The sequence below is a fragment of the Akanthomyces muscarius genome, chromosome 6 (genome assembly GCF_028009165.1).
Source record: "Akanthomyces muscarius strain Ve6 chromosome 6, whole genome shotgun sequence".
NCBI classification, from domain to species: Eukaryota; Fungi; Ascomycota; class Sordariomycetes; order Hypocreales; family Cordycipitaceae; genus Akanthomyces; species Akanthomyces muscarius.
Window position 1 is genome coordinate 646,057 of NC_079246.1, and position 456,447 is coordinate 1,102,503.

The 456,447-nt window shown below is 52.8% G+C and overlaps 157 protein-coding genes across 163 annotated transcripts; 73 read left to right on the forward strand and 84 right to left on the reverse strand.

Moving 5' to 3' along the window:
- Positions 1–622: 622 nt before the first annotated feature.
- LMH87_000232 (uncharacterized protein) lies at positions 623–1,689 on the reverse strand (the record flags this gene model as incomplete). Its single annotated transcript, XM_056198105.1, has 3 exons — positions 623–1,291; positions 1,358–1,445; positions 1,505–1,689. The coding sequence occupies 3 exons, from the start codon at positions 1,687–1,689 to the stop codon at positions 623–625; spliced, it is 942 nt and encodes a 313-aa protein (XP_056055086.1).
- A 2,261-nt stretch (positions 1,690–3,950) lies between these two features.
- Positions 3,951–5,226, reverse strand: LMH87_000233 (uncharacterized protein; the record flags this gene model as incomplete). The annotated part of the gene is made up of 2 exons (XM_056198106.1): positions 3,951–4,273; positions 4,341–5,226. The coding sequence occupies 2 exons, from the start codon at positions 5,224–5,226 to the stop codon at positions 3,951–3,953; spliced, it is 1,209 nt and encodes a 402-aa protein (XP_056055087.1).
- A 468-nt stretch (positions 5,227–5,694) lies between these two features.
- LMH87_000234 (uncharacterized protein) lies at positions 5,695–7,164 on the forward strand (the record flags this gene model as incomplete). The annotated part of the gene is made up of 9 exons (XM_056198107.1): positions 5,695–5,730; positions 5,789–5,827; positions 5,883–5,991; positions 6,049–6,198; positions 6,251–6,294; positions 6,348–6,385; positions 6,442–6,582; positions 6,657–7,076; positions 7,131–7,164. The coding sequence occupies 9 exons, from the start codon at positions 5,695–5,697 to the stop codon at positions 7,162–7,164; spliced, it is 1,011 nt and encodes a 336-aa protein (XP_056055088.1).
- A 938-nt stretch (positions 7,165–8,102) lies between these two features.
- On the reverse strand, positions 8,103–8,672 carry LMH87_000235 (uncharacterized protein; the record flags this gene model as incomplete). Its single annotated transcript, XM_056198108.1, has 1 exon — positions 8,103–8,672. One exon carries the CDS (start codon positions 8,670–8,672, stop codon positions 8,103–8,105), a length of 570 nt encoding a protein of 189 aa, XP_056055089.1.
- A 1,822-nt stretch (positions 8,673–10,494) lies between these two features.
- Positions 10,495–11,980, reverse strand: LMH87_000236 (uncharacterized protein; the record flags this gene model as incomplete). The annotated part of the gene is made up of 4 exons (XM_056198109.1): positions 10,495–10,551; positions 10,606–10,692; positions 10,749–11,869; positions 11,941–11,980. 4 exons carry the CDS (start codon positions 11,978–11,980, stop codon positions 10,495–10,497), a joined length of 1,305 nt encoding a protein of 434 aa, XP_056055090.1.
- A 347-nt stretch (positions 11,981–12,327) lies between these two features.
- LMH87_000237 (uncharacterized protein) lies at positions 12,328–13,131 on the forward strand (the record flags this gene model as incomplete). Its single annotated transcript, XM_056198111.1, has 3 exons — positions 12,328–12,403; positions 12,453–12,482; positions 12,533–13,131. 3 exons carry the CDS (start codon positions 12,328–12,330, stop codon positions 13,129–13,131), a joined length of 705 nt encoding a protein of 234 aa, XP_056055091.1.
- Positions 13,132–13,275: 144 nt separating this feature from the next.
- LMH87_000238 (uncharacterized protein) lies at positions 13,276–14,360 on the reverse strand (the record flags this gene model as incomplete). The annotated part of the gene is made up of 2 exons (XM_056198112.1): positions 13,276–13,965; positions 14,028–14,360. The coding sequence occupies 2 exons, from the start codon at positions 14,358–14,360 to the stop codon at positions 13,276–13,278; spliced, it is 1,023 nt and encodes a 340-aa protein (XP_056055092.1).
- A 1,562-nt stretch (positions 14,361–15,922) lies between these two features.
- Positions 15,923–17,599, forward strand: LMH87_000239 (uncharacterized protein; the record flags this gene model as incomplete). The annotated part of the gene is made up of 4 exons (XM_056198113.1): positions 15,923–16,162; positions 16,217–16,408; positions 16,468–17,434; positions 17,499–17,599. The coding sequence occupies 4 exons, from the start codon at positions 15,923–15,925 to the stop codon at positions 17,597–17,599; spliced, it is 1,500 nt and encodes a 499-aa protein (XP_056055093.1).
- Positions 17,600–19,325: 1,726 nt separating this feature from the next.
- On the forward strand, positions 19,326–19,778 carry LMH87_000240 (uncharacterized protein; the record flags this gene model as incomplete). Its single annotated transcript, XM_056198114.1, has 1 exon — positions 19,326–19,778. One exon carries the CDS (start codon positions 19,326–19,328, stop codon positions 19,776–19,778), a length of 453 nt encoding a protein of 150 aa, XP_056055094.1.
- An 826-nt stretch (positions 19,779–20,604) lies between these two features.
- On the forward strand, positions 20,605–23,370 carry LMH87_000241 (uncharacterized protein; the record flags this gene model as incomplete). Its single annotated transcript, XM_056198115.1, has 3 exons — positions 20,605–22,512; positions 22,588–22,828; positions 22,892–23,370. 3 exons carry the CDS (start codon positions 20,605–20,607, stop codon positions 23,368–23,370), a joined length of 2,628 nt encoding a protein of 875 aa, XP_056055095.1.
- A 1,486-nt stretch (positions 23,371–24,856) lies between these two features.
- LMH87_000242 (uncharacterized protein) lies at positions 24,857–26,344 on the forward strand (the record flags this gene model as incomplete). The annotated part of the gene is made up of 1 exon (XM_056198116.1): positions 24,857–26,344. One exon carries the CDS (start codon positions 24,857–24,859, stop codon positions 26,342–26,344), a length of 1,488 nt encoding a protein of 495 aa, XP_056055096.1.
- Positions 26,345–30,691: 4,347 nt separating this feature from the next.
- Positions 30,692–33,280, forward strand: LMH87_000243 (uncharacterized protein; the record flags this gene model as incomplete). The annotated part of the gene is made up of 3 exons (XM_056198117.1): positions 30,692–30,969; positions 31,025–32,891; positions 32,945–33,280. 3 exons carry the CDS (start codon positions 30,692–30,694, stop codon positions 33,278–33,280), a joined length of 2,481 nt encoding a protein of 826 aa, XP_056055097.1.
- Positions 33,281–37,037: 3,757 nt separating this feature from the next.
- On the forward strand, positions 37,038–42,441 carry LMH87_000244 (uncharacterized protein; the record flags this gene model as incomplete). The annotated part of the gene is made up of 2 exons (XM_056198118.1): positions 37,038–37,378; positions 37,566–42,441. 2 exons carry the CDS (start codon positions 37,038–37,040, stop codon positions 42,439–42,441), a joined length of 5,217 nt encoding a protein of 1,738 aa, XP_056055098.1.
- Positions 42,442–43,731: 1,290 nt separating this feature from the next.
- LMH87_000245 (uncharacterized protein) lies at positions 43,732–44,772 on the reverse strand (the record flags this gene model as incomplete). Its single annotated transcript, XM_056198119.1, has 3 exons — positions 43,732–44,000; positions 44,078–44,526; positions 44,603–44,772. The coding sequence occupies 3 exons, from the start codon at positions 44,770–44,772 to the stop codon at positions 43,732–43,734; spliced, it is 888 nt and encodes a 295-aa protein (XP_056055099.1).
- Positions 44,773–45,131: 359 nt separating this feature from the next.
- LMH87_000246 (uncharacterized protein) lies at positions 45,132–46,166 on the forward strand (the record flags this gene model as incomplete). Its single annotated transcript, XM_056198120.1, has 2 exons — positions 45,132–45,177; positions 45,277–46,166. The coding sequence occupies 2 exons, from the start codon at positions 45,132–45,134 to the stop codon at positions 46,164–46,166; spliced, it is 936 nt and encodes a 311-aa protein (XP_056055100.1).
- A 267-nt stretch (positions 46,167–46,433) lies between these two features.
- Positions 46,434–47,677, reverse strand: LMH87_000247 (uncharacterized protein; the record flags this gene model as incomplete). Its single annotated transcript, XM_056198122.1, has 4 exons — positions 46,434–46,520; positions 46,569–47,455; positions 47,508–47,596; positions 47,646–47,677. 4 exons carry the CDS (start codon positions 47,675–47,677, stop codon positions 46,434–46,436), a joined length of 1,095 nt encoding a protein of 364 aa, XP_056055101.1.
- A 416-nt stretch (positions 47,678–48,093) lies between these two features.
- Positions 48,094–50,000, forward strand: LMH87_000248 (uncharacterized protein; the record flags this gene model as incomplete). The annotated part of the gene is made up of 3 exons (XM_056198123.1): positions 48,094–48,128; positions 48,202–48,291; positions 48,350–50,000. The coding sequence occupies 3 exons, from the start codon at positions 48,094–48,096 to the stop codon at positions 49,998–50,000; spliced, it is 1,776 nt and encodes a 591-aa protein (XP_056055102.1).
- An 898-nt stretch (positions 50,001–50,898) lies between these two features.
- On the reverse strand, positions 50,899–52,051 carry LMH87_000249 (uncharacterized protein; the record flags this gene model as incomplete). Its single annotated transcript, XM_056198124.1, has 3 exons — positions 50,899–50,931; positions 50,983–51,731; positions 51,814–52,051. The coding sequence occupies 3 exons, from the start codon at positions 52,049–52,051 to the stop codon at positions 50,899–50,901; spliced, it is 1,020 nt and encodes a 339-aa protein (XP_056055103.1).
- A 2,371-nt stretch (positions 52,052–54,422) lies between these two features.
- On the reverse strand, positions 54,423–55,818 carry LMH87_000250 (uncharacterized protein; the record flags this gene model as incomplete). The annotated part of the gene is made up of 2 exons (XM_056198125.1): positions 54,423–54,993; positions 55,046–55,818. The coding sequence occupies 2 exons, from the start codon at positions 55,816–55,818 to the stop codon at positions 54,423–54,425; spliced, it is 1,344 nt and encodes a 447-aa protein (XP_056055104.1).
- A 298-nt stretch (positions 55,819–56,116) lies between these two features.
- LMH87_000251 (uncharacterized protein) lies at positions 56,117–56,416 on the reverse strand (the record flags this gene model as incomplete). The annotated part of the gene is made up of 1 exon (XM_056198126.1): positions 56,117–56,416. The coding sequence occupies one exon, from the start codon at positions 56,414–56,416 to the stop codon at positions 56,117–56,119; it is 300 nt and encodes a 99-aa protein (XP_056055105.1).
- A 2,676-nt stretch (positions 56,417–59,092) lies between these two features.
- On the forward strand, positions 59,093–60,657 carry LMH87_000252 (uncharacterized protein; the record flags this gene model as incomplete). The annotated part of the gene is made up of 2 exons (XM_056198127.1): positions 59,093–60,019; positions 60,082–60,657. 2 exons carry the CDS (start codon positions 59,093–59,095, stop codon positions 60,655–60,657), a joined length of 1,503 nt encoding a protein of 500 aa, XP_056055106.1.
- Positions 60,658–64,870: 4,213 nt separating this feature from the next.
- Positions 64,871–65,444, forward strand: LMH87_000253 (uncharacterized protein; the record flags this gene model as incomplete). Its single annotated transcript, XM_056198128.1, has 3 exons — positions 64,871–64,875; positions 65,006–65,079; positions 65,143–65,444. The coding sequence occupies 3 exons, from the start codon at positions 64,871–64,873 to the stop codon at positions 65,442–65,444; spliced, it is 381 nt and encodes a 126-aa protein (XP_056055107.1).
- A 142-nt stretch (positions 65,445–65,586) lies between these two features.
- LMH87_000254 (uncharacterized protein) lies at positions 65,587–66,540 on the reverse strand (the record flags this gene model as incomplete). The annotated part of the gene is made up of 1 exon (XM_056198129.1): positions 65,587–66,540. The coding sequence occupies one exon, from the start codon at positions 66,538–66,540 to the stop codon at positions 65,587–65,589; it is 954 nt and encodes a 317-aa protein (XP_056055108.1).
- A 6,228-nt stretch (positions 66,541–72,768) lies between these two features.
- On the reverse strand, positions 72,769–74,089 carry LMH87_000255 (uncharacterized protein; the record flags this gene model as incomplete). The annotated part of the gene is made up of 6 exons (XM_056198130.1): positions 72,769–72,785; positions 72,862–73,167; positions 73,219–73,249; positions 73,339–73,367; positions 73,704–73,711; positions 74,064–74,089. The coding sequence occupies 6 exons, from the start codon at positions 74,087–74,089 to the stop codon at positions 72,769–72,771; spliced, it is 417 nt and encodes a 138-aa protein (XP_056055109.1).
- Positions 74,090–74,629: 540 nt separating this feature from the next.
- Positions 74,630–75,956, forward strand: LMH87_000256 (uncharacterized protein; the record flags this gene model as incomplete). The annotated part of the gene is made up of 5 exons (XM_056198131.1): positions 74,630–74,801; positions 74,852–75,008; positions 75,065–75,137; positions 75,185–75,581; positions 75,925–75,956. 5 exons carry the CDS (start codon positions 74,630–74,632, stop codon positions 75,954–75,956), a joined length of 831 nt encoding a protein of 276 aa, XP_056055110.1.
- Positions 75,957–76,508: 552 nt separating this feature from the next.
- LMH87_000257 (uncharacterized protein) lies at positions 76,509–77,990 on the reverse strand (the record flags this gene model as incomplete). Its single annotated transcript, XM_056198133.1, has 1 exon — positions 76,509–77,990. One exon carries the CDS (start codon positions 77,988–77,990, stop codon positions 76,509–76,511), a length of 1,482 nt encoding a protein of 493 aa, XP_056055111.1.
- Positions 77,991–78,699: 709 nt separating this feature from the next.
- Positions 78,700–81,102, reverse strand: LMH87_000258 (uncharacterized protein; the record flags this gene model as incomplete). Of its 2 annotated transcripts, none has more annotated exons than XM_056198134.1 (11): positions 78,700–78,797; positions 78,850–78,930; positions 78,987–79,063; positions 79,122–79,298; positions 79,349–79,464; positions 79,514–79,711; positions 79,776–79,869; positions 79,917–80,016; positions 80,071–80,495; positions 80,567–80,973; positions 81,055–81,102. In XM_056198134.1, the coding sequence occupies 11 exons, from the start codon at positions 81,100–81,102 to the stop codon at positions 78,700–78,702; spliced, it is 1,821 nt and encodes a 606-aa protein (XP_056055112.1). The 2 variants fall into 2 exon arrangements, with proteins under 2 accessions (XP_056055112.1, XP_056055113.1); XM_056198135.1 differs by having other exon boundaries at positions 80,552–80,973.
- Positions 81,103–83,210: 2,108 nt separating this feature from the next.
- Positions 83,211–84,263, reverse strand: LMH87_000259 (uncharacterized protein; the record flags this gene model as incomplete). 2 transcript variants are annotated; one of them, XM_056198137.1, is made up of 4 exons in its annotated part: positions 83,211–83,302; positions 83,357–83,595; positions 83,688–83,860; positions 83,913–84,263. In XM_056198137.1, 4 exons carry the CDS (start codon positions 84,261–84,263, stop codon positions 83,211–83,213), a joined length of 855 nt encoding a protein of 284 aa, XP_056055114.1. The 2 variants fall into 2 exon arrangements, with proteins under 2 accessions (XP_056055114.1, XP_056055115.1); XM_056198136.1 differs by lacking the exon at positions 83,211–83,302 and having other exon boundaries at positions 83,507–83,595; positions 83,734–83,860.
- Positions 84,264–85,269: 1,006 nt separating this feature from the next.
- On the forward strand, positions 85,270–88,838 carry LMH87_000260 (uncharacterized protein; the record flags this gene model as incomplete). Its single annotated transcript, XM_056198138.1, has 9 exons — positions 85,270–85,325; positions 85,383–85,656; positions 85,708–86,013; positions 86,073–86,244; positions 86,298–86,774; positions 86,825–87,758; positions 87,816–88,301; positions 88,365–88,556; positions 88,604–88,838. 9 exons carry the CDS (start codon positions 85,270–85,272, stop codon positions 88,836–88,838), a joined length of 3,132 nt encoding a protein of 1,043 aa, XP_056055116.1.
- Positions 88,839–89,591: 753 nt separating this feature from the next.
- Positions 89,592–90,578, reverse strand: LMH87_000261 (uncharacterized protein; the record flags this gene model as incomplete). Its single annotated transcript, XM_056198139.1, has 4 exons — positions 89,592–89,648; positions 89,752–89,855; positions 89,910–90,348; positions 90,402–90,578. The coding sequence occupies 4 exons, from the start codon at positions 90,576–90,578 to the stop codon at positions 89,592–89,594; spliced, it is 777 nt and encodes a 258-aa protein (XP_056055117.1).
- A 2,912-nt stretch (positions 90,579–93,490) lies between these two features.
- On the forward strand, positions 93,491–94,724 carry LMH87_000262 (uncharacterized protein; the record flags this gene model as incomplete). Of its 2 annotated transcripts, none has more annotated exons than XM_056198140.1 (4): positions 93,491–93,573; positions 94,155–94,244; positions 94,336–94,610; positions 94,708–94,724. In XM_056198140.1, 4 exons carry the CDS (start codon positions 93,491–93,493, stop codon positions 94,722–94,724), a joined length of 465 nt encoding a protein of 154 aa, XP_056055118.1. The 2 variants fall into 2 exon arrangements, with proteins under 2 accessions (XP_056055118.1, XP_056055119.1); XM_056198141.1 differs by having other exon boundaries at positions 94,336–94,577.
- A 1,145-nt stretch (positions 94,725–95,869) lies between these two features.
- Positions 95,870–97,275, reverse strand: LMH87_000263 (uncharacterized protein; the record flags this gene model as incomplete). Its single annotated transcript, XM_056198142.1, has 4 exons — positions 95,870–96,657; positions 96,708–96,832; positions 96,882–96,996; positions 97,047–97,275. 4 exons carry the CDS (start codon positions 97,273–97,275, stop codon positions 95,870–95,872), a joined length of 1,257 nt encoding a protein of 418 aa, XP_056055120.1.
- Positions 97,276–98,224: 949 nt separating this feature from the next.
- Positions 98,225–101,311, reverse strand: LMH87_000264 (uncharacterized protein; the record flags this gene model as incomplete). Of its 2 annotated transcripts, none has more annotated exons than XM_056198144.1 (1): positions 98,225–101,311. In XM_056198144.1, one exon carries the CDS (start codon positions 101,309–101,311, stop codon positions 98,225–98,227), a length of 3,087 nt encoding a protein of 1,028 aa, XP_056055122.1. The 2 variants fall into 2 exon arrangements, with proteins under 2 accessions (XP_056055122.1, XP_056055121.1); XM_056198143.1 differs by having other exon boundaries at positions 98,225–99,922.
- An 807-nt stretch (positions 101,312–102,118) lies between these two features.
- LMH87_000265 (uncharacterized protein) lies at positions 102,119–103,267 on the reverse strand (the record flags this gene model as incomplete). The annotated part of the gene is made up of 1 exon (XM_056198145.1): positions 102,119–103,267. The coding sequence occupies one exon, from the start codon at positions 103,265–103,267 to the stop codon at positions 102,119–102,121; it is 1,149 nt and encodes a 382-aa protein (XP_056055123.1).
- Positions 103,268–103,827: 560 nt separating this feature from the next.
- Positions 103,828–105,315, reverse strand: LMH87_000266 (uncharacterized protein; the record flags this gene model as incomplete). The annotated part of the gene is made up of 5 exons (XM_056198146.1): positions 103,828–104,061; positions 104,116–104,447; positions 104,497–105,001; positions 105,060–105,087; positions 105,149–105,315. 5 exons carry the CDS (start codon positions 105,313–105,315, stop codon positions 103,828–103,830), a joined length of 1,266 nt encoding a protein of 421 aa, XP_056055124.1.
- Positions 105,316–106,117: 802 nt separating this feature from the next.
- On the reverse strand, positions 106,118–106,503 carry LMH87_000267 (uncharacterized protein; the record flags this gene model as incomplete). Its single annotated transcript, XM_056198148.1, has 4 exons — positions 106,118–106,144; positions 106,197–106,278; positions 106,332–106,363; positions 106,414–106,503. 4 exons carry the CDS (start codon positions 106,501–106,503, stop codon positions 106,118–106,120), a joined length of 231 nt encoding a protein of 76 aa, XP_056055125.1.
- A 268-nt stretch (positions 106,504–106,771) lies between these two features.
- Positions 106,772–107,365, forward strand: LMH87_000268 (uncharacterized protein; the record flags this gene model as incomplete). The annotated part of the gene is made up of 4 exons (XM_056198149.1): positions 106,772–106,798; positions 106,858–106,986; positions 107,042–107,109; positions 107,173–107,365. 4 exons carry the CDS (start codon positions 106,772–106,774, stop codon positions 107,363–107,365), a joined length of 417 nt encoding a protein of 138 aa, XP_056055126.1.
- A 687-nt stretch (positions 107,366–108,052) lies between these two features.
- LMH87_000269 (uncharacterized protein) lies at positions 108,053–109,956 on the forward strand (the record flags this gene model as incomplete). Its single annotated transcript, XM_056198150.1, has 3 exons — positions 108,053–108,125; positions 108,199–108,407; positions 108,484–109,956. The coding sequence occupies 3 exons, from the start codon at positions 108,053–108,055 to the stop codon at positions 109,954–109,956; spliced, it is 1,755 nt and encodes a 584-aa protein (XP_056055127.1).
- A 419-nt stretch (positions 109,957–110,375) lies between these two features.
- On the reverse strand, positions 110,376–111,551 carry LMH87_000270 (uncharacterized protein; the record flags this gene model as incomplete). Its single annotated transcript, XM_056198151.1, has 4 exons — positions 110,376–110,841; positions 110,888–110,996; positions 111,306–111,467; positions 111,512–111,551. 4 exons carry the CDS (start codon positions 111,549–111,551, stop codon positions 110,376–110,378), a joined length of 777 nt encoding a protein of 258 aa, XP_056055128.1.
- A 3,608-nt stretch (positions 111,552–115,159) lies between these two features.
- On the forward strand, positions 115,160–117,524 carry LMH87_000271 (uncharacterized protein; the record flags this gene model as incomplete). Its single annotated transcript, XM_056198152.1, has 2 exons — positions 115,160–115,232; positions 115,297–117,524. 2 exons carry the CDS (start codon positions 115,160–115,162, stop codon positions 117,522–117,524), a joined length of 2,301 nt encoding a protein of 766 aa, XP_056055129.1.
- A 1,187-nt stretch (positions 117,525–118,711) lies between these two features.
- Positions 118,712–119,674, forward strand: LMH87_000272 (uncharacterized protein; the record flags this gene model as incomplete). Its single annotated transcript, XM_056198153.1, has 1 exon — positions 118,712–119,674. One exon carries the CDS (start codon positions 118,712–118,714, stop codon positions 119,672–119,674), a length of 963 nt encoding a protein of 320 aa, XP_056055130.1.
- A 774-nt stretch (positions 119,675–120,448) lies between these two features.
- Positions 120,449–122,884, forward strand: LMH87_000273 (uncharacterized protein; the record flags this gene model as incomplete). The annotated part of the gene is made up of 1 exon (XM_056198154.1): positions 120,449–122,884. One exon carries the CDS (start codon positions 120,449–120,451, stop codon positions 122,882–122,884), a length of 2,436 nt encoding a protein of 811 aa, XP_056055131.1.
- A 629-nt stretch (positions 122,885–123,513) lies between these two features.
- Positions 123,514–125,376, forward strand: LMH87_000274 (uncharacterized protein; the record flags this gene model as incomplete). Its single annotated transcript, XM_056198155.1, has 3 exons — positions 123,514–123,615; positions 123,737–124,109; positions 124,181–125,376. 3 exons carry the CDS (start codon positions 123,514–123,516, stop codon positions 125,374–125,376), a joined length of 1,671 nt encoding a protein of 556 aa, XP_056055132.1.
- A 583-nt stretch (positions 125,377–125,959) lies between these two features.
- LMH87_000275 (uncharacterized protein) lies at positions 125,960–127,171 on the reverse strand (the record flags this gene model as incomplete). The annotated part of the gene is made up of 4 exons (XM_056198156.1): positions 125,960–126,168; positions 126,224–126,370; positions 126,428–126,832; positions 126,925–127,171. 4 exons carry the CDS (start codon positions 127,169–127,171, stop codon positions 125,960–125,962), a joined length of 1,008 nt encoding a protein of 335 aa, XP_056055133.1.
- A 1,311-nt stretch (positions 127,172–128,482) lies between these two features.
- On the reverse strand, positions 128,483–130,456 carry LMH87_000276 (uncharacterized protein; the record flags this gene model as incomplete). The annotated part of the gene is made up of 3 exons (XM_056198157.1): positions 128,483–129,621; positions 129,691–129,951; positions 130,018–130,456. The coding sequence occupies 3 exons, from the start codon at positions 130,454–130,456 to the stop codon at positions 128,483–128,485; spliced, it is 1,839 nt and encodes a 612-aa protein (XP_056055134.1).
- A 1,788-nt stretch (positions 130,457–132,244) lies between these two features.
- LMH87_000277 (uncharacterized protein) lies at positions 132,245–135,075 on the forward strand (the record flags this gene model as incomplete). Its single annotated transcript, XM_056198159.1, has 7 exons — positions 132,245–132,350; positions 132,416–132,477; positions 132,563–132,618; positions 132,936–133,006; positions 133,400–134,267; positions 134,338–134,493; positions 134,673–135,075. 7 exons carry the CDS (start codon positions 132,245–132,247, stop codon positions 135,073–135,075), a joined length of 1,722 nt encoding a protein of 573 aa, XP_056055135.1.
- A 738-nt stretch (positions 135,076–135,813) lies between these two features.
- Positions 135,814–136,994, reverse strand: LMH87_000278 (uncharacterized protein; the record flags this gene model as incomplete). The annotated part of the gene is made up of 2 exons (XM_056198160.1): positions 135,814–136,306; positions 136,363–136,994. The coding sequence occupies 2 exons, from the start codon at positions 136,992–136,994 to the stop codon at positions 135,814–135,816; spliced, it is 1,125 nt and encodes a 374-aa protein (XP_056055136.1).
- A 251-nt stretch (positions 136,995–137,245) lies between these two features.
- On the forward strand, positions 137,246–137,608 carry LMH87_000279 (uncharacterized protein; the record flags this gene model as incomplete). Its single annotated transcript, XM_056198161.1, has 2 exons — positions 137,246–137,481; positions 137,551–137,608. 2 exons carry the CDS (start codon positions 137,246–137,248, stop codon positions 137,606–137,608), a joined length of 294 nt encoding a protein of 97 aa, XP_056055137.1.
- Positions 137,609–137,920: 312 nt separating this feature from the next.
- Positions 137,921–138,279, forward strand: LMH87_000280 (uncharacterized protein; the record flags this gene model as incomplete). The annotated part of the gene is made up of 2 exons (XM_056198162.1): positions 137,921–138,115; positions 138,181–138,279. The coding sequence occupies 2 exons, from the start codon at positions 137,921–137,923 to the stop codon at positions 138,277–138,279; spliced, it is 294 nt and encodes a 97-aa protein (XP_056055138.1).
- Positions 138,280–139,027: 748 nt separating this feature from the next.
- LMH87_000281 (uncharacterized protein) lies at positions 139,028–140,701 on the forward strand (the record flags this gene model as incomplete). The annotated part of the gene is made up of 5 exons (XM_056198163.1): positions 139,028–139,249; positions 139,305–139,334; positions 140,115–140,353; positions 140,405–140,648; positions 140,699–140,701. The coding sequence occupies 5 exons, from the start codon at positions 139,028–139,030 to the stop codon at positions 140,699–140,701; spliced, it is 738 nt and encodes a 245-aa protein (XP_056055139.1).
- Positions 140,702–140,948: 247 nt separating this feature from the next.
- On the reverse strand, positions 140,949–141,254 carry LMH87_000282 (uncharacterized protein; the record flags this gene model as incomplete). Its single annotated transcript, XM_056198164.1, has 1 exon — positions 140,949–141,254. One exon carries the CDS (start codon positions 141,252–141,254, stop codon positions 140,949–140,951), a length of 306 nt encoding a protein of 101 aa, XP_056055140.1.
- Positions 141,255–143,062: 1,808 nt separating this feature from the next.
- Positions 143,063–144,000, reverse strand: LMH87_000283 (uncharacterized protein; the record flags this gene model as incomplete). Its single annotated transcript, XM_056198165.1, has 3 exons — positions 143,063–143,199; positions 143,337–143,750; positions 143,973–144,000. The coding sequence occupies 3 exons, from the start codon at positions 143,998–144,000 to the stop codon at positions 143,063–143,065; spliced, it is 579 nt and encodes a 192-aa protein (XP_056055141.1).
- A 981-nt stretch (positions 144,001–144,981) lies between these two features.
- Positions 144,982–145,966, forward strand: LMH87_000284 (uncharacterized protein; the record flags this gene model as incomplete). Its single annotated transcript, XM_056198166.1, has 3 exons — positions 144,982–145,029; positions 145,237–145,254; positions 145,319–145,966. The coding sequence occupies 3 exons, from the start codon at positions 144,982–144,984 to the stop codon at positions 145,964–145,966; spliced, it is 714 nt and encodes a 237-aa protein (XP_056055142.1).
- A 546-nt stretch (positions 145,967–146,512) lies between these two features.
- On the forward strand, positions 146,513–148,201 carry LMH87_000285 (uncharacterized protein; the record flags this gene model as incomplete). Its single annotated transcript, XM_056198167.1, has 1 exon — positions 146,513–148,201. One exon carries the CDS (start codon positions 146,513–146,515, stop codon positions 148,199–148,201), a length of 1,689 nt encoding a protein of 562 aa, XP_056055143.1.
- A 334-nt stretch (positions 148,202–148,535) lies between these two features.
- On the reverse strand, positions 148,536–149,318 carry LMH87_000286 (uncharacterized protein; the record flags this gene model as incomplete). The annotated part of the gene is made up of 1 exon (XM_056198168.1): positions 148,536–149,318. The coding sequence occupies one exon, from the start codon at positions 149,316–149,318 to the stop codon at positions 148,536–148,538; it is 783 nt and encodes a 260-aa protein (XP_056055144.1).
- A 2,376-nt stretch (positions 149,319–151,694) lies between these two features.
- Positions 151,695–153,386, forward strand: LMH87_000287 (uncharacterized protein; the record flags this gene model as incomplete). Its single annotated transcript, XM_056198170.1, has 1 exon — positions 151,695–153,386. One exon carries the CDS (start codon positions 151,695–151,697, stop codon positions 153,384–153,386), a length of 1,692 nt encoding a protein of 563 aa, XP_056055145.1.
- A 711-nt stretch (positions 153,387–154,097) lies between these two features.
- On the reverse strand, positions 154,098–156,244 carry LMH87_000288 (uncharacterized protein; the record flags this gene model as incomplete). The annotated part of the gene is made up of 2 exons (XM_056198171.1): positions 154,098–156,015; positions 156,078–156,244. 2 exons carry the CDS (start codon positions 156,242–156,244, stop codon positions 154,098–154,100), a joined length of 2,085 nt encoding a protein of 694 aa, XP_056055146.1.
- Positions 156,245–157,509: 1,265 nt separating this feature from the next.
- LMH87_000289 (uncharacterized protein) lies at positions 157,510–158,016 on the forward strand (the record flags this gene model as incomplete). Its single annotated transcript, XM_056198172.1, has 1 exon — positions 157,510–158,016. One exon carries the CDS (start codon positions 157,510–157,512, stop codon positions 158,014–158,016), a length of 507 nt encoding a protein of 168 aa, XP_056055147.1.
- A 207-nt stretch (positions 158,017–158,223) lies between these two features.
- LMH87_000290 (uncharacterized protein) lies at positions 158,224–160,183 on the reverse strand (the record flags this gene model as incomplete). Its single annotated transcript, XM_056198173.1, has 3 exons — positions 158,224–158,956; positions 159,018–159,431; positions 159,507–160,183. 3 exons carry the CDS (start codon positions 160,181–160,183, stop codon positions 158,224–158,226), a joined length of 1,824 nt encoding a protein of 607 aa, XP_056055148.1.
- A 1,756-nt stretch (positions 160,184–161,939) lies between these two features.
- Positions 161,940–162,637, forward strand: LMH87_000291 (uncharacterized protein; the record flags this gene model as incomplete). Its single annotated transcript, XM_056198174.1, has 2 exons — positions 161,940–162,027; positions 162,084–162,637. 2 exons carry the CDS (start codon positions 161,940–161,942, stop codon positions 162,635–162,637), a joined length of 642 nt encoding a protein of 213 aa, XP_056055149.1.
- Positions 162,638–163,020: 383 nt separating this feature from the next.
- On the reverse strand, positions 163,021–164,853 carry LMH87_000292 (uncharacterized protein; the record flags this gene model as incomplete). Its single annotated transcript, XM_056198175.1, has 2 exons — positions 163,021–164,573; positions 164,661–164,853. 2 exons carry the CDS (start codon positions 164,851–164,853, stop codon positions 163,021–163,023), a joined length of 1,746 nt encoding a protein of 581 aa, XP_056055150.1.
- Positions 164,854–166,604: 1,751 nt separating this feature from the next.
- LMH87_000293 (uncharacterized protein) lies at positions 166,605–168,356 on the reverse strand (the record flags this gene model as incomplete). The annotated part of the gene is made up of 1 exon (XM_056198176.1): positions 166,605–168,356. The coding sequence occupies one exon, from the start codon at positions 168,354–168,356 to the stop codon at positions 166,605–166,607; it is 1,752 nt and encodes a 583-aa protein (XP_056055151.1).
- A 2,373-nt stretch (positions 168,357–170,729) lies between these two features.
- Positions 170,730–172,708, reverse strand: LMH87_000294 (uncharacterized protein; the record flags this gene model as incomplete). The annotated part of the gene is made up of 4 exons (XM_056198177.1): positions 170,730–171,848; positions 171,926–172,130; positions 172,183–172,577; positions 172,646–172,708. The coding sequence occupies 4 exons, from the start codon at positions 172,706–172,708 to the stop codon at positions 170,730–170,732; spliced, it is 1,782 nt and encodes a 593-aa protein (XP_056055152.1).
- A 1,747-nt stretch (positions 172,709–174,455) lies between these two features.
- On the reverse strand, positions 174,456–175,185 carry LMH87_000295 (uncharacterized protein; the record flags this gene model as incomplete). Its single annotated transcript, XM_056198178.1, has 4 exons — positions 174,456–174,485; positions 174,544–174,604; positions 174,681–174,811; positions 174,883–175,185. The coding sequence occupies 4 exons, from the start codon at positions 175,183–175,185 to the stop codon at positions 174,456–174,458; spliced, it is 525 nt and encodes a 174-aa protein (XP_056055153.1).
- A 9,162-nt stretch (positions 175,186–184,347) lies between these two features.
- On the forward strand, positions 184,348–186,266 carry LMH87_000296 (uncharacterized protein; the record flags this gene model as incomplete). The annotated part of the gene is made up of 3 exons (XM_056198179.1): positions 184,348–184,641; positions 184,696–184,983; positions 185,865–186,266. 3 exons carry the CDS (start codon positions 184,348–184,350, stop codon positions 186,264–186,266), a joined length of 984 nt encoding a protein of 327 aa, XP_056055154.1.
- Positions 186,267–187,151: 885 nt separating this feature from the next.
- Positions 187,152–189,087, reverse strand: LMH87_000297 (uncharacterized protein; the record flags this gene model as incomplete). The annotated part of the gene is made up of 5 exons (XM_056198181.1): positions 187,152–187,441; positions 187,760–187,934; positions 188,018–188,063; positions 188,492–188,991; positions 189,046–189,087. The coding sequence occupies 5 exons, from the start codon at positions 189,085–189,087 to the stop codon at positions 187,152–187,154; spliced, it is 1,053 nt and encodes a 350-aa protein (XP_056055155.1).
- Positions 189,088–191,801: 2,714 nt separating this feature from the next.
- On the forward strand, positions 191,802–192,686 carry LMH87_000298 (uncharacterized protein; the record flags this gene model as incomplete). Its single annotated transcript, XM_056198182.1, has 1 exon — positions 191,802–192,686. The coding sequence occupies one exon, from the start codon at positions 191,802–191,804 to the stop codon at positions 192,684–192,686; it is 885 nt and encodes a 294-aa protein (XP_056055156.1).
- A 373-nt stretch (positions 192,687–193,059) lies between these two features.
- LMH87_000299 (uncharacterized protein) lies at positions 193,060–194,404 on the reverse strand (the record flags this gene model as incomplete). Its single annotated transcript, XM_056198183.1, has 6 exons — positions 193,060–193,392; positions 193,451–193,512; positions 193,573–193,639; positions 193,701–193,948; positions 194,004–194,163; positions 194,219–194,404. 6 exons carry the CDS (start codon positions 194,402–194,404, stop codon positions 193,060–193,062), a joined length of 1,056 nt encoding a protein of 351 aa, XP_056055157.1.
- A 727-nt stretch (positions 194,405–195,131) lies between these two features.
- On the reverse strand, positions 195,132–196,910 carry LMH87_000300 (uncharacterized protein; the record flags this gene model as incomplete). Its single annotated transcript, XM_056198184.1, has 2 exons — positions 195,132–196,261; positions 196,316–196,910. 2 exons carry the CDS (start codon positions 196,908–196,910, stop codon positions 195,132–195,134), a joined length of 1,725 nt encoding a protein of 574 aa, XP_056055158.1.
- A 1,423-nt stretch (positions 196,911–198,333) lies between these two features.
- Positions 198,334–199,388, reverse strand: LMH87_000301 (uncharacterized protein; the record flags this gene model as incomplete). Its single annotated transcript, XM_056198185.1, has 2 exons — positions 198,334–198,420; positions 198,477–199,388. The coding sequence occupies 2 exons, from the start codon at positions 199,386–199,388 to the stop codon at positions 198,334–198,336; spliced, it is 999 nt and encodes a 332-aa protein (XP_056055159.1).
- A 997-nt stretch (positions 199,389–200,385) lies between these two features.
- LMH87_000302 (uncharacterized protein) lies at positions 200,386–201,763 on the forward strand (the record flags this gene model as incomplete). The annotated part of the gene is made up of 5 exons (XM_056198186.1): positions 200,386–200,530; positions 200,604–200,664; positions 200,869–201,023; positions 201,133–201,398; positions 201,464–201,763. The coding sequence occupies 5 exons, from the start codon at positions 200,386–200,388 to the stop codon at positions 201,761–201,763; spliced, it is 927 nt and encodes a 308-aa protein (XP_056055160.1).
- Positions 201,764–202,099: 336 nt separating this feature from the next.
- LMH87_000303 (uncharacterized protein) lies at positions 202,100–203,743 on the forward strand (the record flags this gene model as incomplete). The annotated part of the gene is made up of 1 exon (XM_056198187.1): positions 202,100–203,743. The coding sequence occupies one exon, from the start codon at positions 202,100–202,102 to the stop codon at positions 203,741–203,743; it is 1,644 nt and encodes a 547-aa protein (XP_056055161.1).
- A 1,437-nt stretch (positions 203,744–205,180) lies between these two features.
- LMH87_000304 (uncharacterized protein) lies at positions 205,181–206,392 on the forward strand (the record flags this gene model as incomplete). The annotated part of the gene is made up of 1 exon (XM_056198188.1): positions 205,181–206,392. The coding sequence occupies one exon, from the start codon at positions 205,181–205,183 to the stop codon at positions 206,390–206,392; it is 1,212 nt and encodes a 403-aa protein (XP_056055162.1).
- A 504-nt stretch (positions 206,393–206,896) lies between these two features.
- Positions 206,897–207,524, reverse strand: LMH87_000305 (uncharacterized protein; the record flags this gene model as incomplete). The annotated part of the gene is made up of 4 exons (XM_056198189.1): positions 206,897–206,921; positions 206,994–207,063; positions 207,339–207,449; positions 207,500–207,524. 4 exons carry the CDS (start codon positions 207,522–207,524, stop codon positions 206,897–206,899), a joined length of 231 nt encoding a protein of 76 aa, XP_056055163.1.
- A 2,783-nt stretch (positions 207,525–210,307) lies between these two features.
- Positions 210,308–211,561, forward strand: LMH87_000306 (uncharacterized protein; the record flags this gene model as incomplete). Its single annotated transcript, XM_056198190.1, has 1 exon — positions 210,308–211,561. One exon carries the CDS (start codon positions 210,308–210,310, stop codon positions 211,559–211,561), a length of 1,254 nt encoding a protein of 417 aa, XP_056055164.1.
- Positions 211,562–215,724: 4,163 nt separating this feature from the next.
- Positions 215,725–216,173, forward strand: LMH87_000307 (uncharacterized protein; the record flags this gene model as incomplete). The annotated part of the gene is made up of 4 exons (XM_056198192.1): positions 215,725–215,742; positions 215,817–215,923; positions 215,990–216,006; positions 216,073–216,173. 4 exons carry the CDS (start codon positions 215,725–215,727, stop codon positions 216,171–216,173), a joined length of 243 nt encoding a protein of 80 aa, XP_056055165.1.
- A 1,248-nt stretch (positions 216,174–217,421) lies between these two features.
- LMH87_000308 (uncharacterized protein) lies at positions 217,422–217,728 on the forward strand (the record flags this gene model as incomplete). The annotated part of the gene is made up of 2 exons (XM_056198193.1): positions 217,422–217,573; positions 217,659–217,728. The coding sequence occupies 2 exons, from the start codon at positions 217,422–217,424 to the stop codon at positions 217,726–217,728; spliced, it is 222 nt and encodes a 73-aa protein (XP_056055166.1).
- A 5,931-nt stretch (positions 217,729–223,659) lies between these two features.
- LMH87_000309 (uncharacterized protein) lies at positions 223,660–224,775 on the reverse strand (the record flags this gene model as incomplete). The annotated part of the gene is made up of 2 exons (XM_056198194.1): positions 223,660–223,906; positions 224,198–224,775. The coding sequence occupies 2 exons, from the start codon at positions 224,773–224,775 to the stop codon at positions 223,660–223,662; spliced, it is 825 nt and encodes a 274-aa protein (XP_056055167.1).
- A 612-nt stretch (positions 224,776–225,387) lies between these two features.
- On the forward strand, positions 225,388–226,599 carry LMH87_000310 (uncharacterized protein; the record flags this gene model as incomplete). The annotated part of the gene is made up of 2 exons (XM_056198195.1): positions 225,388–225,694; positions 225,758–226,599. 2 exons carry the CDS (start codon positions 225,388–225,390, stop codon positions 226,597–226,599), a joined length of 1,149 nt encoding a protein of 382 aa, XP_056055168.1.
- A 6,141-nt stretch (positions 226,600–232,740) lies between these two features.
- Positions 232,741–233,601, reverse strand: LMH87_000311 (uncharacterized protein; the record flags this gene model as incomplete). The annotated part of the gene is made up of 1 exon (XM_056198196.1): positions 232,741–233,601. One exon carries the CDS (start codon positions 233,599–233,601, stop codon positions 232,741–232,743), a length of 861 nt encoding a protein of 286 aa, XP_056055169.1.
- A 2,803-nt stretch (positions 233,602–236,404) lies between these two features.
- Positions 236,405–237,353, reverse strand: LMH87_000312 (uncharacterized protein; the record flags this gene model as incomplete). The annotated part of the gene is made up of 5 exons (XM_056198197.1): positions 236,405–236,718; positions 236,786–236,824; positions 236,897–237,110; positions 237,171–237,219; positions 237,292–237,353. 5 exons carry the CDS (start codon positions 237,351–237,353, stop codon positions 236,405–236,407), a joined length of 678 nt encoding a protein of 225 aa, XP_056055170.1.
- Positions 237,354–246,202: 8,849 nt separating this feature from the next.
- LMH87_000313 (uncharacterized protein) lies at positions 246,203–249,201 on the forward strand (the record flags this gene model as incomplete). Its single annotated transcript, XM_056198198.1, has 2 exons — positions 246,203–247,869; positions 247,920–249,201. The coding sequence occupies 2 exons, from the start codon at positions 246,203–246,205 to the stop codon at positions 249,199–249,201; spliced, it is 2,949 nt and encodes a 982-aa protein (XP_056055171.1).
- A 402-nt stretch (positions 249,202–249,603) lies between these two features.
- LMH87_000314 (uncharacterized protein) lies at positions 249,604–250,041 on the reverse strand (the record flags this gene model as incomplete). The annotated part of the gene is made up of 1 exon (XM_056198199.1): positions 249,604–250,041. One exon carries the CDS (start codon positions 250,039–250,041, stop codon positions 249,604–249,606), a length of 438 nt encoding a protein of 145 aa, XP_056055172.1.
- A 355-nt stretch (positions 250,042–250,396) lies between these two features.
- LMH87_000315 (uncharacterized protein) lies at positions 250,397–251,473 on the forward strand (the record flags this gene model as incomplete). Its single annotated transcript, XM_056198200.1, has 1 exon — positions 250,397–251,473. The coding sequence occupies one exon, from the start codon at positions 250,397–250,399 to the stop codon at positions 251,471–251,473; it is 1,077 nt and encodes a 358-aa protein (XP_056055173.1).
- Positions 251,474–251,702: 229 nt separating this feature from the next.
- LMH87_000316 (uncharacterized protein) lies at positions 251,703–253,121 on the reverse strand (the record flags this gene model as incomplete). Its single annotated transcript, XM_056198201.1, has 1 exon — positions 251,703–253,121. The coding sequence occupies one exon, from the start codon at positions 253,119–253,121 to the stop codon at positions 251,703–251,705; it is 1,419 nt and encodes a 472-aa protein (XP_056055174.1).
- Positions 253,122–253,344: 223 nt separating this feature from the next.
- LMH87_000317 (uncharacterized protein) lies at positions 253,345–255,153 on the reverse strand (the record flags this gene model as incomplete). Its single annotated transcript, XM_056198204.1, has 4 exons — positions 253,345–253,375; positions 253,549–254,373; positions 254,441–254,824; positions 254,891–255,153. The coding sequence occupies 4 exons, from the start codon at positions 255,151–255,153 to the stop codon at positions 253,345–253,347; spliced, it is 1,503 nt and encodes a 500-aa protein (XP_056055175.1).
- Positions 255,154–258,450: 3,297 nt separating this feature from the next.
- On the reverse strand, positions 258,451–259,636 carry LMH87_000318 (uncharacterized protein; the record flags this gene model as incomplete). The annotated part of the gene is made up of 2 exons (XM_056198205.1): positions 258,451–259,447; positions 259,509–259,636. 2 exons carry the CDS (start codon positions 259,634–259,636, stop codon positions 258,451–258,453), a joined length of 1,125 nt encoding a protein of 374 aa, XP_056055176.1.
- Positions 259,637–260,324: 688 nt separating this feature from the next.
- Positions 260,325–262,020, reverse strand: LMH87_000319 (uncharacterized protein; the record flags this gene model as incomplete). The annotated part of the gene is made up of 3 exons (XM_056198206.1): positions 260,325–260,563; positions 260,619–261,424; positions 261,479–262,020. 3 exons carry the CDS (start codon positions 262,018–262,020, stop codon positions 260,325–260,327), a joined length of 1,587 nt encoding a protein of 528 aa, XP_056055177.1.
- A 608-nt stretch (positions 262,021–262,628) lies between these two features.
- LMH87_000320 (uncharacterized protein) lies at positions 262,629–264,323 on the reverse strand (the record flags this gene model as incomplete). Its single annotated transcript, XM_056198207.1, has 1 exon — positions 262,629–264,323. The coding sequence occupies one exon, from the start codon at positions 264,321–264,323 to the stop codon at positions 262,629–262,631; it is 1,695 nt and encodes a 564-aa protein (XP_056055178.1).
- A 220-nt stretch (positions 264,324–264,543) lies between these two features.
- On the forward strand, positions 264,544–265,481 carry LMH87_000321 (uncharacterized protein; the record flags this gene model as incomplete). Its single annotated transcript, XM_056198208.1, has 3 exons — positions 264,544–264,803; positions 264,856–265,199; positions 265,261–265,481. The coding sequence occupies 3 exons, from the start codon at positions 264,544–264,546 to the stop codon at positions 265,479–265,481; spliced, it is 825 nt and encodes a 274-aa protein (XP_056055179.1).
- A 521-nt stretch (positions 265,482–266,002) lies between these two features.
- On the forward strand, positions 266,003–267,481 carry LMH87_000322 (uncharacterized protein; the record flags this gene model as incomplete). Its single annotated transcript, XM_056198209.1, has 2 exons — positions 266,003–266,161; positions 266,243–267,481. 2 exons carry the CDS (start codon positions 266,003–266,005, stop codon positions 267,479–267,481), a joined length of 1,398 nt encoding a protein of 465 aa, XP_056055180.1.
- Positions 267,482–267,563: 82 nt separating this feature from the next.
- LMH87_000323 (uncharacterized protein) lies at positions 267,564–268,950 on the reverse strand (the record flags this gene model as incomplete). Its single annotated transcript, XM_056198210.1, has 2 exons — positions 267,564–268,777; positions 268,836–268,950. The coding sequence occupies 2 exons, from the start codon at positions 268,948–268,950 to the stop codon at positions 267,564–267,566; spliced, it is 1,329 nt and encodes a 442-aa protein (XP_056055181.1).
- A 543-nt stretch (positions 268,951–269,493) lies between these two features.
- On the forward strand, positions 269,494–270,380 carry LMH87_000324 (uncharacterized protein; the record flags this gene model as incomplete). Its single annotated transcript, XM_056198211.1, has 2 exons — positions 269,494–270,035; positions 270,104–270,380. The coding sequence occupies 2 exons, from the start codon at positions 269,494–269,496 to the stop codon at positions 270,378–270,380; spliced, it is 819 nt and encodes a 272-aa protein (XP_056055182.1).
- A 265-nt stretch (positions 270,381–270,645) lies between these two features.
- LMH87_000325 (uncharacterized protein) lies at positions 270,646–272,070 on the reverse strand (the record flags this gene model as incomplete). Its single annotated transcript, XM_056198212.1, has 2 exons — positions 270,646–271,902; positions 271,963–272,070. The coding sequence occupies 2 exons, from the start codon at positions 272,068–272,070 to the stop codon at positions 270,646–270,648; spliced, it is 1,365 nt and encodes a 454-aa protein (XP_056055183.1).
- A 393-nt stretch (positions 272,071–272,463) lies between these two features.
- Positions 272,464–273,719, reverse strand: LMH87_000326 (uncharacterized protein; the record flags this gene model as incomplete). The annotated part of the gene is made up of 2 exons (XM_056198213.1): positions 272,464–273,568; positions 273,658–273,719. 2 exons carry the CDS (start codon positions 273,717–273,719, stop codon positions 272,464–272,466), a joined length of 1,167 nt encoding a protein of 388 aa, XP_056055184.1.
- A 482-nt stretch (positions 273,720–274,201) lies between these two features.
- LMH87_000327 (uncharacterized protein) lies at positions 274,202–275,213 on the reverse strand (the record flags this gene model as incomplete). Its single annotated transcript, XM_056198215.1, has 3 exons — positions 274,202–274,326; positions 274,404–274,436; positions 274,745–275,213. 3 exons carry the CDS (start codon positions 275,211–275,213, stop codon positions 274,202–274,204), a joined length of 627 nt encoding a protein of 208 aa, XP_056055185.1.
- Positions 275,214–276,538: 1,325 nt separating this feature from the next.
- Positions 276,539–278,007, forward strand: LMH87_000328 (uncharacterized protein; the record flags this gene model as incomplete). The annotated part of the gene is made up of 2 exons (XM_056198216.1): positions 276,539–276,869; positions 276,935–278,007. The coding sequence occupies 2 exons, from the start codon at positions 276,539–276,541 to the stop codon at positions 278,005–278,007; spliced, it is 1,404 nt and encodes a 467-aa protein (XP_056055186.1).
- Positions 278,008–278,786: 779 nt separating this feature from the next.
- LMH87_000329 (uncharacterized protein) lies at positions 278,787–280,484 on the forward strand (the record flags this gene model as incomplete). The annotated part of the gene is made up of 2 exons (XM_056198217.1): positions 278,787–280,306; positions 280,367–280,484. The coding sequence occupies 2 exons, from the start codon at positions 278,787–278,789 to the stop codon at positions 280,482–280,484; spliced, it is 1,638 nt and encodes a 545-aa protein (XP_056055187.1).
- Positions 280,485–281,537: 1,053 nt separating this feature from the next.
- On the forward strand, positions 281,538–281,992 carry LMH87_000330 (uncharacterized protein; the record flags this gene model as incomplete). Its single annotated transcript, XM_056198218.1, has 4 exons — positions 281,538–281,631; positions 281,736–281,816; positions 281,900–281,914; positions 281,967–281,992. 4 exons carry the CDS (start codon positions 281,538–281,540, stop codon positions 281,990–281,992), a joined length of 216 nt encoding a protein of 71 aa, XP_056055188.1.
- A 654-nt stretch (positions 281,993–282,646) lies between these two features.
- Positions 282,647–283,184, reverse strand: LMH87_000331 (uncharacterized protein; the record flags this gene model as incomplete). Its single annotated transcript, XM_056198219.1, has 4 exons — positions 282,647–282,690; positions 282,747–282,800; positions 282,978–283,057; positions 283,132–283,184. 4 exons carry the CDS (start codon positions 283,182–283,184, stop codon positions 282,647–282,649), a joined length of 231 nt encoding a protein of 76 aa, XP_056055189.1.
- A 2,369-nt stretch (positions 283,185–285,553) lies between these two features.
- LMH87_000332 (uncharacterized protein) lies at positions 285,554–285,886 on the forward strand (the record flags this gene model as incomplete). The annotated part of the gene is made up of 1 exon (XM_056198220.1): positions 285,554–285,886. One exon carries the CDS (start codon positions 285,554–285,556, stop codon positions 285,884–285,886), a length of 333 nt encoding a protein of 110 aa, XP_056055190.1.
- A 4,430-nt stretch (positions 285,887–290,316) lies between these two features.
- Positions 290,317–290,891, forward strand: LMH87_000333 (uncharacterized protein; the record flags this gene model as incomplete). The annotated part of the gene is made up of 2 exons (XM_056198221.1): positions 290,317–290,671; positions 290,749–290,891. The coding sequence occupies 2 exons, from the start codon at positions 290,317–290,319 to the stop codon at positions 290,889–290,891; spliced, it is 498 nt and encodes a 165-aa protein (XP_056055191.1).
- A 2,274-nt stretch (positions 290,892–293,165) lies between these two features.
- On the reverse strand, positions 293,166–300,491 carry LMH87_000334 (uncharacterized protein; the record flags this gene model as incomplete). The annotated part of the gene is made up of 1 exon (XM_056198222.1): positions 293,166–300,491. One exon carries the CDS (start codon positions 300,489–300,491, stop codon positions 293,166–293,168), a length of 7,326 nt encoding a protein of 2,441 aa, XP_056055192.1.
- A 1,606-nt stretch (positions 300,492–302,097) lies between these two features.
- LMH87_000335 (uncharacterized protein) lies at positions 302,098–303,933 on the reverse strand (the record flags this gene model as incomplete). The annotated part of the gene is made up of 5 exons (XM_056198223.1): positions 302,098–302,290; positions 302,350–302,516; positions 302,587–302,697; positions 302,754–303,616; positions 303,675–303,933. The coding sequence occupies 5 exons, from the start codon at positions 303,931–303,933 to the stop codon at positions 302,098–302,100; spliced, it is 1,593 nt and encodes a 530-aa protein (XP_056055193.1).
- A 1,011-nt stretch (positions 303,934–304,944) lies between these two features.
- LMH87_000336 (uncharacterized protein) lies at positions 304,945–306,807 on the forward strand (the record flags this gene model as incomplete). Its single annotated transcript, XM_056198224.1, has 6 exons — positions 304,945–305,187; positions 305,239–305,355; positions 305,411–305,513; positions 305,589–305,657; positions 305,721–306,323; positions 306,389–306,807. 6 exons carry the CDS (start codon positions 304,945–304,947, stop codon positions 306,805–306,807), a joined length of 1,554 nt encoding a protein of 517 aa, XP_056055194.1.
- A 228-nt stretch (positions 306,808–307,035) lies between these two features.
- On the reverse strand, positions 307,036–308,689 carry LMH87_000337 (uncharacterized protein; the record flags this gene model as incomplete). Its single annotated transcript, XM_056198226.1, has 4 exons — positions 307,036–307,114; positions 307,191–307,212; positions 307,518–308,141; positions 308,215–308,689. 4 exons carry the CDS (start codon positions 308,687–308,689, stop codon positions 307,036–307,038), a joined length of 1,200 nt encoding a protein of 399 aa, XP_056055195.1.
- Positions 308,690–310,920: 2,231 nt separating this feature from the next.
- On the forward strand, positions 310,921–315,178 carry LMH87_000338 (uncharacterized protein; the record flags this gene model as incomplete). The annotated part of the gene is made up of 4 exons (XM_056198227.1): positions 310,921–311,722; positions 311,818–312,112; positions 312,190–314,210; positions 314,271–315,178. The coding sequence occupies 4 exons, from the start codon at positions 310,921–310,923 to the stop codon at positions 315,176–315,178; spliced, it is 4,026 nt and encodes a 1,341-aa protein (XP_056055196.1).
- Positions 315,179–315,497: 319 nt separating this feature from the next.
- LMH87_000339 (uncharacterized protein) lies at positions 315,498–316,688 on the reverse strand (the record flags this gene model as incomplete). Of its 2 annotated transcripts, XM_056198228.1 has the most annotated exons (2): positions 316,202–316,247; positions 316,429–316,688. In XM_056198228.1, the coding sequence occupies 2 exons, from the start codon at positions 316,686–316,688 to the stop codon at positions 316,202–316,204; spliced, it is 306 nt and encodes a 101-aa protein (XP_056055198.1). The 2 variants fall into 2 exon arrangements, with proteins under 2 accessions (XP_056055197.1, XP_056055198.1); XM_056198229.1 differs by having other exon boundaries at positions 315,498–316,688.
- Positions 316,689–317,871: 1,183 nt separating this feature from the next.
- LMH87_000340 (uncharacterized protein) lies at positions 317,872–319,735 on the forward strand (the record flags this gene model as incomplete). Its single annotated transcript, XM_056198230.1, has 7 exons — positions 317,872–318,651; positions 318,742–318,860; positions 318,913–318,943; positions 319,006–319,220; positions 319,284–319,317; positions 319,409–319,530; positions 319,591–319,735. The coding sequence occupies 7 exons, from the start codon at positions 317,872–317,874 to the stop codon at positions 319,733–319,735; spliced, it is 1,446 nt and encodes a 481-aa protein (XP_056055199.1).
- A 925-nt stretch (positions 319,736–320,660) lies between these two features.
- Positions 320,661–323,072, forward strand: LMH87_000341 (uncharacterized protein; the record flags this gene model as incomplete). The annotated part of the gene is made up of 3 exons (XM_056198231.1): positions 320,661–320,685; positions 320,759–321,498; positions 321,597–323,072. The coding sequence occupies 3 exons, from the start codon at positions 320,661–320,663 to the stop codon at positions 323,070–323,072; spliced, it is 2,241 nt and encodes a 746-aa protein (XP_056055200.1).
- A 1,094-nt stretch (positions 323,073–324,166) lies between these two features.
- LMH87_000342 (uncharacterized protein) lies at positions 324,167–325,833 on the forward strand (the record flags this gene model as incomplete). The annotated part of the gene is made up of 2 exons (XM_056198232.1): positions 324,167–324,687; positions 324,744–325,833. The coding sequence occupies 2 exons, from the start codon at positions 324,167–324,169 to the stop codon at positions 325,831–325,833; spliced, it is 1,611 nt and encodes a 536-aa protein (XP_056055201.1).
- A 1,452-nt stretch (positions 325,834–327,285) lies between these two features.
- LMH87_000343 (uncharacterized protein) lies at positions 327,286–328,568 on the reverse strand (the record flags this gene model as incomplete). Its single annotated transcript, XM_056198233.1, has 4 exons — positions 327,286–327,317; positions 327,377–327,760; positions 327,822–327,869; positions 327,977–328,568. The coding sequence occupies 4 exons, from the start codon at positions 328,566–328,568 to the stop codon at positions 327,286–327,288; spliced, it is 1,056 nt and encodes a 351-aa protein (XP_056055202.1).
- Positions 328,569–329,264: 696 nt separating this feature from the next.
- LMH87_000344 (uncharacterized protein) lies at positions 329,265–330,846 on the forward strand (the record flags this gene model as incomplete). Its single annotated transcript, XM_056198234.1, has 3 exons — positions 329,265–330,212; positions 330,749–330,776; positions 330,836–330,846. 3 exons carry the CDS (start codon positions 329,265–329,267, stop codon positions 330,844–330,846), a joined length of 987 nt encoding a protein of 328 aa, XP_056055203.1.
- A 707-nt stretch (positions 330,847–331,553) lies between these two features.
- On the forward strand, positions 331,554–335,312 carry LMH87_000345 (uncharacterized protein; the record flags this gene model as incomplete). Its single annotated transcript, XM_056198235.1, has 4 exons — positions 331,554–331,615; positions 331,682–332,523; positions 332,576–332,626; positions 333,226–335,312. The coding sequence occupies 4 exons, from the start codon at positions 331,554–331,556 to the stop codon at positions 335,310–335,312; spliced, it is 3,042 nt and encodes a 1,013-aa protein (XP_056055204.1).
- Positions 335,313–336,270: 958 nt separating this feature from the next.
- LMH87_000346 (uncharacterized protein) lies at positions 336,271–336,675 on the forward strand (the record flags this gene model as incomplete). The annotated part of the gene is made up of 1 exon (XM_056198236.1): positions 336,271–336,675. The coding sequence occupies one exon, from the start codon at positions 336,271–336,273 to the stop codon at positions 336,673–336,675; it is 405 nt and encodes a 134-aa protein (XP_056055205.1).
- A 57-nt stretch (positions 336,676–336,732) lies between these two features.
- On the forward strand, positions 336,733–337,398 carry LMH87_000347 (uncharacterized protein; the record flags this gene model as incomplete). Its single annotated transcript, XM_056198238.1, has 1 exon — positions 336,733–337,398. One exon carries the CDS (start codon positions 336,733–336,735, stop codon positions 337,396–337,398), a length of 666 nt encoding a protein of 221 aa, XP_056055206.1.
- A 12,076-nt stretch (positions 337,399–349,474) lies between these two features.
- Positions 349,475–351,290, forward strand: LMH87_000348 (uncharacterized protein; the record flags this gene model as incomplete). Its single annotated transcript, XM_056198239.1, has 2 exons — positions 349,475–349,895; positions 349,951–351,290. 2 exons carry the CDS (start codon positions 349,475–349,477, stop codon positions 351,288–351,290), a joined length of 1,761 nt encoding a protein of 586 aa, XP_056055207.1.
- Positions 351,291–354,630: 3,340 nt separating this feature from the next.
- LMH87_000349 (uncharacterized protein) lies at positions 354,631–355,163 on the forward strand (the record flags this gene model as incomplete). The annotated part of the gene is made up of 2 exons (XM_056198240.1): positions 354,631–354,849; positions 354,936–355,163. 2 exons carry the CDS (start codon positions 354,631–354,633, stop codon positions 355,161–355,163), a joined length of 447 nt encoding a protein of 148 aa, XP_056055208.1.
- A 363-nt stretch (positions 355,164–355,526) lies between these two features.
- On the reverse strand, positions 355,527–356,428 carry LMH87_000350 (uncharacterized protein; the record flags this gene model as incomplete). Its single annotated transcript, XM_056198241.1, has 2 exons — positions 355,527–355,929; positions 355,986–356,428. 2 exons carry the CDS (start codon positions 356,426–356,428, stop codon positions 355,527–355,529), a joined length of 846 nt encoding a protein of 281 aa, XP_056055209.1.
- A 376-nt stretch (positions 356,429–356,804) lies between these two features.
- LMH87_000351 (uncharacterized protein) lies at positions 356,805–358,292 on the forward strand (the record flags this gene model as incomplete). The annotated part of the gene is made up of 3 exons (XM_056198242.1): positions 356,805–356,895; positions 356,949–357,908; positions 357,982–358,292. 3 exons carry the CDS (start codon positions 356,805–356,807, stop codon positions 358,290–358,292), a joined length of 1,362 nt encoding a protein of 453 aa, XP_056055210.1.
- Positions 358,293–361,077: 2,785 nt separating this feature from the next.
- Positions 361,078–363,174, forward strand: LMH87_000352 (uncharacterized protein; the record flags this gene model as incomplete). Its single annotated transcript, XM_056198243.1, has 4 exons — positions 361,078–361,355; positions 361,636–361,809; positions 361,860–362,637; positions 362,701–363,174. The coding sequence occupies 4 exons, from the start codon at positions 361,078–361,080 to the stop codon at positions 363,172–363,174; spliced, it is 1,704 nt and encodes a 567-aa protein (XP_056055211.1).
- A 309-nt stretch (positions 363,175–363,483) lies between these two features.
- On the reverse strand, positions 363,484–363,993 carry LMH87_000353 (uncharacterized protein; the record flags this gene model as incomplete). The annotated part of the gene is made up of 1 exon (XM_056198244.1): positions 363,484–363,993. The coding sequence occupies one exon, from the start codon at positions 363,991–363,993 to the stop codon at positions 363,484–363,486; it is 510 nt and encodes a 169-aa protein (XP_056055212.1).
- A 538-nt stretch (positions 363,994–364,531) lies between these two features.
- LMH87_000354 (uncharacterized protein) lies at positions 364,532–365,836 on the reverse strand (the record flags this gene model as incomplete). Its single annotated transcript, XM_056198245.1, has 1 exon — positions 364,532–365,836. The coding sequence occupies one exon, from the start codon at positions 365,834–365,836 to the stop codon at positions 364,532–364,534; it is 1,305 nt and encodes a 434-aa protein (XP_056055213.1).
- A 332-nt stretch (positions 365,837–366,168) lies between these two features.
- On the forward strand, positions 366,169–366,702 carry LMH87_000355 (uncharacterized protein; the record flags this gene model as incomplete). The annotated part of the gene is made up of 1 exon (XM_056198246.1): positions 366,169–366,702. One exon carries the CDS (start codon positions 366,169–366,171, stop codon positions 366,700–366,702), a length of 534 nt encoding a protein of 177 aa, XP_056055214.1.
- Positions 366,703–368,174: 1,472 nt separating this feature from the next.
- LMH87_000356 (uncharacterized protein) lies at positions 368,175–368,867 on the forward strand (the record flags this gene model as incomplete). Its single annotated transcript, XM_056198247.1, has 5 exons — positions 368,175–368,211; positions 368,271–368,324; positions 368,405–368,454; positions 368,513–368,777; positions 368,860–368,867. The coding sequence occupies 5 exons, from the start codon at positions 368,175–368,177 to the stop codon at positions 368,865–368,867; spliced, it is 414 nt and encodes a 137-aa protein (XP_056055215.1).
- Positions 368,868–369,144: 277 nt separating this feature from the next.
- On the forward strand, positions 369,145–369,667 carry LMH87_000357 (uncharacterized protein; the record flags this gene model as incomplete). Its single annotated transcript, XM_056198249.1, has 4 exons — positions 369,145–369,177; positions 369,349–369,365; positions 369,419–369,521; positions 369,584–369,667. The coding sequence occupies 4 exons, from the start codon at positions 369,145–369,147 to the stop codon at positions 369,665–369,667; spliced, it is 237 nt and encodes a 78-aa protein (XP_056055216.1).
- Positions 369,668–370,164: 497 nt separating this feature from the next.
- On the reverse strand, positions 370,165–370,851 carry LMH87_000358 (uncharacterized protein; the record flags this gene model as incomplete). Its single annotated transcript, XM_056198250.1, has 6 exons — positions 370,165–370,184; positions 370,247–370,282; positions 370,459–370,465; positions 370,548–370,621; positions 370,700–370,768; positions 370,824–370,851. The coding sequence occupies 6 exons, from the start codon at positions 370,849–370,851 to the stop codon at positions 370,165–370,167; spliced, it is 234 nt and encodes a 77-aa protein (XP_056055217.1).
- Positions 370,852–371,585: 734 nt separating this feature from the next.
- Positions 371,586–372,641, reverse strand: LMH87_000359 (uncharacterized protein; the record flags this gene model as incomplete). Its single annotated transcript, XM_056198251.1, has 1 exon — positions 371,586–372,641. The coding sequence occupies one exon, from the start codon at positions 372,639–372,641 to the stop codon at positions 371,586–371,588; it is 1,056 nt and encodes a 351-aa protein (XP_056055218.1).
- Positions 372,642–373,155: 514 nt separating this feature from the next.
- LMH87_000360 (uncharacterized protein) lies at positions 373,156–375,284 on the reverse strand (the record flags this gene model as incomplete). The annotated part of the gene is made up of 5 exons (XM_056198252.1): positions 373,156–373,902; positions 373,979–374,350; positions 374,407–374,536; positions 374,594–374,790; positions 374,853–375,284. 5 exons carry the CDS (start codon positions 375,282–375,284, stop codon positions 373,156–373,158), a joined length of 1,878 nt encoding a protein of 625 aa, XP_056055219.1.
- A 1,204-nt stretch (positions 375,285–376,488) lies between these two features.
- On the reverse strand, positions 376,489–378,488 carry LMH87_000361 (uncharacterized protein; the record flags this gene model as incomplete). Its single annotated transcript, XM_056198253.1, has 7 exons — positions 376,489–376,857; positions 376,909–377,690; positions 377,747–377,856; positions 377,907–377,919; positions 377,976–378,128; positions 378,180–378,242; positions 378,329–378,488. The coding sequence occupies 7 exons, from the start codon at positions 378,486–378,488 to the stop codon at positions 376,489–376,491; spliced, it is 1,650 nt and encodes a 549-aa protein (XP_056055220.1).
- A 726-nt stretch (positions 378,489–379,214) lies between these two features.
- Positions 379,215–380,991, reverse strand: LMH87_000362 (uncharacterized protein; the record flags this gene model as incomplete). The annotated part of the gene is made up of 5 exons (XM_056198254.1): positions 379,215–379,397; positions 379,445–379,544; positions 379,601–379,932; positions 379,996–380,475; positions 380,530–380,991. The coding sequence occupies 5 exons, from the start codon at positions 380,989–380,991 to the stop codon at positions 379,215–379,217; spliced, it is 1,557 nt and encodes a 518-aa protein (XP_056055221.1).
- Positions 380,992–381,997: 1,006 nt separating this feature from the next.
- On the reverse strand, positions 381,998–382,703 carry LMH87_000363 (uncharacterized protein; the record flags this gene model as incomplete). Its single annotated transcript, XM_056198255.1, has 3 exons — positions 381,998–382,228; positions 382,276–382,479; positions 382,533–382,703. 3 exons carry the CDS (start codon positions 382,701–382,703, stop codon positions 381,998–382,000), a joined length of 606 nt encoding a protein of 201 aa, XP_056055222.1.
- A 2,001-nt stretch (positions 382,704–384,704) lies between these two features.
- LMH87_000364 (uncharacterized protein) lies at positions 384,705–386,237 on the forward strand (the record flags this gene model as incomplete). Its single annotated transcript, XM_056198256.1, has 1 exon — positions 384,705–386,237. The coding sequence occupies one exon, from the start codon at positions 384,705–384,707 to the stop codon at positions 386,235–386,237; it is 1,533 nt and encodes a 510-aa protein (XP_056055223.1).
- Positions 386,238–386,455: 218 nt separating this feature from the next.
- Positions 386,456–387,481, reverse strand: LMH87_000365 (uncharacterized protein; the record flags this gene model as incomplete). The annotated part of the gene is made up of 3 exons (XM_056198257.1): positions 386,456–386,551; positions 386,731–387,059; positions 387,109–387,481. The coding sequence occupies 3 exons, from the start codon at positions 387,479–387,481 to the stop codon at positions 386,456–386,458; spliced, it is 798 nt and encodes a 265-aa protein (XP_056055224.1).
- A 437-nt stretch (positions 387,482–387,918) lies between these two features.
- Positions 387,919–389,507, reverse strand: LMH87_000366 (uncharacterized protein; the record flags this gene model as incomplete). The annotated part of the gene is made up of 2 exons (XM_056198258.1): positions 387,919–389,152; positions 389,200–389,507. 2 exons carry the CDS (start codon positions 389,505–389,507, stop codon positions 387,919–387,921), a joined length of 1,542 nt encoding a protein of 513 aa, XP_056055225.1.
- A 1,529-nt stretch (positions 389,508–391,036) lies between these two features.
- Positions 391,037–393,702, reverse strand: LMH87_000367 (uncharacterized protein; the record flags this gene model as incomplete). Of its 2 annotated transcripts, none has more annotated exons than XM_056198260.1 (4): positions 391,037–391,868; positions 391,925–393,237; positions 393,307–393,403; positions 393,512–393,702. In XM_056198260.1, the coding sequence occupies 4 exons, from the start codon at positions 393,700–393,702 to the stop codon at positions 391,037–391,039; spliced, it is 2,433 nt and encodes an 810-aa protein (XP_056055226.1). The 2 variants fall into 2 exon arrangements, with proteins under 2 accessions (XP_056055226.1, XP_056055227.1); XM_056198261.1 differs by having other exon boundaries at positions 393,289–393,403.
- A 628-nt stretch (positions 393,703–394,330) lies between these two features.
- LMH87_000368 (uncharacterized protein) lies at positions 394,331–395,754 on the forward strand (the record flags this gene model as incomplete). Its single annotated transcript, XM_056198262.1, has 2 exons — positions 394,331–395,141; positions 395,210–395,754. The coding sequence occupies 2 exons, from the start codon at positions 394,331–394,333 to the stop codon at positions 395,752–395,754; spliced, it is 1,356 nt and encodes a 451-aa protein (XP_056055228.1).
- A 67-nt stretch (positions 395,755–395,821) lies between these two features.
- On the reverse strand, positions 395,822–397,126 carry LMH87_000369 (uncharacterized protein; the record flags this gene model as incomplete). Its single annotated transcript, XM_056198263.1, has 2 exons — positions 395,822–396,763; positions 396,845–397,126. 2 exons carry the CDS (start codon positions 397,124–397,126, stop codon positions 395,822–395,824), a joined length of 1,224 nt encoding a protein of 407 aa, XP_056055229.1.
- Positions 397,127–398,661: 1,535 nt separating this feature from the next.
- On the reverse strand, positions 398,662–403,595 carry LMH87_000370 (uncharacterized protein; the record flags this gene model as incomplete). Its single annotated transcript, XM_056198264.1, has 2 exons — positions 398,662–403,372; positions 403,474–403,595. The coding sequence occupies 2 exons, from the start codon at positions 403,593–403,595 to the stop codon at positions 398,662–398,664; spliced, it is 4,833 nt and encodes a 1,610-aa protein (XP_056055230.1).
- A 3,799-nt stretch (positions 403,596–407,394) lies between these two features.
- On the reverse strand, positions 407,395–408,420 carry LMH87_000371 (uncharacterized protein; the record flags this gene model as incomplete). Its single annotated transcript, XM_056198265.1, has 3 exons — positions 407,395–407,810; positions 407,890–408,257; positions 408,404–408,420. 3 exons carry the CDS (start codon positions 408,418–408,420, stop codon positions 407,395–407,397), a joined length of 801 nt encoding a protein of 266 aa, XP_056055231.1.
- Positions 408,421–408,822: 402 nt separating this feature from the next.
- LMH87_000372 (uncharacterized protein) lies at positions 408,823–409,429 on the forward strand (the record flags this gene model as incomplete). Its single annotated transcript, XM_056198266.1, has 5 exons — positions 408,823–408,854; positions 408,934–408,954; positions 409,016–409,087; positions 409,154–409,157; positions 409,271–409,429. 5 exons carry the CDS (start codon positions 408,823–408,825, stop codon positions 409,427–409,429), a joined length of 288 nt encoding a protein of 95 aa, XP_056055232.1.
- Positions 409,430–409,458: 29 nt separating this feature from the next.
- Positions 409,459–410,836, reverse strand: LMH87_000373 (uncharacterized protein; the record flags this gene model as incomplete). Its single annotated transcript, XM_056198267.1, has 2 exons — positions 409,459–410,074; positions 410,133–410,836. The coding sequence occupies 2 exons, from the start codon at positions 410,834–410,836 to the stop codon at positions 409,459–409,461; spliced, it is 1,320 nt and encodes a 439-aa protein (XP_056055233.1).
- A 1,365-nt stretch (positions 410,837–412,201) lies between these two features.
- On the reverse strand, positions 412,202–412,585 carry LMH87_000374 (uncharacterized protein; the record flags this gene model as incomplete). The annotated part of the gene is made up of 1 exon (XM_056198268.1): positions 412,202–412,585. The coding sequence occupies one exon, from the start codon at positions 412,583–412,585 to the stop codon at positions 412,202–412,204; it is 384 nt and encodes a 127-aa protein (XP_056055234.1).
- A 949-nt stretch (positions 412,586–413,534) lies between these two features.
- On the reverse strand, positions 413,535–414,059 carry LMH87_000375 (uncharacterized protein; the record flags this gene model as incomplete). Its single annotated transcript, XM_056198269.1, has 1 exon — positions 413,535–414,059. One exon carries the CDS (start codon positions 414,057–414,059, stop codon positions 413,535–413,537), a length of 525 nt encoding a protein of 174 aa, XP_056055235.1.
- Positions 414,060–416,151: 2,092 nt separating this feature from the next.
- LMH87_000376 (uncharacterized protein) lies at positions 416,152–416,529 on the forward strand (the record flags this gene model as incomplete). Its single annotated transcript, XM_056198270.1, has 1 exon — positions 416,152–416,529. One exon carries the CDS (start codon positions 416,152–416,154, stop codon positions 416,527–416,529), a length of 378 nt encoding a protein of 125 aa, XP_056055236.1.
- A 1,390-nt stretch (positions 416,530–417,919) lies between these two features.
- On the reverse strand, positions 417,920–418,408 carry LMH87_000377 (uncharacterized protein; the record flags this gene model as incomplete). Its single annotated transcript, XM_056198272.1, has 1 exon — positions 417,920–418,408. The coding sequence occupies one exon, from the start codon at positions 418,406–418,408 to the stop codon at positions 417,920–417,922; it is 489 nt and encodes a 162-aa protein (XP_056055237.1).
- Positions 418,409–420,140: 1,732 nt separating this feature from the next.
- LMH87_000378 (uncharacterized protein) lies at positions 420,141–420,581 on the reverse strand (the record flags this gene model as incomplete). The annotated part of the gene is made up of 1 exon (XM_056198273.1): positions 420,141–420,581. The coding sequence occupies one exon, from the start codon at positions 420,579–420,581 to the stop codon at positions 420,141–420,143; it is 441 nt and encodes a 146-aa protein (XP_056055238.1).
- An 833-nt stretch (positions 420,582–421,414) lies between these two features.
- On the reverse strand, positions 421,415–424,843 carry LMH87_000379 (uncharacterized protein; the record flags this gene model as incomplete). The annotated part of the gene is made up of 3 exons (XM_056198274.1): positions 421,415–424,598; positions 424,650–424,739; positions 424,791–424,843. 3 exons carry the CDS (start codon positions 424,841–424,843, stop codon positions 421,415–421,417), a joined length of 3,327 nt encoding a protein of 1,108 aa, XP_056055239.1.
- Positions 424,844–425,506: 663 nt separating this feature from the next.
- On the forward strand, positions 425,507–426,145 carry LMH87_000380 (uncharacterized protein; the record flags this gene model as incomplete). The annotated part of the gene is made up of 1 exon (XM_056198275.1): positions 425,507–426,145. The coding sequence occupies one exon, from the start codon at positions 425,507–425,509 to the stop codon at positions 426,143–426,145; it is 639 nt and encodes a 212-aa protein (XP_056055240.1).
- Positions 426,146–426,613: 468 nt separating this feature from the next.
- LMH87_000381 (uncharacterized protein) lies at positions 426,614–429,602 on the reverse strand (the record flags this gene model as incomplete). Its single annotated transcript, XM_056198276.1, has 2 exons — positions 426,614–429,369; positions 429,431–429,602. 2 exons carry the CDS (start codon positions 429,600–429,602, stop codon positions 426,614–426,616), a joined length of 2,928 nt encoding a protein of 975 aa, XP_056055241.1.
- Positions 429,603–434,087: 4,485 nt separating this feature from the next.
- LMH87_000382 (uncharacterized protein) lies at positions 434,088–437,047 on the forward strand (the record flags this gene model as incomplete). The annotated part of the gene is made up of 2 exons (XM_056198277.1): positions 434,088–434,573; positions 434,627–437,047. 2 exons carry the CDS (start codon positions 434,088–434,090, stop codon positions 437,045–437,047), a joined length of 2,907 nt encoding a protein of 968 aa, XP_056055242.1.
- Positions 437,048–438,263: 1,216 nt separating this feature from the next.
- LMH87_000383 (uncharacterized protein) lies at positions 438,264–438,636 on the reverse strand (the record flags this gene model as incomplete). The annotated part of the gene is made up of 2 exons (XM_056198278.1): positions 438,264–438,430; positions 438,531–438,636. 2 exons carry the CDS (start codon positions 438,634–438,636, stop codon positions 438,264–438,266), a joined length of 273 nt encoding a protein of 90 aa, XP_056055243.1.
- A 449-nt stretch (positions 438,637–439,085) lies between these two features.
- On the reverse strand, positions 439,086–439,566 carry LMH87_000384 (uncharacterized protein; the record flags this gene model as incomplete). Its single annotated transcript, XM_056198279.1, has 2 exons — positions 439,086–439,448; positions 439,540–439,566. The coding sequence occupies 2 exons, from the start codon at positions 439,564–439,566 to the stop codon at positions 439,086–439,088; spliced, it is 390 nt and encodes a 129-aa protein (XP_056055244.1).
- A 2,024-nt stretch (positions 439,567–441,590) lies between these two features.
- LMH87_000385 (uncharacterized protein) lies at positions 441,591–442,725 on the forward strand (the record flags this gene model as incomplete). Its single annotated transcript, XM_056198280.1, has 2 exons — positions 441,591–441,720; positions 441,788–442,725. 2 exons carry the CDS (start codon positions 441,591–441,593, stop codon positions 442,723–442,725), a joined length of 1,068 nt encoding a protein of 355 aa, XP_056055245.1.
- Positions 442,726–448,773: 6,048 nt separating this feature from the next.
- LMH87_000386 (uncharacterized protein) lies at positions 448,774–449,997 on the reverse strand (the record flags this gene model as incomplete). The annotated part of the gene is made up of 6 exons (XM_056198281.1): positions 448,774–448,873; positions 448,924–448,967; positions 449,024–449,068; positions 449,353–449,378; positions 449,588–449,696; positions 449,881–449,997. 6 exons carry the CDS (start codon positions 449,995–449,997, stop codon positions 448,774–448,776), a joined length of 441 nt encoding a protein of 146 aa, XP_056055246.1.
- A 1,065-nt stretch (positions 449,998–451,062) lies between these two features.
- On the reverse strand, positions 451,063–451,748 carry LMH87_000387 (uncharacterized protein; the record flags this gene model as incomplete). Its single annotated transcript, XM_056198283.1, has 3 exons — positions 451,063–451,153; positions 451,558–451,660; positions 451,718–451,748. The coding sequence occupies 3 exons, from the start codon at positions 451,746–451,748 to the stop codon at positions 451,063–451,065; spliced, it is 225 nt and encodes a 74-aa protein (XP_056055247.1).
- A 1,047-nt stretch (positions 451,749–452,795) lies between these two features.
- Positions 452,796–453,311, forward strand: LMH87_000388 (uncharacterized protein; the record flags this gene model as incomplete). Its single annotated transcript, XM_056198284.1, has 3 exons — positions 452,796–452,973; positions 453,164–453,209; positions 453,305–453,311. The coding sequence occupies 3 exons, from the start codon at positions 452,796–452,798 to the stop codon at positions 453,309–453,311; spliced, it is 231 nt and encodes a 76-aa protein (XP_056055248.1).
- Between the last annotated feature and the right edge of the window lie 3,136 nt (positions 453,312–456,447).

Sequence of the window (456,447 nt, forward strand, 5' to 3'; positions counted from 1 at the left end):
GGTTTGCCAAAATTCATGTAGCTTGGCAAAGCATTGCAAGCTGTAAGTGCTCTATCTCGCCAGCCAGCCTGCAGGATTTACAGTGGAATTCAGGCGCTGGTACTCAAGGCTGGGTGAACCACGCCACCAACCGAAACAGACCTACACCAAAGATGTGTATAAACATAGTCTTTTTTAGTCAAAAAGCTGATTTCACTAAAACCGACTTTTCTATGGGCCGTCTTTCCGTATTGACTATACGTCTTACATCATGGTATTTATTGTACAGTTGGAAGTAAACCGTATTCTTATATCTTATTCACTACGACCCCAGGGAAGCGCTGTACCGCTTTTGCTTGAAAAAGTTCTCACTTCAGGCTCGAACAACTACTGCGCCATTTCAAAGCAGGCGGATGGGGAAAGGCGCTGCCAGTTGGACGGCTGTCTCTGGTGTTGGGGGTAGTGTAGACTCTTAGATGCCCTTGGAGTGCATCCTTACAACAGCAATGAAAATTGACCCAGTTGGTAAAACTATTCTGCGAGCGCAAGAGCATCATTTTCTCGCAATTGTTTGTATATTTTGCTTAACCTATATATATGTCCATCACACTTACGTCATGACTCATGTTCAACGTGTACACTTTTACCAAGTCATGGTGCAGCCAGAGTGCTTCTGCTTGCGGTCCGACGTATCAATGACCTTGACGTCCGACTTGAGGCTGACATCCGGCGCCGCACCGCGACGCTTGCCGCTGCCGTTGATTGGCACGGGCTTGCTGGCGGGCATGCGGTGGGTGCACTGCTTGTTGTGGCCGGGGATCAGGATCGAGTTGCCCTCGCCGGCCTCGCGGGCCTCGGCCTCGACGAGGTGCAGCTGGTGGACGATGCCGCTCCAGTTGGGCTCGACGCTGGGGTAGCCGCCGGGGACGTTGCTGTCGTGGATGGCGACGACGGTGTTTTGCGCGACGTCCTCGATGGCGTTGCTGGCGCTGTAGGGGTCGGGCACGTGCGAGTCCTGGTCGTACTCGTTCCACCAGCGGTCCGAGTTGGACAGCGACTTGTCCGGGTACGCGCCGCTGAGGTCGAGCGAGTGGCTCGTCTCGTGGGCGATGACGGTCATCATGTTCTCGCCGGCGGCGAAGAAGGTCACGGTGCCGTCGTACTCGTACGCGTGACGGCCCTTGTCGGGAAGGTCGATGACGTGGCGCACCCACTGGCGCATCTGGATCGGCAGCTTGCCAAACTGGCGAGCCATGGTGTCGATGGAGGCGTTGGAGTTGCGGTGGTGGCAGAAGACCCAGGGGTCGCCGCACTGCACTTTGTGTAAGTCACTTTGCCGCGTATGGGGATGGGGGCACGGGCTGCATGGTCAACTTACATCGGCGTACTTGACGTCAAAGGTCTGGATGTCGGCAGGGTTGAAGTGAGTGCCAGAGTCAACACCGCCGGTCACAACCTTCTTGCATCTAAGCCCGTGACATTAGCTACATGCACAACGAGACGTACCATAGCTCTGACAACTCACCCTTCAGGGATGTATCCATTGTTCCACTCGTGCAGAGTGTAGCTGGTCTCGGGGAGGTACTTCTCCAAGCCAGCCTCGAGGTAGTCGAGGTTGGGGTGCACGGGAGGCTTGGTGAGCTTGTCGCCGGGATTGGGGTGGGCAGAGACCGCCACAGCGGAGAGGAGTGCGGCAGCAGTGAGACGCATATTGAAGACTTTAATACGTTCCTTTTTTGGCAGGGACGTATAAGACTGAGCTTGATAGGCTTCTTTCGAGATGACCCTGATGGTTGGGCTGCGTCTCCTTATATATTTCAGCATCCGCCGAATTACTTCCCAGTCCTCAACTATCCAGTTGCAACTACAAGAAACAACTGGGTTCAAACACCCCAGCATCGGTCGCCACAATATGCTTACGGTCCATCCCATGCTCCTGCAAGCCTAGTCAACCCCAGTCCCGGTGGCCCTGTCATAATCTCCAGGCTTTAATGCAACCTTGCAGCCACCAGCAAAAAAGGTGAACCGAGCTTCTTCGACCAAGCAGAAACCGGGTGGCTTCCTAGCTAGGATTCAGCCCGCGCCAGCCAAGGTGGACTAATAAGCAGAGGGGCTGTTCACCCAAAACCGCCACTGTAAGCTAAGCCCAGGCAGTGCATATTATGCCTCCGCAGGTCAAAAATAAAATTGTTCTTGCTAACAATAGAACACAGTTCTGTCACTCAGAAACTGGCTTGGAAATCGCCAAGTCGATCGTAGGGCTCAGCAAAGGCGTCTGTACTCGCAGTCGACGAATACAATGCCGGCCGCGAAAATTTCCGGGCAAGACGACCTAGGCTAGACTCGTCACTAACCTTCATCCTTCCAATACTACTGTGTGATGCATATGCAAGAGGACTGCTAGCACGTTGGGTCGACCTTTGCGCTTTCGTATGCGAAAGAGGCAGTCGCCGCATTGTGCGTCATGGGAGCCCATGTTAGTGCCACGCTGTGTGCCTGATAATCCGGTTACGTCCTGCATATGCCGGACTTAGTATTATCACAGCAAGAACAGTAGGTGCGGGATTGGAGCTCTGAGAATGATGCTCTTCCTTCTTCTCGAAAAAAAAAAAAAAAGGCATTCGGATGGCAGCACACAATGGGGCCCTATCGCCCAAGGATGAAGCTCAAAGCCCGAGACAACAAGACCAGCTCGGGTTGCAGGTCAGCTTTTGGTGGACAATTCCAACCACAAGTCTTTCCCGGCTTCTCCGCCCCGCGTTGCACTCTTCATTCAGGCATGTTTCTTTAGCTAACAACCTTCTCGACAATGTGCTACCAAAATCTGACAACCCGGTCGAAAATGGTGCTGCTGGGAAGCCAGGGGCCGCGCCGCAGACCATGTGCCGATCCCCTCCTCGATCCTTCTGATCCTACAGGGCAGACTAGGCACGCACGCCGCCCCGTGGATCAATGCCGCTACGACACACCAACACCCTCGGCCAAGGTGATGCTAAAGGCCCGAATCTGACATCTCCTGCTGGAACCCCATGGGGCTCTCGATTCTGCTTTCTCCCCTCACTACTCTACGTCATCGGCCAAGCCAATGCCACCCTCGTCTACTCGGAAAATTTGCTAGGAATATCTGCCAAGCAACAGAATCGTGCAAACGATGGCGTCTTGCTCAAAGCCATCCCATCGCGGGGTCGGATATGAGGATTCGACGTCACTGGATGGTACTTGTCCTGTGCGCTGCTTACACGGACCACACCGCATGGTAGACAGCGATGCGCGATTCCCGACTCGGCCAACCATGACCAGCACGGGCTGCCAGCAATGCCGGCTTCACAATCCTTCCATCGTTCAAAGCACCAAATACTGCAGGCTAGGGTGAGGGATGATGTAGCAATGCACGCAGCCTAATTTTGAGATTCGATGCACGATGCACGGCGGGGCCTGCTCATCTCCCGCTGTCGCGTTGCGGACACTCTGCGTTCTACCGTGAACGGACTGCCGTACCTATTCCGGCGACATATCGGTTCTCTTAGCCTATCATGAGTGGATCCTAACGGAGGATGTAAGTCGTGTCGTACAATGGCACAGGGAATGTAACTCAATGGGTTGTCCCGGCTCTAGCTCGTAAAACACTGGCAGCGCGAAAGCCAAGCAACATTCCGAAAATTTCCAGTAGTATCTCATACTTGGTAATCTGGTCATCCATGTGGGAAAAGCCAGTTGGAGCTAAGAGGTTTTGCGGTTTTGCGTATCATAGCCACGAAACGACGTTGGCATCCAACAGCTCTTTGTCAGGCGCAAAATGGCATACTTGCCGTCTGGAGCGGACACCAGTGGGTGGATGACGTAGCGGCACCAAAGCGTTAGAGTATATATACTTGATCCGTTTTGTGAATTTGTTTATCCTTTGCTATACTGGTATATCTAGAATACCAGCAAGTTCGGCATATCAGCAAGTCCGAGATGAGCGGCCAACTCTATTGGCGTTTCAATCTCGTCTCCAGCATGGCCGTATTATCACCAAGCGATGGATAAATCTTGACAATCTCCAGACCAGCCTGATCACAAACATTCTCAAACTCGGCCTTGGATCTCTCTTTGCCGCCAATGGTCAGGAGCGAAAAGTCGAGCCAGTACAGCGTCATCCGCCCATTCACCTGTACAAGGTCCGGCACGATCATGTCGCAGATGACAAGACGTGAGTCTTGCGCCATTGCCGAAGCCGTGTTTCGCAATATCTCAATCGTTTCCGGGTCGTAAAAGTCGTGAAGGAGGCGGCGCATCAGGTATATACGGGCGCCTGTACAACGGCAGTTAGCGCCAGTCCTCGAGGTTGCGACTTTTCCATCTTTTCGAGAGTCACTTACCCTGTACTGGCTGCGGCGTAAAGATATCGTACACCAAGGTCTCGATTCCAGGCACATCATCTGGTTTTAAAGTGTCAATGACCGTGGCCAAATCCTGCAGCACGAGACGACCGTTTAACGCCGCTCCATCGCCATCGCCCAATATCTGCAGCAGAGCCTGTCCTCTCCCGCCACCAACATCAACAATGGCAGGCCGCTCGGCCGACACGTCTCCGTCACTCGCAGCCAAGTGCTCCTTGAACGGAAACATGCCCAGGACCGGGAAGTTGCTCGCCATGCTCTGCATCGTAATGTTCCAGAGCTCGCGCCGCGGCGGGTCCACGTCCAGCACCTCGTAGTACGTCTTGCCCTCCATGCCCGCCGTAAACGCAAAGGGCGTCTTTCTCGGGTCAAACAGCTCCCGCGGCCCATGCGCCTTGCAGTACTGCGGCAAGCCGATCCAGGCCTGCATAATGTCCACGCAGACCCCGACGAAGCCGCCCAGGCCGTGGCGGGGGTCAAAGGCGGCCGAGAGCGGATTGTGCGCGTACTCGTCGTCGCGGCTTGTCTCGGCAAAGATGCCGTTGACAATGAGGATGCGCATGGCTCGGGTGATGACGCTCTGGTCCACGTCGCATGCGGCTGCGAGCGTGGCGGCGGAGACGCTTCCGTGCGAGGGAACCTTTTCGAGGGCGCCGGTGCGGACGACGAGGTTCATCGCGGCGCCGATGCTCATGTTCTCGAGCCATCGCGTCGCCATCTCGTACGGCCCCTCCATGGCGGCGCGAACGGTCGAGGCGCGGTTCAGCAGTGCGTGCTGCTGCTCGACAGAGCCATCGTAGGACTCGAGCTCTGCTACGAGAGCTCTGGCCTCTTCAAGGGCCTTGGCTGCAACTATACTGTTCATTTCGTATAGTTGTACGTAGTACAGGATAATGTTTCACCGGAAGCGATTGTTTCGGTCATGTCTGCTAATCTATTATATCGAACGACTTCGACTTTGAGCGGTTTTCTTTTTTTCCTTTTTTTTTTTGCTTTTGCTTTCTCTTTATCCTTGAACAGACGAAAGCGGGGGAGCATCTTCACCGCCTCTAGTTATTGATCTGATAAAATTTTCAGCTCGCGTTTTGTTGTGATGAGAAGTGACGAGTCCTTTGCATATTTTGTCATCATAAGAAACTGACGTGTAACGGTCGGGAAGAGGCGGCGCCATGGGTCGGATGAGGGGTACTCTTCCATCCCGGGCGTGGCAAGCAGGGGTGCCAGCCGTGACCCAACAAAAAAAGAAAGAAAAGGGCCAGTCTCCCTTCCGTGTAACCAAATCATCCGTTTCTGTCTGGTTTTTGGTTACATTTTCGGACGTACCATCGATACCATGGAGAGCCGTCCAGACCCCATCGCTGCCACCGAGGTGAGCAACGTTGGCGCACTACGAATCACTGCCTGTGGTTGTTGACCAAGATGTGTAGGATGATTCGTCGATAGACTCTTTCGATAATCGTAGTGAGGTATAGCTTTATCTACACTTGGAGGGTGCACCATCAGAGTTTTAATCATGTTTAGGTGAGCGATCTCGGTTCGTCGGCGTCCTCGTTGACGTCGATAGACACGGAGATCCTGCTTGGAGAAGTGGGAGAAGGCAGGCGGACGTATGCCGTGTATGGCAAAAAAGGTACGTCTTTCTTGATGCAGAGATACAAATGGCGACGGTACTTAGATCTTTCTGCAGAATATGGCTTTCCGATGGACGCGCAGGAGCTCGAGCGGCTGGACGTCTGCCACATCAAGTATTTTGCTTTATTAGAGAAGCACCATTTTCTCTCTCCCATTGACGACAAGTACAATCCGCAAAGGATTCTGGATCTGGGGTGTGGCACAGGTATTTGCGGAAATTCTTTTCTGAATGCCGGCGTGCTTACAACAGACAACAGGTGCATGGTGTATTGATGTGGCGGACATGTTTCCGAGCGCGATAGTGAGCATAGCTGGCACTATATGAGTTGACGCAGATGCTGAAGCAAGAACCAGGTGGTCGGGGTCGACAAAGCAGTAACACAGCCTGATTTGTACGTGGTCCGAATCGCTTTTCGCAACGACCCAGGCTGACTGATACGCCCCATAGCGTGCCTCCAAACTGTTCTTTCGAGATTGACGACATTGAAGAAGACTGGACTTGGAAGGATGAGACGGCCGACTTTATATTCGCACGCGATCTCATTCTCTCGATCCGAGATTTCCCTCGTCTAATCGAGCAAAGCTACAAGTTCGCATCCCCCCCCCACACACACACATCTTTGGCGGGAGTAAAAACTGACCAAAATTCCCCTCCGTCTTCAGGCATCTCAAGCCCGGAGGCTGGGCAGAGTTCCACTGCGTCACCGGCGTTTTGCACTGCGACGACGGCACCGTCGCCAACGACAGCGCCTTCCAGCGCTTCTCCGCGATGCTGCAGGACTCGTGCAGCAAGTACGGCACGCCCGTCGACGACCCGGTACGGTGGCGGGCGCAGTTTGAGCACGCCGGCTTCGAGGACGTCGTCGAGGAGGTTTTCAAGCTGCCGTGCGGGCCGTGGGCCAAGGACGCGCGCCTGCGGCTGCTCGGCGGCTGGGAGCAAAAGAACCTGCTCAACAACCTCGAGGGCATGGTGATGCGGCTGTTCCAAAAGGCGCTGGGCCAGTCCGAGGAGGAGATTACCGTGTACCTGAGCCAGCTGCGCGACGACATACGGAACCGTGATGTCCATGCCTACTGGCCATTGTAAGTGAGAGCGTGTTTTTTTGCTGTCCGGATTCGCGGCTGATGTTGAGCTAGTTACACTGTTCGCGGCAGGAAACCACTATCTTGAGCGGGATGTTCTGCTTTTTCTTCAACTCGGGCACTCCTACTTGCCCAGGTGTATTTGTCATATTCGGAATCGAACTGAGGGAGTCCAAAATTGATGTTTCTAGTGCCGTGTTAGCGAGATATGAATACCAGCGTCTTTCTCACTTGCTTTTCCTCTAATGCAGGCGATTTATATAAGCCGTCTGTGACAGTTTGCATCATCACAGCCCACCTAGTATATCCTGCCAGCCCGTCCCAAGCAAAAAGCATACAACGAATCAGTGATGACGGCGGTTCACTAAACACAATTCGACGAAATGGACTCCGCGTGAGAACAAACATTAACAAAATTAGTAAAGACATTTCCACTTTCCACAATTAAGATGCAAGGCACGAAAATGTAGCAATTCGCAATCAAATTGAGCATTCACAAGCACCTGGAGAGATAATTGGGTCATAAGAGTAGGATTGCATCCATATCTATCTGTACAAGACCTGGCAGAGCCATCTAAGGTCCCATTGCCACCTTGCATCCCCCCGAAGCAGCCTGCAACGTCCACCCGCAGGATGCCGTATATATATAAAAATTATAAAACCATAAAAGCTCTCCGACTCTAGAGGCGTCTAGAGGAGTGCTGCCAACCAAATATAACTTTTTCTATCATCTATTGAAATGAGAATGAAGCCAACAAAACGCCATGCCAGAAAATGTATATGCGGTGTGAAAAAGAGAGCAAAAGAGAAAAAAGACTCCCGCCTTTGCGCCAAGCTATGAATCGAATAATCAAAAGTTGGGAGTCATGCTGAATGGATGAACAAAAAAAGAGGCTTGAGTGTGAGGTGGGAGAAAATCGCGAAGTCGAATATGCAGTGGGTGGTGCGGCGAATTTCTTCAAGGTCGTCGACTGGCTGGATCGGCTGCCATCGGCTTGAGAGCGTGCTTTATCGAAGCGAGCCGATTTACAGGGCCAGCTTCTCGCGGAGGGCCTTTTCGCGCTCCTCGGCAAACACGATGCGGCTCATCTCCAGGACGCGCTCGAAGCCCTCGCGGCCCTTGACGGCGTTCTCCTTGAAGCGGTTCACGAGCGTGTCCTCGATGGAGTTCTTGATGCGCTGCCAGCCGCCGCAGAGGGCGGTGATGTTGGCCGTCTGGGTGAATTGGGTCTGGTGGTCGCCGAGCGGGCGGTAGACAACCTCCTCCTGGACACTGACGAGGTTGCTCCAGGTCAGGTTCTGGCTGACCATGGTGACGGTCTTGGTGGCCGGGTCGACGTAGCTGGCCTCGTAGACGAAGCTCTCGTCCATCTTGCTGCCCATGAGCGACTTCATCCAGTCGGGCGCCGATTGGCGGCAGGCGATGAGGCGCTCGGTGCGCAGGATGCCGGTCGCGGGGTCGACGCGCCGCGAGAGCGTGTCGACGGCGATGACGTGCTCCGATTTGTTGTTCCAGGGGCCGTACTTTTGCCAGTTGGCCGACGAGACCTCGTCCCAGGAGTAGTTGAAGGTCACGGCGTTGGAAAAGACCTTCATGTTGTAGGTGCGGAAGTGTGTGTGGCGACGTGTGTCGTGTCGGAAAGGAGTCAAGGATGACTGTGAGGTGCGGAGGTGTCGCTAAAGAAAAGATATGGCAAGAAAAGGATGGATTGCCTCAGGAATGGACAATGCTGGCTTTTCTTCCTATTCGGCGCTTTTTCCTGGGTCGCCTTCGTTTGAAAATTCGCACGCGAGCGGTTCCGAGTGGACTATCGTGTAGAAATGAGATGCGTCGTTTGCGTTTTCTTTTCCTTTCTCCCGCTAATGACAAAGAAGAAGGGAAGATATTAAGAAAAAGTATTAAAAAGCAACAGTCTATAATTCGTCCGGTCGTGTCGATGGGTGATGAAGGGGGCTGACGGGTACAAAACGGTTGTGTGTGGTCCGGGGCAGAGGTACTTTTAAAAAGAGGGAGGAGTCAGAGTGGGAAAAATACCGACGACTTCGGATGCGGGTTTTTCAGGGGAGCGGCGTTTTCTGGGTGGCGCAAACAGGGCCAAATTTTTTCTTCCTGCGCATGTGCTCAGCGGCTTCTAGTGGCTCTTGTAGCGGCTTTGCCAGCGGCCCGAGCAGGCTCTCGTTTTTAGTGGTTGCGTGCGGTCGGAGACGCCTCTAGAAAGAGGAAAACCCTGATAGAGGCTCCATAAAATATGCATCGGCAAGACCTCATTGGCTGCGTTGCCTTGGAAGCTGTCCCGATGCGGACTAGTGTCTCATAGGCCTCGAGAATGACCCGGAGCCGTCCAAGGCCCAGACACCAATGAGACAACTGCCAGCAGGAAAACCGTGCCCCGGAATGCCCGCAAATGTGCTCGGAGATCATCTTGGTCAAGTCTTGTTTTTTCTTGGTTTTTCTTGCCCTTTTTGCCCACGGGGAAGCTGGATCGACGCTAGAGAATGCAAATCCCTCTTCCTCGGCGGAAAAGCAACAGTATTGCCACTCACGGGCCACCCCCGGACAAGCGGACGCTGAGACGGCGGGATATGAGTGAGCCGCTTATTATTATGGCACTTCTGACGCGGTATTACTCTGCTTGCCTCGACATCGAAGCTAATACAGTGGATTCTGATCTTGGTGTGCGATTTTGCGGCCACTACAATGTAATGCTTAAATAAGTATAAATAAATATGTTTGGATGGCCAAATCGAACACGAACAACTTCAACTCTTCGTTAGCTGGCCATGTGAGGGAGGAACCAAAGAAGGAAACGTTGTAACAAAGAAGGCAACATGGTGCAACATGTTGCAGCCAGCCAAATCGAGCAAGCCGAGCCACCGCACAAGAGCAGCAGCCCAGCCCGCTCATGCACCGTCCATCTGATAAGCCGAGACTTGGCAGCAGCCCTCGACGTTAGCGGTACAGCGCATGCCGACGCAACCCAGGGTCATGCATGCTACGGCGAATGAATATCGCTCAGAGTCCATCATTGCGTTGTCATTGTGTTGTCTAATCAATTACACAGGGCGGGCTGCAGGTTATCACTTTGATGTCATCACATCTGCTAATGTCGTATTTCTTCAGCCACATGTCTCCGCACTACGTTGTCAGCAGCCGTCATGTCTGCCCAAGATTGATCTTGAACCATCTTCAAGCTAACGTTGTTGTACTTAGGCTCATCTTAAGAGCGTCAATCATCAAGTAGTAGACATGTTCAATATTTCGTCGACCCTTGTCAGGCTCGTCGGCTTTGTGCCGCCAACCATTTCCACACAGTCAGTAAATAAAAGGTCTTGTTCATTTTTTTAACCATCAAGTTGAGTGCTTTGTTTTTTTTCTTTCATTTAAGTTGCCATCTAACCTCGCATCTTTACATGCCAGCTAGTAGTCCTCGCCACGGCTGATGACCTCCTTGACGGTCGGTCTAATCAGAATAGTCTGTAAAACAATTAGCAAAGCTGCCATCGAAATGTGTACCTTTGGTTTACTCACATGCTCAAACTGGGCCGTGTAGGAGCCCTTCTTATCAACCAGCGGCGGGTACGCCTCGACAACACCGGCTCCAACCAGGTGGTTCAGCTATTGCACCATTAGCTCCAATTTCCAATCCTCAACCCGCAAGACGTAAAACTCACTCCCAAAAGATACTTGTCGTGGCCCATGCGGTCCAGATAGCGTCTGCAAAACGGCAGCGTGCCGAAACTCTTGTTGATGGCGGTCAGCAGCGTCTTGGCCGAGCTCAGGCGCAGGTCCACGTGCCCGGCGTCGGCATTCTTGGCGTAGTGCGACACCTCGCCGTCGTCGCGCACGTAGCCGTTGCCCGTGCTGCCAAATGTCTCAATCGCAAAGACGTCGCCCTCCTCCATCTTGGTCTGGTCGTTGCTCTTGACAATCGGCACCGACTTGGTGCCGTGGATGCTGTACGGCAGGATGTTGTGCCCCGTCAGGTTGCGGATGCTCTTGACCGGGTACGTCGTGCCGTCAATCTCGACCTCGTAGCTCTCCATCGTCTCCTGGATGATGGCGCCAATCTCGCCCACGCGCGCGTCGATGCCCGCTTCCTTGATGCCCGCGTTGGTCGCCGCCTTGACGGCCGCCAGCAGGTTGTCGTACTTGTCCTCAAAGGACATGGTAAACGCCGAGTCGACGATGCGCCCGTTGACGTGCACGCCAAAGTCCACCTTCATCACGTCCGCCTGCTGCAGCACCATCTTGTTGCCCGCGTTGGGCGTGTAGTGCGCCGCGCAGTGGTTCAGGCTCAGTCCGCATGGAAAGCCCATGCCTGCCACCATCGGGTCACCCTCGACGAGGCCGTCGTGGCCCGTCAGCGCCCGTACGCTGTTCTCGATGCCCTCGGCAATCTCCGTCAGCGTCTGGCCAGGCTTGATCGACTTTTGCGCGTACTGCCGCACCTGGCGGTGAATCTCGGCCGCTTCGCGATAGTCGGTGATGAAGTCGCTGTTGAGGTTGTCCAGGTGGCGCTTCTCCTCGTCGGTCGTTCGGTAGCGGTTGTCGTCCTTGTATTCAACCTCCTCGCCCTTGGGGTAGCTCCCGTTGGGGAACAGCAGGCTCAGCTTGACCGTCGGCGGCTCAGTCTGGCTCGTGGGGTTCTTCTTCTTCTTTCTGGGCTTTCTCTTCTTCTTCTTTTTGGCGGCGCCGGTGCCTGCGTCGGCGCCGTTGGCAGGCTCATCCTCGGAGTCGTCGCCGTCGTCTTCGTCGTGAGCGCCAGGCTTGCCGTTGGCCTTGTCATCCGCCACTGTCCGGATCCTGGGTTAGCGTATGCGTTCTGCTGCGCGTCTAGTTCCATCAATCAGATGTAGGTCATACCTTTGAGCTCCTTGAGAGCCTCCTCTGCTTGCGCGGCCATCTTTACTTGGTCTTGTGATGTCGGCGCTTCTTGCGTGAAAAGAAAAAATGGTTCCCGCAGCAAATCGCGGCCGAAAATTTACCCCGCCTGGCACAAATGCTACCGATATGACGTGTGGGGTGTGCACCGCTGTAGATTATGAAGAAAGCGGGAAAGTCCTGTAACCCAATTAGTGATACTGGTTTATAAAAGCCTGCTTGCAATTCTAATTTGCCTGATTTGCTCGGCTTCTGCTGCGGCTATTGTCAGTGCAGCTCAAGCGCGTGGGGCTCAAATCCGCGGGGCAGCTGGCTTCGCTTGTACAACTTGATTCCAGCAAACAACCCTGCAATCTTTCAGCATTTAGGATGGAAGAACAAGTGCAAAGACTCGTTGAAAAAGTATGGCGAAAATACCAAGAAACGCCCGCGGATAAGCGTGTTTGTAAGTTGCAGCGTCAGATCTTGTCAACCACTCTAACCGGTACTCGCAGTGATCGGTATCGCTGGCATCCCCGGCTCAGGTATGTGACGTATTGCGGCTCTGCGGCTATCAGACTAACAGAATTATGAGGTAAAACAACCTTTTCAAAAGTCATCACAGCTCGTCTCAATGAGCTAGCAGCAAAGCAAAACACTAGCTCTCTTGCCCCAGCGGCTTTTCTACCCATGGATGGCTTTCACTACCCGAGGAGCTATCTGTCGGCACAGGCGGACGCCACTTTATATCATGCTCGCCGCGGCGCGTCGTTCACCTTTGACGCATCCAAGTTTCTAGACTTGGTTACGAAGCTGCGCAATGCTCCCCTGGACAAGGAAATCAGAGCACCGTCCTTCGACCACGCCGTCAAGGACCCCAAGGAGGATGACATTGTCATTGCTCCTACGCAGCGCATCGTTGTTGTAGAGGGCAACTATTTGGCGCTGACTGCCGATGTCTGGCGCGATGCTGCGGCGCTCTTTGACGAGCTCTGGTTTGTGGAGGTCGATTTCAATCGGGCGAGGGAGAGACTGGCACCCCGCCATGTCAAGGCGGGTATTGTGACGAATCTCGAAGATGGATACAAGCGTGCAGATGAGAACGACCTCGTCAACGGCAGGGAGATTGTCGACAACAAGATGCCAATTCAAGAAATCATCTACAGCACCGAGGACGACAGCTGGGCCCAGTAGTCTGAGCCACACTCGTCGGCAGCCGCCATGTAGAATGGGGAATCGTTGTTCATTAATATTAATAAAAAAGCAAGCTTAAAAGCAAGAAACCAGAATGTATGCGCTACGCTATTTTTTTAAGATGTATGGATATCCTGCAGCATACTATGCCTTGTTTGCCTCTGCCTGTTGCGCGGCAGTCAATTCGTTCATCTTGCTTGCCATGGACAGACCTGTACCCTTTCTGGTCTGTATGGTCTTTTCCCACAGCGCAGTATCCTTGATGGGCTGGCCGTGGCCGTCGAGGCCGAGCAGGTCCATGATTTCCGGGATTTCGGCGTGGTCGCGTGTGCTGCGCATGCGGTGGCACCAAGTAATCTTCTTCACCTCGCACTGGCTGTTGTCATCGCTCTGAGAGGGCTGATGGTCAAAAGCGTCCATGATGGCGGGGCCACCTTGGCCGTCCGTGGGCGTTGTGATTGGCGTCACCAGATCGAGGGGCTCAAACAAGAATTCGCCGCCGACCTGGCGCTGGTCGCCTGATTTCAGCGTCAGGCCGCGCGGCAGCTGCTTTAAAGCTTGCCCCATGCCGGTAAATACGCCCTTGAGGAAGCCCATCTTTATGTACGCGGGCTTCTCGCCAAGAGCAAGAGTCTTGACCATGCCAAAAGCATCGAAGAGAGCACTCTTTGGGTCGGTGTACAGAGAATATGGGCAGTTGGTCGCCTCGACGTACATGTCGATTAGCTTTGGGTCGCCGCAACCGATAACGACGATCGAGGTGCTGACGGGGAGTCCGAGGAGAGCTTCGCTGGAGATCGACTCAGCGAGGGTGCGTATGTATTCTTGGCAGTTCTAAACAAGTTAGCATCGAAAGTTTAGATTCGATGGATAAGCGCGCGTTAGGTGAGACTCACACCGCAGAAAAAGTGGCGGATGAATATTACCAGGACTCGTCGGGCACCGTTACGGCTGTTGTAGAGGCTCCTGAAGGTATGCGACTTGCCATGTTTGTCGAGCAGTATATAGTCGGCAACCTTGGCGATCGTGGCATCCGAGGGTATCTCATCGTTTGTCGCAATCTGGCCATCAAAGTCCGTTGGCTTGTCGATGTCGATGCTCGTCGGAGGCGTCGCCCTCGGAGGGGCATCGGTCTGCGGTGGCGGGGCCGCAGCTGTGTCTTGTACGGGAGCTGCAGCGGGAGCTACAGCGGGTGGCACAGCAGCCGAGTCGGTCTTGGTATCAGACATGCTGCACGAGATGGTGTGACGCCAGACGGCTGGATGTGGCGGAAAGCGAAAATGTTCTGGGAGATTGTGAAGACGAGAAAGGGGTGAAGCAAACAAAAAACAATTGTGTACATCAACGAGGGACGGCAACAGCAGGTGCCGGTGCACCATGCCAAACAGGTCAAGTGCGCTGGCACTACTTTGCTAGGTAGCGGGCACGCGGGTTAGAAAGGCTCTGCAACGGGGCTTCGCTGCCCTGGCAGTGCCTGGCACCCTGGGTGCAAAACCTGCCTCAAAGAGTTGCAAGGGTCGCTAGAGGTGGAGGGTTTTGAAGGCTGTGCACCCTGTCAGTTGGTTGCACTGCGGTTTCATCTGGAGCCATGCAACTTGAATCCCTTTGATGCAAGCTTCCCTGTTTCCAAGGCGCACAGCCTCACAGATGGGGCTTGTACCGCTGTCACCAGCCACAGATGCGATGGCGACGGCTGTGGTTTGTTTTGTTTCGACATTGTCACTTGCTTGAATTTCAATCTTGTAACTGATGGGTCCGATCTATTCAGAACCGGCCGGTTCTTCTAGGAATTGTCGGCTTGGCTCCAGGTAAGGCATTCATAAGATTGCGGCATCTTGCAGTATGTTGAATTGGATGGAAACGATATATTACTACCCTGCTTTCAGACATGCATACTGGCCATAGGGCTGACTAGGTTGGACGACGTGCCAGCCAAGGATAACTACCTACGGTTAGTGCAGGAGGGCGCGGCAACCATCTAAATATCCTGCCTAGGTACGTGCCGATGTCGAGGGTGCATCGATTTAATTGGACCTGGGTGACATGCGTGCATGCGTACGTAGACACTGGCTCGTTTGCTCGGATTCGTAGCTTTTGTTTTTTTTTCTATAAATGTAGGAAGTCGAGCAGTTGAACAATATGCCACTCTTAAGTCTCCTCTGCGGTCGGACAGCATGTATCCCGAGAAGTCTCGCTTTGTGAGCAGAGGGGCAAGGACGGTACACCGTTCTGGAAATTAGCACTGTGTCAAATTCTGGACTCAAAGGACATTTCTGCAGCCTCATTTGATGCTAGTATTTGGGTATCTCTCCTCTCCATTACGCAACAAGTGCCTCTTTACGGACACATGTGACGCGTCACGGACTTTCAAGTCCAACAAACGACAGCTCACAATGGAGCAGCCGAAACTCTAAACCCATCATGCCGTAGATTGACTCGCCAAATACCCGCCAAACCTCCGCCAAACACCGCACCCTGCCTCTTGGGACTCTCAGGCCGCTCAGGGCTTTCAGGCGGCCAAACTTTCGTCATGGGCCCCCCACAGATCAACGCCAACGGCGCAACTGTTGTCCGCAACGGCTGGACCGAGGCTGCTCCGCTTCTCCGATCGGGACGCTAATATAGATGGGCTGAATGCTTTCCCCGTCTCACATGCATGTCGCATCCTCAACAGAAAATCACAAGTCAAAATACTGCTTTATTGGACTTTACCAAGTTTCGAAACAAAGAAGAGAGAAATTATCACGCTGTTGTGTGCAGCTTGCAGACACTACCGATATACACGACTGACATGGCCGAATCCTCGAGCAACAATAGTGCGGCTTCCCGCCAGCGACGGGCGCAACTGGCCCAGCAATCTCAGCAAGCTCAGCAAGTTCAGCAAGCTCAGCTGGCCCAGCATACGACAGCCACACCGTTGCAGCTGCATATCCGGCGCGATTCCCGGCCTAGCGAGTCTATTGACATTGAGCGGCTGCTCTCGTCATCCTTCTACCCCGGCTCAAACACCAATTACACTTTTAATGATCCGGTACATACACAGTTCCCTCTCCATCAATTGACTCCGGCTAAGAACTCGACGCAGTCGCCATCCAGCAGCGCAGGCACAGTCTACGTTGACGACGACAACGCCGATTATCCCGAGCGGCGGGCCATTGACCCAGAATCCCCTGACAACGACAAGCCCGCAAAGACCAAGAAGAAGGCGCCTGCGCTGGGAAAGGCTGCAGGCACAAAAAGAAAAACAGATGCTGGCGACAATGAAGGCCCAGGCGAGGTACGATGATGCTGCGCAATGCTCAGCGAGGGTTCTACTTTCGTCTAACTTGTTCCCAGCGTCGCCGAAAGCAGATTCGCGAAGCGCAGCGCGCATACCGACAGCGAAAGATATCACAGACAGCCTATCTCGAAGAGAGAGTACGGCAGCTAGAAGGCGCCATAGAGAACATGAGCTCCGTGGTGCTCTCTTTTAGCGAGGAGCTCATCGGCTCCAATATTCTCTCCTGCCAGAGCGACCTCACCAGCCGTCTGCGCGATGCCCTAGCCACATGCCTCACACTCGTCCGCGAAACCGGCACCGGGTCCATGGAGCACGAACCGGCCGCCGAACCGAGTATCCAGCACAGCATGGCTCTCGTGCCATCCTCGATCCCGCCCGCGATGCCCAACAAGCCCACCAGCATCAAGAACATCTTCGGCAACAAGCCCTACCCCGACATGAACACCAGCATGCCGGTCGCCGCCTTCATGGACATGCTCGCGACCTCGGCCGTCTACTACGGCTACCTCGCCCTCGCAGACCCCACGCTCTCGACGACGCGCCTCCACCGCCACTTTGGCCTCCCTCTGCAGCTCATGAACCGCGACAAGCTGCTGTCGTACTTTTCCCACCTCTTCCAGACGCGCCTCTGCCGCGCGCAGATTGCCGGCGACGAGCGGCCCGCCAAGCCAGGCATGCCCTTTTTCAGCATCGGCGGCGCCGGCACGCACTACTCGCCCGTGCTGGCGACGAGCGTGTCGACGTCATCGTCGTCGTCGTCGAGGGCCGCGGTCGGCGCGCCGCCGCTCTCGCTGCCGTGGGCCAACACGGCCGATCAGTGCTCGACGTACTCGGAGCGCAGGAACGAATGGACCGTTCCGATGGACCCGTCGAGCGTGCCGGCGAATATACAAGATCGCTTCGAGGGTGACTGGTTCGACATGCAGGACCTGGAGCTCTATTTATTAGAAAGGGGCGTCAGCCTGCGGATGAAGCCGGAGAAGGAGTCCCACGGCGATATAAATGTTCCTTTATTCTTAAGAGGTGAGAAACACACACGGAAACAAGCGCCGATAACTCACAATACTGATTAAACTGTCTTTGTTAGGCCTCATGCTAAACACGACCTGTCTGGGCCAGTCTCCAGGGTTCCGGCGTCGCGACGTCGAGATAGCGATGCAGGCCGCCCAGTGCGGGCCGCAGGCGTAGTCCCGACCCTTGATCTATGAGAATCATTGTAATTTTAGTGCCATAATGATGCAGACCTATGCGAAATGAATTGAACGCTAATTCCATATTTTGCCAAACGAGGCCTCGTACGTGAATTAGCTGCTCTCTCTACCGCAAACGCTCCTCTGCCAACCCGAGCTTATTTGCTCCCTCTCATTCTTTTTGTGTTCTGTTCTTACCTTCTTCCTCTCCCTCCGCATTTTTAGCTTTCCACATCTTCTTCTTATCCCAATTCTTCTTCTTGCCTTCTTCTTTCGGCACGAGCATCCATTGAACCGCTCACAACTATACCAAGAACAAAGTCTGATTTTGACCAGATTATGCTCTGCGTTTTCTCCCAAAGTTTCTCTGGTCTTGCTGCTCCAGCACATCTTCACAAATTGGCAAGTATACCAAGAAACAAGCCGAGTTCAACAAGAAACTCACTCAGCACTCGGCCCCTTTCACTACTTTAAACAACATTGCTCTGCTTCTCTGCGCAGCTATTGAGCGCCCCCCCCTCGACAACATGATGAAGTGTCCAGCAGAGATTGTCTTGAAAATTTCCAAACATTGCGAAACACGTCGTGATCTGGCTGCCCTTGTGGCAACATGTCGCCAAGTGCACGGCCATCTTGAAGCATACTTGTACAGACGGGAAATCGATACTGCGAGGCTTGCCGAACGCGACCATGAGGTGGCAATCTTCCAGGCGTCACACGACCTTGCGCGCACGAGCACCTTGAGAAAATGGGTCCGGTATATTCCCAAGGACCGGAAAACTGACAGCAGCCGTAGGGGCTGGTACTTGGGTGCCGCTCTCAGGATGGCTGCAAGCGCAGGGAACAAACCTGCGGTCATTCTGTCGCTAAGACATGGCGCCCCAAAGAATTCGCAAAACTTCGAGGACCAGACCGCTTTCATGTGCTCACTCATCGCCGGACACGTCAGCATTGCCAAACTATTGAGCTCGGCTGGTTGTGACATGTCGCTGGGCACCGAATTTAATTCTCCCTTGCATGTCGCTTGCCGGTTGGGGGACAAGGCCATTGAGATCATCCGGAAGATGCTTGATTGCGGTATCAATCCCTACAATGTGTCCACCAATTACTTTTCAAGTGCGCCTGGTGAGGCAGCTGGGGCGGGATCTCTCGGTCTGCTACAGCAATTCGCAACTCGAGGTGTAGATCTCTCCAGTGGCGTTCATTATACGATACAGACGCTGCCAGTCTATGCAGCCTTGGTCAACTGCCAATATGAAGCACTTGAATATCTCCTTCGGGCTGGCTTCTTCCCACCATGGGACAGTCACAACGGGCGGATATTGCTGGCGCGGATTTGCAGCCGTGCTACAGTAGGGTTGATGCGGCTATTCTTTAAGTACACAGGACTCACTGCGAATTCACTTGTGGGCCAGCTTGATCCACTTCTCATACATGTTCTAAAGAGCAGGGTAAATCAGGATCGTGTGCGCTTAGTGCGCTTTCTCATCTCTCAAGGCGTTGAGGTCAATTGTTGCGATATACACGGCACCTCAGCATTGGCTCATGCAATATCGCAATTCCGTAGTGACAGTGCTGAGCTACTGGATATACTCATCAACTCCGGTGCCGACGTTAGAAGATCTTTCTGTCTCATCGAAAGAGCTATCCTTGACAGATCTTTCCATTGTTTAGCACGGCTCATTCAGGCAGGGGTAGATCTTTCAGAACGGGGACCCGGTGGTATGACACCACTTATTCTGGCTTCAGCTCTACTAGACGGCCGTGAACTTGTCGAGATGATACTCAAGCACGAAACGGACAACATCAATGCTGTAGACGACAACGGCGAGACAGCGCTACAATGCGCCGTTCGCTCGGGTTGCTCCGGGTCCGTGCAAAAGCTTCTCGACCACGGCGCGGATGCCAATCAATTTACAGAAGAGGGAACATCAATTCTTTCACTTGCCGTTCGTCACAATGAGCTTGGGTCTTTGTACTTTCTCTTGAATGCAGGCGCAGATGTCGACGCTTTGGATCAAGACCCCACGGGATTATCTCCCCTGATGCACGCCATCATGAGAGGAAACTCTCTCGCTCATTGGACTCTGTTAGACCATGGAGCCAGCCGTGAAGTGCGTGACAAGACAGGAAGAGGTGTCAAGGAGCTGAGTCTTGAATGCAACTTTACGGGATAGCGGTTTACAAAAGGTTGAGGCTTTCGCTTCTAGATCTAGATTTCACCTCGCTCAGACTGTATCTGCCCGTTCATTCTATTATATTCCCCAATATCCCTAGCCGCACAACTTTTCACTATCGATAATGGGTGCACCAATGTCATAAACTCAACAAGACAACAAAGCACCACTCCAAAGGTACTGCACCTACACGTCACAGCTCTGTAGAGTTCAATTGCAATGTACTCGCTCTAGCAATTTCGGGATGGCCGAGAAAGTAGGACTCTTAAATTCAGGAATCAACTGGCCTCCATAACTTGTCACTTGCAGCTCCCCAGGCCTAACCATAGTGTTTTCAGCTGCGCGCCCCCTCTTGCGACGGTCGCATCACCAGCAACGAGGCTCCGACGGCGGGTGGGTATGCAGCCTCGGCGCTTATTTCCTCGACGATTTCATGCAATAGCTTCGGCTGCAAGTACAGCACGAAGCTGTGAATTAGTGCGCATTTGGACTCGCATCAATGATAATCAGTATCTTGTTAGCCACACGTCTAAGACGAGAATTACTGCACGCTGGCGTAGAGCAACGTTCTCGTCACCGGCAACAAGCAATAGCCTGGTGTTGTTGGTGGTGGCTGGCGACCTGGTATGCAGGAGACGTCCGCTTTTGGTCGCCTGCATTAGACTTGAAACAGGGTGCTGTCTATTAATAGTTCACAGCATCTCCCATCAGTCGTGCCGCTGTGCCCCTTTTTCTTTATAAAGACGGCATCAACACATCTTCGGCATAGTCTGTACACTCAACCTTTCAACACTACCTGTCCTTCACTTCCTACCTTTTATCCAGTATGGCAGTCTCTCTCGATTCAGATGCACTTCAGGAGCTCAATTCCCCTGAAGCTCAGCAGCTTCACGACCTCACCAAGGAGCTGTCCCGCATCGGTGTTGACAGCATTGTCGACTTGCCGCAAATTGTCGTGTTTGGTGGTCAGAAAGCAGGCAAATCTTCCGTCTTGGAGGCCATATCCCATATCAGGTTTCCTACCGATATTGGCTTGTGCACGCGCTTCGCGACAGAGCTGGAGCTTAAACCTGCTACGGAGACACGCATCAGTGCGAGCGTGAAATTCGCAGACGGCAGGGAGTCCAAGTCGCTCAGCTACGATGGCTTCCAGGAAAGCGACTTGCCTGAAATCATTCAGAAGGCGAAAGAAGAAATGGGGTTTGCAGGCTCTGGCCAGGGCTTCACCAAGGACATACTCAGGCTGAGTATTGAAGGACCGTCAATGTACCCTTTACAATTGGTGGATCTCCCGGGTGTATTCTCAGCCTCTTCAGCAGAGCAAACCAGCGAAGATATCAAAACGGTCGATAATCTAGTGAACAATTATCTGCGGCAGAAAAGCAGCATCATCATGCTGGTGATTGCGGCAGAATATGACTACCATAACCAAGTGACTTTGGGACGAGTCAAGGCGTTCGACGACTCAGGAAAGCGCACAATCGGAATCATTACCAAACCAGACAAGTCAGGATCTGACGAAATCCGGAAGCCTTATATTCAACTGGCGTCAAACCAGCAGAGTGACTTCAAGCTAGACTTAGGCTGGCATGTCATGCGCAACCGAGACACGCGTAATGAGCCGCATGATTTTGCGGCTCGCGATGCGGCCGAAGCCAGATTCTTCGAGGAATCAAGCTGGGCAGTGATCCCTCGCACCGACCGAGGGGTCAATGCGCTTCGTGTCAGGCTCAGCAAGATTCAATTTGATCATTTGCGTCGCAGCATCCCCGCCATTATGCAAGAGATGAAAAACAAGCTTGCCGAGCGAGAGGAGGAGCTTGATCGATTGGGCACCGCGCGCTCGGAGGTTGGAGACATACGCAACTTCCTCTACAAAAAGGCAGACGCGTTTCAGCAGCTAGCCAAGGAAGCTGTGGAAGGCCGGTACCACGAAGCATTTTTTCGCCGCTCTCCAGACCAGTACAAGCTTCGAGCCCAGCTTCGAAACTTTAGCGTCGTGTTTGACTACACATTGCGGACAAAGGGCGCAGAGCGAAAGGTTGTCGAAGGTTGGCAGTTCAACGCCGATTTGTCCAGCCTACCCAAATATCTGGAAGAATTTCTCGCGGCAAACCCTTACCCTTTCGCTGACCCAGAAAGGTGCACTTTTGAAAGCTTGAGTGACGAGCTAAACAAGGAAGCGGCCAAGACGCGCGGCTTGGAGTTCCCCGGTTCCACGAACGACAATCTCGCTCTTCGCTTGTTTCAGAGACAGTCTCAAAAGTGGGAAGAGATTGCCCAGCATCACATTGCAATGGTCACCACGAGTGCCCGGCTCTTTGTGGAGAGGGCCATGGAGTTTCTCATCGGCCCGGCGGACACCGATCGCACCACGGACGCCATCCTGCGCACTATTGTAGACAGCTTTTTTGAAGAGCACGAGCAGCTCCTGAAGGAGAAGCTGGAGGAGTTTATCCTGCCCTACCGTGAGGCCTATGCTTTGCCAGTGGATCGCGAATTTATCACGCTGAATGGAGCCAAATCTGCCGCGCGACAGAGAAAGCAGCTTGGGGATCTGCTTCCCATTTATACCATTAACACGGACAGGGAAAGCGGCAGCTTCGGCGACCAAAGAGACGTCACACTGAGCGAGAAGAACTTGCAAAAGCTGTTATCCGAGCGCAGTGGTCGCAACAACCAAGGCGAGTTTGCGCCGGGCGATGTCCTCGACGCGATGGAGACGTACTACGAGGTAAGCATAATCATTTCACACAAAAAGAAATTCGTCAAAGAGACGAGAGAGAGCTGCAGTATTGACGGAGAATAGTTGTCACGCAGAACTTTTACGGACAACATCATAAATCTTGCTGTAGAGAGCTGCCTGGTTCGGCGCATACAGCACATCTTCACACCGACGAGCGTGAGCGAGATGAGCGATGACCGAGTGAAGGAACTTGCAAAAGAATCGGATCATGTCAAGGCGCGTAGGGAAGACTTGAAGAAAGAAACTGCCAAGTTGAAGGAAGCACTCAAGTATTGCAATCGATACAAGCCCAGGACTCTAATCTGTGAGTACAACACCCCATCTCTTTGCAGCTTTCCAGGCTAACTGGGCTTTTTCCCTTTTACAGCTCAGAAGAACAAAGAGCCAACAGCAGCACAGAAGACACCAGCTGTCGCCGGAAGCAACTCCACGCCAAGCGCGAATGAGGCATGGGCAAAAACCACTGCGCTCTTCCAGAGTCTCAACGCCCCCGGAGGGAAGGACACACCAGCTCCTGCAAGTTCCATCTTCGGTGCTAAGCCATCTTCGGCCACAAAGGGTGCTGCTAACGGCCAGAGTCCTGTTCCACCACTTTTTGGCGGTTTAAGCGCCGCGCCCACCAACAAGAATCCAGCTGCGTCACCTGGTGCCTCCCCTTCGTTCTTTTCCTCTGCTACCACGTCAGGCACAACCCCGGGCCCACTACGAGGCGGCCTGTTTGGTAACGCAGGATTTGCCCAGCCACCGAACGGATCCCCATCGCGAACGCCAGAGTCATCCGCAAAAGCCCCCGCGCCATTCAGCGGTCTCAGCTCGAGCAACCTCTTTGGAAATCCAAAGGCTTGACAGTCCTGGGGTGCCTTCAAAAACCATCCTTCCAGTAAAGCGACCAGTATTGTACCTCTTCAAATATATATAGCCGGGATAACATGCTCTTCATCGCGGCACATGTATTAGATTAACCCAGCCATGGCGCCCGCTTTTATAGGTACAAGCTCAAATAGACCTGAAAAAAAGATCATGTTTCAAAAATTTCATATTTTGGAAATATTATTGCTGTGGAAGAGGAGAAAGAGTATGCACGTGCAGGGTAGTAGTTTAAAAGTGCAAGGCCATCGGGAGGCGACAATTTAGTGGGGAAGCTTTGGCGCAATTCCAGCACCTCAGCCGAAAGAGTAATTCAGCTATCAATTTTAACTTGAGACCACATATACGTAGCTAAAGGGTTTACACTCTGTTCTTCATTGCGAGAAAAGTATGCGCCCCGAACGAAGCAGCTGAAGAAACTCGCAACTGGTCTACGCACCTACCCTACACATGCAGCTGTCAAGCCCCCACTCGCCACTGCTAGCCTCAAAGGTTCTTGCGGTTCATTCGCCGAAGAGCGAGTCCATTTGGATGATTCGAACTTGAATTGCATGGATCTAATTATTCGCAACAAATGATCAGTGTCCAGCTCACCTGTTTGGAGCCGGCACCTAGGATTGTCACTGGAGTGAGCCTGTGCACCACAACGGCATACGTATCACGGGGTATCGGTTTCTATTGCATGATTAAAATTAGTGCTCTGCCAAAAGTGGAGTACAAGGGAGTGCCTTAGTTTAGTTTTAAGTTGTTTGGACTGGAACTGCTAACATTCATATTAGCCTCGGCAATTAGGAACTCGTGAATCCCGGGCTCGCATTTCTTAGGATTCATGGGTGCAAAATGCCTCTGCATTATATAGTGAAAGATTTTATAGTGACGATAGATATTATGACGGCATATTGCCGCATTCTATAAGCTATCTATGTCGCGGCCTCTCGGGCTCTCTATTAACAAGGTCCTAACTCACTGACCGAAAATAGAACTATTGAGGCACTCCACAATAGAGCTTCCGTCACCTTTTGATTTCAGACAAGCTGCGGTAGTAGCATTGTCTGTGAAAGGACCGAGGGCCTTGTTGCAGCTGTTTATCTTGCCCTTGGCAACTGGGCTGGGCAAACCTTCCAACGACAGGCAGTCCTTTGGAAGTTGAGTGACGCACTCTTTTTGTAATACTGATATGAGGCACGAATGTATACCTTTCCCAGAGACACCAGTAAGACAAAGCGCAACCGCTGGAGTGGCAAAGATGCCCAATGCAAGGTTGCATCTTGGGATTTGCAGAGGCAAGCCTATGACACCAGTTGTCTTGAGTTTCTCACATGCTTTGGGAAGAGGAACGACGACACAGGGGGGAGTCGGTGTGGGCGATGTCTGACTAGAGGTTGTGGAAGTAGAGCTCGTAGTAGACGATGATGACGAACTTGTTGTACCACCAGTAGATGTGCTGCCCGTGAAAGAGCCGCTGATGGAAGAGGCACTGGTAGAAGAACCACTAGTAGAACTATCTGTGGAGGAACCACTTATAGAAGTACTTGTAGATGTGCTACCTGTGGAAGAGCTAGTCGTGGAAGAGCTGGTCGTGGAAGAGCTGGTCGTGGAAGAAGAGCTAGTTGTCGAAGAGCTAGACGTGGAAGAGTCTGTCGTGGAAGAACTAGCTATAGAAGGACTACTTGTAGAAGAACTGGTTGTTAGAGAGCTAGTCGTGGAAGAAGAGCTGGTCGTAGAAGTGGAAGTCGTAGAAGAGCCAGTTGTGGAAGAGCCAGTTGTGGAAGAGCCAGTTGTGGAAGAGCCAGTTGTGGAAGAGCCAGTTGTGGAAGAGCCAGTTGTGGAAGAGCCAGTTGTGGAAGAGCCAGTTGTGGAAGAGCCAGTTGTGGAAGAGCCAGTTGTGGAAGAGCCAGTTGTGGAAGAGCCAGTTGTGGAAGAGCCAGTTGTGGAAGAGCCAGTTGTGGAAGAGCCAGTTGTGGAAGAGCCAGTTGTGGAAGAGCCAGTTGTGGAAGAAGAGCCAGTTGTGGAAGAGCCAGTTGTGGAAGAGCCAGTTGTGGAAGAGCCAGTTGTGGAAGAGCCAGTTGTGGAAGAGCCAGTTGTGGAAGAAGAGCCGGTTGTAGAAGATCCGGTCGTAGAAGAGCTAGTCGTAGAAGAGCCAGTTGTGGAAGAGCTAGTCGTCGAAGAGCCAGTTGTGGAAGAAGAGCCGGTTGTCGAAGAGCTAGTCGTCGAAGGGCCAGTTGTGGTAGAGCTAGTCGTAGAAGAGCTAGCTATAGAAGAAGGGCTACTTGTAGAAGAACTAGTTGTTAGAGAGCTAGTTGTGGAAGAAGAGCCGGTCGTGGGAGAAGAGCTGGTTGTGGAAGGAGATCCGGTCGTAGAAGAGGAGCTAGTCGTCAAAGTGGAAGTCGTAGAAGAGCTAGTCGTGGAAGAAGAGCTAGTCGTGGAAGAAGAGCTAGTCGTGGAAGAAGAGCTAGTCGTGGAAGAAGAGCCGGTCGTGGGAGAAGAGCTGGCCGTAGAAGAGGAGCTAGTCGTCAAAGTGGAAGTCGTAGAAGAGCTAGTCGTGGAAGAAGATCCGGTCGTAGAGGATCCGGTCGTAGAAGAGCCAGTTGTGGAAGAAGAGCCGGTTGTAGAAGATCCGGTCGTAGAAGTGCTAGTCGTCGAAGAGCTAGTTGTAGACGAGCCTCCCGAGGGTGCGGAAGATGGGCCTGTGGAAGAGCTGCCCGTGGAAGAGCCATCTGAGGACGAGCTATCTGTGGCTGTGGAGGAGCCGCCCGTGGAGGAACTGCCTGTCGAGGGACTGCCTGTCGAGGGACTGCCTGTCGAGGGATTGCCTGTCGAGGAGCCGCCTGTAGCTACAGATGAGCCACCTGTGGAAGAACCGCCTGTGGCTGTGGAAGAACCATCCATAGAGGAGCCGCCTGTGGAGGAACTGCCCGTGGAAGAACCGCCTGTGGAAGAACCGCCTGTGTAGGAGCCGCCTGTAGAGGAACTGCCCGTGGAGGAACTGCCTGTCGAGGGACTGCCTGTCAAGGAGCCGCCTGTGGAAGAACCGCCCGTGGAGGAACTGCCTGTCGAGGGACTGCCTGTCGAGGAGCCGCCTGTGGAAGAACCGCCTGTGGCTGTGGAAGAATCATCCATAGAGGAGCCGCCCGTGGAGGAACTGCCTGTCGAGGGACTGCCTGTCGAGGGACTGCCTGTCGAGGAGCCGCCTGTAGCTATAGATGAGCCACCTGTGGAAGAACCGCCTGTGGCTGTGGAAGAACCATCCATAGAGGAACCGCCTGTGGAGGAACCGCCCGTGTAGGAGCCGCCCGTGGAAGAGCCACCTGTGGCAACAGATGAGCCATCTAAAGATGAGCCGCCCGTGGCTGTGGAAAAACCACCCGTGGAAGAACCATCCATGGAAGAGCCGCCCGCGGAAGAGCCGCCCGTGGAGGAGCCGCCTGCCGACGAGCCGCCCGTGGCTGTGGAAAACCCACCCGTGGAAGGGGTACCAGTAGAGTAGCCCCCTGTAGTAGAATGGTCGCCTGCAGATGAGCCCCCTGAGGGAGGGCCGCGGGTAGATGAGCCACCTACGGCTGTAAATGAGCCACTCGGTGCACCGCTAATACCGCTTTTAGCTGGGTACCCCTCAGATGACACTTTATTGTTGATGGACCCATCTGATACTGGATGTCCTCCACCATGGACTTCATCTGTTTCGTTAGGCCCCTGAGCTGGCAGCGTCGCAGTGGCGGAGCTGCCAGAAATACCGCCCGCCTTGTCAGTATAGGCGAGCGTTGGCACTCCATCTTCTCCAGATCCAAAAGCATTGATGTTGTTTGTGTCCCGGCTGCAACAGGCACTAACACGGCAGGCTCCGTCAGGCGGTCCATCAATGGACGGGTCAACAACATACCACTCTGAACAGCCTATGTCTTTCAGAGGTAGATATGTTGTAAAAGTCATCGTGAAGACATCTTCATTTTTCTGTGCCTTACAGAGGCAGAAAAGAAACAGGAGCAACACCGATATAGTTCTCATGTTGAAGGCAAAATCCTTGGAGTTTCGGTTTGATGGCTAGTACTTGAGGGTTCGCTTCTTAAGTGACAGGTCAGTACGCAAGGACGGATGTGATACGACTAGGGTTATATATTCCAATATTACTGCTATATTCTAGAACTCCAAAGCACATAAACCGTACATTTTCAAAAATTCTTCAACGGTTTTAGTTTGGATACACTGACTTCTCTCACGTGCGGATAAGGTTTCGGCTAATCGCAAAGCTTACACATATAAAACTTGACCGTTTAACTCAATCTGGATGGTCAACAGTTTGTTTCAGTTGGACTGTAAGCAAAAACTTCTTTTTGTGGCACTTCTTGTATTGGTCAAGGGCAGATCAAATTACCAGGGAACGTACGCAACCGGCGGCGCTAACCCCGTCCCCACGAAATCAGTTGTTGTTGCGGACATATTCCGCATAAACTAGCGTCTTCGCGGAATCTTTCTCTGAAATTAGCGTACCTGTTACGGTAAAACGCCAAAATATTGATTTAGTATTTACCGGCTCTGCGTTCTCCAGCCGCCCACCGTAGCATTGATTTACTGGTAGCTACTTTTTAGGCCCGCGCAAGCCATCCGATTATTGGAAACTAGGCCTCACTTTGCCCCTGCCCGCGACGGAGTCCAGAATTAAGAAGACCGTTGGGCTACAAGCACCTCACTAATACTATATGCAGTTTGAAGTAGGTGGTAGATGGTTGATGGGCAGCCATCTGGTAGGAAGTATAGATGCTATTTTCAGACGTAGCTTTGCACGTGGGCGCGCCCGCAGCCTGCGCAGCAGTGATAAGCGTAACGTGTCCAGACAGTTTGAACGCTTTCAGGAAATCATGGAATTCTTGCAAAAGTGTAACTACCAGTCGTCATGCATACGGAGAATTATGTCCGCATGTGTGATCTAAGAAAGCAAACTCTCCCGGTAAAACGGGCAATAGAGAACCGCAAGCGGGATATAGAGAAAACTGGAATTTTGCTCAATTTATCCATATTTCCGTCCTGGGCAGATTAGGCTGTTGAAAGATTCTGAGGAGCGGTAGTCGGCTGCTGAAATTTCTGCCGGACGTAAAGTACTCCCCCAAACTATAATTTGGGCACTCGAGCCGGCCGATGCTAGGCTGTCGCCGATCCACTGAGACATATAGTGGGCAACGTTCATGTTTCTAGTAACTCATGTAATGCTCTGCTGCTGTGTATATGGCCCAGGTAGAAACTGTTGGCAGTTCGGGGAGAGGTGGCGTTGGCATCTATCACCTCTTCTAACGAGTCTATGGTGATCGCAAGCTCGAAAAAACAGTAGGTAGCTCGAATCCCACTCTGTGAAGATGACAGCTTACGAGGTTGCCGCTGAACGGTTTGAGTCGAGCATTTCCACCCTGTCTTAGAGCCATTTCCCGTGTGGCTGGGCAGGGGCGTACTTTGAGACCAAGAGGCATGCAAGGGTGTTGGTGTGGCGCTATTGTCACGAACCTGATAGATTCAGTGGACTTTATGGATGTTTGACCTCGTTGGCTACCATTTCTGGATCTTTTTGGTCTCTTTGGCCGAGTGGTTACGCAGCGCTGCCGGTCGTCACAGCTATGCAGCGAGAGTTATCACCTCCCACCGTGCGAGCATCATATAAACCCGGAACTTTTAACACAACTGTGACAAGAAGCTTCTTAAAGCTATGATTAGATTCTTAATCAATGCTCAAATTCAAATCAATGCATAGTTGTTAGAATCATAAAGGATTTATATGATACGTGTCGGGAGGATCTAGTGGTGGTTGAAAGCTGCTTATTAATTAAGGTTATCTATATCTACAGTAGCAGATCTAAGCTAGCTAAGAGTGGGTCCATCGCTGATCTGGGCCAGTGAGAGCCCTGCATTCAGTGACTGCAGCAGTGGCTGCAACAATAGTCTTTTGTCAGCTGGCGTCAAAGTACAAGAGAACATTACAATGACGAGGGCAGTCGCTGATCAATTATCCTCTGTATGCATACCCTATCTTGTGAATTTAGACAAGAAGAATTGCGGAATAAACCTTTAGTAGTATATCAAAAGAACGCTTACAATAATTTATGCCTCTGCGCAGGTCCCTACGCTGGAATTCCTCTTTTCAGAAGAATATCAACCGCATATTGGAGGGTCAACAGCAGCACAGAAGCCGTCCACCTCGCCAATCTTCTTTGCAGCCAATTTAGACACAGCACCCGGCTGAGGGCCCGGTGGCTACGGTCTGTTCAGTATTGCATCGTTTTCTCAGCCATTGAACGGATCGCCCCCGCGAATGCCGGAGTCGTCGGCAAGGGCGGCAGGGCCATTCAGCGGCTTCATACCGACCGCGAACTCGAGCAACACATTTAGGGGTCGAACCCCTAGTTGGCTTGGGTCATCTCTAAAGACGATCTTTCAGTTACCGCGTCCAGTATTGTGCCTCATTGGGAATAAGTTTGGCGAGAACGGCACGCATTTAGCCGTGATACTTGCACTAGTTCGACCATGATGCCTGATGCTATAGGTACAAAGTTCAAAAGAAAGAGAAGGCGCTGCAACAAATAGATCATTGACTTGAACTTCCATAGTTCGAAGTTACTACTGCTCCGAGTTGTCGTTGCAGGTTCCACTGTGAACTCACCCAGTGCAAGGCGCTCAATGCAAGTTTGTTAATATCACTCAATGCCACCAGTGGGAAGGCACTACGCCACACCGTCGTATACCACGCCAACGATTTATCCACGTATTTAATGTAGCTTGTGTCAGCATATGCGTAGCTACATATGTTCATAGCCCAGTCCCTTATTGCGAGCATTCACGAGAAACTGATGCGCCGTAAACAAAGCAGCTGAAGGAGCCAGCAACTCGCCGTGGCTGCCCAGCTAGCCCACACAGATAGTCGTCAAGGCCACCATTCGCCACTGTTGGGCCCAAGCGCGTTGCAATACGACCGCCGAAGAGCGAGTCCGCTGGCGATTGTCCGAACTTAGATTAAAAGGATGGAATTCCTTGGAACAAACCACCGGTGCCTAGCTTGGCTATTTAGAGCCATCTGTCCTGTGTAGGTGGCACTGCCCGAACAGTGGGGCAAAGCTGCCGCCCCGCGACAGCACATGCTCCGACGCATCTCCAGCAACGCAACCTGTTTCAACCCCCAGCCTGCTCGCCCTTTACATCCCTCACCTTTTCTTTGTGCCTCAATTCACTACATACTGCATCTACAACTCCTAATACCGAACACAAAAACCGAACTCGTCCAACACCCATCGCCCCCAACACAGCGACAAGCTACGTCATCATGTCTCGAGTTCCTCCTCCTGGAGGGCCCGGCCGGAGCCCCTTTGGCGGCGGCAGTCTGCCTGGAGGCAACCCTCGACCACCGCCTCCCGGCCAAGGATACGGTGGCGGACCTGGATATGGTGCCCCTCAGGCGGGCTATGGCCAGAGACCACCTCCCAGTCAGCAACGATATGGCGAGAAGCCAGCCGGTGCACCTAGCGGTGGACGAAAGGTGCCGCTGCAGGTGGAAAAGGTCGCCGACAAGACACTCCAAGTCAAATTAATCTATAGCAACGTGTAAGACCCGGAGTCCAACCCATTTTGATGCCATTGCGAGCTAACGCCTGTGCAGATGCGCCGTTTCGCCCGAAGACTTCCCCCCGAGCCGTGACGGATCCGACCTCTACATTCTCATCCGCGGTGGTGACCCTGTGGGCGAATATGTCGTGACCGCTAAGCCCATTCCCGGCTTTCCCTCTGGATGCATCAGCTTGTCGGATCCCCAGCGCAGCTGGTCAGGCATCACGATGCGCGACCAGTTCACCGGCGAGGTATACGACCCATTCCAGTCTGGTGGCAAGGCCTACCTAGGCTCCCTGGACCTCGAGATCGGCTTCGCATCGCCTAGCAAGCGGACCGACGTACCATACGACGAGGACGAGCTGGCCAAACAGTTCATGGACACATATGGAAACCAGGTGCTGGCGCCTGGCCAGCCGTTGATCATGGACGTTCGCAACATACCTCTGCGCATCGTTGTCAAGACTGTCGGCCTGGTAGATCTCGCCATGGGCGGCGAAGAGAGCTCTCAAAAGTACAGAGAGTCTCACGCCCGTGGCATCCTGACGAACCAAACCCGAGTCCTCTTCCACCGCGATGGCAAGGGCGACTTCAACCTCAAGCCATCGATGAACAAGCCCAACTCCAATGCTATTCTGGCACCTGACTTCAAGTTTGAGGATATGGGCATCGGCGGTCTTGGTGACGAGTTCTCGACCATTTTCCGTCGTGCTTTTGCGTCTCGAGTGTTTCCCCCTGGCCTGATCGCCAAGATGGGCATTCCTCACGTCAAGGGCATGCTGCTGTACGGACCTCCGGGTACCGGCAAGACTCTCATCGCTCGACAGATCGGTAACATGTTGAACGCCAGACCTCCCAAGGTCATCAACGGTCCCGAGGTGCTCAACAAGTATGTCGGTCAGTCGGAAGAGAACATTCGAAAACTGTTTGCCGACGCCGAGAAGGAGTACAAGGAGAAGGGCGACGAATCCAGCTTACACATTATCATTTTCGACGAACTGGATGCCGTCTGCAAGCAGCGTGGTTCTGGAGCTGGCGGCGGTACCGGTGTGGGAGACAGTGTTGTTAACCAGCTGCTGTCAAAGCTTGATGGCGTCGACCAGCTTAACAACATTCTGTTGATCGGAATGACCAACCGAAAGGACATGATAGATGATGCCCTGCTTCGTCCTGGTCGCCTTGAAGTGCATCTGGAGATTTCTCTGCCTGATGAGGACGGTCGTCTGGAAATTCTCAAGATCCACACTGCCAAGATGAAGACGAACGGTCTTCTGGACCCCGACGTGAACCTGGAGGAGCTTGCTGGCCTGACAAAGAACTACTCGGGTGCCGAGTTGAATGGTCTCGTCAAGGCGGCGGCCTCTTTTGCCTTTTCTCGCCACACTGAGGTTGGCCAGCTTGCTGCTGTGAAGCAGGATGTTGCGAGCATGAAGGTGAACCGTGCCGACTTCATGAACGCGCTGACTGAAGTGCGTCCAGCGTATGGTGTTTCCGAGGCGGAGCTGGAGGAGGCTCTCCGTCTGGGCATTCTACCGTACGGCGGCCACATCAACGCGACGATCCAGGAGATGATGCGCGTGGTGGGCATGATCAAGCAGGATCCGAACAAGTTCAGCTCCTCGGTGCTGTTCCACGGCCCGCGTGGGTCCGGAAAGACGGCCCTGGCGGCACATATCGCGATGCAATCAGACTTTCCATTCGTCAAGATGGTTACGCCAGCAGATCTCGTGGGGTACCGTGACGACTTTGCCAAGAAGGACTACGTGCACAAGGCCTTTGCGGATGCGTACAAGTCGCCTGCTAGTATTCTAATCCTGGACGACTTTGAGCGTCTAATTGGTTGGAACCCCATCGGATCGCGCTTCTCGAACGTGATGCTGGAGGCTCTGACGACGCTGATTGTGTCGAAGCCACCGAGGGTATGTTTACAGTTTTCAATTGCAGTCAAGAAAAGTAGCTAATCATGACTTAGGGACACCGTCTGTTGGTATTCGTCACTACGTCTAAAGCGTCGGTACTGAAGATGCTAGAAGTAGACCAGGACTTTGCAAAGAAGGTGGCTGTGCCGGCGGTGTCGAACCTGCGGGAGCTGGGCAACGTGCTACACGAGTCCAAGTCATTCAGCAGCAGCGACATCAACCAGGTGATGGGGATGGTGCAGGAGCGTACGCGCGAGGAGAATGTGGGCGTGGGCATCAAGACGATCTTGGACTGCATCTTTGAGGCCAAGGCGGGCGGGCCGAGCAGCAACGTGCTGGAGACGTTTGTGGACCTACTGGTTGAAAATATGAATGACCTGAGAGGATAGAGAATAACTGGAAAGCCTTTTTGAGTATATATAGTCACCTATAAAAAAGAGCGAATAGAAGACAAGGGTCAAGATAAAGATTGATGGGATGAGCGGCTGCGCAGGAATCTGGTTGACACCAGTGACGGCCCGTACGAACGAGTTGCTTATATTAGTTTGTTCCAACGAAGACGACGAAGTGCGTGTATGGGGGTGTAGAGAAGATCAAGCACGAAAACGGCGATAAAATGCAAGACACGAGCATGGTATGCGGGAAGATGGAGCAAGCAGGTAGACAGAGCTTAGTTGCATGTCCAGACCGCATAATTGAAGTGCAGTGCGCCCGACCATCATCCCAGGCAAGGCGGCGGGCGGGGGAGCGGCAGGCGGCCTGTCCCGTAGTGGTAGTGCGTGGTGATTAAATTACTGGGGAACTGGAGAGATGGGTGCAGAGTGTGGCGTTTTTCTCTTCAGGGCACATGCCACCAACAGTATCGATTTTCACGTACATGCTATTTCGGTCCGGATATGGTGTCATGGCAAAAGATGCGGAGGATTCATTCGGTGTGTCTTTTCAGCTTTTGCTGCTTCCACACGATGGGTGCCGCCGTGCGAGTAATGTGCGACAAGACACGCAGGACTAGAAAACTCCCGGCCGAGTCGGAAGCTGGGGCCGTAACTAGCGACTGGCACATGCATAGTTGGGATTGGGCCTTTGCGAGCACCAGTGGTCAACACTTGCCAGTACCTACCAGTATGAGCATCGCGCTGGGAGCGCGTAATAAGATTTGAAATGTGTCGGGCTGCATGTGCTTCATTTCGGGATATGCCTGGGTTTGGACCGGGCAGGGCTTCCGGGGATCCAACAACCAACTAGTTCTTTTTATTTTTTATTTTTTATTAGTTTGTAGATGGCGGGTGGTGAGTGATGAGGTCAGGGATTCGCTCCAGCGGCCAGGGGTCTAACGAGTGTTGAACAGGGCTACCTGCAAGGGGGGGTTGGGTTGGTTGGTTACACGAGTTGATGGGCTCATGTATGTATCCGTACCAGAAGCCTAGATTAAATTTTCTTGTCTTATCTTGTGCTGGAATCTAGGTTGGTCCTCGCACGACGTATGCAGAACGCTGCATGGTGGCCCTGGCCGAGAGACGTTTTGTGCTGGAGTGGTGACGGCGCGAGGCCGGAGAAAGGCCACCCACCAGGCGCGGGCAGGTCTGCTGATGATGGGCGGCACGTCGACAGGGAACGGATAGCAGGCCAGACCAGAGGAGGTCCACTGGGTCTTGTCGTGATGGCGCCGTCCGGCTGGGGCCCGTAGCTGGTTCCCAGCGGGTGCTGTTCTCACTGGACCAGACTGGGACTGCTAGAGAAGTAATCTGTAGTCCCAGGCGGACGGAATGGCTGGCCACTGGCTGGTTGGTTGGTTGGCTGGCAGCTGGCAAGAAACAAAAAATGGCCCCCGCCGGCCCCACCACCCGCCAGGCTGGGTACTGCTAGTGCTAGAGGTGCGCTAAAAAAAAAAAACCAGGGAGTCGCCCGAGACCTCCCGGGGCGCGATGATGAGTGGTGCACCAGCTTACCTTGTTACCGCGGGCGATAGTCAGTCGGTCATCTCGTTGTTTCCTCGATGATGATGATGGTGGTGCTGGGGCTGGAGCTGGTGGCGGCTGAAGTTGGCCAAAAGAAAAGAAAAAGAAAAAAAGGAGGAGATCACAGGTAGAAATCGATCATCAGACCTGCTACCAATAGAAGTGAGCAGATGGCTTCTTGCGCAGTGTAGGTACGCCCCGCTTACGCCGTTTGCTTTTTACACTGTGCTGTTTCTGCTGAATATGCTTTTTGGCTTGCGCGTCATTTCCATCCAACGTCTGTTTCTTCTTTTGGTTTGATTTTATATAAAAGTAAATATGATCCTTGCTTGTTAGCCAATGAGAGTCTTGTGCAGCAGGTGAGTGTTGTACTCCGTATCACGCTTGGTGCAGCGCTTGGACGATGACCATGTTTGAACTCGCCTTGTTTCTTCCTGCGCAACTGGGGGAAACACAAAAGTGGTGTGGGAGGGAGGGGGGTGGAACATGATGCTCCTCCCAGTCCCCGATTAGGCCCGTCGAGGAGCGTCGAAGCCACCAAGCACCCGCCACTCTCCAGCCACGGTTACACGACTGGGCTCCCATGATGTTATTTTGCGCACCGTCCATCCGTCATTTGTCGCGAATCGGCCAGACTGAACTGAACAGGGCAGGGCGACAGGACCGTCAAATCAAACTGTCCTTGCCTGGAATCTTGAAATAGCTGTGTCGCTACCCCGTACCCCGTGCTCCTTGTAATAAACGCCAGCCCTTTTTCCCACGGCCGTGTGCTGCCCCTCTCGACGTCTCGCTCCCGCCCCGCCTCTAAAATACAGAGCACTCCGTGCGCCTACCAGTACCTACTCCGTACAGTACACAGTGACGATGTGCCGTCCATCTGTCCGTACCTTGGGTAGGTACCTACCTACGGACACAGAGACCTTGCGTACTGGCATGCCATCAACAGCAAAGAGAGTGGCAGAATCTGGTCAGTGCTGCACGGCGCTCCGCACTGCATGCAATCATGCGATCATGCAATCATGCGCTTGCAGATTAACCAACAAACACGGGCCCGAATGCCGAAAAAAGGACTCGCCACGCTCCGACAGGGTTCATCACCTCTACCTACCTACCTAGACTCTTCGCTGTGCAGGTCTTATTAGCGCGCAGGGGATGCCCGCTCCTCTCCCATGCTCATCCGTCCAACCAACACGGCGCACCCAGCTGCCAGCCTGCCAGCCCGGACTAGCAGGGGGTCATTGTAGAAAGCAGCCCCCGTCCTTAGCAGAAATAATACTGGTAATAATAAAGAAGCACGCAAAAAATCACCAATGCGCCTGGTAGCGCGGTACCATGCCATGCCATGCGGACCACCCACCCCCAGTCTCGGTCCATGCGAGCCCAGCCAGCCTACCAGTACCAGTCAGTACCTACCACGCACCACACACCACCACCACCTTACTGGTGTTATTTAGCTTGACGTTGCTATTGCTAGCCTGCCGCCTTTTTTCGTCACCGCGTCCCGTTTCCTTTCTTTTTGCTTCCCGTCTCGTTCTTTGCCTTCCAAAGTCCCTCGCAATATCCTCTATTTTATTTTCCCCGGCACCGAGGGTTTGCAGCGACCGCTTCCGTCACCACCCTCACCTCGCTACGGTCATGTATCCTGCTCCCTGTGCTCTGCGCCCCAAGTGCCCGTGAGCTGCTCTGTCCCCCCGCGCCACCGACCACCGCCGCTCTTCCACCAACCGACCTGCCTCGCAGCGGAAAAGCCTCCGCCCCCCGGTATACCTCTGCTGCCCTGCACTGGTACGTTTTTCTTATTCCAGCCTCGTCTGCCTGCCAAAAAAAATCATCCTCCAGAAACTTCTCTGCATGCGCACAACGCATTTCCACGAACCCCTCCTACTATTTGCCCAGCAACAACAAGTCGCGCCCCGACAACCCAAGCTTCTCTTATCCCGCCATATTCCATCCAGAGCAGACGACGTCGCGGCACTTCCCAGACTAATGCGCAAGCTTGCCAGCTGCTTCCAGACCGAACCGACCTGACATCCGGCATACACAGACGCACTCGACAGACCGGCTCCTCCTCCGCCTGCCCACGGCTTCCCAACCTCGACACACGGTCTACCGTCGAGACTCTGCGCTCGGCGGAGCCGCTGTTCCTCCCACCTGCTCGGATCGCGCGCTCCCAGCCGCCACGGCCGACATGACAGCCTCAACCGCCAAGCCCTCCAAGAGGTCATCGCCGAAAGCTGTCGAGTTTCCCCCCTTGCTGTCCTCGTCATCCTCAGCTGCCGCCGCTTCCTCCTCGTCTTCCGCAAAGCCCGTAGCTCACAGGCTCCTCCGCAAAGGCTCCGTCGGCAAGCCGCCTCTCGTTCCCCTCACAGAGGCCCGGCAATACCAGCACGAGCGATCTGCATCCCGCGGCGCCGCAAGGGAGACTGAGTCGGAAAAGTGGGATGCCAACCCAGACAACGCTTCGGCGGCCCGTGACGGACGCCAGTTCGCCGTTGCCAATGTGGGGAACCATGGCCGCATCTATTTGAGGTATGTCAAGCTCCTTTACCTCTCGGTCGGGCCTCGCAAACCTAGCTCTTCTTGTTCTCGGAAGCGGGTCGCTCGTCTTGCCCTTTCAAGAGCCCGCTGGAATGCCCATCCTGGCCTTGCATATACCCGGAAACCTCCCGAAACTTTAACCTCGACCACTAACACAGGCCCTTGCGCCGACTTACAGACCCTCGGTCCGTCGAAACAATTCTCTATCGCAGACCCAGCAGACTTTCAACCTGCCCACGACCCCTCCGCAATCCTTTCAGCTCCCACCAGCATCCTCGAACCAAAGTCGCATACACATCAGGCCTGCCGATGCCGCTGCCATGCCATGGGCCAACGTACCTCAAGACTCTCCCTTCACCGGTAGCATGGCCAGTCTTCCCAACTCGCGCACGGCCAGCCGCCGGGGCACTCACCGCCGTGCGCTCTCCGACAGCACCATCCACGAAGTAACGGCTCCCAAGACGGCCGATTCGGCTGCTGCTCTGGCTGTTCCCAAGACTTCCATCGACGACGCTCGTCCGCGCACAATGGACGACCTCTCCGCCACCACGCCGCTCCTCAACATCAACATTCCCAACTGGCGCCTCGGCACCCCTCGATTTACTGTTCGCGGCACTGCCCTGATACGTGGCTCGTCTTACGCCCCAACGGAGGATTTGCGCTCAAGCTCTGCCTCGGTGCTCAACTCGCTGCCGCGCAGTCACCAGCCTGCTACAGAGTTTACTTGGAATAAGCCCACCGGAGTCTTTTTGCCGCCGGAGGATATCATTGCGCATGCTGCGCCGAAAAGCCCTAGTCCACCTTCATCTCTGAGGCTGCGGGCTATGCGATCCACCTATTTGTCTACACATCTCGTCATTGAACCCGGCATGTTTACCGATCTCACCTTTCGCCCTGCATGTGACGATCGCCGACTCGTCCGCTATACTCCTACAACTGGCGCTGTCGCCGCCGCCACACCTCCACGACTCGTTGCCGAAATCACTTCACCGAGCTTCCTCGACTATGAACTAATTTCCGACTTCTTCCTCACCTATCGATCTTTTCTGGACTCACTCGATCTTTTGCGCATGTTGTTTGCGAGGATGCGCTGGGCATTGGCTCGTCAAGACGAAGTTGGCATGATTGTTAGGGTCCGCACGTTTGTCGCAACGCGGCATTGGATTCTCAATTATTTTACAGACGATTTTCTCCTCAATTACGACCTCCGAAAAGAATTTTGCGACTTGCTCAACGGTGTAGTCGACGATCTCTCCGACAATGTGCAAACTAGGACCGTGCAACTCAGAGTCATTGCCGAACTGAAAAAGTGCTGGCGCAGGGTCTGCGCGCATTACTGGGACGGTCCCAACTTTGACGCCGCCCTCGGTGTTGAAGCTACAGTTATGCCTGGCGGCATTGCCGGCCATAGGGATCCGACACTGAGTCCGTCATACTGGCAAGCAGTCGGAGGCGAGCCCCAACTCGCCCAATCTCTGGTCAAGCACCAGGGTCCTGACGTCGGCTTCTCTACCGACACCAACAAAACTCCCAGGATTGGTGATTTCATCGTTTATGGCGATCGGCCCCTGACCCCGGAGAATATCGCCATGGACCTGGCACGTGCGCAGGAGGGCTCGCCTGCTAGCCTGGACAGCATGGATGTGGGCTCTTGCGCGTTCCCTGGTAAGACTATGAAGGGCATGCCCTCCTATGCCCAGCAGTGGGCTGCTCATCCTCACCCAGTGCACGCCACGGTCCAGACACAACAGTACGGGGTTGCCTCGGTTCCTCGAACGCTGGCTCCCAAGAAAGCACGCTCTGGACACGCACACAAGCGCAGCAACAGTGTCAACGACTCTCTCCAAGAGCACCTGTCCGAAAATGACGTCGAGTTTCCTACCATCCTGCCATCCGCCGGAAGTCTCGTTCGTGGCAATATTTTCCCTCCTGTTCAAGCCTTTGTCGATACTTCTGCCCAAGACTGCGGTGGCATGGCTCATCGCCAGACGACGGTGTTTACACCTCCGACTCGACGCATGTTCAAGGACAAGCCATTCCACGGCGCCATGTCTGGCATTGGAATGAGGAAGCTTCTTGCCAGCGTGAGACGCGCATTGAGCGCCCGAGGTCAGGTCACTGCCCCTACGCAGGCCAATTTGACTCGCATCTCACCCGTAGGACCGCGCGATGTGGCCTCCAGACTACCAGGTACAGCTGTTGTTCCCCAGGAAGAAGCACAGCACTATGGTGGTCGACCAGCAGTCCGTATTGACCTTCTAGGCGCCGAGGTTGCCGAAGACTTCAAAAAGGCGGTGCGCGAGGAGCAGGCAGAGATTCGCATACTACCTGGCCCCTCGTCTGCCCCTCTACCGGTAGAGCCGAGTGGTCGCTTCCGTTTTGATGACCTGCCGCGCATTGAACACCAGCGCCCAACCAGTGACATGGGCATCACAACGGGCAGCAAGTCGATTGTCATTGTTGATGACACGGTCCCGTTTGAAATGCATCGCAGTATGATGCACCAGCACGCCGAGGGACAGTCCGTCGAAACTCTCACCGACTCGTTTATGCCTGCCGCTACGGATCCCACGCCACCAAATACACCACCCGACGTTGACCGTGGCATTCCTCGACGATCTTCCTATCTCATCCACCCTCAGTCGACACAAAGCCCCGACGTCCTGCCGCCCTTCATCCCGGATCTCGCAACCCTTCAACAAGATGATGATTCTCGAATGTCGGAAGAAAACGGCAGACCTTCCTTTGCATCATCCCGGCACAGTCGACGTTACCCGCCTCTCAGTGGTGGCACCTTTCGAATGCACCGACGCGCTCGCTCATCCAAGACACATCAGTCCCTCAACTCGATATTGCACCGTCGTCATAGCTCCCTTGCTAGCGGCTTGATGCCTCCGCCTACTATTCTCAGCTTGGATGCTGCCACCCTCTCCGACGCTTCTATGGGCGACTCGGAAGCCGCAGTACCTGAACCTCTCCGTGTACTCCGCCGCCGTCCTGGTGGTGATTTGCGTGCCGTCACAAAAGTTGGTGACCTTGACCACGAGACTCTTAGAAGGTCGCAATCTGTCGGGTCTATTGTCACGTACTCCGACTCTGTCCGTAGTACGAGCTTCTTTGGAGGAGTCCCCGACTCCGACGTTGATGCTGAATCCGACTACGGCGATTACCACGTCGAGCGTCAGGAAGTATTTTCTGTCGGCCAATTGACCAAACAGCAGCCCAAGGCAGCGACAAAGCTCTCGCTCTTCAGCACTCATTCCTCTTCCAAACCGGCAGCGCGACCTTCGTTTGAAGCCGAGGCCCAGCGGCTTGCCCAGATCCCTGACGATGAGGACGATGGCGGCATTGAATCGGCGCTGCTCAAGCTCGAAGGCAAATTCAACCGCGGCTCCAAGGGCAGCGCAGCAGAGGCGGCCGAAGAAGAGGTCGATATCGAGAAGCTTGGCCGTGCCCTTCAATTTCTCGGTGGCGCACCAGCAGGCAGCACAGTTAGCAGACGTCATCAAGCATCCGGCAAGTCAAATGCTTCGAGCGTGGGCCCTGGCACTACCGAGGATCTGTCAGTGCCACGAAGTGAGGACACGGGTGTACGCTCATTTCTCTCCGAAGCTTCGATGGACTCGTATAACTCAATTCCACTGCTAGATAGGGGTTTGACTGAGGACGGTGGTAGCCGGAGAGTCAGCAGGGGCTGGGTAGAGAAGTCCATTCTCCGTGATTCAGAGGACCTCACCACAGTTGCCAGCAACGAGCTCCTCAAGACCTCAAGACTGTGCGACGTTGACTTTGATGACCAAATCACCGCCTCTGGAGATCAAGACTACGATGTGGTGGAAAAGACGGACAGCATAGAAAGAATCATGCCGGGCGATACGCAGCCAATGTCTCGCGACCATCAATCTTTCCTAGAAGATGACAGCTACGCCAATTCCGACATCTCGTCCGAAATGTCCACGCAGGAATCAACGCCAGGACAGACGATGGACAACTTCCTTCGTCCAAGACGCAAGCTGCCACCCCATCCTCTGGGCGAGCCTCTAAGAGACTCTATGCTGCAGCCTGTTTCGCCACCCCTATCTACACCCCGTCAAGCGGCTTCGCCTACATTCCAATCCACCGAGGCCATGTACGCTTCCCGACCCCTTCCTCCCACCCCCGAGGCCACCCCCACCGCGCCGTGGACGCAGACTCTCCCCGGCTCACAGTCGTCACCCGCTGCACTCGAGATGCCTCGATCCGCACCGCACCCCGAGCCTGGCGCTAAGAAGTTCTCCGTGCACCTGCCCTTTATCCTCGCCTTTGACTCGGACATTCTCGCGCAACAGTTTACGCTGATTGAAAAGGACGCGCTGAATGAGATTGACTGGAAGGAGCTGATTGAGATGAACTGGAAGAATGCTACTAGCAGTGGTTCTCGTTCGTGGGTGGACTTTTTGAGGAACAGCGACGCGCACGGCGTCGAGGTGGTGATTGCGCGGTTCAACATTATGGTTAAATGGGCCATTTCGGAAATCGTGCTGACGCAGCACGTCGAGGAACGCGCACGCTGCCTCATCAAGATGATTCACATCGCGGCGCACTGCCGCCGCTACAGAAACTTTGCGACGCTGGCGCAGCTGACCATTGCGCTGTCGAGCAACGACGTCACGCGGCTGGCCAAGACGTGGGCCATGGTGCCGGCGCACGACCTGCGCACCTTGGCCGAGCTGGAGGCGCTGGTGACGCCGACGCGCAACTTTCTCAACCTGCGAGCGGAGATGGAGGTGGGCACGGACACGGGCTGCATACCCTTTGTGGGCATCTACACGCACGACCTGCTGTACAATGCGCAGCGGCCGTCGGAGATTGCTAGCTCGCCGGACACGCCGCCGCTCGTCAACTTTGAGCGGTGCCGCATCGCGGCGGCGGTGGTCAAGGTGCTGCTGCGGCTGCTCGAGTCGAGTACGCACTATGCGTTTCGCCCGATTGAGGGCATCACGGAACGGTGTCTGTGGGTGGGTGCGCTCAGCGACGAGGAGATTCGGAGTCACTCGGAAGCACTGGAGCGCTGATGAGATACCAACTTTATACCCCTCTGGCGTTTTTCACTTTTATTCTCTTGATTCATTCAAATTGACTTGGGCGTCGAGCGAAGCATACAACGCATTCATTACTATTGGCATTTTCTTGGGTTCTTTTACTCGGAGTTTTCTTTTTCACCACTATCACCACCACAGCGGGTATTCTCTTTACAATCGCTTATTTTTGCCATCTGTGATGAAGTCTCTACGACTTGGGTCACTTTTTCTGGGTTTCTTGTACATTGGTCGTGTTGGAGAGTCAATATCGACCTGTCTTCTTTTTTGGGGTGTTTTCTTTTCTTGGGTTTTGCATGCACACATTAACTGGCCACCGCTACTTGGATCTGGCTGCTTTTGTGCTTCGTCCCGTTTGTTTCGTTTTATAGTGGTTTTTAGATTGGTATCCCTTTTTGGAGACAAGTTTTGTCTGGTGGCAGAGAAGCGGGCGACGAGGAGGAAGATGGGGAGTGGGATCGGCGGCAATTGGCTTATATACCCTGGGTTCTCTTGTTGCGACGAGAGACCTGCTCTTTTTTTGGCAATTGAATGAAGTACATTCCAGAAACAGTGTTTACCTAAATGTCTGTGACGTCCGTTGTAATGAAGGCGGCCTCTCGACTCACTGCACCTCTTTCGCACAGCATGAAGGAGCTCTTCTCGGCCAAGTACCGCGACTAAATGTCACATTCACGATGGATCGGCGGTTATGAAAAGAACGGATTTGTTGCGACTAAGACTAGAGAGTACAAACAATCCAGGCGGAATGACGGTCAAGTCCATCCCTCAACGCCAGCAGTACAGGGCTTTCCCTCTCCCTCCAGCGACTCGACTTGTTGTGAAGATGAAACAGCGAGCACCACAAAGGAAATATGAAGAATTCTTTTTAGTTGCAAACCAATGAATGAAAAAGTCGACAACGGCCAAGGGCGAGTATCTTTCCCTCATTAGTACCAGCACAGCGCGTAACCCAAATGACTGCTTCCCCTCTTCCGGTCCCAGTCGTTTCCTAGAAGAAACGCAACAAAACTTTCATGGCTCTTTTCATCTTTTTGCATTTTTTTCTTTCTCCGGTTTTCAGCTTCCAGGAATCTCTCAAGCTTGTATGCCGTGCGTCGTTTTGCTTTTCTTTATTATTTCTCACGGGGTATCAACTCCAATATTCGACACGCATTTGCCTTCTTCCGTCTCTCAGAGAGCAAGAGTCGTTGTTTACCAGAGTTCAGCACCGCCGTCAGCAGGCAGAGCAGCGTCGCCGGCACCCGCCTGGACATCCCGAGATTCCTACCACTGGGAGTCCTTGGCGGCGTCGGCAGCCCACTCGGTGGAAGCGCCGGGGGCACCCCACTCCTGCTCGGTGGCACCGGCACCGTCCCAGCCGGCAGCGCCAGTGGCGCCAGCGGCACCAGGAGCGCCGGAGAAGCCAGCGGCGCCGGCGTCCCAGTCACCAGGGGCGGCCTGGAAGCCGGACTCGATGGCGGCAGGGCCCTCCTCCTCGGCGGCGGCCTTCTCCTCCTCGGCCTTGTCCTCAGCCTCGGCCTCGGGGTCGCGGTCTTGTTACCATGTTAGCTTTTTCCTTGTTCCAAACGAAGGGGTTTTAAGCCCCAGGAGCGATTTCAAGGGTACGTACAGAAGTAAAGATCGGGCATGACGTCCCAGGGGGTCTCGCGCGAGTAGATGGTGCCGCGGAGGCGCAGGACCTCGCGGGCGAGCAGCCACCAGACGGTACCGATGGCGTGGCGACCCTTGTTGTTGGTGGGGATGGCGACGTCGACGTACTCGGTGGGGGAGTCGGTGTCGCAGAGGGCAATGACGGGGATGTTGACGTACGAGGCCTCCTTGATGGCCTGGGCGTCGGTGCGGGGGTCGGTGACGATGATCAGGCGCGGCTCCTTGAAGGAGCGGGTGATGTAGTTGGTGAAGCTACCGGGGGTGAAGCGACCGGCGATGGGGGTGGCGCCGGTGTGCGCGGCGAACTTGAGGACGGCGCGCTGGCCGTAGGGACGGGCAGAGACGACGCAAATGTCGGCCGGGTTGTCGATGCCGACAATGATGCGGGCGGCGAGGACAATCTTCTCCCTGTTTGTTCATCTTGATTAGTCGCCAATTCCAGCGCAGGCGTTTGGCACTCGTCGAGCTGCTCCGTTCAACATACCAGGTCTTGCCGACGTTCAGGACGTTGACACCATCGACACGGGTCTTCCACAGGTACGGCTCCATGTGCACCTGCAAGTTCTTGCTACCCAGGTGAGACTGGGCAGCCAGGAGCATCTCAATGTCCTGGCTGGTGGCGTTGAAAACGGACGGCAGGTTGCTGGGGGCCATCTTGACTGATTTTCTCGTTGGAGGGGGTGAGGAAGGGAAGAGAATGCGAGGTGCGTGAGGGTCGTGGGAAAAGTTTCGCGATGCAAAGCCCGCCAGCCCACCAAAAATCAATTTTACCCAAAAATGTGTGCGAGAGCCCTCATTGCGCTAGTCTGCTTGTGGGCTAGGGCGAGCTGCAAAGCGAGAACGTCCCAAAGTGGTCAATACTACACGTGACTGATGCGCTAGTCCCTCTTGAGAATTTGCGGGGCCAGACCTCCTGGGCTGGCAACGTGAGCGACTCTGGAGTGCTGGGAAATTTTGAAGTCGGGATCGCGGAGAGAGAGCTTCAACGACAGATATCAGCACATTCCGCCACAATGCCACCCAGATTAGAGGCGCTGCAGCGTCTAGGCACGATGAACCGTAAGTATCCTTAGCGATTGGTCCTTTTCTCTTCAAAGCTCTCCAAATGAGAAGAAGCAATAGCCCAATCTATGAGCACGAAGCTGACCTATCCCCAAGTCTGCCTGCGACCAGCAACGACAACCCCCAAGACGCCGCTCATGCCGCTCATCCAGACGGCCAACCTCTCGCAGCGCGAGCGCAAACGAAAGGCCAAACAGGACCCTTACCGCTGGGCGCAGGCGCAACAGCGCAAAAACGCCAACCTCAAGCGCCGCGGCGAGCTGCAGGCCGAGCGCGACGCCCTCCTCGGCGACCCCATCTGGGGCCACAAGACGCCCTTTATCGAGTCCCTCGAGACGGCCGCCCAGCCGACCGCCGCCAAGGCCGCCGACGGCAGCGACACGGCCGTCGTTGTCACGCCGCGCAGCCACTACCTTACCGATGCCGAGCTCGACGAGGTCGCGCAGCACGCGCACGCGCTGACCAAGCCCGTCGTCGGGGTCATCAGCTCGCAGCTCGAGGACAGCCTCGGCGAGGCTGAGTCGCAGACGCAGCACGACCGGCGGCACGCGCGCGCCGTCGAGGCCCTCCGCCGCATCACCGCCCTCGAGAACGGCAGCAAAAAGGACCAGTACCACTTCAATGTGCGGCGCATCGTCGACGCCTTTGGCCGGCACCGCACCGACGGCGTCGTCCCGCCCAAGCCCGCGCCCATCAACCCGAGCACCGTCGAGATGCCCCCGCGCGCGGGTCCCGACACGGGCTCGTCCGAGGTGCAGATTGCCATCCTCACGGCCAAGATCCGCAACCTCGCCGCCGCGCTGTCCGTCAACCGCGGCTACAAGGACATCCACAACAAGCGCAACCTGCGCCTCATGCTGCACAAGCGCCAGAAGCTCCTGCGCTACATGGAGAGGAAGGAAAAGGGCAGCGGGCGCTGGACAAACATGATTGAGAAGCTCGGTCTCACGCCCGCCATGTGGAAGGGGCAGATTGAGCTGCGATAAACGTTGTCACAATATAACACGCGGGGAAGCGAGAATGAGCGGAAACATCTGTAGAATAACTTTACTTCCTACATGTACAATATGAAGCCACAAGAGCATCAGTGTAAGCCATTGTTTAACACAAACCACTACAAAGCCTTTTTAGTCTATGCCTCTCTCTCTCTGTGCAAAACGTGCTTTGTCAAACTGAATTCCGTCGACACATTAAAGCCTGGCGGCGGCGCTATACTACAATTATGCTGAAAACAAAACAATTCCAACCCGCGCTCAAGAGAAGACGCTGATAAAGTTTCCGATGCGGTCCTTTTGGTTTTGAGCTATGCATTCGGCAATCCACGTAATGTTTCGAATTTCCTGCTGTCGTTAGTACATTATGCTCGTGTAACGGGGTTGAAGACTTACTTGTTCTCGTAGCTTGACCCAGCCATAGACAATGGCATATGTGAATTGTCTTGTAAAGGCGCTCTTAGAGATTTCCATTTCCTTTTGGTAGAACAGGTCCTCGAGACTCTTGCCGTCGGTGCTGCCGCCACCCATATTGCCGGCGCCGGAGCTTCCACCTACCGCCACGGCGTCGAAAAAGGTCTTATAGTCGTGAACACCATCCACAGCTAGGCGGACGCCCTCAGCGTCGTCAGCACGGGAGAGCATCAGGGTGCCTTCGGGATATAGCTTGCCGAAGCTGGGATACAGCTTCTTGCGGTCGGCCTTGGACAGCTCCGTGCCAAAAGAGTTTAGCGTAATGTTGATGGCTCGTCGGTCTGCCTCAAACTCGAGCATCTCGGACATGACCTCGGCCGTGGGCGTGCCAGACATGTCGGGGTGCGTGTTGACAAAGTTGTGAAAGTCTTCAAGGTAGTTCTTGTACAGTGTGTTGCGCACAATCTCAATGTTGAGCTCGTCCAGGTCCTGGTGGCTCAGACTGCCCTTGAAGTATTGGGCCAAGGGCGTCTCGATCAGGACGCTGTTGTAGAGTTCCTCAATGTTGGTGGCGACGCAGAGGACGGGCATCGTCTCGAACCAGCCGAGAGGGTGGCATCTGTCCAGCAGCTCGCGGGTATCACGTTCGTGCAGCGTGCCGGTGATGAGGAGCGCAACGTTGTCAATCATGTAGCCGTACGTAACGTAGTCCATAAATGTGGCAAGCGAGCCAACGGCGTTGGCACGGACATATCGGAATTCAGAGATGAGCTTGTCGGTCGTCTTGGCGGCAAGGCTGGAGGTTGAGGGATTCGGAGGCAGGGAGGCCAGGAAGTCGCCATAGGCCGGGCCGAGTTGGAGCTTCAGATCTATGATGCATTAGTATGAGTGTATCTCAATTTAGCAGCTAGTGAAGCGCACCATCAATGGTCTCGCACTGCGTCAAGTTGTTGTAGGCGCCTGTGGTGAGCAGCCCATTGCGATAACCGCGGACAATGCCCTCGAGATAGCTGGTATGAGTTAGCTTCAGGCCTCCAGCATATAGTAGCATCGACGAACCCGTTGTTGGCGTTGAAGAAGAGACCCTCCATCTTAACCAGCAGATATTTCAGGATGCGGTCGAGAGGCAATGTCGGCGAATGGACGGATAGTAGCTTGGAATTGCAGATACCAAACTAGCCTGAGCGATGCCGTTCCGGTTTGACCTCAGCACTTACGACAGAGTTGTCGAGGCTGGCCGACCACTGACGCCTAGCTCCACGTGAGTGGGCGCCACTGCCAACTTTCCAGCCGGAAATACTAAAACGCCGGGTTCCGCACTAGCCCACTTCTGCCTCCAGTCCGACACCAAAAATTTTGGTCTCGATGGCAGAGCTTGTCAAAAAAATTTCCCAACCTATCTGCACCAAGACTTGCGCGCGCACATTGATCGCCCATTGCGCACCGCAAGTGATACTAACAACCACAGAGCTTTGCAGGAGTGTTGTAGGGATTATTCACCTTGACAATGTCTCTCTTTATCCTTGCCGAGACGCCAGCAGGGTGAGATTTTCCCGTTTCCAGGGACTCTGTACGGGGGTCTTTTTCTGCCAGTCACTAACTTTTTTTTTTGCAGCTACGGCCTGTTCAAGTCTGCGGACAAGAAACTGTTCAAGAATGACGACCTCGCCGCCGAGCTCGGTCGCCCCGAGAAGCTGGTGGAAATGTAGGAAACGCTCCAGATTCATTTTTCAGGATGCCGTGGTGCTAATGACATTCTACAGGCTCAAGTTGAAAAAGTTTGTCAAGTTTGAAAGCGCCGCCATGGCCCTCGAAGAGGCCGCCTCTCTCAAGGAGGGCAAGATCCCCGAACTCCTGACCTCTATCCTCGAAGACCTCAAGTCCGAGAAGAAGGCTTCCATCGCCGTCGCCGACATGAAGCTTGGTACCGCCATCTCCAACCTTCCCGACCTGAACATCACCCCCGTTGCTGGCTCCAACACGATGGATGTCTTCCGTGGCATTCGTGAGCACCTTCCTTCGCTCATTCCCGGTCTCGCCCAGGAGAACATTGACCGCATGTCCCTCGGTCTCTCTCACTCGATGTCTCGCCACAAGCTCAAGTTCTCTGCCGACAAGATTGACTCCATGATCATCCAGGCCATCAAGCTTCTCGACGACATGGACAAGGAGCTCAACGTGTATGCCATGCGTACCAAGGAGTGGTACGGCTGGCACTTCCCCGAGATGGCCAAGATTCTCGGTGACAACCTGGCCTACGCCCGCCTAGTCCTCAAGGTCGGCATGCGTGAAAAGATGTCCACGACTGATCTCTCTGATATTCTCCCCGAGGAGATGGAGGCTGCCATCAAGGCCGCCGCTGAGATTAGCATGGGTACTGAGATTACTGAGGAGGATCTGCACAACATTCAGCTCCTTGCCGACCAAGTTCTCGTTTACACCAACTACCGTGCCGAGCTCTCTTCCTACCTCGAGAGCCGCATGCGTGCCATTGCTCCCAACCTGACAGCCCTCCTCGGCTACCTCGTCGGTGCCCGCCTCGTCGCCCACGCCGGTTCTCTCCTTAACCTTGCTAAGGCCCCCGGTTCCACCATCCAGATTCTCGGTGCCGAGAAGGCCCTATTCCGTGCCCTCAAGACCAAGCACGACACGCCCAAGTATGGTCTCATCTACCACTCTTCCCTCATTGGCCAGGCCACTGGCCGCAACAAGGGCAAGATTGCCCGTATGCTGGCTGCCAAGACTGCCCTTGGTCTCCGTGTCGATGCCCTCGGCGACCATGATGAGGATGCTGAAGATGAGGAGCGTGCCATGCTCGGCCTGAGCAGCCGCATCAAGCTTGAGAACCACCTCCGCAAGCTCGAGGGTCGCCCTCTGCTGCCCAAGGGTACCAACGTCGCTCCCTCGGGTGAGGTCGTGGCCCCTGGCCAGTTGTTCACCCTGAAGGAGACGCGCCGCTACAACGTCGACGCCGACGGTGTTGATGGTGAGGATGAGGCCGCCACCAACGGCGACTCCAAGAAGAGCAAGAAAGACAAGAAGAAGAAGAAGATTGAGGTCGTCGAGGAGGACGAGGATATGGACGATGCCGATAGCGACGACGAGGACGTATCCACACCCAAGGTTGCCAAGCTGTCGAGCTCCGAGTACGAGCGCCTAGCTGATCTTGCCGGCCTCTCGGTCAAGAAGTTCAAGCGCAAGTACGAGCGCGGCGACATCCACGTCGAGGACGGCAAGCCCCGCGTCTTCTCCAAGAAGGAGATGAAGAAGCTGCGCAAGGAGTCGGCCGCGACGCCGACCAAGGCCTCTGCCGACGAGGGCAAGAAGAAGAAGCGCAAGCACGACTCGGACGACGAGGACGAGCCCGAGCCGAAGAAGGAGAAGAAGCAAAAGAAGAAGAAGCGCGATGCTTAGAAGGCTCGTGCAAAGGTGGAGGACAAGGCCAGGGCAGAGTATCCTCTTGTCCAACACGCGCTTGGCAAGTCATCGAAGCGTCGCAAGCACTGAGCTTGACGCTTGTCTGACGAGCCGTGCTGTTTCTTTCCACGTTGGCATTTTGCCATGGGATATCCTCTTTTTGCTTATTTATGCGGGGGTTCTACAGTTGGCTGGGCACATTATTGTTTCTGAATTTTCTTTTTGCCAAGAACCGGTTGGCCGGCGTTTGTGGTGACTTGCGATATTATGTATCAAGTTTGGTTTTTTTTTCATAATGGTTGAAACATGTCGGCATTTGGCGTGGATTTGCAAAAAAAGAACGATGGGTGTGTATGTATGCTTGGAACATTTTTCCAAGAGGCTGCTGTTGTCCGAGTTTTGGGAATTCCGTTCTCTTGGTAGGGTAAGAGAGGATACGAGCGAAGGGATGAAATTTTCTTATATACTGTAAATGCATCACGGATTACTTTAATTGGCAAAATGCAGTGATGGGATGATGCAGTGCGAAGCGATGTTGAATTTTCTTAAATACTGTAAATGCATCACAGATTACGTTGATGTGTGATTACTGCGGTGACATGAAGCAATGATCTACAGTCTTTATCCGCATTGGTGTAATTTTTTTATAAATTTCTCTTCTCCGGAAAGATGTCTCAAAAATGCCATACAGGTCAAAACAACTTTGCGAGGTAGCAAACAGCATTCATTATATTGGTCAAACTAAGGCATAAGTAATTGCAGTGGGAATCATGGCCGTCGTCCTCCTCGTCGCTGGGTATCAAAGATTGGTAACCATAAGTGTACAATTTTTTTGTCTTTGGGGCTTTTCTTTTCCGGTATATTGTCAAATCACATTGTTGTCCTTGTTGTACATTTAAATGCTTTCAATGACACGGGCCTGGATCGCCTGGTTGAGGCCATCGTCCACGTTGTCCTCGCGGACGGCGGCATTGCTGGCCTGGTTGAGCGTGGTGGCCATGCTGCTGCTGGCGCCGGGCATGAAGATGACCTTTGAGTTTGCGCTCTTGGCCATGGCCTGCATGGCCTCGAGGTAGCGGATCTGCATGGCGGGGGCGCTCGAGAGGATGTCGGCGGCCTGGCGCATGAGCTTTGCGCTCTCGACCTCGGCCTTGGCGGCAATGATTTTGGATTCACCGATGCGCTTGCTCTGCGCGGCCATGGAGAGCGACTCCTGCAGCTCCTGCGAGAAGATGATGTCCTTGACGAGCATGCTCTCGACCTGGACGCCCCAGCCGGCGGCGACGTCCTCGATGATCTCGCCGATGGACTGGGCAATCTCCTCGCGGCGCTCGATGACGTCCTGGAGCACGCGGGCGCCGACGACGTGGCGCAGGGTGGTCTGGGTGCGCTCCATGAGGGCGTTGCGGACGTTGGAGATGCCAAAGGCGGCCTTGTGCGGGGCGACAATGTGGTAGTAGATGACGGACTTGAGGCGCAGCGTGACATTGTCCTTGGTCATGCAGACCTGCTCGGGCACGTCGGCCGTCTGGATCTTGACGTCGACCTGGAGGAGGTGCTCGGAGAGCGGGTTGATCTTGACGAGGCCCGGGTCGACGGCCTTGTAGAAGCGGCCAAACTTGGTGACGAGGCCGACGTTGCCCTGCTGGACCGACTTGTAGGGGTTGGGGCAGCAGATGCAGCAGGGGATGGCGCCCATGGTGCCGATGATGGCGCCGATGCCGTTGACTGAGAGCATGGGTGGTTAGTATGCATCATCTCGCCTTTTTCCGCTTCTTTTTTATAGTTTGATTCGTGGAGATTAACGTACTCATGCTTCCGTACCAGCCCTTGGGGTTGGCCTCGGAGCCGACAACCTTGGCGCAGCTCTTTTGCAGGTCCTCCTCGCTGGGCGGCGCGACAGTCATCTTGGCCTGGGAGACGAAGCCGCCCGGGCCGGCAGGGGCCGTGGATTGGGCGGGCGTGTGCTGGCCGTTCTCAAAGTCGTGAGCCTTTGTGGAGGAGCTTTCGCCGTGGTTGTTGAGGATGGGATCGGCGGAGGACGACATGGCGGCGGTGGTGGTGTGTGTGTGTGTGTTTGCTTGTGTATATACGAAATGTATGGATCAAAAGCGATAGTGTGTTTTGCGCGTCCGACGACTGTGGTCAATATAAATAAAGAAGCAGAGAATCACACAAATATCGAAACAACCAAAGTCGTTTAGGAAACGAGAGGGGGTATCTTGGAGGTGTTGTAACAAGAGGCGTCTCGAAAAGCACAAAAGGTGGTGTGGGAGAGGTGCACCTTTTTAATTCCAGATGCGAGCACGCCGGTTGTTTGCGCCGGGGTTGGCATGACGTCTGCGACGGGCTGATTTTGGGGCAGCCTACACACTGTAGCACCTACTTAGCAGCCAAGGGAAGCTGTTTTGGGGGGGGGCGTTCGGGGCGTTGTTCCAGGTGGGGTGATGGGTGATGCTTCAGTGGGTCCTTGGGCCCTTGGCAGAATGGCAGAGTCGCTTTCAGTGGCTGCTCGTGCTGCTGCGCTGCGCCCTATCCACTGTAAATCTCCCGCGAGGCTGCGGGATGAGTAACACTGCCTGTGATGCTCTGCACTGCCATCGGGCGGGAGGCTTTGCCAGTTGTTCCATTTGATAATTTACATGGCTGGCAATGATGTTGGTTTCCGTGCACTGAAATCTGCTTGAGCCATTTCTCTTCTCCCCTCGTGTGGGGGAGGATCGCCACAAGTGTGACGGGAAGCTATCACGGTGTCGGCGCAATCCAAGCTGCCGAATCGGGCGCCGCAGGTACCTAGGTAGACAGCTGCGGCAGTGGTGCGGCTTGCTTCGCAGCGTGCCGCTTCACCCGGGGTCGTCCTAATTAAGTGCTGTTCTGGGAGGGGGCAATATCGACGTATATATGTACTATTTGCAATGCAACGCAGCACAGTAAACACGAGTGCCATCTGCTCGACAGCATATACTGGTTGAGCGAGCTGTCGAGTCTGTCCATCGTTTGCTCTACGCAGCATGATCCAGGCACCATTTTGTGCAACAAGGCAGACACTCGAGGAAATCGCAGAGAAAGCCCCCAGCTCTGTTTTGGAATCAAGTGCGACGTGAAGTAGATTGGATTTTTGGCCATGCTTGGCGCACACACACACTGCGCCACTGGCGTGAGACCCCATCCCTTTTGCTTTCGACCGCTCGACCGGCAACGCTGCCGTCGCCTCACAGGCCACCTACATACACGATCAATACGATGTAAGCTGCCAGTCGAATAATTTGCCCAGGCCATTCTAACAATTCAATTTGCGTACATCTCGTCACTACACCAAAATTTAAGTCAGAAGAATAATAAAAAAATAAAAATAAAAAATAAAAGGCATCTCGAATATGATTCATCCGCAAGAGGCAGACCAAACGTGTCAACTTGCTCGCCGCGCCGGATCACCCCCCTCCCGGGGCAGTGGTGCCAAAATGTCTGGAAAAAGGTCACTTGCCCAGCCCGAGGTGGCGTCGCAGTGGCTACTGCAGCCGGGCGGCGGCGGCGGCGCTGCATCGTGGGTACATCGGTACTTGCGACGCCCCAGCCCGCGGGGCGATGGCACCTCTTTTTCATATTATTTCGACTGCGAAAGCCCCGTCTGCAATTTTCCATGACAATGAATAATTCAAACAAGTCAATTAGAACGTCATGTGCGGATTTTTTTTCCGTGGGAATTCCCATCCTTCCTGGGATTCTCGTACCCCACCCACCACCGCCCCGGCGATAGCCCGACGCCCGATTAGACTCGCCGTCGCCATGTTACTCGCAACGACAAGCAACGTCCGAGAACGAACCATCGACGACATTCGCCAGACACATTGAAAAACAGCATTGCATGACACGAGTGCGGCCACCCAAGTCCCAAGACCACCTGGCCCCAAGCCCAACTCGCCAAACCAACATCCCAGCAACATCCCAACATACTGTCGAACACTACAGGGTACCGGTAAGCACCACGGCCAGCTAGCCAGCCTTGTCGTCACCACATTCTCCACCACCCGCGTGTTGATCGTAAAGGTTCAATGAGGCGGCGAGGCTGTGCACGCATACATACTCCTTCCATCAGGCTCGATCAACGATAGCTGGCCCTTTTTTTCTACGCCCGATGCAGCCCATTGATGAAATGGACACCATGTGACTGCCACTACCCTGCCCGAATAGAACATTTTAACGCATCATCTCAAGTGCCTCGGCTGTGCAGTCAACCAACCAACATGGAGAGAATCTAGTTGCCTATCCGCAACGTGTAATGCATTTCCTTCTAGAAGCCTACATCCCCACAAGCAAAATAACAATGCTCAACAATGTAAAGCCACAATATGTGCCCATGACCGTACCAGTAAACGCCTTGTCCAGATTTCGTAGCAACCCTTCACCGTCGGCCAGCGTCTATCGAAGCTCAGGCTCTCTCAAGAAATCAGCCGCCGAAAACGCGCTCTCGCCCGCATGCACCCTCGACGCTGCCAGTATCCTCGCCATGTCGCTCAACCGCTCACCGCTCGTCCCTCCCGCATCATCGCCGCCGCCGCTCGCCAGCTTGCCGCTCGCCACCATGGCCGCCACCTCGTCGGCGACGCCCTCGGCCGTCTGCTGCCGCCGCCCGCCCGCCTGCTGGCCCGAGTCCGGATCAAACGCGTAAATCTTGATGCCGCGCAGGTGCGTGTCCTTGCCGTTCTGGTGGTTCTCGAGAATCTGCATCTGCAGCACGTACGACACGAGCGTGTTGCCGTCGGGCTCCCCCCCCGCGCCGCTGATGGGCACGTCCTGCCAGCCGTACGGGTTGTCCATGGTCATGGTCGCAAACTCAATCATGTTGTTCTCGCTCGTCCCGGACCGAAACACAATCTTGGTCGGCGTATAGGACTCGTCTTCCTGGTAGTCGACAAAGAAGCGAATCACGCGGATGCCGACGCGCTTGATAAAGTAAATGGTGAGTTTGTGTGGCTGCGGGCCGTCAGATCTAGCCAAGTTAGCCGCCTGATTACTCGAAGGAAAACGAATGCGGCACATACTGCCAGTAAAGTTTCAAATCGTCACTTCGCAGTTCCTGCACCCCATTGCCAGGCTTGTGGCTGCTGACCGTAAACTTCCCAAGATTGGATATCTCCTTGAGTCCAATTGAAGCCGGGTCTACAAGCACTTCCTGCTCGTCTTCCTCTTCTTCTTCTCCCTCCTCCTCTACCGGCTCCTCCATGCTCGTCTCCTCGGCCTCGTACTGCTCCTGCGACATGACTTCGTCTTCGTACGCCAAGGCCTCGGCCTGCTGCTGCAGCAGCATCTGCTCCTCCAGTGTGTTCGCGTTGGTCGTGCCCTGACCGGCGCCTGCGCGGCCACTGCCTCTAGCCATGGCCAGGACGCTGAGATCCGGGTCCGAGTCCTCTTCCTCGTCGGTCCCCATGGGCATGCTGAGCCGCGGCGTCGTCGTTCCTCGCGTTGCTGTGTAGTCGTCGTCGTCAGCCTCCCAGTCTTCCATGCCCGAGTTCGCATCCATGTGTATGTCAATATCCGATTCTTCGCTCTCCGGCGGCGGCGCGCCCGACTGACGCCGTCTCCGAACGCTGCCGCCAAGTCGCGAGCGCCAGCCCGCCGACCGCTCCGTCACGCGGGTCGAGAGACGCCGCATGCGGTGGATCACGCTGTCGGCTTCGCGGTCCATGCGATTCACGACGGCACCGTAGTTTTCCACTTGAATGCTGGGCCATTCAGACCGCAAAGGGGGCCGCGGCGGTCTCAGGATGGCGCCGCCTCGTGTGATGGGAATCGGCGCGAGATATCGTCGCGGCATGGGACAAGCGGCTGCACTTGCAGCGAATTGACCAGAAAGGAATAACGAAACAGAAACAGATACGATTTAAAGCAAGTTTGGACGGGTAACGCTGTGCTATCGTTGTACCCGAGGTCAAGCAGCTCTACAATAACAGAAGTGCGGCCGCTTCAAGTTACAAAAGAAGCAGCAGCAACTGGCAGAGACTACCACTTGGAGATGACCACCACCAACCAAAGCCCGACAAGAGCAGTAAATGTAACTTTGTCCCAAATGACACGAATTTGTCGTTTACAAACGCACGTTTGTCCACACGGGATCACGTAGAGCCCAAGCAGGCGACGGGAAGCGGTATTTCAAACTTACATCGATGTAGTCGGAATGGATTCACCCGCGGCGCCACAGTAGGCATCTCGTGCTCCTCATCGCTCTCTGGCTGCCGGTTGTCTGGCGTCCTGTGCATGTCCCGCGTCTGCGGCGCGGGGCGCAACAGGCCCTGGCGAAGACCATCATCTTGTGTGGGTGACGGATGCTGCTGCTGTTGGGCCTGGGCAGCCTGGTTCGCCGCCGTATTGGCAGCTACATGGCGAGCCCGACGGGAGCCTCGCTGAATGTCCATGCTGTTGTGGCCGTCTGGCGGTCGGAGGAGGGGTGGAAGGCTTTGGCGCGTTAGGCGTCACGAAACCTTCAACGTCTGTCGCGAAATCACGTGACGAAGTTGAGAGAACTGCTGTCACTCCATCGACATCTAATATTGATCAAATATAGGCACGTGTGAAATTCGGATGCTTCGGACCATGTTTACAATGCATTGGATTTGTGGTAGGTCGTGGCTCAGCGGTTGCGTGCAAGTCGTCGACATTGAGGTTGACGAACGACTGTACAGTGCCTCACAAACAATGGTAACATACCGAAATGGTGAGTATTACGAGAGCCATTCCCAGGTAAGACCGAGTGAGTCACGGCAGCTACATTGTTTTTGCAAAAAGTAGAGGCTCATAACTCTTCTTGGTTAATGTCGCTGTCGCAGCCAAGTCTCATATCGCAGGCAAGACACTGTCAGCTCCACGACTCGGTCAACCGTTTGCCGGACCAGTCACGCGACTCAAGCGAGGACCGAGGAATGCGGGGAGGTCTCTCTGCGGAGCGGGAGCCAGCGACGGTGATGGGTTCCCCAGAGGCTGAGAGGGCCAAGAGAGCCCTGACCAAGCAGGAATCAATGCACGCGGACATCCGAGCGTAGATTCAGTAGGGACGAGTGCCAGCGGGGAGAGCCTCACAGGGCTTGGATGAGGGCGCGATGTCCTCGAGAGCTTATTACTGGCGATGGGGGAAAAGCTAGATTGGTGCTCGTGCGGCTGCAAATGAAGCACAGACCGAAACATGGCTTGGAAGCGAAGCAATGCAGATGTAGCGCAGACGGCCGTGCTGGAAAAGTTTCAGGTTGGCTTGAACGACACGAGGCGTCGAGCTGGAGAGGCGAACAATTTTTCCCTTTTCCTTCTCGTGGGCGGCCTCAAGTCGATTGTCAAGTTTGAGACTTTGTGATTTCCGTAGAAAAAAAAAAGTCGTTTTCTCATGGTGATTAACCAACTCGTTGGTTAATCATTTCCCCCCTGAGATTCGTCCCATTCCCAACTGACTGTAATTTTAAGCCTTGTTGCAGCGCCGCACTGGGGGCCAGGCTGAAATTTGAAGATTTGGCGGCCCGCAGAGCACGTTGACAAACGGACGATTGTGATACGTTGGTGAGGTGTTTTTTTTTTCTGCTTTGGCTTTGAATGAATTTATTAGGGGGAAATCAAAGTGCCATTAGCACCAAAGCCACTGAGCACAAGAAGAACGCTAGGCAAGGGGACACGAGCGCGCAGTCTAAAGTAGCGTGTCTTGATGTTAGTGCCGTCTGGATCGGCAACCCAAGTTGCTCGATGTGCTTGTGCTGCGCCGCTAGAGTAGAGTACATACGTGGTTTGTTCTCTGGGAACGCTGTGTGACGAGGGCTGGGATACCGGCTGGCTTGGGCTGGCGCAGCAGGATAAAGAAGCTTGTGTTGCAGTATTGCTTCCAAATGTCGTAACAAGACAACCTGTGTTGGGTGTACAAAGTCGTGTTTGGGGCGCTTCCAGTGGAAGAGGATAGAAGCAGCCCTGCGGGCGAGTGGCGCCACTGACCTGCCACTGGCCAGCAGGCTGAACAATGCCATGGCAGCCTACTCGTATTGTTCAAAGGTGTGCGCACGACAGTGACGGACTGCATTTTTGGCCGTAACTTAGCAATCCGAGACCCATCTCCATGACCCTGCAGACCGAGAATAATAGTAAATAAAAATCTCCCTTCCTTCGGTCCTGCTTGATACCTATTTCCCGCATTTTATTTCTCGTCCCTTTTTTTCCTTCTGTTCAGCCGGGGATCGAGACGAAACAGCAGCCCGCACTGCAGCCTGCAGGACACGGACGCACCTGTCCGCCCCAACCCCCAAAAATAGTACATACCTAGCGCCAGGGCGAGCACCAGCCCAGCCCAGTGCCGACGCAGCCCACCACAGCTTGAAGCAGTAGATTGGCCGTGCTGCCCACTCAACCACTGTACCTAGGTACTCAAGGTACCTAGTTACTGGTAGAGTGTCACTGGCCGCCGCAGAGCCGCTAAAACAGGCATGGGCTAGCGCTCAGGGCTGGTTCAGCTCCACCCAATGGCTGGCACGTTATTCGCACCCAAAAGAAAGCAGCCCACGCTGGCACTGCCGCTAGTGCTGCGGGAAAAGAGGAAGAAAAAAAAATAAAAAACCCCCCAGCTGTGTTGTTGCAATACTGGTAGCAGCCCCGGCCGGCTTTTCCAAAGTCCAAGCAAGGCCTTTCTGCGCCGGACCAGTAGCTACGCCCGTACCTTCCTTATTAGATGACTAGTTAATAACCTCCCGAGTCCCCTCGATCCGCGCTTGTTCCTGATTCCTCCTTTTTGCTGTCTGTTGCAAACACTCGCGTGCTACAGACCAGATGCCAGTCTTGTACCGTTCTTGAATCGAGTGTCGTTCTTTTCGCCTCATTTCGTATTCTTACCCTTTGCGCCTCACCTCCCGCCTCTACCCATCTAGTTGCCTCGTCGTTGTCCGCTTTTCCATCGCCTGCGATCAAGTACCCGCCGAAAAGCAAGCTGATCGTCCTACTTTGATCTCTTTTTTTATTGATATTCCTCTTCCGACCTCTGCTCTTGCCAAGGTCTTGATTCAGCGCTCGCGGCTCTTCACATCTCTCTCTCTTGGTCGCTTGCGCGTGCCATGCTGGCAAACGCCAAAATGCTATCCCGGCGCAATCTCATCATCGTCGCCGCCTTCACCATCTTTGCGTGCACCCTACTGCTCACCTCGCAGCGTCTCAACGGACCCTTCGGCCTGGACTATTCGAATCTGGGCAGCAAGCAAGGCCACACCGGCGCAGACGGCAAGCAGCCGTCGCATACAACACCCCATGGCTCGACGCACGCCGCCACCATGACCGTCGGCCTCCCTCACGGCAACCCCAAGGAGACTCTCACCACGGCCCCGGCTTCCAAGGTCAAGCCAGGCTGCGAGAACTTTCCCGACATGTCCAACATCTTTGTCGTCCTCAAGACGGGTGCCTCGGAATCCTACAACCGCATCCCTACCCAGCTCATGACCAACCTCAAGTGCGTGCCCAACTACGAAATCTGGAGCGACATGGAGCAGACCATTGCTGGCCAGCACATCTTTGACGCCCTGACCGAGGTCCTCCCCGACGTCAAGGCCCACGACGACTTTGAAATTTACCACCACCAGGCCAAGTGCCCCATCGACCAGGAGCACTGCAACAAGGGCTACGACACCGCCAACAAGGGCTGGTCGCTCGACAAGTACAAGAACATCCACATTGCCGAGACAAACTGGGCCAACCACTCCAACTTTGACTGGTACTTTTACATCGACGCCGACACCTACGTTTCTTGGCCGACCTTGGTCGAGTGGTTCAAGCGTCTCGACCCCTCCAAGCCCGCCTACTTTGGCAGCGTCGCCCTGCTGGGTGGTTTCCCCTTTGGCCACGGCGGCAGCGGATACGCCGTCTCCAACGCCGGCATGAAGACCATGTTTGACGGCAAGGACAAGGTTGCCAACAAGTACGACGAAGAAGCTACCAAGACCTGCTGCGGCGACTATCTATTTGCCTATGCCATCAAGCAAGAAGCCGAGCTGGATGTCCAGAACATGGTGAGCATCAATAACGTCAGCGCGAAGCGCGCGAAACACAAAATCTAATCATGCCCAAATAGTTCCCTACCATCAACGGCGAAAAACCCTACTCGATGCCGTTTTACGATGGTCACTGGTGCCAGCCCATCATCACTATGCACCATCTCGCGAGCGAAGAAATCGACGAGCTCGACAAGTTTGAGCTCAACCGCCAATTCAAGTCGCCAGTGCTCATCAAGGACGTCTTCCACGACATCATCCAACCCAAGCTGCGCAACGACCAAGACAACTGGGATAACACGAGCGAGGACGTCTATTACTTTGACCCCATGAGCCGCCAGTTTGACGAGACCGAGACGCGCCTGCGCAAGCAATGGACGCACTACAACGAGGCCGAGAAAAAGGCGCACCTCGGCTTCGACGAGTGCCGTGCTGCGTGCCAGAGCCTCAAGGACTGCATGCAGTTCCGCTTCGGCAAGGGAATCTGCGCGACCTCGACAGCGGTGCGCTTCGGCAAGCCCGCCGAGGTGAGCCAGGAGGCGTCCGACAACTACAAGTCGGGCTGGATGGTGCAGCGCATCAACGACTGGGCCAAGAAGCACGACAACTGCGGCACCCCCAAGTTTCCCAAGCTGAAATACGAGAAAGACGAGTGAACGGGTAGAGCCGGACGGCAACGAGTATAGAGTTTTGGACAAGACACCCGATCGAGCAAGTCTGACGGAGCGAAGCGTAAAGATGGCGACCGCATTCCAGACAAACAGGCAGTGCGGGAATGGCGCCCGCCAGGGAAAACGTATCCCATCGGCGAACCCTCATGGAAAACGCTTTCGGTTGCATTTGCGCCGTCACACATATGCTATACAGGGTACAGGTTGAAGAAAGGGACGGCCAAAACACAAGGGGCCTTGAAAAGGCTGATATATGAGCATGATAAATTGGAGTTGGAGGCAACCATTTTGTGATAATTAGACTGGTCATTTCTGGCACAGCGGGCTTGCTATATTAACTTTTCGATTCATGTATTCTTTATTTACACGCAAACTGAGCCCTTGTGTAGCTGGGGCTGAGGGGTTTTCGCTTTTCTTTCCGTGGATAGAGAAGGGCTCCTTGGATAGAGAGGAGCTGAGCTCCGAGTAGCGTGTGGTGTACAGTATTATAACAGGGTCCAGCTATCAATTGCAGGCATTAGTTTTTCATTCCGAAGTGAATTTGGGGAGACTGCCGGGGGTCATCGAGATGCAATCATATGTGCGAAGGGAGCATCAAGTTGACGACAGGATGCAAAGTCACCCGATGTTGATGGTGTGGGCAGGCGACCGTTTTTGGATGAGAGCGTCACCTATCCCATCGGAGGCAGAGCACGAGGGCTATCTCTGGTAAGCGCCTCTGCTAAGACGGCGATGCGACCACTTCTGAGACGCAGGGGGATTGTCTCTCCGTGTACAGGTAAGGTAGTGCAGGAAAAAGGTGCTATTTTCATGGCTATCTATCGATGTGTAGGACCAATGCATTCTAACCCTCACACCAATGGCGAAACACAAATCCGACTAGGTCCCAATACCACCAGTCTGATGTAATACCAGTGACTGTAAGTCGGGAGAGTACAGGCCACTTTTTCTGCAGAGTGTCAGCCTGCTTCTCCCGCCCCTCGCACTCTGCGGCATCTCCATACTGAACCTGGAGTAGATGGCACACCAATGTCCCACGCACACAAACTTTTTGAAGCCCTCCCCGGACTGGTTGGGCTGGATCTTTGAGCTTGCGCCAGGACCGCTCATACTATGTACAGATAATTTTCTTGAACTGCCGGCTGCTCCTTGATCCCCAGCTTAGACAGATCTCTAGTACTTGTGATGCCTTGCTCGTTCTTCGGGCGCGGGTATCGGCATCGCCCTTTTGGGACTGTGTCTGATCAAGCATTGTGCACGTAGCCAACCTAGATAGTAGATTGGTGGGTTGATGTGACGACCCTCATCACGCGAGCGAGCTAAGCGAGAATACAATAGATGAGTGTGCGAGTCGACAGCACAGGAAAGAGAATGAGGTCTTGTTCGTTGAAAGACTAGGCAGTCAACGCAATATGTTACGAGTTCTCTCACGACTCCTTTCGTTGCTCTTGTCGACCTCGTCACAGTCGTGGCAGGCGTATTCCTCCAATTCCAGAGAAAAAGCAGCAAATGGCACACATGCCTTCGGCGTTGATCAGTGTAATATTTTGACAGGATTGTCAAGGCATGACACTGTCAGGGCGGTGGTTGTACCCCCCACGGTTAGTTAATATGAGTTGGCTACCTTATTATTGTCCTCGACAAAACCGCGAATTATCGCCTATAGTATGTCACTGGCGCAGGAGTCGCGTTTTAGAATGAAGGTGCCAATTTGTCTAGAAGTTCAAAATCAGTCGCTGGCGAAGACAGCACTGATGATGAGAGAAAGCACTGCTTTAATCGCATACGAATCGACTAAAATGCTGCTTCGATAGTTTTCGTTGCATAGCAGTTCAGAATAAGATTCATAATCCATGTAATGGTATACATTGTACACCCTCGCATGGTTCTCTCATTCAGTTTTCGTTCATCTAAGGTGCGAGCGGTTTAAGTTGGTCACCACCCTGCTCGGAGTCGGATTCTTCGACCGTCCGTCTTTCCCACAACTACTGCCGATTTCATAGTGTCCCCAAATGATGGGCCAGGACGCTTTTGTGTGTCAGAGTCGATCGCCGAATCTCACCTGCCGCGCAGATTAGCTACACGCCCATGTTTTAATCGTCCAAATCTCTAGATCTCTAGACTACACAAATATCCTCCACGTATATCAGTTCGTGCCTAGACTTCCTACCGACATTCCGTCCTCGACGATTTCAATTTAAAAGTCTGGCAAGTACTATAATCGAGATTAGAAAGTATATATAAGGAGCCTGTCCGTCAGTAGCAGCTAGCACTCTTGCTATCATCATATAGGTTACCTGAACAGTTAGGCTCGTACTAATTACGATTTACACATAACCTTCGAAAGTTCTCGGCTGCCGGTCTTAGCGCCCATTCTATTTTAATCACGATTGTACAAGCCTATTTAAAAGCAAAACTAGACCCCCCCCTCAGCCCACCCATATAAAGCTCAAAATACATATGCAGCGGTCGTCCTCACGCCTCTGCCTTGAAGGTACACCAACGGAACACGGTCGGCATTCTGCAGATCTTCTGTGCAGTCCGGCCTCATGATTGAACGTCCTAAATTTTACATTCTCGTACTATGGTAGATGCCAAGGAAGCTGCTCTTGGGGATTACTCGTCTTCTTGTGCCTTAATCGCGCGGGTCTGTGCAATTGCGGCGGGTGACTAATACATGAGCGTCTGGGCGCCCGAAAATGACAACCGGGGTCGGTACTTAACGCCCATGAAAGAGTCACTCCGGTTTCGGATGAACCATTATACCTACGGAGAAGGAAGAGAAAAAGTTCGGCCCGAGTTGCTATGTATCATCGTCTCCAAGCTGCCCGCTCGGCAAGTATAATGCTATTCCTAGGCGTAGGTGTGAGGCAGAGCTACAAAGCAGAGAACCCTGCGCTAGTGGACTGAGCGTCGCAAATCCAGCCACGAAGTAGCGACGTCGTCGATGCAAGACGAGCGACCGGTCCATCTGAGCGTCGCAATACTCTAACTTTTTCGCGAAGCCTCGGCTATGGTTTCTGCCGCCAGTGTAGAGAGGCAAATAGGTCCAGAGTGTTGCACACCGTGCCATCCCTCCACACATGTATTATGTTCCCGGGCTGGACAGCGGCACCCCGCATTCTCCGCTTCCTCCCCATTCTCCGCCTACTAGCACTTAATCTTAAAAATCAACTCAGTCGTAAAAGCGGGATTGTGTACAATGTTGTCGTGTGTCTTTCGAAGCAGCAACCCGCCCTCGACCCCTCACAGACACTATGTACATAGGCACAATTCGCTTGGGGGCGGGAGGAAAACTTGACGGGGATGTGGAAGGCTGGCCGCCGTAAATGCATGGCAAGCCCAAGCTTTCAGACGCTATATCTAGCCAATACATGACAATACACGGTGTAGTAAATACTTGGCAGACTGAACTTCTCTCTCTCCCGAGCATGGCAGCACATTATATTGGTTCCCGTCGCTCGGAGATAAAAAGTGTAGTATCATACGACGTTCCAATGCTGAGGCGGGCTAGCGAATGACAACTGCAACTCGCAGGGTCGCTCGCTCTGTGCGCTTCGTTGGTAATGCCAGGAGCAACCATCAAAATCTTAAAAAGATCTAACCTCGGAACTTGCGGTTGCGGGGTTGGCAGTAGAACAACTGTCTGCTTCGCAAGTGCCTTTTAGGGACGATCCCCGTCAACTTCTCACAAGCACTCCTTTAACGCAAAGGATACTCGAACCTTGCACTTCCTACCATCCACTCGAAATACTTTAAACGATATTGACTTTATCAAGCCACAATTCCAAGCGGGATACCATAGACCGAGTTCAGAAGCCAGCCTACACAAGATGTATTGCTCAGATTGCTTTCGTGGTGCCGTTCACGAAGGGCAGCCCCGTGGCAGAACAATCAAGCTCCATGGCGTGGATGTATATGTCAGCGAGCCTTCTCAAGAAAAACCTGCGAGAGGCATCATTGTTATTATCCACGACATTATGGGCTGGCAATTCGTGAATAACCGAATTCTTGCCGACCGATATGCGGATAAAAGCAATTATAAGGTCTACTTACCCGACTTTATGAACGGTGAGTATATACCTTTATTGAAACGCAGTCGACGCCGTAGTTTTGCTGACATTGTGAAGGACATGCTCCGCCTAGGTGGGCCTTAGAAAGCGTGCAGAGTGCTCTATCATCACACAGCTATTTAACAATGATGTAAGTAAACGGATCTCGATTTGGATCCCTCATCTAACAAGCTGAAAAGCTTACATATACTTCTGGCCGTATGGGGGTTCATTCCTCTCGTTATTTATAATCGAATTTCTCAATCTGCCCCTTTTGTCAGGGGATTCTTCGAACAGCTACGCAAAGACGAGGGCGAAACGCTGCCAATTGGTGCTGCTGGCTTTTGCTGGGGAGGCAAGCACACCGTCCTTCTAGGACATGGCCCTACTATCAACGGCAAATTGCTCATTGATGCAGGTTTCACGGGACATCCCAGTTTGTTAGCTCTCCCTCAAGATATTGAGAAGATAATCTTGCCAGTGTCGTTTGCCATTGGAGACAAAGACAACGCTATATCCATGAAACAAGCTGGGACTATTGCAAGTATTCTCGAGGCAAAGCAGGGGCATGCAAAGGGCGAGGTTAAGATTTACGAGAATGCGGGACACGGCTTTTGTGCCCGTGCGGACATTAAGTTCAAAGACGTGGAGAAGCAGGCTACCGACGCAGAAGACCAATGCATTTCATGGTTTAACCAGCATCTGAAGATTAAAGGTTGATTATGATTTATATTACAGGAAAAACACTTTCAGTAGTCAGCCTTGCAGTAACATTCCCAGAAATGGAAGGGTACTGTCACCTTCCTATGTAGGCGAATAGGTCTCGAACGTGATAAAAACAAAAGATATCGTTGGCCTATATTTATATGTATGGAATTCTAACATTTGCGGCATAATCAATATTCTCCATTTTTGTTTCGACTCGGTCGGCGCAGGTACCGAACACGCGATCCCATATGCGGGTTTGTTTGCCATAGTTAAAACTTCTTCTCCAGCCCCTGCGGTGATGCAGGTCGTGATCCTCAACCACTAGATCCATGTCGAGAATTCTCATTAACCAGGTGAGTGGGTTCGGTGGCGTAATGGACAAACGGAGACCACTGTGTCCTACAAGTTCCGAGAACTGCAGATATTGGTTGCAGATGTACCACTCGTAAAACCCCATCGGCAGTCCCATGATTTTCATGGTGGCGTAAGCCATGAACGGGATGCCCACAATATCGAAAAATTCCTGTTCGTGATCCGCGTAGATGGTCAAGAGGGGGTTGGGGTGCTTAGTCAAGTGATGCGTTCGGTGATATTTCCACAAAGCGGTAACCTCATGCATGACGCGGTGATACCAATAAAACCAAAAGTCGAGGACAATACCGTAAAGGCTGAGCTCTACGAGGAGCCACGTCCAATTTGTACCCGCCGGCGGGGTATTGGCATCGTAAGCGAGACAGATGAGCAGCAGTGGTCTGCCAAGGCCAGCAAATAGACCGGATCGCAAAACCTTGTTAACACCAACATCTGGCACGCCATCACGTTCGTGACTATCACCATCGAGAAATCCGTACTGGTGGCCAAGCTCCCTTAGGCTGCGCATTTCGCGTATCACGAAAATTCTGGAGCCGAAATAATAGAACATGTAGGCCCCAACGTGACCAAAGTTATGTCCCGTTGCGGTAGCAATTAACTGGTGTAGAAAGAGCGGGATGGCCGAGTGAATGATAATCCATAAATGCAGTTTCCAGTCAGACACGTAAGGCACCTTGTCCGTTTTATGGTGAACCGGGATAAGTCTATCAACATCTGTTGGATAAACATTGGCCATGTCGATAAGTTTATGCGATATATTCCACTTGTTTCTGGGCAGATGTCGCCATGTCGATCTCATTGAGTCGACGGGATTGACTGTCGTGCTTGTCAATTCGGTTGTACTTCTCGTCGACATGTTTGACCAGCAGTAAAATGGACCCTCAAGTTGAATTGGCGACTGGCAAATTTTAAAAGAGAAGCTGGCGTGAGAAGTGTCGTTAGTAAAGCAAATGGAAGTGCCTGAGGGCGTTTATGTTGTTGTGATGTTGGAAAAACAGCGGATGGGCAATTAAAAAAGGCTTAGAATTCTTCTCGCGAACATGTTCTCTGCCTAGGGACACAGCGCACTTCAGAGTAGGCAACCAGCAGTGGAATTGCCGAGGCAATCTTCGGCCAAAATATCTCGAACGGGGCCGGCATTTTTGGTTCTTCCCTCGGTGTAACGATAATCGCCAGCGGGCGGGCTGTTCGCTGTTGCGTGACAATCCGCCGGATGGCCTCTCGGATCACGCGTGAAGTTGAAATCGCGGACCCCTGACATTTCTAGTAAAAAAGTACTAAAGTTAAACTCATTTAATTAATTAATTAAAGACTATATTGCACCTCAACGACGGTATTGCTACCCGGCTAACCGATGCGCTAATTTGTTCGATGGCTCCTAGAAAGCGATTCCCCACGATACTCACCAGCCCTTTGATCAGAAGTAATAGCTGAGGTCGGTAATAGCCCACCGGGGGGGGGGGGGGGGGGGTAGCTAAATAGCGGCTGGGAAAGACGAAGGCTAAATCACACTCTGCCACATGATCGATGGGCAACTCATATTCACTATCAGCCTTCGCAATACGATTAGCAAGCTTATTGTAATCGGCAAGTCCCAGGTATGCACAGCATGCTTATATTTTTTCAAGTGACAGGGCTGCCCTTTGCACAGGCTCCACCCGCTCAGCAGGGATCTGACAGGAGGGCACCAAGGTGACGGGAATGCTTTGGGAGCAGGGCAACATAACAAGTAGGAACGGTCAGGCGTGCGCGTGCACAATGTGCACGTAGCAGTATTGTATAGCATCGGCTGCTAGCGTCTGAAGTTTCGGCAGATATTGTTCATTTTCCGGCCAAAGTACCCATGCGCAACGTATACCGCACCCGGCCTAGCCGACGAAGAACAACACACAGGAGGGAATCCGGAGGCTGACTGGCACGGACGTAAGAGTTGAATCGTCTTGTCGGGTGACAAGCCAAGTCTCAATCTCGAAGTAGCCCAAACAAGCACCTGACAAGCAGCCGAGACGTGGTTCTATCATGCATTTCGTGCATATCTCACTGTTCCTGGTTCTGGGTCAGTGCGACGTAACGAAGCAGCTACCACAGCAAAGCAGCTACCAGAGCGTGTCGTGGTGTCTGGTCACGATCAAATCTACCCCATCGTCTGCAGCTGCAGTGCCCCATCCATCTCCGAAGGAGTGGGGAATCCTTAGCGGCCACTGGCACCGCGGGGCTAAACCATCTGTGCAGAATTAACGTCATGCTACTGTACATGGTTGTCTCGTTGTTGTGCACCGTCGAAGGCGGGAGAGTGGTTCAATCCGTGTCTGCATTTCCGTATGGTACAATTCGCATTTATGCGTTGCTCCGACGTAGTACCGACTGCCGAAAACCTTAGCTGGCCGACGACGCTGGGCCAAACAAAGGCTACAACAGACCAGCGTCGTTGCCACCCCTTTCTAGGTCTGCCGTTGGAACTTCTATAGCCCATGGACTATGCAGCGATGCCCCAAGCCAGCAACTTGGGCGATAAAGCCTCCATCTCCGGCTCCACTGACGTCTGTGGGCGGAGCTAAACGCCTCCGCATTGCCAAGGCTTTTGACAGTTCTTTATACGACAAAACACGTCAAGCTGAAGCCTCGGCAGAATCGCAGTTGATGGCAGCAGGCAGTGGTTATCTGCACATTCAGCTCAAGTGACGCAAAACGTATTGGTCTAGCTACATACAGAAGAGACAATTTGAGGAAGTACCGTACGAGATAGCGCACTATGCACAGTGGTTTACTACATCTGTCATAGTGGGATATTGTCGGAGTGAATTCTCCCAGGTGATTAAGTAAACTCACCGCGCAAATATATAGAACAATGGTCAAGTGAAATGGGAATTCCAGCTGCAAAGTGCAAAAGAATACAAGATCCTTTACTGATGCATGATGGGCGAATACTGTAGGCGACTGTAGAGTGTCGATTTTACCAATATGCTACTCGCTACCACTGCTTAGTGGTAGCCCGCGTTAACCTCAGCGTAGGTAGGGAAACAAGTTGGCCCGACGGACCGAGTTCAATTTGCTAGTAGTCCCGCAACGGTGGATGACCGAATTTGGGCCTTCTTTTGTGCAATCAAGTCTTGTTGCTAGGCGGAGCTCTTGGGTCTGCCCACCCATACGAAGGTGAGTAGTAAGTATAAGACGAGGGCGGGCACTACCCGGACGAAAAGCTTGACTTGCCAATAACTGACACGTCGACTTGATAGCCTATTATGACCAACAGAATGGCGGATTTAATTCTTTCTTTACTCATCTTCTCAGTATTTCATCTGATTTTTTATTTCTCAATGATAAATGGCGTCTAAGACACGGTCAAAGAATCTAGAGCATTGTCGACCCTGCCAGAATCGAAAGAGCCGCTCCGCACTATATTTACAGGAGTTGATGCCTTGGATGAACTACTTACGAGAGTAATTATTATCTTCTGGCCCGTCTTGGATGGGAAACACCCTGCCCTCGCTCTGCATTCTGTGATCATTCTTTTCTTCATGGGTACTCGTCACTTTAGAATCGCGAAGACGAGGCAATACTGGGACGATCATCGCACTGTAAGCTGCTTCTTCCAATCACTTAACTACGGAAAAGTTGGATTTAACTGGAAAATCTTCCAAGATCAACCATGTTAGGCATTTTAGCGCAGACAATGACATTTGCCTTCGCTACCAGTCTTTACTGCGCTCTGCAACTGGTCTTTTCTCTTACCGCTCGCAATGCATCGGCCAAGCATATTCGGATTCCTCGCACTACTCTGAGGGCGTTGCCTTGGGCTCTCACGATTGGGTTCGTATTGCCATCGGCTCTGTTACTCTTACCTTAATCGGACACTATCACTACCGACGTGAAGCAAGTTCTCATAGCTGTCTGGCAACCTTGGCCGGCCTATATTGCAGTTCTACTACCAGTAGCCAAGATATGCATCAATGCATTTCTTAAAGATGGCTACGACAATGAGGGTACACGCAAAGATCTGAGCACTCTGCGACACATTTATGCGTTTGCGTTTGCCATTGCGTGCACGACGCATCTTGTATGCGTCATTCAAACAGGAGCCACTGTCCATGCTCCGAGTTTCTTTACAGGCGAGTATTTGAGGGCCATAAACCGAAGACGGTGTTTCAAACGGTACTGCCATGGCCTTCAACTACCGCCAAAGTCACAACAGTAGCAGCAGGTGTTCAGATTTTTCTCAGATGGAATTACCTGATCACTTCCGCAGCTATGCTGATATGGGCTTCCATTCTATACAGAAACTCTCACAAGGTAGTCCGAAGTCGAGAAGGAAGAGTAGCACTTGTATTGAAGATCATGTTGCTAGCTGTTGTAGCAGGGCCTGTTGGGGCAGCTGTTGAGCTCATATGGGAAAGAGACGAACTTGTTTTGCGTGAGATATCTAAACAGGAAAAGGGTTGTAGTAGAGGAAAATTGATCAGATGAAGTTTTATCGAATAGATGTGCCGTATACGGTCGATTCAATTCTGCTTATTCATTTCCCATATCACCTGTTTCATGTTCACGCAACACGTAATCCTTCTCAAGCCTAGTGGCTTCGCTGTGTATCGATTTGAAATGCTTGCCTCTCACTGTCTTCGTCGTCACTTCTGATTCGCTGCCAGCTCACAAGAGACATGAAGCAGTTTCAGCACGGATAGCAAGTCCAAGTTTGCTAATACTCTCACTAGCGCACGAAACGGTTGTGGCCTAGAATCACTTCACTATCCTACATTGTTTTATTTTAAAAAACCTAGTACAATACACAAAAGCTTGAGTCAAAGTAAATCGAACCCGTCGATAAGGTAGACTTAGCTAGACGGGTGGTAAGCTGAGTGTCGTATACAAACCACAGCAGATTTATGTGCGGCCGAAAGCTATTACTAGCATATTGGAGAGCTAAGATGATAAAGTGTAGTACTAAAACTGTTCTAAGTAGCCTATAATATAATAATCTAAGGAATCACCTTGTCCTATCAAGAAATGCATTGATGGCGCACTGATTTCGTCAGCTGACGGCGCTTTAGAGGCAAGGCGAACGAGAATGTACCGTCTGACCCTCTTGGCTTGTCGCAGGAGCTTTGCGTTGCTAAAAGAAACGACAACGCACAGCCCAAACTTCATTTACCTGAAGCTTTTGCGGTAAGTCTATATTCTCCCTGAACTGACTGTCCAACAGGACAGGTCCCGTGGCCTCACGTCTGCTACAGTCTCAGCTAGGCACAAGGCTGGCCTTTGGCCTGTGCTATGGCACAGATGGTGCACAAGGTCGAACTCGAGTCTGCCAAAAAATGACATCCATGCGTTGTGCGGTGCGCACAGTTCTTGTTGGAAGCGGTCATGACACCTGGAATAGCGCGATTATATATCTGTATATATGCAGGCGGCGTCGAGGGACGAGAATCGTTGCCGTACGTGGGAAAAAGTAATCTCAACGTGCCGATTTCGTAAAGCGACTGCCTCATACTGACCATATGAGATATGGCATGTGATATGATGAGTTTATGCATGCGCGGTGTAGGTCATTCCATGTAAAAGAGAGGGGAATTAGACTGGCCGAGCTTGCACTGATTTGGTTGTACCGCAGAGCGTGCCATCGCTCCTCGGAGCTTTCAACCGCCCTCGAACCTGGCTACCACAAATATCGGTAGCCACTTGTCTCTAGGCACAGGCCTTCCCAAAAGAAGTGCGCATACGCTACCGTGTGATCAAGCTCTAAGAGACGGTAGCTGAAGTCCGGCCTCTGACTGAAATGCTTCAGTTTGGGATACAATCGAAGCGATGCGATGAAGTCAGCGCACCGTCACATGATGCCAGGCCAAGCGCAGGTCGTATTCATGGCCAAGGAGACATGCTGACATCCTAGGCGCCCTCTTCTCGTTGGTAAACTCAATTATGCCTGTGGTGACAAATCTTAGCCGTACATGTGCAGGATCACAATTAGAGTACCACTAACCCAAACTCGCTGTTTTGCTGCCCTCAAGTATAATGAGTTTTAAAAAGAAAGCTTTAGTTTCATATTGTTGTCCCCCCCAAAGGGGTGGTCCAATTAGTTACGTGTTTGAATCCAGCCTTAACGTGCTGCCATGGAGCAGTTACACTTTTGCAAATGAAAGCCATTCAAAAAGCACTGCGCGTTGAGCAGAGGTGCTATTAGCAGGTCACCAATCATTTAGATTCGCCTAATATACTGGTAAGTACTATCAATTGATCATATCGTGCTACTTCTGCGGCTGGGGCCCAGACTCGGCCGATTTATTCCTCTTCTCTTATCAACCATCTTCCCAACGGCTGTCACACGGTGAGGGAAATACTCGACTGCGGCACGTGGGCACCAGGTGGAGCATTGAATAACATCTAATTTGACAACGCCATAAACTAGCGTCGGTTGTATATCCTCAAGTGGAAGCTGAATAAGAATAAATGGGACATTTACGAGGCTTGAGACGTCTTCAGCGAGGGTTCCGTCAGTCGGTGGACATGAACACTGCCCGTTCGCTGGACCGACTTGCACTCCAGCCTCGCCATGGCAGAGGCCGGGGACTGCATTCTGCGGCGTCAAGCTAGGCGTAGTTGTGCCAGCGATTAAGACTCGAGCTTTTTGGCCTTCTGCGTCCCGAAAATGGTGTCACGGAGAAGCCGATTCTTATCCATTAATATATAGTGAAAAAAAAAGAGAAAAATAATGTAAACGGCTTCCTGGGATACTTAAACAGGTTTGTCATGCAGGACGAAGATGCCTGTAGACTTGTGTACTTGTTTTGATCATTTTTATCCACTCCAAGTGGTGCATTCTACCAAGTGAGAGTTCGTAGCGTTTAATCTTGTAAGATCTGGAGATGTTATTCCTTCATAACGATTACGCTCTAATAAGCGTGTAGATAGTAAGACTCGTAGTGTATGAACACATATCGTGAGCATACAAGAGACACGCAGCTGCAGCTTTCTATGCGCTGTAAAAGCCTGGTTATTTACTCCTTCATTACTTTTCGTTGCTCATTCAGCCACCAGGTACATCAGACTGGGGCACAAGACTTACGGCTTTCGCCGCGGTGGCCTCTGTGTCCATGATTGCCGCTGCTCCAGTAGAACGCCAGGCTGACAATTGTGTCTCGGATCTGTATATGATCGTCACTCGAGGAACTAAAGCGCCCGCTGGTCAGGGCAAGGCAGGCAAAGTCGCTGATATGCTTGCTGCCAGAGTTGCTGATCCAGTCAGCGGGGTTGTAGATTACCCAGTCACGACCTTTAGCACCGGAAACATCCACCCTTAATCCGTAACCATCGGTATTATCGATAATAAGAATAAGAGCGAAGACTATGTGGCGAGTTGTGGCGACAAGAGCTGTATCGTCCTGATTGGCTTTAGCCAGGGAGCCAACGTTCTAACAGATACCTGGTCTGGAGGTGTTTTGAAGCAGGCGCCGCTAAGCCAAGAGTAACGGAAATACAGTCAGGCACTTGCTATGCGCAGGAACCAGGAGCGCAGAATAACGGTGTAAGGGATTTGACGGACCTTTGCTACGTGGTCACCGCCGTAACTGCCTTTGGAGACCTGTCATTTGTCGCTAACCAGCCATATGACTACGGAAGCAATGCAGCTGGGCCGGGGGAAGGGATATTCTCGCATATAAGTAACGAAGGCAGCATTGAGCTGCTAAATCTCTATGCCGATGTTTTCGCAAGCTACTGCGCGCAGGGTGATAGTCGAACTGTGCACGGTGCCGATATTCGAAACCATGCCCAGGAAACTGCCGATTTTATAGTTTCGCGTGCTTCTGAGTTATATTTAAGATCGGCATGATATGGTGCTAGTAAGCTGCAACTGCTGGAGTGGAACTAGCCCCGTCGTCTTCATACGAGCATTCCGCGTCTGCATACCGTTGTTGCTATATCTGTCGCGTCAGTAATAAATCCTTTCGTTTTTTTTTTCAGCTTATCAATGGTCAGTTTCTTTAAGGCTACTCTTCTGCAAGCGCCGATTGAGCGGTGTCTCGTCCATGACGATGTGGATTGTGGTGAATTACGCGCCCAAGGACATGAGCATGAAAATGAATGTCAAGCAATAACAACAGCAGCAGATATCATGCGGCTTCCTTGACGACAGGGAAAGTATAGAACCGTGCTAAAAGAAAGCCTTTAGAGTCTTCAGCGACTTCGACCCTTAGACTCTGCCAGAGGCGTATTACCTCAAGTGCACTTACGGGGCCGAAACAGTCAAAGTAGAAGAAAGAATAGTACCTTGGTGCAACTTGGGCGTCGCTCATAGAGAGCCGGTATTGTACGGTGGCATGATTGCCCGTTACAGAAGAGGTAGCTGCACGTCATTTTAGCGCAAGGCCTTGCACTTCTACACCGAGGTCAAGGCAACAAAATTTGAAAGTAAAGTTCAAGGGAACGCGGGGAAGCAAGAGGCGCACGGTTTTGCTGCATAACTCCGCTCCGCGTCTGTGCGTCTGCGTTTCCGCAAGAAAACGAGCTCCCCCCAGCCGACTCGCGAGGCTAGCAGTCGTACATTCAATCGAAGTTGTGGTAAAGTTAACGTTCCGTCATCACAAGGGTACATGAATATATGCCGAAACCTTGAACAACTTGGCTATAGCAGTGAAAAGGAGTTCTGACCAAAATCCCACCACCATTGGTGCTACATTCCTCCGGTGATTAGTAAACTCCTGTCAAAGCTACTGATTTAACCGGGTGATAACAAGTACAAAAGGAATCATAGAGACGGAACTTGCAGCTTTCTATACCACGGAAGAAGAGAACTGTTTCCTCTACCCAAGTTTAAACTACAAACACAAAATATCATGGATGTGAAATACGATCTTATACTTCTCGGAGCAACTGGCTATACAGGTCAGCTTTTTTTACCGTACATGGTCAAAAGGTTGCCCGCCGATCTGAGGTGGGCGATCGCGGGACGCAACAAGTCGAAGCTTGAAAATGTTGCGAATGAAAATGGGGTTGTTGAGGCGGGTGGTAGGTTGTATTCAGCAATTGTAGCAGCCAGGCCACTGACAGCGTCTTAGGATCTGTTATTGCGTTGGATCTTACTTCTCAATCGGAAATAACGAAGCTCGCCCGTTCCACACGTGTACTTATCAACATTATTGGACCTTACGCAACAACGTGCGGCTCAATGGTCTTCAAAGCTTGTGCCGAGAATGGTATATTATATGTTGACGGGTAAGGCTCTCTGTATCATTTCCTGCCTTTTTTCTAGAGTGCTTACTGTGTAAAAGAGCTGGAGAGCCAGTTTGGCGGCAAGATATGATTAAACAATACCAAGATGCGGCTGTGGCGTCTGGCGCTCGAGTAAGAACGTTCGCCAAGAATACCGTCGCAATAGCTAATTTTATTAGATGGTCATCACTTGCGGATGGGGCGCTGTACCTGCAGATGTCAGCACTTATCTGGCAGTCGACGCCTTACGGAAGAGCTTCTCGGTACCGACACTAGAGGTTGTTGGGGCATTATATGACATTAAAGGGAGCGCCAGTGGCGGAGCCATTGACTCAGTTGTCACGACAATTGCAAGAAACAGCCTTTCGCGCTTATTCTCAGCCATGAAGTTCGACTCTATTTCCCGAGCAAGGCCAGCGCACGACCCCAAAATCAAATCCGCACTGCCCACCATGAATATTTTCGGCGTCCAGACTATCGACGGCTTAGGGACATTGGCAACACATTTTCACGAGCCTGTCGACCTGCCCCTCGTTGGACGCAGCTGGGGCTTGTCCGAGACGGGACCTGAGGCTGGTGTGTCTGGTTACGGCCCAAATTTTCGATTCTCATCACGGATTCGCCTGCCTGGAGTGCTGGCGGCTTGGCTTTTTCACTCTGCATGTCTTGTATTCTCAGTATGCATGCTTCTCCCGTTTGTACGATTGATTTTTGGCAAATGGCTATTCCCACCTGGCTACGGTGCCTCGCTTGAGCAGCGACGGAATAACCACTTCACCTATCGGGCACTCGGAGTGGGGGACACTAACAAGGTTAAGAAACCAAAAGTCCTAGTTGAATTCCGTTATCCAGGGGATGCAAATGACTTCACAGCCATGACGATGACTGAGGCTGCATTACTGCTTCTCCAAGATGACAGTTCCTCAGATTCACGTTCTGGTGGAATCATAACGCCTGCAAGCTTGGGATCCAAATACGTGGAAAGGCTCAAGCGTCAAAGTGTGGAAATTTCCGTTAATATGATTTAAATACTTGTAGCAAGGGCGATATTGAATCTCAGTCTGCTTTGCCGGCAGTATCTGTCCCAGATCAACGCGCTGTCCCCCGAGAAATGTAATTGTCAAAAAGGGCGCATCAATCTCGACATTAGGTGGAGGCGTCGGGGAAATTGGTTCTTCCGCGACAGCTATATACATAAACTGACTTGGACTCACAGTACGTTTTCCTTATTCTGATAATGTTGTGGCTTTGGTGCAATATTCTAAATTTAGGTCTCTGCGTAAGATTACCCTGTCTGTATACTTGCATTCTCTGCTGATGCCTTCCACGGGATTTTATTAAGGCCAGTGCCTACCTTCGTATGAGTGCGGAGCTGGGCACCTATGTCGCGTGCCAAGGCAGAAATACGCTCAAGAGTTTACATGCTTATAAAAGTATCGTCTCTATTATATCATATATAAAAAATAAACAGGGCTATTAAGAAAATACACTTATACCCTCTAACTAGGCCTCTGGTAGAATCCAGCCGTGATTGTACCTAGCCTGCAGGATGCGCAGCTGCACAAGATGCTCCTCGTCGGGCACGTCGCGCGCCAGCTCCTTGGCCAGGTTTCTCTCAATCGCCTCGATTTTAAAATCCTGCCGGTCGGCCCCCCACCCGTCCTCAGTGTACGTCCACTCCAGCGGCGATTGCGATATCAGCCCCCGCTCGCCCACCAGGGGCCCGTCGGTGCTGATGGCGCCGGTGCTGTGCGCCAGGAGCTGCAGGTACGGCGCCAGCTCCGACGTAAACACCTCGGGCGACGCCATGCGGTAGATGGCGCTCACCAGTGCGCAGTACACTTGGTAGCTCGTGTACGTGCCGTCAAAGATGAGGTGCAGCTCCTCTTCGGTTTCGCTGAAATCGAGGCCTTTGCTGCTGTAGTCCTGGAACAGGTCTCGGCTGAACTGGATGCAGCCCTCTTGGTAGAACCGGCTCTCCTTGCGCGCCTCAAACGTGCCCGGCGGGATGGGGGTCCAGGGCGAGATGCAGAAGCCCTTGGCTTTCGGAGGGAGGGGGATGGGCTTGTTGTCAACGTCACATTCAAACTTGGCAAAGCCGATGACCAGCTCGTCCGTGACGTATGATGCGGACGGCAGGCGGTATGCGTCAAACGTGTCACTGCGGTGGTTGACAAAGTCCGGATGTACCCACTTGGGGTTCTTCTTCTTTGGGAAACGCACATCTGGCTGTCTGCCTTTACCTTGCTTCGTCTCGCCTGGCTGCGTCGTCCCCGGCTTCGTCTTTTTCTTCCCGCCAAGAGGCCCGGCCGTCTGCACCTCTGCGACGCGGGCGTTCTCCCTGTCGGCGAGTAGCGCGTCCTGCCGCGTCGCCTGCTGCCCGGCCGGATCAACGCGCGGGAGCGCCGGATCCTGCTTCACCGAGAAGCACCCAAACGCGTAGTACGTGATGCCCAGGAGCAGATGCCAGCTGGTTGACAGGCTGCAAGAGTCGCTGTTGTCCTCGTACCGCGCCATCTCTGCCCACTCGTCCGGGATGCTGATTGTGCCTGGACGGACGATGCGGATGTTGACGGTCAGCTGTTGAATATGCTCTGGGCGGTACGGAAAGCTCATCCAGCTGGGAAAGACGCCAATATCTCTCACAAGCATGATGTCTAGCACAAACGGCACGTCCATCCTGCCCGACTTCAGTTCCTCGTCAATGACCAGAGCCGTCTCGCGGCGGAGCTGGCGGTTGGTGGCGCGCAGGCCGTGGCCGTGGAAGCAGCGGTTCCGGCGGCGGGACACGTAGAAATTGGTGATGCCGGGGTAGGCGCCATCGAAGCAGTTGCGAAGGCGCACGCGGCTCTTGATCAGCTTGTCGTCGAAGCAGGGCAGCTTCGCGCGGCCGTGCGGCAGGACCTGGACGATGATGGGGCGACGGACCTCCCAGGGGAGGGTGAACAGCCCGGCGGGTGCGTCAGGCATGTCTAGGGATGCCATGCGCCGGAAGCAAGCGCCAGAGCAGGCATTGGCATGGATTTAATAGATGCCGGCGTTGGTTGTGCAGTGAGTCAGCGTCTAAGATGACCCATGTTCGGTTCAGTTAGTAGTGAAGCTCTATGTAATAGTTTAGTGTAGAGCGTCTAGAATAGGAAAATCGCTGCGCTACTAGTCACACCCTCCGTTATACGACGGGCTACCCTAGACGAGAGGTGCCAAGTCTATCGCTGTATTACGAACAAAAAAAGCACAGCGATGTTGAAGATATAGTGCGGTCATGCTTCTATGAGTAAACTCACACTATCTGCCTGTGTTTTTTTGTTCATTCTTATAGTGACGCTTATACTTGTGGCATAATATTACGCGTTACATAAGAAGAATTTCTTTTCAGAGGGCGCGAGACGAAGAAAAAAGGAAAAAGAATTAACCTTTCGTGGCTTTGTACGGTGAAAGTTAGTCACGATGCATGCAAACGCCAAGTTGTCATGGGCGTATTTTCCTAGCGGCAGTTTGGTAGTTGGTTCGGTGACGACCATCGAACATCGGCAGTTGGATGTTTTATTTTATTACAAATCTTTCTTGCAATTCTTTTATCCTTCTACTTGATAAAGCTTCTGTTTTTTTCTTCTGTGCTTTATGAGTGTAGTGCGAGTGCGTGGAATTAGGCCCGAAAAATAAAATTATAGCTAGCAATAGGCTGCAACCTTGGCTACAACTTGAACGTGAATCTCCCTGTCTGAACAGCGGTTGGTCTATTCGACGCATCCAACACGTCTCTTGCCAGTGAGAGGAGCATTTTGTCGCATCCTGTAGTCAGTTAGCGTGCGTTCTTTGCCAGGGGTAGATAGAGAGCACAAACCAGGAGCTCCAGCCATCGAGGCAACAACAGGAAGGTACTCGGATCTTTTGCTAATGCGAGATTCAAACTTTAGCTGGCCAACTGTGGTTGCCCATTAGCTTGTCTTTGGTTCTTGGGGTCCCCAAGGTATCACTTACTCGGAATGACAATTTGCGGCAGCCCAAGCATAGAGGCGATATAATTGGGGCTGAACGAGGGAACGACCGCAGGCGCGCTTGAAATGCTTCAGTACGACGGAAAGCAATTTGCGGGTTATTGTAGAAGTAACTCACGAATTCGGCAGGTCCCGGTACTTTGGCTCTCCACTCCCGCATGGTAAAATAAGGACAGCGTCGGAGTAGCCGTCTGTCCCAGATGCCATGATGTTTTCGCGGAACCAGCGACGGTATACTTCCATCTCTTTGAGCGCCTGCTCTTTTTGCTCGAGACTTACTTCGGCACCGCGATCCCTTGAGAAATGTCAGAAAAGAAAGTTTAAAAACTCCGCGTGGATCCATACCACTTCCATCGCATATATGGACCGACGTACGCCGGTTTACCAAATTTCTGCTCATACTCCTGGCGGAACTCCGAGTATTCTTGGAAACCATCGTAGTAAAAGGGGTAGTAAGCGGTCTAGGGACGTCAGTGTGTGCTGTTGCATGGGTCCGCAGACTTGACTCACTTTACTGATATAGTCACGAATGCTCTGACCTCCCGCTTCGACTGGAGGACAGGCGTTCCATCTTTCCTCGATGTTCAATAGTGTCCGTTTTATGCCAAGAAAATCTTCAAGGACAAAGGTGAATTTTTCTACCATCTCTTGCTGAGCAGGGTTTAAATGCGGGAAGAAGTCGGTGGAGTAAAGTATTCGTGTTGGGTGCTTCAAGTATGATTAGATTAACATGCGTGTATTTGTAGCACAGTCAGAAGCAGATGAATTATACCTTGTGACCATCGGCGAGTGCTGGAAATGAGTGCTTCACCAAGCTAGAGAGCTGATGAATATCTCGCGAGAGCAGTCCGATCGTGTCCATGGACCTGTTTTCGTCAGAACCGAGAGTCATAATGGGCCGATGTGACCGAACCTGCAGCTAGGATAGACTCCATCAAGAGTGTCGGCTCCTGAGGTGATTCGAATACCGAACAATCCGTTCCATGCGGCAGGCCAACGTGTACTTCCGGTAGCTGTCAAGACACGATATTAGTTGGCTGCAATTACAGGTTCAACGAGGCACTTGCTGTCAGTTCCGAGGGAGAAGTCGAGCCATTCGTAGCTAGCAAGACTGGTTGCGCCGCCCGTCGTGCTGCCTGAGGGGGTCTGATAGCCATCGGCTCGCGGATTAAACGGCGCGTGATAATCGATCCACTGATCGGTTGCTTCTTCAGACGAGGCAAACGCGCATAGTTTTGTCTTGCCAACAATGATGGCTCCAAGGCTAATCAGGGTCTGTATATAGGTGGCCGTTTCAGATTCAGGGCCATACAGCTCGGAAAAGGCGCGATTGCCTTGCGTTGTTTTGATACCGGCCACCTTGAAGTTGTCCTTGACGCTGATGCGCTTCCCAGCAAGCGGCTTTTCACTCGTGGCGATTGCATACAGTCGGCTTGGGACTGCAACCGCGCGCCACAGGTTGTCAGCAGCAGTGATGTTTAACGGCTTGAAACTAGTTGTACGGTGAGCGAAGGCGGGCTGTCTGGCACGATAGGAGCATCACCCTACAACGGACAGACATACTGTAAGGCATCATCTCCAGCTGGCACAAAGGTGCTCACAAACGCATCCTGCGTATCCGGGTAGAGGCGCCACGCCTGGAAAAGCAGGTTACCTGGGGAGAGGAAATAAGGACCCTGTGGTAGCTGTGTATCTTCAACTTGTAGTATATGCACAGGATGCCATGAGCCTCCGCGTCCAACCAGGCGATGCACGTCAGCCCATTGGATGGCTGGCGCCTCCTCTGGCTGGTCGACTTGGACAATGACGGTATCAGTCAGAAAGTCCTCTGAGAAGACATCATCATTGTCGTAGAAGGCGGCAATTTTATGCGCAACGTCGACAGCGGTTGACTCGCGGTGTAGCGACAAGAGCAGCACGGGTTGGTTGGCGACGGCATCTTGGGGGCGAGAGTCGTAGCGGAAAGCAACCTGCGCAAGTTAACGATGTTGTTCATAGCTGTCGCTTCCGCCACTCAATAAAATGCGGAGAAAGAGAAACAAACACCGTACCTCAACAGAAGCACCCAGGTGGTAGCTTGCGAGTGGCAGGTTGACCATGAGGGGAGGTTGGTGATGATGTTGATAATGTTGCTGCTGCTGCTGCTGCTGCTGCTGCTGCTGCGTCGACACCTCAGCCCGGGCGGGAGAATTGTTACTATCTTGATAAGAAAATCGCGACCAGGAAAAGAAAAACCGTGATGTTTTTGCCCCGAATGCACGCATCTGGAATGGCAAGCAGGACGCGGCCGGCAGCTGGGATTTGCTAACAAAGCGCAGTAGCTGCGGCGGAGATTTGGCCCGCTGGCTCGGATCTGTAGTTGAGGGGCAACGCTCTGCGAGGAGCTTGCCGGCGATTTGAGATGGAAGGTCTTGATGTGCAGTAACAACGCAGTGATGTGAAGAAGTAGGCGCTGGCTGAGAAAGAGTGTGTCGAGTTGAAAATGGAGGTACCGGTACATGCTGCGTGGATGCCTGACGGGAAGCGCTGGCTTCTCTCCCCGTCAGCGCCACCACTCTCTCCCGATCCCAATGTGCTACTTGGCCAGCACTCGGCAACTCGGATAACCTGCCGACATGTACGCTGCCCATTTGCTAAATGTGCGGCCCATTTGCGGTCCATTTGCCGACCTGCCAGGCTGCTACACTGCATTCAGCTGAAAATTTTCCGGCTGCTACATGAGACAAGGCTCGTCATGCAGACAGGACGTGGGACAAGCTTATTCGTTGCGCCGATGCTGTGGCGTGATGCTGGTGATGTGAAACCAGAGCCTTGCCCGCAGCCACAAGTCTGCCAACTGCCAGGTATTGGTATGCCCAACAGAACACGGTAGGCTGGCATCCGGCTTGCCAAGGCAACACGCGATCGTTGCTAGTACGATTTTGTTACACCGCCGCTGAGTAACTCCTTAGCTCCCGTTCCCGCACTGTTTCTAGTCAATTGACAGCCTCTAGCGCATCATGATTTCAGTTTCGCTGCTGCCATTGACATTGGATGCCCGGGGTCCTCTCCCACCCATATAAAGCCAGCATCTATCCTGCCATCTCTGCTCGCTCAGTCCAGGATTCACTAACAAGCCTCCGACCAACCACACCAGCACACTTGAATACTTTAACTCGATACGAACCACAATGGCCGAAACCGCAGCAGCCAGTCCCATTGCGAAGGCCCAGCCATGGAAGAAGTGGTTTTCTCCCGACCAGGACGGGATTAACGGAGCTCCACTGCGGGCCATCGAACAGTACGATGGCCAGCAAAATGGCGGGGGACGTGACGGCATCCCTGCCACCGAGTTCGATCTTTTTAATAGTTGAGCTTGAGTACGTACGCATTTACATTGCACTTAACAAACCCCCGCCCCCTCTTCTTTTCCTTCTTCTTTTTCCTTGAGAGAGAGCAGGAGCTGACAGGCACCAAGGTTCTAGTTAGCAAGCAACCTGTTGTCTCCCTTTCTTTTGTTTGTTTCAGATTGGGATGCCTGTTCTCCAGAGCTTCCTGACTGCTCTGGAGTTCCGTCGTCTCCATCTCCCAGTTGCTTGCTGATCACTGCCGTGTTTAACCATGGGCTCGATACGGGGTATCTGCGTACCACAAGGGCCCAGTAGTTGCCGAGACCTCACCCAATCTAAATTGCGTAACTGTACGTTCAAATAGTCAATAAACTTGCTCGGCTTTAATTCCTACGTATTTACGCGTTGATAAAGAGTATTACTCCTCAGGCAGTATCGTTTGGCTATTCGTATAGCACTTTTAGCGTATATGCCCGCGGAGTATATTTATATTTGCTAACATATAACTATACTAATAAATATAAGTTAAAAGTACCCCATAATAGGCCTATTTCGGATATTTCTACGGACAGGTGCTACTAACTTATGTCCTACAGCTACTACCACTAACACTACCACAACCGCTCCCACTGCCTCCATCGCTGGTCGTCCTGCCTGCTCTCAACAGTCGTGAAATTACTTCAAGACCAAATTTTCACATTTAAAGAGATGTGAGCATAGATGGCTAAGAGTTAATGGTTTTTTTTTGGCTCCTAGTAGCCTTTCTTTGTGGCTGATTGATACCTAAAAAAGTGTGGGACAATGCTGTGCGAAGAGCAAACAGTTGCTGTACGAACAGTAACTCTCCGAAAAGATGATGTGTACGAATAGCAATGCTCTCAATAAAACGCCGCTAGCCGAACTTCGATGCTTTCACGCAAAACATCTTGCCCATCAGGTGCCGGGTTCGCGAAAGCACAGTGAAACCCGCCTGCGACCAATATTAGTAAAAAGTCGACGCAGATAGACGTCACTCTGCACTTACGTGCCATTGCCGAGTCTGCAATGCATACGTTTCGAAAGATGATGGTTTCTTTGGGGCTTTGATCTGCAAGATACCACCACCTGTGCTCTCGGTTGTAGTGCAAAAAGCAATCCTCACCCAACCCTGTCTGGTAGACAATGTCATTTGCAATCAAGTCCCTATCTGCATCAATGCTGCGGTAATCGCAAAGCGCCAAGGGCCAGTCTTTGGTCGGGGAGTCGTTGAGGAGCCTCCAGATGCTGTTCCCCCACGGAAGGCTCTTGTTAGCCAACTTTTCATTCATGAGGACAGTTTGTATTGCGAGTCAAAAAAAAACAAAAAAAAAACAAACTTTAGAACATCGCATTTGTTTTTTAGCCGTTCTTCAGCGCCAGTACCTAGAGACTCTTGTAATTTCAGCTTTGCACCGGTTTCGGTGTAGTCAACGTGAGCGAAGCGAAAAGGCTGGGCGGCTTCTGTCTCGGCCCCTTTCGCTGCTGGATATCGGGCATCTCGTCGACGAATCTTTTCTCAAGCTTTATTAGTTGCGAAATAACTACGTGGATTGTGTACTCACAGCATAGTTAAAGAATGCCACTTTCTTATATCGAGGAAAGTGCGCCTTCACAAGTTTCGCAAGTTCAGCATAATAACGCGTGATAATGATCTCGTCGAACTCAAAATCGGCGCGCTCAAGTGCTGTTTCCCAAGGGACAAACTGAAACCCATGAGTATCTAGCTCTGGGTTAATTCCATCGCGGGCATTTCCGATCTGCACTGGATGCGCCTCCCAGATGTGATTATCAACCGCCGCTTCTGGGACGTCGTCGACTGAGAATGCCATTGTAAACGGTTTTTCAGTCGCGTACTTTTCGTCACGGGCCAGATACACAATTTCAGTGTCAATGGCACCTGCGTCAGCAGCCATGTTGACCCTCAAGCTCGAGGCTGGTAGTCTTGCAGCGGGTGAGATGCAATGGTTGATTATTCTTGATTAGCTTGAGGGCGTAATCATGAGTACACGGACAAAAAAACTGTACCATGTCTTGCGCGAAAGATAGGAGCGGAGTGCCACTGTCGATACACTTCAATACCGTGTCTGCGCCGGGTTAGACCCTCGAGCTGCAGGTTTGAGCAGTGAGATCGGCACAGCCCTTCTTCCACCTATATTTGCCAACAGCTAACGCATAGCTGAAAAGCGTGGAGGGTGTGATGCCCCGCATTTTATCTATTCAGCCCAACTTATCATGCATAGGGCTTGCTGTGTGGTGCGTATACGTGCCCGCGGCCGCTTACAGCGCCCCTTTAGTGTAGAATCATGCAGATGGGAAGGCGCGCGAGTCAACCACGTCTCCAAAAGTAGGACAAAATGTGACCCGGATAGAACCTGATGGCTGCCTTTTTGCCTTATTTTCCGACTTAGGGGGGAGAGGGTCGTGGCAAATGCGAGTCTCAGGGCGCAGGTGTACGGCTTTTCATGCATCGACGGCTTGCTGTGTACGGCTCATTATGCATTTGTGGCTTGCTGTGTATGCAGCATCAGTCACGAGAGGGGCGCCCCCCTGAAATGATTGGCCTACGGCAAATTCTTCGAGTCATAGTATTGCATGTACAGTACATCTACGTCTGAGCTCTTCTTCCATTGCTCATAGCAAACACGGAGCAGTGGCTAGTAGTGGATATGCGTCCTCATGTCGTAACCTCTTCCCGTCGTTCTTCTCTCTGGGTCTGCAACTCTTGTCTGCTACCACGTGATTGATGTAGTAACAAGTAGTCGCACTCAAGTAGAGAACATATGCAAATCGGCGTTATTCGCAGTTGATGCTACTATCTTGTATATTGAAGTCCGATAAACTCATTGGCTCATCGAGCGTTCTTGATGCCGACACGCCAGTATCAACTCTCGCATTTTTTTGCTATAAGTTTCGCTGAGAATGTCACTTCGGCTAGTTTTCCAGGCTGACGGTGAAGATGCCGCCGCTACGCTCATGTGAGTTTTTCATAGAACGTTATTTGCTATTACACGAAGCTCATACTGCCGCTGCAGTGTTGTCATCATCAGAAGTCCACTTCAAGTATCGGCACCAAATGATGTAAATGAGAAATCTTGGTGGACTGCCGCCCTGCGAGGCAACAGAAGAGTAAAACAAGTTTTTGTGTTTTGCGAGAAACTATATCCACTGTTGAACAATTACACGTTGGAGGGAATGAACGAAAATTCCTTATATCTGTTGAGGGAGCTGCAGCCACACACGCTGATATCTGCGTCGTGCAAAATCGTCTTCATATCCTACTCCTTTGGAAGCTACTTTGCCAAAAATGTCAGTCCATTGCCCGACTTTTAAGCGACTCATGTTCTTATCAAGGCTTAGGCTATGATAGCAGCGCATGATCATCCTGAATTTCGGCCGGTTTATGACGCCGTCTCTGCTCTACTGTTTGTGGCTACTGCTCACAACGAAGATTCTGCAAATTTCAGAAAAACCATAGCTTTATGTGCCGCCATACAGCTGGGCGCCGACCACAAGGCAAAAGGCGTTTTGTCTTCAGATGAATATTCTACAGGCGTGGGAACAATATGCCGAGATTTTCGTGGTCTCACCTTCGTCGGCCAGGTGTTGAATGTCTGTGAGGCCAAACAAACCTCGATCAGAAAGTGGTATGCAAGACCGCGCGTTGTAAGCTGCCTACCCCCATATTGAAAAGGTGGTTAACCAAGAGTTCTAATTTAATTTAGCTGATTGACATTTCCATTGGAAGCAATGCTCGGAAGCTTGAGCAAGTTGTGGTCCTTGAATTCGACCATTACCAGCTGTCAGCCTATCCTTGGCTATCTGCTGGCTTAGAAACAAAATTTCGTGAGGCTGTGGTTGCGCTTCTAGATTCTGTCCCCTCGGAAGACTCTACTGGTAGCTTTTGTAAGATTCCTGGGACAAGACCAGTCACTGACGCGTCCAGGTAGCTTTGCAGCAACCCGCACCGCATTCAAGTCTCCAACCTGCCCAAGGCTTGGCTCTTGGTACCTCTCCATTAACCTTCGGAGGTGGCACGTTATCAACGGAGCAAGACATGTACCAGAAAGGGAACGGGGTTTCTTGCTGTGTAATTCAACCATATCAGCAAAATCCAGCATTCACAGGCCGGACTGAGGTCCTAGGCCGAATAAGGGAATATCTATCGCCTCAGAGTAAGAAGCGCGATGTCCAAGCGAAGTTTGCGTTGGTTGGCTTGGGCGGTATCGGCAAGACTCAAACTGCGTTGGCATATGCATTCGGTTCCAAAAAAGACTTCCCCGTCATACTATGGGCCGACGGAGACACGCGCGCTAAGCTCGCACATAGCTTTGCAATGTTTGACAAGGAGCTTGGCATCTCTCCTACCAATAACTCGAGTCAGTCCGAGAGCAGGGAACGCGTGAAGCGTTGGTTGGAACAAACAAGTAAGCTTTGTCTCTGATGCACGCTAGGTTTTGTATTATTGACAATGCAGGCCTTCCCTGGCTTCTCGTCTTTGACAACATCGATTATGACCCGGAAGACAACATTACTCAGGAATACTGGCCCAACTCGCAAACAGGCTCGGTTCTAGTTACGGCCAGACATGAATCAGCTCTTGGGCAGTTTACAGGCGAAATTTACCCGCTTGGAAATTTGAACGACAATGAGGGTGCCGACCTTTTACTTAAATTGGCCAAGAAGCCATCGAACCAGACCAATTTGGATTATGCCAAAAATATTTGCTCTCGCGTGAGTTGTTTCCCACTAGCAATATCTTCCGTGGCACATGTTGTTGTTTCGCGAAGGTTTACCCTTCAAGAATACTGGGATGAGCATAACAATTTTGATCTCATTGAGAAGTCAAACCCACTCAGTGGACCGGAAGCCCGATACTCGTTCAAATTACAAACCGTATTCTTATCACAGGTGTCTGCTCTTGAAGCAGACGCAAATTCTCTGCTCAACATTTTGGCTTTTCTTGACCCAAGTGGAATCGAAGAGCAGTACCTGTTCAAGGGTCTGGTAAAAGGGTCTCCAGTGCACATTCTCAAAAGATCCCGAGATTTTGCGGAGGCAAGGGACGCCCTTTGTATGAATGGCCTAATCTCAAGAAACGAAGAATTGAAGTTGGTCTGGATGCATCGGATGCTTCAAGAGTTCTGTCGCTTTCGCTCGAGAAGAGAAGGTCACCAACAGCAGATATTCGAGCAAGCGTCGTCCCTTGTGTCCTCCATCTGGCCGGTGCCAGAGCGGCACAACCGTCACAATCGTGAGCTTTGGAAGATCCAAGAACAGCTCATCAATCACATTTTGAGCTTAGCAATGCACTACATGAATTCACTGAGGTTCGACCATGAAAAGAATGGACAGCTTGCCCGATTAGAAGCTAGTCTTAGTCTGGCTGAATTGTTCTACAACGGAGCATGGTAGGTGGAAAACAAAGATCTCCAGATTTTACTGCACATGTTGATGCGAGTAAATAGGTACCTGTATGAGAGGGGTAACTTCAGATCTGCAATACCGCTGCTGCATATTGCCGAAGGCTACTGTATGAGCAACCAGGATGACACGGATTTTATTTTGTCGGACATTTTCGGCGCCTACGCATCCATGGACAGCGAGTCAAATAATCTGCAGTCATGCGAGGAGAATTTCGGCAAACAGCTGCATTATCTACTCAAGGCAATTGACAAAGGCCAAGTAAAGCGCCCTACGGTTCGCGAGGCGCTTGCATATGGCGGGCTCGCTAATGCTACAATGGGAGTCAAGCAGTACGCCAAAGCAGAGATTTGGTATAGGAAATGCTTGAAACTGTGGGAGGACTGTCCAGGAGATCCTTCCATCTACATTCCTCATCTCGCTGCGTGTCTTTTCCTGCAAGATAAGACCGACGAGGCGGCAGCAATCCTGCACTCCTGTATCGAAGAAAGAGAGGCTAGATACGGTGTCCACGACCGTCAATCGTTCAGGTGTGACTCGTCCCGTGCCCCGCGAGCCCTTCCTTCAATGTACCATGCTGATCTTGGAAGCAGAACCGGAATCATTTATTTTGCTCTCGGGAACTGTTTGATCCGTCAAAACAAGCTTGAAGATGCTTACAATGCGCACATCTTTGCAATGGAAATGCTGGAAGAGACACTTGGCCTGCGACATCACCGCTTCGCGGATGCTTGCTACAAGGTTGGGTGGCATCTGAGATGGAAGGGCCAGCTTCAACTTGCAGAGTGAGTGAACAACACTGCTTTTGGTGAAGGAGAACTAACGAGATAAGATCAAAACTCACTCAAGCGTTGAAAATCTACGAGCAAGACAAAATATACTGCAATGAAGCAGCAAGGACGTACTTTGTTCTCAGTGAGGTTGCCACAGCACGGGGCAATGAAGTGCAGGGAGATAAATGGAGAAGTCGGGCAAAGGAGCTGCTGAGAGAAATCACAAAGGCTGAATATCCTGGGCCAGTCACAGAAGAGGATTATGACGAGCTAATTATGTTCTGGTCACGATAAAGTCACAATCAAAACTTGTCCATTAAACACAGGATCATTTCCATTTTCGCGTTCCTTCTTGATAAAGCTGGTCAGAGTACATATAAAACTTCCTGAGTCAGCTAGCCGGCTCTCTAACTGGATTTCTTATTGCCGGAATTAAAAAAGGCACTGAAAACCTGAGACGCTGCCTTACTTCTTCGCCCAAAATAATATAGATGAAGGGCAGGAGAGTAACCACACTAGCAACAACATATTGCCATATGCTTGGCTTAGATCCCGGGTTAATTTCTGCTACATTCATTCCAAAGACTGAAGAGATGAGTGACAAAGGCAGAATGACAAACGCAAGCTTTGTAAGTTTGTTCACTTCTGTCGTTTGTTGTATGGATTTCTGTGCTTCCAGGAGTGCAATCGCGCTCTGCAGTAAATTGCTGCTGGATTCGCACCTTTTCGAAAGTCTCTCACACCGCTGTATTAAGCTTTCATAGTCTGTAATCAAACTTTTATACATTGTTTTTGCCAACGTCTCGCTTGTCCCGCTGCCAGAAGCGTCGAGGCTAGGGGAGCCGCCTTGCCAGTCAGGGTCCTTTAGCGATTCAAGATCAAGTCGAATGAAATCTTGAAATCGATGGATGAGACCCAGGTCAAAACGGATCTGTGCGAGGGCAGCCGCTGCCTTTTCAAGTGGAACTCCTTGATGGGCGGTTATATCATCCTCTAGGAAAGTAAGCATCTGATTCCACGACGCCGACGCAGCTAATAGCAAAGAGGCTAGACCGTAGAATGGGTGTGCGTGCGAAGCTCTGGTCGGGTCAAGAAGCAGAGGATCTTTTCCAGGGTGATACATGTGCATTTTGAACTGAAATCGCTGCGGGTCTCGCTCATGCGTTGAATTTCTTGTCGCGAGGGAATATCTTTCGTTGTAGCGTACAGTGCGAAGCAGGGTTGGTGATGCTCCGGTAACCTTTGTTGGATCATCCCACGGGTAAGTCTCTGTGCTGGAGAGAGGGTCACCACTATCGATTAGGTAGACGCCTGGAGGTATGGGTTAAGTTGGGTACGAATGCAAATATGATGGGGATGGCTCACCTCTCCACGACTGCCGCTCTCCTACCTGCATGGGAAGCAAGCAGAATGAAACGACCTGCTCCAGACTAAAATTCCGGGAGCTGTGCAAGTGGACCTTACGAAACCTTGTACTCCCAGACTTGAGATTTTCGAAAAGAAGCTTTTCTTGCCTCAAGCAGCTTTCATCGGCGCGCTGGCGGGTGGCCGCAGAAAGATATGCAGGGTACGCCGCAGCTTGTGACGGTGAACGCCACAGGCTGACAAGCCGAACATGTATAATATTTTTGCGCTGAGAGGGCAATGCGGGAAGTTCATATGACGTGCGAAAACGATTCTGAACGCGCTCAATTTCGAGGTGACCCAAGAAGAGTTCTGGACGTAGGTTGTATTTGTGTGTCAATTGGACAATTGTGCTGGGCGCGAGATGGCCACCGACAATCACCAAGGACGGGAAGCCTCTCTGCCGAACGAGTCAGCCATTGTAGCGAAAATAAGCCAGGGGCTCGGAGATACCGCAAGGTCAACAGCCTGCTGAGATTCTAGGACACTTATCCTGGCAGTATTACGGATATCTGGTGTATTGTTGACATATGCTAATAACTGGCGAAGATAAAAATCAGAATCTGGCGACGTTTGGCACAATTTCTCGAGCTGCCGTCGGAATTCGGATAGAGCCGACTGAGTTTCCATATTCCAGAGCCGGTGTCTGAGATTTGGTTCTCTGGTGCAAATCGAGCAAAAGTTGTCGGTTGTGTTACGCTAGCTACCGAGACTGTAGTAGAAGGTTGTACGTCGTTTCGACGGTCCTTTTCGCGTAGGGTGTGAGGCGTAAGCCAAACTTTTGACAAGTTGTCCTAACGTTTCCGGGGGAATTCGAGTCTAAGCGTACTGCAGAGGTCGACTTGACCGTCCATGTAGGAGGATTGTCTGTGTGGCATCGTATGGGCTTGGTCTTTTGCGATTCTGTAAGTCGGGCCCGGATTGTTGCTTAGAAATGGAGGAAGGCGGGGAAGACATTTGGGGCCGATGAGCTGGCGTGAATAGCGCTAGCTTCTATAGCAACGGCCGGCGCGTAAAAGAACGAAATTATGCAAATCGCCTACCACTTTGACTGCAGCTCTGAGGTCACAGACAGGGATATAGAGCCAATCAAGATTGGGGATACGAGCATCTGCTTCACTTTTCACATAAAACTCCAGTAAGCACAGTTCAGAAAGGTAATACTAAGCAGCTATTCTTCCTGTAAATAAGAATATTGGAAATTATAAAAGAAAGTAGAAAATATACTTTCTTTTATACTTATACTAGTTTATCCTTTTATTTTACTTTGAAAGCTATTAGACACTCTATATTATAATAAATAGTATAGTAGTAGATATTTATCTATAATAGGTCCTATAACTTCAGAGTTTCTCCTTAATAGTCAAATAGTCAAGTGTTTAGTCTTTATCTAATTATTGTATTACTACCTAAGTCTAAACTATATTTTATCAAGTAACTAACTATAAACTATAATCTTAACAATTATTTAGATTATTTAACTATCTATTATATTAATTAACTAGTCTATTTACTTCTAATAATTAAACTATTTTATAGTAGCCTTGCCTTTAGAAACTAGTAGCTGCTATATTAGATATAAAAATTTTAGTCTCTAACTTACTAAATCTAAATTACTATAATGAAGAACTTAATAGGACGTGGTGTATTCTATTGCCTACGATTATCTATACTGGAGGGTGCGACATTTTCAGCCTATAAGTAGGGAACAGCTTGAGGATTATACGGAGTAAACGTTGGCTGGCTGAAAAGCAGTCATCTTTTCAGCGCGGCACACTTTACCTGGTGACATGATTTTCTCACGGCGACTGAGAAAACTGATGATTGGCTATGCTTGGTGATCTCGCCCTTGATTATTTATCCCGCTGCACAGCGGCTCTTGATCGAGCGACACGAGTTACCAGCACGGATAGCTCTGTGGTCGGGATTAAATTAAAAGACCCTGGGGGATAGGCGGACTTGGGTGGTAGTGCCAGCAAGGGGCAGTAAAAGTGGTTAATTCAAAGAGCTTAGCTGACCGAGGTTGCCCGTCGCCGCAGAATTTTCTCTAGGTGGCCGTTGGGCTTTCTTTTATTACGGAATTTGTTTTTTCTTTTCGAACGTGGTTTGAAAGCATGTTAATGTTTGACCCTTCGCGTTGGAATTCTTTGCGAATGTTAGGAGTGACATTCTTACATGGCCACTTTCCGCGGCGGGTAATAATAAAACACGCCGAGAGTGTACTGGTATCGCGGGCTCGAGTGCTAGCGTGCTTTCTTTTTTTGCAATGCGCCGCCCCCTTGCTCTATGTACTGAGTACTCCGTAGGACCCAAGACAATGCAATATCGCTCGGTGGTATGCAACGCGGGGGGACGGCCGGCCGGCACGCAAGGTCGTGTGTGTGATGGACGTGAGCTGCAAAGCTAGAAACAGGCACAAATCTCAACTGGCTGGGCCCAGGCGCGTTCTCGTACCGCGTGATGTGGCGGTTGTACAGATGAAAACGGGCGATGATGCTCAGGCTCAGGTCAGGCGATGGGGATGGGATGACTGTGTCCAAGGGGCCGCGTTTCAGCGCCTGCAATGCACATCTGGACTCTCTGATAGCATGATTCTGCATTTTATAGCATGACCAAAGCCCATGATTTTTTCATTCTTTTTTTACGCTGCTGGGAATCAAATCACAAGATGTGGCGGACAACCTGACAGGGCGCATGAAATGGGTGCCGTGCCGTGCCTGGGTGATCAGGCACGCTAATATGGGTGGGAGATGGGCTTCCCCACACGCAGCAGGCGGGTGTGGCAGCGGGTTCGCCCTCGGCGGCTCTGCGTATCTTGTTAGTGGATGTGACTGCTGATGGAGGTGCTAGAGGTGGCACCCGGTGCAAGCCACCAAATGCAGGGTCAGGGTACTGGTAAAGCTCTACCTAGGTGGCTCTCTTTTTCTAGCGGCTTCAACAGCCCGAGGGAGAGCATTTACTGCCATTCAGACGGTGCATCTCGCGCCCTCAAGTCACCCCTGTATCCAGCACATGTGCTGAAATTTGAATTTAATCTCCTTGCCATATTAAGACTGAACCTCGCCCCCGCCCTTTTCGCTCTGAAGGGTTCATCGCAAGAGGGTCAATCACAGGGCGAACCCCATCTCCCATCTCCCGTAGCCATTTGCCTCGTCTCTATTCGCTTCTCGACTCTTCTCCAAATCTGCCCAATACTCCTTTTCCTCGCTCTCTTTCTCTCTTTCTCTCTTCCTCATCTTTCTCACCTTTCGTCTTTTTTTCCCTGACGACTTGAAATAAAACGCAGCTCTTTAACCGACAGCCGCAACATATACCACGTCGACCTCTGTTTGCACCCCTTTTTTCTAATTTGATACCCACATCCCATCAGCGCTTCCTGCACACCCGCGACGTCATAGCCTCACCCCTTCCGAGACGTTTCTCGACAGAAAATAACCGTCCAAATTCGTACCGCAATCCGAAAATACCAGTTCCTCGACTGGCAAGACAGATACCCGAATTACCTCGAAATACACATCAGCAGCCCTCCTCTTGTTCCAGACATGGACGCTACCACCACCGAACGTACCTATACCGACGAGGAGCTCGATCGCGAATGGAAGCCCACCAGCCGTCGTCCGTTGTCGTAAGTACCGTTTCTTCTCGCAATTTGTCTTTATGCTCTCATTTCCATCCCGCGTTGGAGATCGTCTCGCATTGATGACATGGCCTGCACCTTCCCTGCGTCGCCTTGGCTCTGAGGTCATCTCTACAAACACGACCGCCTCATTACTACAACCACCCGCCTCTTGTTCCAAAAAAGAAATCTCGGGTCCTGCATTCCTCCCAACGACTTTCCGAGTACCTGATACCCGGTCTATCGCCAGCCTCGTCTCCCATTTCCTCGTACCACCTACCGCCCGCCAGGCTTCCCCTCCGAAACATAATCCCTATCCTACCGCCCACACCATGTGGAGAAGGACTGGTCGCTACTCTCCCATTCTGTTTATTATATTCGCTTCTTTCCAGCCCACGTCCTCCTTTTCCTCTCTCCCCTCCATCATCAGCCCATCAATACGTTGAAAACGCGCTTCATCAACCGCCCGAGCAGCCCCCAACCTCATATCCAACACACGCCAACACCAACGCCACAATGGACCACCAGAGCCAGCAGGACATGCAGGCCCAGAAGCAGCAACGACGGCTAACCATCAACTCCGAGGACAGAACCATCGCTCGCTCCTTTTCCGATGAGCTGATGGACATTTTCCGCATCGACAACTCGGTGGCCGATCTCGACCACCAGGTTGACACCAGGTGCGTACACTCCATGGCCGAGCTCGAGCTAGCTCCCCCAGCTATAGCTTGAGCTCCAATGCGCGTCTGAAGCTGAAGCTGACCCCTCCAGACGAGCCAAGGTCAACCGCAACACAATGGAGCTTGCGTCCCTCGAGGCCCGCCTCCGCGAGATGGAAGAACGTCTCAAGCAGAGCAAGCAGGGTCAGCGAAGCCGCCCCGATCTCGAACTCAACACGTCCGACATGGCCAAGCAGGCTCCCACCCACGCACCGCCTCCTCCCCCGACCAAGGACGACAAGGCTCGCTCCCGTCCCGGCACCGCCCGTGCGCCCCAGCAAGCCCCTAGTGCTGGTAACATGCCCCCTACCCCGGGCGGCAGTGAAGGTGAATACCACATTGTCACCAAGGCCGACTACCAATGAAAGCCGACCGCGTTAAGAAAGCAAGCTCGCTAACTGGATCGTTCCTCGTGCTCCCACAGACGGCGACCACCAGTAAATGGTGTACACCACACTTTGCAAACCAATACACATCGAAGAAAGTTGCCCCCCTCGGCCTGCCTACGCCCACGCACCCCTTCGCCCACGATGCATAGATGATGCCGACGTGGTACTTTTCCTGTCCATTTTCAACTCCTTGGACTATCTATCCCATCTCGAAATGGGTAGCTGGCAGTTCAACGCCCTTTTCTCTCCACTTCATTTATACGGCCAGCCCTCTTCTCTTTTTTGGTGGCCGTGTAGCCTATTCATTTATTTAATACTAGCCGTCGTCGACCCATTCTTCCCCCATGGTCGCCCCTTTTTTTATTTCTCAGTCTCAAGCTTCGCAAGCTACGGCCAGTCAACACAGCAATATATACACGATACCAACATCAGATACAACCACCACCAGGCAATGGGCGAAATCACCTTTCAACAACATCATGACAAGAAACGAACTTGATAAGCTACCTTGTGTCTTCATATCAAGGCTGGCTGCGAGCAGCTTATTTTACCAATCACTACACCAACCCGGTGCTGGCTTTCTTGTCCCTCCAGGGAAAAGATCTTTCACCACCGCTGTACTAACACATTCTTTTGCTTGATTTTTCGCTTCATGTTTTGCGATGTCTTGTCCATACAAGGACCAGGAGGTTGGAAAGAGGAATGCCATCTTGTGTACAAGACCGCCGACGTGGTGGTCATTATTGGGGGTTTGGACGTGTCGTATTTTCGCGTATCATTGTACAGCATGATTTCTCTCCAGGATACCAATCATTGACATTATCTGTTCTGCTAAATGTGATTGTTCTTGTGATAGTAATAGCTTCAAGAAGAGAAAACTGGGAGTGTAAATGTAGGCAGACGAAACGATGAGGATGTATGCAACCGACACCTTGGTACGGAAGGGGAAAAAAAGAGACAGAAAGACAACTGAAACAATAAAGAAAAGAAAAACAGCAGGTGAAACATGTGGCCTGATTTAAATACTGACAGGGAGTCAAAGTGGTGGTGACGCGAAAGAAAAACGGCCAAAAGCTCAAAACCCACGTCATTACCTGTCGTATATTCTACTTCTCTCCCCTCTGTTAAACTAACAACTCTAGTTACAAAGCCAGAAAAATGACGGTTGAAAATAATGTCGTCGAGCAAACATAAAATCTACATCTCGTCCGTGAGCACCTTGTTGGCAAATCCAACGCGCTGCTTGTCTAGGTCAAACGCCACAAACAGCGCCTTGAGCATGACATCGCCCAGAACCACAATCTCCATGCCCTCGGCGCTCTGCATGCCGCCCCAGCAGTACTCGCCCTTAGGGTCGGCCGGTCCGTAGTTGAGGTAGCGTCCGGGAATGGTCAGGACGTGCTCCGTGCCCGGAAGCTTGAACAGCAGGTCAGGCAGTTGCTTGGCGTTGGCACAAGGAAACGTGTAGGCGCCGGCAAGCTCGGCAGACTGTCGCATGCCAGGAACACTGTACCAGTACCGGCTGGCCAGGGCGCTGGGCAGAAACATGAGGGTGGTGCCAGTGTCAATGGTGCCAGAGAAACGATAGTACCACCATGTCTGGTCCGGAATGGTCCACGAGGTCAGGTCAAAATCAACGTCCCAGTGAGGGCTCCTGCCGACCGCGTCAAGCCAAGTAATATTGTCCGACGCTTTGGCCATGTCAATGCGGCCAAATTCGAACTGGCCCGTGGCATTCCTCTTGAGATCAACAGTAAAAACGGGTGAGTCAAGAAGCGGTGTAAGTATATCCATAAAGGTCGGCACAGGAGGCTGGATATTGTTTCGCAGGCGCTTGGCCAGCCCCATGATGCCGCTCATTTCGATATCCGTCTCGAAGCGCGAGGCCATTGTCTGTGCCGACTGTACAGTGGCATTTGCTACCTCAATGTTGCCGAATCGAATCGTGTCCTGGTATACTATGCCAAACGCCGCGGTGCCGTCCACTACAGAGGTTAGCATATGCTCGTGATATAAACTCGTGCGTGCTGCTTACGGTACTGGACATCCCAGCTAGATACGTTGAGAAGAGACGAGGTGTGGGAGTCTTTGGGATGATACTGAGGCGCCCACGGTCCGTTTCTGTTGACACGGTAATTTGTATCTGTGGATTGCACCCACCTATTTTGTGTTAGAAAGATGGCACTGAAGTCAATTGTCGCATACGTACACATCAGAAGAGCCTGTATCCAACGCCATTTTGACAGTCTGCGGCGGATTGCCAATCTGTATGTCGGCCAAGTACAAATCATCGTTTCCCATAGGGTGAACGTCGACGAGCCCATCTGCGTATCGTTAGGTCCGACTTGATTGTGGATGTTTACTTGCAACATACCATCGTCTGCCAGGGAAAACGCTGAGGAACCAGGCTTCGAGATACTGCCGCCCCATTTCTGCCTCACTGTGGCCCATTCGCGCTGAAAGTCCCTCTTGCCGGTCCCGCTGCGCGCAACATCGAACGAAAAGGTGGCCGAAGATGTATCCTGGGTATTCCGAGCAGGGAGCGCGAAAGATGAGACAAGTGAAGCCGCAAGCGACAGCAGAGACAGGCTCTGCCACAACATTGCAGATCGAGGTGGTGGATGCCGAGAAACGTTTCGAGGAATCAAACGGAAAAGTTCAAGCAACAAAAGAAGAAGAAGAAGCGAACGACTAGATAATTGATGGAATTCTCTGAATGAAAGTGAAAAGAGAAGAGGGAAGATAGCGAGTGACAAGAGTGACTGACTGGGCAATGCGCAGGTGAGGAACGAGAAACGACCGACGTGGCCGGGGCGAGAGGGGAAGTGTTAATAAACCAAAGGGAGCTGCAGGACCGTCGCATGTACGATCCAAACACCCCAAACACGCTATTGAGGCAATGCACGTCTTCTTCTGAAGCAGACTGCAGAAACGGGTCGGCAGGCACAAACGGATGTCACCTTGGCAGCTGCCGCTCCGCCAGCTGGCAACGAACAAGATCAACATGACCATACAATACCAAGCGCCAACACCGCTAGTAATTCTGGCTCGAGTACGCCGATCCATGCACCTAAAGTTCCTTTCAATCTCAAATTCGAAACCAATCTTGCCACAAAAAAAAAACCATACCATGGCACCGTCTCGTATTGGTCGCCGGGAGCAAAGCCATCTGGGCTTGGTACCACGTAGCACCAAGGACAAACACGGTATGAGAGCCAGTCCAGAGCAGGCCTTGGTTGGCAGAGGGGGAAATGAACGGAGGCTTCTCCCGTGCAGATGGCGTGCGTCATGTTCGCCGTCTGGCCCTCGCCCGAATGTGCATGCAGAAAGCTGAGGGCTGCACAAAAGGCCAACACGACCACCTGCACACCTATACACGACGGTTGACTGCGAAAACGTGACATCGTGATATGCTCTCCTCTCCTCTGGCTTACACCAATGTGGAATCAATCGCCTTCTATTTTCTAAACAGCTACCTTCAGTTGTTACATATATACAGTGTTGATATGATTATCCCCCGTTCCAAGGGGACGCATTAGTCGTTTAGCCCATCTATAGTTCGTCATGTCCTTGCTTCTTTTTCGTCTCCTCCTTAGTCTCCTTGGTCTTCTCCTCCTCCTTGGTTTCACCCTCCTTCTTCTTATCCTCCTCGGCCTGGCGCTTGCGGATCTGGTCGAGAATCTTGTCGAGCTCCTCTTGGTCGATACCCTCGCCAAAGATTTCCGCGTCCATGTCATCGACGTTAAACTTCTTGCCCTTGCCCTTACCCTTGCTCTTCGACTTGCTAGACTTCTTGGCCTTGGGCTTCTTGGTACCGCTGTTGAACGAGCGGATGCCCCTCATGGCAATCTCCATGCTCACCTTGCTTAGTTTGTCCTGCTTTGCGGCAATGTCGCTGCTAAGCAGCACGGGGTCCTCAGTGGCACCAAGCTTGTCCTGCTTGGACTCCATCTCCTTCAGCCACTCTTTGGTCTCAGTGTTGAGCTTCTCAACCTCGACGAGGTCCTCACGCTTATACAGGGGCGGGGTGGCCGCGGCGGGCAACTCTTCCTCAACCTCTTGCTTGGCCTCGGTGGCGTCCTCATCCTCGAGGCCGTCAAAATCTCCTGTTGACGACTCGGCGGGGGCAGAGGAAGTGGGAGTGGAGCTAGACGCCGCGGAAGAGCTGGCAAGGTACTCCTCGTGCTCGTCAATTTGTTTGTAGATGTCTTTGAGGAACTTGTCGGTCTGGCCTACGACCTCCTTGAGGTTCTTGATAGCCTCAGGTCTGGCAGTGAATTCCTTCACGCGGGTCTGAATGGGGTCAACAAGATCCTGCAGTGACTTAAGCTTGGCCTTGAATTCGTCCTTGACGGCAGTGAGACCACCCTCGTAGAGCCAGTCACTGGCCTCGCTCGCCTTCTCGGAGAGAACAGTGCGTTCCTTCTCGGTGGACTTGATGACAAAGTCGTCGTTCTCAAGAAGATCGCGAATCTTGTAGGTGAAGGCCTCGAGCTTGTTCAAGGCCTCCTCACGCTGGATTCTAGCCTTGTCGGAAGCGGCAAAGGCCTTGAGGCGATCGCGGGAGGTAGTGAGCTCTTCTTTGGTGAATGGGGGGATGCCAGCCTTCTCAAGAACAACCTCGACGGGAATGTGGACGAGCTCCCTCTTCTTCACATCTTCCTTGGGCTCCTCAGCCGCCTCAGTCGACTTGGAGTCCTTGGCGTCAGTAGAGCCAGAAGCCGACTCAGTAGAAGAGGAAGCGCTCTCCGACGTTTTGGACGTCTTGGAAGACTTTTTAGATTTTGTAGACTTGGTGGACTTCTTGCCTGACTTGGACGAGGTAGCGTCGGCCTTGGCATCCTCACCATCCTCGGACGAGTCCTTCTTGCCGAATCCAAAGAGGTTCTTGACACCGTCCATGATGGTCTCCTTAACTTCGGCCTCGCATTCGACGATGGCCGAGGCGACGGCAACTTCGCCATTCTCGTTGGCCAGCTTGAGGGCAAGCTTGAAGACAATCTCGGAGTCGACGCAGGAGGGGTATTTGTTCTTCAGAGCAGCTGCCGTGGCAGTCAGGTTCTTAGTAGCAAATGTAGCAACAGTCTTGTCGTCGTCGCCGACTTGCTGGTAAAAGCTGCCAGAAAAATCCTTGAAGTCGTTGAAAGTAAGCTCCTTGGGGGCGCCACCGAGAGGGGAGACGGAAGTCCAGAGGCGCTGGCGCTGTTCCTTGCCCTTGGGGTTGGTATACTTGATGCCAGCGCTGTACATGGAGCCCTCAGTGGCGCGAATTTCCTTGACACGGAAGCTGGGAGACAGCTCGGCGCCACGGAAACCAGCACCAAAAACGGCAGCCTCGTCAGAGTTGACGTTGGAGCGGACCTTGTCGGTGGAACCGGCAAGGTTCTCAAGAGCTTTCTGGACGAATGGAGTTCTGGTAGCACCGCCGTGAAGAATGATGGAGTCAATGTCAACCATGTCAAGTCCGGCCATTTTGAGAGCATCATTGACAACAACGGCAACTCGCTTAGGGAAGTCCTGGGCCATGGCCTCGAAATCGGCACGGCCCAGCTTGTACTTGAAGTCGACATCCTCATAGAGGCCCTCAAAGCTTGCGCCAGTGTTTTGGTTGGCGCTCAGGACATGGCGGACACGTTCTGCTTCCTTGAGGAGCTTGGCCACGGCACGTCCGTGGGCGCGAACACCGTCCGAGGTAGCGGAGATCTTCTGAGCCGACTTGGACTCGACAAACTGCGAAATCATGTCGTCCGTGATGAGGTAGTTGAGAGCGTCACCACCAAGAGCGCGGTCCCATCCGGCGCCGAGGGACAGGACCTCCTGGACCGTTTTGTTGTATTTGCCAATGTCCTTGACAGTGCGGCTCTGGAACTTGAGGACGGTGGCGGTGGAGGAGCCGGCGCCCATGTCAAAGACAATGTGGTGCTCGGGCTTGGCGCCCTCATTGATGTTGGGGAACGTGCGGCTGGTGGCGTAGTTGAGACCAACAGCCAGACCGTCGCTCATGATGCTGAGAACTTTGAGATTGGCCATTTCAGCGGCGAGCGTGAGGGCGCGGCGCTCCTCGATAGTGTAGAATGGCGGGACGGTCATGACGATGGAGCGAACCGACGAGCCCTCGCCGGCGAGAGCCTCGGCGTTCTTCTGGATGCTCTGGAGCTCCATGGCGAGCAGCTCCTCAACCATCCACGACTCCTCCTCGGCGGTCAGGGTCTTAGTCTTGAGGGACGAGGTGCCGCGGGTGGCGTGCTCCTGCAGCTCCAGGGCTGGGTGGCGCGCGGCGTACTCGGCGACAATTGTGTGGCCAACAGGGAGGCCGAGGAGCGTCTTGAGGTTCGGGTAGACTTCGCCGGGGAATCGCGCGGAGAGGGCAATGGCGTCGGCGCCGTAGGCACGCTCGGGGTACTGGCCTGGCTTGGCGCCGCCGGGGGCGGGCTTGAAGGCTACGGCCGAGGTTTCTTTGCGTCGCGAGTCCTTGGTCAGGACAATGTCGAGGGGGACGCCAGGCTTGACGAGGGCGGCCTTGATGTACTCGGTGCCGAGATCGACGCCGAGGACGGCAGAGGCGGCCATGACGTTGGCCGAGAAGAGGAAGACGGCTCCGAGGAGCGTCATGAGCGACGACAGGCGTAAGCGCGTCATTGTGTGCTGGATGCGGTGTGGTGTTGGTGTGTAGAAGTGGTGGCCCGGCGGCGGGACAAACAATGAAGGGTGGTGCCTCGTGTAGCTATGGGTATCAGAGGCAAACGAGCATTGAGGAAAGGGAGAATAGAGCAGGAAGTAAAACGAGGCTGAAGAATGCGGGTGATTCAACAGCCGTTACAATGCAAACGACTCAATTGCTCCCGGTGAGGTGGGCAAGTCGTCCTCTTTTGTCGGCGGTAGTGCAGTATTGGAACAAAATAAAGGTTGATGTGGCCAGAGAAGCATGTCGACAGGACAGCTTGTACAGACCTAGCTCCACTCTGGCAAGGAAGCGCAAGTACCGAAAAGGACAAGTTGCAGAGCTCCTTGGCGTAAACGGTACTAGTGAGGTACCTGGTACCTGCCGCTTGATCTTTTCAAGGTGCAGGCGCGCCACAGCCCGCGCCACAATGCATGTTCTGCGGCAGGGCCTGTAAGGCTGTGAGCTTCAGTGGCTTACCTGCACCTACAAGATGCTTGTCGACGCAAGGCAACAGAAGCGTGTTAGGACGCTTCTCTAGGTACTCTGTGAAAAATTAAAAAGCAGGATGGGAATTCGTGATTTAATCGCATTAGAGCGTATTAGAAATCTAATTTATGCTACTGAACCGTATACTGTCTCCGGCCTTGACTGCCAAGCAGTCCAGAGACACTTACAAGACTACATCTCATCATAAAAGACCATCGTGTATAAATGTCCTGGCACCATCTTTCAGATTTCCCCATGTAAAGAGTCAACCATGAATTCAGCGCCACAGCCAGTGCTTATGGCGGCGCCAGTCCCAAATGTTCATATATTCTCTTCACAGCGACATCGTCACCCTCCATCGAAGCGCTCTGCTCCCGCGCTACCCATCCCTCTGTCCACCCACCCCCAAAGCCCACCACCCACACATCGTCCGAGTCGCGATGCACCAGCACGCTGCCCGCCTTGCCGTCGCCCCATACGACGCCCATGCCGTGCAGCGCGTCCACCGTCGCCCGCACCTGCGCCGCCCACTTCCTGCGGCGCGCCTCGGGCACGTCTGATGGCGCCTCGATGCTGCCCAGCGTGCGTGGCGCCTCTGGCGCGGGAACGTACTCCTGCAGGAAGCCCACCAGCCTTGCGTCCTTGGGCGTGTAGAGGAAGCCGACCAGCTGCGGGACTCGTAGCGTGCCAGCCAGGCCAGAGGCCGTCATCTTCCAGAGTTGGTCGGCCTCTCTCTGGGGCGAGCCACCCCGGCTGTTTGGGACATGTGCCGTCTTGGCACACAGCTCGCGGCCGTCGACCTGCACGCGCGCAACGCAGCCGCTGCGCCCAAGGCCTTCCAACACGCGGACATCTTTCGTGGAATATAGAGGCAGCGTACATCCCTCGCGCAGGACGAACAACGGTGGTCCGACGCGGGCAGATCGCACGCCGTGCATTAGTCTGGCTTCATCAGGGACCAATCTCGTCGTTCCGCTCACCCCTGTCCGAAAGGTAAATGCATGCTCGGGAGGGAACATGAACGTGTCGAGGTTACCACAGTCCACCGCAGCAGGATTCGGCTCTGCCACCGGTGCAATGGCGTCAAACAGCTCACGCCCTATGTCCATAACGACCTTGACCATCTCGTCCGAGACGCGATCCATCTCCTCCAAGTCATTCATTTCGCATGCCATGTTGTACCGGTCAATGAACACATTCTCCACCGAGTAAGATCCAGCGCACGAGCGCGACTGGCGAAAGAGAATGATGATGCGTACGGCGTTCCAGCGAATAGTTAACGAGAGCGCATGCTTGGAGGTGCTGCGCAAGTGCTCAAAGCTGATTGTGGACTGGCTCATGGTTTCGGCAAGCATACTTTCTCTCAGTAATGAGAGTTTTTGAGTTGTGAATGTGCAATTCCTGGCACAAGCAGCGTCTGAGGCGACGTGGTTCACAAGCCGCATGGCTGGGCTTCATGCTGTATTACACCGGTCACACTATGCTCAGTCTCTTCCCCGGTACTTGAGAGTCGTACCACCTACTTTGATCTAGGCGGCTTTTCATCCTCGTTTATTGTCGCCGAATCAGTTGATCACTAAGCCTCGGGTAGCCTTAGCTGCAACCTTTTTACCTTGTCACATCGCCGGCTCTCGTTGAGCTGCCGAGCCTGTCATGTCACGGAATCCGTTTCTTCGATCAATTTGCCATTGTTACTGCCCCCGGGCCACCTAGGGCCGCCAATGTGTTTCATTATCTCATGCATACTCTTGTTTTACATCAACTCAACTCGCCCGTCCATACATGCGCTTGCTGCCGGGCCGGCGCAAGATTCCAGAAGCTTTATTAGCTGTCATGGTGCTGCATGCCGGCCTTTCACTTATCCTTCAAAATCCAGTGCCAAAAAAAGGTCGATGAAGACCGAAAACGCCGCCATGCCTTTGTGTACAAGTTCCTCTGCGCTGTGGAGGATGGTAAATGTATCGCCTGACACTCTAATCAGGCTGTAGCCAATTCAGTGTATTTACTAGTTCTCCTGGCGAGGGGGGCGAGGGGCGGCACCTCCCGAGTTTGGGTTGCGGTTGTCTCTTCCCCTGCCGCGACCATCACCACCGCCGCGGCCACCTCGAGCGCCTTGACCGCGGTAGGCACCGCGACCGCGGCCACGAAAGTTGCCACTGCCTTCGCGCTCATGACGACCCCGGTTCCGCTGCACCTGGTGGAATCCATCATTTGGCTGCGCAGGAGCGGCGGAAGGGGTCTAGTGCCTGTTAGTTTGCGTTCCAAAAACATCAATTAAAGCAAATTTACTTACGGCAGTGGTTACTTCAGGTTGATCGTCAGCCCAAGACTTGCCACTAGGGGCCTCAACGAGAGCGGCAGCAGGGGCGGCGGCCGGCTCTTGGGGGGCCTTGACATCTACCCACTCTTGTGAAATGGACAGATCGTTACCGTTAGCCAGGCCGTTTGGAGTGGGTTCGCTGATCGTCAGGGATTCAGCGCCAGCCTCAATCTCCGCAGCAGTGGCCGGCGGCAGGTTGACGGCCGCAGCAGGAGCAGAGTCCTGCGTCTCCGTCTCCACCGACTGTGCGGCTTCAGTGTACCCCATTGCGGTGTAGCCCTTAGCTAGGGCACCGATGTCAGAGTCTAGTATTGTGTCAGTACCAAGAGCGCCGTGATATTCCATCTTACTTACAGGTTGACTCAAGAGTCTCACCGGGAACGCTGATGACTTGCTCTGCAGATCCCTCCATCAGTTTCATCATGGCAGCTACAGCAGAGCTGTCTCCGGAGTAAATGGCGAGAAGAACACCCTCAATAGCCTGGTTCTCGTCCGCGTCAGGGTTGCTGCCCTCCTCTCGACGGTACGCAGCTAGGCGGAGGAACTGTGACAGCAGGAGCAGGTTGTCCTGGAAGGTCTCGTCGAAAGCTTGCTTAGCCTCCGCAGTCGCATCAGCCTTAAGCTTTTGAATTGTTTTCTCGAATTCGGCCTTTTCAGTGGCAGCCTGGGCCGCATACTGATCATGCACCCTCTGAGACTGAGCCAGCTGCTCCTCGAGGGTGGCGAGCTGCGCCTGCAGAGCAGGCTTCTTGAGGATCTGGGCCCTTTGGTCGGTGTTGAGGATCTTGGAGGCAACCAGTTCTTCGAGGGTCTTGCCCTTGTGCTCAGCAAGAAGGGAGTCGGTCTTGTTTGCGTTCAGCTGTAAGTAGTAATTAGCACAAATGGCAACGCAGCATGGGAACTGCTGATAGCCTTACAATCTTCTTGTTTACATTTCGAATGTTCCTGAAAACGTGTTAGGTCAGCTCCGTGCGACACAACATTTACCACCTGGTGTGACACATACTTCTGAAGCTCCTTGATGTATGGGCTCTCGAAACCATCATCGGTCTTGTCCGCAGAAACGGCGAGAGACGCGGTGCTAAGAGCAGGAGAATCGGTGCGCTCGATGGCCTTGGCAGCCTTCTTTCTAGCGGACTTGGACATAGGCTGGGCAGCAGTTGAAGCAGCCATGGCGATCGATCGGAAGGCTTAGCTGAGCTGGTTGACTAGGTGTTGTTTGAGGGGGCCGTCGACGGAAATCGAGGGCGGCAGTCGGAGGGAGGTGTTGAAAAGACGAAAATGGCAGTACTCGAATACAGCAGCGGATGCAAAGACGCAAATGCGATATCAGAAAGAGGCAGTGGTGGCGGAAGAGTTTGGGTTGTAGGGGGAGGAGAAGAGCTCGAATAGTCGATGTGGAGGAGTGAAACGGACGGCGCACCTAACGGGTGGTGCCCGTTTGCTCGACCGCCGCCCGCACGGTGGGGAGACGGGGAGACGGGTTCTAGAACCACAAAGAAACACGAATCTTTAGGCATCGGTTGGGCGCAAACAAGTTCGATTGTTATTAAGTCGACAGGCCATAGGGACGGGTATCTAAATAATTCAATTGCTAGCGAGTTTATCGCAATACTCGATTCACAGAGGGTTGGCAAACCATCGGTGCCTGAATGTAATCTACTGAGGCAATGTGGGCCTGGTCTCGTGCACACATGGGGTTGCCGTGCTGCAGTAAATAGGGAGAGTTTGAAGTCGCGACATGCTGGATTCACCTCGCCTGATGCCATTCGCAGCATACAGTATCACATAGCTACGAGGCGCATACTGAATGAGATATTTGCGCGACGACGGGCAGCTGTTTCATCGTGTCGATCGTGTTGTGTCGTGTCGCATGCGAAGCGCGATCTTGATAGATCGGGTCGTAATAGGGTTGTCCGCTATCCACAGACTATTGTCCGCGTCTTTTCTCTGTTCCACCTCTGACCGCAGTATTTCAGCCCTTGAATTTGGCAAGAATATCCTGCGACGCTGATGAGTAGTTGTTCACGATATACTGACGTTGCCATGCTCACTCGGGTCGCCTTTTTGACACTGCGGGTGGTTAGGCCTCTTTCGCCCGACTGCTTGGATTGAATGGCCGCTTCTTTGATGAGACTAAATTAGTGTTAGCGACTTCGCAAGGTAAGTCCGGCCACTGCTGTTACTACCTCTCCATGAAGAGTACGTAGTTCAGATAGATCTGGTGCATTGTCAGCCATGTAAACAAACGGGAAGCGCCACACTACGTACCGACACGTCGGCGTCCTTTTTCAGTGTATGGTTGGAGTGCGCCTTGACAATCTTCTTCAAGGTCGATTTTGGATATGCTTTTGCACCCATTCTGACAATGTACCTCCCTATCCAAGGCCGTAGATGAAAACGAAGCCGTCTGGAAATCACGTTTAATTCTCGGTCGTCGCGTACTGAAGCTATGCTTCTCGCCAGCTTGTGTGGGGCCAGATTGTGAGGAGACGGTGCGAAATCGGGGAAAACACGGTATGACACACAGTACCCCACCATCATTTCTTGAGCTCCTTGGTCCCAGGTTACGACCAGCATAGAGGCAGATCAGCGACGAGGCCCATTCACTCCCAATATAGCTCTCAAAATGTCGTCGTTATTACAAAGGCGCATGGTATGCAGCTTCTACAGACACTACCCGCTCATTCCTGCGGCTAACAATGCGTCACGCAGCTCTCCAAGGACGAGGAGAATGCGGGACAAGAAGTCGAGGTCCGTCGCGAGGACCAGGACAAGATCAACAGATTCAGCAGACTGCACCAAAGAGAACTGCTTCTGGGGGAGGAGCTGAAGGCGAAGAATGTTTGTTTGGTTCCTGCTTGGTACAAAAGCCTCTGCTGACAACGACGCCAAACAGAAAGAAAAGGAAGAGCTAGACGACCTCTCGACCGAACTCGAACTTGCCGACGAAGACGAGAAGATCCAGTATGAAAACTCCTGAAGCAATGGATGCACTGGAAGTTGACTGTGTATTGACAATTGCTGCAGATACAAGATTGGCGACGCATTCTTCCACCTACCGCTCGAGCAGGCGCAAGAAATGCTGAGCACGGCGACGACTCGAATTGAAGAAGATACGGGAGCTTTGGAAGAAAAGATTAGCACCATCAAGGAGCAAATGACGGAGCTAAAAGTCGACCTCTACGCCAGATTTGGCAAGCAAATCAATCTCGAAGTATAGACCACGATTTATGCAACCGGAAAAAATCATCATACTCCAATACCTGTCTTTCTGTGAAAGTTTCGACCAAAATCCCAAGGTTGCAGCATTGTACTTGTTACGCGACATTTGAGATATGTCTAGCCCTTTGTCGTGAAGGCATCAGTGCTCCGCGGGCCGTAAACCGGAGTGTGACGTTAGTGCTTCACAGGCGTATTGGTAAGTGGCCGGAAAGCTGCGAGGCAACCCTGACCTACACCAAAACAAGGAAAAGCACGCACGGTGCTCACCTTCATTCCGGCCCCCAGGCCGCGGACAACTGGGGCTAGCCTTGTAGCCGAGCGCAGCCGGCCATTTTACTGGGCGACAAAAGAGTTTTATCTCGGAATGGACACCGCACCACCGCACTGTTAAACCCGGCATGCTGAGGCGCCGCCCGATGTACGGCCCCACGTACGACTGGACTAAGCAGCGTAATTAGGTCCGTCCATGAGCAGGATTTCAAATTATGGCTCGCAGCTCCTGTTCGTTCTCTCTTATTGCCATATGCAAGAGCTCACTGCTGGAACCGCCTCTGCAAGACTTGGATAGTTTTGCCGCGCAAAGAAGGCCGACGCGGGCGACTACACACACATAGCACAGCCTGGTTCCGTGACTTGTCATGACACAGCCGAGTCGGAGAACATTAACCCGGGCAGTCGTACTAGAATGAGCGGCGGCAATATGACCGGCAGCGACTCTACCGTTGTCGGCGAGGGGAAAGAAACCTCGAGCGGCCATTGTATGTCCTCCCCCAGCTGCGTTCCCCAACCAGTTACATTTGCCCTGCTTACCAATTCTGACATTTCACATAGATGAGGGGCAGCATCATCTACCCAGTGCTGAAATGAATCGAGAAGTGGAAGAGGACATCGTCGACTCGACCTTGCCCGAGGAGGACGACCTCGAGGAGGACAATCTCAATGCGTTGGACCAGATCCGCTCCCGCACACGCAGCCGTCCTGGCTACGAGACGATAGAATGGAAAGTCGATGACCCCGAGAACCCCAAAAACTGGTCCAAGGTCCGTTGTCCAACCTGATTGCCTCTTACTCCTCTAACACAACAAAACTGACCCAAATGCGCCGACTGGCTTTCAGACCAAAAAGTACCTCGTCGTCGCCTTGACGTCGATGCTGGTCCTCAACTCGACGATTGGGTCCGCTCTACCCAGCCAGGCCATTCCATTCATCGCAGACTACTTTGGCGTCGCCTCGCAGGAGCAGCGCGTGCTACCCATCTCCGTCTTCCTCGTCGGCTACGTCTTCGGCCCGCTCATCTGGGGCCCGCTCAGCGAGCACATTGGCCGGCGCAACCTGACGCTCGTCACCTTTACCAGCTTCACCCTCTTCACCATGGGCTGCGCGCTCGCGCCCTCGTGGGGCGCGCTGCTCGTGCTGCGCTTCTTCACCGGCGTCTTTGCCGCCTCGCCCATTGCCATTGTCGCCGGCATCCTCGCCGACATCTACGGCGACGCCCGCGAGCGCGGCCGCGCCTTTGGCATCTTCATGGTCGTCACCACCCTCGGCCCGCTCATCAGCCCCGTCATCTCGGGCTACACGGCCGACACCGTCGGCTGGCGCTGGGCCTTTTGGGTCAACCTCATGTACGCCGGCGCCACCCTCGCCTGCGTCCTCTTCCTCCCCGAGACGTACGAGCCTGTCCTGCTCGAGCGCCGCGCCCGCCGCCTCCGCCGGCAAGACCCGACCCACAACAAGGTCGTCGCCCCGCGCGAGCTCGAGGAGACGGACCTCGGCCAGCTCGTCAGCGTCGTCCTCGCCCGGCCCCTGCGCATGCTCTTCACCGAGCCCATTGTCGCCTGCTGCTGCGCCTACCTCGGCCTCGTCTACGCCGTCTTCTACATGTCCTTCCAGGCCTACCCCATCATCTACCAGGGGCTCTATCACCTCAGCCCCGGCGAGACCGGCCTCACCTACCTCTCCGTCGGCGTCGGCGCCGCCATTGCCTTTCCCATCTTCTGGAACTGGGACGCCGTGCTCGCCCGCGCCCAGGCCCGCGGCGCCGCCTGGACCAAGCGCGAAGAGTACCGCCGCCTGCCGCTCGCCTGCATCGGCGGGCCGCTCTTCGTCATCTCCCTCTTCTGGATGGGCTGGAGCGCCCGGCCCGGCGTGCACTTTGTCGTCCCCCTGCTCGCCGGCATCCCCTTTGGCATGGGCATGATCCTCATCTTCTTCGCCATCCTCAACTACCTCGTCGACGCCTACGAAATCTTTGCCGCCTCCGCCAACGCCGCCTCCTCCACGAGCCGCTCCATCCTCGCCGTCGTGCTGCCCTTTGCCACGACGCGCATGTTTGAGCGCCTCGGCATCGCGGGCGCCTGCTCGCTGCTCGGCGGCCTGCTCGCCGTCATGTGCATCATTCCTTTCGTCTTCATCTGGAAAGGAGAAGCCATTCGTGCGCGGTCCAAGTTTTGCGTCGCGCTGCGTGAGAGGCGTGAGAAGTTGGCGCGGAGGGCAGAGGAGCGACGTCTTCGGCAGGAAAGAGAGCAGATCCGTGAAGCGGAGAGAGAAAAAGCACAGCGTCAGCAGGCGATGGAGCTTCAGGAAGTTTGAGGTTGCAAAATTTCTATGCATGACAGCGTTTTCCTAGGGTTCAACGACATATGTACACAAGGCACTGTACAGCGACTCGCACACGTTTCAGCGGTTAGCATTCGTGATTGTTTGCGCGCATTGCAGGGCAGTATTTAAAGTTCATTGATACATCTGTTGCTACATAAGATATGTTTGGTTGTCCATATATATAGATACCATTGGCATTAATGAGCAGCTTGTAAATGCATGTTCGTCTTGTTCCCCCCCTCAAGCACTACAGAGAGTGGCCTACAATGCCTCATACATTAAGGTTGAATAACTCTAAAAAGAGGGTGGCTTGAATTGAACTCCTGTAGTCGCACTTGGTTGCAACGGAGTTGCAAGGCGACAAATGTGAAAAAAAAAAAACGATTTGCTTGATTTTTCGAGACGGGTATTTATCGCGCAGGCCGAAACATCTCAATTTCGCCCAAGACCGGGGAAGTCTGGCCTTCGTTAATTCTCAGAGGCTCCAACGGCAAAATCTTGCTAGCTGCTGGTTCCGAACTCGAATGCTTCAAATCGTTTGACGATTTGCGCGAGGGAATTATTCTCGTGAGTACAGCCTCTACCAAGTCACCCATCTTTGCCGGGAAACTAATGGAACGGACGTCATTGTTCTCGGTCAATACTCGAAGACTCGGCTGTCCGGGTCTATGGTGATCACTGGCCATACCCCTCTTCGGTTGAGGCTTGACCAAGTTTGCCGATTTGTTTTTCTGTTTCCGTGTTTGGTATTTTGTCCATGACAGAGGAGGTGCCGAAACGTTCCGTTGAGAGACCTTTTGCAAAGCACTGTATGCAACTGAATCCTGAGACAAGGCATGCTGCTGTGCGGAATTAATTGACATGCGATGTGCTCTGCTACTGATCCTGTTAGAAAGGTAATTTCCTCCGGAATACAACTTACCTCGCATTATTTGCCCGTTTTCCGCCCGACTCAGCCGACTCGTCTACCTTGCTCCTCTGTAGTGTCGTGCGATTGTTTGCTTCAGATTTGTTGGCTCCTACTGTATCACCTGTCGAAAACCCAATTTCATTCTCTGCGCTACCTTCCTGGCACACTTGCATTGGGGCGCTCGATTCGGGAGTGGTCGCTGAGGCTGTGCGTGATTGATACCAAAGCCTGGAAGAGATACGTCTAGGAAGACTAGCCTGGATATCCCAGGATCCGCTCCCAGATCGCCAGATTGTGGGAAGTCCCGTCCTCTCCGTGCGAGGACAGTTTTTCCTCTTGGGTGTTGCAAAACTGGAATCCTCGGCAGTTGTATCCGATCTACTGTTTTGACGTCGTTTGCGAATGCTCAAAGTGTGAGTGATCCGCCTACTCGTTGGTTGTCTCGCGTCAACCTGGCCGTCGTTGCTTTTCTTGAAAATGCCATTGTAGATGCGTGGAGAGTCTTGTGAGCTATCATCACCGTCATCTGCCGTTGCGTATGAGCTGTGACCTTCGCCACCAAATCTTCTGAGGATGGAGTTATCATCATGCCCTGCTATCTGTCAGAAACACTTTTGGCAATAAGGAAATACTTACATTCGAAAGGAGACAGCTCTAGACTTTGCAAGTCTTGCATGCTTAGGACATTGGCCGGCGAATTGGAGTGACTCGGACTAGGTTGTACGCTTGGCAGGACAGATGGATAATATGAGGAGGAAATTCCTCCAGGTGTCTCGGGCAGCACTATTCTTCCCTGACTGGAGCTCGAGGATGCGTTTTTCTTTCCACCGAAAGGAATAGCCAAGCTACCTTGTCGATCACGATTGGCAGAGCCCGACTTTGATCCGGTCGTTCCTTGCGATCCCCGCTGTTGAATCGCGCAACGCGATGCTGATGGGCGACGCTGCGAAGTGCCACTCTGTCGAACCGGGTAAGATATTGTGACGGTATCCTGACTGAATTCGGAAAGTCTGTTATCAACAGGAGTGTTCTGACGCCGATGAAATCCGGGGGACGGCAGCCTATGATCCCGCACACTCAAGGAGGGGCTGCCTCGCGGCAGTGACTCTTGAAGCGCAAGCCAAACATCTAATGTAGCGTGACTGTCACTGCCAGGGATAGTCTCTTTCGTTCGTGCTAATTGGGGAACTCTCATGTTGGGCTGTAGCAGGTTCGGCAGCGACTTGGATTCTGATATCTTCCCGGGTGCAGTGTGGCGTTTCCATGACGGTGGTGCGTTTGAAGTAGTGTAGAGCGGCGTAGCGATTAGGCCCGATTGCTCACCAATTGTAGCCGGGCAGCTACTCCATCGTTTCATTGAAGAATTCCGAGATCTGATCTTGAAGGACGATAGGCTTTGTATAGGGGATGGGGATGGTGCAGGCAGGTGGCCGCTGCTATCAATGGAGAATTCGATGGCATCCCTGGGGCCATGACCAGGATGGCCAATGTCAATAAAGGGCGTCAAATATCTTGTGCTTCGGATAGAAATATGAGTTGATACAGACTTGCTGTGGTCTTCGTTCAACTCCTCCTGAATTCTTTGGGCTCGGAACCGGCGAAGCTCTGCACGGCGAGCAATCTCGTCCTTGTCGTTGTCAGGAGAAGTTTGCAGCCTTTGCGGTGGATCCTTGTCATAGGACAAGTGTCGTATCAGCTTTGACTTGACCGTCTCAAGCGCGTTGCTGGTCTTTCTCTTGGGCAAGTCCAAAGTTTGGACGCCAAAGTCATCCAAGCTCAACCTGCTCAGATCTCGAGAAACGACGGCACTGTGAGTCACTTTGGACAGCCCATGGCGAGCTGTGACTTTGGACGGCGCTGTCTCAATGGATGCGCTTGATGATCTTTTGCCTCGATGCCGAGAAAAGCAACCGCAGAGGCTCAGCATGACCACGGCAAGCGTTGCTGTGGGCGTGCTATTCGAAGTTTGCCACAGTTTAAGGGTGAGAGGGAGTTTGTATCATCTAGATGCAATTGAAAGACAATGCTGACGAGCGTATTAAGAGTTGATCTCAATAACGAAAGAGGGCAGCGAGCAATGTGTCATGTAGAAAGTTGCAGTCGTGGCGGCCAGCAGCCATCAGGAGACCAGCTCGCGCCCGGCGGCGGAAGGTGTGATGGAGGCATTGTGAGGCAGGGGTTGGCGGCACAGGATATTTGACGGCATAGCGTTGTAGAGAAAAAGGTAGAGAGAGTAGAATATGCCGTTATGGTCGTTGAAGTACGAATTAGTATAGCATTGCTGAATAAATTTGTTTTGATTGCGGACGAACGGTATTATTGTCGGGGTCAGAGGTGGTGCGTCCCGGCCAGCTGGCAGCACGCGCCCGTTTGCTTGTACCGACTACCTACCTACAGGTAGGTACGTAAACCTATTCTGCGGCTCAGTGTCTCAGTAGGTCGGATCGTTGAAGGCACCAGCACATGTGTGGCTTCTAGGCCAGGCCTAAGGTATCTATCTGGAGGCTCGGGCTACAACGTTGAAGTTTTTTTCGATAGTGGCGTCAGTATTGGACGACAGCCGAAACAACGTCGAACTCGGTCATAGTGAGCGAGCAGTGCTGCAGTCATTTAGAATTGTACGTTACTACTACGACGGTTTCTAGTCTTCGCATTGAAATCGTTGATGCGCTATTACTGATCTCTAAAGAAGAACAGGAACTTTCCGGATCTCGGGCAGTTATGGGTCGTCGCGATTGGAAGGCTTTGGGCCCTCGCCGCCTCGCTACCGTGGAAGCTTCTGAAGCAAGATAACCTCGACATCAGTCGATTTCAATGCCATGTCATGCGCCGTCTATAAAAACATAGCAGCAGAAACCGGCTACATTCGGTTGTCCTGGCGGCGTCGCAAGGTCGCTTCAAAGTGTTGGTGTCGGGACATCGGGCCCTCGGCGACAAAAAGCCAAAGGCTGCCAGGAGAGTCAAAATTCTTGCCTCATTGATGCTCCTCGATCCGGACAAGCTTGGCTTTTCTCGAGCTAAAAGATGCGGGCCTGGTGATGGCGCAATCATAGTTTGTGGTGTTAGCACAGAGCCGGGCGGTATCGAGCTCTGGTGAGTGTGTTGAAGAGGGGAGGAGGGGCAGAAAATCCCCCTCCTGCCCCTCTCTGGGTCCCTGGCTGTGTCTCATAACCCACCAGCCGGCCGCTGCGAAATCCACCAGGCCCAGCTGTGCTGCAGCCACGCGCTGTAACAATCCCAATCCCTGGCAAGCAGCAGCCAATTCTGCGCCCACACGTGCAATGAGTGGCTCGTGTTAGCCGACAGTGCAGGAAATTGCGTAGCTACCGAGTAGACCAAGCAAGTGAGGGGCGTTATACTGGGCATTACGAAAACGAGAGAGCTCTAGCTGGGACTGCAGTGCAGCGAATACAGCTCTGCCAGCACGCCATGCTCAAGTCCCCCACCAGAGCCCCTCACCAGCCTGGCGTTTGGTATTACACAGTGCCACAGTGCGGTTGACGAGACGATTCTTTCGGCCGTTGTCGGGGCTGCCTCGCTCAACAGTCACTGTGAACTGCGACTAGCCCGAGCAAATCATGGTGACAAACTTGATTTAGCAGCAAGCCCTTTCACAAGATTTGACCCCCCCTAATTGTAATGCTCATTGGTTGGTCTGGCGACCATAAGTAGACCCTTAGCCCAACTAAAAGACCCTGTAATCTTTGTCGTATGGTGCAAGCTACAGATAGTTGTTTGCTGGGGCAACCCCTGGAGCTCCTCTGTAGTTCCCTGTTTCCTCGTCCAATGAAATGAGCTCTCCGCTACCGCTGCTGTACCAGTAGGTACTTTCCACTCTCCCGCCAGGCAGCCCAACGCAACCCCTCCCCCGCTTCCTCTTCCACCACCGACTTTTTTTTCTGCGCGGTTCTGCTCCCCGCCTCCGCCTTTATCAGGTATATACATGCAAGCCCACCCGCTCTCCTCTCAGCAGCTCTCTTTTTCCCTCATCTCCCCTTCATCCCATTTCTCCTTTTCCTTTTAAGAGTCGCTTCTGTGCTTCTTGAAGGATTTCACACCTGTCTTTGGTTCATTGAGATACCAGCAGGTTTTTACTTTGTATGTGCCAATCCCTCTTCTGCCCCTCGCCGTTCCGGCTTCATCGGCTGCCCCGCCATCACCGAAAATTTCCCCTCAACAGTCAAGTTTCCTGGCCTGACCTTGAACTCCCCCGCTAACCACACTTCTTGTCATCTCCAGACATAAACAAATATTCCGTTCAGAATCTTCGGGATAACCGCCAAAATGGTTCAGTCCGCTGTTCTCGGTTTCCCCCGCATGGGTGTCAACCGTGACCTGAAGAAGGCTACCGAAGCTTGTTAGTACCCCCGCCCACTCGATACTGTTTCATACAATTCTCGTTGCTAACATTGCATCTTCAGACTGGGGTGGCAAGATCTCTCAGGCTGATCTCCTTGCTGAGGCCAAGCGTCTTCGCCTTGCTCACTGGAAGATCCAGAAGGATGCTGGCGTCAGCTCCATCCCCAGCAACGACTTTGCTCTGTACGACCAGGTCCTCCACCAGATCCAGGACTTCGGTGCTGTCCCTGATCGCTACACCAAGGATGGTCTCGACACCATCGACCAGTACTTCGCCATGGGCCGTGGTCACCAGAAGGGTGGCGTCGATGTCCCCTCCCTGGAGATGGTCAAGTGGTTCGACTCCAACTACCACTACGTCAAGCCTACCCTCCAGGACAACCAGACCTTCAAGCTCGTCGACACCCCCAAGGCTGTCACCGAGTTCAAGGAGGCCAAGGAGGCTGGCATCGAGACTCGCCCCGTCCTCGTCGGCCCCGTGACCTTCCTTCACCTCGGCAAGGCTGACCGTGGCCAGTCTGTTGACCCCATTGACCTTCTCGACAAGCTTCTGCCCGTTTATGAGCAGTACCTCACTCAGCTGAAGGAGGCTGGTGCCGAGACTGTCCAGATTGATGAGCCTGTTCTCGTCTTCGACCTTCCCGCCAAGACCAAGGCTGCTTTCAAGCCTACCTACGAGAAGCTCGCCAGCCTTGGCGACAAGATCCCCAAGCTCGTCTTCACCACCTACTTCGGTGACATCGTCCACAACCTTGACCTCGTCCCCAAGGATATCTACGCTGTCCACGTTGACCTTGTCCGCAACCCTGAGCAGCTCGAGACCGTCATCGGTGCCCTTGGCCCCAAGACCATCCTCTCCGCTGGTGTCGTCGACGGCCGCAACATCTGGAAGACCAACCTCAAGCGCGCCATTGAGACTGTTGAGTCTGCCATTCAGAAGCTTGGCAAGGACCGCGTCATTGCTGCTACCTCTTCTTCCCTCCTCCACACTCCCCACACTCTTGCCTCTGAGAAGAAGCTTGACGCCGAGGTCGCTGATTGGTTCTCTTTCGCCTCCGAGAAGGCTGTTGAGATTGCCCTGATTGCCAAGGCCGTCACTGAGGGCCCCGCCTCCGTCAAGGAGCAGCTCGAGGCCAACGCCAAGTCCATGCAGGCTCGTGCCTCTTCTGCCCGCACCAACAACCCCCAGGTCAAGGAGCGCCAGTCCAAGATTACTGCCCAGGACTACAGCCGCAAGGCCGAGTTCCCCACCCGTATTGGCGAGCAGGAGAAGAAGCTCAACCTTCCTCTCTTCCCCACCACTACTATCGGCTCTTTCCCCCAGACCAAGGAGATTCGCCAGCAGCGTCAGCGCCTCACCAAGGGTGAGATCACCGAGGCTGAGTACGACAAGTTCATCGAGAAGGAGATTGATGACAACGTTCGCATCCAGAAGGAACTTGGCCTCGACGTCTACGTCCACGGCGAGCCTGAGCGTAACGACATGGTCCAGTACTTCGGTGAGCGCCTTGACGGCTATGCTTTCACCACCCACGCCTGGGTCCAGTCGTACGGCTCTCGCTGCGTTCGCCCTCCCATCATTGTTGGTGACATCTCTCGCCCTGCCCCCATGACTGTCAAGGAGTCCAAGTACGCCGTCTCCGTCTCTGACAAGCCCATGAAGGGTATGCTTACTGGCCCTGTCACCTGCCTGCGATGGTCTTTCCCCCGTGACGATGTCCACCAGTCCGTCCAGGCTGAGCAGCTTGCTCTTGCCCTCCGTGACGAAGTCGTCGACCTCGAGAAGGCCGGCGTCGACGTCATCCAGGTCGACGAGCCCGCTCTCCGCGAGGGTCTCCCTCTCCGCTCTGGCAAGGAGCGTGATGCTTACCTTGCTTGGGCCGTCAACGCTTTCAAGCTGTCCACTGCTGGTGTCGAGAACGCCACTCAGATCCACTCCCACTTCTGCTACTCCGAGTTCCAGGACTTCTTCCACGCCATCGCTGCCCTCGATGCCGATGTCCTCTCCATCGAGAACAGCAAGTCTGACGCCAAGCTCCTCCGCGTCTTCGTCGACTCTGCCTACCCGCGCCACATCGGTCCCGGTGTCTACGACATCCACTCTCCCCGTGTTCCCAGCGAGCAGGAGATCAAGGACCGCATCCAGGAGATGCTCCAGTTCCTCAAGCCTGAGCAGCTTTGGATCGACCCCGACTGCGGTCTTAAGACCCGCCAGTGGAAGGAGACCAAGGAGGCTCTGGCCAACATGGTCAGCGCTGCCAAGGCTTTCCGTGCCCAGTACACCAAATAAGCGGCTACAACATGCCGGCTTGGGGTGGGTTACGGGACAGGATGACGTGATAATGTGTTATTAAAGAATGAATCATTTACAAAGTGTTTTTTATGGAAGGCTGCGCGAATTCATGCCGGCTACGATTTCAACATCGGCGTTTTTTGGGAGGTTGGCGACAGATGCGCTTGCTGGTGCATCCCGACAAAAAGTTTATTCAACCCACGGGTTTTAGGGACATGGGACATTGGCGAGGCGCACATTCAACATAGATACATAGTTCCCAATTCGGGACAAAAAAGCCCAGTTGGGTTTATATAATAATGGACAAATAGCATCCAAGACGATTTCTGTATTCAGTGACCAATTTATGTTTATGCTCAAATAAATATTGCGTTGAAACGACATCGAGACACGCTGGTGCGGAGGTGGTGCTTGTTAATGGGTCACGTGAGTTCGCGTTGGTGACCGTCGCGACCACGCGCATCACCATGAAGATGCCGCTGCAATGAACCACCAAGAACAGTCTCTTGCGACGCAGATACTTCAATGGCCACATGGCTCCCGCCTTTATAGCTGACTCCGACGATGAGTCGGAGGGTAATACCTTTTCGCCACCGCCTGCAGCTCAAACAGAGGACCCTCCCTCGTTTGCAAGCACCAGGTCAGAGCCTGCGAGCTTGGCAACATCGTCGACAGACCCCGTCTTTTTTCAGGGCATTTACAAGGAACAGCAAATTGCTGCGGCCCGGCAGCAGCAGCTCAGAGACGGCGGCGTCGATAGTTGGAGCCTCCAGCTGACAGCGCCGGCTGGGACCGAGCAAACGGACCCTGTGTCGCTACCGTCCCAGTACCCAGAAGGCACACCATTGGCTGTAGGGGATCCGAATCGTGGCCACACTTCCCACGCGGTCAAGTCGGCTATTATGAAAGAAAAAAGGTTGAGGCAAGACATCGCAGGGGCTGTAGACCCATATGCATTTCCAAGCAGTGCGGAGGAGGATCAAAGAGTTGGCGGACCTCAGGCTGGCTGGGCGACGGAGACTGATTTCGCAGATTGCGGGACTGGGGGTGCAGGTATTGGCGAGGAAAAGAAAATGGGACCACCGTCCAGGAAGAGGCAACGATTCAGTGGACGCGCAAAAGATGGCGTAGACAGTTCCCTACCACCAACAGCACCGCCAATCTACAGCAGCATCCCGCCGACAATGCCTCCGGGTGACATTGGCGAAACTGAAGACGTTGATGAGGCGAAGATTCCAAGTACTTTGGCGCCCACAATGTCTATCGGCGAAGATCCGTCGCTCATCATCAATCCTCGTGGCCTGTCTAGCAGCCAGAAACAACAATATGTCACTCTGGAACTTCCGGTGTCTAGTAATCCGGAGCGACAGAGGGACCATGACGGCGTATTACCTCAGCTCCCACCGCAATCGAGCGCCCAATCTCAGCGCCAAAAAACACCCTCAAAGAGGTCGACTCCGTCGAAGTCAAGGACGACGAAGCAGCGACGTGGCAAATCTCAACCCGGAGGGGACATTGCGGCATCTATCCAGCTCGGCACGCCCGAGCAGACGCAGGAAAAACAATCTACAAAGGTCCTTCTCGATAGCGATGAAGAAGGATACGAACTCAATGGAACTCGAGCAGTAAAGGAAACCGAAGTAGAGGACGACATTTATGAGATACAGCCTTCGCCGGTGAAACCTGCCAAGAAGAAGAGAGGGAGGCCGAAAAAAGCGGGGAAGGAAACACAAGAAGCTGCGGTTACGCATTCGGAAACGACAGAGGGAAACAAGCCGGGGGAGGCGGCCAGAAAAAGAGGGCGGCCGAAGAAGTCGGAACCTGTCGTGGTGGAAGAAGCAGAGCAGGTCGCTGGAGTCAATTTAGACGAAGCCCCGGCCCAAGTAGCGGAGGAGGATGAGACCAAGGACGAAGCAAGGGATACGACCGACGTCAACCTGGAAGATGTAACAGTACCTCAGCATGTCAAAGTCGACAATGAAAAGGCCCTCGAGGACCCTTCAGTTGCTGCCAAGCAGACGCCGCAAAAGCGGGCTGGCAAGGGAACGGCAACACCACAAACGAGCAGTGCAAGCAAGCCACTATACCGAATAGGATTGAGCAAGCGATCTAGGATTGCGCCGTTGCTCAAATCGCTACCGAAATGAGGTAGACTTGTGCCTGGCTCAGCACTGCACTGCTTCTGACGTGGTAGCTGAATGCGAATTCAGCTACGATGCTGAGTATTTGGTACAGATGAGACATGAGGGCTTTATTATAGCTAATCACCCACTGGTGTGGGATTAAACGAGTTATGAAGAAACTACGAATTATCTCCATTTCTTAGGTTGCTCGCAGCCGGTTGCGTGTATGTCTTTAGCGTTGTGCGACGCCCCATGCGCAAAGCCGGACTTGCTTTGTCCATTTTCTTGGAAGAGCCCAAAAGGCGAGACGAAGCAGTTGTGTGCATAGCCATTGTAGTCACGGACTGCAATGTCGACATGCGTACTCAGATCAGATTTGCTTGGCGACAGAAGCGCCAATACGAATAATACTCGTATGGGTTTGCTGTCGGATCCTGGATCACAAAGAGACTTCATCGGGCTACCTTTGTCTCCCAATGGGATCGTCTGTATGCAGCAAGGCCACCAACACACAGGCAAGCCTCCTCCACTATCTAGCCGCCAATGTCACGCCACTCATGCAAGGCCATCCATACGCAGCCCGTCAACAAACACTGCTGCCTAGAAGACCTTTTACTAGCGTTCCTTTGAGATTAGGATGCCAACGCCCGCACAGCGCTGCTTTGACTCGAGTATGAGCGGTTGTATTTTTTCGCTGTGTAGAGACAATAAAACGCCACAACATTGCAAGAGAAGAGAGCAGACCGGAACAACACAAATTTACAAACATTAGATCGCCGACGAAGGCGGTGTTGCCAAATGACGGCCAAGGAGATCACCGAGTTCGAAAATGCATGCGCGGCGAGGGCCATGGTGGTGCCCCGCTGGTTGCCTGGGAACATCGTTTTTTGGTACAGACGGAATTTACCATTGGATAAGTGGCAATTCATCTTGGTGGATTGCGCACGAGGCGCTGCTAAACCGGCATTTGACCATGCCGCTCTTGCGACCACGCTCGGCAGCGTCGACGGCGGCGCCAGCGAGTCGCTAGATGCGGACCAGTTGCCCTTCACCTGGCTCAATGTCGACTCGGACGGCGCCTGGGTGCGCTTCCACTACGCAGACAAGATCTGGCAGTTTTCCGAGGCCAACGCGCTGGAGGTTTGGTATGGAGAGTTTGAGAAGGACCAGTTTGAACAAGACTACGACATAACGAAGCCCTCTCCGAGGACGTCGCCTGGTCAGTGTTCAGTGACCATTGTTAATCTGACAGGCGTCATGCTCGGGTACTACTGGATTGACCACGACGGCAACAATGAGCGTCGCATTGATCAGGTGCTTCCCGGAAGCTCTTTCCCATTTACATCCCCGATCGGCCATAGATTTCGCTTCTGGGAAGCCTCTAGCGGGCGTAACGTGGTGCTAGAGCTGAAGCAAGAACGTGGCATTGTCAACATCGAAGACCGGCGTGAGGGTTTGGGAGTAAGCTGGGACAATGGTGGTGGCTGCGAGCCTGAGTCTCAAGCCATCGAAACTGTAAGAAAACCAGACTATGAGATGTTTGTCCGACGGTACAATCTGTGGATGCGCAAAGATGGAGTCGAGATGCAGCTCTCCTTCGACGGCTTTGAGGACAACCGCTACCAGAACGCCTCTGTGTCGCCGAACGGGCGGTACGCTGTAGCGATGCAAACTAGAGAAGGATCTAGATACCCCTTGGAGCTCAAAAACTCTGTGCCGGATGATCAGTTCCGTCCCAAGGTGCTGAGCCACCATACCTACAAGAATGGCTGGCGGAGAGCCGGCGACCATCTTGATACAGACCGACCTCACCTCTTTGATATGCATGCACGACGTGAGATATCAATTGATGGTTCCTTGTTCTCGAATCCCTATCAAATCCAACGTATCGGGTGGTCAGACTGCGGCAACAAGTTTCGCTTCATCTTCAACGAGCGTGGACACAAGCATGTCCGACTGCTAGAAATTTCCAGCGACGGCACCGTCAAGATGCTGGTGGAGGACGGCAGCGACACAGTCGTCGACTATAACCAGAAACTCTGGTATAAGATGTTGCCTGCGACAAACGAGGTTCTTTGGGCTAGCGAGCGCGACGGATGGAACCACATCTACCGATTCGATTTGTCAGATGGAAGTCTCAAGAACCAGGTCACTCAGGGCGAGTGGGTGGTCAAGTCGGTGGAAAATGTTATCACAAAAGAGCAGAAGATTTGGTTTACAGCATGTGGCGTAATTCCTGGCCAGGATCCATACTATGAGCATTTAGCCTGTGTCAATTTTGACGGATCCGACTTCCGACTGGTGACGAGCGAGGACGGAATGCACAATTGGAAGTTCAGCCCCGACCGCCGATATATCATTGATGTATGGTCCCGTGTTGACCTTTTACCGCATACATCTGTGGTAGAAGTGGCCACCTCTAAGCAGGTTGTGTTCCTGCAGAAAGAAGTCGTGGACCTAGAGCCCGCGGTAACGTATGTACCGCCAGAGCGGTTTACCACCAAGGGCAGAGATGGAGAGACGGATATCTGCGGCGTCATCATTCGCCCGCATAATATGGACGAGACGAAGACGTACCCTATTATCGAGGTCATTTACGCTCATCCATTCCAGTACTTTACGCCAAAGCGGTTTGCAGGCCTCGGCGGATCTCGAAGGAGGGCGGGCGACAGCTACGTGGTTGTCTTGATTGACGGCATGGGGACCAACGGGCGCTCCAAAGCGTTCCGGGACGTCGCGTACAAGAACCTCAACGACGGGGGCTTCCCTGACCGGATCGAGTGGATGCAGGCCGCTGCTAGGACGCGGCCGTGGATGGACATTTCCCGCGTCGGCATCACGGGAGGCTCCGCCGGCGGACAAAACGCGGCCGCGGCGGTGCTGCACCACAGCGACTTTTACAAGGCGGCCATCGCCCTCTCAGGCTCGCACGACAACCGCATGGGCGACTGCAAGTGGGCGGAGATGTTTATGAGTTGGCCGATAGACGAGAGCTACGAGAGAAACTCCAACTGCGTGAATGCGTGGAAGCTGGGCGGCGCGCTGATGTTGGTGACGGGCGAGGTGGACAATGTGGTTGATCCGTCGACGACGATGCGGATGGCGAGTGCGTTGATTGATGCGGACAAGGACTTTGACCTGGTGGTTATACCCAAGCACGGCCATTTTATGAATGGCGTAGAGTGGCTGGCAAGGAAAGAGGCACAATTTTGGGCGAGACATTTGTTGAATTAGTATCAAAAGTAGACCCGATGCAGTCAATGAAAGGCACGTTTGATACTTTGGCGTCTTCAACCATGACCTTGGTAGGCAGTCGGACAGCCCGCAATAGTTAGCACGCAATCTTGAAAGGAACGTTAGTTAGCGCAGCAGCGTTGTGGCGGCCAGTCTGAATCGTTACTGGTAGCGCTGGCATGCGACTTGGGCCGACAGTCGGAAGGCCATGACTCTGCCCCCGCTGTCGCCGTCCGTCTGCCCCTCCATGAAATGGCATTCGGGCGGATCGGGTTGGCGGTCAATGATGGGTAAAATAGCCATCTTGCGACCGGTAGAAACTTTCCATTCGCCAATTGACTGAATCAAATACCATATTTTCAGACTTTGACACCAAAGAAGAAGCAAGTTGGTCGTCAACGCAGTCTGCCAAGTGCATCGAAATCTGCAGCACCCTGTCGCCGACACCAAGTCCCCTCTTCCCCCCACCTGCGGTAGTTTTTTTGCCCACCCAGGGCCATCAGATCGCCCTCCGGACAGCGGCAACCTCCCCGAAGCTTGACTCTTTGGGCGCCTTCTTCTTTATTTGTCACGAGATTTCTTTTGCCATTTACAACAATCAACCTGCCGGCATCTTGTCTACACAGACCATGGCGACGACCAATGGCAATGCTGCGGCCGACGCCCAGCCCAAGGCCCCGACCGGCAACCCTTCACATCGCTATCTGAGCACCCGTGGCGAGGACTCTGGAGTACGTTTTCGTCCGCGTTACATCCTGCGGGCCAAGGTTCCCAGCGCATCGCGTCTCGTCCTCCACGGGCGAGAAAAGAGAAAAGAAAGGGGGAAAAAAAATACTGACCAGCACCTTGCAGTTCACGTTTGAGCAGGCTGTCCTCAAGGGCCTCGCCTCCGATGGCGGCCTCTTCATCCCCGAGGCCATCCCCGCGGCCGCCGACTGGCAGGCCTGGAAGGACCTCTCCTTTGCCGACCTGGCCTACGAGGTGCTCTCGCTCTACATCTCCCCCGACGAGATCCCGCCCGCCGACCTCCGCGACATTGTCAAGCGCAGCTACGCGACCTTTCGCCACGCCGACACGACGCCGCTCGTCCACCTCCACGACAGCCACTACCTGCTCGAGCTCTTCCACGGGCCGACGTTTGCGTTTAAAGACGTGGCGCTGCAGTTTGTCGGCAACCTGTTTGAGTACTTTCTCGTGCGCAAGAATGAGGGCAAGACGGGCAAGGGTACGATGGACAGCACACAAGCAGCAAATTTACGTTGAAGGGGCCAGACGGGGCTAACACAAAAATCACAGACCGCCACCATCTCACCGTCGTCGGCGCGACCAGCGGCGACACGGGCTCGGCCGCCATCTACGGCCTCCGCGGCAAAAAGGACGTCTCTGTCTTCATCATGTTCCCGACCGGCCGCGTCAGCCCCGTCCAGGAGGCGCAGATGACGACAGTCCTCGACGCCAACGTCTACAACCTCTCCGTCGGCGGCACCTTTGACGACTGCCAGGACATTCTCAAGGCGCTCTTTGCCGACGAGGACGCCAACGCCGCCCTCAACCTCGGCGCCGTCAACTCGATCAACTGGAGCCGCATCCTCGCCCAGATTGTCTACTACTTTCACGCCTACTTCTCCCTGGTGAAGCAGGCGCCCGACGGCTTCAGGCTGGGCGACAAGGTGCGCTTCGTCGTGCCCACGGGCAACTTTGGCGACATCCTGGCCGGGTACTTTGCGCAGCGCATGGGCCTGCCGGTCGACAAGCTCGTCATTGCCACCAACGAGAATGACATTCTCGACCGCTTCTGGAGGACGGGCACGTACGAAAAGCACGCCAAGCCGTCGTCCCAAGGCCCCGGAGAGAATGGCGCGACGCCCGCCGCCGCCGTCGTCGACGCGGATCCGTCCGGCGTCAAGGAGACGCTCAGCCCCGCCATGGACATTCTCGTCTCGAGCAACTTTGAGCGCCTGCTCTGGTTCCTCGCCCACGAGTTTGCCGGCACCGCCGGCATGGGCGACGAGTGGAACAAGCGCCAGGCCGGCCAGGAGGTCGCCGGCTGGCTGCAGCAGCTCAAGGCGGCCGGGTCCTTTGGCCCCGTCTACCCGGACCTGCTCGCCGCCGCCCAGCGCGACTTTGAGAGCGAGCGCGTCACCGACGCCGAGACGCTCGCCACCATTGCCGACTTTTACCGCCGCGTCGGGTACGTCCTCGACCCGCACACGGCCGTCGGCGCCGCCGCCACGCGGCGCTCCGTCGCGCGCGCGTCGCCCGGCGTCCCGCACATTTCGCTGTCGACGGCCCACCCGGCCAAGTTCTCGGGCGCCGTGGAAAAGGCGCTCAAGGGCGAGCCCGGGTTCGACTTTGCCAAGCAGGTGCTGCCCGACGAGTTTGTCGGGCTCGAGACGAGGGAGCGCCGCGTCGCGACCGTCGAGAACGACTGGCGCAAGGTCCGCGATCACGTCAAGGCCCAGGTGGAAAAGGAGCTGGCGGGACAGCAGTAAAGCTGGTGATGTGACGAGGTGGAGGAGGGGAGGACGGGGTTTGAAAATTAAAAAAGATATATTTAGAGCAGGGCGGCGCTTAAAGCATACAAGCAGAATGATTGATACGTTTGCTTTCTTTTTTTTCTTTTTTTTTTTTTAATATCAATGCAAATAGGACCGGAAAGAATTTATTTGCACTTCTTGACATGTTTAGTTATTTGTGCTGGTATTTGTGCTATATAAACCTGGCTTTCATCTCCAATACAGTTTAGTTTCCACCCGAGTAAGCCATCACATTGCACCAATGAAAAGTCATCTTCTTGAAAGAAACGCAAAGAGCCACCCGTTGCGGTTCAACGACCAGCTAGTGACAGAGGATCAAGAAGAAGAAGAAAAAAAGAAGAGGAATAAATAGTAGTAAAACGATTCAAAGAGCTGTTGCCGAAAATCAATAGCAGAAACGCCGACGTAGATGCATCAGTAGGGTGTGGTTGGTCTTGTGTTCGAGTTTTCGCTTTGTCGGACAGAGCTCATGTATCTTACATTGCTCATCTTCTCAGGGAAGCATCGGCAAAAGGCAACAAAGACGTAGAAAACGGGCTTAGCCGTTGTCTTTGATGTGCTTCTTGATAAACTCAAACGACGAAAAGAAGATGGCATTGACAACGCATGAGCGGCTCATGGACACTGCCAGTCCGCGGTACATGTCGCGCTTGAGAAAGGTGATTTTCGGTGCGGGTTCGACTTTTTCGCCCCGTGCGTAGAGAAGCGAATTGCGCTGATAAATGCTCTTGGCCGAGTCGATTGGATCTGCATCAGACATTAGTCTTCATCGTTAATGAGCTAACCAACAGGTCCACCGTACATATTATGGCCCAGGAAATAAGGCCGCAGGAGCCACCCGCAGCGACAACAGCGAGCTTGTTACTGCTGTCTCCCGCAAATGTAGTTCCGAGTTGCTTTCCACTTTCATAGACCATAAAGTAAATGCCGGTTCCGATGGTGTCTCGCACTGGCTAGTGTTAGCTGCGTCGGGTAAGCACGGGCAACGGTTGTCGAGTCGACTTGCATTGATGTAATCGGAAGCCAGTATAGAGGCCCAAGACGCCTCGATGCTTTACAATAGTGGCCATTGTTCTTAAAGTGCCTTTGTTCTGATAACTCTGCGCAATGGCGGCGCTCTGCTTCTTGGCCCCGCCGCGCTCTGCTAGCAGAACAGCAACTTGCGAACTGAGTTTGCTGAGCTCAAACGGACAGGCCAGTATGGGTATAACAGCCCCAGCCGTTGCACCGGCCGCGCCGAAGCAGGCGATTGAGTACATGTTTGGATAATTACCCGGCTTATTGACGTGGCGTAAAATGTCGAAACCAGTATTCTTCTTGACCCATCCGGCGTAGGCGTATTTTGCTCGTTGGTATATCGAAAATGAGACAGTTCGGACCAGAGTGATGCTGGCCATGGGGGCTGTCACGCCTGTTTGTCGCAGATTCGTTAGCATATTGTTGAGAAGGGTGAAATTTGCCACAGATTTGATCAAGGCTTGATCACAGCAATCATCAACCTACCCCGAAAAAAGCCGCCCAAAGATTCTTTCTTGTACGTTTGCTTCACGCAATCGAGAAAGCCACGATATTGGTACGTCTGCATGCGCGTCTTGACGCTGTCGAGAGGGAATGCGACAAGGGTGGAAAAGACGCTGGAGCTGCTGGCTGCAATTTCGGTGCGATAGCGTTTCGTGAGAGACTGGCGCGGCTTCTCGCGCGGAGCCGGCGCAGCATTCTGTTTTGCCGGCGGCGACGAGTTGCTCGTCATTGTGGCAACGGTGGAAGGGCGAGAGGCGGCAGCAGGCACATGTTGCGAGTTGGCGGAGCTATCGCTTGTGCTGACGTCGAGCGTCATTACCTCTGGCGAGATGGCAGCGGCCGGTCACAGACGTATTCAGGCTATGGCCCCGATGATTCGAGGCCAGAGTCCGGAACGGTGATCGCAGCGTGGCCAGTCGCCAGAAGCGCCGTGTCCATTAACGAATTGAAGCTCGATGGGAAAGGGCAAAAAGTCGAGGGAGAGAGCGCCGCCAACTTGTCCGGATGGAGATGAGTTACAGCACCAGAGGCGCTGGCGATGTGGTGAGAATGTCAGAGAATAATACCGTTCGTTGAGATTCCCAGAGAAGCGGTAGCAATCGAAAGTAGCGTGCAATGCTGTAGACTAGCTGAGATTGAATATGGCGAGAGGAGGAGAAGGATGGAACAGGCGTGGTTTGACTCGACGATTGAGCCCGATGGCGGGGCGGGGGCTGCGTAGCTCAGAGGCCCACTGGCAAATCGGCCGGCCTACAGGCCAGACCAAGATGGGATGGCACAGCAGGTGCCGAGGTATCGCGCTGACCCGAGCAAAATGGCTGGTGCAAGGGAGGATCCTGATGAAAAGAGGTGAGAGATGATTCGAAAGTTTGTGAAACGCAGCCTATCTGGAAGGTAGCTTTTACTTTACGGATGAGGGGGATCGAAAAGGTGGAGATGGGACAACGGAATACCTACCTAGTACGTTAGTTACTACCTAGGTACCTAGATGGTGGTGGCCTGGCAGGTGAGAGCGAGGTGGTGTCCTGAAACGCCCAGATAGTACCATCATTGGCGCAAGATTGACATCACAGCAATGATGGCATTCATTCGCGATACATTCAAAGCAGGTATATGAAGCAAGCATTTTCTTATTATAAGCTACATGGCTCATCAGTACCTACCTTACCTAGGTAGTTAAGATGGTGGTTTAGCTGAGCTTCAGCACTACTAGGCTATTGTGGGGGCTGCATGCGAGCGCTGTCGAGGCTGTTTTGGCGGGCTGCGATAGGCTGTTGAGCTGCAAAGCTTCAGCGCTCGCTTGTGGCTACAGTGGCTGTCTGGCATGGCACATGGCACTGGAACTCCCCTGCGCCCGTTTGCCAACGCTCCCACTTCAAAAGCTTCCATCCAGGGTAGCCTCACCACATGCAAACAACAGCAAGGCGGCATCCATCAGTAGCCATACAGCGGGCTGAATCAATCCTTCAAAAGACTTCATTCATCATGGCTGATACGAGAACCACAGGGCCTGAGACTTGTGCCCCCATTCAGCGTCTCACTAGATCATTACCTCGCTCAAAGCCGTCGGGTCCATTGCTGGACGGATGTGTTCCAAATGTCCTGGCACAAGATTCGGTCGACCGATAAACTTGATCCAGCTGTACGGGTCAGCAAATTCGTCATTGAGAGACGCACGCTGGCCTTGCACTGCCTCGGGAAACTCGCCCGCCACGCCGACGGATCCCACCTCCGCCTTGTACTCTTCCCACAGACGCATCAGCTCGGCAAACTTGGCCGGCTCCGCGTAACGAAGGTTTCTGGTCTCACCAGGGTCATACTTCATGTGGAACAGCTCCCACTCCTGCGGTCCTCGCGGTGCAGGCACAAACACCAGCTTCCAGTGGCCCTGTCTCAAAGCCCCTGAGCCGGCAATCTCGAATCCCGTCACATATGTGTCGTCGTGGATATCAAACTCCTCATCTGTGCAGCGCCTCTTCTCACCTTCTGCCATCTGGATAGATTGCAAATATGGCTGCCAGCTTTTTCCTCGCAGTTTGGCAATCTCTCGGCCCTTGTAATGTGTCCCTGGGTGCCTCAGACCAGCCATCTCCAAAAAGGTTGGTACGATGTCCATGACGGTGCAGTATGCCTTGGTAATACGCGCAGTCGAAGTCGCTGTGCCCTTGGGAGGTTTGACAACAAGTGGCACCCGGCACCCACCTTCTGTTGAGTGCATCTTGAACAGCCTCGATGGTGCAGTCGCAGCTTGTGCCCAAAGTGCACCATACCACACAAACGAGTCACCTCGACCAATGTTCTCTAGAGAATTGTTGTAGTACTTGGCAATGTGGGCCGCCACCTTATCTCCCATGATTGGTTGTGCTTCATACGAAGCTCCTTCAGCTCCGTTATCCGACATGAACAGGATCATGGTGTTGTCATATTCGCCCGTCTTGCGAAGATGTTCAACAACGCGACCAATATTCCAATCCATCCGATCTACCATGCCTGCATATACCTCCATTGCCCTGGCAGAGCTGTCTCTTGTGTCTTGGGGCAAGTCTTCCCACTGTTGAGACTCCTGCTCGCCGACGCGCACGATCGGGTGCGAAACGACGTCCTTGTCAACGAGACCAAGCTTCTTGAGACGCTCGATACGTTCGGATTTCAGAACTTGCGGTCCATGTTGGTACATGCCTATGAAGTACTGATTAATCAATTGACTTTGGAGAGATGCAGCATGCGATCGAGAAATTAAGTTCGCACCTTTGTATTTGTCTGCCACATCTTTCGGAGCCTGCAGTGGCCAGTGTGGCGCGGAAAACGGAAGATAGGCGAAGAATGGCTTCTTGGCTTCACCATCGTCTCGGCCGGAGAGGTACTCGATCAGCTTGGATGCATAAGCATCCGAAGAATAAAAGTCTTTCGGGAGTTGAGCAATCTGGCTGTCCTCGACATGCAAAGCTCGAGTGGCCGTTTCGAAGAAACGGTCTGCGTGGTCCTGTTCCTCGTACTGGGGCTCGTAGCCTGACGCAAGTGACGCTGTTAGCAGAGAGGTTGTCTTGTTGAGGCTATGTGCCGGGTCCAACATACCATAGTGGTTGGCACAGCCAGGCAGAAGGGCAAAAGACTTGTTGAAGCCGCGACGGATAGGATAGTGCTGAGGTTTCAAGCCCAGATGCCACTTTCCGGCCATCATCGTGTGGTAGCCACCGTCTTTCAGGAGCTCTGGAAGAGCCACAACGCGCTCATTCAAGTATCCTTCATGACCAGGCTGACCCTGGTGTGCAACAGAGCTACGAGTAAACTCGGCCAACTCTCCCAGGCCTGCGATGTGGTGATCAGTCCCGGTCATCAGCATCGATCGAGTTGGCGAGCACGCTGCCGCCACATGGAAGTTTGTGAAGCGAAGGGCATTCTGTTCCCGAGAAAGTGCATCAATATTGGGAGTTTGGATCTCGGAACCGAAGCAGCTACAGTCACTGAAGCCCAAGTCGTCGGCAACAATGACTAAGAAGTTGGGGCGCATCATGGCGAGAGCTATGTAAAGATAAGAGCCGGATTAAATGGGAGTGGACGATAATAAAGGCACGAGACCAAACGGGACCAAGGAGGCGGCCCGACCTATAAATACGGAGAACAGAAAACGAGACCCTCAACATAATCCGGCCTTACACACCAAGCCGCACCGTTCAGCCCGTGTTTCCCCTCTTTCAAGCGAAACGAGACACGCAAACCCTGGCTTGATTAGCTGAACAGAAACTAGGAACTCGCACGCACAAGGCTGCATTCGTCTGCATGGCCACGAGGCAATGGATCATCTACCGGCTGGATTGTGTGCGGACTTCGGCAAGCCCTGGCGCATTCCTTAGGATAGCCTGGCTCTTACAGGTCGCACAGTCTTAGACAAAATGGGCCATGAGTCTTTGAAGCCAGGGGCACGGCAAGTCCCCTCTTATTCGCCGCGGCCGGCAATGGAAGCAAAGAGCTGTTTCCAATACGGGTATCGGCAATGAAGGCAACAGAGTAGAGAACTGAAGCTTCCACCAGTCATACAGGGCAGGACGGGGCCAAGAAGCCAGCTGTGGGACATGCAGGCGCCACGGAAACGAGGCTTGCAGCGTACTTGGTGGCTGACCAATCCGGAGGTTGAGTCGATATTCGAGGCGTCACGCTGCTAGTCTTCGCATACATGTCGGAGAAAATAAGTATGCGTCAACGTGGCAATTTGGCAAGGCCAGTAACGCGACTGGCTGCCTGGTTGGGAGGGGTAAACGAGGGACGAGCTAGGCTCTACTCCCGGACGGGCTATGTCCGGGCCCAGCAGGCTTGCGCTCTAAACATGCATCTCCGACTTCATTGGCAACTACTTAGGCGGGAGCGTTTGAAAGGGTGGCTGTCGTTTGGAGGTCTAGACGTCTTGACGGCCAGCGCTAACGTACCTCGTCACCTGCCTGAGCCTTGCCTTGCATGAGTCCGCTCCAACAAAGAGACGCATTTTTGCCCCAAACGTTCTTGATTAACTCGTATCAGTTAGTCTGCTGCGAAAATACGGACCGGGACGGCGCTAGCCGCTGCAGCAACCCGCATTCAATTGCAGCCCACAATCAATATAGATAGTTCCGACGACGGTGAGGAAGCAGCGCGCCAGGCTGCGGTCATGTTGCTGGTGCTCTCTCCAGTTACTCGCCTGCTTGATCTTGTTCGCACTTGATTCGTTTGGCTGCGAGTGGAATGACGGTGAACTCTATAACTTTATACCTAAAGGTAGAATTTAAGATGCCATCTGCGCATAGGAACTGTAATAAGCACAGAATAAGGCAGCCAAGACTTCCAATGGTCCGCATCCACCGTCGAGGGCAGTCAAACAGGACAGTCACACAAGTAGATCAAGCAAGCAAAACAGTATTAGTTAACACCCAAGCAGCACAGGCCCACAGCGCCGCCTCGGCTGTGGTTGGCGCTCGGGAGCAGTCCTTGATTTTGCGGCCGGAGCCTATTTGCCTGCTTAAGCAAATGACTGGCAGCGAGAACAGGAAGGTTGACACATCTCAAGATTACAGCCTGCCCAGACTCCACTGGCTGGCAGAAGAAGCTAACCGCGAGGCCGCCAGCCCATTTTTCGTTGCGCCCTCGGACGCTGCTTCAGATTCGAGAACGAAGCAGTGGCCCGTCCCAGAGCCTGATGATAAATTTGCTAGCTCCTGTAATTAGGTGATAGTGTAACATCACATGCAGACGTGATGTATGATCGTGTGAGCACATGATGGCGGGTACATCATTGCGGAAAGAGTAGTACTTAGTAGCCGAGCCTTGCAGGATGGGATTTTGCGACTATCGGTATGCAGGCGATGGCAAAAGAAATGAGGCAAGCAAGCCATATTGGTTAAAAGGGCTGCACTGCGGCGCCTGCCCGAGCCTTTCACGTTTGTTGCTATCCTGTATCTTCGCACTCTCGCTTTTTCGCACTCAGCCTGACTGGTTCAAGAAGTTCTAGCACGATACCTCTCGAGGAATATTGAGCGCCCCAATACCTTTGTCCCGCGCGACCTGGTGCGGCTGAGAAACACGACTACGAAGAAGCAAACAAGTTGGCCCTCGCGCGATGGCGGCTAGCAATGCTCATCTCAAGCACCAGCTTCTGCTACGCGAGCGCTTTCGGGTAGCTACACCTATGATTGCATTTATTGCCATGTATGTTGCAGAGAATACAGCAGCCTTTCCTTCTCTCCATGACCGGATTCCACATCGTCTCCTCGCGCTATTTCTCTTGTGCTGCTTTTTTCGGTCGATTTTGCGCGGCTGTTAGTTCATATGCATCTCTGTGTAACCACATTTCGGCCTGAATGGCTGGCGGCAATGAGCGATCGAATTCCGACGCTTGACGCTTTATCCCAACTGCGCCGCTGGCAAAACCGGCCGGAGCCGTCGTTCGAGCACAAAACCATCTTTCCAAACAAAAGCACAAATTACAGCAAAGTTGCGCAACTTTACTAATATATGATGCGCAGTTACACAGCCATGTGTGCTTTCAACTTTGGCTTTGATGTCGGCAATTTCGGTGGCGTCCAGGCAATGCAGCGTGAGTCCCAGTATCTCTGATCCGTACCCCTCTGCCCCGAGACTTGCGTTTGCCACAACCCCCCCTCTCGAGTCGTATGATAAGGCCAAAAGGCAATGTTCCAGCCGGGTCGCATTTCTGTGCTACTCTTGAGACGTGGTTTACTCGCGCGCCCTCCCATCTGCACGATCCCACATCAAACGCGCCGCTATATGTGGCCGCGGCCACGCATTCACACCACACATCCTGCCGCCCACACCCCCCTTCCGACATCACCATGCCCTTGCGCCGTGATGTGTAGACTCTCGGCTCGTCTGATTCGCGCCAAGCTCGAGAGGGAGGACCGAGCAAAGTGGACGGCGTGCACTATCTGTCTGCAAGGCAAGCATCGCTAACCACTCATCGTGTCTGCAGCTTTTGCCAGAAAGTTTGGCCAACTGGATCCTAAAACGGGCCTCTACTTTCTCCCCAGCTACCTGTCGTCCGTTATGACGGCCACGCCCTTCTTCGGCAAGCTCATAGGTGCCTTGGCCTGCGGGCCCATCTGCGAGCGCTGGGGTCGCCGGGCCGCTCTGGCCGTGCTGGCCTGCATCTCCGTCGTTGGTGTCACACTGCAGACGGGTGCGACGACGACGGCGCAATTCACCATCGGGCGCATCGTCAACTTTGCGATGACGGGGTTCTGCATCATCGTGGTGCCAGTCTATCAGGCCGAGTGCACGCCGCCGCAGCTGCGCGGGCTCACGACGTCGGTGATTCAGATGATGATCATCGTGGGCCAGCTCGTCGCGTCGCTCATCAATCTGGGGACCAAATCGATCCCCTCGGACGCCTCTTGGCGCATCCCCGTCGGCCTGCAGCTTGTCATGCCCGCCGTCCTGCTGGCGCTCTGGCCCCTGGTCCCCGAGTCGCCGCGCTGGCTGCTGGCACGGAACCGAGAAGACGACGCCAAGAGGGCGCTGCGCAGGCTGCAGAGCGGCCGCCTGTCGGAGGGCGAGCTGGAGAGGGCCCTGCAGACGCTGCGCGAGAGCCTAAAGGACACCCAAAAGGGGCCGTGGCGGGAGGTCTTTGATAGGAACAACCGTCTCCGCACGTGGATTGCCGTCGTGGCCATGGTGGGCCAGCAAATTACGGGCCAGGCATTCGTGAGCCAGTACGCGGCGGTGTTTTACCAGCGCAATGGCTTCGCGTCCCAGGCGCTGCTGTTTACCATGGTGTCCAACGTCACTGGTCTAGCGGGCACCGTGCTCGCGTGGACTGTGGTAGATGGATTCGGTCGAAGGTATGTTTCGTACTCGAGGAGTCTCATGGAGTTCGTCGACGCCAACACTAAGCTTCTCTCACCTGAACAGACCAATTCTCCTGATTGGAGGCTTTTTCATGGGTGCCTTTTTGTACATTGTCGGCATTGTATCTACCATCCACCACCCCTCTCGCGACGCTAGGAACCTGTTGGTGGCGGCCATTTCTCTCTTCAACATGGCGTACAACATGTCCTGGGCTCCCGTGTAAGTGCGCCCGCTCCCCCCCGCCGCGGCACCACCCGCTCTTCCCGCTTCCTCCCCACCACCAAGCTGTGACGATGAACTCTGAATAAGAAGAATCACGCCAGTTGGACTTTTTTGCACCTAGCGAAAGCCGAAGAAAAAAAAGAAAAACCAAGAGTAATGGGCTGATGACAATGCAGATCATACATTGTGCTCGGCGAAGTGACCAATACCCGCGTCCGCGAAAAGACGAGCCTGCTCGCCTGCAGCATCTCCATCGTCGTCACCTTTCTGACGTCCTTCACCATGCCGTACCTCCTCAACCCCGGGTACGCGGGCCTCGGCGGCAAGGTCGGCTTCGTGTACGGCTCGCTGTGCTTCGCCATGAACGTCGCGGCGTACCTCGTGGTGCCCGAGATGAAGGGCCGCTCGCTCGAGGAGATTGACGCCCTGTTCGCGGCGGGCGTGCCGCTGCGCCGGTTTCGCGGCGCGGTCCTGCCCGAGGAGGCGGCGGCGGCGGCGGCGGCGACGGCGGCGAGCGTGTCGGTCTGCGAGGACGACGAGGAGAAGCGCAGGTCGGAGAAGGACGTAGTCATCGTGTAAAAAACAAAGAAAAGAATTGTGCAAGAAATCTGACAAGCTTCTGCGCTGGGTTGTAATCGCGCCGAAAGATGACAAATTTTGTTAAACTCTGCAATAATTGCAATATTGCATCTCACATACATCCTTGCATGAATTCATCAAGATGACATCGGAGGAGCGGTATATTATTCTACTGCGTCCTGCCTCTTTGACCAGAACATTTGGAACACTGCCGTTGCAGTTTAGACACTGTAGATCAAGATTCCCTTGGAAGCAAAATCAGATTTTTCATGTCCTGCCATGCAATCACGGCGCACAATTGTGCAGTTCAATTTCTTCTCGTTGACTGTTTGAATGTAAAAACTCCCCATCTATATGCGCCAGTAAATACCGGCTCACCCACCCCTCCATGATGTATGCAATGCTTCTAAACATTTTTCGCAAGAATATCACTTTTTTTCACTTCATTGGCCAATACTCACTCCAACAAGCTTGCGATTGGATGAGCGTTTTCCTGAGCCTGGATCCCCGAATATCTCTACCCCCCGGTCATCATACCCCGGCGCGTAGTTGCTCAAGAAGCTCACGTACGTTTGTACTGTGGCTTCTGTTGTCCGCTACTGCCACGCGCTTCGAACTGCAAGGAATGCCGTGTGCATTACGACCTCATGAAATTCCCTTGTGCAGCAAGCTGTCCTCCTCATGCAAAGGGGATTGGCTCGGTATTGTCATGCTGTGTATAGTAAGAGGGTGCACCGCTCATGACGCGGCGGCCTCGCCATTGGTCGTCGCGGCTGGGGTTTCCGCAGCATCGTCTCCGGCCGCAGCATCGTCTTCGGCGCCCTCTCTAGCCTGGCCCTCCACGGGAGGAAGCTCGTATCCGTGTTGTGCAGCCAGGCGCTCCTCCTCCTTCCTCTTCTGGATTGCTTCCGTCTCGCGACGCAGCCTCTGCAGGTTAAACACGTCGTCGTCGCCTTCATCTTCCGATTCGTCCTCGCCTGTCCACTTGCCACTCTCAAAGAGCGCTCTGCCAGTATTCTCCTTGGCCTTGCGCAGTTGTTCCTCGGCGGCCTTCTTCTCCAGGCGGTCCTGCTTCCACTTGGCAAATGTTTCTGGCGTGACGGGTGTGAGGGTGCCGGTGAGCTTGTGACGCTCAGACTCGAGGAAGTCTTCGAGTGTAAGTGTCTTCAGTGGCGACTTATCCAGCAGTGCCTTTTCGGCGGCTCTCTGCTCCTTGGTCTTGAGGATGAATCTACAGAGTTTGGTTAGTGAGGGTGTCATTGTCGGACGGTGAAATGGTAAACGTACCCAGGAGGCAGAGCATGCTTGTACATGCACTTGTCGCCACCATTGGGGCAAATCCAGAACCAACCGTATTTGCCATCTTCAATGGCAGAGACAAAGTACTTGCAGACCTTGTCTGTGGTACTCTTTTGGTTGCCTTTCTTGGACAAGACAACGGATCGCAGCTTTTCCTCATCCCAGTCTGCCGACGTCTCCTGCTTCTTCGTTTCCTCTTCGTCTTTTCGCTCGTCCGTGTAGAGATTCTTCTTCTCCGTCTTCCGCTCCACCGACAGGTCGTGTGCAAACTTGCACTTTTTGCCCTTTTCGCAGTCGCCCTTTTTCCAGAAGATGCAGACGACGGTTTTGGGATCAACACCAAATGGAACCTTCTGAATCTGCGCGGGACGGGCCAGGAGGAGAGCGGCCTCCCTCTTGGCGGCTTCCGCGGCCTGCTTCTCCTTCTCACGCTGCGCCTTCTCGGCTTCCTTTTTCTTTTGCTCGGCCGAGCCGCTGCCCTTGAGATTGCTCGTCATCTGGGCAATCTGCCTTTGGGCCTGGGCGCCCTTCTTGTTCTTCATGCCAAAGGTACGGTCCTCCACAATCTTGGAGGCCGTGGCCTTGTTCTTGGCCGCGGGTTGCTTCTCTTTCTTAGGCATGCTGGGCGATGGGCGATGACGCTCGCTGGCGGGTGGTGGCGGGTGGTGGGGTAGGCGGAAATATACACAGGCACTCCGAGGTTCGAAATTGCTCTGTGCTGCCGGAAATGTTGCAGTCGTCCCTCGCTCTCAAATGTCGTAAATGGCAATCCCGGCCTCTGCTGCCCTCGTCGTTGGCCAAAAAAGGGCTTTTCGTTGTAAATCTTGTAAAAGATGTTTCGACTCTTTAGTGGGGAGTCTGGCGTGGGTGGATGAGGTCACCAAGGTCACGTGCGTGGCCCTCATCCTTTTGGCGGGCGACGCCTCCAGGACAGGACAGGCACAGCGGAGAGCCAGCCAGCAAGCTTGAGTGCCTGTCGCGGCCGACCCACGCCAGCAGTCACTCAGTCCCTACGGTAGCTCCACGAAGCTACGTATACCAGTTCCATCGCCAACTTGGGTTCGCTTGCGCCAACACATCGGACGCCGCAACATTGTCGCTGTTTTCGTGAGTGATTCAATCCGGCTCCGGGTGAACTCGCCGTTCTGTGCGATTGCTAATTCATCACGCATTCAGCCCCCCTTCTCTTGATACCTCTGTGACCGTTGCGCCGACAAACGAACCGCCAAGATGATTTCCGATAACGATCTATACACCCTCGCCATTTTCCTCGGATCGGCTGCTATGATTCTCATTATCGTATACCACTTCCTCGAGGTCAACTCGACGAAAAAGCCTGTCACCGCCGTCAAGGCCAAGTCGACATAAGGAGATGGCATGGGCGGAACCATGTTGCGGGAGCGAGATGCACACGAAGCGAGCGCATTGTACATTAGCCGGGCGACGTTGGACGAGACACTCATGAGCCATAGTATCAGCGTCTTTGAAGGAAGGAGACGCATGCGACTATCACATCAAACAAAGATGTGACAACAAGAGCGGACACATGGGAATTCATTTCTGCGATTTTAGAACAAAAGTACGACCGGCGTCAATCAATTCATTTCTGTTCAAGTCACTTGTCATCCCCTCGTCATGCACAGTTATCGCTGGCTGGGTGCCTGCCTGCAGCGAGGCGGCTGGATGCTCCTGGACCAGCTATGGTTACTTTGAACTGTCAGAGGCTGGCGTTTTGTTTCTGGTTTGTGCCGTAGTCGGATCAGTGAAGTTGCGGTGGGAGAGCTGCTGACGCTGCAGCTGCGACAGTGCGACCATGATGCGCTGCACTCGAGCGTCGCATCCCGCGCAAGCCTGCCTCGAACCAGAGGGCATCTGCCTCAGTCGGCCGTTACACCACAGGGCTAATCCCTGCTCTGTCGCCCAATGAAATACATGCGAGGTATTGTACGCGCCAGAACACCTGCCGTATCACGTTGCAGCGGCGAGTGCTGTGATGGCTGGGTGTCTGAAATGTATAACGCGTAGGGCTTGTCTTTTCGATGGGAAATGGGCAACGATAGCGAGCGCTGAGCCAGTCATGAGCATCCGTTTGCCAAAGTACATATACTTCCCCATTGGGAACAGACAATCTAGACCAAATCCGGCACGTGATGCGGCAAGCTGGCATTTGGCATTTTATGTATGATTTTATGCTGGCACAGTGGCGCTAGGCAACTGGAGCCTGCCTGCTTACGTGACGCTCTTTATTGGCTCACAAGGCTGCACAGGAACGGGTGCTGGCTGGCCTGTGCTGCGCCTGACGCCTGCTCTCACTCCTGCTCGCGCCCCTTCTCGTCTCAGCGCGCGCCGGTTCTCCTTCGCACCATCATCCCTCCTCTCTTTGACTACTTCAACCCAACCATCCCCCGTTTCCTTTCACTTGGTTTCCTCGATCTGGAAACCATTCGCCATCGAGTACATCCAAAACTCGTTTAATATTCTTCCACAAGCGCTCTCGTGACCCTCTTTTCTCTCAACAGCGCATTTTTCCCCGACCGAACAGACCCTTCGATCGTTGTCGCCCAATCTCTCCGACAGCTATCACCTACCCTCCCTCCGTCGATACCACACCACTATTTAGCCCGACCAGGTCTTTCCTTCTCAAACCATCATCATGTCCGGAAAGCTTGATAAGCCCCTCGACGATATCGTCTCTGCCCGCCGCAAGAGCGCTGGTAACCGTCGCTCCTCGCGTCGCACCACTGGCCGCACTGCCGCTCCTCCTGCTGGTGGCATTCAGAAGGCCAAGCCCAATGCCCGCGGCGCTGCCGCCAAGGGCGCGCAGGGCAAGACTTCCGGCCCTCTAGGAGAGAGCAAAGTCATTGTCAGCAACCTGGTACGTCCCGCACACTCTTCGCACCTTACCACGCAACCGCTAACTAGCCGCTCAGCCCAAGGATGTCTCGGAGCAGCAGATCAAGGTATGTTTCCGCTGAGGCTTTTCACGCCTCTCGGACTTGTTCGATCTTTCTTTCCTCGCTCCGTTTACTCCCATTACCGAAGTGCATGGATCTCCGAATCCAGCTACTGAGCCGCCGCGCCTGAGAAACTACTGTCTGGCCCTGTCTCCTTCCCGAATAATGTTAAATGCCATCGGTTGAGGTTGAGAGCATCCAGTCTTGCAAAAAGCCTGTCTGTTATGCCTGGTCAGCAACTTTTCCAGAGGCTGCAACGACTCTAGGGATGCGCCTTCTAGACTTTCTCATCGGTTTTGGTCCGAGAAACGCATACTCCGCACTGCACGCGGTGTTGCTGTCAATTCTTTTTGAGGCAGCGAGTTGAGAAGCAAATGCACCACGCCAGCCCGTGAAACGGCTCGCTAACGCAGTTGACTGCTTGTCCACGCCTGCTGGGAAGATTCGCGGGACGAACATCGTCGTTTGGGATGGGAAAATAACACGACGCCTCTGTCAATACTCGTCTAGCTGGAAGATGCAAGCGCAGAGTATAGCATGAGGATCTGGACAAGCAGGAGGCTTCTAGCGTTGTTGCTGCTGTGGCATAAGTGATTTTATGCTCGGCAGCAGTCCGCGCAATACTTCGAAACTCGTTGGTCATCTTGGCAACCTACCTTTACGGTTCAGAAACGACGCGTACCCATGGATACTTTATCGAACTATCGAACGAAGCTCGTGATCGGATTTTAGTCGTCAAACATTTCACGTCGCTTCTGGTTAACTAATCATTGCTGCGCCGTATAGGAATACTTTGTTCAGTCTGTCGGCCCCATCAAGCGCGTCGAGCTCTCGTACGGCCCGAACTCTCAGAGCCGTGGCATTGCCAATGTCATTTTCCACAAGCCTGATGGCGCTAGCAGAGCCTTCCAGAAGCTCAACGGTCTCCTCGTCGACGGTCGCCCCATCAAGATTGAGATTGTTGTCGGTGCCGCCCAGGCCGACAAGGTCATCCCTCCTGTCAAGACTCTGGCCGAGCGTGCTTCGTAAGTCAAGCGTTGTCATGAAACGCCTTTGCCCATCTAACTCTATTACAGTCAGCCCAAGGCCCAGCCCAGATCTGCCGCTGGCAAGCAGAGCAACAACGCCGGCAAGGATGGTGCCAAGGGCAAGGCTGCCAAGGGTCGCCGCGCCCGCAATGCTCGTCCCGCCAAGAAAACGGCGACTGAGCTCGACGCCGACATGGAAAACTACATGGCCGATTCTACGGCCAACACCGGCGCTGCCCCGGCCGCTGCCCCGGCCACCAACGGTGACTCCGCCATGGCGGATGAGATTAGCGTAAGTCAAGCCATGGTCGACGACGAATCATTATTCTAACGTGAAAGTAGTAAATGGAACAAGATGAATGGAAATCCGGGGGAATTGTAATCTTATATACGCTCAGAATACCAAAGAAAATACCAATACCAAAGGAGGAACAATTGCTGCAGGACAGATTGACTTGCTGAGAACGGCGAAGCGGGAGAAACAAACAGATTGTACCCATGAAAAAACGTATCTTAATGCCATGTACCATATGTGTGAATGTGCGCGTGCGATTCATGCTCAAGACTGCGATGCTGCCACACAACATTGCGCTTACACCGAGACGTCGGAGCTGGTGCGACTGGAGTTGCTCGGCAGAGATATAGATCTCTTAGAGCGGCCATCTTGACTGATAGAAGTACACGAGGCCAGGGATGGACAGCTCGTGCTGGCCTGGAAGGCGCTGCCGTTGTTGTTGGTGGCCGAGTTGGCACCGGCGTAGAAGCGCGCCTGACGCGGGCTGTGCGCTACCGACGTTGGCTCGGTGTAAGGTTCGTCTGCGGGCCAAGCAACGATGCAGGCGCCGCGCGCAACGTCTTCCGCGGCGAGACAGGAGGAGTAGATGTGAGAATCAGCCATGATGATGATAGTGCTTGCTAGCTCCCGTCTGTTTTGTTTTCCAATTTTGTTGTCTTGTTGCTTGGCTGGTGTAGTGGTTGGTGGGTAAGGTAAACCGGAATTGCGATAAAGTATGAGATATTGCCTGCCACCGAGCGGATAGACTTGTGTGATGGGAGCTCGTAGTATGTTTAAATAAGGCAGCACGAAAAAAAAAAAAAAAAAAAAAAAAACAGAAAAGATTTGTCAAACAAGAGCAGCCCAGGCAAGACTGTAGGACGGGCGCAGAAAAAAGGTAGGGCGCGGTTCGTGCGACGGAATGGGGGGGGGATGTGATGAGTGTTGGGCGGAACGGCAGGGAGGACGGCCAGAAAGTCAAAAGGTTAATGGAATGAGCTGGTTTTTAAAATGCAAGAAAAAGTCTGCCAGCCCGAAACAACAAGAGAAAACAAGAAGAGATCTGAGCAAAAGTTTTTTCTCTTTTCCGCCCGAGGCCACAACTCTTCTCTTGTCTCTTTTCGTCGTCCTGGTTTTTCTTGTGTTGGACAGCCACACTCACACACCGGGTGTGTGTGACGAGACCTTTTTTTTTTTTTTTGGCGTTGATCTTGTTCCGGGACAATCGACCCGAGTTTCTGGGTTTTTGTCCGTCCGAGTACGGGCAAGTACCGCGTCCCTGATTTTTCGGGATGTCCAGTGAATCAGATCCCAGATCGCGGGACCCGTATGTCTTGAATAGAGAGAGACCGTTGTGTAACCGTTGGGTTTTGCATTGGGTGTGGAGGGTGTGAGGGCGGAAGAGCGACTAACAAAGGCTCTCTCTTCCTACTCTTCCTACTCCTCCTCCTCCTCCTCCTCCTCCTCACTCGACGGTAGAATCCAACACTATAAACTAGTGGCTGGGCCATACGGTCCCAAAAAGTTCTAGTTGTTATTTATTTTGCCCAACTTATTATAAACAGCCTGCATGGATCGAGCACACGTTACGCGGGCGCTCCTTCGCCCTCCCCTCCCCCCTCCCCCAATGAGGTAGGTAATTAAGGCGCGCGCGCGCGCGCCATGGGTAGTGTCAGCTGGTGTGGCTTGGTGTTCGTGGTCTTCTCATTGGCTTGTTGGTTGGGCGGCTTTTTTCTCCCGCTTCCCTTGGGCGAACGGCGCTTTCTGTCGGGTGGGCGTGAGTAGGATAAATGCGGCGTTCCTAGAGGTGCCTATCATGTCGTTGCTAGGTATATTCAGTGTTTCGATGGCTTGCTGCATTGTTATTAGTCGTCTAATTTTATTCAGGCACAAGGTTCTGCTATTCTAGAATGTCCTTCGTGAGATTGATTGGGCAAGGGTACGACGCGGCTCTGTGTGGCTGGAATCCCGGCCCCGTGGATCAGCAATCGGGCACAACGCCAAGGGCTTTTTGTTTGGTATTAAGGACTGCTTATTATTATACTGCTAGGGTCTATCAGGGAACAGGCCGTGACAGGGTACTTATAAAGTACTGGCATGCCTGCGTTGAGTGGACTGTCCTCAACCCGCTTCTCCTGATGCCCGTCACTTATGGCTCAGCCTGACGAGCACAAGCCATCCTCGTGTCATACTTGGCTCTAACATACATCAGTCACAAGGGCAGATACGAAAATAGCTCTTTGGTGCATACGTCATCAATCCGTTTACTGGGATGGTCCCAGTACTGTATTTGTCTTCTTGCTTCTTGATATCTCTATCTTACCCACCCAGCTCGCCAATGTGAAACGAAACGACTCTTTTTGCAATACGAAATACACCCATGTGCTTTTCCAACCCGTGGCTGGCAACAGTCAGCCTTGATAGATTTGAGCTTAAGCCTTGGTCGTGGGAATCTCCTCGACATCCTCCTCATCGTCGCCGCTGTCGACATCCTCAGCATCCTCGTCGCCGAGATCGGGCATGTCGCCGCCGCCAGCCAGCTTCGAGAAGTCAATGCCGCCAAAGTCACCTAAGGTAGCAATCGTTGTTAGCACATGGTTGCTGCTTCGTGGGGTCGGTTGCGGGGGAGCGAAAAGTCGGCACGCAAGACGCGCTGTTTGTGCAGCAGCAGCGTCAAGCATGCTTTCCGCTCATGTAATTACATACCTCCCATACCAGGCATGCCGCCCATGCCGCCAAACTGAGAAAAGTCCTCCTCGGGGGCCTCGTTCTGCTCATCCTCATCAACCCACTTGTCAAAGTCGGTCTTGAGGAAATGCAGACGCTTGCTGTCCTTGAGCAGGCGGGGCCAGTACTCCTCCTTGAGCTCCTTCTTCTGGAGCTTCATCTCGACGTTCTTGGCAGTGTGGTTAATCTTGCTCTCGGCGGGGTCGATCTCGGCAAAGAAGTCGAGCACGACGTGGTACTTGCGCTTGAGGGTGCCAGAGGTACCGGTGAAGGAGAGCGAGGTGGGCTTGAGGTCTAGCTTGATGTCCTCCTTGGGAACGTCGGGGACGGAAATGGTCAGGTAGACAAAGTTCTTGGCGGCATCGGAGCTGGACGAGCGCTGAGCCCAGAGGACTGGGAAGTCATTAGCATGTGCGGAGAACGGGACGGCGGCAACGCGCGGGCGGCGAAAGGGAATCATCGACAGCTTCGATTGGGGTTGTCTGCGTGTCATGGCAAAGGCTTTGCAGCCTTGCATCCACGGCGCAGAACAACGGGTGCCAGTTGGGGGCGGATTCCGAGAGCTTTCGCGCAAGGAGCCTGTTTTGGCCACACGCAAAGTGAAAAAAGACGTACCTTCAGGAGTGGCGGTCTCAGTAGACATGATGAAGATTGTGATCGGTGATTAAAACAGATAGTTCGGTGCTGCGGCGGAAGCAGAAAAGGAAGCAGGACACGTCCGTTGAGCAATGGCTAGGCGTGTGTTTTCAAGTAAAGTCGTGAGAATATGGGGGAGTGAGAAGGCAGGTGTGATGGAGCAGGAAGGCGGTTTGAAAGAGGCGGCGGTACAAAGGTATTCTGCAGCAGCAAACGAGCTAGGTTGGTGCTGCTAGCCTTCCCTCTGTAACTACCCAGGTAAAAATAGGTGCCGTGCCGCTCTGGTGCTGGGGTTCTGGCGCTGGTTGCCTTGCCCCTCTCCTTCGCCCGCCTTCAGCCCTTTTCTGGCACATTCCACGGTGGGAAGCCTCCAGCTGTGGAAGTTAAGAAATACAAGGATGCAGGCGAAATGCCTGCGCGTTGGCGAGGTACCTGCTAACGTGACCGCACTTGGCGGTACTCGTCCCCAGCAGGTGCCCCTCTGCCGTTCGCTGCACAGATGTGGGCCGCTTCAGTGGGCAGCCAGTCTCCAAGCACTGTGTTACACTGGATGGCTGGCGCTGATACCAGCTGTCGGTGTAAATATGTGGCGGCATTGTGCAGCTCGAATGTCTCAAGTAGAAGCCAAACACCAATGCAATTTTGAAAGACTCGATTTTAGAATAGATCGCAACAGAATTCAGCCCCAGCCACCAGTCACGGAGCTTGGAGCTCCTCCGCCTTCAGTAACTAGGAGCGTGAGTACCTAGGTAGCATACCTAGGTGGGTTCCTAGGTACTTGGACAGCCCACCGCCCCAAGCTCCAGCTGTAGACCCCTCCTGTAGTGCCGCTTTCAGCAGGCAGCACAGCGCTCTCTAGCAACCCCGCTATGCCACACACTCAGCACCAAGCACCTGCCACAGGTGGCTCATTGGCAGATTGGCAGCTGGCGTTTGCACTGGTCTGTTTCGGAGCCATGCCGTACGTGGCTGTGGGGTTGGCAACCCGATGCCCGGCGGGTTGCACGTAACTCTGAAGCTGTCGCAGGAATACCACGTCCGTTGCTCTCGGCTGCGTCACATACACCAAGCCGCGTGGCCAATATTATATTGCCAGCCGGCCACTCACACATCAGACGGACGAACGAAACGAGCGACTCTCCCTCGGGCCCGGATCGGCCACCTCCCATTACCACATTGCGCTGATTCACCGACTCCCCCACGCCGCCCAACCATGGAGGCGCTGAGGTCCGTCTTTACCAAGCCGGACCCCCAGGCACAGGTATGCGACATGATGCTGACATTCTGCTCGCTGAGATTCTTCTCTGACAGCCAGTCTCCTCCAGGCCCGAAAATGCAATGCGCTGCTCCGCACCAACATCCGCAAGCTCGACCGCGACATCAACAGCATCAAGCAGGCCGAGGCCAAGGCGCGGCAACTCATCATCCAGGCCGACAAGCGCGGGCAGCGCGACCCCTCGCGCGCCGCTCAGGCCAAGAAGGACGTGCGCAGCTTCGCCGGCGAGCTCATCCGCGCGCGCCGGCAGACTGCGCGCCTGCACACGGCCAAGGCGCAGCTCAGCTCGGTGCAGATGCAGGTCAGCGAGGCCTTTGCCGTGCGCAAGATTGAGGGGTCCATCAAGGCGAGCGTCGGCATCATGAAGGATGTCAACAAGCTCATCAGCCTGCCCGCGCTGGCGGGGACCATGCGCGAGCTCGGCACGGAGCTCATGAAGGCGGGCATCATCGAGGAGATGGTCGAGGACGTCCTGCCCGAGGACAATGAGCTGCTGCTCGAGGACGAGGCCGAGGCCGAAGTCGACAAGGTCCTCAGCCAGATCCTCACGGAGAAGAAGCAGCCCGCCGCGAACTTGCCGGCCGCGCCCCTGCCCGACCCCGAGGTGCCCGTCCCGGCGGAGGAGGTCGAGGAGGAGGAGGACCCGGAGGAGATGATGGATCAGATGCGGGATCGCTTGAATGCGTTGCGAAGTTGAATGTGGAGAGGATCATGTTGCATGTCATGCAAGACTGGTCATTACTGGGTCATGGCAGTGGCGTTTGGCGCTTGGGATGCAGTTGCTTTCGTTAGGCTGCTTTGAATACATCCATGGTAGACAGGGCTTGAGTTTATATATGCTTTTCAACATATCACTTTGCACTTGAGATTGCTATTGAAATCGTCTGCCGAGGTTGGAAATTCTAAATGTAGCAGTAGTCCACAATGGTGTAGTTGTCGTGTTTGTTCGTCAAGTAGAGTTTACGTTTAGCATAAGATTCACACCAGCCATTGGAGTCCGACTCAATCAATTTTGACTAATTAGAAAGCCTGCTACTTATCATTATTTCTTCCATTTTCTCGTCCCTCGCATGCTTCAGTTTGACGCCCCTTCTTGCGGATTGGCGGTGGGGTGACACTCCAGCACAGGGGCGCTAATGCACTACCTTTCAGGGCAAAGGCAAACAGCAATGACCTCCCAAGCTCCCAATGCAAACAAGCTTCCTTCTTAGGTACACAATCTCCACGAACACCCCTCGCAGTCATGGCGTCTCTGACACGCGCGCGCTCGCTGCGCAAGCCCACCGGGCCCACGGTATTGCCTCCCAGAGAACGGCCCCGGGAGCAGAGCCAAGGTCCCAACCGCAATGTCTCGCCGAGCCGACTACCCACGAAACCGGCGCTGCGGCCGACGAGCTCCTCGACGACGACGACGACGGCCCCTACACGGTCCACAAGTGGGAGAGCACACAGGCCAGGGAGTGCATCGTCGAATGCATCTTCCGTAGCGGCGCCTACTAGGTCCGTCTCGCTGAGAAAGAAGTCGGCCACCACGGCACCAGAGCACACCGCTGCAGCGGCAGCAGCGCCGCCGCCGGCCGCGAGGAAGGACACGCACAGATATCCGCCGCTGTCGTCTGCAACGCGGCCGAATTCCATGGTACTGAGACCCACGTCGGCTGGTTCGGCAACAGCAACATCTACTACTTCTACAGCCACGAGACGAGCAGCGGCCCCGACATATGCGCGTGCAAACAGCGCTGCCGTGACTACGGGAGCAGCAGCGCCCAGCGCAGCTCGCAATGCACCACCGCCCGCTGCACAGGAGCGAAAGAGCCGGTCGCGACCCCCATCCCGTGATCCGACGACGTCCGCCGCCGCCGCTGCTGCTGCTACTGCTGCTACTGCTGCTGCGCCAAGCACGCCCAAACGACGCGCCGTCTCGGTCGACAAGCCGCCGCCCATCACCCCGACCGCTGCCAGCCACACGCCACGTCTTCAGCACCGACCGGCATTTATGCAGCAGCAGCAGCGCCTCTCCCCAGGAAAGACTGGCTCGCCTAGGCCGCCCACCGCGCAGCAGCCGCCGTTGTCGCCGTCCAAGCCGCCTGCCAACGTGGCCGCGTCCGCTGAGACGGCCCGTCTGCAGGCCGAGCTGCTCCAGCTGCATCTCCTGCACCGCGACGCTGGCATCGTCGAGGCGCAGTGGCACGCCAGCGCGAAAACCAAGCTCGGCGAACGCTTCCGCGAACTGCGCGACGCCCACCGCTCACTGGCGGACCGCGAGGCCGCCGAGATCGAGGGCGACAACATTGCCGCGCTGCAGTGCTGGGGAGGAGGTATTGGCGCCGGTGCCGGCATGGGGACGCTGCTGGACGGCAGGATCCAAGCGCTAGATGCCGTCATCAGCGGGGTCTGGGCTCTCAGCGAACCAGGCGGCAAGTACGCGCGCGTGGTGCGGCGTTTTGAGCGCTGGGTTGAGCGCGTCATGGACCTGGAGGAGGCGCGGGACAGCGGCGCCATCGGTCTGTTTGCGAGCGGCGCGGCGCTGCCCGACCGCCACAGCCTCGGGAACAGTACTAACAGTGCTGGTGGTGGCGGCGGCAGCAATATGCAGGATGCACTATTCCTGCAGGACTTGGATCGAGCGTGGACGGATGACTGCGCGAGCATGACGCGGAAGCTCGAGGGCTGGCAGGACCAGCTCGAGCAGTGCCTGGGAGGAGGGCTGGAGGGTCTGGGAAGTGGCGGCAGCGGCGGCGGCGGCAGCAGTCTGGCGCGCATGCTCGACGGCGCGGGGAGCCTCGTCGGGGATATGCTGGCGGAGCTCGGCGCCATGGAGGAGATTCGGCAGGCGGCGCTGGCGCGCGAGGAGGATTGGATCGAGGCGATGAATCGCGACGACGACGAGAATGATACCCCAAGGGCTGGCGCAGTCTGGCGGGCCATGTAGCTTTGAGAGAGAAGGGCAGGGAAGTGGAACGTCCATTAGCATAAGCATACAAGAGCGGTTTTTATTTATTTATTTTTGCCCGTTATAGATTGCTGTAAAGCTGGCGTTTTGGCTTTTCAAGACACGCTTTATCTACATTGAGTCCTGTTACGTGAAACTTTCAAAAGCCACTCAAATTCATGTCATCGCTTGTTTAGCTAGCTATTTACTACTTCCATTCACGCTTCTGAGACATATCATCATCTCGCTCATTCAATCTTGGGCCATGTCGATGTTTAACTTGTTTTCGTATTTTTATGTTTTTTATGTTCTATTTTTTTCATGCTGCGTGTCCTCACAGGAACGAGCGGCGAGGGAAGCCGACGCCTTCGACGGCAGGCTCGTCGACGAACCAGCTGCAGCGATCGCCGGAGCCCTCGTTGACGAGCGCGCAGGGCAGACCGTCGGCGCTGTCAAAGATTTGCTTCATAATCTCCTTCTTGCCGGCGCCTGTGGCGACAAAGGCGACGCGGACGGCGTGGTTGACGACGGGTAGGGTCAGGGTGATGCGCTTGGCGGGGGGCTTGGGCGAGTCGTCGATGGGGGCGACCCAGGCCGTCGTCTCGCGGAGGAGGGCGTGGTTGGGGAAGAGCGAGCAGGTGTGGCCGTCGGGCCCGCAGCCGAGCAGGAGCAGGTCGAAGATGGGCAGGCGGACCGAGTCGCGCGAGGCAAACGAGGCGACGAGCGTCTGCTCGTAGGCGTCGGCGAGCTCCTGCACGTCGTCGAGGTGCGCGGTGTCGATGGGCCGGACGGCGGGCTGCTGGTCCGCGGGCAGCTTGTCGAGGAGCTCGCTCTTGAGCAGCGCGTAGTTGGAGTCGGCGTGGTCGAGCGGCACGGCGCGCTCGTCGGCGAAGAAAATCTCCCACTTTGAAAAGTCGAGCGTGTCGCTGGGGCCCGTCGAGGGCGCGAGGAGGGCCGCGGCGAGAGTCTTGGGCAGCGAGCCGCCGGACACGGCCACCTTGAAGCTGTCGTGGCGCGCGAAGCCGGCGTTTTGACTCTGGATGACATACTGCCGGAGGGCCGGAGCGAGCGTGTCAACGCCGGAGAAGGCGTAGAGGTTGGGCTGCGTCTTGGGCATCGTGTCTGGGTGCAGCTGCAGATCAAATGTGTGATATGCAAGTCGATCGGTTGGTAGTAGTGCAGATTATCGGTTGATGCGTCGTTCGTCAGCACACGTCGGAGGGATTTTGTTTCTGTAGTTGGGTATTGGCGGGGTACGTTGGCTCGGCTCTTTTTTTTTTTTTTTTTTGCTGCTTCAGCACCAAAGCGTCTGCGCATTGTCGTCATTTTTTACGGCTCTGCGAATTAGCGCGGGGCAGCCCCATTGTTGCAGCGTCATACAGGCGGCGCGCCGTATCCATCCAATGGCCATAGCTCTAACTGGGCATGGCCATTGATCAAGGAGACTTTTCTAGCAGTTTCGCGGCACTCTTGGAAATGCCAGACTTGCAGTTGGCGCAATTCCAACGGGTGAGGCGTCAGGTCCCGCTCCGCGGGCACTTGCTCGACGTGTGTTACAGATAAATCATCTAAGTAGTTTACATAAACAAGGCTTTGTGCTTTCCTTGCGGGATCACCGGCAGTTTTTGATTTCATTCATGTGCACTTTTGCATTGAGCTCGGTTCCGCGGAGAATACAACGGCGACGCCCTCCTATGTGGTTGGCTGTCGATTCCATGATCGCCCTGACTCGGGTTTGTAAATCTAGGTCCCGGTCGGTAGACAGGCCGAAATTATAAATTATGGGCGCAGACCCCTCCTCCTTTGTCTGCTGGCTTTGGTGGCGACAATACTCAGTATGGTGGCTGTGACAAGACATGTCGTTGACGGCGGTAGTTCCTGTGTGTCGGCTTCCCCGCCGACCCCTGGTAGATTTGTGGCGGAACATTTAGTCCTAAAGTTAGCGGTGGATGTCGGGAAGTGGCACAACAAGGGCGACCGACGATGGCCGCGGGCGAGCCTGCAACACTCGATCGCGGCATGCAAGTGCAACAACGCGCACCCACGTCCCGGGCTTGCCTGGGGACGGAACAGTTCGAGGGCTGTCGGCCGGTGTGGTCTGGAAGCCGTTTGCAATGGTACCGACTGGCTGGGTGGGAAATTGGATTATTCTTGTTGGTCAAACGGCTAGTGCACTGATGGGGAAGCAAACCGAGGTCGTCTATTCGTCCTCAAGCCTTGTTGCCTGTGCCTGGTTGTAACTAGGGTTTGGGGGGGACCCAGACAGGCAACGGAGCCGGGAGTTGTGCAAGCACTCTTACTGGACCAGGATGAACCCTGTCCACCTGAACTGATTGCATGATCTTGCTAGCGTGAGACTGTGATCAGCATGTATCAAGAGGGAGATGGACTAAACAGATGTCGCGTTTCTGGGACGGGACAAACAACGTAGGTGTAGGAGGACAACGCACAGAGTGGCGATGCAGTGATGGTTTGTGAGACGGCCGCGAGGTGTCTAGATTCATTGCTTATATTTGATATTCGCTTCTTCATCTTTTCTTCACGTGTGAGTGTATCCCTCCGATGGCGGTAGCAGGTTATCGTGGCCGTGTCCGTCCGCTTGAATGATTGACGTCCATCCGGACCCCTCTAGACCCTGTCCCGTCGCCCTGTTTGCCCGTGTTTAAGATGGGTGGACTCAGTGGAGCAGCCCTGCACGACAGCGAGTGCCCAGGTGCCCGAAGCCGAGTAAGAGCGCTGAGTGGACGACGGACCTTCTAGAGCTACAGTAGTGGCGCAGCAAGTGGCGCCAATGTAGGTAAGGGTCCTTTTTTGTAGCACCGCCCTCGCCTGGTCGCCAGCACCCTCCAGCACCTTTCAGGGCCTTTCGGGGTCTTGACTGGCCCTCGCGGCCCCTTGCCCACAGCGTCTTAGCGGGCTGTTCAGTGGGCATGGCGGCCTTCTGTGGCGCTGCCCCTCCTCCGCCGAGTTTGGCAATTTTTTTTTAAAGCGACGGACGACAGTCTCGACCCGGCTTCATCTTTCCTCTGCTTGCCCACATTTTTCCCTAGAGAAAATTTCGTACCGCCCAACTCTCCTCGTTTCCTTACAACTACGTCAACTCTTGCTTTTTTTTAGTGCAGTAGTCTCTCGGAGACGTGGCTTTGGCCATTTTTCTTTCTAATTCTTACATCTCTGCACCTTTTCACTCTAGCCTGGCCACGCTCATTTACAGCGAACACTGTGCATCTTCATCCCACCTGAGCCGCGGGGCAGCACTCGCCACAGCTTCTCTAGTGGGATTGAGCGGGAACAGCTTCGACAACCCGACTTCAGACTGCCGACTTCCGTTTCTTCAAACGATTTTGAAAACCGCATCTGATTCATTAGTTTTTTTTCTTTCATGTTCAAGCCTTCTGCTCTGGTTCACACCTTTGAACGAAGTTCTCCGAGTTGAATCCCACCTGCAGACTGCCGTTTGACGATATAATTCCGCCACATATCCTCCTCAAAAATGACCGAAATAGATGTGCACGAGCAGCGACTCGACCGTCGACTTCAGCTTACCGAGGGGCTCATCAGTCTTCCCTACGACCTCGTCTTGTATATAGAACGAGCCGTCGTCTATGCAGATCTTGGCTACCCCGACCTCGCCGCCGGCGATGCGTACCGCGCGCTGTTACTGACAGACGAAGTCCTTACCGACGGGTTCGAGTTCCATGAGCAGGCTCTTTCAGCTCTGCGAATGCGGTTGCCGCCTCCACTACCTGACGTTCTCTCGCACGGCAAGTTGGCTGAGGAGTGGCCACCCCATCTCGACGTTGAAACGCCGGACAATGACGAAACTGTGCATGCGCTGGCTCGCCTATGCGCAATCCGCGCCTATCAAATTATCTCTCTCAGTCTACTCCTGTGCGGCTGCCTCAAATCTGCATTCACTTTCTGCGAGCGTGGTCTCGCAGCCAGCCCGAACAACCAAGAGCTCCTAGATACCAAGAGCAACATCGAGACGATGGCTCGCCGACGGCTGCGCCGCGACAAGATTGACGTTAGCGATCTGCCCGATTCAGGCCTCGTGCGCCGAGAAGTCTATCCGTGGAACGATCGCGAGCCCGATCGATTTGCGAAAGAGTCCCTCGAAACCCTCAACGCCGGCTTGAAGAAGGCGGCCCCCAAGTGTGCCATCCAAGTGGCCACGCTACCCGTCTTGCTGGAGAATGCAAGCAGTAGCACTGATTCGCTCGATATTATTCCCACATGCCAGCAACTGGGTGTGTTTGCGCAGGAGGACATTGAGCCGGGCGAGGCGGTGCTGCGTGAGTACACCCTACTCACGGCCAACAACAGACTCAAAGACTCGGTCTGCGACGCATGCAGTAGCGATCTTCCCCCCATTGGCAGCGAGCAAGAGCCAGTCCAGTGCGATGAATGCTATGACACCGTCTTTTGCACCCAGCACTGCCACGACGAGGCCCAAGAACGATACCATCCCGCCGTTTGCGAAAAGGACGTTGACGCCATCGCAAAGGACGCCGATAAATACGAAGCCGGCGACACACTCTATCTCCTCCTGCTTGCGCGCGTCCTCGCGCTCGCCGCGCACCAGGAAATAAATCCCCTCGACGTATCTGAGGTCAAGTTCATATGGGGCGACTTTGTGTCGAGTCGCACTAACGACATTGACGTCTCCCTATCGGCCGGCCCGCCACCCGAGTGGACGCTTCCCTTCTCCTTCAAGTACAACATCGAAACGCCACTACACGTCCTCGAGAAGATGGACATTGACATTTTCGCCACGCTTGCCGACTACGACCTGTGGATCCTCAACACGCTGTACGCCAAATTCCGCGGCACCGCCTCCGCCAGGAAGAGCCTACGTGACGGCCGCCCTGACGTCGCTGCCGTCCACCCGTACTGGTGCCTCGCCAACCACGACTGCGACCCCAATGTGACCTGGGACTGGGGTGGCCGCATGGTTCTCTGGGCCAAGAAAGAACGCAAAGCCGCTGGCCGACCCGGCGGGATCAAGAAGGGAGAGGAGATCCTAAACCACTACTGCGACATTGACCTGCCCGTTCAGGAGCGCCGTGAGTGGGCTCGCGGCAGCCTTGGCGGCTGGTGCATGTGTCAGCGATGCAGAACCGAGTCTGCCACGGAGGAGAACGGTGACGAGGGTAAATACGGCAGTGCTGGTCATAGCTTGTGACGGCCGCAAAAGAACATGCGTTGGAGGACGCGCTGTTTTGCAACTGGCTTGTTCGGCCTCTCCTCTTCGGATATACCAAGATTCCATGTAAATGATGGTGATGGCGCCGACGACGTCTTCGCGGTATACGGGCAAGACGCACATGATGCACATATATATAGAGATATCAACACGACTAAAGTAAGCTCGGAAAAAAATATGAAAATAAATGAAATCATATCTATTAGTAATACAAATAATTCAACTCGAAAATGGATTTGAAAACAAAACAAGCCAAATCTACTGGCGACATGACTCGAAATAAAAATTGTGCAGTCACGAAAAGAAGCCATTTACTGGTGACGTAGACTGTTTTATTGAGGAATATTTACTTGGACATTTAGTTGGTCAATATGGGTTCGAGGAGAGGGGCTCTCTGGAGTCTTCTTTCTTGTTTTTGGCTCTTGTGCTTGTAATTCCAGACTTGTGATATCGTAAAAATTAACTACGTCTAAGCTTGCTGCTAAATCTCTTCTCATTGGCAACAAGGGAAAAACGAAGAAGGAAAAGGGATGCTGGTTGTGCTCCCTTGGTGCAAAAAGAAAAACGATACAAAAGGCCGCCTTTCGCTTGCATATCAAGAAAAAAAAAGGGTCAGGTGCGTAATCCCATCAGAGACAGCCTTCTCCTCCCGCTTTCACAGTATTTTTGTCCGTCATCGTTCTCCAATTTCTAGCGGTTTGAGCCGGGCAGCGGCCGAGGGCCGACAATCTGTCTGCGTCCGGCGCCGATACCCTGGTTGCCTCTGTTCTGCGAGTCGCCGCCGGTGTAGCCGCTCCACTGACCGACGTCCCAGCGTCCACCCATGCCGCCGCCGATGCCGTCGACGCCCTCGCCGGACGGCACGGCGCGGGCCGTTTCCTTCTGGGCCTCCTCCCACTCGCGCTGGCGCTCGCGCTCCATTTCCATCTCGCGCTCGAGGAGCGACTTGCCGGCCCAGCCGCCGGCCTTGGTCTTGGCCTGGCTCTGCTGCCGCCGCCGGTCCTCGGCGTCACGCTCCTCGGCGCTGCTGCCAATCTCACGCGAGTACGTCTGCGGTGCCGCGGGCGACTTCGGGGCGGGGTTGCTGGCGAGGAAGCGGCCGGTGCGATTTTGCGGTGTGGGCGGTGATTGGTACGTCGCAGGGTCGGGCAGAGGTCGGCTGCTGCCACCCGTGTTGTGCGACTTGACCTGGGGCGTGGTAGCGGTTGGGTCGGGCAGAGGGCGTGGTGATTGCGGTGGCGGTGGAGAGCGAACGGCAGGCGCCGGTGGCTCTGGCGTACGCTGATGTTGGATATGCTCAGGTGCGCGCCGCACTGGCTCGGGCGTTGGGGACTGCTGCTGCTGCTGCTGCTGCTGCTGGCTCCATTGGGTCTGCAGGTATTCTCGCTCGCCTTGTGCCCAGGAATCCTGTCGCATGGGCGGGCTTTGGACAGGCGCCGCAGCCCGTGGTCGGCTTCGAGATCTGGCCTTGGGAGATTTTGTCCCAACAGATGGTGACTTGAATGCGCCTGCACCGGAGATGACAGATGACCTGTTGGACCCGCGTCCTTGTCGCTCCCGTTCGTATTCCGCCTCGCGCTGTCGTGCCTTTTCGAGCTCTTTTTCAAGGGCTTTTATACGGCTGCTGTCGTCGGTTGCGTCGCCGCTAACAGCACGGTCGGCGGCCTGATGTTGGCTCAGGTACTGGCCACGCAGCTTCACCGGGCTACGGCTCCTCGCTCTCTGCCGTTCCTCCTCTACCTTAGCCTCGGCTTCAGCCTCCTCCTTCTTACGTCGCTCTTCCGTCAGCTTCCACTGGCGCTCTTCCTCCTCCCATCGTCGCCTCTCGTCGTCGGCCTTTTGGCGCAGCCTTCGCGTTTCTGCTTCCCAGCGCTCCTCCTCTTCCCTTTTTGCCTGAGCCTCTTCTGCTGCCAGTCGTTCTCGCTCGCGCTCCTCTTCTTCTTGTCTCTGTCGTTCTTCTTCAGCTGCTTGGTCTTTGCGCATGCGTTCCTTCTCGGCCAGGCTGGGAACCCGTGGACCGCTGTTGATGATTTGTCTGCGGCCACCAAACTGAATGCCAAGGTTACCTTGACTGGCACCGCCCATATAACCATATTGTGAGATATTCCAGGCTGGGGTCGACGCGTTCTCTTGCTGCTTGCTGCTCCAGGTACTAACCGGGCCAGGTGAGCCAGTGTCGCGCGTCGGGCTCTTTGTCGGGCTCCAGCGGCCGGAGGCTGAGTCGCCCGTTCGGGAAGGGAGCATGTTGGATCGATTCGTATTGCTGTATGCGGATGAAGTGTTGCTCGTAATCGAGGCTCCGCGGCCACGGAGGCCCCCGGGAGTAGATGGCCCGCCGCCGGGATGCGACCTGGGACCAATGGCGCTAGGAAACCGCTGCGGATTGACACCGTGTGCAGCTCTGCTGAATGCGCCGAGGCACTGCAGCACTTGCGCGGGGTCTTTCTGCTCGTAGAGGTCGACGGTGAGGAAGATGTCGTGCTCGTGGAGGTTCAGCGGCGGTGACTGGCAGGCTCGGAGAAAGTGGGAGATGTTTTCCATTTGCACAAAGGGCATGGCAGATTGCTTAAACTTGATTCCAGGAGGGGGTATGGCGAGATTAATGAGCCTGCAAGGTTTTGCGATGGTTAATAGTGCAATTTGGAGGGGGCACTCGCGGGCAAGACTCACTTGCATAGAGCAACGCCATCTTTCAGGCCCTCGAGGAGGTCTGACGAGGACAGCTTCTCGCCTAGCGACTCTTCCACCCACGTCCGCGCCTCATTGGCGGCGGCCGGGGTGTATTTGTCAAGTCGCATCTTGCGCAGATCCTTGTCCAGCGACGACACGGACGCCATGGTTGGCGTGTAGGGCAGAGTAGTAGGCTTTCAATGCCGCTGCTCTTCAAAGTATTTGGTGCCTTGGGGAGATTCGGCAGACAAAGAACCAGACGGGCGGTCCGGAGGGTCGCAAGGCGGGAAGACCGGAATGCAAGTTGTTGTATTGGGGTTAGCACTCTGGTATTTGGCGCATTTCAGGGCAGCAGGTCGCAGGTGAAAAAGGAGGGGCAGACTTGGGGGGAGTGGACGGGTATGACGACGCAGACTATTAGAGGTGAATGTCCGAAGAGGTCGGTTTTGGCACAGTCGCACTGAAAGGGTTCGGAAACTGCCCACCGAGTATTGCGAGTTGTAAAGTGGTGGGGGTTGCACGAGCAGGAGCTGAAGCTGGCGAGGAAGATGTTGTGGCCTGGAAGCGAAGCGTGGCGGGCACGTCGTCATCAACAAAAGAGACAGGCTGCTGGCAGCGGGGTCGGGGGCCATGGCAGGCTGGCCCGTACGGCCCGTTCCAAGGAAGACAAGGTACTTTTAAGCAAAACTCTACAGCGCTGTTTTAGCGGCGTTTTAGCGTCTTTTCCGGACACCGCAGAGGTACCTTTTCTGTTCACGCCGCTTTCTTCACCAAACAAGCTGCCTAATTCGGCGCTAACCTGATCCCCACGGGCAACCCAGCCCGCTAGCCATTCCACTTGGTTACCCTAGACATGCTTAACAGGACTGATATACCCGTGGCCACGCGCCACGTCTTGCAAGAATACTTTAGGGACGATTTTATGGTCTAACTAATAACTTTCGTGTATGACTGTGCGTTGATAGGGTGTAGCATGTGCTGAGCCGTGCTTAGTATCTGCGTAACGTGTTCGGCCGCTGTTAAGCGGGTAGCCGAATCGACGCGACTGAGACCAGTATGGGCAATGATACCGTAGCGGAAGCAATATAATATCGAAAATCAGTTGCAAGGGTAGGATTTCATTGCTGCCTAGAAGTAACGCGCCCCTCGACAGCGCCACACAACTTGATGGCGGTTGCGACGCCCAGCTAAAGTCTATCTTCACATTGTGTAAGCCACAGCTCAGCTCAACACCGTGACAAACATCACGACACCACTGCGAATGCGAAATACGAGACAACCCCGTCCCAACTATATATGAGTCGAGCGATGCGACTCCAATAACGCCAATGAAGTCTTTGAAATATCATTGACAAATTCAGTCATCAAATCATCACATTTTGCTGCTTACAGTCAGGCACCACACATTCACCACAACCACCAAAAACAAACCATGGCCGCTCCCCTCATCACCTGTCTCTGGTTCTCCAACCAAGCCCAGGAAGTCGCGGAATACTACGTCTCCATCTTCGCCCCCGACTCTGCCATCACCAGCACCAAGCACCACACGGCCGGCGGCCAGGCCACGCACAAACAGCCCGCCGGCTCCGTGCTCCTCGTCGAGTTTACGCTGCGCGGGCAGAAGTTCGTGGCCCTCAACGGCGGCGACCCGCAGGACACCTGGACCTTCACCCCGCGCCTCTCGCTCCAGGTCGACTGCGCGGACCAGGCCGAGGTGGACCGCTTCTGGGCGGCGCTCGGCGCCGGGGGAGACGAGTCGGCGCAGCGCTGCGGCTGGCTAGCTGACAAGTACGGCGTCTCCTGGCAGGTGGTGCCCGCGGCCATGAAGACGTTCCTGGCCGCCGAGGACAGGGAGGCGGCGGATCGGGCCATGGTGGCCATGATGGGCATGAAGAAGCTGGATGTTGCGGCGCTGCAAAAGGCGTTTGACAATGCGTGACGAAACAGGAAGCAAAGTACAAGTAAAGGAGTGGCCCAATTCTATGAGGATCATGCTTTGGTATCAATGGATTGAATTACAACGCTACATGGAATCTATAGCAGAAAAACTCTATGCAAAAAATGAAACACCAGAGGCCGCTTCTATGCGTCAATGCAATGCTCACAACTGCGCAAAGTGCAGTCAGTCTTTTCTTTTTCAGTGAGCTCAATTGCTCTTTTTCTCCTCCACTGCCGTCTGCTCGACCGCTTTCCCTTCCCTCTGGCGCCTCGCTTCCATCTTTGCCGCGCCCTTGGCCCTCTTGGCGTCCATGCGCGCCTGGTCCTCGCGCAGCTGGCGGATGAGCCTGCTCTTGGCGCGGATCCTGCCTCCGTAGCGCCAAAACACAAACGGGATCGGGATCATGATGATCTCGAGGACGCCGAGGACGGTGCCGGCCCAGCGCGGCGTCAGCGTGTTGTACATGGTCGGGCCGGCCAGCGGCAGCGTGCCGCCGATGACGCTGCGGATAAAGGCGTTGCCCGACAGCGCGCTGGCGGCGTAGATGCCGTAGGCGGCGGCGATGTAGTTGGAGCCGTAGATGAAGACGATTGTGTTGCCGAAGCCAAAGGGGATGCCAAAGGCAATGGGCACCGCCCAGTGGATGCTCGTCGGCAGGCACGTCCACGAAAAGCCCATCTGGCCGATGCTCGCGGCGATGGAGCCGGCCGCCATGACAATGGCCTGCGCCTCGGGCAGAACCTTGCCGGTCTCGGGATCGCGCGGCTGGCGGTTGATGATGCGCCGGAAAATGGGCTCGCCGCAGAGAGACGTGAGCGTTCCGATGCCGATGCCGATGAAAGATAGGCCGGTGGTGCCGGCAGACCAGCCGCGATGCTGTGAGAAGACGATGGGATAGGCGACGAAGCAGAGATATAAGACGGCATAGACAATGGAAATCCTAGCGAGCGACGAGTCAGTGCATGATGGCGGACTGGGGTCTTGGCAGCGATTTGACTTACCATACGTTCATGAACCACAGAATAGGTTCGGTAGCGGCGAGAATAAACGGTCGGCTCAGGTTCACCTTTAGTAGATGAAACGTTGACAGCTTGTAGTCATATTGGCACCAGTATCGCGGGTCATCGTTTTCCTTGCGCAGGCGGGCCGCCTTTCTGCGAAGAATGGCTGGCGCATACGTCTCTTTGACGCTGAGCATCATGAAAAAGGTGACGCCGCCGAGGATGAGAATGACCCAATTGGCCCATCGCCAGCCCAGGTACTGGAAGACGAAGCCTCCGATGATCGGACCGGTGACGGGCCCGTTCATCGGGGCCAGACTGAAGAGCGACATTGTGCGCGCCAGGTAGTCGGGGTGCGAGATGTCGACGACTGTGCCCGGCGCATTTCCCACCATGACGGAACCAAACAAAGCACTGTGCGGCGTTAGTCGATGGGTGGTGAAATTTGCAGTGACCCGATAATGAACCCAGTGGAAGATTGTGACTTACTCGAAGAATCGAACGACAATGATGCTCGTCAGCGAGTGCGCGACGCCGGAAGGGATAATCAGCAGCGCCCAGCCGGCGATGCAGACGAGGTAGACGTTGCGCCGGCCGTAGAGCTCGCTCAGTGGCGCGACAATCAGGGTGCCGACGGCCAGGCCGAGGAGGTAGGTGGTGAGGCCGAGGGTGACAATGGTCGTCGAGGCGCCAAACTCGGCGGCCAGGCCGGGCGTCGACGCCGTGTAGCTGCTGCTGTAGAGGGTGGTGCCCCAGGTGCCGATGGAGGCGACGAAGACGGTCCAGCCGCGGTACCAGAGCGGCCAGTTCTTGGGGTTCTCGGGGTCGCCCTCGTCAAAGATGACCTCGAACTCGGGCGCGCGCGAGGCGACGCTGCTGGCGCTGGCGCCGGAGCGGGTGTAGGTGATGGGCTCGCGGGCGGCGCGCTCCTCCTCGGTCTCGAGGTCGACGGTGACGGCGTGCTCGAGCGTCTCGTAGAGGTCGTCGTTGTCGATGCGCTCCGTCTCGACCGAGGCGCGGCTGCGGACGGACCGCGCGCCGCCGGTCGTGTGCTTGATGGCTTCAAATTTGGGCGACGAGCCGTCCGTGTCCGAGGGTGAGGACGAGCTGGACGGTGGCACGGCGTAGGCCTTTTCTGGATCGTGTGGTGGTGGTGGCGGCGCCATCCTGAACAGACGGGAAAGAAAAGAAAAAGCCGTTGAAGAATGGGTGTCTGAGACAGCTAGTTACAGTCTCGGCTAAGAGAGAGAGAGAGGGTGTGTGGTTCGGCACCCGAGTATCTGATTTGAGTCTATACACGACAACACCTGCAGGGCAAGACACGAGGCTTCAACATTGGGCTTGAGCTGTCTGGCGATAGAATGCTAAAGGCAGAGGGAGAGAGAGAGGAGGGGGAGAAAAGGCAAGGCAATGTCGGAATCCTTTTGACGCTGGGCCTGATTTCTCTTTCCCATTTTTCCCCCCTCCCCTCCTTCACAATAACCGGGGGAACGCACAAGTCGCAACCAAGCTAGCAATGCTACCCCCCGCCCTCGCAATCACTTTTAATTTAGCGTTTTTGCAGGTTAGTAGAGTGACCAAATTGAGCTTGTAATGGGCTGGTAGCCTGGCGCGCCGACCGGACCCCCGTGGCGGAAACAGGCCGCCAATAACTGAGCCGAAGAGGACGCCACGTCCGCGGACTCTGATCCGGGACTCGGAAAGGCTGACCTGGAGGGTTGCGTGCTGTGACGGTGGTGCGTAGATGCAGTTTTGTCTGGGTGGCCGTGTTACAACGTGACTAGACGGAGCTTTTCTTCTTCTCTTCTCCAATGTCGCAATTATTACTGATGGTTGTCTTGCGCACCGGGTAATATCGAAACTGGTACAGAGACAGAGGAATAGGAACAAGACTTTTTTTCCCAGACTGTCACCGGAACCCCATCCTTGCAAAAGGAGGGGGCGCACCGGGCCCACGAGCACCGGGCAGTCTTGTCCGATCGGCCGAGTCATAAGGTAGGCATGTAATGTGGAAGGGCGCGGCGCCAAGCCACTCACTGTCGACATGACATGACAGGACAAGACAGACAGGGCTGCAAGAACGATGCCAAGTCGGGACAAATCAATCAGTAGCTCTATACAAAGTATTCAACTATTTGTTCACGGTGCAAACTCGGCCACGAAGAGTCCTGACAAGATTGTGTGAGCGAGCCAAGTGCAAGGCCCGGCCTCGGCCATGACCCAAGTACTAGTTCAGGCTGTGGCAGCGACAGTTATTTATCAGCGAAAACGGCGACGGGGAACACGGACGGGCACGCGCCAACACATCCCTGTCGCCGCGGGCCTACAAAACTGCCGTCTGAGACAACCGTGACGATTGTGCAGAGGATCATCAGTGTGTGGTTGAAAGGGCGGTGTTGTGTGCTGTGATGTCGGAATCTCCAAACTGGACACGGGCATTCATTCTCCCGAGCGGAACCCCATGTTCCGTGCTTCCGAGGGGCAGCAGCTTCAAAAGACAGTCAAAAGGCAAACTTTTGGACGCGCACGGATAGGCAGAGAGAAATGCTTGAGCAATATGAATTGATCCTGATGCAAATTTATAATTTCCTGTACGGCCATCCACGGGCATTGTTCAGCTCTGCAGCGTGCCCCCGGGGTACGTTGCAGCGCTGGTGGCCACCTGCAGCCCGGGAGCTTGTAGCGCTGTGCTTGGCGGGCTAGCGCCGCCCGCCGCACTGTAGCCAGCCCTGCAGCCAAGTTACCCTAGGTACCAAGCTCCTGGCAGTTCGCTGTGGCAAACCGAGCTTGGGCCGGCCTGTAGGCAGCGCCAAAAAAAAAAAGTGTCCCGCCGAACGAACGACAGCACCATCGACGGACGCAGAACCAACGACTTGGTCAACCCGACGACAGCCCCATCCCTACCGCGCAGCCCTCGCGACAATGGCCGGCAACGGAATCGGCCCCATCGGCCGGGCGTGGCTCAGATGGAAATCGCTGCGTCTGCCCTGGCGCAAGCGTTTCCTCGTCGGTATGCCGCAGCCACGCGCATCGCGCCAACCCAGCTAACCCGCCTCTGCGCGACAGGCTTCGACCTCCAGGGCAACACGTACTGGGAGTTCCGCCTCGGCACCCGCGGCACCGGCGAGGCCTCGCCCAACGGCCTCGGCGAGGTCGAGCGCTGGCGCCGCATCGTCAAGTACCCGCGCGCCACGCACCTCTCCGCCGTCAAGGTCAGCCCGCTCTGGCACCAGTGGCTCCGGTACACGCGCCGTGACCCCCCCAGCCTCGACGAGCAGCGCGGCGACGTCGTCCGCCAGGCCCGCATGAGGCAGCTCGCCGCCGAGGCCGACGCCCGCTGGGCGGCCAAGCCCCGCGTCATGGAGGACCCCCTGCCCGGCCAGGCGCTGCCGGAAGCCCGGCAGACGACGACGACGACGGCAGCACAGGCCGCTGCGCCGAATCAGGAGTCGACGGCGACGCTGCGAGCCGAATCGAAGCGAAGACGGAGGGATGCACCGCGCGATGACGAGGCGGGGGTGGAGGAAGAGCTTGATCCGAAGGATCCCTGGAAACAGGCCCGAAGAGGACCAAGCGAGGACTGGCAGCCCCAGGCCTGGAGCCCGAATACCAAGAAATGATACATCATTGCAAAAAGGAAGAGACGGGATTGGCCACATGATGGGTTACGCATAGGATGGAAAACCTGCTTTGCAGAGGTATGAACAGCCGCCTCGTTGTATTATACTGTATATATTGTATCATATTTCATGTCTTGTGCTGCGGCCGAGCAAATGCTTTAATAATACCGTCATGCCCCTCCATCACTTTCCCGGGCTTACCCTCCAGTTGTCAAATATGCAATAGCAAACGCTGCCAGTGTAATGCAGCTGTAGTTTCGTGAAAATCGTGGTATCTAGTCCTGCCAGTAAACGCCCCAAAACGCCGGCCAAAAAACAACAACAACAGCAACAACATGCAACAGTCTGGATCAAAACAAAGAACCAAACAGCAAAAGAGTCCGTCACTCCTGTGCAAAACATACATCCCCATCACCCGCCGTCGTCTTGATCACCTGCAGCAGGACCTTGAGCCGGTCAGCCGACGCGTCGAGCATCTCCCCCGCGAGCGCGTCGCCCGAGTCCAGTTTGGCCTTTCCCGTCCGCTTGCGCCTGACCTTGGCACTCCGGGCCTCGATACCCGCGCGCACCGCCCGGTCGAGCCCCGCGTCGTACTCGAGCGCGTTGCACGTCCACAGCAGCTGGACGGCGGCCTCGACGACGAGCGACAGGCGGGCGTTGTCCTCGAGGCCGATGGTGTTGGCCGGGTGGGCGACGTAGCAGTGCTCGAGCATGGCGGTGCTGAGGCGCGCCTCGGCCTCGCCCTCGGGGTCGACGCGGCGCGGGTCGCGCGCGCTCGACGGCAGCAGCAGCCCGAAGAGCACCTTGAGCAGCGTGACGTGCAGGTCCGCGGCCATGGGGTTGCGGCGCTGCGCGACGGCGAGCGCGAAGAGGTCCAGCGGCACCACCTTGAGCGACGATGCGTAGGCGTCGTACAGGCGGTCGACGTCGGACTGCTTGCGCAGCGTAAATGTCGCGGCCGAGAGCAGCGTGAAGAGCCGCAGCCGCAGCGGCATCGTCTCGGTGAGCCCCGGGAACGTGGCGCCGAAGGAGGCCGAGGAGCGGCGCACGTCGCGCGGCTTCTCGGGCGTGGGCGGCTCGGACGCGCCGGAGGACAGGGGGTCGTCGTCGAGGTAGTCGCCGAACTTGTCGTTGTCAATGTCGACGCGGTCAGAGCGCTTGCGCTTCTTCGTCTCGGTGTCGTGGCGGCCGCGGGGCTCCTTGTCAAAGACCTGGTGAAATGACGACGTGGAAAGGCTGCCGCCGTCGGCGAAGAGCGCCTTCATGATGGCCTTGAAGCCACCCTGCGGGCCGTTCTTCTGCTCCATGTACATGACGAGGATGGACTCCTGCCGCATCGTCGTCGGCGCAGGGCCCCTCTCGCCGCCGCCGCCGTCGTGGTTGGCCTCGTGCGCCTCCAGGTCGAGACGCTCGCGCTCTGCCCAGTCGGACTGCAGTACGTCAAGCATGAACTCGAGCCAGGCCTTCCAGTAGCGCCAGCGCTGCGGGTACAGCGTGCTGCAGTTAAAGGCCCAGCCGAGCGTGGACCAAAAGTCCTGCCCGCGAGACCACACGCTGTTTTCGTTGGCGAGGCTGCCGGTGACCCGATCGCGCTCGCGCTCGTCGCCGTTGGAGGAGGCGCCGTCAGACAGGTCGACATCGCTACTGTAGCCCGACCGGCGGTGCCACCGCGGCGTTGAGTAGAACTGAAAGGCGGCGCGGAAGTTGGCGTTGACGGGGCCCGCCACCTCGAGGAGGCTGCGCAGGTAGCCGAGCGCCAGCGTCGCGATTTCCTGCGACTGCTTCTCGGCGCGGTTGGTATAGACGGGGTGCACAAGCAGTGTGTTGAGTACCGCAATGTGGCTCGGTGGCGGGACGTATACGGGTTGTGACGTCGGGCGTCGTCGCGAAGATCCTGCGCCGAGCAGGCTGCTGTAGAGGTTGATGGCACCGGGATCTGAGAACCTGTTAGCTTCTTCTTTGCTCCTGTTTTTGTTTTCGAGCCGCCTTCTAGAGTGTAGCGGCCCCTGTCTTCTCGACATACAGAGCTGCTCTTCGAGAAATATTTGGCAGTGTGCCTTGAGGTCGCGCGGCAAGGGTCGCACGTCGCGGAACGGTGCGTGTTGGCTGTGGAGAGGGCTGGTGGCCGCCGTCGACCGTCGCGACGACTCTGACTCTGCTGCGGTGTGGAATGAGGCCGGCGATGAGTCCGCACTGGAAACAGCCGGACGCAACATCTTTCAGAGTGACGTCGCCGGCCGCGATGAATATTGTTTCTTCTCGTCTGCACGTCGCCCCTGGTTGGTGCGGCTGCAAGAGATGCGGGAGTGGCACTTTACGCGAAAAGACATATCGAGATTGAATTAGCAGCGCATTGTAGCGCGACTGGAGGCGACATGGCGTTTTCTGTACAGTGCCCCACACGACTTGAGCCCCCCCGCACTGTGCGTCTCTTGCATCATGACCGTAGCTAATCCAAGACTAATCTTTACTACTCTGCACAAAGCAATCCCAAAGGGGTCATTGGTGTTGTTTAGGTTGAAGCCGATCGAAACGTTTTTCCAATACGCTGAAACCAGTATTCATCCTCTCGGTGTAGTTGCACTTCCCTCTCATCCGTCTCTATGCCCAGTCTCGTTGCTTCTTGTTCGTTATACAGACGGCAGTCTTGAGAGTTTTTGAACTTGACCCGGCCATCATAGGAGATCCATTGCTCTTCACGGACTTGAGCAACTTCAACAGACCATTTTCTGCTCGGAACCACTTGCACCAGACTCTCCCGAAGGCTGATAAATTCATCGTCCATATCGTACTCTCCATAGATGAGCAGAATCTTTTCCAGCGACAGTATAGCATTTAACCCACCCTCATCTAGCGCCCTCAGCATCTTTGCCGCTCGACCAACATCGTACAAAGACAGTATGCTGTTAGGTGGTTCCCCACTATTTCGAGCGTTCTTAGATTGGTGCACGTTTCCTTGAGAATGCGAAAGAGTTGGCAATGCTCGTCGCGTAGAGCAGGACCCCTGCCTGCGATGGCGGTGAAAGAGGACGGGAAGTTGATAAAAATATGCCGCAGAAAGCGAGCATTGTGTCCAACTTGCCCAAGGAACGGCTCAACAAATGGGGCTTCCGAATTATTAGAGGACGTATGCGCATCAGGGAACCGAAAGCAATTTTTGGAGTAGAGTAGCGATGCAGTTTCCTCGTTTACCATTCTGCTAACACGCAGGAGGGAGGGGTGCAGGTCGGAAGTTCCAACACGAACGAGGCTGGGACTGCGGTGACAATAGTCGGCTCCAAATTCGACAGGACCATCTTGGACGAGTAGCTCAGAATAGATTCTGAGCTGAAGTTCTCTAAGCAGGTCTAGGAAGTGCATATGAGGTGCTTGCCGCCGAGATGCTGATGTACGTGATGGATTTGGTATTGCATTTTGTGTTTTGTCTGGGGGCTGTCTGCAGCCTTGCACATGACGTGAAAACGGCGTGTGAAAGCCCTTGGCGGCTTCAGTCGCTGTCCACGCTTTTGCTCCGGATCGGCCCTGCCAGGCTATCGTAGGGAGTGGCTGCTGATGGCGGCAGCCTGACTGACCGCAGGCGTTGATTGTTTGATACTCGCTTTTTGCTCGAAAAAGACGAGCGACTAATTTCTATCATGGATGAACACGGGGAAGATCCTACATTATCAGTCTCTTTACACAAGAAAACAGGCAGAGCTGACAGTAGCGTGCCGTAACGGCCAAACTGGCGCGTGAAAGAAAAAGATGATCGCAGGAGAAATTCAGCCGTTAACAGACATGTGACAGATTTTTAATTCAGATAATTGTATTATGGTATCATCTATTATATAGTGAATAGAGTAGAGCTGACAGAAATATGCCATGGCAGCCAAAGGTGGCCCATTTAAGTAAAGTAGAACTATTATGCAAGATGATGTCTATTTCCCCCAACGCCTTTTAATGCAATGCAATAATAAGAAAACCCCGTCTACTGAGAGGATTTCTCCTGATTCTTTTTCTCGGCCGTCTTCTCGGCCGCCTCATCAGCCTCGACCTCAGCCTCAGCTTCAGCTTCCGCCTCTTCCTCGCTTCTGGGACCAGCACCAGCGGCGGAAGCCCTCATCTTCTCCAGCACACGGGAAGCCTCCGAGGCGAATTCGCAGCGAGCGCGGATCTGAGCGCCATACTTGTAGAAGAGGAATGGGAACGGGAGGCAGGCAAGCGAGAGGAAAGCTGGGATGGAGCTAGCCCAGTGGATGCCAAGGTCCTTGTACATGTAGGTTGTGAAAAGAGGGAAAGCCGCGCCAAAGAGAGATCGCAGGACCGAGTTGGCCGCCAGCACAGAGGCGGCATAGATGACATAGGAGTCGATAAGATAGTTGAGGAGCGGCAGGAACACAAGAAGGATACCCGCGGCGAAGAAGCCGGAGCCGATAATGCAGACCGACCAGTGAATCTCGGGGCCATTAGTCCATGCGAACCAGAAGAGACCAACGGGAAGCAGAATAGAACCGAGAATGGCAGGCGGCAGCCGCTCTTCGGGAGGAGCCGCGCCATTGGGGTACGTAGCGGCCACCCGCTTGTAGCGCTGGTTGTCGAAAACGGCATAAAGAGTTGCGCAAACCATGCCAACGGCGATACCAATAAAAGCAAGACCACCAATGCCAGGACCCCAGCCACGGCCGACCTGGAAGACAATGGGGAAGGCAGCAAAGCAGAGATACAGCGTACCGTAGATGATGGCAATGTAGATTGAGGTGAGTAGGACAATAGGCTCCTTGATGAGAAGAATCCAAGGGCGAGTAATCGAGACTTTGAACTGAGCAGCAGCGGTTCGGGGAGGGCCGTGAGCGTCAAACTTGCTAATGTAAACCTTCCCAGTTGTCTTGGACAGCTTGGCAGCACGTTTCCGGAGCAGGACAGGGGCGTACGTCTCGGGGTACGTGACGGTACTAGCAATCCAAACAACGCCACAGAAGATGGCAATCATGCCCTCAACCCAACGCCAGCCGTAGGCCTCGCCGAGGAAGCCACCGGCGATGGGCCCCAGAGCAGGACCCAAGAATGGCGCCATGGAGAAGATGGCACCGGCCTTGCCGCGCTCCTCGGCAGTGAAAATGTCGGCAATAACGCCGCCGGCATTGGTCAACGGCGAGGAGCCAAACGCGCCAGCAAAGAAACGCAGCACGATCAGGGCGCCCATGCTATTGGCGCCAGCGGCACCGGCGTTGAAGGCTGTGAGGGCGAGGTAGCTGATGAAGAAGAGCTTCTGGCGGCCAAAGACCTCGGAGAGAGGCGCCCATAGTAGAGGCCCGAGGGCAAAGCCCAAAACGAAGAGCGAGATGCCGAGAATGGCGACTTCTTGCGAGACGCCAAAATCGATAAAAATCTCACGGATGCCGCCAGAGTAGGCGGACGAAGCAAAGGATACGGCCAGGGTGGCTGTGGCTTGGATCGCGATAATCAGCCACTTGCGGCCCTCGGAGAAGTTGAAGGGGTTGTATGAATCGTCGGGTAAGAAATCGATGACAAAGGGCGATTCGGCGGTGCCTTTGCCGGGATACTTGTAGTCGATGACGGCCTGGGTGACGCCGGCCTGGTCCATGAAGCGCCTAAAGTAGGAAACGTGGTTGACCGAAGGCGAAGGCTGAGCTTCGATGTCGCGCTCAGAGGCTGCCGTCATGGATGAGGCATAGCCCGCCGGTGTGACGGTGCCGTTCGTCGGCGATTGTGGCGACATGTCTGTGGTGGTCTGTCCGTTCTATCGAACAGGTTTTTGGTGTAGTCGTGAACGATACAAGTGTCGAGCTATTAAACGTTCCCCGGCGGGATAGCAACGATATCTCAGTACAATGACTGACAAGTACAACTAGTAAAAAAGACCGTTTGGTTGCAATTTAATTAGGTTGGCGAACAATCAGAGTGGGCAGCTGGACTGCCTTATACAATGCGAGATTACGGAGTTATTCCCCCCTCCCATGAACGGAGAAAAAAGCCCAGGTAAGAAAATTAGTCGCAGATAAATTCCATAATAAGACGTTATTACAAACCCGCGATCCGCTCTTCTTCGTAAAAGCGAGAAGGCATGTTCCCCGATTAAGTCCGCAAGACGCCGCACCTAATGACCAGAAGTGGGAGGAAATATTGAGGCTTGCCGGGCTGCAAGGGCATCTTCGACCCGAGAGCGCGCTTGCCCGCAATGGGTAGCTTTGCTGGGAATGAGAACTGGGTCCCGCGGGAATTTCGCAAATCTAATCAAGCCTCGAAAAGGCCGACCCTGCCAGAAGAGCAGAAAAAAATGGCCGCTAGAACTTTGTTGTGGCGCTGACAACGGGCAGTGATGAGGCCAGTGTCGCCCGTCGTGGTTCGCCGCGGGCTCTCGCACTTTCGTCCAATCTGTGGTCCCACCGTAACTGGGCCCTCCTTTTCTTTGTTTGCTGGAGCGACCCGAATCTGATGACTCGAGAAAAAGGCCGACGGTGTTCTATGTGGGTGTGTCAGTCATGTAGCCGGCTGAGCAGCTTGCGTATGTCGCCAACTCAAATTTTTTCCTTTGCTTTTAAATCACTTGTTCTCTCAGCTGTGTCCCTCACGCTGGCCCTTTCTACGCAATCTTTTTCTTGCAAGTGCTATTTCGCACTCGTCCGAACAGGGGATATCCGCCCTTTTGTCTTAGATTGTTGTTCGCCGCTAGTGGCGCAATGGTTGGCCAGGAAGAATAGAAACAACAACACTAAGAGGAAACAAAAAAGTAAGGCAATCGGCGCAAAGGGCATGATAACACCGGAGCCGCTTACGTAGTGGGCGCCGAGATGGCATGAGCTTCCTTGTAAACCATGTAAGCCATGCGCTCAGTGGTTTATCCCTGGCTTTGACACGTTCATGCACGGGCACTGGAATAAGCTATTGGTCACCAGGTTACCGGGATTCTGTTCTAATACCGTCAAAGGCACCATGCCATCATGAACACATGGACAGCGACGCTGCTACGAGCGCCTCGTAGCTCCATCAGAATACGAGTAATAAGCACCCGCTTGATGCCATGTTGTGAGATACAGGCATCACATTTACTGGTAGGCATGTGATTCTCCTTGGCAAATAGGGTGGAGAGTAAGGCCAACAAGCATAACGCAAAGAGTGTCAGGTGTGGTTCGATCACCAAATCGTCTTCCGTGTCGCTGCCATTTTTCTGCTGCACATTGTGCAAGGTTCACCTAAGGCTTCTAGCGTCAGGAAGTTGCAGGGATATAATAGGCCCATCGTCGCCTCTGAAGCCTTCATTCAGCTAGTTTCCGCTTATGCTCCCCGCCGGAACCTTGCCCAGTCGTCCAGGACCGGACTTTTGGCGCCCCTTCACTTGTGGTTCCGCCCCGTCAGGCCGTGGTTCAGTGGGCCGCATGATCCGCCTCACCGGCCGGCCGGTATACAGCCAAGCACCGTTGTGCCGACATTCAGTCCGAATTTGGCGGCGAAAGGCGTTGCCAAAAACAGATTGACATGTCTCACAAGATCCGTGCGAGATGCCGTTGCATTCACTGCATCCCCCACGAACTGGCAGCTGAATGTTTCAGGCTTAGCTGATGGTGATTGTTAAGCCGCCAGATCTTGTGTTCAAGGCTCAGAGAAGTCCGCGGGCTTTGGACGCTGTGCGCAGGTGACCACTGAGCGGAATCGTCAGAATCCCGACCGACTCGGCAGCAAAATGCGAGAGAATCATTATAGATTCCACTCATCCGCACTGCAGATCTTCACTGCTGACCCAAGAATGGCGAAATCATTATCTAATATGCCAGCTGGCAACGATGGATGGCGCAAGGCTTGTCATCTGATCCTCTTGGCTCAGCCTACATGGAGACTTTACAACGCACCGCCCCAATACTCTCTCTATTGCCTACTGAGAAACTGTCACTATGACTCCCTACACAGATAGTCATTATTAATCAAGATTTGCGAAAGGCTTTGATCCATGCATGAACACACTAGAGGTCTCGGCTGTATAAGGCCGGGATCACCGTGTTGGTACATGGTTTTAACTAATTAAAGGGTTCCTCCCATATTTATAGTGCTGCTCAATTTAAATCCGCGGAAATGAAGCTGTTTTGTAGCGAACACGTCACAATCCTGCCTCGCACAACGGACCGTACAATGCGCCGCCAGTGACTTCCGCCCACGCATCGTTACCCACGCACCGCCAGCACCAGAAAACATTATCCGGGTCGTACTTTTGCTTGACAGACAGAAGGAACCTGTAATTATCCTCGCCGAACCAGTCATTGCGCCAGTCCGGATCCCACGGATCAGCCTCGTTGCCGTAGGTGCCCATGCCGGGGGTGAGCTCCTTGAGCGCCTTGAGTTTCTTGTCCGTGAGGTCCCTCTTGACCTGCGCAATCTCCTGGTATCCGGAATTGTCGGGCCAAAAGTCAATCTGCTGCGCGAGCACGTACGTCTTGCGCCATGCGGGGTTGACGGCGGTGAGTGGCTGCGGCTCGAGCACCTTGCCGCCCGCGACGAGGTTAAACAGCGTCGCCGAGTATGTCGCTGTTTCGGCGCCCTGACCGGCGATGAGCGTCTCAACAAGACTGCTCAACTTCTTGGGTGAAGACTGTAGCGACGCTTTGTCGAGGAATCGCGACGCCATGATGGGTCTGTTCTGGCCCGGAGTTCCGTCGTGTGTGGCCGTATACCATGAAAGAAAGGAAGGGTGCTGTGTAAACGTAGACTTGACAGAAAGTGAGGTTCCATTGAGCCCGATCAGTTTTTCAACAATTCTTTGGTTCATGACCCCCTTGGCCCTTTCCACTACGCTGGTGGAGTTGCTTTTGAGCAGCTTTGCAAAGCTATGAGTGTAAGCCAGAGGGCCAGCTATGCGGCTGAGGATGGCACTACCAGAGAATCCTTCCTCTACTACCTCAGGATACCCAGAAAGAATATCCCCGGTGGCATTCACCAACGCTGAGGAGTCGTCGATTGCAGCGATCACAAGATCATGGCCTAGCACTGGGTGATCTTTGTAGGCCTTGATTGTCGCCGAGGTGACGATTCCGTATGTGCCGCCGCCGCCACCACGGAGGGCCGCAAATAGATCTTGGTTCTGACAAGCATTTGCAGTGACGGTTTCCCCGGATGCTAGAACAGCCTGCCACTCAAGAACATTGTCCGCTCCAAGTCCAAATTCGTGGCTCAATGGACCGTGGCCTCCACCTTGAAGGTAGCCCCCGATCGTACCAACAGTCTATGCAGAGTTAGCATCCATACCAATTTTTATTTCATGTCTTTCAAAAAAGAAAAACCGCTCATTTCGTTGCATACCGAATCTCCTCCTCCCACAACAATGCTTCCGTGATCGTGAGCAAACTTGTAAAGGTCGTCCCAAACGTATCCACCTCCAATACGGATGGCTCGGCCGGTGTAGTTGGCGTGGCAAGACTTATCTGAAGGCTTGTAGCTTTCTTGATAGTGCAAACCTTCATTGATGTATTTGACCCAGATGGATAAGCTGCCGTAACCTTGCGATCTTTGTCTCATGATTAGCCACTGTTCGTCGCTCAAGTGCAAGCCACACATACCGATAAGCAATATCGTGGCCTGTGTTCTTGATCACCAGTCTGATATTGTAATCTTTCGCAAACTCGATTGCAGCCGCGACATGCTGCGCGCTGGTTGCGTTGACAGTATACGCTGGAAAGTTGCCGAGGTCGCATTGAGGATAGTGTTGAAAGCCGAGAGACGCGTTAATCGGAGCGCAAGCTTCGATGAGCGGATAGCTGTAGCCTGTTGGAAATTCTGCCAGCCAAGCGTTGTCAGACCAGTTGAGCGCGATGTCTTGACATTTTTCACCGTCGTGGCCCATGCCTTGGTAGCATGATTTGGCAATGGGTTCGTTGCGAATTAGCTTTCCCGCAATTGTGGAATTGAACTCGCTCCAAGTCGGCTCGGAGGGCCAACAGTCGTCCAGTGGCGTCTTAAAGAGCAGGCAATCAGTGTTGGAGAAAAAAAAATGAAACGCTAAATCGGCAGGCAGCTACTTACGCATTTGCATTTGGCGCTCGCCAATGGTAATACAACGAGAAAAATGTATCTCAGAAGGTGCATCTCGAATTTTTTTCGAGTGTGGTAACTGTCTGCTTTATTTCAAAACTCGATGAACACTAGAGAAATGAGCGCTCCTTATATGCCAGCCTTCTGACCAATGCCCAATGCTCTCATGGCGTCTCTTCAATTACAAAGCACATTGCTTTTAAAACGTGTTCACTCAAGCCAGGATATGAGTTGCATAGGGCTCTGCCACGAAACGATCGCTTGCAAACCGAAGCTTGAGAGTAGGCTTGCATTGTTTTCTTTCCTCTTAGGTAGCGATTAGTGCGAGTGACGTCTCCTATCTCCGCCATTGTTGAATGGAGGATCCAGCGAGCCTCAATCGCGCCCCTGTCTACCGAGCTTTCGGATCGAATCCGAGGCGGGCACAAAGCTCTTGCCAGGTCAAGGTACTATTCGCTGGTTTTCTTACGCGTCCGATCGCCGTAGGATTTGGCGCTCGGAATTCACGGCGAGTGAACTGGGCTCGGGTCTTCATCGGCATCAACCCAATTTGGCAAAGACGCTTTGCCAAGCCGCTAGTCCTCACCAAGAATCACGGAGATCCGCAGAACGACTGAATCACTAATAAAGTTGTGCTTCGTCGATGGCGTTGGTGTGAGTGACCATCGTTAAAATGTCAAGCCCACAGGCTTGTCAGGGGAGGTTCACGTGGGTGGTATGGCTGCCGAAAATTGGCTAGAGAAGAAATCATTAGGGTATAGGGTCATGGACGAGGGTAAATTCACTACCAATGTGGCTGATATTATCGACAGGCAGGACACTCACTGCCTGTCGGTTTCCGTCTGCCACTAAATTGTCACTTCATTCAGACCCAAGGAATTTGCCGCTGGAGAAATTATCCTGTATCATTTTTCTCATGAACACGAATGATGTCTTCGTAGCAAAGGTAGTTAGTATGCAGAGGCTATCATCAGGGCCGTTCAATGGCTGCGTATAAAACGCACTGAACCGGTTAACTTTTTTTTCTAATTCTGAAAAGACACCAAGGCCTATAGTCACCATTGGGATCGCCCTTCCTTCGTGAATGCTCTGCCAGCTGCCAACTGCTGGTCTGCTGGTCCAGCTTCTGAACGGTTTACTCCTGGTGCTCGTAGAGTTTCTCGCAGATGCCAGCATCAACGCACTGGCATGGTGTCGTTCATCTTCTTCCGACCTAGTATTCTGTTATGTAACTATGCTTCCATTCGGCTAGTATCAACGGCTATTTGGGTAGGGAAAACGTATGCCTGATTGAAAGATGCATCCCAATGCACCTCACCAGAAGACCAGAATTTCTCGAGAACAGTTCTTGCAGCAGAAGGTACACATATGCCAATGAAGAAACTCAGATGCGATAGCTCCCCGGCGACTAAAGTACGCATTGCGTCATCGCCTTGCGCAGCTGCCACACCCAACACCATGAGCGGCCAGAACATAAACCTTTTGACTCTTGGATATAGAACCGCTGTTTTGAGACGTGCTTGTAAGCAAGTGGCAAGCATTTCGCTGTGGACATTGAGCTCTGTCGTGCAAACAAGCACCGACAGGCTCTGCATGGACGAGATGCAGTACATTGCCGCCGCAGACTGATACATTGCACCTAAAAGCTCCCAGTCTGGCTTGCACGTGGGCTTGGAGGCAGACCAGTCCGAGGGGGGGAATAGATCGATAGACTGCAAGACTGTGACTGCCTCATCATGAAGACTCTCTGCGGCCAACGCTCCGAGCCGCGCGGCACGGTGTCGGAGGTGGTTGATGCTGGCTATCGCAGAAAATAAGCTCGATGGGCATGCTGAGAATATAAATGTTCAGCTATCGAATTGTCTCGCTAGATCTCTGAGGCAGCTCACTTGCGTCTCGGTTATCAAGAGGTCGTGCGCAGGAGCTGATGTGTTCGCGAAAACCGCGGTGCTGTGGCAAGTGAGCTTAGTTTTGTTTCTTCCTCTTTTTCACGTGAGGCTAAGCGTCAAAAATTGACAAGACGTACGACATGAAGCAAATGAGCAAGGAATCAAGATGTTCCGCCCGTGCGACTTCGGCGATACCGTCCCGCAGGCGGATAATGCAAAAGATGGCCTCGAGATGGCATCGGGGGTCGAGAGATGTGCCATGTTGGGCCTTTTCGGAAGCATTGTTAGTATAAAGTTGCGATGACAATACATACACTCAACGAAATCGAGGATACGTACATCTGCGAGCAGGAGAGTCATGATACCAGCTAAAATGAAGTTGTTGGGCTGGCTCTGCTGGGCCTGGATGGACTCAGTAAGTGATTGAATGACACGGCCGCGGTATTCCCAATAGCTTTTGGCCAGGGATTCCCGCTGGTACCTGTCGGTCGTTCGATTGATCCTGTGGCCCAGCGTTATGCCGATGAGCGAGAACCGCACGTAGTCGGGACATTGAATTCCGTTTTGCACATGCGAGGGGTAAGGAGGCAAGAGCCAGGCATTTGTGCCCATTTCCTCCATAGGGAGCATTTCGGAGTACATTCGAGTGTTGTCTGTGGGTCTTAGCGGCCTTGCAACATTTCAAGCTGGTTCAAATACGTACAGTATTCCACGGCTTCGAACAACTGTCTTTCATCTGGCATCATAGGAAGCTGCTGCAGGTTGATGCTTATCGAATCGTCCGAGGAGGCAGAAAACGTACTTTCCGTGGTAATTACTCTTGTCACCGTCGGCTTCAGCCTGTCCGAGAACTGTCGACTTCTTTCTGGCTCTGATGAGTGTCTGGCCTTGCGTATTCTCGAAGCGACTTTCCCTGTTGTAAGCCATTTCAAGCGCCTTGGCTTCGAAGCGCCATACTCAGGGCAATCGACGCCATCTCTCCTACACCTGTTGCAGGCGGGCAGAGTGAAGTCACATACGAGACAACGTCGACGACACTCCCAGCAATGCTGTTTCGGCTTTAATTCCATCAGCCCGTTAGGAGCTTCTGAATGCGGCAGCTAGATGTCTGAAAAACCTTTGAGAGAAGGGAAGGTGCATGAGTTGTAGAAATGCGGCGACCGAGTGATGTTGCTATTGGTCCGCTGCGGTGATCACTAGAGCCTTGTGCTTATAACTACCAGTTGGTCTGGCCGTTGTTCTCAACGGGTGCCGGCGTAATTTATAGTAGAAAGGGAGCCCGTAAAAGTCCCGTCTCGATCAAATGCTGTGGCTAGCCAACAGAAAAGTAGCACGAATCGAAAGGCGCAAGTAGCCAGCTTGAGCAACATTGATGTACTGATTTGCCATACATTAAATTTTGTTCTTCTTCGTCGCCGATTCTTGTCACTACCTGCAGGTTTGCTCCTTTCCACCGTGCCTCCATTAGCTCCGCACCGCAACAACTGGTGGTGTGCTTTTCATCCCTGTCATGGTCGACGATGCCCAATGCGCAGGAAGCTGCCAGACTGAAGCGGGCGTCTAGTGCAAAACCAGGCTTGGGGGCCAAGTCCAAAGATGCGATAGTACTAAAAATGTATTTGTCCATAGAATTGCCATGGGTATAATCACGGGCCGCTTGCTTAGCGTCGGCTGCTTGCCATTGGGGGCCTGTACTACCTGAACTCATTATCACGAGTGCCGTCAGTCTCTCCCAGGAGCAGCATGTTCGCGGCCATAATTACCCCTCTCTTTGGTTCAATTTCAAGTGCCATTGATTTTGTGAATCAGTATTGCGCAATCAGTACCACCTCGTGCTTTTTACTCTGCGTAGTATTACCAGTGGACCTCGCAGGCGTATGGCTTTCACGACAATCATCACGACGTAGCCAAGTCCTACGCGCCACTTTCTACACAAACTAGATGCCGTGAGCCTGTTTTTCTATACCGGTCACGCGTCCTCTTTTCTAGCTCATACGTATTATGTGAAGGGCCGCTGCGTTCGTTGTCGTCACACAGGCCAACTCGTTGTCCCACACTTAACAGCATCTCCCTTCTCATAGAGCAGAATCGTCTTGGCTTGTATGACTGCGGCATTCAGGCTCATTGTTTGCCTGGCGTCGTATTCATGGGGTTTGCTGCTCACCACTGCCGACAGATGCCGTGGTAATTGTACAGTTCTCTCTCAGAGCCACAGGCTTCACTAATCTGGCAGCGATGTTACTCGATAGAAACCAAGTATTGCCAAACATGTAGTATGATGTGCCGCGAAGCTTTCAAGTTGTGAGTGGGTGACCACCAACTTTGCAGAGGCCACGACCTCTCTCGACATGCGGTGTGCTTGACCACTGAGCAGTTAACGCAAATCGCAAACAACAGATGATACACAACAATTACATATTCTCTGAGCGACCAGCCACGTAAATTGCAAATGAACGAGGGTAAAATCTCCTACTAAAATCACCCTGGACCTCTGTCGTTCCGAACAGCAGGCAAGAGAGCCCTAAGCGCTGGTGAGCTTTGGTGAAGGTAGCCTACGCTTATTAGTGCAGCGCCAACTGTAGCAGGCACTCTCCCCAACCATTCAGCAGAGAATATTTCTACTTTATCCTGAGAGAATATCTGTAAGAGGCCTGTAAGAAGGACGCCGTCTTCAGATAATTAATTTCCGTCTCTGTTCTGTTGTTGAGGAAGGCAACACGCAGCTAAAAGCTAAAGCGCGGGAGGGCCGCGACCACAGACGGGGAAGCGGTACTTCTTTTCTTTAGAAATTCCTTCGCTTCTCTATAATCCTACTTTCCGCGTCCATAGACAAACCACCCCGCCTGGTAGAACACTTCAGTACGAGAGCAGATTTACCGCGACATCAACAAGCTATGCCAATCACAACATAAAGGCGAGCAACGATAAGGCTAGCTGGAGCAAAACAATCGCCAGAAGCCTCCATAGCACTGCCACTGCGCAGTGGGCTCCTCTGGAGTCACAAGGCTTGCTAAAAATGCCTTGCTCGGTTTGGGTTCAATCCTCTGGGGCCTCACACGGATCGCTTCCCCGGTGCCCAGTCGCGCTGAGCTGCTCCAGTGAAACGAAACCCCTAACGTAGGGCAGCAGATAAATTACGCCAACAAGGCTCGCCGCCTTGCAGATGCTGGGAGCGCCGAGTGCGAACCACAGGCTGGTTGTCGCCTGACCAAGCCCTGGCCCACGCTGCTGTTGCTCGGTAATGGCCAGCCACCCAGCCAAAACGCGTTGAAAACCATAACTTTTCGCAGGGCATCAAATTGCAAGCGGTCAGCACCTCCTTGGTTTCTTCAAGCGAGGCAGAGCTCGTAAAGAGGCAGTTGACCGATCAATAGCTGCTTCCTCGTAGTGGATGACCGATGGAGAGTGTGCACTAGTTAGTGGCGCGGGCCAGCGACTGGAAACGCCAGCTGTTCACGAGAGAACACGACTAAGGCCACAACAGACCGTGGATGCGTAAACAAGGGATGGGAAGTTGTGCTGCCTGAATACTCTGCACGGTGCCTGATTGGTGGCATTGTCGTCACCGCAACAACTCACGCAGTCGCACACAACGCCAGCAACAAGCCCGCTCGGGTTTTCGGACGCAGGCTTGTACAAAATGGCTGAATGAGCTTGCTAGCAGAGCGGCGTGCTGCCGCAAAGTGTCTCAGAGTGGCCAGCCTTTTGCCACCCATCACACCACACCAGCTGCGCCTGCAGAATGGCATCGGCTCTCTCGTCCCGACCCCATTGACAGCCTGTCAGGGCCGTCCAGTAACTAACGTCGGCCACCCACTTTCAGGTCACCCCCAGATACGGGTTAGTATAACACATCATAAGCTTATAGCTAAAAAGCCTCATAATAAAACAGATTAAATATATATAAATAAAATAAACCTATTACGCACTATTATAGCCTATAAGGAGCTTAAATTTATTAATATTAATTATTAGCTAGTCCTTAGTGCTAAGTAATTACTTATTTAGCTAGTAGTGTATATTTTTAACCTTAATAACTTAAATAAACTATAAATTAGGATTTAGATTAACTTTTACGTGTTTTTAAGGCTTCTAGATATTAACCTGTACCTTAAGTTATACTATCTAGGCTTTTTAAATAGTAATAGTACTAGCTTAGCTACTTAATTACTTTTAGATCTTCCTCTACGCTAGCTAAGTATTATAGGCGCTACTTTTAGGTATAATAAAGTTATTAAGAAGCCGCTTTAATTAATGCCTATTAGAAGGTATTATAATATTAAGATTAGTGGTTTTTTAAGTCTTTTTTAGCGTTATAGGTATAACTGCTAATACCTTAATAAGTAATAAACGGCTTATTAATAGCTTCGCCCTATTAACTAGCTATATTTTAGAGCTAAACTAGCCTATAAGGATGTTATTTTTTATAATTCTTTATTTTCTAGTCACTATATAACACTTAAGAAAAATTCTCTTTTTAATTAGTGAAGAATTATAGTTATTAAGGTACTTTAAAAGCTTAGTATAATAGAACCTCTTTATAGGGCTAAAAATAGCTATATTAAGAGACTAGAGGATATAAGAGCTATAATAAGATAGGAAAAGAAGAATAATATTATTAAAATAATATTTCTTAAAGAATTTAGTTATATAATAACTATTATAGCTATTAATAATAAGAAGTTAGTGTTTATTACCTTCTAGCTTTATTTAGGGTAAAAAGATATCTCTAAGCTAATTAAGTGTAATCTTATTATTTATCTAGCCTTAAGAGGATACCTAGAAGTGCTAATTCTAATATTTTTAAAGCTTTAAGGGAAACTATTATTATTAAACAGTCTAGCCTTTAAAAATAATAAGCAGTTTAAATAGCTTATTAGTAGTTAAGATATACTCTATAATTATACTCTAAAAGCGTTACCTAGATTATTTCTTTATTATAAATTTCTTTATTAATAATCCTAATACTAGGCTATTCTTTTAGACCCCTATTATAAGCCCTATTTTGTCTATATTATACTAATTCTCTTACTAAATTTATTTAATAGCTAGTATCTTAAGGATAGTAAAGAATTTCTAAATAGTGTTAGTTAAGGCGCTATTTATATATTAAAAATTAAACCTCTTATCTCTTAATATCTTCACTTCTAGGTTTTAAAGTAAAAAGCTATCTAACTAGTTCTTCCTAAAAGGTCTTATATCGCTATTCTAAAAGGCAACTTATTAGGCAAGTTGCCTAACCTACTTATATAAAGGAGGGTTACTAGTAATATCTTATATTAGGATCTATTTAATAAGATGCCTTTCCTAAGTACTAGAAAGGCGTTATAATGACTTAAAAGCCTGTTTCTATAGTGCCTAGCTATTTAATCGAGCTTATAGTGTTAACTAGGGCACTATCTACTTCTTCGCCACTTGCTAGCCACTTATACCACTAAAAACGTCCTAAACTATATTTTAAAGCTATTATTTAGTATATTAACCTATAATAGATATAATAATAAAATTTAAGGCAATAATAATAATTGTGGATAGAGAAAACGCGTAACTAGTAATGAAGGTTTACTGGTGCTAGGGCAGGCACGACGTGACCCGTATCTGGGGGTGACCCGAAAGTGGGTGGCCGACGTTAGTTAAAGGATGGCGGGCGGGTTCCCTCCTGGCGGTCGAAGGGTGGGCGGTCGGGCCATGCCAGAAGCAACCACCGAACAAGTGTTAGTGATGATGACCACAAGGCTCACAGGGCTCCCTCAAGACACAGGAAGCGCGTTTCCACCAGCGAAAAGCCACAGGGAGCAAGCCATGTGTACGAGCTGCATCGCGCATTCCAACTATTAGGTTTGCTAGTTTTCGTGCCATCGTCTGACTGCTCACGTAGCTTTGCATCTCTCTGGCTCTTTAGACACACCCCGTCTTACTGCCTGCACGAGCACAATGGCTTTGTGCTTCGGTCAACAACATTGGATGCCGAGTAACTGTGATGGACAGACGGTCACTTCCCGGTCGTGAATGGCTGTCTGGTAGAGCCTAGACGCATTTATCGGCACTAGAATTGCCGGCAACCTGCTACAACGAACAGCTGGTCATGGCGATGTATCATACTACACAGCTTGACGCTAGCCATGGTACGCATCTATGACCGAGAGGGACAGCAGCAGCAAGAGGGCAACACAAAGTCTCAACCTCCACAATGTCAATTGCTCACTATTGTAGCAGAGGCCGGTACGTGGCAGTTGGCCACAATCCATTATCTTGTGTTACTTCGCTCCTTGGGGAGCTTGCATCCCGTCATACGTAGCACAAGTGGTTATAGTAGCTCTGCCGGGTGGAGCCGGCTTTGATGTATTATGCACGAAATAATGGCAGACAAAATTCCCGTCTCGTGGACATAATCACCCTTTGAAGGGTAATTTATGGAACGGCATATTGTGGCTGCGCTGTTCTAGCTGCAGTAGATACTCCACGCAGCTCTTCACGGCTAATTGCTGCGGCTATCTTCTCATTGGATCAATGTCAAGCGCCAGGCGCTCGAGTTGTTCTGCTCTGCATATCTAGTTGGATGGTCTGCTAGACAGCGGAATTACAAGCAACAAATCACAGTTACCTCGTCTTGTTTGTGATGGTCGTCTGATGTTGGACTGCGCTGCAGTGCTACGGGGAGAGGAATGCTCTAGGCTCTGGGGATTTACAAAGCGATAAGCAACTTATGGCCCGTTCTGGCTTTGCGGAGTAACCTGAACCGCCAAGATATTGCCAACTGCTTCGTCTTACTTTGGGCATCAGCCACTGAGAAACTTGACTTTTCCGCAGTCGTGGAATCTAAAAATTCATGGTTTGAGCTTGAGGGTAGCGGCATACACTGTGACGCATGACAGAAAAATATGAGATGGCAAGTCGACGACGGAGGGGTAACTGCAGAATTGCTGGCAATATGCGGTGTAATGCGTCGGGTCTGTTGTAAGCCCCTGCGCTCGCGAGACGCAATAGTTCTCAGAGGCGGGAATATTAGCAGCACGGAGGAGACACTTGATTGTGATGAGATGTCCCCAGCCGGGTCAAGAGGGCAAACAAGAGACATTGAGCGGCAAGAAGCCGTCCGAATTTCACACCGGACCTGGAGAGAATGGTGATTTACGGAAAACCCCTACGTCATTTGTACAATTTGCATTGTCCTGGCCATGAGTAAACTTTAGCGTATCTGCTGGCCGTTGCCTTGCTAAATTAGCGTCCGCCACCGAATTGGGGTGACGGGTCTCTGCGTCAAGGGTGCGTCGCTACTGGTGTCGTGCTAATAATTCCGTAGATCGAGCACCCAGGATTGCCCTTTTGTGTTGCTTCCCGCGATGGTGGTGGTGGTGGTGCCAAGGTTGTTGGCGCGACAAAGGAGTACATCTGGTTTGTCAGGTGAGCAGCCATGGGCCTTCGGGGGCCGGAGTAGAGCGTTTCCGAAGCCGGACGTCGAGGGGATGTGCAATCAGCTCCGACGTGAAAGTGTAAAATGCTGTGACGTACAGTCCGCTGCCCGACCACGGTTGTCGACTTTGATCAGACGTGGCTGGGCCTCCCTCCAGCGGCCACGTCTGTGCTCTCCGTCTCCCAGGAAGTATGCCACCGCTGGGGGCGGAACAAGGCCGAGAACCTGCGCGGAGTCTGCTAAAACCACAACTACCCGTCGCCGTGAAACGGTGGACGACATTCCTGTCATGGAGTGCGTGTCTGCTGTTATCCAGCAGTAGGCCTAGTAAGCCTGCTTCCACGGCATGCACTTCCTGCTGTGAGCAGCGGTACACGGCAAACTCCCTAGGTCGGGCCAGCGGTGTTCCGTCAATGGCATGATTGCAAAACCGACTGCTGCAGTGAAGAGTGGTAGAAAAGCCAATATAGTAATAGGTCGCGTTAGACTACAGTCCGTAACGGCCAAACCAGCCCAGCCTGCACAACTGGGAGTCAAGAGTGCAAAGGCCTGGGGCCAGGGGACGTAGCAAAACAAAATGTCGTACATGGCATCTGGCCCATGGGCAGGGGCCGGATGCTGAGCGCCCAGGTTCCGCTGCGGCGGCGGTGGTCGTGATTTCGCAGATGGTGGTGGCTGCGAGCTGCCCCGGTTGGCATATTAGCGAGTCCATTCTGGCTGTCTGCTTGTCGGAGTTGTTCAGCGACGTTTTGGACCCCTCTTCCGGCCCAAAGCCACGGGCTCTTTCCCCCAGCACCTTGCTGACCAGGCCCCATGCCAGCCCCCTCACGCCATACTGAGACCGACAAGGCCCTCTTGGCCCTTCCCCTAGCTGGTCGGGCGACTCCCCACTGAGAGAACGCGGTCAGTGCTTCGCAGGGCACTAGAAGCATTCGCATATCCTTCTATGGAGCAGGGTTTCGTCAATCACTGGCCCCCGGGGGCATAGTTGCATGCAAATGGCCAATCGTTGCAGCATTAGTGGCTGGCGGGCGGCGCGCCCACTTGCCAAATTACAGGAAACAGACGGTCTCTGAATCGAAGAAGGAGCACGGCGTCGATCAGGTAACCTTGTTTGTCACCGTCCATGTAAGCATACGATGCATGTACTAGAGGATAAATTCTCTCCGCGGCACGGTTTTGATCATCTGCCCTTTTGTGCAAGTCTCCGCCACTATCCAGTGACGGGTCGGACACGGTGCACGACTCTGCTTTTTCTGGAGCTCCATGATGGCCCCCCAGTGACGCAGCACAAGTTTTGAGCTCACAATTACTGCCCGTTAACTGCTAGTTATCCAAAGAGTTGCGAGGGTTTTCGTCTGTTGTGTGTGAGCTTTGACCGTAACTATTAGCTTTTGGGCTCTACGTCACGTCTCTTGACTCTTGGGTGAGTCTGTGCCTCCAGAGCCGACGCTACCTAGAACCGCCACATTCCCTTCAGCTTGCTTTCGCTGCGAGGAGCAGCTGGAAGCCTTGCTCCCACCACTAATCCAGCAATACAGTGCGGTCCCTGATACGGAAAAGCTAACGGTTCAGTCCGCCCGTGGTCGGTATCCCGAAATATGCGGTGGAGATCATCGGTCACATGGAAGAAATTTAGATTATTGGTTTGGTGAAATATGCGACAATGACACAAAGGCGATATCGCACTCCGTTTCTCAAAGCAAGGAAACCGGCCACCACATGCTTCTAGCCTCTATCTCGGAAGTGTATCTTCTCCCACTGGTGTTTTGTAATCTGTTGAATAATGACGTGTTTTTGTACTCTTTGGCGGCGGCTGGGTTACCTCTCGGGGGCTTTGGCCAACCCCAGTCTGCTCCAAGCTGGCTTGCATGCTCAAGAAGAGGCTCGATCCTGTCATGTAAGGCAAGCATGGCGGTGATTGCAATGCGTAGTAGTACACCCTCGGCTTGCATATCACCCTCCCCTTCTACCGAGCAGAGATCTGGCACCCCCTTGTGGATAGTCTGCAGAAGCATTGCCACAAGCCACATTGTGCCTGCCAACGCATCCGCACGCCCCTTCACACGCCCCCTCCAGTATCCTTCCTGGTCACTTTCACGCTCTTGCCATCGCACACGGAATAAATTGACAGTGTCTCCCATCCAGAACTACTTCAAGGGTTCTACTCATACAAAGTTGTAATACATTGGGCCTGAGAAGCCTGGCCAAGCCGCCTTCTCTACTGCGCTCTTGTTGTTCTGCTTCTCAGTATTATGCAGAGGAGCCTGTATAACAGTCCAGCAGCTATAAAAACGAGGGGCTCTCCTCTGAAAAGAGGTTTCTCCTTGAGAGCTTCGATGCCATCAAAACCAGACGACCGACTTGTACAGACATCTTCGAGCATAAAGATGCATTCTCAATCCCATCAAAACATTTTCTTCCCTGATGATGGCACCACAAACCCAGACAACGGGGAAACCCCAGACACTAGTTTGAACAATTTCTTGGAACAGTATTTCCAGAACGATCACGATGGTCAGGGCTCCTTTGAACTCTTCACTGGCGGTTTTCCGGCTTGGACCAGCAGTACTGGTCCAGTCGAGGCTGCAGTGCCAACGCCGCCCCAGCAGCCCATTGCGGGCAATGCAGACAGCTCCGACGAGAGCCCGTCCAATCAGATTTATATACAGCCAACTGATTCTGTAAGTCTGCGCAAACTGTTTTCATATGGATCTATTTCTGACACTGTTTCTAAGGGTAACGCGACACAGTCAACGACCCAGGCTATCATGCTTTGGCAAGCCAATGTGCCTATCAACCAACAACAACAACCACTGACGGCAATGCCGTCAATGGCACAGAACGGGCCATCTCCGTCGTCGGGGTCCTCGAACACCCTGCAGAGAAGATCACGGGAGCGTCAAGAGCGCGCTCTTCGGCGCTCGGTGGCACATGCTCGTGCACATGCCATTGCGCCGTCGCCGAGCACGAGTTCGGCCACATCTCCGAAATCGGAGAAAAGAGAGTATATGAGAGCCAAAAAGGTAAGCAAAGTCAGAAAGAGAGAGGAAAAGGTCAAGTGTCATCTATGCTTGACGGAGCTATCGGGCGATCATGAATACGATCGGCACTTCAAACTGGTCCATCAAGCCGAAGGATGGCGTTGGCAAGTAATCGACCCTTTCGAAAAGGGCCTGACACCTGACCATTCTGTTCTATTCGAGATATCCGAGTGCAAAAACTGCCAGTCTGGCAAGTTGTACGGCATCAACTACAACGCTGCTGCCCACATCCGACGAGTCCACTTCAAGAACACGCTGAATATCGACGGCGGCAGCAAGGGTGGGAGCAGCGGTGGTGCCTGGCCCGAGATTCGCTATCTGGAATACTACTACATGAAGATGGTTCAAGTTCAAGTCCGTGACTGCTCTAGAGCACACAGAAAGACCCCGAAAGAGGGAGTCGACTATGTCCGAACCGGTCTTGAAAAGGCTACGCCTTACCGGGAGCCCAGCGGCAAAAGGCAATCCTCTGAAGGCGCAAGCGATTTCTCCGCTGCTGAGTGCCAGGCGAGCCACTGCAATTCCTTCATCATGAACAGTACAGGAATAGGTCTTTCGCCCTCGGGCAACGAACAAGCAGAAGCCACTCCCTACACTGCTGAGATGCTCACTGCTTGGCCCGCCCTCGCATTCCATCCGCAGGGCAACGCCTTTCATCCAAACGACTCCCCCTGTGGAAGCTATGACCTTTTATAGCATACATGGCGCAGCTTCTCCTGAGTGACGGAGATGAGGATGATGGCTTTGTGCTACGGACTGTTCTTGTACGACAGCTCCATCTCAATTTTCTTTTTGGGGGTGTTGAGCAGATGTTGATCATTGATGAGTGCAAGAGCTTTTGCTAACTTGAAATTCTTGAACAGGCCTTTTGTGCAAACATCACAAAAAAATATAAAAGAAAAAGGGGAAGCAGGACGGCTCGCAGTCCTGCTTTCACTGAAGACACGGCGCCGAGCCCGGCCTCGACATGGGCGACAAGCCCAAACTCCACTGACGCCGCGAGCCCGGCGTCTACGTGGGCGACAAGCCCAAACTTTACAGAGACCCCGAGTCCGGCCACTTCATGGGTTGAAAGCCCAGCTTGGGCTGACGCCGCAAGTCCGGCGTCTGCGTGGGCGATGAGCCCGGTGCCAGCTGATGAGGCGGCAAGTCCGGCTTTTACTTCGGTCGCGAGCTTAGCTTCTGCTGAGGCTGCAGCGACAGCAGAGGAGGTAGATGGAAAATTGTTTGCCGATTGGTGCAATTTTCCAGATGATGCAGCATAGATAGATAGATGGATAGAAATACAATACAATTGCTCAGTCCGGTCTCAACACACCGTCCTCCTGTGCACTACGTGGATGGGCCTTTCTCCCCTGTGGAAGAAGGCAACCAGTAACAGCAGTTATTTAACTGGCCATCTCTCACCATCACCATCATTTCGCCGGTTTTCTTTTTTCAGGGCTCCGATGATTCTGCGCTACCTCTCCGGGGGCGTGTGCATAGGGGCGCATCACCAGTCTCCGCAGGCAGCTCATTAGTCGCGGGTTGGGCAACTTTCTGGTCTAGTTATTTAGGCTGGGACCCTTGCAGATTGGGACACATGTTTCGAGTTGCCAGCACAAGCCAGCCATTACCTCCCCTTCTAGTTAACTGGCTTGTTGTATTAATCTATCTTTTTTCTCGGGCCCCAAAGCCGTCATCTCTCCTCCCAATCACAGCAAGCTTCTAATCCACAACCGCAGCAGCTTGCATCAGAGACAGGGGTTCAGAACCTAGCGCCGCGGGCGCCTTGACAGGCAGACCTGCATTGCAACTCCTCCCATCGTCTAATGTGCCGTACATTGAGTGGTGCGCGACCCAAATTTTCGTCGTCAATCAACCGAGAGGAAGGGTGGAAACGGCCGTCGCAGGAGTGATCCTTTGTGTGACAAGAAACAGCAACTGCCTTTTTTTTTTCTTTATTTCTTTTCTTTTTCCTGGTTCTGGCGATGGCCGCGGCGACGGCTCTTGGGCTACTGCCACCACCGCAACGGCGGCAACGGCGGCGAGACGACGCAGGAGTAGTGCTCGTGCATAGCCTGGCCCACCGGTTTTTCGACCCTTTGTTCACGCAGCTGAGGCTGTTTCTGGCTCCACGCGATCTCTACGGGCCCGTCAAGGCGGCGATGCTAGCGGATGGCTATGCCGTCGCGGCGGGCCTGGTCGTCGCGGCGGTGCTGGCGAACCACGTTCGGCGCGTGCTCGTGCCTTGGGTCGGCCAGTTTCTGTGGTGGCATCCCGTCCAGGACATGAAGCTGGCCAGAGCCACGCCGCACTACTTCATCGAGGAGCAGCTGCTGCGGAGCGCCGCCACGGACGCCGCGGCGCTGGGCTTCTGGGCGCTGCAGACGTGTGCGCTGGCGGTGGCCAGGGCGCTTCTCCGACACCGCTGCTTGCTGGCTGATGCGACCACTTCCACCTTGGCGGACGCAAAGGGCCGAGGAAGCCAGCAAAGAATTGATGGCGGTGGTGGTGGTGGTGGCGGCGGCGGCGGCAGGAGCAGCAGCAGCGGTGGCAGCACAGGACCTAGGGCCGCTGCGAAGCGGACAGCGGCAGCGACAGCTTTTTCGGCATGCTTGACCGATGGCTGCCGCATTGTCTACTTGTGCCTGTGTCTCATGCAGGTCGAGTACGCATATGCAGAAGCTTGCTGGGCGGCGTCGTGGATGCACGCATCCGCGCAGCTCCTTCTCCGAGGAAGCACGGCAGAGAGACTTTTTACTCATCGGCTACTGACGGGTGATTGGCACCTTGTGCGGGCTGATTATTCCGAAGGCAGCGCTCAGGGTCATTGGCGTGGTGTTCTTGTCATCGCAGGCCTGCTGCTGTGGTGGATGTGGCGTGCCGTTCAGCCCTTGCGGCGTCATGGGGTCGTGGGGGTGGCATTGTCGGGGCTGCCCCTGCTCGGCGGCCTCCTTGGCGTCAGCACGGCGCACATTATAAAATATTCCAACAAGTACTTCATCTGGCTGGAAATGAGCGAGATGCTGCTGACATGGGCATGGTTGATGCTGGGATTTGCCTTGGTGGGAACGTGGAGGCTGTGCGATGACAAGAGTCCAAAGTGAGGCGGTGTTCTGCCAGCGCAATCATTTACCCTTCAGAGGCCATAATAAGAAGCAAAATAAAAACTGCAATTTTTTATCCGAGCATGCTGTGCACTGCCTCGATCGACAGACTACCCCGATCTGATAAATGTGACAGCTCAGCATCCTAGTGATTGCAGCCCGACAGAAACCACGGCGATTCACGACAAGGGCATTGCATATTTTGAAACGTTAATTGTGAGACATCATTCGTTATTCGATTTTTCGGCAAGCAGCCATCCCAGCTGTCAGGGTATATGTCATTACCACGTCCCAATATTCCGCGACTCCAAATTTTGCGCCTCGTAGCCGTGTGTGTGTCGTCTTTGTAGACAAATCTCGTCCATCTCCGTGCTCCGACCTTCCCCCTCCCCCCCGCCTACGTCTTCTTCACCTTATCCGACCACTCCTTGGCCCCCTTAATCCCCTCGTGGCCCTTTCGAAACAAGCCACGCTCCCACTCGTCGAGCCCGCGCAGGAACTCCTCCCCGAGGCCCGCCACCATGCCCTCGTCGGCCTTGCGCGCGTGCAGGCCGACATCGGCGGCGCGCACGACAAAGGTGCGGCGCAGCACCGCCCCCAGCTCGCGCTCGTCAAAGAGGTCGAGCATGCGGACGCAGACGCCGAAGAAGTGCGGGCTCTGGTCACGCAGCGCCACGGCGCGCGGGTCGGCCTTGAGCGCGGCGACGACGGCGTCGGCGAGGCACGGCGGCAGGTTGAGCGTGAGCGGAGCGCGGCTGTCCTCGCCGCCCGAGGACGCGAGCGCGAGCATCTCGGCGAGCCATAGGGGCAGGAGGAGCGGCGTGCCGGGCTTCAGGCCGTGCGGGTTGTTGTCGAGGTGGCCGAGGTAGGGAACGTCGAGCTCGAATTGGCACGGGACTTTCTGCGCACGCGCTTGTCAGCAGTGCAAGACGGACGGTGGATGTGCAGGGCATACTTCGGCATCTGTTAGGATGGCATCGACATCGTAGTATGACATGGTCAAGTTTTCATGGCTTCCAAGCGTTTGGAACGTGTTGAAGCCAGGGTTCCAAGTTGGCTTTGGCGGGGAAGACCGCGACGCTGGACGCGTCGAGCTGGCTTTGGTGGGGTGACGACTTAAAGTGGTTCAAATCCCTAGCGCTTCAGAGCACTTACACGATCTTGATGCCAACCATTGTGTACACTAGGCTTTTGAAGAAAAAGGTTCAGTGAAATACCACTAATGTTCAAGTCTTTGAATATTCCAATTGTTTCTGAAATTTCGCGAAAATACGGCAGATTTCAGTTCTTGAGTCCCCATGTCGGGGCTACAGGATGCCCCTAGAGAAGCCGTCGAGAGAGCAGAGGTTGTGCCGAATAATAGCAGGGAAATTCCGGATGGTGCCGCTTAGCTCCTGAATTCTTAATATTAAGCATAACAATTATATTACATTCACATGTTTTTTTAAACAGGCTGGTTCATGATCCAAGAGGTTGCATGCGCTGTACTGCCGGCACAGCCACCCGTCCCAATCAAGCAGTTACCCCTAAGCGAGTGTTCATTCTATTCAGTTGAGAATCGTTGCATCTTAGCTCACTTTTATAAACTAAAACAAACTTTATAACTAGTCGGCAACTCTATCCCCGAGTTCCCCGCAACCCCTTCAGGCCGGTGGCTGTTTGCGACTCCCGGCAAATCCTTCAGACTCCTGTCAGCCTCGGCCATTCTATCTGCTTCTAGAGATAAAAAAATACGGCCGTCATAATGACACCGAACACAGGCTTGATACTTTCATGCTGTGACCTGATAGTGCTATTTCAATAATACTTTCGCTGCGCAAATTGCTGCGTGCCAGGTAACGGCACAGTGATTGGTATATAGCTTGCGAACGGCGCAAAGTTCAACGTGGAAGCACTTGTATTAAAAAACCATATAGGGATTTTCTGTCAAATATATAGTTGTAATTGAGAGATATGCAAACCATGCTTCTCGTCAAACACCTTTGTATACAGTCCCAGTGACCGCACCGTGCCTTGAGTCGCCTGGTGAGCTTCACATGCCACGACTGCGATACATCTCTGCATGAGTAATGGCCAAGATTTTACATTTCTATTTTGTCCTGTAAATGCGCATACAGCCTCGGCTGAAGTACTAGCCATCCCTTGTTTCTCGGCAAGGTCTCGCTGATAAAGGACGGACCACTTGCCAGCTACTCCGCATCACGCTAATTTTGCTGCGCTACCAGCTGCACGGACTCTACAGTAGCATACAAAATCCCATATTCACCTTCTACAAACGGGTGCGTCCCATGCCGGTGGGAAAGGTGATCTTGCATCGGCGGAGTGAATGCGGGGACACGGCATGAGCATGAGCACAGCTCAACTTTGACTTGGCCCGGCCGCAGTCTTGCCAATTATCCAATGTAGCAGTGGCCAATCCCCGTGGCCCGCAATCGCGGGAAACTTCAGCAAATGATGTGCATTTTAAATTTTCCAGTGCGGGATGGCGTGCCAAGCACCCCGCGTCTTGGCCAGGTTGGACGGGCGTCGTCGGGCAGCATTTGACCCTGTCGACGTCGAATATGCTCTGTGTGCGTCCTTTTGACCGATGCAACGGCGCCGCAGCTACTCTACCCGACGAAACTTTCTCTTTGGTCTGTTGCAGCATCAGGACAGCACATTACTGAGATCCAACTGCCACAGCCAAAATTGGTGAGATTCTCATCCATGGCTTGTGCCGGAAGGCGTGCGGGGGATTCCTCATACCACTTGCCGTAGTTCAAAGTCTTGTTCATCTTGGCACCTTCCTTTTTCGCACTATTCCTTCTAAACTTTCACGAGCCCTAAGGGATCTGGGTCAAAACTGGACAAGTCCAGGCCAGGAACTACAAGACAGGGAAGGGCGGGGACGCGCATACATGATGGTCACTTGTGTTGTTTGGAGCTCTTGCGGCGCGCCTCTAGGCCCTCATCACACGCATTAATAGCCTCTGCAATAGTGCTTTGAGTGGCCTTTTTGGTCTCCCTCCTAGCGGGATTTGATTAGGCCAATAGTGGGCTATTAGCTAGTGTTTACCTTTACTTAGCGCTATAAGGCTTTAAGCGGCTAAAGTTTGACTTACAATAAAAGAGCTACTAGCTGTGTCATTGGAACTAAGCTGGGCTACTGGTACTGCGATGGTACGGCGATGGTGGACTTGAAGTGGTAGAAGGATACGCTTTAGTTGGTCTAGAAGTGGTGCTGAACTATAATAGGTATTTCCTGACCTAGACATGTCAAATCTCGACCTAGATTCGTCAGGACTCGACTTTCATTGTGGTACTTCTGCTAATGCGAGCGACACATCATTCCACAGCCGGCCCCATCTGCCAAGGTCGGCTAGCCAGCTGTACGACATCCAGGTCGCGAGAACTTAAGAGCTAGCAGCTTATACTACGGATTGTGTGTGCCGCCCATACGAGGTGAAACAATAGCCAGTAAACGAACGCAAATGTAGATTTAGGAGCGGGCTTCGGCTAACTAAGTACCGGCACTGTGCCGCCTCGAGGTGTAGATGGCCTAGACACTGATACCAGCTACATTTCTTATTGGCAAGACCCCAGTCGGCAGCTACATAAGTTGCTGATCTGCACCTCGTTGATCGGTGTTTTTGTTCCTTCCAGCGCTGGAATAATTGCCATCTTGACCAGTCTCGCCAAAGTTCATACTTTCATATCCCCATCCTCATCAAGATGCGCGTCGCTGCTATTCTTGCCGTCGCCGCGGCATGCCTCAGCACCGTCCACGCTATTCCAGTGGAGATTGAGAGTCTGGATATCCGCGCCGATCTCGAGCCGCGGTTTATAGCCACCAACGACTTCAGCTGCAAGTCCGACAAGAACCCAGTCATCATGCTACACGGCCTATTCGTCAACCGCAACCTCGACCTCAACTTCTTGGAGAAGTGGCTCCGGCCCCAGGGCTACTGTACGTACGGCCTGACCTATGGCGAATACCGCGAGTTCCCCATTGTCGGCGGCCTGAAGCCTATCGCCGAGTCGTCGCAGGAGATTGTCGACTTGATCAACGAGGTGCTCGAGAAGACGGGTGCCAAAAAGGCCGACCTTGTCGGCCACTCCGAAGGTGGCCTGCAGGCTCTCTACGTCGCCAAGGTCCGGAAGATGAGTGACAAGATTGACAAGATTGTGGGCATCGCGCCGGTGACTCACGGCACCGACCTGAGCAACCTTTTGGACATTGCCAATCTGCTCGGTATCCGTCCTCTGGTCGACGGTGTTCTCGATGCCGTTGGCTGCGCTTTCTGCACCGGCATATCTCCCGGTGGTGATGCGGTCAGGGAGCTCAACGACGGCCCTATCGTCCAGCCCGGAAACAAGGTCACCATTATTGCATCAAAGTACGACACCGTTGTCACGCCGGCCGGAACGGCCTCCTTTGTCGACGAGCCCGGCGTGTTTAATGTATATACCCAAGACGTCTGCCCGCTTGACGTGGCTGGTCACGTCAGTCTGGCGATTGACAGGAACATGTTTCTCCTGACGCGCAACGCCCTACAGGGTGAAAACGGCAAAAAGTTCCGCTGCAGGATTTTTTCCGGTGTGCCTGTCAAGAACTAAAGGGCGGTTATTGACTTATACGGCCCTCCAAATTATTGCCGCGATACTGTTCGATGTGATTCATGAGTCCCATTACTAGGCCGAAGATGATGGCGCGTATATGCCTTGCTGAACAAAAATTCCAATTCTTTCTAAGCAAAGTTGAAAAGTATCAGCCTTTAAAAGTACAGTTGAGCCTATTGGACTGAGTCTAGTGGAGCGCTCGCTCGACAGGATATAGTGCAGTCATGGAAAGCGCGCACGCAAGACGGCAGTATACATAGTGTACGTGGAAGACACAAACCCTGTGTCGAATTCAATAGGAAGTTTTTTGGTTGCTGTTCCTTCCTTGGTCTACCTGCTTTCCATATGTTTTGCGCGGTGTAGAAGCGCATCACTCTTCAATCACCTGTCCCGGCGCAATGTTGAAGTCCTTGTCGAGATAATACCAGCGGTCGTACTGCGCAGGCCTCTCGGCCGGGGGCAGGACGTTGCTCTTCGCCGGAATGTTAAATTTGGCGGTAGCGTTGCTTGAGGCGACGAACGTCTTGCACCAACGCGGGTTCGACGTCTGGTCGCGGTTGATCTTTTCCTTTTTCGTTTCGCCACGCATCAGCTTGCGCCAAAATTCGTTACTCTCGCGAATCATCGCGAGCATGGTGTCCGGATCCTGGAACTTGTCACCGTAGATGAAGTTCTTGCCCGAGCCCTTGATGACCTTGTAGTACTGCACGGAAGGGTTAGGGTGCTGCAGGTCATCTCAATGAAGCGACTTGGCTACTCACAATGAACCAGTCGTAAAATGTCTGTTTACTTCCGGGTCGGAATTTCTCCAAATCATCAACAGCTGATGGGTATGTCAGTCGCACGTTTTAGCCGGGGGCTGGGTTTCGTCAACAAAACATACTGGTCACCAGCGAAGCAATGGGATCCTTGACATCGATGGCGAGGACTTTCCAGTCGGTTGTGTTTTCCTTGTGGTCGCAAATCATGTCAGTTCCTCGTACATATCCAGCCAATGGGGGGAAAGCATACATCAATCATTGCCAGTCCGCCTAGGACCTTGACCTGCTTCAATTGTCCCACATGGGGAGGCTCCAGCGAGCTGACGTCGAAAATGTCCATCGGGTCATTGTCGCCGATATAGCCGGTAAAAGGGTGGGGGATAGTTGAGTCCTCCCATGTCTGGGGAATGGAACCATAGTTGAAGGGGTACGTCTTCTGAGGCCAAACACTAAAGACAAATCGAGGCTTCTTTTTCTTGTCATCATGGAAGATGGGGTCTTGAGAAGAAGACTCGTCAGTATCAGTTCAGCAGGAATAGTGAATATGACGTACTCAAAGGCTCGTTTCGCTTTGTTTCAATCTTGGCATCTGTCCATCGCGGAATCTCGACATACATGTTGATAATGTTGGAGACATTCCCTTGGGGATAGAGGGGAATGTCATGCCAGAAAGAAATCGGGGTACCGTCCTGCTCCAACCAAATACGCCAATCCTATTCGAAAGCATTAGTACGTTTATGAAGGCCGTATTTTAAAACGTGAGTCTACCAAAGTGTTGCGCGCGCCAACCTCCCTCAAGCTCAGAGCGCTGGCATCAAATGGCTTGACAGTGGCCTGGGCCGTGGAGCCGCTCGCAGCAACGCTGCATGCGAGCGAGATCAAGGGCAAAATGGAGCGCATTTTGGAATTTTTGACCCGGTGGTGAAGAGAACAGGAAACAAAACACCAATGCATGCAACGGAGGATATTAATAAAGTGCTCGCCAGGGACTAGTTGCTTGGCATTCGGGGGTTTGCATCTGCTTGTCTACTAACTAGGTGCTGGTACAAGAGTTTATCTCCACTGGCTCGGCTCTCCCCAGGTTGCAACCGATGCTGTTCTTGTTATACCTATGGTACGGTAGTTGTCTCTTGATTCTTCAACCCTATCATCTGCACTAATCAGCTGAAGCAACCAGAGAGTCCCTTTATCACAACATGACCGTGAGCTCTCACTTCAATATCGGTCTCGAGAACAGCTCCCGAGCTGCTGTACTGCGCACGCGATGGCTTCGACACCATTGCTCTTAGCGCCATCCACCAGGTACCCAGCGGCGCCACCAGTGGCTCTTTTAGGTCTTCGGTATGCTTAAAAGCCTCGAAGCTAGCCGTTGATCCAACGGGGCTCAGATGCGACCGCACGTGGGCATTAGTTTTCTTGACAGGCACACGCAGGTCAGCATGGTCAAAACGCCCTGGTGGAACGATGCTACTGCGGCTGAAATAGTGCGTCTTCGTACAGTCTCTTGGCGCTGTAATTCCGCAAAAGTGGTATTGTTTTCTGTCAACAGTGCCTGTGCTGTTGTTGCTGTCGGAGATGTAATAGAGGCGTATTACCATGGTGTTATATTTGATTATTTCACTGTATGTACTACTGTCTCTTTCTGCTAATTCTGCAAAATATATATACACTGCGTAGAGCATTATGAGCTCCATCTTGGAGCATTTATGATTATCCCCATCAAGCATCCTGCTATCAGGGCCGTGACGGGTACCGTAATTATCCATCCCATGTAGATCCACCCAACCAGCTTTGGGTTGATGCAGCGCCAGTCGCCGTTTGCCAGCCCAACGCCGACTGTGGCGCCGGTTATGCACTGCGTTGTGGACACGGGAAGTCGCAGCCTCGTTGCCATAATGACCGTGAGGGCTGTCGCCAATTCCATGCAGAAGCCACGTGTGGGCGATATCAGCGTGAGACGGTTCCCCAACGTGCGCATGACATGGTAGCCAAAGGTCAGCAAACCAAGGACAATGGCGCCGCCACCAAAGCACAGCACCCAGGTGGGCACATCGACCTGGTCGTTGACAACGCCATGGGACCAGACATCAAGCGCAGTGGAGAATGGTGCAATGGCGTTGGAAACATCGTTGGCACCGTGTGTAAATGATGCGGTGGCCGCAGTTAGAATTTGCAGCGCTGAAAACATGTACTCGGCGCGGTTGTCGAACCTTGGGGCGCGGGAATGCATGTCTTCCAGGTCCCAGCTCAACACTGCATTTCTTTTCTGCATACTAATGACGTCTTTTTCGATCCCTCGGAGAAGAACGCGGTTGATACGCCAGGCGATGACCGGGAACGCGTTCCAGCTGCCCCGAGGTCGAGGAGGAATGAGGCTCACGTGGGCCGAAGACTGCGGCCGAGGTTGTGTCGGAGGATCTTGAGCTGGTGGCGGCAGAATCATGTCATCGTCCTTGTCTAGGTCTGGCGGCCCATTGCCTCCGTGCATCTGTACCGATTGCAACAGCGTCTCTGATGCGCGGACATAGGAGAGCTCCTCTGGGCTCAAATGTCCGCGATAGTAATCTTTGATTTGAGGCTTCAAGAAGCCATGTGGTGTCGGGGGTGGGGGATCCCGTTTCAGTAGCAATGGGCCCAAGAGCGCGTGGTACCACCTGAGTGTCCAATCCTGTCGAATGATGCGAACCCAGAGGTACGGCATCACAAAAGATGCGTGCAGAATCGCACCACCGCCAGCAGCGGCAAAAATGGCAATGAGAGTTGTCGCGGTGGTGAGGTCGAGATTGCGGAGACCTTTCCAGGCAATCAACACTAAACTCGTTAGCAACTTCAGTCATGCCGCCGTCAACCAGCCACTGCACTCACTCGTCACGGCTCCAAAGGTGAGGAAGCTGAAGAATGGTATAGACCAGAATGCGCGGCGTACCGCGTTTCGATTGATCAAGATAAGTCGCTTTGTGGCGAAGAAGATTGCGGCTCCCAGGATTCCGGCAATCCCTGGCGCAATAACCCAGGCAAGAAAGACTTGCGATGCGCCTCGCCACCCCCAGTTTACCTTGTCGATGCCAACAGAGGCAGTGGCAGTGCCAATCAAGCCACCAATAACGCTGTGCGTAGTCGAGACGGGCATGCCGTAGCGTGTGGCCACTGTGAGAAACACGGAAGAGGCCACGATGGTGCACATCATGGCCAAGAGGAGTACTTGGGGCGCATCGTCGAACAAATGGGGGTCGACAATTCGTGTGCGAAGCGTATCGGCGACTCGACCGCCCACCGCGATGCTGCCGGCAAACTCGCAAAAAGACGCAATGACCATCGCCTGCTTCAGCGTCAGCGACCGCGAGGACACGGAGCTGGCAAAGGAATTGGCGACATCGTTGGCACCGATGTTCCAGGCATCGAGGAACGCGAATATCGCCGTGAGGATGAAGATGTAGTCATATTGGTGCATGACAGCCATCTTCGGAGCTGTCGCCGGCTGTCCCGGGGGCGAGCACCACGGCACAGGTCGGCAGTCTCAGCCAGTGGACGATGTAAGAGGCAGTAAGTGAGGCGGACAGAATAGATCAGACAGATTGGAACACATTTCGAAGGAGATCGTCACCGCAGAAAAGAGAATGAGAGGGGCACATTGCGCTGAAGCTGTCCACGATGGATCAGTTTTCGGTAGCTTGGTAGAGCAAGTACATGCGTAGAGGTGCACTGGAAGTGGGTGATGGGAGGATTAAAAGCAGGCCCCAAGTTGCGATCCCATCTATAATGCAACACCTGCCGCGACAGTATGCTTTTAGCTAATCGGAAATATGGAAGAGCGAGAGGGTACCCGGACTAGGGGCGACGGACAAGAACCGTCAAGGCTACACGAAGCAGCCAAGCCCTTGGGCGAAAAGACTGACGCAATCTGTGAAGGACAAGCAGGTGAAGAAGGATGGATGCGCGTGGGTCAATAGTTTCGTCCTAGAGATATGGTCTTGGTAGGGGTCCAGCGGCCCAGGTTATTGCGCATGGCGTCGACCGTGTGCGTCGATGCGCGATCCTGATTCGACAATGGGGAGCCGCATCTTTTCCTCTGGACCAGCGCGGGCGGAGTTAATTAGCGCGCCCTCGGCCGTTGCAGACCACGTTTTATTGAGAAACAGCGATTTCGCTTGCACCCTGTTTCGAGACGGGCCAATGTGAGGAGCCCTTTGTTTTCAGTTGGCGCACATCTGTTGTCGGTGTGAGCAGGCATCTTCTTGGCCAACTTGCGTTACCGAAAACGCCGCATTATGAGCCGCTGGCAAGGAGGAAGATGGCGAATGGGTGACGCGCGTTGCCGGCATGCCCAGCAGCTGCTGTCATCTACCAGCGGAGAGGGCAATCCATGTGTTACAGGCGCTTGGCAGAGGCGCTGCCAGTAGATGCCGAGACTGCCGCTGTGGTTGTGGGAAGAGCAAGAGTGCGCGACTCGTGATCGACAGTGAGGCGGCTGAACAGGCCGATAAGCTATGAGCAGCTCTCGTTCGAGTCAGACTGCATGTGTAAGAAAAGGGCGTGATGAGGGGAAGAAACGTTGCCGATTGCAATACCCGGGCTTAGTGCAGCGGCACAGACGGCGAAGGGAAGTTTCACATCGTCTGAGGACGAGGGGCTACAGTTTGGAGTGCGCGCGTCCCGTCGCCAGATGTACCCAATTAACCACTCTACGTAAATAATCGGAGTATCGAAGATCGATCGAGAATATTTGGCATCATTGGTTGCCTTACAAAATGCCCAAGTAAAACGCCTAGGTGCAGCCCGACCAGTTTTTCGCCATGCTGCACATGCAATGCCCCTGATCCCCAGAAACGCCCAATCAAGAACCAAAAAAGAAAAAACTCCAGTATGCTCCCTTATATATGCACCTATTGCTTTGCGCAATACATTTTTATCCACGGATGGCTCATCACCTGTGTCAACGGCAATCGCTTCGTCGGATCTTGTTCTAGTAGCTATAACGGGTGTTAGTGCATGTCGATAATCTTCGGGGTCTGGTGCAGAAACGTACCGAATAGACAAAATCCCGCGCCTCGGGACAAACTGTAGACGGTAGAGGCTTCATATCTCCCGCAACGATCCTCTTTTTTGTTATATGTGGCTGGTCCTCAAACGGCGCCTCGCCCGTCAAGAACTCATACGTCAAGACGCCCAGCGTCCACTGATCGACGGCCCTCGAGTACGTGACTTTGCGCTGGTTGAGCATCTCCGGGGGCAGGTAGTCGAGCGTGCCGCATATCGTTTGTCGTCGGTCGCTCGGCGAGTGCACGCTGTATCCAAAATCCGCCAGCTTCAGCTCGCCGTGGAGGCCGACGAGGATGTTTTCGGGCTTCAGGTCGCGATGCATCACGTTCTTGCTGTGGAGGTACGCCAGCGACTGGCCGACCTGTGCGGCGTAGCTGGCCGCGCGCCGCTGGGAGAAGCGCCCGGCCTTGCGCAGCGACTTGTAGAGCTCGCCGCCGGCGGCAAATTCTTGGATGATGAAGATGCGGCGCGAGTCGTGGAACCAGCCAAAGAAGCCAATGACGGCCGGGTGCCGCAGCTGGCTGTGGACCTCGATCTCGCGGCGGACGTGCGCCTCGGCGCCCTCGGCGGCCACCTCATGCTTGTGCAGCACCTTGAGCGCGCAGACGTAGCCAGATGTGCGGTGCCGCGCGAGGTACACCCGCCCAAACTTGCCCTTGCCGAGCGGCTTGCCAATCTCAAACATGCCCAGGTGCAGCTTCGGACGGTGCTCGGCGGCGGCTACGGCAGGGGTTGCGGGTATACCAGAAGCTCTGACCGAGGGCGTCTTGACGGCGAAGGCCTGGCTTGGTCGTATCGGCCGTTTGGCGCAGAGTTGCTTGCGCTGTGTCGAGTCCTCGAACGGTCGCACCTTGGCGAAGAGCGTCGCGGGCTGGGGCTGCATAATCATTGTCGCCATCTTGCCAGCCTAGGTGCAGAGGTCCTTCGCTGTAGTATTCCCTCCAAATAGCTGCCCTCGCGTGAGCGCTGTGAAGATAGAGTCGTTGGTCGTGTGTAGCTAAGCTTGGGTGTTTGGCAGTGCCAGTCTGTGGGGAAGACGAGCAAGGTCGGGGTTGCTGCAGCAACACAGCTTAGCTACTCTGCCGTGGTGCAGCGCACAGCCGCTGAGATCTTGAGGGTGAGCGAGATATTGTTCAAGATGGCGGCCTGCCTGGTCCCATAATATCTCTTTGACTCTATATGACGGACAATTGCCGTGCTTCATGGCTATTGTGTGACACAGATTCATGATCGGATCGGCACGCACAAACCAGCTACCAGTGGTGGCCCTGGTGGGTGACATAGGGAGTGGGCCTGATATGGTTCGTTCTATCATAATTGAATATCGCACAATGATGATCTGTACTTCTTTTGATATGACTTTTCCCTAAGATATAGACAAGATGCAGTATAAATGCTTATGCCGCTGCTTCATGGCCGCACAGCGAATCATACATACAGCTTGTGGCCGTTGAGGATACCCTAGAGCTATTGCTGGTATTTGCTTGTGACGTATCGCTGCACAAATAAAGCTCGAGGAGAAGGTATACAAGGCGTGATAGATAGAGTAAGTCTGAGCTGTGTATCTGACGGTTTTACGTGCGTTTTACCAAGCCTTCACCCGCAGGAGTGCATATATGGCTACCCAAGGGAAAAGTGCACTCTCCGCCAGTCAACCAACTTTATTGCCTGGCATACCCACGGTCAATGTCAAGCACAGCACTGCATGGTTCAATTCTTCAGACGAAATCATCATCAAATAATCCAGCCAGTGCCCCCCAATAGCAATCATCGGCCGAAGAGTCGGCGGCCGCTCGGCGAAGGCGTCCTGAAGGCATCCGGGAGCGTCGGGGAGACAGCGGGTGGCCCACACAACAAGGCCGGTAGAAGGCCACTGAGCCGACCAGCCAAGACAGATGTACAGTGGGGAGGAGGGGCTTGTGTTAGTAATGCCAGCGCTGTGCTTGCTGCTGGCCACGACGGCTATACCCACTGTAGCCGCTGTATTTCCTTCGCACTTTGGCAGCTGCCACAGCACGCTCAGCACTGTGCCTACTGCAGGTACCTAGCTATGACGACAGGCTGAGCTCATCACAAGCTCCCCCAGCATGTCGGCCAGCCGGCTAAAATCTAGCTCGGCTCTCCGACTTGACATCATCAACACCATCAACACCATCAACACCACCTTGCAATTGGTAAGCATCACTGTCACGACGAGTTTATAAAGGCTCTGCTTCATCTCATACTGCTGAATTGGATACATTGCACACACATTTCACCTTCTATAGCGCCTGTATCCAGCAAGAAAGCGCAGCTTGTGTGTGCTGGAGCTCCCCTCGTCTCGCGACCATTACATTCCCAACCGCCATTGAACCAAGACTCACAATACGATTTTGCAGTGCCAAATCTCATCTCACAATCGACAAAATGGCCTCTGCTCTCCTCCGAACCACCCCTGCCGTTCGCGCCGGCCTCCGCGCCGCCTCTAAGCCCGCCGCCGCCATGGCCTCGACCAGCTTCGTCCGCGGCAAGGCTACCCTGCCCGACCTGCCATGTAAGCGGCCCTCTACCGCCCAACCAGCCTTTCCGATCGGCATATCCGTCAATCCGCAATCCAATCAGCGCAATGCGCCCGTGCGATCCGTCGCTAACACCCCTCCCAGATGACTATGCCGCCCTCGAGCCCGCCATCTCTGGCAAGATCATGGAGCTGCACCACTCCAAGCACCACCAGACCTACGTCAACGGCTTCAACGCCGCCGTCGAGGCCCTCTCCGAGGCCCAGGCCAAGAACGACGCCAAGGCTGCTGCTGCCCAGGCTCCCCTCCTCAACTTCCACGGTGGTGGCCACGTCAACCACTCTCTCTTCTGGGAGAACCTTGCCCCCAACGGCAAGGGCGGTGGTGGTGAGCCTGCTGGCAAGCTTTCCGTATGTGCCGCCCGCAGGGCCAAGATTGACCAATGGAGTGACTCGACTGATCCAATGATTTGCAGACTGCCATTACCGAGGACTTTGGCTCCTTTGACAACCTGAAGAAGCAGACCAATGCCGCTCTCGCTGGCATCCAGGGCTCCGGCTGGGCCTGGCTCGTCAAGGACAAGACCTCGGGCACCCTCAGCGTCGTCACCCGCCCCAACCAGGACCCCATTGCCGGCAACCTGGAGCCTCTGCTGGGCATCGACGCCTGGGAGCACGCCTACTACCTCCAGTACGAAAACCGCAAGGCCGAATACTTTAGCGCCATCTGGGACGTTGTCAACTGGGGCACTGTTGCTAAGCGCTTCGAGAAATAAGCGTCCTGCTAGTGACTCGTCGATGTCTCAGATCGGATTCTAAGTTGATCTAGTGTAATTTATGATATACCACAATCCAAAAAAAAAAATTATTGTTTTGAACAGTGGCAATCGTCCCAAACTCGGAAGGGCTAATCGAGGTGTGGCTTGGCTCGTATCTATTGTGCCATCCTGGGCCTGGAGCCTGGTGGCTTCCGATGTCTTACGCACTTTCAGCTCGGCCGACGTCGGTTTCCGCCTGATCAACTCAGGGATTCTTCTCCTTAAAACTGCCCCGCCTCATCCGCTGTAGATTTCTGCTGTTTTGCAGGAAACAAACGAAAATCGACTCGCAGAATGCTATTCTCTTCCATAGCCAGCTTCGTGCTGGCTGGTGTCACAGGGCGGCCCTCACAGCATGCCGGCATCAGCGACCGGCTGCAGCCGACCGTCGAGAGCGCCCGCGCCAGAGCTCACCCCATCTTTCGAGCCATCAACAACGCTGGCCGCCAATGGGGCTCTGCCATGAATCACAATGGATTCAGCTTCTTCCCCGCGATCATTCCTGCTGGCACCGTCATGTATCATGGCAGCCGCTCGGAGGAAGCACCCAAGACATTTGAATGGCTGGCTTTCGAGATTGAACATGCCGAAGGCTTCGCAATAGACGTCGACTTTGTGCCCCCGCGCGATCCCAAGAAGGGCGATGAAGACAAGGCAAAAGGAAAAGACATGTCTGCAGCGCAAAAGATTCTGCGCCGAAGCAACAATACGGAAGACGATGGCAAATGGCGCAATAAGCCAGGGTATGTTCAGACCCATCAAGCGACCAAGGACCTGCACGTGCTGTATATCGACGGCATGTCTGCAGGGAAAACGAACATGGGAACGATGGACGCCGAGCTCTACGTCTTGTATGGAAAGAAAAATGAGCATTTCGAAGATGGCGAGTTTACTCGGGCAAAAGTGATATGTGACCTTCTGCAGGAATGGGGATACGATGGCTACGTTCGCATGGAAGTCGGCTTCGAATATGTTCACTGCGACTTCTCCAAAGATCTTCAGCTGATTTCCAGTCTGGCGGTACATAGTCGCAAAGGCGTAGTCAGCGACTCAAGCATGGTCTTTTTCCAGTGGACTAGGGCCGTAGCAGAAGACTATGACGGAATAGGCTCGGATCGCCTCAAGATTGACTACTCATCCGTGATATCCGGGCTCTTTTATCCACTCAACATCACGACCATGGACCCTGAGCGGCCAGATCTGATGCGTCTGGCAACGGCGGGGATGCACGACTTGCAGAAGCTCAAAACAGAGGTAGAGCTCATGGCGCGCCAGCCACGACGATTTACGGCCGACTGGCAGGCAGTCACGGATGCCATTGTTAGACGCTGGGCGAATAGGCTTGCCTTCATGACATCGGACGACATCAGTGAAGCGTACCTCGTTGACGAGTTTGAAGCGGCATCGAGGACGTACATCAGCGCGCCCGAGCCAAAAGATTCGAAAGCACCGCTGGATCCAAAACATCTGGAAGAAGCAGTCTCGAGATGCATTGCGCATCACATCCTCCCCGCGACATTTCAAAAACCACAGTGGTCAAGAGAAGATGAGCTCATTGCCGCGGCTCTCGAGGTCGTGATGAGTGACATTTGCACAGTGATTCTCGAGTCTTATAATGCCTTGCGCGCTGCCGTCGAGAAAGATGTATCGCAGGGTAGCGATGCATCGGCACTTCACGTGAGCAAGGTAGTAGAGAAGGCTCACCAAGATGTCAAGAATTTGGGAGCTGCTCTCGGCTGGAGCCAGTGGAAACAGGTTCGACGCTGCCCACCAGGCGAGTTGATGTTTACCGTCATGTGGCCTTTCGGCAATAATGAGGACTACTACAACCCTGGATGCCAGCCTATTGAGAAGATCAACAGCGGTCGAGACAATTATTTTAGGAGCCACTTTCCGGGCGGCCACGGGCCGGGGAAGCTTCCTGGAAGGAACGATTGAGACTGTACATCATTTACCACGCACATAATACGAGGACAGCACAGGGAAAGACTACGGCCAATCGTCCACTGAGACTTATAGTATAGAAATGACCGAATATATTACCAAGTACCGAGAGGAAGATTGCCTCATTCGATGAAAGACAAGGCATCAAAGTCATAGCTTTGTCCGAGTACAACACGGCGCATGACCAAAGGAAAAAAACGGGCGGTTACCGGCATGACCAGTCGCAGGCGCATTTCGTTTTCGCTTCTTAGCGAATAACTGCTAGGTGGTATGCTCTAAAGATAGAGATCACCTGCGCATCCCGAGCTACTGGATCTCCCACATGCTGTGCAACAAGGCAGACCGATGGCGCCGCCTCCCATTTTTGACGCCAAAAGCCGTATAACCACAAGCGAGCCAATGGTTACGTCCAGACCGCCCAGAAGTGTGGCCACACACGGTGATACCAAGGTACCTGGCGGCATTGTCGTCTAGCCCAGCTGAGGCATCGAGGTGAGTACGTTTGTGCAGCGCTGAAAGCTGGGTTCTCGTCAAAATCTGTAAGTGTCCATTTTGCTTTTCCCAGCAGTCCCCTTTCCTTGAGCGAGGATTTCGAATGCCTTGCAAGCGAAGGCGCTCTCGTTTCTTTCCTTGGCTGAGACCCAGACATGAGTTCGGCGTCGTGGTTCATAAACGCTGCCGCCCGGTCCGCCACGCTCTCCGAATGTCTAAATTCCATATTTTTCTTTTTTGCACGCACTGAGAATATTCTCCCGCTCCTGCGCCCCCCGCGGAGCCATGTCCGAAAGCCTGAACAGAAAAGCTTGCGATCGCTGCCACGACCAGAAGCTCAGCTGCAAGCGAATCGGCGACGGGATATGCGACCGGTGTTTGAGACTCAATGCCGAGTGCAAGTCGAGTCCGTCGCTGCGGTACAAGAAGCAGATACAACACTATGATCAGACGCGAGATCAGAAACAACAACAGCAGCCACAGCAGCAGCTTGAGCAGCTTGAGCAGTCGCAACTATTACTACATCACCAGCCTCGAGAGGTGCAACAACAGCAGAACTCCCGGCCACGAGTAGACTACTCGAAGGGGCCGAGTGCCACGTCCCAGAATACCCTGAAAGCGGAATCACACCAACCTATTGGGGCACAAGCTAGTACAGAACGCCGCTCCCCGAAGCGGAGGCGCACGGGAAGTGAGGCTCATCTTGTCCAACATGACACGGGTAGGTACTCCCCAAAACAGCAGCTCTCCCACCCCTGACATCATTGCCAATTGTTTCTCAAGCAAAGCGGCATATTAACAAATCTATTTGCAAAAGGACTTCCGCAATTAGCAACTAATGCGACCAACCCCGGAATGCAGAACCATCTGATGGCCACGCCGAATGGGGGGGCCATGGGAATGGCCGAGTATGCAATGAATTTGCGGAATATGGACTACATGGGCGGCCTGGCCCAGCCGTCGACGCCGTCTCATCCTTATTTAGGATCGCAGATACCGCCCGGTGCTGACAACTACTTTCCCTTTCATCAAGTCGTTCCAGATCTCTGGCCCAACCAGTCACACGAACAAGTCCAACAGCTCCATCAGCAACAAAATCATCATCAACTGGGTCACCACCACCACCACCACCACCAACAGGAGGCAGTCTTTGATCAAGATTCAGCTGCACCCCTTGTTATACCAGATCCTGCTGCCACCCAGCAAACCGTTTTCAGCTCGCTGCCGCCACAGCACCAGCAGTACCTGCTGCTGCATCATCAACAGCGTGCCGCTCCCATCCTCGGCAGCAGACGACGCCAAGGTCCCGTTCCTGTGCTGAGCCACCCACCACCACCAACCTCTGCGACAGAGCGCCGGTCTCGGTCAAATATCGTGCGGATCAACTACACGGACCTTGTACCACACCAGCAAGACATCCTGTCTGGATCGCACATTATGGACCAGTTCTTTCAAATCTACGCTCGTGTTCGCGTGCTCTCCGCCAACCTGGAGCGTCTCGAGCAGGGCAAGGACCACAGCGATGGGCCCGACGGCAAGCCCAACGAGTTTACCATCGCGGAGCTCTACAAGCACACGCACGAGGTCATTGATGTCCTTGAGCGCGTCGTTGCGCTCAGGGGCGCACCCAACACCACTGCCACAGACTGCCCCCTCGACGCTACGGATGCCGGCAACAGCATGTTTACGCTGTCGCTGTACGCGCGGATCCTGGATCTTTTGCAGCGCGTCTTCGCCCTCGTCCGCGGCCTCCTGGCCCAGGCCGATCCCAAAAAGGACGACACTTTTCCGTCTTGGCTCCTCCCCGAGATGAACATTGGCGCTGCGTCCATCGGCGCGCATCCTGCCTTTCACATGTCCCTGACGGTGCAGCTGGCGATGCAGTTCCTGTCGCGGTTTCGCGAGGCCACCGTCTACCTTGGCCTGATCAACGCAGCAGCCACAAACGGGAATGTGATGTCTGGCTCTTCGGCACCGCCGGACCGTCGCGGCTCCTCTGATGGCGTCAGCGCAGCCAGCCTTTCGTTTGGCGACATCAAGAACAGGGAGGGCAATCTCAGCAAGCTCCTTGGGCAGCTGCAGGATGAGCTCAACAATTTCATGGACACTATGGATGCGATTGATGCCAAGGAGGAAGAGGACAAGAAATAGTGCCAGGCCACGCTGATGCGTTGCTAGTATTTAGAAAAAGTTGGCGCCTTTCTTTTGATAGTGTCGCGACTTGCGACCGCATCCTGGAGGGAGGGCATTTGCAAATGTAGATTGCTTTCGGATATAATCTTATATACTTGTTCTAATTATATTTGCCATTTTGAAAACATTATGGTCTTTCTCGTCATTGAAGTTGCGCGATCGGCATCAATTGCACCGAGGTGATATGCTTGATGCTCGCGCGGGTAAACGCGAAGCTCACGGTCGTCATACATGAAGCGGCCAGGTTATATTGCAAGCTGACAATATTTTCTTCCATCATCAAGCTTGATTCGAAATCGATTCCATGTCTATAGTTTCATTCCAGCAACGAACCTGGCAGAGCGCCGGCAAAATACTGTACTTAAAGGGTGTGTATATTGCAATGGAAGCCGACCAGTGGCACGCTGTGGCCATGGTTACACTGTCACCACCCTTCGATGGCCGTCAATAAGCACTTAAATGCTAGTATATTAGAGAAATGGCATTGCTGTGGCAGTTAGAGTCACGTTTGTCCCGTGTGTACATGATGAGCTATCCAATGCCAGAGATTTGAAGTTACCAGAAAGTCCGGAGATGCTTCTTTTGCGCCCCATCTCCAATTTCCCATCCGCCCGCGATGAATAGACCAGCTGGAGAAAGCGCTGACGTATCTTGGCTAGCAAGCTCATAGCTCAAAATGCTACGTAGGCTACGGAGTGCTTTCTGCTTAATTCGCCAGCTTCCCTGGAGGCGTGTGGTTGATTTCTCCAACAATTTAATTCGGAGCTACGGAATGCCCCTGTGCCCCCCCGTCATTGCGGACTAGCTGCTGCTAGTGGTAGAATAGATCTTGCTATTCGGAGCAGTGCCCTTTTTTTGTTTCTAGTCTGGGGCTGACAAGGGTGTAAAGTTTTGACAAATTTACAAGTCATCACCATGATGGGAAAGGCGTAGACAGGTGTTGTTGACCCATTCGTACCGCGACGGCCGATGGCGACCTCGGCCAAGTAACAGAGGGGATAGGTGGCATCCGAACCTGTCACGAGTTATTAGTGCCAAGGGCTTGAATAGCAAGGCCGGGTTTACTTCCGAGTGGCGCGACTGCACCCATTTTTGGTTGCCTTTCCTCTCTCATCACTCTTCCGTCACGGGTGGGCGTGCCCGAAAGTCCTCGTGAAGCTTCATTGCGCCACTCCGCAGCCACCATCTCTTTTGGGGGAGGGTGTGCGCGAGAAAATGATGAGAAGAAGTCTGTAGATGGGCGGATGACATTCGTTAGTCGCGCAGACCGAATACTTTGAAGCAACCAGAGGGGCGACTTGGCGGTCGGGCGAGGCACACTTGTGCTGCCCCCGGCTCGCCGTAGGGACGGGAACAGGGGCAGGGGGGACACAGAGGCGACCCGAGAACTTGGGAACGGGCAAAGCATGTGCAGAGCAAACACGTCACCGCCCCTAGCATGCCGGGAAGAAAAGAGAAAAGAACGATCTGCAATGCAGGCAGATGGACGTGCAGCTACAATATGGGCGTTGCTATTGACAAGGGGAGCTGGGTGTCCTCCGCCACAGGCCTTGCGGAAATCGGGTGTGTGGCTGAACATTTCTGTCACATATCACCAACATGATTCCGACGAGCTGGGACTTGATGTCGTCGGGCTACATGCGAAAGGGTGGGGGCGTACCAGTATGATATGCACACAACTTGATAGAACAATGCCGTTCGCGAAGGAAGAAAAGCAACTTGTGTTTTTTTTTTGTTTCACCATTGACGAATAGAATGGCGACGTCGTCGCAACCACACCACCGATGGGGCAAGTGGCTGTAAGCGGTGAATGGACATGTCGTGTCCCACAGCAGGAAGGAAGAAAAAGAAATAATAAAACAATGACGAACTGAGGCCCTTGATTTTTCGGCATCTGGAAGACAACTGTTTTGAGGGTGTGTTCCTACTGGCATTTGTCAAACTCGAGAGGCAAGAGAGGGTAGGCTCAAAGCAGAAATCTAGCTCGCCCGCAGCCAGCCCTGTTCTAAATTAGTTTGGGGGGGGGGATACAGAAAAGGAAGGCATCGAAAGCACATTGGTCACGGTGTAGCTTCTGGAAAATGACTTGCTATTTCTTAGCTTATGGCGCTGAACCTAGTCGTGCCAGTCCGCCCAGGTACGCCGAACGAGAAATAAGCTAACAATCGCCCCTAGAAAAGAACTACTTGGTACGAAGTAGCGAGGGCCGTAGTTTTGAGCCGGGGGTGGGGACGGGAATGGAGGTCGTCAGTGCTGCCGCTTTTGCAGGTTGCATAATTCGTGTCGTTGCATAACTCCTGCGTCTACCGTGTCCATGATACGCTTCTTGCTTATGTTGGAGTGGTGAGGTGAAGGAAGGAGCGAAACAGTTGGCGCAAGTCATCGTTCGCATGCCCATTGACCAAGAGTTCTTACATACAACTGCAGTATTGTAGACGCCGAAATAGCCTTTGATGCTGAGACCTAGCATCTGCGATTATCTCAAGATTTTTTTAAAGTTTGACGGCATAGATTGCCGAACATGGAAGATTGTCGCTTCTCGTCCAACTACACTGAGATCGGGCCACGGCGTACTGAGCTCTTTTTCGAGCAAAACATCGGCTTTAAAAAGAAAAAGGGCGAAGAACGGGCAGCGACGGCGATGTCTTGCTCATGGCGCGCGAGCATTGATAGCTCAAAGAGGAAAGGTTTCCACAAGGTTTCAAGACTCGGCTCGTAGTAAAGACTAAAGGCCTCTTCGATAAAGGAAAAAGGCTGGCAGAGGCTACAGGAATTGCTTGCAGACCATTCGATCTTGTTGTCTCGCAGCCTCGCCCGACAATGCCCCGGGGCTGTCAAGAACAATGCGACACGACGGCTCCAACTACACTAGAGCCTCCCAGTTCACCCCACGCCGCACCATCGGGGCCTCTTCAACTAGTCAGAAACAGTGCCTTCCTTCGCGCAAGGAGGGCTGGGCTGCTACGCTGACATGACCGCATCAAGAAGCTGCCGATGAAGGATTCGTCGGCTTTATTATTCTGCATGAGAGCCTCGGAACGCACTGTAGTCGGCGTCGTTTTGAATAGGATTTTTTTTTCGACGAGGTGTCGTCGAAACACGTGTGTTTTTTTGTCGCATATGGACGGGTCGGGCATATAGATCTCAACGGGGCGCTGATCTTTGTCGCAGATGGGAAACTTTGCCCACCCGCTCGGTCCCGGATCAGCAACACCTGTCGCGAAACAATGAGCCGTGCGAGATCTTGATATTCCACAGAACTCTCTGTAAGACACTACACATCAAGGACGTGACGATGGTAATTGTGAAAAAGAGCCGAGCCCATCGGTGCATCCAGTCACCGCAACCCCGCACATGCAGGTGCAGTGGTGAGAGCTAACGAACGAGCGAAAAGCTGGCAAACTACACACGGACTCGTCTGGATTGGGTGCGTGTCCGGGCGTCTTGTTACGGGGAGTATCTGTCCACCTGACCTGCCAAACTGCAACCGTAGACAGCTTTACACGGACAGAAACGTGGACAGCCAGCCCAGCTCGGCCGTTCTTTGTAAATCGCCGAACGGCTTTAGGCCTGCATCACAATTATAGCCTAGTTAGCTGACGGTTCTTTGGTTTTGCTCTCGGGCCGCCCAACACTCCCCAGCAAAACGACTCTTTAGTTGCAGATAGAATCGACTAGTTGCCTTGGAAGAGGATTGGGAATGGAGCTTGTCGGCGATTACCTAGAGCGAAACCCTTTGCATCCGCTCTGGAGCTCAAGTATATAGAGAAGAGTATCTCCCAATGCCGCGTGTCAAAACACAGAGGCCTTATCTCATACCGTATTCTCAGTCTGAAAGCAAAAAAAAAAAAAAAAAGAAAGTTCGTTTCCAATATGATGTTGTCCAAGATTTGGTCCGCCAGCTCCGTTCTGGCGGCCCTCGTCAGCGCCGCCCCCGCCACCACTTCTTCATCCACCATCGAGAAGCGCGCCAACACCAAGGAGCACTACGCAAACAACGTGGCGCTCGCCGCCTTTGCCCTGCAGGGGTTCTGGTACAACAAAAACACCGGCCTCTGGGACAATGCGTGGTGGAACAGCGGCAACGCGCTGACGACGCTGGCCGACTGGGCCAAGCTGCGGCCCAGCGAGGCCGAGAGCCTCAAAATCTCCGACGTCATCCACAACACCTGGTCGCAGGCGCAAAACGTAAACGTCTTCACCACAAAGACGCTCAAGAGCAACGGCATGATGGTGACGGAAGACTGCGTCAACGGCGTGGGCCCTGCCTGCGGTGCTGCTGCTGCTGCCGCCGCCGCCGGTAGTGATGGTGGAAACGTCGAGGCGCGCGCATTCCGCAACTTCCTCAACAACTTCTACGACGACGAGGGCTGGTGGGCGCTCGGCCTCATCCACGCCTACGACTACACCCACAGGCAAGAGTACCTCGACTCGGCCGTGCGCATCTTCAACGACATGCAGGGCGGCGGCAACACAAACTGCCACGGCGGCATCTACTGGAGCAAGGACCGCAAGTACGTCAACGCCATTGCCAACGAGCTGTACCTGTCCGTGGCCGCCTCGCTCGCCAACCGCATCCCCGCGGACAAGGCGCGGTACGCGGGCATCGCCGAGGCGCAGTGGAAGTGGTTCGCCGCCAGCGGCATGATCAACGGCCAGAACATGATCAACGACGGCCTCAACGACCAGTGCAAGAACAACGGCGCGCAGACGTGGACCTACAACCAGGGCGTCGTCCTCGGCGGCCTGGTCGAGCTGTCCAAGGCCACCGGCAACCGCGACTACGTGAGCCGCGCCAGCACGCTCGCGGCGGCGTCGATGAAGAAGCTGATCAACGGCAACGGGATCCTTGTGGAGGGCTGCGAGAACAACGGCGATCACTGCGGCGGCGACGGCGCGCAGTTCAAGGGCGTCTACGCCCGCAACCTGCGCTACCTGTACGAGGTGGCCCCGAGCAACGACATCAAGAACTTTCTCACGCGCAACGCCGACTCCATCTGGGACAAGGACCGCGACGGTAACAACAACAAGCTCGGTGTTGCTTGGGCTGGTCCGTTGTACAACCCCATTGGCAATGCGCATAGCAGCGCCATGGACGCTCTGGTCGGAGCAGTGGCTGTGGCGTGATTCTCTAAACTCTGATAGCTCGGACGGACGGCGTTGGGGCGCTTTTCTGTATATGTTTACTGTATTTGAGATCCATTCTGTCACAAAAAACAATCAAATAAACACGCCATTCGGTGACTGAAACAAGTTATGCAACGACTTGTACAAGTGCGCAGGAGACGCCGGAATCTTAAAAAGCGGCACTGGGGCTAGCCGGTTTTCCAGCTCTTGGCCCCCACGAGGCACCATTGATTCGTACTAGTAGCACGAATAGTAGCTCATAACTACCAGTAATGGCTTACCTTACTGTTATTAGGTACAAGCAGCTGCCATTTGTCTGTGGCCGTCCGCTCCCTGTCGCCTCGTGGATGCTGACGCCATTGTCAATGCCGTGGACGGGAACTCGCAGCTGCCGTTGCGTGAAGTCTATGCGAATCGAATCAAGCTCGGCCCGGCAGCCCTACATGTCTTGCAGGACGCAGCTGCATTCATCAACTCTGTTCAAATTTTCAAAGCGCAGATTCAACCCCCCCCCCCCCCCCCCCTTCTCTGCCGTGGCTGATACTGTCGATGGCAGACCAAGGAGCATGATTGGCAACCGGAAGGCAATTTGGCGAGCCGGCCAACCAGCGAGAAGACTACCATTGGTCTCCGTAGCTTGGCCAGAAAAGTGTGCAGTGGCCCGACCCGTCCGCCGGGTTTCCCTCCACAAAGACCCGCTGCGGGACAGTAGCTATAGTACCAGTGCGCTGGGAGTTATGGAGTCTTGGGAAAATCAGGGACAGTAGGCCAACAGGCCAAGAGGCGTCCCCTCGCGGTCGTCGTAACAAATGTCTCGAGATCCATTCAAAGAGGAGCTGGTCGCTGGGAATGTATCCTTGCTGGCCGTTTTGATTGGCTCTGAGATGATGGGGGTGCAGAAAAGGCATGGTCGGTGATGCCGGCGACGTCCAGTGGAATGTCGGTGGAAGCATTTGTCGGAATTAAATGCTGGTCCTGGCGTCGCTGCTCCCTGCTCGTATTGGTGTGGCGTAGAAGCGAGCAAAAGCGCCATGCCATGCTTTCCGCGGGCGGTTTCGAAATGGATTCAGAATATGATGTAATGACAAGTATCCGTAGGTGCAAATCGTATAGTAACGGGATAGCTGTGTTTTCGACGCCCCGTTTCCGGTCTGGCCCATACGGCAGATCAGAACTCAATGCTTCATCAATGAGACTCGAACGGCTCCAGCTTGGCCTTGCTGAGAGCATTTTGCGTCAGCGAGCTACAGTAGAGTTGAGACACCGGCACTTTGGGGTGTGCACGTCAGTACGTGTTGATGGGCATCGAGCCCACGTGCGGTGGACCGGCTTGTCGCGCGCAAATGGAGAAGACGATTTTCTCTTGTTCACTGAAGGGATCAAGGACGGATGGTCAATCAGGGTTGGTTTACTTCATACTGAGTAAGCGGCGAGGTTGCGCCCACGAGGTTGCCAGAGTCGCAGTTGCAGAAAATCCAGCCTATAATTAGTATTTCATTTGCTTAGAGTTTATCTATCGGCTGATCTATCCAAGCGGCCAGGTACTAGCAAGTTTCAAGATTTCGTCGGCTGCGACGGCGTGATTGCTCAGTAGTCAGTGGTGCTTAGGCGACTAAAACGTACCTAGGTAGTTTGATCACGTTGGCCATGACGGTTGCGCGTTTCAAGAGGACACTGCCGTGCTGCTATGATTTATTATCATCGTCCCATTCGTGTCCCGTTCTGCCGACAACGGGGCCGAGGCGGTGTTGCGTTCTCGAGGGCAGGGCGAGGGCCAAGCACAGACAGCGAGCGAGTGGGACGACAAAGTTGACCGCTGCAGGCGGGATGGCCCTATCACGATAATGCCGGGCAGCGCACAGATGTCGAGGGCCGTTTTCATTTTGCATCGTCGCGTCGAAAACCGGGGCTACTGCGGAAATTTTGTTTCTCAACGGTGATGCAGGACGGTTATCCGAGCGGTCCCTTTGTCAGACATGGTTCGATATCTCGTCGGCACATGTATTTTTTGCCAGGGTCCTGGGGACTGGGGTGTGATGCGCACACGTCGTGCGTGTGTGGTGTGTGGTGTGGTGGCCGCCCAATACAGAAACAGAACGAGAAACGGCTACCAAGGACTGGCAAATCCCTCGGCAGTGGGAAGCAGTGTCGACTCGGCGCCCAAAGATTGCTGCGCGCGATTCGCTGTTTCAGTGTCGGGCCTCCCTCCGGCGTGGGCGGCGGTGCAAAGTGTGCGCAGTAGGAGAGGCAGATGCAGACTTGCTTGACCCAACACCGTTCCTCCAGCTGCCCAATCGAAGCCGTTGATCTTGCTGCCGATGAGAGGTGACGTGCGAAGAACGTCCTCGTGCGCATCGCTTCTGACGTCGCCGCGGGTCCTCTAGTATACATATTGCCGTGTTGGGCAGCGCTGCAGGCAATCTTCGGACGTGGCAGCAACCGGTCAGAGTCGTGCAGTACCGTTCGGATGCAAACTAGTGGCAGTGTTGATTCGACGCCATTTTTCTTCGTGGTCCTCTCATCTCGGCTCTGGAGGACCTCCACGGCGGGAGAAGACGCAATACCATTTGCAGTTTTGACAATTGGGCATGGGGGTGCGAGAGCCGCGATGGCGTCTTTGTGAGTCTACTGATAATATTTCTCGCAATCAGGCTGGATGGGTTTCTAGCTTGTTGCTTTCATGGGGGGACGGCAGCCAGCAAACGGAGAGGATGGATGGCTCGAGTGGGAAAAAAGGCGGCGGCCTGAAATGGGGCTGGCACTTGGCAATCTGTTTGGCAGGCCGCTCGCTGGCAGCGGACCGTCGCGGCAGCTTGTTTAAGTGGCAGCGCCACGGCCCGCATGACCGCACAAGTTTCTGCTGCTGGAATTGCTAAAGAGATGCTTAAAATGGATGTGTCAGCGCAGTTATTGCGCCGCGCGGTATCTGGAACCAGATGTAAGGTACCTACCTACACTGCGCTGGGCGTGTGGCTTGCTCGGAGTAAACTTGTAACTACCTATGTACAGTGCTGTCATTACTGTGCCCTGTCCGGCGCGGGCGCGCCCGTTGCCTGCAGGCTGCAGCAGGTTACAGCAGGCGCAGCGCCCCCAAGCCTCACCAAAAACGTCGTTGGCCCCCACAGCCAAACCGCCAAACCGCCCAACTCCATCACCCTCATGCCGTGTCATGGCCAACACGCCCGAGCAACCAAATCACAGCAAGCACCCTGACATCCCACGCCTCCGCCCGTCTCGTCTTTTCTCTGCACCGACACGCCTCTTCGGCCTCGAAAGCTCCATTACCCTTCAAAAGCTGCAACAGGGCCCTGTTGGGTTGAACTTTTTAGCGTCTGCCGGAGAAGCGATTTTCAAGAGAGGGGGTGTTGTTACACCATTCTAACCTAGCAGGGGAGGGAGGTGTGTACTAGTTATTGGTACTCCGTAGAGCACCAGACAACAGCCACCCCGGCCTGGTCTGGAACTGGAACTCGGCGTACGTAGTGCTGGGAGCTGCCAGTACCTCTCAACCTCTACACCTCTGTCCGTACCACTCACCCACTAACCAGCAGCACCACCTTTTATTCTGTGGCAGCCCAAGGCCCTGGCCCGCCGCGTCCTCGCTCTTTCCCACCACCACACGCCCCCGGGCTCGTACAGAATAAAAAATAAAAATAGAAATAAAAATAAAAATACAGACAGGCAATTATTACTCTGTCTAGCTCAGCATCGAGACCAATCATTTCTGCTACCCGGATGGGCGGGTTATAGCGCGGAAAAAAGTAGGCAGAGCAGCCTTACAAAGTACAACCCTCTCCGCTGCGGCCGCACACACCCCATGGGTTCTTCACACCCAGCCAGAGCAAACTCTTTCGTTTTCTTTTTTTTTTTTTTTTTTTTTTTTTTTTTTTTAAATAGCCATGCAGCCTCCACTCCCCAAGTCCACCGCTGGCCATGATCAATCTTTCTCTGTTTCCAACGCCATATTCTTCTTCGACCAGTAAATATATGCCATCCGTCTGTTTTAGCAGTCTTGCGAATCAGCATCACTTTTCTTTCTTTGTGATACCCGACCTGCCTCGACCCCGCGTTCTCATAACTGCTGCCATCTTCCGCTACTAGGGTTCCTCCGCCGTCCCTCCTACAACACCACCACACTTCTACAGCAAACGACGACGACAACCATGTGCAATTACATCTATGTGCGTTACGCCTGCTACGCCTTTTCCAGCCGGCTGTCCAAGGCATCTAGCGCATGTTTCTAACAATTTCGCAGCGGGAACTCAGCTGCCAGCACCACTATCATCTGGTGCAGTCCTGGTGCCCCAAGTACATCGAGACCGAAAAGCGGTGTCCACCTACTATAGTCTGCAAGCAATACCAGTACGTCCGCCTACCCACGTGTTCCCTACTCTTGTTTATACCCAATACTGACATTTTATCCCCCAGTGGTGATGAGCTGTGCTGTATGTTCTATCCCGAGTACTAACCGTTGCGCTCTCCAAACGACCAGCTAACCCCAAGTCCTCTAGCCGCCTGTCGGGAACGCCAATTTCCCAGCAACCCTCCGTGGGCCAAGCTGATAATGCGCCCTGCCCAGCTCCCATCGCATCGTTTCCAGATACCGGCCTAGGAATTTGGGATCTGTGGAACGGTACAGCGACACAGGTCTAAAAAGGACCGCCTCGCGGACATGACCTCGAGCATCAGCTTTACCTCTTCACGCATGACTATATAACAACCACCATCTACCTATCTACTACTACATTATACATACGGCGACACAGCGACAATGGCGACACAGCGATAACGGCGATTTTCTTTTTCGGGGCAAGACTGGCTACTGAAGAAACGAGGTCAAAAGCCTCTGGTGCAAACCTACGATATACTTTGATATCTTCTTTCGGTTCTTCTTTGGGCATTTACGCCTGCATTGGCTTTTAAGCCATAACTGGTGCAGGCGACACTACTCTTCTCACTATTGTCTTTTTTTTTCAACGGATTCGGGTTCTCGTTCAGGAGTTTATTGTTTATCTGATTTGGGCATTTGAAATTTCATCTTTGCAACTGGGAAAAGGGATATACACAGAGAAATCAAACAAGCGCGAGCAACGCGGATGAAAGATTGGACACCACAGAACAGGATAAGTTGGGGGGATTTTAGCGACGATCTAGCAATGGATGTAGGGAGGACTGGAATCAAGACATCTTATTTTTGAAATATTCGCTTTGCAATGCAATATACCAGCTGTGCGGTTCCAGCAGTGTGGTTACCAACAGTCCGGTTCTTCAAGGATGTTTTCGTCACCACCGCCATCATTGTACATGCATTCATGCATGAATGCATCCCCCGGACAGCGATGACCCATGGGCGACCCAGGCGTACGGACGCTCTCAAAGAATGCCAGATTCAATTGTGGATTTGCATGCACGCCTCATTCGTGACCGACCGGGGGGTGAGGAGGGGGCCAAACCCAGGCCCACGCGGGACAAGTCAGCCTCTTTTGCTCGAATGTAACCCTCCAGCGAGGAGCAACAGAGGCCTAACCACACCACACCCGCGGGCCAGCCTGACAGGCGGCCCGTCGTTGCCCGGCTCAGTAAACAACAGATGCTGCTTGCTGCCAGGAACAGTACTTGGCACAGCTGATTGCTTGCGCGCGAGTCTTGCTTTTCTCTTTCCTGTTGCGGCCCTGTGTTTCAAAGGGACTGCGGCTCACAAGCCCCAACGAGGAGGGTGGAGAGGGTTTGGAAAATCACTTCTACAATGGCTTCTTTGATTCCTGGGGGGAGGGGGGACAGGGCGGTAGGAGGAGGAGGTAACTCGGGCTTTTCACCATCCGACAGCCAGCCAGCGAGCACCGGCCCCTTGTTGGACGGGATGACGCCACTGGCCTCTCTCTCTCTCTCGTTGGAGGGTCCGTCGCTGATCACAGCACACGGAGAGAGAGCCAACGCCGAGCGAGTTCGGCGGCGGGCGGCTGACTGCGGAACCAGAGAAACAGAAAAGGGCCCTCTACTTGTGCTAAACTGGTAAAGGTTATCGAAGGCGGTTGCGACAGAGGCAAGGGTCTCAAACGTCAACCCGGGTTCCTTGCTGATGGGGAGAGTGTAACAGCCCGACCGACCGACGCAGCCGTGCTGCTTTATTTTTGCCCAACGGCAACACAACAATGGAAAAGACGTAGTCTCTTTGCTTGATACACCGATCATGGCACCGTTTTCTACTCAGTCAGGCGGTCACGCTCTCTCTCTGTTCAGCTTCAGCCCACCCCTCTCTCACCCCGCAAAAGGATCGCATTATGTATACAGCCTCAGAGGACAAAGAAGGCTTCCGTTCCGCACTTGTCCTCCACCACCATCATCTTGCGGCCGCCGCGTGCGCGCGCGCGTGGGTTACTTGCTTCGTTAGCAAGTGTTGCGCAGGTTGCCCTTGTTGATGCATGCACGCACGCGGCCCGCTAACGTTAGTTTGGTGAATACCAATTCTGCGAGCCCTTTCACATCCCTGTCGCGACATGCACAAGTCTGCCACACACCACCAGCCGTGCATGTGCGTGGTGGTGCTTGGTGCGTGGTGTGGCTTTGCTTCTTTGCGAGACCGACTGTTCTGATTCGGCGCCAAAGAAAACAACGGCTGGCTTATTACGCACTTGCAGGTGTGTGAGGCCGCAGTTTTTCGCGCATTGCAGATTTCTTTTTCTTTTCTTTTCTTTTTTTTTTCGGTGTGCTTGTGTGTACCAATTTTGCTTTTCCTTTCAGATGAAATGACGAACAGCACAGCAGCAAATCAGGGACCTGTTCCAGGGGCCAAACATTCTTCTGCGTTTCTTTCTTTTTTCTGCACAAACTCGTGCGATGCAACATCCACCTTGGCGTGCGTTTCTCGACGGTATTAACGTGTCTTGTGTGTGTGCAGATCTGTTTTGCGCCTCGCCGCCCCCGAAAGACCAGATGATTATATTGGGGGGGGGAGTGACAGCAGGGGAATCCCAGGCTGTCTTTCAAGCCCATGCCTGACTCAGTTCGCAAAGCACAAACTTTGATTTGATTTGCGGTCGGCTCTGCAGCATCATCTTGTCCCATCCGTTCTGTTGTACTCCGCAAACGTTGGGCTAGCTGGCCTCGCACAGAGCTTTTACCCGTCGCCCGTCCTGTCGGGTGCCAGATGGCTGGGACCGATGTCTTTGGCGCCGCCGATGCGTAATTTAAAAAAAAAAAAAAAATCATTTTCTGTGTTTGCGCCAAAAGGAGCGGGAAAAGAACAAGCAGCATCTGGTGGCGGAAAGAGACTACTATGACGCCATGACTCTAATCGCCATGGCGGCCACAATCTGCTTCGTGAGTCGAGCAGCAGTATATCCGGGCGCGCCAGCAAGCAGCCAGCTACCAGTATGCCAGCCCGCTGGCGACGAACGTCACTGGGTACACCGCGGCGGTGTCCTTTGCTGCGGCGAACAAAGAAAGACGAGACCTGTCAGTTCTCAGAACGAGAATGGGCCCTCCATCCCAAACTTCAAACTCTCGTTGCCTCGCCCCCCGGTCGGCTGAAGAGGCAACAAGACGACACAGACCAGGATTTTCCCGACAGCCAAATCTCGTAGGGCCGCCACCCAATTTTCCGGGACGGCCTGCATACACATGGCTTGGCGGCTGACCCGACAAAAGAGAAATGCGAAATGCGATCAGCGGCTGGACCGACTCGGCCGCATCATACCTTGTCCATGCCATCGGTATTTTCTTTTGTCTAGTTTCCTTCCCCCCTACCTCCTCTCGACGTGGTCTAATAATAAACACACTACATACCAGTACCAGTACGTCTACCGCCAGTCTGGTTCTTGGTAGCTTTCAGCCTCCACAAAGGAGTCCCGCCTTCGCTGGAGACGCAGGGGAGGTGGGCCGCGGGCCGGGGCCGGGGGGGGTAAGAAGCGACAAGAGACAACAACGCCTGGCAAGTCTGGCTCCTATTCATCTACTACTAGTTACTCCGTACGGGCAGAGATTACTCCAGACTAGTATGGAAATTCGCGGAGATTTCATAAATAATCAAAATCTGTCTGGTGGCGCACGGCAGAGATCGAGCGACGCAAACTCCAGTCGGTCCTATCGAAAAGTAGCGTGAATCCCCCCGATCCATCGCGCAAATGAGCATGGGGGTGTCGAGATGTGCGGACAAGGCGCCTGCGCCCCTGGGCGGCCTATTCAGAAACTCCCAAAAAGGAAAATAGTATTTGGAATAGTAATCTGGCCAGCATGCAGGAGATGGCATGTCATTCCCTGCCACTGTGGGTGTTTCCCTGTTCGGCAGACTGGATTTAGCGATTTAGTACTGGTATAGCGCCAATGTCAGGATTCAAGTGACTAGTCGCATGCATGGAAATGTCACCGTCTGCGTCTGGTTGGACGGCTAGCGTGCCGTGTATCGACGATTTAGATGAACTGGAGAGTGTATTTCTTGAGAGTGCTCTCATCAAATTTTGTGCCCAGTGGAAAAAGGACTGGTCATGTCCGGCCAAGTCAGTAATATGATAGAGGCTTGGCTGCCAATGGAAGGGTCCCAGACAGGTGCCCGGAATTTCTTCGTTGGGAGCTTCTGTCTCAGTTGCATTTCACGCAAATGGAGCAAAGTGCCCAGACTCGCCGTAACGCAGATCTAAACTGCTGCGCTACATATACCCACGTGTAGTCTGAATCATGTCATCTACTTGTCTCGTGTCGTCAAAAAAAGGTCTTGGTATTGACAGAATCGCTCAGCCATGTGTTGGAGCCCGTGGTTCAAGCTTTCACTTGTATACGCCCAAACTGACACATGAGACCTATCAGTCGTTGGTAAAACAGCTTTATTTCCTGCCTTTGAAATAGCCAGGATCAAGGGTCCTAAGCAGTTGATCGGATGGGTACGCTTCACGCTCCTGGCAGCAGGGTGACGCTGGAAACTTGTCACAAGTCATTTTGCTCCGAGCCTGTCTTTGCTCGGCTCGAATATCCGCAAGCATCTCGCCTGGGGATTTGCATGTGCTCCGCCATCACGCCTTGACGATTTTATTCCGATGAGCCATCTTCTGTATGACCCAGAGAGCCGGGAATCAAAAGAGCAGGGGTGTCTCTGCCTGGCCAAGAGGACATTGGTGGAGAAGTACCGAAACTCGGGCTCCGGAATCCCATCGCAGGTACCGATTCCGCCGACGAGTTACACCGGAGTTCCATGTGCTGCTCACTAGCCACCAATAATGTCAAAATGGATGCTACGTTGACATCCGTCTCGGAAGCTCCAAGGTTGAGCGGCATGCGCGCGACTTTTGCTAGCCCCATCGCCAAACGCTTCTGCCAATCAATGACCAATGTTTTTGAGCAAAGTTTGGACCTGGGCCGGTCCGCGACGGCCCGACTACAACAGACCATGCGTCATGATACAGGTATTTGGTCGTTGAGTTGTACCCACACGCGCTGATAAACTGGTGTAGGTTTTTCTCCCGTTCGCATTTTGATGTTGCGTGAGCTCCAACACCTATCTACCAGTAGCTGGACTTGTTAGCCGGTCCATTGGCTTAGTGCGTGTTCATGCTCCATCACCAATCCTGTGGAGGCAAAAGGTCAAGCTAGCACGGTAACAGCATTAAACTAGTTAGCCCCAAAAAGCCTATTCAAAAGACGGGAAGGGCCGAGCCTTTTCATACTATCAAAAGAGGCAAGAAAAGCAGTAACTCGTCAACAGCGCCTAGTGATAAGCAATCACCAAGCCCAGCGATGAAAGCCTTTGCGCCTCCGCCAACGCCCCCTCGAGTTACGATATCAACGCAAGACTTTGACAAAAGCCTCAACGGCAAGGCTTTTCGCTCAATCTGGCTGCTCTCCACTTTGAATCAGAAAGGCTCAGACGGGCGGGCTTTGAAAGGGCTGCACAGGCTCCCCTCTTCCCCAGCGACGCTAATGCATGTGCGCATTGCATAGCACCGGGCGAAAACTCGGCATTCAGGAGAACAAAAGAAATCGGCACAATACTCTGCATTAGCTTGCTGCTGCTACCGGTGCGGGCTCCCCTACCAGTCAACCAGTATTGCAGGACAGCGTCCCATCAACAATAGAGGGTATTGGGCACCTATGACCCAATCCTTGATCCACTGCCGTTGCTCATCGCCAGAGAAAAACTGGGAAATCCAGGCACAGCTTTGCGCCAGGGGGCGTTATCGTTCATGATGCCGTCAGAAGGGGCGTGAATTGAGTCTTTCTTGCTCGCCAAGCAGCTTGTCCTATATCCGATGGAGCCACTCATCACCGACAAAGAGGGCGAGAACATGCAACGGAACCATTGCGCACGGCTGCATCGTCTTCCGACAAAGGGCAAACTGTCCTCGGTCTATCGTGTGATTCCCCCACAAAAATACAAAAATATGGCGCCAGGCCGCAGGAGAAGCAGACCATGTGACTCGATGCCGAGCTCTGGTTCTTGCTCGCAATTACCGCGTTCTTTTGCAGAGGAACTACCAGGTCGCGGACGAGACAAAGTTTCATCCGACATCGTCAAAGTAACATTCGTAGAGTAAAGAACCATGAGCTGTTTTTTCCCACGAGTTTGCGCAAGTTTTGCCTACGGTTGGAGACTGTGAAGCAAGCGAGGCAAGCCACCAACAACGGCTGCCCGTTTTACCTCGACGACCAGACAGACCCTGGGGCGTGGACTTGCCCCATGCTCGATGAGTCCAATGCAGGAACATGCATCAGCGGAAAAGGCCCTCTGCCCCTCCCATCTTGCATGGGCGGGCGCTATGTTGTCATGCAATGTGCGCAGGGCCCAAACGCCCGTTGGCCCGCAAGGCCGCTAGCAGTTAACGCCGAGTCCCTTCCTGCCAACTTCACGACTGGGGGTGCGGTGTTTGGTGCGGGCGCACAAACTTTGTCTCAGTGCCAACATCAAGGCTTTTTTTCGCACATGTCAAACGGGTATCTCGTCTTTCTCAAGCCCCCTCGAACTAGGGAGTGGTGTTATGGTTAGGCAGCAACTTTTCCATTGATGAGGGATTTTTGTTGTTGGCGCCGGTCTACCCAGATGCCGTGATGATCCGCGCTTGTGCACCACCACTGCAGCTCGCTTGGCATCCTTCTCTCTTGCGAAAAGTCGTTCGACGTCCTATTCTTTAGCGTCGGTGCCCAAAAGTAGAGCCCCGGCATGCAGAATGGAAGAAGGGTGTGTGTATCGCGTGGTGATGATCCGTGACCGTTGGTGGCTGCAGGATTGTGGACTGCCGAACTCGCGCCTCTGATCCTTCGCTCTCGAGCACCTTGCGGGGACGAACAGCCTTGCAGCAATTACCCGTCCAAGCTCAGCACGCCCGTTATTATGAGGTGCCCTTCTGTAGAGTCGGCTTTTACAGGGGAGCAGAGATTATGGGCGTTGGTTCCAGCACTTTTGAACATGCCTGCAGATTATGCAGCGTGAAATGACGGATGGAGAGAAAGAAAAAAACGGCGGCTGGGATCTGCATCGTCGGCCCAACGGCATGGCCGTTGACGTGCAAGGGTCATTTTCGTCACAGAACGCACGAACAGGGAACTTTTGATCGTCGAATTAGGCCAAACGCCAACGCACTTGAAGCCTTCCAGATGCAGCTCATCGCACACCTGTCTCAGTCAGGGCCTCGAACCCGTAAATCCATGTTGGCTGCTCGTGTTACGTGACAACTCGTTTTAGATCGCCGAAGTTGAGATCAGAAAGACCAGAGGCTTGGGGGCGCAGAAATCACATTGCCTACGAGCTTTGCTTGAAAAAACATATCCTGGTCAATGTTGGCCAATGTCGTTTCTTCCTGCAGCGACTCTAATTCCCAGCTATTCGGTAACCTCGCCGAAGTCCTGAGCCGTGTTGGTGGAGGCGCAGCAACTTTTCAATAGGAGAATTATTCGGTAGCGGGTACAGTAACATTTATTAATAAGAAAGCAATAGGAGAACTGCTATTGTTACCGGGGCTTCAATAATGATGTGGCCGTAATTTGCCAACGCCATTCTGTTGCTTTGCACTCGGGCGTGCCAGGATACACAGAAAAAAGTGCACATGCGTTCAAGTACATGTTCAATTTTGCCATTTCGGTCAATCAATTTGCCGCGCACCATAGCCGAACGATTACTGACTCTTTTTGCTCCCTGCCGCGTCGCCACAGCTGGCAACCACCATGCCATTCGGCAGCACTTTTTCCGTCTTTCGGACATGGGCCAGGAGGAACGGGTACGCAATGTCGCAAGCAAACGTGGGTACCATGATGATGTAGGACAACGGATGAAAAATGAAGCCGTGAGGCTCGGGCCAGTACCACCACAGTAGACCGCAAGTCACCGGCAGCCCCATGAGCGTGCCTGCGAAGCGGCAGAGCCTAAAGGTTGGACACAAAACCTGTTAGTTTCGGATTTTTCTTTGTGGCATTGCCCTGGTAAATAGCGCCGGGTACGCTTCCAGTGAAAAGGTCGGTCTCGCGCCGCATTGGTGCCCAATCTCGGTCTTTGTTGGTCGGCGTGGCCAAGCCCGGCACACGGGAAGTAGGAACACTCCGGGCACAGTGCGAAAGGATTTCTTCATCAACACACACCCCTCGACGAAGAAGTAGCTACGGTGTGCTCAGGGAAGCTTGCGGGAGGACCAGGGAGGGGGATGAGGCGCCACTTACCAAATTCCGTAACTCTGGCCGCCAGAATGTCCTCGGCTCAGCAGCATCGACACGCACGACACGCTCAGGACCATCTGCGCCACGCCAGCCGACCACCACGCCAGCTCCGTCGTGTCCCTGGCCTCGAGGCCGAACCACGGCTTGCCGTCCTTGCTGCCGTGGCCCCTGTGCGGCTCGGCCAGCCACCACCGCGCAAACAGGTAGTTGGCGGCCAGCCCGGCCGTGAACATGATGCCGAGCAGCAGCGAGACGTGGCGGGCAATCAGCGGCGAGGCGGCGAACGAGTGCCGGGCCTGCGTGACGGTGGCGTAGAGCACGGGCAGGTCGAAGAGCAGCCACAGCACGAAGCCGGCCAGCTCAATCGGCATCTCGGTCACGTAAAACGCAAACACCACCTCCCACGAGAGGTTGAGCCCCAGCGCGAGCAGCGGCATCGGCGTCGCGCGCGTCTGCAGCGCGCGCCGCGCCATGAGCACGTAGCACAGGATCCAAAAGCCGACACCCGCGCTGAGGCAGAGCGTCGACACGGGGATGAGCCACTGCGGCGCCGAAGCTGGTGGTATGTCGGACGATCCCATCTTTGTGCTATGAGGATTTTGGATTTTGCAATTCGGAGTGAATATTGTTTTGGGGTGTCGAGATGCCGCGTTGTGGTGCAGAAGCTCGGGTTCTCCTGATTTTTGTGCTCGGTGAGACAGTTGCGCCGGTTTTGTCCTCGGGCTGCGTCGTGCGTCGTACGATAATCCGCAGCCGCTTGAGCGAGGCACTTTCAAACTTCCGATACTACTGTAACGTCAATAGGTTGATGGTTGTAGCCGTTTGCGCCTCGACTATTGAGCTCTGATGAGTCGGCAGAGCGTCGATTTGGTGCGAGATGGAACCTTGCATTGAGGTCGGCTCCGACCCGTACAGGGTAGCAGCCGCTCGGAGAGGCCATCGAAACTGCTCGTGTCCGGTTTCGTTGGTTGGCGTGAATTATAAAGGATGATCATGTCTAATTGATATGGAAACGAAAAAGAAAAAGAAAAAGAAAATCCAGTTCTTGCTTGAAACTCGTTTGCCGGTCTAGTCTAGCCGCCAATGAATGGCCACAATGTGTGTGCCACAGCCGTTGGGCGCCAAACGGGCTAGCCTGAGCGACTGACGAGCGCCGGCTCCGTCTCATCTTCAACATTGCACATTACACCAATATGGCGACTGAGCCTTCGTTTGACGACCCTAGATACAGCCGGGAATATATTCTCCCAGGCAGCATTATTCAGGGGCGATCGGAGCCATTGAAGATTACGTACGCCGATTATGGCTACCGCAACGAAGAGCACCCTGAAGAGGAGAACGTCTTTCTCTTCTTCCCTCCTTTGCTCGGAAGCCGCTGGATGCACACAGCCAAAGACAACCTGGCCAAGAAGTTCAAGGTCCGCATCATCAACGTTGAGCGGCCAGGCTACGGCGGCACGGATGAAGTTGAAGTGCAGGACCGGCTCCGAGTTTGGCAGGGTAAATTCCGCGACCCGCGCCCTCCTAACTGAAGAGCTTCCACTAATACTTGGGCACTTGCAGCGGCTATACCGGCGCTCCTGACGCATTTAAACATCAAGCACGTCTCAATCGGCTGTCACAGCGCAGGCACCGTCTACGCGCTCGACTTCGTCCTGCACCACCCCGAGTTTCTACATCCAGAGCGTCCCCATCTCGCCATTGCCGGGCCCTGGATCCCTCCCACGCAGTCAGGCGTCATCTCCATGCGCATCACCCAGCGCCTGCCCGGCGCCGTGATTGGCCGCTCCGAGGCGCTGGCGCGGTTCATGCGGAGCACCGTCAACCCGGCCATTGGCGCCTCCGTCTCGGCCGTGTCCAGCATTCTCGGCGTCGTGGCCCGCAGCATCGGCACGGCGGCGACCCCATCCGCGAGCGATGGGCCCGAGACGGACGGCGAGATGGAGATGCGCCTGCGGCCGACGCTCCTGTCCAAGGCCTACAGCGAGAACTTGCAGGGCATGGGGACCGACGCGGTGCTCATGATGCACAAGGTGCCAGACGCCAGCACCGGCGGGCTCGTCGCCGGCTGGAGCGACTGGGGCGACTACGAGGCCTACGTGCCGCGGCTGGTCGAGGCTCTGCGCGCGGCCGGGCGGAAGCTGACCGTGGACGCCTTTCACGCCGAAACGGACTCCATGGTGGGCGACCATGGTGAGCAGGGCCCGACGTGGTTCGACGCGTGCTGGGCGGCGGACCGGTGCGGAGACGGCGTCATCACGTACAGCGCAAGCTGCGTCGACGAGGCCGATCACGACCTGGTGTGGAGCATCAAGTTTGGAGTCCCTGAAAAGGTTTTTACAAAAATTGGTCGCAGAGACGGGAACGATGAGAAGCGTCCAGAGGATCCCGCGGTCGAAACGTAGAGGAGTGGAGGTTTCTAGCTACCGGCTGACCGCGCAGTGCTACGAGTGAATGAATGTGCTGAATAAACTGAAGAGAATATAAGACAGTTACATGACCGCAAAATAAGCAAATCCCCCCCTGTAGGGCCATGTACTTTGTCGAGCTGCTCTTGTTGCCGTCCGCGCTGGCGTTGCTGCTGCATCGTATGTAAGCCAGTGGGACGCTTCCTGGGAAAGAAACCGGTGGGGTGAGAGAAGATGAAATACTTGGTAATACAGTTCGGCGAACACTTCGACATTGCCAAGGACGCCAGTCCTGTACTTCTTGATCAATTTCTTTTACATTTGTCGGGAGTTTACTGGCATAAAACGCGTCTATTATTTCCTGCGGCGTGAGGGAACTAAAAGCTAGTTGGGGATAGCTACTTTCATAATTGTATAGACCCTAATATATATATATAACACTATCTATACTTCCTAGTTTACTCTCTTTATACTATTATCTATTTAAAGATAGTATATAATAGAAAGGAGTTATTTAGTGCCTATTAGGTAGTATAGTATATCCTAGAATTCTTTAACCTAGTTAAAGCTTTTATTACTAATAATTTAACTAAGAAAGCTATAAAAATACTACTAGTATAAAAGGATATATTAAGTAATATAGTTAATAAGTAAGTTCTATAAATAAGTAAGTTATACACTTCTACTAACCCTCTATTTTTTATCTATTAATAATTTCACTATAATAAAAAAATACCTAAAACTAATATAGTTAATAAGTAAGTCGCTCAGATAAGTAAGTGGCCTACTCTACCTAGTTTTTAGCACTCTTTATTTTAACACTTTTATTATATAATAATAATTTATAAAAGTCCCTTTAAAAGAGATAGGTATTATTCTTACCCTTTAAGCTCTTAGAGAAAATCTAAAACTAAGTGTTATAAAAAAGCTATATTAATCTATAATATACCTTAAATAACTATTTATAACTAATATAATAATTAAATTATATAATATAACTTTATATCTAATTTAAAAAAGCTTATTAATTTAAAAGAGAAAGCTATAATAGAAATAGATTCTCTAGTTAGATTTATAAGGACTTTACGTTTAGTATATAAATATAAAAGATATAATAAATTAACTACTTATTAAGTATAATAGTAAATATATTAAAGTATATTAGATAGAAAACTTTATATAATAGAATAAAGCTAAGTTTACTAGTTTCCCCCACCAAATCTAGTCGTAAACGTCGCCGTTTTTAGTGGGCGAAACTAGTAGGGTGACTGCTGTTTTTAGTGGTTATAGCAACACACTCCTCCACCTTCGTTACGTGCATACCGTGCCCGCCTAGCCCTGTTTACTACCTCCTATAAAAGAAGCCGCTTAGCTCCTATATCTCTAATAAGTAACTATCCTTATTACACTCTCTTCTTCCTTTTCAGCTATAACACTTCACCTTAATATTATAGAGGCCGTCTAATACGCTATAAACTGGCGTCACTATAACACTGTGTTATATAAGGAAACAAAGAAGAATACACTTATAGCTAAGTAGTCCTATACCTTATAGAGTAAGTTAAATAACACCTAGTTTATTTAGCTCCTTAATATAGATATAATAAAGTTAAATATTTACTATATAAAAAGGAGATTTTCAAGGTTAGTAACTAAATTCTATATTAATATTTATAAGGGTTAATACTAATAGTACTAGGTTTTATAATATAAACAAATATAGCGCCTAGTAAGTAGCTTTATAACCTAGCTATTATAATAAAAGTTTTGTTATAATCTTCTTACACTAAATATATAAGATATACTTATAGCTAAGACGTAAAAGGTCTAAAAAGAAGAGTGTTAACTAGTACTAGTATAATTTGAAAATATTCTACTATTATTATAATAAGGGTAAAATTATTAACCTAAACTACTATAAGGAAATTTAAGAGGTATATAACCTTAAGCTAGAGTTTTTAGCCTATACTATATTAACTATTATTAATATATTAATAATAATCCTAAAGTTAAATTTAACCTTAATAATTAGCTAAGATCTAAACTAATTCTAAGTGTTAATAATCTACTTTTAGGCCTTATATATTATTAGTTATATAACTAAAGTGTATTCCTTATAAGAGATATGCGCTTAGATAATATAGCTATTATACTTTTCTAGGCATATATAGTATACTAGCCTACTAAACTTATTAATAGGATAAAATAAAGAGGGACTAGAGACTTATTACTATATAATCCTAATATAGAAGACATATAGAGTATTAAGTATAGTATAAATAAGTGTACTTTATAAAATAGAATATAGTAATAACTTAAACTAGCTTCTATAAGTAGAAGAATAACCTAATAATAAAAGTGATAATAGGGAAAGTGATAACTACTAGAGTGATATAAATAATATTAATGTGATTCTGGGAACACAAACACCAAAGCAAAGATGTGCGCCTGCTTGTAGAATACTCTGTATACTCTAATATCAAGGTATTACTCCTGTGAGGGTGGTGTATTAAGTATTAGTATAATAGAGTGCGCTTTTAAGTGATCAATCGTGATCTTTAAGAATTAAGTTATTTTAGGTTGAGTTACTTTACGCAGGTTGATTTTTGAGTCTTGTCAGTTGTGGCGAGGGCCTTAACATTGAGTCGTTATTATAGGTCAAAGGAGGATGCCCAGAAGGGCAATTCCTGCCTGTAAACACAGGGCTTTACAATCAATTAATTACAGTATTTTAAAAAAAAGTATTATGTCAGGGAAAAAAGGTTGTTTTTTATTCTATCACTGCCAGTAGTAGGGCTTTTATAGCTATAATACAGGGGCTCTGTGGCATAGACGCGTTAAGCGTGTTATCTGGTATTATATTAAGTATAGTAATAATAATATTAAAGATATTAATATACTTTAAGTAAAACTTAGGACTATCTAGCTAGCTTCTAATATTTAGTAGGATAAAGATAAAGAGATAATTTAGCTATATAAAGTACCATACTATAAAGATATTATCCTCTAGGTTATTTAGAACCTAAATAGTAGCAGCTAAGATATACTAGTTATAAAGGTATTCTTTTATTACTATAAAGGTATAGAGAAGAAGCCTAAACTATATATATCCCACTTTATTTATTTTTATAGACCTATTTACTAAACAAGTAGATAGGACTATTTTTCTATTTTATAAAAACCTACTATCTATCCTCTGCCCTATTAGTTATATCTTAGTATAGGCGATTTATAATAGTATAGTTAATATTAATAGTTTCTCTTACATAGCACCCTTTTTCTTAATAAATATTAAGAAGGCGGCTATAAAAGTGAATTAGAAGATATTAATATTAAAAACTCCTATCTTCTAACAATTAGTGCGGACTATAGCTAAGAGCTAGGAAAAGTCTATTATAGAGCCTATAAAATACTCTAACTACACGTTCTGTCTTAGTAGAATTAGATTAGATTTAGGCTTAGAGGATAAATAGACGTTATAATATATATAGCAAGGTAATATAAATACCCTCCTAAAGGTTACACCTAATCTTATAGTAGACTAGTTTATATAGTATGACTAAATAACTAGGTGCTTAGCTAACACCTACCTTAACTAGCAAGTTAGGTTTAATATATAAGATATATATCTTAAAAGAGACCTGTCTACTAATAGTTTAACTAAAGTATTCTCATATATAAATATTTAATATAACTTTAAGGTTCTATATAGTATCCTTAAAGTGGAGCAAGTAAAGCTTCTACCTAATCTAGATATTATAGAGCTAATAAGGGAGGTAAAGTATATAATAATCTAGCTTTAGTAGTAATATAATTTATTAAGTTAGTACTAGTAGATATATTTAAAGAGTATAAGAGTCTCTACTATAATTTATAAAAGGCGGAAAAAGCTTTTAGGTAAATATAATAAAAGTATACTAAGAAGTCTGCTATTAATTTACTATTAAGAGTTCTACTCTTAATAAACGCCTATAATACTACTAACACGCTACCTTATAGCTTTAAGCCTAACTTACTCTCTAAGAAACAGACCTACTATAACTTAGTAAATAAGCTATCGTTACACTAAACTAGATGGTAATTAACATCCTTAGTGTCCCGGCTATGTCTGATGATCCCGAACGGGTATTCTCTTGCGCGAGACGTACTCTTTCCTGGGATAGGGCCAGGCTAGCTCCGGAGACTGTTAAAAGAGCGCAGTGCTTAAGTAGCTAGGTGAAGAACGATCTGATTAGGAAAGTCTACGTTGCCGTCGAGGACGAGCTTCTTAACGCTGCTGGAGAGAAGGTGTAGAAGTGACTTTCGGTTTATATTAATAATAGTTATTAAGCTTAGTAGTATATAAGAATGTGAAGTCGTCGTTAAGAATAGATAAGAATATGCCAAATATTAGTAATTATTCATTACTGCCATGTCTGGTACGCCTACTAACCAGCTTTACTCGTCGCCGTTTCAAACACCACATAATGCGAGGTCTCTAGATATTGAATTTCGTTGTTTAAATCACGCTGCTGTTGAACTATTTAAGGTTTTACCTACCACGGATAAGTTACTCGAATTTGAACACCTTTTGTCCTGGGTGGAAGCTGGTCCCACTACTATCACAGTCGACAGAACACAGTATTCCCAGCGCCTCCAGGATGTTGAAGACACACAGAAAAGAGTTCGGGATACGCGCGCTAACAATAGGACTCAATTGCAAGATGGAGGAGTTATGTCAGTCGATAAAGGCCGCGCAATGGTCGTGGAGAGAGACGAGGATGCCATAGAGAAGAAGCGGCGCCAGGTCGCAGCTGCTGACAAAAAGAAGGCAACAGCAGCAAATAAGGCGCGCAAACTTGCAGAAAAAGAGGAAAAGACGAGGCAGCATTATTTACGCACTGCGAAGTCTAAATATTTTATTTTGACTTTTTATGATGAATTAATTATGTTGTTTTGAAGTTGCTGTGCTTCCCAGAGGTGGCCGCGAAGTTGTGGTGGCCGCGGAGGTATCCAACACCCATTGTGGTGGGGTGTGTGGCACGTGTATGGGCTGGATTATTGAATATGGGGTTATACGATGATACTTCCAGAATCTAGCAGAAAATACGCCTTTATTTATGTATTCATCTCTGTACCCAAGGCGCCATTCTCGGACTCTTCTCGCATCCTATTCGCATCCGGCTCGCAGCAGCTCGTGGCTTCGCCTCCTCGCGCTCTCGACCCGAGCCTTGTCCGGGGCCGAAGCTGTGTAATAGCCCTTATGAATGGACCAATCAGAATGCGCTGCGGAGGCGGACCCTTGTTATTGTATTCTAAGTGCAACAAGTGAGAATATGGGCGCGGCGTGAGTCCTCGTTGACATGGTCACAGGCTGCTGAAGGGAGAAGGGGAAGATTGAGGAATTGAGTTGTTGTATCAACTAACGAAGCCCGTGGGCACTTGTAAGGAGAAATATAGTAGGCTACGGAGGAACGTTATTCCGGTACCGCTAGCACCTGTTAACAGTCCCTAGGGGCCTACTATAGAAGGGTCGATAGCACGTCTTAAAGTCTACTCTAGGGTGTAAAAACATATAATAACTGAATTAAATCAAACCAAACGCCGCGTACATTGGTGCTTTTTTCCCATCAACGCCAAAGTATATCGGTTAATATATAAAGAGCAGAGGAAATGTTTATAAACGATTCAAATTCAACCTTCAGTTTATTACTAGCGTTGAACCAGCGAAACCCGATTCAGCCCGTACCAGCCACAAAGTGAGCAAAATAACAAACGACAACTGACATGCCCCTCTCACGACACAGCAATTTCACTTGACCCCCAATACCCGCCCTCCCCTAAAACAAGCTGCAACTGTGGGGATAAGCGATGCCCGTCTAATCATTGCTTCGCTGCTTAACAGCTCGCTAGGTAACTTTATTAGGAGATTAAAAGCCGCCGGACCCTGCCAATTGCCCGCCACGCTGCGCACAGGATACCATGCGCCATTGACCAGATCAACATCCGCGCATTCAAGTCCATTGAGGAAATCCCCACCCGTTGAAACCACCGGCGGCTTCACACTCGTGTCCGTGATGCCATCAATGCCGCTAAATACATTGCCGTGGCCAAAAAAAACCCCCGTTCTCGCGTAGGCGTGAGTGTAGCGGTAGAGGTCTAGACGTTCTGACAGAGGAGGGCCTGACCGGCGACGGGGAGAACGCAGCACTCGGCCTTCTTACCAATGGCGGCGCAGATGGCCCTGAAATCACTGGCGGAAGTGGGCTGACGAGAGGGAGCCTGGCAGTCGATGTTAGCGATGCCCAGAATGCCGACGGAGCAGCACTGAGCATTGCTGAAAAGACCGGCAGGACACTGGAAGTGGCCGCCCGATGGGTTGGTGCTGCTTGTGGCAGGACCAGAGGAAGTTGTGGTGGGCGTATCCGTGGTAGTGGAAGTAGGAATCCAAGTAGAAGTAGAAGTAGGGACGGATGTAGAGTCAGAGGTTGTAGGCTTGGTGGAAGTAGAAGTAGGGACGGAAGTAGAGTCAGAGGTTGTAGGCTTGGTGGAAGTCGAAGTAGGGACGGAAGTAGAGTCAGAGGTTGTAGGCTTGGTGGAAGTAGAAGTAGGGACGGAAGTAGAGTCAGAGGTTGTAGGCTTGGTGGAAGTCGAAGTAGGGACGGAAGTAGAGTCAGAGGTTGTAGGCTTGGTGGAAGTCGAGGTAGGGACAGAAGTAGAAGTAGAGGTTGTAGGCTTGGTGGAAGTCGAGGTAGGGACTGAAGTAGAAGTAGAGGTTGTAGGCTTGGTGGATGTAGTCCAAGTGCTAGTAGCAGTGCTCGTCGATGTGGATGTGCTGCAGCTCGGAGTAATCAACGGAGTCTCAACAACAACCGTTGTTGTGCCAGGGCAAGGTACAAGTGTGATAGTAGTAGTACCAGTCCCGATATGAGGGATGGTAGTGGTTCGGGGATTAGTGCCGGCAGAGACATTGACCAACGCGGTCAAAAGAGCCAGAGTGGAGATAGTGATGCGAGGCATTATCAGAGTGCTTGGGATTGGTGACGGACTTGGTGATGGAAGCAATGTGCTGGTGGCATGGCTCTTTATTTATATTCTTTCTCACAGCGAGACAGCTCGTAATCCATCGTCTTCGTCTTAATTTCCAAAAAAAAAAGCAATTTTCGTGCGTCGCTCTGATGAGGCTTGCAGGCAATGGGCTGCTGAAGACGCGGATTCTTAGAGATCTAGACCTCAGCCCTCATGGCGTGTGGCGGCCTGCTGCATATCCAAGACGTAAGCTGAAAGCCCAACTGTGCTTACTTCTTCCTGCGAGCAGCGATCCCGTCAAGAATAGCCTCACCATGCTTCCGTAGAAAACTGCGCTGCCCCCTCTCTGTAACGTGGCTAGCTGCGGTGCTGATCTGCAAGATGCAGAGAGCTGGGCTATACGGGCTTGAATAGAGATTGGGCGGGCGGGACGGATGCTCCACCACCCGTGCGACGGGAGCTGATCGCGGGAGCTGAAGTGCGCCGCCGCCAGGCACCCCCCTGGCATTCGACGTGGCGGGCTTCTCAGCCACCGGAGAGTTTAGTCCATTTTTAGTCTTTAAACCGCCGAATTGAGGGCCTCCACTTTCCCCGTATTTGCCGCAATAAATATATGAAGCGGTTCAAAGTTGAGGGGATTGAAGAGCTGTCTTGCTCCTGTCAACACGTGTTGAATTTGCTGAACAAATCACGGGCGTCTTGCATATCATTATGTTGACTTCAGGAGACGGACGTACACGATCGACAGGCAAACACGCAAATGCACGCCTAGGCCGCCCAGCTCGAAAGCCGACCTATCCTGCTCTATTACTGGTAAAAGTTCTTTCTTGGGTATATTCCTTCCTAGCCTATGTCGATAAATCGCTTTAGATGGCGCGTTTGTTATGAGGGACCTCAGGTTACTGCCTAACAGCCTAAAGTTGATCACCGCGAAGCTATTCGAGTTTATAGAGTGGGTGTATAAGGCCTAGGACAATCCCGAGAAGTCTTTTGAGCAGGCGGTAAAAGTTTACTAACACGGCCTGTATTGGTATGTCTCTTTCTTTGCTTGTCCCGGCAGCTGTAGTAACCACACGCCGTTGATGATGTTTGTCTAGTAGGTTCTTAACGGCTGACTCTGGCTTTTATTCTTGGTTATCTAATTATTTATATCAGCATGTATTATCATTTTGGCGTCATGTGTCTTCTGACACTATACGTGATTGACTTGGATGGGAATATTCCTGTAAAAGTTTGCATAGATGCAGCGGGCTAGATTGGGAGACTTATACGGAATTACAGCCTGCTGCATAATGGCAGGCAGCTTCTCGACTTTATGACATCTTTTAGAGCTGCGGCTCTTGCTTTTATGGAAATATGTAAGTCCAAGATACTAATGTAAAAATGCATGATAATGAAAAGTCTTTTCATTGTGATCCAGACGGAGCGATTGCTTGCATAGGCATTTCTTTCGACAGCGCCCTCCCTCGGCCCTACACGAGCAGGTAGGCAGACTTCGCAATTCCTTTTCGTGGGCAGTGAATCGTTCCATCATCTGTGCGCTCTCACTTAAATCCTACTTTTCGCGACACTAGTCCTGCCAGAAAAGCACTAACGCATCGGCCGAAACTAGTCAGGCCAAGAAGCACCAACTAAACGAAAGCCACTAACCATGGTTTAGACTGTTCGGAAATCGTTGCGCAACAAAGAGACAATGGGTCGAGTAGAAGATGGGAATTAAAGTTGATGGACGAGTAGAATCTTGACGCATTAGGCACAATACTACCGAAACTCATCTCCTACATCACATGATAGCAAAAGGAACGAAAATGGACGATGCAGGAATCATCAAGCGGATGAGCAAAAAGGCGCCAGTGGGGAAGCGAACGGGCCAAAGTACGAAGGCGCCCCCCAGCATGACTTAAAACATGATCATAAAAGCAGAAGTTGGTTACAAAGAAACGAATACAATGCAGATGATGGCAGAACAGACGACCCGCAGATGGTGTCACAATTGAGGGTCAGAAAGGGTCACGCCAACAATATGACAAAAAGAACAAATGGACAAATGGAAGGATATGGCTCCAAGAAATGGCAAGCACACACTTCACTAGTCAAGAAGTTGACAAAATCATGTTAGCAATATCTCTTCGCCAGAAGTAGTATCAGCCGCTCATGCAAAAAGATTATTGAGGTAAAAATGGATGGATCAAGTGGAAAGACGTGACTCCAGGCAATGGCACGCAAAAAAGGGCAACATTAGCAATCAGCAATTTGACCATCTGCCTGCTCTATTGCTGGGCCTTTTCATCAACCGGCAAGTTTTATACGCCTACAAAGCTGAAATGCTCACGGCAGCAGCATATATGAAAGAGATATAGACAAGAAATATTCGGCCAACGATGTACAACACAGTACCAGCAGGGAATGTTGTCGACACTAAGATGGATCTTATTTCTCAAGGCGTTACGGTCAACGGGATCAAGGTGCTCTTCTTTTGAAAAATATCCATGCACATCCGCTAGAGACGGCACAGATGCGCTCCGTGCTGCTTGGCCAATTGCCAACGCCGAGATACCCGCCATTCGTGACATGTTAGGTGCCCATGAGGGGGTACCAGCCGACCTCGCCCGTCCTCTTGAGCATCACGTCGTACAGCAGCTGCCTCAGGCAGCGCTGCACGACCAGACTCGCGCCCTCGACAAGCGGTGGTGACTGCAGATTGTCCATCGCGGCCCGCCACGCCTCGGCCGTTATCTCCTTACAAAAGATGATGCCCGCCCCTTTTACCCCGCGCACCGCTTCGAGAATGTGGTCATGCTGCGCGTCGTCGGACTCGGCGAGGAGTTGCTGCAGCTGAGGGCGGCGGGCAGAATGGTATGCGTGATGCCCGGTCGAGGGCGGTGGCAGCCTGCGTGATGGCGCCACGGGCGACGAGGTCGGTCAGCTCCTGGCCGATGATGCCGAGCATGCGTCCACCGTGGACGAGGAGCATGGTGCTCATGTCGTTGAAGCAGCAGAGGCTGAGCTGCCGCCACATTTCGCGGTCGAGGCTGACGAGCTCGCGGGTGAAGCTCGAGGCCGACTTGGTGCACCTCTTCCACGGCCTCGCCATCCGCGGTGTGGACGCTTAGCACGCTGCAATAGCCCTAGTCTGAAACGACATTGCTGACACTGTTGTCGACGAATAATGTACCGGTGTCTTTGCACATGGCCTCCTGACAGCAGATGTCGTCTTCATCGATTGCCACTGTTAGCGCGCTGTACTCGGGGTATTTATAGGAGGAGAAAACACGCAGGTACTCACATGAAGACTGGACAGAATACGTGTTGCTTCCGGTATCGACCAGGAGAGTAACTTTCTGTGGCGACGTTCCGACATCAACATCCATGCCGTAGGCCTTTTTGTCATTAATTTGGCGCAACGGGATTTCGTAGACGCCCTTGGGCAGTCGGCTGGAGCTTGCGGCATAGCTGCCGCGAGCAGGGCAGCGCCGAGGAGTAGTGCTGCCGGATGTATACTGCTGACGTAAGAGTGGTTCACGAGTACTAGCGATGTTGGCTCAACGAAAAAGACATACCACGAGAGTGCTAACGATATACTCGTCTTGCCATGCCCGTCGCCTACTGCTAGGGGGTCCAAAATCAGGCTTTGCCGGTGAAGTCGCAGTTGATTGGGCAAATCAGTCTGCGCTTGCTCACTGTTGCATCATCACTGCCGTGAGTGTCGCGCTGGGATCGTCCGCTGATGAGTGCTGTGACATGTGCTCGTATTTGCGGTGTGGGAAGTCCTGAAACTCCCAAACTTGGACAACCAAAGCGAGCCGGACGGCGCCATTACGAGCTTCTCCAGGCAACAGCCCGACGTCTGTTCTTTCCGGAGGCGAATGTAAGGTAAGAGGTCGCGCTTGGCACGTGGAAATTCGCGGGGTAGTTAGAGTCGTGTATCGTCACTCTCCCGCTCATTTACAGAACTGCGGGAAGATATATAATGCGCCTTCTTCGCTGCCAATGCCATAAACCTATAGACAACTTAGCTAAGATGCGCACGGCCGAGTCGAGGTACTCTTGCCTGTGGGTGTAGTCGTACGCGTGGATGAGGCCGAGCGCCCACCAGCCCTCGTCGTCTTTAGTATGACTATTAAGATATACTATTCTCTCTACTATCTTTTAGACCTAATTATAAGTTAGAGAGAGGCCTATCTTATCTTAAAGTAAGATCTAGCTATAAATATGCCTCTTTTAAGTACTAAAAAGATATTATATTTACTTAAATATATCCTTTTTAACCTATTTTCCTTTAAGTTAGCTATTAAGTGTTTATTAAGGGATTCCTTAATATCTTCTAGCTTTATATTAGCTTATACTATTAATAATGTCTTAAATTATATTTTAAAGGTCTTATTTTATATATTTAATATTTATAATAGTCCTATTAAAAAAGAATTAAATAATAATAATATTTATATAAGTTATTATAGTTATTATAAGAAGGTAATAGGGCTAAACGTGACGTGTAAGATATTATAAACGATAGGAAGTGATATAAGGCGACTAAGGAAGCGGCCTAAGAGGACAACCTTATAGTGCCTATAGGCTCTCTAATTAGGCCTTATAGTTATATAACCTTACTAGATTATTAGAGTAAGTAAGCTAGTAAGTTATAAAGGGATTATAAGAGTAAGTAAGCTAGTAATCTAAAGAAAGTAATAAAAAGGTGAACTACTATATAAAGGAAAAACTATAATTAGTCTAGATAGTTTAGATCTCTATTAATTAATCTAAGTAATAGTTTTACTATTAAGAGTTCTACTCTTAATAAACGCCTATAATACTACTTAAATATACTACCTTATAGCTTTAAGCTTAACTTACTCTCTAAGAAATAGACCTATTATAACTTAGTAAATAAGCTATTATTATATTTTAATTAATCTTATTTAGTAAGTTATCTTTAAAACTTTAAGTAGTTAAACTTTATAATATTTACTATAAGTAGAAGTACTACTAACCCTACCTAATATATAGTATAGATAAGGTAGTAAATTAAAGCCCTTATTGCCTAGATTTAGTTTATATAGGTAAATAATATAGGAACCCTTATACTCTCTAAGTTCTTTAAACCTAAACTATTTAATAGTACTAAAAGAGATATATATACCTTCCTAACTTAAGCTAAAGCCTACTTTTAAGTAAATACTACTATTTTTAACCCTACTACTTAGATACTTTATATTAGAAACCTTCTTACTAGTAAAGTAATAGAATAATAGGAGTTAACTCTTAAAGACTATCTTAATAATAAAACCCTTAAAGATAAAATAGTTTAAATTTTTACTTACTATAATAACTTTAAAGAGGTACTTATAACTACCTTTAAAGACCTTAATAAAGTTTAAACTACTATATATAAACTTAAGGCTTTTAAGTAGACTAGATTTATATAGTACCTTATCTAAGAATTTTAATATATCTTATTTTATATTAATTAGGATAATAATAGTATTATAGAATTACTATATAACGCTTTATATAAGAATATAAAGGATAAAATTATAAAGGAAGATTACCCTAATACCTTTAATAAATTTACTAGTAAAATTATTAAAGTTAATAACTAACTTTATACTAGATAACTTAAATATAAGGGAAGGAATATAAATAATTATAGCTAATAGTTATAATAATACTAACCTAATATAAATAGATACTAAGATAGATCTATAGCTTATAGGGTTTACTTAGAACTAATAGAACTTAATACTATATATAAAGAAAAGGGGAAAACTTATTATAACTATAATAAGACTAGACACTTTACTAATAAGTGCCGCGCCCTAAAGAAATAATAGAAGCCTATAAGAGAAGGATAAAAACTCTATATAACTAATTATAAAAACTTACCTACTTAAAATCTTAATATAGTAAATAGTAAAGAATATATCTCTAAGCCTAAATACTATTACTATTTAGTAGATAATATTAACTTAGATAAAGACTAGGAATTTAGGACCTAGTTAGTGTCTAATAAGGATAATAACCTTATACTTACTACTTTAAATATAAAAGAAGTATTTAATTATATCCTTATAATACCTTTAAAGCTAATTAAATAATATACTATTAAAGGAAGATCTTATTATTAAAATAGATAACTTAAACTAGTTTTTATTTAAAAAACTAATATTTTAGATCTTATTATATTTATAGTTATTTTAATAGATATTAAGATAAGAGAATTATTAATCTTAAAAGTTAACTTTAAGACACTTAAAGTAAATATAATATATTATAACTATATAATAATCTTATAGGCCTTTTACCTATTTAATAACTATAGATATTACTTTTATAAGAAAATTAAATACTAATAGTTCCCTAATAGTAATATATATAGTAGACCTTTTACTAAAAAAGAACTTTAATACTAGATAATTAAGAAATAAAGAGAGTTATTAATCTCTCTTAAAATTAATACCTAAATATACTATATTAAGAATAAAAACGCCTATATTATCTATATTATAACCTTATATTATAAGGATAGAAGAAATAGTATGAAGATAAAAAGTGTATTTAATTTATACTTAATTAATATAGAAGGTAGATAACCTAATTATTACTAAAGCTTTAATAAAAGAAAACTAACTATCTTTAAAATATTCTAAAAGATAGACTAATAAGAGGAAGATACTAAATAGAAATTAGGAAAAAATAGCTATTACTAAACTTCTAACTAATTCCTTAATAGAGATCTAATAGGTCTCTATATACTATAAATATTAATAATATTATATACCTTATAATTATTATAACTATTATAGGAAGAAAGATTTAGATAATAATTAATAATAGAGTATAAAGAAACTTTATCTTACTAAATCTTATTAATAAATTATAATTATTTTAGACTATAAAAGATAAGCCTTACTAACTTATAACTATAAAAGGATATATAGTAAGATTTAACTAAAAAATAATTAATATAAAAGTAATATAACTTTTAATTAATATATAAGATATAAAATACTAATATAGTTAATAAGTGAGTCGCCTAGATAAGTAAGTCACCTATATTCCCTAACCTTTCCCCTTTTAACTATTAATAACTTAACTATAATATAAAAAAATATCTAAAATTAATTAGAATCCTCTTCCTTACTAATATCTATATCTATAATATAAGTGTGTATATTATAGCTAGTCTAGCTATATACACTATATTACTAACTACGCGTTTTAACCCTTACTTTATAATAACTATAAGCTTATATTTCGTCCTTTACTTAACTATCTATATCTATCTGCTCTTTTAAATCTCTTATATCTTATATAGAAAGAGATCTTTTAGTTTATAGTCTTATTTTTTTAGCCTATTAGCGCTTACTAATTAGCTTATTTATAGCTTTAAGGCCTTATATCTAAGTATATAACAATATAACCTTATATATAATAACTATTACACTTTTCTTAAAACTATTAAGTATATTAAGACTTTTAGTTAGAGAGCTATCTAGGTAATTAGTAATTTGTTTTTTTAAAATTAAAGACTATAAAACCACTTTATTTGTTATACTTAGCGTCTAAGAGACCTAAGATCTAGCTAATCCTAGATATAAGTTTAGAGGACTTAGTGTTATAAACTTAAGTTCTAAGATAGAAATAACCTTTTTAGGATTAAAAGGGGTAATTTTAGCGCCTTAAAAACCACCTTAAATATTTTCTTTTATAATAGACTTATTAAAAGTATTAAAAAATATAAAGAAGAAGTCTTTTTTAGTAATATATATAATACTAGCCTTTATAAGATCTTTAATTTATCGCCTATAAGCCTTTTTTAGTAGACTAAAATAGCTAATATTTAAAAGCTAGAGTATATAGGAAGAATATATAGGTATATAGAGGGTAATAATATTCTTCTCTTAGTAAAAAAGCTTAAAGGTAGTTAAGTAGTGACTTTTATAGCTATCTAGAATTAGGAGATAATAACTATCCTCTTTTTAATCTTTTATATATTTATTAAAATACTTAATCTAATTTATACTAATTTTATTTATTATCTAGCTATTTAAGCTTATATTAATATATTAATCTAAAAGTAAGTGTTTATCTTTATACTAAGATATAAGGTGTTTTTAGCCTTTTACTATAATATATAGCGGTACTATTAAGCCTTAGGAATTTACTACCTAAATTATAGTAACCTATTCTTTATTACTAGGCTATACTATTTTTACTTTTCTAACCTAATTAGAGCTTATAATAACTATTCCTATTATAATAAAGCCTATTAGAAATCTAGTCTTATTAAAGTTATAAATATTAGACTTTATAATACTATATTTTATAATTATATTCTCTAAAAGTATAAACTAACTATAAATAATAGTTAGATCTTTATATTTAGCCCTCTAATAGTTATATCTCTATTAAAAATATATAGTAAGTTCTAGTTATTATTATATAAGGTTTTTCACTTAGTGCACTCTAATATATCTACTACTATACTTAGTAAGTAGTTAATTCACTATATCTTCTATATTTACGTACTAAGAGGGAAGTCCTTATAAATCTAGTTAGAGAATATATTTTACTATAACTCTCTCTTCTAAATTAGTAAGTTTCTTTAAATTAGGCGTAGAGTTATATTATATAACTTAGCTATTATATTAGTTATAAATAGTTATTTAAGGTATATTATAGATTAATATAGCTTCTCTATAACTTAGTTTTAGGTCTTTTTTAAGAGCTTAAAGGGTAAGAATAATGCCCGCCTCTTTTAAAGGGATTTCTATAAATTATTATTAAGTAATAGAAGTGCTAAGGCGAAGGGTGCTAAAAACTAGGTAGAGTAGGCGAATCGCTTATCTAGGCGACTCGCTTATTAACCACGTTATATAGTAATAATTATAACTATATAAAGACACTTATAATAAAAATAGATATTTTTATAAAACTATATAAAGTACTATATAGATAAAAAGAGATTATTAGTATTAGTCTTAGAAGAGGGATATTGCCAGGGCACCCGCAGGGCACGCTGGTTGGTAGGAGGTTATAGGCAACCAGAGGTATCACGTGCGAAGAAGCTACTATATAGCTGCGGGCTGCCGACGAGGGAGTAGCGAGGAGGCAGCGATAATTCCACCATCATTTTAAAAACCCAAGGATCATCTAGTGACTAAAGCTCTTCGCCGACAGCACCTCACAGATATAAAGTCTACCTTATATATAAAAATATTAAAATAAAGTAACTTAGTGATAAACTTAACTAAAAGAAAATTAGATTATTTTTTATTAAATAAAAATATTAAATACTAACTATAAACTATTATTACCTAATAGAATAAGAATTTATCTTATATTCTATATCTTATTATTAGAGAAAGTACTAGATAATATTATAGTTACTATAAATATTATTATAGAAAATAATAATATATATAAAATTAAGAAAATACTTAAAGTATAAGGAAATATTAAAAAATATAAATATCTTATTAAATAAAAAGGATACCTAAACTCTAAGAACACCTAGAAACCTATAAGGAACCTTATAAGTTACTTAGACCTACTAAAGGACTTTTACTAATAGTTAGTAAGGGACCTAGCTTAGGAATCTTATTTAGACTAAACTATAACTAGTTAGGCTTATTAGGGACATCTAATATCTATAAATTATAAATAACCTACTATTTATAAAAGCTTAAAGTAGAAAGGATATTATCTTCCTTATTTAGCTTTTATATACCCTACTTAAATAGTTTCTAGCTTTTATTCTTTACTAGATAGTAAGTTTTATAGATCTATATTAAATAATTTATAGCTTAAGATAGTTAAACTTATAGTTTAACTAAACGCTTTTTAGCCTTTTCCTTAGTATTATTTAGTTTTTTCTACTATATAAGTAAATATAAAACTATAAAAATAAATTAGTAAGGAAAATATATAATAAAAGGAAGAATAAAACCTATAAGAGGATACTACTAGTATACTATTATAGGAGTGACTATAATAGATATACTCCTTATAATAAGTCCTACTATTAGTAAGATAACACTTTAACTAATAGTTAAAATAATAAGTATATAGTATCTTAGTGTCTTAACTATAAAGAGTAATAAAGGACCTTAGGGTATCTTACTTATTAGATTTTTAAGAATAAGATTTTTCTATATAACCTAATATATTATTAGTATATAATAATAAAAAAGGGAAGTTCTATATACTTACTAAATAAATAACTAAAATAGGATTAGTAGCTTTAAAGATAAAATTAATAGAGGAGGAGTATTATATTATAAATAATAGGAAGTAATATAAGGCGACTAGGAAAGTGGCCTAAGACGATAACCTTATAGTACTTATAAGCTCTGTAATTAAGCCTTATAGTTATATAACCTTATTAGATTATTAGAGTAAGTAAGCTAGTAAGCTATAAAGGGATTATAAAAGTAAGTAAGCTAATAATTTAAGGAAAGTAATAAAAAGATAAACTATTATATAAAGGAAGGATTATAGCTAGTCTAGATAGTTTAGATCTCTATTAATTAATTTAAGTAATAGTTTTACTATTAAGAGTTCTACTCTTAATAAACGCTTATAATACTACTTAAATATACTACCTTATAGCTTTAAGCCTAACTTACTCTCTAAGAAATAGACCTACTATAACTTAGTAAATAAGCTATTATTATATAAGAGTGGCTCCTAGGTGGGTTTAGCTCCTAAGTGGGTGCCTAACGTTAAGTCGGTCCGCGAGAATCTAAAATGTTCTTAGCAGGTATTGCAAAGGGTCGTGCCACTTATTAGTAACGAAATCAAATTAGTGATTCCGGGAATTAATGAAAAGGAACACTGAAGGGAATTAGAAAACTAATAAAGGTGACGCGGATTCTTTTCTTGTGAACCTTGGTTTTGCGTCATCCACGTGATCATGGCTCTAGGTCACACCACCCACCTACCCTGTGCGCATAGGGTAGACCCAGTTGAACTAGTCCAGTAAGACCAGCTCTTATAAGGCATCACCTTTAAGCACCACCCAGGGCGGCCAGCTTTAAATAAGACGTCACCCACTAAAGCACTACAGATAGATAACAAAGCCAATAGCTTCGTTTCTACTCTACGGAACAGCTTAGATGGCTCATCCCCGTAGGTCAGTTAAGGAGCCAACTTGAGTGATACAAGAGAACACTACGTTTTGCACTTGAGAGTTCTAAATATAAATCGTCGTGACCCAGCTGGAGAATCTCTGAGCATCTTCATCCCTATGAACTGCTTGCTGAGTCCAAGCAGCGCCCCGTTGACCTGCGCACGTAGGATTGAGGCCTTTACCCTGGACGGATGCTTTCTATTAGCTTGCTTTCTATTAGCTCCTAGCCAATAACTAACGCTGCTCGTCGTCCTACTCTTCTGTGCCGGCCTTGACTAGTAAACAGTGATGTAAATACTGCAGTACTGGTAAAATACGGCCTATTCTCAGCATTCTGTGTCGGTCTTGACTGGTAAAAGATAACGTAAATGCTGCAGTACTGGTAAGACGCGAAACAGCAGTGCGCTGGCACAAGCCAATCGACAAGCGCAGCCTTTTGGGCTGCAGCGGCAACACCGCCAGACTTTTCGTACTATTTCTATCTTAACAAGCGTAGCTCCCTATAGACAAATACTACAGTGGAATAGCGTCCTGTGACATTTCAACGAATAACCTTGCACGAAAAGTGCTGCGTCGGATGAAGCAACCCTAAGTAATCAGTAAGTCGTGGCGCTTGGGCCCACAGATTCCCGAACAGCTTTAGCGGAGCAAGCTGGCGGTGGAAAAAGCCCCCAAGCTGCTAGGTAGGTAGGTAACTGTATCGCGTGGCAGCCGTGAGAGCTAGGACCTTATTTGCCCAGCTATGGAATTGATCACGCCCACGCCCTCTGTGAGGTGGCCTTTGCTTACTCCTTGACCAGATAGTGAGCTCTGCCGAATGTGGCCTGCTGCCAACCGCTTACCGCCCCTCGGCCAGCCGTCACCTTACAGCAGTTGGCTCGCGGCGGAATCAGGCCCAAGCGTGGATCCCGGTGCGAGCTCCCAGCGTCCGCAGGCCCCGTAACTCTGGGGATCCCCCAGCTTGAACTTGTCTGGCCCAGCCGCTGGCCACTCACAGTCGCCGCAGCACAAGCAAGCACCGGCCCAGCCAGCGCGCCAACGCTAAAAAAAAACTTCTCGGCACAAACCCCCAGCACAGGCCGCCGTGGATTCCAGGCACCACCACCGCCTGGAGCAGCCAGCCCAGCCCAGCCAAGCGTCCGTCCGTCCGTCCGTCCGTCACCGCAACTGCTGCATCTACAACACCAACGGCGCATCATCGTCACATCAGCAGCACAGGCAGCTCCGTCAGCGCATCGCCGTCTGCTCCTCCCGCTGCGCCGCCGCCGCGGTCGCTGTCATCCTCGGCCGTCGCCGCCGCCTCTTCTGCCGATCCCCGTCCCCGTCGTGCGCTGCCGCCGCGCCAGTCTGACAGCTCGCACCTCGCGACCGCGCTCGCCGCTTCCCGATCTAGCCGACCTTCATCCACCCGCGAGCCCTTCGTCGCTGCCATCCCCGCGAAACATCGGTGCTGGGCGCGCCATGTCGCCTCCCACGCAGACGCCTCCGCCGCATCTAGGGCAGCAGCAGCATCAACCACCGCATCACCGACACTCCCACAGCTCCGGCAGCTATGGACCGCCACCGCCTCGGCCGCCTGTTGGTGTAGGGCCGCCGCCACCCAGCTCCTTTGGCTCCGGTAGGGATTTGCCCGCGCTCAACTCACTTACGCGATCCTCGCCAGGCGCTGGCAGCTCCATGTCGATATCGTCGATGCTGGGCGGTCCGCCCCCGGCCTCACGCGAGTCGCAGCCTCCTCCCTCACACTACTCGCCGCACTCCGCTCCCCCGACCGCATCAGCTCCTCAGTACGGCCCGTCTGTTCATGCATCGCCTCGTATGCACTCGGCCTCTTCCGAATACACCCCCTTTCGACGCCCCCAGACGCCAGACCATCAACGAAACTACGACCCGCGCGGGAGCGCCGCCCCTTCTCCTCGAGGCCATTACGCCACAACCCCTGATGCTCAAAGATATGGTACGCCGCAGTCTTATCATGCCAGGCATCCATCAGCCCCTGCGGAATCCGGACGAGAAACGGGCAGAATATCGGCTGGCCCGCCGAATACGGCGGGCAATCAGCCCAAGCCCTTCGGCAGCCTGCCGCGGCCGATGGATTTGGGGCGAGCGCCGCAAGAAGACCAGTATGCACGCCGCGATGACCCTCGCCATGGCGCAGACTACCTAGATCGCACTGCGCAGCGGCATTATCCTTTTGACGACCGATACCGACTGGAGCGAGACAGGCAGACTGGCCCCGACCAACGAGAGCGAGAAGCGAGGGAGCATGCATACGCCGGTGGAGAACCGCGCCACGGCCCGCCAGAGCTCAACCCCCGAAACCAGCCATCCTATCCCAGGCAGCCAGAGCCAGCCGACCAACGCGAACCGCCTCGCGACCATCACTGGGCTCGTCAGGCACCTGATCATAATTATCGCGCGCCCATGGACCATCAGCGTGGCCATCCTGAATATCCTCCCGCGTCCGGCCACTACGCGCCCCATGGCTCTGCTTACCAAACGGCGCCGCCTCAGCATCAAGACCGCTACGCACCCACCTCGCATCCCCATCCTCAAGCCTCTGCGGGTGGCCCTGTGCAGCCCTACGACTCCCCCGACCGAGCCCCTTTAGAACGTATGCACTCTGGAGGTCGCCCCCGCGAAGACCAACAGCAGCAGCCTCCTGCTGGGTATCACAACCCAGCGCATGGCCCCGCGCCGTACGACCCTGCCCGACAGAGAAACGGGGATGAGCAGGGCAGTCAAATTCATCAGCGCAACCTTCTGGGTGTGCAGGAGATGAATCGAAAAGGGCGTATGTCGCCGCTCCCACAAGCAGTACAGGGCGCCCAGCCACAACAGCCAGGACCCGCCGGCGAGCCAGGCATCAAGAGTGAATTTGGTCGCATGTTTGCCGGCATAGGTAGTGGTGTAGGCAATATGGGTGCATCCAGCCCTGTTACATCTGCGCCCAGCGGGCAGGCCGGTGCTGCTGCCCTGTCCAAAGACGAAGACCCTGCTGAGGGTGCCAAGAAGCCGAGAAGAAGAAAGCTCAAAGATGACGTGGACAGGCCTGACGATGAGAGCTCGGGAAGACGTACTCCTGTTGGACGAGGGGCTAAGCGCGTCAAAGGCCATCACCATCATCAGTCAGTCCCCCACGAGAGTATGCCTGAAACTATACTAATGCTTGCCGCAGCCATCACCACCATCACCATCATGCGCCCGATTCAGTGTCTTCGCCGTTGGTTGGGATAACGCCACTTAAGAGCGGCAAATCCGGCACGCCAATCGAGAACGCAACAGACAAGGCCGCAGCCGCAGCGCACCATCACCATCATCACCATCATCACCATGCCGGACGACCTGGACAAAGTACCACGCCTCAACCGAAGCCCGCTGAAATACAAGCTCCCGTCATTCCGCCAAAGACGAAGACCGTTGTATCGTCCAAGGCTGTCCTGGAGTCGCTATCACACAAACCCCGACATCACCTCGGGGACTTTGTCTACGAGACAGAAATCAAGACAGGAAGGCTGGTGCCCCGAGCATCCACCAACCGTGGCTTCTCCTCAACACCTAAGCCTCTGCCCCTGGAGCGCATCAAGGGCAAAGAGAATAGCACATTGACGATCAAGGTTCCTCGCATCCACCTCACACCTGTTGCGAGAGAGGAGATTACCGCCAGAGCGTTCTTGTGGGGGACCGACGTATACACCGACGACTCTGACCCAGTTGCGGCCTGCATTCACGCCGGGTGGATCATGGGAGAATGGACTGAAGACGTGGACACTGCCATGCTTAGTTTGTATGAGACTAACGGCGTCAAGGAGAACAAAAAGCAAAAGGTACCTGCAGAGCTATCCTCTGAAGGCATCATCTCATCAGTCCCCAAATCTGGCCCGATGCCAATTCCAGCAGACAGGGATTTGCACATCAATGTTATCATTGTGCCGCGTCTTCTCAAGTACGGTGGCTGCACCAGGTTCGGCTTGACCAGCCGCGAATTCGGCGGCGAGTTTGGCAGTCGTCACGCTGTGCACGATGGTGTCAGCTATATGATTGAGAGCATCCGATGGGTCGCCAACGGTGGACAGCCGCAAGCCCGCCTCCGCGGCCAAGCGCGACGCGACCGCATGCGCAAGGCCATGGTCGAGGTCAACGCCAGCCTTGGTAACATCACCGGCCTGGAACGCGCACTGGAAAAAGAACGCATAAGCAAGCTGCGTAGCGAGATTACGAGCAACTGGTGGAAACAAGCGGAAGCTCAAGACGGTAGTGGTGTTGCCGAGAAGACGAGCACTGCCCACGGATCGCCGTCGGACAAAGAGAACCGAACGGCCGCTCCCGATGCCAAGACCGCGGCCGATGCTGCTGTGCCTGTGCTGAAGGAGATTTCTGCCGAAAAGGATGTCGCAATGGGCGAGGGAGAGGACATGAAGCCTAAGGACGCAGATGAGCTGGGGCAGCTGGCGGCATAGTTGGCTATAGTTGGACCCATGTACTAACATTTGCGGGGGAAAGCTTTTATTTCTGTCATTTCTTGCACGGTTTTTCTTCTTTATTGGCGGAGCGGGCGACGGAAAGAGGACACTCTATTTCAGTTTGGCAAACAGCACACCACGCACGGCACGACAGGATCTGACGTGGTTTCATTTTTTCTTCTTCTATTGATACCAAGCGAACGTATGTATGGATGTATATAATACAAGCAGAATGAAGACGAACCTCCATCTTGCAGAAATGGCTTTGACTTCCAAAGAAGTATGTTGTACAGACACGGCCCTTTTCGCCGTTGTGACATTCGTCCCAAGTCCCATGTGTAGAATCGTTTCGAGCGTTTCGGACAAGTGCACATGCACCCGCCCGCTCTCTTGTGGTCTTTAGAAATCCGTCACTTTTCCATTGTAGCTCCAGTCGCCGCCGCTGCCCCAGCGCAGCGGCTCATTCTTCGGCCCGCCGACCTCGCCCGTGCGCGGGTTCTTGTCGCCGTCAAACTCGGGCTTGGCGCCGCGGTACAGCCCGCCGCCCTCCCTGAGCTCCGAGTCGACGGCCGAGGAGCTGGTGGACGTTACCTGGGTGGTTGCGTCCGCGGCGGCGGAGCTCGTCTCCGCAGCAGCGGCCTCGGGCTGAAAGGCAGAGGACACGGCGGCTTGGCGCTGCAGACGCTCAAACTCGGCCTGCTCCTGCGCGGGCAGCTTGGGAGGGCCGGGGGCGGAGCCAAAGTTGGAGGCGTGGCGGCGGCAGACGGCGGCCGCGGGGATGGAGCGAGCGCAGAGGGTTCGCGCAATGGTGCGCTGCAGAGGGAGTCGTGGGAGCATGGCTTTTCGGAGGTGGGTGGTGAATTTGTTGGAAATCGTTGTTTGGTTTGGGTTTGGTGGCGGACGAGGTCGGGACTCGGCATTGATGGTGATGTGAATGGATTAGTGGGGCCGTGCGGCCACCAGTATAAACCGAGATGATGAATGACTCCTTGTTGCAAGAAGTAGACTTTCCAAGCATCGAATGAGTTTACAGGCTTTTTTCCGGGAACAGGATCGCTTCTGAAGACAAAAAAAGGTAACACTGCCTAGAATCGTATATAAACAATCGACATCCGCAGTCCTTCAACACTGCACAAGCAAACTGATCAAACAATTCGAGAATACGAATTCTACACTACAAACAAATCTGCAGATGGAGAATTTTCGGAAGAGCAGCAAGAAACTCGAAAAGATTGGGCAGGGCTTCTGTGGGACCGTATGGTCGGAAGATGGTGGCGCGCTGGTCGTCAAACGGGCAGATGGCGGCCCAGGGCGTTCGCTGCCAAACGAGAGTTACATTCATACTCAAGTCCTGTCAGCTTTAACTGAATACAGCGCTGAGCAAACCCATCTGAAAGATGTACGAACCCAGGATGACGAGAATAAATACGAGGAGAAGAAGTGCGAGAGCCTCTCTCGGATCAAAGTCAATATCCCCCTCCACGTTGCTTTTTTGGAGCAGACTTCTGCCCTATGGCCTAGCATCCTACCCAGACTGCCGGAAGGCTTCACAGCATGCGAAGCTTTAATCAGCGAGAGAATCCCGCCCATGCCACTGCATGTTCGTGAGCTTGTGGCTGGGCGATACTGTCCGAGCCCGCAGCAGGCCACGCAGATGGCTCGCGACAGGGCCAATGCAAGCTGCCTTATCCGCCCGTATCTGGGCCGAAGGCGGCCGGCCCCAAACCAGCAAGGCGGTCCGAGGCAGAGATTCTTTAGCCTTCGCAATTTTCCTCTGCATGCGGACCAGATGCAGGAGCTTGGGCTTCCGGTGGACGACTATGCCACGGCCATGGCCGTCGGGCTTGCCTTTTTGCACTGGATCGCCAGAGTCGACGCCGGTGACGTCGAGTACGTCCTGGCGCCCGCGCGAGGAGGGGCTGAGGCAAAGACCGCGCCATTTATCGGGGATGTGTGTCTTGATTCAGAGGCTTTTGGGCCGCACAGCATGTGGATCCTGGACTTTGACTGTTGCAGACGGCTGGAGATGAGCGCGGCAGGGATGCGCCGCGCGGCCATGTGCTTCTGGAGGAACGATCCGTTTTATCCGCGTCCTGGTGCCAGGGAGGAGAGGGACCAAAATATGTGGGAGGCTTTTGAGGAGCGGTTTTTGAAGATGAGTGATGATATGTTGAGGGACGAGGGCGAGGGGGTGCGAGCGCTGCCGGGGATTTTAATGAGCACGATTCGAGATAATCGGGACACTTGGACAAAGAGCGCGATCATGTAATTAGCATCATGGGACTTCATTCTAAGTTTAGCTTTTGCCAAGTGTACTACTCTTACATTCACTCGCGATCGATGCGACGGGCGAAACGAGTTCCAAAAGTTTCACGTAGGCGAATTATCTTGCCAGCCTCACGACCAGTTGTGCGACTTACACACTACCACTCTACATCCAAGAACCTCAATTACTACCAGGAGAAAATCGCCATCCTGACTCTTATTTCGCTGCACAACTATATAGTTAGTTCAGTGAGATCAACCCCCAATTCTCTACCCACCGCCTCCAGACTAGCTCTTTGCACGCCATCATACCACTCATAAATGTCCAGTAAAGGCGCCCCCAACGCCGATTCCAGCCCAGCTTGGTCCGGACCACCTTTCTGAGCACTCAGATCATCCTCCGAACTTGATGCAGAAGACAGGTTCGAGCGAAAGATGCCGGCGGCAGAGAATGTCAAGAAGTCCTCGTACGTAATGGGCACAGCCTCGACGCAGCCGTCCGCGACCAACTGGTCCAGCAGCGTCTTGTGCGCACCGGTGAAAGCGGGTTTTCGCTCCAGCCTCTTGACCACCGCATATCTGCAGTAGATTAAATCCTGGCCGCGCAGAGACTCCCATGTGTCTGGAAAGGCGGCAAAGACTTGCTTGGCTGCCGCGTCCGCCGCCGCGGGGCCGAGACCCGCCGACGACTGGGCCGCGCTCTCGGCGAGAAGAGCGTCGTACAGGTCCCGGCCGGTCGGCGTGAGCGCCGCCCCACGCTGCTCAATCTCGCCGAAGCGTGCGGTATGCGTCGACGGCACCAGCGAGCCGGCGTCGGCGTCGGTGTAGAAGCTGACCTGTTCCTCGAGGGCCAGGAAGCTCGTCTGGCGGAGCAAGATGGGGCATGCTCGGGGCGGAGGGCCCTCGATGCGCTCCTTGGCCCGCATGCCGCGCTCCACCATGGTCCTTTGAGCCCGCGATATGTTGAGCGTGCGCGGGGTGAGATGGTTGATGTGCGCCGTCTTGAAGCATGCAATGTCTGCGAGGATCGGGTGCTCCGCCTTGAGTATCTCGTATTCCCTGTCCGTAGAGGCGGCCACGGGTTGCCAGCTAAAGGTGCGAAGCGCCTCGCCGACAAACACCTTGGCTTGTGCATCGGTCAGCTGCCCATCCTGAGAGTCCGCCGTGTCGAGCATGCGCACCAGCGCGTCGGAGAATATGTTGCGACGGGCTAGGAGCGCCTTGGCCAGGGCGCGGGCTCTCGCGGAGGCAAGCAGCTCGGGCCGCAGAAGCGTCGTGAAGACTCGGAATGGGTTCTTCTCCAAGCTCGCGACCGAGGTTGGCCGGAATGCTGTAGCGTGCATGGGAAGACCAGCAACGGATAGGTCGTAGTAGCCGACAGGGTGCATGTCCAGCAACTTGAATATCCTCTGGATTGTGTGCAGCTCATGCGCCGTGCCCAGGCGGATCGCACCATGTCTCTCGGTGGTCAAGCGCTCCAGGTTGCTGGCTAGGCTGCTGCAGCTGATTAAAGATTGATTGATATCTTGGACGATTTCGATCAAATCGGCATACAGAGGAACCTCTGCCTTGTACATGGCCGACATGGCGGCGGCAAAGTCGGCGCGCAGATCCGACTTGTCGACATGTTTTTGCGGAGCGACAAAACTCATGGTGACGACAGGTATATCGAAGACTTTGAAGACAGTATATCTTGAGGAATACAGTTATGAATTCAATTTTGAATGGCATTGACCATCCATGATGGTAGTTGCTTATCTATGTACTCTTGAATCTCCAATCTTTTCGGAGTAGTCTAGTTGCCCCACGGGTCACTACTCCGACGATAACCACTTACACAGGGTCTTGGGAGTAAATTGGCCGTGACGCACATAATCATGGAAAATATGCCACTATGCTGTTTTGCCTATAGAAAGAATCAGCTCCGCGACGAGAAACTCCAATGCCGATGCGTAATATCTTCAAGCCAAATCAAATACAACGCCGATCTATGCAATTATGATCTACAAGTTCTCGTACTGGACTGTTTCGTATTTGCTCAAGGCACGAATACGCGGACCAAACTTGAACAAAACCCACGGAATAGGAAGAAGCGCCACCGTCACAAACGCAAAGAGGGTGACGGCCCAGTCCACGCCCAGCCCGTCGTACATCTGGACGATGAAAAGTGGGAAGGCGCCCGCAAACGCGTACCGCGCGAGGCTGTTCGCGCTCGCCTGGCTGGCCACAACACTGCCATGGTACGTGTCGGCGCCGTACTGCATGGCCGAAACGAAGATGCAGAGGTTCCCCCACGCAAAGGGCAGGATGGCCACCGCCGGGCTCGCCCAGGAGATGGAGCTCTTGGCCGTCCACGCGTACCAGAACAGGCCGACGGGCAGACCGAGACTGCCGACCATGGCGGGGTAGAGGCGGTGTTCGGGCGGGACCTTTCCGGGCGGGAAGTTGGGAATCTGCGCGCGGTACAGCTTGACGTCGCAGAGCAGGATCGTCAGCAGGCCGATGATGCAGCCAATCGCGACGGAGAGGAAGACGAGGCCGGACTGCTCAATGTTGAAGTGGTACACGCGTCCGAAAGTGTACGAGAGGCCTGCGAAGAAGCTGAAGAGAATGCCAAAGTTGACCGCCACGTAGAGGCAGAGAAAGCCGGTGATGGGCTCGGTCAGCAGCATGTGTACGGGGCGGATGAGGCCTGTTTGGAGAAATGCGGTGATGTGCTTGAGGACCGATGGTGAAGGGGGTACATGCTCGCCGCGTTCCTTGGCGATTCGGCGCTTCAAGATGGCGGGAAACGTCTCCCACGTCGTCAGCGTGAAGAGCAGTGTGAAAACGGCAAAGAAGAGCAGAATCCACTGCGTCCAGCGCCAATTCTGGCGACTAACGGCAAATGATCCGAGAATGGGCCTAATTCTCCAATTAGTACCGGTCCAATTTGAAAAGTTTCTTTGTAGGCAAGCTGGAGAAAACATACGCAAAGCCAGGACCCAGAAACGGCATAAGCACGTAAATGGCAATCATGGGCCCGCGGCTCTTGGGCGCAAACGTCTCGACAATGGACCCCGAGCCGCTCGCGAGTGCCGGCGCCCAGCAGAAGCCGGCCATGAAGCGCAGGAAGCACAGGGCGCCGAAGTTGTGCGTCAGCCCGGCGCCGAGGGTGAAGAGGGCGCCGAGGACGCTGGTGCCGACGTAGACGGGCCGGCGGCCGAGGGTCTCGGAGAGGGGCCCGCCGAGGACGGGCCCGAAGCCGAGCGCGAAGCAGTAGAGAGACAGCGGGAGCAGCGCGACGACGCGCGTGACGCGGAACTCGTCCATGATGGCCTTGGTCGCGGGGCTGATGATGGATGTCCCGGCTGATCTGGAGAAGAGCAAGTTAGCGAAACTAGTCCCCAGTCTGTTGACGAGTTGGGATACAGGTACGTACGAGACAAAGCCAAAAGATGATAGCATGACGATCAAGTGCACCTTTTTCCAGCTGGGCCAGTTCATGGGGTTTCTCGGGTCTTGCTCCCACGCCACGGCCGTCGACTTGTCGATTTGCTTCTCGCTGGCGTCGGATTGATCGTGCACGGCAAGGGCCAGATCGACCGCGGGTGTTATTCCCGGCAGGCCAGTTTCTGTGCCACGCGGGGTAGTCGTCGCCGCTGATGACGGCGCTCCCTCCGCCGCCGCCGCCGTCGTCGACATTGCGGTTGGTTGTTGTGTCTGGCGCTATTCTCCCCGATGAACGTAGTGGCGGGATAACAAAGCCGTGAGTAGGCGCAGCTTCCCGGCAATCGTCGCGTACCTCTTTCTGGCGCAAGTATCTCGAGCCCGCGATCCTCCCTTGTCTCTAGTCAATTGTCGCAACAGAAGGCGAATTATCGAGTTCGACCCGCTATCGACAACGCGGACAAGACTCTTCGAAGTTGGATGTGTGTCGGATTCTTGAACAGGTACGGGCAGGGGAAACCAGGAATTCTTATTGAAATCGAGTTTCTCGGGCTTCGGCCACTTGCCTTACTAGCTTTGCGCTAGTCTTCCTGAGACCCCAGGGCTGGCTTACTTTTACTGGTTATTAGCTAGCCATCAGTCGTGGGCAGGGCGCACCAACTAGAGCGCAAATAATGCGGCCATATGCGGACATTTGAGACCCCGGCTGATGGCTTGAGGATTACTGATCTGTAAAGACCAGTCCGGGCCGCACAATGTGGTGGTTAAAGACAAATTCATCTTATATCTGGACCTTTCAAATCCTCTTTTGCTTCGTATGGCCGTTACAAATCAATCGGTGCATTTGGTTTCCCGCGCTAGCATTTTTAAACGTACCGTGCGTTAACTAACACAACAAAGTATCCTGCCCGTTGAAGGCGCGGACTGCACGGGCCGGAATGATGTAACCGGAGATGCGTCAGCCAGTATATACTTGATTGCCTACTAAAAGGATGGCAGAGGCTTCGATGATTGTAGCTTTAAAAGAACAAAAAAAGGAAATGTGATATTTCCTTCTCAGTCTATACTACTCCGTGTTTTCCTAACTTGTCACCCGCGTCTTTGCTCAATGGCGAGCAAGAGGCCAGCACCCGCGGGGATGGCGGTGACCGTTCCGCCTTGGAACCTAGCCCTCGAGAGACAGGTGACAGGAGCAAAACCTCACGGGAGTACGGATTAAAGAGTTGACAACTTCTCAGGCTTTTATTGCCGGTGAGGCTGCGCAAACTGCAACGACTGGCCACATCGTTGGGAACAGCACCACGACTGTCTCAGATTGTGCGCCTGTGACTGGCTGCCTGCAAGGATTACGCAGTGGCGCATCTAGCTCCTGGAAATAAGGCGCGAGTGTGGTTTTTCTTAGTGGCGTCTGGGGAGGGCGCGCCAGCTTGTTTTCAGCTAAAGACAAACTAATAACGCAATCCTTCTGTCGGCATAGTCACCCTGCAGCGGCTTTATCAACGGACGGGACGGCAATGGCGGCAAGGACGGGCTGGCGATCACTTTCAAGACACCTCGGCGCAAGAGACGGCCACTTGATGGCCTGCCGAAAGGATACTAGAGGTTTCGAGGATTGTAGTTCGAAAATTAAGAGAGAAGAGCGAAAAGCGAGTTTGTTTGAGGGCTGCACTGTCCCCGGTCCTCTCAACTTGTCCGCGGCATCGCTGCTCACGGTGAGCGAGAGGCCGCGGGGATGGCGGTGGCCTTTCGCCTCGGAACGCTGCGAAGAGACGAAGCCCAAAATAGGCTGGAATTCCGCTGTTACATTCGCCAGCCATTCCTCTTTTTTATTAGCCAGAGCCAAGGTATTGGTTAGCCGCAGAACAGTGTATACCCATGTACAAAATGGACAGGTTCATTAAGCCTGCTATAAAACTACGTACCAACGGAATAAAGCAACGATCCGTTCCTAATTTTGTGCAATCTGCTCCAAGCAGCGTGCGCTTCCGCGATTCAATGCCCCCAGCAACTTGATCGTAGCATTTGGATCAGATAGACCGCGCTTAAGTACCGCATGCCAACCCCGCATCACATTTTTCATTGTCGCAGACTCATACATATCTCTAGAGGATCCAATACTTTTTTTTTGCATTTGGCGCTCTGTGTCCGACGTCGGTTGTGGATTTGGCTCTTTTGTAGCTGCAGTTTTCTCATCGGCGCCATGCTTTGATTGTACTGGTAAATCCGTGGTCGCAATTGCGTATTGCGCCAATTCTTGTGGGATAGTTCTCTCAATATCCGACAATAGTTGGCGCGGGGCCGCCTCGTCGAGTTGGTTGAGCAAATGATGAAACAGATCCACCAAATTCTGTACCACATTTGGCTCCATGACCTCGGAATCGAATGAATTCGAAACTCTGAGCTGGTTCGGGGTGATAGATATTTCAAGGGTAGTGCACAAGTGTCGCCCCCTTCTTCCATACAATTACCGTGACATTTGCCTATCAGCGCCTCTTCAAACGGAGTCCCCTCTTCATGTTGTAAAATGAGCTGAGTTTGGAAAGAACAGGCCATCTGTGCAACTGGGGAGATTTTTGCAATGTATTGCAGGCCGGTTTGCCCAAAGGGCACCATTTTTATTGCTTATCCGTGCAGGGCCCTGAGATATCCCGAGGCCGACTGTTCGCCTGCCAACTGAACGCGCTCTGGGATAGTCGCAAAGGTCGGGGCGACCAACCTCTCGAGACCAGCGACAGATGCGCCTCGACCATACACAGTAACGCCAAACACGTCATCAGTCGGGTTTGTCAAACGCCGGACAGCAAAAGTCCATGCCGCCCTGATAAATATCGATGATGTAACACTCAGGCTGTTGTTTTGAAGACGAGGGATTGTGTACTCGATCACACTATTTGGCTCGGGCTGTTGGACTTGTGGCGGGATAGGAGGGAATGCTGTGCCATCATATTGATCCAGGGCCTGCCACCAGTATTTCAATGCTGTCGTGTTGGACTGGTCCTTGATGTGTCTGACAAATGTCTGCATCCCAGGGTCACAGCCAATGGGTAGACCCTCGTATCCACGCCTGAGAGCGTCTGCAACGAGTTCCAGTGACCAGCCATCATGACGAGCATGATGTGCCGTCCATACAAGACACTTAACGAGAAGTTGATTCGTCTGTGACAAGCGCGTATCGTGTAAGACGTTGGCCGAGTTCCATCACCTCTTCCAAGTCAGCTTGAAGGGAATTCTTCGAACTGGACGAGTCTATCCACCCAATCGTCTCATCTGTAACCACCTGTAGCATGCCGAGCTCGTGATTCTGGACGATTCTGGGGCGAAGAATTGGCGTTTTACGCACGACTTCCTCCCTGGTTGCTTGCAATGCTATCTCATCACCCCCGGCGCGTGAACAGTCAAGGTAGCAATATGGGAAAGGAAAGAAATCATGACATAAATTCTAAAGACAGTTGCGCATAATACCTAGCGACTGTTCCTAGAGATCTACTGTGCTGTTAGCCAACTAATCCGTCACCCATACCATTGCCCGCCACCGACTTCCCCGGGAAGTCGTCACCCCATCAGCTCAGTTTCATGCATGTGAAACTCTGCCTTCGTTCCCAGGTATTCCGTGTGGAAATACTCCAAGTATGGGCCTGGCATCTGCCCCCCCGCGAAAATCTTAAGGAGTCCGTCCTTCCCGGTCCACAGGTGGCGGATGAATGTGCCATCGCACCCAGAATGGGCCTCGGGGAAGCCGTTTGCCTCATCGCAGGGGAGCTCCTCGATGTCGTCGGTGTAGTCATACCGGACATAGGTGCCAAATCCTCCTTGGTCTGTCGGTCGGCCGGGGTCATTCGTCCGGAACTTGGTGCATTCCGGGTAGCGGCCCCCGTCGTTTGGACAGTCTTGCCAGGCGTCCAGTATCTCAAAGGTTCTTGTGTTGTTTTGCGTGACAAGAAATCCCGTATTGAGGTACTCCTTTCCGAACTCGTCCTGGTTCCACTCGTGCGTCGGGTCAAAGGCGAGCGCCAGGGAGTTGGAGGCCGGGCTAATCTTCCAGTAGTTCATCAGCCATTCGAACGGCAAGTCCAGGTTTCTGAACAGAGCATCGGAGTCGATGTATATGCAGGCCTTGTGCTTTGCCAAGAGCTTAGAAATGATTGCTGGTTTTTTCCAGGAAGTGCGGCGATCAGGGAAACTGTCCACCGTTATATAGTAGTACCTGTATCCGTGTATCTTACTATACAACCAGTGGTTGAGGATTCCGAGCGACAGGCCATGCACAGATTCTGCTTCCTGCCATCTCATGACATGCGGCCCAAATAATTGCCCAGGGGCATCGAATGGCCGGTCGTCAAAGTCGATTATGCACAGGTCTTTGCCGAGACCTGCGTGCCACGGAGCGTCCTCGGGCAGATGCCACTCCAGAGCCCCGTAGGGCGCGTATCGGGGGGTGTCAGGTAACACTGACGGGTTCTGCAGCCTCTGGAAGTAAAAGTCGATCCAGGGCTGAGAGGCTTCTGTGCTGGTGCTGAAGGGGACCGCGTGTGGTAACAGTGGTGCGCGACTACGCCAACGTCAGCATCGTCCACGTTTTCCCGCGGACGTGGGGGAGCTCAGGAGCTTACCTTGTGCCTGTGAAGAAGTCCCGACTTGTTGCCCTGCTGTGAATAAAGGTCAATGATAGAAGAAGGAATGTGGTAATCGCTGCCACCCAGCAGAGACGGCGCAGTCCAAAACCACGAGTAGCGATCATTGTATCGATTTCGAATAGTCTCTGAGGGTAGAAGGATTGATGATAGCGAATGGAAGAGCCAAAAAATAAGACAGAGCGAAGTAACGTGTAGCCGTATTTATGGAAAAATTGACGTTGTTGGTGATACGCAGACGCGAGCCCTGGGAGCAAACAGATATTTATGCCAAGACCTAGCTGTTCACCACAGGTTGAGAAGGAAGAGGCGAGCGTGTATGCTGGGCAACCGAGTGTCATGTTGTTTGATCAGCGTACCTTTCACAACATATCAATATTTCGTGTTTTTGTCCAACCCTGATCTCAAATGCAATTTTTCTTCTGTTTGCATTTCGTGCGTGCAAACGAGTGCTCGTCGTGACAAGTCATCATCGCCAGCCGTATGAAACCAGCAAGATGGTTTCGCGACCAGTACTATGGACGTCTTTGAAGAGGTAAAGCATCACACTAAATATTTCGATACAATCTAGGCAATGGACAGCTTTTGTTGGGCTGCTGTAACTGTACCACGGTAGGACCAAATACGAGACTGTGCAATGGGTGGCGCCGGGGAGAGGCCATTTGCAGGGCGTTGCACATTTGATGAGTCAGACTCTCTTTCCCACCTGGACACAGCCCTTGATGTCTTCGACTTGAAATGTGCACATATCATTCTGTGATAGCTTGCTCTTGTTCTGTCCGAAGCGCTGAATTACTAGGCCCCATTCTTCTTGTCCAGAACCATCGAATTGATGAAATTGCATCGGTCTTGCAGATCCTTCGAAAGCGTGGTGCTCATAAACTCGCCAGTGATGTTGTACATCCTTTTAGTCTCCCCATACAGCGGCCAATCAATGTCTTTGCCATGTACGAAATCGATAATCTTGTCCTGGTACGCCAGCGCAAGCTCTGGGTAGTCCACTGGCGTGCTGTTCTGATTCACGTAAAAGTAGTCTGTGGCAGGCCGCGTCAGTCGAGTCCCAACATCAGCCAGTGTTGTTGGTCTTACAAGATATGTCATCGCCGTGAGCCGCTGGAGGAATCGAATTGATAAACAAGTGAGTCCGGTCAGGCAGCGCGTCTGCCAGACTGTGCGCCTGGCACGCAAACACGACATCGGTCGTCCAGTCCCACGCGAGCTGAGCTGGTACGCGTGGATGATACTGCTCTTGAAGAGACAGGATGGTATTGTTGCTTGCCCCGGGCAGCATGCGCCGTACGAGAGCAGGGAAGGCGGCTGGCATATTGTCGTCGCTGGACGTGTAGAGCCCTTCGTTCGCCATGGTGCCGACAATCAGGCGCTTCAGCCCACGATTCACCTTTCCATGGCGGAGTAGCTGGGCCGGAATATCAGAAAAGTCTTCGCCGTCTGGTGCAAGGCCGAAGCCAATTCCGGGGCCAAAATTGCCGCCACCACCACCGGCAGAAGTGTTGTTGACAAGGATATGATTCACGGTCTTCAAATCGGTCTCAGACAATCCTCGCAGACACTCGAGAGACGTGCAGTTTGCCGTATCCAAAATCATGTCGAATACCATATTTTGCCGTGAGGCGACTTCTCGTCGTGGAGGCGCAGCTGGCGACGCAATGAACGCCTGCTGGAAGGGAAGCGCTGCCTCGCCATCCTGCAGGGTGGTGAGATAGTAGAGCATCCCGGCACCAGCACTCTCGCCAATGACCGAGAACCTTGAGTGATCACCTCCAAATTTGTGAATGTACTTTGCAGTCCACTTCGCTGCGGCCAACGAATCGAACATTCCGACATTTGCATCCATGTCTTCTCCTGCGGAGTAAGTGAAGCCGCTCACTCCCAGTCTAGAATTACGTTAGCAGGTTCTTTTTAGTCTAATTTATCATTCGAATACTTGCCTGTAATTGTTTGCGACAAAGATAAATTTCCCCAACCCAGCAGCCTTGATGCGATCAAACAACCCCATGGGGCTGATGAAATATTCTTTGCCTCCAAAGGCGTAACCCGATCCGGTAAACCACTGTAGAACTGGCACGTAGTCACCCGGCTTCACCTCGTCGGGAACGTAGACATCCAAGAATAAGCAGTCTTCCACGCCAAAAGTCGTACCGTTGATACCCGGGAATGGCACCATCCAGGGGGCAGTGGAAATACAGGTCGAGTCCGACATGGAGGCTTTCCCGTTCTGCAGTCCATCCTGTATTGGCAGACTGGTATCTGGCTTGCGAAAACGCAAATATCCAGTCGGTGCGTTCGCGAAGCGGATGTTTTTATAGATGGCGACGCGCTCGCCTGAAGCTGTCGTGTTGATGTATGTAGGAATGTGCTTGGCATAACCCAAGTCTACGAGACCATTGTCTTGTGCTGGAAATGCATGTAATGCTGTCGGGGCAGCAATGTACTGGGCCAGAAAGTGAAGCACCGTAAAAAGCTGATTCATTTTGTGTGTTTAAAAATGAAGTAAGTAGTCTATTGCGAAAAATGAGCTTGCTACTATGCATGTGTGCAGGATCGAGCACGGCGCTCGCCGTCTTATACAATTCTATTCTGAAGTAGACGTGATACATCCTGAGTAGGAAAACGAATGTCGGATAAGACGGCAAAGAACCTTTTTTTTTTTTTTTTTTGGCTGACGCGGGCCATGCGATGCAGCTGCGGCCAGGTCTGGGGCTCGGCTTGCAGCATGTCCTCTACATGGAAAACGAGCGTCGTAGTGCACGTCACCTCTAGGCGGGGTAAGACGAAATAAACCAGCGATGACTATACTCGGCGTTGTACTGGGATGTCTGTAGATGCTACTATTTCTTCTACTACTACCCCCTCTGGTTTCCACTTTCTCATGTAGCCCTGTCTATCGTTACCCTAAAGAGGAAAACGAATGCACGCCACCAACGCACTCCAGCCGTTGCCGTCTGGTGCAAGGCTGCTGTGTTGCTGGCCTCGTTTTCCTGGACAATAAGCCGATTGCTGATATGACTATGCTAATATGCTTTTGTTTGTATATTCGTGTATTTCTTGAGTAAATGATCATACTTTGGTTCATTCAGTTCAGGAGGCTATTAGTCCATCCAGTCTTCCTAACACTACTGTCGTGTCGCGGTGTGAGACCGCCTTCGCCGCAGCAGACCGCAGTACTGCTACAGCTTGGAGATGCAGGTCTTTCGGCTTCACTGTAGAATCTTCCGCTATCCGATACTTGAAGGATTCACTAAGTCGGTGACCGCGCAGGCACATCCATGATCCAAGGCCAATGAAAATGTCCCGCACAACATTCGGCGCCAAGTCAGCGATCGCAAATTTGCCAAAGTGACAGTCATCCAGCCATCGCGCCATCTCCACGCCTTTGGCCAGGGCATGCAAACTCTCAAAGGCGACCCGCGACGCCGTCATCTCATCAACCAGGGTCTCGATTTTGATCCCGTGCTCATCCACCCAGCTTTCGATCTGCAGGGTGCAGTTGACATGTAGGAGGTGCAAGACCACCCGTTGAAGATGGAGATGCTGATTGACTGCATCATCCCCTTCGCCGCCACCGCACGGCTGGCGCAGTCCGGGTGGGCACGAAGACATCTGCCACTCGTCAAGAAGGCCGTAGAGAAATTCGACATCGGCATATTGAATACCAACACGAGATGCTTCGCACAGGCGCTGCAGGATTTTGCGGGCCACAAGAGCGAGCGAGAGCATAGTATCCAGATATCCCGATCCGGTGCCGCTCAACACGCGGTTGGCATCTGCATCGGGGATGCGGGATGCCGTTTTGTGATCCAAGCTGGTAAAGGCATCTACACCGTACACGTGCCAAAAAAGCAGAGTGAGCCGCTCTGACGCCCGTGACAGTGTAGACTCACGCTTCGAGGTGCGCAGCTGAAGCGTCATGAGGACAAGCGCATCCTTTGAGAGAAACAGGCTTTCCAGCCCACCAACCGATCCTTCTTCGTATGGGAAGCCAAACATGAGCGTCAGCGCTTCAATGTGATCCAAGCTTGGGCTTTGCTGCGACGACTGCTGGTTTTGCAGGAACAGCAACTTGAACCGACTGGCAAGTTGATTCTGCAGATTCCACTTCTGAACGTGCTCTGTAAATGGCATGCCCCGACAAGCAATCGCGCACACAAACGCTGCGCTGGCGGCTTTTGACTGCACGTCTTTCCAGAATGCATCCTCGAAGATAATAGGGAGACAGAGGGCGGCGTACTCGAAATACCCGCGGATTGCTCCCATGAAGTCGCCTTCAGACATGCCACAGCCACTCCACAGATCCTGGTAGTGCTCCAGGCCTGGCGCTGTCGCTGAGCTGGTCTGCGTGGTATCAAACGTAGAGAAGTCCATGTTGAATCCTGTTTGATACTCGCCCATTAAGTTGGTTCCCAGGTCGCCCATGAAAATGTGATCGAGGAACAAAATGCTGTCGGGGTTCAGGTCGAATAGAGAGTCTTGTTCATCGGCCAAGCTCACGGAAGCGTCGGTGGTTGTTGGCAGCGTCTGGCCACACGACAGACCAAATTTACTCGCGGGCTCTATGCTTGCTTGGCTTGATGATTCTGCTTCACCGTGCTGCAAAAGCTTCCGCCGCCGCAGGCGAATGTCATTTGAGTCGTCCACCACGCACGGGATACTCCGCCGCTGACAGGCGGAGCAGACGCTGATGCCCTTGGCAGCGAGCGCCGTCTTGTCGCATTTGATCTTCCGCCCATGGCAAAAGTCGCACGACTCGCGCTCCACTCCGCGTTTGAGCCGCATTGTTGTTGTAGTAGGGGGTATTACTTTTGATGCAAGAGCCGGGACCGCGCCACCAAAAGGCGGGATTGCGGCGGCGATTAAACGGGTCTTTAGCGGCGATTTCGCGGAGATAATTGCGTATCAGTGCCGTCTGCATCAACAGTTATCAACACTGCTGGCCTAATAAAGGGCCAGGCGAATGCCTTTACAGTTCTCAATTGATCCAAGCAAGTCCGAAAACATGAATTTCACGTCCAATGGAACGCACATCCCACCCAACGGCATCGGCGCTCTGCCCTTCACACCGTTGTTGGCCCCAGCCGCCGTCTTTGTCGCTATTTTCGCAATTTTGTTCGCGTTTCATTTAGTACTGGCTGTGCTGTTTCCGAGATTCTACGGATACTCCATTGGGATGGTCTGTGGCCTGTTGTTGGAGATGCTGGGCTACATTGCCAAAGTGCAGCTTGCACACGACCGGACAAATAAAAATGGCTACATCATGTGCGTACTCTGTGCGTATTTTTAAAATCCAACAGCATTAACCTGCATGCAGGTACATCATCGGACTAACATTGGGCCCTACATTTCTGTCCTCTTCCCTCTATCTCGGTATCAGTAATCTGCAGCGTCGATATGTGGTGGCACGGTTCGGCCGTGTCGGGCCGCGCTGGTTTGCCACGCTTTTTATCCTCGGCGACTTTGCATGTCTATGCTTCATAGGATGTGGTGGCTCACTGGCGGCAATTTTTGCAGAAAGTCCAATTGGGGTGGACTTAATGCTGGCAGGGTTGGCCACCCAAGTGCTGTTTACAGCCATTTTTGGCCTGCTACTTTACATCACTGGGAAGCGCATCGGCTGGCCAATCGGAAAGACGGACAAGCGCTGGTATCTGGTCGGTAAGTTCATGCTCTTTCTTGAATGGCCAATTTCTTAGACATTAACTTACGTCTGTTTCAGGGGCAGCGATCGCGGCGGCATGCTTGTTTATCAGATCCAGCTGGCGTGTTGCAGAGCTTAGCGATGGATTCAACGGCCCGCTGGCTTCCAAAGAATACATCTTCATCGCTCTCGACAGTATTCCAATGGCTATTATGGGCATTTCCCTGACTTTGCTTCACCCGCAGTACTGGTTTGCTAGACCTGTCGGTGCAGGCACAGATTTCTCCAGCAAGATGTAGGAGGAGCCAAAAAGAGTACTTTGTATATGCCATTTGCAGGTTCAGGCCCGCATGATGTACCCGTTTAAAATGTGCAAACGTAAAAAAAGATGTAGATATTCCAGACATAGATAGGACTTCAGGCTAAGCGCCAATTCAGCATTTTCACCGCACATGTAACGAAGTACACGTCACCTCTAGGTTAGCATGAGGCCAGGCAAACTAAAAGTTACTATACTGGAAATTGTACCGGAATTTCTTTACATGCAACATTTTCCATCATCTACTTTTTCATTCGTTTTCATTCAGCCCTGTTCATCATTACCCCAAAAAGGAAAACGAGATGTGCGCCACCAACGCACCCCAGTCCCACTGTCTCCCTCAGCCGCACAGTCCGATAAATACGACCGCAAAGATGACGACGCCCAAAATACCACTCTGCTATATCATCGTATAAATTCCCATACGCTCCAATGCATCGTTTACCTTATTCGGGTACTGTTTCCCACTCAAAGCACTATTTCCGCGTTGCTGCATGAACAATGTCACCTGCACCGAGCAGCAACAGCAAGACTGAGCCGGCATACCAGGTTCTGTCGTTTCAACCCCATCAAGAAGCGAAGGCTCGAAAGTACATCAAGCGCAAGTCGCATCCCAAGTCTAGAGGCGGCTGCGTGGGGTGCAAGCTCAGCAGAGTCAAGGTTCGTGCCGCCAATGATTTCAACAATACGGCCTTGGCAAGCCAGCGCAGTGAGATGACAAGCTAATGCATTCCGATTCAGTGCGACGAGGGCAAGCCCTCATGCGCACGATGTCTTCGCTGCAGCGCAGAGTGCCAATATGCTTCGCTAGATAAACGCAAGATAGCTCGCAAATCCGCGTCGTCGAAAAAGGGACAAGGGAAAGATGCTGCTGTCTTTACTGCCTGCACACCGCCGTTTGCATTTACGCAGCCATCCGCCGTAACGCTGGCCAACACTTGTCTGCAGTCCAGGTCTCCCGCGCGAGGCGTCTCGCGTGTCTCCCTTCTCCATCACATAACCCAGAACTTTCAGGCCGCACACGGCCTCGAGACTGTATGCGCGCAGCTGCCTTTCGTCGTCAGCCTTGGCATGAGCCGCCCGTATCTCCTCGATGTGACGCTGGCTGTGGCGGCCTGTCATCTGCGACACATGTACCAGACCAATAGCAGCTCACACGATGCCACGTCCGACACGATAGCGGCCTGTCGAGTCGCAGAGCACTATCAGCAGTCTCTCGCGATCCGCGGCTTCAACCGCGCCTTGGCCGAGCCGCTTGATCAGGAGAGTTCCGATTCCGTCCTCGTTTCGGCCATGATGTTTAATCTCCTGTCGTTTGCCCTGGATGACGACGACGACCCTGCACTGTCTTGGGTCTTTAACCAGGCCCCCAATCGCCTGGCTTGGTTCTCAATGAGCATGGGCCTTGCTCCGCTGCTGATGAACACCAAGCAGTTTCACGACCAGTCCAGACTTCGCCACATATTCGACGCCTCCGATGACGATGAAAAGACGTACCACGGCGACGATCCCAAGCCGCTCTCCAAGGTACCGTCTCACTGGCTTCGTCTGTGCGGTCTCGATTATGCGTCGGATAACCCCGGGCACATATTTTACGAGCCAGTGCGAGTTCTCGCCGAGCTGTTTGCTACCCCTGTCAACAACCAGTCATTCTTTTTGTACATGGCATTTTTCGGTAAAGTTGGCGTCGAGTTCCGCTCCCTGCTGGAGCACGACAGTGAGCCGGCCATGTGGATCTTGGGATACTGGCTCGGACTGCTCTGCCGGTTTGACCACATATGGTGGCTCAGCGCAAGAGCTAGGAGGGATTATCGTGCTATCTGTATTTGGCTGGATAAACGAAAAGTGCGAAGGCGACCTGGTGCAGAGGGCCTAATGTGGAGGCACCTCCTGGTCGACCTTGAAGGTGCTACGCAGCAACCTTTGCAGGCAGGGACATTGAGCTTACACAGGCCTGACCCGATTGAAATCCTTGAGTAGACTTTGCAAATGGAATCTAAATTTTTGAAAATGGTTTAGGCAAAGCTCTCTGTCATAAATCGTGCAACAGCACATAACCAAACTATCCGTGCTGGACCTTGATCTGCTTGCACCAGTCTCGGCCGTGGGCGACTTGGTAGTTGCAGAGCCCGGTTTCCATGACGATTCCTATCAGGCCTGCAATGCATATCCCACCACTATCACTCACGGTCGTGGCACTCAGGCTAAACTCGCGCTCGTCCTCGGGCACATTCTCCATAATCTCTGCAAAGCAATTCACATAGACTGCACCACCTAGTAGCCCTTCCCAGAAAATGATGATAAAGACAATGTACACCGAGGGTATGAAGAAGAACATGGCATGCAGCGTCAAGAGAACCAGGTTGCCAATCTGGAGAAAGGATGGGAGGTATAAATGGTGGATCCGCACAAAAGATATAGATGATCGCGACACAAAGACACCGAGCTGGTAGAGAAAGCCGTAGAATGGATAGAATCCGCGAAATTCGGCAAAGGGCGACTCGGCAAGAGGAAAGAGAAGCGTTGGCGCGACTCCCTGGTTAATCGTATACTCGGCGACGTAGACGAGGAGCAGCGGGAGCATATAGGGAACCATGAGTGACTTTGCACGTCTAAGGTTGGCCTTCAGAGCCGACAGTTCCGACAAGCCGGCGCCCGCCGCCGGCGCACGGTTGGGATCCAGCAGCGCCGCGGTCGCCGAGCTCTCCTCCTCGTCGTCCGCCGCGTCGTCGCCCGGCACCGCGCCGTAGCCCGCATTGCCCGTCGCGCCCTTGAGCAGCGGTCCGTGCGGCAGCACGCCAAAGAAGCTGACGAGCATGACGACGGGCAGCGCGGCCGAGCAGAGCAGGCTGCTGCGGACGCTGAAGCGCCACCACTCGGTCATGGCGACGTAGAGCCCGGCGCCGACGAGCCCCGCGGCGCCAGTACCAGAGCCCCAGCCGGCGAGGCTGGCGTGGCCATAAAAGTGCGTGAGACCGAGGAAGCTCAGCTCGCCGCCGCCGCTGCTCAGGCTGGCGAGCACGACGCCGACCATCTTGACGGCGACGGACGTCTGCGGCGGCGTCAGCGCCACGAGGGCCATGCCCGCGGCGGACAGGCCACAAAATATCAGGATTCGGGTCCGGTACGGCACGTGGTGGATAAAGTACGGCGCGATGAGCTTGGTGAAGAAGGAGGGCACCACGTCGGCGAGGAGGACGACACCCTTGGGGACGGTCCCGACGAGGTCCTGCGCGGCCGAGAGGATGATGACGTAGAGGACATTGTTGATGAGGCCTGTGAGTGTGTTAGGAGCCGCGAAAATGGATGCGGCGCGCGAAACAGGTCAGCCTACCGAATAGCCAAAAGGCGACGACGACCTTCATGCTGGGATGCTTCCGGAGGGCACTCAAACGGGCGGCGTAGGCGTCCCAGGAGGAAGATGGGCTCCCGGGCAGTGGAAGACGCATGTGTGGAGGAGTTGGGTCGTCCGTCATCTGCAAGTCTTTCTCGTTGTGGTTATAAAGCAGCGCGGCATGATCGCTGGTTGAAGGCGTTTGCGTTGTCTGGTCCAGGTTGGCGGGCTGCCATCACGCGACAGCTCCCTGGTGGTCCAGTACCTATGTAAGCCGCTATGGTCACGCCGTCATCCATGGGCGACAAGAATTATTCGAAACAGCAATGTAGAAAAAAAAAGCCGGGAAAGAAGGAGAAAGAACTGTTTAACCAGTATACCAACCATATCCAGATTTACTCCTCTATGTTACGATGAGCCTCTACGTGATGTGCTTCCCACTTACATCGGTCAAGCCTGCCAGAATTCCGTCATTGCTAAGGGGTTCCACTTTTCGCCGGCGCAGCCAGGGACCTTTTTTTTTTGTTCACGACCCTGCTACGGATACGTAGTCCAGCATCGTCTTTTTACAAAAATCTCTCGCTCCCGCCGGGCAGTGCTTCTGCACACACTACACCAACACAGTCGCAGAGTCACCCTGTGTCGAACCAACTCCACAATGGGCCCCGACACCTGTCCCGTCGACCATAAGAGCCGTGAGGCGTGGCTCGAGCAGGCCAGAGCCGCCGAAGCCTCCAAAGCCGCCGCTGCCGCCTCCTCTGCGAAGCAGTGTCCCGTCGACCACGCAGCACAGCCGTCGTCGCCATCCTGGACCTCGCGCCTCTCGTCGCTCCTCTGGTCCACCCCCACAGCAGGTCCCGAGGCAGCGCCCGCGACGCAACGGAGCGGCTCCCGTCCCGGCCTCGAGACCGATCGCGTCATCTCCACCATTCCGCGCGCGGCCGGCGACCCGGAGGCCTGTCCTGTCGAGCACGGCTCGTCCGCCAACCCGGCGAACCACGAAGTCGAGTCGGGCGCGGACGTGGCGTCGGGCAACTGGGTGTACCCCTCGGAGAAGATGTTCTTTGACGCCATGAAGCGCAAGGGCTACGACGCGCGCGTCGCCGACATGAAGACGGTCGTGCCCATCCACAACGCCGTCAACGAGCGCGCATGGAAGGAGATCAAAGAATGGGAGGCGCCCTATCTCGCCAAGTCACTGTAAGCCATACCTCCCTTCCCGCGTGGGTTAAGAGGCTGGAGCTAATGTTGTGCTTTTTCTCTCGCAGATGTGGTGGACCGAAACTCGAGTCCTTTGCGAATAAAATGGACCGCATGACGCCCACGGCGCGCTTCAACACGATTCTCGGCTTCACGGCCCCCTTTGATCGCCACGACTGGGTCATTGATCGCTGCGGCACCAAGGTGGAATATGTCATAGACTTTTATGCTGGTCGCCCGGGCGGCTCGACGCCCGGCCCCAGCTTCTACCTCGATGTGCGCCCAAAGCTGAATACCTGGGAGGGCGTTAGAATGCGCGCGATGCGCTGGGCGCATCTAGCTTGAGGGCGCGACATCCCCGCCCGCGGCGATGAAGACGACAATGAATGACTGATCGAAGGATACGCGCGTGCTGAACATCTCCTGTACTACAACATATAAAGGCATATAGACTCCGGGCATGACCGCCCCCTGTAAAATTATAAATCCAGCATTAATAGAGCAAAACGTATTTACTGTATAGTTGTGCGTACAAAGATTCTACCCATAGCTTTGTGCAACAAGCTGTTCTAGGTACTCACTCCAAGAAGGGTTTCCCCGGTTCATTCGTCTAATAGACCTTCTTGTCCAACTTGCGAGCTGCCAATCGGACTGGCGCGGCAGTCTCCAGCGACTGAGTCGACAAGTCCCAGCCTTTCGTGACCATGCTCTCCCAAAGTTCCTTGCTACCGAAATGTTTCACGTAACCGTCAACAACGTCCCTTTCATTGTTGAATATGCGCTCCAAATTTGGCTTGAAGCCCGTTTGCTTGTCCATGACCCAGGCCATCTCGACGGCCTCGAACCAGCCCATTATTGCTTGCTTGGGCGACATGCCATCCCAAAGCAATATGCGAATCTGTGTGATCTTCTGTGCCGTCGCTGGTGTCACAGTCACAGAATACTTGTCGCCATCCATAATTTTGACTCTCCCGGTGGAGCAGCTCATCGCGTGCCCGAAGCTCTTAGCCAGTTCGATCTTAGCAACGTGCTGGCCATGTCGGTTCGAGATGTCAGGACCCCACAGGATAATGTATTCGCGCTGGGCAACCTCGGCGGGCGAAAGGACCTTTCCGGTCCGGAGATACTCTTGGAACAGGATTGTTGCGCGCTGACGATTCAAGGTCGTCATCTGGACGCTGCGGACGCCGAGATAATTCATCGCCAGATGGCCAAAAACGAGAAGAATCATCAAATAAACAACGCTTCGAGGGTCTTCGATCATCTTCACTACAATAGTACCGACCAAGAGCCCGATAAGCCCCACGGCGGTTTCCTGACTGGCCTCCTTTGCGTTGAGCTCGGCGAGGTTGTCGTGCTTTGCAAAATGCATGCTGAGCGCCGCCTTGCTCGCGCCAGCCGAGACGCCGCACAGCGCTCGGAGCGCCTCGCCAACACTGAGTGCGGCCACTTTGCCCCCTGGCGACAGGTACGGGCTGTACAGCTCGAGAAAGAAGCCCGTGTCGTTGAACAAGTCGGCCAGAAACCGGTAGCGTTTGGCATCTGGCTCGATGCGGAGGCCAAATCGGTGCGCAAACACGATGGTCGCTACCCGAGAGGTGGCATCTCGCAATATGGTAAGAAGAAGCGCAAATGTGGCGGACGAGTTCGCATCCCCGACACCAAGACCTTGGAGCAGGGCTCTATTTGCGAGAAGTGAGGTGATGGTGGAGAAGAAGGCCTGGAGAGAGTCGAATGTCTGATAGGCAAAGTAGTCGGAGGAAACAGAGTGTGGAAACCCGACCGGCAGAAAGGAATCAGATAATATCTTTTTCCATTCTCGCAGCGAGCGGGAGAAGAGGTCGTTTGTGTGGCCCGCGGGGCGGATCTGAGATAGACAACGTCAGCTGTCGCGCAGAAGAGTGAGAGCTAAGAAGATCTCATTTACGTGAGTAATGCGCCCGCTTGGTTCATGCAACCATCGCTGCTGTACATGCCCTGATTTGTCGAGTTCGGAGACCTCAATCTCGCAGCCGCTGGAGATGAGTTCTGCCATTGTGGCTGCAGCGGGCGCTGGGGACTGGGCTGGTGCCATCAGCGCTGGCAACAACCACAGAGCGGCTTCAGGTGCGCAGCCTAAGGATGACGGATAAAGTGCTAATCCAGAGCGATGGTCATTCCGAGCAATGGTATGCCAAAGGATGAAGCTGTCGAAAGGGTTAGGTTCTGTAGGGCGTTTGGTTGATGCAGGATTTTGGAAGTGTGCAGGCGTTTGGAGTGCCAGCTGGCCCGCCATCACTTATGAAAGCCTTACAAGCGACTGACAGCCAGCCAACACAACACGAACGGCACAAGACACACGTATTTTCCTCTTCGTTTGCTTGCTATGTTTTATGCACATTATGTAAGTTGCTATTTATAAATAAACAAAAATCACACATTTCTGCAATTATCGCTTGACAGTCTCGCCACTGGCATCAATCAGAAACTCATCCGTCTTGATAGGGCCCTCGCCTACACCAGTCATGATGACGCGCGTGACACCATCCCGCAGGATTTCGGCAACAGTCTCGTCCAAAACACCAGACTGAGAGCCGACGCCGCCTTTCCAGCCAGAAGTGCTTCCCAAAGTCTCTGAGAAGGCGCCGAGAACGGCGTCCTTGTTCTCCTCGAGGTAGTAGACGACACAGTTGGGACCGGCGTCAAAGGTGTAAGCAGCAATGGCCTTGCCAGCCTTTGCGTTGATAGACTCTACCGCGCGGATCGCAGCACGGGAGACGTCGTTCATGTAGAAGATGGGAGGGTAGGTGTCGGCGCAGCAGGCGTGGAAAGAGTTTGAGTCGCGCATGGAGACCTCGGCAAACTTTTCAAAGTTGCGGTTGTGGATGGCATCCTCCATGGCGACCATGTTGTCGGGAACGATGCGCTCGATGCGCTCCTTGAACAAGCCCGAGGTGGCGACCGTCTGCTGCATGCCCGACGTGGAGGAGACGCCCTTCTTGGCGGCGCTGGCGACGAGGATGAGTGCGCGCATGCTGGGCCAGTGCGAGGCCTCGGCGACGAGGTCGGCCTTGGAGTCGCTGCCGTCGGCCTTGTCGCCCATGCGCCAGGCGACGTAGCCACCGAACAAGCTGCGGCAGGCGGAGCCAGAGCCCTGGCGAGCGATGAGGGAGAGATCGGAGGGCGAGTCGTGGAGCTCGTACAGGTTGGCAATGGCCTGGACGAGGGCGGCGAAGCCGGCGGCGGACGACGCGAGACCGGCGGCGGTAGGGAAATTGTTCTCGGAGACGATCTTGAGGGACATCGTGGACAGCTTGGGAAGGGAGGCGTCGGAAGCTTCTAGGGCAGCGCGGCGGGTACGCAGCTCGCGGAAGCAGGCCTGCGTCCTGGCGCCAGAGATGTCGGAGAGCTCGCCATTAAGCGTGAGGCTGTCTTCGGTAAAGGTGGTCGAGCAGGAAGCGGTCGTGAGGGTGCGGAGGTCAGCCTGGGAGAGGGTGACGGAGATGGAGCTGTTTGTAGGGAGATTCAGCTTGGCATCGCGTTTGCCCCAGTACCTGTGAGTTCGGTCGTTGTTAGCATCGCGCACCCGGACAAGCCAGCCGTTCTCGATTTACGGGGGATGCTTAGGATGGGGACGACGCACTTGACGACGGCAATGTTGACGGGAGCGGTGGTGCCAGCTCGGTAGACAGTAGTTTCAGCCATTGTGCGTGTGTGAGTAGTCGTCTTCTGCTCAATGGCTGCCCAAGGACGGACGGGAGGTATAGTTTTGTAGTCGTTTGGAGGAGATTTCGCTTGAAGAAAGCGGTGTCGATGGAGGGGCAGCCGATGGATTGCCTTTATTAGTGCGGGGCCAAGTTGGTGAACCCCGAGAACACAAGATGGGTCTTGGGCTACCCTGCATCGGACGAGAATGGGCACTTTTGTCCGCCGCCGAACGTATCAGGCTGGCGGCAATGGATATCGGCAATTTATGAAGTCTCCCATCTTTTTTAGGCTGGAAAGCGCGGTTTATGGATATTTTCTGCGCGGCAATGCTCAGGCCAAACGAGTGCCTACGGTGGGGGCTCGACGAACCACATCGACACAGAGAAAAGAATCAACGTCCCAGAGACACGTGGGAAAGAAACAATTTTTTTCCTAAGTTTTGACTACCATTTTCTAAACAAGCATGCCAGATCCTCACTTTAATTTACCGGCCAAGAGTACCAAACCAAGCCAAGTCCTGTGCAAATCACACTCCATATCGCCTCTAATCCGTCCTGGTTGCCTTTCATTCGCGCCTCCCGCTTCCACTTCTTGTTTGCGAGAACTTGGTGTTCAGAGTTAGCTGTCATCCATTCTCAATATTCTCTATTGCGGGCCGGGATCACTGGGATGTAATTGTACCTATCGGGTCTTGGAAACGTAGACCCAAGATGACTGGGACCTGTTGTCCGAGTCATCCACTTCATCGTGAGTGGTTGCCGGCTGGGCAACTTCATCCCCGTCCGTATTTTCATCTGCCTGAGATTCAGGCGTGCTTTCCGAGTTGACGACCTCATGAATGCTGTTTACCAGCCTCATAACTTCACCAGCATCAGAGTCTTCATCTGCATGGGATGCAGGCAGAGACTGTCCAAAAGGCCCCTGTTGGACTAGACGCCAGGCTTCCCTGCAAATGAATAGGCATTGACGAGCTGCCTCCACAATCTGCTGAGGAACTCTGACACCCTGAGGTGGGGGCGAACCGGCTCGTGCCGCTGCAAGAGCATCAATTGACTCTAGTTCATCGAGCGAGGCAGGCGTGAGTTCATTGACTGGCGAGGAGCGGCGACTCGGAGTGGGGATGAAATCCTCTCCAGTAGTGGCACGTGGGTGATCTCGGGTTCCATGCTGGATACCCTGCAGATATTCGAGGACGGGTGGAACATGGCGCGGTGTGTATCGGTCCGGCTGCTGGCTTGGGGGCTGGTAGTCGTAGAGCATCTGCTGAGGACGCTCGTGTACAGCCAGCTCTGCACCACAGGTGGCAAAAGGAATCGGTCTAGCAAGTCGCGCCTGCTTCCTTGGAGGCTGGGACTGACTCGGCGCGCTGGAGAGAGTGTACTCTGCAGAACTCTCGCTGCCCGTAGGAAAGCGACCAAATGCAAAAGGTGCGTTGCTCAGGTCTGTCGGATCGTCATCCGGCTCACCGATAAGTTTCTCAATAGGGGACATGGTGCTTTGTGTAGTGAGTTGGTCGTTGATGGGATAGCTGTGGTAGAGTCCGAGAAGAATAATAAAAGTTTGTAGTCTGTGGTGGAGGAAGTAGAGATGGGAATAAATTGTGAGGATGAGCATCACTGCATCTGCTCTTTATATAACACGAAGCAGGTCGCTGGCGATATAGGAAGAATTGTAAGTTTATGGCGCTTTTACGTCTCGAAAGGTTATCTTACCATGGCGTACGGATATGTACAGCAGAAGGCCATTGTTTATGACCTGGCGAATTGGTATCGTCGCCACCGTTGGCTCGAAGTTGAGACTCAGTCTTTGTGTGGCAGACGACGCCTCCAAACTATCGACATTTGATGCAAACTGTTAGCTTTGGAGGCTTTGGAGGCTTTGCTAACCTTATTACCTGTGGCTTGTATCGGACTGCATCGTTTCCAAACCTCACGCGAGCAGGGATGGATAGGACTGGGCTACTGAGAAAGGATTGACTGACGGTGAGAAAGTATGTCTTTGCTGCCGTTTTCCTTGTTGATTTTGATGACGGACAGAGTTTTCCACTGCGGTTATCCCACTCCTTGGGGGCGTTTTGCCATGATATGGACAAACTTGTATCAAATATGGCTTGGTTGTCTGCCAACGCGATACATACAAAGGACGGCCATTTTAGAATGTGTCGATGACCAAAAAAAAGGGAGAAGAAAAACAGAGATGGCCACAGCCAGAAAGATGGAATTGCTATTCTGCAGACATCGTACTAGACTATCTGTAAATTCGTTTACTTCGTGCTTGCCTGCCAAGCCTGCATCTACTTGATGGGGCACGCTTTGTACGTAGTAACACGACAGTGGGGTGCCGCAGCTCATTTTAGTGCATCTATAGGTACTTTACCTCGGTACCTGGCAGGGAGGAACCAAGTAGCCTCCAGGCTGACCATTGGCGACACGCGATTGATCCAACTCTGAGGAGCAGTGACATGGGAAGTATTCTGAGAAAAATGAAGAAAAAAAAACCCCCAGCTCCGCCCAGCCCTTTTCATCTAAATCTTGGCTCGCTGCTTCACCGTTTTTCCAAGGCGCAGCCTCGTAGAGCTTACTAGGAGGGTGCTATGCTAGCGAACCCTTTGCATCAGCCAATTGGTGGGCCGATCTTGATCTTGTTCATTTTGACGTCATAGTTGGGCTCTAACGAGATGCATGTCCTGCGCCAGTCGCGTGTGAGCCCTTTATTTACTCTTCAACATCACGCATCCTAGACAGCGGCTGCTCCCGAATCTAGGTCTATTTGCACAGTCCATTCTGTCTCTGCAACGACCAAGGCCGCCCGGCGTGATGAGAAGAGAACTCGGGAGAGAGGCGATGCGCGCCGCGGCTGGCTGCCAGCTGCGAAGACAAGTCCCTGCGTCGGCTAGGCCGGGGTGCCTCGCCCTGCAGCACACCAAGCACGTCCACTCGTGCGCCCCGAAGCAAATCGCATCCGGGAGTGCCTGGAACCTGTCACGATACCGAAGCGCCGACAAATCCGTCTACGATAGAAATTTCGCTCAAGTGGCGTGGGCGTCCACCGCGACCGTCTACCAGCGCGAGAGGCCTCACGAGTCGGCCGCCCAAAAAGAAGCCGAGTTCAACGAGGCCGAGGCCACCCAAGATGTAGAGTCAAAAGGTGCGTACATCTGCGCGACCATCTGGCCACTCAGCGCTCTCCATACTAACGCACGGCTACCATAGGACGTATCCTGACGACGCCCACGCGACTCCTCAAGCTTGTTCTCCCCCTACCCTTTGATGCTAGGCAAGAGCACATCAACAGACAGCCGCTGGAGAAGATTCAAGAAAACAAGAAATCAACGCCCCCGCTAGCGCTGTTGATCCATCCGCATCAACCTCTATCTTATCTCGAACGACTGATTCAAGCAGAGCTCCCTCCCCTTCAATTGGAAAAGAAGGAAAAGACACCAGATGTGGACTTTTGGGCCGAGGTGGACAGAGAGTCTATTCCCGAACAGACTGGGGCCAAGGCCAGCAACGTTGCTTCTTCCTCCGGTCTGGGTCGTGAAGGCCCCGCCACCAAGAACAAGAGCTGGGTGAGGTGGAGTGCCAGCACAGAAGTCGGCGACTTCATTCGCGATGCAGCCCGTGGCAAAGAATTTGCTGTCGATATTGAAGGTGTTTCGGAAAAGCTGCACGTCGCCGTACCTAGCTTCAAAGATCGCACACATTACATGCGCATGAGGCTCCGCCGAATGTGCGAGCAGATTGATGCAATGTCGCGACTCAAAAACGAGTGCGATGAGATTGCGCACAAGAGCGCTTATCGCCTCGCCAAAGGCGGCTTCGGGCTGCTGGCTTCCTGGTGGGCCACAGTCTATTACGTCACCTTCCATACGGAAATGGGATGGGATCTCGTTGAGCCGGTTACCTACCTGGCCGGCCTCACGACCATCATGGCCGGTTACCTGTGGTTTCTCTTCATCAGCCGAGACCTGAGCTACAAGGCCGCCATGAATGTCACGGTGTCGAAGCGCCAGAATGCCCTCTACATGGAGCGAGGATTTAACATTGGAAAATGGGAGCAGTTGGTCCAAGAGGCCAATGCGCTGCGACGCGAGCTCAGGGTAATCGCGACCGAGTACGATGTCGAATGGGAGGAGATGAAGGACCTCGGTGGCTGGGAGGTGAAGGAGGCGTTGGAGAACGAGGACTCCAAGAAGAAGCAGAAAGATAAGGATGAAGATGAGGATGACGACGATAAAAAGAGTCGGAAGCGAGACTCCGAAGAGCGACCCAAAGAACAGCATTGATGGCGTAGAACTCATTCTGTATCACTAGAATTGCATAGCATTAGCTTCCACCTACAAGCCTCGATTTAGCCTTTTGTCACGCCACCCCTGAACATGCCACCTAGTACCAGCGATGCTCCCTAAACCCCGTCACCGTATTGACGATGCTCAGGAATTGGACGTAGCGATGACCAGCAAAAACCTAGTGACAACCTCAATTAGGGAGGTGTAGGCTCAGTACTGCATTGTTGCCAATCCCGCGTATCGGTTAGCCTTGCCCATTCTGGATTTCGGGATCGCCAACAAGGCCCGAGAAGCAGAGATTTCGGCGCGAGCCCACATCCACAATATTCACGCTGCATTACTCTCGTGGCTCCAGCCTTTGAGCCGCCGAATGACCTGTCAAGTGCAACCTGGTGGAGCAGATAGTCACCCCATCACAACCAGCCCGACCGTGGATTTCGGCACGAGCCGCTGGGTCTGCACGCAACATAATTTCGATCCGATTGTCCAATATTCATCATTGTATTATTTCACGCGTGACCTAATTGGACAGAAAGGTCCGCACTATTGACAAACCCGTAGTGACCGCGACACGCCGTTATTTCCTCAGAGACCCCGCCCCCGCTTTCATAACCTGAGGGCGGAACGAAAAAGGTTATTAAGCCTCTCTGTCGACGCAACCGTTTGCTGGGCACATTTGCCAGCAACATTTCATTCTTTCTGGTAGTCTCGGAAGCCTCTCTGGTCCTTTACAGCAGCTGATTATTGCTGAAATTCCGGCAAATTCGCCTTCTCCGATGACGCCCGAGACTCTCTACTTGCCTGACGGGCAGACGTACACGGTTGGCCCGGTGTTTGGCGGCGTCGCCTTCAAGAGCAACGACCTCACCCACGGCACACATTTCCCCATCGGCTGGAACATTGCGCTGCACACGGAGGAAGAGAAAATCGTGTTTGCAGATGGATCCACGTCCCTGCCCAACGGAGAGGGCCACACCGAGGCCCGTGGCGGCGGTGACGAAAACGCCATGGATACAGAGGATGGCTCGGCGCCGAAGCGCAAGAAACGGGTTCGGCCATTCGTGCAGCCGACGCGCCAAAACGACACGCTCTTCATCTCGTCAATCTCGACGCCATCTAGTCAGGAGTATGGCCCGCCTGCGAGCCCGACCCGCCAGATCGCCATGATTCTGTGGGTGAGCCTGTACTGGTACTTTCACCAGCGTGAGCCGTCGCCTCACATGAGCACCGTGGCCTCTCACGCGACGCCGGACTCTGCAAAGCCCACGGGGGAGTGGCGCATCACTATTCAGCGCGACGGCGTGCTTCGCGGCCGCAATCTGATTCCCAAGCTCGAGCGCATGGGCTTGCTGGCTACCGAGTCGACGGATGTCGGCACCAGTCTCGATGATGGCGATGAGACGTGGTCGCACATGTTTGTATCCAAGCGCATGTTCTGGCAGCTGCCCCCGAATCTATTTCTATTTACTTTGAAGCCCGTCAAGGGTCCTTCGCCGTGGCCGACCTCGGCCGCATCGCCCAATAGCAGTCGCCCCGGCTCTCCAGTGGCATTTGGCGCCACGACTCACCTTACGCCAGGGACCGCGTCTCCTCAACCAGGTGTCGCCAGGCTCTACAATGACTTGCCGGGAGCCCCAATTCCGACAAACATCTCAAGCAGTGTGTCCACGATGGCACATCCCATCACGCCCTTCTTCTCGACCTCGCATCTGCCAACCTACTACCCTCCGCTCACCTTGCAGTATACGTTCACGGACAACCTGCGGCATCCGCTGCGGCCGAAACCGCCTCGTATGGGTGAGGTATTCTACAGCCGCTTCCTGCCATCAGTCGGTCGCTACCTGTCTTTCCGCGTGGCTTCCCTATCACCAGAGCCGGTTCCGTACTTTGGACCGATTGGACCCAACCCGCCGGACCACCCGGAGCTGACGGCCCTCTCGGATGCACAGCTCCTCGAGTCGTGGTTCAACAAGCCGCGCGTGGGTGCATTCTGGGGCAAATTTTCCCCTCAATTCCTGCCCGGCGTCCTCAAGCTAAAGCATTCGTTCCCGGTGATTGGTCTCTGGGACGGCGTGCCGTTTGGATACTTTGAGATTTACTGGGTCAAGGAGGATATCCTGGGCAAAGTCCTGGGCGGAGAGGCTGGCGATTTTGATAGAGGCTTGCATGTGTTGGTAGGCGAAGAATGGGCGAGGGGACGAGCGTCGGAGTGGATGACGAGCTTGGTTCATTGGTGCTTCACGACGGACATGAGGACTATGAACGTTTGCCTGGAACCGAGGATTGACAATGAGAGGTACGTTTTGCCGTTATAAAGACATCACTGAGAGGCAGCTTTCAGCTAACGTGACTACAGAATCTTAAAACACTTGGACGAGTCTGGCTTTGGCCGTGAGAGGCAAATATCGTTCCCGCATAAACAATCCTGGTATGTCCGTCTGCGCCGCGAGACCTGGACTGGGCCACTGCTGTAGGAATTTCAGGATCAACAGGCCGTCACAGATAATGCAATCATGATTATGTACTTGAAGCTTTTACTAGAAAATATAGAGCCAAGGCGGCCGAAGTGGTCGTCCGTGTCAACGACCAATCATGGTGTCTCGTTAGCTAACAAGCTAGGCTGGTGCTGGCTCGCACTCGCCACATCAGGATCCTATGACGTGAGGCGCATTTGTGGCAAGGCCCGGTGGCAATGCAAGGCAACCTTTATGACAGCAATCCAAAATGCTGGAACTTACAGGGAAGGTCATCTTGGTTCTATTCTGGTGCATACGTGTTGATCGTCATGGGAGCGTCACACACGGAAGCCAGATTCGCATGCCAACCAAAATCCGGGTTTGCGCAGATTCCCACCCCGCAGTCACGCCCCAAATGCAATGGGCTCATGGGCTTCTCGTATGTGTGCATGCCCCTCCCCCCCCCGGGTCGATCTACTCCCCAATAGCTAGCCGTACCGAGATGATGAAAGAAAAGATGGGATGTGCAGCAGGGAATGGCTTGCATCTTCGCACCGCCACGACACAGTGTGAAGTTATTTATTAGCGGTGTGGTGTGGCGAATGCGACCGCGACACAACGGCGGGGACGTGGCGCGCAAAACAAAAAGCCCAATAGCTAGGTAGCGGAGAGTTACTGGTATGAAAGCGATTTCTTGGAGACACACCTCGACTTGCATTATCCTCTTTGCGATCTGCGCAGTCACAACTCGCCGTCGATCATGTCAGCTGCCAATGCAGGGTCTCTGATTCGTCAACGTGGGAGGATGGTGCTTTATGCTTTTCTTTTTTTCCCAATCAGACATACCATCTCAAGTCTCGAGTGTTCTTGTTCGCGCTGCACATTTTTTTTTTTGTCTTTCGACGGCGGCAGTAAGTACTAGTATCTCCGTCCGGTCAAGTAAGTGTAGTTCCAGCTACAGCTCGTCGTCGGTGGATGAGCTCATGTCGACGCTGCGTGGACAAAGTAAAAGGTGAAAAATACTGGTCATTTATAGGGTTGCATTACACCGCTACAGAGGAGCACCATAGCATGGTAACAGTCTGCAGGGCTGCATCGGGGGGCGTGCCAGCCATCCGGTCCGATGACCAGCAGTTCCCGTGTCTAGCGCCGGCGACGAGTCCACGTGCGTGGCTGGCGCTGGATCAAGCTCCGGCATCTGAAAGACAGTGTAGCATGAAGTAGACGCAAGAGATTGTTATGATGGACTTGAACTTTCCTACCGAGTAGTTCTGGACGACACCAAATTTGACAACCTGCGGAAAATCAGTCGTAGTGCAAAGCGGCACGCGCCCGGCGTCGATGTTTGGTGTAAGTAGTAGCTCTATTAAGACTTACACACATTGTCGGCGTAGAAGTATTGCATAAAATTTGCCAGAAAGGCTGATTTCTAGTGCCAAATATCCCTCGTATGCAAGGATCATGATTAGCTATCAGATTAGTTGCTAATTCTGTAGTTAGTTATCCTCGTTACCATGATGATCTGAGCTACAGCCGCAACTCTGGTCGACGCGATTTGCATTTCTGTCTCGGTCGTGAACCCTCATGACCTTGCAGACGGTATTTACTAGGCCGAGAGTCAAGAGATTTCCGGAAGTAGCCGCATCATCATGGGCGTTGACATCCCTTACACCACGGCTGGCATCGCCGGCGCCTATGCTGGCGGGGCCCATGCCCCGAAGCAATAAGATGGAGCGACTGGTTCGGGCTCAGCAAAGAAGACAGGCCACATGCCACGGAAGGAAATCTATCTGTCGGTATAACGGACAACCGGGGGTCTAAAGAATGAGCTGATGTAGAAGATCGGCCACGAAACGTATGTTAGTGGCATAAGCCGCTTTCTGGGAGGTGGCGGAAAGTGCAACGAGACTGAATAGACTACGACTATCTCGCCGCTTCACTTGCCGGCGCGGTGATTTCTACTCTGTAGTGGTAGTATTGAGACTATTATACCATGGAGACTTGGCCCTCAGATTCTCGCAGATCTTCGGCCCAGTTGCATCCGGTCATGAGAATGCTTGAGGGGTCTGCTGGAAATAAGCAAAGGCAGCAGTACTAGTAGAAGTAGGTAGTCAAGAAAGATAAGAGAGTGACAACGCTTCCGAATAGAAGAGACATGGCAACTATTCCCTGACTTGTTATCAACGCGACAGGCTCTTGCCTATCCATTTCCCACCGTAAGCCACTGTGAAATATGAGAACCATATCATTTTGACTTTGGCACGTAGCTTCATCTACTACCCGGTGTACAGCGATCGTCAGCCAACGATGTCGTAGCCATCGATTTCAGACGGGCTATTCCTTGCATCAGAGTTTATGATTCCAGGCATCTTTTTATAACGAGTCGCCGAGCGCCGCCGATCAGCTTTGCGGGGTGGCCTGTCAGCGGCTAGTGCGCGATTCCTAGTGGCCCTCGTGGGATCTTATCGTTCGAAGGGGGGTGTGTCTCGAAGGAATGTGCACTGAAAATACAGTGCTTCCAGCAGACCTGACACGCTGCAACGGCGCTGTAGTTGTCCTGCTGATACCGCCATCGAGTACTCCGTAGGTGCCTAGGTGGACTCGCGGTATAAGATCAGCACCACTAACAACAGCAACTCCCTAAAGTAGGCAGATGCATTTTTACACGTTACATGGCCAAAGTTCGAAATATCGAGCTGCTAGATCAGGAAGCTCCATAGATGAAGGGTGGTCGGCAGCATTATGGATGCCATTCTCACAAATCCTCATGCGCCGACCGAATGGAAAATGATTTCGGTCATCCAGCGTAGACATCAAAGATGATTTCAGAAGAATAATATTGAATATTGCCACCGCCTGGCATAATGCTGACGGGCGACCGTCAGCAGGCGCATTACGAGAGAGCCCGTCGTAATCGAGGCTGGGCGATGACGACAGACGTCATGAGGCTTGGCCGCAAGAATATGGGGGAGGGGCGCGCGCCGCGCCAGTGCACAAAAGTGCAACCGGGGCGCAGAGCGGTCGCCAGAACGAATACCACGATGCAAGTTTATTATATTTGCGTAGTAATTTTAATCCAAATAAAATAGCTCGTCGGACGGGGCTGTGTGTGCCTGTCATCTAGAACTCGAGCTGACCTGAAGCTGGCGCATCCTCGCCCAAGCAGAGTGAACATTCGCACATTCGTGCAATGAAAAGCTTGTGTACACGTATACTGGAACGTCCTGGGAGGGCCGCGCAAGGCAGCTGAATGCTGTCTCTGCTCAGCCTGGCTTGAAGGCTGAAGTCGCAGAGGGAATGCAACCCTACGCGCTCGCAGCCTGCGGCCTAGCAGCCTCGCCGACTGGGCGAAGATTTCGTGTACGAAGCCCAACAATAGGTCGCATGAATAAGGCGCAATTCGGTGGCCATGCGCGTCGTCTATTATTACGCAAAAAATACAGAAAGATTACTAGAGTAAATAACATTCACACTTTTCGCACAGTGCGCATTCATCATCAGCCAAGATGATTGTTGGATGAAAACGCCCCGAGAATGACAGGGCCAAGGCCGCCCGTCTCTCCACAAACTACATCCACACCCCCGGTTTCTCCGAAGCGTGTGTCTGCCCTACGCCGGAGTTTGTGTAGAGGCGCCGAGTGATTCCGTCCCAAGCCTCGAGATCGCCCGTCGCATTCAACGTTGGGGGGAATGTGCCATTCAACAAGTTCCCGTGCCATACCATTTGCAACCAAGCCATGAACGTTATCTATTCCTTATCGTGTGGCACTTGTTCCGAGAACGCTATTCACAACGAAGAAGAATAGGGTCTCTGTGCGTATCAATACATTTTGGAAGCTGACTCGGTGTGGGTGGTGTGTGTGTCAAAGGCTCTCGCACTAAATCTTCACCGGTCTCGCCTAATACGGACAAACCCGGTTTGCCCAGCTTCAGCCTTCTAGGCAGCCCTGGTTCTTCCGAAGCGATGAAAGTGCCCCAACGGCTTTTTACCTGCTAGGCAGAAAGTCGCAATGCGATGGGCAAAATGGGCGATAAAGATTGTCGGAGAAAATTGTCGGCGCTGCCGTCTTTGTTCAGAACTTACAGCAACGAGACCGCGGCCGCGCAGCCACGAGGATACCTACATGCAACTGTAATAAGATACATATGCAACAGACACGGTGTGCAGCCAGCAGTGGAGTCCCCGGACTGATCAATGGCACAGTGCGCAGAACAACACAGGCTCTCGCCATTGATGCCCATTCCAGGTGGTCGCCTTCCCAGGCGTCCTCCCAACGCCACACCACCATCAGGGAAAAGTTGGAGGGGCGTGCATTGGGTCCCGAGGCAGGACCCAAGTATGACTCGAGCCTCCTCCTCTCTCTGTCTGGACACCTGGCTCAGCGGGCGTCTTGTCATGACTTTGAATATATTATGACAGGGCCCGCCCCCCGCCCGGCTATCTCGATTCTGCTTTTCTTCTTATTCACAAAACCATATCCATCACTTTATCACAAGGCAAGAAACCCCAGCTGGATCTGGAATTCGCATGAAATAGCACAACCAACTCCCAACGCCTTGTCCATACTGGCCTCGTCTCCCGCCACACCACCACCTTTTTGCCACGCCACACACCCTCACGACGCGCTGAACCGCCGAGACACCGCGACGACTTTTAAGCCTCCTTTTTGTCGCGTAAACATTAAAGCGAGCAACACTTATAGCTCAACACTCACCTGCCGACTCCTGATATCTTGTCGCATCACCAACAAAGGCAGAAATACACACACTGCGGCCTCCTTGCACAACGTCGCCACCGCTTGCAGCTTGTCAACTTGTCCACCCCAAAGCCGCCCACCCCCGCATCCACTTACACCGTGGAGCAACCTCGCCACCGAAGTCGCACGAATCCTGCCTGTGCAGCGACAAGGACCAATATAGCCAAGACGGTCTCCGCGCAGCCCGCAACAGGAACCCGCGCCCATCATCATCACCATCACCATCACCAGGCGGCGACCACACCTCACCCGCAAAGGCCTGCGTCTCCGTCCCGACTCATCCCACGCGTTGCCGCCGACAGCAGCAGCAGCATAATCACAACCACCGAAATGGCACCCAAATCATCATCGTCATCATCTTCCTCTGGAGCGACTTCGTCAACCTCCTCCACATACTGCCTCGTCCCGAATTTGCGCGCCATGGACCAGAGCAGCGCTTACGCCTGGGTCCGGCCCATCGTCATCGAGGACGAGGATCTCATGTTTGGCGGCAAGTCGCTGAGCACGCTCTACGAGGAGGAGCGTCGGCGCCAGAGCACCGGCGGAGGCAGCGTCGCCGGCAACAGCAGCGACGAGGAGCAGCAGCACGAGGAGGAGGAGAGGCGCGGTCGCGAACGGGTGCGACGCCACTACAGCCCGCCTACCAAGTCGCACCGCAAATAAGCCGCCGTCTCATTCTTTGTTACGCCGCCCTCCTTCATTAATCCTTCATGATCGCTCCTCCATCCACGCTTCACGATATATCCCTAGACCGATGCTGCTGCGACCGCATCACCCAAGCACGGTCGCAGCGCGCCCTTCAACTTGAAATTTTCTCTCTCTTCTTAGATGGACATATTTGTTTTCTTCTTTGCAGAGGCACCGGCGGTGCCCAGCATAGAAGAGCTGTGTTGTGCAGCTCTTCGCCTCACGGCGTTTAGACGGACTGCTTGTTTTGCTATCTCTACTTGTTTTCAGCCCATTTTCTCTTGGACATGCATCTTACGACTCTCATTTCTTCATGACATATATCGGCTCTGAGCCTTGTTTCCTGTTTACTCTTTTTTATTTTGACAGGCTTCGCCAACTAGCGAGCCGCGGATCCGGGGTTACACCAAGCATCACATGTAGCTCAACTGAATGGCAGAAATACCATAAATTCTCATCTTCAAGAACTAGTCCACCTCTAACATACGTTCGTGATATTATAATGCTACTTGCCGGGCGCACAATCACTCAGGGCAAAGTAGCGGAAGACTCGCCCCTCGTATCACCATCTGCAACTTGGGCTCGTCGAGCTCGGACGCGACCGCCACCTTCGTCTACTGAACCGTGGCTACAACTTCGTACCAGCCTTCTGGAAAGCGCCACGACTGATGCATCGCGGCCACTCCCCTGCCTCGCGAGGCCGAGGCTTATAGGAGGATCCGGCGTCGAACGGGCCGGATCCAGATGTTGGGCCGAGCCAAGCGGCGCTCAGTCGGAGCATGTGAGAAGAGGCAACAAACTGACTCGTGGGCGGCAAAGCTTGCGAGGTCCACCGTCTCGAGCTTCTCAGTAGCTCGTTATCGTAGCTTCCTTCGAACCGAGCTATCAAAATCGCTTTGACCTGGGTATTCGTGAGCGAAAGCACAGGGACCTCGGTGGCGTCCGCCGAGAGCCGCTGGCAGCTAAAATGGGCGCTCATCTCCCTCACTTCTTCCTATAATATTCTCTGCACGGCTGAGCTAATAGTTTTCTAGTATTGTGCCTTTTTCTCACTACAGTGACGCCGTTTTTCATTGCCTGCATGATTAGTCGCGTGCCTGTGACACTATGCGACGATAATGCTGGATTCGCTGAGGCAGCATCTTCTCTTTTCACGTTGCCTATTTCTCGAATACCATGATGGGGTTTTTTTTGAATCACCACATGACATGTAGACTTCCACTGGTTGTGGCATATCTTTATTTGCGATCAACTTCATGCATGCAACCAAAGATCTTGGAACGCTCAACGGCGCTGCCGGCTGGCTGAGGGCGGCAAAGATCAGCGATTATTTCAGGAGCTAGGGCAAATGCAATCCTCGGATCACCCGTTGATCTGAGATTCAACTTGCCAAGAAGAAAATAAAGAATTTGTAAACTACTCTTCGCACTTTAGCACGAGATCATGTATGCATTTCCGGCCGCCTCGGGCGGCCCTCTTCACGCGATGACTTCCACGTCAATGCGGACCCCTATTTTTGGTGTCGGTCAATTATTTCCACCTCGCAATTCGGACTCTGAAAAGCCCCATTCGTGGCATGACAACAGATCGCAGCCTTCACAGTCAGCAACTCGGGCATCGCCGCAAATCCTAGATCTGGCCAGTGGGGAAGCTACATCCACTGTGTGTGCATGAGGTGCAAAAGTGCGGCGGAACTCGCACGCCACAATAAGCAGTGAGATTGAGGGATTGCGATTTGCTCTGAGACGGCCCAAAAGCATGCAGTCATCCGACTGAGGAACGAGCTATTTCGCTTGTGCCGGATATGTAGCCAAATAAGCCACGTCGCACCCTGAAAAAGTGTCGGTATGCTATTGCCGAAAGACCCTCAGAGAGTAGTGCTCAGCGCTGTCAGCCAGACCCGCAAGCAAACCTGGCGAGCAAGCATTCAAGCAATCTAGACGAGCGGGAGACCAAGTTGGCTTTCATCCCGCGTGCCAAGATGGAGAGCTTATTGTTGAGGTACTCTTTCCGATACCGCCAGTAATATAGCTGTTGTAGAGAAGGCTCAAGAAACTTCTCATACTTGGGTAGAGCTGCGTACGTGTGGGGAAGCTACATGAATGGTCTAATAAACCTTGTTTCAAAACGGCCCAGCGATCTTGACAGGAGCCAGCACTGCTACGCTGTCGCATCACTGACGGCAGCGCTGTGTTGTAGTCGGCCGTACTCTCGTAACTTCTATCATCATCACATCAGGCAGAGGTTTCCGTCGCCGGGCCAAGTTCCTGCACATCCCGGGCCCCCCATTTGCATACAGCCCGTGAAAACCGTCTTCGCACCTACCAATCCTCCGATGCTACGCCCTCCTCGACACGACTGTGGCACTTGCAGAGGCGCAAGAGAAACCCGAGCCAATCGAAAGTTGAGATTGGCCTAGTGTCTTGGGCCGGCGCCAAACCATCACAATCACGGTTGCACTGGACAGTAGCAAAATGGCACAGTAAAAGAAGAAGACAAACCCAAATCTCCACCACGGCCCTCCAACGGCAGTGGGCGCCCCAGATCCCTGCCCAGCGTAGGATGGCCAGAACCTTGCTGCCCGATTTAGCCAGCCGATGGAGATGCCCGGATGATAACCCCCTCCCAAGCAAAATCTTGTAGCGCAGGTTCACTGATCATCAGTGGACTGTGCACTGGAAGATGCTGCAGGGGAAGCTGCGCGTCGCCCGTTTCATTGCCAAACAGAATGCAAGGCCGCAGGCCCGTTCATCCGATAATTAGCTTATTGCAAACCTACTTGATGGTTGAAACAAAATTGCTTGCTTGCCCGTCTGCTTGCTCCCCGTCAGGTGAAGGGGCCAGAGGATGACTGCGCAGGCCAGGTGCCCTGACAGAACATGCTCACGTCGCATCCTGCGCGACACACACTTTTTCTACGGACAGTGATGATCGCCTTCGTCACAAACTGGTAAGCCTTGTCAAACTCGGTAAGCGTATTTCCGGCGAGATTCTCAGCGGTCTCTTTCATATTTTTCTTGTACCCCTTCCTCTTTTATTGGTCTCGTCGCAGCACCAATCGACGCCTCTGCAACATTCCAGTCAGGTTTGGCTCAACTAGCAAAGGTTCGCGAGCCTTTCCAGGATAATTAAGCTCGGGGCTTTGATACAGTTTCATTCGATGCAATTTTTTTTTATCGTTTGAAAACCCTTTAAAACGGGTAGTAGTTCAGGTTAAAGCTAGTGCCGCCCTCCCTAGTCATCTCACAGGCGTTGAGAAGCCGAAGTGAAATATCGCGCATGAGGCAATCGTGCTCTGCTGGCGAGCATACCGCCTATTAAAGCTGCCTAGACTGTGAAACAATCCAGGTCACTAAAAAGGTCTCCAGCCACGTCATATCACCTTGTCGGCATTTGGCCCGCATATCCGACCCCTGACGCTTCTCCGGTGTCAATGTATCGGCGTCATGGGAGTTTATTAGTTCGCTGGCGTAGGTGTTATGGGGCCAATCAGAGCATCCCTGCTGCAGCGGCGGTCTGGTATGTTCATGGTAGTTATCAGAGTGTGCTTCCTGATTGCCAAGCACCAAGGACAAAAAAGCTAGCGGTGGGAAGTGCGGCCCGCCTCCTTTCCGTCGGCACTGTTTTACTTTTCATTATCCGTGCAAACATTTCCTCCCCTGTGGCCTTGCAACTGTTGATTTGCCGAAATGCATGTCTCTCCTTTCTCTTCACTTTCTGCACGGCCACGACCGCCCAGCCTTGGTCCTGCGAATCAGTTTGATGGCTTGCGACGGTACGAGCTGTAGCCACCCTCTCTCGCCTGTAAAAGCCCACTGTCAATCCCAAGTTGCACTGCTTTGGAAGAAAAAACCTTTGTCATCGCCCGGAGTCGTATCCTACAGGTGCCCTCCATGAGAAAAGCTTGTTTGGCCTTGAGTATCCTGATGGATCGCTATGGATGCTTGAACTAGTCGATCGACAAGAGTCTGTCTACTCTCCACTTGGTGCTGTTGCATGCAGGCCTGGTATGGCCAGGTGCGCCGAGGACCGCAGCACTCAACCCAATCCTACGCTCGCTTTTAACCCCTCTTCTTCATCACTTGCCTCGAAAGCCGAAGTGTGGTGGCCCACTTTGGGTAAGACATCGGATCGGCACTCTGGTCTGCCCAAGCGAGCTAGAGACAAGAGGAATTCAGCAGAGCCAGGTTGCCCGACTCGCCTTGGATCCGTGTGTTCGTGCTCATGATGTATAAGTACTGACCCTGCCTCCCCACGCGCTTGCCTAGCTCTTTCGCAGCGTTTTTCTTCAATCCCCAGCCTTAACTGTTACGACTTTTACATGCGACACTAAGCCGACCCGCTTACACCGTTCTTTCGGTCAACGCTTTAGCAAAACACAATTCACGGATACGACATCTTGCACCATGTTCCTCAACTCTGCAACTCCTCGTCGCTCGCCGTCGCTGTCCTCCATGGCTTCAGTGGAGAGCTCATGGAGCGACCTCGACGAAACCAACCCTGACACCAGCAACACTTTTGCCGCAGGTGTTGGCGCCGTTGACCTCGCCAACTGCCATCGGTGCCCCTCGCCAGAATGCCCTCTCCTCAGAGATCGCCAGAACAGCACCTCTTCTGTCCGCAGTTGCGAGGATATGAGTGTCGACAAGACACAAGAGCTCTGGTTTTGCATGCTGGAGCTACAAGAGCGCTACGGGTGCTACACCTCGACTCGAATCGACCTTGCGCTCGATGCCGGCGAGGAAGCAATCAATTTTATGCGTTAGTCATTTAAAAACGCTCTCTGCGCTTTCTGCGCAATGATATGATTGAGCTTACTAACATAGAATACAATCAAGCCAACCGTTTCATTATTGACACTCTCAACAATTCCCTTCGTGATCTACCCGACGAAGGTTGGAATAAACTTTACCAATGCCTCGACCACCAAGCCACTACGGAGAAGTCCAAGCCCAAACGCAAGTTCTGGTCCAAGGCTTGATTTCGCCGCCATACCGTAAACGTAACACAGCGGCAAAACTCGGGGAACTACTTGTTATATATTTTGACCTCCTCTCTCGGAGTGTATGAAGCGATGGAAAAGTTCAGATCAAGCATTTAATTGGGAGGCATCTTGAATCATGGAGTTATACTTACAGAAGGGCAGCGATTTGCTGCACATATACACCAGATTGTTGGGGGGTTTTTTCGGACTGGCGTTGGCTGGAGCGGATTTGTTTTCTTCTTTTCTTGTTTTCTAGGACTGGCCAGTTTCTTTCGCTGGGAAATATTCGACCAGAGAACCATGGCACTTTCGGGTTCTACTATCTATCTACTTTTATCGACACAAAATCGCACGAAATAAAAAGATAAAACAAGTCCTCCAATTGCTCCGCGATATAGTATTACTCTATTGACCAGTGTGTGGGCCAAGTGTCCTGTGGCGCAGACCTCCATCTGCATGTTGTCCAGCATGCTCGCCTTTGCATCCATGCCTTCCCTGCTACAGAGCTCAAAAGTCATGAGCAGCATGTCGTTTACCATTCACAAGGTAAGTGTTCGATATGCTCAATTTCATCAGTCTTGTACAGAGTCCGAGTGGGCAGATTTCACATGGATGCAAGCTATTCTACGCTAGAGGCCGGTGCTGCCGAGGCGCCCCCATAGCACCGGCTTTGCAGTAGCCACACCCCGCTGGCGTCATCATGATTATGTCGGCAATAAACACGCGTCGATCGTACAGGAGCACTTGGCACCGTTCGACCCGGGGTCAGTGGCCGCCGAACCTGCTCATCTGGAGACCAATCTCGAGAACTTCAGTATTCCATGCCCATTGCCGGAAGCTAGTATCCCGACCGCAACGTCTCTATTCGCAGCCATCTACGGATACGGCCGGACAGTGTGAGCGCCGCCCAAGGCCGCGTGCCGGTTGAGAGATGGGCACGGTAAAGGTCCGTCCATGACGACGCCGGATAGCCCACCTTGACCCCGGATGTGCTGCACCTTTTTCGTCATTTGTGATTGGACTGATACTTACTCTTTAAAAAACCGCTTCTTATCCTTGGGGATGGGACCAAGTGGCTTCCTATCATGCTCGTGGAGAGACCTGGCCGAGGCCCCATCTAGTGCCATCGCATAGCCCGGCAAGCCTGATCGAGTTGCGATCGGCAGAGGGGAAATGGAATCCAAATCGCGAGCAGACGAGGTGGGTGTCCGATGTCGCTTGGCATACTCGGCGGCAGACAAAGACATGGTGATGTGTGACAAGAAGCCGAACGGTGGTTTGCTGATTTATAATGATGTCTCACAGTTCGATCGTGGGTTTTGCAGGCCAAAACAGCTAAATGATCTGAACACCAACGCGGGTCGAGAGACAACTGTCCATTTGTACTGGAGATTGCAACCGCTACCTGACTGCGTCGACCGCGCCGACAAGGCCCATTTCGGATGTAGTCAAATTCACGCGCATGTATTGCATGTCTAGATGCAAGGTGGCTGAATTTCAGCACTCGAGTTCTAAATAATTGCACCTAATTTTACTACAAGTTGCCTAGCGCGCTAATCAACACCTAATAAGCCTTAATAGCCTAGGCATAAAGATACCTCTTTCACATCTAAGCAGGACTCTATAGCACTCTCGCCAGCACCTTTTAGTAGACTTTTAGTAGCTGTGGCAGCCTCTCTCTGGCGTCCTCTCTAGCGCCCTCTCTGGCGGGTGGCGGTCTGGATAGCTCTTCTAGTGTTGTGCTAGTGGTGGTGGTGGTGGTAGTGGTGAGAAATTTATACTTGCGCGACTCAAGTGTTAGAGCAGTAAAAAGTTGTCCTAAGACGGTAAAGTTAGGTGTAATTACTTAAAACCGAGTGCTGAAATTTAGCCCTCAAGAGACGTACTGGGGATAGATAAAGTTGGCCACAGCAAGTTTATTCTACACGCGATATTCCCTGGATGTCATGACTCTGTACGATCTAGCTATTACCACTCGTAGCTCTGGTCCTTTGCGGACAGACGATCTGTACGATGGTGGTCGACACCGAAACACGGTGGGAGCGAGTGGCTAGGCTCAGAGCAGCTACAACTGACCGTTTATAAATCTAGGCGGATCTCGGCACAAATAAACTCAAATTAACGCTTTTTGTACTGTGTTTATGCGCAAGAAGCGCCCGAAAGAAGCCAGCGAAAGCAAAGCAAGGTAGTATTGATGTAATTGCCAGAGATTTATCTATTTGATGCAGTAATGTTTTTCCTCAAGATCAGCCTATACAATATTGAATGCAACTATGCCTCCGCCAATATAGACTTTACTGTTTCTCCAATTTGCTCCAGGTGTTGCATTGTGCAGTTGGATGCATTTCCACTCAGCGCAATGTGCCAGGTATCGCCGACTGGTCTACCAATCACCCAGACTTCCTCTGAATGATCCCAGACCCCGGTCGGCCCGTGTACGCCGAGCTCTACCTGCGTCCCGTCTCCCAGCAAGTCGATGGATGGGAACAACACATTGTGGAACTGCACATTGTACGCCATCTTCCGGTGCTGCTCGGGCCAGTTGGTGCAAGCCTTGAAAATGTCGTAGCTGGTTGCAATCTCGGCCGGCAGCATGTCAAGCTGGGCCTGGTGAACCTTATCAAGGGTCTGCTGGAATGTGCGCTCCGAGGCCTCGGGCAGCACCACGCGCAGGGGGGTCTGGACGAGGCAGGGACCAATGGTGTTGTCCAAGCCTGCGGGCAGCAATGTTCTTCCAGACACCGTGACGGAGGCATTAATGTCCGCCGTGTCATGCAAGCGAGCCAAAGCTTCGGCACAGGCAGCCAGGTAGATGTTTGCCGAGGTGAAGTCCGAAATCTTGGGAGGCTTCTCGATGATCTTTGTCAAGGTGACGATGCGGCTCGCTTCACCTGTTGGCGGCGGCAGAAGGAGTGGCTTGGAGCCCTTGAGATATTTCTTCCAGTACTCCACGGTCTTCTTGTCTTGTTTCTTGACGTGGCCGACTAAGCCCACAAACTTGGGGATCGACGGCCAGTCGGTGCCTTGCAGCGATGCGGCGAGACACTTGAGAATCGGCGTCAGGCTGACGCCGTCAAAGTGGGCGTGAGAAACCCTAAAACCAAGACGAGTTGACTTGCCATGGCCGTGAAGAACGATGAACTTGATGTAGCTGGCGCCCTCGCGCAGCGGTGGCACAAGAGCGGAGGCAAACACGTGCTCGGCCGCGTCTTCCAAAGAGGTGGACTCGTCCAACTCATGTGTCTCGATATCCGGCGCCACAGTGTGGTCTGGAACTACCTGTAGGAGCTCTCCCAAAGGTGACTTCACAAAGACTGTCCGCAGCACATCGGCCTGCTCCCACAGTTTCTTTGCAAACGCAGTGACGCTTGAAACAGGGACTTGCTGGGGAATGTCCAAGTGGAAGACGAAGCAGCCCTGTGGGGGTGCGCGCATCGCGGCATCGGCACACAACGCTTGGGTGTAGGTGGTTGGCGCAATATCTTTGACGCAACCCACAGGAAACCAAAGTATCGGTCCTACATGTCCAAGCAGACCTTGACGATCCTCCGTCTTCATATTCAAGAGACTGAATGGCAGAGGTTCCTTGTATGCGAGATCTTTGCCCTCAGTCATGACCAGAGCCATGTCCTGTAGCTTTGGGTTCTTGAGGATCTTGGCGACGCTGAGGACAAGGCCCTGAGACCGAGCGGCCGAAACCAGCTTTACAGCCTTTATGGAGTCGCCGCCGACCCTCAGGAAATGATCGCCGGCCTCAATACTCGTCGCGTCGACCTTCAGAACTATCGCCCATAGGATCCGCAGGCGAAGTTCGGCGGCCGTTAGTGGCGCAGCTGCTGCCGGTGATGTGGCTTCCTCCTGTGCAGCGGGCTGCATCTGCTTGAGGGACCACTGAGAGCCCATTGCGCGAAGGCGGATCCGGTCGAGCTTCGCGGTCGGCGTTTGCGGCCACGTCTTGACGGGGATGTAGCCTACGGGGATGAGGTGCGCTGGTACCACATCCGCAAGCCAGCTGTTGAGTTTCTGACCAAGAGCAAAGACGAAGCTGTGCTGATCCTTTTCGTTCTGGAGCTCCGCTACAGATGCAAATGCAATCAGAGCTGCATCGTCCGAGCCTTTGAGGGTGACGACATCGACGGCTATCATGGTACCCTTGGCGTGCCCCAGCGCCGCCAGACCGCGGCCTATCTGGTGTTCGATGTCTCCCAGCTCAACTCTTTGACCTCGAATCTTGATCTGGTTGTCTTTTCTGCCGACGTACTCCATTGTACCGTCGATTCTGTCACCGTATCGTACTAGATCTCCGGTGCGATAGCATTTTCCTTGCCACTCTGGTAAACCGTCAGTGCTGCAGGGGAGCCATGGCGGGTTAGATGTGAAGCAAGAGTTTGTCTTTTCAGCATCATTCAGATAGCCCTGTCCGACTGACGGCCCTTGCAGCCACAACTCTCCAACAGCTCCGATCGGTGCGAGCCGGCGCCCGGAAGCGTCGACTATCCAGGTGTTGAAGCCTAATCCGCGTCCCATAGTGGCCTTTGCCGAGCCCACAGGAGTCTTTTGACCAGTGCTAAGTGGCGTGCACTCTGCTGGGCCATATATCTGATAAATCTGGGCGGCGCTAGCCCATTTCAGAAGCGTTTCCGACTTTGTGACCTCGCCAGCGGATATAATTGTCCTCAGCAGTGGAAGGTCTGATGGCGACAGAAGACTCAGAACACTATCCGTCAAATTGACAGCGTTGCATTCGAATTTTTGCATAGACTCTGTGAGATTGTTGTTACGCTCTTCCAGTGACGGGATGCATAGACAGCCACCGTATGCCAGGGTGTGCAGGATGTTAGACCAGGAAATGTCAAAAGAATACGACGCAAAGTCATAGACCCTGGATGTCGCACTGTATCCAATCGAGTCTCTTTGGTAATGCAGAGCGCTTGCAACATTGCTATGGCTCAGCTTAACACCTTTGGGAATGCCGGTGCTGCCAGAGGTAAAAGTGATATAAACCAGACTCTGGGGGTTAACCTCGGGCAGCTGTATATGTCGGGAAGGTTCAACATCTGCGAAAGCGTCGTCTTTGATAGAAAAGGTGGTAGAAGGGCCGAGTGTCCTGGACATTTGTAGTTCCGAGTCTGAACACAGCAGGACTCTTGGAGATATCTGTTTCACGATGGCCTGAAGTCGCTGGACCGGCTGAGCAGTGTCTAGCAAAACGCATGCGCCTCCTGCTTTCATGACCGCCAACGTCACGAGAGGTACCAACTTGGATTTAGAAAAGAGCAGCGGCACGATTTCATTCGTAAACGGGCCAGACTGAGACACCATGGAGCGAGCCAAGATTGTTGACTTGGCATCCAGCTCACCGTAGGTCAGCTTGCCATCCCACGCATGTATCGCTGGAGAGTCAGGATGCTCTCGCGCTTTAGCCTGAATGATGTTGTGCACACATTCCATAATCGGCTCTCCGGCTGACCTGTTCCAACTAAAAATTGTTGACGTATCGGCGGCAGACGCTAGATCCAAGGAGCCAAGCGTCTCTTTGTGGCGATCAACGTTGCAAAGTTGTCGAAGAACAGTATCAAACTGGCCCAGAATGCGACGAACAAGAGTGTCCGCGATGAAGCGGGAGTCAAAGTTCACATGCAAGCTGACGCCATCCCGCTTCAACTGGCATTCAAGAACAAATGCGAAATCCTTTGCTTCGTGGGTGAAGCTGTGAATAGGATGCGAGCCAGCGGCCTCTTGCAGCTGGAACAGTCTGGAGTCGGTACCATCGTTCTCCAATGCCGGCTGAACAATAAGAAGAGTCTGAAACTTGCAGGCTTGCATAGCTTCCGGAGACGCTCGTCCTATAGACTGCAGCCCGATGTGCTCGTGCAAGGTCATGTCCAGTGCCTGCATCTGTACCTGGTGTAGTACATCCTCAACTTTGTCATTGCTGTTGAGCACTATTCTCACAGGCACATTCGTCATGGTCGGTGCGACTATGGCGTCGGCTCCCTCTATAAGAGTCTGGCGTCCACTAGAAACCGCTCCGAATACGACGTCTTGAGAAGCAGCATGCTGTGACTGCAAAATTGCCCACGCGGATCGGATCATTGTTGCTGGTGTTGCGTCTTTCGCTTTGGGCCATGCAATGTTGCCAATGCTGAGCTTCTCCACGCTATCAGCATATGGCGCTTCACCTGGGCCCGCCAGCCTCGGAAAGATGGGGGCCGCATAAGCCTGTCCGAATTGCTCTTTCCAGAATGCTTCATGCTCATTCTTTTGCCCTTCATCTCTGACGTAGTTAAAATAGTGAGAGAAAGGCACTGGGGAGAAGTGCAGCTGTTTAGTGCTGTATAGACTCTCTAGAGAGCTAAGCAGAAGAGCCATGGAGTGTCCATCGTATAAGGCGTGGTGACAAGTCCAGATAAATGTTGGATGCGGATCAGCCTGGGGTCGTTCAAGCTGAAAATAACTCAGGGGAGTTCCCAGACCGACGAGCAACTCTTCTTCAATGTCGATCCACTGGAAGCCCTCGTCCAGCACAACTTGCACCAAACCATAATCGGCTATTTCAAGGATCCGTGTTCGCAGTATCGGCATTGTAGAAGCCAGAAGCTCACAGGCAGCTTTGAACTGCTCGAGATCAATTTCCGGCCGAAGGCGAAAGGTGCTTCTCGCGACGTAGCTGCCTGGGTGTTTCAAGGTGCTGGCCATCAGTCCCTCCTGCAATGGCGAGCAGGGCAAAACCTCCTGAATCCTGCTTTGCTCTATGGCAAGCTTTGAAGCAATCAACTCGTACGCTTCTTTCTTATCTGTCTCGGTTTTGAACAGACTGAAGGGTTCCACGACGCTTTGTTGAGGAACCTCTAGCGCGCTCTCCATCAAGCTCGCCATGTGCTTCGCAAGGTCGCTGAGGCGCGGATGCGCAAAGACGTCCTTGTAGTTGAGCGCGTATCCGGCATTTCTAGCAAGTCGCACTAGCCGCATGGCTTGAACAGAATCCCCGCCGATGAAGAGGAAATGGTCGTCAGCGCCGATGACACTTGCGTCGCGGCCAAGCGCTACTGCCCACAGTTCTTTCATGCGGCAAACATCCCGCGACTGCGACTCGCACTCTTGTCCTGGGCCTTGAAGCGACTGGGAAGCATTGATTGTAGCCAATTGAGCTGCTCCCCAACCAGCGGCTATGGCTTGTAGCTTCTTCTGGTCTGTCTTCATTGATGGGCTTAGAGGTAATCGGTGCATCGGAACAAATATAGAAGGAATCATATGCTGGGGGAGAGAGGCGCCCAATGATTTCAATGCTTCTTGTACGATGCTTCGCCACTCAGCGTTGGATAGCATGCTCGAGTGAATTCCGGCTGATTGCAATTCTTCATCGGCGGCGGGCGGTGAATCCGATTGTCCATCCATGAGAATGAAGGCAGCTAAGCTCTTGGCTGATCCAAATGCCTTTGGTTCAACAACAGTCGGATACGCGGATTTTGCCATTGGAAAGGCCACCTTGAGATGTTGCTCAACGTCGCCGAGCTCAAGTCTTTGGCCGCGAAGTTTAATCATGGCGTCTTTACGGCCAACAAAACGAATGGCTCCATGCGCATCGTAACGCACTAGGTCGCCCGTCTTGCAATAGCGGCTAGTGTGTTCGCTGTCCCTCTCCGGCTCCCATTGCGGGCCGGTCATGAAAGCCTTCTCGGACAGCTGCGGATTATTGAGATATTCGCGAGCCACAATGGGGCCCTCGATAACGAGCTCACCCACTGCTCCTATGGGCATGAGCTGATCGTGGTTTTGCGGGCTGACAATCCAGAGATTGCATCCGCGGCCGATACCAAGAGTACCAATGTCAGCATCCGTCTCTAGATCCTTGGCCGAGGTATATATGCTACACTCCGAAGGTCCGTACATGAGGACGATGCGCACATGGTCCCTCCAAAGTCGCAGAACCTCACCAGGCACAGCCTCACCACCGAGGCCGAGAGTCTTGAGGCCGGGCATCTGTGTAGGGTCTAGCAACCCCGCAACAGATGGGGTGAGACACGCCCAGTTCACATTGTGGCGATTCACGAACCCCGAGATGTTGCTCATGCGATCCTCTTCAGAGGGCACACAAACAGTGCCACCCCAATACAATGTCTCGAATATTTCTCCGTGACATACGTCGTAGGTATGGGCCGAGAACTGGAGGGCTCTAGTTTCTTTACACAGGCCAGATGCTTTGCCATGTTCTTGAAAGACTTTACATATCGACTTGTGTTCCAGAACAATTCCCTTTGGCTTTCCAGTGCTTCCAGACGTGAATAATATCATGCAAGGATCGCTGGGTTTGACTTGCACTTCGCCCAAATGAGCCACGACGGGCGCAAATGAACCGTTGTCATCCAGCGAGATGGTGGAATCGGACACTTCAACCATTTGGCTCGCGCGCGTTTCTTGGAAAAGCTGCAGATATTCTCGAGAACCAAGGACGGTGGTGGCGTCGAGCTGGTTGAGAATCTCCACGATGCGGTTACGTGGATGAGTAGGGTCTATGGGGGTATAAGCTGCGCCTGTGCGAAGGATTGCGAGCATGCCGATGACGGCATATGCAGACTTTGGAAAGCATATCGGTACCGTAATCCCTGGACCTACAGGCTTCGGCATGGAGCGAAGCTGCGAGGCGAGTCGGGCTGTGATTTGATCGAGTCTGCGGTATGTGAAGCTGCCGTCCCATGCGGAGACGGCCTCTGACTCTGGCTGCAAGGCGGCCTGTTTGGAAAACTGCCAGTGGATGCAGTCCTCAACTGGAGCATGCTTTTGGGAGTTCCACTGCAAGATCTTGGCGTAGTCGGATTGACCGCAAAAGTTGACGTCTCGGAGTGGTGTATTTTGCAAGGACACATCGCCTAGTTTATTCCAAACAATGTCCAGCTGTGCTAGAAGGCGCACCATGTCTTGGCTGCTCAGAAATCTTGTGTCGTATTCTGCATTGACGTGCAGGCGGAAGTTGTGTGCCGAAAATTGTAGGGCTAGCGGAAATGGACTCTGAAGAGCATCTTCTTTGATCTTGTTCTCATAGTCTGCCTGCGAGGCGCATGAAACCACCGAGACAACGGTGTTCAGGTCCAAAGATGAAACACCAGGCAGTTGACGAATGTTGTCCAACGTCATGGTTTGATACGAGGAAATTTGCGTTGCGTCATTGCAAATGTCGCCGAGAATTTCAGCCATCGACTGGCTGTAGTCGACATTCAGGATCCTGGGAATCGGCCCCGACCCGGATTCTGACGTGGCGACAATGACCGAAGTTGCATTTCGCTCTTGCGCCACTAATATGGCCCATGCAGTATGAATCTGGGATGCTATTGAGTGTCTTTCAGATCCTCTCCCAGGTAATGGGAAGCTGGAAAGTGTGCAGCCGGTGGTCTCTCTTTTACTGGTGTGCTCGGACACAGAGAAACGTTCGAGGGGGAAAGCTGTTGCGTTTCCGGCGTTTTCTAGTTTTTGCATCCAGAAGGCAGCTGGATCTTCGTTCTGGGGTGCAATTGACTTTCGCGTCAACTGCAGCTGTCCTGGTACTGCCGGCGGTTGAGGCGCGGCGTACCAAGAGGGGGGATCCGAGTTGATAGGCATATTCAATGATGAAGGTTGCCCTAGGAGCTGTACTGGGCTTCGAATATGGTTTGGAGATGATTAATGTGAGATTTTGAATTTCGAAAGATTCAAGCGTGGGCTAGATGTAGCAAGTCAAAGCTTAAAGACAGACTGATGAAGAGTGATGCCGAATGATGCGGTTGGAAGAAGGCGGGCCGGTGACGCAGAGAGAGTGGGCTTTTCATAGAACTCGACTCTCACTGATAGACATGCATGACGTTCAGTATAGCCAGGAGCATGCACGGGTCTGGTAGCGCTAGCCTCCGAAGCACTTCTCGATTACATGCCGAGATGTGGCAGTAGTTGGCATCAGTAGCCCGCGCACACCGTGCCGATAACCCGAACCAAGTTTGCTACTTGCACCCCGCCCCTCTCGTCGACGAACCTGGTTGTCCTATTTTCTCACCGATAGCCGGTGAGATCGTTCGTTTAATGGTAAGCCGCTACTGCGACCAGGGTCTGTGTCGGGGTGGCGATAAAGCATGCGCAGGGCGTGCTGCGAGCGCCGAGATCTTCGCGAACGAAGGCGCCGGGACCCACATCGTGACCTGGCATCCCACATCCCACATCCCTTTGGCTGTGGAACGCCGACCCTGCACCTAGTTTACTATGCCCACTTAGCAGGATTACCGGATAATTCAGATTCCCACTGCAAATAATCCCTAGAGGCGGGATAGTGCGCTGCATTCAGGGACTTGAGCGTAGGTGTTATTCTGCGTAGGCTCTCCACAGCCAAAGGGCTGCTAGCACGCGCTGCTCGCCCTGTCTGCCTGCCGGGGCGGTGACAATCTGTTTGATTAGCTAACATAAGCCTTAGTGAACTACTCGGCCTTTTCTATATCAAGTCTCTGCCGAGGAAAGGCACTGCACTAGGTATCAGGGCAGAAGTCTGGAGATGAGACGTCACTTTTTCGTTCGGGCCTAGATTATGTGAGCCTCGGCAGTTGCGCGCGTAATGAACTCGCAGGCATGCCTGTGACGACGTGAGACTATTGCCAACGACAGTAGGAGGTGCGCGCAAGTGGGTGCCCGATGTTACCACTTACCCAGCCAGTGCTCTCCTCAAGAGCAAAATGAAAGATAGAAATGGTGAGGATGCAGAGGCAAACCCTGCAAAGTAGCCTTGAGCCTGATAAATCAATCCAGAAGAGGACTATAGAATGGCGTAAAGACGCTCCATAGAAAAATCAACGTAAAGTATAGGTAGGAAGAGCCGTGGAGATGTGAGCGACAAAGAGACAAGCAAAAATAAAGGCCTTTTTGGTGGCCAACAAAGTCAAAGTGTCATCTACGTGACTTTTGGTCAAAGGGGTCGAAACGCAGCCAATCAGTAGAGAATTATGACAAAAGAAGTCATTAGATGTAGTCAGAGTGAGCATATGTTTAAGAATTTTTGTATGTATATTCGATTGATCATTCCGAGTAAATAGTCCAAAAGCGAGGAATAATACCCAAACATTTCTTGCAACTGCAATAATTATCGAAAAAGAAAAAGACTTATCGAACCTCCCTTTCCTTGCCCCTCAGCATGAAGAAATACTGCCTGTGATCTATTTAAAGATGGAACCCCGGAAAGGCATCCCGCTTACTCAAATCTCTCAGCCAGGACCTTGACCTCGATTTCGCCTTGACCTGCACCGCGGGTCTTGTCAAATTTGGGGGTACCGATGATGCGTGCGTGGTGAATTTGAACATCTTCCAATGAAGTATCCCACAATTCCATTTCAAAGCCACACATCAATCTAGCGATTGTGAGGTACAGCTCACAAAATGCCATACTATCCATGGGAATTAGCAACAACGGCCATGAAGCAATAATCCGATGCCTATGACTTACTTGATGCCTAGGCATTGTCTTCTGCCCTTTGTAAAATTGACCAAGAAATTTTCCAGCTGAGTACCGTCCTGAGCCGCTCTGATCCATCTCTCGGGATCAAACTCGAGAGGATTGGGATAGACGGATGGGTCTGTGTGAACAAGCCAGGTTGACTGACTCACGGGATACTAGAACGGAATGAGCATCAAACCCAGAAGCAAGCATACACTGCTAAGTTCAATAGATAAAGATACGTACCCCAGCCGGAATATTGTATTCCTTGTATTGGAGCGCCTCCTCCTTTGAGACACGGGGAAGACGACTGACGGGTCCAAATGAAAGACGAAGAGACTCTTTGACGCACCCAGTCTTGTTAAATATCAGTTAGTGTTTTGCAAGTTATGTACTTCAAGAAAGCTACTAACCAAAAATGGTAGGGGTTCTAGCTGTTGCAGAGTCCACGTATCCGGTGACTGGTCGCTTGGGACCGCATTCATGATTTCCTCTCGCAATCTGGAGACGATGTTCTTGTTGCTTAGCATGTAAAAGATGCCAACTGAAAGGGCTCTCGCAGATGTCTCGGTCCCAGCAATAGTGAGAACCAAGCCTTCGTCGAGAAGGCGCTTCACGGTTCTCTCCTGAGCCGGTATCCGCTCATCACTAAGCGACTCCAAGATGACCGACTTGGAGTTTTCTTCTTGCTTCTTCTCCGAGTTTAGAATAGCATGCATCTTTTCCGAGATGTCCAGCTCAAGAAGAAGAAAGTTTGCAACCTTGGGCAGGATACAGCGAATGACAGGAATGGGAAGCTTTCTGAGGAATTGGATGGCAGTGGGCACGAACCGCGCGATGTGAAAAATCACCGATACACCCGCAAACCCATCGCGGATAGGAAACTCAAAATTGGGCTCATTAACATAGTCGTAGTGTTGACCGTAGAATCGCTTGAGGATGATGTCTGCGGTCATGGCCGAGATGGAGCGGTCTAGGGAGATGTGGCCTCCCTCAAGCATGGACTGTCGCAGACGTCCAGAAAGTGCACTAATGCGCTCATGAATGTCAGGTTCAAGTGCCACGATGGCTCGTTTGGAAAAGTAAGGGTTGATGTAACCTCTTCTGGAACGATGGTGAAAGTGATCCACCGTCGCGGCGACAGAGCTCGGGACCGAGAAGCCTGCCACGGTGGAAGGGTCCTTCTCAACCTTGCGGGTGCCGCTGGTGTAGATTTGCTGATAGTAGCTTGGATCAGCGATGTGAACCTCACGCGGGTTGATGCGGATGATGGGGCCTATGTGAAAAAAAAGTCAGTATGTGAGTTTTTCTCATTATTGATGTGCTTGACGAACCGTAGGTCTCATGCAACTCTTTGATCTTCTTGAGATAGAGGCCGTTCTTCAAAACATCATAGTAGAACTCATAGCTCGATGACATGGCTGCTAACCTCGGGCCAGGGATCTTGCGGAGAGGATGGAAGAACAGGTTGTACACCCAATGAGAGACCACCCAGGTGATCCACAGCAGACAAAAAACCCAAGGCATGACAAGTTTTGCCTTGCTATCCAGCTCAACCACATGGTGCATGGTTATTTGCGGACTGGGTGACATGATGGAAAGTGTACTGCCCCCAAAGGAAGCTGGTGGGAGGATGGAATGAATAACGATGCAAACTTTCTCGTCTTGTTTGGAGCAAGACGAAGAGTGAAGTTGTCAGATGCAGGCTAGCACCAAAGAAGTGATAAGGGAGATTGCAGGTGAATATGACGGTGGCAATCGTATGACTCTATTGTTCACTGAAGCGGGAGCCTTCCTCTATAAGTCCTTGCAGGGTTCTCGCATTCATAAAGCAGCTTCCTCGCACGTGACACGGTGCTCACCGTAACACGGTACTCGCCGCGACAGAAGTGCTATCAGACAGCTATAGAGCATTGAGATACTACTGATCCTTTCACAAAGTATTTACGTTTACGTGAGCAGAAACCCGAATCCTACATTCGTTGATATTGCCCATTTTGAGACTTGGCTAATTTGGGGTAAATCTGCGGTGAAGGGTCCGGGGTCTGGCCACCCCTCTGTAAGACCTATTTGGTAGCTTTCTTACACCTTGTTTACCCTATCGGTGAGCGGCACTTCCATTGTTCGTCAGACATATGACTCGCGTCAAGGCCGTGAGGCCCTGAGCTGCATCTTCTTGGTGTGGCTCCACTTCACTGCTGCCAAGATTTTGGCATCTTAGATCTAATCAAAGTAGACTATTAGACGATCCGAGCAAAGTGGATATGCATGTTTCTCAAGCTAGGCCCACATCGGAACAGCGAGAGCCGCTTACGGGCTGCTTACGGGCTGCTTATGGGGTGTCCATAGTCATCATATGGGGCAGGCAATGCAAAAGTTTGGTTGATAACATACTTGGCCTTTTGGAAGCAGGCTGCTATCCAAATATTAAGATCATCTGTCTCTGGGACAGGAATACTCGAAATGTCCCTTATGAATTGATGCCCTCGGTTGTCTTTAGCTCACCACTATTTTATACTGGCGATTTCCGATTTTTATTTCTACGTCCAAGCAAAACTCGTTCCATTGGAAGTCTCACATCTTCTCCTCTGAAAACTGCCTAGAATGGGACTCTTACATGCATTCTACGAGCGCCTCAGCTCATCCGAAGGACTCTCTGCCATGGCCATTATGTCAGCTGCAGCTCTGCTGGGAAGTTATGTCTACCTGCTGGCTTGTCCTGCTCATAATGATATTTACAAGTATCCATTGGTAAACGGCCGCAAGCCTTGGAGCTTGTTCGTCTCTAAGCAAAAGGCCAGGTTTGTGGCTGATGCCAGAGGAATCATCGAGGAGGGTCTGAAAACTGTGCGTATCGTGTCTTTAGTCTATCAAGGGCGCATCTAACTCGTTTCAAAGGCAGGCAAAGCCTTCCGCCTGCAGACTGATGATGGCATTCAAGTCGTCCTTGCCGGAGAGTATGCAGAGGGTCTTAAGAGTAACCCGGATCTTAACTTTGGAAAGATTAGCGCTGAGGTATTTGAATGCTATACTTAATTCCCCAATGACGTGCTAATTCTTTTCGGAATAGGATTTTCATGCACATATTCCTGGCTTTGAGCCCTTCAGACAAGGATCTCTCAACGACGAGATTTTCCATGATGCTGTTAGAGAAAACCTAACTCATGCACTCAGTAAGTGCTTTGTTTCTATTATTGTACTAGCCAAACTGCGCATGGAACTGTCAGTACTAATGCCGTGTCCTGAAGGTGGCCTGAATCTGCCGCTGTCGCATGAAGCAAGTGTCGCACTCGAGCATCATTGGACAGACAACTCTGGTAGGTGAAATTATAAATGCGACATAATGGACCTGAAATTCACCAACTAATGATTCTTCACAGAATGGCACCAGGTACAGCTGAAGAATTCCATGCTCAATATCATCTCTCAATTGTCATCACGCGTCTTCCTAGGCGAAGAGCTTTGCCGTAACCCCGACTGGCTGCGCGTCACCATGAGCTACACTGTAGACGCCATCACTGCTGGTCAAGATCTACGAGTTTGGCCCATGGCGCTGCGTTCTTTGGTTCATTGGTTTATCCCTAGTTGCCGCAAGCTACGAGAGGACCTGGCTGAGTGTCAGAAGCTTGTCAATCCCGTGATTCAGAAGCGCCGCGAAGAGAAGAAGAATCGTGTACTGCAAGGCCTGGAGCCAAAGAAATATCTAGACGCCATGGAGTGGATGGAACAGGCTGCCAAAGGCCGGTCTTACGACCCCTCCATCTCGCAAGTCATGATGGCCATGGCTGCCAACTTTTCTGGATCGGATGCTTTGACCCAGGTCCTTTTTGACCTGTGCGACCAGCCAAAGCTTGTGCAGGATATGCGAGAGGAGATCATCTCTGTCATGACAGAAAACCAGTGGAACAAGTCTACGATCTACAAGCTTAGGCTTATGGACAGTGTCCTGAAGGAGAGTCAGCGCATCAAGCCCGCGGCAGTCGGTAAGTCCTTGCGCTATCGAAATGTCTCGGCAAGCTTCGAACCAATATTGACTCACGTCTTGCAGCACTTGTGCGGCGCTACGCCCTAAAAGACACTGTCTTGCCGGATGGCGTCTTGATGCCAAAGGGCTCTAAGCTCATGGTTTCCGCTTCTAGCTCGTGGGATGAGTCTATCTACCCTGAACCCGAGAGATTCGACGGTTACCGCTTTTTGCGTATGCGTGAGAAGGGGGATGAGGCTGGCGCCCAGTTTGTTTCAACATCGTACAGCGCCCTTGGTTTTGGACACGGTAAACAGGCTTGTCCCGGACGGTTCTTTGCGGCGAATGAGCTCAAAATAGCGCTCAGTCACATTTTGCTAAAGTATGATTTTAAATTGCCGGCAGATACGGCGCCCAAATCGTCCACGTTTGGTTTGTTTTATCAAGCGGATGAAAAAGCAGGATTGATGATCAAGCGAAGAGAGGCAGAAATCGAGCTTTAAGAGTGGTATTTTGAGTTTTGAATTTTCTTATAGTTTTCAAATCTTTAAGGATAGCTGCAACCATGAATACTGTTTTTTTTACCGAAGTTGAAAATCTCCGAGAGGCCCTATATCTTCTCTGCTATTTAGTTGTATTGTTTCTTTACTTAGAGGCGGGCATGTAGTGTATGAAATGGACACTCTCAATTTTCGTTTAACATCATGAGCATAAATTCGATGTTCATGTTTCTATGGCAGCTTTTGATGCACTGCATTCCCCGAATTGGCGCTCGCAGCCTTGCCCCAAGCGACATGTGTTAAAATCGAACTAATCTATTCCATTAGTTCTGGACGTATGCTATAATGCAAACACCAATGTTAAGAGGTATAAAGCCTCTACTTACGAGTTCCCAGACAACACATAAGCTATACACAAGCTCCACATAAGCCACATCGGTCGATGCTGATACAACCTGCTTTCAGGAAGGCACTTCAGGTCAGGATAAAGTAGATTCAATTGAGCGATAACAGACTAATATAGCGCGTAGTTCTATGAAAACTTGACGGTGAAACTAATTCTAGACACAATGACATGAAGCCAATCTACTGCACATGTACCAACAGCTATTTTCCATGGAATCGGAAGATGCGGTTAGTAACGTATTGGCTGAGATAATAACGCAATCCATGAAAAAATCCAGTTGTGTGAGCAAATGATGTCGGGGCGTTACTCTTGACATCCCTATCCGCCTGCTTTTTCTGCCTCTCGGCCACCAATTCGGTCACCTTGGGGTACGCCCACTCTCGCGGGTTGACCGTTCCGACAGCATTGGCCGACTTTAGGTACTCGCGAAGCTTTTGACTGGCTTCAGAGTCCTCGCCAATCTTGGAGTTGAGCTCCTGCAGGCGATAGCGCGGATCGCACAAGTGCCACGTCACGTAGCCCTGGAAGAATGTTCGCAGGGTGTGCATCATCTTGGCATCTTTGTCTTTGAACACGCTGATCAGCTGCTGGGAATCAGTGATTGTGTCGTCGGTTACCCTTTTCAGGGCCTTTTCCAGTGAGATTTCGTTGCACTGCGCATAATTGTTGACCAGGCTGGTCTGGTCGCGCGGCTCGTCAAATTCCTTGTAAAACGACAAGAGGTCGTTGACAAAGACCATCCAGTTTTCCATTTGCGAGATGGCTGCCGTGATTTCCTTGAAGAGCTCAGTCTCATCAAATCGCTCCTTGGGAAACATGGATCCACCGACACAATGCCCGAGCCCATTCATGCGGCGCAAAAAGTTGGGGTAGTCGTAGGAGCCGGGGAACCCCATAAAGTTGTGCTGCTCAATCCAGCATCCTTGAAAGACTGGAGTGCGAAATTAGCTGCATGAAGAAGAAAAGAAGAAGACGAGAGCGGCGGGCCATCGCAGGTGCCTTACAATCCATCGTGGAGCGGACCATGTTCAGACCGCAGTACGGTCCATAGTGAGACAGCACCTGGGGAAACTGCTCGTTGACCATTTGCCACCAAGGGTGCTCCTGTGGTTTCCCCGAGAGAACATTATCATAAAATGTCTTCATGCTCTCCGAGGGATCATCATGGCTGTCATCTAGGATAAGCATGTAGGTGTAATGAATGCTCAGGTCTGCCATGACCTCCTTGGATGCCGTGGCCCAGCTGTAAACCACCATGGCAACAATAGTTTGAAGAGAGGCCTGAAGCCTCTTTGGACTGGCTTTGATGTTTTTCTGTCGGGATGGCTGAGCAAAGTGCTGTGCGGTCTTGCTGTATGCATAGTGCAACTTGTCGATACGCTCCTCAGCCGTATAGTTTTCATCCTTGTACTCTATAGTGTCCAGGAATCGGACAATGGAGTTTACATAGTACTCGGTAGGAAAACTATCGGTTGACATTTTGAAAAAAGAAAAAAAAAGTTTAGGGAGCTGGGTTTGAGCTGGGTTTGATCTGAAGCAGAGATGTTCTCTTTGCTGTGGAAGACTGCTACCAACGTGTGAAAATGGTGTGAAAAGCAACTAGTGGATGTTCTTGGAACTTTATATCATAAGATTGGTTCAACTTGTACATTTTAGAGTGGACTCTTCCCGTTGGTATCCTGCCAGCGTATTGGTGCTCGAGATGCCGCCGCCAGGCTTTCGCAGCGCATCCTTCCTTGCCTGTGGCTGTTGTCAAATGAACGATATATTATATAATACGGGCAAAATTACCCGGTGGCTATCTTTCTACACCGGGGAGTGAGCGCAGCGGCACTCGTTTCTTTCTGGCGGATTCGTCTGTGTAAGAGAACTGAGTCGCGAGGATAGCAAGTCCCTGCTCGTCGCAGCTGCCCTCGATATCCACACCCTGCTCTTGCGCCACCCCCAGCTAGAAGCGTCGACGACGGTCAAACTGGTCCCTGATTTGTTTGAACATGAATGAATAGAACAAGTGCGAGTATGGCATCTAACTACCATGCGGACGCTAGATGCCTTCGTTCCGTCGAACAGCTTACGTGATCTCTGGCTACGGAACTCGGCGGACTAATCGCCAACTGGGGTCTTACTAGCCAGATTTAACTATTCCCGCCCCCCCTCCCCACCTCTCCCTTGGACCCCAAGGCTCCACTACACCCATCTCCGCATTTTAACGAACGGCTATATCGGCGGCCCGGATGATCGGCAGCCCAGATAAGAGCATTTACACCGAGAGCTACAGGTTTGAAAAGGCGAAGTCGGAGTACGATAAGACTCGTTCATCTTAAGTGCTAAGCATAGGACAATGTACAGATTACTGGGTAACCCTTTCCCAGTGCGCACCTTTCCTCAGGTCAACCGTCCGACAGACTGAGTCTACTAAAGAATAAAGGTCGAAGCTTTTCTGGTGTATATAATCCTTGTCCCGCGGTAGTGCGTTGTACTTGTAGAGTGGCTAAGTACTTATGTTGAGGCTGTCTCTGGTATCAGCCTCAAGTACTGCCTTGGAGAGCTGTCCTAGTTCGCCAAATTCTGGCAAGGTACTTCATTGTAAGCTTCGCACTGGAAAGGGAATTAATCCTCCAGAGATGAACACCTGCTTAGTGCTGATTTTGATAGGCCCTGATGTCGTCGAAATGGTTTACGTGGCAGCAAGCCCGGCAACTCCCCCGCGCAGCAGCGGCACATGGCATTCGGGGAGGAAGGTAGGGATACAGAGCACATTGTCGATCGCGTAACCGACCAGATGACCACTTGTTAGCCTGGCAACTTATTCCGGCTCAGAGGCTAGGAACAATGCAGCCCTTTCTCGGTTGTCATAGTGTAAGCATAAACGAGGCTGCTGCATCTAAACAATCTAAGTGGGGCCGAGCCACGACATCTTGGTGGCGCCCAGTGATGTCACAGTGTCAGCCCTGTGGCAAAGCCTAGTGGCCATATTCTGGGGACTTTGGACACGGTAAGCCTGTTTTGCTCCAGCCACTAATTTAATCATTTTTCCAAGTAATCACGACCCGTACTGGTACTCCTGTGTCGGCCCGAGCAGGGTACATGGCAGAGTAGTAGAGCCTTTCGGCACACGCTGTTAGTCAGCGCGGCACTGCTTTTTCCGGCCTCGACCCCACCTTGGCTACAGAGGGGCAGAGGGGCAGAGAGGGTATTTACAGTGGGTGCAGCCACCAAATTAGCTACTTTGTGGTGACAGACAGTCCCGTACAGCGCCCTTGTACCCCTGACGAGCTAGAGAGAGAGGGCTGCTGACCTTAGCAGTACCCGCCACTTATTTCGTCGACCACTTTTTCCGCGTCTTCACCGAGTCGCCAGCGCGCGCATCGACAAGAGACAGCTGGTGGATGCGAAGCCTGAGCCGCAAACCAGGTTCAAGGGTCTACGCGACGGACCCCCGTCTGCTCTGCATGGCCATCTTCATCCTGCTCCGATACTGCTGTGTTGCCCTAGTCGAAACCAGTCTCAACAACTGATCTAGAGATAACCACTTGTTTCTCTTCATCACGCGACCGCCCGCTCCTCGCCGCTCCTCGGTTGGCTTTGCACCGGCGCCACTGCCGCTTCCATTGTCTGTCCCTGTTCTACCTTGCATCTGCGATTTTATTCACACAGTCTCCTTTACTCCGCCGATTTCGATAACTCATCACCACACTGATCTATCCGCCATGGGACACCGCACCACTTCTCCAGATGGGTTTCCCACCACAGACCAAGAGGTGCAGCCTCCGAACCTGCATGCGTCGAATGCGATAGTGGCATCTGCCATTGTCGTGCCCGAGCTGCATGATTCGGAACAAAAAGCAAAGGAGAATGCCCGTCCAAAGTCCAGCGACGAGCCGCGCATAGGACAAGATCACGATAGCACCAAAGAAGAAGCAGGCCAGGGGGCTGAAGGCCCGTTGGCTTCATTCCTGCGCGTTCTCTACACCTTCTCAACGCCTCTGGATCATTTGTTGCGCTGCATCGGACTGGTGGCCGCTGTCGCATCGGGTGCCGTTTTACCGTGTATGACGCTAGTCTTTGGCTCTTCGGTGGACGAGTTCAACTCTTTCGGCGCCAACCACACGTCCGCCGACGCCTTGTACAGCGGCCTGGCCCGCAACGCCCTCTATTTCTTCTACCTTTTCCTTGGACGCTTCGTGCTGGTCTATGTCCACTCGTCCTGCTTTGGAATATCCGGCATTAGGGCCACTAGGGCGTTTCGCCAGCAGTTTGTCAAGGCCGTCATACGACAGGACATTGCGTACATTGACTCGACATCCCCCGGAGCAATCATCACCACCATATCTGCCAACGTCAACATGGTCGAGAATGGCATCACGGAGAAAATAGGCAGCCTGATCCAGGCGATTTCTATGCTCGTTGCAGGCTTCGTAGTTGCCTTTACGCAACAGTGGAAATTGACGCTAGTGACAGCCACCACACTGCCAGTCTTGTTTGCAGGCTTCTACATCACCTTTGCTCTTGGTATGTCTTCAAACACGCGTCATCTACTGCGCAGCTGCAAAGTATTCATCCACCCCCCGAACCTGCTCACTGACGAATCGGACCAAAAACCGCAGACGCGAAAATAGAAGGCAAGATTCTCCAAGTCTATAATGATGCCAGCACTCTTGTCGAAGAGGCCATGAGCAGCATCCGCATGGTCAATGCATTGGACATCGGGAAAAGACTCAGCCTGCGCTACGATACATCTCTCGCCGAAGGCCAACGTCTGGGGCTCACCAAGGGCCCCGTTATTGGCTTTCAGTACAGTGTTGAAATGTTCACCACGTACTGTGCCTACTCTCTCGCTTGGTTCTATGGGGTGAAGCTCATCAGCAACGGCGAAATACACTCTGGCGGTGACATGGTAATGTACGGACACCCCAATCAAACATATCCCCTTACGCCTGTCCACCAATACGTAGAGTCAAGTACTGACCAGCCCACAGAGTTTTGCTGTCTGTTCTTTTGGCCACTCAAGCCGCCTCAGATGTCGCCCCAGGCTTCAGCGGCTTTGCTAGAGCATCGGCTTCTGCACGTGCCATGTTCAAGATTATGGACCGCACCCCAAAGATTGACTCACTCAGTGACAAAGGCAAGACGCCCGCTGAGACTCACGATATCAGCATCGAATTACAAGATGCTGTATTTGCCTACCCTTCGCGGCCAACTGTTCCCATTCTTCAAGGCCTCAGCCTCGAGTTTGAGGCAGGAAAGACCACCGCACTGGTGGGGTCATCGGGTTCCGGTAAAAGCACAATTGTGAGTCTGATCGAACGTTGGTTCGACGTGGAGTCGGGATCTGTCCTCGTATGTGGCCATAATGTTAGTGAGTTGAATGTCAGATGGCTTCGCAATCAGATTGGTCTCGTACAGCAGGAACCAGTCTTGTTCAGCAGCTCTATATACGAAAATGTTGTCCACGGCCTCTATGGCACGTCCATGGACTCTTTACCTGAAGCCGATAAACGTCAACTCGTCCGTCAAGCATGCGTCCAAGCTTTTGCAGATGACTTTATCCAGCAGCTGCCCGAGAAATATGACACCGTCGTTGGCGAGCAAGGCCAACTTCTGAGCGGCGGGCAGAAGCAACGCATTGCCATTGCCCGCGCTGTCGTTTCAGACCCTCGAATTCTTCTCTTGGATGAGGCCACATCGGCTCTCGACCCCACGGCCGAGCAAAGCGTGCAGGCTGCGCTCGACAATGTTTCCAAGTCTCGAACCACCATCATCATTGCGCACAAGCTCTCCACCGTTCAGAAGGCGGATAAGATTGTTGTAATTTCCAAGGGCAAGGTCCTGGAGCAGGGGTCTCACCAACAACTTTTGAATCTGAAGCAGGCTTACTTCTCCCTGGTCAACTCCCAGAATCTCGACGCCAAGGAGAAAAATAGTGACCAGCTTGATGATGAACCTGGAGCAGAGGACATTTTGACAAAGGAGGGTAAAGAATTATCAGAGGTCGAGAGCAAAAACCAAGCGCCTGCGGTCGTACCAGCACCAGGTAGCGGATTAGCAAACTCCAAAGCATCTTCATCTCAGCCAAAATACTCTCTCATCCGCTGCATCAAGGACATTGTCTTCAAAGAACAATCTCACCTGTGGATACTTTTTCTGGCTGGATTCCTCTCCTCGGCGGGGAGTGGCGCAGCATTCCCTGCACAAGCTGTACTCTTTGGTGAGAGCATTCCCACTCTTCAGCTTCCCCGCGGCGCTGCTATAATCGACAAGGGAAACTTTTGGGCTCTCATGTACTTTGTCTTTGGTATTGGAGTCTTGATTGTGTATTGGGGTGTTGGTTTCTGGTGGACGGTCGCCGCCTTTCACGCATGTCGCCACTACCGCAGGGAGTATTTCGAAGCTATGCTCCGGCAAGATATCCAGTTCTTTGATGTGCAAGGTCACAGTGCTTCTGAAATGACGAGTCGTCTATCTACAGACCCTCTTCATCTACAAATGCTCCTCTCCACGAATCTGGCTCTGATTTTACTCGTCATCTTCAATCTCGCCGCCTGTTGCATTCTCTCCTTGATAGTTGCCTGGGAGTTGGCGCTTCCTGTCATTGCCTTGGGAGTACCGTTGTTGTTTGGTGCCGGTTACTTCCGGATGCGCATGGAGATGAGCAACCAAGACCGGGTCGCAGAGATTTATCTGGAGGCTGCCCGCTTTGCCTCCGAAGCAGTTGGGGCCATCCGCACAGTGTCAAGCCTAACTCTGGAGCGCAAGGTATTGGACGGGTATGAAGAGCGGCTGGCACAGTCTTCCAAGATCGAGACTCGACACAAGCTCAAGAGTATGCTCTTGTTTGCATTCAGTGAAAGTATCACGCTGGCAGTGTCTGCGTTCTCGTTCTGGTATGGAGGAAAGCTGCTTTCGGAGAATCGGTATGACGTGACTGCGTTCTTCATCGTCTTTGTTTCCATTAGCATGGGTACTCAGAGCGCCGGTTTCATGTTTGGGTTCACCTCGGGTATGTGTGCTCTGGCCATCTTGTAGCTGATTTCTCTTGCTGACACAATTTCATTGGCAGACCTATCCAAGGCTCATTCCTCGACGAGTGACATCATGGAGCTTTGTAGAGCAAAGCCTCGCATCAATGCTTCTACCTGCAGTGTTGGAGGTGATGTAGACGAGGCCCTGGATGAAAAGGTTCCAGCTATTGAGTTCCGCGACGTCACATTTTCCTATCCAAACCGGCCGGAAATTCCTGTATTGCGGAATCTGAATCTAAAAATCAACAAAGGCGAGTCCATTGGCATTGTTGGAGCCTCGGGATGCGGCAAAAGCACCATCATTGGACTGCTGGAGAGGTTCTACGACGTTCAATCTGGCCAGATCCTCATTAACGGTAAGCCGATAGATGCTGTTGACGTTTGCCGTCATCGCTCTCGCCTTGGTTTGGTGTCGCAGGACACCATGCTGTACGGAGCTACTGTTCGAGAGAACATTCAGCTGGGCTTGTCACCTGACCAAGCGGCCGAGATGAAGTCACAGTCGGGCGAGGTCACACATGAAGCCGTGGTCAGAGCTTGCAAATTGGCTCACGTGGATGAGTTCGTCTCGAGCCTTCCGGATGGATACGACACCAACATAGGAAACCATGGAAGGTCTCTGAGCGGTGGGCAGCGTCAGCGTCTTGCGATTGCGCGAGCCCTCATTCGAGACCCAGACTTTGTGCTGTTTGACGAAGCGACCAGCGCGCTCGATACGGAGAATGAAGCCCTAGTCCAAGAGGCATTGCAAAGTTTAGTGATGAGCAACAGTTCACAGACATTTATCTCTGTGGCGCACAGACTATCTACCATTAAGAACTGCGATCGTATTTTTGTTTTACATAGAGGCCAGGTTGTTGAGGAAGGGAAACATGAGGATTTGGTCGGCAGGCGCGGCCAATATTACGCCATGGTACAGGCCCAGACGCTGGATAAAGAGGCTTAGAGTTGATGATGCTACCTTATAAATTAACGAGGAATTCTCAAAACAAGAACAAGTGAATAGATGAGAGAATTAAATAACTGCGCTGCTTGTTTTTTCTTGCTTTGAGAAAGATTATTTAGGGCTATTATTACTGTACCAGTTCACAAAAAAAGGGTTGGATATACTCGTTGTGAATGTAAAAAACCAGTTTCTGACTCCGATATTAATAGCATGTGCGGGGGTCGAACACAAAACCACCACACTGTAACTACATATATATAAATATATCTACACAAGGACACTGACTAGTCAATGGATTGCTGACTGGCATTGGCAATCACTAAACATCGGATTTGTTCATTTGATCATGTTGGGCGGCAAATATGCGTTTGATCCATGCCAGCTTGGCCTCTTTAGCCCGCCTGCCCAGGACAGAGTCAGGAGCCATGACGTCGAAGCCATGGAACCCGCCAGGCCAGACGTGCAGCTCGGCCTGCACGCCGGCTTCCCACAGGCGGCTGGCATAGGTCACGGCCTCGTCGCGGAACGGGTCGGCGGAGCCGACATCGACCCAGGCCTCGGGGAGGCCGGCCAAGCTGGCCGCTCTCGCCGGGGCAAAGTACTCGCTGACGCCCGGCCCGTAGTCGTCGCCGCGGTTCCCCAGCACGGCGGCCCACGCGGCGGCGTTGCTCTTGCCGTCCCACGGCTCGCCACCGTCGTGGTACTGTCGGGCACTGGCGGTGTCGTTTCTGTCGTCAATCATGGGGCAGCCGAGAAGCTGGGCGCGGATGGGGGCCGTTCTGGACGGGACGGAGGAGCCCGACGACGCGAGCCCCGGCGTTGGGTGCGCGGCGAGCGCAGCGTCTCGCGCCAGCAGGGCCAGGCCGGCGGCCAGACAGGAGCCGCCGGAATGGCCGGCGACGATGATGCGGTCCGTGTCGATGCCCAGCCGCGCGGCGGCGGCCGTGTCGTGCAGCCAGAGGAGGCCGGCCCAGCAGTCGTGCAGGGCGGCGGGCTGGGGGTTCTCGGGCGCCAGCCGGTACTCTACGCTGACGAGCACGCAGCCCGTCTCCATGACCCATTCCAGCGGCTGCTCGAGGCCAAAGAGCCGGTTCAGGAATATCATGGCCCCGCCGTGCATGAAGTAGATGCAGGGCCGCCGGAGGGGGCCGGCACTGGAGGAGCCATCGGGGGTAGGGGTAGAGGTGCAAGGTGAGAAGACGGATAGAGTGACGGGAGGGTCGTCGGGCTTGAGACTGGCCACCTCGTACTCGCAATGGGTGATGGGCCGGCCGGCAATCAGCCCGGACGCGGTGGGCAGCGGTCCGTAGCCGTCGGGGTCGCTGTGCAGCGCGACGATGAAGTCGTTGGTGATGGGCCCGAACGGCGGGTAGGTATCACGAACCACGGCCAGCTCTGCATCGTATGGTGGGCGCGGCGGGAGGGTGGTCACCGTTTTGCTTCTGCTTGTGCTGCTGCTGGCACCATTGTGCTGGGTGGTGGTGGTGTTGGTGGTGGTAGAAGTCGCCATGTGCGTGTGTGTGTGTGTGTGTGTGTGTAGCGTGTGTGCGTAGCGTGAGAGCCAGCCGGAATGAGAGCTGAGAAAAGTTTCAAGGAGGCACACACAAAAGAAGACCGAGCTAAAAGTTCAATCGAAAGACATGTGCTACCATGATTGAGAATGAGAGAGCAACTGCATCACATCGTTCTCGCCGCATCGTCTGCTGCCAAATTGGCACCGAAGATCAAGACTTTGGCTTGGTCAGTACAGGACACTTGGCCGTCTGCGAACTACCTAAGCGCTAGTAAAACAACAGCCTTGCCATCTGCCCACTACCTAAGCGCTAACGTAGTAAGATAACAGCCTTGCCAGAATAGGGGGCAAGGTCAGATCGAAGGTGAGGAGTGGAGGGGCAGAGGGGCAGAGGGGCAGAGGAAACACTCCTCTCGTCTGGAACATCGCTCACCCTCTCTCGCTTCGGTATCGACAAGCATACAGGGCACTTAGATCCGCCAACCACCTAAGCGCTAGTAAGATAACAGCCTTGCCATCTGCGAGCTACCTAAGCGCTAGTAAGATAACAGTCTTGTCAGAATAGGTAACAAGGTCAGTCAGATCAGAGGTGAGGAACGAAGGGGGCGGTTTAGAGGAAACACTCCTCACCTGGAACTCGGCCCCCCCTCGCTTAGACAGGAACAATAGACCCCTCGTTCCCTCCTGCAGCCTGCCCCTGCCCAGCCTTTTACTGCGCCCAAGCCGCTGTGGGGGCGAGGAACGAACGCCTGTGCCCCTCCCTCCTTCACCCCGCACACACACGTTGACACGTAGATCCCTGAGATACACGCCCTACACGCCCTACCACTTATTGCCGATGTCCGCCGCCACAGTGCATAACGTTACACCACAGGGATTCACGTCATCTGGCATCTTTCCCTATCAATCTTGTGCTGCCTCACCTCCCCCGCTTCCCGAACTCTACAGCCACCCCCCCCCCCACCACGGGAGTTCTGCCCGTTCCCTGAGATGTCGTATTTTATGCTTCTACACATTCAACTATGGTCTCATTGTGCCTGGGCGTATAGCAGAAGTTGTTCCATCTGTCGCACTCTCGCACTCTCCCTTTCTCTGTCTGTCCTTCTCCGTCTGTCCTTCTCCTTCTCCCTCTCTACAGATACACATTTCGCTAGCCTTCTTTTCATTGAGCCCTTCCACCATGTCTCTTCCAGAACTGCCGAGGCTCGACGCTTCCCAATTCAGATGGCACCCAGCGCCGGGCTCCAGCCGCACTCTCCAGAGACTGGCCAACGGGACAGAGGCCTGGGTCGGCATCAAGGATGAGAATGCCAAGGGCCAGTACGACACGTACCTCAACACCTCTCTGCGTGTCCAGGAGTCTGGTGCGCTCTCCCTCTCCACGCTCCGCGATGCTCTCGTGCTGGCCCTGGTTCAAGTTCGCTTCGCGCATCCAGACATCGCGTGTGACGCTGTCTGGGGCCAAGATGCCAGCCCGAGCAAGCCGCATCTTCAGTACACACCGCCTGAAAGCACCGAGGCCGCTCTCGCGTGGGCGAGGAGCCGTGTTGCCATCACCGCAGGCGGCTACGATGGCTTGCAGCTTCAGCTTGACCTCAGTCGCCAGCGACGCTCGCGCGCCCCCAAGTCAGCGCCGTCCTTTTCCATTACGCTGCTCTCCAACGAGTCAGACCGAGAGCGCAGGTTGCTCGCCGGCGCCAAGGTGGACATGCTGATTCGATTCAATCACATCTTCTGGGACGCCATGAGCTCTCGCGACTTTACCGGGCAGATACTGCGTTGCGCCGCCAAACATCTGCAAAAGAATGCTGCCCAGACTTTGCCGTCGTTGGAATGGGGCACCGAGATTGCTCGGCTGGCAACGCCGCTCCTCGATGCGTGCGCAGTCGATGTTGACACGTTGGGTGCCGACTTTGAGGCCGCTAGAGGAGAGTTTATTGATGCCTTGTTGCGATCAGGGGTGAGTGGTGGCGGATTTTATTATGCTATTTTTTTCTTCTTTCGTTTTCTCTCTCGGGTTTCGCTGACAACGTCATCAATACCGGGTTAGGCGAGCTGGGGTCTTCCCGTCACCAACAGTACTGGGGACGCACGCTCAGAGTGGTTCACCTTTAGCAAGGAGCAAACAAAGAAGATGATCCAGGCCGTCAAGACTCGTCTGGGGCAGCAGTATACCATCTCGCATCTTGGACACGCCGCCATGGTTTTGGCGCTGCTCCAGAGCAACCCGCTTGGTTCGAGCGCCCCCCCTGGTACAGCCCTCATCACCCCGCTCCCTGTAAATGGACGCAGATTTCTCAAGCGTGAACATCAGGAACATCGATTCGGCTCGTGCCAGGCCGGCGCCGTCGTTGAATTCAAAGACTTGGCATCATGGGCTCCCGCAACAGATCACCCTGGCAGTGTACAAGAGGCATTGGGCAAGCTCTCCAGGCATGTCAAGGATTCTTACGACTATTGGCTGCGCAACCAATTCCAATTGCCTCTGGGCATATCCAAAGACAACTTTTTGTCCGCCTTCCTCTCATCGTGCGTGTATTTTTTTCCTAGCAGGAGTCTCTGCTCAATCTCGAAAGCTGACATGCAACGCAGGTCTCCCATGCCTTTTACGGGGTCTTCCATCCCGGTGAGTACATGCAGCCAAGACGCCCGACTTGTTGACTTGCGCACAGCTGTCATTTGCGTATCCATTAGAATACTAATGTTGTCAAACAAAGATTTTTGTTACCGATGGTCTGGTAGACAACTACGTTCCTGGGCACGTTGCAACGCCGGATGGCGAGCAACTGCTCGACGTCGAAAGCTGCGTTTTTGGAGTCGACACCTACATGTCAGATATGTAAGTCTTTTGTTCATTTCGCGTTTAAAAGTGTCTGCCTAGGCTAATGGTAAACTCAAGTCTTATCCGTATGGAGAGCTGGAAAGGTGCTACAGTTCTCTCCGTCTGCTACAATGACGGATGTCTACAGGCCGAGACTGCGAGAGAGTTTTTGGGCCGCGTCGCGCAGTTCATGCTTGCCTTTATTCAGGAGGAGCACCCATGAGAGGCCTGGGCGCCTCAATTTTATCAAAACTTCATTCAGATTTAAGCTCCTAGAATTAGATGAATTGCATTTTCTTTTTCAAGATTTGTCTGCCTCAATATGGCCGTTCTGCGCGTGCTTTTTCGAGTCCATCCCAGCGCACTAGTAACACTACTAAGGTACAGTGCTGCGGAACGGGCCTCCCAATACCAAGCTACTAATAAACCAAGGCACAAAAACAAAACGAAAAACCCAATTAACACCTAATCCCCTCTGCTGCGGAACACTACACGTCATGACTCAAGTTGTGATCATGTCCCTTGTTGGCTAGCCCTAATCGAAGCAGCATCTGTCCTGGTGAACTGAGGGGGGGTGATTTGTGGCAGAGGTGGCAAGGTGAAGGGGCGCGCTAAGTTCGTTAGATTCAATCTCACGTCAACTTTTCACTATAATCTTACATCTGGACCCTTCAAATTCGAATTGAATAAAGAAATAAATAATCCGGAGTAAATCAACTAACTTGAATAGAAATCGACCGACCCGGCACTAAGAATAACGGGGCGGGCCAGACAAGGATAGTCACCGCAAGTACCGCAAGTTAGTTCGGGACTCGCTGAGGCTTTCGCCGAGGCTCTGAACTGTGTTGATCGTCATGTTGCCTCTATCAGTAGTGGAATATCTAATGCCTTCTCGGTCTCACAGCAGTGAGCCCCCCACCGTCATCCATCAACAGGGAAATCCCAGACGGCTCATAACTTGCTGGGGGCTTTGCCGAGACCAAGGCTCTCACCCGTTGTCCGCTACCGCTTCCAGGCAGACGTGGACCTGATATGACAACTCAGCAAGCCCCAATCGTTTTCTGTTCAGAGAGTCTCCTTTACCTTTCATATTTTCAGCCCAGTAACTTTATCGCTGTGACGCCAAGTAACGTCTGCGTTGGCATAGCATGGCCAAAACTGTCTGCATCGTAGGTTAGTGTCACCCAATCCACCCATTCATTGCTCAGTCGTGCGGCCTATTCGTGTTAACATTTGTCGCTACTAGGTGCTGGGCCTGCCGGCCTTACAGCGGCCAAGAACTTGCTCCATGGGGCGCCAAAGGACTTCTTCAAAGTCACCTTGTTTGACGCCCAGAAGGATATCGGCGGCCTGTGGCCAACGTCTGTAGACGACACCCAGCGCCAGATCCATCCCCTCATGTTCACCAACGGCAGCAAGCATACTGTGGCTTTTAGCGACTTATGCTGGGATGACGACAGCATTGATCAGTTCCCCAGGGCGCACAATGTCGGCGAATATCTCCATCGCTACCTGAAACGCCATCTCCAAGGGAACAAGAGCTTCCAGTTGGTGTTGGACACGCGCGTGGTCAACGCTGAGCGTCCGGAAGGTGACTCTGGACCGTGGAGCGTCAAGTTGGAGTCGTCCTCGGGTTCTCAGACACAATGCTACGATTATTTAATCGTTGCGTCTGGCTTCTTTGGAAAGCCCATCATACCGCCCTACTTTCGAGACGACATTGTCGGTCGCGACATTCCCGTAGTCCACAGCTGCCACTATCGGAACCTCAAAAGCTTGCTGGGCAAAGGTCGGCCGGGTGGGGGCAAGATCTTGGTCGTTGGCGGGCAAATGTCTGGAGTAGAAATATCTGGAACCATTGCTACTCATCTTTCCTCGGCTATTCACTCTCCCGATGACTGCGGGATCACGGATATCGAGCACTATTCCATCCATAATGTGGTACCACGGCCGACGTGGGTTTTTCCATTGTTTACAAGTCCAGAGGTATGTCTTTATCTTCGAAAAAGCTTCTTGCAAAGAACCATTTTTTTTTCTTTTCCTTGAGAGACAGAAACATGTGGGAATGCTAATGTGAGACCCAGCCGGCGTCTTCCGCGCCTCCATTCCTGCCGCTGGAGTTTTCGCTTCTCAACCGCAGCAACAGAGGCGAGGTCTTGGTGAACACACAAGGACACATTGACGAGGAAAACGCAGAGTTCCTGCACGGTCTCTATCAGTACATGCTAGGCGGCAGCCAGTCGGAGTTTTCCTCTGAAATGGAAATCACTGACGATTTCATGACAACCCAGCCTCACATGTCCGTCAGTGACTGGTACAGCGAATTTGTTCGAAGCGGCATGATCGAAGTGACACTTGGAAAGGTTGTGTCCATGAAAGGACGAACCGCGCACATCTCTGGAGACGCAGACGACATCTCCAATGTGGCAGCCGTCGTCATCGCCACCGGCTTTGACCCGACTCCGTGTCTAGAATTCTTGCCCGAGGACGTCCGGCGCAAGATGTCGCATTCGCCCGAGCACGTCAACCAGCCGCTGGCCCTGGCTTTCCACGGCACACACCATCCCGCGGTGCCCCATATTGGCTTTGTGGGATTCTACCGGAACCCCTACTGGGGGGTGATGGAGATGCAGGCCAGGTTCCTAACGAAGTTGTGGTCCGATCCGGACTCTGCCAGCCTGCAACGCATGCTCGCCGATGATGACTCCATAGAGAGGACTCTGTCGCTGCGAGATGACCCCCGCGTGTCGCAGTATCCCATGGGAGACTATCCCTGGCTGATGCAAGAATTTGCCCAGGCCCTGCAGCTTGAAATGAGTCCGCTGCCACAGGTAGTCGCGCCGCCCGTGCTGTCGCACAATGATCGACCACTGGACACGCTCACGCCCGCTAGATACCTGGACGCTTCCCCTGAAGAACAGGCTCGTCGAGAGGCAGCCGTGTCCATCCACAATGTTGCAACAGCCATCGAGGCTGCCCTGACAACTCCAAAGTATGTTGCCCGGGGCGTCTTCCGCAGCTTGCTGGGGAGGTGGAACGTGGAGACGACTGTGTTCGGCTCGTCGACCTCGGCAGCCGCCACAGCAAGCACCACCACCACCCTATCCAGCACGGCCGACTTCAACCTGCGCAGAAAGACGGCAGACGGCGTGCAGCATCTGACCAACGGCCATCGAATTCAGTGCGATGACGAGGGCTTTGAGTACGTGTGCGTGGAGGCTGCGGACCCGGGCGCTGAGGCCTCCCCAGCCATCGCCATCCACGCCCCGGCCATCTGGCGCTACGACGAATCAAACGACTCTCTCAGTATCTGGTCTGCGCAGCAAACTATACGTCCCGAGGCCGACGCCTTCTCCCACACTCTTTCTTTCCAGCAACCCGAGGACGAGAGCGAGCGTGAGGAGGGCTGGCGCGCTACAGCAGCGCATTTGCGGTCTGACGAGCAAACCATCAGCTACAAATTCAAATTTGAGGCTGTCAATCTGCAAGAGTGGTCAATCACCACTCATCAACAAGATGGCGAGAGTGAAGTCGTGGTGGCAAAGGTGTTTACCCGTTAGATTGGTAGATGTATTTGCCGCCTGCCCGGTGCTGCTCGCTGGGTGGAAGTAAGCTCTATGTATATGCTACTACAAGAAAAAAAGCTGCATCTAGGCCTTTTGATACTACTACTAGAGATTAGGCAGGTTATAATAGTAAAAAAGACGGGTGATATAGCCAACCACTACTTTTACAGGCGGAGAATCTTTCATTGGGGGCTTTATTTAGTGTAGCTTATCGAGGGGCACTGAAGCAAGCACCACAGTTGGCGCGATATAGCGAATACCTCCCCTGTATCTGCGCCAGCACAGTGATTGGACGAGCTGCGGCGCATCATTATTACATTACAGCGAAAGCCTCATCTGCAACCTTGTAACAGCAGTGTGTCGAACTATACAAGATGCCAACCCATCCAAGGCTCCCCCTGTGCCATCCATGTGCTGACCAAGTCCATAGTGTTAGGTCGTGGCCAGCATAGAAGACTACCACCATAGGATTCTTTACGAGTAACTAATTAGCGCAAGAGACACGTCCAGCCCGCATCTTGTCCTTTCTGTTTCTTAGAGCACAGGCTGCAGTCTTCGACACACTGGCTGGCCGCCAGGTAGCGTTAAAGGAATCGGCTCCAGGCCGTGTCGTGAGGTGGACTGACCGGCACCGGCCGCGGCTATTATGGTGTGATGCTATTCCAGCAGACCACGACTGCAGCGGCCGGACGACTCTTAGCAACACGCTCACTATTCGCATTCCACAGTGAACGTGGACAACCGTACATCACAACTAGAAACTATGATAGCCATTTATAAGATCAATCGCGCCGGGAGCCTTATGGCGCCACTAGCAGGTTTCAACAGCTTAACTGCACAAAACGTTAGTGGCTGCGGTGTCTAATAATACAACGCACCGGCTACGGTAGCTACACCGGCAACACCTTGGACTAAGTTACGAACGTTAGTTAGGGCCTAGGCAGCCGCCACGTGCTGTGCCAGCGGCGGCGACAAGACTTAGGCGTTGCCACTAGCCATATTAGCTACAACACCTACAAGGAATATTCAGCCTCATTTTTTTTCTTTTTTCTCTCCAGTCCAGATTTCCAAATCTGCGGACATTGAAGATGGCTGTCCCTATCTGGTTCGCCTGGGTCCTTGTGGCTGTCTTCGGCTACCTCGTCTACAAAAAGTCAACGAGCAAGAACAAGAGCAGGCTCCCGCCCGGGCCGAAGCCGCTGCCTGTGCTAGGGAACATTAATGACTTTCCGCCGCCCGGAAAGCTCGAGTACCAGCACTGGCTGGAGCATAAAGATGTCCACGGGGCTATTAGTTCCGTCACCGTTATGGGCATGACGCTCGTCATCATCCACGACAAAAAAGCCGCCCACGAACTGCTCGACCAGAGGGCGGCCAGGACGTCGGGACGGCCCACCATGGTCATGGCCAACCAGCTGTGCGGCTACGAGGCGATTGTCGTCTGCCAGAGCTACAATTCCACGTTCCGCCGGTACCGCAAGTACCTGCACCGCGAGCTCGGCACCAAGGCGTCGGCGGCGCAGTTCCAAGACGTCCAGGAGGCCGAGGTCAGCCGCCAGCTCGTGCGCGCGCTCAAACACCCGGAGCAGTGGAAGTCGCATTTGAAAACGTGAGACCATTGCCATCCTTTATTCGAGTCTGCTGCAGACCGCTAACGCTTCTTAGTACCGCCGCCGCCACGGTCCTCAAAATGGCCTACGGATATACCATTGAGCCTAACAAGCCCGACATGCTGGTCGACCTGATTGACCAGATGATGACCGAGTTCTCCCTTGCCGCCGTCCCCATGGCCTGGGCAGTCGACATCATCCCGGCATTGCGCTACTTGCCCGAGGGCATTCCCGGCGTCAAATTCAAGGAGACGGCGCGCCGGTGGAAAAGGTCGATCCACGCATCCGGCTACATCCCCTACAACTTCGTCCGCCGCCAGATGGCCAGCCTTACCTCGCGGCCGTGCTACGTGTCCAAGCTCGTGCAGCAGCTCACGCACGAGAGCGCCGATGGCAAGCTAAGCGGTGAGGATGAGCATGCTATTATCTGGACCGCGGCCAGTTTGTACGGCGCCGCCGCCGACACCACCGTCATCACGCTCACGGCTTTTACCGCCGCCATGATTATGTTTCCCAATGTGCAGAAGATGGCTCAGGATGAGATTGACCGTGTCGTCGGCTCAGAGCGGCTGCCAACCTTTGCCGACCGCGAGAGCCTGCCGTACATTGACGCGCTAGTCAAGGAGGCCTCTCGCTGGTGGCCCATTTCGCCAATGGGCTTCCCCCATACGGCAACCGAGGACATCGAGTATGAGGGCATGCATATCCCTAAAGGCTCGCTCCTCCTGCCTGCCGTCTGGTGGTTCCTCCATGACCCCGAGGTCTACGCCGACCCGGAGCGCTTTGACCCGGAGCGGTTCCTGGCGCCGCGCAGCGAGCCCGACCCGCGTACCGAGGCCTTTGGCTATGGTCGCCGCATCTGTCCCGGTCGCTTCTTTGCCGACTCAAGCCTATTCCTTAATATTGCCCAAACGCTCGCCACATTCAGCTTTACCAAGAAGGTGGGAAAGGACGGCAAGGAGATTGACGTCAACATCGAGGCAAAGCCCGGCCTGCTGACGTACCCTGCCGAGTTTGAGTTTCAAATTTCTCCGAGAAGCGCCAGGCACGTCAGACTCATCGAGCAGTTGGATCGCAAGCATGCTTGGGAGGCGGGCGATGCAGAACTCCTTGACAACTTGGAGGACTTTGCGGCGAGGAATTAGTTCCCTCCAGTCTGGCTCGCTTGCATGGATGAACTAATGCCGAGTCGGATTCACTGTCTTGCGCGTTATGCTAACTTGTGTCGCAACCAATACTGGGTATTCCTGCCGGGATCTAAGTGAATGTACGTGGTCGCACTCGTGATCGATGTGAGCTGCGGGTGTGTCGCCAATACGCGTGGATACATTGTCACCTCGGCCGCATTACCGCTGTCGCAACATCTCCAATTCCGAGTTCAAAGTTGCACCTAAATTAAAGTGCCTATTAGCGCCACCTTCGTTTACCAGCCGCTGGCCACGATGTACGTAATTTATTACTTGGATGGGGGCCTAAGACGTGTATGGATTTTTATCCCGCTCCCCGAGGGTCTAGACAGAGCTATCTTGCGCATCGATACATTTCATACCTGACTTCCAATGCCCTACGATTTCACTTTCACTGCCGATCCAGCCTCGCCTTTATGCTCCATAACAGGCCTACTTGAAGGCCAATTCCCCAGTGTTCAGTTTCCCATTGTCAGCAGCTAAAGCACGGTCTGCCACTATTGAGACTGTTTCTTAGCGTAGCTTCATAAAGAGTGACTTTATGAAGATTGCTGGGTCGCCTTAAGCCTTTTCGTTGCCACCGCGAATTTGATTGCTGCCCTTACAGCTTACATGTCTGGCTTCCAATTCCCGTCATCGGACGCTGCTTTTCTCCCTAAGAAAAATGAAATATTCCCCATTATTGTCCCTGAACACCTAAGCAAGACCTTGTGTTGCGCTATCCGCTGTCTGCATCGGAAGAAAAAACTCTCAACAGTCTCGGATGTTTGGCCACATCCACACAGGTCGGATTCCGCGGCTCCAATCCTGTATAGAAGACCATTAGGTCTGGCCATGGCAGTACGTATTCGACTACAATAAATAAGTTATCATTATAATCTATTAATGAGGGACCTTGATAGTATACAGCGGGTGCTATGGACACTTCGCCACGGCCTGGTATTGCTTGATCTTCTGGGTCTCTGGGCGAATGCGAGGCCGGCGTGCCGGCGTACCTGTTCTCCGTCTCTTCGGGCCTCCTAGACAGTGAGCGACATCGCAGGGCTGAAACGACTGCAGCCTGACATCAGACCCCAGCGCTCGAGCAAGGTATATCGTACAAAAATTGCCGGCCTTGCTCCAGGAGCCAGTCTCCATCGATGGCCTCTCTTGGCGTTCTCTCGTCCACCATGTACATCGGAGTCTCGCAGGCGGCTCTCTATATACATGACCAAGTTTCATCAAACAGTCTCTTAGTATGTCTAAGCCGCAGGCAAGATATTGACTATGAACCGTATTCTAATCAGGGCGAACACAGATGTCATAGTGACGACTCATTGCGCGTGGACGCACTTGAACTACAGTAGCGAAGTAAGCCAAGATCGTATCGGCGTAGCTAGACGACGGAAACCTATAAAGTTTCCTGCCCAATCAATATGGCACAAAGTCGTCCCAAGCAATGGCTAAATATGCGTTAGTAAAAGTATTTATGTGTTGTTCGTGTGTTGAAGTTTGCTCTTACACGTAGGTGGCCAACTCGTACCGGTGTTGGAATCATCTGGTGCAAGCTCCCACAGTCTTTCGAGCTGCTGCAGGGTCCGCTTGGCGCTTTGGTTCCGCGTGATTTCATACTGACCTTGAAGTAGCGATCTAATGTCGCTTCTAGCCCGTCCTATGGCCTCGCAGCCAGCAACAAACAGGGCTGTTGTCAGAACAATAGAGGGGTGAAGACCACTGTGTTTGGGCATAGCATCTGCAAGGTGTACAATGCTGGCGACCGAGCTCTTCACTGCATCCGCCTCCCGATCCAGTTCCAGGCCGCATCGATGAAGGAATATTAGAGCGATATGATGCGCCACACAGTTCGCCATTCTGAAAGCCTCGGTTTGGCTCTCGTCGCACTGCCCTGCCAGCTCGTCAGACAGTATCGCCGGGGTCGCTTCATCCCGTGCCATCATAAAACGCACGATGCGAACCAATTCGGACGCATTTGCTGCGACATAGTGATCTGAGAGCTGCCCAAGTTCCAATGCATCGAAGTCTTGAGAATATCTTCGCATGTCTTGTAGCGCGGTAATCCACGTAAAAACTCCCAAAAGATCTTGCGAGCATGCCAGGTTACCGTCGATAACCCCAACACTCTCCACGAAAGGTAGCTCTTCGGGGTAGGCTTTGGAGACGACGGGCATAGACTTTGAGGGCCTGGGGGCCGGTAATGAGACTAGGAATTCCAGGAGTGAGAACAGCCTATTGATCAGCCGCCATAGACCAATGGTATCAGGCTCATCGGATTCCCGTCGTCGTGCGTCTGCCAACAGCAGGTTCGCACATTCAAAGTGACTTCGCCAAAAGCTGGCGTCAGGGTCGAAGTGCAATTCGCAATTTGCGAGCATCAAGGTGGTAGCAATGACGGCGACACTATTGGCATGGCCAGGGTCATGCAAGTCTGCTTGTAGCAGAGAAAGTGCAGAAGCGCGCAACTCCATGATGCGAATATCTAGCTGTTGACGGCCGATGTCGCGGTGGGTGTTGGATGCCTTGTGAAGAGCTCCGAAAAGTAGAGTCGAGTAGAGGAGGCTGGGGAAAGCTGACCCGACAGAGACGACAGCATTGCATGTGTCTTGCTGGATGGCCTCGTGGCAGCAGATGGCGGCAGAGGCGTCTCTAACAAAGTAGTCCAAGAATATGGCATGAGACGGGTCCTTTAGCGGCATGAATGCGCTATAGCCACTTGAAATATTTTGCAAAGGGCTGACTAGGCGTTGGGCCGATTGGCAGCGTGGTGATGACAACTGGTGCTCATTCATGTAGACGCATGCAGAGGCAGACCCACGGCACCTCGAGCAGCTCGGCCTCCTCTCGTCGCACTTCTGGTGCCGGGTCCTGCATCTGGAGCATCCGGTGCGGGAGCGGAGCTTCAGGCGTCGCTGTGTTCGCATATTGTTCGCTGAGGGACGTGTCAGCCCTTGCGACTTGTCAGGCTGAGATTTTCTGGAAGGAATATGCATGTCGTTTACCCGATGATCGTGGTGGGGGGAGGGCGTCAATGGCTCAGCCCAGCTCCGCCTCCCTGGTGGATGCGGCTCGGGACCAATGGCATCGAATTGCGACAAAGTATGGGGCCAGAGTCTCAGCACGCCTCTGAAGATTCATCAAGAGTTGGCTTCAAGGGGACGGCTTGATTTATGGGATAGTCTATTTAAGAAGCACGGCCGCCGCGGCGACCGATTGCCATTCCGGAGTCCCGCGGCTTTGATATGCTTCGTCTGGCGATAGTCGGGCGACACGAGCATTGCAACATTGTCCAACGTATAAAGGCATTCGCCTGAGCTCATCTACCGAAATTCAGGTAAAATATCATCTTCAAACGACTCTCACGAGTGCTTCCAATACTTTCCTGCATCACCAACATGACCGCCGAATCTGGTCTATACATGCCGGCCGAGTGGTCTCGCCACCGACGAACCTTGACTGCCTGGCCCGACCAGAGCTCCCAGAATGATAAAGAGATTCTTCGGGGCGCCGAGTTGGATGTCGCGGCCATTTCCAATGCCATTGCCGAATTTGAGCCCGTCATGCTGCTTTGCCGACCGAAAAACGTCGCTAGCGCAGAAAAGCTAGTGTCGTCCTCTGTTAAGATTCAAGAAATGGAGGTAGATGAGCTTTGGCTTCGCGATACAGGCCCTGTTTTTGTCAAAAATTCTTCAGGCAAGGTTCTGGGCGTCGATTTCAATTTCAATTACTGGGGCGCAAAGTACGCCGGAACCATTGATCAAGCGGTTGCAAAATCGGTCTTGGCCCACGACGCCACCGAGCGAGTGCAGGCGCCATTGGTTGCTGAAGGTGGCGGCATTGAGGTCGATGGCGAGGGCACGCTTCTCATGACCGAGAGCTCCGTCATCAACGACAACCGAAATCCTGGGCAGAGCAAGCAGCAGCTGGAAGAGCATTTGAAGATGCTTCTAGGTGTGCAGAAGATCATATGGCTCAAAGGGCTGAAAGGATACGACATTACAGATGCTCATGTGGATGCCACTGCCCGCTTTGCATCGCCCGGGCGCGTCATCCTAAATCGGCCCGCCAAGACAGCCAAAAAGGCATTTGTGGATGCGTGGGAGGACGACAAGCGAGTTCTGGCCATGGAAAAGGATGCCAAAGGCCGAAGTTTGGAGGTTATCGAGCTTGAGGAGGCGGATCCCACCAAATTTGACGGCGACGAGTACGAGACATGCCTCTCCTATCTCAACTACCTCCTCGTGAACGGGGGGTTGATCATGCCCGAGTTTGGCGACAAAGTTGCGGACGAGAGGGCTTTTGCGCTTCTGCAGCAGGTTTTCCCGGACCGCAAGGTTGTTCAAGTACGCTTAAATACTCTTCGAAAGTTAGGTGGTGGAATTCACTGTGCCACGCAGCAGCAGCCAGAGTAAAAGCCTAGTTACCTCAAATATGATACTCTTTTCTCTAGCATCAGTAGCCAATAAACTCTGGTGCTTGCAAATGATTGACGAAAACCATGTCCAGTTCAACGATTTTACAATGTAGAAACATATTGCCGTCGTGTAAAGGGGTCTCGATTCTGTGTCTGTCTTGACTCAACACTACGTAGCCGCTTCCCGCAGGCTGGCTGTAGCGCTGGGTTAAAAGCTCATGGCTGTCGCAAATCACCGTCATTGGTCGGACTCTCTTTTGTAGCTGGGTGGATCTGCATGCAAGCCACTGAAAGCGATGGTGAACCCGGCTGCGGCAGCTTATCATGAGGTTTATGCAAGCCCAGAGGAAGCGATCTTCTTGCCGTGGCAATCTACGTACCCTGTCGGAAACTAATGTCGTTGGCTGCTATCACAATAAATATGGGATGCTGGCTAATCTGGGGCGTAGTTGTGGTGGCGTCTAGGACTTCAGCTATCTTGGCTCCGCAGACTGTCAGTGTCGTCGACCCGTGTAAGATTTTTTTCGCGGCAGCTAATCAAGCAATCTATAGCATTCCGATAGATATTCATACAGCTCAAAATACCGATAGCAGCCTAGCGTCGTCTTACCCCGCGATAACAAGGGTTCCCAACATGGCAGTTGCATGTAGTTGGGGTGCGAGGTAGTGACAATCGCGACTATACATCTGTCAAGAACCAACATATATAAAATGTTGAGAGTCCCTTCAAGACCATGCTACTCTACTGCAGTACCCATCATCTTTTTCTATCATCTTTCGAATTTTTACTTGCCCAAACAATATGTCCAGCTCTCATCAGGAGCCGCCAGGCACATTTCTGCTCTTCAACCCGTCACAAAACGGAGAACACCACGAGATTATTCTTCGTCCCGAGCCTACCAATTCGCCGAATGACCCTCTTACTTGGCCAATGTGGAGGAAAGCTTGGCATACCTTTGTACTGGTGATTATCACCGGCTTGGCCGCCGGCCTCTCAACTCTATCTGGTGCTGCATCCTATGCCATCAACAATGAGCTAGGAATTACCCCGGATCAGTTCAATATCGCAGTAGCCGTGCTATTTATTGGCATTGGTGGTGGCACTTACTTGATGTCACCATTGCCGAGGCTCTTAGGCAGGCGACTTTCTTACATACTGTCCCTTGTCGCAGGCATCATGGGCTGCGTAATGTTTGCCAGGGTTCAGAGGATGGGCCTATTGGTCGCGTCTCACATATTTCTGGGAGTCGCCGAGTCGTGCGCCGAAGCAATGGTGCAGTATTCTCTAGCCGACATTTTCTTTGAGCACCAACGCGGATCCGTGATGGGTCTGTACGTCCTTGCACTTTCGGGGGGGACGTTCTTGGGGCCATTAGCAGCGGGGCTGATAGCTTCCAGCCGTGGCTGGCGTTCGATAGGGTGGATTGGTGCGATTTGCTGCGGAGGATTGTTGGGCGTCATGCTATTCACCTTGGAAGAGACGGCATTCGACCGAGTCGCGTACCTGCAGCGGCAAAACAACCCAGAAAGCGGCGAAGAACCAGAAAAGCATCACCAAAGCCAGCAACTCGAATATGCTACAGACGTGGGCGAGCTGGAGAATCTCGGTGCTGCTATTCGGGAGAAACGCAAACCATATCTCCAGCGGATGAAGCCGGTTACACCAGCATTGCCCAGCAAGCAGCAACTCTTCCGCGGCTTCATCTACAGGCTGCGACACTCGCCTCGCTGTTTCTTGTACCCGGCCGTCTTGTTTTCCGGCCTCCAATGGGGAGCTCAGATCACATTTCTGACCTTTTACTTGTCAGTCGAAGATGTGCAATACTATGCCCCTCCTTGGAACTATAGCGACAAGGCTGTTGCCATTATGGGTGTACCCTGCCTTGTTGGACTCCTGGTGGGAATCATCTACGCTAGTGTGTTCGCCGATTACTTCGTTGTGTGGATGGCGCGCAAAAATGGCGGCATACTCGAGGCTGAACATCGCCTGTGGTTGATTCTGCCCTCTTCTGTTATAGGATCTTTGGGGCTCTTGCTGTTCGGCTTCGGAACATCGAAACACAGCTGGGGCTGGGGAGTTCCATACTTTGGGTTGGGATGCATAGGGTTCACGTGGGGCTGTGCCGGGGACATTAGCCTGTCTTATATGCAGCAGGTATACTCGGAAGCAATTCTCGAGTGTATGGTTGGAGTAGCTGTCATCAACAACATATTTGGGTGCTCACTTACATTTGCCGCAGGTTGGTTATACTTCCACCTACAGCAGCAAGCCTCCGCTAACAATGCAAATAGGCCCGTGGCTTGACAAGCGCACGCCAATTGAGGTATTTTCCGTGCTGGCCGGTATTAATTTTGTGATAACTTTAACTGCATTGCCAATGATATTTTACGGTAAAAGATTGAGGGTCTGGACTGCAGACAGCTATTTCCAGTTCGTGGAGAGGATGAACTCTCACTAGTCGCAATCGCTGCGTCTGTGTCGAGCGACCGCTGCTCCTATTTACTTTTTTATTTACGTGCAGAATTTGAAGAAGAAAATGATTCAAGAAGCTGATTACCATTGAAGGCTTCTTGCAACATGTAAAACATTTCCTGCGCCCGCGACACCGGTCTCGCTTTCGTTCCGTTCACACTTTTGAGCAGCAATCCGCGGACACCCGAACGAGCTTGATACGGTAACAATGCAGCCCTCTTCTTGGCACTTCACGACCTGGTTGTGAAAACCTCTAAAATAAATAAGATAGCTCGATCGAGGATGTGACACTGAAGTGGAGACGAGCGGGAGCCTATTATGATCATTTCCGACGGGACCCATGATCACGATGTATACTTAAAATGGCGTCGCTAGACGCTGCCCTAACCAGCCTCAACCTTCGTCTTCGTTCCATCCATTCTCAGCTATCCCTATCTTATTCTCAACAGCTGATCGTCGCATCTCAAAGAAACGATGGATGGGCGGTTCCTTGAATTTGATGTTGTCGAGGCTAGCCTGGAGGATATTCAAGCAGCATTGACCACAGGCACTGTTACTAGCGTCCAGCTTGTCGCAGAATACCTGCGCCGGATCAGCATATACGACTGCCACGGCATCAGCCTAAACTCAGTACCTATAATCAACCCATCTGTATTTAAAGAAGCCGCCGCGTCTGACGACCGGCGGGCTGCTGGTACTCCCCTCGGACCACTCGACGGCATCCCCTACACGGCAAAGGACAGCTTCAAGGTGAAGGGTCTGACAGTGGCCAATGGCGCCGCTGCCTTCGAAGACTTGATCGCCAGCACGGATGCATACACTATCCACGCACTGCGCGCGGCAGGGGCCATTCTACTCGGGAAGACAAACATGCCACCAATGGCGGCCGGCGGCATGCAGCGTGGATTGTATGGCAGGGCGGAGAGCCCATACAACGCGAATTTTCTCGCCGCAGCATTTGCCTCCGGATCTTCGAATGGTAGTGCCGTGTCTACTACCGCGTCTTTTGCTGCATTTGGACTCGGAGAAGAAACGGTGTCCTCTGGCAGATCGCCGGCATCCAACAATGCTGTGGTTGCTTACACGCCTTCGCGAGGGAACATATCAACCCGAGGCAACTGGCCTCTGTATTCTTTATGCGATGTTGTTGTGCCACACACACGATCTGTGAGCGATCTATTTGGGCTACTTGACGTCATTGCCCAGCCTGATAGCGTTACAAAAGGCGACTTTTGGAGGCATCAGGCGTTGATTACTTTGCCACAGCCTTGGCAGGATAAGCCGTCCTCGTTTTACAATCTGCGAGAAGGACCTGCCTTTCCGAAATTACGTGTCGCGGTTCCAGACATGTACACCACGAATGCAAATATGGGGGGCGGTGATATTGACGGTGTTTACGTTTCCGACGCGGTGCTTGACCTCTGGAGTCGTGCGAAGACTGACCTGGAGAGCCTCGGTGCAGAAGTTATCTCCGTGTCGGACTTTCCTGCCGTGACCCATTATGAAGCTTATGCTCACATTGGCTCGGAAGACAAGCTCGGCATGCCCAAAAACTGGAAACAGGTTGAGCGTGCCCAATTACCAGCACTGGCGTGGCACGAGTTCCTGCAGGAAAATGACGACCCTCTCCGCAAGTCTCTGCATGGAATAGAGCCGCAAAATGTCTGGCCATTTAGGGACAAATCAGACCCGCAGGTGCAATTTTTCAAGACTGAAAACGCCGTGCTCTGGGACAACTTGAGCGAATTCGTCACAGAGCTAGCTGCTCAGGAACCCCCCATCACTACTCAATACCAAGTCCCAGGGCTAAAGCAGGCCGTGACTGCGGTCGAAGAGTTGAGAAAGACACTTTTGGAAGATTGGATGGCTAAGCATCAATTCGATTTCGTCGTCTTCCCCGCAGTCGGAGATGTTGGGCACGCGGACGCAGACGTATCTGTCGAGCACGCGCGTCATGCCTGGACTAACGGTGTCAAGTACAGCAATGGCAACCAAGCACTTCGGCACCTTGGCATTCCAAGTATTACAGTGCCGATGGGCGTAATGGCCAACAAGTTTATGCCAGTTGGTCTCACCATTGTTGGCAAGGCATACGACGATGTCCGCATTCTTCGGCTCGGGTATTTATATGAGCAAGCCAGCAAGAGAAGAGTGGTGCCGCCGCTTACGCCTCAGCTTCCTACTACATTTTTCCGAGTGGAAACTCAGCATGGGCGACCGCACTTGGAGAATATGAAATGTTTGTCAACAAGCCTCGGCGACGGTGGCAACATTGAAGTGGCTGTTTCGGGGACAGTCAAGCCTGCTCGGGGAAACGCAAGTCAGCCCTTTGTTCAGGTTCACGTTGATGGCGAAATTGTTCCGGAGATTGATATTCAATTATCGGAGGAAGATTCACAAGTGTACTCCTTTATTTCCACTGTCGCCGTTCCAGCGCCACCTGAGCGACCGGCGCGAGAAGAAGTGCAAGGTAAGACTGCGAGAGACAGGATCATGATCATGGTGTTGGCATCCGTTGCGTATGGAAAACCAACTGGGTGGTTGGGCTTTGTATAGTAATGGAAAACGGTATAAGGATCCAACTTTAGTGACCCATGTACGACCTTTAGAACTGTCTATACGCTTTCTTGATTGCTGCTGGGTCTAGGGTGTGCACACATCAACGTCGGTAAGCAGCATCATTTCTTCACAATACGTGCTAGTAAATGGTCGGCAAGTATAGATAAGAAAGTCGCAGCTTGACTAGGCCACCCTATTTATTCTTATTCGTCTATTTCTTGCAAAATGAAAAACATATATACCTAGTGTTTCTAGTTTCATATCATACACCACATCATAGTCTCTTTCCTCTTGTTATTCTCTATCTTCCTGGCAATCATAACTGGATTTCGTCCGCCCTCCACACTCCTCTCTCAAGCCAATACCTTCCTCCGCCTACCTCACTCGTGGGGCAATTCTTGAATAAAATGAAAAGGACAAAGGTAGTGATTCTGTTTTAATTTTTCTATTCTTATTTTAGTTCAAGAACAAATTTGATCAGACTTCTTACGGAAGGTGACTTGCCAGCGCACGCACCGATTTGCTTCTAGAACGCCCAGGAAGCACTCAAGCGTCCTCTGTCGGGCTGAAGTTGTGGCAAAGCTGCATCCACAATGCCCACCCATCGGATAAAAAAGTAGCCAACCACATCCAATTGCGATAGCCTCGCTTTTTGCCCCGGCCAAATCGCGGGGCCCTATTGCCAAATACGCTTTGTGCTCATGATTTTACTTCAAATGCCACGTCTATGTCAGACAACCCAGCCTCAAGACTACGTGTCGATGGCGCAGCCATGGCAGATCATAATAGTGACGGTTGTCTAACTGCGACTGAAAGTCGGTACTTGATCCACGAAAGTAAAAGTTGAAAGGCAGTGCAACTCAAACTGAATTAGGTATAAAAAGCGACGTTGATCGCTGAATTTTGCACAATTAGCAAACCAAAATTAGCAAAGAAAATTACGCCCATTCACAACATGCTTCTGCGCAACACCATCGCCATGGCCCATGCTGCTACCGCCGCACTCTTGCGTCCTGCTGAATGGGACCGTCAGTCTCGGGTACTCATGGCATGGCCATCAGCACAGAACGATGCATACAAAGGGGCATCGCACGACCTCAAACTTGCTACCAAGGATGTATCCCTAGTCGCCGAGGCTGTAGCTCTATTCGAGCCCGTTACCCTTCTCGTTACCCCCGACCGGGTCTCGGAGGCTAATAGTCGATTTGCCAAAAATTCGACCAACATCAAGATTCTTCCAGTCGACAGCTATCCCAAGCTAGACCTATGGATGCGAGACATGGCGCCTACCTTTGTCTTTGATGTCGACGACAAAGGCAGCAAGCAGCTCCTTGGCGTCGACTTCAACTTCAACGGCTAGGGAAACAGATATCCAGTGGGGCAGTGTCTCTCTCTCGCCGCCATTAACCTGGCAGAAATGGAAATCCCCCGTGTGTGCTCCTCGCTCGTCACAGAGGGAGGCTCCCTCGAGGTTGACGGCGAAGGCACCCTTCTGATCACGGAAAGCTCTGTTCTCAATGACAATCGCAACCCCGGCCAGAGTCGCCAAGACATCGAGGCAGAGCTGGCTCGGACTCTCGGTATCAAGAAGTTTATATGGATCCCCGGACGCAAGGGCCTTGAGATTACGGATGGCCACATCGACGGAATTGCGCGCTTCATGGCTCCTGGGCATGTTCTCCTTAGCAGACCCAGCGAGCTTGACGACAGTGTCTGGACCCGAATTTACGAGGAAGCCTACGACGTATTGCGCAACAGCACCGATGCCAAGGGTCGCAAGCTTCAAATCACGGAGATTACGGAGGCAGACATGAATCACATCGGTCTTGATGAAGAGGAGCTCGACGACATCAACGCAGGAAAGGAGGACGCCCCCGCTCTGACTTATGTCAACTACCTACTTGTCAACGACGGGATCATTTTTCCTCAGTTTGGAGATAATAAGGCCGATGCGGCGGCCTTGAAAGTCATTCGAAGCCTGTACAAGGACCGCGATGTGGAACCTGTCTACATTCAGGAGCTGCCCTTCCTCGGTGGCGGTATCCATTGCTCTACGCAAGAGGTTCCCGACCCTGCAAGCTAATCGAAGTAATATCTCTATTGGCAAGGTCTCTTTTTATTCGATTTTGAACATTGCTCTAGTACCACAGCCAATCAGGAACTATCACCAGCAACGACGGACCCCCCAGCATTCGCGATCATTACCGCCTAGCTTTCGTCCCACATTCTCTTCAATATTTGCTGTCCTTGAGCAAGATTATTTCTACTTTGAATATATTCGCATCTTACTTGTTTTCCGCTCTTCTCACAGCTGTCGAACCTTTCTGCGGTGGGAGCAGCTTGTTCATGTCCTACCCCACTGTTGAACCGGCAATTTATACCACTCAATCTTGCTTCTCCGTGAACACTTGATTCCTACTTTCCTTTCATATACAATAAAGACGTCGTCAGTTTCAGCCAGAACATTCGAGTATTACAGGGTAGTACTCAGTATCATAACATTGGTGCTTGTGAATTGCCCTCTTTTTAAATTTTCCATTTCACAGCCACGAAACTTATTCTGTGAGGTGTACCTCTTCGGCTTTTTGCGTCACAAATCAGCATGACAGTTTTCGTAATATTCCGGCACTTATGCCCGCTCGAAGAAACCTTTGGTGGAAAGCTTACTCCTCAAGGGGCCTGCCGACCCCCCGCGTTCTCAAGCAATTCTTGCATGCCGTAGATGGCTCTGAGTATCCGAAAGGCGGTACTTGGATGGCAGTGTCAGTTTACGACCCCGAAACCTTTCCCCCCCCCCCCAAAGATATGCGTGAGCTTAAAGAACGGTTGCACGCCATGGCGGATGAGAAGCGTGAAGAGCGCCGCATGAAGCTGCTGGCTAGCGAGCCTGAAATCTACATGAAGCACTTTGAAGGTGCTCAGTGACGCGCTCTATTAATCTCAACACATTTCCAGCTTCTAGCTGCAGACAGCATGTGTACATTGGGGATGCTCCTTTCCGTTTCCATTATTATCCTATTTAGAGGGGCTCAGACAACATATTTTGGCGTTGAAAAAGGTAACAGGGTTGAACTGCAAGGTTCATTGTAATTAAGAAATGAGTTCACTTTGAATAACATATATAGCTAGCTCTCCATTAATATCACGGAGATACGTCTTACATCCCACTCCGAAACACCACCTGCTGCCTCAACTGCATGTAAGCGCGCTCAAGACTCTCTTCAAACCGGGAGTTACAAGTTGCTGCACAAATGATGACCGCGCAGCCTAACTCAGGTATGTCTTTGTCAGAACACGGAACTCGGGGGAATAGTCGACAGCAACAACGTCTGTGGAATGCTGAACAGCGCCGCTGGCGTCCTACGCATCTTGAAACGAATCATGCCCTTGAACAAAAATAACTTACTAGAGTGCAAACATTCTTGTAGTGGCTGTGACTTTCGTTTCCTGTCATGACGAATGGTACCCCTCATCGTAGCATGTTGAACAGCGCAGCCTCACTCGCGAGGAGCCTAGCTTCTGATAAATGAGCTTCTCCCCTGTGCAGATGGCATCTCCTGACGCTGCCGACTCGCAAAGTACAATTGAACTTGCCACTCTAGAGTCGCCGCAGGCAAAAATGGTTGTGCTTTCGAGTCGTTGGCACATTGTGTCTTGAAAGTTGGAAGGAGCAGGGGCGTAAACAAAGGAGCCTGGTTGTCTTTGCTTCTCCCGACGCAACGCTTCATTTAAATACACAAATTTTGAAGCTTGCACACACAGTTTCATTTTACAGAAGTTCTGGTGAGCCTGGTAGTTGATTGAGATCTATGCACCTCGTCTGCTGAGCTCTCGACCCGGGCGTATTCTGTCATCGAAGCATGGCTCGAGCACAGCCAGGCGCCTCATTTTTGATGACGCAAGGCGTTTTCATCTATCTGGGCATGATGATATCTTGTTCAATCTTGCTTTTGACTCAGAGAAATGAATGGGATGTGTGCGGTTTTCATGCTTGCAGGTCACCACTGTCATGATAGCCACCACGAGCCAATGAGAAGCACCCGTCATCGTTGTTGCCAATCTCTTGTGAATTTCCCGGTGAGAGCTGTCTTTGATAACTAAGTTATAACATTGTATGAGGCCACTGCGGAACAAACACCGCGTGCCTAACCCGACAAATTTTTATCCTAAAATCATCGTAATCAAACGTCGACTTGACCGTAACAACTAGCCGAGCGCCCACAAGATCAAACCTGTGTAGCACAGCACCGCGCATCTCAAAACCCTACGTCTCGGTAAGAGCTCAAATACTTCATCCTTTCTTACAAAGCTCTGATTTCGCCCGAAAACTGGCGGTCGTGGCCGTTGGCCGCTACGATGTCTCGGCTATAGGGTACGCCTAGCCCCCAAGTGCGCAGCGCCTGAGTGTCCGCCACGTCAATAGGCACATTACACAGCATACGGCGGCAGGATGCCTGCCAGGACTCGAAAACTTGACCTCAGATGTAACGTCTACTAGTGTCTTGGTGCCCGTGTCTCGGAAGCACGGTGTGAGGCTTTCAGGCAAGCAGAGGCATGCGAGCGTCGCCGTGCAGTTTCGCAGGAGACGAGATTGTAGCACCCTTGGCCCCCTCACATGCTGGCCGAAACAGCAGAGCAAAAAACATCGTCCCACAGGATACTTCAGACTTCCTGGTGCGATAGTACTCTGCGCATTCAGCAGCAATAGCGCGCTGGATACGCGACGTGTTAGTGGCTTGTAGATAGATGTAGATGCCGTGCTGGGTCTGGACCATCTACCACGACGATCACCTATAAACGAAAGTACAGGACAAGTGATGATGGGATTGGCCTAGACTGTCTTATATTATCTACTTTGGCTCGTACCAATCAATACGTGTCTAGTTGGGGAGTTGCAAGCTGGACAAGCCTAATGCTAGGTCAGGTTGGGCGCAAACTCGGCCGTATGATGCCATGTACCTCGCACAACCAATGAGACAACCACAGGCAGCCAGAGACGACCAATAAAAAGGCCGGTGCTGCCAGCAAAAGCTACTCGTAGCAAAAGCGAGGTTTACTTATAAATAGTAACGCGCAGGTGGATTTCTCCAAAAGTCAAAGATTCGCGTCTCGGTCGTGCTACGGTCTACGTAGTGCACGGCATGTGTGACGCGACCTGTATGGATGCCTTGCCAGCCGTCACGCCTCGGGAAGAGTAGCCCTCTTTCTTGTGTGGTTGCAGTGCCGGCAGTTGATTTTTGGCCGCGTCGACACTTACAGTTGTCAGTTCATCCTTGGAGATTCTACAGACCCCTATGTCGTGTGGTTACTATCACCTGCATCTTGCTCTTTATTGGAAAGCAATGCGACGCTCTTCGACCTTTTTACAGACAGCCCGCATTCGCAGTACTCAGCAGATTTCTGGAACCTGCATCGCAGCTGTCCCAATCAGGCATTTCGGTGCTACCCACACAGACTGGGCCAGCCCAAAGGCTCACCTCAGGTTTATGCCTGAGGACAGCAGACTGGCTGAGAAGAAGATGCCAAGGAGCGAGCAACGGCAGGCAGTCAGCGTGACTCTTTCGCACGCAGCAGAGGAAGAAGCCCGCGCTGGATACCTACGAGTAAGACTGCCTACAGACCTGGCGGTAGCCAGTAACAAAGCAGTAACAGGTAGCACTGGGCATCCGAGTACATGACCATTGCGCCCACCAGCAGAAGGGTACATTATCCTCTGGTGGACTCTGCTAGTGTGTCGTTGGACCGGTTCCACCGACCGCGGTCTAGAAGGGGGCAAGGGGTCAAGATGTCTGTTGGTGGAGTTGCCTTGGGCTCTAAAAAGATCCATTGTTTCCGTCTTTCCAAAAACTCTGCACCGGATGCCGGATTAATACTGCTGCCGGGGCACTATTGTCAGTGCGAGTTAATTCCGAGCGCAAAAGCCAAAGTTGCCACGGGCGTCGAAGGTACGGGAGCGGCCCATTCCCTAGCGGGCTTCGTGTTGTTGTACACTGGGCCTGTCTAGTACATTGTTACACGGAGTATCCGTACATCTATTTTCTTCTATTCTGGCCTGGTTGCCTGGGCCGTCGTCCCAGCGCTTTGGGAAGAGGAAAGGAAAAAAGTCAATGACGATGTGACATGTGAGGCGCTACCACAAAGAGCAAGGGCCCAGTTCCGGTCAACAGCCCACCCGGATCTGCAACAGTGGAGGAAGAAGACGGAAAAAATGTTTATGATGATGAAATCGGCGAAAACTCCGACGTTCGCCCAGTTTCGGCACATGGGAAGAGGTACTCGCACGTATAGGCGAGCACATATTAATCACCATTGCAGTTCGACTTTGTCACCGGAAGTGTTGGACGGGACCAACTTATGGCACGACCGGGAAGCGACGGGAGCGAGCTTGTTGAGAACTGGCGATGAACTGCTTCGGGTCAGCCTTGGCTGGGAACGATTATTGGGAAGAAATCAAGCCACGCGAGAATTACTTGCAGATTCTGTCTTGCAAGCTCTTTTCCCGTTGTGGCAGCATTTGTGACCATCATCCAGCCATCGACGCAGCTCAGCTAATCGCAGTGCTCGTCGACCCTCCAAGTATCGTTGGCCCGCGCTCCAACTAATGCAAGGCACTGATAGGAGATGATTTTAGATGGTAAAAAAAACTAAAAAAAACTGGCTTGGGCGTTTTCTGTGCCCAGCGACAGGTACCCGTGGTTGTAGTGGTGGCACTCCGCCACCGCCGCCGTCCGCCTGCCCGCCGAGCTGGCGTTCCTAGCCCTGTGTAAGCAACAAGAAAAACCTTTTCAAATAAGGACGATGCGAGAACTGCGCCGGTCCACTAGAACTGCACGCGGATCTTTACTGTTTTGAGGCGAAACCGTTGGCCGGGCTTGTGAAAGAGCAAGCCCCAGAGAGAAATGTTCTTGCGCGAGCCTATCATGAGCCACGGCTATTCCGCTATGCGTCTTTTTCTTTTGCCAATTGCGAATGAGGCCTTGCACTTTAGAAGACGAAATAAGCCGGCGATGGCAGCTGAAAGCTCAACATGTGAGAGCTGCTATAGATGAGATGCAATAGCTCGGGCACATTTGGACGTGCAGGTCCTGCGCGCTACGCTGCAATCTAACGAGATGCATCGTCGTCCGGTCTCGCATATGCAGTACTAGGCCGTTGAATATTCAACAACAATGAACCGACTCTTGCATGGAGGCACGCAAAGCCGAACGATTTACCGGCGACAGCTCCCGTTCTTTTGTCCTTGGGCCGCTTGCAGAACTCGGTAACTCACCAGACATCACTCGCTCTTCTTCCGACCTCTCCGGACGACGACAGTCCCGTCGTTGCGGTTCCAGTGGAGATGCCTGTCACTGTCGGAGCGGCCCCGGCGATGTAACAACCCCAGCACGGCCCAGCACCTTGGAGAGCAACCGCCTCCGCTCGCAATGCGGCCTGAAACTGTCGCTGGGGGCCAGGGCCCATGTTCTGCCATGCATCCGGTTGGAGCTCTGCATCGCCGCCAACAAAATGCGCGATAATGGGCCTTCCGCACCATTGTGGGTTTGCATGCAACCTGTTCGCACAAAGCGGAAGGGGTCAGCACTGGAGAACAAAGGACTCCAAGCTCGGTGTGCGCTTTGGAACTGGGTTATCAGGGCCCAGTAGACATTTGTGAAAATTCTTCTTTGCGCATCGGCCGTGGTCGTGGCTAGTTCGCTGGTATCTTGCCGTGCTGCGCGGCGCTGCTCGCTGCAGTGCCGTTGCGCTGGTCTCGAATCGTCTAGTGTGTGTCCACTGCCTCTGACCAGGCCTCCACGAGGCAGAGTAGCAAAAAGGACCCCCAAGAGGAAGCAAGGCACGTACCGCAGCAATTCCGATGTCTAACTAGGACATGTGCTGGTGCTGCAGCCACGGCTGAAGCTGCGTCCTGTACGTGCCGTAGACGCCAAATGGTCTAGATGCAGAACCGCAACCATGCAATGGTGGTGATTTGATGCATTTCATATGAGAGATCCATCTGAGCATATTGCGTGATTTGTCCAATGGGAGTCTTGAAAACACGAAAGCCACCTGCAGCCACTGGCCGGTCTGCGAGTACGCATGTGAGGATGGCCAATCTGGCTGCGCGAAGAAGGAAAGACGCCCATTCAGTGCCCGGCCCGAAAGAGAGCAAAGAGCCTTGCGCATGCTGCGAGCGGATTTGAAGCTGGATTTGGTAGTACAGTGGCGCAAATTGGCTGCATATTACGAGGCCTCGTCCTGAACAACAATGCTCTCCCCAACGCCGACTTTACTGTTTCACGAGGGAGCTACACTGGAAGCCCAAACGGCAAGACACTGACATGCCACCATTGGCCTGCCTCCTAAGCGACCGTTTCCAACTTTTTGCCTTTCCACATTATCAGTATTATCAAGGGACCTGGGGCTGTGCTCTTGATCGTGGGGATGAAGCTCGAGCTGCCAGATTGGGCCATCAATAGCGCCAAAGTCAACCGCCTCAGCGGGGCACCAGCTTGCTCACAAACGAACCCTTTTCTTTTTCGCCAATGGCACTGGGAGCCGCGGAGCCGAGAATGATGTGATTCGGTGTAAATACTTGGGCATGGTGCTTATGAGACTTTTGTCCAATAAAGACCCTAAAGAAAGCCACCGTCCGGAAGGAGAAGCTGGCAAGATGCGCCGGAAAGCCACCTTTGCTGTGGCTTTCGTTGTGGGTTTAGTTATTATTTTATCTGGGCTTGCGGGTTTACACTGAGCACATATAGCCCGCCGCCCGTCCCGGCCTTGTGTCTAGAACGTTGGAAAAGCCCATTATTCCTGTCCTGATAAGTGGGCATCTGCTGTAAGCGAAGGAACCGCAGACAGCAACGCTGAATTCTCTTCGGGGGCCAGCCTCGACGATCCCAGTGCCGTGATTGATGAACTGGCGACGCGTATGCGGGAAGAAATGTAAAACTTGAGGATAAATGCCGCTCTGACCTTGTGTTCTGGCTCCCAGCGCGGGGGAAATCTACTCGCATGAAGCTTGGCGTTGCGTCTTCCGAGTTGTGGCTCGATTGGGACGTCTGGATTATGCGTGTAAGCAGCAGCGTCGGGAGGGATACCGCGACTCAGTATCCGTAGATCTGTTTCGAGACTGCCGATGAACAGAACAATGTACATGGGATATGACTCTGCTTCTCGTTTGTGCTGGAAACATTTAGAAATATGGTGAAACAAAACACCAGCGAGTTGCTCAGGCGCTCAGACTGTCAAAATCATGTCATGACATGCGGCAGTGAAGCAGGTATGACAGCACCACCAACCAGGGAACCTTGCAAGTGAGGCTTTCTGCATGAGGAGAGGGCGCGAATCTTTCTCGACGAGCTTATCGGTGAATTTACCTGGCAGCTGCACTTCCAGCGGGTTTCTCTTCGGGCCAAGTACCCAGGAGAGCGGCAGGACAGGTCTGACGTGGTGCTGGCCCATTTGCTCCTGGATAACGGACAATGCAGTCTCGAATTCTGTAGTCGTAGAACCAGACTGAATTCAGCTACCTGGGTGGTTGGCCATTAATTAGCAACGAATAGGTGCTTGGTGCTAGGCGAGTCTCTTCACGGTTAGCCTGACGAAAAAGGACCAACACGTCCAGTGACCCAGGGTGACTGACGCCTAGCTCAGTGTCTTACAGTGGGTTTAGCGCAACAAAATAGCGCACTTCACTAATAGCTGACTGGCTTCAGTGGGCTTTGGTGGGTTTCGGGCGAGCTTTCCAGCGGGCTGCTCGGCTGGCTTCAGTGGCTTTTTTTCTTCTTCGGTGGTTCAGCGAAGGCTCTATGGGAACAGTGGACCCTGTAGGTTGTCATCAGTCATAGTAATGCTGCGCAAGAAATGGCCAATCAAGTGGGCAAGAAAATAAGAATACAAAGATTATAGAGAAAATAGAGAAAATTGCACATTGACCCAGTGACAGGCTTTGAGGAAAAAAAGGAGGGCGAAGAGGCCGAAGCGAGCGGTGATGCGAAATTGTTCGGCGCACGGCAGATGGATGCTCGTCCAAGTACGACACCAAACCACGTTGTTAACAAGAGGGTGTCACTGCCGGGCGCAGTTGAAAACAAAAAAAAAAATAGGCAAATAATAAAGCATGACAAGCACACCAGGAAGTCGCGTGAAATAGCACAGGGCCTGCTCTGTCTGAGTACTGCCGTGTGTGTGTGCGTGTGCGTGCGCGTCTGCATGAGTCGAGTTTGCTGTAATGGCATGCCAACAGCAACTGTGCCATGCTTCGAACTGGGGGGCAGGCCTTCTAGCCTTCTAGACTCATCTACCGAGTTGCACGGCGCTTGCTCGCGAGGGCGCTCAGGCAGTTTCAAGATTTCGAGGCCTGCGAGTTTCGTGTTCTTCGCTCGCACCAGTGTGCACTGATGCTGTGCTCCTCCGTCCTTGATCCTTGATCGCTGCCTCTTTCTGCGCCTGATGGCTTTTGATCTTGATGCGAGGCATGGTGTGCTGTTTGAGTTACTCTGCTGTGGGTGCATGAAAAACGTGGTTGACCGCACCAACAAAGTGCCACAGCAGAGAGGGCGAGCTTTGCCAGACGACATCGACATCGTCGACTGCCGACCTCTGAGCTTACTGGTACCTAGCTAGCAATTGAGTTTTCATGTGCATGGCAGCTGACTGATTCGCTGATTGCTGCTCTATCCTCTCATGTCCCAATTGGTCCGGCTTCATTCCATTTCTCAACTTTATTTCCTTCTTTTACTTCTTGTCTTGGACAGACGTAACGCCAGTTGACGTGGGGACCCGTCAGCTTCGCTGGCACACACGTACGCTGTAGTTCGAGCAACAGCACAGCATCAAGCCTTGCCTCGCTCCTCCTGCTGTATTCCACCCTAGACTAAGTTGCAAAGAGAGAAAAAAGAAACGAGGAAAACCCGTCACCGCTTCTTCTACGTGTTCCCCCTTTTGCAGGCCTTTGTTTGCTGCGATGCTGGCTGCCCAAATGCATACCCAAAAAAAGCGCGAGGGCGGTGGACAGGGACCGTACCTATGCAGAGGCCCCAACGACAGACAGCCCAGCTCCCCAGCCTCGCGTCCCAGCGGCATGGATTTGGGTTTACTTTTTAGGGGTCTCGTCCCTCTCTTGTCGACGTGGACGACTTGGTCCCCAGTCGTTCCCGCAAATGCACACCGTAAATCGAAAGACGGCGGGCGGACGGACGGACAGACGACAGCCTGCATTGAGAGCAACTGGGCATGGGTAGCTTTACATTGAACGGGACGCCCCAGACAGCGGGAAGACGAGACACAGAGAGAGACACAGAGAGAGGGAGAGAGATCCACCTCAGTCGACAGCCAGTGTGTTTGTGCGGCGATAGGTTGTCTGAGATGCCAGGGGGGGGGCGGTCCTCAATTGCCGTTCCTGGGGGGGGGGGAAACGGCCTTGAGCGTGACGCTGGGAAACTGCAACCGCGGCCATTTGTGATGAGTCTTGCATTTAGAAGCAGACGACCAGAGAGCGCGTATACATGTCTAGCGAATCGGACCTTGTCAACCGCTCCCTTTGGGCAGACACGGATGAACGTGACCTCTGCTCCACGAGCTTGTTATGCCTTATCAACCAAGATTTGCCAAAAGGCCGCGCCTGGCTGGGTACCTAGCAGCCCCGGAAGCTGTGATGCGGTGACCCGGGACCGCGGCCTCGCTCTAGCTTCATTCCCTCTTTTAGCGTTTACCATGACGATAATCCTTGCTTTTTTTTTTCATGTCTCTCTCTACTTGTTGGGCTGTAAGGCGGGCCGTGGAGAGTGATGACGCCGGACCGGGAATGGTAGAGCCGGACGGCTGGGAGAGAGAGAGAGAGAGAGAGAGGCAGGGATGATGTGTTTTTGGGGCCATGCTTTCTTTTTTTGCCCGGCCTGGGGGCATTCGTCGAAGCTTCGACGGCGCTAGTATGGGTAAATCGTCGGCGCGGTGAGCTTGGCGGGCAACTCTAACCTACTTGGTACACATGTGAGCCTTCAAGCCGTACTGCCGACACGTGGCCGTCTGCGGCTAGTCCTGCTGTCCTTTGTCGTTGTCAAGACTAATTCTTCACCGTACAGTCTGTTTAACAAAGAATTGGCATTGATTCCAACGTGTTTCGACAAAGGAAAGGGCAGAGAGAGAGATGCGGTGTTGGGGAATGGTGGATGGGGCCGGAGACGGGCGTTGCTGGTGCGCAGGTACGCCCACATCCACTGTTCAATGTAGCTACCAGTAATGACTTACCGAGCATGCTTTGGTTGGAGTCGACATGCGGGCGGAGGCGAGAGCCCAACGTGCTCGATGAACGGGTAGTTGGGGAGCGGGAGCGGTGCAGCAGCTATGATACCCGAGGGGCGATATTGCATTTTTATCGAACTGGTGGTCTACTTGGCAGTTTTATTTTTATTTTGGTCGCAGTGCAGCTGCTGCAAGCAGTGTGAGGAGGAACACGGCGGCATCATGCGTCATCTACCGTCCCTCAGTTCATCCATACATGACGAGACACGTCCAGCCTGTAGATATCCAAGACAACCCAGGGTCATAGGTCTGCACATGATGTTGGCATGTGTTGTAAAACAAAAAGCATCGTTTATAAAATGGGAACCGTTTCCCCCTCTTGTCTGCCGCTACTTTATTCAGATCTTGGGCATCGCATGTCTTGTCTCGCCTTGTTACAGTGGTCCATCAATTCTGGCCGTGGCCTGATTGATATCATCATCAGCCTTGTTACCGAGCAGCACATGCTTCTGCCTGTTCAACCTTTTTTTTTTTCAATCTCATTTTTTTGCTTCCTGGATTTTATTTCTATTACCCCCCTGTTGTTGCTTCTGCACAGGCCCTGGCCCGGTTACAGGGCTAGACAGCGACAAGGAAGGTCATTGTTACTCGCACAGCCACCAGCCGAAACAGCCCAACGGGAGAGCGGCGAGCACCAACAGGCGACCCAGAGGAGAGTCCGCCGAGGACCTGACACTGCGACCGGGAGTCCCACCTCTGAAGCACCTCGCCGGCTTGTTTGCCTCTTGTGCACCGCCGTCGACGAGCATTATTTTTAGGCCGGCCGCTTACCGCTGCCCACTTGAGAGGGCTTACTGGTACGCGCCTGGAGCACCAGCCTGACAGGGGTACTTTTGCTGGTCCGAGTCGACACCCAGGTACCTGGGACAGTGCTGTTTAGAGCGCTTACTTACTGGTCGGCCAGCCACCAGCGCCCGTCGCCAGTCTTCACACTCTGCACAGGCCGTGTTCTGCACTAAACCGAGCCGCTAAAAGTGCGTCTCCGGCGGTCCGTCCGGCCAACTACCTACCTAGGTGCCTTACTCAGTGTCAGGCAAGCAAGGTCAAGGTACTTTTCGCGTCGTCGCTTTTCTCGCAGCACACTTTTTCCTCTAGCGGCCTCGGCCCAGGCTTTAGTGGTGTTTTGCCCTTTGAAGCAGCCCGCAGCCACTGACTCTGACTGTCAGGCCGGCCCCACCCTGTCTGTACCTCTGCCACCTCCCTCATCCTCTCTGCCTCAGTGCCTCTGCCTTTGTCCATCCAAAGCCATCCATCAGCCATCCATCGAACCCCACCCACCCTTGTTTATTTATTTTTCTCTTTATTCATTCTCTCTACTTTTCTCGGCTCTTGTCCCCTCCAAGTCACTCCCACCCAACCTCCGTCGGCATCCCCACCTCTCTTTGCTGGCCCCGCCTGACCTCATCCTCCTCCTCGGTACTTGACAGTACCTCCTACTGCTTTTTTCCTCTCCTCTTCTCCTCTGCTGCCCATCGCCGTTCTGTACGCACGTTGGAGGTGGATCCTTCCCGCCGCGCCGTCATCCACATCCACAGGACAAGAGGCTTGTTCTTGTCTGGGCCCGCTCCCCTCTTGTTATTCTTCTCCAGCTTTCTCTGGCTTCTTCTGGCGCCGCCGCCCGAAAAAAAAAACACTACTCATAGCGCCGCTCCGCCTTACCTACCTCGCCTCGCCTCGCCTGGCCTGTAGCACACATCTATCCGCAGCGACTCGTTCCCTTTTTACTCACCCGACGCCCGCCAACCTTTCTTTTGACTTTCTTCATTTCTCTCCTCCACATCCCCAATTTGAATGCATACCATCGCAACGTTTACGCCTCCCCCGCGAACGCCGTTTCGATCCATTCACAGGCCGTGCCCGCCACAGCGCCAATGCTGCGAGGCATGTCGCCTAAACTAAAGCCACTTCTGCTGCCACAGTTGGTCGAGCAGCGCAAACGATCCGACTCGGCTTCCCTGGTTTCGAGCCCCGATCCCAATGTCACTGGCACCTGGCCCTACGTCTTTGCCGCGACCAATTCGTCTTCTTCTGACATAACTTCGCCCGTCACGCCCACCTTTTCCACTCGTGGACATGTCCGCATGTCAAGTTCCACGTCCTCGCTCGACCTGCCGCCGTTTTCCCAGGATGGCTACGTTTCCCCGTCGCTGCTCTCCAGCACCCTGACCAAGGCATCCATGCGCCAGCTGCCCGACGTAGAGGAGGAGCCGCTAGAAAAGGAGCACTACCAGCATATCGACGACGATATCTCAGACGATGACGACGACAACTTTGGACTTTACAGCTGTCTATGTGAGTCGAGGTGCACATGCATGCATTTGTGCCACCGCTAACAAGCAGCGCCCAGGTGACGATGTTTGCGCTCGCGGCAATAGCTCCGAAGACCTTTTCGACGGTGGCCTCGTGGGCGAGTTCGACATTGACGACTACGATGTTGGTTTTCTCAGCGACGGCGACATCAACACCAATCCGGCCTACGGCAAGAAGAAGCGCGCCGGTCTCGAGTCGCAATTCTCTGGCCTCACTGCCCGCCTCGAATCCCGCTTCCCTACCATCACCCGATGGAGATCCGGCCGTCGATCGCGTATGGCAAGCGTTGGTGCCATGGAGTACAGCCTTGACAACGTCTTGTCTCGCGCCCCATCCAGTCGCTCGTCGTCGATTTCCGCCCGCGCCCGCCACAACACAGACGGACTCGATGAGCATTCGATCCCTCCCACCCCAGCACTGCCATTTGGCAGCACCGAAAGTGTCAACATCCCGTCCTTGACACCCGTTTTGACCGAGGACGACAAGACCAGCATAGAGAAGGATCGCGCTATGGCGACTACGCCACTTTTGCCGCCTCTGATGACCGGCCCTCTCGGTAAGCCACCGCCCGAGTCACCGCTTCAGTCGCCCACTATTGAGGCGGCGCCCACCCCGCCAATGCGTTCCTCGGCTGCTCAGTCACCACCCATCGTGTCTGCAGCATTTGCGCGGCCGTCACTGAGCTCGCGCCCCTCGACCCAGTCTCTTCGCAACGTCTCTAGCAGCACGGAACTGCCGCTTCCGCTGCCCATGACCCTGCATTCGATTCTGCAGGAGTACGATGAGTGGTCTGATCGTCTTGGTCATGCCAACTTCACCATCTCTCCTGCCCCCTATGACGTCCAGGCTGTCAATCCCGAGACAATCGCCAAGTTCCAGAACGATTGGGATACGGCGCGCCTCAACTACACCAAGCACTTGGTGCGCACCGGCGAAAACTATGGCCAGACGAGCAAGATTTATGCTCTCACCGAAGCCAAATGGGCCGAGACGGAGCGCCGGTGGAGAGGCGGCTACGAGGAGATGATCAAGCAGACGCTTTCTTCTATGCCAATGCAGAAACAAAAGTCGGCCTCTCGCAGCCGCAGCCGTGGGCGCGGCCGAGGCCGTTCTCTTAGCGCCCACCCTGGTTCTGTGCATCACAGCCCTGACGTCTTTGCTGGCGTGGAGTGGAAACGTCTCGAAGAAAACTTGCCCAGCGCTGTCCCTCAGATTATTGAGTCCCTTGATGCTGCCCAGGGCAAGTTTCCCAGCCGCGGCGACGAAGACATTGTCGGCCCTATGCACCGCGAAGCCTCCATGGCTGGCGCGTACAGCGACGACTTCCGATCCCGCTTCTGGAAGAACCTTGGAGCCAAAGTCGGCATCCATCGATAAATTGTTTTATACGCATTTTTGAGCGAGCGATTTGAAATTCACGCATGCACATTGCATCATCATCACAATCATCATTATCCGACCCTGATGACTTTCATCTCAGCGAATTACGATCCTTACATATTACCATTCTTACGAATCTTTACATCAACCATTTGTTTTGTTTTTATTTGGGCTGCCCGCGCGCCCCTCGAGATACCCCGACTCCAGTCACTCCTTCAAAAGCCTAGTCGGCCATGGTGTGCTACGCCTAGTCAAGGCAGTAGCAGACTATGAGCGAGGATTGGCATGCCATTTACTTGCGCTTGGAATTTTATTAGACTGTATGTGAATTGGACCTATACGGAAGGCGTTATATAGATCGGACGGAACTTTGCTGCTCAGCGCAAGGAAGAGCCAAAGAGAGAAAAATCTGTTTTTCAATTTTAATCTAGAGTTTGGGATTTGGGATTGTGGTAATGGACCGGAAACATTGTTACAATATTTGGGGGACAGAACAGAGGAGGAAAAGAGAGCTTGGCTGGAATCGGTCGTGGTCAGCAAACAAGCAGATGCAGATGGAGCCTGGCGACCTTGCAAGGCTCTCTGCTATCAATACAAAACAGTAAAATTATTATTCAAAGGAGCCTCGACAGTGAATGTGTACAATTGGGGGAGCTGCTTGGTGATGTTAGTCGTACAGCTACTTTACTTTGTGCGAAATTGTGGCGGTGATACCGGGTAGTGCGTGCGTAGAAATTTGTGAGGGTCCCTTCGCAATGTCGATAGCTACAGAAAACCGCAAGATACATCTATTATTAAATCAAGTGCCATTATTCTGTCTCAAGTCGCGAATGATTTATAACATTCTTTGACGTGGTCAAGCCCGTGGCCTGCAGCTCTGTGTACAGGATTGATGGCAGTGGTGAGCGGGAGATGACCTAGAGACGCAGATGGCGGCACAATCTTTCCATCCGCCAACGACAATTCACCATGACAATAGCGACAGCGGATCCAGGCGCGCCGTGAATCTAGTTTTCGTAATACATGCAAAATGAAAAAAAAAAAAAAAAAAAAAGGGGGAGGAAGAAAGCATCGACCTATAGACAAGGGGAGGAGAGGACTTTGCACAACATCACCAAACAGAAGGACTGCAGAGTGTGCTTGGAAGGCGCGCCCCGACTTACACGGACGCGCGCAACCCCTTTCAGCGGAGAGGGCAGAGAGAGACATGGCACTCAACACCAAGCCGGACCTGACTGTACTACGTCGACATCTTGGGGGGAGGGGGAAAAAACAAGACCAACAACAAAGAAACAGAAAATTGTCGCAGCTATTTTGGGTTGGGCTGTACTCGGTGCCCGGGACAGCAAACACTGGCGAACAACGCCGCTGTGGCCTACACCGAGTGAATGTCTGGAGAGGAGCAACTGGGCAACACCCATGCTCGACTGGGCGGCCTGTGGTGAGACAAAAGCACAACGTCATGGCCGGTGCAAGCCAAACCAACCCCAGCATCCCTGATCTTGTTGCTGTTGTTGTTCCGCACCGCGACTTTGTACTACCGTGAATTAAGAGAAAGAAAATCAACAATTCTTCGGCATCAAGCGGGATGTTGCTGGGTGTCTTTTACAAGGCAAGCTGCTGCTTGCGTTTTCGCTGCATTTGTTGCGTGGCGGTGGTGGAAACGACGCTGTTCTGGAAAGAGAGCTGTATAAAATAAAAAAGAACCTGTAAAACTTCATCAATACCAATCTATTCTTTTTCCCCTTTTTCTTCGTTTTTGATGTTTTTGTCATCTGTCTAGCGTTCATCTCCCGTATTTTGTGCCACGATATTTCTTGTCGACATTTCACGTAAATGATCGCTGCATTTTTTATTATTAATCTTCTTACCACGACTTGAGAGTAGAGGTGAGGGCGTTTTCTTTGGTGGAAATGGTGATGAGACCTTGAAAGTATCCTATTTGGGCATCACGCCCGTCCGTTCACGACTCGAGCGACCCTTGTCGAGCACAAGGCATTGTTCCGTTTCCCTTGACCGCTTCGGGCGCGGCCGCCGTCCCCCCCCCGCAGACATCGGCAGAAGAAAGACAGCTGGTCTGGGAGACTGGGGAGTGAATAGGGGAAGTTGGCGGCGCCTGGCCCGCACTTGAGGACGATCGTCAGGGCCATGGACAAGGATCTCATTCATCGCTTGTGAGACAGGTGGGCTTTCTATGTCATCATCGCAGACCAGCCCTACCACACGGTGAGCTCACCAGATGCGACGAGGGGAAACAGCAAATGGCCATTGCTGCCTCTGAACAACTACACAACATGTACGATTTATAGCTCCTAACACGTAGCTACAGGCTGGCGCAGACCTCATTTGCACCTCCCTTGTGCAGCTTCTTCCCTGTGGGCAGTTTTCGGCTGGGACTCTTCTCCCGCCGATCCAACACTGGACCCTTGCACGTCTTGCCAACTGCTGACCCGCATCATCCCCCAGACTCGACAGCAACAACAAGAGCCGAAAAAAACAGGATTCTGGGTATGAGAATGTCTTACATGTTAGCAGGTGCTGGTAAAGCCAAGGTCGGTATTTCCGCGCAGACCCGTGCGCGAGAGACCATGCGCTGAGGTGGGATGGCGGTCCGGGGTGAGATCGACGTCATGTCAATTTCCCACTTCAGACGATCATCGGCCGCACTGTACCTGCAGAAACGTGCAGAACCTCATCCTGTTCCTGAGTGTTTGAGATGATCCAGCCACCCAACTGCCCCAGTAGACTGGGCAAATATGTCTTGAAGAGACAACTTCTGGAAGCTCTGTTTTGCCAGTAGATGTATGAAACAGTGATCCTCTAGATCTGCTGCACGCAGCTGTAGATGCAGCTTTGAGAAGCCATGAGAATGGAACAACTCGCAATACACCTCGTAGGAGTAGGTGGCGACAGCTGGCCCAGCCCGGCAGAGCCCAGGAGCTGCGGCGGATTGCGCTACGACCGGGCTGCAGTCGTGGAGCTTTCCGCAATGAATTGCTCGATGCCGATCTCATCAAACTAGAGCGTCTCCTCATGACCAGGTCCGGCCTTGATTTGCAGCGAGCCATTACTTGCTCGCACCGGTCACGACGAGGAGGAGGTTGTTGGAAACGCCACTGTGATGTTGAGAGCAGTGCGAATTGGGTAAGGGGGGCGGGAGTCAACGGGTGCGATGCAAGTATAAGAACGGCATCTGCACCCTCCAACACTGCTCTCCCCCTCCTCCATCATCAATACCCAGTCTCCAGTTCGTCTTTTTTGTCACCCAGTCACTCCTTTACTATCCTTTTACAGGACACCACACTCCTTTTCACAACCCAGTCAACTTCATTTCAAGATGCGCTTCTCCGCCTCCGTCCTCATCGCCCTCGTCGGCGCCGCCGTTGCCGCTCCCACCTCTGTCCTCCCGACCGGCGACTCCCCCGTCACCGGCCTCCTCGGCGGCAGCGACCTCGTCGGCGAGCTCACCGGCGTCGTCAGCCAGGTCGAGAACGGCCTCGGCGTCGACGACCTCGAGAAGAAGCTCGACACCCTCCTGGGCTCCACCATGGCCAAGGTACGTTTTGCATCTCCCTGCTGTTCCGCACCCAGCAGCGCGTGACTTTTTCGGGGGATGGGTGAAGGCTGACTGTGGAAACACAGGTCGAGACTGCGCTTAACCAGCCCCTCGCCCACAAGCTCCTCGCCCAGGTCCAGAACGGCCTCCCTCCCCAGATCGTCGGCGCCGTCGGCCAGGCCCTCGCGCTCGTCGAGCAGGGCGTCGCCATCCAGACTGTCGACGCCTACGTCAAGGGTATGACCGACGGCGCCGTGCCCTCCCTCGAGAAGGCCATTGGTGTTTCCGACATTCAAAAGGTGCTCCAGATCTAAAAGGTCCATTCTCCTCCACTGGAAACAGAAGGAATGTAGCTTTAGACTACGATAATTAGCGAGTTTCTTATGCGCCGCGGATCGAATATCTCCCTCCTGCTGATCCCTCAAAAATGCAGGGCAACGATGAAAGTTCTGGATAATCATGCATTTTTAAACCATTTTGTTGTTTTCTTTACACGGGTCGAGGACCTCTGGATAGAGGCACCCCGCCTGCGCTGGCACTGGATTTATTGCCACTTCACTTCTGGTCATGGGTGTTATATAGTTTGAGCCATTTGGACAAATGCCAAATCTTTTTTTTTCACTGAGGATATCGTTTCTATAACTGCGACTGTGCACGCCTGCCTTCTTGAAATTAACTCAACTCTTGCCAATCATGACTTTTTGCGGCAGCGCTTGCACGCCCTGCTGTCGCAGCGCTATCCGGGTATCGTACACCTTTCTGTCAATTGCGCGAAAGTCAAAGACGCCTTCCAGCTCGGTGCGCAGCGCCGTGAGCTTGTCTTGCGCCTTTCGAATATCGTCGGGCTTGTTGTCCTGCAGCACATGCGTCTTGACCTGCATGATCCAGCGCCCCTGCATGTCCATTGGCGTGAGGCTGTCCCACGCTGGCAGCTGCGCGGCCGGGGAGAGCATAGCCCCTTGCCGCGCCTCGAGTGGCGTATATTCTTGAATGGGATGGAAGAAGAATTGCTTGGTCAGTGAGAACTCGATCTCATCTCTAAAGAATCGATATATCTCCTCGACCATTTCTGTCTTGAATCTGGACCAGCGTTAGCGACCGACTCTCGGAGGCTTCACGAAAAAGGGTTGGCATACTGATGCTGGTTGTCTCGTAATACCGAAGGAAGGGCGCGTTGCTCCCACAATTCAACCATTTTGCGCTGCGTCAGCAGCGGCTTGCCGTGCGAGGGATCAGGAAAGTCGGTCCAGCGCAGGATGCCCGGTGTCGCATCCAGCTCCATAGGCTTCGCATCCGCCCCAAAGTCTCTGTTCTTGAGAATTTCATATCGGGCCTGTATTATGAATGACTGGCGACCAAGATTCTGATGAAGCTCCCTCCATAGCGGCGCAAGGTTTTTGCGTATGGGCTTTTCGATTGAAGTCTGATTTGAGAGGCCAGCCGGCCGTGGAGGCCCTTGGTAGTATAGCACGCGGACAACTGATTCCCATGGCTTCATGGAACAGAGTCCTTCGAGAACGGAGCACGCGGATGTGAAGTCGGCATCCTCCACGGTGCTTGTCAAGAACACCTCGTACATTCTGATTCAGAGTGCCCCTCCAGCGCCAACCCAATGTTCCTTGCGATTTCAACAAAGTCGGCCAATTGCAAAATTGTCGGCAAAGCGCTACGCTGTAATTTGGTTGAAAGTTTCACGAGAGAGAAGAATTGTTTTGTCGTCCAAGAGATTGATTATTCGGTTTGCATATGAAAGAGCTGCCAATGGAAGCGGCATCCATCTCAAGAGCTTCGTCGGTGCTGCACGTGATCTCGCGTTAAAGTGCGACGCCTGGCGCGGTTCCCACTCCAAGAGCTGCTCTCAAAGTCCAATGCATTTTATGCGCTCGGTGAATTTGCGCCCGGAGGTCTGTAGAGCGCGTCGAGCTTTCTTGACCACCCAAATTCCGTACTTTACAATGTCATCAAAGTCAGAAGGCGGGAAGCGCAAAGCTACAGCACCCATATCACCACCGCCCACGAAACGATCAGTGCCGAGCGGAACCACCAGTGAGAACAAACCCAATGTGCTGAACACCCTGGCCAATCATTGACCTCTTCAGAGAGTGCGGTTTCTAATTTCTTCACTCCAACCTCGCAAAAACCGAAAGATCGAACATCATGGTCCGAGCGAAAAGACGACCCTAACAAGCCAGCAACGTTACTTGTTGGCAAATATACACCAGAGGCAGAGAGCAAGGATACACAAAAACGACGGAAAATTGCGGCTTTCGACTTGGATTCGACGCTGATTGCCACAAGCTCCGGAAGGAAGCACTCGAAAGATGCATTAGACTGGCGGTGGTGGGATAAGCAAGTGCCCCGGAAACTAAAGGAGCTCTACGAGGACGGCTACCATGTCGCTATCCTATCTAACCAAGGTGGCCTAACGCTTCATGTTGACCCGAAACAAAAGGCACCGCAAAAGCATACGGCGAAGCGAGTTGGCGAATTCAAAGAAAAAGGATCGGCTGTACTGCGATACCTCGATTTACCCGTCACGATATATGCTGCGACGGGGAAGGATAATTTCAGGAAGCCACGAAGAGGGATGTGGGATGAAATTCTCAAGGACATGGGTGTGGAAGCAGACGACATTGACTTGGAGCAGAGCGTGTTTGTGGGTGATGCTGGCGGCCGCGTGGCTACCGTCTCAAATGGCGCGGTGATTGTTAAAGACTTTAGTTGCTCGGACCGAAATCTTGCCCACAACATTGGCGTACCTTTCAAGACGCCAGAGGAGTATTTCTTAGGACACGAGCCGCGCAGGTGGGAGCGCGACCTGGACCTGGTACACTACCCCCTCGGGGGCGAAGATGGTCAAGTCGCGCTATTTGAGAAAAGAAACAGCAAGGACATTGTGCTATTTTGTGGACGACCCGGAGCCGGAAAAAGCACATTCTACTGGAAGCATCTCGAGCCGCTGGGCTACGAGCGCGTAAATCAGGACACCCTCAAGACGAGGGAGAAATGCATCCAAGCAGCCAAAGAATTTCTCGACGACGGGTCCTCCGTAGCAGTGGGTAAGTGCCCGCCAACATTTCCGCTACATGTGATGCATTTCGACAGCGGGCAGCTACTTACCAGGATTGGCAGATAATACAAACGCCGACCCAGCTACGCGTAAAATCTGGATAGACCTAGCCGGCTCCTTCAAAGTGCCTATCCGCTGTGTGTCGTTTACGACACCGGCGGCCGTTTGCCGGCACAATGATGCTGTGCGATCGCTGAACAAGTCGCTGAACCCAGAGGACAGAGAGGTGCTCCCGGAGATGGCCTTTTCCGGGTTCCAGAGCCGGTACAAGCCTCCGCAAGCCAGCGAGGGATTTCAGGACGTTACAGAGGTTGAATTTAGGTTCCGCGGCACCAAAGAGGATTACGAGATTTGGGGGCGATACTGGCTGTAGGATCATTGAGTCGCGCTCGATGCGAACCGAGTTTGGAGCCCCGGCGGACATTATGGGGTACACAGTGCACCAGTAGCCGATACCGGTTGTCGTGAGATTGAGCTGGTGGGGTGCTCTACCAGTAATTTCCTGTAACTTGAATAGATTTATTGCTGGCAACGTATTTTGGGCATTTCGACGCGTAGTGCGCTTTACCCGTAAGCAGAGGTAGCGAGGTTGCAGTAATAATGACATGCGGCGCAGAAATATGACGCCGCTTACACCCAACTCTCTTGGCACAGGGCGTCGCATGTCCTCGATGGTGTCATGTGGGTGGCAGAAACGGCGCCGCTGTCATAAAACGAGCGACTTGTCAGCTATATCATGATAGTAAGAACTACTACACGATACTTTTGATTTTCAATCAAGTCTGCTATTTTTGTTGTGTTTCTTGTCCTTTTGGCTCGTCCAAATTGAGTTTGTAACTCCACTAGCCATCCGACGCGGCAGCAAGTTCTAGCAGGGAGATACGGAGTTCCTGCCGTTCTATTGGCGCTTCTACGGTGTGATGAGTTTTCCTTTGCCGATGGGGCCACTCATTCCTGGCATCTAATATTCCCTCTCCATGCGTTTCGTTCTCGTAGTCACTAGCATGGGTTCCGTGGGGCAACAGGTGGCGGGTGTGGTGTGTGGCTTGCTGTCCCCCCCAAGCCGGCAGATTTTGTTTCTTGGCTCGTCCTCTGAGTAGGCGGCGAGAGGTGTCGCCAGCCGGGCAAGGCTGCGAGGCTTTTCTTGGCCGCTGGGCATTGGCGATGGAGGCTGGCCGCCATCTCTTGGAACTCTCGGCCGGCCGAGACGAATCTGTCGTCGCCCGTGCAATTCTTCTCCAAAGTGTGAGAAATAGAAGAAGAGCAAAAAAATCACAGAGGTATATTTACGGTGTTGTCAAGTAGTTACCCCGCATCCCGAGCAAGACGCCTCCGTGCGCGACCGTTTTTCCAGGGAGCGCCGAGACGTAGCATTGATGAAGGGTCCGGGGAAGAATTGGGGGGTTACGACGTGAGTTACGGCCGACGCTGCTCCGGTTTCTTTTCTGGTTTGCCTGCCCCCGGATTACGCCAAGGAAGCGTTGCCAGTTTTGCATGAATTTGTTTCGTCCGACGTGCTGTTTAGTGGTTCCTCGCGTGGCCCTTCAAACCTCCCCAGGGGCTTGTCTAGAAGGGCCGACGCGGGGATGCGCCCGTATCAAAGATCTGCCACCACAAAGCTGGGGGAAGAGAATAGCTGTAGACGTCCGGCACGAGTTAACCGTGCATTGTGAATAAACTTTGCATTGTCCTATTTCACCCGTTGTGGCTGAAGGCCAGGGTTAGGTAGCGCGGCAAATCGTGTATTGGGTTGATGGACTTGCTCGCGATTACAGGGGCCATGGGGCGAGCTTTCAATAGCCGAGCCCTCTTTTATTGCTTGCTAGTTAAGGTTGTGAGATATAGCTCCGGCGTTTGGCCAGTTCTAGTGAGGCTCTTTATTAGGTGGCTGCCGTGGATTTGCAGGCAGGCGATCCCGGACGGTGGCCGAATGGCGCAGCGCCACCTTTCGCGTGCGCCGGGTTGGGGTAGCTGAGGGCACCTGGCCATCTACTACAAGCAACTCACCTTGTTTGCAACAGAGCCGTCTTGACACTTTCGAAACAGGGATGATGCGGGTGCTGATTGAAGGGCGCGTTCGTGTCACCGCTCCTTGGCGTCAAGACGGGAAATGAAATTGCGCTGCTGCCTGGTCACAGGCGCAAACTGTGGCCCCGTCCACTGAGGGCTCGCAGAATTGTATTACGACTCAGTCGCAGTTCATCCCGCGCGGCGGCCACCCACATCCGTGGGGAATCCCAACATCCCCCACAGCTTTACTTAGCTGAACCAAGTACAGCTGGGGCGAGCACAATAACACGCGACGCTCCACTGCGGACGGGTTGGAGAAGCAGCGCTCTGCTTCAGCAATAGCCGTCGGAATAGTCGCGGGGTGAGTGAAAGCGAGTTTCGATGCGGAGAGCGCGGCATTGACAAAGGAGCCAGGCGACGTGCAACCACGACGAGGCTCTGCAATGTTTGGACAGGCCACGCAGCTGTTCTCAGCAGCCGAGTGATAAATCCCATCATATTTTATGGCTGCACCACGCTTTTGGGGAGCGACGAAAGAAACTACCTGCTAAGTTGGCCCGCTGCGGCTATATCGTGCAGTTGTGCTCTAGTGATGGAACGAACTGACAACGGGGAATTCACCCTGTCTTCTGTCTGCTTCCTCAGGTCAGTCACCAAACCAGAGGAGGGAAAATGATATAGAGAAAAGGCATCCGGGCTTGGCCGGCGGGGACATGGAGATTGTGGCTTTCCCCAACTTTTCTAGCGACCAGGGCCTACACGAGACTAGCAAGTTGGAGAGGAGGGCTAGCGAGGACTAGGATGGGGGGCTCACCTTTCCTCCCCCCTCCCGTCTACCAGTCGGGTCAGATTTTGTTGCTCATTCGGCGGTTTTCTTTCTTGAGCTGATCAGCTACACCGACGAGGCTTGTAAGCCCATAAAAAGTCGTGCTATGTTGCTTTGTATGGCGGGTTTTTAGATTTGTATAAGAAGCCCGTTAGCCCAGACTCTTCGGGTCTCCCCCCCACGCCCGGAATTCTTGTTGTAGCCGTATACCCTGTGTTTTTATCATCGTCCTACATCAAAGCCGCGGATTTTGCTCAATACAGTGGCAGCCCGTCTTCATACGAGCAAATACACACAAGAGCGACAAGAAACAGCCGGCATCATGGCAGGCGGCGTCAAGAAACCTGTTAACATCTTCCGTCTCAAGGACCTCGGCGAGCCCGCCGGTGTCTTCAACTGGCGTCTGTGGTTTGCCGTCGTCTCTTTTGGTCTCCTCGGCGCCGCACGCGGTATCGACGAGGGTCTCATTTCCGGTGCCTTCAACTCTGATGATTTCCAAAATGCCATTCACATCAAGAATTACGACACGGTTCAAAGGGCCAACATCAAGGCGAATGTGTCCTCGATGGTCCAGCTCGGCTCTGTCGCCGGCGCTATGATGTGAGTAACTCTACCTTGCCACTCTTCCTCACTGCACTCGCGCGATTTTTTCTGCTTTGTACCACGGCACGCAGTTGGAGATGTGAATATGAGGCGCAGACGGGAATCGCCTGGGCAAACATTGGCATCGTCCCATGTTTGGGAGTTTTTTTTCCCCGCCATTTTGCCAAGGACGCCCACCCGTCATCCCACCCATGCCACGCCGCTAGAAGGCGATCATGCAACGCTTCAGCTCAGTCGCACATGTGCAATTATGCTAATCATTTTCGACTTTTGCTAGTGCATTTATTGTTTGCGATCGAATCGGACGTATCCAGGCCACTCGGTTCCTCTGCACGCTCTGGATCGTCGGTATCATCATCTTCATGGTCGGCGGCGTTAATGGCAACCTCGGTGCGATTTATGCCGGTCGTTTCATTGCCGGCCTTGGCGTTGGACAGACCCCCGTTGTCGGGTATGCTTATTGATTTCGCTCATGCGATCGCATTGCTAACATATAGACAGCCCCGTTTACATTGCCGAGATTGCGCCTGCCTCAATTCGTGGTTTGTGCACATGCTTCTTCACTGGTGCTGTGTACCTAGGAATCGTTCTGGCTTACTTCACCAACTATGGCGCATCGATTCATATTTCGAATACTAGCCACAATCAATGGCTCGTGCCTACCAGCCTGCACATCATCATGGCGGGGCTCATCTTGATTCTCATGTTCTTCCAATATGAATCGCCTCGCTTCCTCGTCAAGCAGGGCAAGCCCGACAAGGCCGCCAAGGTGCTCTCTTACATCCGCCACCAAGCACCTGACAGCGACTACGTCGTTGGTGAGACTGCCATGATCCAGGCCGCGCTGGATCATGAGATGGAGGCCACCCGCGGCGTAGGCTTCTTTGGCATGGTCAAGGAAATGTTTCTCGACAAGAGTAACCTGTACCGTGTGTATCTCGCCACCATGGTGCAGCTCCTTTCTCAGTGGTCCGGTGCTGGATCCATCACACTCTATGCGAATGATCTTTTCGCCCTTGTTGGAATCACTGGAAAACAGGAGGGCCTTCTCGTCACTGCCGTCTTTGGCATTGTCAAACTGATCGCGGCAATGGCTTGCGCTCTCTTCCTGGTGGATGTCATCGGTCGCAAACGTTCGCTGCTCCTCGGCATTACACTGCAATCCATCTCTATGATTTATGTCGCCAGCTTTCTTACTAGCGTGCCTCAGCTCGGAGTTGTCAAGGGATACGTGGTCCCCGAGAAGGATGCCGCAGCCAGTCGTGGTGCCATCGCTATGGTAAGTAGCCATCCATACCAATTAAAACACCATGGAAAGATTGAAAGCTAACACAACGAAAAGATATATCTGTCTGGTGTAGGCTGGGCCTTGGGTTGGAACTCTATGCAGTATCTTTTGACTGCAGAATTGTTCCCTCTTCGCATCCGAGCATTGGCAACATCCTGGGCAATGACTTTGCACTTCGCCAACCAGTACGGCAACACCCGAGCTCTCCCCAACATGCTGCTTTCAGTTGCCAACGGCGGCATCTCTCCTAAGGGCACTTTCTGGTGCTTCGCAGCTATTACCATTCTTGGTGGAGCGTGGGTTCTCGTCTCTGTCCCCGAGACAAGCGGCCGTTCCCTCGAGAGCATGGACCGTCTCTTCGATCTTCCCTGGTACAAGATTGGTCTCTACGGCAACCGGGACGCCGAGCTGCAGGACGAGGCGTACAACGAAAAGGAGCAAGCAGCCCACGAGATGCATGGCATGGGCCAGCACGTCGAGTCAGCGGGGCAGCACATCGAGGAGAAGCCTCGCACGATTGGAGTTTGAATGGATGGGTGATTCATTTTTATGACTGGTTCGATACCCACATATTGGTAGCTTTATCATGGAATTTAATGACATTGACGTGCTTGCATAAAACTTGCTTTTCGTATTTCGTGCAAAATCGAGGATTGAGATCCCCGCTCCGCTTTATTCTTGCTCTTCAGTCCATAGATCTGAGATAAAATAGGCGATGGAGTGGACGCGGAAAACGATTAACAAAGACCCGTAGACTTGATATGGTGTTGTACATGTTGAGTGGGTGGATCGCACCGGACCAAATGACCAAAACGCCGCGGACAAGACAAGAGACGGCTATCGAGCCCGACCTCTACCTTTGTTCCTGTGCCGACTGGAGGGCGATGGCGGCTGACTTAAAGGGACCCCACCATCTTCCTCGTCCTCTTCCTCTAGCATGGGCGCGGGCGGAGGGACCACCGTGGGGGCTTGGAATCTCTGCCTTTGTGGTCGCCCACCTTTCGGCCCAATGTACTGAGACAGTAGCATCTCGAGTGTCGTGTCGTCCAACGATTCCAGTTGCCCGCCCTGCTTGATCCAAGCAGAGATTGTGTCGAATGAGAGCGGGACTGATGACAGTTCTGGCGAGAAGCGCAGGGAGCTGAGAACCTCGGCCTGGGCGTCAACGTCACTTATATCGGCCGCATTTGTGACCTGAGATAGGCGCGAGGGTCTATGCGACGGGTGACCATAGCTGGCGGACGGGGCGTCTCGGCTTGACCGGCTTGGACGGTCGGTCGAGTGAAAGAGCTTTGAGCTCCTGGGTGCTTCACTCTGGCTTCTCTTCTTGTGCGGATCCTTTGGCATGGCTGGCAGATGAATAGTGTGAGGATGCGAGGTATCGGAGCTGTAGCTGCACAGCAAGTCCCGCAAGGATGCAACCTAGTATATGTAGGGTGGCTGCTTGTGTAACGCGAATGCGCTGGCTGCCGAGAATAATGTTTTCTTTTGGGTGCGTTTCACCCCGCGAGCTTATTACAGTGATGTAGGCGCACGGTAGTTTGCTACTGTACGTAAGTAGGGCTGCATCACTGATTGGGTTACAGCGACGGCGTAACCATGCGGGCTACAAACTTGGACACCGCTTAAGCAGGTAAGTAAACGGCATAAAACTTCAGCTGAGTACACGAACTATTGGTCTTGTGTTTTCTTGTCATCGGCTTAATTTACTCTTCTGCCTTCGTTTAAAGCAACACATAGTGGACGACACTGCTCCATCGCCTGCCCAGTAACACAGCATCGCTCAAGAGAGTCGGTGAACGCTCATCAGCCGCTGAACTAAACCCTATGAATTATTTCTCTGCTGCAGCTCGAACCTAATCCCATAATCCCACTCGACATTTACTCAATCAGTGCACTCAAAACCAACGTGGTCGTGCATGTTCTCGCAGTGCCACGACTTGAGCTCGTCACCACCTCTTCCCCGAGTAACATGGACGTCGGAGACGGTAAAGTTACTGCAGCCTCCTGCTGCGGCACTGCACTGAAACCACCCAGCATGATCCACGTCCTGCGTGCCCCAACCGCTGATAGAACTGGCTGTGAAGTCGTGCATTTGGAATTTCGACGACTGGCAGTCCTTGCCGAGGCCACCCTCGTAGTTTTCGCACTGCCACGCAAAAAGAGGATACTTGCGTACACCTTCAAGCTTGATGTCTTCAAGTACGATGCCCGACATCAGTCCCAGGCCGCCGCCGCCTCCGTTGGGGGGGTAGCCCTTGGAGTCGCCGCCCCAAGTTTTCAGATAGATGGCGTAGGTCGTGTCGTAGAGAGTGACGTTCTTGGCCAGAAAATTTGTAACGTGTTCGTATTGGTCTTTGTATTGTCCGACCGAGCCGATGGCAAGACCCTGGCCGCCGTAGATTTCGGTGTCAAACACGCGGATATTGCTCGAATTGCCCTTGAGTGCGACGCCGTCGTCGCCGCTCTTGATGCGCCACCTCCGTAAGGTGATGTCGTCCGAGTAAATTGTGTCAATACCGTCCGTATTCAGGGTGCTCCACTTGCTCGTTGATGTGTTGTTGACGTAAATGTCTGTGAATTCGAGGCGCTTCGAGTAGGTGACGGCCATCGTCCACATTTGACTCTGCACGAAACGCAGGCCAAGAACTTTCGAGTTGGTCAAATTGCGCCAGTTGATCATCATCGGGCGATGTGGAAGGTTTCCTTCACCCTTAGCCCAGTCGTACCAAACCTGACCATTCCCGTCGAGGGTTCCTGTCCCGTGGCCATCAACGGTAATTTTGTCACCGCCAAAATACCAGACTGTGCTCTGATTCTGAAAACCTACTGGCATCGACACTGACAGCCAATAGTCAATGTCAGTGCTCCAGAGGAAGCGACCAAAGTGATGAATGTAAACATCCTCCATATTGAGGGTGGTCATGTTGCTCTTGATATTGTAGACAGGCCCGGGGAAGACAACGATGCTGTGTTTTCTGCAGTCGTGATTTAAGGCACGCATGATGGCATGCGCATCGTCGCCTCCATTGCCATCCGGAGGCACGAAGCACACGGACTTGCCCGCTTTGTTACCGGCATCTCGCCAATATGCTTCATGGTTGACATGGTCGGGAATACGGCCAACCACATCACCACCACTGGCGGCAACAAATGGGATGAGAGCTGCCAGAGCTGCAAGGAAGCGCATTCTGTAGTCGGTATTCGAACGTACGCAATTTGAAGACTTTTTTAGTACCTGAGACGCAGGTAGATGGGAAATTTGCAATTTCTATGTCAGCGAGAGCGAAGCGACCGGTCACAGGGTTGGCTGCGCGAGGCGGAGAACTGAGTGCGGAGGCTTCACCGTGGCGGAAGTCAATTATATCGTGGTGGCGGACGGCGATCGTCATCCAAAATAGGCAGCCACCGAAGTAAGTGGGCGACAAGTCATCGCCCATAGTTGCATCCAATGCAGTGCGACGGTCATCTTAGCGTTGCATCAAAAAGCAGGCTCGGCGTTCGAGGCACGCGTTGCATCACATGGAGAATGGCTGGACAGCTCTGCAGGTTGCAGCTCACTACAAACACCTCGATATAGCGCAGTTGCTCGTTGAAGATGGGGCCAAACTCGACGTGAATGACGGACTGGACGGCAAGACTCCATTACATATTGCGGTGGAAGCTGGCAATACGAAATTGGTTCGAATGTTGTTGAAGCACAACGCAAATCCCAACATGCCCGCGCTTCGGGATGCTCCCATACATACTGCGGTCCATAGTGAGAGCCAAGACATTCTCAAACTTCTCCTGGACGCAGGCGCAGTCACAGAACTTCTCAATGGCAATGGGGAAACACCGCTCATCATAGCAGCCGGCAAAGGCAACATTTCAATTGCAAAGTATCTATTGAATCTAGAAGCCGATGCGGACTCGTCCAAGGCAAAATTCTCTAGCCCTCTTCTCGCCGCCTGCCGAAAGGGTCACTTGGACATGGCTGCGCTGCTGCTTAAGTACGGTGCCAATATCGACAAGGCCGACGCCGAAGGGAACACGCCTTTGTTTCTTGCTGTTTAAGCCGACAATGTTGACCTAGCCAAGCTTTTGCTACGACGAGGGGCTAGCATTATAATCCGAGGGAGTTCCATACTCGCCTCGCGGGATCTCGCAATTCGGAATCCCGCCATGCTCCAAGCGCTACAAATACAGGGCCCTATCGAAGGCCCTAGCATAACCACTTCGAAGGCAAAATTCAAGCCTAAAAAAAATGAAGCGCTACAATTAATAATGCCGCCATCCGAAGACGACCTGCGCAAGCAGAGAGCCTGTCGCGGTTTCGATATTACCATGGTTGACTTCTATCTCGGTGACGGGGCGGAAGTACGCCTGCCCATCACGGCGTCGGTGCACACAGTCTTATACGGTGATGGTCCAGTGGCTCTACTAAAGTCAGCAAGGGAAGACGCTCGTATGCTGGAAGAGCCAGACTTTACTTGGTACCATATTCCTGCGAATAATCTTACTTGGGCAGAGCATCTCATTACTCGATTGAAGGCGGAAAACGACAGCCCCCAGATTGCGAAACGACGAATGAAGTTGCCAAGACTGAGCCAGTCCGCGAGGAGCCAATTAAATTTTGCTAGTCTTCAGGGAAACAGCAAAAGTGCAGCAAATGGTGAGACATTCCTGAAATCGTTCTGCTCTCCAGTAAGATAAGTTTTCCTTTACGTGGGACACATCGTTGACATTAATGCCACGTGCGCTGACACTTTTACAACATAGGACAGTACCTTGGGTGATGATACAAAAGAAGATGCGGTCGTGCTGGTGGTACATATATTATCTGCGGCTTGGCAAATCACTACTAATCCGCTTTGCCGCAGTTGCCATTTCTACATTTCGAAACATTTGAATCCTTTCGGCCGATGTCACGAGCGATTGAAACAGCCAAGCCACGCACTCACACTATTCCGCCAACTCGAGAGCCTGTGACTTATGATACTGGCTGTGATACAGAAAATGCTCCTGAGGTGCCGACGGCAAGCAGAAGTCCAAGAATGCGGTTGTCATCGGTTGTGTCTCTAATAAATGGACATCGTGAGGATCAGGCAGTCTGTGCAATGTCTCCTTTCGGCCTTGCAGAGTATGGCGGTGCCAATATTTCCAGGGCTTGGACCACAGGGAATGTGCCATCTCCATATCCTCAAATGGAGCAGTGGGACACCAAAAGTTTCAAGACGTTTCCTCCAACAGTTCTAAGAACCCGTGGTAAGCGCTGGTTGTCGCCTTCCGAGGTATCTATTCCTGCAACTGTTTCTGAGCAGATGAGAAAGCGGCAAAAGAGAAGTGACCCTCTTACCAGCACAAATCTTCATGAAGATCTGATTCTGGGTTATATGGCCGGCAGACATATCGACGACCACGGCTTTCAGCCACGGCGGACCCTAGATCAGTATAAGTACTCTCATCTTGGGAGCATTGGCGAGCGTGATGGCGACCAAGTTGTTTACAGATACACAAAGGAGAAACAGCAAGAGCCCAAGATATTCATGGTGGATCAACTTTGGGTGTGGGTTTTAGAAAACAGTGAGAACAGCCTAGCGCGAAGAATGCTAGTCGCGTACGCAGCTAACATGTTTCCATAGATACCTTGGTTACGTGCGCACCGCTGCAATGGGATGCTATGCTAACAGAAAAGAGTCCGGAGTCCAGCTTGAAGAGGCTCCGGCACAACCTCATCATACATTGAGATGGCTGCTACGCTTTTCACAGCAACCAGCCGCTCCAGAGCAAGGTTCACAGCTGAGGAGAGCAACGGCCTCCGGCCCAGTATGTTAAGCGCACCTACAATCCTTGCCACCTGCCACTAAACGTTTTATGGACGCAGCTGCATTCAAGCATCATGGAACTCGCGCGGTCTGCCCAAGAAATGCGAAGACAATATCGCGGATACAAGTCGGCCACCTTGGATTTCAAGAAGAGACAGAACAAGACCTCCGGTTTGACTGATGATCGGATGGACATTCACCAGAGCATTTTGATGCATTTGAAAAACCTCAAGCGGTTGCCCATACGGTCTGTTCACGATTTGGCGAGCCTTGTCGCCTCGTGTTGCGTTGATGCATTTGACCCGCACAATGTTCCCGACGAATGTCAGTTTTCGAGCAATGTCTCACGAACTTGGCAAGTGCCACGATGCTTTACATGCTTGTTTGGCTAACGATAGATTGACAGGTTGGTAAAGGAGCACAGTGTCTTAAAGAAGTCCTCGATGCCGTTGAAAACTCAGCACTGTGTAAAATCACGCAAGAGATCGCCAGTCTGATCGAGATTGCTGATATCATAGACGAACTAAAGATATTTAAAGCTGTTCTTGAAGATCAAGGAGGCATCCTAAGCTCGCTAAACAAGTTTCAAGCACGTCGGACGTCAGAATCTTCGGAAACAAATGGTTCAACGTTGTCTTTGTTTTCGGTCGATGCTAGCGTTCGTGAGAGTCACTTGGCTCGTATTGACGCAATGGAGCGATCGGCCAAAAAGGCAGAAACATTTGTGAGATCGAACGCATACAGCAAAGTCAATTTTATTCTTCTGGCTGACAAAAAAAGTTTTACCGCATCACAGATCTAAAGTAGAAGCACGCTAGCCAGCTCGAAGCCGCTGCGGTAGCGCAACAAGCTAGAGAAACAGCTCGCCAAGGGAAAGCGATTGTTCTATTTACAGTCGTTACAATTTTCTTTGTCAGTACAGCTCGGCCACTTTGATTGCCAGCTTGAAACTGATGTAGCAATAGCTTCCTATTTCGTTCATGGCAGCCTTCTTCGCCATCAACATTGACGAACTGCAGGTTGCAGAGAATGGCAAGCTGCCACTGGCATACGTGGTCAAATACATGTGTACGTCCCCCGATCTTGCCTAAGCCCACGCATGGTTTACTTACTGTTCACCGTGGCTGTAGGAATGGGTCTTTCTATTACATTCACTGCCATTGCATTTAATTTGGATCTCGTCGCAAAAGGGCTGCGTGCGATCAGGTCCCTAGCGAGGCCGCTGAGCGGATCATTCGTGTTGATCGGGATAGTGATCTCTGTGTGCTGCATTGTCATCATCACTGTTTGGAAGTCGTACTTGTCCACTACCATCAAAACTGCTATAACGATTATGTTAACGCTGCCCATGCTACTGGGCTTGGTGGCGAGGGGGCTCTATTTCCGGGCATCGCGGGCCGACTTTAAGTTCGTCGCGAGGTTCGAATCCCGAGTCTATTTAAAAGAGAGAGAAAATATTGAAAGACGCGCTTCCTTGTCCACAGCTTCGTGTTAAGAAAGCCTTCGTTTTATCTTAGCTTCGCGCTTTCAGTCACAATGACCAAGCCCGGGCGGGCACCAGGAATTGCAATGGAACAGTATTTAATGCAAAAGATAGAAATCACTGCCAACCCTTTATGTCATTCGCTTTGCAACACGATTCAACAATCTGAGCCTTCGTCCTCCTCGTACCAGCTTTCGAAATTGGAAATAAAGCAAAGAAGTACACCGCCTAGGATGACTGAAATAAACCTGCTCGCAAAGATTGGTCAACGGGTCGAGTTTAGTAGAGATTGCGTGTCCAGGGTCCTCACTGCAAACCGACAAAAACAACATCACTGCGAAATTTGCTGGCCAAGTGTATCAAGTTGAGTGGATCATCAGCAAGAGTGTCATTTTTTGACGTTGTGTTCCCTTTTTTTGCTTGTATGATGCTGGCAGCAATATCGGCAGCATTGCTCGAGCAGATCCAGCCGCTGGCAATGGAGGAAGATTTGGCGCATAGCCCAAAATAAGAAGCGCTCACCTCGAGACTTGAGTTGTGGGCCAGATCAGTAAAAATTGTCGGCATATTGTTGTTCACCACTGCCGCGTTCTGGTGTGCAAAATCGGCACCCTCTTGCGGTATGTCAAAGATATGAGATACAGCCCGCTCATCCCCCCCGTTGTGTATCCTGCTATCTTAATAGCTGCAAACGTCAGCTGCTGAGTACACAGGACCTACAGGTCATGGTACTTTGGGAGCGAATCGTAGTACCCGTGCGTACATGTGAGTATAATTGAGATGGAAGTGAAGATTGTCAACACATGCTGATACTTGAGGTAAGGGATGCCGTCTAAGCAGTGAATAATCGGTTCTGCCGCTGTTATGGAGAGAGGAATTTGACATACAACATTTTCTTTCAAACCTAACTGTCATTTTGGCAAGTCCAAATCACGAGTCCTTTATGTGAAGACTTTCCAAGTTACAGCCTTATTAAGAGAAGGGATGCGAAGCAAAAAGTAGAGAGGGGGTGCGGACTCGGAGGTGGGTAAGACCTGCATGGCCACAACTATTGCGACTGGCTTCCTGCAAGGGTTTGATACACTGTTAAACTCCGTCTTCGCACCGAGTATTAAGCGACAGCATCTATACCCGTGCTTTTCCAGGAAGCTTAAACAGCCAAGAGTTATTGGCGCGATGTTGCGTAGAAGATTGCGACGTTCTATGTGTATCGAGACGCTGCACGCACCGTCCCAAGAATGTGACGCGAGCCTAAAATGCTTGCCTTTTGACGACCACATCCATCATTGGAGGTGAGGCGGTAAGCGCCGAGAAACCAGCAAGCAGAACAATGTGCGCCCACCTTCTCCGCCAGGTTTCTTTCTCAGACACGATGTTGAAACGATACGGACAAATTCGCTTGTCTTTCGCCACACGCGGTCGTCTCGCCCGGCTTTAATAGCCCTGGCACTGCTTCTCGCATTTTTTGCATGGCCCCCTGGGAGATGGTACACAATCGAGAGAAACCCAGCGCTTCACTCGGCACTGAAGACCTAATCTTTTGGATAGATTATCACCCTGACTACACGCAAGAGATGTAATATGATGTCTGGCACGATTTTCCCAATTCCTCCACCTCGTTATTTGCGGGAATTGAGCATCGCTCAAACTTATTCTCCTTGTAATCTTGGCTCCTGTGATACATGCCATTGATCCCCTACCCGGAACCCCGTGGGAAACGGATCCTCGGGATCGAGCACAATCTGCTTGTAGCTGGTGATCCACGCCCGCCCCTGGACGGTCGGCAACACAGCATCGTAGTCACCAACTTTTGTAGTCCCGCGAATGTGGTTGATGAATTCCGTTCCAATGATACTGCGATGGCGGAAAGTTTCGTCAACCTTGAGCTGGCCCCGCGCATGCATCACCGCCATTCTGGCACAAGTTCCACTTCCGCACGGGCTGCGATCGAAACGACCAGGCGATACAACGACGGTATTTTTCGCAATCTTGCAATCTTGCCCCTCCTCAACGGGTTCTGTGATGACAATTATGCTAACACCCTTTATCGATGGGTTCTCTGGATGAACTGGTGTGTATTGTGCCTGGACTGCGCGCTTCACGCGCTCTCCAAGCTCGACGAGCTGAGGCCCATGCTCGTTTGCGATGCTAAGCCCGAGAGCAGATGCCTCAACCAGAGCATACCACATGCCGCCCCAGGCGACATCGACTATGACTTCGCCAAGGCCAGGCACATTGACTTTGAGGTCCAGAGCAGCCACAAAGGCTGGGACATTGTCAAAGGCGACCGACTGACACTTGCCATTCTTGCACTGAGCGGTGACACCAATGAGACCAGCGGCAGTGTCGAGATTCAGTTGAGTGACGGGTTCTTTCATCGGTAGCATTCCGGTTTCCAGCAGAACTGTCGTAGTACAAATTGTATTTGAGCCTGACATTGGTGCGTATTCTTCACTCTCCATGATGAGGAACCCCGCATCGGCGCGAGGGTCGCATGGCGGCAGGACAAGGTTTGTGTTCATCGAAGAGCGCCCGCGGGGTTCATTCAACAAAAGCTGTCGCAAGTCATCCTTCTTGGTGAGGAAATGTTCCAGCTTCTCATACATGGTCTTGCCGGGCACGTCGAGCACGCCGCCGATGATGACGTCTCCCACTTCTCCCTCCGAGTGACACCCAACGACGGATATTGTTCGTAAAGACCTCATGCCGAGAGAGCAGTGTTCGAATGGTATGCCAAGAGAAAGAATCACAGGTGAAGTTGGCACAGACCAAGAAAACACACAGGTACGGATGGCGGGGATCGGCGTAGCTTGGGCCACTATTAAGGCAGCGAGATCGGCCAGCCAGCTACGGGCCTTCACACCGACCAGCTTGTACCCGAGAAAGAGGTTGAAAAGACAATCAAAATGCAGATAGTAAAAGACGGAGAGGTTTTTGCTCTCCAAGCATACAGCTTTGCTGCGTCAAGGGCCTTTATTCATATTTATTAAATTGTAAAACCTCTTTGTCACTTACATGTGCGCTGACAGTGTCCGCACGCAGGTATTCGGATGAGCGTCATGGATCATGAATGATTGGACTGCAGAACAATCAAGATTTAATTACCTAGCACACTGATGAATTTTGAACAATACTTTCCAACTAGAGAAAAAAGGTAATAACGAAAATAAAAGTGATAGCGACAAGCCAGCAGCCTTGACATCCTTTCTCGAGATGAACTCAAGCCGCTGCTGACTTCTCCGCGATGTCTGGGGATGAATCGCCACTCGCGTGTCGATTCTCTTCGAACTCATACAGAGGCGGGAAAGGTGCAACGTCACGCCGCAGCGCATACTTGTTGGCGTACCAAGGCAACTTGCGGAAATAGTAGCTGCTATGCTCCCTGTTCCTCATACTGAATACGCCATCCAACTCTTCCAGTGTAAGACCCTTCGTCTCTGGCAACATGAAATACGCAAAGACCCACCCGAAAATGTTCCAGGCACCGTACCAGCAAAACGCACCCGTGTCACCAAAGGAAACAACCAGTTGCGGCCACGTCAAGCTGAGGATGAAATTGAACCCCCAGGTGATCGCAGTGCTCGACGACATTCCGATATCTCGAATGTGCAGGGGAAAGGCCTCAGCGCTGAAAGTAAAAGGAACCGGCCCCAAGCCCGGAGAGTAGACGACCATGAAGAGGTATAGACCCAAGGTAATGCATGCTAGCCTGGCTGTACCTTCTGGAATCATGAATGAGAAGCCGGTGAAGAACATGCAAGTTGCCATTAGCGGAAAAGTAACCAGAAGCAAATTCCTGCGGCCAAAGGTGTCGATGGTATAAATTGCAGGAATCGCAAAGAGCCAGTTGATCAGCCCACCACCCATCGATATCAGAAGGGCGTTCGGACGCGAGAAATTAGCAGACTCGAAGATCGAAGTACTGTAGTAAGCGATAATGTTGACGCCACAGAATTGTTGTAGAATCTACATTGACTATTAGTAAAAATGATTGCACAAGGGGGGCGGATGCATATTTGCATGAGGTGACGGGGGTTCTTACCATGACGAACCAGGCGCTCTGGGCTGCTCTCCGGTTACGGCGAACAAGGAAGAATTCTTTAAAGAGATTACGGCCGGCGCGTTCTTTTTGCTCCACAATGAGAAGTTTATGTGCGTAGTAAATATCCCGCGTCGCTTGGATACGATGGTTGCGAAGGCGGCACATGGACTGGAAAGCCTGTGGGTACTTTCCCTTTTCCATGTACCAACGCGGACTTTCTGGACAGAGATAGACCTGGAGCATGACAACCAGAGGCGGGATAGCAGTCGAGCCCAGCATCCAGCGCCACTGAGAGTTGACACCAAGGAAATCGGTGTACTGGAAAGCCACTGAAGCGACAAAGCCGAGACAGATGCCAAATGCTGTCCACATCTATCGTCTTTTGTTAGTTGCGGTACTTGGGACAGTTCTGAAGAGTTGTTTCTTGCCTGCCACATCATTGTCAATGCACCGCGGATTGTTTTCGGGGTACATTCAGCCGAGTAGACCGGTGTGGTGCTAGATTTTGCGCCGACGGCAAATCCCAGAAAGAATCGAGCAACCAGCAGATTTGCGAACCTAGTAGCTTTCTTCAGCAAGCCTACTTATTTTAGAGAGGTCAAAATCAAGACTCACGAGTCGGCTGCGGCCATCCAGAATCCCGTTATGACGGACATTGCGCAGGAAAAGAAGATGGTGAAGCGGCGACCGCCAATTTTGTTGAGAAACGGGTTCGTCCAGCACCCGACGAGGGCGGAGCAAAGATATGGTGCTCCGTTCATGAGTCCCTGCAGCATGGGGTGCCTGATATTGAACTCGTCGTAGTAGAAAACCTAGAATTACAGCACCTCTTAGTAATTGTATGACAGGTAGCCCGCCGTTTTCAGAAACTTACCTGCGCTCCGTTGACGGCCGTCTGATCCATGCCTTGCACAATTGCAGAGCCAGCACAGAGCGTACAAAGAAAGTACAGCATAAAAGGCTGACTCCACTTGTGAGTGGTCTCACGTCTGAGGACATCCTTTTCGGGTTCGCTGAGCATGTCAATATCCTCGAATCCGCCGGGAATGTTGTTGACTTGAGCGACCAGCGCGCCTTTTCGGAAATCTTCACGATACTCTTCGAGACCCCTTTCTCGAATGAAGGTGTCGACATCTTCCAAGATCTCTATCTGAGTCATGCCCTTCAATGGATTCCGGAGAAGGGCAGCGGTAGAAGCCTTCCTGGTACTCTCGCCATATTCCTCATTGGTTTTTGCTCTGGCTTCATGAATAGTAGAGATGTGTTCCTCCGATGGGGACTCAATGTCATCCTTTTTCGCCGGCATATTGGCTGCTCTTCCGTCTGCATCAGTTGGCTCAACCCAGGGTTAAGATTGCAGCTGTCTCGGCTGGGCCTGCTTGTTTCTTATAGTTAGAGCTCGCAAGAACTCGAAGGGCTCCCTCACTTATCCCAGGCGGTCGGATTGGGTGATCCTGACCTGAATCACACCCCAAGAAAGCTTTCCCCATGGAGATCCCCAGACTTGGCTATCCAAACAGAGATCAAAGAATTCTGTAGCCTAGAGATGTGGAGCTGCCATTGCTTGTCGTGACTTTCGCCAAGATGGCGATCCCCATCACCCATTTCATCATAGTGCAGCCGAAAGCAGTAGCGTATGCAGCATTGCTCGGCGCCGAGCCACCGAAATCACTCTTCAAACATGGTCGAAATCGCTAATTGTGCTTACTTTGCAAAATACCATCTCAATTCATAGCATTGCACAACAATAATCCAGCTCGCTCACTTGCTCCATTCATTCGCTCAGTACCGTCTTGTCCCACATTTCTTCCCCACGACAACAGACAGACAGCATATCTCGGGAACGTCTGCGAAGCCTTTCAGTTCTTGGCTCTTTTCTTGGCTTCTTGTTCATGTCAAGGGAGAGAGACTAAAGTTGGGAGCCAAGCCTTGTCGGATCCATGGCCAAGCGCATAGCTTGGCGCTTCCAGTGGCGCACACCACGGCTCGTAGCATGGTCATACACGCGCCCGCCAAGATTTTTGAACTTAGCATATGGAAATATGACGCCCTCAAGATGTTGCGCTAGCGAAGGCGGTGCCCCCGACATTGACAAGCCATCCACTCTCTCTGGCGCATGAGCCAAAACCGACGAGATGGAATGCTTCATCGAGCGTTTCTGGCCCCAGTATGACTTCCTAATCTCGCAAAAGTTTAAAATTTCCCGACTTGTATGTATTTGTTTGGCTGCATAGTCATGTTGTCTTTCTCCCGCCGTCCGGCTATGTTCGTGCTGTCGATTTAGTCTGCCACATGAGTGACAGAAAAGCGACCCTCTCACATGTAAGAAATTTAATTTCTAATATTTCCATTTGCACAAATTTTTTTTCATTCTTTGAAAGTTTTCAGCATTCCTATGTTCAATTTCTCTCGTGTCAGTGGGACAAACATTAGCTTCAATGTCCACGCTACCAGCCCACGACTTGTTAAGGCCGTGTCCTCCAAAACCAGCACCCACATCAGCGCACTAGCTAACAAAGCCAAAACCAGAACCTCTCCAGAAGATTTCGAGGAACTGGTGGGACATCCTGCACTGTTATTTCTTCAACTTCCTCCAGTCCACTGAGAACGTCAATCTCAGTAACTGGTGTAATCCAAGGCTTCTTCCTTCCAACCCAGAAGCGGTGGCCCAAGTAAAGGATCAGGAAGATTGGGAAAGACGCGTATGACGTTACAAACTTGGCAGCGTCGAAGTGACCCGGGAAAAAGACCGCGAACCCATTGGTGATACACATGAGACTGAGCACAAGAAGCGTAAAGTATGTCGAGTACGGCTGCCAGGGGCTTCTGAACGGTAGCTTATCGCCAATACCATTCAATTTCACCGCCGCGCGGAATCTCTGCAGCGAATAAGTCAGACATATCTAGTGTTAAATCTCAATCAAACTTACCAGGTACATGACGAGAATAATATTCCAGTTGATCATGCCGCTGACGGTAATGATGGTGGTTAGCCACACGAATACATCCGATCCACTGCTTGACAGATTGAGATAGGCCAGGAAGCTCAGGACGGAAGACGCCAGCACTGCCATGTACGGCACTCCCCATCGATTGCAGCGACGGAATGTCTTTGGTGCTTTGCCATTGCAGGCCATTCCGTACAGCATTCTGGATGCGGAGTATAGCTGCGAGTTGCCCGCAGACCACGCTGCTGTGAGCGCAACCCCATTGAGAATGTGATCGAGAGCAGGGATTGCAGCGTTGTGAATGCCGATGACGAAAGGGCTCGCGGAAGCGTTGCTGGCGCCAAGTAGACGTTTATCGTTGTATGGAACGATGACTCCAATGACCAAAGCACCTCCGACGTAAAAGAGCAAAAGGCGCCAGATGTAGCGACGCGCTGCTTTGGGGATGTTGCGACGCGGAGCTTGGCACTCGCCTGCGGTGTTGGCAATGATCTCTGGCGAGAGAATGTACGAGAACCCAGCACGTATCAGAGCATCCCAGACTGCGAGAAATTTGCCGGTATTTCCGCCCTTGAGAAATGGCTTAAAAGCACCGGGGTTATTCCAGTAGCGGAAGCCGATTCGATCATGGGTTGGAGTGCCACCGAAGAAGATGACGATGCCGATAATCAGGAGGACGAAGATAGCGATGACTTTGACAGAAGCGAACCAGAATTCGACTTCACCATAGTACTTGACGGCGATAAGATTGAGTAGAACGCACACTGCCAAGCCGTTAATGATCTATAACAATTGATCGCTGCAGCTTCTCGCTTCTTACCGACTATAATGATGGTAATCCAGACTGCAGAAGGGACAGTTGTCGTCCAATACTCCATGATGACAGCCGATGCGGTCGATTCCGCTGGAAGAATCATGCAATAGGCAAACCTGCAACTTTTGTTAGTCATTTTCCAGAGAGAGGAGCTTCTATCGCGCACCAATAGTTCCAGCCTGTATCAAATGGTTAGCGACAGCATCCTTGATCCGTGGTAATTCGCGGCACATACCAAAAGCAAAGGCCAGACTAGAATCCATGAAGCGCTGCACCAGATATGGGATTGTGACACCTTTGATCGGCATGTAACTAGCCACCTCACCGAGATCCATCGTCAAAATCCCGACAAGGACAGTCATGATGCAGTACGACAAAAGGAGCGGTGCTGCTCCGCAATTAGAAATGGGCTAAGGCGGTCATCAAAGCAAGAACATACCTGGTCCAGTCTCGGCGAGGACGCCCCCAGATCCGATAAACAATCCGGTGCCGATCGTGCCACCTATATAGAAGTCAGACAAAAGTCGAGTCCGGTAAGAAGAGTAAAGATTGCGGGGACTAGTTATTTGTTCGGGGAAATAGGCCTACCAAGGGCAATCAATTGGATGTGTCGGCTCTTCAGCCCGCGTTGGACATTTCCATCTTCGCTTGTTCGTTCGAAATCGCGAAATTTGGGGTCTTCTATGTTAGATATCTCCTGGGTGACCGCCTCTATGTCGTGATCGGTCGTTTGGGCTTCTTTAGCCATTGTGACGGTAACAATTGATGACTGGCAAAATATCAATGAAAAGTATTAATGAAAGGTGAACTTTCAGCTGCGAGACAAGGAGGAATTGAAGCGCGCATTTAAGACTGACGAGTCGCAGGCCAGCTAAGTTTCATTTTAGCGTTCCATGGCGTTGGTGGCAGCGCCCGGAGCCCACGCTAGGCTGCCCAAAAACTATGTCAAAGCTGCCTCGTAAACGTGGATGAGAATGTACTTTCACGGCAAAAAAATGATGATTCGACGGCGGCGGCATCTCATGGCGTTTGGTACGACCGAACTCGCACGCCCGTACTCGTCGAGCTGGGAGTGCCCACTTAGAGATCTCCGAGAGAATGCGGGGAACCTGGTATCAGACGATCACAAAAGTCCCGAGTACGTAAAGTTTTGTCTTATTGGGCCTAGCCTGCTAATATGTTAGCCATTTCAGTACCATATTGATGTCAACTATGGGCAGCGATGTTTCCAAAGACTACACGAGGGGGCGATATTGAAGTGGCGGGCATGGCAAAGCGGTAATGGAATAGGATTTATGGGCGTAATAAAGATAGAGTTGAATGAGATAGGGTGAGCCAGACAAAGGAGGTTGGCATGCCAAATGATTCACAATATCTGCATGTGGTTTGATGTGGCTAGCATATACTTTCAGCCACCCACTAGGTGCCGCCCGGGGGCGTATGCGCCGGCTCATGCTAACAGCAGGCACTCCCACTAATCAAATCTGTTCTTCAACCCAACTTCTTCGTGCAAATCATTTTCGATCGTCTTGAGGTCCAAAATCTCTCGTCCCTTGCGAACGTCTTCGACATTCCGGACAGTTGAATGTGCGCCGCCCTCAAAGAGTGCGTCAATCTCCTCCAACGTTTTCCCTTTGGTCTCGACCCAAAATACAGCCTGGAAGGAGTTAGCTTTGCATGGCTGACGGCATTTGGCGTGCTCACGATTAAGATGAGTGTTATGATGTCCCACGATCCATTGATCATGTACATTTTCCATCCAATGTTGTCCAGGCCAATAGGCATCACGAAGACAAGCAAAAGTCTGTCAAAAAAAAAATGTTAATCGCGTAGCTTTGGTCGAGAGAGAGGAGTACGTACGCCAGTCCATTCAAAGCAAAGCTCGAAAATGCATTTCCGTTCGCTCGGATCGGGTAGTCCATGACCTCGGGTGGGTAGAGGGTGAGAAGTGGCGTCCAGGCAATTGAGTAGAAGCCCTGGAAAAGGAACATGACGGCGACGTCGCCATAAACAAGCCCTTGCGATGCACCGAGCTTGTCATCGGCGTAGGTTTTGGATAGGCCTCCTATTACGAATAGGCAGACGATGAGTAAAGATTGGGAGAGCAGCGCCGTCGGTTTGCGACCCCAGACATCGGCCAACTGGGTGCCCAGCAAGCAACAGAAGAGGCACCAGATATTTAGTACGACATTCTATTCGAGGGTAGGTCAGTACTTGGGACATTTAATTGCGAGAAGGAGAGGTGCAGAACTTACTGCCTTCAGTTGGTCATCTGCACTGTTAATACCTGCCGTCTTCAGCTCATCACCTAAATAGTAGCTTGCGATGATGTTGCCAGCGATACAAGAGAATGGTCCAGCGGATCCTCCTATCAATACACGCTTTCGCGCGGTCGGTGTCTTGAAGATTTCTTTGGGGCTCATCGTGCGACCTTCCTTCTTTTCCCACTGGAGCGTATCGACAATTTGCTTGTACACTGCCATCGCCACGGGATCCTGCATGTCACCATTTGCATTGCTCAGCGCAACAACCATGCGAGCATCCTCGTAACGATCCTGGGCAACAAGCCAGCGAGGCGATTCCGGAATGAATGGCAGGAAGAGCAAGCAAATGACGGAGAAAATAGCCTGGAAGAAAGAAGGAGCTCGCCATGCCCAGGTGGACTCCCACTTGCTGGTTCCAAGAGTAATTCCCGCTGCAATCAGTGCACCAATGTAGTAACAATTGTTAAGGAGCTGAGGTGTCGTCAGTTGCAGTTCGCAAGTCATTGCCACGAGAGCAATACTTACGCCAAGACCCCATGTCCTCCAGCGACTTGGAAAGGTTTCGCTCAAGTACACAATTCCTGCAATGCCAGAAATTTGGCTTCCTGCGCCCAGAATGATGCGAGCAATGACAAACATGGCAGTGTTCTGAGCTGAGCCCTGCAGAATAATGCCAATCAGCGTCACCACTGTTCCCCAGAAAATAGCCGGTCGACGCCCGAGACGATCGGCAATAACTCCAGCGAAAATCGGTCCAAAAAAGCCGCCGATAAATGTAGACGCTGTATTCAGGCCTTTGGTAGCTGGCGTGAGGCGGAAGTAGTCTGTGTACGAGGGAAGGATATTCAGTCCGTTGAGCATGGACCCGTCATAGCCTCCCGTTGTCGACTGAACAATGGAGCACAGTAGTAGAAGAACTGACAGGAGTGCAGTCGACTCCGGCACCCAGGCGGGCATCCATGTTCCGGTCGGCACAGATCGCAGCATTTTGATGTTCGGTGACGGAAAGAAGCGAGTTCTGTGTCCACGGTATTTTGCCACCTGACAAGGGAGCGAGGAGCTGCTTTTTATCGCGCCCATGAATACCTTGCAATCACCCTTAACTACCCCACAACCTGTCTAAGAAGCGATGTGACACTGGTATCTCTGGGGTAGCTTGGTGGGCGGAGCCGAGTGACGGTCTGGTATTGTCTGCTGGGGAATACGCCGAAACGCCTTCCGACGGATGATCAGCCACAGGCTGCCGAACAGCCGTATTTACAGAGGGCGGTCAACGACGTGGGGGTGAGTAGCCAGAGGAGATGAGGATGTTACTGCCGCTTCGGCGGATTCCTTTTTAGCGTTTGCGTCTGTCTTTACTATAAATCCTCTAAAATTGCTGCCGAGTGGAGCGTACTATGACTGTGACAACTAATGATGGCATTCAAGCGCTTGCGAAGCTACTACTACATAGCGTCGTCTTGGAGCAATACAGGCCATGCGATGGACTTTCTCACTCATGGGAGTACTGTCGAAAATAAACCTTTGTTGTTTTCTGACAACACCATAATTGCGGCCTGCTGGCATTGATGGCTCGTCTTTATCGCAGGCTTGTCTTACCTTGACAGTAGCACTGGACTGGCGATGTTCTCGCCAGTCTGCAGCAGGGGCATTTATGTATCAGGAAACTTAGAACTACAGAGTGCAAGCAAGAGAGCACGGGATAACTCAGTAACTCTTCCCGCGCTCGTCATCGATTAGAAGATATTGTTTGAGAATGGCGATGCCCATTTTGGAAAATGGACCAGAGCAGGCTGCGATCTTTCGTTCTACAAAGATTGGGCACACGAGATAAAAGAAATTTTGGAACGCCTGGAGGTCGGATAAATTTTGACTAAATCTCGCACTTTTCATTGAGTATGGACAATTTTTGGCACCGATTACTTGCATTCCAGTTTCCGTTCGAGCACTCACCAAGTCTCTCTGACAAGCTGGCCGCAGTACCTAATGTGGCTCAGTTGTAGGTGTCCACAGCGTCCCTAAGCGACCGATCCAGAGCATTTTTGTCCTGAGTGGCGCTCTGGGCGCAAATTGGAACAAGGTCAATGATGCCAAAAGCAAGAACATCGACAACACCCTCGAGCTCTCGAAGTGTCGTAGCAATCGGCCCCGCGAATCCCATAAGGCTCAGGAGGCCATGCTTGCCAATCACCGTGGCCAAAAGGGCCTCATGAACTCTCACAAACTGTGGCATGTTAGAGTTGAGCTGCTGCTGCTGCGTGGCTGACTTACACCTCGAAAGGCGTCGCAAATGGCTTGCTGGTTCGCCTCGGTGAACGGCGGGGCAGCCTGGCGTTTTTTGGGCCAGATGGCCTTGACGGTTCCCTCGGTGAGCTCGTCAATATCTTCCACAAGATCGCGTTTGTCGTTTCTACTCATGTCGGCAATATACTTCGTAACGGTTGCGACTATTTGGGCCAAGTTGCTGCCCACTTGCTGTTGAGGACGTCAGCTCTAGCATGTCCACCACAAACAGGCAGAATACGCACCGGAGCATATCTGGCAAAGTTGAGCAGATTGATTTTCACAGCGATTGTGTTGGTATCTGCAGAGAGCTGAGTCACTTCCTCGACATTGGCAACCACAGTATCCGAGCTCATCGCGGCGCAGCCGGCAATGGCCAGAGTCAGGAGAGAAGTCGTGAGCTGAGCGAAGTGCATTGTTGCTAAAAAGACATGCAGTATATGTTGCAAGTTTATTGATAATTATGAGCTTTTAGGTTGATGATTACTCTGATGTAGGATGCCTTCGCGGTTTATGTAGTCCTCTCATGTGCGGCCTGCGGTACCTCGGGAAATACATCACTCATAGTATAGAATTGGTCGTTTTTTTTTCGTGGACAAATGCCCAAGGCAGACAGCTACCAAGATGTCCTGGAATTCTGACCCGTTTCAAAGTGCTACCATACTACAATTGACAATTTTGTTGCTCAACTGAAACACTTCATGCAACTGCAGCGCACAACATCACCGGCAACTTCGTCTCCCGCTGCAATCCAAGCCGCCTATCGTGGCCAGCCTACTGTAGCCCGGCTACTCGAGCTCATACGTCCTGACTAGAGAAAAAAAGACGTATCATGTAACTTCATCCTGTAGTATCACCGGAAACCTCGACTTCCGTGTGGGCAAGACGGTCATCTGCAAACGCTCCGCGCATGAGTGCATTGGACACCTTGCTCGGCATCTAGAGAAATGATGCATCGCGGAAAATAAAAGCTGACACGTCAGAGGAATTTGATGGCTGAACGCAGAAGAAAAGATATTATGATGAGTGCCGAAAGCAATGTTCCAGGTCATTGTCTTAGACGCTTCGTCAACATAGAACTCAGAAAACGGTGTTGCGTCACACAACATATGCAACTCGATGTATCTAGACCTATTATACGCGCGATCATCGATGTGAGATGAACGAATCACACAAAATAGTGTGGAATGAAGAATGACAGGTGTGTCGAAAGCTTTCATGAGCTTTAGGATGACTCTGCCGGAGGCATGCCGGGGTGAAATTCGCTTCCGAGACACTCAGACCGCGATGCAGATAGAATCTATTCTGCAAAGCCCGCCCGCTGTCAGATATCAGTGGCAAGCGATCGAGGTGCTCAGTACAGATGTATTATAGAAAGTTGAAATCGACCTTGAGCCTTGGCCTTTAAATTACCTGCAGTGCGTATTCAATATGAGCTGGTACCGATTATATCATGTCACCTAGGAACTTTGGCTACAAGCTCTGTCATTTCATACAGCGAAGTCGCCAACATATTCGTGTCAGGCTAGCTCCCATCAAAGGTGAGTCTCCGTATCGAGGGCTATAAATCCCGTCGAAAGTAGCATCAGCTTGGGCGACAGCCTCGTGTCTCGGGGTGATCTTCGTGCTATGATGAGCAGCGTGTGGCCAGCTCAGGGTATCGAGGAGGCAAGCTCCAACTAGCTTTGCCCGCATACAATTGGAGGTTATTGATATGCCCATTTCGACTTTTGACCTGTTTTGTTCGAGAGTAACTCAGCTACGCCCAAAGCTAGCCTTTCACAAAAAAAGGAAAAGAAATGCCATCATGCGGTAGCCTTTGGCGCGCCTACTGAACCAACAATCAATCACGGAAATGCATATAAGGCGAGCACACATAGTCTGTATCTAGCTTGGAAGCCACCGAAGAATTTTCCGACGGTTATTCAGCCACTTACTGCCGGACTACCGCATTTACGGAGGGGCAAGTAAGGATAGTCGTAAACCCCCCACGGATACAGGGATTTGTCGAAAAGTCCTCGGGTGCCCTAGCCGAAATAACCTCTTTCTTGGTAATTTGTGCATTTACATCCAACGAGGATTCCGGTAACGGAAGGCCTCGCAAGCCGTGGCGTATTAGTTAATTTTACATAACAGACTACCATGTTGGATGGTGATAAGCCGGACCGGCGGTCTTCCCCGCCACATTCTCCCCGCTCAGCGACACCCCGCCTCCGTGAGACGCAAATACCCGGGCGTTAGGGAGACGACAGAGTGGCATCTACACATCCGTCAAGGAAGCTAATAATACTTCACCTAAAAAGGATTTTCTTTAAGAAGGATACAACTCGTCTTAAACAAGGACTACCAAAAGTGCTCGCACGACAAATCCAAACTTGAATAGTACCCCTTTTACTTCCACGCTACCCTGCATCAACATGGCTCGGAAGCCGGTCATTGCTGTGGCTGGCCTCGCCTGCGAGACCTCAACCTTCAGCCCGTCTCGGACGTTGGCTCCTGCATTTCATCCCCAAAGAGGAGACGAAATAGTCAAGCGATATGCCTTTCTTCATCATGACCAGCCTGTGGGCCGTAATGCGACCTGGAAAGGTGCTCTGATCGGTCATGCGCTACCCGGTGGTACGGTGACGCGCGAAGCTTATGAGACTCTTTCTAAAGAAATCGTCCAGCGCCTGGAAGAAATCATCGCAGAACAACCAATCGACGGCCTGTGGTTTGACATCCACGGCGCCATGTGCGTCGAGGACCTCGACGACTCCGAGGCAGATCTGCTTCGTCGCATCCGCAAGGTCATTGGGCCCGACGTCATCGTCTCGGCGTCTATGGATTTGCACGGCAATGTCTCTCGTGATCTTGCGCACATGTGCGATTTAATTACGTGTTACCGCATGGCTCCTCACGAAGACACCATGGAAACCAAGGAACGGGCTTGTCGCAACCTCATCACAGCTCTCGGCCCGTCTTCGCCAGGCAAGCGGCCGCTGAAAGCCTGGGTCCCGATCCCCATCTTGCTGCCTGGCGAGCAGACCTCGACCCGCATGGAGCCAGCCAAGCACATCTACGCTGCTGTTCCTGGCGTCGAGGCGACGGAGGGCGTTCTTGACGCTGCTATTTGGGTCGGCTATGCGTGGGCGGATGAGCCGCGCAACCGCGCTGTCGTTGTGGTCACAGGATGGGATCCAAAAGCCGTGTCGCGCGGCGCAGAGAAGCTAGCAAATTTGTTCTGGGATGCGCACGCTGATTTTGAGTTTGTTGCGCCCACCGGGTCTTTTGCGGAGTGCCTCGACGCCGCCGTCAGGTCCCCTGCGCTTGATCGACCGTTCTTCATCTCTGACTCCGGCGATAACCCGACAGCAGGCGGCTCCGGCGATGTGACTTGGGGATTGACAAATCTGCTTGCTCGTCCAGAGTTCAAGTCACTTGATGCGGGCTACACCGTCATCTACGCTAGCGTTCCCGGTCCCAAGGCCATCGAGGTCGCCGTGGCTGCAGGTGTCGGCGCCAACGTCACTGTCACGGCAGGCGCTGAGGTAGATGATCTGCACGCCCCTCCGCTGACGATGACCGGCCGCGTCCATTCGATCAAGCACGGCGACAAGGATGCAGAGACAGAGGTTGTACTCCGCGTCGGCTGCGTCTATGCAATTCTGACCAAGCTCCGCAAGCCGTATCACAAGGAGAAGGACTTCACAGACCTCAAGCTCGACCCGCGGTCAGCTGATATTGTGATTGTCAAGATTGGCTATCTCGAGCCTCAGCTGTACGATATGGCAAAGGGCTGGATGCTGGGGCTTACTCCGGGCGGGGTTGATCAAGACCTTGAGAGATTGGGACATCACAGGATACGTCGGCCAATGTGGCCTTTTGACAAGTCATTTGAAGACGTTCCAAACCTTAGCACCAGATGGATTCCGAGGTCAAACGAGCCACTCTCGAGAGCAGATGAGTAGATGTATGCGTCTATCTGCTCTATATGGTCGTCACAATGGCATTTTGTATCTCAGAATTGAAAGAGCAATGAAAGATTAACTGGAACCCGAGGTTCAAAACTAGTCTATTGATTTAGAAAGATGAAAAAAGAAAAACCTAGCAGTGACGCTAAAACAACGGAAGTTATGTGCGGCCTAACTGAAGTGTCTTTTTTCTTTTTGGCTCAAAGAACAAATCTTTAACGCCTACCAGTATTTCGGCGACGAGACGATCTGTAACCCCGCTCATCGTCAGAAGAGTAACGGTCAGTAGATCGAGACTGATATTCAGTCACCTTTACGGTTACGCCGCGACGGCGAGCATCTTCACTATACCCAGGACGGTATGAAGGTTCGCTAGAGCTGGGCTGGCGACTAGACCTATGAGGCTCGGTAGGGTGACCAAACCCGCTCGAGTTAGGAGGGCGGGAAGGGCGAGCAGTCACGGTCACGCCGCGACGACGATCATCCTCACTATAGCCAGGACGGTATCCAGATTCCCGAGAGCTGCCATGGCGAGCGGGACCCTCAGGGGCGTCAGCGGGGTGTCTGGGACGATGAGGATACCCTTGGCTAGGAGCGCCGGCAGAAGGGCCACCAGGACCAGGAGCATACCGACCAGGAGGGCCACCAGGACTAGGAGGATGCCGGCGAGGAGGGCCGCCAGGACCAGGAGGGCCACCAGGACCAGGAGGATGCCGGCGAGGAGGGCCACCAGGAGCAGGAGGCTTAGAAGGATATTGAGAGGCAGGAGGGGGGTTTGGGCATTGAGGAGGAACGCGATGACCCTGAGAAGCTTGACTGCTAGATGTACTAGACGACGACGAGCGGCGCGACGGCCACCTTGCCTTACTGGAACTTCCACGGGGCGGTTCTCCCTGCGACATCGAAGCACTGGGTGGCGGCGCAGACGCGCCTTCGCCCTTTAGGTGACCGCCGCGATGCAAAAGGCAATATTCAATCAAGGGCTCGACGGGCTGCGCATACAGCTTGGGCACCGTCCCGGGGGCAGCGCCAGGACTCCCCTGCCTAGCGATCTTGCAGGCGCGGCACTCCTGCTGGCTGAGCTGAGCCCGACTGACGATGGGCCGTTTAGATTCCAGGCTAATGCTTTCGCACACCGCGTGCTTGCCGTAGCCTTCTTGGCAGTAGTTGCTGTTGGTCATGTAGAGGTCGACGTTCTCGCAGGTTTTGCATAGCATCAAATCAAAAATGGCTTTGCACATGATGAGTGACTTGTTGGTGGTTGATTACGGATTGGTAGTAGATGAAAAGTCGTTGGTTCTTGGAGTGGTTGAGGAAATTTATCGGGGTAAACTCACTGGAAGTTGACTGTGATGAGGAGATATTTTACTTTTGGATTGCAGAGTACTCTACTCTTATATTTCCAACTTGGGACAGTACTGAGCTCTGTTCGTTGTACATATTCCTTTTCGAGTGTAAACCCGGAGGGTCCATATTGTGGCCGTGTACCATCGACAAAGACAATGATACGGTTTTGGCTGTGCTCGGCGATAATCGTCCTATGCATCAAAGATCTAAGCATCAAAGACCTGCATTTTTTTCATTCATAAAAGAAATGAAAGAGCGAAAGTAAGAAAAAGAGTTGGATTTCGAAAAATTCCTTTACACAGATTGTAATTATCCTTTGATGCGAGTCCCTTTATCGTCGACCCAAAGCAATGTCCAGTCCCAGCGGCTTTCTCAGGAAGCCCTCTCTTGTCTCCATCGGCCCTTGTCGTACCTTTGCAGAGTAGCGTCTGACCCATGTCGCAGCAATGAGCTTCATCTCCATCTCAGCGACGTTCCTACCAACACAGGCTCGCGGTCCGTGGCTAAATGGGATAAAGGCAGTCTTCTGTCTTTGTGTCAAGTCCTCCCAGCGCTCGGGGCGGAACTCTTCCGCATCTGGGCCCCAAATGTCTTTCGAGTGGTGCATCGTATAAGTTGGCACGCTCAAGACAGTTCCCGCGGGGAAAAAGTGCCCAAGGATGGTGACGCCAGGCGAGCCGGGTGGTATCTGGCGCGGAAGACCAATTCCAGAGGTGGAATGATGACGCAGAGTCTCGTTGAGTACGTTGTTGAGGTACGGCAAGTCCTTGACCATGTCATGGGACGGAACGCACATGTTGTCAGGAATAGCCTCGTCTATCTCTGCCTGGAGCTTGGCAAAGACACGAGGGTTGCGGCAGAGATAATTGAGTAGGGCGCATGACGAGTTTGAAGTCGTGTCGCTGCCTGCGATAAGTTGTGTGAGCGCCTCGGCAGTGAGTTCCTCGCGGCCAAGTGGCTCGCCCTTTTCGTCTCTTCCCTCTTGAAGACGGGCAAGGAGATCTTTGCGCTCAATGTCTGGCGGATTGTCGATGCGGCTCTTGACTCTGGCAATGGCAATGCCGGCCAGATTTTGTACTGCTGCCAGGCCATTGCTAAAGAATGGGTCAGGCAGCCAGCGAGCGTAGGGCTTGAGCTGCGGGAAGCAGCCCAAGGTGGCGCTGACTTCGCCGCGCCGGTTTAGGATCTCAATAGCAGAGGCGTAGATGGGAGGACTTGTTGGTGACTCCCTGACTTCCGTCAAGTCAACACCAGTGGCTAGCATGCCGAATGGGGCGCCGAAAGCCAGGTCGCCAATGATGTCGAAGGCAAGGTAGTTGAACCAAGGGAGACAGTCAATATGGGCTTCCTTTGCACCGGTTTCGTCGCGGTGGCTGCTCTCATCAATCAATTTATCAAACTGCTGGACGAATAGTTCGAGGCACGCTTTGATGTACGGCTCAAATTGGCCCACGGACTTGGGGGAAAAGGTGTGCGACACAAGCTTCCTCTTGCGCGAGTGTTCTGCCCTGTCGCGCGTGTTAAACAGACCGCGACGGATCGACACAAAGGCATCATAGAACTCGCTGCGACTGTTAGAAGACCGTAGAAAACTGCCGGAAAGTTAACTTACGCTTTCAAGAAACCGTTGCCGTGGCCATAGATGCTGGCAATTGCGGTCTCGTCTGCAACGCTAACATGGTTGGGCTGGATTCGGACGAGAGGTCCCAGTTTCTGATGCAGCTCATCCATGACCTTGTACCGATTACCACGCCGGACAACACTCATCAACCAGAGATTCGAGAACTGCGCTGGCCATGGCGCGGGAATGTCGCTAAGCTCCCTGTTCGTAGTGGCGTAGGCGTAGAGGTAGGAGGCTATCAAGACGCCAACGACCGCGGGGATAGCCCACCAAGAAAAGATGAGCTCGACCACTGCCATGCTTTCTGTACTCCGACACAGGTAGGGGGCCTTGGAACGAGCACCGCGCGTTCTTTGTTCTTCCTTGAAGCCGGGGCAGTAAAAGAGGGAAGAAAAGGATTGAGTATGAAAGAGGCGTATTTTAGCCTGGTGGATCTCTACGACTCGGGTGCTGAAAGAGAGAAATGCGGCTGACGGGGGATTGTAAGCAACGATGTTGACGATTTAGCTGATGGGCGACACGGAAGCGATGGCTCTATAATATACAAATCGAACGCAGCACTACATTTCCTTGTATGATGCAGCCATAAACAGTACCCCGCAGAAAAACCATCTCCCGCGCTGCCAACCCGTCTTGCGCGTGTCCGAAAGTGCGGCCGGATGCTGCGTCGGCAACCAAGGTGGGAGCGCCTATCCTTGTTTGAGTCTGGGGAATCGGAACTAGGGCGTCATGGGCCCAATCAAAGCCTGTCCATTATTTAGCACTGGGCGAGTCTAGTTCAGGCCGAGCCGTGGATGCCAGTGCAGGCGCTACGATGACACAAGCTAGCGGGCGCTCTTTTGGCTTGCGGGGATGGATTATCACAGACACGGAGTGCCACTGCCGGCTAAAGCGTCGGTACATGATGCGGCATACTCTTCCCTGAATTTTGCCTTCTTCTGCGAGGTGGTTGCCAAGCGAATTGTATCATGAACAAGAGACAAACTCCAGGCCTGCGTCAAAGCCATATTCCGCGGACTACAGTACTGGTAGTAGCCTTCGTCCTATCCCTTCCGACCGATATTATGTGGGGAGTCCGGGAGCTTCCAGAATATCGGATGACCGAAGCACGAGCCTGGGTTGCCTGTTCAAGATGGTCTTGAGAGGTGATCCGCGTCCGGCTGGAACACTTTTTTGTCATAACGTATAACTAAAGGTCAGACGTAGATAAGCTCATTTTCTAACACCAGCTCCCGCGCTGTGAACCCTCCTTCAAAGGCGCCAGCGTGGCAGGATGCCAAGCCGCAAAGCACAGTGGCGGTCACCACCTGCTGGACAGTGGCAAGGTGTAGCCCAGCGGGCACTCATTTGGCGCGCAATGCAGGACCCTTTCCGCGGAGGGTAATCGGCAATCTCCGGAATCATTTCTGAGATCAACGTCAGAATTAGAGTAGAGGCCCTCGTGAGCTTGACGGCGCCCACGAGCCGACTTGAATGCCGAGCCTCTTGGCACGGGCTACGCCGGAAATAGGACGACGCACTGTAAGCGGAGTGAGCGATGGTACATTGCAGCATGGCTTTTTCTCAATCTGACGAAGAATAAGAAAAGCCCTCGGCCACAAAACGTAAGAGCAGAAAGTGTGCGGATGGGAGGAATTTTAGAGTATGCCGGCAGGGTAAATAGACCGTCGATACAAGATATCTGGCTCGCTTTAGCCAGCAGTAAATACCGACCCTGTAGCATCTGTAATGTCCATTACAAGCTTTGTTTTTTTATGACTTAAACCAAGGAAACATTTTTTCTGATATTTTTGTTCATTCACCAGCTATATACTTTGGCCGTTACTTCTTACTTCAGACTATTGACCAGCATCTTCGAAAGCTGCTGCACGCCCTCCTGCGTCGTGGTCTGTCCCGCCATCAGATAAATCACATTCCCCAGCACACGCGAGTGAATATTCCACGGCCCGTTGTTTCCATCCGCCTCGCCCTGCGCCAGCGCGCTGCGCAGCCCCAGAGCAGCATTGCTGCTGTACCCCGCGCCAGCCTCGTCCTTGAGATGCACCGCCAGCACGCTGCCGAGCGCCCAGACGCCCGCGACGCGCTTCTCCATGCGCGACAGGCTCTCGACCAGATCCAGCGGCCAGACGGACCAGACCTCACCACCACGACTGCCCGCTGCCGTCTTCTTGGCGAGTGACGGAGCCGAGGAGGATGTCGACGACGATGACGACGACGACGAGCCTGACGCCCAGCCCGGGTTCTTGGCCCAGTCCCACTCGCCGCGCCTGTCCATGCGCTGCATCGCCTTGAGCGACTCGATGCCGACCTGGCAGCCGATGGGGTGCGCCGTGTAGCTGTGTCCGTGCAGCAACGCGTCGACCTTTTCCTGGCTGCGAAACACGTTGAAGATGTCTTCGGACGCCATGGTCGTGCTCAGCGGGACGAGGCCACCGGTTAGCAGCTTGGCGTTGACGGAGACGTCCGGCTCGACGCCGAGAAAGGTCGAGGGCGTGAAGCGGCCGAGGCGGTAGAGGCCGGTGAAGACCTCGTCAAAGAGGATGGGCAGGCCGCTCCATTCCTTGCTGGCTTCGGGGCGCGGGCTCACGCCCTCTTCGTCGGTGAACAGATAGGGCGACTTGCGAATCACGTTGACAAGAGTTCGTTGAAAGAGGGGATCGCTGGTGGCACAGTTAGTCTTTAATGTGGTGTGGTCTTCGAGGAAAGGAAAACTTACACAAAGGCCATGCCACCGGCGCCGAGGACGATGGGCTCCATAATCAGTGCGCCAAACTTGCGGCCTTGCGCCCTCAACGTTTGGAGCTTTTCGGTGATGAAGCGTTCGTAGAGCTCATGATCATTCTTCTTCTCTCGCGCCTCGACATTGAAAATCTGCTGCAGGGATGCGTAGTCTTGCGGCTGACCCAGCTCCTTTTCCATGCCTTCGGGTGCACTGATCTGCCACTTGCCGTCTTTGCAGAGAATAGTCGGGTAGTCGAACCAGTATCCTTTTCCTTCGTACCACTCAATGTTCTCGTTGTAAATACACGGCTCAGCGCAGTCCATAGCGCCAATGGTGTCGCCGTGGTAGCCACCCTTTAGCCCAATGACACCGAGCTTCTCGCTCGGGCCCCAGCCGTAGCGAACACGCGCAGCGCGCAATCCCATTTTGACAGCAACTTCAGTTCCTGTGCTGCCATTGTCCGAATAAAAGACCCTTGTGAGGCGCGAGTTTCCGGTTCCTTGGAGAAGATTCTCAGCCAGTGTCATGGCTGGCTCGTGAATAGCGCCCGCAAACATGACGTGTCCGTAACGACCGGCGGCATACGCAGCGGCCATTGTGAGTTGAGGATTGGCGTGACCGAGACCCTGTGTCCACCACGAGGCAGATCCGTCGAAAGATGCTTGCAAAGCCCCGTACTCTGAAGACTTGGTGTTGTATGTCTGGAAGTAGTCGCCGTATGCTGAATCAATCGTCATAATGTCCTTTGCAGGGAGGTGCTCGTGCTGCGTGAACGGATACCAGATGGTCTCGTGAGCCTTTTGCGCCATGCTTTCTAATCTGTCGAGTCTCTTGGTGTGGTTCAAATCGAGATGCTCAAGTACAGTTCCGACAATGTTTTCTTCTGTTCGCTGCTCGTAATACTCCTTCATAGCTTCGACATCTCGAGCCTCACTTTCCAGGCGCGTAGGTGGCTCTTGCAAGCTCATGACTGGAATGTTGTACTTTTGCAGGAAATAGTCCGCCAGGTAGAGGTAGTTTTGATACTTTTTGTCTTGGAACAGCATAATCGACTGCACGTCGTATCCGCGGATGCGCAAAGCTTCAAACGACGCAATGGTTTGCGAAATTCCGCCGAGCTTGGCATCGCCGACGAGCACGACCGGCAATCGTAGCGGCGTGTACATGTCCGCCTGGGTGCTGCCGGACGGGCTGGGTGAGTGCACACCACCAGCCGTCTCCATGAAGAGCCATCCCTTGCCAGCCTTGGCGCGTTCTGAAGCATGGTCGCGACACCTGGCCAAAATCGAGTTATCAGACGGGATCGGCTGTATGGATGGTTAGTCTGAGGGTTGCTGCGGAAAACAAGTACACCGTACCTCGCCTGAAGCACGTACCTCGCCTGAAGCCAAAGCCGCGGTATGCGGGCTCACGGGAATGCCGTATTGAAGTAGAGTGTGGTGGTTGACACCGGTGGTGAATTTTTTTATATGACTGCACATGATTAGTTTCAATTGGACCAAACTGTGCCGATACGTGGCATTGCTTCTACGGCACTCATTAGCGACATTGTCCATGTCTCAAAGAACGCAGTGCTTACACTGATCATCAGCCTCATTCAATGGCCCGGTCGAGACTGGCTTAAGAAAAGAGACGTTTTCGTCTTTCCAATTGCGCTTTGCGCTCTTACACAGCAATGTTGTAAAGACAGTCTTGCCAACCTCGGTGTTCGCGCCGAACACCTGGTAGACGCGGAGCGACCGCCACAGCAAGGCAGCCAAAGGCGACTCCATTGTGTCGCGTCTCTTGGATCAACTGTGACACCGACCAAGAGGCAATTGGCGCTGTGTCGGGACCAAGGAGCTTGAGTTGAATGGCCTTGTCAACGCTGAGCAAGTTGGACCCTCGGCTTAAGCCTACCTTGACTACGAAACCTAGAGTCTGTTCAAGCTATGCTTCCCCATTTGTTGGGCGGGTCGGCGAACGCGCCCACAGTCCTTCGAGAGCGGAGCAATCTTTCCCACCACAGCAAGCCCAATCTTATGACTGCCAGAAACTCCCTCACCAGTGCCGATCCCTGTTCGCGTTAAGCCGAGACGCCCATCTCGCAGATACTTGTGAGTGACTTTGGCACCTGCTCCTCACAGCCGGTACTTGGCTCTCCGGATCGCTAGCTAGCTCGGCCTTGCCCCATAGCGCAGTGACAATATGGCCCATGGCTCGGAGCATGTGTTGAGGGACCGCCACAAGCTCCTGTCACAGTTCCCATTATTGTGCCGCCCCGAAAACGGGGAAAGGCCACCGTGACTGGGCAGGGTGAGTAAATAAACTCCATAGCAAAGAAAATGCCAATTGACTCGTCCAAACACCAAACCATGTAAATACGACCTTGCTTTTTGTTAGCTTTCGCCGCCCACTGTCATGAAGCCCGGCAGCCAGCGCATGGACAGCACCTTCAGCCGGCTTCTCGACAAGCGCGAGGCTCAAGGCCGCCGCCGGCGCCTCACCCTCCCTCCGCCCGGCGCCGTCGACTTTTCCTCCAACTCGTACCTCTCCCTCGCCGACAGCCCCGAGCTCAAGAGGCGCTATCTCGCACTCCTGCAGTCGTCCGGCGACGGCGATGGGCCCCGGTTCTCCCTCGGCTCCGGCGGCTCGCGGCTCCTCGACGGCAACACGGCCTTTACCGAGGCGCTCGAGCGGCGCATCGCGGCGTTCCACGGCGCGCCCGCCGGCCTGCTCTTCAACTCGGGCTTCGACGCCAACGCGGGCCTGTTTGGGTGCGCGCCGCAGCCCGGCGACGCGGTCGTCTACGACGAGCTCATCCACGCGAGCGTGCACGACGGCATGAAGCTCGGGCGCGCGCAAAAGGTGCCTTTTACGCACAACACGGTGCATGCGGCGGACGCAGAGGGCGGCACCGAAAGCCTGAGTGCCGTCCTGGACCGTCTGTGCCAGGGCTCGCAGGGCGAAAGCTTCCGCAACGGCAGCAGAAACATATTTGTCGCCGTCGAGGGCGTGTACAGCATGGACGGCGACGTCGCTCCGCTGCGAGACATTGTGGCGTGCGTGCGCGAGCGCCTCCCGCGCGGAAACGGCCACATCATCGTCGACGAGGCGCACTCTACCGGCATCATCGGCCCGCGCGGCCGCGGCCTGGTCTGCCATCTCGGTCTCGAGGACCAGATCTGGGCGCGAGTGCACACGTTCGGCAAAGCCATGGGCTGCGCAGGCGGTACGTTCTCGGGCTGGCACGTACTCGGTCACAGTCCTGCAAACTAACACCTTCTCTCCCTCCTGTAGCCATTGTCCTCTGTTCGCCAATAAGCAGAGCCTACCTCATCAACTACGCCCGAAGCCTCATCTACACCACCGCCCTCGGCTACCCCTCCCTCGCCGCCATCCAGATCACGTACGAGCACCTCGCCGGGGGCTTCGCCGACTACCGGCTGCAAGCCCTGCACGCGCTGATCCGCCGCGCGCACGGCACCCTGACGAGCCTGTGCCGGCGGCGCCAGATCCCGCCACGCATCCTGCACATTGCCCCCTCGGTGCCGGAGTCGCCCATCGTCCCGCTGTTCACGGCGTCGGCGCGCGAGCTCGCCGCGTGCTGCCAGCAGCACGGCTTCCTGCTGCGGCCGATTGTGGCGCCGACGGTGCCGACGGGCACGGATCGGGTGCGGCTGTGCCTGCATGCGGGCAATACCGATGATGAGGTGGACGGGCTGTGCAGGGTGATTGAAAAATGGGCGTGTGATAAGATGGGTATTGAGTGTAATACCAACGTTCCGGGCGTGTCGGAGGACGTAGATTCTAGCATGATGAAAAGTGACACAAGCCGTCTATAACGACACTTCATTATCTACATATAAAAAGCGTTATATTTTCAATTTAATTGCTGGGCTAGTTGTTTGTTCAAATGCTACCGAGTTGCTTGGCCACGTCCGCGCGGACGCCCTCCTCGGCCGGCTTCTTGTCGAAGCTCTTCATCGGCTCCAGGCCCCAGCGCCCAAACATGGCATTGTCCTCCTCCCAGCCGTGGCAGTCCGTCGTCAGCATCTTCTCGCCCGTGAAGATGGCGTTGGCGCCCGCCATGAAGCACAGCGCCTGCTTCTCCTCGCTCATCGTCTTGCGCCCCGCCGCGATGCGGATAATGGTCGCGGGCATGACGATACGCGCCGTCGCAATCGTCCGCAGCATGCTCGTAAACGCCACGGGCTCACGGTCGCCCAGCGGCGTGCCCTTGATGGGCACGAGCGCGTTGACCGGGAAGCTCTCCGGGTGCGAGGGCAGCGTGCTCACCGTCTCGAGCAGGCCGATGCGGTCCTCAGACGACTCGCCCAGCCCCAGGATGCCGCCAGAGCAGACGTTGATGCCCGCGTCGCGGACGTGGCCGAGCGTCTGCAGGCGCTCGTCGTAGGAGCGCGTCGAGATGACGGACGGGTAGAACTCGCGGCTCGTGTCGACGTTGTGGTTGTACGCCGTGAGGCCGGCGTCCTTGAGCTGCCGCGCCTGCTCCCCGTCAATCATGCCGAGCGTGACGCAGACCTCCATGCCCATGGCCTTGACGCCCTTGACCATGGTGGTGATGTTCTTGAGCGAGTTCTTGCGCCCGCGCATGTCCCGCCACGCGGCCCCCATGCAGAAGCGCGTGCTGCCGTTGTCGCGCGCCTTTTGCGCCGCGGCCAGCACACTCTCGACCGTCTCGACGCGCTTGGCCTCAAGGCCGGTGCCCTTTTGGTACCGCGTCGACTGCGCGCAGTACGAGCAGTCCTCGGTGCAGCCGCCCGTCTTGATGTTCATGAGCGTGCACAGCTGCACCTCGCCGGACTTGTGGAATTTGCGGTGGACATTGTTCTGTTGTTTTGGAGAGTCATTAGCCAACGTTTCTGTCATTGGTCGTGAATCATCGAGTTCTGCGATTTCGGAAAAACTTACAGCTTGGTGTGCCAGTTCCAGCAGCGGCTGGTAGTAGATGGCTGCAATCTCGGGCCGCGTCCAGTTGTTGCGCACGTGGTCTGCCGCGACGGCATCGTAGAAAATCTTCCTCTTGGCCTCATCCTGGAGCTTCTCGCGCTGCTGCGTGGCGGGCGGCGCTGGGGGGTCAAACTTGAGCGGCGAGACATCGACGACGGAGCTGTTCCAGCGCAAAAGTGCCGCACCGCCGCGGGCAAGGCCGACCGACCGAGCGGTCCGGTATGCCATGGCCGGAGTCGTCATGTTTAGTGTATCGTTGTGCAGAGCTTTTCCTCCAAACAAAGAAAAGAAAGGAAAAAAACAAGGGCAAAGAAGTGCTCGTTGGGGTTTGTAGGAGTCCGGCTTCGGTAACTATGCAGATTGGCTTACATTTACAAGGCTGGGAGTTGGTCCGGCAATACCCATCCTGCTGGGACGACACAAGCAAGGACCTCCTCTTTCTTGGCCCCCCTCTCATCTAGATTTGGCGTGAGAGCGGGGGGGCCTCGTTGTCAACTCAGCTGTTTTCGCTGGCTGATGAGCGGCCTCTGCTGCAACGCGTCCCATATTATTATCCTCGGGTCTGGGTGGTTTTAATGGCGCACCACCACCACCACCACCACCACCACCTGTGTGGCCCATCTTGCCCTCTATTGTCAGCTGCTGTGCTAGATCTGCAGGGGACAACGGTTGGGCGGAAAATGGCGGGTTGAGATGGGGAGGGGAACGGGGCCGGCCTGGAACGGTACTTGGGGAGTACATCGGCCAGTGTATCTTGTTGAGCCGCCTATATTCGGCACTGGCCAGGACCTAGGAGCAAGTTTCCACGGGGGGCCGTTTTCAATTCTCGTTACCCAATCGTGCGGCCCAGTCAGAAACCGAGATAAGAGGTCCCACTGCTCAATTCTGGGACTATTTCGTTGGCGCGCCCACATCCCACCAGTCACAGACTACGAAAGCCCGCCCCTTGGCTTCGTTGGTCTGACTGAGAAAAGTTGTCAAGGTGTGTCATTCTTAGTAGGCGATGCCGGCATCGGGTTCAGATTCTTACTGCGCAGGCGTTGGATGGCGTAAATGCATGCTGAATCCAAAGTATAACTAACTAATGCCGAAGTCGGCAGATGGCGCTATAAATACCAGTAGATCTGGCTAGCTAGCTTAAATCTGATTAGATGTTAGTGGTGTCTATAGCGGTCCGTGCTGAAGCTAACAGTGTCAGTGCACATTTCCTGCTCCCCAACATTGTAACTCGACCCGGTTGAATATAGCTTCAATTTCGCAGACCGAGCTACAAGAGTACTACTACCGTGGCGTTCATTCTCGTTTCATTGTTTCTTGAGGTTGACAGCCAGGGTACATGTCTTGAATAACCTCTTGCTTGTCTAGAGAGCGCCTTTTTGTCACCCACAATACAGTTAGCGTCTCACATGCACTGACTAAATAACCGAGTTTCCACGTCACATAATTACGAAACGATAATTCATATCAAAATCAAATTCTATTAGTTTCACCCGTTCCTCGGCGTGAGTAACCGCTAAAGCCCTTTTATACAAACCAAGGCCTGTCGCGCAGGCCACACATATTCCCATAAAAGGGTGCGTTTATATGTATATACTCTGTTCGTCTCATATGTATCAATGCAGTTCTATGTAGGGAAAAAAAGAGAAACATCGCTAGTCCATGAAATGAGTATGGAGTCTAGTTTCAAAATGAAAAAAGGTATGAAACTGCTCGGGGAAAGACGAGCAGCCGTGAGTAGATGGCGTGGAGATCCGAAAGGAGTGGGGGATCAAACAGCTCTAATACTTGAGCTTGACGGGCGCACTGGCTGCGCTCTGCTTCTTGAGCCACGACTTGAGCACATATGTGCTCAGTCTGACGCCAGCGCCACAGTACTCTGTCTTGTTGCCAGGGCACAAGAAGCTGCAGTCAGAGCCAGAGACGTTTTTGCCAGGCGTGGTAGCGGATTGGCCGCCGTCCAGTCGCAGCGTCGTGCCACACCAGCATTCCTGACCGTACTCGACGCCAGCAAAGTTGTAGCCCGCCTGGGCGGCGTCACACTTTTGCAAGCACTTTTCGATGGACTGGTCCGTCGCATTGTTGTAGATCTGAGTGGTGAGAAGGCGGCCCTTGTTCGGCTCAGAGAAGCAGCCGTAATAGGTGTAGTTGACGTTGCCTTCACTGATGACGGGACTGGTCGAGGTAGGCTTGGCAGAAGTCGTGGTGCTGGAGCTGGTCTTTGAAGTTGTGGTGGTGGTAGACGGTGTCGATGTCGCACTCGAGGTGGTTGCACTCGAAGTCGCGGTGCTAGATGAAGCAGAACTTGAAGTCACGACAGTACTAGAGGTACTGGAGGTGTTGGAGGTGCTGGAGGTGCTGGAGGTGCTGGAGGTGGCAGACGGTGTTGTAGTCGTGCTAGAGGTAGTCGCGCTGGAGGTAGAGGGCGTCGAGGTGGTAGAGCTAGTGGTGGCCGAGCTAGTGGTGGCAGAGCTGGGGGTGGTCGTGGTTGTGCTGCTAGTAGTCGCTGTGCTGCTAGTAGTCGTTGTGCTACTGGTAGTGGCAGTTGTGCTGCTAGAGGTTGTTGATGTTGTCACAGGCGTGGTGCTGCTGGAAGCACTAGACGAGCTGTCGGTTGGGAGCTTGTTGTCGGTCGGCGTAGCTGAGGAGCTGACTGTCGAAGAGCTGCTAGCTGACGAGACAGTAGCTGAAGGGCTGGGAGTCGAAGAGCTCGTAGCAGTGGTCGTGGTCGAGGAGCTAGTAGCCGGGGCTTTGATGTAAAGCTCCAGTCGGTTTCCAGCGCCACAGTACTCGGAGCCGTCACCCGGGCAGATAAAGGAGCAGTCATTCTGCTGCGCCTTGATCGAGCCGTCGTTGAGCTTATTGCCGCAGTAGCATTCCCGTCCATACTCGACACCAAAGTACGTGAAGCCTTTGCAGAAAGTGCCGCAAGACTCGAGCGTCATCTTGTCGTCGGCATACGTCTTATCGGACAGGGCGCGCATGTTGGTGGCCTCGGTCCAGCAACCCTGCAAGTTCCAGGTCTGATTCACGACGGCCTTTCTAGCGGGGCCAGTGGGCGTGGGTGTGCTGCTGCTGGTCGTGGTTGTCGTGGTCGTAGGGGTGGTGGTCGTGGCAGTTGTGGCAGTCGTGGGGACGCCAGTGGTAACAGTGCCGTTAGTGCTAGAGGCAGTAGAGGCAGTCAACGATGTCGTCGCGCTGGGAGTGCTGGAAGAACTCGAGCTGGTGCCACTGCCGTTGAGCTGATACACGTTGAGACGTGATCCGGCACCGCAGAACTCGGTACCATTGTCATTGCACACCATGTTGCAGTCGGAAATGGGTGCAGGGACAGCGCCGGCGGCAAAAGAATTGCCACACCAGCATTCGCCGCCGTACTCAAGACCGGCATAGACGTAGTTGCCAGTCGCGCAAGCGTCGACACAGCTCTTGACAGTCTTCTTGGCAATATTAGCGCCGTTAGGAAGAGCACGACCAGCCGTGGCCTCAGTGTAACATCCGATGCTGTTGTATCCATCGACACCCGGGTTCACGCCAGGGGCCGTGGGAGGGCCAGTCTCCTTGCCGTTGGAGTCAACAAAGAGAGAGATGTAGGTGGCGGCGCCGTCACCGTTACCACCGCAAATCTGGTTCAAGTCACCGGAGCAGTCAAAGTTGCAGTTAGTGTCATCCACCTGCTTGACAGGAATGTAGTTGCCAGCCCAGCACTCACGGTGGTACTGGGTACCGCAGTAGAGATACTTGCCAGCGGCGCAAGCAGCAATACACATGGCATTGGTGTTGTTGTCGTTTCCATAGAGCTGGGTCTGGAGCTGACGACCAGGGTTGTTTTCGAGGAAACAGCCCTTGTAGCGGTACTGGCCTAGGCCATTGCTAAGCAGAGGAGGCGCTTGCTCAGAAACAGCAGTGCAGAAGAATTGGATAACCTGCTTTCCCATGGTAGGGTCGTTGGTGTTGACAGTCCAGACGGCAGTTCCGTTCGTGGGAGCAACGTTCCACTGGCTCTTGGGGGCGCTGCAAGTAAGAACAGCGGTGCCGCTCTCACCGGGGGCCAAAGAAGTGCCTTCCGCGAGGTCGACCTGATTGGCAGCCTTGATGAGACCGTCGACTCCAAAAGGAGGCTTGGAGACTGTGAGCGAGAGCTTGACGCCGCCGGAGGTAGCTCCGTTGGTAATGCGAAACTTGAGAGGGCGCGCTTGGTTCTCGGTAACATTACCAAAGTCAAAGGGTGTGCCCGCGACATATTTCACCCAGCCCTGTCCATCAACGGTCTGGAACTCAAGTACAGCCTTGGCGGCAGGACCAGCTGAAGCAGCGAGAGAAATCGACTTGGTGCCACCATCTGACACGAACTTGAGGAAGCCAGAGTAGGTGCCGCTCTTGGACGAATCAAAGATGACGGTGACGGAGGAAGTGTTGTGGCCGTCGAGGGTGGTAGGAATGTTCTTGACGGTGAATTGTCCGACAACCAAGTCACCCGTACCACTCCAGGTGGACGAAGGGCCGCTAGCATTGTTGGCGGAATACATGACACTCTGGATGGTGAGCTTGGAGTTGCCCAAGTTGTTGATAAGGAATTGCTGCTGGACGCCGTTGGGGTCGTCGCCGGTGACGACGGCATCAAAGGTGACAGTGTTGGGGGCGACATCGAGAAGTGGCGAAGTACTCTCGCCAGTACCCGTGAGGCGGGCATGGCTGTTGATGCTGTAGCCACCGACCGAGTTCGTAGTGTTGACAATAATATCAGCGGACAACAGGCCGACCTTGCTGGGGGAGAAGGCGGCGGAGACCTGGAAGGAAGTGCCCTTGGCAACGTTGAATGGCACGGGAGTAGAAGCAGCAAGAGCAAAGTCGGTGGTGTCGCTGAGCTCGATGCCGGTCACGGAAAGATCAATGATGGCAGTGCAAGTAACCTGCTTGCTGGTGCTGTTAGACTTGATGTCTGCGCTGCCAAAGTCGGTAGGCGAAGTACAGTTGAGAGGTGCGTTGACGGGCGAGCCGTAGGCGTAAACGTAGCCTTGGTTAGTTCCGATGTAGACGAGTCCATCTCCGAAAACGGGGCGAGTGAACTTGTTGACGCCGGGAATGCTGAAAGAGTTGATCATGTTCATGGTGCCACCCTGGGGAACGGCATTATAGATTCTCAGGCCGAGACCCTGGACGTCAGTGACCCAGAAAAGACCAGTGCCAGGCTGACCGTTGAGCGACGTCGTGGTGCCGTGGCTGACACCAAGAATGTAGGCATTGGTTTCGGCTGTCGTAGCGACCTTGGGGAAGGACAGAACGCCGTTGACGCACGAGTACTTGAAGATGTTGGACGGGTGTTGGATAACGTTGATGTAGATGTATCCTCCCTCAAGAGGGTACACACCAGCACCGGCGTAGACAGAGTTGTCGTTCTGGTAGACCTGAATGACGGCGTCACGGTTGTCAGCGCCATTGCGATAACCACCGAGATTGTCCATGTTGAGCCAGTATGTCTTGCCGCTCTTGCCAGTGATGACGCCAACGCGCTTGATGTCACCGCAGGCAAACTGTGGAGGCAGCAGCTCGAGAGGAGAACAGCCGAGATCCTTGTCGGCGCCGTCGAGAGCCTGCTTCTCCCAGGGCATGAAGAAATCGACAATCTTCAGGCTGCCGTCAGCTTGAAGGGTCATGTGAACGGCAGACTCTTCCTGAGAAGTAGGGGGCTCAAAGCCCTTGACGGGGATGGTGGCGAGCTGAGAAGCGTATCCGTTGCCGGTAGCGAAGAAGACGGAGCCAGCGTCGTCCGAGGCAAGACCACCGCCGGACATCCAAACACCACCACCCTTGGTAGTGACGGGAACATTGGCGCCTTCGGTAGCCCAGCTTTCGACAATCTTGCCGGTCGTCTTGTGCCAGCCGATAATCCAACCGCTAAAGTCGTACTGGACGCAGTGAGAGGCGAAACCAGCGTATACGTAGTCGCCAACGTGGAGCAGGCCGGGTCGCTGGTGGTGAATACCGGCGGTAAAGATACGGTCGGGGTTGTTTGTAGCCTTGATGTTCTCCAAGTTGACGGGGAAATTGGGCCGCTCGGACAAGTCGTTGACATCAATGGCGTGGACGTAGTAGCGGCCGGCGGGTCTGCCCTGGGCCGTGTTGAGGACCGTCTGGTCGAGGTAGGTCTTCGCTGTGAGGTAGAGGGTCTCGGTGCTGGGGTCAATAACACCCGTGGCAGTGATGCCGATGTTGGGGTTGATGTCGACGCAGCCGTCGAGGTCGGCAGTGAGGAAGGGAATATGCAGGTTGCGCTTTGCGACGATCTCACCAGTCTTGGCGTTCATCTTGTATAGGTTGTTCTGGGTGGTGGCCCAGTAGACGTACTGCGTCGTGCCGCTGCTGGGCGTGTAAACGAGAGGCTGGGAAAAGATTTGTTCAGGAGCACCGCCATAGTTGCCGGGCAAAAGGACCTTGAAGATCTGGCCAAACTGGTTGCTGCCAACAACGGAGGGGTCCATGTTGTGGTTGCTAGAGATTTGCGATTAGCACAATGCGCCATTGTGTCTGGCGGCGCAGGAACTCTTGAAACAGAAGTACGAGGGAAGCAATATGCAGTCAAACAAACTTACGTCTGGTACCCAGCTCTGGAGTTATCACCACCCCAGGTAATGGTATCAGTGTCGGCGAGACCACGGGCGAGGCCGGCGAGGCCAGCGGCGCCCGCGAGGAGCCATGCGCCGAATGCCTTCATTGTTGCGATGGTGTCTACTACTGTCTAGACGCACCAATGTCGAAGCGCAAGACAACGGCAATGCAGTCAATGGCAAGCAGCAAAGCCCAATTGACGATGAAAACAAGAGGATCAAACGAAAGTGTGAATTGGGAAGCAAGTCGAACAAAAGGCCCGGGATTGCGGCACAGGGGCGGCGGGTGGTAATATGCGATCTGGTTGAGCGTACTTGATGGGTGCCCCCGTCTGAGCGGCGCACCAAGCGTAACTAGGTAGAATCCATATTGGCAGCAGTGCGTAGCCGACGGGGAACAATGGAGTGGGTCCTTTGCAGAGAAACGCCAAAATAGAAAAATTACTTTTTAGCTGGTCCCAAAAAAGCAGCTCAGAAAGACAATGCGTTCAATGCTGGGCGTCAGGTTGGCAGGCTGGGCAGGCTGATCCCATGTCCGTGGGCGGGCGGGCCGTGGCTGTACCAGTAGCTGTAGCTGTACCAGTAGCTGCTGGAAGCCCTGTCTGTGTCTGCGCAGCTTGCCGCTGGAGGACTTCAAACGGAGGCCCTATCCCAGCCAGACAGGGACAGGCACCAGCAGCATGGAGCGGGGCGCCGTGGTGCGTTGTCTCTCGGCGGGCATGCCGGATGGCCGATGATGGATGGGGGGCCATGGTCCATTGGGCTGGCGAGGTCGTCGACTGGGGGGTTCTGGTGGTGATCCGTGATGAATGGTGGTGATGAGAGTGGATGATTTTGGTGTGGCAGATAGCGGGTGGGCCGCGAGAACAAAGGAACAAGGCGAGGACAGGAAGGAAGAAAAAAGTCTACAGGGGTCAAGCCACTCAACACACTGAGAGGATGAGAGGCTAGAGCCAGTTAGGTACGAGGACGAGTCGCCCAGAGGCCCCGCCGCAGCGCATAGGCAACGAATAGCTCTAGCGTGACAGCGGAGGCTTTAGGGGCCGGCCAGCTGAGCGTGATTACCAGTACAGCACAGCGCCTGCAGGTGCCCGACACCATGTCCCAGAGGGCTGGATGGTTATTCCCAGGCACGTTCAGGCCACCACCCAGCGCTAACAAGAACGCTAGCGAGAGAGCCCACACGTGCCCTTTAGCGGCCCAACCCAAGGCGCTGAGTGGCAGACGGGAGGAGTCCGACGCTGCTAGCGAGGCGCTAGAGCGATGGAAATTTCTTTTCTCGTCTGCTTGTTCCTGATTTCCTTCAGATGGGGGGAGCGAGGATTCTCGGACTGAAGACTTGGGTCGTCGTGGCGGCTACTCATTTCTGGCATATAGATGTTGACGGTGTGAGCAACTACGCGACTCAGCTCATCTATACAGGTCATCGAGCATTGCCAACTCCAACACGACAAGCAGTAAACACGAGCTACCTCTCGAAATACTGTCCCTATTCACCATAGGACAAAAGGCGATAATGACCTAGGTAGTTACCCAGGCGGCGGCCGGCCCTTGGCACACGGGCGCCGCCTCAGGTCCAGCCCCTCAGCCCAGCCCGCCAAACCCGCCAGCCCGCCAGCTCACCGGCCCTTTCAGGCAGGTTGGCGCTGAAGCCACCCCGAATCAGTGGACATGTCTCGGTATTTAGTGGCTCTTGGGGCGCCACTGGCGTTGTTCGTTGAAGGCTTGATCAGTGAACGGGCCACAGCGTGCTTCTAGGCTTTCCGTCGCCCTGAATCTGGCCTTGCGGCGAGCTGGAACCAGGCGGAGAAGCGGGAAAAAAAATAACTAAAAACAAGAAGAGGCTTGCAAAATCTATTTTTCCTTGCTCTCAACTGTACGCCTCGTGTTGATAACGAATCAGTAGCCGTCCCATCTGCAGCATCAACCCGAGTGCCATCGGGCGGCTAGTTACTGGTAGGTAGGTAGTTATTACTGAGTACAAGCCGGTCACGGGCGGATTGTACCAAAACAGCATCCCGCAATACCGGGCCTCGCCTGCATCTGCGTACTAATCCCGTACTGTTCGCCCTCTTGCACCCTGCCTGCATGCTCGTCTGCAGGACAGCTAATCAATGAAAAAGGCGACGGACATAGCCATGGGAAGAAAGCACAGAGCGAGCGGATGCTTGCAGCTGCAGATTTAAAAAAAGAAATCCCGGCCCAAACGGCAGTCTTGGTTCCCACTGCGCTGCGCTAGTCCCATGCACCTCTCCTGCGCCGCGACACGAAATCTAGACGGCGTTTTGCCAAGACCCTTGCTGCAGTGATACGAGAAATGGTGAACAAGGAGGGACAAGGAAAAAGTACGCATAGTCCGGCATCGCATGTGCCGGATGGACGTTGCGGCGAGGCTGATGGCTTCTGTCTGTCCGAGACACGGGCTCCAAGACATTATCCTCACCACCCGCCACCAGACATTCAGCAGAAATGGACTGACCCTGGCAGTGTGACCCAATGCTTTGTACGTATCATCAGCATGCATCCGCACTGCAATCTCAAAAGAGCCAAGACCACACCACTGCCGGTGCCACCAGCGCAAAAAAGCCCGTTTCCGCCACAACAACGACCCGAAATGAGTCTATTTGCCATACTGTGCAACAAAGCACATCCCGGGCCAGAAGAATAGAAGCCGATGGTCTCTCACGGGCCTGGCCTGTCCCGCCGCCTCGCAGACTATCGAATCGTAACCTCAGCGCTACCCGCTTCTCTATCTCACGACCCCTGGCCGCTCTACATGCAGCTACTGGTTAAAGCTATTAACAACATCAGCCCTCTTCGCCGCCAACGCCACGGCGCGGCACCGCCGTTATCCTAGGCTAACCCCCTGTAATACCCGTGTTTGGCGAATGCCAAATCAGTTCTTGACTTCTTGTCTATCCTCCACCTCGCGCGTCTCGACCGCCTGGTGGCGAGTAAATAGTGTACTTTTCTCACCGGCTGGATGGGCTGAAATGCAAGCCATTGACAGCCGCATAGAAAGAAGCATCTTGTTCCAGTCACGCTTGACCATGCAACTCGGACCATTTCCGTGCTCTTCGCTCTCAGCCGCTTCCGAGTTCCCTATCCTATTGCGGTCCGCTGCAGGTAGGTTGTTGCGACGCACGACATGACAACATCTGCCGTGTCTGCGCACAGCCCCTTCACTTGCAAACCTGCAATCTCATGTGTCGTCGCGTTTCTACATGTGGCTGGCATACCAATAACAAATATTGTCAAGCGCATATCCAGCTTTCACGTAAACAAATCTTGCTAGGTTCTTGGACTCGATCCTTGAGCAGGATATTCTCCGCTGCTGTAGTTGAAAAATACCAATCTGTATCGACTTTATATTTGACTCCTTCCCTCACAGACTCTACAAGCTGCCAAGGTTTCGAGAGTGTAAAACTGCCATGAATGTATCACCGATAGGAGCTTGTCATCGGTAGCTTAAAAGCTGCCAGTACCCGATTACATTGCGCGTTCACTTGCCTAAAACCGCCTCGCAGGACCTTAATCTGGTACTTGTTGCATTGCTCTCAAAGGTCTATTTCTATAATCTGAGTATTGAGAAATAGCCTTTTCGATACAGCTGGTTTGTTCCCAGCGTCATACCGTGACCAGAGATCGCAACGTGAATGTTAGCTTGCTTCGCTCTAGCCATCATCTACGATAGAAATTTCCCTCCAAAAAGAAGTTCATTCAACATGGCTGCCCAGATATCGCGTGGTTCTGTAAATGATCGATACACGCCAAGTTCAAAACTCTCGCCTCGACTAGTTGAAGCATTCTTTTACCCTAACTAACCCTTGTCTTCACTGCCTCTTAAACGCGGAAGGCTTACTCATAAAACTATGTTCATTGATTCATCAATACGGGGGGCCTATCTCACAGAGTCGGACGCTCCAGCAACTCCCCGTCCAGCAAAATGTCCACCTTTTCATTGTAGAAGCACGCCATGCCCGCGAGCGCGCCGCACTCGAGCGCCGGGTAGCGATAGTACCACACAATGTTCGGGTACTCGACGCCGCCAATCACCACGTCGTAGTAGTCGGCGTCGCCCTTGTACGGGCACTTTGTCACGAGGTCGCTGCGCCGCAGCAGCGTCTGGTCCAGGCAGCCCAGCGGCAGGTAGTACCGCGTCGGCAGCCGCGGCTCGTGCAGGTGCATGGAGAAGCTCGACCGGGCCACCGTGGTGCCGTCGACGCGCACCTCGATGGCGCGGCTGGACGGGAGCACCTCGATGCGCTTGGAGGGGTCCTTGGGGTGGACGTAGATGGGCACGTCCTCTTCCAGCCACTGGTCTAGAGAGTGCGTCAAGGGAGTGTCAGCAACAGGCAGTTCTGATTAGCACAGCAAAGTAGCTGCTTCATGTATACACACCCATGGCTTTGAACTCGAGCCGCACCAGACCCGTCAGCGCACCCAGGCCGCGGTCATCCGTGAAGCGCACCACGCGGTCCGTCGCCGCGGCGGGGATCTTGCGGCTCTCGTCGGCCGCGACGTGCAGCTCGGCGACGCTGGCGCGCACGATGCCGTCGCTCTTGACCGGCTGCTTGTTCTTGAGCGTGCAGTTTTGCACCTCGGACGCGGGAAAGTACAGGAACGGGTAGTAGTCGTGCTCCCAGACCAGCGAGCCCTGGGTCGAGTCGACAATGACGGTGCGGTTGTAGATGACCCGGATGCGCCGCGTCGCGGGGATGACCTTGCGAGGGCCGTTTTGCAGCAGATGGCTCGCGAGCTCGGCTAAGCTGTTTGAAGATGACGCACGTTGGGGTCAGCCTTTCACCTTGATCATATCGCGGGAATTTGTTCTTTCACCCCATCGCGCTGCAGAATTTCATCCCGACAGGGCTGGTGTGCAGTTATGACGTAGGTAGGATGGGAAGCTATTTACTCTGTAGATCGAGACATGTTGAGTGCTTTTCTTGTTTCCGTTGCACTGCTGGATCGTGGATCCTGGTAAAGGAAGTTAAAAAAAAAAACAGGGATGAAGAATTCGATTCTGGGGTTTATGAGAAATGTGAAAATCGCATGGGAAATAGTGCTGAGGCTCCCATGCGGGATCTGCAACCCCCCGCATGGCCGGCCGGGGCTGCCTGTGACGCAACCGTGCCTTAGCGCTCGGCTTGCTTGCATCACATTCAGCGAATCTCCCGCTCTGAGCCTCAACAGTCACGGCGCAAAAGCTCCTGTCATGTCGTACGGCGTAGGTTTATTTTGATAACACCAATGTGGCTTTGGGTGCACTCAGCGGCCATACCAACCCAACGGCACCCGGCACCTGTCATTAAGTAGCGGTGAAACATGACGTACATGGCTGTCTTTACACTGGCCGAGCACTGCGAGTACGATGAAGCACGTGCTGGTTACGAGGCATCAATCTATTTCACCATGTGGGTAATCTTATTGACCAATCGTTTTTAGATTTTTCAGCTACCGTTCCGGGTCAATCTCAAGAATTAGGCACACCGGCCGCAGCATTGATGAGCCACAATGCGCCGATCAGTGAGGCGGTGGACAGTTCCAACGAGGATCTACGAGGACAAACATTGTTCATTTATAGCAATGCAACAAGAAGGTAGTGAAAAACGGCTCACCATGTATATATTGATTAGCTGCATGGTGCAGAGCTCACCAATACCAGTCAGGTATTTGGAAACAAAGACTCGCGACCACGAGCACGTCTCCCGCCCAACAAGGTGGAATTGGACAGCTATCACCTGGATAAGCGTAAAAGGGAGCCAAAACAGCTTTTTTGCAGTTCTTTCAATACACGACTCTTTCTACATTTCGTCTCTTCTTCATTGGTCTGAGTCTCATTTATAATCATAACAGCCATGGCTACCGCGTTGTGCCATCCTGTCTCAATGCCAAGATCATCAAGAATAATTGTATCCTCCTCAACGCTATAAAGACATAATATTTTACAGTCCCTCAGGCGCCAGCCACTCACGGCCCTCCAATAATCAAGTTCGGCTGCGCCCGCAACCGCGGCCGTCCATCTCTCGTCATCTGATTTTCCACCTCCATACCGACCCTCCGCGCAAAGTTCTCATTGTCCGTCATGGCCACCGCCTCGGACCGCGACCCGAGGATGCTCGCCAGCTGCGCCGCCTTTTGCTTGGCCGGGCGCTCCATGAGCTCCGCGAGCTGCGGGTCGACCCTGCGCGAGAAGGCATCCGTGTAGAACTCGCCGTAGCGCAGCTCGGCGGAGCAAAACGGCAGTGGCACGAGCGACAGGATGCACAGGTCCGCCAGCGTCAGCGACGCAAACACGGACCACCCCAGCGGCCGGATCGTCACGGAGCCGTCCGGGTGCGTGTCGGACTGCGTCGCGGCGCTGTAGTCGGGCAGCGCCTCGGGGACGCTCGGCGCGGGGACGCTGTAGCTCGGCGGCGGGCGCGCGTGGATGGAGGCGAGCCGCTCGGGGGGCACGAGGCCGCGGGCGTTGAACACGTCGGGCATGGAGCGGACGGACTCGGCGAGGGCGGCGTTTTCGCCCATGATGACCGCGAGGGAGGTGTCGATGGTGGCGCGGGCGCTCAAGGCCTCGGGGAGGGAGCTTCTGTAAGCGCTTGTAAGTCAGGCACTCACCAAAGACGGAGACCAGGGGAGTGACATACATTTGTAGAATAACGAGGAGCTTGGACAGTAGATGCTCCACGCGCTCGATGCGCTCGCTCACGTTTAGAATCGCTGGCGCATGCTTGGGCACCACGTCCGATATCCGCGCCGCCGCGTCCGTCGCCTCACGCACAATCTCCACCAGCACGTTGCCTGCTTCCGAGACGGCCTCGGCCGCCTCGGCCAGAATGATTATGACGGCGTCGACCTCGATGAGCGCGGCGCGGTCGGCGTACGGCAGCGCTTGCGTCGTCTCGACGCGCCGCAGCCACTTGTACGCGAGCTGCGCCGTGAGCTTGAGCGACTTGGTCGTGCCGAGCAGCGTCTGCAGGCTGGCGGTGAGGGTGCGCGGCGCAAAGTTGATGTCCTGGATGTCGTGAAAGGTGTGGTGGGACGCGGCGATGAGGCCAATGACGGCGGTCGCTACGGAGAGCGAGCGTTCGTCAACGGGGTCCAATTGTGGTGGTGGCGGTTGCTGCGGTTGGGCGGTGTCGGTCGCGGAACCATTCCAGGCCGACGAAGAACGTCGCCGCGAGGCTGAACTGTAGATGTCGGTGTCTTGGTGCGATTCAAAGACGAGACCGCCGGGAAGCACCTGGGCTACGCTGGGAGACTCGTCGGGAGGGTATGAGGAAGGCGATGGCGAGTTGGCGGAACGCCCGCGTATGGTCCGAATGAGCGCGTGCGCAACCGCGACGGCCATGTTGGCCGTTGATGCGAATCTTGCTATGGATCGGGTATCCTAGGAAACAAGGATGCAGGCAAAAGCTACAGTTTAAGTGTATATTCAAATCAAACATATGTGGATATTGGGCTTAATGTATGGAGGATTGAGAAGGTGCTTGCAGCAGGCAGTCATATAGCATCGGCACGGGTGCGGGATGCGAACAACCGGGTTGCGCTGACTCCGCACCCAGGCAGATGACTTGGGTAAAACGCCATCAAGCAATAGCTTCGCAGAAGCGCAAGACTACGTTAGCTCACAAATGGCTCAGGAACCTCGCGTACGCAGACAAAAAACGCCACGGGCGGTTTAACGTTACTGGTTCTAGGCCGGCCCGGCCAAGAGCTGAACGGCCCTATCTGCCTGGACAGCAAGGCTGCGACGTGAACAGGGCAACAGAGACAGCGGGCAATGAAGTACAATGACGCTTTCCAGAAAGTTGAACAACATAAAAAACGGTGTTGGACGGGTACGTTCACCCGCTTCAGAGCTAATACTCAAGCTATTGGTCAAGCTGGGCAGCGGAAAGTGTGAGTAAGTCGTATGAATTGCGTAAAAGCCACGATCCGCCCCGACTCTGCGGGGAGTCACTAGCCTGGCTCCAGCGCGCACACCTTAATTTGATGTTCGCCTGCCTCGTCGGTCGCCAAGGGTCATCGCGGTGCCATTGCTCAGCCTGACGCTGCCCATCTCCGTCGAATTCCATGTTCCGCTCGCCTTCAGAGGTGTGCATCTGCGAAATACTGAATTTTGTTCTCCTGTGCATTTCTCTAGATAGCAGCCCTCACACCAGCGCAAGACGACAGCGCAGCGCCCTGCAAGGGTACTTTACCCGCCTCCAAGTCGGTTTACTTACTACCTAAACTTACCCGAGCAAATCAGCATCGAGGTGGCGGCTTCGTGAATAGGTATTCTCCGCGGTCTTTCTACCAGAGACCGCGGAGCATGTACAAATTAGGACATCGAAGCTCTCATGCGGGTTTTGTACGGGTTTGGGTCTGTTCGGCTGGATATCACAGACCATGAGGTACTGGCCCGGCGAGACAACTAGCCTGCACTGGGTGACTTGATCCTGGGTTTGGTACACTCGCCTTGTCCATCAGAAGCCGTCCGAATTTACTTGGTAAAGACGGATTCCAGTCTCCTTTGAACTAGAAGATTTTACTCTTTGCGGTCTTAAGGTGCCGCTGCTGACTTACTCACAAAAACACCGCCGATCTACAATTTCCTCAGGACAGCGGTTTTGGGCCCGACCCTACAGCGGCGGATGGAATTAAAAATAGGACAGAAAATTAGCATTAAAGCGCGCCTACATCATACGCAGTAATTACACCTCTTTGCCGTCTAGGGATCCATTTTCTTGATCGTGGGCAAAGTCCACCATTCCTTGGCCCCAACCAAGCCCTCCTTGTCGAGCATCGCCGCCGCCGCCACGCACCAGTCCGTAATCTCCTCGTGCTTCTTCTTGTTCTCCTTGTCCTCGACGTACGCTTGGCACAGTCTCCACGCCTCGTCAATGTCGTCCTTGCTCATGGTGCCGAGCAGCTTGGATCCAGCATACCGAGGATCCAGAAACGGGTTCGCCTTGATGTCCTGAATGACGTACCGAGGCTCCTCGCCCGTCCCAGAAAAGGAAAAGATGGAGCCGCCGCTATTTTCCTCGTACTGGACAAAGATGCTGACGCTTTCGTTCAAGAGGATGATTTGGAAGACTTGACACTCTTTCATCTTGGAGGCGATGGCAATCAGTCGATGCGGTTTTGTGCTTGCGTCTCGTTGGCGCTGCCGAAAAGTTTGTCTTCGTCAGGTACCCGCACTGTATGGGCATCTTGGAATTGGATTTAAAGCCTGATGACATCTGAGATTTTGGACGTGAGCTGGCCGTTGCACTGCATCACTGGCCTGTCCAGCATTGGCCCGTCAGTGATGGGAAGAGGTGCGCTGCTTGTACCACACAAAAAGCGTCGCCCGGTATGTCTCGGGCTGATAGAGACCTCATCAAGCCCCAAATTGCAGCCCATCGCTACTTCTGGCAGACACATCACCGGCCTACCATTGGGAGTGATGCGGACACGGTCCGAGGTTGCTTCAAACCATACACTCACGTGAACACCAAGGACGTCCCGTTTCTGAACTGCAAGCTATAACGTAGCAATGTGTCTTCATCGCCGGGACAAGGTTGTCCTCCAGCCAAGGAAACTTTGAGCTCGCTGTTCACCTCAAAGATGCACTGTTTCCGCCCAAACGAGGAGTCGTCGAATGGTCTAGAGTGGTTATCAGGCTTCCGGGCGAGTACGCATCAGTGATTTCTGCACAAGTACTCCGAATTAGCCAACTTTTGGGCATTCTTGCACTGTTCTTGAACATATAATTGAACTGCAGTTCAGCTTCTGTGGACTTTTGCATAGAGTGGAAGCTCTGAGATACTGGGTGGCGGAGATTTCAGGTGCGCGTCGGCTCGGCAGTGTTCTTTTGATACTTATTTCGTTCTGCGTCTCACTACTTCGGTGAGCAAACAGGAAGCATCGCGCAATAGAACTTGATCATATGAATTAATTACTGTAGCAATGATTTAACAATAGTAATACATAAACTAGCAATGCATTTTCACCTGTACAGGATGCACTAGCGCTGCTGGTGTTGACAATTGAAATAGGCCCCGCCAAGACACCGTCATTCAACATTTCAACAGAAAATCTGCGTAAAGCTCATCGATCTTGTTCGATGCCAAGGTCTTGAAGTAGCTCGCCTCCCATTGGCGACCTTCCTTTTCTCGAATATCCTTCTCGACGTCTTCTTTGCACATTTCGCCTTCTCTTCCCTTGCCTTTTCTGAGTGTTTCGTTGATCCTCGCATCAAACCAATCGTTCCAAGCAGCGGTAAACTTGTCCAAGTCGCTTGTCGAAAGGGCTATGATCTTTTGCAACGCCGAATTTGGAGTTTCGACTTGTGCTGCGTCGACGTAGCCGTAGAGTCCCGTGTCGACCATGTCAACGGGGTCGTTGAGAAGCGGATTGTCACAGGCGTCCTGCCAGTCGGCGTACGTGAGTCCGCCGTAGATCCATTTCTGCACCGCGGCTTTGGCGTCGTTGCGCGCCCGACAGAAGACGAAGAGGGTTCTTGCGGACTCGGAAGGCTGATCTTTCTTCCTCAGGTACAGCCTGTAGGGGGGGCTAGTCCTTGATCGCGAGCGAGAGGCCATTGCAGCTCGTTTGGGGTGGTGCCTTTTGATCTGGTGTATACAGCGGTAGTTTGCAGTTGGTATCTAGTGCCTTGGCTTACTGTCGCTATAACAGCTGACACTGTACATTCTCTGGGCGCCGAAATGTCTGGTGCGAGGTGTACTTATACGTGTCAAGAGACGCCTGCTCGTCCCAGGTGAGTCGGCTTTCTGTCAGTCCGCATGGGTCTTGTGTCACTCCTGTGCCCTTCCAGCGCCACTATGCTCTCAAAGATGGAACATGAGTAAAATAGTAAAAGAAATGACCCCAAATGATTCAAGGAAAAGAGCAAGAAGAAAGGACGCAAGAGACAAAATGTAAAGGGAAAACTCGGGGCAGGAGATATGAATAAAATGGTCAAAGAAAAAAAGGGAGAGTTTATTACCGAGAGAATTTCCGCCTCTGTTTCGTTCGTTATCTTTTACTCTCTTGCTCAGTTTTTCTCTTGTTATCCGTATTTGTCTGCATGTCCTTTCTTTGTTATTGCGCTAGGAAGCCGTAGTTTTACCAAGGCACTTTTAGCCGCCACCCCTCGTAGATAATGATTTATCTCGAGTTAGTACGTACTTCTTTAGATGTTTGCTGAATCACTCCTTTTATGTGAATCAAGGTCCCCCGATGACGCTCTGTTTCCCGTCGCCTTGCCGCGTGACTTCCTCACGTGAATGTATGCCCTCGCACACCCGTGTTGTGCACAGCGTGAAGTACGGGCAAGGTTCAGTGTCAATGAAAATACTTCGCCCGTGACGATTGATTCAACTGGTAAATTTTCTGACAGTTTAAAACGCGCTCATGCCGTCAAGCCCTCAAACTAGGCGCTCAACTTAAAATAGCCAGCTGAGATCCACGCAGAACTGAACTGCCGTGCCTTGAACAGCGATCAACTATAGAAGTCTGCAGCCTCTAAGAGATGTTCCTGCGCTCATTCCTATTCCATTGCTGAAAGAATAAAACAAAGCCTCCAAATATCGTCAATAAATCTTTTGAGGAGGTCTCCCGGTAGAAAGAGTGGAGGATCTACCTATGACCTAGGGGATCATCGCTGGCTGTGTGACCTTGTCTTCCGCCTATGCGATACGGCATGGACAGCAAAGAACAAAAATGTGATGGGATCCAAATGTATTGAGCCTTAATGGGTGGAAACAAGCGCCGGATGACTTTTTGTTAATGGAGCAACGGCCAACACGATAGCGCTCTGCTTGGGAAGCACACTTGGCAGTCCTAGCGATTAAACAGGTCATGGCAAGGGCAGACCACATCACTGCATCGTTGTCTATAGCAATATCTCAAGCTGTAGTGCTACTGCGATTAATAGCCCTGGGTCTCTAATGGATGCCCAGCGTGTATGCATTCTGTGGCCTCATCACAAAAGAACACAAAAAAACAAGTAATATGTGTATGGGACTGGTCTGTTTGGCTGTGACTCAATGTCGTAGGACATGACAAACAAATAGTATGGCGCAAAGCACAATTGTGTGACCCTTCTTTTCGTCTAGCTTATCTCAAACTCGTATTTCTGCTTTTGTTCTACAAGCGACCTGCAAATCAGTCTCCTGCCTCCATCAATTTCGATATCCACTCGGCAAGGGCGTGGTCGCACAACAGCTCTGCATCACCCAGCGGGCGCGTATCCGCATTTTTTCAGTGCGAAGCTCATGTGGTTAACCCGGTGCCTAGCTTTTGTTCAGAAAATTACGATGCGTAATGGCGCAAGAATGAAAGTGTTAGCAGGCCAGGGGTCATACCCACAAAGGTAATGGGCGGCTTGCCGCAGCTAGTGTAGCTTAGCAAGAAGTTACCCAACGTGAAAGCATATTATCAAAATATCGGGCGTGATTCTTTAGCATGGCCAGATGAGCCCGTTCATGATATTATCCTCTCTTCACGAAACGTAGCATCAAAGGGACGGTTGCACCACTCAATCACAGTGTCGAGTAAAGGGTCTTCATAGGGAACTGTTCACCGCGGGTTGCTGGACACAATATAAAAACATGCCGATCGCTAGAACCGTGTCCTGGTTGTTTGGGCCTGTATACACATTGCAAGATACATACATGCCCTAATCAAGTCATTATGGACAGTCCCAAGCGATTTGGTATGTGGTGTCGTCGCAAGGACGACTCATGGAGCGATTTTGAACTCATCATGGAATTCCCAGACGGGTCTCGAAGAATTTATACGTACAGTGTGACTGGTCCTACAAAAGAACTCATCCTTCACGAAGAGCCAATAGACCAGGACGAGCAACTCGATAGCGACACTAAGAAAATTGGACAAATGCGTAAGAAAGACGTCGACGAGGCCATCGCCATTCTCACACACTTTGAATATGCAGATAATGCAGCCAGTCCAACGCACTGGCTACAAGACGTCATCGATGAGTTGTGCGCCAGGATGCTGATTGGCTCAGAGGCAAGACTTTTGTTTCAGGGCATTCGAGAAGCATATTGAGTACTCGGTAGCTAGCTCCTGCCTGTCAAACAGAATGATTGGATCTTGTTCGAGACTGCGGGCCAACAGTATTACAACAGCAGCACACGGTATGTTTATTGAATGGCACGAATGGTATCACCAGTGGTTAGGACACACTGAATCATGGCATCTGCTACATCGTCTCACAATAACATTGCCATTTAGTCACTCTCCAACTTGGTCGAAGTTCATCCTCGGCACGAGGATCATTCGAAGCTCGCTTTATCCAGCGTAGACGCCGCAGACTCTCCGAACCCTTCCGAGGTGCTGTCCCAACCGCCGCCAATGCAACATGTCCTACAATTTCTGGTGCACTATCCCCGACAAAACCCAAGTGCACCTCATTATTGAGCTTGAGGACGGAAGGAATAGGCGGTATAGATACCTCAAGGATGAAGTGACAGGCAATTTTACCCTTCTCTTTGAATTGAACAACAAGTCCCCAACTCGCAGCATCAGGGCCGCGACTGTGACCAGGGCAGAACTCGAAATTGTGCAAGAAGTCTGCGAGAACGTTTCATTCGCCACCGGGGCTAGCTCGCCGGCGGAGTGGCTGATGAGCATCATCAATGAGCTCTACAGAAGAAGTGTCATAGATGAGACAGTGCTGCGATCTTTGCACCTTCATTTGATCGGGACTGAGTACGGTGCTAGTAGTGCATTCCACACCGACCGTGGAGAAGAAGCTGACGATCGCGAATACGACCTTGATTTATTGAGGGCGAATATGGAACAGGCGTTGTAAAGTGCAGCTAGAGACAGGAGCTACTCCTGGGGTTTGTTGGTAAGATAGAGTGTCTGGCAGGACATTGGGATGAAAAATCATCATGGTTCGCGCTTTAAGTTGTCACATTTTTGCACAGGAGATAAAAGTATCAAGTATATTATTTCTTCTCACCCCGACGCCCCATCATATTTCCATTTTCCAAGTTTCGAGCAATATTTACCTTACCTGATTCGAACAAAAGAAAGACGGCGCTGGGCTCGGTCCCAGCAGCGGCAGCCGTGAGAGTATCGTCATTCCTGAACTCAGAAACGAATACGTAAACGTTGTCAGTAGGGTTGTGCGAGTGTCGTCAGTCTCAATCTTAGAAATGATTTTGTAGACATTGTCGTCAGGATCATTGGCGAGGCAAGCTCCTCTTCACGGAACTAGTCTTCGCTAGCCGCTCGCACCGGGACTCCAGCAATGGAGCGACGAGGAGGAGGATCGCTCTTTGAAGCTAGGTGCAGGTGGTCAGGCTGTCGTCTAAGCCGAGCTTGAGCTGCCTGTATTTCTGGAGGGTATGGGCTCTGGAGAAGTCGGACTGCAGGTCCGCGAGCGTGGACTGATGGTTTCTTTTCTGCTCAATTTTTCGGAGAACGAAAACTAGAACCATTCGATGTCCATGTCCTCGGAGCCAGAGTCGTAGGTGATTTCGTCCAAGTCGACTACCTCTTCGATCGAAGGGGGCTCCAGTTGGATGACTGGCTCGTCGAGCGCTCCAAACGAGATGAGCTCTTTTTCATCATCGCCCTCCCAGAATATGATTTCCCTCTTCAGAAGGATAGCAGTCACTCTTCCCACCCATTCCTCAACGTTTTTAGCGTCCAGGAGCGGCTTCTCGCTCGTGCAAATATGTCTGACGAGTGCTCTGTCCATTTGGTAGAACCAGCCGACCTCGACGCGATTTGGCGGCTTCTCCTGCACGACCAGTTCCCGCACGTCATGGGGTTCTTCAGCACCAGGATCGCAGCGGTATATGAAGAGGAGTATGGGCGCATCTGGGCACTCGATAGCCAGGGCATCTTGGCCGTCGTGCTTGATGCGCCATAAAGCCTGGTACATTGGATACTCTAGTGTCTCCAGATTGTCCATGCTTTCGTCTTTGTTGGGCCAAACAAAGGGAAAAAAACAAAAGGAAGAGAAGGTCTAAGATGCAAGGGGAAAAGAGAAGGGGGAAGGAGGTGTAGGGTTGAAAAACTCGTGCGCTTCATTGGCCGGACTTTGTTCATCCTCCCTGATATACATACTCTGGCAGAAGCTTCTTGCTGCTCGTATTTGTTTGTGACACAAGGTAGTACAATCACACGTAAACAACCCAATCACAGATACACAGATACACAGACTTCGTATAAGATTGTATCGTATCACTATTTAAAACTGCTCATCTGTGGTGATCCGTCAGCATTGATGGCTTTGGTGCCACCAAAGGAAAGCGCCATGAGCCCACCAATTTTCCCCGCCGCTATCGGCATGCGCGGAGCGTCTTCAAAATGTTCTTGGGGAAAATGTGCCTTCAGCTTGCATAGATTCCAGTAACAACCGAAGTAGAGCTTCCAGCTCGTTCGTCCAGGGCACCGGAGCCGTGTGGCCCCAGAAACGCGGCTTGACATCCTCGAGCTTGTTCAATACTGATTCGCTCACCACACCCAGACGCCGGACGCCGTCTAGGCTCTTCTCGCATGCCGTCTACTTTACGTCGATCAAAACTATCCCATCGCCTTTTCTGGTAAGGGTGATGACATAACCTGAGCATCCATTAAAAACCATTCTCTCCGGCGTCTAGATCCAGGCTTCCAGCTCTTCCCATGATATAGAGTGGCGAGCCTGGGTGTTTCAGATTGCCCGCTCCATCGCGGTACGGGTGGTAATCTGCGCGATCCTTCATCAAGTTATGCTCGTACGCCATTGTTGGGTGTATTGTGGTGTCTCAATAAGCTTGAATATGTTTGAATGTGGAATGTGTGAGATGATGGTGATCTCGCAAGCTCTGGCCTCGTTTATCTGCGCTTTCGACTCGCAACGGAATGCCGGCTCTTTATACTACTTGACTCTTTACATGCAATGTTTCATGCTTTCATTTCACTTGCTTTCCACTTCTTTATTTATTCATGTTAAAACTGATTCACTCAGCTACCAGCCGCCGGCGTAACAAAGGCTCGGCTGGGCTCGTCAGACGACACAAGGCTCAAGACCAGGTGCTCTCTCCCTTCATTCTGAAAATATATGACCAAAGAGTGTTTTTTCTTTATGATAAGAAAAAGCCAGAGTCTTTACGGTTGGACTAATAAGCTAGAGTTGTATGTTTGACGCGAGTTCGCTCTTTTAGCGTGGCTTGAGCGATACTCGTTTATGAAGTACGATGTAAAAGCCAACACATGACCTTGTTACTGAAAGAAGAAAACCCTTTTTTTTTTACATAGGCATAGTAGTTAACCAGCCAGAAAGGCCGCCGTTAGCCTAGGGGACTCTTTCTTTGGCCGGCTATGCACGCGCATCTCTTAGAAACAGCGAAAATGCGGTTTTGGAGCGAAATGGCGAGCGTTGACACGGCGGCAGTAGCTTTAACAATATTAGCGGTGGCAGCAACACTGAATAAACGATCGAGAACAACGGTATTGTGAGAAGCGTTTAAGTTACATGATATTACATCCAAACTTGGCCGCCACGCTCAGAATGTCCTGCGAATAGCGACAGCATCCCGTGCGAGCAGCAACACCCGAAAAAGCATGCATACAAGTTGTACCGTATTGAAAACAAACAAAGAAAACACAATAGCACAGGAAGATCTACCCCAAACCAAACTGATTTTCCTACTCATCCATCATCACAGAATCACACAGCACCCTTCCGCCGCATCCTCCTTCGGTGGCGGGGAAAACAGCGGCCGGGCAGCTTTCAGCACGCTCTTCCGCCACTTCTCGGGGCTTATCCGGGGATTCTCCTGAAGCGTCTTTACGCAGCACGCCATGAACTTGCCGCCGCTCGTCCCGTCGCCGCCCGCCTGGCTCGCGTACATGTAGCCGGCTTGGTTGGGTTTGCCAGACGGAGTTGTATATTGGTCCCATTCCCTGACCGACAACATGACGACCATCCTTTGTCCTGTATCCGGGTCTGTCCCGAGGGTGAAGATCTTGGCAAACAGCTGCCCGAGTGTGGTCACTCCGTCGCGCCCAAAGTCGACAGTGATGGCATGGCGAGTGTCCTGGTCCACGGCGGGGTCACTGAGCGAGCCGTAGTAGACCTGGCATAATGAATGGGAGGCCATGGCTGTAGGATGAGCGTTTGACTGTGATGTGCTGTTGTCTGGTTTTCTGTGCGTAAAGAAGGAAAAAGTTGAAAGTTAATGAGTTGGTTTTGACAGTCATGACAAGTCTGCATATATATGTCTGCAAATTTGACGCTCGAGCTTTTGGGGATCAGGATACACCTGTTTCGCGGTCGCTTTGTGGTGAGCATCTCAAAGGACCGGGTGATCGTGGCCTTCCCGACGTTCATCATCGACGGCAAAGACTGAACAGCTGCAACTGTTTTCATCAGTGCATTTTGAGGGCGCATCGCGTTGTGCGACCTGCCTGTCAAAGACACCCTCTCTAGACGTCAAAGAACAAAGGCTGACTTTGGAGAACCAGTGAGCCGGCCCAGCGGCAGCTCGGACAATGCTACGACCGGTGTCACTAAAATTACACAGCTACGCGCCGACTGCCAGCTGCGTTGGACAGTTTACTTCTGCAGCAGGACTCTGTGGCCAAAGGCAATAATTCTCAGGCAAGATGTATTCGCTAAACTATCAATTTGACTTTTTTCCTCTCTTTCGTCAGTCCTTCCATTCCCTTTATACATCGCACATAGAAACTCCTTCTCAAATGCCAGACAAGAAAACCATTATTCCAGCGCACGAATCAACCAAAACATCAAAGAACTCCTTCAGAAAATGAAACTATGAATGATTAAAAAAACGTCCAACGCTGATGCAATGTACCACAGGTTTCGTAACCACATCCTGTTTCTTTCATCTCTTTGCAGCAATTCCCGTTACAACGTCGTGCGTCTTTGCCTCGCAAAACTAATATATACATACAGCGGTCCTTTATTAACGCATTAAATTCTCATGCGTGATCGAGTAGACCGCTGGGGTTTCGCAGGCGTGCCGTTGGAAACCATGCCAAAGTGCTCGGCCAGGCGCGCGGTTCGCTCCTTCTCTGCCGTAGTCTTGGCTCGTGTGACTGGCTTTGCGATGCCGCTCATTTGCACAGTCTTGGGTTTGGAGCTCTTCGCCCTCTCCGGCTTGTCCTCCTCCTTTTTCTGGATTTCCTCTTGGTAGATGGCCAGAGGGTTGCTCCAGTTGACGCATTTGCGTCCTTCCTTCTCGGATGAAGTTTCGCGCTCCACGGCTTCTTGCTCGATCTGTGCCTGTTCCTGTTGCTTAGCGAGGAACTGGGCAGGGTATTCGGCATCTGCCTTGTTCTTCTGCGTGTTCGCGCGAGTCTGGTAGGTCAACTCCTGCTGCGCGATGCGAACTGCCGAATTCAGCGGAGGGCCACCATTCCGCCTCATCTTGATGGAAGTGGGGATGGCGGACTTGGCGGATGGCGGACCTGTCTGGTTTCGCAGCCGAGAGGAGCGTCTAGACGTGCTGTCCATTTCATCGTCTTGCTTCTCGTCATCGGCATTTGCTACGAAGTCAGTCATCTTGACATCCAGGGTCGCAGTCTGTTCTTCGTCATCGGTTGCTGCCGTATCCTTCTTCGTAGACGTTTTTCCGTAACGACGGATTTTCTTCGGTGACGCGGTGGGGGACCTCTTCAGAGGCGACTCGTGCTGGTCATGCTCCTTTTCCAGCTTGCGCTTGTTCTTGCTTGGGCTTTCCGTATTAGGGCTCTTAGGACCCAGAGGCTGGCGCTTAACCGCAGAGCCGACTGGAGATCCCGCCTCAGTAGTAGAAGGGCGCTTTGGTCGTGAGCGTCTAATAAACTCCCTCATATAATCGCGCCCAGGACTATCGTAATCATGGGATTGCGCTGTGACAGTTTCCACAATCTCTGTTGTGACTGTCGGAGGGCTTTCCGGAACTGACTGCTGCTGCTGCACACTTACTTCCACTGCGCTCGGACTCCTGCTGTTAACAGGAGTAAATGACAGAGTCAGCGTCGGGCTAGAGCTAAGCCTGTTTCCCTTTGACGAAGATGAAGCACGAGCAGAGGTAACCGGGCTTGGGCTTTGTGCAATAACACTAGGCTCAGCCTCGGCGTCTGCGGCGTGCTCTTCAATGGAAGCCAGAGGTAAGTCTAGCGCCGGTAGGCCGTCAAAGATGCCCAATCCACCGATGGAGCTGTCCACGACAGGCGAAATCGAGACCTCCTGGACCGCTGCTCGTTCGGGTTCTACTGCAGTTTCAGCACGGGCAGTCTGCTCAACATCTCCACGAGACTCAATCTCGGCAGAAGGAGAGAACAGCTGCTGTGTCAAGACTTCTTCGGTATCTTCAGTTTTGCGACCCGTTTCGGCGATGCTGGGGAGCGCCGCGCCCAAGACCGGTGATACGCTTAGTGAAATCGACTTGGAGCCGAATATGTCAGGATTCTGGCGCATGTCGATATTCACCACCTCGTTCGCAGCCTGTCGCGATCCAAAAGACCTCCTGCCATTGAGGCTTCTGCGGGGCTTTTGGGTATTCCGCATCACAGGAGATACAGACGGCTTCGCTTCAATTGGGGCCGCCGTGGCTTGAGTAGACTTCTTGACGGGAGACAATACGCCCTCCGCGTCAGTAGAAGTCTGATCAGCCTGGAGCACAAATTTCAGCGGAGAAAATGTCAGTCTGCGATTCTGTAATAGGCCATCCCCGGGAGAAAATGTCTTGTCGGCCCGGAACACAAGCTTGTGCGGGGAAATCGTTTGTCTGCGATTCTGCACTTTCAGGCAGCCACGGATCAGAGGCTCGCTCAGTCGTCTGGAGCTGTTCTTTTTCAAGCTTGCAACGGACCGGGACGTCGCTTCAGCATTGTTCAACCAAGTGACCGAATTAAAGCCAGGTGAAGCCGTGCCAAAGTCAAAGCTGGTCGGTTTCTGTGGCGTCCCAGATGGCAAGTCAACGGACTGCTTCGCGGGGCTGGGTGGGAACAGAGCCGAAATGGAAGCAATGGGGCTTGGAACGTCAGCGGTGATGAACGAGATGTTGTTAAAGATGCGGGGTGTGGCGGGCTCGCCAACCACAGATCTAGCCGGCGTCTGGACAGCAGAGACCCTGGGCTTCGCGGGCGATGGCTCACTCGGCAGCTCGACCCTGCGATACGTCGGACACGGCGTAGCGGCGAGCTTCGTAGGCGACAAGTTCCAGGGCGTTGCGCCGGGTCGCATACCGGAAAGTCGTTGCATGCCAGCAAATGCGGTGCCGAAGGGTGCTGCCTTGGGGAATGTCGACGGAGTCGCAAGACTGTTGCGCAAATTTCGAATCTCAGCCAATGGTGTTGCAGGGGGGGGCGATGCAGGCTTGGTAGGCGAGGGCTCAATCTTTGGCGTCGTCGCAGGCAACAGCTTGATCGTCGGCTCGCTGATGCGTGGCCCATCAGTCTTAATAGGCGGGCTTCTATGTCGCGGGCTTCGCTTTGTCGGGGACTTGGCGTCAGACATGCAACGAGGCGGCTCCATGACGGCGGCTGGAGTGACGGGTTCTCGGCCCGGGGTAAAGAGAGCAATGGGGGACAGCGTGGGACTGGTGATCTGCGGGCGCGGGAGGACGCTGAATCGTCGGCGAGGCACACGGAAATGGGACTTGATCTGTGCCAGCTGCATTGCGTCTGTATAAGTGCGCAATGTGTTTCCGGCAGTAGGGACAGTCCCTGCCCGTCGCTTCAGAGGCACCATCTGAACGTAGTGACCAGCTCTGCGCTGCCGTATTTGAGCTCGTGTTAGGGCCGTTGGGTAAGCGCTCAGGCTATCAGCGACATCAGCCCTAGCCTGCATTTTCAGGCCTGTCATCTCCAGGCTCGACAGCGGCTCTCCCTTTACCTGCCACTCCTCGTCGGGCGCTTCGTATGAATTCAGCCGGCGGACAACGCGGCGTGTGGGCATACCGTCTTCAGCTACGGTGGGAACTTCTATGTTTGCCGGCGGAGCAGGGATAGGTTTCGTCGGGGCTTCCGTAGTACGGGGAATCGGAAGGCCAACGCGCTTCATGACGGTGCCGGAGAAGTTGCGAATCAGCTGGGCAGGTAGCTCGATGCGCGACCAGGCACGCAGCTGTGTCTGTGTGCGAGGGCCTTGGAAGTGGTTCGACCATTGTCTTGACGTCTTGTTAATAATCGGGCAATACGATCTGAAAGGGAAGGCATACTGTATCGCAGATTGTGAGCTTTCTGTCGTTGTTGAAGCTGTGGTCGCGTCCTGCAGCGGGAAGAACGCATCCGGCACTCTGTATGATAATCTAAAATCATTAGGCCGCGCATCTTTCCGTGAAAATGGCGTGAAGGCATACCTATCTATTCCAGCAGCTCCTAACGCGTCGTGTCGGGGCGGATTGGTATCCATGCTGTGATGGGGGAGCTTCGGAGCTCAAGACGCGGTTGCTATGTTCGAGATGAAAGGATATCGTCGCGTGTCGTAAGAAAGTCAAAGTAATCAGGGAATCGAGTAGTCGAGACTGAGGATTATAAGCAAAGCATGTCCAGTATCACTAAAGGGGTTAATGTCGCGTGTCGAGGGGGGAGAGAAAAGACGGTAAATAAAGCACTAGAAGCAAACGCCTTCATGTCGCACGCCGACGCGTAGGTTTCGTCTAAATATCACACGAACCAGGAACTTGGTGGAGCTCCTTGTGCTCCCAATTCATTTGTTTACAATCTGCCCGATTGGTGCTGTTTAAAGATGACGCTAGACCTAGTTCGGCAGTTTGTTTCCTTTGAGCTCCCACCAGTAACAGCGAACCAGCCTGCTGACTCATCGATTTTTACAGGGCCGACAGGCGATAGCTAGCTGCCTGCATTGTGACTACGGTGCCCCTCCATGGGCTGTCGAGTCACCAGCAACGTCGTCGTCATTCGCCTACGCATCCAATATTTCGCCATCCCAACGACAAGAATAACAACAAGCTATACGAAGTCGCACCAGAATCCTGAAACCACTCCTCGACTCGAAAAGTCTCATATTCAACCGATCGAGAGACACACATACCATCCCTCGCGCCGCTGCACCATGAATCGCCTGTTCGGCTCCAAGCCCGCGGGGCCCAAGCCCACGCTCAACGGCGCCATCACCAACATTGACGCGCGCATCGCCTCGGTCGACACCAAGCTCAAGGCGATCAACGGGGAGCTCTCCGCCTACCAGGAGAAGCTGGCGCGCATGCGCGACGGGCCCGGCAAGCAAGCCATCAAGCAAAAGGCGCTCAAGGTGCTGCAGAAGCGCAAGGCCTACGAGGCGGAAAAGGACAAGCTCGAGGGCCAGGTGTGGAACATGGAGCAGGCGCAGAGCATGCAGGACAACCTCAAGAACGTCATGACCCAGGTCGACGCCATGAAGACGACCAACAAGGAGCTGCGCAAGCAGTACGGCAAGATCGACATTGACAAGATCGAGTCGATGCAGGACGACATGGCCGACCTGCTCGACATGGGCAACGACATCCAGGACAGCCTCGCCCGCAGCTACGACATACCCGACGAGGTCGACGAGTCCGAGCTCGACGCCGAGCTCGAGGCCCTCGGCATGGAGCAGGAGCTCGAGCAGGAATTCGCCGGCGGCGTCCCGGGCTTCCTCCAGGACGAGGTGGTGCCCGAGTTTGTCGACGAGCCGCCGCAGACAGAGGACAAAGTGAAGCAAGTAGCTGGCTGACTTTTAGTCGGCTTTCCTTTTTCTATTTATTTTACGGGGCTTTTTCTTGGCTTTACATGTCATCTTAGCGACTCATATCTTGGTTTATTAATATCACATTACCCGTTCATCAGGGCAAATAAGGCGGGACGTGTTTTTTATTTGGACCATCACCGATTGCTTATGGGCTGGAATAGTAAATGTACTTGATTATCGTACGTACACATGGCTGGGGCTACTCCTAGCCGTGTCTGTGCCTTCTATCTACTTCGCCAAGGCCATCTACATGTCGGACAGATGTGCCAACGCCGTTTCCTCATGCATATCCCAAATACCATAAAAAGCGTTGCTGATAGTCACCTTGGCTTCATACATATGTCCAAATTAAAGTTCTAAAATGCCTGCCATGATATGCGTTCCCTGTTTCCTGTTGCGCCCAATAACTAATGCGAAAATGAATACAAAAACTGTGCGCACGCAGCTCCAAGCTCAGTCGACGGCGGCAAAGAATCGCGAGGCCTCTTGCAGTTCCTTGTCACCGTTGCAAAAGTCCCATCCAACAATAATTTGCGACTGAGTGCAGCAGATGATCTTGCGGGCATCAAATTGCAGCTTGAAAACCCGGGCCGGCGCGTTCTCGGCAGGGGTTAGATGCGGGTGGTGATGATGGTGATGTCTGTGGTGATGGTGGTGTGCTGGAGCTGCTGCTTGCGCCGCTTGGAACGGCACGGCTGGTGTTGGGACCGGTGCGTGGACTTCAGTTTCAGTTGAGCCAGACACAGATACCTGTTCACTGTGTTGGCGCTGTTGTTGTGGCTGCGGTTGCTGGGATGATTGTGCTGCGGCAGACAATTCTGCAGCCGACGATGATGCTTCGCCTCTTCTGCTTTGGCTGCCAGCAGTGCTGCCACTATATGATCCGGCGGTCGCTGCATTAGACGAGCTCGCCGAGGCGGCGACAGGCTCTCGCCTAGGCCGTGTAATTCGACCGTTCTGAATGTTGCTCAGCGCGGTTGTGACAGCTTGGCGAAGTTGAAGCCGCAAGTGCGGCGAGGCCTCTCTTTCGATGGCAGACTGCAGGTACGTGTGGAACCCTAGGATGGCTGGATAGGTGGTCAAGGCATGCTCGAGCGCAGTCACGCCTGCAGGAACAACTTGGTCGATGTAGGCCATGTAAAGGCCCGCAATGCGCTGGTTGCCAGTTGCAGAATCAGGCGGCGGCTGGGCTGGCTGGGCCGGCTGGGCCGGCTGAGCCACGCCTTGGTGAACGACGGCAGTCGAAGGATGAATGGGGAGGTTGGCCTGCGGAACTCGCATCCGCACTTGCGGCCCTCTCTGGGCGGCATGCTGGCTTTGAGCGAGCTCTGCTGCCTCTTCTTGTCGTAGATAGTGCGCAGGTTTCCACACTCCTTCCTTGTCTCGCCGCCAGATGATGATGCTCTGGTCGTACGAGCCTGACACGATGCGGCCGTATTTGCGACCGCCACCGCCTCCAGGAGGCACCTTGGCACCGAATACTTGAAGATCTTCGGGTTTCGAGCTGCCAGCGTTGGCACGTCGACTTCGGCGAGTAGCGCGGCGTTCGCCTTCGGAGCCCAATTCTCCGGTTTCGACCGCCTTCAAGTACTCGGCGTCCACAAGTCGTGCTTCGGCCTCGTCTTCGACTTGACTATATGGCAGGTCACCAAAGCCAGCCTGGACTGTTCTGACGAGATTGGCGTGCCCTCGAAGGGAAGCCACTTTAAGGCCTGTCGGCGCGTCGAAAATGCATACTTCATAGTCGCTGCTGCCGCTGACGATACGTCTCTCGTCAAACTCTACACAGGCAATGCCCTTGTCGTGTGCCGGGATTGTTTGCTTGCAAACTTGGTCTGGCCAGTCCCACACTTTGATATTCCTATCGCCAGAGACGGAAACGATGGTCCTGCCCTTGACTTGGATTGCGTTGACTGCAGCGCTATGGCCATCCAAACGGCCAATCATTGTGAACTCAGGCTTGACGGGTAGCTCTTGTGCAAGGTCGGGCTCGTAGCCATACGGCTTGACCGTTGCGGTTACTGCGCCAACTGGTTCGTATCCAAGGTCGCCGTAGCGTAGCGGCCGTCGGTTAAAGATTTTGATCGTCTTGTCCTTGGACGACGTGACAAGAATTCTCTTGTCGAATCGGACATTGAGGACAGATTCTCTGTGTGCTCTGGTAATTCTCTGCAGCAGCTCTCCCGTCGAGAACTTCCAGATGAAGACGTTGGAGTCACTGCTACCAGAGACTAGAAGATCCTCCTCGGGGTCTGCATCGAATTGGAGACATAGCACAGAGCCATGGTGTCCAACAAGTGGCGCTCTGGCAAGCCTGCCGGTCGTGACGTCCCAGATTCGCATGGTACGGTCTCGGCTGCCACTCACAAGGTATTGCGAGTCGAACTGAATAGTATACACGCACTCCTGGTGGCCCTCCTCGGGATAATCTGGGTGAGGAAACATGAAAGTCGAGAACTTTCCCAGCTCCCAGTTTGACTCTAGACGACGACGCATGCTGTATAAATACTTCCAGTTTAGTCGGTGCTTGGAGCTCGCCGAGTCCCAAGTCCATAGCTTGGACCGCATGACGGCGTTGGGGTCTTGCGCCGGATGTACAGTAGAAGACGTGTCGGGGCTGCTATCGGGAGCTTTTCGTTTCGCTCGCACGTCGATCGATCCGAAGCTTCTGTCAACACTCTTTCCCTTGGAGAAGTAATTAGACATGTCGACGTCGCCCAGAGGTGTAATGGCCCGGCGACTTGAGGAGAACGAGGTTGCCGGAGAACCGAATAGGCTTTGCCCAGAAAAGCTATCCTTAGAAACTTGTGTGCGCTCGCTATCGATCATTTCCATATCTTCGTCTTCGTCGCTCATGATGGCGCGGACCTTGTTGACCGGGCCGTCAGCAGTCTGCATTTGACTGATGGAGTTATTGATGTTTTCGTTAATCCTCTTTTCCTCTGCTTCTATCTCCTTGTATATTACTTTCCAACCCTCGAGGTGGTAGAGACGCTCCCAGAGCTTTCTGTCCAGAGCCAGATCGTACCAGGCGCGGCATGTTTGCAGCACGTTGACGAGAGATATTGGGTCGAGATAAGAGAGAATCTTGAGACAGATTTCCGCGGGGAGATGGTTGATGAAGTCAATGTAGAGTCGAGGTCGTAGACGCTGGACAATGCCAGCGATGGTCGAGGTCGGCAGCTCCTCCAACAGAGCCATGGTAAGTTCTACTACTATTAGTACACTGGCGATGTCGCAGGAACTGGTGTCAGGGAGGGCACAGCATACCGGCCTTGACAGATGTGGGAAACATGGAAGCATTCCGCGCCATCCATATTGCGAGGTCAGAAGGCGACTGGAAGCTAGAGAGAGACGATAGCAGCGCGGAGCTTTCGTGGTGGTTGAGAGGGTCTTCCGAGTAGCCTTCGTCGGGCTGCTGAACGGGGGAGAAGGGGTCCATAGCGAACGAGGCGAAACCGAAAGGGGATTTATTGGAAAGTTTGTATCACGGTGCTCAATGGTAATCGTAGACGACGTATGTCGCACGGCGATGCCCACTCGACAACTCAAATGTCGCGTGGCGAGGGAGACGGACAAAACAGCAAGCAGCGCAGCCGCAGAATCCGGCAGGCTAGCGCGCGAAGGGTATGTCAGAGAATGATTCGGATAGCCAGCAGTATGGCTAGGGTAGCGCCGTTTGTGTCGCCTGAGATGGCATCTGGCGCGCGGAGCAGTCGCGATGGTTGGGTGTGAGAAGACGGATGTGGATGACGGGTTGATTGTTGTGAGGCTTGGCTAATTAATAAGGTAGACAGATGGCTGGGGTAGGTTAGTAGATGGGGTTCTGGCGGCAAAATTCCGCCAGTTTGTTGTTTGACAGGCCACAGGCCACCGATTTGGATGGCGCCGTTTGGCGGGGCAGAAGAAGGGATGCTGCCTGGCGGCCGTGCCCAGTGAAAGGCTGGGCCAAGTGTGGGCAGCAAAACGGGCGTCGCTGGGCTGCGGTGTATGCTTCTGAGATGCCAAGCAGTTCTGTACGGCAAGATAGTTCTATTGAAAAAGAAAAAAAAAATTGAAAAAAAAAAAAAGAAGAAGAGGAAAAAACCGAGATACTCTTATCCATCTAATAACGATTCCCCATACTTTGAAAATAGTTAATCACACTTCTTAGGTGAATAGAGCAAATAGGTAGAGAAATCGGCTGACTACTTGCCAGGTAGGCACCCAATGCGACGCCACTTGGGCGGTCGATTTAGTGGCTCCACGAAACCCAAACTCTGCCGCTACAGGGCTTGCGGGCGGTGCTACAGGGATGGTCTGTCCAGGATTCTTAGCTGCCGCTGTGGCCGGGCCGCAATCACGGTGGAAGGCGGTGGAGTGCAGAGCGGGCGGGAGACTTTGCGGGAGGTCTTCCGCAGCAGCCGAGGCGGCCAAATCGGATAAATAAATATAGACGGCCATATCGCCTGCATGGTCTGGTACAATCAGTCAGTCACGGAAGTTGTGCGTCCGACGATTTGATACCAAAGTGAACGGAAGATCACTGGTCAGCGGTTTCACATCCACCATATCAAACGCAGCACCCAGTAGTGATGCCTTGATCGTATCTACCTCTGCTCCAGATTAAATTTGCCAAGGCACACTATCTAGCTATTTTGTGATAAGTTCGATTTGTCTTGGGCCCAGTGCCTTTGCCGTCTTTCATTGTTCGCCTTGATGAGTGATTACTGGCGACGCCAGCAAACTGTTTGTATATCGTAGCATACAGTGGTTCCAGGGACAACCAGTGCTTAGGCAAAACTAGTGCAGGTGACTGCGGTCAACAAGCCATGTCAAGGCCTGGATAAGCAAGCCGTACTACATTTACTTTGTCGAGTATAAAGGCTATAAAGCTCAAGCCTGTACACTTTAGGGTAGAGTTTTGTTGTGATATGGACAAAGCGATGGGACCATCATCCGACTTCGAAGTTAAATGAACGAGCAAACGGCTGATAAAACGGACGCCGCAGTGTTCTCACCAGCTGAGCTAGCCACCAGCGTTCTCAGCTTGCCTTGACCTTGAGAAAGCGATGTTTACGACTTCAGCTTGAAGTGAAATGAACACAACCACCAGGTGACATGATTGACTGGATGCCTGCCGGGTATTGGAGAGGCACAATACGAGATGGTCATCCAGGGTAGCATCAAAGAGTGGCGGTGGCGGCGGGCGCCAGGTATCGTAGGCCAGTGAGGGACGATGACTCGGTCTCTGGGCTAGCTGCAGGCGCCGTTGGATCAGCAGATGCTAGCAAGCCGTTTTTACTGGGCAAACCGCTGCTCGTGCTGAAAAATAGTCATGCCAATCAGCAGCCTTGGACTGCCAACTTTTGTGCACCGCGATCAAGAAGCCAACAGGATCGTGGGATTGTCTACTGGTAGGCGGTTTTATCCGTTCAAGGGCTGATATCTGGTCTCGTAAACCCAGACGCCCGAATTTCCATCGGGGGTACACAGCAGTCATCTGAAGGACCCAGCTACCTATGGATGAGTGGCTGGCCTGACACGCCCGTAGAGTGAGCAGCGGGTGAGCTTCACCAGCTAGCGCTGCTGAAGAGAGACATGCTTGTTGCACGACTGGCAGTGAAGAGGCGAGGAGTCCAAACTGAAAATAAGCCACATTGTCCGTGCAGAAAGAATACTATCAGAGCGCAACAGTATCTTGGCTGAGCAGCTGCAGCGATCAGTAGGTTGTGCCTGTGCACATGACGTGGCGTGGTTGAGTAGCAGTAGGTACGTTAGGTACTTTAGTGATGTAGATACTTGAGTGACTCGATGAAGATCTGACTCATACAGAAGCAAAATCAAAGGATTTAGCATCGTGGAAAAAAAGAAAAGAAGAGCCTCGAAAAAGGAAAAAAAAAAAAAAAAATAGTTTGAAGTAGTTACTATTTTCGTTTCCCGAGAGAACCTCTGAGAGACGGGGGAGAGAACGGATTGTCCAGCGTCGCGGTGGCTGCAGTAGCTGCAGCGCTCTAGTAACTACCTAAAATCTGGTTGGGCTTTTGGCCTGCTCTGCTTAGGCGTGGTTGTTGGTGGGGAAGAGGAGGGGCCTAGCAAGAAGAAAGCGGCCCCCCTCCTCGATGCTGCACTGGACCAAGCTTTTAGCGCTCGACGATACCCTACCATCTTACCTTCTGGTACAGAAAAAGAGGCTGGAGAGGTCGCAGATTCTGTGGCCAGCCTTCCCATGAAACCGGCACGGCTTGCAGGCGGCTGGCGATTTGGGGATTTGGGGATTGCAAACTCGGAAGAGCCCATGAGCCCCTCTCTCCAAGCCTGCAGCGGGCGCTGATTACTCCATGTCCCGCCAACCTCGCTACTGATTTGTACATGCCGATACATGGCAGACGCTGCGCATGCGACCGAAAGCCATCGAGGAGCGAGGGCAAGGCCAGCACGAGTTGTGCGTACTGCTCCTCTCTTCAACGGAACCAAGTACCAGTACAACTTCAGTGCAGCTCTCCGCCCTGCAGGCCCCGCAGCGTAGGCTTGCGGCAGCGAGATCCAGATGTTACGATACATGTATCTGGTGGTGTGGATGTGTGGATGTGTGGATGCCGCAAACTTGCACCGTCTCTGTTAGCGGCACCGAGCATTTGGCACCTCACCAGTAACCGCAGCCCGTTCAACAGACCAACCAAGCACTCGACGGGCGCTACTAGTACGCCTCTACCGTGGCCAAGCCCATCTGCCTACCTACCTACCTACCTAGGTACATACCTACTTAGAGGTTGGACCCCTTCCCTCTCCTGCATAGGGCCATTGTTTCGTCCGTCGCTGGTCTTGTGCGGCACAACGGCCGTCCGTCGTTCCTAACCCCCTGGCTAGCCTCTGGTCCGGTTTCGAGAAGTAGAACCGCCGGCATCTCATGTTTCGGACGACTTGAGTGCTCGCTTGTTTGTTTACTGCGCAGTTGTTAGGATCCACGTGCCTGTGTTTGCCAGCATCGAGGTGCTCTACGAATGTTGTACCTACCTAATTTAGGGGGAGAGTTGTGGGCAGCAGGGATCCCGCTAGCACCATGTCAGCGGTCCCCTGCACCAACTGTAACCGCTAAATTGCACCAAATTCCACCTGTACACCCACTGCACTGGGTAGGTACTAGAGGTACCTTTGCCTGGGTAGCGGTGCCCCGTAGAAAAGAGAACACCAAAAAGAATCTGCCGCCCGCCACACACCAACGGGGGCCGTCAAAGGGGCTGCGGCCGGCTCAGATTGGGTACATGGTCCCCCTCTCCCCCCTGTCTGTCTGCACACTGGCACACTGGAGACCGCCAATTGCTGCTCTCCCCCCATTCCCGTCCCAATCGCCTGCACGGCACCGCCGCTCCAACATTTCCATCTCATCCTCGACCTCTCCCACTTTGGTCGCTTACCTCCGGCTTGCATCCTCTGCCGCAACTCCTGTCCGCGGCCCGTCCCTCTCTTCATCGTCACCGAGACGTCGATTACAGCCCGGCTTCGCCTATTTACCGTATACGAGCCGGATTCCTGCCTTCGCGAACCGACCCCCGGTGTCAGCATTGGCAGAGCACACCCCCCGCCGGCTCCTTGCACCAGCTGCTCGACCGACGCACACGGCGTTATTGCTGCACCTACCCGGTCTTCTCGAAGCATCCTCCATACATCGAGCACCGCAGTCCAGCGCGCTCGCTTCCGGCTCTCACTTCTCACATCTATCGCGACACGATACTCGCGCAGACCGACCAAATCCCCCGCCGTTGCAGCGACCAGACGCCCGCCGCACCAGGCATCGTCCCACCTGCAACGCCTGCCCGACTTCTTCGCAGTGCTTCTCCGGCACGCGCGACGGATGGGCGCTTAGGACATGGCACATGCTATTTTGATGAGAACCAACACAGCTCCGGCCCTGCAAACCACCAACGGCGTCGGAGGCTTGACCAAGATGAGCGCTCCTCGAAGCAGCCACCTGTCTAGCGCCACCACATACGCTGGCTCGTCTGCCTCTCTCAGCTCCCTCAACAGCAATGCGACTGTCGTACCTCAGAATGGCGGCCCCGTCATCGCTACCGCAAACATCATCAACCAAAAGGCCGACGCCTCTCGCTCACTCTACCAAATTTGCGTCTCCTTAAAACAGCGCCTCGCCCAGGTCCCCGACTTCCAGCCCTTCCTCGACCAGCTGGACCCCAACGACCCCGTCGATTCGTTATGGAACTTATTTCGCTCGGGGCATCCTCTCCTCATCATCTACAACTGTCTGCAGGGTGAGCCCCTCAAGGTCGAAGACCCAAATGCATCCGAGGCCAAGAAGTCAAAGATTGCCATTTTCAAATTTGTGCAAGCGTGCCTCAAGGAGTTGCAATTGCCTCCAGCTGATACATTCGTCATTACGGATCTGATGGGAAACGACACGAGTGGCTTTGTCAAGGTTCGTGGCGCCTGCTTGTCCCCCTCACCTTTGCTAACCCAGTACCCCCGCAGGTAACTCAAGTTGTCAACTATGTGCTCGACCTCGCCGAACAGAATGGACACTTGCTGCAACCGCAGTTCCTCCCAGAAGATTCCAACCTGCCTCCTGCCGGCACGCAGATGAGTTACAGAGACCATATTGTCAAGGAACTTGTGGACACCGAGCGTAAATATGTCCAAGATTTGGAAAACTTGCATGACCTCAAGAAGAGATTAGAGCAGAAAGGCGACGTGCCCGGCGATATTGTGCACCAAATCTTTCTCAACATCAACGCTATCCTCGATTTCCAGCGACGATTCCTTATTCGCGTTGAAACTACCAATTCCGTGGCCAAGGAGCATCAGCGATGGGGCGCCCCATTTTGTTTCTACGAAGGCGCCTTCGACATTTACCAGCCTTTCATTGCCAATCAGCGCAAAGCGGCTCAAATCGCGAACCAAGTCTTCGACAAAATACAACTATCAGAGCATCCGGTCGCGACCGATTTCAACACGTTAGACGGCTTCTTGCTAAAGCCTATGCAACGCCTGGTCAAGTACCCTCTGCTTCTCAAGGATCTCAACAAAAAGACGGAAGATGTAGAAGTCAAGGACGACTTACAAACAGGCTGCGAGGCTGCTGAGCGAGTTCTCCACAAGGCCAACGACGCTGTCCACCGTGACCTGCTGGATGAAGCCCTCGACGACCTGATCGGCAGAGTGGACGACTGGAAGTCCCATAGAGTGGACCAGTTCGGCCGCCTGCTTCTGCATGGAATCTACGGCGTGATAACAGGCAAGACTGAACAAGAGAAGGACTACGAGATCTATCTCTTCGAAAACATCTTGCTATGTTGTAAAGAGGTGTCCGGCAACAAGAGCAAGGACAAAAAGGACAAGACTCGCTCTCAGGGCCCCAAAATCAAAAACAAGAATGCCAAGCTACAGCTGAAGGGCAGGATTTTCATGACTAATGTGACGGATGTCGTGTCTCTTTCCAAGCCTGGTTCTCACTCTGTTCAAATTTGGTGGAAAGGCGACCCTGGTGTGGAAAACTTTATCATCAAGTTTGTTCACGAGGAAATGATGAGGACGTGGGCCGTCAGCCTCGAGACACAGCGTAAAATCAACGCGCCACGCATGTCGTTCAGCAGCGAGACTGCTTCGCAAGACTTTGCCTGGACCCGAGACCACGCCATCGAGAACCCCTACCTGCAGCAGGATGAAGACGACGAGGACGAGTACGGCCCTGCGACGGCCCCTGCATCGTTCCCAATCCCGCCTGGCTCCATGCCTCGCATTTCTTCGAGCTCCAATGTCCGTCAACGATCCATGACGGGAGATAGCACACAATCTTTGGCCTCTATTGCTAGAGCACCGCCGCCTAGATTCCCGCTACCCATGCCCCCTGCACCTCTCAGCCTGCAAACAGGAAGCAACGGAGCGCCATCTCCTGGGGCTCGAGGCGGCGACTCATACTTTTCACCCGTTGCCGACTCGCCTGTTTCTTCCCGCGCCAGTACCACAAGCGGTGTCTTCCCGGGGCCACCGTACCAATTCCCCAACAAGAATGGTGGCTCCTCCGGCTCGGGCTGGGACGAAAATGCGCGATACACAGCGCCTGCCATGCCTCGGGCCCCGTCTCGTGATGGCCCCCCGTCATCCTACAACAAGCCTCCTCGCGGCCCTTCACTACCGGTGATGGCATCAAGCTCTAGCTCGGCGCAGCAGCAACGCAGCCGCTCGTATAGCACCCCCGATGCCGGCATACCTGGTCTCCCTCGACAGCGACAACCCAGCCAGGGCAACATCCCAGCTGTGCCTGGCATACCCCAGCACCTGCACGACAGCCAAATCGCGCGATCCCAGAACGGCTCTCCGCGAAACGACCTGCCCATTCGCACAAATAGCAGCAGCCCTGGTGCCACGCGACAGCCCATGCACAAGCATTCCGGTAGTCTAGGCGGCACCATGTCACACTTTCCCGCCCAACCAATTTACCCACGCCAAAACACCCCAAGCAGCCAGGGCTCCTCGATGCTTCGCGTTGATCCTGTAGCCGCCAACTCGCGAAATGGCTCCCCCGCCCTGCCGAGCGGTGCGCTCGGCCCGCCCTCTGGCGACTCATACTCTGGCGACATGCCCTTGCCGACACAGCTCAAGGTCCGCGTCAACTGCGACAGCGGCAACTACATTACGCTCGTTGTGGCCTTTAACATAAGCTACCAATCTTTGATCGATCGGATCGACGCAAAGCTTGCGCGCTTCATGAACAGCAGCATTGGCAAGGGGAACCTGAAGCTCCGCTACCGCGACGAGGATGGAGACTTTGTCACTATCGAGAGCGACGACGACATTCAAATCGCCTTTATGGAGTGGCGCGAAGGCGTGCGCAACATGTACTCTGGTGGTGTCGGCGAGATTGAGCTGTTTTGCCTAGGCGAGACTTGTTAGAATGTGGCACCATATATATCCGCCATAGCCTGCATTTCATCGAACTGCGAGCGATTCGTTTCAAACACGGCCAAACACGCAACTCATGCTCGACTACGAGCGGCCCTCGCGCACTGTTGACGGCAGAGCGATCTTCTATTACGACGGAATGCGGAATCTCGCCGGGGCATTCTGCTCTACTACATATAAACTTTCCCTTTCAGCAATCCCTTTTTTTATACTTTGTTTTCCGCACATCGCTTGGGGACTCTCGCATTTGCAGTCTTATCCTATACACCACATTCGTTAAGCTTTTGTTTTCTTGGCCATTTCACAACAACATGGGTTACATTTCGGCGCAGGCGACTACCAATATTTTAGGCGCGGGTATAGGAAAGGGGTGCATTCAGCATTTTCTGTTGTCTTTACCATTTCTTTTGATTTCTTTTTCTTCCTTTCTTCATCAAGGAAAGTGCATAGTCGGACTCTTTTTTTTTGTTTTGCTTTCTTGGTTCAGGGCCGCCTGCTGGTATAAGTAGACTGCCGGAAAGAGAGGATCGCAGGGAGGGAGAGAGAGGGAGGAAGGGAGGGAGGCCATTGGCTTTACAAATTCAATGCTGGATAGACAGTCTTTTTTCTACTTGTTTTTCTTTTTCTTGACGCGGCTAGATTTTTTTTTGGTTGATACCGTTGGTGGTCTGAATTGTCCGGGCAACTTTGACATGAATGAGAGGAAGCTGAATTTTAAACAAAAAGCATTGACTTTTATGTGACTTGTTCTGCATCTGAATTGTAGTGTGCCAAGTGTAGATCCGAAGAAGAAGGGTGATTACCTCGCGTGATGTACTTGAAGATTTGATGTAGGGTGTAGATGTTTGTATTGTACATGGTTTCTACATGATGCAACGCTGCAAAGAACTCTTTTGAACCATATGCGGTCTCGCTCCAGGCTATTTCCTCCTCTGCTGTTAAATATTTGTACACTGTGCCATGCTCTCTGGCACTTTCGTTGCTCCCAAATACATAAGAACGCCGATACTTTTGGTATTCCATCCTGCGCAGCCCTTGCGTGCAAAAGGTCTCGATCTTTTGCCTTTTCCTCTTCTTGATTTGTATTCGTCACATCGACGGAAGAAGCACTCTCTGCTGCTTCGTGCTTCTTGTCGCATTGCGTCTCAATCTCGCGCGCTCGTCTCGTCTGGTTGTAGAAGGGGGCGGTCTTCGTGCTCTTCGCTTCTTACGTCGGCTTTCCGTCGTAGGTGATGTGCTTGCCCAGGCGGCCCATGTGGTGGTTGATGGTGTTTGGCGACGCGGGCTGCGGCTTGGGGCCGTCCATGCACTGCCGCAGCTGCGTCTCGATGGCGGCGCACCCGGCGGCGTTGTAACCTGCTGAAGCCCAGCACGCTAATTTTTCGGGGGAGGGACAGTTAGCAAAGGAGAAACCGACAGACCGCAGAGGGTCTTGACCCCCGGTAGAGATCCTGCAAGGAAAAGAGAAACGTACCGAGCACGCTGGACATGACCACGGTGCAGGGGTTCTTGGGATTGCGCTTGGGGTTCTTGACGCGCAGAACCTCCAGAGGCGGTAGACGAATGGGCTTTTGCGGCATGGCGCGGCGCTGTGTGGTCCCAAAGGATGTAAATTATCCTTTGCGCGGCGGGGAGAAAGATCGCAATGGGGCGAGGGGAGGAAAGGTAGCTTATCGTTCGACTTGCGCATGAAGCTCCTTTGCGCTTCACGCAGTTCGGAATCGTAAATTTGAGGTCACGTGCATCATCACGTGGGCCACCTCTCAGCCAAGCACTCACACGGGCAGGCCATGCCTTTTGAGTATGAAAAGAACAGAGTTATTATTAATTCTTAGCTTATTACTTTGAGTTTATCTGATAGGAGGCTGAATTAGGTCGCTGCTAGCAGAGACTGATCTGTTGGTGATGGAGTCAAACGAGTCGCTCCGTGTCTACTTGCCAGGCCAACCTCATGCACAGTAACCTAAAAGAAGAAATGGCTGGATTACTGTTGTTGAGAAGTAGCTAATTTGACATTTATAGACGGGTATCATAACATGGTGGGCAGTATATCCTTGTCAGACTTGCGATATGCTGCTGGTGCAGGGACAGGCTTCAGACGCTCCGGCCAGCCAAATCCTCGCCAGCGCGACTTGCGCTTCCTTTTCCATCCCTGTTTCGGCCTTGTCACTCCTCCGTTCCCCATATTCTTCTTTGCGCTGACCGCTGCCTTGCGCGCTCGTCGCCGCCGGAAATACCAGACGGCGCCAATGAGGATGAGCAGGATGGGGACGCCGATGCCGAAGCCCAGAATGAACCGGGTGCTTCGCTCATCGCCGCCGCTGTTCTTCGCAACGATTCCACCGACCGCTATACCGCTGCCTGCTGTTGTCGCCGAGGCGCGCTTGAGATACTATTCCAAACAACCAATTGCGTTAGCAGTGGTGCGATTGAGACGTTTGATGCGGTGGTCGACCTCCGGTCGGGTGGTGCAGCCAACTTACCAGCTGGTAATCATGCGGAATATACATTCTTTATGATCTCATTGACAGCCAGCAAGCTGTCCGACGACATGTGCGCTTTATATTGTTGCTGGCGCGTTTCCTCGTGTTGAATCCCAGGCAAGTGCTCGTGTCGATTCGAATCTCAGGCTGTTGCGGAGAACAGCTGGTATGAGTGTCAAATATGTCAGGAGCCGCCACAGCGTCCAAATCTGCACTTTCGGCCAATTTTGAAGCATTCTACGGTGCCAAGCGACAATGACGTCCATTGCTCTCTGCCATGATGTCGTCGCCCCACAGTCACAGCCCTTCTCAACATAATCTCTCGAGATGAAGGCCAGAAGAAAACATGGGTATATTTGACACTCAATTGATCCAAATGTCGAGAGTTAAGCTTAATTTTTAGACCCCATTGCGGACCATCGGTCTACGAGGTGCCGAAAGGTGATGTGCGGACTGAACGCTCCTATACGGTCTCGGCCTTTACTAGAAACAGCAGGTGTAACATCTGAAGAACTAACAACACGCTACTTTCTTAATTGGCTGTATTATTGCTTTCCTATCAGTATCAAGAAAAGATTTACCTCTTTTTCCTGCTGTCATGCCTTCCCTCTCGAGACGTGCTGTGGCGGGCGCGCCAAGCCCAGACGCCAGTAAGCTGACTGCCAAGAGCTGTTAGCGGTAGACTCAAGACAGGGTGCGGCCAGGTCAAACCAAACATGATAAAGCCGGTCAGGCACCTCAAATGCTAGGTGTCATGAAAATTCAACAGGTTTGTCCTCACCCTGAGGCGATTGTAGTGCAAATGCACAAAGTTCGACATTGCTCAACTGTTTCTAAAACGCTGCTTAAATACACGAGCAAACTCAAAAAAATCCGGCATGGCTGATTAGAGAACGCCTCAACCAGGGTACACTAAACGAATGAATCAACTTGTCTTGAATAGGTAACGGCCGTTAGGCGGCACACTAGGAGCTTCTGTAGTGTCGCGGGGTCGTCGCGGGGTCACAACAGAACGCTTCGCTTTTTTTTGTGTCAGTATCTAGAATGAACTCACTGTATCTTAAGGCCTAGACTCTTGGCTCAGGGGAAGTCGCTGTTGGTATCGGCGCTCGGGTGGTACTGTTCTCGTGTCTATATAAAGCTGCTCTTCTGTCCCGTCAACTCGAAGTCCCAGTCAAACTCTTCTTCATCTCCAGCACAACATCATTACACATCTCAAAATGCAAATTCAAACTCTCTTCACCCTGGCCCTGGCCGCCCTCGTTGCGTCCTCTCCTCTTGAGGCACGCAAGCCCCCTACGCTGGCAGAATGCTGCTGCTGCAACGGAACGCCTGAGCTCGGCTGCCCTGCGAACCAGAACTGCACACCTATCCGACCTGGCACCTGCACCGTTACTCGCTGCCCTTTTTAAAACGAACATTTCTGACAGCATGTGTGCTTGTCGACCATGAATCGACCTTTCCGGCTATACCGGGGAAAGGGTTGTGGCGGCCTCCAGCGGAGGCGCTGCCTTACTTTGGGAAAGATGGAAGCATGATAGGCCAAAGCGGTTGAGAATCAGCTATCAACAATGAATCACGATATATACAAAACATTGATCTCTGTGAGGATAATCTAAAGTGGTGAAAATGTCGAACGTGATGGCTGCGGATGCTTTTACACTCCGCTCCGCGCGCGTATGAGTAGGTTGCAGCGCTGCGGATGTAATTTGTCCTGCAGAGCGATTCGGTCGGGTTGCGGAAGCAGCTTTCTAGATAAATCCCGGAAACACAGATCGAAGCTTCAAAAAAAAAAGCTGCGTATGCCTCCGCGGAACGAATGCATCCGCCAATTTGTAAGCACCACCAGCCTCACGACCAGCGCAGTTTAGTAAACAATGTCATGAGGCATCACAAGCCACAAAGCACCAGAAAAAGTGCAGCCGGTTCGAACGAGGCCTGCTATAAAGCAGCCGCAGCAAAGTATAAATGAAGCACAACTGCCCTTTGGGAATGTTGGTTCATTCATACCATGCTTCCGTCCTCTCAGGAATCAATCTATAATCCTCGGAATGCCACTTGCGATCATGTCTCAGACTGCACTGATAATCAGCAAGCCTGGGGAGCCTCTGGAAAAAATCACCAGATCTGTTCCCGCCCCGGCTCCACAGGAAGTCTTGATCAAGAATCATGCTATTGGATGTAAGTCTTCCTTCTCGCCAAGTACAGGCACTGGTCAAACCATGGGTTCAACTCATGACTCGATTAGTAAACCCGCATGATAGGAAGATTCGCGATCTCGGGGCTATAGTCCCCCTCGACAAGTTTCCGTACATTACTGGCAACGATATATCCGGTGTCGTCGAGACAGTTGGCGAAGGAGTGACCAATGCCAATGTCGTTGATCGGGTCTTCACTCAGGCAGCTAGCACCTCGCTTGATACTTCTGGGCTACAAGAGTACACCATCACCTCTTCCGCTCTACTGGCCAAAATCCCCGGTTCCATGACGTTTGAAGAGGCAGCAACGCTGCCCGTCTGCGCCCCCTCCGTGGCCACCGCCCTCTTCCACTCCACCGGCCTCGGACTGCCACTCTTTGACAACATCGCCGAGTTTGACTACCCATCCAAGACAATTCTCATTCTCGGCGGCGGCTCCAACTGCGGGAAAGCAGCCATTCAGCTCTCGCGTCTCGTCGGGTTCGGCACGATCGTCACCGTCGCTTCAAAGAGCCCCGAGAAGGAAGCCAAGCTTAAGCAGCTCGGTGCCACCGTCGTCGTGGACCGCCACTCGCCCTCACTGCAGGAGGATGTCCGCGAGGCCGGGGGCGACGATTTGGTTTACGCCGTGGAAACTGTCAGCCAGGGCGAAAAGGGACATACCCTCGGCGTCAGCGCCCTTTCCAACAACGCCAGAGGCACCCTTGTGACAATCACCCATGGCACGGTGGATGAATCCGCCATCGGGGAGAAAAGGGCAGGATACGAGAAGCGCTTCACTGTCGGATCCAGTCACGTCTATCCGGAGTTCGGTGAGAAGGTGTGGTCTGAGCTGCCTAAATGGATACAGTCAGGCAACATTGTGCCCTTTTCGTTCAGAACCATCAGAGGTCTTGACGCAGCAGCGGTGAACGCAGCTATTGACGAGTACCGAAGTGGAGGAGAGGTGGTAAAGGCCGTTGTTGTGCCTCATGAACAGGCCTCTTAGTTGCCAATGATTCATGTAGTGAAAGGACTTGTTGTTAGAAGGAAAAGCCACTGCGCCATGCCTGTGGTCTCGGCTTAGGACACACATGTCCTCTCATGAACCGAGCTCTTCTCTGCCATAAGTTGTCAATACCATTACTAACAATACCTATGTAATACATAAAGCGTTAGAAGTACTATGAATTTGTGAACGATCGATCCACGCGTTTAATTGCGTTTGAGTGCGATGGAGAGAGGAAAGAGGCGTCACTCGCCAGTTCTCTGCTTCTCCCGATGACGGCTACCCTACAGAGGATTGTCATTCAATAACCTCAACTCGTTTACACCTGACTATGGAACTCAAAGTATTGCAGTGTCATATTTTGAGCAACCAGCCCCTGCCTTGGGAATGTTGCAAAGGGCCCGAAAAACCACTTGAATAGTCGTGTCAGGCAGATGGCACGTTGCAACAAAGTGTTGTCGCTCACGAGCACGAACCGGCCCTTCCAGGGATTTGCATAAGTTGAAATCCGACGCAAGGCAGCCTATCACCGGGGCATAATTACAGATTGAGAAAAAGTTGAATCCTTCGCAACCCCGGCGGCTTTTTGCTCTCGGCCGCTTACTCGAAAGAGGTCAGGCCGCCCGCTATGCTCCCGAAAATCCTTTCAATACAACAATAGAAAAGCTCCTAGGGCTGACATTGATATACGAGAAATGAAGTAATAGCAACAAGGCGACGGAGTCGATGGACCCAGTCGCACCGGCGGCATCAACTAACCGATCTCAGTCTATCGGCGATGTCCATTTCAAGATGTGGCTATTTCGTTTATTTCTTTGGACAAGTGCCGATGGCGTGAGCCTAGTGTCGCTAGCAGCCGCTTGGTAAAATTCGTTGAGAAGAAGGATTCTCGTATCCTGCAGTGCCAACGGACACGGACTGGCTGGGCCAGTCTTCCGTGGGGGGCTGTGCGGCGATGCTCCTTGGTATTGGCAAACTCGTGCGAATAGAAAGAGAAGCATCTTCCAACTACTGCAGCTTCAGCTACGCGAAAGCTCTTTATGATGTATAATCCATTATCGGTCCATCATTGTTACCTCTGTCATCGCTCCCGATCGTCAAGATGCCGAGTGCACGCTGCCGAACAATTAAGCATCACGTTTACAAGAAGCCGAGGCCAAACAAATGCCAAGCAGCTTTCAGCTGCAGAAGTTTCCACAATTTTTGATTCTTTTTTGCATACTAAACAAGTCAAAGGAGCAAGCATGCTTGAAAGCCTTGCTATGACGGAGTACGCATGCAGTGCCTTCCTCATTCCGGCGCGATCAATGACCCCATACGGGAGCAGATTTCAACCTACCCGAGAGAAGACATTTACTTGCATTTGCACATCAATGAAGCCCATCGCTGTTTTCAACAGCCAGTTTTGGCGCCGCGCGTCCTGACGGCTTTTGGGGCTGTGGAGTGAGACAGTTCGAGTCAGGGCCGTTGAGAGAGTGGCCCCGTGGCGTCGACCACGGCACATACGTAATGCAAGCAACTTCAGCTGGAAACACTGGCAAACCAAATAGGACGTAATCAGTATTTGGCCTGCCACGGATGCGCCCGACAAGGGAAGCGTAATCAGTATGGCCGTGTCGATTTATATGGCTGCCGCGAAGCCGAGATCTCGTCCATTGCAAGCTGCCGTCTGTTCTGGCTACTGGTAGAGAAGCAAACATTCCAAGGGTCCAACCATTACCCGGTCCAGAGGGGGGGTTTTGAGGCGGGAAACTGGGGGGGGGGGGGGGGCGCGGCAGATGCAAATCGTCTTGCGCGGCGTGGCTTCGCACCTCGCTGCGCAGATCCTATTGTCATTCTGGCGCCGAAATGCTGCACGTAAGATTCCGGTTGCCGGAAGGGCCTCCTGCCAGAACACTGCAAGCGCCTCCTGAAATCATGGAACTTGGACTGCCAGGGCGTGACCAGATATGTTGGAGGCCGCAGCGTCCTATTTTGGGTACTCCATTTGTCTAGGGTATTGTTAGAAGCAGTACAAGCTAGCACGAACCGCTGGAGGAATTCGAAGACACGTAGGGTAATTTGCAGGCTTACACGCCAGGCAGAGAGTAAACTGTACATTGTTAATGCGACGTGGCTTAATTGGCCATCACGCTCGTCTGGCTGCTGGGTTCGGGTCAGAGCAAGTTTGAATGGAGGGGAATTGGAGTAATAAAGATAAAAACCACAATCTATGCCTCTTCTTTGCGTCAATGCCGCCTTGACATCTCATCCGCCGGAGAATCTTGCTGTCGATCGACTACAGATGTGCCGACAAAGCCCTGCCTACCTCAAGCCCACGCTGACGGGCATCACGCAAGTTCCCTATGCGACAGGCACTCGGCACTACAAGCCCAAAATAAATATAAAGAGGGCTGAGTCGAGTCGGACATCGCATTCTGTCTGGCTATCGCAGCCACCGCCATACTGTACATGGTGGGATTACACGCCGAATGGCACGCAGCCTGAAGGATGGATGAAGAAAAGCCGCAGAAGAGCAAAGGAAGCATAATGCTACACCGACACCTGGCCCTTGCTTTTCGGTCAATTAATAACGTACCAATTGGCAAGTGCATCAAAAGTGCATCAGCGGCGATGTTGCACTCTCCGTCCCTTGTCACCCGCACACTCCCCCCGAGTTCCGGACTCCAGTTGGCCTGTACCTCAAAGCTGCCCGTTTCCCGAGCAAAGCACGCATTCACACACCTCGAGTCCCCGCAAGAAAACGGGGACGGCATTCTAGGCTGCAGTATTTTCTGCTTTCCTGTTTGTCCAGCGAAAAGCGGGATTCTGGATCCTTTTTTTGACTGTGGGAGTCGCAGCATAAATGGAGTCGGGCCGGTGTAGGCTGTGAGAGCCAAAAAAAAAAGAAGAGGGAGACCAGGGCAGCACGGTTCAGAGGACAGGGTTACAACGGGCCAATATCAAGGCTATTTAAAGCCCGTTGTGAAGCCAGACCGCACACAAGAACCAATCAACAAAGATAAGCGCTTTCGAGAGGACTGGGTGGGTGTCGACCACAAGGGGGCGTGAGCTCTGCCAGGCCCAAGGACAATGAACCAAGATATCTCCCGTCTTCGTGTCTACTTGACACAAAATGTGTACTAGAATGATGATTTCGCCGCTGCGAGGCCCCTTTGTCGCCAATTGATCTGTGCAGCCATACTCCGTACACCCTCCACCCATCCCTATATTAGACTCGCAGCGCCGTGTGCAGACGACGGTGGTCAGCCACTCACTACCAACGCATCAGCGGGCGAAAAAGGTGTGCGAGATGCATCGCGGGATCGGCTTGCACTCTCCAACCTAGTTAGCGCGGGTCCCGTAGCCCAGCCCTGTCGGGCCATTTACGGCAGCACGGAGGGATTTCCACCGTGGCCTGGCAAGGCTTTGTGCACCCAGCTCGCCTTTACATGGTGCGCGAGACAACGGGCGGGTGGGCAAAAAAGCAAATGCGAGCATCTGAAAATGGGACGTGTTGTCCTCTCTCTTCCCCCATGTCCTTGAGCTACGTCAACTCGGGTGTGCTTTTGCTGATTTTGCTTGGGGCCGGCCTTTGACAACCTCGGCGGGAGCAAAGTTTGGTTGCCAGTTTTGTCCATTGTCAGATTCGTTCTTCTTTCGTTTACCCGGGATCTGAGATTCAAAGGTAGTCGGCTGGGGGCGTGGCGAAATCGCTGACAGAGAGGGGGGCGTGTGTCTGTGTTGCTTTGTTGCAACCACGGACCGGACGCTGACTAGCGGAGGTGTGATGAGCAGCGAGAGAGCGGGAGGGTCGGACGGACCAGACCATTTCCAACTCTGGAACCTTTTCCGAGATTTCAAGCTCAGGGGCCCCAAACAGCCTGAAGGAAAAAGGCGGCGACAATCAGTTACTGCATTCAAACGAATAGCGTGCGGCAGCCGCAGCAAAGGAACCACGTCGTTGCAGAGCCGTGTCATATGTGGTGGTATTCTGCATCCTTGGCTCGCACGAAAAGCACGTCTGTAGATCCCTGGCGTGAGTATGTATGGGTGCTTTTGCAAGTGAGGAGTCGGGCTTTTCTGCTACGTTTGATGTCATTTGAATGGTCACATTCGTTCATCACGGAAAGTACTGCGCTCGCGGCGACACTGTCCAAGCTGCGGTCATTTGCACTCGGGCGCAGTTAAACATTGTTTGCATAAAAGCACAGCCATCAGACAACGCATCATCTCGATGAAACGACCACATCTGCATGCGTGATGCGATGTTGAGATGCATTGATAGTCCGAGGCGGCGCGCGCATGCGTAGCATTAGCAGATGCGATCCCAATGTTTCAGCCCTTTTCTCGTGCCTTGCCCAGTCCGCCCTACTCTTGGCTCTTCCATTGACAGACAACTGCATGTATCACAAGACCTGCTGGCAAAGACCAAGTTTGTGATGACTTGTCAGACCTGCAGGGAATGTTGAGGACAGCAACAGCACGCCTCGCGGAAGCAATGCCGCACCGGTGACAAGCCAAGACCAAACGTGGTCCCGCGGCTCAGAGACCTTTTCTGTGTCACCTCACGACAATCCAAGGCCATGGCTGCAGCAGCAGAAGCAAGACACACGAGTTTGCTTCACAAGGCTGGCTGTGCATATGCGGCGCGCCCCCGACCGAGCTGAGCAAGCCCACCGTCGTGGCGGTTAGGCACGGGAAACTTTTTGCCTCCCAGCTATCGAACGTCCTGCCATGCCTTGTGACCACGTCATTGAGCACTCAATGTAAAAGCTCCGGATCACCAAGTTTCCAGATTTGTTTTTAGTGTGCCTTGCGGCTTTGCTTGTCAGGAGCCAGGGCTGGGCAGCTCGATTGGTCAACGGGCCCCGACAGGAAAACGCGCCGATTGTCACCACATTCGAGCCAGCCACCCGAGTGAAACCACAGCTGGACTGGAGACTAGAGGCGTCACTAAAACGTTAGTGGCGAAGCTGCAAGGCCAGTCAGAGCCCTGCCGGATCAAGATTGCAGCGAGCAGGTGGGACAAAAAGGCCCGGCCGGGTTGGGGTGGCCCCCCCCCCCCCAAGCCTAGTCAAGCCAAGCCAAGCCTGCGAGTTGAAAGGATCAACTAATAACTAAATTAGCGCCCAGCCCTGCTGTTGGGCTGTCGTTTATGCCGCAGTTGCCTTTCCGGCGCAAAGGTGGGCAAACTCGGTTCGGAATGTGACTGGCCGCCTAATTGTTCCCTTTGCTTCGACGTCGCCTTGCAAGGACAGGCTAGCGTGTTCAAGGAAGAGGAAGAAAAAAACGATCAGTCATCTAGTTAATAGCGGAAGCCGGCTCGCTCGGGCAACTCTGCCGTTTGGGCAAAGGTCCGGCCGTCCTCTCATGCATGCAAGCCAAGGAGCAGGCCAATACCAAGGTTTATCACATTCCAAAAAAAGCATTGGCCCATTCGGGACCGTGCATTAATTGAATTTTGCACTTTATTCCTGCATTGTGAAGCTTCCCGACTTGCTGACCTCCTGTTCGAGGCGCCTTCTCTCGCCTTCTTACCCTAAAAGACGCAAGAACTCTAATAATAAAGATGACGGCCCCGCGCAGCTGAAGTTTGCATACACGCCAATAACGGGGCAGCTGTGCTGCTCTCTCTGGGAAGCTGGGTTGGGAATCCAGCTAGTGTAAACGACGAATGCGACCGGGTGGGCGGTGAGGTGCTTGCTGCATTATCATTCTTTCTTTCCAAGACACAAACACTACCCAAAACGTTGCAACGGTAGACTGTACAGGTGGCACATAATCATGAGCCACCTCGGGCCCGAGTTGTCCGCACCGTGGGCACTTTTGCGTGCTCAGCCCTGCTGCCCAAGCCATCCACTGCAACCGTTCAATGCAACTTGGATTGCACTGCAGCAGCATGCTGGAGGAGGGGGGGGGGGGGGGGGGGGGGCATACCAGCCTATCAAATTAGTTTGCAACAGATTATACCTCGCAAAGGAACTTCTTGGCTTTGTGCAATCCCAGTCATATTAATGACCCTTGCAGCAAAATACCCAAACTATCGCATGCAGGCTGGAAGCAAGGCTAGCCAAGGCGACGGCGAGACGACGCCCCCGTCTCCAGAATTGGTTGAGGCTTGCTGCCACACGCCAGATGGTAGCAAAGATCCTGGGCTAGATCCAAACTTCCAACTAGTTAGTCCTGTTCGACTTGTAGGCGCACCAGTCAGCGTACGACGAGCGACATGCAATGTGACAACGCCAAAAGAAAAGATTCCTCTGCCAATGTTAGCAATGCGGAAAGCGCATAGTGAGAGACACATGGGGGGCCCTACGCCAACGGAACCCGTCTTAACCTTCCGGGCAGCTCTCCGCTTGCCCTGCCACAGAGATTGAGGCGATTAGATTGAAAATGAAGACTAAATAGCTGGCTTTTCTTGGCCGCTTATTCCTCGTTTGAGGCGGAGGCGGAGGCGGCCGGTTTCTTCTTCTTTCTTCTTCTTTTTTTTTTTTTTCAATCACACCTCCCTGAAGCAACCTTGATATGCATGCATGCATTTCTGCAAATGGAGTGCCGATCTGCAGCAACATGGGTGGAAGGAGAGCCAACTCCGCCGGGCTTGTGAAGAGGTCTGGACGAAGCATCGCGCCATATCTGTATTACCAGTATTTTCATTTCTTTCGGTAAGGCTAATGGGGTAAGATATCGGCGCACGATTAGCCTGGCACGCAGCAAAAACGTGGCCGAAACACGAAACCCCCGATCCTTGTGGTCCAGGGAATGATACCGAGCACTGCCTCGTCGTAATTTCCTTTTCTAGTTCGTCTCATCTCGCCAGTAGAGAAGGGGAAAGCAAAGGGTAGATCGACACGGTAGGGAAAAGAGTAGGCCTACTCACTCGGCTTCACATCACAGCAAGCAGCCTTGCCAACCAAATGTCGAACATTCGGCTTGGAAAGCACTTGTGGAGGCCATACCTGGAACCCGGATGCTGCATTGCCGCAAGTCTGGCGACTGGGTTATTTAGTTGTCCTCTTGCTGTTCACCCCCGCCTCCCTTGTGCAGTGAGACGTGCAGACGGCAGTTATAAAAAGAAATTCACCTGCGTCCATCCAGCATAACAACGCATTGCCAATCACGCCTTACCACCGCCAAATGTTACCTTTTTTTTTTGGTAGCACCAGTCTTTACCAGTAGCTGGCTGCCAGGTTTTCTTTTGCAGGCCCTCATCGGGAATCCATTCGTCTCAGTCTTGGACCTGGCCTTTCGTATTCTCAGACCCCAACATGTCTCTGAGATTGGCCACATGGGCTGCCCTGCGGGAAGGCGGGCTGTGGCTTCTCCAAGTAGGATGGGATGCAGAACCAAGATGCCAGGCAAAAAGCAGCTCCATTCCGTCTGCGATGTCCCGGCATCGCAACCCTGGCCCCCACTCTCACGTCGCTGTGTTGAAAACTGCCGTGCGCCATCGAATGCACCAGCGCCTTTGTTGTCGTCGGTTGACTCGATTCGGAATACTTTGCACCGTCTCCTTGAACCGTGGGCAGGACTACGTAAAAAAGACGGGAAGCGCCCAAGAGCAGAAGAAGTCTCGCCGCACAACTGCCACTAGAAACACAGTAGAGCAGCAATAGTTTCAAAGCTGTCGCTATTCTTTGACCTACCAATAGTTGTCTGATTTTTTCTTCTTCGTTTTCCGACGGTCCCGCTGATGGCCCTCCTTTCCACTGCCGTTGCTATTACCGACCACCGTTGCCGCTGGCGCCAACTAGGCCCGCCCAAAGAGGGCGTTTCGGACCTTTTCCTCTGTAACAAGATCTCGTCTTGGCCCAGCCAAGAAAAGCTTGGACTTGTCAGTATGGCGAATGTCTACAAGCGACGGCGCTTGTGGGCACTTGATCTTGGCTCCGATTATAAATCGCTGGTGCGCCCATGTAGTTCGGCTACTGGACTTTGTGGCTGTCTGCGACGTCGCAACGGAAAACTCCGTCTCTGAATTTTCCTCATCTGCGACAAACCAGTATACCGAAGCTACAGCCATGTAGATCCTAGGGTCACATGTAACCTTGATCTTTGGATCTGCCTTTGATGCTTTGAGCGCTGCCCGGCTTTTTGTTCTGAGCTCCCGCAGCTGTATTACCAGTAGAAATGGTCCTCGGACGATGGCTGGTAAATAAAAGGTGCTCGAAAATGCTCTCACCTGCAAGCCCGTCCCTCCCACTAAGCACACACCCTCTCTGCGCTTTCCCCTGTCGGGTAAGACATGCCCGCTAGCCAGCCCGATCAGGAATGCTTCCACAAGGCAATCTCGAACACTGCCCTAAGAGGCAAGCTGTTACGCGTATACAAAAGTCCGTGCTGGCGTCCCCATTCTTAGGGAACTAGCGCCTCCGCTCGACGTGCAGCTGTGTGTCTGGCCAGTACAGGGCCTTTTGGGAGGGGAGGGTTCGAGTTCCTTGCCGAACTGTAGAGTAAGCACGGAGATCGATGAGCTCGTCAGCGACCCACGTCAACGGGATTCAGAAACATCGTGTAAGAGCCGTATAAGCACCATCGATGAGTGATGTTTTTCCGCTAATCTTTTCGCTGCTGCCTGCGGCGTGCCTTCCGCTACTGGGATAGGTGAAAATTTGAAGAAAAGAATGTAAGCGAAAACAAGAGGCCGTCGAAATCGACATGACGGACAAGATTATGCTTTCGGGCTGCCAGACAACGCTATGACTGGGAACTCGCTTCACCAGCAGAGCGCATAAAGCTGGACTGAGCTGAATGGTGCCTCAGGTTAAACTTATCGACCGGGAGTTGATTCCATCATGCATCCCGTTGGAGATGCTAGTGTATCCCACAGCGTAAATAGATGCCGCTTACAGAATTTGGCCCGCGACTACGATGTGCTCGGGGAGTTTCACGATTTGGTGCAAATGTTCTGCTATCGTCTCGGCCAGAATTCTTCCGGAGCCGGACCTGTGCCCTAATCCAAGAACCAGTAAGAACGGCCGAAGCAGGGTTGTAGCAGGTTGTTGCTTACCCGACCATAGTTGCTTAGCTGCAAGGATCATCGCCGCGACGGACCGATATCGTCAAACTCCCAGTTGCAGCTAGCACCACGCTACGAACCAGCCTTGCACAGATGGACTCGCGGCACGGATAAATAGTCTTGAATTGCGCCATGCATCCTGAGAGAGCAGAGTAGCATCGCGCTGTCAAAGGGCTGATAATTGCCAAGAGTTCCTAGCCTTGCGGATGCTAGCCCCAATATGGGCTTCCAGCACTCGGCAGATGAATGTAGCGGGATCCCCACCTGCAATTGTGAGCAGCAGGGCCATGCCATTATCACCTCGGGATTTATTAACGACATGATGTGCCGAATCGGTGGTTTTGCGGTCAAGTCCAAGCCGTTGGGCACTGAGGGTACGATTGCTGCGTTGGGCAACCTCGGAATGTTCCCTAGCAGGCGGCATTTTTGTAGTGACGGGGTAGGCTTCGGCTGGCCTGTGGTTCGCTTATTAACAACTAGCATGTAGAAGATCAGCGCTTACAACCAAGGAGAAAAGGTTCGCTTGCTATATAAATCACGCCGACAAGCCTTGATTTTCTCGTCGTAGACAAGTCAATAGTTCGGCCGCGGTTGGAAACGAAGAGCCCGGTAGGCTTGGGACAGTGATGTCGGAAATGAATGCTATATTCATGGACGGAGGCATCCGTATTTGGCAGTCGGGCTGGCGCCGTAATAAGTGACAGATCCTGGTCCACTAAAGCTGAACTGGTGCATGAACCCCGCGACAGAGGAGAATTGTGCATCACTACTCTGCATAGGTTCTGTAGTTCATTGAATGCCTGCAAATCGTAAGACGCCGTCCGAAGCGTCTTGCGCGCAGCAAAACACAAGGAAGACCCCGATTTTTGAGCTTCAGGCTCGGCGACCGCACTTATACCGTACCCTTCGCGCATGGCGTAAAACAGCGTCTCAAATGCGTAGATCTCACTCTGTGCAGTCGGGATACATAGAAAAAAGCCAAGACAGAAAGCGGTCCGTATCCGACATTGTATCTTGGACTGTAAATAGCGCTTGCACTGCCCTCCTTTCTACTGATGGAACCAGAAGAATGTGGGAACATAATAGTCGCTTCCCGAGGCTGCCGGCCAGAACTGCGCCGCCAACAACCTCTTGGCGGCCGGCCAAGGGGCCCAAGATATCAACTATTACTAGCTTGCCAGTTTCGGCGTTTGGCTGGCAACTGGAGACATCAGAGCAGCGCTGCACATTGTGGGCCACGCTTCCCAGTACGAGGAAGCCATCACTCCTCATCTCCGAAGGCCAGTTGTGGCGATAACTGTTGCACTTACGCAACCCTTCCATGGAGCCCGGGCACTGGAATCGCACTGCATTTGACAGGCGATTGGCTGAAGCTGGCGAGGTACATCTTGGAGATGCAACTGCTGTTGTACCAGTACACGAATTTGGCGATGTAAGCCTTTGATGACGTGGGCTCCGACACTTGGGACAAAACTTTGAAAAGGCAAGAACCCCGCATGACAACGACAGACTTTGCCGGACCTGTGGATTTCGTCCCGCCATCGTGCCAGTGAAGCCGTACTGACAGCCATTTGCTAGGGAGTAACTGGGCGCGGATGGAGTTGTGGCTGACCTTGAAACATCCTCATCTCTGTCAATACTAAGTAGCCCTCGAAAGTAGCTGACGACGCCGTTCGATCAGCGGCATCTCCACAATTCCTCCCTGCTAGAGGGGCCGTGGACTATTGAAACAACTTCTAGGCCAAGTCGATAGAACGTGGCGCCACGCAACACCACTTTCCTTGAACCCGCAAAAATGGGATTGGAGACGCGCAACAGGCGAGGCCGTGAGCAGTTGGCAATTCAGCAGAGGTTTCTCCGAAAGTGTGTCTGTGACGCGATTGCGCAATCGAACTGCCGGTTAGTCCTATCACGCGCTGTTGCTGGCACGCTGGATCGACGACGCTGCAAGTAGGAAAAGGCTTAGCGGGCTTAGCTCCGCCATGGCGCACGCCACAAGGCATGGTTCGTGGAACCGTGGGCATGGTAAAATCTCGGCAGCGCTGTGTAAGCATCAGTCATGCAGCCAGCCCAGCCGTGAAGGCGCCCCCTGAGCTGCTGCGCCATCGTGGCATTGATAACTCATAATGTGCGGTTAGCTTGGCTTGGTGTCAGGCCGAGCCCTTTCGCGGGGAAATGGTATCTGTTGGGGGTTGGTCGCGTCGTATGAAACTCGACGCTTATTAGAGATGTACCCTATCCTCAGACCCATGTTGAACAACCATCTTCGCTGGCGGCCAACGACCCTTAATCGGCAATGACTCTGTTGGACAAGCTCTTTGGTTAAACAACTGGCTGCCATTTCGACAAGGCCCTGCCACGTGGAGCTTGCAGAAGCTACTGTGGGAACGCTCAGTTCGTATCCAACCATGCAAGTGTAATCTGTAGCGCATTGCAAATGCCATGCCTACTGATAGGATGTAATAATAATGTTCTGGTGCGCGCGAGTCGGTAAATTTGGAGCGCATGCACTGAACATTACTGCAATGTGTGCTTTCCAGTTGCCTCTTTTGGGCGCCGCGGAATACGCCAAGAGCGGCGAGACCAGGTTGCCCCATGGGAATTGATTCCGACGAAAAGACTTTCTATGGCTTGTCTTGTTCAATGCGTATGCTGTGTTCCGCTCGCTCGGCGCCGATACAGTTCAGCAGGAGCGTCTTTGACCAGCCCTGAGCCACTAGTTGAGCGCCAGGTGGGGGAGTGACACCGAGTCGCCTTCAGCCCCCAAAAGCCGCAACCCAGTTTGTGTCATGACACGGACAAGCAAAATGGCGTGAAAGAGGGCGTTTCCATGCCTTTCCCCGGATGGTCCGGGAAGTGGCGGGAAAATCCTAACTGATGGGCTGAGCCTGGCTGAACCAAAAAAAGAGTTCATCGCACCCCATCAGTGGCTGTTTGAGTTGCTGCTAAGTTTTGTGGTGGATATGTTGGGCGAGTTTGCACAAAGAGCTGCATAATCTCGGCCGGAACACCTCTAGGCCGGCTATGTATTGTGGTAGGGCTGAGCAGGGAGGCACTGCACACCACTGAATCAGAGGCTGAACAGGCTGTCTTCTGTCAGTGTCTGTGTGCCGTCTTCTCTCGCGACCACGGATGTAAGTATTGAAGTAAAACACACTTGACTAACAGGTCTTGTATGCCATCACCACCTGCCAGTATTCTACTTGCTGTTAGTTACTCAGTTGTGGTACGAGTGGCCAGCCCAGAGAGATCATGCCAAGGCACGCGACTCAGAACTGTGGAATGCTGGAGGAGAATATTCAGCAATGGCAATTCTTAAGGCCATTCTGGTATTCCGCCTCTGTTGGTGTCTCTTTCGATGCGACGGCGTGTGAAGCGACCAAAGTACACCGATGAGATGAGGATTCAACAGTCGGTGTGACAGCATGGCTCAAATTAGCTGTGTATTACAGCTGTTAGACGTGGTCGAAGCCAATGCCGATGCTTATGTCGTTACGGGAACCAAATTCTGCATGTATGAACCAGGGTAGATGAAATGATTGCCGTCAGCATCTAAGAGCATCATGATATCGTGCGGCTTCACAACGGAGCCTTGACAACCTGATACTGATAGAGTAGTGATTCTGCTGTGAGAATGACCACATAGGCGGCCGATGCTTCCATATAGGGTTGATTACAGCGAACAGCTCAGCCCTGGCGCTGACGTGTTGTGGTCATGAGCGATGTCGACGGTTTCGCGGCATTCGGATTTCGTAGAGTTGAAACGGAGTTGAGTCAAGAGGTTGGAGATGCTAACACGCGATCAGAATCGACGGGCGAGAACGGATGGGATGGACCCCCGTAAGGTAGGGCAGATCGGTGTGTCCGACTACACTCGCTGGGCTTACAAGCGCCGGCGATCTAACATTATAGCTGCTCTTGAACCATCAAAAAGGGCCCATGGGTGTGTGTACTCATCGGTAGCCCTCTCGGTCGGGGGGGGGGGGGGGGGGGGGGGGGTGTGCCGTATTGATCGCTTTTCTAGATAGTAGGATAGCAGTTGTCAAGTCATCGTAATGAAAATGACTGCTACAGGTAGGAGAACCGGGTAATACACTGCGAGGGTCGGCATTAGCGTCTACGGTGAGAGAAGATGACGATGATGTGCGTTTGCGAGATGGTTAGTTAGGTGAGAGAGAACGGGTTTTGATGCGCCCCGCAGCTGGCCGTGGAATGGCCCGAAAGGGAAAGGTGGCGCGACTGTCCCACCCAAGTACAAGGGCGCATCTCAGTCTTTCCACGCCGGGTTGGCTGGGGTGAGGAGTATGCTACCAGTACTGCTAAGGTCAGCACTTGCCGGGCAGCGAGAAGCGGGATCGCTCGCGTGATCCGGGATCAGGTCTGGGATGACAGTGAAATCGGATGTGGCAGAGGTGTGTTTGTCAAGGCGGTAAATGAAAGCGGGCAAGGGGAATGGCACCTGCCCAGGAGAGGTGAGGATGTGCTGAAAGGACGCTGAAACAGTCCACTAAAGCTGCCAACAGAATGGGACAGATCGCAGCCTTCCATTGACGCTAGACACCCAGATACAGTGGGTGTCGCTCAGTAAACAACGCGGTGAGTTCCTTGCGACTGGCCTGCACGCACTCCGAGTTGTCTTTGATGCTGCACCCCTCACTTTGACAGCATCAGTTTCCAGCAGACAACAAGTGAAAACATGAACAGCCGCCCAGGATTGTGGC